Source organism: Mastigoproctus giganteus, chromosome 3 (genome assembly GCF_048544385.1).
Source record: "Mastigoproctus giganteus isolate SK-2022 chromosome 3, ASM4854438v1, whole genome shotgun sequence".
NCBI classification, from domain to species: Eukaryota; Metazoa; Arthropoda; class Arachnida; order Uropygi; family Thelyphonidae; genus Mastigoproctus; species Mastigoproctus giganteus.
The window spans coordinates 183,602,954-184,165,419 of NC_143577.1; the positions used below are offsets into that span (position 1 = coordinate 183,602,954).

Below are 562,466 nucleotides of genomic sequence, written 5' to 3' on the forward strand. Positions count from 1 at the left end.
AATACATACACAGGGCACCAATTAAATAACGAGACTACGTGTGCTCTGCGTTTAGTATTAACGTAAGAGGCCAAAATAGTACATGATTAGATCCGCTAGAGTGTACTCTTTCCAACGAGTACAAGTTGAAACGTCCAGTCAGTAGTTCGTGATTTATGACGGAAAGAGTAATAGTAGTTTGTGCATGTCGTCAGAAAATTGAAAATGGAGCAAAGGGCAATTATTGGGAAAAAGTGCTACGGAAACTTTTGATGATTTAAAAAAAAAAAATTATGCTGATGAATATTTGTCTCGCCAAGAGTGTTTGAATGGTTTTCTCGTTTTCGTAAAGGACGTGAGTCGTTAGAGGATGATCAATGAAAAGGATGAAAATTCAGACAATGCAACAGCACATACTGCCGTCAACATCAAGCAATTTTTGGCAAAAAAAAAAAAAAAAATCGATTTCAGTCATCGAACACTCCGCATATTCTTTGGATTTGGCTCCCGCAGATTACTTTTTGTTCCCCAAAATCAAAACAGCCATGAAAGGAACGCGATACGGGACGATAGAGGACATCCAGGCTGCAGTGACCGACCAGCTGAAAGCGATACCAAAATGTAAACAGTGTACACATTGGAGTGATTACTTCGAAAATATATAACCTTACTTTGCCGTCAGTGTTATTCTTTTTTTTTTTTTTTTTTTTTTCTTTTTGTAGTAGCGTCAGTCTCGTTATTTAATTTATAAAACACATTGATTGGTCATAGTGTTTTGACTGGATAGTGTATATATGTTACCAATGTATGGACTTTATGGGATACACTTGTATATATGACATTTTAAAATTGCACAGAACAAACGTAGAAGCATATTAAACAGCTAAAAACAATTTGCTATAAGCACAGGTCTCAAAAGTGTTAATTACTGAGATATTACACATTAATCATAAATTACAAGACCGTGTAAAACAGCAAAAAATTAAGTTCAAATTTATCATTGTCATTAAAATATGACAGTGTTAAATGGGCTTTAAACAGTACAATGGATACTAGGGCTTGCATAAAACCGAGAAATTTCAAAACCGAGTTTAACCGAAGTTTACTCTTAAAACCGATTTTCTCAGACTTAGGGAAAATAATTAAAAGCTTATAACACAGGTATTTATTTTATCTTGGGTAGATTGTACAAATCGTAATCAAATCTTTTAAACAAATCTATCACCTCTTATAGTAAATAAAAAAATTAAAGTGCTCCAAAAAAATAATCAGCTTGGGATTATACAAAATTACAAATTGTATTCAAATCCTTTGAATAAAAACTATCTTCTCCTATAGTAAACAAAAAAAATAATAAGCCCCTATTATAATAATAAATAAATTAAAATAATATGAAAAAAAAAAAACAGCTTGGGGAAATTACTATTTATTGCTCAGCTTTTTTCTGAAAATGATCCTTTAAAAAACACAGTATATTAAGCATTTTTCCTGATAGACTTGACCTTATTTTTGTGTTAAAGAGACCAGTGATCGAAAACACTCTCTCAGATTGGACACTTGTTGGTTTAATGGTCAGCAGTGCTCTATAAACTTTCTCCAGCTTTTCACTTCTACAACTAGTTGCCTCCAAAATTTTAAATTCTTTGCTGATTTCCAATTCACTCAGATATTTAAATAAATAAATAAATTTTCTGTTTATACTCCGGCACGACAACCAAGTCAGCAGAGTTTACAATAAATCGTCAATACAAATATCGTATTTAGTAGTCACGGGCTTGAACCCCGGTCCACTCAAGGAACGCGTGCTATGCACTCTCGCTCCTGACCACTGGGCTACGTCAGGCCTAAGGCTCTTCAGTTAATCTCTTTATTACACTATCATACTCTCGCATGAGTGTATCTCCAACATCGGAACTAGACGAGTCTTTGTTTTCTTCAAAAAGAACAGTTCGTTTATTTTCAGTTTCTTCATTAAATGCTAAGACTCCTTCGGAATGTTTTACAAATAATCTCTGATAAATCTCTTCAGCATGCTTTTTCCAAACTTGCTTACTTGGAAAATCAAAAGTTCTTGAACGTGAATCTTCTTTCCTAAACTTTTTGGGGTTGTGTAGATAGCTCAGCAAAGCCACAGTTTGGCAATTTCATCTTGCATTGTAATGCTGCAAAAGGCTTTGGTGAAACTTTAAAGCAAATGGGTTTTCTGCTGTATCCAGCTTAGCAAGCAGAAATTCTATTGAAGATTGCTTTAAGTAAGTCTGTATCTTCTGAGGTTATAGCCTTCAGAATCATTTTACTGGTCGCAAAGTTTCACATAGCAATTCAAGTGTTTTCCAGCCATCGTCAGACACAGCTTCAGTTGACAGTACTACTGTACATAGAGCATTTGGAATGCAATTTTCCAATTTCAAAAATCTCTCAATCATATAGAATGCGCTATCCCATCTAGTCTTGCAATCTAATATAAATTTATATTCTTTCTCATTAAATTTTGTAATATGTCATTTTTGGTAGGCGATTTTCAAAAAAGCTTGCAAAATTTTCTGATTTTGTTAATAGTTTGTGCATTATTGGCCATTGGATTGAAGAAATAAATGAGCTCATCAGTAAAGTCGGTTTGATAAAGCATGCCTTGCTGTCTTTCTTCAACTTCTTCATCATCACTACTTTCTTCATTATTTTCATTTTCTTCATTGTCTTTGGGAGACTCAGAGACTGTGGCACCATAATTGATTGATTTTTCATCAAGTACATCTATAACTGACAGATGTATACAATGGGCTATACATTGTTGATGATTAGGCGTAATTTGCTTGCCAAACTTAATCATCATTGCTGCTCCATCGGTGGTGCAGGCAACAATATCCTCATCCAAGTTCAAACCAAATTCCTTCAAGTGTCCATTCACAATTTGTTCAGTTCTTCTGCTGTCAAGTGAACCATTAAGACCTAACGACCAATGATTGTCTTTTGAATGCACATTTATATTCCTTTTATTTCGTATAGACGTATATTCGTCTAGAGTCGATGAATACCGTGCACTCAAAACCAATGAATTTTTGAAATGCTGAATGAGTTCTTCTTTCTTAGTTTTATAATAATTCAGAACCATATTTTTAATTCCATTCATTGAGGCTGGTTGTAATTTATCGTATTTATTTCTCTGAAGGTGAAGGCTTGATTGTATAAACTCACTCTTGGCAATTGAATTAAAAGAAAATCCATCTAAAGCAGCTAATTATCTACATCAAATATGATCTACATGATCTACATCAAAGATCTACATGATCTATATGATCTACATCAAAGATGATGTAGATCCTCCAGACGACTTCATTATCTTCTGACATTTCGAACATTGTGCTTCATCTTTGTTTTTCGAGCCAAATAATTGCATACATTTGATTTCATCTTAGACATATTAAGAGTAATAAATATTAATTAGTAGGAATTTATATCACCGACAATTTTAAATAAAAATATTGAAGACAACAAAGGCACAATACTATGCGTCACTCCCGCAAGCACTGAATGAAGAGTCTAAACGAGGCAAGTTTCAAAATTTTCACGAAAGAAATTTTTTATTTATTTACTTGCAATTTTTTTTTTCCCTCAATTAAATCTATTGTATTTTCAAAAATTATATAAAAGCTAAATTTGGTGAAGCTGCTTTTTGGAGAACATTTGATCGAAATTTAATAGGAATAAAGAAGCAAAAAACTTTCTACAATTGAAATTTGATGCAATATTCAGCGAATCTGTTTCTAGTGGGTAACCATCAATAAGGTGCGTTCCATAACTTGCCTGGCAAACAAGATAGATGGAACGGAGAAATGTTGAGCATTTTCTTTTACGCTGTCGCTCCGACTCACTCAGTCGTAGAGTACACCTGCATCGTGCCATGATACAGGTGGGAAGATAATAGGTACCCCTCCTAGATTTGGGCCACTTTGCCCATGAGATTCGTACCTAAACAAAAAATAAAATAAAGAACATGTTTAAAACATGAAGCAGTTGAATGATCCAGACAAATGAACAAACAAAAGAAAATGTGCGTAACAAAAAACTATATTCGAGGGCTAACTAAGAAAATATTCAAATCTGGTTTCAGAAGCTCAGTTTCGGTTTTAACAACTCAGTATGAAAACCGATTTAACCGGTTTGCAAGCCCTAATGGATACATAACCAACACTGATATAAATAGTGTTGTACTATGTGAATTATATCAATTATTAATTTGTAAGTAATCAGCATGGCAGAGTGCACAATGCAATGTTGTGCATGTTACTTGAGTTTCTGATTTCACAGCAACACATCATTGTTTTCAGTATAGTATTTGTGAAACTGATATGTGAGACAGTACCAGTCTGTTTATTTTTGCTGAGTTAACTGATATGATTTTAATTTATGGTAAGGTCCATAAGAATTCTGTAGCTGCTATTCAGATATACCAAAAATTTTTCAGCTCAACGAATACCAAATTTTCAAACATTTATTGTTGTGAGGGATGACACTCAGAGAAACAGGTGCACTGAAATCATTACAAGTAAACTGTAAATGTTGACGAGCAAATACTTCGTGCTGTTCAAGTATATACAAGTCACCACAAATACCAGATGGTTGTCAGGTCAACTTAAATTTCATCTGCAATGTGAAATGAAATCACCAAAAAGCTAGTCAGCCTTTTATTTAAAAGATGAGACATTAAATAAATGGCATGGCAGAGCAGCTTATTGGTGGTGTAATTTATTTGAAAATAGTACAATATCTGGGTTATTAGTTTGCTCTAGTGTGTGTCTATTAAGACAAACTTTAATGGTTACTGCAATTTAAAATCCTCTGACTGAGAAAATATAAATGGACAATATAATTTAAATGTTTACTCACATACACAATATTTTATCACATTTGTTATGGACCAGCTAACCCGCATTCTGACATCTACCCCCTTATTCACCCCCCCTTTGTAATCAGTTTATATAACAGAATTTTTTTACAATTTTCCAAATCAAACTTAAATATTCTTTGTGGCATAGTACACAGGTATATCAAGAACTGGAAATTGATGAAATAATGAGCACTTAAACCTGGAGTGTAATCTGCCTTTCATTTTTTAAAGAATTGCAGATAATTCTAAAATGGTATTTCCTGTACTACTTCTTCAGGGACTTTTTCTTCTTCTTAAATAATTTTAAAATATTAAAAATTAATGTTTACATGATGTTTGCTAATAGCTATTTGTTAACAAATTCAATACTAAACCTGAACAAATATGAACTGTGTATAAAATCAAGTCACTATACTTTACCTGTTCTGCTGTCTATCTTGAAAAAGAAAAAAAAAGAATCCCCACACAATTAAGATGCTCACAAAGATTAGATGCCAAATAGATATCAAATCCTACAACATCCAAATCCCTATTCTCATTCTAAATTACCCTTCAGAAACCCATGCTTGGCTCCAGGAGATCTTAACTGGAGTTTTAATTCAAAACATCGTTAGTTTGAGAGTGCAGTACAGAACATATATATATATATACACACACACACACACACACACACACACAGGGTGTTTCAAAAATGGTCAATAATTTAAAGGTGAAAAGTACAAACTAAAATAAGCAAAAAAGACCCAGTGAACATCGAGCCGCAAATGAACCATTTTCAAGATAATCCACATTTTCTGTTAAGATCCGCCACTGACTATGAGAGCACTAGTTTAACAATAAGCTGTGAATCCTCTGCTAAAGGGTGGTTTTATTAAACATAAGGTAATACATTTTTAATTTTTGGTTTCAACACCACAGGATTTTACAGATGTTACATGTTACAGGATATTCTTTAGCATTAGCATTAGTAGAGGCATATGATGCAAGAAAGCAAGCTTATTCAGCATCAGCCAAAAAAAAAAAAAAAAAAAACCCTCTCCCATTTCACCCCTCCGTTCGTTCGAAATACCTGTCCAGTTGAGCTTTAAATTTGTTTAGGCTATCAACTTCAACAACAAGTGATGGAAGTCGGTTCCACCAACCAACCACCCGCTGGCCAAAGGCAAATTTCCGCACATCTATCCGACATCCGTCCTTCCTCAATTTGAATTTATGCCCTCTGAGGTGATTATTCTGAGAAAGATGAAGAATCCCATTGGCATTGAGCATGCTCAAACCATTCAAAGCCTTATACACCTCTATCAGATCACCTCGCCGGTGCCTAGTCTCCAGACTCTGTAATTTGCAAAACTTAAGCCTTTCTTCGTAAGAGCAACCCTTTGTTCCATTTACTAATCTTGTTGCCCTTCTCTGTACCCGTTCCAGCAGCTCTACATCCTTCTTGAAATGAGGCCTCCAGACCTGTATACAGTACTCAAGATGTGGCCTAACCATTGCCTTATACAAGGGAATAATCACCTCCTTATCCCTGCTAGAAAAATTCCTGTATATCATTGACAAGACACCATGAGCTACTCTTGCAGCTCGTCTGCACTGCTCAGAGAACTTCATATCTGCCTGCACAATTACCCCCAGGTCCTTTTCATTCTCCACCACTGTCAGTGTAGTACCGCAGAGTTGATACATTGCTCTGGGGTTACTGTTACCCATATGTAGTACTTTACATTTGTCAATGTTAAACTTCATTTGCCACCTCTCAGCCCATCTGTTCAACCTTTCCAGATCCTGTTGCAGCAGCATAGCGTCAGTAGTGTCCTTAACGACCCTGCCAACCTTTGTATCATCTGCAAACTTAGACATTAAACTTGATATCCCATCATCAATATCATTCATAAACACCGAAAACAACAATGGACCCAACACTGAACCTTGAGGAACTCCACTAATAACATTAGTCCACGTTGAGCAGTGTCCATTCTAATACCCTTTCCTCAACATCAGGTGTTATGCTTCTGGGCCTACCTGCTCGTATTCCATTTCGAAGCGCCCATGTTCTATAAGGCGTTGATGTACCTGATGAATGTGCGCCTGTTGGGCGGTCTTCGGCAGGGAAATGCTTCTTGGTACAAATGTGCAGCCTCGCGTGCACTGCCGTTGGCTGTACCATACATGAAGTGCATGCCTGCTACGTCTCAGAGCACAGAGAGGGGAAGCAGAGAGAATGAGCATAACCTAACCTAAACGAACAAGTCAGTGGTGGATCCCAACTAGAAATGTGCAATATTTTGAAAACGATTCACTTAAGGACCCATGTTTACCAGGCTTTTTTTTTTCCATATTGTAGTGTCTACAGTTCACCTTTAAATTATTGACCATCACTTTTGAAACACCCTATATATAATGAGTTGTCTTGGTGCATGAGGGTGATGGTCTCAGAAGGACAGCATTACAAGAGTAATGTATTCATAATTATCTATTTACTTAATTGTTAATTTATTTAATTTTAATTATTAATCTTAACTAAATTAATAACTAAAGTAAAATTATTTAAAACTTTAAAATTTAATCTTTACCCGATGTTTGCTAATAGCTATTTATTAACTATTCCAAGACAAATATGGAATGTTTAATCAAATTAACAACTTTATGTAAATCAAGTCACCATGATCTATCTGTTCTGCTGTCTTTACAGTCACTCAAGTTGTACACGTTGTACCACGAAATGTCTGAGAATAATCTGTAATTCTTTAAGAAATTAAAGGCAGGTTACACTATGCAGGTTTAAGCACTCATTATTTCACCACTTTCCAACTCCAACTACAAACTAAAAACAACTCAAGCGGTGTGATAATGTATGGTATTTCCTTAAAGGTAATTTTAATTACAATTTCAACCAATACATATATCTCAAAGCAGTGTTTACTTTGTCACACAATCACAATATATTTCATTTTATCTTTGTTTTAGGCTACTTTCTGAACCAGCATTCTCCTCTTTTATTCCTAATTTAAATATGGAATTAATTAGAGCTGACTTATTTTAATTTCTATGTTCAATTATATTAATTATCTTTTTTTACACAATTTCAATTAGTGTTATGACCAAAATCTTAGTTTGGAAAATAAACAGGCTTTACACACAGAGATTTCATTGGTTTTATTTTCATTAAAATTAGTTAAATGAATTTTATTATAGTGGCTATATGACACAATAAAACTGTTACAGTGTAAAAGATCAACTGAAACAGATACAGAGCAGATCCTTATATTTATGTGGATTAAGACCACGAGAATCATGGCTAGTTTTTTTTTTTTTTTTATCTGTATGATATTGTAAATATGGCTGGGACCCCAAAATACAATAAATAAATAAAAAAAAAAAAAAAAAAAAAATGAAAATCACGGATAATTTGGGGAAGCACTATAGAGGGCCCTGGCAATTAAGGACAGCAAAATATGCTTGTCAGAGTTGGAAACAGAACTTCAAAAAAACAAAGAAGAAATTACTAAAAGAATCAAGTTAGTTTATCTTACATAATTAATGGTTACTTAATTCTTTAATTGCCCTAATGTGTGATTAATTGCATTTTCCACTCTGAGTCAAAAATTCCAGTAGCTATTTTTCCTGCATGGTGCATTTAACTGTTGACTAGTGTGAATAAAAATATTTTAAGTTAATTTCATTCCATTTTCCATTCTTGAACTTAATGTTATTTCCCAGGCCCACAAGTATAGAATCTCTTATAATTTTTTATGTAATCTTCAGTTAATGTTTCAGGGCTGTTTACCTCCTAACTATATCACAAAATCTTGAGCTCTAAAACTCAGATGTAGTTTTGTTGTTTAGCTTTTCTTGGTATTTTCATTTCTATAGGTTGTTTGTTCATCTCTCCCAGTTGTGGTTGTGGTTCCCCCCCCCCTACCCTTTTTTAGGTACATTTGCACAGATATATGTATATATGCATTTGTCTTCACCAGATCCATTGATCTGCATGCAACAGAGAGGCTTCCAGTGGCTGGATTTTCATGGAATTTTATATTTGGGCCTTCAAGACAAATAGAAATACAGTAACTGATACTTTTTTTTTTACATACAAATTGTATGGAAAATAAATTCTTAGATTAAATGTAACACAGTATTGTTACATTTAATTTTATTTCCTAACAATACATGTTAACACAGTATTGTTAGCTTTAGACAGTCCATGTATGCTTCATTGTTATGCAAGACCAGTGAATTTGTCACTTGTGCAGAGATACAATAAGGAGAGAAAAAGAGGCTCAAAAATATGAGAGAAGAGTAATAAATATTATACAGTTGTAATTTATTTGAATGACGTTTAGAGAACACAAAACTATAGTTTTATTCATTGTTCTATGAAGTTAAAATCTTAGTAAATTAATTAAAAAGGAAATAACTATTTACTTTCACTTCCATTAATTGCAGAAAAAGAACAAAAATTCAATTTAAGGAAAAAATTTAACATGCCTGAAATGTAATGCACTGTGTACATTAATTAACTTGTTTATTAGTACATTTCATTTTTTAATTTAATCTCAGTTACTTATCTTTTGAAATTGAGAATTTGTGATTTTATTTGTATTTTCTTGTACTGTGATACTATACTTTTTGGTTTCACTCTTTAGCCATTCCTTCAGGATTTTGTGATTTCAAGAAAGATGATCTTTGCTTCTGCCTTTTGATAACTTGGAATTTCCTTTCAATTTACTTCATCAAAAGTTTGATTTTTCATAGGCTGTCTTATTTTTCAATCATTCATTTTCCTATATTACTTTTCTCACCATTAATATGATTGTGCAGTTCCATTTCCCCTGTATTACATTTCTTTTCCTTCTCCCTCCCAACCTTGGTTCAGACACTTTGTGCAATCCTTGTTTTTTGCTATCCTCAGATTTTTTGTTTCTACAGAATTTTGGTTAACTCATATTAGCTGGTCTTAATTCTGTTTAATTTAATTTAATTAAGTAGAATTAATTTAAGTTAGAAGTTTATGAGGATTACAGCTTTCAGTTTATTTCAACTTTTAACTCAGTTCACTATTTTTTCACACTTTTAGATCCTCTTCCACTGGTTACTTTTGTGAGAAAATCTGGAGTTTTGTTGATTTATTCCAAAGATTTCTCTCTCACTCTCTCACACACACTACTAATACCAACTATGTTCACCTTTTAGTTCCCCATTTCTTAAAAGAAGTCAAGGCTTTATAGAAATTCATGACTAATATAAGGAAACATTCATTTTCTGGACAGTAGTGCACATAATTACCATCTATAACAATTTTTTTTTCTTATTAAAATTGCTCTCATGAATTTCTGTGCTCTTGCTGCATTTTTTTAAAGATATTTCCCTTATATTATAAGATATTTTAAGATATATCATATATTATGAACTTCATATAATATAGCTGAAATAGTTTTGTATTATTTTCCTGCTGCAATCACATTTATCTACTATCCTTGTCTTTTGTAGACATTTTTAGAGACCCTCTTTGAACTGAAAACCAGAGTTTCTCTGTTTCTGAAGTCATGTTCCATTTGTTTTAAATTTTTTTCTACTGTGAGAACATGTTTTTTTTTTTTTTTGGCACAGTTTTGATTTATAGGTTGCCTTTTTCTTCTCTGTACACAAGTTCCTTATTGTCTGTCTGTCTCCCTTCCGTTCCCAATGGGTGAAATGCCTTTAACTTTGGTTCTCTGTCCACAAAAGCACTGCATGGATGCACATTTTAATTCTCTCATCTTCATTTGGGGTTTTATGTTTTTAGATCTAATGGTTGTGTTCCCATTCCTAATTTGCAGTGTTCATTGTAACAGTTTACTCTAAAGCAGCTGCATTATTTGTGGACTTAATCCATATAAATATAAGGCAGCGTTTCTCAAACTGTGTTCCACGGAAGATTAGTGTTCCACAAAAAATCGTAATTATTAATTTAAAAAATAAAATTTTCATATTTGTAGCATACACCACTTTTGTATCATTATAATATTTAACAATTTTTTTTTGGTTATTAATATACTGGCAGAGACTAATAATCAAATAGACCATGGAACACTTTATTTTGGCGGGCTTTGCATAGAGAAGTATGCGTAGAGGTAATGACACCTACGAAAAAGTAGCAATGTGGTGATCTAGTATGCCATTCGTATGCGATTTAGTCTGGAGTACACGGGTTGAAGGAGAGGGGTAAGTGAACTGATATTATAACTAAACTCACTCCCTTGTATAAAATATTTTTGATAATTATTAATATTTCAAAATATTATTATTAAAATATGTGACCACAGATTCGTGGTTGAAAAAAGGAACTTTAAAATGAGAAGCAAAGTACTTCTAGCAGTGAAACTGTAGTCGATAAAAACAAATACAATATTGTTACATTTCAAAGTGAGGATGAACAATCGCAGCCTTTTGTTCCCCAAAAATCCGAAGTGAAAAAACAGTAACCAACTAATAAAAGACCAAAACGAAAGTATAATGACAGTTATTTGAATTTCAGTTTTACATGTGTTGGAAATATAGATGCTCCTGATGCACACTGCATCGTATGTGTCAGCACCTCCGTAGCCAGATGGGCAGGAGCAGCAGTGCGTGCACATGCTTCTTGATTAGACCAGGGTTCGAGCCCATAACCACCAAATACGGAGGATGCGGAAAGGTCAGTGGAATGACCACCGCATATCCCCGGAGCAATATGGCCTTAGTTGCTCCTAAAAAAAAACCAAATAACAATAATAACATCGTATGTAATAAAATATTAGCGAAAATTTCCTTGGCTACCGCTAAACTTGTGTTTTGTAAGTGTTCTGTGAATATGTTGCTCACATCTGGTGAGTATGGGCTTGGCAAACCCAAGGTCCTGAGCTGAATATCATCATTCTTCTCTTTCTTGGTGATGCCTTTCTACTTTCTTTCTCTCTCTCTCTCTCTCTCTCTCTCTCACACACACACACACACACACACACACACACGGGGGGGGGGGGTAACTCGGCAATTTTTTTTTTTTTTTTTTTGGCTGGTGCAGCATAAGCCTCAGGCTTCCTTGCACCATATGGCTAATAATAATAATGTTGTGAGATGAAAAGTGTTCCGTGACTAAAAAAGTTTGGGAAATGCTGATACTGTATAAGGAATCAACATTATCTCAGTTAGCCCTGCTGATGGGGGGGGGGGTTGTAGATGTTTTTGAAATGCAAAATGCAAGTACATGTAATAAATAGTTTAATTTTTAAAAACAGCCCCCCCCCCTTTTTTTAACTCTACAAAAAAAAAAAAAAAAAAAAAAAACTTGGATGAAAATTATCAGTTTTATACAGTTAAAAATTGCAACAGTTTTCATATTACAGATTTCTTAGCATTTGACAAATTAGAAAAAAAAATTAAATAATAAAAAAAGCTATTAGTATGTTGGTAGAAAAATTATTACCATTATTTCTCACACAAAATAAGGCTTCCTTTTAGAAACTAAACATTCAAATTAAAAACTCAATGGTATCATATCAATACCCTAAGATGCTAGAATAAAAAATTAAATAAAATTTAGAAAAGAAGTATGTGAATAAGTGAACTGAAGCAATTTACATAATGAGTTATGTTAAACATGCAAAGTTGGTGACCATTCTGAACATTTTCAAACTGATTCTGTATTCCAGGGTTTCTATTGAACAGAGAGTAAACCTAAGCAGAGATATCACTGGAGCTAAATACAGGGGCGGCTCGTTGGTAGGCACTGCTGAACTGCAGCACCCCCAGCTTTTTAAATCTAAATATACGGTCAAAGGAGTTATATGAAATTTTGTGAACAATGCAATGCAATGAATATTTTTAACAGGTCTCACATATAGTATACTCATTCTTTATTTCCAATAGTAATTTCAATAATAAACGAATAAAAACACAAAATCATTTTCAACTTTGAAGTTTAACCGTTGGTGGAACTTCAAAGTTGAAAATTTGTTGAAAGTTCCACATTTTGGCCCTGGCAAGTCAATGCAAGTCAAGTGATAAAACGAGTCAAAGGAACTGCGGAGCGAGCAGTGCCAATTTGAACAGTGAACCAAACTTGAATGAAAAAGTTATTAATAAAATTTCAAGATTACCCAAGTCTGTTAATGGTATGTGTCCAGTTAATGTTTTCTAGTATTTTTAACTTGCTTATTACTATTACCATCTATGTCTACATGTCTTATAACAAAGGCAATTTAATGTAACTTTAAGAAGCAGCACCCCCATACATCAGAGTCATGAGCTGCCACTGGCTAAATATTAATCACAGTGTGGAAAAAGCAGGCTATGGAGACAATTTCATTCCAATTCCAGGAAGCAGAAAATATGTCATTAATATTAAGTATAACTGCAAAATACCTACAAGACCACACTGTATATCAGAATTTAAATTATATTTTGAAAGTATTTCTGCAATAGGAAGAAAAAACTTGCAAAAACAATCTGTACTGGGACATGGTTTTTGGGATTTGAGAAAGGATCTTTATGAAAAGTGACTTTCAGTCTGGCATTCCTTTAAGATCTGGAAAATGAAGAGCCCACTTTAACTGAACTTGACAACTTGTTGGAGTGGGAAATCCCCCCATTACTGGTCATGCAGAACTGCCCATCTTTGTGAGTGGGAATTGAACAGACAATAGGTATTGGGTTATTGTTTGACTTCATTTTTATTAGTGTTAATGCCAGTGACTGTAGGAACTTCTTTGGTGGACCAATACCTAAAAAGGGACACTGCACAGATTGCTCTATAAGGACCCCAGCTTAAATCCAATAGAGTACTGTTCTTATTTGAGAGTGGAGAGGACTGGATTATTATTAATTGATATCTTCATTCTGAGTACAAAAAGTGCTATTATGGGGTGTGAACTGCTGTGAGAGATCCTGCTCCATGCTGACAGAATTCTCTAAATTTAATCTCTATCCTCTCTAGTCAAATAAATATTTACCAATATGAATATATTTTAAGATGTGTTCATTGCTGAACTTTTAAATACCAGTATAGTAAAATGGATATCTAATCATTGTGTATACTTTTGCACTCTATATAAAAGTATGGGCTTGGCACACCCAGGGTCCTGAGCTGGATATCATCATTCTTCTCTATTGGTGATTCCCTTCTACTTCCGACTCTCTCTCTCTCTCTCTCTCTCTCTCTCTCTCTCTCTCTCTCTCAGATACACACATACTGGAAATTTTTTTATAATTGATATTAAAAAAGTAATGCTTGTAAAACTGCATTGATTAAGAAATTAATTTCCTTCTGATAGTGTGTATGTTAAAATTCTTACCTTGCTCGTTCATATAGTTTTGTGTTATGCTACATCACTTTGCTTGGAGAGCCAAAACTCAGAAGAGAATGCATGGGATGATTAACTTATAGTAAGTAGTTAGCAATCAAGTCATTATGGGGGGGGTTAGGCAAGTTAAGATAGATTACGAGAAGTCTTTGGCTAGGAATACAATGAAAAGTAGCAAAGAATTCTTTGCTTACATTAACACTAGAAGGAAAGGGATGAACATTGGACCACAATATGAATGGCATAACAACTGGTGATCCTGTTCAGATTACTGACAAACTGAATAAATATTTTGCATCTACATTCCATGCATGAAGTTTTTAGGGATGGGATTACCAAAAAAGTAAACCAAGTTTTATCCTGAGGCTAAATTATATTTTTGATAACTGAGAAGTGGAAGAGAAACTGTTGAAGCTAAAAGTAAATAAGGCATCTAAGGCTGATGGAATCTGTCCAATTATATTAAAAAGAAGCTGCAAAAGAGGTAAGCAAACATTTTTCCATAATTATGAGAGCATCACTGGATTCAAAGTACTTGCCTACAGACTGGAGATGTGCAAATGTCTCTTATACAAAGGAGGGGGACCAAAGGGCAAGGTGAGTAATTACAGATTTGTAAGCTTGACTTATGTTATAGGGAAAATAATGGGATCAAAAAAAGTAACCAGATTATCTTGACAGGAATGTAACTATATGGCAAACACAGCACAGATTCATTAAAGGAGGATCTTGTCTGATCAATCTGATTGGCTACTATGATATAGCAACAAAGGAACTAGATGCAAAAAAATTAATTTTGACATTATATATTTTGATTTCAGAAAAGCTTTTAATATATTTGATGAAAGTCTTCCTACAATTTGGAGCAGTGTGGCATTACAGGCAAGTTACTGCTATGGATAAAGGGATGGTTATGTTGGTGAAAGTAGAGGGTGGTGGTAGTTATCAGAGGCCTGCTCTTTTTGGAGTAATGTTATTAATGGAGTACCTCAAGGCCGGATCACTGATTCCAATATCAAGCTTATTGTAAAAGTTTGCAGATGATACAAATGTTGGCAGGGTGGTTAATGACAGGAATCAAGGCATACTGCTGCAACACATAGAAAAATTAAGTGGATGGGCTAAGAAGTGGCAGTTGAGGGTTAGTACTCATAAATGCAAGGTACTGCATATCGGCAGCAGTAATCCCAGAATAACATACCAATTGGTTGGTATCACCCTCAAGGTATGAGGGACCTAAGGGTAACAGTCCAGTATACTTCTCTGAGCAGTGTGAACAATGGAGGTGATTATCTTATTGTATAAAGCATTGTTTAAGCTGTATTTGAGTACGGTGTACAGGTCTGGAAACCTCATTTTAAGAAGAGATGATATTAACATTTCTCTGTACCTGTTTAATGATGTTCTTTAACATTATTAAACAGCTGCAGAGAAAGGGTGCAGAGCAGAGCAACAAGGGTGCATCATTAAATGGGTGCTAAAAGAAGGGGCAAGAAGGATATAAAAGGGCATCTGTATTTAAAGCTTTGAAAGGATCAAGAAACCTACATGCTTGACTCTTACTCTTTCTGGGAAAACACATATAAGTGGAAAAATATAAATTGAATAGTGATGGCTGTAGGATATGTGAAAATTTTCTTTCAGCTAGAGCAGGGTTTCCCAAACTTTTTCAAGTGCGGACCAGTGTTTGCAGATTTTTTTTTTTTTTTTTTTTTCATGGCCCACATATAGCTATAAATTAAAGTATTTTCAATAATTATATTTGCAGGTTCAGGAAATAATGACACTACCATTAGGACATTAAACATACCAGTAATAATGCAATTAGGTATTCATTAACATCAGTAAATATAAATAAAAGATAGGTAATTCATTTTTTTGTTTATTATCAAAAAGTTTACACAAAATTGACATATTTTAGGAAAAGAAATAAGAAAATTTTCTTATGGTTTTATGTAGGTATATTTCAAATAAGGTGTTCGCAGACCGGTATTTTCTTTTTGCAGACCAGTACTGGGCCACATTTTGGAAAACCCTGAGCTAGAGAGATTACTGAGCAATGCAGACATGCTGCCAGGGCAGGTCATGGGGTTTTGTCAATGATATATAGGAATTTTGCTAGCAGGGAAAAAGGAGGTGATTGTCCCTCTGTATAAGAGGATGGTCAGGCCACACCTTGAGTACTGCTTACAGGTCTGGAAGCCTCATTTTAGGAAGGATGTAGATTTGCTTGAGCATGTACAGAGAAGGGCAACAAGATTGGTGAGGGGAATGAAGGGATCCTCTTACCAAGAGAGGCTTAAGTTCTGCAAATTGCAGTGGCTGGAGACTAGGCGCCCGTGCGGTGATCGGCCTTGAATGGGTTGAGCACGCTGAATTCTGATGGGATCCTTCCACTTGTTCAGATTATGAACCTAAGGGGGCATAAATTCAAATTAAGAAAGGACAGATGTAGAATAGATGTGTGGAAATTTGCCTTTAGCCAGCGGGTGGTTAATTGCAATCTGTCGTGGAAGTTGATAGGTTGAATAAATTTAAGGAAGAACTGGACAGGCATTTGGAGGGAATGGTGTGACTTTTTTTTTTTTTTTTTTTTTTTGGGCCGATGCTGCATAAGCTCTTGCTTTCTTGCATCACATGCCACTACTACTACTACTACTATTTCCATTTGATGATTTGGAAGTATGTAGTTTGAGTAAATACAAAGAAGGGCTAGACAAATTATTAGAGGGATCTACTTATGGTGTATAAACTTGCTTCCTTGTATCACTGTCACTAATAAGTTAGTTTCTCCTATATGCACGAATCTTCTTTTATTCTTTAACTTGCCTTATATTCATATCAGAAAATTTGGCAAGTTTTTTGGCAATTTGACAAAGAAATCAGTGAAAATCATTAAAAAGCAGTTGAAAAAATAAAATTTCCAAATTTCACAATAAAATTCTCTGTAGCTGTCACGCATTGTGAAATTGGAGGCTACATTAAAAAAAAATTAAAAAAATCTATTTTAAATTTTAGAAAGTGGTTTTTAATTTAGAAATAAACATTATTTTCTCCTGGAGAGGAAATGAACTTAAATCAGCTTAACTAATTGGTAGCCAACCAGAACATTAAAATATTTTTAAATTTGCAGAATGATCACAGCAATATCTTCAAACAGGCCTATGGGGCTGGGAAATTCCATACTGCAATAATTAAAGACAAACACCAGCCAAGGAATAAAAAAAAAAAATTTTTACTATAAAAATAATAAAATAATGTGATACACTATCAGAAGACTAAAATATTACAATAAATTATGATAAAATAAACTACGATAAAACGTTAAAAATATAGTTGAAAATATACCGAAGCAATAAAATCATCTATAATAAACTGGATTAAAAGCGATAAAACCTGAAGCTTTCGGAGACTGCTGTCTCCTTCTTCAACAGTATATTATTACTGCAATGACACATCCTTAAGTAGCAGACCCATGGCACTCATGCACGTGGTCCATCAGACGCATGGTCGGCATTTTATTATTTTTATAGTAAAAATATTTTTATTCCTTGGCTGGTGTTTGTCCTTAATTATTGCAGTATGATCACAGCAATGTTGATTTTTTTATAAATGTTGGAAAACATCACTTGAGAACTAATTAAAGTCTGTAGCTATTGTACAAGCAGAACTAAATGTATCATGTAGTAATAACAGGAAAAACAAAGTTTGCAAATTGCAACACTTAGAATTTCTTACTATTCAAATAAACAGTATCTCATTGTAAAGAGAAATTTTTTTTTTTGTTTATTTGGTTTTTAGGAGCATTAGCAACTAAGGCCATATTGCTCCAGGGATATGCGGTGGTCATTCCCTGACCTTTCTGCATCCTCCATATTTGGTGGGCACGGGCTTGAACCCCAGTCTAATCAAGAAGCGTGTGCTACGCACTGCTGCTCCTGCCCACCTGGCTACGGAGGTGCCTAAAGAGAAGTATACTGCTATTTATTCTTAGTGAGTGCCATTACCCAGACAGGTCATTTCAGGGATTATTGTCCCTTCACTGTGTTAGAATCGGGTCTATCAGTAAATGGAGGAATTTTTAAATGCCTTTGCAATCAGGGCATAGTTAAATAGTCTCAGGCAGAAGGCATAGAGTTTTTCCTCATTAATTTTTCTCAGCCTATTATGACACTTGTTTAGTCAAAATATACAGGAGAAGATAGTATGTAGGATTATATGAATTAATGAATAACTATTTCATTCCATAAGCAGTTGATATATTATGGAATTTCCAAAGCAAACAAGTTCCCCACAGTTTTGGATGCTAAATTAGAATCATCGTGAATGATGTCAACAGCCTGCCAGTTAAGAGATCATTTTTTTAAAGTTCTAAGTTCAACAGTACACACTTGCTTAATATCAAAATCTAAAATATTCCTTTATATGAATGTCTATCTCTTAATGCCTTTTTTAACTCTCTCTTTCATTCATCCACCCATCTAAGTTCCCATTTACAATGAGGTACCACCACAAATCAGAATGAATACAGTGGACTCCCACTTAACTGGCTTACAGAACTGTATACTATTTAAATGGAATGTTAGTTTTTCTGAAGTTAGGTTTTTGACGTGGAAAAATAATAAATAAATAAATTCATTAAGTGAGAGATCATAATTTTGCATTCATTAAGCATAAATAACAATTTAACAATTTCAGCTATATTCTAATGTATAATAAAATTACAAGTGAATTTTTCTTTTAGTTTTCAAGTATTCAAAGTTGTTTTTTTTTTTTTTATTTCCTTTTCAATTGTTTACTAATTTTTTGAATTTATTTTTGAAGAGGAACATCATTCTCTTTTTCACTGTTAGAAAACAATGGTCCACAATATTAAACAAAGTCAAATAATACTGACCACAAAATTATGTAATACACGTGGGTAACTAATGTCTCAGTTTTTTTAATTGGATACTACTGCAGATAAGCCAATTTGAACTGTTATGTATGTCAAGTCTAAGTACTTACATTTATTTTTTCATGTATTCACCACCACTCTATGCACACTTTCTCCACTGCCGAAACAGAGCCTACAACCCTTCCCCCCCCCACAAAAATTGCTGACAGCCTCCAAGGGCCATTTCTGAACATAATTGCAATGATAGCATTGTCATTGGTAGTGTTCCCCAAGAAGGCAACTTTTCACGGCCAAACAGGTAAAAATCTGATGGCATAGGTTGGAAAGTTTTCTAACCTATGCCATCAGATTAATATTTCGTTAATGTAAGTAGGTTTCTTCCTTTTTTTTTCTTTTTATGATGAAAATCATGTTTCAAAAAAGTTGGTTGCTAACACAACCATCAGATGATGCTGCAACTATTCAAAAACTGTTGGCAACAACATTTTTGCAGCAGTTGTCTACCATGAGAAAGGTGGAAGAAGGAAGTTACAGAACACATTCTTTCACTTTCATTGTCCATCTTGTAGGAGAAGGATGCAATGTAGTTTATCATGTGTTGAAATGTGTAGTTGTTAATAAGTTATAGTAAGGAATATTGAACTTTATAGAAATTTAATGTACATTGTGAGCTAGTATTGGTATTTTTAAATATAAAAACACTTGTGCACATTATTTCTTCTTAATAGTTCTTTCTCAAATTGAGAGCAAGATCCTAGGAGAGATGTGGACTTTGGATTATTTGTTGATGAAGTAAGATTAACAAATTATTATATACTGTTAATTTAATTCTCTCCACATTTGAAATACATTGTTACGCTGACAGACAATATTTGATATCTGTGCAACTTTTACTATTAAATGTTTTTTATTTTTATTATTTTCAGATTGCCATTGAATAATTTTTGATAGAATGAGCAAAGAATCACAGTCCATTAGTCCTCCCAAGAAAAAGAAGAAATTGCAGTATAAGCAAGTCTACTTAAAGAAGTGGGGAGAAACTTTTGCATGGATGGCTCCAGCTTCTTCAGAGGATCATGCCTACTGCAAATTGTGCAACAAGAATTTTTCTATTAGTGGTCAATTCAACGTTAAGCAGCATTGCACAATAAAAAGGGCATCAGCAAAAAAGAAAAGGGAAATGTGGGTGTAAACAAGTTATCAAGCTATTTTGTTAGTTTTAAAAAACCAAAATACGACAGTATGACAGCATGTGAACTCGGGTTAATATACCACAATACGAAACATAATCACAGTTATACTATTTTGGATTGTGGTAACAAACTGGCGGCGCCTCCGTAGCCAGGTGGGAAGGAGCAGCAGTGCATAGCACACGCTTCTTGATTAGACCGGGGTTTGAGCCCGTCACCATCAAATACGGAGAATGCGGAAAGGTCAGGGAATGACCACCGCATATCCCGGAGCAATATGGCCTTAGTTGCTAATGCTCCTAAAAACCAAATAACAAACAAACAAACAAACAACAAACTGGCATCATCCTTATTCCATGATTCTGATATTGCAACAAAATTGTGTTATGGAAGAACAAAATGTTGGAGAATTGCTAGATGTTACTAGTAAAATTCTTGAGAAAAGTGACTTGAGTATTATGGATTCATACAAATTAATGACAATGATCAGAAATAAAATAAATCAAAGAATCCAGGATCAATACTTCGGAAATTATGCAAAGCAATTTTTGGAAAAGTTACCCCAATGCAATCAGAAAAGCTTGTTGATGAATGTTGTGATTTTTATTCAAATTTATTGCAATACCTAGAAAAAAAGTAGGACTTCAGTGAGAAAAATAAATGTTCTAAATTAATAAACTTTTCTCTGGAAACAGAAGAAATTAAGTATCAAGATTTTGAAACAGCAATTGATATTTTTCAGCTTCAAGAATCTGTAAAGTGTTAAGTGTACAGAAAGTGATGTGCACAAGTGGCTTGATTTTTTTACCAAAGTTCCTAAAGAAAAATGTACCCAATATCAGTAGAATAGTAGGATATTTGTTAAGTATTCCTGGCTCAAATGCTGTAGTAGAAAGGGTGTTTTCATTAATGAAATTGAAGTGGACAGATGTCAGAAACAGAAGTCACTGAGAATTAATCGAGGCAGAGTTGCAGATTGCAATGAATTTCTCTTTTACACGTAAAGAGTTCCTTCAGTATGTAAAACAGGATAAACAATTGTTAAAAAGGGCAAAATGTCAAAATAAGTACAATTAAAATATCAGACAATTTGAATTTTCTTGTATTTTTTAAAACTAATTTTATTGACAGAAAGCTTTTTTTTTTTTTTTAAAGGAAAACCTGACAACCCTAATTCCAGCCCCCCATCTTAAAAAATGCATTAAAGCTTATTTCCATTCTCACATACATTTCCTGGTTTTTATACTCTACCTTCACAAATCATTTTATCCACTCTCTTCTTATTTTCCACTCTTATTACAGTGCAAAGATGACCTGACCCTGGCATATCCTTCAAATATCAGAAAATCTCAATGGGTGCAATATTCTCTGCATTTAGGAACTCATTAACACACCACCACTTCACATGCACATCAATGCCGCTCTCCATTTTTACAGGCAACTGCACTGCCACCTAGAGTGCAGTGTTGATGCTTTTAGGATATTGCAACATTTAAATTTTCATCTCACACCATTATATTTTGTATGAACCATCACATGAATGGTAAAAAAAAAAAAAAAAAAAAGGCATTAGTTTCAGAGCAGTCCTTGTATTGAAATCAATCAACATATAATACTTAATCCCACTGGAAGAAAACCACTTTACTGACAGAAGCTTGAAACCAAAAATGCAATTTGAGAGGTAGACACTCCAGTTCATTTTTTATATTGTCTAGTCTTTAAATTTACTTCCATAATTCATCACATCCAAGCAGATTCATCAAGAGGCGAGTGCTGAAAATTAAGCGGTGCTACTTTAATATACTTATTTACAGTTGTTATAAAATAAATGATTATCCTGCTTAAAAAAAAAAAAAAAAAAGTTAAAAAGGATGCAGGTCACAGAATTTAATGAAATACTAAAATAACATGCCACAAAATGTTAATTCTGAAATATGTTATTTCAGAATTTCTGATATATGTTATTATCTGGCAATAAAAATAAACAATTTCACAATGGGTTTTCCAATGTGAATATGATTTTAAAACAGAATACCTATTTTATGGCAGTTATGCAGATTTCAAGTGGCTAAACTATAAAAAGGAATGGGTGCCAAGAAACACCTCTTGTTTAAATGTTTATTAAATTGCCAATTTAAATAAACATTGGTTAAGAGAGCCTACTGTTTTCCTAAAGTATGTAGTCTTAAGGCTGAAGACGCATAATATTTCAATTAAAAATAAAGAGATTCAATTTTTTAAAATAACAAAAAATAACTCTACAATAAATCTATAAATGAGAGAGAGAGAGAGAGAGAGAGAGAGAGAGAGAGAGAGAGAGAGAGAGAGAGAGAGAGAGAGCGAGCGTAAAGTTAACGTGTAACAGTCCAATAAGAATAGAATCCATAATGTATTTAAAAATGTACAGCAATGCTCCATAAAGTTGGTAATTTGGGACTTCCAGTAGCTATTCAAAATCAAAGGCAATTATGGCCCAACAAAAACTGGTTTTAAATGAGAATTGATTAGTCAGTTGGCATAAGAATATCTTTATTTCTTACTAAAATAAGCTACTACATAATTACGATGCCATGTCTATGCTTTACTAACATGATAGGCTCGGTAACTAAAATGAAAAATACGTAGATAAACCAAGCAGTCCTTACTATGAAAAATATAAATTCATTCTGCCTTTCGTTGCTGACTTTTTTTTTTTTTTTTAATTATTTATTTATTTATTATTATTTTTTTTTGCTTTCTGTGAATATAGTACCACTTTTGTCTATAGTGAACTCTGAAATGTGTAACTGGAAACTTTGGTAAAATGAAGATCTTCAATAATCATTTACCTTTTATACTGACACCCTTAAATTATAATTTTTATTAAAAATCTCAATTTAGTTCATTTCAATAACAAAAACAATGTGATTTATTTTATTCCGGTTATTATAGTTAAAAAATAAAATTTCAGTTTCAGAAATGGGATGCAATTAAAGGGAATTATGCTATATTCATAAAAATGAAGCTTATATTCAATTTTGCATAGTGAGAATTTCAATTACTAGAAAAATCTTGAAGTCACCAAAGTTTCTCAACAATATAATGTTCACGAATAGGCTGGAGAAACACTTGCATAAAAATTTGTAATTCACATTTTACAACAGACAACATATATTAAATAAGAGCATTACATGAATATTCACTTAAAATAAGTTTACAGAAGCTATGACAATAGCAGTATTTAAAAGCAGCACTATGTATATAAATGTTGAAAGAGAAAGTGTGTGTGTAAATGTCAGTATGAACACAAAGTATCATATTTCTTAAAAAAGCTTAAAGTTGAAAATATATATATTTTTTAAGTTATAAAAATTAACTTTGCAAATAACATTTCGCATGTTTATTAAAAATATAAATTACTGAAAAATGAAAAAAATTTACAGCAATTAATACAATGTATGCTGCCAGATATATGCTATAACTGTGTTTGCAAAATGTGCAATCTTTGGAAAGGACTGCCATTCACATTTTTGTGCCAATGCATTAAATAGTACAAAATACGATTGTCCTCTTTTTTTTGTGCTATTAAGCATATCGAAATTTTCCGTAAAAGGACTACAAAGAGCTTAAAATTTAAAGGCATTAAAATGTTTTGGGAAATGTCTGTATACATATATATATACTAGGTTTCTTGTATGCAATGATGGCATTTCTTTTATTAGTACTAATAATTATAATTAATAGGATCAAAGCTTAAATATAAAATAAGGAATGTTAAAGCTTCAGAATGATTTCTGAAATAAATATACTTAAGTGTTTGAAGGAAGTGCAGATGCATTTGGTATTATGGGAGAGAGTTCTGTAGCAGTATGTTGCTATTTGTTTTATATGCCTCGGGTAATCATAACAATAAAAGTACCTTTCATTATAGCAAATACATAATATTTATTCTAAAAAAATAACTTTACACATTTAATTCATAAAATAAAATGATCTCACATACCGCAGTTAAACTGTTTGTTTAATACTAATTATATAATAATGTACAAAGTTTCAGAAATGGTAAAATATTCACAAGTACATTTATCTTTTCTTTAACTATAATAAAATCTTAGTGGTTCGTATGTGGAACATTTTCCAAGGCAGCAAATCAAACTTATCACACTAGCTTATACTTTAAGATAACAATGAATGATGAGTTGTTTAGTTATTTCATTAAAAATATAATAAAAATATAGGCAGTACATCACCTGAACAACACGATAGGTACTTCTGAAGACATATTGTAGAGAAAGTTCTGAAATGCATTTAAACACCCACCAAGTTGACAGTTCTCTTCGTATATTAGCATGAGATGTCAAACTGCCACACATAGGAAGATATATATATATATATATATATATTATGTGTATATACATACACATGTAGGGTGTTGTGTGTATGTGTATGTATATATATCTATATGCACACACATATATACAAACATATACATACACACACCGAATAACAATGTTTAAAATCATTTCCATGTGTTGCCATTGGGTATTTTTATTCTTCCAGCACAAAAATAACTTGTTAAAGCTCTAAATATGTCATAAAATACCACTGACAAGGCATTATATATGTAAATACTGATTGGCATAAATCAACTTAAGGATTTATGCTAACAGTTATCTCTGTATGATAAATAACATTTGTATATATATAAATTTAATATTCGTTTACATATATAAAGAACAAAACTTAGACTTTAATGTTATTCACAAGGCAGGCACTTCATCAGTTCAAAATTTACCCGAAAGTATTGAGAAAACTTTCGAAATAATAATTAAAGCTTAAATTAAGTCTGGCTGAAAATAAAATACATATGGCAAAAAATATTTCAAAATGAAATTCATATTTGTGCATGCCACACTTAAAATTGTTTCACAAATGAGCAAGCACCAATGGAAGAGAGCAGGTTCATCTGAAGTTTGGTAATATTAAAAAAAAATATTCAAAGTGGTAAGATATAAGATAGAAGTGTGGTAATTTAATTGGCAAAGCACATATGCAGAACCACACACACACTGATAATAACTATATGCTATAATCAGAGTGTCCAATGATATTAGCTAATGATTCTGTATCAGCCAGAATAACGAACTAATCAGTGTTAATTATTGATGTGTAATATCCACATCTGTAACTGCAGTGTGTGTGTGTGTGTGTGAGAAAAGAGACCATTTTTACATTATTTTCTAGAATATTATACTATTGTTCTAATGAATAGTATTAGTATAAACTCAAGTTGTGGTTAACTCCCAAACAACAATCCTTTCTTAACCACTAGTCAGATCCCTATTTAACTACCTAAAATAACAAATGAATTTAAAGTATTTCTAATTTCCTGAAAGCTAAGTGAGAAAAGAGAACAAAAATAACGTCAATGCTGAAAAAAATGTACAAGTCATGGTCTGCCAGGAACCTAAAGAATCTGCTGCCAAATCCTTTGTTTCTCGATAAAAGTAAACAAAATATAAAAAAATTGCTCAAGTTCTATATATTTTGATGAATGTTTATGAGATGGATTTTTCAAATAGGCAGTAACCAGCACACATATAGTCCTATTTTTCTGTACAAGTATTGGCATTGTATGCTGATGGTGCTGCATTTGTGCACAAAACTTTGTGACCTTGCATTTTAAACAATAGTTGGCACATCTCTCACAGTCTGGTCCAGAACAGTAAGTAGGTCCTCTCCTTGCAACAGGTGAGATGGCTGAATGGGCACATTGACTTCAGTATCATGCTGTGTGATATCAGGTAATGAAGGAATCATGTCACAGTTAGGATCAAGCAATGCTGCTAGCTGGGAAGTTATTTCACTTTGAACTTCTTTGCCACTAACTGAAACACTGCTAGATGGCACACTGTTCTGCAAAATGAAATTACAAATGTTAAAAATTAAAAGAAGATGCAATGTAATGTTGTAACGAAAAGTTGGATCTTATTTAGTACAGTCAAAAATTTCCCAAACTGGCTGAACAGCACTGCAGTCAATAAACACACTACATTTACCATTGTTAGATTCCAAGTTTCAGCCTTCTACATACATGCAGAAGTTTATTAATCATTCAGTATGTTTGAAGTGCATTTATTTTGTCATTTCTGAGTGTGAAAAAAAAAATGCCAAATTTGGAACATCACACAAAGATCAAATTTTGTTGTCAAAATTTGATCTTTGTGTGATGATAATCTGCTGTTGAAACAATGGAAATGTAAGTCAAGATTTGCCATCTCATACTACCATGTTTATTAGGGGATCAAAGATTCAAAGAGGGAAAAGACAGTTTAGCAGATGATAGTCATATTGAAAGACCTTTACCTGCTTGTATGCCAAATAGTTGTGTAACTGTGGATAAACTTGCAGAAGCTTAAATTTTACACAGAGACTGTCATGTAATTTTAAGTGATGATTTGAATAAGTAAGGTTGTTCAGCCTATGGTGCCTCAAATACTGACAATTGACATAATAAGCAGATGACAATTAGCGGTAATCTTAAAATGGTATCTGAAAACAACCAGTTGTTCCTAGTGTCCACTGTTGGAAATGAGACTGTTTCTTTATGACCAAAAAAACAAAGCAAGAATCATTAACTTTGAAATTTCCATGATCAAAAAATTTTTTTTTTTAGTAAGACTGGTTGTAAGGGAAAAGTAATTTTAGGGTTATTTATTCATTCATTTTTTATTTGTTGTTGACCATCACAGTACTGTACATTACAAATTCATTCCTCAAGGTGCTGGAAAGAAAGATGTAAGGAAAGATATATACAGATGTTGCACTGTTTGTGAGAAACAATTAAGCAAAAGCACTCAGTGAAAGACTGATCTGAACTTTTTATGCAACACACACACACACACACACACACACACACACACACACACACACACACACACACACACACCATTTCTCCTACAACAAACAGCTAACAAAACACAATGCTCAGTTCCAGGACTGTTACCAGCAATAGTACAAATTGGGGTAAGAATATATTATTGCTCAATGGGAGCACTTTGAGAACAGTTCATTTTGGGTTAAATCAAATTTAGCACGCAAGCTCAGGAACTTTTTGACTGTACTTCACACTTAATTGGCAAGAACAATTTCTTTAAAATTTTAAATATTTGTAAATTTATGAAGAAACCTAAAAAAGGAATCTTTTTCTTTCCCAAGACAATAAAGAAATCTCTTTCTCAAGAAATAATATGAAATTGGTAGAAAAGGGCCAATTAAACCATGTGATCACTTTTGGTAGAATTTATTGTTTCATACAGAGCAGAACAACAATGCAGATGTTAACTTTACTGCAACAGTCTCTCTCTGTCTAATTAATTAGAATAAAGACCTTTCTATATCCCTTTTGGAATCTTGTTTATCATGTCTAACTGACAGAAAAGAACAGGCACACACAACAGTGAGCTATGCTAGGATTTTAAGCTAATAAGCCTTTTTCTTTCTAAAGTTCCAGTCCAGGCCACTATATTTGTCCTTTCTTTTCTATCAATTAATCCTGCTGATGAAAATATAAAACAAAACTAGAAATGTCAACATTCTACTTAATTAAAATGGTGACATTTTCCCACAACTGCATTATTGTTTCTGTAATCCCCATATGAACACAATAGATTCTACTTAAGAAAATAATCATGTCATTTAATTAAATGTCCTTTTCAATACAATATCATTTCTTTCTCTTCTGTTAAATGATTTTAGTATGTTTTTCTTCTATAAGTGAAAAGTTGTACACAAATGCAACAGGTGGCAGCAAAAAAAAAAAAAAAATGACATTCATATCATAAAAACATTACATTTTTCTGCATGTGTGATAAAAATTGCAATCCCACCTCCAAGTTAAGAAACCCTAGGGATCCCAGTAGGTGACATCAACAACTCCTAAGTTTCCACAAAACCCATCCACTGAAGTCAGAACTCCAGGAAACCCTGGAGTTCTAACTCCACTGTCCACACCCTTTTGTTGTATAACTGCTAATAGAGAGCCAGCTATATGGCTCCTCATATGAACAAACAAGTATGGAACTTGTTCATACTGTAAGTTTAACACAGGTCATGGGAATGGTAGGATTGAGGACACTTGTTCCACTCTCAAATATGGACACTGACAAGTTGGATAAATTAAAGGCTGAAAAAACCTTTTCACCATGGTAGGATGAAACATTCAAGACATACAAGTATACCAGCTGGGTAATGTCAGGGTCGCCCAAATTCCTATTGCATTTTTCAGTAAATCAGGACATATAGTGCTACATATTATACTGGAGCAACCATCTAGACAAGTATCATCAATGTTAGAAGCATAAAAGGCAAAGATGTGGACTCAGGAACTGGATCAATCATTAGGAAGAATTATCCAATAGAATTGTGGGCAAAATTTAAGATGAAAAATTTGGATGATAATTTTTTTGGGCATACAGCCCAACTAAGGGCTCAAAAAAAATACATATGAAATAATAAAGTTCTTTAATATGTCAGAAAGAGCATTATAAACTATTGACAAAGAAAGAAAAATGTTATGAAGCCAAAGTTTAAAAGCAGGGCACAAAATTACAATTACATCTCCAGAATTTTCTTAAGATATGTGCAAGAAAGGCAAGTATAACAATAATGTAAAAAATTAACTAGACTTTTTTTACAAGCCACACTCTTAATTAAAAAGATATTGAGAAGATTTTGTAAAATGCATGGAAAAGGAATGCATGGTATTTCCTCCTATTACATTTTAACTAAAAACCAAAACATGTTTATTTCATAATTTAGAGGTATGGAGTATGTAAATACTATAATGATTACTTAAACAAAGCCAAACATATCACTTAAGGAAGAGATTGAAAGGAAGGAAACTTATGGATATTATTTCTATTGTAGTAGAACAAAGGGCATGGAAAATATCACATAGTAAAAAGCAGGTGTGGATAAAATTAGATCTAAGATGTTGAAAGCAGGAGGTTAAATAGCATCAATGTTACATATCAAGAGATTGCTTTCAAAAGGTCAAGTTTCAGAAGATTTTTGGAGAGGCCTGAATTGCACCAATACATAAAAAGGAAAATAAATCTGAATGTGATAAATAGGAATTTCACTCCATGTACCAGATAAAATTCCATGCAGGCATCTTAGAGAAAAGAGTAAGTTGTACTGCTGAATGCATCATTGAGGAAATACAAGCCTACCAAACCAAACCGAGTAAGCTTGTGGGTGTCAAATATTTTCACCGAGAACAAATTATAAAAAAAAAGTCATAGAAGCAGGACTTTTCTGTATTTTGACACAAATGTATTTATAAAATAAATTAGACTCACCCTGGGTCTTATTCACCACTCTCACCTTTGAAGTACAGGTGATCCCCACTTAACGCTGATAAAACAGAGCGCTAAGTAAGCGCTGCATTCCCATAAGGTAACATATGTATTTGTGAGTTGCGGCCGATGCCATAGGATATTTCCTAATCAATAATAAACGGTAGTGAAAAGATGCACAAATGTCGGTCAAAATATTTAATATTCAAATATTTCTACATATAAAATATTCTGCATTACATACGTATATAATTATGTGTTAACTACTGACGTATCAAAATTAAACTTAAAATTCCAATTAAAATCATGAAAAATGTGTCGATTTTTGGTTTTTACTTTGGCCCTCTTCCTGGTAAACTAAAAGGGGTATTAATTTTAAATCCCTCGCAGTGTTATCACTCAACAATAAAGTCAACTGATCCTTCGCCGCTTTGAAACTTGGCATGTTTTTTTCTTCTTTCAATGTGAAACTTATTTTAGGCATTCGTTTCCAAAAAAGTCCTGCTTCATCTATGTTAGAAACTTGTTGAGAAGTATAACTCATAATACCTTTCATCAATAATTTTAACAAGTTCTTTTTGAAAGTTTCGGCTCCTTGATCTGCATTTGCGGCTTCTATCTGGATTTTAAATCTATTCAACCAGCCCTTACTAGTTTTAAATGGTTCCACTTTTTTTCTTTTTTTTTTTGGTGAGTTTTCTTCAGCTCATCATATAGGCTAATCTCTCTCTCTCTCTTTTTTTTTTTTTTTTATAAAATTTAACTTAACTGAATTCTGCATTGGATATTATCTTCAATAAAATTAGTTAAAGCCTTTGCATTAATTATGATACAATGTTTGAGTAAACTGACCGTTACACATGATGACTAATACTGTACTGAGTGATGACTAGACTTCGGATAAATGCATATAACGCTAATATTACAAGCAGTATACTTGATCATTTTTTAAAATGTTTATCCCGGAACTACGTAACAAGTCACTGTACTACAATTAAACTAGCATGCAAGAAAATTTCACTGAGTGTGGGAAACGTTTTAATGATGTTTTGCCATTCATTTTCAAGCTATCAACTCCATCAAATGAAATGATTTCATTAAATATACCAAAAATGCAATCTGTAAAAGAGCGTTATAGTGATTTGTGACAGCGTTATAATGAGATATGGGTTATAAAATAAGAACAGCGTTATAGTGAATCAGCGTAAAGTGAACCTTGTTATAACGAGGACCGGCTGTAGTCCCCCTGAGAGTGTAAACACCAATCCCGGCACCTCTCCCATGATTTGAATGTATCTTGAAAGTCCTTCTTCACCATAGTGTTCAGCACTGCCTGTGATTTGGTTTGCATATTCTCTATGCTGTCAAATCTTCGACCCTTTAGCTTGATTTTTATTCTTGGAAAGAGGAAGAAGTCGCAGGGGACTAAGTCTGGTGAATAAGGGGGGTAGGGGATGATTGTCACGTTGTTGGATGCCAAAAACTGTGTCACAGAGAGAGATGTGTGGGCCGGTGCATTGTAATGATGAAAGACCCAGTTCTTTGCGTGTCACTTCTCTGGACGTTTCCTCCTGACAGCTTCCCTTAACTGTCTCAGGACGTTGCAGTAGAACTTTGCATTCACAGTCTGTCCAGGAGGGATGAATTCCTTAGGATAATCCCATCAATGTCCAAAAAACAAATCAGCATGGACTTCACACATTGCTCCTCACTTGTCGGGCTTTCTTTGGTCAGGGCGAAGATGGGCTATTCCACTGGGATTGACTGTTGCTTGGTTTCTGGGTCATACCCATATACCTTACTCTCATCACAAGTGATGACCACAGAAAGGAGGTTTGATCACTCTTGGCCCATTCTTGAAGACCTCTGCTAATTTCCATGCAATGCTGCTTTTGGTCTTCACTCAGTAACCGTGGCACAAACTTGCCCGCAATCCTTCTCATGTTCAACTTGTCTGATAAATTCTGCTGACACATGCTGTACAATAATCTAGCAATGCCATGGATAACTGCCCAAACGTTTGTGACATTTTCTGGGGTGGTGCTCCATGATAGATGCCTAGAGTGATTGTCATCATCAACCGACCGTTTTTAAAAAGGTTAAACCAGTAGTAGGTCTAGGTCTGGCCTAAAGCAATCTCACTAAAAGCTTGTTTCAACTTCCTATGGGTTTCTGTTGCTGTATTGTTAAGGAGGAAACATCAGCCATCGCAACAATCTCAAAGAACTGTGCATAAATATTCAATGACTCTATCCAGCCTGACGGCACGTGGCACACTGATTCACAAAGGATGCATGCAGTGTTACCTAGCACCACAAGTCCATACTAGACATAGTTTCTGCGCAACATTCAAATTTCAGGAACATTTGGGTAGCACCTCATATGTATATCTTGCGTATGTATATACCACTGTTCAAAGAAAGTGCATCACCCCTTAAAATTGTAATTGTCGTCCGAATAACGTAAGTATATGGCAATATTTCTTACAGATTGCATCAGATAAGATTGATACGGGTAGGTGATGACATAATATTGCATCAGCTGTTATTTCAGCTATATAAGCATGCTCTGCAAGAGTTAGTAGTAGTAGTGGCATGTGATGCAAGAAAGCAAATGTATGAGCTTATGCAGCATCAGACAAAAAAAAAAAAAAAAAAAAACACACCATTCCCTCCGAATGCCTGTCCAGTTCCTCCTTAAATTTATTCAACCTATCAACTTCCACGACAGATGGAAGTTTGTTCCAGCAATTAACAACCCGCCGGCTAAAGGCAAATTTCCGCACATCTATTCTGCATTTGTCTTTTCTTAATTTGAATTTACGCCCCCTTAGGTTCGTAATCTGAACAAGTGGAAGGATCCCATCAGAATTCAGCGTGCTCAACCCATTCAAGGCCTTATATACCTCAATCAGATCACCGTGCAGGTGCCTAGTCTCCAGCCACTGCAATTTGCAGAACTTAAGCCTCTCTTGGTAAGAGGATCCCTTCATTCCCCTCACCAATCTTGTTGCCCTTCTCTGTACACGCTCAAGCAAATCTACATCCTTCTTAAAATGAGGCCTCCAGACCTGTACACAGTACTCAAGGCGTGGCCTGACCATTGCCTTATACAGAGGGACAATCACCTCCTTTTCCCTGCTAGCAAAATTCCTATATATCATTGACAAAACCCCATGACTTGCCCTGGCAGCCTGTCTGCATTGCTCAGAAAACTTCATATCTGCCTGCACAATTACTCCCAGGTCTTTTTCATTTTCTACTACCTTAAGTGTAGTACCACACAGTTGGTATGTTTCTCTGGGGTTACTTCTACCCATATGCAGTACTTTGCATTTGTCAAGGTTAAACTTCAGTTGCCACTTCTTAGCCCATCTGCCCAAATTATCTAGATCCTGTTGCAGTAGCACACTGCCATTACTGTCATTAACAACCCTGCCAACCTTTGTATCACCTGCAAACTTCGACATTAAGCCTGATATACCTTCATCAATATCACTGATAAATATACAAAACAACAGTGGACCTAACACCGAACCCTGTGGGACTCCACTAATAACATTAGTCCAAGAAGAGCAGCACCCATTGATTACCACCCTCTGTCTTCTCGCACTTAACCATCCTTTTCCCCATTGTAGCAACTTACCCTTAATACCATTCTGCTCTAATTTGTACAATAGTCTTCCATGCGCAACAGTGTCAAAAGCTTTCCTGAAATCCAAATATATGATATCAAAATTATTTTTTGCATCCAGTTCCTTTGTAACCACATCATAATATCCTATCAAATTTGTCAGACAAGACTTTCCCTTAACAAACCCATGCTGTGTCTGAATTATTGCTGCAGTCTTGTCTAGATGATCCTGCAATGCATCTTTAACCAGCGACTCCATTATTTTACCCGGAACAGAAGATAAACTAACTGGTCTGTAATTACTCGTGTCACCCTTCGATCCCCCTCTGTGAATTGGGGATACATTTGCACATCTCCAGTCCATGGGAACCTCCCCTGAGTCCAAGGATGTTCTCATAATTATGGCTAAGGGTTTGCTTAGTTGCTTTGCCATCTCCTTTAATACAACTGGATAGATCCCATCCACCCCAGGTGCTTTTCTTACGTTTAACTTCAACAATTTCTCTTCCACTTTGCTCTCACTTATTACAAAATCATTAAGTATCTTGCTACAATTTGATAACCTTCTGCCATTTTCAAACCTTAATAATTCCTCACGTGTGAATGTAGAGGCAAAATACTCATTCAGTTTGTTTGCTATCTGAACAGGATCATCAACAGTCGAACCATCGATGTCAAGTGGACCAATCAGATTCATCCCCTTCCTTTTAGAGTTTATATAAGTAAAGAAATCCTTGCTGTTTTTCTTAGCATCTTTTGCCAAGGATTTCTCGTAATCTGCCTTCGCCTGCCGAACCTCCTTTGTCACCTGATTACAGATTAACTTATATCTGCCATAGGCTTCTGAGTCGCTTGATAATTTATATGCATCCCATGCATTTTTATTCTCTGTTACGAGTCTCATTAGTTCATTTGACAACCATTTAGGCCTAAACCTGGAACAATATTTCTTAATAGGTATGAAACTTTTAGTAGCTTCCACGATTAATTCCTTGAATGCTTCCCACTTAGAATTTACTGTTGGTAACATCGTCAGTTGATCACACTGTTGCAGTCAGGATGGTGAGTTATATGCAGTTGATGTCACGAAGAAAGAGTGCTATTGTTGCTTTACATGAGGAAGGATGTTCTTCCCATCATATTGCTTATAGAGTGCTTTGTAATCAAACAACAGTCAGTAGATTTCTTTCCAAACTCAAGAATACTGGTTCTGCTGATAGGAAAAAAGGAACCGGACGCAAACGAGTCTCTACGCCAAAACAGGACCGGGTTTTGAAGTGCTTATGCCTTAAAAACCGTAAAGCTTCTTTGTCTGAGCTGAAAAGATAATGGGAAGAACATACAGGAATGGTAGCAAGTGCAGTAACAGTCAGAAAACAGCGCTTCAAAAATGGACTTGTAGCCCACTATCCTAAGAAGCCCCTCCTCACACAAAAAATGAAAAAGACCCGATTAATTTGGTGTAAGGAGCATGTAAAATGGACCCCCAAGCAATGGTAGTCAGTTATTTTCTCGGATGAGAAGAAATTTAACCTGCATGGCTCTGATGGGAGACAAACGATTTGCCGTAGAAGTGGTGAAGAATACCATTCAGACTGCATGGTGTCTACATTGAAATTCCCTACCAGTCAAATGATATGAGGGTGAATTTCGTATCGTGGATCCTGTAGTTTATAAGAGATTCCATAAATGCCAATGGTACTACCTGGCTATACTGGAAGGCAAATTGCTGCCAACCATTAGAGACCATTTCAACCTGCCAAGTTAAGTGCATCTTTCAGGATGACCACCTTGTCATCGGGCAAAAAGTGTAAGTAGGCACTTCTGTAGTTACTTTAGTTTCATTTCTGCATTAGAGGTTTGACAGTAATGTGTTACAGGTGAAGAAATGGTTGGAAGAACAGTCCATTACAACTCTTAGCTGGCCAGGAAACAGCCCAGACCTGAATCCTATAGAGAACTGTTGGCATCGTGTGGATCTGCAGTTGCCAGAAAGAAACCAAAGACCCTTCGTGAACTTTAGGAAGCCATGATTTGTGTTTGGAACTACGAAATATAAGTTGATTATCTTCAGAAATTGATCTTGTCAATGCCTCGACAGTGTGATGCTATCACATCAGGGCCAGAGGCGGTTCAACTAAATATTAGTGAACTTTTCATTTTGTTTTCTATTTAAAATGATAAACTAAAGCAAATTGAGGGCTTCTGATAACATTTCAGCCATAACTGTTGTGTTTACCAAAACTTTTGTATGAAGGTTGCAAATGCTCATTTTGGAATATTTTGAGAGCACCTGTCAAATATTACTTAGCTTTGCCTGAACTATTAATAAATATCTTTTGTTTATATTTCTATTTGTGATGCTAGTCATTAATGTAACATACCATCATGAAAAAGGGTTAGAAATGTGAAATTCATAGGTGATACACTTTCTTTGAACACCAGTGTGTATATATATAAATAATGTGTTGTTTGTAAAATAGATAAAGTGTCTGTGAAAATGGAAATAAAAAGTACACACGATGCCTGAACTAAGAGAAGTTTAAGGGATAGTCGAAAGTGGAAGTGAAGTAGTGGTTAAACAGGTGAAAAAATTTGAAAAACCTAGTACAAAAATGAACTGGGACTGAGGAAGCAAAAAAAAAAAAAAAATAAATAAAATAATAATAATAAATAAGTAAATAACACTATATTCAGATATGGGAGGGCAATTTTAGCAAGAGGTCGAATCAGGGGATGGCAAATATGCAAAATCTGAAGTAGATGAAAAAAATGATACATAGTAACTTCATGTGACTCCAGATAACTCCCACTTTTAGTTTTGGTTTCGATTTCCCTTCCTCTCTACAAGCCTATGGTATAAACACCCATTTTTATTAATGTTTGCTTATACCTGAACCCTTTCTTTAAGGTTGGGCCTTACACACCCAGTAAGTTCAATATTTTTAGACTTTTTCTACACTTTTTAATCTTTATACTGTCTTTTTCTATTTTTTTTCTTTTCATAGAACTATTAGTGTAATACGAATGCTCCGTCTATCCTCAATCCTATCGCTATTTTCACATTCTTTCTTTTGACCATCTTTTTCTTCCCTTCCCCTCCCTAAGAATGTTACCATTCCCTATATCATTTGCTTGTCCACACTTTTTCGTTCAAATTTCTCTACTTTATATTTGAATTTTCAACCACATCAATTCAATTACCTTTCACCACTTCCGCACTTCACATACATTTGTATTATACTTCACATTACACTTTTGTAAATTTGTATTTATTTTAATTTACATTATTAACTTTATTTTTATACTGCATAGGGACTACCTTGTCTACTAGTATTACGATAAAGGCCGCATATTTGCTTCCTCATTTTTCTAATACTACAAACAAGTTTGGACACGCAGTGCCTGATACATGGTCAGGAGTAGTCCCCTGATGAATTTCCTGACTATGTATAATTTTTTCATCTACTATATTCAGATTTTGCATATCTGCCATCCCCTGATTTGACCTCTTGCTAAAATTGTCCTCCCATATCTGAATATAGTGTTATTTACTTATTTAATTCTTTGTTATTTATTATTATTATTATTATTTTTTGCTTCCTCAGTCCCAGTTCATTTTTGCACTAGGTTTTTCAAATTCTTTCACCTGTTTAACCACTACTACACTTCCACTTTCGACTATCCCTTAAACTTCTCTTAGTTCAGGCACCGTGTGTACTCTTCATTTCCATTTTCACAGACACTATCTATTTTACAAACCACACATTATTTATATCCTTTTGTTTCCTTTACTGCTGCACTGTGCGTTTTGGAGCATTAGACATGACAACTTTTGTTATTTTCCTTTTTCTGCTTATTTTGCTTCTTAACAGTTTTATATTACTACTATATATATATATATATATATATATAGTAGGCTAAGGACTTTTTCGATTGCCTCTCACATGCAAATAAATATTTCACAATGTTATGTAATTATTTATTCATGAAAAAAAATTTATATTCTTGAAATTTTTGAAAAATATTTTAAGTCATTATTTGTAAAGCACATCTAAATTTCATATATGAAGCATTTGTAACATCCAGTAATATTCCACTAGAATGAGCTTTAACTTTCTGGCAGTTGCACTATAAATTGTAAAGATAATTTTATTACTTAGCATATACAGGGTGTTTCAGTTAAACGTTTCAGAACTTCTAAGAGGGGTAGGGTACATCCTGACAACTCGAAATCATATAGCAATGTGGGGTCGGAAATGCTTTCCTGAAGCGGTGTTGTACACAGAAGCACCATAAAGAAAAGAGACCGTAAGTGAGAAATCGTTTTAATGATACATGAAAAGATGCAAAAGGTACATGGATTAAAGTAAGTGTTCGAAGTTTCTTCCACAGGCTACAATGCACGCCTCACATCTCCAACGCATGGACATCCGAACATTCTGGAATACTCCAGGCGAATTTCGAATTTCTTGAACAAGAACGCCAAGTTAGTAGGATGGATGATTACATGAACGCAGAGTTAGCCGATATGCATTTGGCGTACGGGGCTGCAAATTGTAGTGGGCCAGCCGCACAGCGTTTGTACGCGGAACGATATCCGACGAGGCGTATTCCCAGTCATAATTTCTTTGCAAGACTGCACCAGAGGTTAGCTGAGAGAGGTTCATTTGAAAGAGCTGACAGGGACAGGGTAAGAACAGCACGGACTCCAGCCGTCGAACAGAATGTGCTGCAGCATGTACAGGGGAATCCAAGAACGAGTACACGAAGTCTAGCAAACGCGGTCGGGGTTTTCCATTGCAGCGTCTGGAGGATTCTCCGAGAACAAGACATGCATCCGTTTCACGTGCAGCGTGTCCAGACACAGCAACCGGAGGATTATGCACCTCATATTGCTTTCGCACAGTGGTACCTTGGAAAATGTGCTACAAATCCCCTTTTTCCTGCTGAAGTGTTGTTTTCCGATGAGGCATCCTTCACAAGGGAAGGAATTTTCAACACGCATAACGACCATATCTGGGCGGTCGAGAACCCGCATGCAATACGACGTCGTGCAGCACAGATTCTATTTTCGGTCAATGTATGGGCCGGTATTATGAGAGATCACCTTACCTGTTACCGTGTCGTCTAACCGGACCTATCTACTTGATCTTTCTGCAGCAAGTATTGCCACAACTTTTGAGAGATGAACAGATTTCTGCATCGACGCAACAGACAATGTGGTTCCAACACGATGGAGCCCCTGCCCATTATAGCGGAGATGTTCGTAACTACCTGGATGTCACATTTGGTCAACAGTGGATCGGACATGGTGGTCCCGTGCGTTGGCCTGCTCGGTCACCCGACCTATCATGTCTTGATTTTTATTTCTGGGGTCATGTGAAATCGCTAGTTTATGACACCCCTGTTGACAATGCTGAGGAGCTGGTTGCAAGAATCGCAGTAGCTGCCGAAGAAATTCGAAATTCGCCTGGAGTATTCCAGAATGTTCGGATGTCCATGTGTCGGAGATGTGAGGCGTGCATTGTAGCCCGTGGAAGAAACTTCCAACACTTACTTTAATCCATGTACCTTTTGCTTCTTTTCATGTATTATTAAAACGATTTCTCACTTACGGTCTCTTTTCTTTATGGTGCTTCTGTGTACAACACCGCTTCAGGAAAGCATTTCCGACCCCACATTGCTATATGATTTCGAGTTGTCAGGATGTACCCTACCCCTCTTAGAAGTTCTGAAACGTTTAACTGAAACACCCTGTATATTAGATGCTTTTTTTTTAATTATAAAATAATTTTTAGCAGCTGTTAAAACTGGAACTCAGATTCTATTTATATCACAAATTTCATCTCATTCCTTATCGTTTGAAATTTTTGTACTGGCAGTTCCCGCTTTACATGTTTTTGCTTTATGAGTTCCCGGGTTTACGAGTTTTTTTTTTTTTCCCAAGTATCAACAAAATCGAAAATATGAAGATTAATTACAATAAATAAATGCTAAACATTCATAAATATTTCATTTCAAACCATGCACATAGCTATATAATACAGTACTACTATGCGTGCATTTGTTTGTTCGGGCAGAGATAAGGAGGGAGGTCCAATTCTTAAATAATTTTGGAAAGAACTCCACATTTTAGATGCAATCAAAATAAAACAAGCATGGGACAAAATTACAGAGAGAAACATGAAGTGTGTTTGGAATAAACTCTCTCATCAGGTTATTGATAACTTTCAAGAACCAGCAGAGATTGTACAAAATAAAACAGAAGCGGTTGTAAATGTTGCTAACCAATTGCAGCTTGAGGATTCTACATCTGACGTCACTGATCTGCTTCAAGTACACGATGGAGAGCTCACAAATGAAGACCTCATTGAAATGGCAAAATCTGAAGAAGGTTTAACAACTGAAACTCCTGTTCGTTCCTTCACTCTCAAGGGGTTTGACGAAGTTTTTCAACACAGAAAAAGCAACTGAGATTATCAAGTCACAAGATTCAAATTTCAAGCACACTAGAAAAGTTGCTAAAGATTTAAAAAATGCTTATGCATGCTACAGTGAAATTTATAAAGAAAAAAACTATCTTGGTAACAAACGACTCTTGAAGCATTTCCAAAGAAGAAGACAATTCCTTGTGCTTCCAACAAATCCGAAGAAGATGACCTGGATTTGGGCATTATAGCCTTAGTTGCTAATGTGCCAATAAAATACAAATCAAATTAAAATCAAATTGAAGAAGAAGCGATTCCTTGTGCTTCCAACAAATCCGAAGAAGAAAATTCCTTGTGCTTCCGACAAATCCGAAGAAGAAGAAGAAAATTCCTTGTGCTTTCAACAAATCCGAAGACAATTCCTTGTGCTTTCAACGAATCCGAAGAAGATGATTCCTTGGGCTTCCAACAAACCAACGAATGCTGAGCCAACAGTGATGAACCATCAACAAGTGTGCATTTAGTCAATGATGATGAAGAATAAATATTCTTTAGCATTTGTATGACCCAAATAATTTCTTTATTATTATAATTTGCTTGATTTTAAAGGCTTTGTTTTCATTTCTTTGGATAAATAAATCCATTGTTTAAGCATAAACTATTGTTTTGTTGACCTTTACCATGGTCAAATTTCATTTTTGAGAATGTCTATGGGAAATAAATTCCCGCTGTATGAGCATGCACTAGGAACAAATTAAATCGCAAAGTCGGGAACTACCTGTATTCTGTTTTTTTATTATTACTTCCCCCCTTCCCTATTTTTATCTTTGGTCTTCTATTATATTGTCCATCCATTATTAAGCTTCTCATCCTGAAACTTTTCTGGATAAAAATTTTCAGAAAAACACATATGACTGGTATAGTGGACCCAAGAATAGAAGATATATTGCACAGGAATATTCCCATTATTCACCTGTCTAACCACACATTAGGTAACATTTGCTTATTACTGTTTGTTAGATTCCAACTGGCACAAAAAAATACACATAGTCCACATAACATCTATTAGGCTCAGATTAAACAGTTAATCCCTCATAATCAGTAGTAACTCTAAACGAAAACAAAAAAATCTAGTATCATCATTCAGAGATAATTAGTGGGATAAAGGTATATGGAAGAATACGATCTCACTCCCACATTGCAAGGAACAACAAAATATTCATACTGTAAGTTTTGTAGGACGTAACATGGGTCATGGGAATGATAGGATTAATTGCACTTGTTCTATACATAGTGAAAAAGAAAAAGGGAAACCCTTTTTTATACTGTACATTTGCACATAAATGCTCAGTGTTTTCATTTAGATTTACTTTGGTCTTCGAATACCAACTACTATATTCATACTATCGCCCTGGGACCAGCTTTAGTTCTCATTCTGATTTGGAAAAAAAAGGGCAATACTGCAAGATCTTTGAAGTGTTGTTTCTGTGTCTTCTTACACTATTATCAATCTTTTTAATATATATATATATATATTTTTTGTTTTTACTTATATTTGATGTTGTAACATACAGTATTAAAGTATTTTTAATTTTTCTTCTTCATTACATGGAATAATAGCTGCTAATCCAATTAACAACAAAACAGTTCAGTCAGCTAGACATGACCTGCCAGAGGGTTAAAGCACTTCAGTTGCATCAAAAAATAAATTTTACATGCACACACACACACACACACTCTTACTTTTGTATCATATTTATTGCTTAAGCAGTGGTATCCATTACTGGCATCTTCTCCATTGATTAGTAAATTTAACAGAACGCTGTCTTTCAAAGGAACCTGGGAACCTAAATAAAATCCTACAGTTAGTAGTACTCATAAATGAAACTGAATAAAACATTATGAGTAAATAATTAGTTATTACATTGATATGAAAGTGCTATTACAATGCAGACATAAAAATATCTTAATATAACAAAGTAAAATTTCTAATTGCCAGAATAACTGCAAATTTTTTTCATTAAAATGAAAAATATTTTGTTCAACTGAGTTGAGCAGTGGTTGAATCAAATGATAACCGGAATTCCATCAAAAAAAAAAAATAGGGTTTGACAGACTAAGTAGAAATGGACATCGCTGAGATTAGAACTGAGACCATGTATATTTATGAAATGAATGAGGAAGTGTATGGGAGGTTTAGATCTTTTCACAGATAAGTTCTATTATTTTGATAATTCATGGTGTATGCAGAAGTATGAAAAGGTGATGAGGACATGCTGTGTGAGGTAATGAAATTTTTGGGTATGGCATATACATTGTAAGAATATACCCACCTCCTTGACATAGAGTGTCCTCGACGATGCCCCCCCCCCATACATACTACTCAGATTTCCTCCAGTCACTATCTGGCAGAGTAGAGCAAGCAAAATTATACACTAGCTGAGCCAGAAGCCTCCCAGAGAGAGCTACCAGTACATTTGGTCAGGTGGACTATCCAGCAGCCGGCATGCGAACACCCTTTTAGAGCTGCACCCTCAAATTGTAACAAAGATTGCACTAGCCATGATGTCCATCAAAACCTCAAAAGACATCAAGCATACTGCATGATGGAAGAGTGGTGATGGGGGGAGCATTGCCGGAGCTTTACTGCTCTGGAGACTAAACATTGGTTACACTGCTTCAGTTAGCATTATTCTGAATTTTTGATAATTAAAAGGTTACCCATGAATCTTATAATTTAATGTTAGATGGTACATAATTCAGTGAACAACTACATGTGAACAAATTTTTGTCATGTAGGGAATCAATCACATATGATTCTTCAGAGACTTTCATTTGAAAAGAATAATGTCAAAATAACCTATACTACCGGTGAGGTTTGAGACAAACCAATCCTTCAACATGGCCATGTATTGAGAGGACCCACCAAAGAAATTGGGAATTATAAAATACTTAATGGAACCCTGTGGTCCAGATCATGATATGCAGTGGACTGCATTCTAACTTTTCATAATAGGGGTTACTTGTATTCCAGAAATAACCATTCCTTTTAGAGGCACTTCAATAATTTGAATATTTATCTGAGGATACAACCATTTCAGGTGGTAGATGACTTTCATCAACCGGTGAAATACCACCACTTTGCTTATTAGAGGCCTGAAGTGGTGAAACCCATGTTTAGTCTCTAGAGCAAAGTTTCCGGCATCCCCCTCCCCCCATACTTCTCCTTCAACCCATGCACGGTACTAAGTACTATAGGTTTTGATACCTTTCGTGTTTGGGGTTTTCATAAAAAAAAAAAAAATACTGCATTGCAAAAAATCATGAAAATCTAGACTTTGCATGTGCTACACTTCGGTTTTATGCCATCAGTACTTAGTCATTGAAAAATGCAGGCCTGTAGGATTTCAAATGATCACGTCACGTGTTAGCTTTATGGTTTTTGGAATACAAAGTTCAAACTATCATTTTCTTGGAGGAGCCGAGCACTGATTAAAAGGAGGGGACTGAATGATTGACAGTTATTCACCCCCACCCCTTTAAATCAAGAACTGATACATTCAAGAAAGCCCTGTTTTCTGTCTGTAGATGCCTGGGGCCAATACACTCAAAACGAGCCATTCTCAAATAAACTGAGAATTAAGGAAATAACTGGCCTGACAAAGTAATTTCCAACATTGCATTCTAAATCTTCGTCTTTATCTTTGCCTTCTTCCCACGTTTATATGGGGTCGGCATTTCCGTCCTTAATTCTTTTCCTCCATTCCTCCCTATTCTGGGCTTCCTCTCTCCTCCATCCTCTCTCTTTTAAATCCTCTGCCACCTTGTCCTTCCATCTCAGCTTAGGTCTCCTCCACTTCTTCTTCCCTATCACCTCCAACATTTCACACCTCTTCCCCACATACTCCTCACTTCTTCGTTCCACATGTCGAAGCCACCTCAAACTAGATTCCTGCATTTTTTTACTCAGAGGCCCCACCTTAACCGTACCTCTGATGTAGTCATTTCTTATCCTGTCCTTCCTCGTCACACCACACATCCATCTTAGCATCCTCATCTCCACCACTTCCATCTTCTTCTCCTGGGCCCTTGTAATCGCCCATGTCTCAGCACCGTACATCAATGCAGGTCTAACCACAGTTTTATACACTCTTCCCTTCATTCTACAATTTACTTTCTTATCACACAGCACCCCACTCATCTTTCTCCAGTTCAACCATCCACATTGCACTCTATGCTGTATTTCTAAATTTCAACACTGCATTCTAAATAATTTAATATATTAAAAAGTAAGAGATTACCTCAATTTTTTTTTGTGGAATGTTTCCAGTGAATTCTCTCTCATATGTGACGAATAAAATAAGGTAAAAAGTGAAAAAATGAATTAATGAATTCCCTCACTCATAGAGATTGGCCAAATCTGATGTGCAATGGAATCAAAAGCCGAGAGTCCCAACCCGACCCTGAAACACATCAAACCACCGCAGCAATCTCTTACTTTTTAATATATTAAAAAATCGTGGAAGTTATTGAGTCCTGTAGCTCTTAATTTTTTACTAAATAATTTAATAAAAAAAATTTTAACAATCGACACAAGAAAAAAGGCATGACATACACATACAGCAAACTCTTGATTTACCAGGACACTTCAAAATGCCAAAGTAGGGGTAAAAAAAACAAAACAAAAAAACACTGGAAATCGTAAGATTCAAGTAGTAAATAGAATAGGTATAAACAGATCTTTTGCAAGCTGTAAATAAGTGAAAAGAAGCATTATAAGTCGTGAATGGGAGATGAACTTATTACCCTGCAATCTCCACATCCTCCGCTCAAATAAAAAACAGAAACTGAAATGTTTAGTTTGTTTTAGCGCATTGAGTGGATTGCTGTGTTCCGTAGTACTGCAAAAAAAAAAAAAAAAAAAAACCTTTTTTTCATTATTTAAGTTACGAGTGATTCAGTTGACTTTTTTTTTTTTTTTTTATAGTAAATATTTTTTTGTTTAGAAATCGTTAAAATTATGGGTAAACGCAAAAGAGTTGTGCATTTACCCATAGTCTGTTCAACTGAACAAAAACATTATTGAAAAGTTTGAAAATGGTGCATCTGTGAAATCTTTAATGAACCATTATAATGTTGGTGACAAAACCGTATGTGGCATCGTAAAAAATAAAGGGAAGCTATTAGATTTTGCAGGAACATCTGATAGCGTTCAAGGCATGACTAGCAGAAAAACAATGAAATAGTCTACATTTGAGGACCTCGACAAGGCAATGGTGCTGTGGTTTAGCTAACATAGAGCAGAACACATTCCAGTCTCTGGGGCAGTTTGCGCAGCAAAGGCAAAATATTTTTCCAATGAATTAAAACTGCAGGGTGATTTTAAAGCATCTTCTGTGTGGTTGATGCGGTTTAAACAGAGGCAAGCCATTCATCCATTCAAGGTGAAAAACTAAGTAGTGATGCACCGGCCACCCAAGGATTCATCAGTAAGTTTCAAAAATTTATTGAAACCAATGAACTTGTGCTGAAGCAAATTTACAATACTGATGAAACAGGACTGTACTGGAAATGTCTTGATTCAAAAACTTTGGCTTACGAAACCGAGGTAAAAGCTCCAGGACATAAAATGCAAAAGCAGAGATTGACAGTTCTTTGTTGTGCAAATGCTGCTGGGTCTCATTCTTTGAAACTCTGCATAATTGAAACGGCAAAAAAAAAACAGGCTTTTTTGTGTATTTCAATATCAAATTTACCTGCCTATTACTACAACAATAAGTCAACTTGGATGGACAGGGAGATATTTTACAGTGGGTTTAGAACTAAATTTGTGCATTCAGTACACCAACATCTGGCGTCACTGGACTTGCCACAGAAAGCTGTCCTGCTATTAGACAATGCACAAATCATCCTGATGAAGAAATTCTAAAATCATACAATGGAAATATTTTCATCAAATATTTACCTCCCAATGTGACAGCTTTAATACAATCTATGGATCAAGGTGTCATCCAACAAACGAAAGCCATTTATCACAGAACTTTTATCTCTCAAGTTAGCAGAAGAAAATGATTGTGATTACTGACATTTTGGAAAAACCTGCTGCATTGGATGTGATTTATGAAGTTTCAGCAGCATGGAAATCAATAAAAAGCATAACCTTAAAGAGGTCTTGACGTAAAATTTTACCAGGAAATGATGGATTCTTAGGATTTGAAGAAAACTGAAGATCTATCAGAAATGCTACAAAATTTGACAAATTGAGAGATGTGGGGATGTTGACGAGCAATCAATTCGTGATTGGCTTAATTCTGACTAATATTTAGCTAGCCACGAAGTGCTAAATGATGAAGAAATTTTACATCATGTGACAACTACTACAAAACTACTAAATAATCATAGTGAACCTGAAGCAGAGAAAGAAGAGTTGATATTGTCATAAAAATTAGCCATAGTGTTGCTTTAAGCCATGCAGAAGCACTTCTTGACTACCTGGAGCAGCAAGGCGATAGTGTTCTATCGGAAAAAATGGTTTTAAGAAATATTCAAAGTGCCATTTGTCAAAAAGTTGCAAAATGAAAAAACAATCTTCTATACTTTTGTATTTCTCTAAGTGAATTATCTCTCCTATTTTTTGTAAAATTAAAATATAAAATATGTTAAAAACAAAAATGTGTTTTAAAGATATCAACAGACTCTTAAATTAAAACAAAAAACTTGTAAAAAAATATATTGTGCACCACCATCTTTGGCACCAGATGAAAGCATACATCATTACCTACAGGTGTTTTTATACCTATGCAAGCATCGTATTGGACACAAAAGTAATGCAAGGTAAGTTTTTTCATTTTTTATCCATTGACATATTTTTTAGGTATGCTGCTGACCATTTTTCAATATTTTTGGATTAACCAGGAAATCGATTATCCAGGATTTTATTTTTACCATCTATCCTGGAAAATCCAGAGTCTACTGCACCTTGAAGTTGATTACCAACAAACATCCAATCATATCATGAGAGTGCCTATCAATTGAGAAACATCATTCTTTGTGAAGGTAGGCAAAGTTCACTACAATTATAATTTACAGTTGCCAAAGCAAAAGGACATGAAGCAGAGAAGACATGCAAAGTAATTTCTAGAATTTTGGAATTTACTGTATCTATTAGAATTACACTTGTGTGAACATTACTATTTTGTCAGTACAGTCTTGACTTTCAGTCTACATCATCATCATCAGCCATTTTCAATCCACTGCAGAATGAAGGTCTCTCCAGCAACTTTCCAGTTCCTTCTATTTTGTGCAATGGCCATCCATTTACTACCCACAAACTCATGAATTTCATCTGTCCATCTCCGTTGTTGTCTTCCAGGTTTTCTTCTAGCTTCTCTTGGGTACCATTCTGTTATTTTCTTAGTCCATCTGTCATCATGTCCTCGAGCTATGTGTCCTGCCCAAGACCATTTTAGTTCTTTAGTTTTGATAAGAATGTCCTTTACTTGAGTTTGCTGCCTAATCCATGTGTTTCTCTTCTTATCTAACAGTCTGATTCCCAATATAATTCGGTCCATTCTTTGCTGTGTAGTTCTCAGCTTCTCTTCCATTCTTTTGGTGAGTGCCCAAGTTTCACTTCCATAAATTATAGTGGGGACTTTACGTTTCAGACAAATTGGGATATTGCTCCTCAGTATGTGACTATATTTCTTGAAAGCTATCCATTCAAAATTTATTCTTCTCTTGACTTCCAGCCATTTATCATTATTACAGCTAATGACTTGTCCCAGATAAGTATGACTCCACTTTTTACTGCTCCAATCTTTATATGGTTGAGAAGGTCAACAAGATTAGTGAACGGAACAAAGGGATGCTCTTATGAAGAGAGGCTTAAGTTTTGAAAATTAGTGTCTGGAGACTAGGCACCTGCAAGGTGATCTGATTCAGGTGTATAAAGCCTTGAATAGTTTGAGCATGCTCAATGCTGGTGGGATTCTTCCTCTTGCTCAGAATAATTACCCGAGAGGGCATAAATTCAAATTGAGGAAAGACAGTTGTAGGATAGATGTGTGGGGAAGTTTCCTTTAGCCAGCGGGTGGTTGATTGCTGGAACTTCCATCTGTCATAGAAGTTGATAGCTTAAACAGATTCAAGGCAGAACTAGACAAACATTTGGAGCGAGTGGATGGGTGAAATAAGGGTGTGTGTGTGTGTGTGTTTTTTTTTTTTTTTTTAGCTGATGCTATATAGGCTTGCTTTCTTGCATCATGTGCCCTTGCTAATGCTATTACAAAAGGATATTATTTTAGCGATAATATAAGATGTGTGTGAGGGGAGGGTAGATATTATCATGGTGCACTACTAATAAGCAACAATTTATTACTAAAAAGCCCCATGCTGCACTACTAATAAGCAACAATTTTCTGAACAGCGAAGAATAATGCTTATTAGTGATTTGGTGTCATCCCACGAAATAGCATTTCAGTACTTATTAGCACTTCATTGGTTGAGTAGGCATTTCATTAGTATAGCATCTAAAACCCAGTTTTTATTTTACTAACAAGAGAGATATACCAAAAAGTAAGAAAATCTGTTTTCAAAACTGGGCTAAATAATTTCTCTAAGCCTGTTTCTAGATTACACATTTTGCTATAATAGGATTTATATCCATTTTCTAGAGCACAAGCAAAAAAAAAAAAAAAAACAAGTGAAAAGTCTAACAAAAGGCACTATCTCTCAAATCTTGATGCTGCCACCACAAGTTGTACTAATAATAAGCAACATTCATCCAGATAGAGAAGTGTAATTTTATATGGTAGCAGGGCTTTTTTTTTTTTTTTTTTTTTTTTTTCTTTTCTGCTAGAACATGCAGGAATAGCATTCTGGAAGTTAAAAAATAAATAAAAATATCTCTCTCTATGCATTAAAAAAAGTATTCCTTCTAGTAATATTTATTCCAGCAAACAGGAGAAGAGGGCGGGCCAATTATGTCACTTATTCAAGTCCAGGGTCCTGAGCAGGATATCATCATTCTTCTCCTTCTTGGTGATTCTGACTCTTGTTCTCTCTCTCTCTCTCTCTCTCTCTCTCTGGTTAACTCAGAAATTTTTTTTTTTATGGCTTGGGTAGCATAAGTCTCTGGCTTCCTTGCACTATATGGCTAATAATAATAAGGTCAATCCCCATCAGGATAGGAATCTTTCAGGGAGATGCCCTGAGCCCATTGGTTCTGTCTAGCACTTAACCCACTATCCACCATGCTCAACAGTAGCAAGTACAGATATAACCTCAAAGAAGGAAGGAAGAACCTGTACACCCTCACCCATCTGATGTACACGGATGACATCAACTCTACGTGGGAACCGAGAATCACCTCCAGCAACTACTCCAGATCATCGAAGAATTCAGCAATGATATTAGGATGGAATTTGGTCTAGAAAAATGCAAGACCCACAGATTGCACCAGGGAAAATTAGTCAACCGAAACTACCAGATGCAGACTGGTAAAAAGGTTGAAGCCATGGCAGAGGAAGAGGGCTACAAATACTTGGGGATGATGCAAGCTCAGCAGTTGCAGCAGAAGGAAATTAAGGCCTGCCTAACCGAAAAATACCATCAGCCTCAGAAGCCTGCTGAAAGCAAAGCTGAACAGAGGGAACACAGTTAAATCCATAAACACCTATGCAGTACCAGTACTAACATACTTCTTTGGGGTCATAGATTGGACTAACAATGAGCTGGAGGATATCATGAGAAAGACAAGAACAATGATGATCAGGAGCCGCCAACACCACCTGAAATCTACTGACAGACAATTTCCTGGAAAGAAGGAGGAAGGGCCCTGATAGACCTCATTGAGCAACAGAAGACAGCAATAGTTAACCTGAAGGATTACTTTCAGAAACACACACAGCAGCACTCCAGCAGACCATAAGGAAGATAGACAAGCAGTATACCCCACTCAACCTAAGAAAGGAGTTCCCCCCCAACCAGGAGGCACAAACGAAGCTAGAAAGATGGGCAGAGAAAACACTCCATGGCAGACACTACAATGATCTCCATCAAGATCACTCCAATGCATGGCTAATGAGTGGGATGCTCTTCCCCGAGACTGAAGGATTCATGCTCGCATCCAAGACCAAGTAATCAACACCAGGAACTATAGAAAATACATCGCCAAGGAGCCTGGAGTGTCCAATGACACGTGTCGACAATGCCACCTGGCCTCAGAAACGATCCAACACATCACCGTGGGGTGCAAGGTGATCACCCAGACTGAGTACACTCATAGACATGACCAGGTAGCCAGGATAATACATCAGAAGCTAGTAAGGAAATACCATTTGATTGAAGAAAGTGTACCGTACTACAAGTATGAACCCCAGGTAGTACTAGAGACCCCAACCCACAAGCTGTACTGGGACCATGCCATATAAACAGATAGGACAATCCCACACAACAGACTGGACATAACGCTTGTGGACAAGAAGGAAAAAAGCTACCTATCTGATTGACAAAGTGGTACCCAACACTGGCAACCTGCAGAAAACCCATGGGGGAAAAAAACATAAGGAAGTACATGGACCTAAGACAGGAGATCAAAGAGATGTGGCATATGCAACAAGTAATGACCATCCCGATCATCGTGTCAACCACAGGTATGGTGCCAAATACCCTACATAACAGCTTAGCAGCAATAGGTCTCCCAGTGAACAGCTACAAGGAACTCCAGAAAGTCGCAATCCTGAACACCTGTAGGATAGTCAGAGAGTTCCTCGACCAACAGTAACACCAGACATAACAACAACCACCCTGTGTACTTGGTAGCAATACCTGTCACGAGGTGGAACCCCCAATCAGGGAGAAATAATATAAGAGCAATAATAATAATATCCCTTTTTGTAGCATACTTGTCCATCATTACTTTTGTTTTAGCCATATTCATCTTTAGTCCAAAATCCTTACTAACTCTGCATACCTGATTAAGATTTTCCTCTAATTCTTTGGGATCATGGCTTATGACCACAATGTCATCATCTGCAATTCGTAAATGGTTTAGGTATTCTCCATTCACATTGACTCCTTTCTGCAACCAGTCTAATTTTCTGAAAGCTTCCTCAAGGGTAGCAGTAAGCAACTTCGGAGATATTGCGTCTCTTGTCAAACTCCTTTCTCAATTTTAAATTTGCTACTGTCTTTGTCTAGTCTAATGAAGGAGGTAGCATTCTCATATATTTTCTTTAAAATCATAATATATGGGGTATCTATGTTTTGTCTTTCCAGTGCCCGAAACATTGCCTTATGCTGTATGGAGTCAAATGCCTTTTCATAATAATCCACAAATGGCAGGCATAATGGTGTTTTATATTCATTTGCTTTCTCCATTAGCTGTGATATTATGTGAAGGTGATCCATAGTTGAGAATCCTGTCCTAAAGCCAGCTTGCTCTTTCAGTTGATTCTCATCAAGTATTCTTTCTAATCTGTTAGTAATGACCCTTGTGAACAACTTGTAGATGTGGGATAACAAGCTAATTGGTCTATAATTTCCAATTTCTGATTTATCTTCTTTCTTATGCAGCAAAACTATGATTGCATTATTCCACTCCTTAGGCGTCACACCCTTTCTAATGCATTTTGTGAACAGTCTTGTCAGTTTTTGTGTCATGTCTCTTCCTCCCAATTTTAACAACTCTACAGTAACTTCATCTTCCCCAAGGATTTCTGATTCTTCATTTTCTTCTACGAATGTTCTACCTCATCAGGAAGGATATTGGGTATGTCGTATGTGTTGCTAATTTGCGATCCATCTTCCCCACTGCTGGCATCATTCCCTCGCTCCTTGTATAATTCTCTATAGTAGTCTTCTGCTATTTGAATTATGCCTTCTCTGCAATTTATAAGTACACCATCGCTATTCTTCAGTTTCATTTGTCTTTCTGTATTACAGCTCATGGCTGCTGATTTAAGTTCTCTGTTTTCCCTTAATGCTTGTTCTACTTTTCTTGCGTTAAATCTTCTTATCTCCTCTCTGAGTCTCTTTCTAATTGCTTTGCATAACTCAGTATACTCAATTATCTCCTTGTCAGTGTTTATCTTGTTCTTCATTTGTCGTCTTCGGTTCATCATGACAAGTGTTTATTGACTAATTTTGGTTTTACATCAGTCTACATCAGCATTATATTAAAATTTGAGATGTATGGCTGTAAAAAACAGATCTCTTAACGTTGGTGCACTTATCCATGTGAACATTTTTTGATTATTTGATCTGGAGGCTTCAAGATTAATATTCTAGTTTGCACCTGCTAGCATCTCAAATTTTAGAATGTCCAACTTGTTTCCTTATCCTCAAGTGTGAACGCTACCAGACTACCTTTTGTCTATTTTCTTGCAACATTTGGCAGCTATACTAAGACTGAATATGAACATTAAAAACTAACTACCTTAAGTACCATATATTCCAAGTATGTAGACTTTTAAAGTAGACTTTTTGTAGACTTTATTTTAGAAAAAAAATTTCTAAAATAAAGGTCAACTTAAAGACCGAGTATAAAATACTAAACTTAAATTAAAGATGTTTAGAAAAGACAGCCATGAACCTAATACAAATATACACTACTGCTCACTTTAAAACTCGTGAATTTGTTCATCCACATTAGGTGAAAATAGTTATGAAATTCATGAGAGAGTTATGTTTTTGGGCTTAGTTTTTGAATTCTCAAAAGTAAAATGGCAATCTCAAAAGAGATTGTAAATTTTGTAGAGCAAATTTGCTTCCATACTGTGGCACTATTTGCAGGGAAGCCAATCTGCAGTATGATATTAAAGAAGCAACAAGGAATGGCTTGGTTACCTATAGGATCTCGTTTCTACATAGGGGAGTCTTACATATGCTTACTGCTTTCTTTGCACTTCACCGTGCAGTGTAAAATGCCACAATATAAATTTCTAAATTAAAACACCAGCAGTTTTTAATGCAGATTTTATTGTAATGCACACTATGCAAAATATGACTGTAAAAAACGCGATTGGCTTATATGGCAAATATTATTAAGCACAAATTTATTTTCAAGGCAAAAAATTGAGGTTAACATATATGTCAATATATGGTACAGCCACTCCACAACTTAAGTAAAGGTTGCTTTCCGCAGAACTCTATGTAAGTCGGAATTTCCCTAAATGCTTATGCAGCACTTGCAAATTTGATTGAAACAAAAAAGAAATGTTCGACGAACATGTAAATAGAATTATTTATTCAATTTTTTTTATCTCATGCGCAGGAAAAATTACAAAAGTGTATACACTTTTGTAATTTTTCTCCTCTCTCTTTTTGTAATTACAAAAAGAGAGAGGAGACAGACATAATGTCAGCAAGTGTTACCTTTTGAGCATCGTTGCCAGAATTAACTCTCCAGCTGATAAGCATGCCGCTGTGGAAGTTGAGGACTTTGTAGATTTAGAAGGGGTTTTTTTTTTTTTTCCAACACATCATAAAATTTCTCTACAGCTGCAGAATTGGCACTGGCAACTTCACCACATACTTTAATGTTTTGGAAACCAGTGCAATGCTTGAACCTATTAAACCACCCATTGCTTGCGATGAACTTGGCTTGAAGTTCGCCGTACTTATCCTTAATATCTTCATAAATACTTCTTGCTTTTGCTTGAATGGCCATTGGACTCAGGGGCACTTGCTTCTGAATCTGATTTTCCATCCATATTATTAATAGCTTTTCCATCTTTGATATAGCACCCGAACGCTGTTTTGTGATCACTGTTTATCTCAAATGCATTGATCCCTTAACATGTTCTTTTAAATGCACACCGTCCCTTAAAATAGTATTCACCGTTGAAGCAGCAAGACCTAATTCCGTGCAATAGGTTACAAACTTTGTCCTGCTTCGTAATTCTTAATTAATCATCTTCATTTTTAAATAAATTTTGTTTCGTTTCATGGCACTGCCCAGCACTCGCACTTTCCATTGGTCCACTTCATGATTGTAATAAGTAAATAGGAATGATGAGAATATTCTGAACATTTATTTATGTTTTTTATATGATTGAAGATTTGAGTGAAGGGGAACTCGTTTCACCATAATACCGTAATGTAAAAACCCATAGAATTCCAGTTATCGGTATTATCGCAAATGTAATAAGACAGAATTCACTACCTGTTTATAATAGATTGTGCTAACAGAAAAGCCCAATAAACCCAAAAGTGCAAATTGTTTTAGAAAATATCATAAAGATGTTCAAAATTGATTCTTATAATGGAACATATGATAATGATGAAAGTGTAGTGCAATTTCCATTATAAAAATGGACCTTTTAGAGAGATAAATAGCTTAGTTATATAGCGAAAATTTCAACTTTAGAGGTCTTGGAACAAATTGAATTACCAAAAAAAAAAAAAAAAAAAAGAAAAAAAAAAACCTTTCCACAATTTTTTTAAGTTTGCACTGGCCGGCAAAAACTTACATAAAGTCAAATTTCTGTAAGTCAAGTATTACGTAAGCTGGGAAGTGTCTGTACTTATTCTTTGTTCAAAATGTCTTATTTCAACTGCAGCTCCTGAATGCCAGTACCTCCTACTGTATGAAAATTATGGATTCCCTACAAAATGTCAGCTAGACATGTTTCATGAATTTCTTTTTAAATTTCTTTTTTACATGAAACTAATACATTTAAACAAAACAGCAGAAATACTGAAATAAGTTATTTTCTCTAAAATGGTAAATGAAATGGCAAACATATACATAAACAACACCAAAAGGTTTATCTCAATTTTAATTAAATTGCTTTTATACGTACAAGCTTGATTTAATGAAGTATTCTGTAAAATTAATTTTTTATTTTGATAAATCTTACCATTACCTATTGTTGAAAACTTCAGTTTATTAAAATGAAATTCAAAGAAAGAAAAAAAAAAAAAAAAAAAATTAGTTACTTACTTAAACAAACTAACCCATTATCAACTCTCAATCGTTTTGGGCTGTCTGTATGCCCAGGAAGACCCGAACTACTGCGCTTTGGTGGTGGCTCTGGCGGTGATGGAAATGGCTGCTTCTGTTCAATGGCTGTTGTTGGGAGTTCTAATGCAGGCAACTCTATTTCCAAGAGAGTTTCACTTTTTGATGTCCCTGAATGATGATTAAATTGATGCACATGAGGGGGATCAGAAGTGGCTGACACATTTGACAATGGCATGCCCCTCCTACCACTGCCCATTGGTTTGTTACATGGAGGAGAAAGTTTACTTGTGGAATTAGTTTTGCAGGGCTTGTTGTCCATAATAATAAAATGGCCACCACTATCAAGTCCTTGTCGCACAGAAAATGATTTTACTCTTTCACTTCCTCTACCCCCACCCCCACCACCACCACCGCCGCCCCCACCATCAATTGGTATGAGCGAGTCCTGCCATTTCTTTTGTTTCATGTGATCTGGTTCCCTTGTCATTTTATCTGTCTTGTTTACATGATTCTTTTTAACACCGGACTGTAGAAGTGCTGCTAGGCTGGACTTCACAGGGGAAGGCTTCCTGCATGATTTATGTGCACCATCTATTGACAAACTATAAAAGAGTAAAACACAGAATCAGAAATATAATATATAACAAATCTGCTTTTACATGTCACAAATTATACTTATGAGTAAATAACCTATAATCTAAAGAGCATGTTTAGCATGCTCTTTAGATTATAGGTTTATTTGCTGATAAGCAGTGCTTTTCCTACTCCTTCAAGAAAGTTTTCAGTCAAACAAATATTTATAATATTTATTTGACCTACAAATGTGCACACAGAAAAATAATAAATTAGTTATTTGGTTTTTAGGAGCATTAGCAACTAAGGCCATATTGCTCCGGGATATGCGGTGGTCATTTCTTGACCTTTCCGCATCCTCTGTATTTGGTGGTGACGGGGTCGAACCCTGGTCTAATCAAGAAGTGTGTGTTACGCACTGCTGCTCCTTCCCACCTGGCTACGGAGGTGCAAAAATAATAAATCATACAAATGGTATTTTTTTTTTTTAAATAAATTTCTACATATACATAAACAATTTCACTTATACAATGAGTTACTTTACCAATCCATTCCCCAAGGAAATCAAATATACATAAATAGTGAATTCACTATTTCCTTAATTTTATGTGGCATGCAAAACCATTAAAACAACTTTCCAAATTTAGGAAAAAAACAGGCTATAAAAAGTGCAGCAAACAAATAACACAGTGTTAGTCAAATGAAAACTAGAGCTTGATGAATTGTGCAAATAGAAAAGAATGGTGTTCTAAACTTGAGAGAAAAAAAAACAAAGGAAATTATAAGCTACAGAATAATTTAACTATTCCTACAGTCATAGTATAGTCATATATAAAACCAAGACATCATGGCAACTATGCCACTATCCTCCAATTCTAAGCCAAAATCCAACTATTTACTCTATTTAATATAACTATACTATGAAACAAATGAAACATTTTAACTATTGAAACATTGATACCCACAAATAATAATTACAAATCAAATCAAACCAAAACCTTGTTTAATGGCACCAGAGCTTTCACTCGATATCCATCACAATTTTTTTTGTCTGTGGAAGTGTATATTCATGGGTTGATTTACATGCCATGTGGCCCAAGAAACTTGGAATAACTCATAGGGGCTGAAGATATCAGCTATGGGACTGAAGGGACTAATTTAAGGAATTTTTTTTCCCTTAAAGTAATTAATTTTTTTCCCCCTGTGATTAAAAGTAAAAGCTTGCCTAACTCCCTTAATATGGTTATCTCCTCTTAATCATTCCATACATTTTTCTTCAACATGACTAGTTTCAACAGTTCATCTAACCCACTTAGATCTATGCCTTGAATAATATCTCCTATTTGCTAAAAAAAAACACACCTAGCGACCTCTGTGATTACTTCCCTAAATGCAGAATCTAATGCTAGGGTCATATAAATTTCCTAGACTTTCTGTAAACATATATTTTCTTGTTTTACTAAACAGAAAATATCTAGTTTCATAAACTGTGTGTGTGCACGCACGAGTGTGTGTGTGTGTGTGTGTGTGTGTGTGTGTGTGTGTGTGTGTGTGTGTGTGTGTGTGTGTGTGTGGAACTTTTTACAATCCCTCAGCTAACATAAACAGCACAGACAGGGTGCTAGGACAGCTCGGGAAATTCTATCAATGATATATAGGAATTTTTCCGGGAGGGACAGGATGGTGCTTATCCCACACCTTGTGCACTTCATACAGCTCAGGAAGCCTCGCTTTAAGAAGGATGTGGATCTGTTGGATTACAGTTTTATTGGCAAACTAGCAACAAAAAGGTATTATGCACCGGATATGTTAGAATGGGTACAGAGGAAAGCAATGAGATTAGTCAAGGGTATAAAAGAGTATTGGCACTCCTACAATGAAAGACTGCTTAAGAGTTCTGCAAGTTGCAGTGCTTGGAAACTAGGCACCTGTGAGCAGACCTGATTTAAGTGTTTAATACTTTAAATTACATTGCATATCCTTGGATCCCCATGAGTAAACTCACTAATATGAACATTCTCTAGTTCCATTCTGAACTTTCTAACCTGATTATTACAACTACATTATTCCTTTTGGGGTCACACTGGAAAGTATGTATCCACCACTTAAGGGCAAGTGGTAGACTAAAGGTAGTAGTGGTTCACTGAGAAACAGATAACCTTTCAGTTGTCAAGTAAATTAAATAACTTAACTAAATAAACACAAAAATTCTAAAATGCAGAAAGTAAAATGAGCATACTAAACAATTATTCTGCTTGACAAATAAACTATAAAAAGGGCCACTTACAGCATTAGAACAATCTAAGAAAAAATGATTGTGAGAGAGAGAGAGAGAGAGAGAGAGAGAGAGAGAGAGAGAGAGAGTATCCTACCTGCTGTTTGATAATCGTAATGGTTTATTTTGTGACTCCTGAGGCCCCCACATAACAGTATTTGGTGGACTGAGAAGAGGAAAGTCATCAGCATTTGACATTGAAATATATGGAGCTTTCATTTCAAAATCTTCATCCTTAATTTAAAGTTACAAATCAAGGACAATATTAGAAAAGAGAAGATTACATAACTTATTAAAATGTAAAAATTTTCATTAAACATTTCTTACATCTTAAATTCAATGCAATATATGATCAGGGAAAAATTCAATCCCATCATTAAGTTTACTATATTTCTCTGAAAGGAATTATTAATGATTTTGCTTGTGATAGTATGTCCCTTAATTAACAAGTATATACATGCTGAGTATCCCTAAACAGTTTCTTAACAATTTTTATAATAGATAGCAGTCTTAACTACTATCTCTTATTACTGATTAAATATTAAAAATTACTGAATTAACTCAATAGTGTGGCATATAGTTCAACAGGCCTACCTGAAAAATCTGTTGCAGTTAATTGCCAATTTTATATTAGCAATCCATTCTAAAAAACTTCCCACATATTTAAATGCACACGAAGTTTTACCTGAGTAATTTTGGAAGTACTGTGTTATTTACGCAGAGTTTAAGTGAAATTTTCAAAACGCAATAACATATGCAAATTAAAATTTTTACAATTTTAAAAGTTTTATGAAGTTGAAAACAGGAGTGGCTAATAGTTTTGTGCTTATTTTATGCTTAGTTTTTTTTAACAGAATTAATAATCATTGTGTCATAACTGTAAAATGTATGTCTTCAAAGACAGTATACAGTCACTAAATTAGAACAAGTGTCGCCATCAACTTTATAGAAGTAGAATAACACCACCACATATTTTTTATGCCTCACTGTTAACTGTTCTCAATTATATTGATATATACTCCCACAGAAGGCTAAAATAAAGTGATTTGCAAATAATAATGTTAAGTCAAGGTGTGGCTAAAAGTTTCATGAACAGCCATAGTAGGGTGCTTGCTGCTGCAAGCAACAACAATGCATTTCTTCTTCTATTCTCACAGCAGTTGTAATTATTAATTGATTAATAATAATAATAATAATAATAATGTAAGACATTAATTGTCTCACACTGTGTGCTCCAAAAAGGATTAAAATGCCTGAAACAGTTCATGAACCTGAAATTTCTGATTAAATTAAGGAGACCTCTAATCAAAAGTTATGTAATTGTTACAAAAAATTTGTGTAGAGTGCAGTGTTGAAAGAACAAGTTTAAGTACAGCATAGAAATAGTATTAATTTGTCATTACAGGAGATAAAAATCAAATGTTGGCTTTAGCTACTGTGGATCCCGGACAGTCTCCAGTGACTTCGATGTGTCATTGTCTGTTGTACCATTGTCAATTGTGAACATGGGAGTATGGGGGGGGGGTTGGCTTTCACTCAGTCTGCTGCAAGCTACTGCAGTGTGAGGTTATTGCAGGCATTTTGTTTCTAATCATACAATTTTGGAGTTTTTGTTCATGGCTATTTAAAAGTGAAATATTGTGTCATTTTGTTTTTTATTTTTAATACTGCTGCCCCTTTGTGTTGATAACAGCATCTACAGGCAAAAGAAACCGCAATGTGTTGTCAAGAAGACAAGATAACAATTATTGGCTAAGGTTTTAAGCCCACATAAGAAGCATGCAAAAGTTCGATGAAATTTACCGGTAAAAGTACTTTCCCGTAACGGCATTTGTATTGTTGCTCGCTTGGTAAATAGATGGTGGGTGTTATCGGTCTAGGGTAGAAGTTCAATCCCACGGGAGCTTGAAACCCTCCTGAAATGGAGGGGGGTAACCTGACCTTTTTTCTTTAGAATCACAAAGAGAGTCATATTAGAAGTTCTGGCGTCGCAAAAAATGTTTGTAACATAGTTTCACCGTTAAACTTTTTCAAAGTTTGCCGTGCTTCTTGTGGGAGCTTCCTTTACCTTTGCCTTTTTTTTTTTCTTAATAAAAAATTTATCCACTAGTCTATCAGCGATTCTAAAGAAAAAAGGTCAGGTTACCCTCTCCACTTCAGGAGGGTTTCAATCTCTACTCTGGACCGATAACACCCACTGTATGTTTACTGAGTGAGCAACAATACAAATGCCGTTATGGGAAAGTACTTTTACCGGTAAATTTATCGAACTTTTGCATGCTTCTTGCATGGGCTTTCTTTACCTTCACCCAATTATTAATAGACTGGAAAAGGGCAAAACCGGTGTATCTCTTGCTAAGATTTTTTAATATTGGTAAAGTGACCATATCTGACATAGACAGCAGAAAAAATTTAAATTTGAAGTTTGCTTCAAAGTTAGACAATGAAGATGGCTCTAAAAAAGAAAACCTATGAAAAAAAAAAGAGCTAGTGATGAGAAGTTAGAAGACACTGTTTATTTATAGTTTCTACAAAAGAGAAATCAAGGTGAACCTATTTCTGGATCTCTTATTAGCAAAAGCATTACATTTGAATCAAAAGTTTAAAAGCCCATCTGAATTTAAAGCCAGTACAGGATGGCTGAAAATTTTCAAACCTTGCCATGGTATAAGGGAGCTTGAAATTTAAAGAGAAGCTTTATTAGGTGATGTCCCAGGAGCAGAAGCTTTTAAAGAGTGTTTCCTGAAAATGGCAGAGGAAGGTTTTCTAGGGATGACGTTTACAATGCAGATGAAACTGGCAGTCACTCCCTCATAAATCACTTGCACATCGCAACGCAAAATGGCTGTTCCTGGTTTCAAAGCTAACAAACAGTGTGTTACAGTTATGGTGTGTGTGTGTGTGTGCAAATGCAAGTGGACAGCATGTTTTACCAATTGTTGATGAATGGGAAATCCAAGAATCTAAGATGCTTTAAAGGTGTAATGTGTCTACCAGTACGATAGAAAGCACAGAAAAATACATGGATGAATTCCAACATTTTTTTTGGATTGGTTTAGCTAAGATTTTATTCCAAGTGGGAAAAGGCATTGAGAAAATTAGGGTAATGCTGGTAAAGTTTTGCTTATTATTGATAATGCGCCCTCCCACCCTCCTCTCGAAAAACTAAATTCAATTGATGAGAACTTCATTGTCAGGTTTTTACCACCAAATGTTACAGATGCCTTGCTGCAGCAAATGGATCAATGTGTTATAGAAAAACTAAAAAAGATGTACAAAAACAAGTCTTGCATTGCTTGCTACTACTAGAGGGAGATGAAGAGAGCATGGTTGAGTTTTCAAAGAAGCTAAACATTAAAGATTGTTGCTATGTGTTAGCAGATGCCTAGAACAAGTTGTCTGAGGGAAATCTGAAAAAGGCATGGCATAAATTTTGGGGTGCTGCAGAAGAGATGGTCACACATGTGCAAGATTTGAATGAAGATGTAGATGAGATTGTAACTTTATTTCAAGGGGTACCGAGTGTGGGCAAGACGATGCAGAGGCATGGTTAAACAACGATGCTGATGTTCTGGTTATCATATTTTAACTGAAGAAGAAATTGTTGCATTAGTTAAGGATGAAGAACATGCTGACTTTAACCAAGATGATTTTGATGATGAAGAAGGAGAGGGGAGCTGGCTCACTCAAATGGAGGCCTTCATCTGCTATAAACTACAATTACTGAGCAACAGACTGAATACAGTTCTACAGAGATACTGTTATTAAAGAGGATGAGAGACCTTGCTACAAAAAAAAGAATCTGACATGGTTCAAAAAAAATTCAAGATTACATATTTTAAAAAATAAACCTTCCCATGATTCAGTATAACACTTATTTGCGTGCAATTACTTGTGTTTATTTCTGTTTATGTAAAAAAAAAAAAAAAGGAAAAAAAAAGTAAAAAAAAAAAGTAAAAAAAAAAGTGTGATATAGTTGAAACCATGTAAAACAATTAAGCAAGTTCAAAATAAATATACAGGAACTCCCCGATTTACGTAAGGGTTGCATTCCATGTAACGCTATGTAAGTTGGAATTTCCCCCATGCTTGTGCAGCACTCGCAACTGCGATTGATTAAATCAAAAAAGAAATGTTCAGCGAACACGTAAATAAAATTATTTATTGTTTTTATTCAATTTTTTATCTCATGCACAGAAAAAATTAGTAAAGCGTACAATTTAAAAAAAAATTTCAAAATTATAAAATTCCAAAAAAAAAGAGAAGCATAATGTCAGCAAGTTTTATCTCTTAACCATCATTGCCAGAATCTTATGTCTTTGGCTGATAAGTATGTTGCTGCAGAGGTTGAAGGCTGTGGAGATTTAGAAGGAGTCAGCCGCTCAATCTTACGAAAGAACATATTAATGGACTGGACGGTGGCTTTTTTTCTTTTTATCGTAGATTTCTTTGTAGCAGGCAAGCATATCATTCACCCCTCTGTTAACTTTTAAGAATCGTTTGCTGTCAGGATCCATCTCCTCAAACCTTACCATTGCTGATGCAATTTCACGAAATGCCATTGCATCTCTCTGGTGATGAAGCATCTTGGCCCCTCATTTGGTTCATCTTATGAGCTTCGTCAGCATTTTCTTCTTTCACTATCGCTGCCTGCAAGTCAGTAAGTTCTTCGTTAGATAATTCCTTCTCTTCTTCCTCCTTTGGCATCAACCTCCAACTGAAGTAGTTCTGCAACCTTTACAATCTTATCTGTAACTTCTTCATATGATTTGTCTTTTTCAAATCCACTGAAGCTGTTTTACATGCCATGGGCATATTTTCTTCCACGTGCCATTTAAACAACTTTTAGTAATTTCCGCCCAGGCCTTATTAATGTTTAAGATGGTGAGTAAATATTTTAAGATTTCCAAAAGTCTCTTAACGTAAAATTTTTCTCATCATCTACGGCAGATAATGCCTCAGCAAATGTTGTGCGTAAATAGTATGCTTTTAAATTCAAAATAACACCCTTATCCATAGGTTGGATAAGTGAAGTGGTGTTTGGCAGTAGAAATATGACTCTCACATTCAAATTGAAATCATCAAAATGGTAGGATGTCCAGGAGCATTATCTAATAGAAGCAAAATCTTGAAAGAAACATCGTCTTTACAATATTTTTCAACCTCGGGAATGAAGCAGCATTTGAACCAATCCTCAAAGAGAGATATTGTTATCCGTGCTCTCTGGTTCAATCGGAAATGCACGGGTAGGGTTGCTTTATTGATGCCCTTAAACGCAAGAGGATTTCCAGACTGGTACACAAGCAGTGGTTTTAATCTGTAATCTCCCACTACATTAGCCCCAAGCAAGAGCACGGCACTATCTTTTGACGCCTTGAAACCTGGCCTTGTATTTTCCTCTTTGGCAATGTATGTTTGATCTGGCATTTTTTTCCAATACAGAGCAGTCTCATCAACATAAAAATTTGCTGTGTTGAATAGTCGCCTTCATCAATATTTTTTTCCAACACATCACAAAATTTCTCTACAGCTGCAGAATCGGCACTGGCGACTTCACTGCATAATTTAATGTTGTGGAAACCAGTGCAATGCTTGAACTCTTTAAATCACCTTGCTTGCCATGAACTTTGGTTGGGGGTTCGCCGTACTTATCCTTAATATCTTCATAAATACTTCTTGCTTTTGCTTGAATGGCCATTGGATTCAGGGACACTTGCTTCTGAATCTGATTTTTTATCTGTATTATTAATAGTTGTTCCATCTTCAATATAGCACCTGAACACTGTTTTGTGATCACTGTTGATCTTAAGTGCGTTGATTCTTTGACACGTTCTTTTATACATGCACTGTCCTTTAAAATAGTATTCACCATTGAAGCATTGAGAACTAATTTCCTTGCAATAGATGACAAACTTTGTCCTGCTTCGTACTTCTTAATCATTTTCACCTTCATTTCTAAATCAATTTTGTTTCATTTCCTGGCACTACCACCACTTGCACTTTTCGTTGGTCCTTTCCCTTCATCATTGTAATACATAAATAGGAATGAAGAGAAGTTTCTGAAAATTTGTTTTTATATGATTGAAGATTTCCACGAAGGGGAACTCATTTCACCATAATACCGCAACGTAAAAACCCACACAATTGCAGTTATAAATATTATCACAAATGCAATAAGATCGAGTTTACCACTCGTTTATAATTAGATGCACTAACAGAAAAGCCCAATAAACTGGAAAGTGCAAATTATTTTTACTGTTTTATGGTCGTGACCTCCAGAAACATGTTTTAGAAAAATATCACAAAGGCATTCAAAATTGATTATTATAAAAGGAACATATGATAACAATGAAAGGGTAGTACAATTTCCATTATAAATATGACCTTTTAGAGTGATAAATAACTTAGTAATATAGCAAAATTTTCAATTTCCATGGTCATGGAACGAAATTAAAAAAAAAAAAAAAAAAAAAAAAAAAAAAATGTGCTATTGGGTTCACATTATGAAATTTTACAATACTGTGCCCCCATTTGGCTAAAGTAAAGAAAGCATGTATGAGAACAATGAGAAACGTCGGATAACTTATGCGGAAAATTAGTTTCCCGACACCGGACTCTAGCGCTGCTTGCTCGGTAAACAGACGCTAGGTGTTGTCAGTCTGGAGCAGAAATCGAGAAGGATATATTGATTGACAGATAGGCGTGGCAAATGATGAAATGATTGGTGGTGGTGGGCATGACAGATGACAAGTTACTGTGTAGCCATTGGTTGGCATTATGATGTGTATTTACCAGTAAAGAACGGTGCATAATAGTTTTGTAATGAACGATGAACAGGTAATAGTAGCGATGAATCTTTTAAGGTGCTGATTGACGTTATGATACGTGTGTATCCGCATGAGTGTCTCTAAAAATAGAAGTACAGTAATAAAAAATTAATATTTTGTTAATAAACAATTTATGTGCTAGTCCACCAATGATTCTAAAGGAAAAAGGTTAGGTTACCCCCCCCCCCCATTTCGAGAGGGTTCAAGCTCCCATGGGATTCAAGTGGAGGTAACCTGACCCTTTTTCACCATTAGGGAATATTTTTGAACAAGAAAATAAAAATACAGTCAAAAAAAATTTATTTTTTTATGAATGTATTTCTAAATACGACTGATTCTAAAGAAAAAAAGGTTAGGTTACCCCTCCACTTCGGGAGGGGTTCAAGCTCCCACGGGATTCAAGTCGAGGTAACCTGACCTTTTTTCACCATTACAAAATACTGTAATGGTGAAAAAAGGTTAGGGCATGTGCGATTAGGACAAGTTACCATTAGTGCTGCTACAGTGATACTAAACCGATGTTATCGTGGGTTGTGTTCGTGCACAAATCAGTACATCTTTTGCCACACCTACCTGTCAATCGATACATCGTTCTCGACTTTGTTCTTGATCGATAACACCTACCATCTGTTTCCTGAGTGAGCAGCGCTAGAGTGCCGTATCGGGAAACTAATTTTCCGTGTAAGTTATCCGACGTTTCTTGTCGTTCTCATGCAGGCTTTCTCTACCTTTGCCCTCCATTTATTCCTACAAGATGCAAAATATGTTTCCACCATATTTTTAAGTTTTTGCCGGCCAGTGCAAACTTATGTAAAGTCGAATTTCCGTAAGTCAGGGAGTTTCTGTAATATACATCATTTCTTCAAAATGATTTGGTAATTATTTACAAACCATTTCCTAAATCAATTATTTTTTATAATACTTCAAATTTCGAAATACAGTAGTAATAACCTGGCATACAATGATTTAATTGTAGGCCTAATTACACTTTGTTTTGTATAAACTGGGTATTCTTATGTATGTTTGATTATCTGAACTATTTCGTTAACCAAACCAACCTTGGTCCCAATTACTACTGTATTTTGAAATATGAAGTATTATATAAAAAATAACTGATTTAGGAAATGGTTTGTGAATAATAACCAAATCATTTTGAAGAAACAACTTTTAAGGGCACAAAAAGTGATATCATTGTACACGTTAGCACTAATGGTATTAAGTGTAGATTTGCAGATTTACTTAGCAAGTACAGGCCAATGTTGAAAAAGAGTCACAAGTTGGAGTTAAATTTGAAAGAGTCTGCAATCCTACCCAGACACGATAGGAGGAAGTATATGATGAGAGCCTTGTCAATCAATCTGGCCGTAGAGAGATTGTGCAAGGCTCATGGGGTAGTATTTTTTCAGCATTAGTTTCAGTGCTAGTTAACAGAAGAGACTGCTTCTACAGGGATGGGATATACTTAAAATAGAAAGGGTGGAAGAATATTTGCTGATGCTATTGAGGCAATGTTAGGTGGGTCGAAAAACTGCTAGCTTGTAGGGATTCACAGACTAATAGATTAACAGTAGCCGCAGGTAGAGGTTGAAATGATTCTTGAACTGCTTCTATTGGAATGAGCAGCAGCCTGGAAAGCAAGTTGCTGAGGATTTCAGGCATTATTTGCCATGAAACAAGTAAATACACAGGCTATGTTAGAGTAACTAAGAGAAAGAACAGGTGCATGTATACTTGCATGTACACTAATGCTAGGAGTATAGTAAATAAATTTGATAAATTTGAAGTGATGGTTAAGACATCCAAAGTGATATTGATGAAGGTACATCGAGTTTAATGTCCAAGTTTCCAGATGATACAAAGGCTAGCAGGGTTGTTAATAACAGTAATGACAGTATGCTGTTGCAACAGGATCTGGAAAAGTTAGGCAGATGGGCTGAGAAGTGGCAACTAAAGTTTAATATTGACAAATTCAAGTACAGTCAGTCCTCATATAGCACGATAGTTGTGTTCCTAGAAACCCCCATGCAATGCAAAATCATGCAATATAAATAATAGGCCCTATGGGGAAAATAGGGTTAGGTGCCGCCCACCCAAGATTGAACACACATTTGTAACCAAATCATTACCAAACACAATAAATAATCGTAATAAAATATGTATTTTATTATGCCTATTACGTAATAAAATATTGCTAATGCTTTTGCTTCTATCATAAGCAAACTTCTTTGTTTGATCTTCGATCCAAACAGATGACAGCCATTCCATCTCTTTCAATTCTTTGTGTCTTATCTAATGGATTTTATTACAATTTGATTTGTTCCTGCTATGAAAGTTGTTTTTATTTAATCTGCATTCTTTCTAATTCTCATGTTGCCTCATTTAGGCCTGTAGCATGTGCAATATCACATGTTCTTTTGTTTTGCTCAAAGTGTTTCACAATTTCAAATTTTTCTCTAACAGAGGCGGACTGGCCATAAGCCTTATCGGGGAAACCCCGGTGGGCCGGAGGCCAGAAGTGTGATTTTGGCCATAAACGCTAGTATGAGGCTGCTACAAATTTTTCTGGGTAAGAATTTTTGACCCAGTCCACCTCTGTCTATCAATATTGCTTTTCTTTTTCTCTCTGAACCTGTAGTGTCTTCACTAGGACATTTCCTTTTCGCACCTTTTAAGTATTTTACTAATTTTTAGGGAATAAAGCACAATTACAAAATGAGGAGGCACGCTTGATGCACATAAACAAAGCTGTGCGCATGTAGCAACTGAATAAACAACACCATAAAGGCAGAGACACATTAATACCTCACTAGCTCACATTTTACTAAAGCTCATTTCTGGTGGTTACTACCATAAAACAAAAACAATTTCCAGTTGTGTTTCTGCTAGTGGAATCTGTTATAAACTGGTAGTAAACTCTATCTAATTGCATTTGCGATAATACTGATAGTTGGAATTGTGTGGGTTTTTACCTTATTATGGTGAAATGTGTTTCCCCTTCACTGATATAAAAAACATAAATACCTTTTCAGAATCTTCTCTTCATTCCTATCATGTTGTGTTCAGTTGGGGTTATTCTGCACTTGACTGCCATTTCTTGTAAACACAAAGGCGAATCATGCATAAGCGAATTTGGTTTGTGTTATATACGATATCATTCCCCTATTTAAAAATCATGCATGATTGAATTTGTGTAGTGTAAACACTTGTTATACGAGGACTGACTGTACTGCATATGGGTAGCAGTAACTTCAGAAAAATATATCAACTGGGTGGTGTTACGCTCAGGGTAGTGGAGAATGAAAGAGACCTGGGGATGGTTGTGCAGTCAGACATGAAGTTTTCTGAGCAGCGCAGACAGGTTGCCAGAGTAGGTCATGGATCTTGTCAATGATATACAGAAATTTTGCGAGCAGGGATAAGGAGGTGATTATCCCCTTGTATAAGGCAATGGTCAGGCCACACTTTGAGTACTGCATACAGGTCTGGAAGCCTCATTTTAGGAAGGATGTATAGTTGCTAGAACGAGTACAGAGAAGGACAAGACTGGTGAGGGGAACAAAGGGGCACTCTTACGAAGAAAGGCTTAAGTTGTGAAAATTCCAGTTTCTGAGGTGATCTGATTGAGGTGTATAAGGCCTTGAATGGATTGAGCAGGCTCAATGCTGATGGGATTCTTCCTCCTGCTCAGATTACATACCTGAGGAGGCATAGTTCATGCTGAGGAAAGACAGTTGTAGAATAGATGTGCGGAAATTTGCCTTTAGCCAGCATGTAGTTGATTGGCGGAACAAACTTCCATCTGTTGTTGTGGTAGTTGATAGCTTAAATAAATTCAAGGAAGAACTAAACAAACATTTGGAATGAATGGATCAGTGAAATGGGAAAGGTTTTTTTTTTTTTTTTTTTTGGCTGATGCTGTATAAGCTTGCATGATATGCCTTTACTAATGCTAATTAGTTCAGATAACCTACGTTCTACTGTGTATGTGACACACACACACACACAAATTTTTGTTATACTTCCTTGACACCTTATTAACTGGTCATGTTTCTAATCTCTTTTAATATATTTTCTTGCTGAGAAAACAAAGGGATATGCCAGTAAACACATTTGAATGCTTTTACTGAATTAATTATAATGTAGTACATTCAAAAGCAACTCATGGATACCGAAAATCCTTTACTGTAAGACTAAACCAATTACTAATGGCAACCAAAGTCAACTAGCCACTAAACATTCAGGATGAGATAGTGCAAATGTAAAACATTATTAATCACCCTATTCTGACTGTGAATGCCATTAATGCAAGATAATATGAACAATATTTATATGCTACCTAAGCAGCCATAATCAGATGCAATTTATAGTTGAAGAGTATATCTTACACGAGGCATTACATATTGAATCACATCGAGAAAACAATCTTCCTTAATGCATTGATAACTTCAATAAATATGATTTGCAAATAAAAGTTCTTTTTATAATTACAATTATATGAAAACTATTATATTATTCATAATATAAATAAGCTTTTCCTATTGAGTATATTCAATACATGCATACTTCACACTTTTTACATAATTTCTGTGAGCAGAAATTGTGTAAAGAACACGTGGTGAATGTGTATTAAACATTTTTTGTAAAAGATATTAAGTTTAAATACAGATATATTAAGACTTTAACAAAAAAGGGTTTGGAAACTTTTTGGTATTAGTTTCATGCTCTGAAAGTAGATTTAACACAAGATAGAGGACAATGATGGGGTAAAAGAAGTAAAGCAAACTATACCTCCAAATCTAAATCAGTGTGTTCACTTGATAATGTTGTATTAAGTTTCAAATCTAAACTTGCAAACTGATCAATAGGGCTCTCTAAACTTGGCAATTCTGGACTATTTGATTTCACACTGTGAATATCTGGCGTACTTCGACTCGTGCTCTGGAAAAAAATATATTTATGATATAACAGGCTAGAAAAATAGAAAACTATATACATTCTTAAAAATTTTAAAAACTGTATACTAATAACTGGCTCTCTTTAGCAAATAAGTACAGTGAGCTAAAATTTAAATAGTGTTTTGTTCAACATGCATTCTAGATTTTCATAAGCATATCTGTATAAGCAAGTTGTTTTGTTTTCAGCTACCAAAGGATTGTTGTTGTTCTGGAGGCTTAATGGCACATAAGCTGCTAAGGCTGTTAAGGCTGTTAATGTGCCTACCAAGGATTAAAACAGCGAACTTTTATAGTTGTAACATCACTGTCCACAATGGTAGTCAGGGTTAACTGCAAACCTAACAATGTATGGACAATACATCTGAAACAGTTTTCTACTCAGGCTATTACTTGTTTCAGGTTTGGCATTATCTGGGAGTCGCTATAATTCTTTTGATAGCCCCATATGCAGAAATTCATCATTACCAGCCATTTTCAATCTGCTGCAGGATGAAGGCCTCTCCAGCAACTTTTCAGTTCCTTTTGTTTTGTGCAATGGCCATCCATTTACTGCTCACGAACTCTTGAATTTCATCTGTCCATCTCCATTGTTGTCTTCCAGGTTTTTCTTTTAGCTCCTCTTGGGTACTATTCTGTTATTTTCTTATTCTATCTGTCATCATGTCTTCGAGCTATGTGTCCTGCCCAAGTCCATGTCAGTTCTTTAGTTTTGATAAGAATGCCCTTTGCTTGAGTTTGCTGCCTAATCTGTGTATTTCTCTTCTTACCCAACAGTCGGATTCCTAATATAATTCATTCTATTCTTCACTGTGTAGTTTTCAGCCTCTCTTCCATTCTTTTGGTGAGTGCCCAAGTTTCACTTCTGTAAGTCATGGTGGGGAGTAAACATTGGTTCATTATTTTATGTTTCAGACAAATTTGGATATTGCTCCTTAGTATGTGTCCCGAATGCTATCCATCTGAAATTTATTCTTCTCTTGACTTCCAGCTGTAACATTAGTCATTAGCTGTAACAATGATTTATCATTGTTACAGCTAATGACTTATCCAAAATAAGTATATGAATCCACCTTTTCAATTTCTACTCCTTCAATGATTATATCACTTTTTGTGGCTTAGGTTAGGTATTAGCATTAGCATTAGTAGAGGCATTTGATGCAAGAAAGCAAGCTTATGCAGCATCAGCCAAAAAAAAAAAAAAAAAACCACTTCCACTTCACCCCTCTGTTCGTTCAAAATACCTGTCCAGCTGAGCCTTAAACTTATTTAGGCTATCAACCTCCACCACAAGGGATGGCAGTCTGTTCCACCAACCAACCACCCGCTGGCTAAAGGCAAATTTCCACACATCTATCCTACATCTGTCTTTCCTCAATTTGAATTTATGCCCTCTCAGGTGATTTTTCTGAGCTAGAGGAATAATCCCATCAGCATTGAGCATGCTTAAACCATTCAAGGCTTTATACACCTCTATCAGATCACCTCGCTGGTGCCTAGTCTCCAGACACTGTAATTTGCAAAACTTAAGCCTTTCTTCGTAAGAGCACCCCTTTGTTCCATTCACTAATCTTGTTGCCCTTCTCTGTACTCGTTCCAGCAGCTCCACATCCTTCTTGAAATGAGGCCTCCAGACCTGTATACAGTACTCTAGGTGTGGCCTGACCATTGCCTTATACAATGGAATAATCACCTCCTTATCCCTGCTGGAAAAATTCCTGTATATCATTGACAATACTCCATGAGCTACTCTTGCAGCCCGTCTGCACTGCTCAGAGAACTTCATATCTGCCTGCACAATCACCCCCAAGTCCTTTTCATTCTCTACCACTGTCAGTGTAGTACCACAGAGTTGATACGTTGCTCTGGGGTTGCTTTTTCCCATGTGTAGTACTTTACATTTGTCAATGTTAAACTTCATTTGCCACCTCTCAGCCCATCTGCTCAACCTTTCCAGATCCTGTTGCAGCAGCATAGTGTCAGTAGTGTCCTTGACAACCCTGCCAACCTTTGTATCATCTGCAAACTTGGACATTAAGCTTGATATACCATCATCAATATCATTTATAAATACAGAAAACAATAATGGACCCAACACTGAGCCCTGAGGGACTCCACTAATAACATTAGTCCACGATGAGCAGTGTCCATTGATTACTACTCTCTGTCTTCTCCCCCTCAACCACCCCTTTATCCATAGCAGCAATTTGCCTCCAATGTCACACTGCTCCAATTTGTGTAGCAGTCTTCCATGTGCAACAGTATCAAAAGCCTTTCTAAGATCCAAGTATATAATATCAAAGTTATTCCCTGCATCCAGTTCTTTTGTGACTGCATCATAGTATCCAATCAAGTTGGTCAGGCAAGACTTCCCCTTAACAAAACCATGCTGTGTCTGAGCTATAACTGAAGTCTTGTCTAAATGATCCTGCAGTGCTTCTTTAACCAGTGCCTCCATTAATTTTCCTGGAACAGAAGTTAAGCTCACAGGTCTATAATTACTTGTGTCAGCCTTTGATCCTCCTTTGTGAATTTGGGTCACATTTGCACATTTCCAGTCTATGGGTACCTCCCCTGAGTCCAAGGAAGCTCTCATAATTATGGCTAAGGGTTTGCTTACTTCCTTTGCTGCCTCCTTTAATATAACTGGATAGATCCCATCCACCCCGGGTGCCTTTCTTGTGTTTATCTTCAACAGTTTCTCCTCCACTTTACTCCCAGTTATTTCAAGATTCTGTAGCTTACTGCTAGAGTTGAATACACCTCTGGCATTCCCCTTGCTGAATAACTCCTCATGTGTGAATGTCGATGCAAAATATTCATTTAGTTTGTTAGCTACCTGAGCAGGATCATCAACAGTTGACCCATCAATATCAAGTGGACCAATCTGATTCATCCCCTTCCTTCTAGAGTTTACATAAGTAAAGAACTCTTTGCTGTTTTTCTTTGCATCCCTTGCCAAGGATTTCTCGTAATCTGCCTTCACCTGCCTAATCTCCTTTGTAACTTGGTTGCATATCAACTTGTATCTATCATAGGCTTTTGTGTCATGTGTTAATTTGTAAGTATCCCATGCATTTTTCTTCTCTGCCATATGCCTCATTAGTTCATCTGACATCCATTTTGGCCTAAACCTTGAACAATATTTCTTAGTTGGTATGTAAAGCCTAGTAGCTTCCAAGATAAGTTCTTTGAATGCTTCCCATTTTGAATTTGCTGTTGGTAACATCATCAGTTGGTCCCACTGTATAGAATTTAAATACTGTCTCAGTCCATCGTAGTCGCCTTTACGGAAGCAATAACCCTTCCCTTTACCCCTAATGGTAGTTGCCTCTTTCAGTAAATCCCACTTCAGCACACTGTGATCACTGCCACCTAGTGGTTCATTTATCTGCAGATTCTTAATGCATGAAGAATCACTGCTGATAATCAAATCAAGAGTATTACTCCCTCTAGTTGCCTCCCGAACATGCTGATGTAGAAAACAATCATCCAATAAATCCACAAAAGCCCTGCTAGTGTGTGAGTAACCAGCCCCCAAATTCCAGTAAATATCTGGGAAATTAAAATCTCCCATTATAAGACTCTCTGATTTACTGGCCCACTCTATTTCCCTGTACAGTTCCTTATTATACTCATCAGAGTCATTAGGCCTATAGCACACTCCTACTCTCAATTTTGATCTCCCAATGCTTATGTCACACCAAACTGACTCAACACTGCACTGTCCAGCGATGTCGACTGGCTTCACTTCCTTGGTTTTTGTGTTTCTTAACTAATAGCATAACCCCTCCCCCCTTCCTATCCTGTCTATCCTTTCTGTAGACGTTGTACTCCCCAAATTGCATTTCTGCATCCCTTATACCTGTGTGACACCACGTCTCTGATATCCCAACAATATCTGCCTTTGATGTTTTGAGCAATACCTCAAATTCATCAAATTTATTTACTAAACTCCTAGCATTGGTGTACACGCAAGTATACCTGCACCTGTTTCTATTCTTAGCTACCCTAACACAACCCATGTGTTTACTTGTACCGCAATGGCTCCCAGCAGTCTCTGAAATACCATGCATCTTGTTTTTCTGGCTTCTGCTCATTCTAATAGAAGCGGTGCAAGAATCTCTTTCACCTCTGCCAGTGGCTACTGTCAATCTATTGGTCTTTGTCTCCCCCCAAGCTAGCAGTTTTCCGACCCACCTAACACTGCCTCGATAGCGTCAGCAAATATTCTTGCACCCTTTCTATTTAAGTGTATCCCATCCCTGTAGAAGCAATCTCTCCTGTTAACAAGTACAGTCCAGGCTGAAAAAAATTCTACCCCTTGAGCCTTGCACAATCTTTCCAGGGCCGAATTGATCGACAAGGCTCTCATCATATACTCCCTCCTATCGTGTCTGGGCAGAATTGCAGACACTTTCAAATTCAACCCTAATTCTCGGCTTTTGTTCAACAGTGACCTGTACTTGTTAAGTAATTCTGCCGGTCTCCTACTCTTAATATCGTTAGTGCCAACGTGTACAACTATATCACCTTTTGTGCCCTTAAAAGATGATATTCGCTCTACAACGTCATCAACCTTTGCCCCTGGCAGACATACCCTGGTCCTGTTCCACCTTTTTTACAAAGCATGTTCCCCGTTTCCCTGACAATAGAGTCACCAACAACTACTAGTTCCTTCGGGACCAGCGCATTCTGCCTTGGGGGTTGTCTCTGTGTCACGCGATGCCCAAGTGCAAGCTCTGGCGTTGATGTGGGCAGCTGAGAGCTTGATGGGCCCCTCAATTTAGTTTCTTCGAGGGCATCCACCCTGTCCTTCAAGCTCTCATATAGGCCCACAAGAACGCCGAGTTGTTGCCTGATATCGATACACTCCTTGCATCGCGCACACACAAAGACATCCCCCTTGGCAGTATCATGTCCCGTACCCGATTGCTCTGCAAACATCAAGCAAACAGTGCATTTTATAAGGCTGTGAGTCAGAGGACAACTGCCCCCCCTCAGTTCTGCTCTGAGCCACAGCGCTTCCATTAGCTTGAGCCTTTTGCTTTGCTGCTCTGGTCTGAGTCATGATTCTATTAATTTATTAATTAATTATGTTATGTTATTAATTATGTTAAATATAATTAATTATATTACGTTTGTAATCTAAGTCGTTATATGTATTTATTTAAACGTACAATTTAACTGCTAACGAAGTTCAACTAACGCTGTCTAGTACGGCATACAACTATCGTATCACAATGGCGGGAAAATTATGAACGGTACCGGAGTTGAAACACGTGGAAACCTTTACCGATACTTTTATGCAATTACAAAGCCGAGTAAAGAATAATTACACCAAGTTAATCAGAAAATCACAAAATAATGTTATACTACTAAATTTAAATCAAAAGTTTTAGAAAAACAATAATTTCAAATCAATAAATAAGAAAAATCCACTTAGCGGCTTGGAACACGACCGTCTCTAGTAGCCTCGTCAGCAGACTCGAAGGACAGGGCATCCACCCTGTCCTTCAAGCTCTCATATAGGCCCACAAGAACGCCGAGTTGTTGCCTGATATCGATACACTCCTTGCATCGCGCACACACAAAGACATCCCCCTTGGCAGTATCATGTCCCGTACCCGATTGCTCTGCAAACATCAAGCAAACAGTGCATTTTATAAGGCTGTGAGTCAGAGGACAACTGCCCCCCTCATCTAACCTACTTTTGTTTAAGCCATATTCATCTTTAGTCTGAAATCCTTACTAACTCTGCATAACTGATTAAAGGTTTCCCTCTAATTCTTTGGGATTATCACTTATGATCACAATGTCATCTGTAAATCTTAAAGGCTTTAGGTCCTCTCCAATTGACACTGACTCCTTTCTGCGATTAGTCCAATCTTCGGAAAGCTTTCTCAAGGGCAGCAGTAAACAATTTCGGAGATATTGTGTCTCCTTGTCAAAATTCTTTCTCAATTTTAAATTTGCTATTGTCTTTGTCTAGTCTAATAAAGGAGGTAGCATTCTCAATATTTTCTTCAAAAATGCAGAAATTAGTGAGCATCAAACCTAGTAAATGTCAAATATGAGAAAATGACAGGAAAAAAAAAAATTTCCTCTCCAGGAGCATATTTCCAATGGAGCTGCTGATATATCAGCCAATATGAGGAAAGGTACAGCCTCCGGGGGGATACCACTTTTGCACAGGTAGTATAATGTATAGTAATCAATATAAATTATCACAGAATGGTTCTGATGAATGGTCATCGTTTTCTTCTTTAAAAAAGTGGGGACTAAACATGAGTGGCTGTAAGGTTACCATCTCAGCATTAAAGGGGGGGGAGTGGCAATTTTGCATTCTCCTTAGACTAGACTCGTGAGGCAATTTTGTGGACAGCTCACTAAATCCATTTAGTGAATAACTAAAATTCAGACTTTTAAACAGAATCATCTTAACAAAATATTTTGCATTACAGATACTAACTACTTCAACTGGTGAGGAAAACAATGTGTGAACCCTGTTGATATCAAGAAGAATGGTACTTAGTCTTCTTGATGCCAACAAGTCACTCCTGTTCAGCATTTTATATTAGCATTAGCATTAGCATTAGCAGAGGCATATGATGCAAGAAAGCAAGCTTATTCAGCATCAGCCAAAAAAAAAAAAAAAAAAAAAAAAAAACACCCACTCCCATTTCACCCCTCCGTTCGTTCGAAATACCTGTCCAGTTGAGCTTTAAATTTGTTTAGGCTATCAACTTCAACAACAAGTGATGGAAGTCGGTTCCACCAACCAACCACCCGCTGGCCAAAGGCAAATTTCCGCACATCTATCCGACATCCGGCCTTCCTCAATTTGAATTTATGCCCTCTGAGGTGATTATTCTGAGAAAGATGAAGAATCCCATTGGCATTGAGCATGCTCAAACCATTCAAAGCCTTATACACCTCTATCAGATCACCTCGCCGGTGCCTAGTCTCCAGACTCTGTAATTTGCAAAACTTAAGCCTTTCTTCGTAAGAGCAACCCTTTGTTCCATTTACTAATCTTGTTGCCCTTCTCTGTACCCGTTCCAGCAGCTCTACATCCTTCTTGAAATGAGGCCTCCAGACCTGTATACAGTACTCAAGATGTGGCCTTACCATTGCCTTATACAAGGGAATAATCACCTCCTTATCCCTGCTAGAAAAATTCCTGTATATCATTGACAAGACACCATGCGCTACTCTTGCAGCTCGTCTGCACTGCTCAGAGAACTTCATATCTGCCTGCACAATTACCCCCAGGTCCTTTTCATTCTCCACCACTGTCAGTGTAGTACCGCAGAGTTGATACGTTGCTCTGGGGTTACTGTTTCCCATATGCAGCACTTTACATTTGTCGATGTTAAACCTCATTTGCCACCTCTCAGCCCATCTGTTCAACCTTTCCAGATCCTGTTGCAGCAGCATAGCGTCAGTATTGTCCTTAACGACCCTGCCAACCTTTGTATCATCTGCAAACTTGGACATTAAACTTGATATCCCATCATCAATATCATTCATAAACACCAAAAACAACAACGGACCCAACACTGAACCTTGAGGAACTCCACTAATAACATTAGTCCACGTTGAGCAGTGTCCATTGATTACCACTCTCTGTCTTCTGCCACTCAACCATCCCCTTATCCATAGCAGCAATTTGCCTCCAATGCCACACTGCTCCAATTTGTGCAGCAGTCTTCCATGTGCAACAGTATCAAAAGCCTTTCTAAGATCCAAATATATAATATCAAAGTTATTCCCTGCATCCAGTTCTTTTGTGACTACATCATAGTATCCAATCAAATTGGTCAGGCAAGACCTGCCCTTAACAAAACCATGCTGCGTCTGAGCTATAACTGAATTCTTGTCTAGATGATCCTGCAGTGCTTCTTTAACCAGTGCCTCCATTAATTTACCTGGAACAGAAGTTAAACTAACAGGTCTATAATTACTTGTGTCAGCCTTTGATCCTCCTTTGTGAATTGGGGTTACATTTGCACATCTCCAGTCTATGGGCACCTCCCCTGAGTCCAAAGAAGCTCTCATAATTATGGCTAGGGGTTTGCATACTTCCTTTGCTGCCTCCTTTAATATAACTGGATAGATCCCATCCACCCCAGGTGCCTTTTTTATGTTTATCCTCAACAATCTCTCCTCCACTTTCCTCTCAGTTATTACAAAATCATCCAGCTCACTGCCAATGTTTACTTTACCTACATCATTCTCCTTCCTGAATAACTCCTCATGCGTGAATGTAGATGCAAAATACTCGTTTAGATTGTTAGCCACCTGAGCAGGATCCTCAACTGTTGAACCATCAATATCCAGTGGACCAATCTGATTCATCCCTTTCCTTTTCGAGTTCAAGTATGTAAAAAACTCTTTTCTGTTTTTCTTTGCATCCTTTGCCAAGGATTTTTCATAGTCTGCCTTTGCCTGCCTAATCTCCTTTGTGACTTGGTTACAGACCAACTTATATCTATCATAGGCTTCCATGTCACCCATTAATTTGTATGTATCCCATGCATTTTTCTTCTCTGCCACATGTCTCATTAGCTCATCTGACAACCATTTAGGCCTAAACCTTGAACAATATTTCTTAGTTGGTATGTAAAGCCTGGTAGCCTCCAAGATTAGTTCCTTGAATGCTTCCCATTTTGAGTTTGCTGTTGGTAACATCATCAGTTGGTCCCACTGTATAGAATTTAAATACTGTCTCAGACCATCATAGTCGCCTTTACGAAAACAAAAACCCTTCCCTTTACCTCTGATGGTAGTTACCTCCTTGAGTAAATCCCACTTCAACACACTGTGATCACTGCCACCTAGTGGTTCATTTATCTGCAGGTTCTTAATGCATGAAGAATCACTACTGATAATCAGATCAAGAGTATTGCTCCCTCTTGTTGCCTCACGAACATGCTGATGTAGAAAACAATCATCCAATAAATCCACAAAAGCCTTGCTAGTGTGCGAGTGACCAACCCACAAATTCCAGTCAATATCTGGGAAATTAAAGTCCCCCATTATAAGACTCTCAGATTTACTGGCCCACTCTATTTCCCTGTACAATATCTTATTATACTCATCAGAGTCATTAGGCCTATAGCACACTCCTACTCTCAATTTTGATTTCCCTATGCTTATGTCGCACCAAACTGACTCGACACTGCCCTGTCCATCGATGTCGACTGGCTTCACTTCCTTGGACTTTATGTGTTTCTTAATTAATAGCATAACCCCTCCTCCCCTCCTGTCCTGTCTATCCTTTCTATACACATTGTATTCCCCAAATTCCAGTTCCGCATTACTTATATCTGTGTGACACCACGTCTCTGATATCCCAACAATATCTGCCTTTGATGTTTTGAGCAATACCTCAAATTCATCAAATTTATTTACCAAACTCCTAGCATTGGTGTACACGCAGGTATACATGCACCTGTTTCTATTCTTAGCTACCCTAACACAACCCATGTGTTTACTTGTACCGCAATGACTACCAGCAGTCTCTGAAATATCCTGCATCTTGTTTTTCAGACTTCTGCTCATTTCAATAGAAGCAGTGCAAGAATCACTTCCACCTCTGCCAGTGGCTACTGTTAATCTATTAGTCCTTGTATCCCCCCCAACTAGCAGTTTTCCGACCCACCTAACACTGCCTCGACAGCATCAGCAAAAATTCTTGCACCCTTTCTATTTAAGTGTATCCCATCCCTGTAGAAGCAATCTCTCCTGTTAACAAGTACAGTCCAGGCTGAAAAAAATTCTACCCCTTGAGCCTTGCACAATCCCTCCAGGGCCGAATTGATCGACAAGGCTCTCATCATATACTCCCTCCTATCGTGTCTGGGCAGAATTGCAGACACTTTCAAGTTCAACCCTAATTCACGGCTTTTTTTCAACAGTGACCTGTACTTGCTAAGTAATTCCGCCGGTCTCCTACTCTTAATATCATTAGTGCCAACGTGTACAACTATATCACCTTTTGTGCCCTTAAAAGATGATATCCGCTCTACAACGTCATCAACCTTTGCCCCTGGCAGACATACCCTGGTCCTATTCCACCTATCCTTTTTACAAAGTATGTTCCCCGTTTCCCTGACAATAGAGTCACCAACAACTACTAGTTCCTGTGGGACCAGCGCATTCTGCCTAGGGGGCTGCTTCTGTGTTGCCTGATGACCAAGTGCAAGCTCTGGCGTTGATGTGGGCAGCTGAGAGCTTGATGGGCCCCTCAATTTATTTCCTTCGAGGGCATCCACCCTGTCCTTCAAGCTCTCATAAAGGCCCATAACAACGCTGAGTTGTCGTCTGATTTCCTTGCACTCCTTACATCGTGCACACACAAAGACATCCCCCTTGGCAGTATCATGTCCCGTACCCGACTGCTCCGCAAACATCAAGCAAACAGTGCATTTTAATAGACTGTGATTCAGAGGGCAACTGCCCCCCTCAGTTCTCCCCTGAACCACAGCACTCCCATTAGCTTGAGCCTTTTGCTTTGCTGCTCTGGTCAGAGTCATGATTCCGATTTAATTCAATAAAATTCAAAACAAAAATTAAATCCTTAAGTTATATCCCAAAACAGTTATGTTATATATATATTTTTTTCGGTATCTAGTGTTTTCTACGAGTTCCCTTTATACAACTTCCGTATCACGTGTACCACTATAGTTATGTATTAATTATTTGTTACGATTAAGTCGTTATATATATATATATATATATATATATATATATATATATAGAGTTAAAAGTACAATTTAATTGACAATAAAGTTTATCAAGATTAATAGATTTACTGATTAATTGACAATATTATATTATGCACTATACGACACTAAGCTTATGCTATCGTGTAAAAATGGCGGGAATCACGAACGGTATTTCTACGGACTCGTAAGTATTGATTAGCTTCCAAATCTCGCTATCTCAATTTAGAATAAACTAAGGATCCTGACTAGGTCTATAATCTACTTATAGATGATAATTTGATATAACAGTTGGTTAATAAATCGACTAAATTTGGTTAAAAAAAAAATTTGGTTTGTGACACGTGGATTTGATACCGTTACCGATACTAAGTAATATCTACGAAATCTCTGTCTAAGTTAAACTTTAAACTAAGTATCGTAACTAGGAATATAAAGCTACTCTAGAAAATAAGTTAATATGACAATTTAAACTAATAAAGCAGAAAATAAATCAGGAAAAACTTCTCTGTTTGAAGAGCTTTAAGGAGCAATGTCCGCACAGGCTAACCTCGCACCCAGACTCAATTATATTATATTAAGTCTGTAAACTGTCTGCAAAAAACCACACCAAGTACCTTAATAAGCAGTAAGTAAACTAAACAATAAATAAAGATATAACACATGATTATATGAATTTTAAGGTCATCTGAATGTTCACAGATAAAATTACACTACATGATAATTAAATCCCAATCAGACCAATATTGAGCTATATTTGTTACATTTCAAAATTTGCATGTGTAATTTCATCCTCAGACTGGAAGCTTCATTGTAAAGGAATCTAAGTCCTTTATTCATCCCATTCTGTTCTACATAGCTGTCATGTTTGTTTGTTTATTTGTTGTTTGGGGGTTTCTTTTAGTTTATGATATTATCATACCAAGGTCAAGGAATGACTATGTATCTTTAATATTTATAAGCTCTAAAAGTATCAGTAAGCACTACGATGATTTTAACTGTTCAAAATACATACTGTTGGCTGAGAGGAATCCGGCGTTCCACAATGACTTGGTGACGAGAGAGAATCATCTCTGTAGCTAAGAAATGGATCATTATTAAGTGGACTGCTTACACCACTACTGGAACTATCTCCCGTACAACAAGGATCATCACTTAAGAATTCATAATTTGGTGTAAGTTTAGTAGATGAAAATGCCTCCTCAAATAACAAGTCATCAAACATATCTAAAAGATTAAATTAAAAAAAAAAAAAAAAAGCACAAATAAATGAATTTCAAAAATTCACAAAATTGACTATAACACACAATAATGATTACACTATTGTAACATATAGTTTTGTTTATATTTAAGTGTTTCTTATGTTTATTTTGTATGGTCATTAGTTTTCATCTGATATCAGCAATTTATTTTAGTTCCAACTGAAGGTTTTATGTTTTTGTGATATTTACATATTATTATGCAAGTGCATACCAATATTCTGATTTAAATGCCTATAGTATTTGCATAATAGCGGGTGTGTGTGTGTGTGTGGTGGGGGGGATGCTTTGCAGTTTGCTACGATTACCAAATGAAGTTGTAAATCATGATCTACAGTCTTGTTCTACTGAGCTTGCATGTATTATGTAGATCTAAAGCAGTCAAAACATAACAAAAATTGGAGGCACAAGTTTTGAAGTGCATATGAAGCCTAATCAGGATGACTAAGACAAGTCATGGGCATGTCATTTCTGCTGTGGTAATTGCATCAGCATTACAGGAATGGTTTTACGTCAGTCATAAGTGTATGACTTTTGCTATACTTTGAATATCTGAATATGGAGGTGGCCCACAAACAAGCATGGCGACTACTACTTGTGTATGGTGGATATATAAAAGTTTAAAATATGTCTGCCAATACCAATCGAATAGGCTTCATAACTGGATGATGAATCTGGTACACAAGATAACAGATTATATCTCAGTAACCTGCTCAGGTAGAACACTATATTTCCCTAACTGGCAAGAACTAGAAAACTTAGTAAAGGACTCTAACCAAATTCAGAGCAGAGCTTCTGACAAAAAAAGAAAAAAAGTGGAATCTACCAGATCCCAGATGCATTTTTTACACCTTTGCAGAATCCTTGTGCTATTGTTTTGATTGGTCTCTATAAATAAATTGGTATTAGTTGAAATCCAGTAGAGTGGCATCTTTTTAGGAGTAGTTTCTCATCTTCACAATGAGAATATACACCCATCGATTCTTTTTGCACTCTTTTCTTTTTAAATTGAAATATTGTTCAAGGTTTGGGCCTAAATGGATGTCAGATGAACTAATGAGACATGTGGCAGAGAAGAAAAATGCATGGGATACATATAAATTAATGGGTGACTTGGAAGCCTATGATAGATATAAGCTGGTCTGTAACCAAGTCACAAAGGAGGTTAGACAAGCAAAGGCAGATTAAGAGAAATCTTTGGCAAAGGATGCAAAGAAAAACAGCAAAGAGTTCTTTACTTATGTAAACTCTAGAAGGAAGGGGATGAATCAGATTGGTGCACTGGATATCAACGGTTCAACTGTTGATGATCCTGCTCAGGTGTCTAACAAACTAAATGAATATTTTGCATGTACATTCACATATGAGGAGTTATTCAGGGAGGGGGAATGCCAGAGGTGAACTAAACTTTGGCAGTGAGCTAGATGATTCTGTAATAACTGAGAGGAAAGTGGAGGAGAAATTGTTGAAGATAAACATAAGAAAGCCACCTAGGGTGGATGGGATCTATCCAGTTATAGATAAGGCAGCAAAGGGAGTAAGCAAACCCTTAGCCATAATTATGAGAGTTTCCTTGGACTCAGGGGAGGGGAGGTACCCATGGACTGGAGATGTGCAAATGTGACCCCAATTCAAAGGCGGATCAAATGGTGACACAAGTAATTATACACCTGTTAGTTTAACTTCTGTTCCAGGTAAATTAATAGAGGAAATGGTTAAAGAAGCACTGCAGGATCTTTATTGGATACTATGGTGTGGTCACAAAGCAACTGGATGCAGGGAATAACTTTGATATCATATATTTGGATCTTAGAAACACTTTTGATACTGTTGCACATGGAAGACTGTTCAGTGTTGGGTCCATTGCTGTTTTCTGTATTTATTAATGATACTGATGATGGTATATCAGGCATAATGTCCAAGTTTGCAGACGATATGAAGGTTGGCAGCATTGTTAATGTCACTAATGACAGTATGCTGCTGCAACAGGATCTAGGAAAGTTGAGCAGATGGGCTGATAGGTGGCAAATGAAGTTTAACATTGATAAATGTAAAGTACTACATATGGAAAGCAGTAACCCCAGAGTAACGTATCAACTGTTGGTACTACACTGACAGTGGTAGAGAATAAAAAGGACCTGGAGGTAATTGTGCAGGCAGATACGAAGTTTTCTGAGTAGTGCAGACGGTCTTGAAAAGTAGCTCATGGTGTCTTGTCAATGATATACAGGAATTTTTCTAGCAGGGATAAGGAGGTGATTATCCCCTTGTATAAGGTGATGGTCGGGCCACACCTTGAGTACTGTATACAGGTCTGGAGGCCTCATTTTAAGAAGGATGTAGAGCTGTTGGAACGAGTACAGAGAATGGCAACAAGATTAGTGAATGGAACAAAGGGTTGCTCTTACGAAGAAAGGCTTAAGTTTTGCAGATTATAGTGTTTGGAGACTAGGCACCTGCGAGGTGATTGGATTCTTCCTCTTGCTCAGAATAATCACATGAGAGGGCATAAATTTAAATTGAGGAAAGAGTTGTAGGATAGATGTGCAGAAGTTTGCCTTTAGCCAGTGGGTAGTTGACTGGTGGAACAGACTTCCATCTTTTCTTCTGGAAATTGATAGTCTAAATAAATTTAAGGCTGAGCTGGACAGGTATTTAGAACAAATGGAGGGGTGAAATTGGAACTTTTTTTTTTTTTTGGCTGATGCTGCATAAGCTTGCTTTCTTGCATCGTGTGCCTCTACTAATGCTAATGCTAAAAGAAGGCTATAGAAATTTCTATCATGTGTTATGGAAAATCAAATAAGACTAGTATACATAAATGAGATGTCTGTGGAAACATAATGATACTAGGATATTTTCTTGGTTTGCAAAGTGGTCTAGCCAAGTTCCCTTGCTTTCTCTGCTTCTCAGATAACAGGGCTGTAGATCAGTACTACAGAACAGAATATATCTTCCAGAACTGAGTTTCAGCCTAGCACGCATATGATGTAGTAAACAGTCCTTTAGTTCGGATAAACAAAGTCTTGGTTCCAACTACTCCATATCAAGCCGAGACTGGTCGAACCTCTTGTTAAAGCATTAGAACCTCAAGGTGACACACCTTCAAGTATATACAATCTATATTTCCAAAACTTTCTGGTGCATAAGTGAAAGGTAGCATATTTAATGGTCCACAAGTTAAGCAGACGTTGCCTTTACAATAAACAGCAAGGAACTAACTGACAAGTTGATTGAAAATTATGTAAAAATGGGATGCAAAATTTCAATCAAGTTCCATCACTTGTCCTCTCATCTAGTTTAATTCAGACATCTAGAACTCAGAGTTAAAGGAGAATAGGTACCAGGGAAGGTGGGATGAAATTACGATCACACTGATGACAACAGACAAAGACATACAAAGTACACTTTTAAAGTGTTTTTTCTTTTCTTTTGATAAGGATATTTTTACTTTTTAATTTACGATTTTAATTGTAGAAAATATTAATACAGTAAGTGCCAGTTATAGTGATGATCACTGGTTATTAGAATCAATTGCTTTATAGAATCAAATTTCAAAGAACTAATCCAAATCAATAAAATGCACTACACTTTCATTGTTTATTAGAATCAATTTTGAATGCCTCTCTGATATTTTTCTAAAGCACATTTCTGAAGGTCACAACCATAAAAAAAAAAAAACCAATCTGCAGTTCTCAGTTTACTGGGCTTTTTTGTTTGTGCAATCTATTATAAACAAGTAGTAAACTCGATCTTATTGCATTTAAGATAATACCGATAGTTGGAATTCTACATTTTTTACGTTACTATGGTGAAATGTATTTCCCCTTCACTGAAATCTTCAATCATATAAAAAAACAAATTAATTTTCAGAATCTGATCTTCATTCACATATCTAAACTTCGTAAACTTTTTACTCTGTAAAAAGTTGCATGTGTTGCATTAGTTCCAATTTGTGCATGCCATGTGCTTTGTTATTGATTTACGTTTATTTATTATTATTATTTTTTGTACTGTGTTTTAAATTTTACTACCAAAAAAAAAAAAAAAAAAAAAAAAAAAATGTCAGTGCATAGCTTTCTATGTGAATTTGATTCAATGATTGGAATGAAGTTTCCGAATACTGCTAATGCAAGTTTCGGAAATTAATTATTCATGGTGGTCAACTAAGACACAATACTAATCATGTTGAAAAGCCTGAACACATGGGCTAAAGTTTAATGATTGGGGGATAAGGATGCTGACCTACAAGTTACTACAGCTTTAACAGATGAAGAAATTGCACGGCCTATTGCTGATAATTTCACCAAAGAGGCACAAAATGAGGATGAACCTGAAAGAATTGCAGTTACAAAATAGAAAAATCATGACATTATAGCTATCCTGAGAATAGCATTGGAAGAAACTGGTACAGGTGATTGTGAATATAGACTGTTATACAATACAGTACAGTGTATTGAAAAATCTATAAATAGACTTTGTAGTAATAATTTAAAATAAGAGAATACTGTATTTTATATTATAATCATATGAGCATTAGGAGAGGCATATGATGCAAGAAAACAAGCTTATACAGCATCGGCCAAAAAAAACAAAAAATCTTCTAATTCCACCCATCTATTTGTTCCAAATGGGTACCTCCGTAGCCAGGTAAGCAGGAGCAGCAGTGCGTAGCACACACGCTTCTTGATTAGACTGGGATTCGAGCCAATGCCCACCAAATACGGAGGATGCGAAAAGGTCAGGGAATGACCACTGCATATCCCAGGAGCAAATATGTTGCTAATGCAACTAAAAACCAAAAAACAAACAAACAGCTCCTGATGTTTGTCTAGTTCTGTCTTGAATTTATTTAAGCTGTCAACTTCTACAACAACAGATGGAAGTTTGTTCCAACACTCAACCACCCCCGCTGGCAAAAGGCATTCCGCAAATCTATTCTATAACTGTCTTTCCTCAATTTGAATTTATGTCCCCTCAGGTGATTAATCTGAGCAAGAGGGAGAATTCCATCAGCATTGAGCATGTTCAAACCATTCAAGGCCTTATATACCTCAGTCAGATTACCTTCCAGGTGTCTAGTCTTCAGACACTGTAATCTGCAAAACTTAAGCGTTTCTTCGTAAGAGCAACTTTTGTTCCATTCACTAACTAATCTTATTGTCCTTCTCTGTACTCGTTCCATCAGCTCTACATCCTTCCTAAAATGAGGCCTATAGACTTGTATACAGTACTCAATGGTCTGACCATTGTCTTATTCAAGGGGATAATCACTTCCTTATCTCTGCTAGAAAAATTCCTGTATATCATTGACAAGACATCATGAGCTATTCTTGCAGACCATCCAAACTGCTCAGAAAACTTCATATCTGCCTGCACAATTACCCCCAGGTCCTTTTCACTCTCTACCACTGTCAGTGTAGTACCACAAAGTTGATACATTACTCTGGGATTACTGCTACCCATAGGCAGTACTTTACAATTGTCAATGTTAAACTTCAGTTGCCACTTCTCAGCCCATCTGCTCAACTTTTCTAGATTCTGTTGCAGTAGTGTACTGTCATTAGTGTAACAATCCTGCTAACTTTCGAAATTGTCTGGAAACTTAGACAACAGGCCTGATATACCTTCATCAATATCATTAATAAATGCAGAATAAAGAACAATGGACCCAACACTGAACCCTGGGGGACTGCACTAATAACATTATTCCACGTAGAGCAGTGTCCATTGCTTACCACTCTGTCTTCTTCCACTCAACCATTCCTTTATCAACAGCAGCATTTTCCCACAATGCCACACTGTCCAATTTGTACAGCAGTCTTCTATGTGCAACAGTATCAAAAGCCTTCTTAAGATCCAAGTCTATGTTATTAAAATTATTCTTTGCATCCAGTTCCTTTGTAACCACATCATAATATCTAATCAAATTAGTCACACAAGATTTCCCCTCACCACATCCATGCTGTGTCCGGTTTATAACCGAAGCCTTGTCTAAATGATCCTGCAGTACTTCTTTAACCAGTGCCTCCATTCATTTCCCTGGAACAGAAGTTAAACTAGCAGGTCTGTAATTACTTGTGTCATTAATTAATTGTCTGTAATTACTTGGTCTGTAATTACTTTGATCCTCCTTTCTGAAATGGGGTCACATTTTCACATCTCCAGTCTATGGGTACCTCCCCTCCCCTGAGTCCAAGGAAGCTCTCATAATTATGGCTAAGGATTTGCTTACTTCCTCTGCTGCTTTCTTTAATATAACTGGATAGGTCCCATCCACCCCAGGTGGCTTTCTTATGTTTATCTTCAACAATTTCTCCTCCACTTTCCTCTCAGTTATTACAAAATCATTTAGCTCACTGCCAGAGTTTAATACATTTCTGCCATTCACCTCCCTGAATAACTCCTCATGTTTAAATGTAAATGCAAAATACTTATTCAGTTTGTTAGCTACTTGAGCAGGATCATCAACGTTTGAACCATTGATATCAAGTGGACTAATCTGATTCATACCCTTCCTTCTAGAGTTTACATAAGTAAAGAATTCTTTGTTGTTTTTCTTTGCATCCTTTGCCAAAGATTTCTTGTAATCTGCCTTTGCCTGCCTAATCTCCTCTGACTTGATTACAGACCAGCTTATATCTACCTTAGGCTTCTGTATCACCTGTTAATTTATATGTATGCCATGCATTTTTCTTCTCTGCCGCACGTCTCAGTTTATCTGACATCCATTTAGGCCTAAATCTTGACAAATATTCCTTAGTTGAAATGCCTAGTAGCTTCAAAGATTAATTCTTTGAATGCTTCCCATTTTGAATTTGCTGTTGGTAACATCATCACTTGGTCCCACTGTATAGAATTTAAAAACTGACTCAGACCACCACAGTCACCTCTATGAAAGCCAAAACCCTTCCCTTTACCCCAGATGGTAGTTACCTCTTGGAGTAAATCCCACATCAGCACACTGTGATCACTGCCACCTAGTGGTTCCTTTATTTGCAGATTCTTAATGCATGAAGGAATCACTACTGATAACCAGATCAAGAGTATTACTCCCTCTATTTGCCTCCTGAACATGCTGCTGTAAAAAACAATCATCCAATAAATCCACAAAAGCCTTGCTAGTGTGCAAGAGTGATCCCACGAGTTCCAGTCAATATCTGGGAAATTAAAATTTCCCCAGTATAAGACAATCTGATTTACTGGCCCACTATTTCTCTATACAGCTGTTCATTATACTCATCAGAGTCATCAGGCCTATAACACATTCCTACTCTCAATTTTGCTTTCCCAGTGCTTATGTCACACCAAACTGACTCAACACTCCACTGTCCACCCATGTCAACTGGCTGCACTTCCTTAGATTTTATGTTACTTAACTAATACATAACCCTTCCACCCTTCCTATCCTGTCTGTCCTTCCTGTAGCAATATTACAAAGTGTTATGTTTAATTAATATGTATATTCATTAAGCTATGTACACAAGTATAAATTTTTATTTTTTATTTTGCTAACTTGTAGATAGATAATATTCATCCGATTTTCACGTATCATTTAATTGGTAATAAACATTTGGTAATAAAGTGTAATTTCGTGCTTTATATCTTTATTTTTATTGCCTGTGGATAATATTTGTCGATTTTTGCATATTAGAATCAAAATTCAATTTTGAATCACTATAAGCAGTGCTTACTGTCTATATTATGTAGAGAACATAAACTTTACTAATTATAATTAGCATTATAATCAAATTCTGTTATGGCAAACAGTTTTAGCAAAGATTTCACTGTAAATAAAATATTTATAGGTCCTGGCTGACTTCCCTTATTATTAGTGCTTTGTCTGTCTCATTTGAACAAAACAGTTTTGACAAAAAATCCAGTAGAACAAATTATTTTTGGAGTCCACCTATGTGTAAAATGTACTAGTTTTCAACAAAAATGATTATCTCTTTGTAACTGCTGCTGTGGAAGCTGAATTAAAATAATTGCAGTAACATAATTCATTATTATACTTCCCCCCCTCTCATTTTTAACCTGTGCAATACCCAAATATTAGTGGGTACTGCATGGGTTAAAAAAGCAAGCTTATGAAGCATTAACAAAAAAAAAAAAATCCCCACATCACCTGTTCATCCCTTCCAATAGTTTATCTAGTTCCGTCTTGAATTTATCCAAACTAAACACCTCCATAATACCAGATGGAAGCCTGTTCCGACTTCCATGACCCACTGGCTGATGGGAAACTTCCACACATCATACTGCAATTTGCAGAGCTGAAGCCTTTCTTGGTAAGACCACCCATTTGTTCCACTTGCCAATCTCACTGCCCTTCTCTGTACTCATTCCAGCAGATCTACAACCCTCCTAAAATCAAGGATGAATCAGGATATGGCATAAACATTAAATTATACAATTGGATAATCACTTCCTTATCCATGCTAGCTAAGTTCCTGTATAACATCGACAAAACCTCATCAGCTGTTCTGGCAGCCTGTTTGCAATGCTCAGAGAACTTCATATCTGACTGCCCAATTATGCCCAGCGCTCATTACTGTTTTCTATGATTACTGCTACCCATATACAGTATCTTCATATGTAAATGTTAAAATTCAGCAGCCATTTCTCAGTCTGTCTCCTTAATTTTTCTAGATCTTGTTGTAGTAGCTTACCTTGATTACTGTCATTAACCACTGTGCCAACCTTTGTATCACCTGCAAACTTGGACATTATGCTTAATATACCTTCATCAATATCATTTAATAATGGGCTCAGCAGTGAACACTTGGGACTCCATTAATGATTGTTGTTTGTTATTTGGTTTTTAGGAGCATTAGCAACTAAGGCCATATTGTTCCAGGGATATGCGGTGGTCATTCCCTGACCTTTCCGTATCCTCCGTATTTGGTGGTCACGGGCTCGAACCCCGGTCTGATCAAGAAGCATGTGCTATGCACTGCTGCTCCTGCCCACCTGGCTACGGAGGTGCCTCCACTAATGACATTAGTCCATGAAGAGCACTGCCCATTGATTACCACTCTCTGTTTTCTCTCACTTCATGATCATTTTATCCACAGCAGCAACTTGCCCTTAATGCCACACTGCTCTAATTTGTACAGCAATTTTAAGTGAAACAGTACCAAAAGCTTTCCTGAAATCCAATTATATGTTATCAGAATTATTTTTTTGCATCCAGGTTCATTTGTGACCATATCATAGTGTCCACTCAAATTGGTCAGCCAAGATTTCCCCAAAACAAACCCATGCTGTGTCTGAAGTATAGCTACAGTCCTGTCTAGATGATCCATTTTCCTTATTTTCATTATTTTCCCTGGAGCAGAAGTCAAGCTAACATGTTGTAATTACCCACTTCACCATTTCATCCCCCCCCCCCCTTTGTGAACTGGGGACATTCACACATTTCCAATCCATACCCTTCCCTGAATCCCAAGATGCTCACATCATTACGGCTAAGGGTTTAATCCCATTCCTTTGCTGATTCCCTTAATATACATGAATAGATCCTAACTACTCCAGGTGCCTTTTTTTATGCTTAGCATCAAGTTCTCTCACCCTCTCCTCTCAGTTATTTAGTTCCCTGTTAGACTGTGATAAACATTTGGCATGCACTTCCCTAGAGATTTCCTTATGTGCCAAATGTATATGCCAAATCCTATTCAGTTTTTTGTTAGCTATCTGAGCAGGATAATTAAAAGTTAAATCACTGACAGCAATTGTCTTCATGCTTTTCTTTCCCAGAAAATTTTCGTAATCTGCCTTAGCTCTCCTATCCTTCTTTATGACTTAAATGCAGACTAGTTTCTGTATACCATAGGCTTCTGTATCTCCCGATAGTTTATATGCATCTCATGCATTTTTTTTTTTTTTTTACCACAAGCCTCATTAATTCATCTGACATTCACTTAGGTATAAGCCTTGAACAATATTTCTTAGTATGAAAAGTCTAGTAGCTTCTATGATTACTTCTTTGAATGCTTCCCATTTAGAATTTTCTGATGGTAACATTATCGGTTGGTCACACGGCATAGAATTTAAAAACTGCCTGAGATCACTGCAGTCACCATTATGTAAGCAAAAATCCCCTTTCCCCTTTAAAGCAGTTATGTTTTTAAGCAAATTTCACATCAGTACATTTGATTATGGCATCTGTAAATTTGGCAGATTGGTGAGGGATGGCAAATACATTTGAATTATGGAATACTTTTAAAGCAAAAAAATCACAGAAGCGATGAACGCATACACACCTTTAAGAAAATATTGTAGGAGGCGGATGCCAAAATGAATGACTGAATAGCTGGCTGATCAAATAGAACAGAAAAAGATAGCACAGGACAATTATGGAGCAATGAAATGTACTGAAGCCCACAACAGGTAAAGTTTATCTGTAATAGTACCACAAAAAAAGGAGGCTAAGGCTATGCATGAGAAGGCATTGGCTAAGAGAGCAAAGAATGGGGACAAGGAATTTTTCATGTATGTTAATACAAGAAAGAAAAAAGCGAATCAGATTGGACCCCTGAGCACTGGGCGTGAGGAAAGTCTTAGATAACCCTGCTGATGTTGCGGATGAATTGAATAGGTACTTTGCATTGATCTTTACTGATGAAAGACCCTTCGTGCTGAGAAGAGGCCGAGCCATATGAAATTAGTGATGTTATAATTACAGATGATTGTTTATCAGAAAAACTTTTGAGCATAAAGGCAAGTAAAGCTCCCAGAGTTCATGGCATCTTTGGACTCAGGGGAGATTCCTTTGGATTTTAGAAATGCCAATGTATCACCAATACATAAAAGTGATTCTAAGAGTGAAGTTGGTAATTACACACCAGTTAGTCTGCCTTCAGTTTTGACTCCAGGAACATTGAGATAGATATAGCATTCTGAAGGACACATAACATGGCTTTGTTAAGGGTAAATCATGCTTAACTAACTTAGTAGGCTATTTTGACCCAGTTACTCATGAGCTGGATTTAGGGAATAATTTCGACATAGTTTATTTGGATTTTAGCAGGCATTTGACTCTATCCCTCATGAGAGGTTACTGTATAAGCCTGAACAGGTTGGGATTACTGGTAAGGTTCTAAGATGGATTGCTAGGTGGCTGCATGGCAGAAGGCTGTTATTAATGTATATTCTTCAGATTGGTGAAAGGTCAGGATTGGGGTCCCTCAAGAATCAGTTCTTGGACCACTGTTGTTTCCCATTTTCATAAATGACATCAATGAAGGGGTAGAAGGCGTGATATAAAATTTGCAGATGACAAAGATTGGTAGAATTATTAATGATCAGTGCCAAGCAGTGCTCTTCAGGATGACTTGAACAGACTTCAAAGATGGTCAGAAAAGTGGCAGCTATGTTTTAATGCTGTTAAATGCAAGGTCTTAACTTGGAGAATAGAAATCCCAAAATAAATTAAACATTTGGTGGGACTGAATTAAAAACAGTGGAGGAGGAATGGGATCTGGGAGTTACAATATGGGCAGATATGAAGTTTCCTGAACAGTGTAAACAGGCAGCTAGGAAAGCTCATGGTGTCCTATCAATGGCTTCTTGAAATGGTCCAAAGATGGGCAACTTGAATGAGAATGACTGTATGAGGAAAGACTGATTATATGGGCTACAGAGCTTGGCAACCAGGCACCTCATAGGTGACATGTGATTGAAGTTTACAAGGCTCTGAGCGGGATTAGTAAAATGAATGAAGATGAAATTCTCAATTATAAAGAATTCCAGAAATAGGGGCCATAAGTTCAAATTACAGGGGTTGAGATTTAGATCAGATTGTAGGAAGTTTTCTTTTAGCCAGCTAGCCATTGATGGTTGGAACAAGTTGCCCTCGCAGGTGGTTGAGGCTGATAGTTTGAATAAATTCAAATGTCAACTGGACAGTTACTTGTGTGAGTAGGGAAGAATATAATTTTGTATTTTCTTATCTACTTGGGGTTTTTTTTTTTTTTTTTTTTTTGCTAGTGCATCAAAAACATGTGGCTTCCTTGCACCACATGACAAATTCTACTATTGCCATCCAGTGTGTCTTTTACCTGCAGATTCTTAATGCATGAAAAACCACTGCTAATAATCAGATCGAGAGTACTGCTTTCTCTTGTTGCCTCTCTAACATGCTGCTGCGCCTCCGTAGCCAGGTGGGAAGGAGCAGCAGCAGCAGTGCGTAGCACACGCTTCTTGATTAGACCAGGGTTCGAGCCCATCACCACCAAATACGGAAGATGTGGAAAGGTCAGAGAATGACCACCGCATATCCCGGAGCAATATGGCCTTAGTTGCTAATGCTCCTAAAAACCAAATAACAACAACAACATGCTGCTGAAGAAAACAGTCATTCAATAAATCCACAAAATGACCTGAGTTGTGAGTGATTAACCCACAAATTTCAGTCACTATCTGGAAAAGTAAAACCCCCCATTATAAGACATTCTGATTTATTGGCCCACTCTAGTTCTCTGTATAGTTATTAACTACACTCATCAATCAATAGGCCTATATCACACTCCTACTCTCATTTTCGTAATGAGAGTAGGAGTGTGATATAGGCCTACTGATGCTTATGTCACACCAAACTGACTCAACATTGTGCTGCCTCCCCCCATATGAAATGGATGCACTGCCTTAGATTAAATATGCTTTTTAACTAAGAGCATAACCCCCTCCTATCCTGTCTGGCCTTTCTGTATCCATATTTCTCCCCATATTCAAATTCTACATCACTTATTGCTGAGTGACACCAATGTCTCCAATATCTCTTATAATGCCAGTATTTGATCACTTAATCACTATTTCAAATTTATTTGCTATGCTCCTAGCATTAACATACATTCCAGTATACATGCACCTGCTCTTACTTGTAGTTATCCTGACACAGCCCATGTAATTATTTGTTTTGTGACCCCAGTCCCAGAGCACCTTGCTTCCAAGGCTGCTGCATGTTCTAATAGAAGCAGTACAAGAATAGGTTTAACTAGAGGATAGGTGAAGATAGAGGTAAATCTATTAATGTGTATGCCCCCCGAAGTTAGCAATTTTTGACCCACCTAACCCTGACTCTATAGCATTAGCAAATAGTATCCCATCCCTGTTGAAGCAGTCTCTCCTGTTAAAAAGCAAAGACCATGGTGCAAAAAAGTCTACCTCACAAGCCTTGCACAGTCCCTCCAGGGCGGAATTGATTGACAAAGCACTCACCATTTACTCTCTCCTATCATGCCTGGAAAGATTTACAGACACTTAAATTTAATCCTAACTCAACTTTTTCCAAACACTGCCCTGTCTGTTTAAGAATAGATCTGAAGACTTACTTGTTAAGTAAGTCTTCAGATCTACTCTTAATATCGTTAGTGCCAATAGATGATATTTGCTCTACAACATCTACTTTTGCCCACGGCAGCTATAGCATGGTCCTATTCCATCTATCCTTCTTGCACAATATATTTCCCTGGCAATAGGGTCACTGACAATAACTACCTCCTGTGGGATCAGAGCAATCTGCTTTGGGGATTATCGCTGTGTTGCCTGATGCACAAGTGTAAGGTCTGTTTGTCACGTTGGGCAGCTGAGAGCTTGATGGGCTGCACTTTTATCCCTTCAAAGGCAAACACCATGCATGAAGCTCTCAAACGTTCATCAGAATGCAGAGCTTGCATTCTGTTGCACCAAATTTCCTTACAATCATTAGACTAAACACAAAGATATCCTCTTGGCTATATCATATCCTGTTCCACAAAGTTCCAGAAACATTGCACAAGTAGCACATTTTGTAAGGATGTGATTTTCAGAAGAACTGCTGCTTTCAGTTCTCTCTCTCCCAAGCCATAGCATACCCAATACTTTGATCCCATTGCTTTGCTGCTCTAGTCTGAGACATGATTTCCATTTAAATTCAATTTAATTTGTAAATACTAAACTAAACTAACAGATACCTAAATGAAATAATAACACTACTATATTAACAGGTTATGCAGCAATATGTATTATGCTTTGTTTGTAGAGTTTTAAATTAGTTAAAGCTTTACTAGAAATAAAATTTCTTAGTTAAAAACAAAAAGAAAAAGAAGTAGTTAGAACCTCCGATCTACTTATTTACCACAAATAAAACCCTACAAACCACACCATGCACTACACTACTAGTTATATTCTCATTTACATTAAATTCAAAATTTCATATTAATGAAGGAGGTGTTAAACATTAAAACCCAAAATGATGTATTAATATGTAAAAATTAACAATAAGTTGTATCTATCTACTGTACTACATTCCTGAAAGTGTGATATTTTTATAATTAAAATATATTCTAAAAACAACACTCCTAGAGAAAATATATATTTATAAAAAATATATTTTACTTTTGTAGGATAACTATTTTCTAAATTCATTTATTTGTTATTAGTATTTTAAAGGCAATATTTAAGTAAAAAAAAAATGGAAGTTACTACTTATATGTTAGAAAAGAATTTTAGAGCAGAATTTATTTATTTCTACAAAATGATTCTTAAAATAATTTTCAGCAACCATCATTAGAATGAAATGATTTATGCTCCCCTCAAAACAAGTACAGGTCAATGTTGAAAAAAAAAAAAAAAGTCATCAGTTAGAGTTAAATTTGAAAGTGTCTGCAATTCTGCCCAGACACAATAGGAGGGAGTATATGATGAAAGCCCTGTCAATCGATTCGGCCCCTGGAAAGACTGTGCAAGGCAGAATTTTTCTCAGTGTGGCCTGTGCTTGTTAACAGAAGAGATTGCTTCTACAGGGATGGGATACACTTAAATAGAAAGGGTGCAAGAATATTTGCTGATGCTATCAAGGCAGTGTTAGGTGGGTTGGAAAACTACTAGCCTGGGGGTACACAGACTAAGATTAACAGTAGCTGCAGGTAGAGGTGAAAGTGAGTCTTGCACTGCTTGTATTGTAATGAGCAGAAGGCTGAAAAGCAAGGTGCTGGGGATTTAAAGAACTGCTGGGAGTCATCATGGACTAATGAAGTTAGTGGAGTCTCCACTGAACCCCACTAATGTTATTAGTGGGGTTCAGTGTTGGGCCAATTGTTGTTTTCTGTATTTATTAATGATACTGATGAAGGTATATATATATTAGGCTTAATGTCTAAGCTTTTGCAAATGATACAAAGGTTGCCAGGCTGGATAATAACAGTATACTACAGCAACAAGGTATAGAAAACTTAGGCAGATGGGCTGAGAAATGGCAATTGAAGTTTAACATTGACAAATGCAAAGTACTGCATATGGGTAACAGTAACTCCAGAATAATGTACCAACTATGTGGTACTGCACACAGGTTAGTGCAAAATGAAAAAGACCCGAGGATGATTGTGCAGTCAGATATGAAGTTCTCTGAGCAGTACAGACAGGTTGCAAGGACAGCCAGCTCATGGGGTTTTGTCAATGATATACAGGAATTTTGCTAGGAGGGATAAGGAGGTGATTATACCATTGTATAAGGCAATGATCATTGCTGGAATCAGTATAGAGAAGGACAAAGCAATTGCTGAAGGGAACAAAGGGGGGCACTCTTACAAAGAAAAGCTTCAGTTCTGCAAATTGGAGCACCTGGAAACTAGGCACATCGAGGTGATCTGATTGAGGTGTTTAAGGATTTGAATGGTTTGAACAAGCTCAATGCTGACAGGATTCTTCCTCTTGCTCAGATCATGCATGGGGGGCAAAATTCAAGCTGAGGAAGGACAGTTGCAGAATAGATGTGTGGAAGTTTGGCTTTAGCCACTGAATGGTTGATTGCTGTAACAAACTTCCATCTGTTGTTGTGGAAGTTGATAACTTAAATAAATTCAAGGAAAAACTAGACAAACGGAGGAAATCGATACATGAAATGGAAAGTGTGGCACTGCTAATGCTAATTTGGCATAACTGGGAGAAAATATTATGACACTGCTAATGCCAATTTGGCATAACTGGGAGAAAATATTATGGTTAATGGCAGGAAGAGGGTTGTGGCACATTCCCCCTTCTTGAGTAGGGGCTTCAAGGGTTGTTTGGTGAGCTCAAAGCTTCTTCCAGGGCAATTCTTTGTAGCAGGAGATTGTATCAACAACATCCCTTTTTTATACTGCAGTGCTGACATCAAAATCTGCATCACTTTCAGTAAAGATCTCCAGGGCATCCATGATCTTATTGAAGCCCCCTGTTAAAACTCGGTTGTTAGGTTTCCATCAGGTACATCATCATCTGTGGAGTCGTCACCATCATCATCTGCAGTAGAACACTGTTCCAGTTTATCAGCTCTTCAGGGTGAAGCGTCTGATGAGACTGGAGTAGCTCCTACATATTACTGATGTCAACCTTGTCCATTCCTAGTTGGTTGGAAAGCTTGACAATGTTATGAGCAATTGCTGTTTCACCTCTTAAAATCCATTGAAGTTGTGATATGCCTCCAGCCGTAGTTTCTTCCAGCTACTGTTCATTTCCAACCAGGCTGCAACAATGTTTCAGATGTCCTTCATACTGTCAAAGGACTTTTACCAATCCCTGCTGACTGCTTATCTTTACCATCTGTCTCCACAACCAGTTCCTTTAATGTTCCGGGTAGTAGAGCTTAAAATTTAAAATTATGTTCTTATCCATTGGTTAAATCAGCGAAATTTGGTGGAATGAATACCACTTCTACAGGAAGTAAATTAATATTAATAAAATAAAAAATAAAAATAAAATAAAATAAAATAAAGATCATAGGCTGTCCAAGTTCTCAGCATAGCTGGAGGCATTGTCAAGCAGGTACCAATAATGCTCTGGGTTCCAGCTCATTTTCCTTAGAATAATGCTGCACTTCTGGCCAGAAACTGGAGATAAACCACTGCTGGAAGATGTCTCTTGTTGCTTATTTTGTTTGATTTCCAAATGAGATGTGTGAAGCTCCATAGAATACCTTTTCATCACTTGGGGTTTCAAAGAGGTAGATAAGCATGGACTTCAGCTTAAAATCTCCAAAGCATTACTACCCAGTGTTTCAAACCACTAAAGTAATCCTTAGTGGCTTTAAACCCTGATGCATGCTTCCCTTCTTGGTAGATGAAAGTGCATGATGGCATGCACTTACAAAGGCTGATTTCATCCATGATGAAGACAAGCTGGAGAAAGTAGTAACCATGTTTGATTGTTGTCTTGACCACATCAGGGAATTTGTGGACTTGCTTTGTGGTCAGCACTTGCAGCCTCACCACTAACTTTTATGCTTGATGGTTGTTGTGATGTTTGAACTTGAACCAATGACTGGTTCCAAATTTTTCTGATGGTCCTCTGCCTTGTTCTTGAAGGTGGTTAAGATGCTCTTTGCCTTCTCCATGATGAGGAGCTGGCTCACAGGAATATGGTGCCTGGAAGATCAGAATCAGTTCCACCTATACGGTTAATAGTCTATCCATCTTTTCCAAGAAATTACTTCAGAATGCATCAGTTTTATTCCAGATAGTGAAGGGATGGATTTGGCAGACGTTTTTACCTTCTCAGAACTCTTTAGAATTGTTCCGACAGTTGAGGTCAATAGGCCTAAACACAAAATCCATGTATCGCTTACTCAACTCAACTACTATAACATCTGCATTTCATCATCCAGCATGGTACTCTTCCTTTGCACTTTCACCTTTTTTCAGCCACCGAGTCAAAACTGTTTGCCAGAACACAAAATAAAGGGCTGAGGGAAGTTTTGTGTTTTTTGGGTTTTATTGATGCATCAGCAGCAAAGGCTGTAATGCACCACTGAAAGGTAGGCCACAGTGCAATGAATACAACATTTTGAGAGTATAATAATGCAGTACTGTGGTGGCTGATTGACCAATGGGGTAATAATATACATATTAACAGTGTACTGTAATGGATTATCATATACTGTCTTTTTTTTTTTTTTTTTTGTTATAAAAAAATTTCTGAGATAATCTGCACTATAGCAAATCACATTGCACACAGTAGACATTATGTATGTATGTATTATCCTATTAAATTTCAGAGATTACTTTCAGTGGTCCATGGCAATTTATTAAATAAAATGATGAATAAAGATCAACAACACATAAAAAAAACTGCAAGATACAGTTTTTTAAATGTTTTTATATGTTTACTTGTTATTTTCAAGAGTTCTATTTATTTTAAATTCAACTAATGCCTATCCTAATAGTAAAGTAAGCCATGTAAACAATTTCAGAATTTCATATTTATTCGCTACCTATTCTCAACAGGAACCGGTTTTCTGCTTGTTTTTACTTTTGCCAAGGCTACAAAGTGAACCAGTGGCCTGCAGATGAAGTCATATATTTGTACTTTTGGAAGAAGCCACTGGTTTATATTTGACAAGGGGGGAAAGGGGGAAGCACACAATTTTTTATTTTGTCCTTATAGGATGATATGCAGTAGCACAAAATAAAAATTTCAACTTTTACAGTTATGTCAGAGTAGCCATTATATGCAGTTATAAAAATCAATACCATTTCCTAGAGTAGGTAATAACATTATATTTTTAAAGTTTTATTAACTGTTAAATGAGAGAGAGTGAGATTTTAACCTGGAGATAATGTCGAAACATCCAACGGTATACAAACATCTCCTGCTTGCGGTGCAAGATGGGTTAAATCTTCTGGTTCATCTTTGAGAACTGTAAGAAAACAAAACAAAAAAGAGAAAATTGTAAGGTAAATTAAAGAAACTAAATAAATAAAGTAATTGCATAATTTAATGATAATTTAAATACAATACGTAAGCCATTTATAAAATGGTTATATTTGTTGGAATAAAGCTCTTTGGGTTAATAAGATTAAGCAAAAAATAAATTCAATTGCATGGAATGATAATTTACATCATGTGCTAACCTCTTAAAGCAAGAAAAACATAAGTGTAAAAATAAAGTACTCCTAAACTCTTAGAGCAAAAGTGTGACCCACAAAAACATTCTACTTGATATGCCAGAAGGCGATTATACTAAAGTGAAGTAAACAAACCTAAACAAATTTATTTAGTATATAATAGAGCTCTGATGCTCAATACATTCTACGTCGATATAACTATTTGTAGAAGAATAAGAGAAATTTAGCTCAATATGATATGTAGAACACTTCTGTGTGATACTCTTCAGAAATCAAAACAAATAAAAGATTAATTCAAAATTATTACAGTAAAAAATCAATTTTCAGAAAACAATTCAAAAATTAATTAAAAATTCAAAAAACAATTAAAAAATAAAAATAAAATAATAATTAAAATTAATTTAAAAAGTTTAACGAAAATTTTGAAAAATAATTATCCTTCCAGAAGCTGACAGTGCTTTTGGACTGTATGTTGTGATCACAGGAATAGAAATTACAGAGTATGTGATCGTGAATCTTAAACAGAGAGATTATTTATCCTCGTGCATGCGCACAAAAGACCACGAATCAGAGATTAGATGTGGATGGCGAACATTAATAGAATTCTCATGTAATTTAATTTCAACAGTTTCTGCAATTAATAGTCTCATATATTTACGTTGGTTAGTAAGTATTTTGGCCTCATTAAATAAAAATGTACAGTTTTCATTAATGGCATGAAAGGTTAATTTTGACACTTCTGAACGAGAAGCACGTACTGAGGAAGCGTGCTGTTTTACTCGTAAATTCAGCGAAAATCATGTAGATCTTTGGTAAGAAGAGTCGCAATCTTAAAGAAATGTATCCCAAGTCATTTATTTGTGTTGCAAAAGAGGAAAGGACTGAGAGATTGTTCAGTACAGCATGTAATTTCTGTATTGGTCTGGCCAATTTTAAATTCAGTATCTTTAAAGAATCTGATAAGCTAGTTGTGCCACTGTCACACGGACTCAGCTGGTCGAGATGCTGAAGCTTTTGCAATTAATACTGATCTCACACAGATTGTTCATTTGCCTACTAGAATACCAGACAATTCTAACCACATAGGCAACTCGCTTGATCTTTTTCTCCCAAACAATCCTTCTAAGCACACAGTCAAGGTGAGTGGTCCTCTAGGTACAACATGGTGTACACATGGTGATGGTCTCTTCTCCAACGGAGCCTTTCTCTTGTGGCCATTCTCAACCTTGTGTTGTTTGGCATTACAAGAATGAAAAATGCAGATTATCTGTAAGATTTCTTTTATTTTTTTTTCCTTGGTCAGATTACCATTTCAAACCTCCTGATTCCAATGTTCTGCTTACACCAGTGATCACAACAGTTGTAAAGCAGTTATTAATCAGTCCAAACTAGACTTTCAGGCTAAGAGTAGAAAACTTGCTTCTTGTGCAAATGGTAGACAAGCATTCTGGTTTCTTGCCAAAGCTACTGCCTGCAACTTTTGCCCATCTCTATTCCCACCTCTGTCAAAACCAGACGGTTCTACTGTCACTTCATCTAAAGACAGTTTCAGCCTGCTAGAGTCTTACTTTTCTACTTACTTGTGTATTGATGATCTTGGTAAACAACCTCCTAACATTCTGAGTACACTCCATTCAATACCTCCTGTGGTCTTCAGTCAAAAAGATGTCAAAGGATTTTGAACAATCTTGATGCTAAGAAAGCTCCAGGTCCGGATGGTATTTCTACACTTGTTCTCAAAACCTGTGCTCCTGAGTTTACTCCTGTTCTGTGTTGCCTTTTTCCCTTCTGCTTGGAAATTTGCTCTTATTCACCCAGTTCCTAAAAAGGGTGACAAATCCTTTCCATCCAATTATTGTCCCATTGCACTTACTTCTACTCTTTCTAAAAAGTAACGGAGAAATCAATTAACTGCCAACTCTTAAACTATCTAAAAACCTTCCATAAATGATCAACTATCACCAGTATGGATTCCATGGTGTGGATCCACTAGTGATATATTCTTATGTTAACTCTAGGGACAAATTCAATGGGAAAAGTTGGATGGAACTCAAGCAGTTGCTCTTGACATTTCAAGGGCTTTTGATCATGTTTGGCATAAACTTCTTCTAAATGAGTTTCCACCTTATGGTTTGGCAACTGTTTTTTGCAATTGGGTGTCCAGTTTTTTCTCTGACTGCTCACTGCAGGTGATGGTTGATGGCTCTCTGTCTTCTAACTACTCCACTAATGCTGGTTCAGTTCTTTCTCCCACTCTTTTCCTCTTGTATGTTAGTGACCTTCTTCCATTGACCAGAAATTCTATCAATAATTTTGCTGATGATAGCACATTGCATCCCACCTTCCAGTTTGAGAAACCTTGCCCTGCACAAACAGCTTCAACTTCTTAAATATCTACTACCAATTTCTTAAATGCTGATCTCCAGCGGGGCAAAGATAACTTAGTTGATTTCAATCCTTCTAAAACTCAGTCCTATCTTGTATCTAGCAAAAAGAATTCTTCTGCTCCTATGCTTATCTTCAATGACACCTGATTTCTAGAGAAGATCACATATCTCTATTAGGGATTACCCCGGACTTCTGATCTCTCTTGGCATAAGCACATCACAAATATTGCATTCTCTGCATCTGAAAACTGGCTTTTCTCTTGGGTTTAGTTTTCTTCCAAACTGCTGCCCACTCTGCACAAATCTCAAATCTGCACTGCCATGGAATATTGTTCTTACAATATGGGTAGGTACCCCTAAAACCTCTCTCAGGCTTCTAGACGCCATTCAAATGAGGGCAATTAAATTAATTAATGATTCATCTCTAACAGAATCTCTCCACTCTCTGTCTCATAGATGTTGTTTCTGATACATTCCTTTTCTATAGATACTTCCGTGGGCACTGTTCCTCTGAGTTGGCTTCTATAATTTCCACTCTCTCTTTTCCAAACCAGTCTCCACATGTGCCACAACCAGTCAACATCCTTTTACTGTCTAATTTCAAACTCACAGAACCAATTGTTTTTCTTCCTCATTTATTCATCCAACTTCCATTTTCTGGAACAACCTTGCTTTATACATATTTCCTGAAAATTGCAATCTACAGAAGTTCAAGTCTAATGTCAACAAGTATTTTCTTTCATCTTCTGAACCGTCAACCCATGCACGGTACTAAGTACTATAGGTTCTAATACCTCACATGTTTGGGATTTTCATAAAAAAAAAAAAAAAAAAAAAAAGAAAAAAAAAGTGATTATTTTGCATAATCACGTTTTAATTGTATCTTATATTTACAATATGAGATACAATTAAAATGATGCAATTATCTACTTTGGCATTTCATTACGAACATAACATGGTGCAATGGCACTAGCCCATACACAGCCACTCCCTGACTTACGTAAGGGTTGCGTTCCACAGAACTCTATGTAAGTTGGAATTTCCCTAAATGCTTATGCAGTACTCGCAAATTTTATTGAATTTGATTGAAGCAAAAAAGAAATGTTCGACGAACATGTAAATAGAATTATTCATTCAATTTTTTTTTTATCTTATGTGCAGGAAAAATTACAAAAATGTATAAAATTACAAAAATTTCAAAATTATAAAATTACAGAAAGAGAGAGGAGACAGACATAACGTCAGCAAGTTTTACCTTTTGAGCATCATTGCCAGAATTAACTCTCTAGCTGATAAGCACACTGCTGCAGAAGCTGAGGGCTGTGCAGATTTAGAAGGAGTTTTTTCCAACACATCACAAAATTTCTCTGCAGCTGCAGAATTGGCACTGGCAACTTTACCACATACTTTAATGTTTTGGAAACCAGTGCAATGCTTGAACCTATTAAACCACCCGTTGCTTGCGATGAACTTGGCTTCGAGTTTGCCGTACTTATCCTTAATATCTTCATAAATACTTCTTGTTTTTGCTTGAATGGCCATTGGACTCAGGGGCACTTGCTTCTGAATCTGATTTTCCAGCCATATTATTAATAGCTTTTCCATCTTTGATATAGCACCTGAACGCTGTTTTGTGATCACTTTTGATCTCAAATGCGTTGATCCTTTAACATGTTCTTTTAAACACGCACCGTCCCTTAAAATAGTATTCACCGTTGAAGCAGCGAGACCTAATTCATTGCAATAGATTACAAACCTTGTCCTGCTTCGTAGTTCTGAATTAATCATTTTCATTTCTAAATAAATTTTGTTTCGTTTCATAGCACTCCTAGAACTTGCACTTTCTATTAGTCCACTTCACCATTGTAATAAGTAAATAGGAATGAAGAGAATATTCTGAAAATTTCTTTGTTTTTTATATGATTGAAGATTTCAGTGAAGGGGAACTCATTTCACCATAATACCGTAACGTAAAAACCCACAGAATTCCAGTTATCGGTATTATCGCAAATAGTAGTAGTAGTAGTAGTAGTGGCATGTGATGTAAGAAAGCAAATGTATGAGCTTATGCAGCATCAGCCAAAGGAAAAAAAAAAAAAAAAAAATCACACCATTCCCTCTAAATACCTGTCCAGTTCCTCCTTAAATTTATTCAACCTATCAACTTCCACGACAGATGGAAGTTTGTTCCAGCAATTAACCACCCGCTGGCTAAAGGCAAATTTCCGCACATCTATTCTACATCTGTCCTTTCTTAATTTGAATTTATGCCCCCTTAGGTTCATAATCTGAACAAGTGGAAGGATCCCATCAGAATTCAGCGTGCTGAACCCATTCAAGGCCTTATACACCTCAATCAGATCACCGCGCAGGTGCCTAGTCTGCAGCCACTGCAATTTGCAGAACTTAAGCCTCTCTTGATAAGAGGATCCCTTCATTCCCCTCACCAATCTTGTTGCCCTTCTCTGTACACGCTCAAGTAAATCTACATCCTTCCTAAAATGAGGCCTCCAGACCTGTACGCAGTACTCAAGGCGTGGCCTGACCATTGCCTTATACAGAGGGATAATCACCTCCTTTTCCCTGCTAGCAAAATTCCTATATATATCATTGACAAAACCCCATGACCTGCCCTGGCAGCCTGTCTGTATTGCTCAGAAAACTTCATATCTGCCTGCACAATTACTCCCAGGTCTTTTTCATTTTCTACCACTTTAAGTGTAGTACCACACAGTTTGTACGTTTCTCTGGGGTTACTTCTACCCATATGCAGTACTTTGCATTTGTTAAGGTTAAACTTCAGTTGCCACTTCTTAGCCCATCTGCCCAAATTATCTAGATCCTGTTGCAGTAGCACACTGCCATTACTGTCATTAACAACCCTGCCAACCTTTGTATCATCTGCAAACTTCGACACTAAGCCTGATATACCTTCATCAATATCATTGATTATATACAAAACAACAGTGGACCCAACACCGAACCCTGTGGGACTCCACTAATAACATTAGTCCAAGAAGAGCAGTACCCATTGATTATATGCAATAAGATCGAGTTTACTACCCATATATAATAGATTGCACTAACAGAAAAGCTAAATAAAAAGAGGAAAGTGCAAATTGTTTTTATTGTTTTATGGTAGTGACCTCGAGAAACGTGTTTTAAAAAAACATCACAAAGGCATTGAAAATTTGATTCTTATAACAGAACATATGACAGTGATGAAAGAGTAGTGCAATTTCCATTATAAAAAATCACCTTTTAGAGAGACAAATAGCTTATTTATATAGTGAAAATTTCAACTACGAGGTCTTGGAACAAATTATGTAAAAAAAAAAAAAGTGTTATTGGGTTCACATTATATTTTCATGATACCTCCATTTATTCCTACGGGATGCAAAATACGTTTCCATTATTTTTTTTGTTTGCACCTTTTTTTTGTATATGGCGCCTCGTAGCCAGGTGGGAAGGGGCAGCAGTGCATATCACACTCTTCTTGATTAGACCAGGGTTCGAGTCCGTCACCACCAAATACGGAGGATGCGGAAAGGTCAGGGAATGACCACCGCACCGGAGCAATATGGCCTTAGTTGCTAATGCTCCTAATAACAACAACAACTGTGTATATATATATATATATATATATATATATATATATATATATATATATATATATATCTGTATTAGGCGAAGAATTATTTGTAAATTTTAACATATTGTAAATTTTAACACAGAGATCAGCACCGATTAATGCCATCTAAGTGAAAGATTGCGCATTACATCGGTCTGTATTGATATGTTCTAGAAATGATAGATTATGGTAGATTTCGCAGACTGCACCTAATCTCACTCAACCTGCTACCTTATTGCCAACCCGATAAATTTTTACTCTACCACAATCTATCATATCTAGAATATATATATATATATTAAAAAAAAAAAAAACCTTGTCATTTATTCTGTCTGCATGTGCGGTAGGATACTAGCTGTTATCTGTACTACTATACACCCTACTATACTACTGTAGTATTTGTTGTATAAATTCAATTAATGCATTTAAAAACTTAGCAATGAAAGTTACACTCATCAGAAGGAAACTGAAACACCTTACACTAAATTTTGACCAAAATGATAGAGAGTTACCCCATATTATGAATAAAAGTTATATACATAACGAAATACAAATGTATTTTTATCACATATACAGGGACAGTTGTCATAATCTATGGTCTGTGAATCTGCATTTCTACGAGCAGGAATGGTCATAACAGAGATCTGTAGATTTTTTTTTTTTGTCTACGAAATCAAAGAAAAAAGAAAAGAACTCCTATTGCCTCTAATGTTAATGAACATCTTCAAGACTATAATCCATATGAATGAAGTACAACCATATTTAATTTCTAACTGCATCCCACTGTATTTAAAAAATAATTACATTCATTATATTCAGATACACCAAAAGTTACCTGTAGTCATAAGTCCACTGTCATCATCAGCAAACATGAGGAAGCCCTTACTCATGTCTGATGTGCGAGGTGCAAATATCTTGTTAGTACTAGGCAAAGGTTGTGTAGGTTCGTATGATAAAGACGATGGTACTGATACTTCTTTTTTTACCTGGTCTTCAGAAATAATCTCATTTTCATTTTCTGTGTTGCTAGAAATATAAAACACCCAATGAAAACTAACCATAATTTCAAATTTTATAATATTCAATTTATTATACTGAAAGAGTTGGGTTCTTTTACTTAACTAAGACCATAAATTAGCAGTATAAAAAACAATAAAAAATCATTTGGGCAGAAAACAATCCACAAGTAAGATAGTGAACAACAATCAAACTGTTCAAAACTGCTTCAAATTTGGCTGAAGATATGAACTGCTCAACGATTTATAATCAGCAGCACACATAATCCAATTAAATTTAATTTAAAAATAAGAGAACAGCACTAATATCATATATAGTGCAATCAAAAACTATACATAATATTTGATTACTTTATCTTTATATATTATTAGTTTATTTTGCTGCTGCTTATTAATTTTTTTTGTAATATATAACGTTACCGAGTTCTGTCACCTTTGTTGCTTCGCAAAATGAATAGGTGAAAAGTGCATTATTCATTTTTCTTCACTGATTCATTCCAGTTTTGTCTAATCAATGAGATTATCTGATTGGTTTCTAATGTGTAGTAACACTGTGTAACAAATTAAAAAAAAAAAAAAAAAATGGTTATCTTCATTTTTTGCTGTTTATGAATTTTTGAATATGCTAATTATGAATATGAAATTAACAAACCTGCATGCAGATACACTATGTTCATTATCAAATGATATCTAATTTAGAGAACACATTCCTTTACTAAAGGAAGTCCATAAATCATGTCAGAACAAGAAATTGAGTACAACTGCATCCCAGGAATACCAAAATAGGGCATTTTTGTCAAAAATAAATTTTCAAACATATGAACTAAACACTATAACCCATTACCTTTACTGATACCTCTTCTTCACTGGTTGAATTCATGACAGCTATTTGTAATGCATTTGGTGCATAAAATAAAGGTAGGGGATGACATGTATGAATTTGACATTTTCGGATAAACTGTACACCCAGCAAGAATATACCCAGCTCCTTGACATGTGGCCTTGACAATGCTTCTCACATGGAGATTACTTGGACTCTCTCCACTCACTAGAGAATTACCAATAAGTTCAGTCCAGTAAACTATTTAGTGGCCAGCCTGTGAAAGCTATTTTAGAGGCTGTATCCTCAAAAATGTAAGGAATATTGAATCTCGCTATGATGGCCATCACAAACTCAAACGACATCATTCATATTGCATGACAAAAGAGATGGGGTTGCAAGAGCTTTGCTCTGGAGACTAAGCATGGGTTCCACTAGTTCAAGCCTGCAATAAGAAAAATGGTGGTATTGCACTGAATGATGAGTTGTTACCACCTAGTACTGCCTGATAAACAGCATTCCTGTGTGTGTGATGTGGATGACTCCTGCTTGCATTGATTACACCTGAATGGTCACTTCACATATAATAGATTAAGTGTTTCAGGCCTAAAAAATGGTGGGAGGTATACCTAGGGTTACTAACAGTTCCAACATAATGAAGGTGCAAGCAGAGGTATATCTGTACCTTGGATGTTTGAGATATCAAGGTACGCTGATAAGAAAAAATAACCAGGAGTAAATGTACAGTCAAATCGGAAGTTCTGTAAGAAGTGCAGACAGGCTGCTAGACGAGCTCAGGGAGGACACAGATGCAATTATCACATTGCATAAAGCAACAGCTACGACTTATCGGGAATAGTACATACAGATTTGGAAACCTCATTTGAGGATGGCCACAGAGATATTGGAAAGGGTGCAGAAGACAAGATTAGTATTAGTACTAGTAACGGCCGTATGGTGCAAGGAAGCCTAAGGTTTATGCTGCACTAGACAAAATAAAAAAAATAAAAAAAAAAAAAGAGTAAAATAATAATAATAATAAAAATAAAATAAATAAGAAAACAAAAGGAAATACACAACCTATGCATTTCCCTCCTCATGTAACTATCCAGCCGACATTTCAATTTTCCCAACCTGTCAGCCTCACCCACCCGTATAGATAACTTATTCCAGTAATTTATAACTCACTGGCTAAAATAAAACTTCCTGCAATCCAGTCTAAACATTTCCCCCTATAACTTGAATTAGCATTAGTAGAGGCATTTGATGCAAGAAATCAAGCTTATGCAGCATCAGCCAAAAAAAAAAAAAAAAAAAAAAAACACCACTTACACTTCACCCCTCTGTTCGTTCGAAAAACCTGTCCAGCTGAGCCTTAAACTTATTTAGGCTATCAACTTTCATGACAAGGGATGGAAGTCTGTTCCACCAACCAACCACCCGCTAGCTAAAGGCAAATTTCCACACATCTATCCTACATCTGTCTTTCCTCAATTTGAATTTATGCCCTCTCAGGTGATTATTCTGAGCAAGAGGAAGAATCCCATCAGCATTGAGCATGCTCAAACAATTCAAGGCTTTATACACCTCTATCAGATCACCTCGCTGGTGCGTAGTCTCCAGACACTGTAATTTCCAAAACTTAAGCCTTTCTTCGTAAGAGCACCCCTTTGTTCCATTCACTAATCTTGTTGCCCTTCTCTGTACTCGTTCCAGCAGCTCTACATCCTTCTTGAAATGAGGCCTCCAGACCTGTGTGCAGTACTCTAGGTGTGCACTGACCACTGCCTTATACAAGGGAATAATCACCTCCTTATCCCTGCTAGAAAAATTCCTATATATCATTGACAAGACACCATGAGCTACTCTTGCAGCCAGTCTGCACTGCTCAGAGAACTTCATATCTGCCTGCGCAACTGGCCCCAGGTCCCTTTCATTCTCTACCACTGTCAGTGTAGTACCAACAGTTGATACGTTACTCTGGGGTTACTGTTTCCCATATGTAGTACTTTACATTTGTCAATGTTAAACTTCATTTGCCACCTCTCAACACATCTGCTCAACCTTTCCAGATCCTGTTGCAGTAGCATAGTGCCACTGACAATCCTGCCAACCTTTGTATCATCTGCAAACTTGGACATTAAGCTTGATATACCATCATCAATATCATTTATAAATACAGAAAACAATAATGGACCCAACACTGAATCCTGGGGGACTCCACTAATAACATTAGTCCACGATGAGCAATGTCCATTGATTACCACTCTGTCTTCTCCCCCTCAACCACCCCTTTATCCATAGCAGCAATTTGCCTCCAATGCCACACTGCTCCAATTTGTGCAGCAGTCTTCCATGTGCAACAGTATCAAAAGCCTTTCTAAGATCCAAGTATATAATATCAAAGTTATTCCCTGCATCCAGTTATTTTGTGACTGCATCATAGTATCCAATCAAATTGGTCAGGCAAGACTTCCCCTTAACAAAACCATGCTGTGTCCGAGCTATAACTGAAGTCTTGTCTAGATGATTCTGCCGTGCTTCTTTAACCAGTGCCTCCATTAATTTTCCTGGAACAGAAGTTAAACTTACAGGTCTATAATTACTTTTCAGCCTTTGATCCTCCTTTGTGAATTGGGGTCACATTTGCAAATCTCCAGTCTGTGGGTACCTCCCCTGAGTCCAAGGAAGCTCTCATAATTATGGCTAAGGGTTTGCTTACTTCCTTTGCTGCCTCCTTTAATATAACTGGATAGATCCCATCCACCCCAGGTGCCTTTCTTGTGTTTGTCTTCAACAATTTCTCCTCCACTTTACTCTCAGTTATTACAAGATTCTCTAGCTTACTGCCAGAGTTGAATACACCTCTGGCATTCCCCTCGCTGAATAATTCCTCATGTATGAATGTCGATGCAAAATATTCATTTAGTTTGTTAGCTACCTGAGCAGGATCATCAACAGTTGACCCATTGATATCAAGTGGACCAATCTGATTCATCCCCTTCCTTCTAGAGTTTACATAAGTAAAGAACTCTTTGCTGTTTTTCTTTGCATTCCTTGCCAAAGATTTCTCGTAATCTGCCTCCGCCTGCCTAACCTCCTTTGTAACTTGGTTATAGATCAACTTGTATCTATCATAGGCTTCTGTGTCACGTGTTAATTTGTATGTATCCCATGCATTTTCCTTCTCTGCTATATGTCTCATTAGTTCATCTGACATCCATTTAGGCCTAAATCTTGAACAATATTTCTTAGTTGGTATGTAAAGCCTAGTAGCTTCCAAGATAAGTTCTTTGAATGCTTCCCATTTTGAATTTGCTGTTGGTAACATCATCAGTTGGTCCCACTGTATAGAATTTAAATACTGTCTCAGTTCATCGTAGTCGCCTTTACGAAAGCAATAACCCTTCCCTTTACCCCTAATGGTAGTTACCTCTTTGAGTAAACCCACTTCAGCACACTGTGATCACTGCCACCTAGTGGTTCATTTATCTGAAGATTCTTAATGCATGAAGAATCACTACTGATAATCAAATCAAGAGTATTACTCCCTCTAGTTGCCTCCTGAACATGCTGATGTAGAAAACAATCATCCAATAAATCCACAAAAGCCTTGCTAGTGTGCGAGTGACCAGCCCCCAAATTCCAGTCAATATCTGGGAAATTAAAATCCCCCATTATAAGACTCTCTGATTTACCGGCCCACTATTTCCCTGTTCAGTTTCTTATTATACTCATCAGAGTCATTAGGCCTATAGCACACTCCTACTCTCAATTTTGATCTCCCAATGCTTATGTCACACCAAACTGACTCGACACTGCACTGTCCATCGATGTCGACTGGCTTCACTTCCTTGGATTTTGTGTTTCTTAACTAATAGCATAACCCCACCTCCCTTCCTATCCTGTCTATCCTTTCTGTAGACGTTGTACTCCCCAAATTTCAGTTGTGCATTCCTTATATCGTCTCTGAAATCCCAGCAATATCTGCCTTTGGTGTTTTGAGCAATACCTCAAATTCATCAAATTTATTTACTAAACTCCTAGCATTGGTCTACACGCAAGTATACATGCACCTGTTTCTATTCTTAGCTACCCTAACACAACCCATGTGTTTACTTGTACCCCAATGATTTCCAGCAGTCTCTGAACTATCCTGCATCTTGTTTTTCAGGCTTCTGCTCATTCCAATAGAAGCAGTGCAAGAATCTCTTTCACCTCTGCCAGTGGCTACTGTTAATCTATTAGTCTTTGTCTCCTCCCCCAAGCTAGCAGTTTTCCGACCCACCTAACACTGCCTCGATAGCATCAGCAAATATTCTTGCGCCCTTTCTATTTAAGTGTATCCCATCCCTGTAGAAGTAGTCTCTCCTGTTAACAAGTACAGTCCAGGCTGAAAAAAAATTCTGCCCCTTGAGCCTTGCACAATCTTTCCAGGGCCGAATTGATCGACAAGGCTCTCATCATACACTCCCTCCTATTGTGTCTGGGCAGAACTGCAGACACTTTCAAATTCAACCCTAATTCATGGCTTTTTTTCAACAGTGACCTGTACTTGTTAAGTAATTCTGCTGGTCTCCTACTCTTGATATCATTAGTGCCAACGTGTACAACTATATCACCTTTTGTGTCCTTAAATGCTGCACTAGATAAAAAAAAAAAAAAAAGTAAAATAATAATAATAATAAAATAAAATAAATAATTAATAAATAATAAAAGAAAAGGAAATACACAACCTATGCTTTCCCTCCTCCTCCAGCCGACATTTCAATTTTCCCAACCTGTCAGCCTCACCCACCCATATAGATAACTTATTCCAGTAATTTATAACTCGCTGGCTAAAATAAAACTTCCTGCAATCCAGTCTAAACATCTCCCCCTATAACATAAATTTATGGCCCCTAGTTCTAGAACCATTTATAACTGTGAAAATTTCATCCTCATTCATTTTACTTTTTTTCTCTCAAGGCCTTAAACACCTCAATCAGGTCTCTTCTAAGGTGTCTAGTTTCCAAGCTGTGCAACCCACATATTCGACATCGTTCCTCATATGGATGCCATTCTGCAGATCTGACCAGGATAATTACCCATCTCTGGACCCTTTCAAGAAGCTCAATGTCTTTTTAAAATTGCAGTCTCCATACCTGCACACAGTATTCCAAGTGTGGTCTCACAATAGCCTTATATAATGGGATTATGATGTCCTTATCTCCACTAGCAAATGTTCGATAAATCATCGACAGGACACTATGGGCCTTCCTTGCAACCTGCATACAATGATTGGAGAACTTCATGTGTGACGTATGACGACTTCAAAGTCCACTACTAACTTTAGTTCAACTCCACCAAGCATATAAGTTATTTTGGGGTTGCTGTTCCCCATTTGTAAGACCTTGAACTTTGCTGGATAAAAGCAAAACTGCCACTTTTCTGACCATCCCTGAAGTCTATCTAGGTCACTCTGAAGAAGCTCTGCTTGGCAGTGATCATTTAGACATTACGCCCTCTATCCCTTTATCGATGTCATTTAAGAAAATCAAAAGTGGTCCTAATACTGATCCTTGGGAAACCCCACTTCTTACAACTCTCTGCCTCCTACCTTGAAGCCATCCTTCTATCCATCTAAGGATTTTCCCCGTGATTCCAACTTGTTGCAACTTATAAAGTAACTGCTAATGTGGGACTGAGTCAAATGCTTTGCTGAAATCCAAATAAACAATGTCAAAATTATTCCCTAAATCCAGCTGATGAATGACCCTGTCAAAATAGTAAAAAGATTTGTTAAATACAATTTTGCCTTTACATGACCATGTTGCGTATCCTTCAGAATTCCATTTCTCTCTAAATGATCCTGAATTCCATCCTTGGTCATTGCCTCCATGATTTTCCTTACTACTGAAGTTAGAGTGACTGGTAGGTAATTTCCCACTACATTCTTAGAATTGCCCTTATGTATGAGATACATTGGCACTTTTCCGATACAACAGAGTCTCTCCCGAGTCCAGTGATGCACTCATAATTATCCTCAACGGTTCAATGCACTCACTTGCCACCTCCCTTAAAATTATAGGGTATATACCATCAACCCCAGGAGCCTTACTTGCCTGTAGGCTCAAAAGTTTTTTTCATTAAATAATCATGTGAAATTTCAATATCATTAATTACAAATTTTTCAACTTCACTCCCACAATTTCTTTGACATAAAGCATTTTTCTTCTGTAAATATTGATGCAAAGTAACTGTTGAGTTCATCTGCAACATCAGCTGGGGTATCTAATACTATTAGGGTTACCATCTTCTGCACTCATAAAAAGAGGACATTTACATGTTTTGGGGCGAATAAAAGAGGACAAAAAGTTCATCTTGGATTAAAAAAGAGGATAGAAAAGAGGACAAATATATTATGCAAATAATAAAATAAAGACAATGTAAACCACATTTACTGATGTTTAGGATTAGTACATTCATATCTGTCTTGAGAAATTATTTCTTTCAATAGCTCTGGATTGCCTCTCAAATATGTGTAAAAATCAACGTATGACATATGTTTGAAATTGTGCTGCAAAAACAAAATACCTTTTACAGAAATGACATTTAATTAACCTATTCCTTTCCTTCGTCCACTGACTTTGCATTAGAGAGAATACTCTCTCTCTAAATTTGCATTGTGAGGAGGAATTGCAAAGAAAAACTGGGCAATTTTCAACAATTCTGAATTGAATTCAATATTTTTTGAATTACTTAAATATTTGGCCCACTTTTCATGTATAAGCATATTTTTAAAGTCTTTATTATTCATTTGACCCTCAAAAAATGTCTTCAAATTGTTAAATTGGTCAAAACACTTAACATCATCGATTGTTACCCCTTTGTCAATCAAGTAGGAAATAGAACATTCTACATCGTTCCAGCTTGGTACTGCATCCATTTTGATCCACATAAAACAGGAAATGGATTCCATATGGTGAAGCCACTTAACTAAATATTCCATGCAATTTCTATACAGATTTTTTGTATTTAAAGTTTTTTACAGTAACATTGTGATCCATCCGTTTAGAGATAATTTCTTTCACTGAGACTAACACATCTAGCACTTCTGCAGCTGAGTTACTTTCCCTTTCAATTCGTTGTATGTGTGTATGGAATACACTCATAAGTGATTGTATGAACCAAAGATGAATCTCACTAAATCCATTTTCAAAGAACCTTTTAATCACAATGGGAGGTTTTTCTTGGGACAGAAAATAAGCCTGTAAAGCTGGAGACATATCTATGAGCCTTGTGATGCTTGGAAATAATGAAAGCCATCTCGTCTTGCTGAGACAAAGGAGCTGTCTATATTCAATCTCAACAAACTCACAGTATTCCTTAAGCTCTTCAGTCCGGACTGTATAATTATACAGTGTTCTCTACATCAACTTCCCAAAGTTCTGCGGCATTCTGAAGACAATTGTTCAAAATATGTGCAGGGCAGCCCACTCTAATCAAAGTCTTGTTATGCAAAAATTTCTTAAATTTTGCAAAGACATTATTCCCTTCTTCATTTCGTCTCAGTCCTCCAAACATTGTATTGCAATTGTCCCCAGTGAATGCAATACATTTTTCAAACAAACCATTTTTTTCAAGAGTTTCTTTAACATACGTAAAAATGGTATCTGCAGTCTCGTTAGGCATCGTCTAATTAATTAATTGTTTCTTCAATTAATTTTGTTTGTAAACCTCCTTCATTTACATCAAAATACTGAATAACTAATGGGAAGATTTTTTCAGAACCATGATTACTTCCATCAGTTGAGACCCCACAGTATGCAATTTTATTTTATTTTAAAGTTTTTACAGTAACATTAAGAGAATGATTTGCGAGTACAAAGTTTACATTTCTTCTGTCTTGGTTCTAGCGCAGGAAAATCTTTTTGCTATCTCAGAATCAAAAAAGAAATTTTTTAACATGACAGTTGTGCAATCCATTGATTTGTAACTACTATGATGTTTAACAGTGTTAAAAGCAAAAGGTACCCTCTGCAGTAGCCAGATCATATTTTATTTTACCAACAGCTTTGACAAAAAAAATCTGTAACCTTCCCGAAGAGGCCTCACCTTGAACTGATTTCTTGTGCTTCTCAGTCTGAATATGATGCTTCAAATCACCAACCCCTTTATTGGCTACTGAAACATGTCCCCATTCTGCAAACATTACATTCAGCTTCCCATTACTCTCTCGGCCAGATACAAAACATGGAAATTTGTTTTTCATCTCTTCTGTAAACATGCGCTTCCTTTTAGGCATTTTAGGGGAAGTATTTGGTGTGCACACAGCTCAATTGATATGCTGCAATCAATTTCTAGAGAAATTGATTGCAGCATATCAAAGAGTTAGCCCTCTAACTGTCAATATTTATTTGATATGCTGGAATTCCTGTAATTTATATATCTTTTTCTAGCACACCATCTGATCTTCACGTGTTATCTACTCTCTAAACCAAAATATTGTATTGCTAGACTATATAAAATTTATATATGCGTAAATTCTGAAGGTGGGTTGGTAACAATCTCAATGCACTAAACTGAGCATCGTCGGGGTGTTCCACCTAATTGTCAACACGGAAATTCGAATTGAAGAATTGTCTCCTATTCCGAAAACGATTCTGTATAACGTAACTCAGTAGTTTTCGTCAAGCTTGCATAAAAAAAAAAAAAAAAAAAAAAAAATTGGCGTATAATATAAAAATCCGGACATTCAGACAAATTTATAAAAATCCGCCCGGACAAAAATTTTAGACAAAAAATCCAGACAAATCCGGTTAAAAGAGGACGGATGGTAACCCTAAATACTATGCCACCTCCATTACATAAGGGTCCGATCTGGTTTGTCCTTCTCTTCTTTGCATTTTTATACGTGAAGAATTTCTTATCCCCATCCTTTTCTCTCTTTGTCAGTGATTTCTTATAATCTGCCTTTGCCAGCCTAGCCTTTTCTGTGGCACTATTACAGATCAAGTTGTAGCAGTTTTAGGCTTCAGTACTTTTTATTGCTCTGTAACTTTTCCATGCTGTCTTTTTCTGCTCAAGTAGTTACTCATCCAACTTGGAACTCATTACTCATCCAACTTGGAATCCTCCTCACTGCGTATTTTTTAATGGTATATACACATTCAAGGCTTCTGTGATTAATGTTTTTAAGGTATACCATAATTCAATTGTATTCTCTCTCTATGAGATATCTACCCAGTTAATAGAGGCCATGTAGCACCTTAAGCCATCGTAATAACCCGTTCCTTTGTCTTTAACTACTACTACTACTACTACCACCTCCTCTCTTCATCATCCACTGCAACTCTGTGATCACTTTCTGCTACTGGTTCCTGTACTGTCAGCCCTATTATTGTCATTTGGTTCATAGGTGATGATGATGTTTAGTACAGCAGTTCCCAACCTTTTTGGCACCTCCGTAGCCAGGTGGGAAGGAGCAGCAGTGCGTAACACACACTCCTTGATTAGACCGGGGTTCGATCCAGCCATCACCAAATACAGAGGATGCGGAAAGGTCAGGGAATGACCACCACATATTCCCGGGGCAATATGGCCTTAGCTGCTAATGCTCCTAAAAACCAAATAACAAACAAGCCCAACATTTTTTGACTCATAAACCTCTTTCGACATACTATTTTTATTGCAAACCACTAATCTTATATTCTCTGAATTCATATAATAGTTCTGAATTTTTATTATAAAATATTTCCAGTACTATGTTTTTATATGTGATATTGTGTAATAATATAAAATTATTATTAAGTACCTACACATAATAATCTTTGAGAATGAAAAAAAAAAAAAAAAAAAAAACAACTTTAGTATGGAATACACAATATACTGAAAGAATCTATAAGACTACCTTAAATCATAAGTTTAATGTGATTTTTGCATATTTTTTTTTTTTTTTTTTTTTGCTGAACAAAATGCAGCAACATTTGGTTGGACCGAAGACAAACAGAACCTCAAAATCTGGTTCTGCATCAATTTTGTTCCTGTATTTTGAGTTCAACGAAGTACAAATCGAAAAAAGCTCTTTCACACATATATGTACCATATTTCCCCATGTATAAGACACACTCTTTTTTGAAAAATTTGGGGTCTAAAAAACTGGGTGCATCTTATACAGTGGTTGTAGATTTTTTTACTTGCATTTCCCACTTTTTCGTGCTTGTTGTCTTTGCGCTCATTGTTTCGCACTTGTTACCGGTGTATTAGGTTACGTGTTGCCACGTTCTGCCCAGAAATGGCTCAGAAAAGATTTTCGTACAGTGCTGAATTCAAGTTAAAAGTGATCCAGTCTGCAAAAGTGAATGGAAATCATGCGGTTGAACGTAAGTTTGGTCCTCCTCCAACTGAGAAAACAATCCGAGACTGACTATGGGAAGAATGCTGTACTGTAACTGCTGGGAACTGCTGTACTGAAAATGCCACGGCAGAAGAAGGCCACGAGAGGCAAGTCAGCAAAACGGCCTGATTTCAAGAGGGAATTGAAGATAGGGATTGAAGAGCAAAGGGCAGTTGGAATTCCTGTGTCCACAAAGATGGTTCAGCATGAGGCAAGAAGAATTGCTGATGAAAAAGAAGTTACTGATTTCAAAGGAGGACACAATTGGTGCTTCAGGTTCATGAAACAGAATGGGCTAAGCATGCATACATGCACCAGACTTGCCCAAAAGATGCCTGAAAGCTATGAGCAGAAGGTCCTTGAATTTCATCGTTTTGTCATTCAATGTCGGAAGACACATCAGTTTGAGTTGGGACAGATTGCAAATATGGATGAAGTCCCCCTTCAATTTGATGTCCCAAGTAACAGAACTGTTGATAAGAAGGGTTCAAACTGTAACTGTGAAGACAAGTGGACATGAAAAGCGCCATTATACAGTTGTTCTAGCTTGTTGGGCCGATGGAACCAAGCTGCCTCCTATGCTGATTTTCAAACGCAAAACAATGCCAAAAGAAGACATTCCTCGAGGAGTGATTGTCTATGTTCATGACAAGGGTTGGATGGATCAGGATGGGATGAAGATCTGGTTTGAGAAAGTTTGGAGCACGAGACCAGGCTGGCTCCTACGCAAACCTGCCCTATTGGTGCTTGATCAGTTCAGGGCACACATAACAAAAAACACAAAGAAGATTGCTGCAGAGCAAAAAACAAAACTTGCCATCATACCTGGAGGCTTGACATCCCAGCTCCAACCAGTTGATGTCAGCATTAACAAACCCTTCAAAGCTGACATGAGAGATGAATGGAACCAATGGATGAAGTCTTCTGGGGACAATTTGACACCAGTAGGAAGAGTGAAGAAACCAACTGTAGGAGAAGTTTGTACCTGAGTGAAAAGATCCTGGGACAATATCAAGTTGAGATCATTGTCATGTCATTTAAGAAGTGTGTCATTTCAAATGCCATAGATGGAACTGAGGATGAGGCAATAAATGAAGACAGTGATTCGTCATCAGACACAGATGAGGACAAGCTAATGGATGGGAGTTTTGACAGTGATGAGGAGTTGTATGAATTTTATGATGAATAAAACTTGAGTTCAATAACTTTATGTAATACATTTTTTTTTTTCAAATTTCGGGCCCCAAAATTAAGGTGCATCTTATACAGGGGAGTGTCTTATACATGGGGAAATATGGTAGTTGAAAATGGCAGCAGCATTTTCACAGCTTTTTTGCTAAGTGATGGATATTCTGCTTTTAATCCAAGCCAAAAAGTTAAGATTTTCAGTCTTCAATAAGCTTTTGAAGTTCAAATGCTGTTGATATATCAAAAAAGGTTTTCTTTTTCTGTCAGTTTTAGCTCAGCCATTTTCCACAAACGACTCATCAAATGGATTACAAATCCAGTTCAGATTTTGATTTTTGTGGAAAATACTCTCTAAAAGCAACCTGTAGGAACTTGAGATGCTCTTCAATATATTTTTTTAACAACTTTGTCCAAAGTCAGTTCACTTTCAGTTAAAAAAATATTGTGTAAAGTGATAAAACACTCAGTACTGTTATCAATAAAGTCATCCCAAAATTAATTTTTTTTATCATGCTTTCCGCTCTGTCTTTAACAGTGAAAACCATCATATTTGCATTTTGTAATGATAAATTGAATTCATTTATCTTTGAAAAAATATCTGACAAATAAGCTAAACTCTAAAGCAATATTTGGTCTGTTGTACACCCATAGGAGATGAATAGGATGATCCATGAAGAAAAGGCTTAATTCTTGTCTTAATTTAAATAAACTTGTAATTACTTTGCCACATGACAGCCATCTAATATCCGTGTGTGTTAAAAGGGTTACATACTCGCTGCCCATTTCTTTACATAAAGAAGTGAATAGTCTGGAATTTGTTGGTCTTGATTTTATAAAGGTAACTATTTTGACAGCATCTTCAAGTACACTTTTAAGTTTCTGATACATTTGTCTCGATGTTAGAGCTTGTCTATGAATGCTGCAATGTGACCACAAGATATCAGCTCATATTTTTGATGCAAGTAGTAAGGCCCACATTTTTCCCTCTCATTGATTTTGCTCCATCTGTACAAATTCCACAACACAAAGACCAATCATTTCGTTTTTCTTCAATATACAAGTTAATTAAATTAAAAATGTCCTCACCTGTTGTATGCTCTGTTAAAGAATGACAAAACAGCATATTCTGCATGCAAATACAATTAAAATGACTACACTGGAAACATCCATGGTCTCATCTAACTGCAAAGCATAAAATATACTTTTTCTTCACCCTTTCTATAATAATGGATTCAACATCTTTAGACATTTCATGTATTCGGCGAGACAGTGTTACTGGAATGGGTACCATATCCAATTTCTTTGCCAAACTGTCACCAAATATGCACCTGATAATAGCTTTTGCAGACAGCAAAATCAAATTTTCTACAATAGTATGGGCTTCCCCAACTTTTGCTATTTTGTAGTTTACTAAGTATGATGCCTCAAGTGCTTTTTCACTGTCTTGATTTCCGAGTGATATATATACAAATCAATATTAGATGTTTTGATTTTTTGAAATTTTCGCTTTAAAAAAAAATCAACTGGCTTTTCTGCATAATTTTCATGTTTTGTTTCTAAATGATGAGACAGGAGGAAAAGTTTCAAATTACTGTTCCAAATGACACATTGCAGGCATGAATAGTCCTCATTCCCAAGAAATGAAACACCAAATTTAATATAATCTTCACTACATTTCCTCTTTTTACTATTCATTTTCATGCAAATATTTTGAACATCTTTATGTAGTATTTGGGAATTTTGACAAGCTGAATGGATTTTACAGGTTTTTGGAAGGTCATCTTGGAACGAATTTGAGGGATGATTTAGATTGTCATGCTTCTCATTAACTTGTATTTCAACGTCATTGTTCTTTATTCTTCCAGTCTTCAGCCAATAGTCCATAATGATTTTTAAAATTTAAAAATACATGAATTCACATTAAAAACAATTTAATACTGAATAATGTTCAAATCTAACACGATAGATTTGAACGTTATACAGTGTGGCGTGGCGATGGCTAGCAACGTTTAGTGGCGCTTGTCTGACACATGACTGAATGGTGAAATACATATCGGCACATTCTCACCCAATTCCCCCTACCCCCACTAACATCCTGTCGTGCCTGCTCGACATGTAAAGGTGCGTGACCCAATCCACAACTAAATATAAATTTGAACCAAACCACATAAATTAATATTAAACTATTTTATAGTTTACAAAAATATGCCTATGTAAATGTAAGTAGACACCATTACAGAATTTTTATGCGAATCACCTGGAACACTTTTGCAAATCCGCGCGGGTTCGCGAACCACCAGTGGGAACCGCTGATGAGAATACTCTTTTATCTAGTGCTTTCCCTGACATGTTGATACAAATAACAATATCTAGTTGATTTAAAAATTTTGTCCCTCATGCGAAGTTTCCTTCCCATTTGCTTCAATAAATTAGAGGTAAATTAAAATCACCCATAATAAGACATCTGCACTTACTTGCCCATTCCATTTGCGTTTAGAGGCTCTCATCATAATCTTCACAATCACCTGGCCTGTAGATTACTCCCCCTCCTCCACATTAACTGTGGAGGAGAGGTGCACTAAAGGATATTCTTACCAAGAAGGATTGGAGTTCTATAAGTGGCAGCATTTGGAAAATAGGAATTTGTGTGATCTGATTAAAGATTTTAAAAGAGTGAACTAAATGTTGATGGCACCTTTACTCTTTTTCAGAAAACACACACTCAAAGGGGAAAGATAAATTTGAACTGAATAAGGGTGGTTACAAAACAGATGTGTGGAAATTTACCTTCAGACAGAGGGTATTAGTAGTGGCAAATGATGCAAGAAAGCAAGCTTATACAACATCAACAAAAAAACAAAACAAAAAAAAAAACACCTTTCCACTTCACCTGTGCACAGGTAATGTGGCTGGAGTAACTGATTTTCAGAATAAACTTAAAGGAGTGGACAAATTATAAAAGGCAACAGTCAAGTCTCTATATATATACACACACACTGATATGAAAATGCAATAGTGTTTTTAATGTTAGATATAAATAATAAATTATATCACCTTCAAGGTATATTCAACTGCTACCATACATATATATATAAAAGCATGTAAGTGTAAATAAATCTGAAAAAAAGTTTGTATAGATGGAGGTGAGAATTACACAGTGCAAGAGTAAGAGTACAGTAGAATACTGCACTCTTATATCTCCACTCTTACTCTTATTATTACTCTACTATCCTGCACTCATATCTCTACTCTACTCTTATTATTACTCTACTATCCTTACTCTTCTACTGCACACAGTGCAGTAGAAGAGTAAGGATAGTAGAAAAAAAAAAAGTAATGTAGATATGAAAAAGGCAAAAGAATGTTAATAATCTAACAGTTATGATGTATTAAGAAAATTATGGGCGGAATTTGCATAGCCAATTTGGAGGTGAAGGAACTGTAAAGTAAAATTATTAATACAAATGATTAAACAAAATAAAGTAAAATCAAATAAAATAAAAAGTGGAGGGGCTGTCATTAAATATGGGTGGGCAAATTTAGTTATAGGTCGAATAGAGGGAAAGCTAAAAAGCAAAGTCTAATGTCAGCAGAAGTAAATATTGATACATGGTTAGGTAATTCATCAGGGGACTACACCCAACCATGAATCAAGAACTGCATTTCTATACTTGTCCATAACAGTAGAAGAAATGTGAAATAAAGCTAAAAAGCAAAAAGGTTAGAACATTCTTTTACAGTATGGACAAGGCAGTCTCAACACAGTGTCAATGATATGAAAATTATTAAGGTAAAATAAGGATAAGGCTAAAATATATACAGGCAATTCTTGCTCTATGAGTTTTCGCTTTACGAGTTCCCGGGATTACGAGGTTTTTTTTTCCAAAGTATCAAGTATCAACAAAATTGAAAATCTGAACATTAATTACAAAAAATGAATGTTAAACATTCATAAATACTGCATTTAAAACCACGCACATAGCTATACAATAGCATACCCAGCTTTACGATATTAATCCATTCCAGAGACACCATTGTATCATGAAAATATCGTAATGTGAACCCAATAACACATTGTTATTTGGTAATTGGTTCCATGACCTTGGAAGTTGAAATTTTCGCTATAACTCTCTAAAAGGTCATTTTTATAGTGCAAATTGTATTAGTTACCAATTCGAATCACTAAAATGCCCTATACTTTCATCGTTATCATATGTTCTGTTATAAGAACCAATTTTGAATGCCTTTATGACATTTTTCTAAAGCAAATTTCTGGAGGTCATGACCATAAAACAATAAAAACAATTTGCACTTTCCGGTTTATTTGGCTTTTCTGTTACTGCAAGCAATTATAAACGGGTAGTAAACTCTATGTTATTGCATTTGCGAAAATACCAATAGCTGGAATTGTGTGGTTTTTTGCATTATTATGGTGAAATGTGTTTCCCCTTTACTGAAATCTTCAATCATATAAAAAAACAAATAAATTTTCAAAATCTTCTCTTCATTCCTTTTTTTTTTTAAGCTTCGTAAACTTGTTACTCCAGAAAAATTGTGTTAGTTGCAAATTGTGTGTTCAGTTAAAAAATGCTTATGCATCTATTGAAATTTATAAAGAAAATAGAAGATTATCTTGGAAACAAATACCTCTTGAAGCATTTCTGAAGAAGACAACTCCTTGTGCAACAAATCAATGAGTGCCGAGAGCCAATAATAAGTGATCAACGAGTGTGCATTTAATCGATGATGAAGAATAAACAAACATTCTTTAAAATTTGTAAGCCATAAATAATTTCCTTATTATTATAATTTGCTTGATTTTACAGGCTAATTTCTTTGGATAAATCAATCATTGTTTAAACATTAACTAATTACATTGTTGAGAACGTAACCCCTATTTTTAGCATTATGTCTATGGGAAATAAATTCCCACATTATGAGCGCACGCTAGGAACAAATTAACTCATAAAGTTGAGAACTACCTGTATATATAATTGTTTTCAGATTGGGAGAGCGGTATTTTGAAATATATGAAGAATTTTGAGAAAAAACATTTTAGTGTCAAAATTTTGTGAAGTCGCTTTAATACCTCTCCCTATGCCACGTGCTTGTTACTATTTATTTTAAATTCCAACACTAAAATATTTTTTTCTTGACTTCACAAAATTTTCTGACAATAAAAAAAAATTTTTTTTTCTCAGAATTCTTCATATATTTCAAAATACCTCTTTCCCACTTTGAAAACACTTAATTATACAGGGTGTCTCAAAAATATTGGTACAAAGGGGAATGTAGGTAACATCTATAGGAATGTGAATCGCATAGGAACCCATAACTGAAAACATCAGGGGAAAGTAGTAGCAGAGGCACAAGAAGCAGAAATGACACAAGCCAGTAATTAGTGGCAAACATTTATTTGACATAATATTAACAATGGAGTACAAGATGGATGCATTTCATGATGTTACAACAGATGCTCGAAGGTTCCACCACGAGACCCGACGCATGTGTGACACTGACGCAGCATGGATTGGTGGACACGGTCGAACACACCTGGAGTTTCTTTGACAGTAGCAGCAGCGCAGATGAGTCTCACCACGAGATCCATTTCCGTCTCCACAGGCAATTCATACACGATTGATTTGACAGCCCGCCACAGAAAGAAATCAAGGCTCGATAAATCAGGTGAGCGTGGGGGGGCCAGGCAATGGGTCCACCACGGCCAATCCATCGATGCCCAAAACGCCTGTTCAAATGGTCACGAAAACACCTTCCATAATGGGCAGGTGCCCCGTAATGTTGAAACCAAATGTTGCGTCTCACATTTGCTGGAACATTGTCAAGTAACCCTGGTAGAACTTGTTCAAGAAAGATCCGATATTTAGCGGAGTTCATGCGGGAAGGTAACAGGTATGGGCCGACTAAGCAGTCACCGACCATACCTGCCCACACATTTATTGCGAAGCGATGTTGTTCCGCATGGGGGTTTGTTTGTTTGTTATTTGGTTTTTAGGAGCATTAGCAACTAAGGCCATATTGCTCCGAGATATGCAGTGGTCATTCCCTGACCTTTCCGCATCCTTCATATTTGGTGGTGATGGGCTTGAACTCCGGTCTAATCAAGAAACGTGTGCTACGCACTGCTGCTTCTTCCCACCTGGCTACGGAGGCACCCCGCATGGGGCCAAACACCGTGTGGGCCCTCTGCTAATCCATACACTAGGTGCATGTCTGCCAGCTCACAGTTCATATATTGATGCATGCTCTTCGTGCGGCGACTACTGCTTGAATGAGTAAACCAGAAATTTTCCCTTTCCCGAACTGATGAACAGTGCCGTGTACAGACTTACGGTGACGTTTCTGGTTATGGGTTCCTATGCGATTCACATTCCTTTAGATGTTACCTACCTCCCCTAAACGTTTGTACCAATATTTTTGAGACACCCTGTATGTATATATTTTAGCCTTATCATTATTTTTACATTAATTTTCATATCATTGACACTGCACTGGGATTACCTTATCCATTCTGTAAAAGAAGATGCTAACCTTTTTCTTTTTGGCTTTATTTCACATTTCTTCTACTGTTATGGACAAGTATAGAAATGCAGTTCCTGATACATGGTTGGGTGTAGTCCCATGATGAATTACCGAACCATGTATCGTTTGTTGTTGTTGTTTGTTATTTGGTTTTTAGGAGCATTAGCAACAAAGGCTATATTGCTCCGGGGATATGCGGTGGTGGTTACTCCCTGACATTTCTGCATTCTCTGTATTTGGTGGTCACAGGCTCCAATCCCGGTCTAATCAAGAAGCGTGTGCTATGCACTGCTGCTCCTGCCCACCTGGCTATGGAGGCGCCCCAAAAGTATCAATATTTGATTCTGCTGACATTAGACTTTGCATTTTTTATTTTCCTCTATTCAATCTATAACTAAATTTGCCCACCCATACCTGATGACAGCTTCACCACTTTTTATTTTATTTGATTTTACTTTATTTTGTTTAATCATTTGTATTAATAATTTTACTTTACAGTGGCTATGCAAATTCAGCCCATCATTTTCTTAATTCATCATAACTGTTAGGTATTAACATTCTTCTGCCTTTTTCATATCTACATTACTTATTTTTTTCTACTATCCTTACCCTTCTAGTCCCTGGCACCGTGTAATTCTCACCTCCATCTATACAAGCTTTTTTCAGATTTATTTACACTTATATATACTTTTACATCCTTTAACTGCTGCTTTGCACATTTTGGTGCATTTGTCGTACCTAGTTTATTCATTTTTTTATTTTTCCATCAACTGTTACTTTGACTTTAAATAACATTTAATATATATATATAAAATGTACACACACACACACACACACACACACACACAGTATTTACTTCTTGCATCATTTTACAGCCAGGCACCAGATCTTCAGGTTAACAAAATGAACACCAGGGCCTTTTCATCTTTGGGAGGGTCGAGGAATTTAGGTGCTTAAGTCTAGCATTAGCATTAGTAGAGGCATATGATGCAAGAAAGCAAGCTTATACAGCATTAGCCAAATAGGATGCAGTATATTTTTCAGACTAACAGTCTGAAAAATATACTGCATCCTATTTTTATTTGAACACATGGCATTGTTTAAATTAAAAATTGAGTCAGCAATGTCGACAAAATACAATGTACAATGTATTTTCAAAAACCTTAATGCAAAAAAAAAAAAAAAGTTTCAAATTTTATTTTCAAGACTCACTGCAGTAAATTAATTTTTTTAAAACATCTTAAGTACAAATTGCAATGCATTAAAGAACTGAAGATAAAAAGTTGCTGTGCAATATTTTATTTTCATTTCTTTAAGACTTTAATAATAATAACAAAAAAACTCACCTTAATACATAATTCACACATACAACATGCTGTGGTTTCGATGAATTGTTATCAAATATTAAAGTGGCCTGAGTTAACACCCACACATATCCTCCATGCTTGGCTAAGAAGCGATAATATCCTGTTTCACATTGACCTTTTGAAAATACTGTAAGGAACAAATGAAATTAACAAAATTTTATAATGATACATCCAACATTAGCAGAATTCCACTATACCATAATTATAAATAATCATATCAAAGTAACTATTATAAGTATCAGATTCGTGTCAAAAAAAAATTAAAAAGTAGCCTAACACCACTTTCTGCAAAAACACACTCAACTATTTCAAGTTAGCAACATTATTTTCACTATAAATAAAAATCCCAAGGTCTTCATCTAAATCTGTCACCCAGTGTGACTGTTAAACTCTTTGGAAAAGATCTTGATGCAATTACACTAAGTAACAAATTTTCAAAAGGTTCTGTTTTTCTGCATTTTGTGGTACTTCTTTGTGAACTTGGGTATGCTGATTCTGAATATGACCTTAGTTTTTGCAGAGCATCAGTGGTTTTTACCCAGAAATGAAACAAAAGTAAATATGCGATAACACTACATAGAATTATTTGACTTCTGTAAAGAAGTCAAGTATTAGTCGCTGCTACAAGTTCACAATATGCTAAAAAAATTCAGAAATTAAAAAGTAGAAACCCTCCTTGAGTAAATCAGAAAATGTTTCCTTAAACAGTTAGATTTGAATGTGTAAGTAATAGTTTGATTCATATTCTGCATCCCATTTTTCTGCAATTTTTAATCAACTTGTTATTCATAATTTTCACTAAGATAGCCATTCACTATAAGGTAAAATGACTGCCAAACACTTCACTCAGCATCAGCCATTTTATCTTCCAGTTCTTGTGAGGCCAACATTTGCTTTAGTTGTGGACCTATAAATTGCCACTTTTCATTTTTGCATTACATAATTTTGAAAATATAGATTGAAACTATGATACAGATGGACAAAAGTTCTCTGAGCAGTGTAGACAGGTGGCAAGGAAGATCCATGGTGTCCTATCTATAAATTATTGTACATTTACTTGCAGAGATAGGGAAGTCATAATCCCACTGTATAAGGCAATTGTAAGACCACGTATGGAGACTGCACCTAAAAAAGAATCAAGCTTCATGAAACGGTCCAAAGGTGGGAAACCCATTTGGTAAGATCTGAAAAAGAGTGCCCATATGTGAGCTATAGAGCTTGGCAAGTAGGCACCTTAGAGAGGATCTACTGAAATGATTCCAGAACTAGGGGCCATAAATTCAAATAACAAGGGAAGGTGCCTGGACTGGGACTACAGTAAGTTTTCTTTTAGCCAGCAAAGTTTTACTTACTAGAATAAGTTACCTTATTGGGTATTTGAAGCTGACAGCTTAAATAAATTCAAAAGTCAGCTGGATAGTTACCTATGCACACACACATATATATATATATATGGGTACACAGTTTTTTGTTTTTTTTTTTTTTTTTTAAATCAAAGGACAGTTTACTACATTGTGTGCGTCAGGCTGTAACTCAATTCTGGTAGATATTCTCTTCTCCTATAGTGCTGATCTACAACCCTGTTGTCCCTGAGGCAGAGAAAGCATGGGAACTCTGCAAAATAATGTAACACACAACTACTATGACCAAAAAAAAAAAAAAAAAAGTAATATACTGTGTACAATTTCAGTGGCAAAAATTTTTTGGAAACCTGAGTTATCTACTTGCTTAAGTTTGGAAAGCTAAGAAAATCAAATTAAAGTTTACTGAAAGAACTGGGTATATACTTTGAAACATAACTTGAGGCATTGATGGCTGCTGATCCAATCTTTGAAGAGATGGAAATATCAGTATGGGAATAAAGTTTGTCTGTCTTCCTCTGACTCTTCTTTTAAACACTTTGGCTCAGGAATTAGTACATGTAACGCAAGTTCAACTTGTGGTGGCAGTACCACAATGAGAGACCAGGTGTTAAAACAATACTTTTCAAAGAATAGACTGCTTCTTTAACAAGGGAGAGAAAAACAACTTTATATGTTTAAATATAGAGAAACTTAAAATTTGAAGAATGCTAATTTCATGACTTCCTAAAACATGTATTCTGAAAATACATGAAACAGTTTTGCTGTTGCTATCACTTTTAATATTATGTAAAGAAATGCTGATGTGTTTTTCATGAAAGAGAGAGAAGAGTAGCACATATCCATAAAGGATCAGTACAAAGGCTTATTTTAATTTCATTAGTAATCACTTATAATACTGTCTACTCTGGAGGCAAAATGAAATGACTTAACACTATCAAAATTATAGTTAATTCTGTTTATCATTATCTTTAATGAAATTTTACTCTATTAGTTTCATTTATTAGGGTAGTACAGCTTAGAATAGTAATGTTTTAGGAAGATTTTGTCACAGATCTTCTCACCTTTTAAGAGAAATTTTGAATTCAAGTTCTTTTCTTGAGCATAACTAATAAAAGTTTCTGAGTTACAATTTCAACTGTGATATTATACTTTATAGTTCAGAGGTTAACATGAACATTAGCCCTGTTTTATAACACTTTAGTCAGCAAGTAATAATCTCTTTAAGGAAAGCAGTTCAAGGAAGTTGGCAGCAATGTAACTAGTAAAGTTTCACTCTAGGTATGTTGCCAACAAGCTCTGTAAATTGACAATGGTTAAAATGTAGTCAATCAATGTTGACTTGATATCTGTACAAAGCGAACAGAGTATTAAAAAAAAAATTAAATATTAGTATTATTTTTGTGAAGAATATTTTAACATCATTGCTTCATAGTACATTCTGACTATTAAAAGAAATTCCAGAGTAATTCAATGATTACTACAAGTGAAATTTTGAAATGTTTTATCACAACACATATACAAAATTACTTTTTCACTCAACATAAAGTAGTAACATAAAGGAGGCAAAGAAACTAAGTAAAGATTAGAAGGAAGGGGATGAATCACACTGGCCCACTCGATATCAATGGTTCTACTGTTGATGATCCCACTCAGGTTGCTGACAAACTGAATGAGTATTTTGCATCTACATTCACACACAAGGAATTCTTTAGGAAGTAGAAGCCAGAAGTTTATCAAACCCTAACATGGAACTAAATGATTTTTTAATAAATAAGAGGAAACGGGAAGAAAAATTTTGAAGTTAAACATAAGAAAGGCACCTGGGAAGGATGGGATCTATTCAAGGGAGGCAAAAAATGAAGTAAGCAAACCCTTAGCCATATGCATGAGAGCATCCTTGGATTCAGGGGATATCTACCCATGGACCGGAGACAGCAATAGCCATTAGTGCAAGGAAGCCACAGGCTTTTGCTGCACTGGCCGAGGGGGGGACCCAAGTAGATAAGAAAATACAAATTATTTGCTTCCTCCTCACACAGGTTGATCTTTTAATCCAGTTGACCTTTGAATTCATTCAAACTGTCACTCTCAACTACCTGTGAAGGCAACCTATTCCAGCAATCAATGACTCAATGGCTAAAAGAAAACTTCCTACAATCCAGTCTAAACCTCTTCCCTTGTAATTTGAATTGACGCCCCCAAGTACTGTAATTCTCTATAACAGTGAAACGCCTGCATTCATTTTACTAACCCCTCTCAGAGCCTTATAAACCTCAATCAGGCTGCTTCTGAGGTGCCTGGTTGCCAAGCGCTGTAGCCCCACATGTACCAAGTCTTTCCTCATATGGTCACCCTTTTGTTGAACTCACCATGGGAGTTGTCCCTGATTGGAACCTTTCAAGGAGCTCAATATCTCTTTTCAGATGAAGTCTCCATACTTGATCACAGTATTACAAATGTGGCCTTACAACTGCCTTATACAGTGGGACTATGACCTCCATATCTCTACAGGATAATGTTTGATAAATTACGAGGGTGGTTCAATAAAGAATTGCCCTCACCTACTTTTCACATATTGCAGAGTCATGATATTTTGTGTGTAGCACCATACATATATCTGTACTAAAGGTGTAAAATTTCAGCCCTGTGTATTAATTTGTTTTTCTCTTACAGAGCTGAACATGTGATGAAGTAGCATCATGGACAAAGTTGAAGCCAGAGCTGTAATCCGGCATCTGTTCTTGAAGGGGAAATCTCCTAAAGAAATACACGAGGAGATGACTGCTGTATATAAGGATGAAGCTCCATCCTATGGCATTGTGAAGCACTGGCACAGACAGTTTAGGTGTGGTCGGACATCGGCAGAATCTTAGCCCATTCCAGGTTGTCCCCATTCAGCCATTTATGACATCATGATCAGAAAAGTGGAGTCATTAATCATGGAAAAATCACTGGATATCTGTGCATGAATTGTCCCAGGAGGTGAAGATTAGTATGGTCTCTACTGATGAAACAGTCCTTCATGACCAACTCCATTTATGGAAACTGAGTGCAAGATGGATTCCGCAATTATTGACTGGTTTCCAGAAGGCTGATCGACAACAGAAATCACAAGAGTTGTTAGCCCTGTGCCAAAACAGTGAGAAAGACTTTTTCTCTCGTCTAATCACTCAGGATGAAAGTTGGATACACCATTTCAACCCTGAAAGTAAAAAGCAGTTCATGGAATGGCGACATCATGGTTCCTCACCCCCCCCCCCAAAAGAAGGCAAGGGTCCAAGTGTCAGCAGGAAAGGTCTTGCTGACAGTGTTTTGGAATGATGAGAAAGGCGTAATAATGATTACCTGCTGAAAGGTAGAACAATTACAGGTGCCTATTATGCCAACTTACTCCCAAAATTATGGGAGAAAATCAAAACATGCAAAACATGCTGTCCAAAGGTGTGAGAATGCTTCAAGGCAATGCCCCAGTTCACACTTCTGAAACTGCAACAACACAAGCGGCCACTTGTGGATATGAAATACTGCCCCATTCAGCCTACTCACCCGATCTTGCACCATCAGACGACTTCTTGTTTCCTTCCCTCAAATCATTTCTTCGGGGGACCCACTTCCCTGACGACAAGACACTCATTTCTGCAACAAAGTCAAGGTTCAAAGACCAACTTCACGACTTCTACAAAAACGGTATCCGTAGCCTCATCCATCAATGGGAAAAAATCTGTAAATCTGCATGGTGGCTATGTAGAGAAGGACTAAAACCTGTGCCAAGAATCAACAGGTTTGCACCTCTGCAGCTAGGTCATGGTGATTCTTGATTGAACCAGCCTCATATCAATAGGCCTTTCCTACTGATAATTTACACCATGGGCTTTCCTGGCTGCCTGTTTACACTGCTTGGAACACTATCTCTGGCCATATTATAACTCTCAGATCTCTTTCTTCCTCTATTGTTTTTAATTCAACCCCACCAAGTGTATAATTTAGTTTGGGGTTGCTATTCCTCAAACCTTGCATTAAAATATAGCTGCCACTTTTCTGACCAGTCTTGCAGCCTGTTCAAGTCATCCCAAAGAAGCACTGTTTGGTACTGATCATGAACTACTAGATCAATCTTTGCTTCATCTGCAAATTTTGACATCAAGCTTTCTATCTCATCATATGAATGGTGTGTGTGAATGTATCCCCAATTCACAAAGGGGGAATCAAAGGGTGACATGAGTTACAGACCTGTTAGCTTAACTTCTACTCCAGAAAAAAATAACTGAGTTACTGATTGAAGAGGCAATGCAGGACCATCTAGACAGGAGTGCAGTTATACTTCAGTCACAGCATGAGTCTAATAAGGGGATGGATGCAAAAAATATTTTTGCAAAAAATAAATTTTGATATCATATTGATGGATTTCAGGAAAGCTTTTGATATGCTTCCACATAAAACTCTACTGCACAAATTAGAGCAGTGTAGCATTGAGGACAAGTTACTGCTATGGATAAACGGATGGTTGAGTGGAAAGAAACAGAGTATTATCAATGGATGCTGCTCTTTGTGGACTAATATTATCAGTGGAATCACCCAGGGTTCAATGCTAGGCCCATTGCTGTCTTTTGTATTTATTAACGATATTGATGAAGGCATATCAGGCTTAATGAAGGTATTTCAAGTTGTAAATGATAAATAGGTTGGCAGGCTGGTTAATGACAGCAATGGCAGTATGCTATTACAACAAGATACAGAAAAATTAAGCAGATGGGTTGAGAAATGGCAACTGAAGTTTAACATTGACAAATGCATTTTCCTATTACTTTGAGTGTAGTAATAACTGTGTGGTACTACACTCAGAACAGTTGAAAAATGAAAAGGAACTGGGGGTAATTGTGTAGTCACATGAAGTTCTCTGAGTAGCGCAGATAGACTGCCAGGACAAATCATCAGATTTTGTCAATGAAATACAAGAATTTTGCTAGCAGGAATAAGGGGGTGATTATCCCATTGTATAAGGCAATTTTCAGGCCACACCTTGATACAGGTCTGGAGGCCTTAATTTATGAAGAATACAGCACTCTTGAAAAAGGTAGAGAGAAAGGCAACAAAATTGGTGAGGGGTAGAAAAATGTACTCATACCAAGAAAGGCTTCAGTTCTGCAAACTGAAGTGTGGAGAGACTAGGTGCCTGCGAGGTGATCTGATTGGCATGTTTAACGCTTTGAATGGATTGAGCAAACTCAATGCTGATGGGATTTTTCTTGCTCAGACTACGCACATGAGGGAGCATAAATTCAAATTGAGGAAGGATTGTTGCAGAATAGCTGTGCAGAAGTTTGCCTTTAGCTAGCAGGTGGTTGATTGCTGGAACAAAATTTCCATCTGTTGTTGTGGAAGTGGATAGCTAGAATAAATTCAGGGAAGAACTGGACAAAATATTGGAGGGGATGGATAAATTAAAAAAACATCCCAGGAGTGTTCCTTGCCACCTGCCCCAATCAGTATTTGAGCACCCACTGATTTTCACAGCATTCCAGAAACAGCTTTTTTTTTTTTTTTTTTTTTTGTTTAACAAAAAGTGCTCTGTTAATATTAATATGCTAAATTCTATGATAAGAGGGACTTTCAGTTTTAACACTACTGCACTCAACAAAATGGAGTTAAAAGATCAGCTTTCAACCTTTGTTTCTTTGCATTTAGGGATCACTTATGGAGTGCACAGAAACTTCAGCTATGACAATTTACCAGTCATTTTCTTCTGTGATATTAACACAGAAATGAACTGCAGATGGGTTTAGAGCACACTGCTGAATTGGCCAATCATGGGAACATTCTGCAACTCCTCTCCTTCAAAGATCAATAAAGCTTGGTCTTTTCTACAGCTTAGAAACAAATATCATTATCAATGGTTCAAACTAAGTTACTAATATTTTTTATAGGTGTATCCATTATGCACACAGTGGTTGTTGTCTGTTATAATGGAAGTTCCTTTCTATTCTCCACTTGGCTGTTCACTTAGATAAAATATAAAACTGTTCACTTGTTCAATATAGTTTCACTAATAGGGCCACTCATCAATTGATGAAACAGCTGGCATGGCACTGTTTCAGATTTTTAAAAATGCATAGTGGATTTGCCTATTAGGTATTGCTATGATTAAAAAAATATTATTCTTATGTGGTGAAACTTGGGCTGAACTGTGGATAACAGTATTTATGTCTAAGTTGGATATAAGATAAGCTTTATCTTAACTCTGTTGGAAAGAGAATATTCCCCATGATTGGCCTAATGCAGTAATGCACTCTAAACTTGTCTACTATTCATGATTATCACAATTTAGCACTAGCTTAAAATATAAAAGTAAATGCACCACCTATCTTTTACAGAAACCAAAACATAAAATATATATAAAAAAAAATATATATATATATATATAAACACCCTGGACCCTATAAGTAAAATATCAACAGTGGTGAAACTCTTGAGTTGTTGTGCCAATCAAGGGTGGAAAAGTCATTTATAATCATCATCAGATGCACAGGTTTATGAACAGGTTAAGTTGAACAGATTTATTTACTTACTTATTAGTTAATATTTTCCTTAACTTTTTATTTTCTATAGTAAGTGGTCCAAATGATTCAACCCCTTCCTTCTACTGTTAATATAAGCATAGAAGTCTTTGCTGTCTTTCTTTGCATTCTCTGCGAGAGACTTCTCACAATCTGCCTTAGCTTGCCTAACCTCCTTTGTGACTTGATTACAGACTAAATTTATATGTACCATAGGATTCTGTATCACCTGATAATTTATATGCATGCCATGCACTTTTCTTCTGCACCATGTCTCAATAGTTCATCTGACATCCATTTAGGTTTGAATGGTAAACCAAAGCCTTGAACAGTATTTCTTTTTTTTTTTTTTTTTTGGTATGAAAAGCCTAGTAGCTTCTTTGATTACTTCCCTGAATGCTTCCCATTTAGGATTTGCTATTCGTAACATCATCAGTTGGTCCCACTGCACAGAATGTAAAAACTATCTAAGACCACTGTAGTCACCCTTATGAAAGCAAAAGCCTTTCCCTTTACCGTAGTTATGTCTTTAATTAAATTCCACATTAGTACACTGTGATCACTGCCACTCAGTGGGTCTTTTACCTGCAGATTCATATTGCATGTAGAATCACTGCTGATAACCAAATCAAGAGTACTGATTCGTCTTGTTGCCTGTCTAACAAGCTTCTGTAGAAAACAGTCATTCAAGAAATCTACAAACGGCTTACTAGCGTGTGAGTGACCAACCTATAAACATTTAGAAATTATGATAACGTTCAGAAAGTTCCTGGAAATATATCTTGTGTATGTGTATATATACTATCCTAAAATAAGTATGGGATACCCCACTACTCCTAGGATAACAAATTGATGGTGGTAGAACGGTTGTGGATCTCTACTAAACCAAGCTTATTCCAATTCAACCCATATGCTCAACAGAAATGAGATCTGGTGATTGGGGAAGCCACCACAGAAAGATGAATTCATTCTGATGTTCCTGGAACCAGTGCTGTATAATTCTGCCCTTGTGACCTTGTACATTATCATGTTGGGAGAACTCATTTGCAAATAGATATACTACAGCCATGAAGGGATGCACATGATTAGAAACAATTTCCATTAACCTGTGGCATCCAAAAAGCAGGATGCCTGGCAGGATAGAGTCATAGGCACATGCTGTTTTCTCAATATTATAGTCCTACCAACAATGTGAAACAGCCAGAATTGGTCTGACACTGCATGGTCTGACAAATCCTAAGATAGTTCTTGACATTTCTGAGCCTACTGTAAATTAGAGTTCCTAATTTTTTTTGCTAACAGGAGAAAAACCCAGTTTGATCATCGGCTGCAATACCCCATCCATGATAAGGTATGACAACTTATGCCTTCTAAAATGCCTCTTTTGCTACCACTGTTGTATTGGGCTGTTATTTGACCTGACTTTAGCCTTTCCATTACCCTGCAAAAGCCTTTTTCACCTTCATAAGCCTCACAGGATCCTACAATCTTATCTGGAGGTTTAATGGATAGTTATTTGGTTACTGGACCTATCTTGAGCCACCTGAGACAGACCTGAATGACAGTATCTGTGCCAGAATATGTATCTTGGGAACTAAAAACTGCAACCCCAGCAGGGTTACAGTTCCAAGATGCATATACTGACACATTTGGTACTGACTACAATACCAGTTTAAAGTCACCTAAATCTGCCATCTCCCATTCTTGCACTAAATTGTACACATATAGCATCCCTACGTATCTTTCCAACTGTTCTATGTTGCCCAGTACGAACACATAATTCTGGTATTGAAGAAATGTTCCACTTCACGAATGAAAAGGATAGGTGTACCCTTGTGGATACTCAGTGTGTATTAACATGAATGCTTAGTGGTAGCAGAGTCTTCACAGTGTCCAACCATCTGCATTTTACAACTTGATTCACTGTGGACAAATTTTCATAAATTTCATATTTTTCTCTTTTAGAAAGATTTGTCAAGCCATTACAAATTCAGAAATAAATTCAATATTTTTCACAAAATATTGAATTATCTGTTTGGTATAACATTATTTGATAAATAAAAGTTGGACTGAGACTAAATATTTTGTTTGTCGCTTAGAAAGTTTAAAGCCCAATTAAGATTCCATAGGCTTACCTGAGGAGGAATCAATACCAAATTGCAACACACTTTATAGGTCACTGGGAGATTTCAAGTAACGGTTTGAATTCTAATCCATAGCCTTAATTTGAGGAGGCAGAGTAATCGACATGAAATTTCAGCACACATTTTGTTGGTCACTGGAAAGTCCAATTCTGACTCTACAAGCCACAAGTACTGCTTCATAAATTCCACCTCCCAGCTACTTTGGTTATGAAAAACAGAGTATTTGGCATCACATGATGCCAAATACTCTGTTTGCCTAGAAGTTTTGGAAAACACTTATTGAGTGCAGTATAGAAGTTCCATTACATAGATAGACATCTATGAAGCTTTATTTGTTCCAAAATCCATTCAAGTAAAAAATTGGGATAACATATAATGTGCTGATATATTATTTTACATCACAAGACAAAATGCACATTATCAAAACAGTTCTGAAAATAAATTTACAGATGTATGGCTTTATTTTATTCATTCTCAAGTTCCTCTGTTCTTCCACTAAAGCAATTCTTCAAATAGTAGACAAAATATCATTAACACCGATGTGTCAAATATAATAAATTCTCTGAAAATAAAAATGGCAGGAAGCCATTTCCTGTTTGCTGGACACCAAATATTAAGTAATATGAAAATGGAGCACACAACACAAAGTTTAAAAGGTTTAAGGGTCAGCAGATTCTTAAGAAACTTGATGGCATTATTTCAACAGATAAAATTTTGAAGAATTAGAAGAATACAATTTTGCTTTTGCTAGATCAAACATCTACCCAGAACAATACTGAAAAAAAAATTGAATACTATTACTAGTAGGAAAATTAAGACTGATGTTTGCATAAATGAAGCAGAACTATTCAATAAAAATACAACATGACATTAAGATATAAATTAAAAGCGGTGAGAGGAAATAATGATTTACAAAATTAAACACTATTATTCAATGTAACAGGAATTATTGCAAACTGCAACAAGTAATTCTGAAGAGGTGCCAAATGCCACCTTCATGCCAGCAAAAAACATAAATCAAACTATCAAATAAAAATAATAAAATAAAAGTTAATATATGTTATGTATATTTGTATTTCGATTTTGGCTTCAGTTGACTAGAAATTTGCATTATATATTTTCAGTTGTTTGAGCTGAGTGAGTAATTAACCATATTAAAACTTATTTTGTATCTGTCTCATTCACTTGAATGGGGGAATCCTAAATGGTTCTTCTAATTTTAGCAGACCACAACAGAAATGTAAGTGTTTTGGGAAGTTTCAAATGGATCCATGCCTTATTTATTATTATTATTATTTTTTTTTTTTTAATGAAAACCCCAAACACATACAGTGCAAGGTCCACTTAGTACAGTGCAAGGTCTGAAGATTGAGAAGATGAAAGAAGATACTTGTTGACATCATTGAACTTCTAAGCAGAAGGAAAAATGCCTCTGGAATAAGAAAGTGAAAAAGGGTGACACAGAACAGGAGTAAGTTCAGGAGCACGGCAGTGGTGTAGGAATGCCTTAGCACTGGGGGCAGGTGCCAAGGGTGCTGACAGGAGAAGGGTGCCACTGACAGGCCACATCATCACTGTACTGATGTGTAAGGCCACATCAGTACAGTGCCAAGCTATCCGGGGCTAGCTGACGAAATGGTGCCCCTCGATGATGTTGAATCAAAACGACAGCACAGGGAGGGTGAAAATTAATTTTCACACGGCGATTCAAGCCTGCATGCATCCTTACATCTGAGTACATAGTGCATAGCATCGTAGATCTATTTGCTGTCCAGAATGTAACTTTGAAGGACGAACAGGGTCTGCGCAGGTAGCACGGTGGTATTGTCACTGCCCTCTCCACACCGAGTGGAAAAGACCCGGAGTTGAATCCCTTCAATGACGCAAGGAACTTTAATGGGCTTTTTTTCACTCTGTGGCTGAGTTAGTCGGTCTCAGGTGTAGATAGCAAGGTTTTCCCCCCAAGAAACTGGAGTTTTTCGTCCAGCAAACAGACAAATTGACCACAGAACACATGCAATTAACAGACATAAGATACAGCACAGCAGATGAATTTAATTATTCAGGTGGCCTAAATATAATAGTTTTTTTTTTTAGGCCCAATCAGGCAGTCGCTTCATCAGCGCATGTTCGAATGCATAGTAGTTCACAATTCATGCATTGTGTACAAACTGAATAAGTTATAGTGTTTTTGTGATTGCTATATAAACAGGTAATCGTGAATATTGTGATTTATAATTTAAATAAAACAATAAAGGCCACATTAATTTTAGACATGCCACCAAAGAAAAAAGTGGACATCAGTACTGCATAAAGAGGAAATTAGAAAAAAAACATTCTGCTAGTTTACAAAACTGGATTACAATAAGCCTGAAAGTGACAAAGAAAACAAACATGATTTGAATGAAGATGAAATAAATGATGATGCCACTGAAATGGAAGTCCAAGAAAAATCTCAAACAGTTGAAGTTATTTTAAAAGAATTAGAAAGTGTGGACAATAACCAACAACAGTTAGCAGAAGAAAATGATGGCAGCAATATTAACATGGAACATGTAAGTCTGAATTTTAATGATCCAACCACATGGAAATTTAATACCCACAAAAACAGATCTCTTATGGTGCAACACGGTCCCAAACATATAGTCTTAAATACGTATCCTGTCACTAATGGCCAATGTTTCAATAATTCATGGAAATACAAAAATGAAGGTATTGAAAAAAAAAAAAAAAGAGAGAGGGAAAATGGTTATTTTATTGCAAAAACAAAATATTGTTTTCTGTGCCTCTTATTTGTATCTGGCACAAATAATGTTCCATTTTGCAGCTCAGATGGAGTTAAGGATTGGAAACATCTAAATCCAAATGTTCTTTTTCATGAGAATTCATTACAACACAAACAATTTCACAAAATGGAAATTATTAGAAAAGGGTCTTCAAAAAGGTTGACTAATTGACAACGCTGCAAAAGCAACACTAAGAAGCGAAATTTCGAAACGGCGTCATATATTGAAAATAATATTGAAATATATATTGTTCTGTGCTGAAAATAATTTAGCGTTTCGTGGACATGCTAGTAATATTGATACCAAAGGGAAAAAAAATTGTGGCTTATTTTTAAACTTGATAAAATTTGTCAGCCAATTTGACGTTGGTATGAAAAATTCTATGGAATAGCATATTAAACACCACAATAATTATTTATCTTCAGAAATTCAGAATGAATTGATTAATTTTTTAGTAACAAAAGTACGAAGTGAATTAATTCAAAATAACTAAATGCAACAAGGCATAATATGTTAAGAGTAAGAGTTTTATATCTATATAAATATCGGTGTGAATACACCATAGATAACTCTTAAGAAAAAACTACGATAGTAGTGTGGGGAGGTATAATTTCCTCTGTATCTCATATTGTGCTCAATGATAGGCCAATAGCTTTGAAACAGTGCTGTTTCACTTCCACGAAACAACAAATGACTGCTTGTCGAGATAAAGGATAACCACTCTCTTCTAAATCTCTAACAGGGTGCTTACAATAGAAAGTTGACTAGAGCCTAATGTCCAGATATTTAATACACCTTGGTCTTCCCCCTGGCTATGGATACACAAAGTAGTTGACCAGCTCGACTGTATGTGGGACAGGTAGTCGGATAGGTTTTACGGGTCCCAGTGAGTTGCAGATGGTAATCTCTTTATCTTTTAATTTGGGCGTAATAACACTATAGCTTGCTTGAAGGCCATGGGTGCGAACGATGTGTACCCAGTTAAGTCTCTTAATGATAGGAAAAAATTTCATTTCCATAAAACGAAGAAATCAAAAAATTCTAAAAAATTCTATTTAGCAAATTCTAAAAAAATTCGGCAAAAAGAAAACATTATCTCTAAATAGAAAAATTCGCTATAAAGAAGTTTGTTAAACAGAGGTCCGACTGTACTTATTATTTATTATGATTTTACCAATTATCGAAAAAAGGTGCGTAGTCACGAATTTGCCAAGGGCGCTGAAAACCTGGCTATGCCTCTAAGCGTGGGTTTTGAGAACTGTGAAGAAATACCATCAGGACCAAGAACTTTCTTAGTATCAAGATTTTTCAAAATACTTCTGACATCCTTTTGACAAAAGACCATAAGGAGGCATTGAATGGTGTCACTGGGAATGGTGGGAGTTGGATTACCAAGATCATCAATACACGAGTTGAAAGTAAAAGAGGATGCTAGCTGGCTGAAGTGGCAATAGAATCATCTAGTTCTGACAGAGGTGGGAATATAGATAGGCAAAGTTACAGCCAATTAGCTTTGGCAAGAGAGAAATCTGACTAACACCTGGAGAAGTAGCAAGTTTTCTACTCTTAGCCTGTTCAAAATCTAGTTTGGACTGATTAATAATTGCTTTATAGTTGTTGCGAGCTTTGGTGTAGGCAGAAAATGAACCAGGAGATGTGGATATAAGCCAATTACTAATTGAGATAAGCAACATTCTTCTCTTGAACAGCATTTGCACATTTATTGGAAAACCAATGTTTAGATAAAGGACAAGAATTTAAGGTGGAGTGTGGAATAAAGGATTTCACCCCCACAAGAATAATTTTACTGACACGATCTGAGCAGATGTAATCCAACTAAGTAATCCTTGAAATTAATTGGTTGGATTACTGTTTCAAGATGATGAGAGAGTGATCTACCACTTAGTGGTAGATCACTCTCTCATCATCTTGAAACAGTACGGGCGGAAACACACTACTATCACTTCACAAGACTTCACTTGTATACACGTCTAGCGTCAAATGTGGGGGAGCTATATTTACCAATTAGTTTATTGCTCAGAGACTCACTGTTGTCATTGGCTGTATTCACAAAATAACACATCAAGCTTCAAGGCCGAATGACATTGTCAGGAGCTCAGATTTTTCTGTTCGAATAGAAATTTCATTAGGCGTGACAAGAGGAAAATGGAGGAAATGCTAATAGAAAATTAAATTAGAAGTAAATAATCTGTTTTAAGCACACAAGTAAGAATATCCAAAAACAAATAACAACAAGGACGTTGCTCCTGTGCCTATTCCGAAGCACCCTCCACTTCGACCAGCTACTCGGCATACTCACAGCAAATGTCTAGTCACAGGGACGCACAAAAATGGCCAAAGGAGAAAAATAGACCAACAGTATTACAATTAACAAATTGAGAGGACGAACAAATCGGTCATTTGAATTTGTACAATTCATAAGAATTTCTTACAAGTTCAATTTTTAGGGTTGAGAAGTAGTTTTTTGTTGTAATTAAATTTCATTAAAAATTTTTGTTTCGTATTTGGACAGAATAAATCCTTATTCAAAATGAAACTTGCAGTATTTCAACTTTCCTTAAACATACAACTAATTTTTCCTTAGCGCTGACTGAATTTCGAAATTACGTATTTTGCCCTTGAATGTTATCCTTAATTGGATTATGTAGGAAATTAAATTCTTCTTTATTCATCAGTAAGTACATCTTGAAACGATTTTCATCTTCTTCTCAGTCCTGCAGTAAATGATAGAATTCGCCTTTTTCTGTTCTCTTCCAGTTGATGTCGAGTATCCATTGCTTACTCTCTTTTGTTTTCTCGGCTATAAGAAAAGCACATGCATTTTCTAAATCTTCTTCAAAATCTGAAGAGGAGGATGAACTGTGGCAATTCATTTCGCTTCAGCTTTCCTCAAAGAGAATGACACATATAGAACGTTACAGGTTTCCAGACGTACTCCTTTTTTAACATTTGAAATGGGGAATTTGAAAAAAGCAGAAATTATAAAACAACCTGTTGAGATGATTATTTAGGAAGAAAGAATTAACTGATGGATAAAGTTGTTGAAATGCACCCTCAAAAAAACAATGTTCTATCCTATTTACAAAGAGGGTTATAGAATATTTATATTATGCTTACTTTTGTAACCTTTTACATTCTACTTGACTTCTTTTTTATTTTGTTGTAATGATTTAAGGCTCAGGCAACAAACTTTTTTTTTTAATTTAAAATTCTCAATATCAATATCAATTTGCTGTATGAAGAATATGTTCTGTTGAAATCATTCCATAAAAATATTGAGAGAAAAGACCTCAAAAATACCACAGATATCTGGATAAAAATTTTAAACGCATATGAAGTATGTAATATAGGAAAAAATATTAATTTTATTTTTGCTTTGCCTCACTCAAATGCAATGAGTGAGGGAGTATTTAGTTCAATGTTAAACGTGTGGAAAAAGGATAGAAATAAGAATGTTGAAGGAGAACTGTTGGCGAAAACCAATCACAATATGTCATGCAAAATATTTTACGCATATGCACTAAAAAATGAAAAACTGCTCAAATGAAGATTCAAAAGAAAATTTTCTCAAATGAAAAGTATTGCTAGGTAAATAGGTTTATTGAATGTGTACTGTAAACAATTATGTAAAACATTTGATGTTAATATTTATAAAAAGTTTCCTTTAGTGTTTATAACTCTTGCAATAAAGTTTCCGAATTAAAGCACTGGCTATAATTCGGTTAATTTTATTAAAATTTGACTAATTTTGCATTTCACTAACTTGTAAAAATCAACAAAATATAGAAATAAAATGGTTGTTATTAAAATTGTTTGGTTTTCTTAAGATATAATGTGAATACTCCTAAACAAGGAATAAATACCTCAAACATAAGCATGAGTACCCCAAGATCAAATTTTTAATCTGGTCACCATACGTTAAAGTGACGCTTCTTCTCCGACCGACTTCACAGTTTATACTAAACAGCGACATGACACGAGAGTCCCGTGACATGATAATAGTGTGTTTCTGCCTTAATCCTCAACATCTTCTGTGTTTGCCCCCTAGACTTTCTTGTGTTTTCTTCTTAAGTTGGTACCAACTTAAGAAGAAAACACAGAAGGGGAAACCCTTCTCTATTTGGCTGTTGGGTTTAGTGCAGGAGACCATGCCTCCATGCTTGCCTGATAAGTGTAGGCTCCTGCTCCTATAATTTGTATTTTTCATTTATTTTTTATTTGGTAGGTAGCTTGATTTTTAATTTTCTGCCAGCATGAAGGTGGCAGTTTGCACATCTTAAGTATTACTTGTCGCAGACAACAGTTCCTTAAACGTAGTATAATACTGTTTAATTTTGTGAAAAAAATATAGCACAGAATAAAGGAGCCAAAAAAGTGGAAACACCTACCTTACTGTGAATGCAATGACTGAGTTGGGCTAATAGCAATCAGTGCTGAAAATAGCCTTTTCTATAAAAGTGTACAAATGCTAGTAGGTATTTGTGTCGAACTGGCAGTTTGTTCATAACATATACCCACTTAAGAAGAATACAAACTATAATGATAACTTATCTGTGTGAGTAACTTTTCTAATATTTTGCAGTCCCTAAAGAAAAGCAGTGCCACATCATTTAAGAACTGAGTTTCTACTGATGAATCTAGCATATGCTAGATTCATTTTCCCATCATATTGGAGGCTCACGAGTTTACTTGACATCAATGAGAAGCAGAGGAAATTATACTGCTCACAGACCCTAACAATGCAGTACAAAATTGAGAATTTTCTTCAGAGCATTTGGTTTTCTAAAGAATATCAAATGCAGTTGTTGGATACATTAAAAAATAAACAACACATTTGCTAGGATTCCACAGACCAAATGATCTTGTTTAGAGGGCCTTTGCACAGCAAATGTGTGACAACAGTGTACTATTTCTGATCATAGGATTACCTATTTTATTGACGATGGGCTTACTATTACTATACTGGGAGCATTACAGCAACATCATTATAATCAGATTCATTGATGAACTGAAACAATTTTGTTACTCCAGGAATCTAAATTTCAAAATCCCACATGGCAAGGTTGATCCTGGACTTACTGTGGCAAAACTTTGGGAACCGACTCATTTTAAGAAGAACTGACTATCTGTATGCAGCTCACTCACCTGATCTAACTCCATCAGATATCTACTAGTGGAAGATTGTCCAGGAGCAAGTTTTATGATCCCAATAAATGAACCATTCAAAAGATCTTTTCAAAACTTAAAAAAAAAAAAACAAAAAAAAAACTAGAATAGTGGTTTGTACACATTCTGTATTTAAAAAATTTAAATTTTAAAGTATACTGTAATAATAAAGCTAAATAATGCTTTTCTGAGCTACTTTATTCTGGATCATATTGTACATATGTAAAGTATGGTTATTTTAAAGACAAAAAATGAGAAGGGCTGCGCTATTTTCTCATACATTGTGTTTCAAGGACAAATCTGTTTGAGAGAGTCCTTTGAATAGGAATAACATACAGATCAATGGGAAGAAAATTTAATTAATTAATTTTAACATCTGGAATTAATTGTATTGTTGGTAAAACACGTTATGTAATTAATATAAGTGGTGTGTTACATTTCAGGCATGTTAGAAAATAGCAGTAATTCATGATTTATAACAAAAAAAAAAAAGTAAAAAAGCAATGACATGAAGCGAAATCATTTCATTTCTACACATTTTCCATATTACATTCATCTAATCAGTGCAGAAAACACAAAAAAGGCATGGAAAAAACATAATATACAGTGCTTCGACTACAATGTACAGTATACGTACAGTTTATGGTGACAGGTACGGTGGTTCGAGTCCGTCACCACCAAATACGGAGGATGCGGAAAGGTCAGGGAATGACCACCGCATATCCCGGAGCAATATGGCCTTAGTTGCTAATGCTCCTAAAAACCAAATAACAAACAAACAACAAACAGACAGGTACGAGGAGGGAACAGAAATAATAATTGCTGGATTTCAAGTTTGATTTTAATGAAATTTGGGAAAGTTCAACAAATCGTTCTAACTGAGCAAAATATAAAATTTTATGAAAATCCACTCACTGGAAGTTGAATTATTAGATACGGCTGGACTGGACTGGACGAACAAAAAAAAAAAAAAATAATAAAAAATAATAATAAAATAAAATAAAAATAAATAATAATAACAATAATTATCGGGTTTCTACTGGTATGATTTTAATGAAATTTAGAATGGCTCTACAAATCTTTTAAAAAAGCGCCAAATACAAATTTAATGAAACTATCAGCTGAGAGTGGAGTTGTTACATTCTTTTCATTTCTTTCCATTTCATTCATCCAATCAATGCAGAAAACATAAAAACGGCACGGGAAAGCATAATATACAGTGTTTCGACTACAGTATATGTATGGTCTATGGTGATATGTATGAAGGGAAAAAAAAAAAAGAAAAAAAAAAGAAAAAAAAAAAAGAAAAAAAAAAGAAAAAAAAAAGAAAAAAGAAAAAGAAAAAAAAAAGAAAAAAAAAAACAACCACAGAGAAATAAATAATAACTGCCAGATTTTCTATCGGTTCGATTTTAATGAAATTTGGGAATATTCAACAAATCGTTCTAACAGAGCGAACTATAAAATTTCATGAAAATCCAATTCACTGGAAGTCGAATTATTACATACGGACGGACAGAAAAAAAAATAAATAAATAAAATAATAAAAAAAAAAATATATATACATATATATACATATATATATAATAACAACAATAATTATCGGATTTCTATTGGTACGATTTTAATAAAATTTAGAATGGCTCTACATATCTTTTAAAAAAGCGCCAAATACAAAATTTAATGAAAATCTATCATCTGAGAGTTGTTACATACAGGCGGAAGGAGGACATGATAAAGACAATACGTGCATTATGCATATAATGCTAATGCGCCTAAAAATCGAAACGCTTTCTGACATGAATAATTCATATTGTGACAAGTGTTTATAAAGGGGCTCATATCAGTATGACTCCGAAATAAGGCACCTCAATTTACTTTCTCATAACGCTATCATGCTTTATAAAAAGGCCGCTTTGGAGTGCAAAAAATCTTGTCACTTTTTAAATATGATTCCAACTTGCAGCTTTTTAAAGGCGGAGTAAAGACAATTCTCATTATATCACCAAACCTTTAAGGCAGGGAATAATATTTCTGCATTAGGAGTTTATTTTTTAAAGATATAAAGACACTTAATTTAAAACTAAAAGTTTAACTGGCTTGAGTGCGCGTTTTCCTCATACAACTATACTCTATCGTAGTGGGGTGCAACCTGGAGTCAGTCGTGAGATGTCTTCGGATTACATACATATTATACAGGTATAAAAGGCTACAAGAAATGATGGGATTGAGTTACGATTGCGCACCACTGGTCTAATATAATAACGTAATGAACTTATAAAGAGTATTTTTGTATCTGATAAAAAAAAAGGTCTATATTATGGTTTTTACTGCTAAACATTTAATAAATGCCACATATCAACCAACAATTTAAACTCTACTCCATATTTTATTTCATTTTATTCTTTATCAAATGATCTTACCGGAAATACCGGAAACAGCGAAACAGAATCCGTGTAGGCCACTTCCGTTATTCCACAAATATAATTCTATCGCTGAACATGTCTCACCAATCGAAGTCACTGACTCGAGCAACTTACTCTACACTACTATACACAAGGAAGCAGAAATAAATAACTAAAAAAAAAAAAAAAATTCATAACATGGGGGTAAAAATGGTTACCGGAACCAAGGTATAATTCCACCCCCCTTTCGTTGCGGTGGAGGAAAGGCAAAGTGCGAAAGGAATAGTCCAACTCCTTTCGACTGTCGTTATCCGAGATAGGTCAAGGATAGCAAGAAAGAGCCAAAGATAAGGAAGAAGTTAAAGGTCTAAGGCAAAACGCCAAGCGCATCGCGACAGCAGCGCGACTGTTATTACATCATTCGAAAGCGCTCCAATAAGACCGAAGTTTCTTGTTCTTGCAGAGCCACACAACCATTTGTGATACGCTTCTTTACATGTGCACATATACAGCATATATAAGCAATTAGAATAAGGTGGGCAGAAACAGTAGTTTCTCGGTGCTGAATAAACGTGCCAATTTAAGTCTACATACCGAAAAGAGCAGCTGGTACGGACGCAGCATCGCGATACACGAGACAGAATTAGATTCTTCTTCAGTGCATACTATTTCTAATCGGGTCAAAGCCCGAGGAGTGACACGTGCTGGAGATCCGTTAAAGCTCCATTCATTGTTGCAGCAGTATTTGAAAATACAAAATATCAGGATTATCTCACAAAGTTGAATATGTGACGTTTTAATGTGCTGCATCATTCCTCCATGCACAAAACGGACTGCATTTTCTAGTCACGTAATTAAACTACCTTCCCCCATTCCTCCCAGAGATGGTTGACTATCAATTAGCAGAATAAGACGTAGGAACAAAGCCAACCATTTTCAGTGTACTTACCAATCAACGTGGATCGTATAAAAGGTAACAAAAGTAACTTAAAATAAGAACACTTACTGGCCGAATGAACTTAATTATATCAGCTGCTACGTAAATGATTACAGAAACAGCCTTTTTTGCTGAGAAAACAAACAACAGCGGCACGTTCTTTTATCCCCAATTCATTTGTCTCATTTTATTGAAGGTAAAATAAAATAAAAACACAAGCTAAACTCGTTATATCGATTATTTAGTTGCACAAAATTGAAATAAAATATTTAATACAAAGACTACCAAGAATGGCGTACACTAATAATCAGCTTCTCATTTCTAATTGTTTTCTTGTATTATCGGAAGCAAGGTTTAAAAGAAATCTCCTCCGAAAATAAATATATTTATTTTCACTACTACTCATTTTAGCAGCAGTGGTACTACGTGAAAAAATCCGCTTTTTTATTTTTATTTTATTTATTTCACTTCATTTTCTAAGGTTCGAATAATATCGCCTTTCTTTCTTACAATAGTAGCTTTGAGAAATCAGAAAATTGTTTTCCAACGAATTTTACAGTTATTGAGCGATTAGTGGTAACCTTTACTCCTTAATCACCTAGTTATACTTATCCTATAACTTTCAGAAAACTTCAAGTTATTACACTTGTCTCCATATACTTTGTTATAAGTATCTATAAGCCTAAAAAATATCTACACCCTTCAAAATGTTACGGTATATCAACGGTTCTCAAACTTTGAATCACAACCAAGAAACAGTATCTATACACCTCCCCCAATATTTAAATACATGCGAAGTACTTTATAAACTGAAAGTGTGCCTAAGCTGTGAAAAAAATACACAAAGCATTGCCCGCACACAGCTATAACAGCACTATTGATAACAAGATCCTGACTGAACTGAACGAAGTTGCCAACTTACATTATTATTAGCTATATGGTGCAAGTAAGCCTAAGGCTTATGCTGCACCAGCCAAAAAAAAAAAAAAAAAAAAATTCTGAATTACCATGTGTGTGTGAGAGAGAGAGAGTAGAAGGGAATCACCAAGAAAGGAAGAATGATGATATCCAGCTCAGGACCACCTTTGGAAAGCGCCGAGCTTATTGCAGGGTCATACCGTTGTCATTCCCATTAAACCGACCCTAATCTCGATTATTTTTTTAAATAAAAAACATAATAATAAAAAAGTACAAGCTACAGGAATTCCTCATGTAAAAAATAAACTCTCTGGTAGCCATATTAGTTTTTCTGGAGTGAATACAGGCAGTTCCGGGCGCCTCCGTAGCCAGGTGGGAAGGAGCAGCAGTGCGTAGCACATGCTTCTTGATTAGACCGGGGTTCGAGCCCGTCACCACCAAATACGGCAAAATGCGGAAAGGTCAGGGAATGACCACTGCATATCCCGGAGCAATATGGCCTTAGCTGCTAATGCTCCTAAAAAACGAAAACAACAACAACAACAACAGGCAGTTCCCTCTTACTTTTTTTTTTTTTTTTTAATCATGTTAAAACGTCATGCATTTTACCAGTCCTACAAAAAATACTGCGCATTTCTGAAGCAATTTCACTCTAATTTTTGTGAAAACGCAGAGTACCCGAGTGGTAAAAATTCAGCACCAACCATTTCTAAACAAAGAGTCCCACTTTTATATATACCAAAAAGAATTTGTCCTATGTGCACCACTTCCCAAAATCAATGAAAACAGGACAAAATCCTGAGGCATATTTTATCCATTTCGATAGTGAGAGAAAAACTAGAATGACTCAACACCTGGTCCTTGAGGTTGTCACTGACATTCTCTCAGATATGCCAGACAAGCTGTACTTGCTACCTGGGAGTCTAAAACGCTGATGGAACTGATATTCGGGTGACACTCAAGTCAAGTGGACCCAATTTCGGCGAAGTCTGGCCGGTCTGTGACAGCCAAATGCTCTGCTTGCACCTTCACGATGGTAGGACTGTTAGTAATCCTGGGTATAACCTCCATGCACAAGTACATGGTGAGTGACCACCCAGGTGTGAACCAACGTAAGCAGGGGTCGGGGTGTGGCGCCCACGCCACATGGAGGAACGCTGCCCCTCTATGTTACCAGGCAGTACTAGGTGGTAGATGACTCATCAACCGGTGCAATACCACCACTTTGCTTATTGGAGGCTTGAAGTGGTGGAACCCATGTTTAGTCTCTAGAGCTAAGTTCCGGTCAACCCTTCCCTATCTCTTCCATCATGCAGTATGATTGATGAGTTTTGAGGTTATGAGGAACATCATGGCGAGATCCAATATTCCTTGCATTTCGAGGGTACAGCTCTAAAATGGTGTTCGCCGGCCGGCCGCTAGTTAGTACACCGGACCGAACCTATTGCTAACTCTCTAGGAGGCTTCCGAATCAGCTAGTGTAAAATCTTGCTACTTGTACTCTGCCAGATAGTGACTGGTGTAGTCACTACCCGAGTAGTGTGTATGCGGGGAGCATTGTCGAGGCCACGTTATGTCAAGGATCTGGGTATATTCTTACCATGTGTACGGCATATCCAAAAATTTCATTACTTCATACAGCATGTCCCACCCTCTTTTTCTTACTATTGAATACACCATGAATTGTCAAACTAATAGAGCAAGCTTATCTGCGAAAAGATCTAAACCTCCCAAGCACTTCCTAATTCATTTCACAAATATACGTAGTCTCAATTCTAATCTTAACGATGTCCATTTCACTTGCAGTCTGCCAAACCTCATGTACTTTTTCTGACAGAATCTCAGTTATCGGTTGATTCAACTACTACTCATCTCAGATGCCTAAATTATTCGCTGTATGATTCCTTTCGCCTTACTTGTGCATATGTCCGTTCTGATATTCCCTGTCAGAGACTTGGCAATTTGGAATCTCCTCTCTTCGATCTTCTCTGGCTTAAAATCTCTCTACCTCATTGTATCAAATTCATCTGTTGTCTCTACCGTTCTCCGAACTCCACTAATCACTTTGAACTCTTCGACTTCCTCTCTTTGCAACATGACTTTCTCCAGTCCAACTTTCCTAACAGTGAGGTAATTTTCCTTGGTGATTTTAATGTTCACAACTCCAGCTGGCTTCCGTTTTCTAGTCACACCGACCCAGCTGGCCGAGATGCTGAGGCTTTTGCAATTACTAATGACCTTACACAGATTGTTCATTTACCTACAAGAATACCGGACAATCCTAATCATACAGCCAATACGCTTGATCTTTTTCTCACAAACAACCTTTCTAAGTACACGGTCGAAGTGAGAGGTCCTTTAGGCACTTCAGATCACAACTTGGTGATTGTCTCTTCTCCAATGGAACCTTTATCTCATGGCTATTCCCAGCCTAGTGTTGGGCATTACAAGAATGCAAAATGGGATGACCTGCGAGACTTCTTTTCTTTTCCTTGGTCGGATTATTGTTTCAAAACTTCTAATGTCAACTTTTCCTCAGATCGTGTCAGTGAAATTATTCTTGCAGGAATGGAATCCTTTATCCCACACTCTACCTACACCAAAGCTCGCGACAATTGTAAAGCAGTTATTAAGTCCAAACTAGAGTTTTAACAGGCTAAGAGTAGAAAACTTGCTTCTTGCCCTAATGGTAGCCGAGCATTCTGGTCTCTTGCCAAAGCTATTGGCCGAAACTTTTGCCCATCTCTGCTCCCACCTCTGTCCAAACCAGATGGTTCTGTTGTTACTTCAGCCAAGGATAAAGCTGACCTGCTAGCATCCCATTTTTCTTCCAACTCGTGTATTAATGATCTTCGTAAAACACCTCCCACCATTCCCAACACGCTCCAGTCAATGCCTCCTGTGGTCTTCCGTCAAAACGATGTCAGAAGGATTTTGACGAATCTTGATGCAAAGAAAGTTCCAGATCCCGATGGTATTTCTCCACTTGTTCTCAAAACTTGTGCTCCTGAACTTACTCCTATTCTTTGCCGCCTTTTTTCACTTTCTTATTCAAAAGGTGTTTTTCCTTCCGCTTGGAAATTTGCTCATATCCAGCTAGTTCCTAAAAAGGGTGACAAATCCCTCCCATCCAATTATCGTCCCATTGCAATTACTTCTACTCTTTCTAAAGTAATGCAGAAATCAATTAACCGCCAACTCTTAAACTACCTAGAAATCTTCCGTTTGATCAACGATCGCCAGTATGGATTCCGTCAGTGTCGATCCACTGGTGATATTCTGGCTTATGTTACCCATTTATGGACTAATTCAATGGAAAGGTTCGGTGAAACACAAGTAGTTGCTCTTGACATCTCAAAAGCTTTCGATCGTGTTTGGCATAAAGGTCTTCTAAACAAGCTTATGGTTTGTCAACTGTTTTTAGTAATTGGTTATCCAGTTTTCTCTCTGATCGCTCACTGAGGGTGATGGTAGATGGCTCTCTGTCTTCTAACTTCTCCACTAATGCCGGTGCCCCCGAAGGTTCAGTTCTTTTGCCCCACTCTTTTCCTCTTTTATATTAATGACCTTCTTCGATTGACTAGAAATGCTATCCATAGTTTTGCCGATGATAGCACACTGCATTCCACTTTCCATTTTGAGAAACCTTGTCCTGCTCAATCAGCTTCAACTTCTCGAAAATCTGCTACCAATTCCTTAAATTCCGATCTTCAGGTAATTCTCCAGTGGGGCAAAGACAACTTAGTTGATTTCAACCCTTCTAAAACTCAGTCTTGTCTTATATCTCGCAAAAAGGATTCTTCCGCTCTTATGCTTATCTTTAGTGACACTACGATTTCTAGACAAAATGATATATCTCTTTTGGGGATTACCCTGACTTCTAATCTCTCCTGGCACAAGCACATTACAAATACAGTATTGCTTTCTCTGCATCTAAAAAACTTTGTTTTCTCTTTCGCTCTCGGCGTTACTTTTCTTCCAAACAGCTGCTCACTCTGCATAAATCGCAAATCCGCCCTGCCATGGAATATTGTTCCCACCTCTGGGGTGGTGCCCCCAAAACCTCTCTCAGGCTTCTTGATTCCATTCAGAAGAGGGCAGTTAGGTTAATTAATGATTCATCTCCAACAGAGTCTCTCCACTCGCTGTCTCATAGACTTACTGTTTTTGCTGCATGCCTCTTCTACAGATACAGTACTTCCATGGGCACTGTTCTTCTGAATTGGCTTCTATAATTCCCGCTCTCTCTTTCAGAACAGTCAGAACATGTGCCGCCACCAGCCAACATCCATTCACTGTCCAACTTCAAACTCACAGAACCAACTTTTCATCTTCCTCGTTTATTCATTCAACTGCCGTTTTCTGGAACAACCTTCCTTCATACGTATTTCCTGAAAATCACAGTCTACAGAAGTTCAAGTCCAATGTCAACAAATATCTTCTTTCGTCTTCTCAACCTCCAACCCAAGCACGGTACTAAGTACTATAGGTTCTAATACCTCTCGTGTTTGGGGTTTACATAAAAAAAAAAAAAAAAAACCATTACAATTCCTCGACGTTCATTACTAAATCTCAAATAGCAAAATTAATTCGCTATGATGATTTATTTAGGTAAAATGTTTAATAACTAGTAACATTAAAATTATTGGAGCTAAAACTGAGACAGGTGGGGTAAACTTTCTTTAAAAATAGTTTGACACCCATGGATTGTAACAGATAAATCTAAGCTACAATTAAATGTGAAAAGCATATGATCATAACCTCAAACAGGAGGACCTGTACCGACCCGAGATTTTGGTGCCGGAGGCAAGATACTGTTGACGTCCCTAGAATTGAATTCAAACAAAGAAATCACTAAATGACATTCCACATTGCTTCTAAAAATTAAGAAGCAATGCGGAATGTCCTAAAGAGAACACTAATGCGACAGCCTCTAGCCCCGGACAGCACTGAGGGCGGCAAACAAAATTACTCACAGGTCCTCGAAGCTGTTTTTGAACGAACTGAGATAAATGCCGTCAATTACACCAGACAGAAATTACCCCCCTGAACAAAGTTACTTCCAATATGCTGCCAATCATTAAAGAGTGGACAGGTCCCGTTGTATAATCGATCTGGGTTTTAACTGAGACTAGCTGCTCATGGCACGTCTTAACCAGAGATTTAGTGATCAAGAATTTAAATAAATAGAAGAATTATCATTAGTGAATTATCAACAGAAGAATTATCACTAATGCAAGATCATCCATTTTGCCGTTGAGAAGTAAAACTAATTTTTAAACTATTTATTAGGTAGAATGTTAATTCAACAACTACCCATGTGTATTGTGTCTGTAAGTTGCGTGTGTTCTATGGTCGATCTGCCTACTTTGCTGGACGAGAAACCCCGGGTTCCGGAGGGGAACCTTGCTATCTACACCTGAAACCGACTAATTCGGCCAAAGAGTGAAAAAAGCCCATAAAAGTTCTTCGCGTCATCAACGGGATTCGGGCCTTTTACACCCGGTGTGGGGGTGAGAAGTAAAGGAGCAGTTTAAATTCAGCAGTTCTCCGTATGGCCCAAGTGAACAATTCTGTTTGTTAATTTAATTATTAAAATCGAAATCAGTCGCAACAGATACGAAGAATGACTTATGACAATCTGCCTTCAATGCGTAACGAAATCTACTCCTATAATCTACGGTTTCAAGTATGAACAAGTTGGAGTTATATAAAAGCAATTGGGGTCCCAGTGCATGACAACTGCTCTATTCTTCTACCATTTGTTTCTGGTGACTGTTTTATGGTTTTGTTGCAGTGCAGCATTTACTGCTGAAATTGCCTCTAGTTTTATAATTAGAGGCGGACAATATATATTTTTTGTTTTTGTTTTTCTGTACCCCCCTCCTTCTCGCGCATTGACTTTCAAAATTTTTAGTTTGTCCGCTATTACAGTACAGTGCAATTCCGAAGAGTGAATTAACCCTTTACTGCTGTTTTATATTTTATCTCAAATTTCTTCGTCGCCCATGGATATATATATCAAGGAACTTCATGAAGTGGTAGGCTGAGTTATAGTATTAGTAATGGCCGCATAGTACAAGAAAGCCTATGGCTTATGCTGCACCAGCCAAAAAAAAAAAAAAAAAAACCCGAATAAAACAATGATAAAAAAATAATAATAATAAAAAATAAATAATAATTAATAAAAGAAAAGGAAATTAAACCTATCATCCTATGCGCTTCCCTGACCCGAAGGTACTATCCAGATGACCTTTGAATTTCCCAAAACTGTCAGCCTCTACCACCCATGTAGGGAACTTATTCCAGTAATTTATAACTCGCTGGCTAAAATAAAACTTCCTGCAGTCCAATCTAAACATTTCCCCCCCGTAACTTGAATTTATGTCCCCTAGTTCTTGCATCATTTATAATCTTGAAAATTTCGTCCTCATTCATTTTACTGATGCCTCTCAGAGCCTTATTAAAGAGAGATTGGGAAACACTATTCTAGATATCTTCGCGGACTCTCAGTGTTCTGTTGAATTCAGTCTGAGAAACAAAGAAATAAATATATAAATAAAGCTGTATTGTTTAACAAAAAAAAAAAAAAAAAAAAAAACACTAACGTGATAGAGGCTCTGACAAAACCTCTTACTCCATCTCAAACACTGCAGTTAAGATTTGTCACTCTCATTTTCAGGACTCAAATTTCCTTGTGGCAGCCTAGAGAAGAGCGACCAGTGATCAAGAAAGACCTTCGGTTAATCACTCTTATTCTGATAAGATTACAAGAGCTGAACTTTGGAGAAGAGAAGTTTACAAGAGAATGTACCTGTATACATTACAATCTCGCCGTTTACAAGAGAATGTACCTGTGTACATTACAATCTCGCCTTACACTATGAAAAGCACTGCCAGAAGCATTCTAAACGTCGTGAGAACGTAATCTGGACTTCCGAGCCCTCAGTTGCAGATCTAGAAAGTACTCTGCCGTTCAACCATCATCATGTAATTTAGGCTGTTGTAAGAATTTGAAGAGCATGGATGCAACGAGAAAATTCTGCCCTCTCGTAACATGAAAATGACTCAGAAATTATTCTTTTTGCAATCCCCGAGAGCTGGCTTCTGGATGCGGCCGCATCTAGGCTTCCATCTTAACGTGGCCGTATTTGTACAGACAATACACAATTTGAAAGAAGCGTTAATAAATATGAATACATGTATATAATTATACTAGTTGATTTTTTTTATGTTGCTGTTTTGTTGAGGTTTGATCATATTTATGTTAGTTAACCTTGTTCCGGAAAACCGTTGTTGGTGTAATCCGGTAACAATAAACATTGTTACTAAATTAGAGCCAGGTGATATTCGAATTCCATGGGCAGAAACTAAATAATTGCACATTATCAAGCATAACAGATGTGCGGAAATTTGCCTTTAGCCAGCAAGTAGTTGATTGCTGGAATAAATTTCCATCTGTCGTTGTGGAAGTTGATAGCTTAAATTTGCATCATACACCACCACTACTAATGGCTCCGTTTAGCAAAATGACAACTTCTGGTCATAAACAGATACTGCAGATAAGTAAAATTAGTCCATATACTATGCAATTATAAAATAATTGTCAGTCAGTCTCGAATTCAAGAGGTGCCTACAGTCTAAATTACGTAGTCGGTCGCGTAGCCGACTGGTCAAGTCAACTCTTCTAATCTTATATGGTAGTCCCGGAAAACAGAAAACTTATTTTATTTATTTATAGACGAGGATTACAGTGCAACACATTTGTCCTAACACATTTTGCACATGCGGTATTCGAATAAATTAGCACCTGAGAGAGAGTTAAATACCATTACAATTCCCCAGAGTTCATCATTAAACCTCAATAGATGAGGGGCATGCATGGAACAGAAAAATTACATCAACGAACCCAAGTGAATAAAGAAGTAAAATTTCGTACTTTACGATCGATATATTACAGAAGCTTCTTTTTTTTTCTTATTCTAATATTACACACGTTTGCCTTGAATATTATATGCTACTGGAGAAAATTCACAAATTGGATAACGTTCTTTTAACTTTCGTAATGAAATTTTAAATAGAAAATTTCATAAAAATTCATCCATCGCTGGTGGTTATCACATGCGGGCGGACAGACAGACGGATGGCAATAGCGAAGACAAAACAGGCGCTTTACGCGATTAAAAAGGAATCAAACAGAACAACACCAAAATTTGCATGTTCAGCACACCGTAATTGAGTTACCCCCTGGAGGGTGGTGTATAAGATCATCAACAAATTCCGCAGATGGGGAGGGTAAATTCTACAGTCACCCAGCAAGACATGGCAACCACCTGGCACGACTCAATAATAATAAACTTGACACCCTTTTCCTCACCGACAACGCTATGCAGACACCTGAACAGCAGGAAATCTGCCCTCAAAATGACAAGTATGACACCGATGAAGTTGAACAGCCCTTCAACATGGATGAGCTGCAGCAGGCGCTAACCAAATTGAGAAATAAGAAATGTCCTGACCCTGATCACGTAGAAACTGAAATACTGAAGAAAGTAGCGGAAACAAAACTCCGAAGTCCTCCTGGGCCTCTACAACAAGTGTTTGAATTCGGGAACCTTTCATGAGGACGGCTAACGTAAAATTAATTCTCAAAACGGCTGCCAATCCCCCGGAAGAACCTCGCCTCCATCAACCCATTGCATTACCCTCCGTCATCAGCAAGCCTTTTGAAAGCCTTCTCAGCTTCCACAGGCTACAAATTTCTCCAACAAAAACAAAATTCATACTTCTCAAAGGCACCTTGCAGATCTCCAGACCACTGCAAATTAAACTGGCCAATAAAACAATCTCACTTGTGACAGAACTGAAATACCTCAGGATAATCTTGGTCAACAAACTAAATATCTTTCCTCACTTGTCTTATATAGCAGTGATCAAACGCATCAGCAGAACTGACTGGGACCCGAATCAGCACTCCCTCCACCTTTTATACAAGGCAATCTTTCTTCCCATTGCAACCTATGGTGCGGCAGCATGGTTCACAAATACCACCATACTCAGGAACAGAAAGAAACTCTATTCAGTTCAACGATGCATCCTTCTGGCAATTACTAGAGTCTGCTGCACAGTCAGTATCACTGCCCTCCAGGTCCTAGCAGGTATCTTCCCTCTACATCTGGAGGTTGCCTGCAGAGGTCTTCATTTCCGTTTTTTCTCGAGGAATTCCTGCGACAATACTGGTTCATACCATAAATAATGACAACCCAATCAAACAAGAAGGAAATCCTATCCATGATGCTAATGCACATCTGGCAACAGCGATAGTCCCTTTCTTCCAAAGGGCCCATCACCAAGAAATTCATACCAGACGCCGCGCTTGTTTATTCGAAACCTCCAATATGGTTCTCTTCAGGGCTATATGTTACTTATTTACTCACTGGGCATGAATTCATAAATCAAAAATTGATATCACTGGGAATTACTGATGATCCTTACTGCCGCTGCATCCAGGTGGAAGATTGGTACCACCTGGTCTACACTTGTCCACTGTACGAAGACCTCCGATGCCAACTCTTGTCTACCATCCATGAATTACCGTTCGACAGAGACTACCCCTTCATTATCAAGCATTCACAAAGTTCGCACATAACCTGTTTGCAAACCGACGAAATGGCCGCTGGAAATTTCTCTCCTACTGACCTTGATTGATGAAACTCACCTGAATCTTCAACTAAAGACTGACACATACTTAACTCACCGGATATTGCTGAAAAAGATCCTAAATTGACTCACCGGATTTGACTGAAATCAATCAAATGGTTGAAGACATCACTTCCTGGATTTGACCATTCTGTGGACTAGACCTGCCATTAATTGACCGAACCCGGACTGATTCTTTACCTATTTCCCTGCTTATGGCAGGTACATGCTAACCTGGCTATTAGACAGGTAGGATTCAGTGGTACATACCACCTCAATCGCAAAGGAGATCAACACGTAGCTCTCTTGCTTTGTGTCTTTTCCTCCCCCTACTGGGTATCCCAATCCCTCCCTTTCGCCTGATGGAGCCCACGGCCTCATTGGTTTACCTGGAGGATGCCTTCCCCTACATCCTCCTTACTTTTACCCATGCCCTCCCTCTTGTGTACACAAGATATATTCCACCATACTCCACTTTTTTTTCTTTTAACTGGGTTTCTGTCCAGGAATCTCAGGCGACCCTGGCAGATACCAGCCAGAGAATAATGAGCAACCTGGCTTACCTCCTAGCGGTGTGTAGAGCAACTTGGGGTCCCATCAGGGGCCCTTGCGGCCAAAACCCAACACAATACTATTCACATACAACACCTTTTCTGGCTTTTACAGTGGTATTGTATTTCCTCGCAAGATCACTTATGGCGCAGATGAGGGAAACCACCGTGGCGCCGGACCACAAACATTATGTACACACACCATAACTAAATCCACAAAACCTTTATAAATAACTTGAATTAAAAGATTATTAGCGCACTGTTCAAAAAGATGGTAAACTGTTTTCATACAAAATCCAAGTGTAAAATCTTTTCACGAGAGTGAGTAACTATAATAAAAATTTCTTTTACAAAGGTATTTCACTGGTGAGACGATGTGTGAAGACATTAGTTTTTCAATTTTAGAAATCCTAAACCTGCAAAGAGACATTAATTAATTTTGATTGTACGTAAAGATAGCATACAACATACCGCCTCGCCTAGTTTTTTGGCGTTTTCCTTCTTTTCTTATAATTATTTTTCTACATAAGCGGACTACTTTATTTCGCTACTTTAAAAATTTAAGTCACATTTCCTGTCTAGTCAGTGTGTCTGCGCTGGCAGCACAGTGGTATCGTCACCGTCCTCCCCACATTGGGTGGAAAAGGCCCAGGTTCGAATCGTTGACACAAATAACTTCAGTGGGCTTTTTTCACTCCGTGACTGAGTTAGTCGGTCTCAGGCGCAGATAGCAAGGTTTTCCCCACAGAAACTGGTTTTTTTCTTCGTGCAGCGAACAGGTAAATCGACCAGAGAACACACGCAATTTACAGACAAAATAAATATATGGGTAGATTTAATCATTTACAGGGGACCCTGTTATCATAATTTGGGTTGTCTACTCAGTGTCGAGAAAAATACTGTTTATTTTAATTTTGGGCATTGATTTCATTATGCAGCAACTCTCTCTAGTCGTATCTCCCATGGACATACGACTGTGATTTGGAAAAGAAAATGTTCTTTTGTGCTTTCATTCTACGATTAAAAATGATGAACGACTCCTATGCGGTTATATAAACTTCCTTATAAGTTAAAAACAAACGGCGGAAAGATTAAATGCACACCATATTGGAATAAAGTTTGCGTTTAATACAAAATCCATGTATGGGAAGTTGCCAAATCTCCGCAATTAAATTTATGGCTTATTCTGCAAGCATTTACCGCGCAAGGTATAACTGTGACAAATACACCAGTGAAAGAGCCAAGCAAATAAGCCAAATGTTTGAATAGTTATGCTTTAATTGGAATGACCTTGCGAAGCCACGATACTTTACAAGCGAAGTATCAAGGTCTTTGCTCAACCGGATTGACAGAACGCTCCTCTCCTAGCGAAGATGTTGGGGGGGAGCGAGATACTAATGTGAGTACTACACTCTGTTTCACCCTAAGTTAACAACAAAGAAAAGCCTATTATATCCAGTTTACATTTGTTTTATGTATTATTCCGACATACAGAAAATAGATTAAAGGTATTAATAGAATTTCACGTTATATAAATTTTTCATCTACATATTTCTATGGAAGAACTGGCATAATAAACATTTTTTTCCTATTAATTTTATTTTATACCCGCCCGTACAAAAAGTGACGTCACTCCTGTGATCGGTATGTTACTTGGAACAGAATACCGTACAGTTTTTTTTCAACGTGGACAACGAGTGATGTTCACCACCTCAATTTGCAAAGTTTCTTTCTAAGAAATAAATGTTTATTTTAATTTTAGCATTGATTTCATTATACAGCAATCTCTCTCTCTCTCTCTCTCTCTCTCTCTCTCTCTCTCACACATAAATGTTCCCCAAAATAAATGTTTGTGCTTTCATTCTAAGTTTAAAAATGAACGACTCCTATATGATTATACAAACTTCCTTATAGTTAAAAAATGCCCAAGGAGAGAACAAAAGTTAAAAAAGGTAATTAAATCACGAGTCAGTTTTTTTATATCGTATTGGTCAAAAATTGCAAATGATAACATTAATATCTATTTTTTAAAATATATACTGATACATATTTTAAAATTTATATTTTGTTATCCTGAAAAAAAAAAAAAAAAAAAAAAAAAAAAGCTGTGATAAGAATGGGAGCGCGCGTGTTAATACATTATGCCATTTGTTATGTGAGGAGACACTACTTTTCTCTGTGGTAGCAACTCGGGTTCAGAGTATAGGCTCCTTTAGGTACATTGAGTTCTCCCAGTGGAACTGCTTCGTATATAAGAGAAGCACGCCGTCATATGGTGAGGCAATTTACGTTGATAAAGTTGTAATTTTCGAAAGTAATTTATACGAAGCCCCACCCCTTCCCTACTAAAGTATAAGTTTTTCTACATACATATTCGTTTATTACCAAGTTCCATTATTATGTAACACAAAGCAGACAGCAGTACAAAACTGCACACCAATTACGATTGTGAAATTTTCCAAACCAAGAGGTTTTAAAATTAACCAACCTCCAGGCGATTAGTATTAAGAGTGGCAAATGATGCAAGAAAGCAAGCTTATACAGCATCAGCAAAAATAAATAAATAAAAATTCCCATTTCACCTATCCATGCCTACAATCCAATTCACAGTATGGATTTCGCCCAGGACGCTGCACAGAGGATGCTCTCTACCAAATAACCCAAGCTGCAGCCAACACTAATTACAAGTACTTTCTCCTCATAACCATTGACATGCTCTGGTGGCCAAGCATTCTTCGCAGGCTAAGATTGGCTCGCATACCAGCCAACTTATACAGGTGTATAGAAAGTTACCTTTCCAACAGGAAGATCACCACTCCTCACCATACCAGAAGCTCACCAAATCTATCTACAGAGGCTGCCCACAGGGTTCGGTCCTCGGCCCGTTCCTCTGGAACATCGTCCTTGATGAGTTACTTGGTCTGGATCTGGGCCCTGTTACTATCCAAGCATTCGCAGATGATATTACCATCTCCATCGCAGCGGACACCAGAGCAGCTCTCGAGGCCGCTGGAAACCAGGCACTACAGATCTTACAGGACTGGGCAACTCTACACAAGCTCCGGATTTCTCCACAGAAGACACAATCCATACTTCTCAAAGGCACCCTACAAATATCAAGGCCACCTCAGATCAAGGTACAAGGAAAAACCATCAAGCTGGTAACTTCCCTAAAACACCTGGGTATCATCCTGGATTCAAAGCTCTCCTTCTTCCAGCACCTCTCATACCTTCAAGTAAAAATCAGAAATTATGCAGCCTTAATCGTCCGAGTAAGCAGGTGTGACTGGGGTCTGAATCGGAGAACACTCAAACTCCTGTATAACGCTATATTCCTCCCTGTTATTACATACGGATCCGGGATTTGGTACCATAGAGCAACAATTGTTCGCAATAAATGCAAACTGGAAACAATTCAGCGAAGTATACTGCTTGCCATTACCAGGGCCTGTTGCACAGTAAGTTCTCCGGCCCTACAGGTTCTTGCAGGTGTCCTCCCCCTTGACTTGGAGGTTATCCGTCGAGGATTGCACTACTGCCTGTCGCGGGGAATCCCAGCTACCATCTTTGGACATACCATCGACACCCGCACTGACTGCAAGCAAGAAAAGAAAAAACTAGCTGCCATGCTACTACAAATCTGGCAGACAAGATGGGAGGAGACGGACAAGGGCCTGATAACTAAGAAATTCATCCCGGATGTCAAACTAGTTTATCCAAAGTCGCCGCCTTGGTTCTCTCCTGGCCTCTCTCTACTGTACATATATTATAACTGGACACGGCTCTATAAATCATAAGTTGACTACCTTGGGAATCATCAATAACCCCTACTGTACATGTGGAGAAATTGAAGATTGGGACCATCTTCTTTATAACTGCCCAATTTATGACGATCTTGGAGGAACACTGTACACCAGGCTACAACACATACCTCAAGGACAGGGGCACCTGTTAATTTCTGAAGAACAATATTATAAATCATTAACGGAGTACGCACAGAACCTCTTTTCTAGGCGCAGACTCTACAACCAACTCAAGCCAGGAATAGAAACCTATAAAGGACTTACTCAAACTTGAAATAAAAAATCTGTACTTGACTGTTTTACCAGCATCGACTTGCTAAACCTGGAACATCCAAAGTAGGATTACCTGCTAACTTTCCATATGGTTTGGTAGGCTCCAGTGGTCTTGACCACTCCACCGCAAAATATGTCACACTCAGTACTCTCGCTGAGTGGTTTTTCTACCCTTCTGGAGTTACCCCCTCCCCCTTTTCTCCTGGTGGGGCATATGCTCCACTGTCAATTTACGGGATGCCCTTACCTACATCCCCTTACTTTCATCCCCCATCTTCTTCTGTACACCCTGTACTGCCGCACTCTACCTTATTTTTTATTTATTTTTATTATTTATTTACTTATTTTATTTATTTTATTTTTTATTTATTTATTATTTTTTTAAATTTTATTTTTTATTTTTTTATTTATTATTTTTTAAATTTTATTTATTATTTTTTTATTATTATTATTTTTTTATTATTTATTTTTTATTATTTATTATTATTATTTATTTTTTTTTTATTGGTCTCCGTTCAGGAAGCTCAGGCGACCCTGACGGAGACCTGCCAGAGAATAATGGGCAGCCTGGCTACCTCCTAGTGGTGTGTGCGGGCAACGTGGGCTTCCACCAGGGGCCCTGCGGCCAAATGCCAGGACACACAACAGAACCCAACACAAAATTACACATTCAACACACTACACTTTTTCTGGCATTTACAGTGTTCTGTATTTCTTCACAGTGTACATATGGCGCAGATGTGGGAAACCACAGGTGGCGCCCGACCCTAACACTATGCACACTATATTCACCTATCCATTTGACTGAGAAACCGTTTGACTGAGAAAAACAGACTTACAAATCATCTCATGCAAACCTGGCAAACCAGATGGGAGAAGTCACCAAACGATTCTTCCCCAATGTTGGCAAACTCTATCCAATGGCTCCAGCATGGTTCACGCCGGGACTCCACACGACCTTCCTGATAACAGGACATGGTGCCTTTAAGGCTAAACTTACAGCCCTGGGCATTACAGATGACCCTACTTGCTGCTGTGGAGAGCTGGCACCACCTTATGCATGAATGCCAGCTTTATGATGACCTCCGCTGCCAGCTCATCAGCCGGATCACCTTTTTGCCCAGAAATAGAGAACAACACCTCCTGGACGGGGGGCAGGAATATATTGCCTTCTCAAAGTTCGCCGAAGCCTTGTACAGAAGAAGACGGGACCTGAATGCACACTAGCCACATAATGGCTAGAAGCCAAAATGTGCATAACACCAAAGATGACCTACCAAGCAACCATGAAGATAGACAAAAAATCTGAATGAAGGATGAATAGCAGCTGTTCTGGCGGCCTGAGCCAAGCACTAGCCTGGCTCTCCTTTAATACCCCTTCCTGGCAGGAGGACGAGACGACCAGTCGCCTCGTTCCCCTGCTACCCCACCTTTCCTTCTGGTGAGGCATGGGCATGCCTCACTGACCACCTGGAGGAATCTCTTCTGTGTCCCTCATACTTCTGCCTTTCCCCCAACCTTCTTCCTCCCTCCCCCACTCTATCTATACACAACGCGAGCACCCTACACACTAAATTTAATCTAGCCCAAAAATAATCTTCGCCCAGTCTCGGCCTAATTATCCTACGCACTGCCCTACTCCTGCCATATGAATGCATGCACACGTGCTATATGCAAACATCCAAAGTAATGACGATTGCATGGATGCGTATATATTATGTATCACTTGTGTATATGTGCATATATATGTGTATGTGTACATAAGTTTTGTTTTTTTGGTCCTAGCCGCCGAAATCTCAGGAAATTGAGCGGCAGGACCTGCCAGAGTAAATTTTAGTCTACTGGTGTTTCCTGGTCTGTCTCCACGGAGCGACGGTGGGGCAACGCTGGGCTCCAGCAGGGGTCCAGCGGCTAAATGACCAGATGAACAACGGTACACGACATTACACAGGTACAATACCCACACACTTTTAAACCTCTGGCATTCCCAGGAAACTGGTACACCCACAAAGAAAGCAACGCGGAGATGGGGGAAACCCCTGGTGCCGCATGACAACAATATACCTTACACCTTCACCTATCCATCCCCTCCAATATTTTGTCTAGTGTTCTCTTGAATTTATAAAAACTATTCACTTTCACAACAACTTTTGAAAGCTTGTTCCAGCAATCAACCGTTGGATGAAGGCAAACTTCCACATCAATTCGGCAACCACCCTTCCTCAATTTAAATTTATGCTCCCCTCATATGAGTAGTCTGAGCAAGAATCCCATCAGCACTGTGTTTGCTGGAGCCATTCAAAGCCTTAAACACCTCGGTCAGATCACTCGCAAGTGCCTAATCTCCAGACGCTGCAATTTGCAGAACCGAAGCCTTTTTTGGTAAGTGCACTATTATTCCCATCACCAATCTCTCCAGCAGTTCTACATCCTTCCTAAAACGAGGCCTCCAGACTAGAATGTGTACTCAAGATGCGACCTGCCACTGCCATATACAATGGGATAATCACCTTCTTATCACTGCTAGCAAAATCCTTGCACATCATGGACATAACCCCATGAACATATACTGTACCTCCTCGAGCATGAGCTCCAAAACCCCATGAGTACATGCTGTACCTCCTTGCCCATAGCACCAGTGTTTTGTAGCAACTAGATCAATGCATTATTTATAACCTCGAGAGAACATATACACTGTCAGATATGATAATTCATTCGAAACATAGGGGAAATAATTTGTAGCCAAAGTGGAAAGCCGTGGATGCTATCTATGTTGTTATTGCTTGAGGCGATCACGCGTAATAATCAACTGTTTCATAAAGAGTGGTTTTGGTGAGAATATCACCGAAAAACATAATCGAGCAAACGATTGTCAGAGCTACATTATGGGATGGGATCCTTTTGAAGGAGCACACGAATTTGGGAAGTTTTATTAAGGTGGACGATGATGTTGCTGGCAAGCAACACCAATACTAAAAGAGCTGATGACTGCTAAGAAAAATGAAGTTTTGTTACCGCGATGAAAGTGAAAAGTTAAAACTTTCACTTTCATCACCGGTAAGAAAGCACACATCCAGCCTTCTAAAAACGATCCCCAAAATACATTGAGCATATCAGAGAGAACAGCTTGCAGTAATGTTGATAACGAAACATCTGTTGCATTTATATGCAACAGACGTTTTAATTTGTTTTATTTCAATCTGTCTTATGACAAATTATGAAAATGAATGGATCTTTCTTTAAATTAGATTAATTTATTAATGAGCTAATTGGTTTTCAAGGTACCTTTAAATATTAATACTATGATTCCGACTTTACTATTTTATAGGATAAAATACAGTATTTTTCATTTCGATTTTCTTGCTTCACTTCTCATGGTTTCTCTCAAAAATAAAAGGAAGATAGAAACAAAATATTATTCTACTCGTATTATTGTTAGATAAGCACCAAATAAAATGTCAAGTTCTACGGACCTCCTTATTACAAAACCTAAAATTTAAGTCCCTTGCATTAACGAGATTCTACTAATAAACTGGAACTATTTTCTCATAGGACAACAAATTAATGACTAAGGAAGCATGAATACTGAAAAGTATTCATGCTTCCTTAGTCTGTCAGATATGATATCTTATCTTATCTTATTTATGATGCATTTTTCATTTCGCATGAATACTGAAAAGTATTCCTGCTTCCTTAGTCATGAACATGAAAACGCGCTGAATACTGGCTCCTGGAAGTGTCATCTCCCACCACAGCAGTACACAACACCGATGGCTAAAGCGCTGAAGTGAACCAGGTTTTCAGCATTAATGCATGAGAGAAGACTCATCTCCACCGTAAAAATGATCGCTGGGAGAATCTCAGCGCCCAACGTTTGGGACACCGTGAGCTGACGGATCCCCCAACTAGCTCTCCGCTCCACTCCAAAGCTACCTGCTCTTCCTTCGAGGCTACATTTTAAAGATCGGTTCCTCCGTTAACAGAAGCTCCATCTAGTTCCATTCCTGGATGCTGACGTTGAAAATCATAGATGATAAAAAGTTATAGCCGGCTCATCCTAGATCTGCACAACTACCAAGTGATTCCAGATCGTTACGGCTGGGCAAGAATCACAGAAAACCGAACTCAAGGAAACCATCTTTTGTTATTGCAATTTGTATTATTTTATTTATTTATTTTTGTATTAGTTTTCCTCCCAAATTATTATTATCTGCTGTAAGATTTTTTTTTTTTATATACATAATCTGCCTATAATTTAATCTTTATACTTACGGCGAGGTTATCTCTGCCGCTTGTTAAACCCTGGCATGGTGCCGTGAAGGGTAATGTAGAGTCGTGGTACCTGCGTGTACCGGTGAACGTTACAATAAAGATCCTATTTATTTATCTTATTTATGATGCAAAAAATACTGCATTCTCCCTAGAAAGTAGAGAATATACGCGTTTCAAGCTTAAAACACACAAGTTTCTTTCTGAATGCGGATTGTAATCATATTGAGGAATAACTTTGAAATACGATGTGCTTCTGAGAAAGGCGCCTCCGTAGCCAGGTGGGAAGGAGCAGCAGTGCGTAGCACACGCTTCTTGATTAGATCGGGGTTCGAGCCCGTCACCACCAAATACGGAGGATGCGGAAAGGTCAGGGAATGACCACCGCATATTCCCGGAGCAATATGGCCTTAGTTGCTAATGCTTCTAAAAACCAAATAACAAACAAGCTACTGAGAATGTATTTAAAATAGAAAATTCATATAATCGCAATTTTTACGCGATCATTTTCAGCACCTCGAATTGGACTTTCTAGGCTACATCTAGTAACACAGTCCAGCGTGATTCAAAATTCGTGCAATTCTTTTACTATCAACATTATGTAAAGTACTTATAATAATTGTAACAATAACAAGCAGTTATAAAAAAATTATAATACAGTAAATGTTGAAAATGTTGGCCTTCTTAAATACAAGCAAGGATTCTTTTTTTATTATTATTATTATTATCATATTCGATGTCATCTTTTGTAATGTCTGAACATTTATGTTCGCAATGTCATTCTGTATATTGTCGTTCGGTTCCAGATGTGTGAGGATTGCTTTGAAACTCGTGGCAACTCATTGTGAAAGTATTCACAATATGAGATACCCCTAAAATGATGATGCGTCAATTGTGTGACAGCAATTAACACAAAGTATTTCTTTTTCCGCTCAGCAATGAAGGGCTTCCAGTTCTCTCTCTTTATTCTTCCCTTTTTTTTTTTTTTTTTTTTTACGCTACCAGTTTCACAAAATCGGGTTACTAATCGTGAAACTGCCGATTTCTTTGGTACCTGAATCAGGATAGTTTCTCGAAATTCAACTGAAACGTTTAATACGATTTTGAACAAAAGTATTAGTGGATTATAAGCCCATGTTCATACAGTGAATATCATGACAGCTTCGCCACAAACAAACCAGTATGAATTAATTTGTGTTAGTAACCATTGTTCCGCAAGCGGATATATACAGTGCTGCAACCGATGTGGCTTTGTAAGAACTGCCCATGGTTACACCAAAATGAGAGAAATTAACTTTCATTTTAAGCTGCGCGAATTTCGAATAATCCTGTATGTATACATTACATTTGTTAATTAATGCTGTTCCAGCCAACCTATGGCAACTCCGCCGTCATTTACAGATAATTTAGCAGTACTCCAATATACACCCTCTCCTGTTCGCCCAACTAAAGGAAGGGAAAGACTACCACGACCAAAATGCATAAAAAAAAAAAAAAAAAAAAACTGAAAATAATCAAATTACACAAAAATAAATATAATTAAATATTAGACAGAGTCCAAACTCTGGTTTCAACTCATCGCAAAGAGTTACATCTGCCCAGAGTCTATCGGTATTAGAAACTCCATTTAGGAAAGCCAGCGGCACAAGATGCTGCCGAGAACTTAAATACCAGCACAAGGAGCTGGAGTTGGAGTGAATAGAGAAACACCATGCTGTGGCAATTTCTTTCGGTGTTGGCAGCACCATGAACTGCCAAAGAATGTCCATTGCAGACAGAAAACATTTATAAATATATAAAAGTGGAATATGAAGTGGAAACCCACCCAAATATATAAAAGTAATCCTCGCACATCTGGAATTGAAAGTAACACGGCATGTCACTGGACTCTTTCAGCGTTGTCTCGCTGAAAGAGCCAGTACCATCTGGATACACGGGATAAACTTGTTCCGAAACAATGCCGAGGTAGGGGGTGGGGGCATATTCAATGAGGAGGACCCAGTGATATCCATGAAAACATCCCCAAAACCATGATACCACGCCGCCGCCCGATTTCGCCCAACCGTGCAGTCTGTTTGCACTGTTCACCTGCCTGCCATCGAATACGCGTCCATCCCTCATCATGATGTAACTGGAACCTCAATTCATCAGACCAGGCAACTCTTTTTCAGCAGTTCAATATCTAGGAACAGTACTGACGTAGAGGAGGGATCAGGAGCGAGAGTGCATAGTACGCGTTCCTTGAGTGGACTGGGGTTCAAGCCCCTGACTACTAAATACGATAAATATTTGTATTGACGATTTATTAAACTCTACTGACTTGGTTGTCGTGCCGGAGTATAAACAGAAAAATTATTATTATTACTCCCGTGCCCAACGTAGGCGAAGGTGTCGATGACGGTCGATCAACATGGGCACATAAACAGATCACCAACCTGCAGACCAATCCGCAAGAGCGTCTGCTGGATGTGTGCTTGGAAACATTTCTTTGTGAACTCTGGTTGTAGTCTGCCGTTAAACTGAGGGATCGTGAACCGTCTATTGTCCCGTACAGCCATGCCAACCGCCGTTCACCTCGACTCTCAACTAGTGGTGATCTCCCCGTCCCGGCACATTGGGTGGTTGAGTGTCCCTTCGGACCATTCCTGCCACACCTTCATTACAGCGGCCCTCGAACAGGCAACAATGCTTGAGGTTTCTTGTGAGATATTTGCCCCCGCATAATCGGTTACCGCAAATCATTCCCCATTGCACGGGCTTTCCTACTGACGAACTGGCATGCAATACACGTGCTGTAGACTCTAGGTGTTGTGGGATGCGTCCACTCGTGAAGACAGGGGTTAAGCTGGGTTAGATTATAGATAAAGTTAATGACCATGAAATGATGTAAGAGTACTAAAGGGGTAAAGAAGGAAAAAAATATAAGGGAATTAATAATAGAATAAATCATAGGCGTGATAGGATGAGAATGTGGTAACATACTAAATGTAACAGATAACATTCTAGGTAATGAGTTAATGTGTAAAAGGAAGAATGATAACGTAACAGATAAGATTATTAAATGTGTTAATGTGTAAAAGGAAGAAAAATTTATTTTATTGAGAAACCTTGAGAGAAAAGGGGAACCTTACCCTGTATCAGAACAGGGAAGTAAAAAAGATGCTCATGGGCGAGGTTGTAGTAAGCACTACTGATGTAAGGTGAAAATAGCAATTGATTTGATAGAAATAAGTGATTTGTAGTAAGTACTACTGATGTAAGGTGATGAAAATAGTTAATGATTTTATAGGTGATTTGATAGATAGGTGACTGATAGACAATAGTGATTTGTAGTTAGTAAGGGACAACTGATGTAAAGTGATATGTGTAAAACTGTAAAGGAAGAGAAGCGTCTTTTCCTAAGCAATAGTTGGAATTTATAAATTGTGTGAGAGATTACCTGTAAGGAAAAAGGAAAGGAAGGGATATGTTAACCAAAGTAAGTTATGTATACATATGAGAATAGCTGATGATGTGTGTGAGATGGAAAATTTTCTTGCATCATAGTTCCTGCAATTGTGAAGAATTAAATTTTGAAATTTGTATGTATATATGTAAATTTTCTTTATATAAGGCTCATTAAAAATTTGTTGTGTATGTAAATTGTGTGTCATGTCCATGCCCTGATATCGCACCGCTTTACACGCCCTAGAATTTGGAATTTTCTGAAAACTGCAGTCAGAGTTCCGCTCGTGACTTCAGTAGGGTGGAAATCAACATTTATTTTAAAGAAAAAAAAATTAAATATAAAATATCGGGCGAGCAGAAAGCGTTAGCTGATCTGTTCTGCAGAGCCACTGTTTTCTAACAAGTGCCATAACTTACCTAACCACCAACGAGTTTCGAATTTTGGGAGTTTCTGAATTTCGGAATTTTGAACCTAGACTCCTTCCTGTAGTTCAAGGGTGTTCAACCAGTCGATCGCAGCGTGCATTTTTGTAGATATCGCATTAAAAGTTAATTTCGATATTGTTAATCATGTGTTTTATTAAAGTCTAGTTATATCCATGTGCACATTGCGGAATCTGTTGGAGGTCGGCCGCACTGCGCAATCGGTTTCCGCAAGCGTATCGCATCAAAATAGAATACTTGACCATTATAAGGGAGATTGTGGGCTGACTAAGTATTCATCGATTGTTCGTAAGGTTGACTCCGTTGCTGTTCCGAGATCTCTGCGCATTTAACAGATAATCAATTCAAAATATTAAAGTTACAATATTTTTGAAGTGCAATATAAAATATTGTTCATTTTTGATTTTAGTCCCAATTATGAGCATACAAAGAAATCTAAAATGTATCGTTATCATCATGAATGGGAATTTGATTACTTTTTTTACTTCATTAAAGGAAAATGTTGTTGTTTAATATGTAAATCACCGGTATCAATTCCAAAAAAAAAAAAAAAAAAGGGGGGGGGGGAAGGAAACGTGGAGAGGCATTTTAAAACTATGCATGGAAAATACGATTCAAAATTTCCCAAAAGTACCTGGACTATCTGATTCTAAAATTAAGGATTAGAACCATGGTAATTTTGCGCAAAAAAAAAGAAAAGAAGTTTGTAAAACCAATGAATAAACCAGTCGCAGAAATCATAGCATCATAGCCTATTTTTTGAAAGTGAGTTACTTATTAGCTGTGTGTGTGTGTGTGTGTGTGTGTGTGTGTGTGAGAGAGAGAGAGAGAGAGAGAGAGAGAGAGAGAGAGAGAGAGAGAGAGAGAGAGAGAGAGAGAGAGAGAGAGAGAGAGATTTAGTTACGGAGAATTAGTAAAAGAACCACTTTTTATGGCTGCAAAAGCTCTTTTTTTCGATTTTAAAAATAATAAAATTCTTTCATCAATTAAAGATTTACAACTTTTGAGAGAAACAGTCATGAAAAGAGCTGAGGATGTAAGTATCGATATTACTAATCAGTTAATGATGGATATAAATGCATATGTTGTTTTCTCTTTGCAATTTGATGAATCCATCGAAGTTACTAGTACAGCGCAATTAATCATATTCATTCGAATGGTATTCGAGGATTGTAAAAGTAAAGAACTTCTTAAAGTTATACCATTATTAGGAAAAACAAAAGGAGAAGATATTTGCACTGCTTTTGATAATTTTGTTAAAGATACCGAGCTTCCTCTTTTTAAATTAGTTTCTATTACAACAGATGGGGCTCCTGCGATGACAGGTTGTCTCAATGGTTTCGTTTCCTTGTGCAAAAATAAATTTCGGAACTTTTAAACATATCACTGCAGTATTCATCAACAAGTAGCAAGAGATTCAATACAAAATATGTCATGTACATTTAAAACAGTCAATTCTATTCAAAGGAATGCGCTTCAGAGATGCCTATTTAATTTATAGGCGAGATGGTCAAGATCATGACAGAACTTTGGCTCGGTAGATGTAATATTTGATATTAACAATTTCTTCATGAAAGAGGTGATTTTTATCCACAAATAAATAACAAAGAGTGGTTAATTAGTTTGTTTCTTACCGGACTTTGCTGCAAAACTTAGTGACTTAAATCTTGAGTTGCAAGGTAAAGGATAAAAATTTAGTAGAGATGATCAGTTCAGTAAGAAATTTTCAAGAGTACTTAAGAATGCTAAAGTCAAATTTAGAATAAGATCACAAATACAGACATTTTCCAAGTATGCTAAAAATTTTTGGGAAGAATCCTGAAATTGCTAATTATAACCCAAAGGAATTTATCACCGAAATTGAAAAGGTTGAATGTGAAATTAATTCAAGATTTTAATAAAATTGAATTCAATTTAATAAAATTGAACGTATTGTTTCTTTTTTAAAAAAATCCATTTCAAAATAATTTAAATGTTGAAAATATTTCAACTCAAATTTCACATTTATTTGATGTAAATCAGGAAGAACTTGATGTGAAAATAATTAAAATACAAAATGACATTTGAAATCCAAAGAAACATTTGGAAATAGACAATGAAAAATCCCGATTTTTAGAAATACAGCTCAAAAATGGATTACTGTTTTGGTTTAACATATTTAGCACAATCCGCATTCTCAAATATGAATATTATCAAATCAAAAACTAGAAACAAATTAATTAATGAACATATGGAACAATGTCTGAGGATATTGGTGTCTTCATGTGACTAATTTTGAACAAATTACCACTTCTATGCAGTGTAAAATTTCACATTAATATTGATAGATCATGTAAGTATATGTTTTTATATTTTCTGTAATTTTATTTGTAAATAAAGTTTATTTATAATCTGATTCGATATTTGAATATTTTAATTATTTATAAGAATAAAAAAAGTCCTGTATATATATGAGTAGATCACGAAGTTGCTGAATTTAAACAAGTAGCTCGTGAAGCAGAAAAGGTTAAACACCCTGCTGTAGATGGATGTAAATCCATCTTACAGTGGAAATATGGCTTTTAATGAAAAATGTATCTATACATTTCAAATTATATTCAATTGTACTGACTACCTGCTGAGAAATGAAAATTTATATTGCGTTGTTAAACATTAAATTAAATTTAAAAAATACCATTTCTCTTTTTTCAATTTATTACTACCTTTTATGCATAAGAATGTAAGAAAGACGTATTGGAGACAAACGGGCGGAAATATCCTATTATTTTTAATAGGATATTATTCTCTGAAGAGACCTGTGTCTTCATTCCATGAATGATATCAAAATATTAGCCAATATTCCGGAGGTCAGAGAGATAGAGAATTACTATTCATCAATAACAAGGACAAACGTAGTTGCAAATGGGGCTTTAATGTTTTAAATATACTTTAATGTTTTAAGGGAGGCAGGGACGAAAAGAAATGAAGTTTAAGTCAACAAGTTACCCGGTATCATTTTTTAAAGAACGTTTTTTTATTATCTTTCTCTACTATTTACTTCAAGTAATAAAGCTCTACATAATCTGGATGCTTTCCAAATGTGACGATGTTTAAAAGGGTCAAAAAAAAAAAAAAAAAAAAAAAAAAAGCTCTTTTCTGTAACTCACAGCTGCATGCAATACAAACTGCAGGGGAATGATTAATCAAAAGAAACGGTTATTTTTAGTTTTAAGTAACAGGTTGCTCTTAGCAATAAATCTCGCTGGTTTTTCATAAGAAAAAACCGTGTAAACCCAAGAGGAATACACACATAAAAATAAAGAAACCTTCAGATTTCTGCTGGGGAAATTGTTTAGATAAATAGGTACGTTTCACTTATTTTATGAAATACACATAGGATATATCCAGGGTTATCCTCACAAAGAATCCAAGGTATTTTTTGTAGTCCTTGTTACAACATTTTAATTCCAGAATTCAATATAATCGCATTGATTTCATAAGCAGTGAAATGGAATGATTGCAATTAATTTAATACATATAAACAATTCGATGCACAATACTAATTTTCATTCCCCCCCCCCTTTTATATACTCTAAGTTAAGAACTCGACTATCACCAAACTGTCCTAGGGTTTGAAGCTACAAAATTAAACCACACACTAGCATTTTGAGGAGGGGGGAAGGAAGGTATTTATTGCAATAAAACAAACAGATTCAGCTAACAATCCATAAAATTTTAATAGGTTGAAAAGCTAGCATATAATCAGGGTGATTACATAATGGCAATAACAGATACAATAGCGATGAATCCGTTTTAGGATTAAGAGTCACCATCACGGGTAAGCCAAGCTATTGCTGACAGTCAACTAAAATTTTGGGAACCAAATTAAAATTTTCTCAATTCGCGTACATTGGCACTATCATGCTATCTAATAAACAAAATAACCATTTGAGCAAAGCATGCACCAATGATTTTTATTTATTGGAGACGGTGTTGAACATTAAACGTGTATATGATTAAACTTGGTACATATAGTTTAATCATATACACGAAACGCAGGCCAGTCGTTCCGCGAATCAAATCAGTCCATACCAAAATTTTAAAGGGTTAATTTAACAAGTGACAATCACTTGCCGAATCTAAATGATATCATCAATACACATTCCTTTGCCCCTATCAAACGACTCCTCCTAGTCATATTAAGAAGTGGTAGCAAAACTCAAGAGACCGCGATTCCAAGTACAGGTTGATGACTAGCATCCACAATGCGCTCACGACAGTTTGTAATGATGTTATGTACACGCGCGCGCACACACATACAGAGAGAGAGAGAGAGAGAGAGAGAGAGAGAGAGAGAGAGAGCATCTCTAGCAATCAGACTCTTACGTAATGTTCATATTAAGAATGGTTTAATAAACAATATCTCCGAAGGATAAAATATTGCACGTAGCTTGTTGGCTAAAGAATTAAAAACTCTACATAAGTCCATATAAGTCAGTTTCTCAACCTTTTTTACTTCTGGCGCCTCGTTTTGAGCAGAACCAAATTTCTGACCTATTCGGTCTCAAATCAGTATTCTTCCTGGTCTCAAAAATTTGCATATAGCACCAGTCACCTCCCTCCCAATTTTGCCGAATCATCTGAACCTTACCTACTAGAGTTTCAAAAAATTTTAAATGAAAAAAAAAAAAAAAAATATATATATATATATATATATGGTTAGGATATTTAATTTTGAAAAAAACCTTAGTGGTGGTCTTCTAACCACTCCTTAATCACTACTTCCCTGGCCACATACGACAGGGAAACCCCCGTCGTATGCAAAACAGCTATGCTAACAGTAATTCAACAGCCGACCGCGCTGGCGCCTCCGTAGCCAGGTGGGAAGGAGCAGCAGTGCGTAGCACACGCTTCTTGATTAGACCGGGGTTCGAGCTCGTCACCACCAAATACGGAGGATGCTGAAAGGTCAGGGAATAACCACCGCATATTCCCGGAGCAATATGGCCTTAGTTGCTAATGCTCCTAAAAACCAAATAACAAACAAACAAGCCGACCAGGCTAGCCGGGTGGGTAAAGTGCCTGCCTCGCAATCCAAAGGTCGCGGGTTCTAGTCCCGCCTCGGGCTTGGATCAAAGTACTGCAAAAACCTTAGGAGGTGCATTATGGTCACAGAAGCCGATGCGCCAACAACTATTAAAACAAAAAAAAAAAAAAAAAAAGTAATTAAAACAAAAGGGTCGTCATACCGTTAGCCAGAGGCCAAAACATATAAAGGCAAAGATGGCGAGTCACATGAATTCTGAGGGGCAACAAGAACATTATGCATTTATCAAAATATGATTTAATTTTTGTTAATAAACAGTTACCGTTGAATTTTTCGCACTTAAGCGCAAATATCCACCAGAGTTATTACAAGATACTAACAACATTCTTATTTCAGAATTTTTTTTATATTACTGTTAAATATTGAGGAAGATACATAAAATAACATGAGGAAACAATACAGAAAAATAATCGAAGTACTGTATTTTTCACAACTTGGCTGAATCCCAGGCGAGGATAGTATGGTTCCTTCCTCCCGGAAACTAGTTTTTCGTCTAGCAAACAGCAAATTGACCTCAGAACACACGCAATTTACAAACACATTGGTTATGAGCGCATGCTTGGGGGCCGTGAACACCAAATTAGGTGTTGCGATTCCTATATAAACAATTTCAAGTTTCAACTGGCGGGGGAGATAAGATTAGTTTAACGACACCAGAACTTGTAGCTCATATCCGTACGCGTATTTCTATTTGTGTGTTCACTGGTTGAATACATGTTGTGCGGATTAACAATTGGAATAACTCACGGGGAAAAACTTACTTTTTCCACCTCAGATCGGCTAACTACAACCTTGGCTGAACAAGGCTTGAAATCCGTCCAGTCGTCTGCTGGAATCGAACCTACAGACCTCTAAATGTGTGGCAGACGGCAATACGTACTAGATGTAGTCGAGTATGTACTACACTGGTGTGCAAAACTTAAGGACCAACACTATTTCTAAAGGTTACAAACCACAAAATCTTTACGTAAGGTACTCTTTAACCTGAATAATTTAACCTGATAACATGCTGTTGTGTATATATGTTCATATGTAAATTTTTCATTTACTTTCCTACACTTGTATAATTAGTAATAATATTTTTTTTCTCCCATCTCATCCTTATTTATTACATTGTATTAGCCTTTACTGTAATAGCCTTTGTAACCTTGTATTAGACTTTACTGTAAACCCCTAACTTGTAGCCGTGAATGGTATTGTGTACGGCATGTGCGTTCTGTATGCAATAAAGATTTCTTCTTTACTGATGAGAGTAGATTCAGTCTCAGCAGGGATTCTGGACGTCAGCTAATCTGGCGAGAGGTTGACACACGGTATCACCCCACAAACATCACTGAAAGGGATCGATATGGTGGTCGAGGTGTTCTCGTCTGGGGAGGCGTTATCTTGGATGGACGTACACAACTCCAGATATTGGAAGGCGGTGCTGTAACCGGTGCATACTACTGTACTGAGGTAATCCTTCCCCATGTGCGTCTGTTCCGAGGTCCATTGGCCCCGAGTTCGTGTTTATGGATGATAACGGCACACCCCATAGCATTGCAGCTGTTGATATGCTTTTGGAAAGTGAGGACATCGTTCGTATGGATTGGCCTGCCCGTTTGCACCGAAATAAATCCCATCGAACACATATGGGGAGACGCTAGCGACACGTCCACACCCACCAAAAAAAAAAAAAGTTCCCCAGCTGAAGATGGCGCGCTGACAGAGGAATGGACGATGTTACCGCAAGAACTTATCAACAACATTGTTCTAAGTATGGACAGGCGGTACAAAGCCTGCATCGACATTAGGGGAGGCCATATCTCCTACTGAGTACCACCCCTTTGTTCCATCTTTGGCAGTGATGCATCTGTATCATGGCAGCCAGTTGCCATTTTTGAATAAAGTCGCTCTGTACCGTTTTGTTTCGTTGTTGTGTCGGTGTTGTTTCCTTCATAATTTCTGTACCTCATGAGGTTCCTTTGGTATGCTTTTCCCATATCCAGGCCACTCTTATGAGAAGCTACAGGTGAAAACCTGACTGTTCTTTAAATTTTGCACACCAGTGTATAACTAGTAATAGATCTCGTACGTTAGTACTTCTCCCAGTAAGTTGCATACAGCACTTTTTTTTTCTTTTTTTTAACTGATGGTTTAAAAACTCTGGTGCTTCCGTTGCACATTGTTTTGTCTTCTGATAAAACAATGGAATCTGTTTCGTCTTTACTGTCGCATGAAGTTTACTGGAATCGATATGACGCTGTTTTGTTCTCATTCAACAATCGGGACATTATTTTTACTTCCATTTTTGGCATGAGCAACTCGCCAAGAATGAATCTTTGTCCCATTTACCAAACCAACCTGATCGCATATTTTATTCATAGTTAATCTCTGTTACCAAAGATCAGTTTCTCAATACAATCTTTCACTGCCTCCAAACAAGAAATACTCGATTTTCCAAAACGTGGTACATTGCTTGTTGATTTTTTTCCATCCTTCAACATTCTGTCCAACTTTCTCACGTTCCTTCTGTACACTGCAGAACTTCCACACACTAACACCAATTCACAATGAATTGTTGCAACGAAAAGTGGTAACAATAGTAACCACTTGTCAATTTCTGAGGACTACTCGAAAGTCTACATCACCCACTGGTGATATGTGATGAAGTGGGGGGAGATTGATGATGAAGTTCTGCAGTAACGGCATGAACAGACTAACTGCTAATATGGCATCCCAGTGGAAATAACTAAGTTCAACCCTTCGACCCATCCACTGTATTTCGTTGATCTGCTTACTTCCCATGAACACAGTTGTTTTATACTGATTTTTAAAAATTAAACACGCCTGGCAGCTGTGCTTCAATTTTTTTCCCAAAACCCACTAGTCCAGATATTTGTTGCATTATTACTGTGTACTGGATATTATACAATACACCACAATAATCATCTGCTTTCCTCCGTCTCACCAACTCACAGAGTTAGTTTTAAGAAAAACTTTACAGTTGAATAGCGTATTTTATCCTGACATTTAAAGATTCATTATACTAAGGGTAGAAATTTTTCTCAAAAAATACAGACGCCAGCAGAAACATTAAACGCCAGGCATAAAGAAATCGTTATCATGAGAACAGTAGTAGCTACCAGAATTGAAGCCTTATTCCTCCTCGGTGAAGCTTGTAACCTTGAATATGTTCAATTTTGTGCGAACAAAGTACAGTTCCAATAGAAGCACAATTTTACAGGAACAACTTATTTTCGAGAGCAGTGCCGGATTCTGTTCTTCTCTTGAAGACCAGAAATCCCGCAGGCCACCCTTTCATAACTTGCAGTTATTTAGTAACTATTTATTTCTCTACGTATCAAAACATTACTGTCCTTTATAGCAGTGGTCTTTAATGCTATGCAGAACACTGGAGGTCCACAATTCCCCCTCTAATTACGCACGCACGAATATTTTTTTTCACATTCAATATAGTCACTAACAACTTACTTTTGACCTAAACACATATCAGTTACAGTATAAACTGTATACAAGAATTAAGTGAAGAATCTGAGGCAAAACTGTTGAGATTGCGGAGTCATTACTACATTGACATGGTCAGCAGGATATTGATTGATTATATTACGAAATTTTACTACAAAACATTAAAACCATGAAAAGGAAATTCTTAAGTGGGTAATTCTGTAGATTATTAAAAATAATTAAAAAAAAAAAAAGATAAAACACACAATTACAGTATAAGATAACCACCGACAATATCACACCAAAACCAATCATGGTAACCTATAGACACTACAGAATACCTCCATATATCGTAACAGGTCAAACACTAAAAAAAAATAAATAAATAATCTTTTCCAAATTTTTATAAGTAACAATTCCAAGGCCATTCTCTATATACACTACGTAAATTATCTACTCATCAATGAATATTTTTGTATGCCTGCTAATTCAAAAGCAAGTTAAAAATTTTCGTTAACGAAAAATTGACTTTAGAGTGTCTCAAAGTTGAAAATCGCATAAATAATAAATTTCCAGTGAAAAATGATGGGTGTGGTCAGAAAATGAAATGTGATCCGCCAACCGACCAGACTCGTTATACTATGGCACGAATACTTAAAGTGGAACAACCAGGAAGATAAATAACACTTCACTGAAAACGTCATATTGTTATATTTTTAGTATTGTGAATGAAGTACCATTTATCTTCCGTCGAATTCCGCAATTCTAAAATTACACTATACAGTCTACACCACATTAGTAACCTCAATCTTTAACCAAAATTAAGTTATACTCAGGTTAATTGTTCTTAATATCCATCTGCCGAAAAAGATTGCTAATAAACAACAAGCTCTAACTCGAAAGGTAATATGAAATTTTATTTTATGCAATCGGTAACATACTGAATATATATATAAAATAAAAATATTGAAAATGCCAACCACATTTTCAAGATTCAAAATTCAGGTTCCACGTCAACCGCTTAAAAAAGACTTTTCAAAAAGCTCGACACAAATCACAAACTTAAAATGAACAACCAATAGGGATAATATGAATGTTGCCTGATAACATTTAAAATTAATTCCGCGAAAAATAACAATCATTCTGGTTCATTCAATTATCACGAGATACAAATCGAGGAGTTTCACAGAAATAGTTTGTTTAAAAAAAAAATGTAGCTCCTTTGGGATATTTACGGGCAATTCTCATATGCAAAACACTAGAATAAACTCCATTTTTATTTCTCTTGCACGAACATTAACGGCTTATGTGTTATACAGACTGGAATAAAGTTTCTGGCGCTGTTGTTTCTGCATTACACTTTGGTATGCAGAGTTTATTTATGCAGTGTTACGAAAATATACACTACTGTATTCATTTTCATGGGGATATGGGTGGGGATCTATTTTTGCCTCACACCACCAGCGAACGGTGCACTTACAGTGGATTTACATTACAAAACCAAGCTAAATAGTAGCAGTACTGGATATGAAACACTAAACAATTCTCTGTAAAATTATTGCTGCTATAATATCATGTAACCATATCATGATTTTAATTATTTTTCAATTTAATTAATCAAGGAAAAGGCAAGAACTTTAATATTTCTTAAAAGTAAATAGAAATGTCACTGATGCCACGAATTTCTAATTAATTAATTAATCAAAAAATGTAATCTCGATAAAAATACGTGTATTTATTTTATCGAGGTCACAAGAAGTTATCAACTTAACATAAGGAAGAGGTTAGAGTTACCATTCATTACATGATGGTGATTATATTCAAAGTGATTTAGGTGTGTGAAAAATGGATTTCAACCAATAGGAATGTCGACGGTGATCAAATCTCCAAACAAAGAGACTCCTAAGACATTCTGTGGATGTAAAAGATTTAAATGTAAACGGAAAAAAAAAAAAAGAAAGAAAATAAAAATTATGGATCTTTATAAAACTTATAAAGATTTTATGTTTAGTTCTAAAAAAATGTTCTTATACTATTACAAGCATTGAAGCATCCTGGGATAATATTGATGCGATCATGCATTGCTGCTAGAACTAACATTGATTTTCAAGGTTGGTTGTTTGTTGCAGGTTTTTAGGCGCAACAACGACTTTGGCCATATTGCGCCGTAAATTGAGTGCGCTGTGTAGCAATCTGTCGTTTTCTGGACGAAAAACCCGAGTTTTCGGAAGAAAAAAAATCATACTACCCTCGCCTGAGACCACCTAACTCAGCCACGCTGTGAAAAAAGCCAATAAAAATTCTTCACGTCACCGACTGGATTCGAACTCATGTCTTTTCCACCCGGGGTGTCGGTGGGAGAGGTCGGCTATTCTACCAGCTGTGCTACCTGTCACAGTTATCACGGATTTGTCAACTTAAAGGAGAAGTAGGGAAGACTGTTGAGATGAATCGAAGGTCTACAAGTAACAAGAAGTTACTTGTAGAGCTGAAGAGGGAGAAGCATTGGCTGCACAACCGGATAGCTACCTAGTAAAGATTTACTTCGAGCTATCTGTATTCTGTATTGTAAAAGAATCTATAATCCGTCACTCTGAAACTCCTGCGGCTGGAGAATTCCTCCCCCGTCTTACTCAGAACTTCCCCGAAACCCCTCGCATCAAGTAACCACCTTAATCTCGTCGATGGGTTTGTATCCCAAATGCTGCAGGATGTCCCAGCCCTTGGTGCAGACCTCATCCCCTCCTTTACCAAAAATAACATATAGAAATAAAATTCTGGACCAGGTCTACCCTCCTCTAAGTCTTCGCCACCCAGTGTAGTGATCGATCCAGAGTCCTATAATGCGTAACTGCAAATATCAACCAGAACAAAAACTTGATGAGTCCCCTTGGTTCCACTGAGGCTCTTTAAATAACGCCTACGATCGGGAACATGACCTCCCTCTCTTAAAATAAAATAAATAATTTTTTTGTTTATACTCCGGCACGACAACCAAGTCAGTAGAGTTGTTTAAATTGTTTCCAGTTTTAAGTGTAAACTGTGTGTTGTCTCTCTTCTTTCTATAATAATTACGTAATAATAAAATTAATGTAAACTACGTGTATTTTACAATTTACTTATAATAATAATCACCAAATGGCGGTTGTGCTCTCCTGATGTGAAGTGCAAGGTATGTATTGCAACGAAATTTTTGTATACACCCGTATTTACTTGTTGCAATAAAGATTATCTCTTTCACAATAATAACAATCATCATCACCAGTGATCTGCCAAGGGAAGGTCCGTCCAGGCATACGCTTAACCATCACTTCATATCTCGGCGCTTCCGTAGCCAGGTGGGCGGGAGCAGCTTGGTTTGGATATAATGCGCCAAGACCAGGTAATATATAAAAATTTAACCTCTCAGTGATCTAATTAGTTAGGCCACCATGTCCAGATATATAATAACAAATATATAAAAAAATAAATCAATAAAGAAATAACAATAACATATAAATTTTAAATACAAGTAAAAACCTTTATTAATTTAAAATAGCTAAAAACAGCAGACACATTGTCATTGTCGGATAAAATCTGACTGAGTGTATATGGCTCAGTCAGATGATTAAAACCGGTAAAACGGATATTGCCAAAATCTGGAGAGTCAACTAAAATGTGTCTGATGGATAAAATTGTGCCACAGGACTCACACATAGGAGGGTCATCAGCCCTCAGCAAAAACGAATGAGTCAAATGACTATGTCCTATGCGGGTCCGGGCAAGAACAACTTCTTCCTTATGATTCCTGCGCAGACTAGACTGCCACGGTTCAATTACAGGCTTTATACGATATAATTTATTCGCAGTCTGTCTATTCCACGAATTCTGCCATTGGGAGTGTATCTTCTGGTGTATTATTTGCCTGTAGTCTGTATAGGGGACTGACAGGCAGCGATTATTATTGGGAATTGCTGATTTGGTTGCAGTGTCAGCCAAATCATTTCCCATAATCTCAATGTGGCTAAGAATCCAGCAGAATCGGATATCATATTCACATTCATGAAGAAAGTGAATCTTCTGCTGAATACAAGACAGAACCGGATGAGGATTATATCTCACAGATATTAAAGTCTGTAACACACAGAGAGTCGGAATATAAAATGAACCGTTGGTATTGGCATTTACTAATGTGATCCAAGGCTACAGGAGCAGCAGTGTGTAGCACACGCTTTTTGATTAGACCGGGGTTCAAGCCCGTGACCGCCAAATACGGAAAGGTCAGGGAATGACCACCGCATATCCCAGGAGCAATACGGCCTTAGTTGCTAACGCTCCTAAAAACCAAATAACAAACTTCCTATCTCCCTATCCTCAGTTCTCCTCTTTATCTTCCCATATCCACACCCCTCTCAATTCATTATCAGTTTTTCTCAAACTGCTTCTGGGCCTCTTCCCCCTATCAACTTTTCTCTCCACCATCCTTCATTAACCCTCTACTTCTCAACACAAACCAAACCAATTTCTCTTCCACCTGATTATTTTAGTCAAACATTTCTTCTCACTCACCCTTCTCAAAACCTCATTTCTCTCTTTATCCACTCATTTTATCTTTTCCATCCTCCTTCATATTCACAACTCAGAACTTCCCAATCTTTTAATATCTTCCATTTTCACTGTTCATGTCTCTGCTTCATAAAGTATTTTACTCCATAGCAAGAATCGCACCATTTTTCCTTAAACCAATTCCTAAATCTCCCACATAATATTCTTCTTCAATTCTTAAAAGTTTGTTACCCATGACTATTCTTATTTCACTGCTGCCCTTTGCTTCTTCCACCATTAGGCTTCCCAAATACCTATAATCGCTTACCTCTTCTTTTTTCTCTTCCCCTATTTCAATACTTAATTCGCAATCTTCTCCTTCCACTTTCATAAACTTTGTTTTTTCAACATTCATTCTCATCGCAAACTTTCCTCTCTGCAATCCTTACTCCTACTCGCCGCCAATGCCATATCTGCAAAAATAATACCCTCTCAATAACCTTTTCTCCCCATATTCACCCCATACAATTATTTCTCATCCATATTTCTTTACCAAATTTCTCTTTAACCATTTCTTCTACTTATACAAAAAAATAAAGTAGGGGACAGAAACATACCTGTCCCACAACACTTCCTATCTGTACACTATCGGTATCACTTTTGTCCTACCATAACTATTACTTTTTCCCCAATATAATCTACTAATCATTCTTCGATCCTTCCGATCCATCTTTATCCTTACCAGTATATTCAATCAATCCAATCTACCCGATCAAAAACCTCCTCCCAATCTGCAAAACATATGCATGCATCTTTGTTCACTTCCAGATTTTTTTCTGTGAAAATTCCCATCACGCCTATTATATCTCTTGTTTCATCTCCTAAAACTAAACTCTCCTTCTTCCACGTTTCCCTCCATACATCTTATCATCATTCCATTTAATATTCTTAGCATTATCTTTGTTTCAATAATAATAATCGATCTCAGCACAGTCAGCCTCATTAAAAATTTGGCATTGTTTACATACATAGTTGTGAACTCTGCTGAATAAGTTTTTTGTTTTCAGTGCCTTGTGCACTTTTCATATTGTGCATCCATCAGTACTTCTGATGAAAACTACACTAACTTGTCTTATATTATAGCTATCCGACAGCAGTATTCGAATGTATCAGTGATGTATTTATTATTGATAAGATTTTCTTCTAATTCTGCACTGATATGACCACAATTAACTTATATTATTGTCCTATTTGTATGTGACATAAATGTTTAGTTTATGACACTGAAGTTAAGAAAGTACTTTTCTAAATGTAGTAATCCGGGAAGTAAGATGTGGAGCAAAAGTTTTTCTGAATACTGTACCTAAGTGCTCCAGTAGCATTCGGCATTTTGTAATAACGTGTGTCCTTGAACTACTTGAAGTGACTGCGAAATGGTTTCAGAAGTTTTATCTCTTTTTTTTTTTTTTTAACAAAAGTTCTCTGCAAATGTGTATAGTGAGTACTGGAATCGATACTGCGCTTTATTCAGAAATGGTACCAAAAGCAAAACAGTGATCGTTGTCACGATATTCGGCCATGCATGTGATATATCGCAATATAAAATGGCAGCAGGTAAATAAATGAAAGTTATGGGTATGGTAGCTCAGCATAGGAATCGCAGCCCATCGTGGATAGAGCCAGAAGCTGCTACACAAAAGACATCAACATAAAGGATGCGGGATGGCATATGTAAACAAATTTTACAGCAATATAAACCAAATCAGAAGAGTAAAAATAAAACTGTGCCCTCTCCCCACTTAAAAAAAAAAAAAAAAAAGGGCCAAATTTACAGGAGTTGTAAGGAAAGAGTGTTTAAGAAATGTTTTAAACCTGAAATACTCATTTATTTAGGAACTAAATAAATACAGAAATTTTAATTTTAAACCTATTTTTAAAAAATAGAAAGTGGACTTATGAGGACACGTGTGTGTGTCCATAATAATTTATGTTTACAGCCCGATTCATAACAAAATCACTGTACACGTGCGCAATGGCGTATTCAGGTATCATTGTAAGGGGAAGGGGTGGCACGGAAAGTCCAGGTATCATCGTAAGGGGGGGGGACGTGGAGACCAGGCTTTTGAGGTTTATTTTTTTAGAACGCCTTCTGCATTCTTTTTCTTTAATTTCAAATTTTAGGTTGGGGGGAATACGCCCCTGCACATGCGACGGTTTTATGATAACCTGACGGGGGCGATCTGCCATCTCGTAACAAAATGGCAGTTATTGAAATTATGTGTCATCCATTTTGAGAGCATTAAATTTATAATATATAGTTGGAGGTTTTAGGGTGCCAGCGTGAAACAAGGTGGCGACTACTAAAATTGTATCTGTACAAAATCTTATCTATGAGATACAGGCTAAGCCTCTGTTTCGGCGTGAAATTATGAAAACATCGATACAGAGACAGCCTCTCTTTTGGTGTGGAATTACGGAAACATCCTCGTCCGCAATTTAAAAAAAAAATAGTTCTGATACAGATATCTAGATCAATAAACAGATTTCTGATTATATTCCGGGGAGACCATATAAGATCAGAGAAGTTCATAAAATATAAGTACATGACCGTATTTAGTAATCATGCGCGCTTGAACTACAGTTATTCAAACAAGTGTACTTCTGTACCTCGTTTGACAACTCGGCTACGGCGGCTTCATCTAAACTAACTTTAAAAAAAAAAAAATCCTTGCCTTCTAGACAATATAAAGTAACTAAATGTATGACTTATTTCTACAATAAGTGCACTCATTTATTTTTGTATGTTCTGTTGCTATCTATCCAAGTTTGGCGGATGTCAAATATTTTGACGTATTGGTTATCTTGTACCATTATTCTAAATTCTGTCAATATGCACTTATTGATTGTTAAATTAATTAAATTACCTGTTTAAATTGTATGTTTGCTTAACCATAGTTATTTGCTATTAGTCTGTGCCACCCACATCCTACACAATTTGTTCTTTTCTCTTGATGTCTTGTACTCTGACTTAGTTGATTTTAAACTCTTAATCATATTTATTCTTTCTCTTAATAAGTCATACGTATTAAGTATTAATACGTATTTTTTCTTAATACGTATTAAGTAATGTAATTTAAAACGTTGTATTATAACTTATGTCGTATAATATGTTTTATCTTGTATCTTGAATAACTTGTAATTAACCCTGATGTGTAAATAGTGATCTGATCATCACTTTACTTGTTCCTCTCTTGTATAGTACCTTGTCTTGTGCTGTACATATGATGTTAAGTACGTCTTTATTTTTTTCAGGATTGTACTGATTTACTGGTTTTTCCTACTTTAATTTCAAATGATGTAAACTGATATGATTTAACTCTGATAATTCCTTGTAGGGTGTAGTTGGCAATTTTTCCTTCCACTCTCCATATACTCTTTTCTTGCTTATTCTCTTCTCTCTTCTTTTTCTGAAAAATCCACCTGTGATTTTTCACTGTTCTTATCTTTTACTAACCTTTCCAAATTCTAAATTTCTCCCACTTCCTTTTCCTCTATTCCCTTTCACTTGGCTTGTCCAGGTGAAAGTGGGCAAGACGTTCTGGTAGATCCTGGCCGCCTCCTCGTGGCGGGGATGGATGATGGGACGCGTCAACTGGGTGTTTCCGCTTTCCATTAACTAAGAGCGTTGGTCGCCTCATTACAACAGAACAAAACATTTTACACTTACACAACGTAATATATAAAAAAGGACAGCTTTGGCGCTTAGCCTCATCACAAGATGATCTACAGCGGCTAATGGGGGAAACCGTGGGGTCCGCTTCTCTTCACATGAATACTTGAAATACAATAAGTGGGTTGCGACAAAAGGAGAAGAAAAGGGACTCGACTGGTGGTCGTGGGGGAGGGGCGAAAATAGTTATAACCGAACCGAGAAAGTCATGGTTGGGTCTAGGTTGCCATGCGAAAATAATCCAAGAAAGGAAATCAATATAAGTAAAGTTGTGGTCCCCCAAATTGCGATTTATCGGTAAAACAGTTCCATAAGTTTTTGACCGCTAGCAACTTGAGGTGGTGGGCCAATTATGGCAGCAAAACAAAAGGAACCATCCCCCCCCCCCCCCCAAATAAAAAAAAATTAAAAAAAAAAAGTTGCCTAGGAGGAGATCCTAAGAATATTTGGGTGGTCTGTATCTGGGCCAATAAATTCATGACTGGTTGCAGATATTTGCGTCGTCAGAGAAGCAAACATTGAACGTTATGGATAAATAACATTTTACTGGCTGTGTCCATGGAAATCCTTCAAGGAACTGACTGTAAGCGAATCTCCTGAGTGCCCATCACATAATGCGTTCATGGGCCTATTCGGAACGTTTCTTTAAAAGGGGGGGGGGCGATCTATAACGAAATTTGCTGCGCGCACCACACCATTATCTAACGAGCGTGTGAGCAACTCTTCTTTAATTGCATTTCAATGTGTTTCAACCAATATCATGCAATTCTGAAAGTTGAATGCACCAGCTAAGCAGAGGTGTAATTTATGATGTCCCAATAACATTCAAGATGTGCCGGGGTCTGCTGGAAGTGATGATTTCTGTATGGGTAGTAATGTCCTAAAATTTATCTCATCACTGTTTCTGTTTATACTATTATTTAAGGCGCATTTACACTAGTACTTGCTCTGTGCCAGTGTAGTGCTGCTATCATATACATTATCTATCGTTTGTTCCTCTACTACTATTGATTTTTTCAAAAACGGCTTTGGCAATCTTCTTTCGACGTCCGACTTGGACTTTAGATAACCCAAGATGTACATCACTTAAAATTCAGCCTTCATACTATGTAATCCATTAAGGCCAGTTGGACCTAGACGTAATGATTTCAGGAGGTAGTTTGGCAAAGTCATTTATACTTGGATATTATTGTAGTCAGATTCACTTTTATAGTAACTATGCTTGATGTAAGTCGCCAGGATTGCAAAATGTGTTTAATAATACTACTGCTCTATCCATCAAGATCCTGTGGCTTCTCTTTACACTTACAATATGTGACAAACGACAGTATACGACAAGTAGGCAGAAAATGGACTATAACAAACAGATTTAGCAATCAAGAAATATAAACAACGTAAAATAATAGCAGTCCTAAAGCACTGGGGTTATGAAAATTTAATTAACAGCCAGGAAATTATATTATTTTAAGCCTAGGCTGCAGATATTGTGAAAGCAGGATAATTAAGATTAAGTGCAAGTAAAACATAAAGACTCAGTTAAGCTAAGTAAGGCATAACCACTATAGAAAGCTGGTTACGTCTAGGGTACCAATGGCGAATCCGAATTCAAATCCAGTCCTCTCAGAAAGATTGGCAAGACGGCGATATCTGGTGCCAAATAAGCTGCCATGGTCTACAGAAACGGTATTCTATGCAAACGTTTCCTGATGCTGTTTCCTTAAAAACAACGGTACACAACACTATACATCCTTCCACTCCCCACACACTGTTTACATCTCTGGTATACACAGAGTCCTGTGCTAAACAAACAGGGTACACAACGCGGAGATGGGGGAACCCCTAGTGCCGTCAGACAACTAACACACTTTGCTTCCTTAAAATTATTGCAATTCACTTTAATTCATTACTGCCAATAACTGGACTGATTCTGCCAAGCACCAGTTCAACGATTTTACACACACTAAATAAATAAATGGAAAAGTAATCATGGTGCTCGATGTCTAGGGAATTATGAAGTCAAATCACCGTCAAACGATGGAACAATTAACCTCTGCATTTAATGCGAACATAGAAGGCATCAGTAGGCGCACTATGCCAAGAGCCCACAGAGAATGCACTGAGGAAGTCCGAGATCAGTGGCGTCCATGAAGCCACTGATCTCGGACAGACCTGCTGGAGGGGGTATAAAAGTATGAGGAATATTTTGTGGCATACCCTTGGTTCCCGATTTCCAGTGGAGGACACCATGAACGAGAGCATATCTGGACATCGATGCGGATCATGTACACCAGGCAATGTTGCATGTTCACCCCTACAAACAGTGGGGGACGCCTCCGTAGCCAGGTGAGAAGGAGCAGCAGTGCGTAGCACACGCTTCTTGATTAGACCGGGGTTCGAGCCCGTCACCACCAAATACGGAGGATGCGGAAAGGTCAGGGAATGACCAATGCATATCCCGGAGCAATATGGCCTTAGTTGCTAATGCTCCTAAAAACCTAAATAACAACAACAATAACATACAGACAGTGGTGGTTTCAAGAAGATAATGTAACCATCCACAGCAAAAAAAAAAAAAAATTGTGAAAAATGGGCTGAGAAACACGGAGGACTTAAAGCGTCTAACGCAGACATACCAATCACCAGATTTTAATCCCGTTGAGCATCTATGGGAAGGAACTGCTAGGCATGCGTCAGTACAATCGTCTGCCCACATTGCTACAGGAATTCCGAGCAGTTTTGTTACCTGAATGGCGCAACATTCCTCGCGTTACTTTTCAACACTTTGCTGACTCCATGCCATGTCATGTCGGAGCAGTGATTCGGACCATTGGCACCCAACTCTCTATTAGCTCATGGTCACAATAAAGTAGCTAAGCAGTATATTATTATTTATTTGCCTATACCTTACCGTGAAAACGTACACTGAGTGATCACTGAATTATGACCACCCCTATAAAAACTGAATGAGACCCGTTGACCACGGAGGTACGAGAGTGCGGAGTTAGTCGACCTACGTAGCATAGATAAGATGTCAGTGGTTCAGTAGGTAGTAAAATTCCAAGCGTGATGGGTAAAATGATTTATCGGACTTTGATAAAGGACAGATTGTGGGTGCTCGACGAGCTGGTGCCTCGATTTCCTAAACGGCTGAACTGGTGGAGTGTTCGAAAGCCGCCGTAGTTAAAGTGTACTAGGGCTGGCGTCAAAATGGTCAAACAACGACCAGACGGCAAAACTGCAAAGGTTGATGTTAGAGGTGAGCGTCGGGTCCGACAACTCGTACAAGCGCAGCACTGTTGAAGAGTTGACTACCCAATACATAAGCCAACCCGGAACAATATCTGGCATGACCATGCGTCACACGCTCGCACGTATGGGCTATACCAGCAGACGACCCCTACAGCATCCTCTCCTAGCCAAGGTTCATCGGCGTAAAAGACTCGCCTGGTGCAAAGAGCATGAAAGTTGGAAGCGGAAGAAGGTGTACTGGTCGGATGAGTCACGTTATTTACTCACACCGTGGATGGTCGTGTACGGATTTGGCGTCAACAACATGAGGCTCTTGATCCATCATACATGGTACCAAAAGTGCAGGCCGGTGATGTGGTTGTATGGTGTGGGGCATGTTTCACTGACAAAAACTTCAACCCCTAGTGCACGTGGAACAACATATCAGTGGTCTCCGCTTTTAACTGCTTGCTGACTGTGTACACCCCGCTATGTTACACTTTTTCCTGAATGGCGATGGTGTCTTCGAAGATGACAATGCGCCGAGCCATCGGGCACTTGTTGTGCATGAATGGTTTGAGGAATACAGTTCTGACTTCCAGCATATCGACTGGCCTCCGAACTCCACCGATATCAATCCCATAGAGCACTTGTGGGACACACTATGGAAAGGCATATCAGGCGTCTGGATACACCAATCACCTCCATACCTGCATTGCTGACCGTATTACACACAACTTGGTTAGTCATACCTCCCGAATGCTTCCGACATCTTGTTGAATCAATGCCACGTCGGATAGCTACTGCACTGAGGGCAAAAGGAGGCCCTACGAAGCATTAGGTAGGTGGTCATAATTCAGTGATCTCTCAGTGCATATTATAATCTGATATTGGCACATAACAGGGAGTGTTACGTTCCTCAAGTAGAGCGGTACAATAATAAAATCAAAACTTCTATTTCCATAATTAGTTTGTCTGAAAGTATAGAGCGAAAAAAAGGGTAGTGGGTATGGTAATTTTAACAAGTATTGCACTTGTACATTGTCATAGCCCAACAAAGTATACCTTACAGTTAGTTATACATACTAACTTTAGCAAAAAGGTGTCTGAATTTGCATTTATTAAATTACTAATCTTACTTATACACCTGATTAAAATTAAGGACGTACACACATTTCAATATGCATGGTTAAGTAAAATTAACGTTTAAATTAAAAAAAAAAATTTTTTTTTACCCTTATTCTCTGTTCTAACGTTGTTAAGGATATGAGAAACATTCGCAGTGCTCTTATCTGTATATGCAGATAAGAACACTGCAGACGTATTCGGTTCCTCCCACGAGTTCGTTATGAAGAAAAATTAGCTTTTATTATATTATGTACTGGAATTCATAAAGCCTGCAGATTAAAAGTTCCGAGTCCGATCTTGCACTAAGAACACTCTGTACAAATTTCCTTCCGTCATTTTTCTCTTCCTAAAAATCTGTAATACTTTGGTTGATTATATCATAATTAAAGTAAACCCGTTTTCGGGAACGTTCCTCTTACTTTACTAGGGTCTGAATGCATTTGCAAACACAGAAAGATTAAACTATTTACTGCCATTTTAATGCACACTTTAAATTACAAGAATTCCACTTGTACAAAACCTTATTTCGGGAGCAAATTTCAATATTTGCATGTTGTTTAAACTATCAAATGTTGTTGCAAAAGTGCCTTTGATACAGCGAGCAAGGTCAGTGTTTGAACTCTTGTATGACAATCCATTTATCACTATAAATCATAGCAGCGCAAAACAAAAAACAAAAATAGTGCCTGTGGAAAATCGTTTTCAACAGATCTTGTAAATATAATAATGCGATCTGTTATAGAAGTAGATTGGATGTAACTGGTAACTTGTGGGGTGACTGCTCAACCGTTATTGCTATCAAGGTCTGGATTGGATGTTGACTGCGACAATACACATGACCTGGCTGAATGCCAAGTATTTTGTGACGAGCCTGGAGACGGGCATCCTTACACGAGTAATGTAATTTCTTTTGGAAAATGATACATGTTGGCAACGTATTTGAGAATGCTACATTTCAGAAGATCGGCTTTGTTTTTAGAAGGTCTTTATTGCTGCATTTCAAAACTAGGTGTGTACGGAATCGCAATAACAAAGATCTATGCTGTGATTTCTTCCGGTCTCTATTAGAAAGCCATAATAAGAAATCACATTTGAAATTAAGAAATTTCTTACAGGATTTATAATACAGTGCATGCACAAATAAGAACACCTTATCTATTCACACCAAATAAAATTACATATCAGAAACCGAAATTATAATATTAAATATAATTACGATATTTAAAGTAACACAACTATATTTAGTATTTCAAAATGAAAAGAAAGCATTATCTGCTACTTAAAAAAAAAAAAAAAAAAGCAGATGTTACTTCGTACTGCTTCATCTTGCCCATCTTCTTCCTAGAACTTATTACGGTGTTGTCCAGCATTCTTTTCCAGTCCTTTCGAGTCCAACATTTTACTCAACAAGTACAGGTCAATGTTGAAACAAAGTCGCGAGTTAGGGTTGAATGTAAAAGTGTCTGTAATTCTGCCCAAACACGATAGAAGAATATATTATGAGAGCCTTGTCGATCAATTCAGCCTTGGAGAGATTGTGCAAGGCTCAAGGGGTAGAATTTTTTTCAGCCTGGTCTGTGCTTGTTGACAAGAGAGACTGCTTCTACAGGGATGGGGTACACGTAAACAGAAAGGGTGCAAGAATATTTGCTGATGCTATCGAGGCAGTGTTAGGTGGGTCGGAAAACTGCTGGTTCGGGGGAAGACACAGACTAAAAAGGTTAACAGTGGCCGCAAGCAGAGGCAAAAGTGATTCTTGCACTGCTTCGATTAGAATGAGCAACGGCCTGGAAAGCAAGGTAATGGGATTTCCAGGACTGTTGGGAGACAATGGAACAAGTAAATACAGGGGCTGTGTTAGGGTAACCAAGAGTAGGAACAAGTGCATGTATACTTGGATGTACACCAATGCTAGGAGTATAGTTGATAAATTTGATGAGCTTGAAGTGCTAGTCAAGACATTAAAGGGGGATATTGTTGGGATATCAGAGACGTGGTGCCACACAGATATAAGCAGTGCAGAATTGGAATTTGGTCAGTACAAAGTGTACAGGAAGGATAGACAGGCCAGGAAGTGAGGGAGGAGGGGTTATGCTGTTAGTTAAGAAACACATAAAATCTAAGGAAGTGCATCCAATTGATGTTGGTGGACAATGCAGTGTCGAGTCTGTTTGGTGTGAAATAAGCACTGGGAAAGGAAAAATGATAGTAGGTGTGTGTTATAGGCCTAATGAATCTAATGAGTATAATGAGCAATTGTGCAGAGAAATAAAGTGGGCCAGTAAATCAGAATGTCTTATAATGGGGGGATTTTAACTTTCCAGATATTGACTGGAACTTGTGGATTGGTCACTCGCACACTAGCAAGACTTTTGTGGTTTATTGGATGACATGTTTTCTACAGCAATATGTTCGAGGGGAAATCAGAGGGAGTAATACTCTTGATCTGATTATCAGCAGTGATTATTCATGCATTAAGAATTTGCAGAGCAGATAAAGGAACCACTGGGTGACAGTGATCACAATGTACTGATGTGGGAATTACTTAAATATGTAACTACCATCAAGGCTAAAGGGAAGGGCTTTTGCTTTCGTAAAGGTGACTACAGAGGTCTCACACAGTTTTTAAATTCTGTACAGTGGGATCGACTGATGATGTTACCAACGTTGAATTCTAAATGGAAGCCTTCGGGGACTTAATTTTGGAGGCTACTAGGCTTTTCATTCCAACTAAGAAATACTGTTCAAGGTTTAGGACTAAATGGATGTCAGATGAATTAACGAGGCTCGTGGCAGAGAAGAAAAATGTATGGGATGCATATAAAGTATCAGGTGGCACAGAAGCCTAAGGCAGGTATAAACTAGTCTGTAATCGTCACAAAGGAGGTTAGGCAGGCGAAGGCAGATTACAAGAAATCTTTGGCAAAGGATGCAAAGAAAAACAGAAGAGTTCTTTGCTTATGTAAACTCTAGAAGGAAAGGGATGAATCAGATTAACATAGATGGGTTGACTATTCATGATCATGCTCAGGTAGCTGATAAACTGAATGAGTATTTTGCATCTACATTCACACATGAGGAGTTATTCAATGAGGGGAGTGCCAGAAGTTTATCAAACGCTAACAGGGAGCTAAGTGATTTTGTAATAACTGAGAGCAAAGTGGAGGAGAAATTGTTGAAGTTAAACATAAGGAAGGCACCTGGGGTGGATGGGATCTATCCAGTTATATTAAAGGAAGCAGCAAAGGTAGTAAGCAAACCCTTAGCCATAATTATGAGAGCTTTCTTGGACTAAAGGGAAGTCCCCCTGGACTGGAGGTGTGCAAATGTATCACCAATTCACAAAGGGGGTTCAAAAGGTGACAAGTAACTACAGACCTGTTAGTTTAACTTGTATTCCGGAGAAAATAATGGAATCACTGGTTACAGGAGCACTGCAGGATCATCTAGACATAATTTTGATATCATATACTTGTTCCCCAAGGTTCGCTTTTGGGCCCATTGTTGTTTTCTATATTTATCAATGATACTGATGAAGGTATATAGGGTTTAATGTCCAAGTTTGCAGATGATACGAAGGTTGGCAGCATTGTTAATAACAGTAAGCCGCTGCAACAGGATCTAGAAAAGCTGAGCAGATAGGCTGAGAGGTGGCAACTGAAGTTTAACATTGACAAATGTAAAATACTGCATATGGGAAGCAGTAAACCCAGAGTAACATATCTATTCTATGTGGATTAGTGGAGTCCCCCAGGGTTCAGTGCTGGGCCATTGTTGTTTTGTGTATTTATCAATGATATTAATGAAGGTATATCAGGCTTAATGTCCAAGTTTGCAGATACAAAGGTTGGCAGGGTTGTTAACAACAGTAAAGACAGTATGCTACTCCAACTGGATCTAGATAAGGTGGGAAAATGGGCTGAGAAATGGCAACTGAAGTTTAATATTGACAAATGCAAAGTACTATATATGGGTAGCAATAACCGAAGAGAAACGTAACAACTGTGTGGTACTACACTCAGCGAAGTGGAAAATGAAAAAGGCCTGGGGGTAATTGTGCAGTCAAATATGAAGTTCGCTGAGCAGAGCAGATGGGCTGCCAGGGAGGTTATTGAGTCTTGTCAATGATATATAGGAATTTTGCTAGCAGGGACAGGGAGGTGATTATCCCGTTATACAAGACAATGGTCAGGCCACACCTAGAGTATTGTGTACAGGTCTGGAGACCTCATTTTAGGCAGGATGTGGAGTTGCTAGAACGAGTACAAAGAAGAGCAACAATATTGGTGATGGGGAACAAAGGGGTGCTCTTACCAAGAAAGAGCTTCAATTCTGAAAATTGCAGCGCTTGGAGGGTAGGCACCTGCGAGGTGATCTGATTGAGGATTATAAGGCCTTGAATGGGTTGAGCAAGCTGAATGCTGATGGGATTCTAACTCTTGCTCAGACCTAGAACCTGAGGGGGCACAATTTCAAATTGAGGAAAGATAGTTGTAGAATAGATGTGCGGAAATTTGCCTTCAGCCAGCGGGTAGTTGATTGGTGGAACAGGCTTCCATCTTTTGTTGTGGAAGCTAATAGCCCAAATAAATTTAAGGCTGAGCTCGACAGGTGTTTGGAACGAATGGAGGGGTGAAATGGGAGGAGTTTTTTTTGGCTGATGCTGCATAAGCTTGCTTTCTTGCATCGTATGCCTCTACTAATACTAATTCCAAATAACATGATGGGGCGCCCCATCCGCCTCTTCATTGACGTACAACTCATAAAATGGCAGGTATAATGGATGAATTCAGCATATTCTAGTAGTGGGCAAAGGTAAGTCTACTCGATGATGAAGCTGGTCCCACAACACCTTTGAAAAAGCAGATAGTCCTGCTTATCTGAATTCCCAGGAGAGCATTACATAGGATTATTATAAAATATTGCTGAGATTTGAGGCTTTATATCTCTCAAAGTACTTGCTGAAATTTTGGAATATTCCTATATATGTAAGCATTCAACGATATTCGACGTTAGATTTCCATAATCGCATAGTCTAAGTATGTGCCACCAGATGTGGGATGATTAGTTATTAACCTTTGATAAGAGTGAAGCAATCATTTATCCATTATGTCAATGATGTGGGGGGAAATGGTACATGCAGGAATGCAAATTGCGGCGAGTGTGCATAATCTTTGTCATGATCCCTGTTTTAATAAAACCATGAACAATTTGTCAAGGAAATTTGAGTACACGGTGTACAACCGTGTACTAATACGCAAACTGTTGCTGAAGTCTTTCCTGCAGAAATTCCAAGTACACCACTAGTGCGTCCGCTACCGCTCATCAACTGGAGATACTCGAATCCACAGTATGAAAGGTTCTTCGTAAAACACTTAAGGTATTTCCATATAAGATCTCCCGTGTTCAAGCTCTTCGAGCAGATGAATATGGCAGGCACCTTGGCTTTGCACTATAATGCCTTGCCAAACTGGAAGAGAGCGACGATCGGCCCACAAACTTCTTGTGGACAGATGAAACACACTTCACGTTGTGTTGGGTTGGGTAGTGTGATGAATACACAAAATTTTGTAATTTATTTAGAACCAAACCCACCTCACTCATCAATCACTTTCATAATCCGAAAGTGAGATGTGGTTCCACTACTGAATTTTATCTTTGTGCCGTACTTTTGTTTTTTTTAGGTACTATGACAAGTACTAAAAACATTCACCATAAAACATGTAACACTACCATACTATATAATTCACCATAAAACAGGTAACATCATTACAGTGATAGTACATGTTTTTGGTACTTGCGTTCCTCAGCCTATGTGTTCGTAAAATTTACCGGTCAAGAACACTGATTATTTTATAGGGATTTTGCCTTGGTTTAATTTCATTTAACACTAAGTTTACTCAAAATGATAGAGGTAAAATGAACTTACAATGGCAATGCTAGTAAAGAGAAAATTTTCCATTTTCATAAAATATAAAAAATTATGCTTAGAGAAATACTGCTACTAAGATAAACTAATTACTTTTAAAAACTAATTCATTCGTTGCGCATTTCATTGATATAAACCAATAAAATGAGAAATTAACAAGAATGCTTATTAACTGTATCAATTATATTAATTGATGATGCCGACCGGGCTAGCCGGGTAGGTAAAGTGCCTGCCTAGCAACCCAAAGGTCTCGGGTGCGATTCCCGCCTCGGGCTGGATATCACGATGGTGCCGAACCAACCGGTTGGTTGGATATCCCGGCCACGATACACGAAGGAAGCAAGAAAAAACTGGTTCCTTCGTGTATTGATCACATCATACGAAATAAATAAATAAATAAAATATTAATTGATACAATTAATAAGCATTTGCATTTAATAAGCAATTTGAATCCTTTCAATGTATATAATTGAAATGTTTCAAATCCGGACAACTAACAGAATACGACGTAATATACCCACGTTCAGTAGAGTAACTTTTTGTGCCATTAATACTTATGGTTATATTGAATGACAAACTGTACCTTTCTGCAAATACTGGAAATAAATTTAAAAAAAAAAAAAAAAAATCAAAGGAAATTGGTACGACTAAACTTCCAATACTTACATTTACAATGGAATTTGCTGGCAGCAATTCAAATATGAAGGTAATTATCTTAGAATGTACTTTCGCAATAAGGTTTGCTGTTTTATGTTCCCTTCAAGCGATCTATTCATAAGGTAGAAAACGTGACAATTTGACAGATAGACAGACGATACTTCCTGTGTACACCGAGATTTAAAATGATCTTTCCGATTTCATAAAAGAAAAGAGGGAAAAACTTGTATTTTTTCCATGTCGGATGAGTTGCAGCAGTCGCAACGGTATAAGTAACTGTATATAGTAATCACAAACGTTCGAAGATGACGTCTCCATCAGAGAAGACACTATATATTCCCCTATTTTACACAAAATCACCAAGTGTTCAGTGGAATTCAGCAGAATTTATATATACAGTATATAAAAAGTGGCCATCCATATGTATATGATATCAAACATTTGCAGAAACTGATTCTGTTTAATGTACAGATATCAAGTAACAGAAGTATAAGCGAAGTAACAGAGTAAGTAGGTAGTAACAGAGTAAGTAGGTAGTAACAGAGAAGTATGCAGTACAGGTAGCAAGTAACAGAGAAGTATGCTGTAGAGGTAACAAGTAACAGAAGTATGAGCGAATTCTCAATCCGAACACTTTTCGTTTCTCAAAGTAAAGTTCCAACCTCCATCCACACAAATTGCAACAATACATCATAGGAAATAAAATGCAACAGATGAATTTTGTTTTTAAATATTGAGCCTCATGGGCCTACTTGGCTCCGTGAGCATCACGTACACCGATAAAATAAAATAATAAATAAAACGAAAAAAAAATTGACAGAAATACGAAAAAATGTTAGATGATGTTACTCCATGTGGTCCAGAAAGTTCTCTCTGCTGAGGAGATTGAGTAGTATTAATTACTTTAACATTTTATCAAGACCGACCTAAATTACGATTGACCATCTACGGTGTCTCGGCAGGGTGTATTTGGCTCAAGTGACACTTGACTTTTCCGTTTTTCACATACTTTATTTTCCCCAATTCAGTAAGTTATTATTACTATTTCTAAAATTACATATACAAAGGGTACTAGGAAAGTTTTGCAATACAGCTTTGTTTATTTAATTTTTTCAAAGTAATTTCCTCTATTCAATACACCTCTCCATCCTCCGAAACCAATCTTTAAACCAGTTCTGTCAAGTTTCACTAGGGAGTAAAGCACACTCGTTGTCCCAAGCCCGTAGAAGGTCCTCATCACTGGAAAACCGCCTCCCTTTTAGCTTCATTTTCACATGCGGGAACAGTGCAAAGTCGCAGGGAGCAAGGTCTGGTCTGTAGGGAGGGTGTTCGAGAAGTTTCAGTCCTGTCGTGGTGAAATATTCGGTGCAGGCTTTGGCGCGGTGAACTGAAGCATTATCGTGATGGAGGTACCAGGTGTTCATTCTTGACTTTGGCCGCAGGTTCTTCATAGATCCAATGACTTTAGGCAGGCATTGTTCAGTATACCACTTAGCTGTGACTGTCTTCTGCGTGTCCAAAACGACACGTTCCACAATTCCACTCGATTTGAAAAATACAGCTATCATTTTCTTCTTTACAGATCGGGATTTTCTGACAATTACGGGTGTGTCGTCATCATCAAAGACCCAAACTTTGTTTTGAGCCTTGGTCGGCAGATCGTAATAGTACAGCCAAGTCTCGTCACCTGTCACGATGTTGTTCACATACCGAGATTGTCCCATATCAAACTTTTTTAACATCTCCCGGCACCAAGTCACACGTCGTGTCATCTGCTCTTCAGTCAGTTTATGCGGCATCCAGAGAGAACAAAGTTTCTTCACGTGCAAATGATCTTGCAGAATCGAACGAATTGCTGGTGCATTTAGGCCCAAAGTATCCTTTGGGCCTAAATGCGCCTGTTTTCGTCAAGCATTTTCCTCACAGCAGTAACGTTTTCCTCCGTAACTGACGTTAGTGGCCTTCCCGGCATCTCAGAATCCTCCAGAGTGAAATTTCCCCTTTGGAATTCTCTATACCACCTGAATATCGTTGTACGATGTGGACAATCATCATCTAGTGCAAGAGTCATTTCTTCTAAGCACTGGTCTATGGTTAAACCACGCACGAAATTATACCGCAAAACTGTCCTTATCTCATTTCGTGACCACGATGCCATCGCAAGCACTTTATACTCTCACTACTAATGAATAACTGAGCCCATCGACTTGGCGCGGCGGCTACTATGCACGTATGAACATGTCTCAACATGCAGCAACAAGCAGCTTCCTGTGATTCATTGTTGCGTCATATTGCAAAACTTTCCTAGTACCCTTTGTATAACTAAAACTTTAAAGCAACTAAAAGCATAAGTATCAAAATATTAAGGTTCACTGCGAATTGGCGAAACTTTTTAAAGTAATATCCTATGCAGTCATGTCCTACTTTCGCAAATAAAACCTAAAAGTTAATTCCAGGAGTATCATCCAACATCTCCCCTCAGGTGCCCAGAAATCTGGGTTGCGATTCACGCTTTCGTTGGTTCGATTGGATGTTGAGACTTCGGGTAACGCCACAAATATTAGAAGACTCGTCAACTGAAGTTCCAGAAGAACGATGTCCCTCCCCCATTTAGAATGCGATTACAACACTCCTTACTAAAATGCTCCTCGATCATCGGATTTGGTGTTTAATTTGATGGCATGTACGATAGCTTGATCTCGAACGCACCCCCAAACTCCTTGATATCTTTCGGATTTACTATTATTATCAAAAATTACTGAAACCTTAGTGAAAGCGGCGTTAGGTTTTATGTGCGTGTTAAGCGCCAAAGCAACTAAGGCTACGAAACGTCAGTTATTGTCTGTAATTGTACGTATTATTCGGTCGGTCTGCTGTTTGTTGGACGAAAAACCAGAGTTTTCGGAAGAAAAGTGTCTGTCTGCTTTTCTTTTTCTATGTGATTCGAACTCGGTGTAGGTGGACGGCGCTTATAACCACTGTGCTACCGCAAGACAGCGAAAGTGCTATGAAATTAACTCCAGTGCTTGTCACACAAACGTTCCAGTTATTCTGGATGTCATTTCTACAGATACTCTTTTTTGAATTGGCATCTATACTTCCATCGCTGTCTTGTGAGCCATTAATACACATTCCAGCACTCATCAATACATATTCCACCGCCCATCAATACATATTCCAGAACTCATAGAACCAACGTGTTTATTTTTATTTATTTATTATTATTATTTTTTTTATTCCACCTGTCTTATTCTCTGGAGTGACCTACTCTGAACATCATGTCAACAGAAATTCAAAGACACGGTACTCTGATGTTTCGACACACCATTGTGTTTGTAGTTGCCATCAAAATAAATAAAAATGTATTTTCAAGGAACAGCAGCACCCATCACAGAGTACATGTACTGTTTTTTTAATTTTTTTTTTAAATGCCATTAACGTAAGGCCTTCATCTATCACTGGTAAAAACAAACTGGATGATTTCCCCTAGTTTTGCCATTTTTATATTTCCTCTAGATCTACAATTTTTGTTCTTTTCAGATTATTTTCACTGATCTTCTTTTTAAGAACAATATTTAGTCTATTTACATATCTCTAAGAACAACTCGAGTTTATCGTGGGGAGGTCAGTCACGGAACCAATATTTTGTATGATACAATCGATGGAAAATTTCAGAGAGAAGAGAAAGTTAGTACCTTGGGACTACATCCAATTATACACGATATGTATGAGAGAAGTTGCTAGAGTACAGAAAGTTTCTGGAGACACTGGGCAGTTTTAAGTGAGGTTGGATTTAAATCAATCAAGGCTCTGCCGTGAGTCCTTTTCTCTTTGCAATATTTTAAATGAGCTGATAAGGACCTTGCAGGGATAAGCTATGCTGTATGTTTGGTTATGGCATGGTACTATTCGATCAATCAAGAGAGAATGAGGATCAGCAGCAAAGAAGGAAAAAAAAAAAAAAAACAGAATACTGTATATGAAATAAAAATATCACACGTTTTGGGTTCAGAATCTGATATTCTCTGTTCACATCGTTCATTTTTTTTTTTTTTTTTTTTTGTTGATTTCTATAGGGGCTATTTTCTAGGTTACTAGAATACTTTATAATACAGAAATATGATACTTATTGTAATTCTTAAATCTTTCATAGCACTACATGATTCACCACATGGTTTTTTTAAACAGATGATTAAGCCCGGATTTACTACAAACTTACGCTAGCACGCTACCTCTATTACTATTGCTATTTACTTTTTCAGCTTTGGCCTTTGTTTCAGGTATCTTAATTCAAAGTGCCACGGGTCAGCATTGTATTGTATTGTATCTGAAGCTGTTAAATGAAATACCAGGATTCACCTTATGGGCCAGGAACTTACACCACCGGTTTACCCAAGTACTATTAGGAATAAATGTACCTCTTGTCCTTTTTAAATTTTTTTTTACGATTTATTATATTACTCGAAGAAAATGGGACGTTATTTCAAACCCTATTTCTACCACTTATTTAACTTAAAATTGGCGTTTGCATGCTCCATCACAGAGTACTGGTTTTTTAATTCTTTTAAAATGCAATTAACGTAAGGCCTTCATATATCACTGGCAAAAATAAACTGGATGATTTCCCCTAGTTTTGTCATTTTTATATTCTATAGGGGCCATTTTCTACTAAGAGCCAAACGAAGCTTTTCTTTTAGCTTCGTTTGGCTCTTACTCGTATATACAGTACTTATACATTATGCTTTCTGTTGGACTAGCTATTATTCTACTAATAAGCGAAATTGTTTCAAATATAATATATTCCTAAAACTGGCTGACTCGACAGCCACTCTGTACCTAGTAGATACCAATCAGAAACAATTACAGATAATTATGTTTAGGTATATAGAATGCTACTAGTCACCAATAACATTAAATATATTATATTAAAATGGCTTTCATATATGTATATACTATATGAAATATTTTTTCATATTTTTATTATTTTAATTAGCTCTCTCGTGTAGGGCATTAAAACATTGTTTTAGTTTATGGTGCGCGTGCTCATACACCAAGTTTATTCCTCTATTAGCTACAGCTACACATACATATATATACACACACACACACACACACACACTGTGTGTTACAGAGAGATGTATAGTTCAATCGTTAGTTTGATGGCATTAGTCTTGTCGGATACCCTATCTCACATTACCTTTCATTACGGATATCATAACTCACTTTGCTTCTAATTTAATTCTATATTTCATCATCATCAGCCATTTTCAATCCACTGCAGGATGAAGGCCTCTCCAGCAACTTTCCAGTTCCTTCTGTTTTGTGCAACGGCAATCCATTTACTACCCACGAACTCGTGAATTTCATCTGATCTGTGCATTTCCGTTGTCTTCCAGGTTTTCTTTTAGCTCCTCTTAGGTACCATTCTGTTATTTTCTTAGTCCATCTGTCATCATGTCGCGTCCTGTCCAAGTCCATTTCAGTTCTTTAGAAGTCCTTTATTTGTGTGTTGCTGCCTAATCCATGTGTTTCTCTTTTATTCAACAGTCTGAATGTTAATATAATTCGTTTCATTCTTTGATGTGTAGTTTTCAGCTTCTCTTCCATTCTTTTGGTGAGTGCCCAAGTTTCACTTCCTTAAGTCCTGGTGGGAAGTATACATTGTTTCACGTTTCAGACAAATTGGGATATTGCTTCTCAGTATGTGACTATATTTCTTGAATTCTATCCATCCAAAATTATTCTTCTCTTGACTTCCAGCCATTTATCATTATTACAGCTAATGACTTTCTATTCTACACGAAATTCTACATTTAAACAGCATTAAAAAATCGTAGAAAAAAGTTTCTGAATAAATCTACTTTTGTTTTTTTTTTTTTTTTTGTTTTTTTTTAACAAAGTCCGTTTATGTTACAGAGGGTTCTCCAATTAAAATGCGACCCAATTTGCAATAATATATAGGACAGAATTTAATTAAAACTTTTACAGTCTTATTGGTAAAGCGGATATTTATTATTACTGAAATGTTTCTGACACTATAAAAACGATATGGATGCATGATAATGTTCCAAAATAAGCACAGGTCCTTCTCGAGGGGGGGGGGGAGAGAGAGAGAGACTACTTACGCACTGTTAAATGTGTACTGCTATTCAAATAACATGACTATCACAGTGAAGCTATCTATCACAGGAATAATATCCCTAACCCCACATACTATAGCATTATGTGTTCATTTATTGTATATCGTGGCACAATGTTTTAACCCCGTACAACGCCCAATGAAGCTATTTAAATGTGGAGTCTAGATTCTGTTTTGGTAATTTTCCATAGTTAACAGGGTTAATAAGGCTGCCTGTGGTGAGAATTTTGATGCAATTTTTTCAAATGTACTGTGCAGCACTGTAGTGCATAAAAACACTATATTCGTTTACCGAGGAAACTATGAACTGATTTATTGAACAAAATTGATCACTTCTGTGTTCATATCAATCACCAGAATATTGTACACTTATTTCACGATAACACTTCACTATGGGATCGCCAAGCCAAGGTAGTTGTTTCACTGCTCAATGACTCATTTCAGTTAAAAAGAAACGACCATGTACATGTTTACTCTTGTGAAACATTTTAATTCCTACTCGTGGTAGCCGCTGCAAGTCTGTTTTAAATATTTCGTCATACACAAGAAACATAAACAGAAAGCAGGTGCTCCAGTAGTTTCAGGAATAATACTTCATGAGCGGAAATTAACTACTGCTGGAAAGGAATTTCTTTTATTTTTAGAAATCGATATTATGTACATCTGAATTATTCGTACAGCTGGCTTGCTTACAACCGATATCGCTTTCTTTCTGCCTTTTTTTTTTTTTTTTTTTTTTTTCTAAGTCGAACTACAAGCGCTTGGGTAGTTCGACTAACAAAGTAAGGTAACGGAGAAGGAAAAAATGAGGCACGTGGAATTCCCATCTATTGAGAGTTTGTTTGTTGTTCGGTTTTTAGGAGCATTAGCAACTAAGGCCATATTGCTCCGGGGATATGCGGTGGTCATTCCCTGACCTTTCCGCATCCTCCGTATTTGGTGGTCATCTATTGAGAGAGAGAGATTATTCAGACGCAGTCAATTAAACAAGGTCTTGTGACATTGCATACACCGAATCCATCGCTTCTGCATCTTCTGGAGGCTTTTCTCCTGATCGGCTTCTTTTGGAATTGCTAATAGTTCCTGTGTCAGGTTCTAAATAATTTTAGAATATTTTCAAACCTGTGGCCTTTCGAGGGGGGGGGGAGTTTAAGCTTTGGAAACAAAAATCACAAGAAGCTAAAAATTCTATGAGAAGGATGGGGATACAGTGATCAAGTGTTTTGCAAGAAATAACTGATTGGAAAGCGCCGAATGTGCAGAAGAGTTATGATGCAAGCCCTAATTTCCCGAAGCCAACCTTTCTGGCTGTTTTCTCTGAGCAACATCGGCAATCGCCGTAGAACTGTTTTGTAGTATTTCTGATTTACTGTTTGACCATATGGGATCAAATTCATAATGAACAATATCCTGTAAGCCAAAAAACACGATAGGCATGATTTTCACATTTCATGGAGATTGGCTTGTTATTGGAGGTCTTGTAGAAGACGGAGTCTTCCACTGAAAGGAATGTTTCTGAGTCACAGCCATACACCCATAATTCGTAATGTAATGATGGAAGAAAAAGTGTGGGTCAGCAGCAGGTTGATTGAAGGTCCTGACATGGGAGAACCAGCCCCTCTCGCTTTATCAGTGAAGCTGCTATGTACAAACTTGCCTGGAATGCGATGCCTTGCAGCCAGGTTTGTGAAATCTTGTGTTAAAATTGAGATGTTCCACAAGCTACACCAATTTCACTAGCAGCTTCGCGGTTAAACGTCGATCACTCCTGATCAGACGAACAAGAGCAACTGACTCATTGGTTTTTGAAGTTAAAGGGCGACCAGAGCAAGCACTGAAGTCTTCGAGTGACACAGCTTTTCTACGAAAGCCGTTTTCCTGGGTTTCTGTTGTATTTTTCTCGTCTGCGCTTGTAGCACAGTGGTTGAATTCCATCAATCTTGGACTTTTTTTTTTTTTTTTTTAACTCTTTGGCTGAGTTAGTTGGTCTCAGGCGTGGATAGCAAGCCCCTATCCCCAGGAAATTCGGGTTCTTCGTCCAGAAAAAACAGGCATATCGATCAGAGAAGACACGTAATTTATGGACATATTACACACGGGCAATGAGTTAGTTCTCGGATGCCCCCAATATAAAACTCCCCCCCCCCCCATTTTGAAACAAAATTTGATATAAATTCGCAGCTCGGTAAAAATCATGCATTTTTAAAATAGGTTGAAACACATAAAACAACAATTACACGCGCGGTTTTTTCAGACAATGCAGAAAAATTAGTGATCGTGAGTTACGTCTAGATGAGTCGCCGAACATGTTAGACAATATGTTCGGCGACGCTCCAAAAACTTTTAGATCACACCTCGTCCTCATACAGTGTGACCAACTGCGTCACTATTTCAATCAAAATTCGGATGCCTACTTAAGAGGGGAAAGAATTGTCATCGGAATGGATGCAAATTGTAGATCACCAGCCTGGCACAGCCATACCCCCGACAGGCAAGGTACTAGGAATGGCCAGAGACTGGAGGAATTTATTACGAGTTCATCTATCGTAGTCCTCAATAAACCAAACCAGCTGCCAACTTTTTGCAACCTCCGTTGGGAGGCTACAATAGATGTCTCTCTTGCCACTCGAAACATAGCAGGAAACATCACAGACTGGATGGTCCAGGATGCCTGGACCACTTCAGACCATAGGGCCCTGACATTCCAACTCAACAGGAACCTAAATCGACAACCGCCAGCAGAAAGAATGCCCCAACGCTATGCATTGCAAACTGCAAACTGGGACCTGTTCCAGAAAACCCTCACAGACAACAAAAACAGAAAGATGCAAGAAATCAACACAGCTGAGAACCCTGATGAACTCCAGAAGACCATCACCGAAATTATAACAGTGGCTGCAAACACCTCAATCAAACGGAGACGGCCCAAACCTGGTGCTGTACCTTGGTGGAACCAAGAACTTCAACAGCTTCGCAAGGACGTCCAGACCAAAAGGACAAACTTCCAAAAGGCAAGAAGAACTTGGCCTGAGCAGGAGGTGGACGCGCTCAGAAATCTGTATAGAGAAGCACGAAATGCTTATACCGCCCTCATAAGGAAAAATAAAAAGGAAACTTGGGAGAGACTAGTAGCAAACTCAGGAAACACTGACCCCTGGGGTGTTGTGTACAAGGTTGTCACAAAAAAGCTCCCCAGAGGTGAAGTGCTTACAACCACTGTCACGCCCCAAGGAGAAGAAACCTGTTCCTGGGAGGCATCAATAAACAATATATTAGATCTCACCTTTCATCCCCACAAAGACCCACAAACGGAGGAGCAGATCCAGACCTGTAGGGAAAATGATAAGTACGGAACAGATAATGCAGAACCGCGATTCACTACGGATGAGCTCATCCTGGCGGCTTCACGTATAGCAGTGAAAAAATGCCCAGGTCCAGACCTCTTGGAGCCGGAAATAATCAAAAAAGTAGTAGAAATAGAACCGGAACTCTTGCTCCAGCTCTTTAACCTATGCCTCACAGTGGGAGCATACTCGCAAGATTGGAAAATGGCCAATGTTAAACTAATAATTAAGAATCCAAACAAACCACCAGAACAGCCATCTTCCTACAGACCGATCACACTACTCACAGTACTAAGTAAACTTTTTGAAAGGCTACTGTTATCCAGAATAAATCACCACTACCAACAGGCAAACCTATCCTCACCAAACCAGTACGGATTCAAACCAGGTCGATCTACAGTAGATGCACTCCAAAGCCTAATTGCCCAAGCACAAGAATCTGAGAAAAAATACGTGCTAGCTATCTCAATTGATTTTGCCGGGGCGTTCGACACCCTATGGTGGCCGAGCGTCCTGGGTCGGCTCCGGGAGGCAGGGGTTCCTGGCAACCTCTTCAATGTGCTTAAAAGCTATCTCACCGACAGAGCAATCAAGATAAAAGCTCCCTACAAAGAAATAGAAAGAAAAATATATAGAGGGTGCCCACAGGGGTCAGTACTTGGACCAACAATGTGGAACCTCCTGATGGACCAGTTTCTAAACAAGGATCTGGAAGGGGTCCGCTCACAAGCCTTCGCGGACGACCTCATCTTAACAATAGAAGCTAATTCCAGGGCACAACTGGAAATATTGGCAAACCGCGCTGTGCAAATTCTCCAAGACTGGGCCACACACCATTTACTACAAATCTCACCGACGAAGACCAATTCCATACTCTTAAAGGGAACACTGAACATCCACAGACCACCCCAAATTAAAATTGGCACTAGAACAATAAGGCTCAGCACAGAGCTCAAATATTTGGGCGTCATCTTGGATACCCGCTTATCCTTCAAACCGCACCTAAACTACGTAAGAAGAAAAATAAGAAACTGCACTGCCTTAATAAACAGAATTGCCCGAAGAGACTGGGGATTGAAACAGAGAACGATGATGTTTTATTATAAAGCAGCCTTCTTACCAATCGCAACATACGCAGCTGGTGCCTGGTACAAAAAGGCCAGCACAGCTGCAAACCTAAGAATACTTGATTCCATACATAGAATCATGCTACTCACTGCTACTCGTGCCTGCAGCACAGTGAGCACACACGCTCTGCAAGTCATCGCAGGAACCCTCCCCTTAGACCTAGAGGTAGTGAGAAGAGGCATCCTCCATGAGCTCGCTAAAGGCAATGCTTGTACACACCTTGACTTCAACGGAGATCCAGGAAATAACCGCATTGCGGAAAAAAGAAGACTCCAGACCCACTTGCTGCAGGCGTGGCAGGCACGATGGGATGTCTCCATTAAAGGTCGGATTACAAATAAATTCTTTCCAAATATACATAGATTCCAACCTAAATTACCAACCTGGTATGCACCTGGTCTGTTTGTGACGTACCTACTCACAGGACATGGTGCCTTAAACGCCAAACTAACAACTCTGGGAATAATTGAAAATCCAAACTGCACTTGTGGCATTCCAGAAACTTGGTCGCATCTAATGTATGACTGCCATCAATACGACGACATCCGCTGCCAGCTGGTGACAAGACTACAACATTCACCCAAGGATCAGGAGCAATTCATTCTGGACGATAAAGGACCATACATGGCATTCACCGAATTTGCACAGAAACTGTTTAACAGACGCCGAGCCACACTAGCCCAACAAGCAAATAACAACACAACTGGAAACTAAATGGGACAAGCCATTCCCACGACAAATTCAATACCTCCAATGAGAATAAAAGGACATGGCCTACAACTCTGCGACTGACTGAACCCTGAATCTGTAAAAGCCCACATGGACCTGAACCATGCAGCTTCACTGCCATCAAGACTCGTTGGGGACCAGAATCGAGCACCTGACTCGATTCCTTTCCAAACCTACCACGGCGGGGCGGAGACTCCTTGTGTCCCCTCGCCGAACCCCCCCCTTTCCTCTCTGGTGAGGCATGGGCATGCCTCACCGACCAACTGGGGGCATCTTCTCTATCGCTCCCATATTTCTATCTTTACCCCCCAGTCTTCTGTCTCCCCTCCTACTCTATCTATATACAATGCGAACGCCCCACACACTAAATTTAACAACACTCAAAATAATCTTCGCCCAGTTTCGGCCTATCCATCTATGTAATATCAAACCCCCCAGCGGTGTGTATAGGCATACAACATATGGTGTATGCAGACAAGTGAAATGAGTATATACATGTGCATATACATACATATTATGATTTTTTTTTTTTTTTTTTAAAGGTCCTAGCCGCCGAAATCTCAGGAAACTAAGCGGCAGGACCTGCCAGAGTAACTAAGTCTACTGGGTTCCTGGTCTGCCTCCACGGGGCGAAGGTGGGGCAACGTTGGGCTCCAACAGGGGCCCAGCGGCTAAATGACCAGATGAACAACGGTACACGACATTACACATGTACAATACCCACACACTTTTAAATCTCTGGCATTCCCAGCAAGCTGGTACACCCACAATGAAAGCAACGCGGAGATGGGGGAAACCCCTGGTGCCGCATGACATCAATATACCTTACACCTTACTTACATACTAACTAATAACTGTGTATTATTTTATTCAAAAAAAAAAAAAAAAAAAGTAAATTGCTTTTGCTTAGTTTATGATAAAAGCAGTTTTCGCTGGCATTTAATTCCGTCTTTCACTACACATAGTGAAAGACGGAATATACCATATTCCGTCTTTCCAATGTCGGTCGAGCTATACCATATTCCATTTATAGTAATTTAGAAAATAGTTGAGATTTTATTGAAAAATAATGAAACCGCAACAAGCCATATGTATAAAACATACATATGGCTTGTGATTTTTTTGTGAATTACTTAACTAAATGAGCTCTCGCAGCAAACACAGTGGCTGCAATCTCTGTCCCTCTCTAACATAGCTCAATTAAAAAAAGAAAAAGATTCAGAACGTGTGGTATACGAAAGAAAATTTGTCATATGCATGGTTAGTATTTCATGAAACACTTGAAAATGTTTACTTCTTTTTTTAAACCACCCTGTATTCTGTTGGTTCTACGATTATTTTGTCTGCGAAAACATCTTATACAGTTTATTAACAAATTATTGCATTTGGACCTTGTTTAAATGGCCTATACATGAGTAATAGCTCTTTTGTAACTGAGTTTTCAAAGGAAATTTCAGTGATAATTGTGGAATGTGACTTTCGTCCAAGATCTATTCTTTCATGACTTTTGCACAAGATCGCAAAAAGGACTGACCACAAAGTAAGTCAATTTATAACTCGTACAAGCTGTTTGAAAGCGAAGACTATCTGCGAGAGAATGGGTCGGGTTGACACAGAACTAGTTAAGAAATTCTCATTTATGGTGCAACTATACTCATGAAATAGTGTAACTTGTAAGAGAAGTGAGAAGTCTTTCAGCAAAGCAAGCAAAAGTCTACTTACAGATGTAAATGTGAGCTGAATATGCCTCAATTAGAAGTTTGGAAATTTTTCTCGGAAGGATTTACTTATGAAAACAAAATCTGCAGTTAGTGGGCGCTAAAACTAACAAAATGACAAACACAAGCAGTCGACTTTTACAGTCAAGTGAAAAGAGCCACATTTACTTCGCGTGTGGGACGATGAAAATCGTCCCCAATCATTGAGTGAACAAGACTCCCCCAGAAATAAACGTGCTTAGTGCCATTTCACATTAGAAAAGTTTACTGTTCTTTCTTTTTTTTTTTTTTATGGAAAAATTTATCAGCGGTACCCTGCACATCATGGGTCGGCAACCTTTTTTGAGTGAAGAGCCATTTTTGATTTAATTAAAAAAAAAAAAATCCGAAGCTCAAACTGGAATGGGGGGGGGGAATTAAGAAATGAAATAGAGAGGTGTTTTATTAAAAAAATATATATTTTTTGAAATAATATTTATTAATACTGAAAAAAAGCAACAAACATCCATTTAGGTACGAATTAAAGTGAATTTTTCTGCTGAACTTCTTGAGCGAGTCTCTCAACATCGGGCGAGTATAAAATAAATAAATAAATTTTCTGTTTATACTCCGGGACGACCAAACGGTCAGAGGAGTTCACAAGATATACAGAATACAAGAAACAGCACCGTATGTATGCCGTAATCTTCATCTTTAAACATGCTGAGAGACTTGTTCAGACGGTTTCTTGATTTATTTTTACTATTAGTTCATGTTCAAAAATATATGTTCGCGGAAATACGTAGCTTGTCATACATGTGGGCTAAAAGTGAAAGAGCCGCAGTTACATGTTCAAAGAGCCGCAGGTTGCCGATCCCTGTTGTACATGTTGAATAACGAACTTATTCCTCAAATTCATTAAGAGCTGAACGATTTTTATTCCCAGCAAACCTCACTTTAAAAGCCTCCTCCTCATCACGTTGACGTGCGAGAATATCCGAAAATCATATTCTCCCCCCCACCCACCCAACACCATGTAATTTCTTTCTGTTGAGCTAAGAAAAGGATGAGTCGTTTGTGCCAACAATGCTAATAGTCCGTCCTGAACTGAAAGGATCAATGAGGAAGTAGTATCAATTACAACAGATATGCAACATAATGCAACAATTATAAATGTCAATTTTCAGTTCTACGAATTTTTGGTTTACTTCTTTCTTAATTAGCCTGTATATATACATATATTATCACTAAGCGGTTGTTTTTGTTGTTTCGAGCATCGACTATTTTGGTACCGATATGCCAGTTTATGCAGTCTTTATCGTGTATTTTGTCTGTAGAAGTGTATTTACGTTTGCATATTGTGCGAGCTCAAAAACTAAGAAAAACTTATGGCGAAACAATACTTCGTCCACTTGAGATCGGTTAATTACAGCATCAATTGAAGAGGCTTTTAAGGATTCCATCTGCAATGGGATTTTAACCCATATCTCTGTTGCTGGTGTGGGATTTTCTATTCCTGTGGGTTCGACGGATTTTATTTATTTTTTGTCTATTTATCTATTATTATATATTTTATTTATTTATTTATTTTTGCTGGCTTCCAGGCCTGGGCAACCTGGAGTGGAATTGCTGGCACCCTCTGGTCTAGTTATTTGGTTTTTAGGAGCTTTAGCAACTAAGGCCATATTGCTCCGAGGATATGCGGTGGTCATTCCCTGACCTTTTCGCATCCTCCGTATTTGGTGGTCACGGGCTCGAACCCCGGTCTAATCAAGAAGCGTGTGCTACGCACTGCCGCTCCTACCCATCTGGTCTAGCACTACTACTAGAGTGTGTGGGATTTTGTGCAGTCGGCACAGTCAAATTAGCAGATCCCCCCCCCCCAACGTTAACTTTTTTTTTTTTTTTTTTTTGGCTCATTTCACGTAGTATATATTATAACGAACAGCGACACAAGATGGTTGGCCAACAATCTAGGGGCCACCAAAGACAATACATACAACCCACATTTCTCCAAACTAGTTGCAAGCGACAAATCCATAGTGTCATAGCGGATCCTTTAGTTGGTGTGGTCAACTTCAACATACTCTCCTTCTCGGTTTATATATAGGTATCTCAACGTTTTTACCATGCCCAGAAGCTAATTTTCTGGAAGTACTTCAACTGGTAACGTCAATATAATGTCATAAATGTCATCATATGGTTTGAAAAGAAATCCTTTCAAGAGGTTTTCCAGTTTTTTTGAAAACATGAAAAAGTCGCATGGAGCTAAACTAGACGACTACGGTGAACGTTCTAATACTGTATTCTTCTCCATGCCCTGTTAGCCAAAAGTTGCATTATCGAAAACATATTTTGCTTTGGCTGAATTTGATAATCGTCGGATTAAAATCGGGTGTATCAGTAACAAATTCTCTTTATCCTAGCAGACATCCTAGCTCATTCTGTTTTTTTATCTAAAAAATATATCACCTTTTTCTTTATCATCATTTCACTATTAGATGCAAATAGTGAATATGCAAATCCACTTATCGGCAAAATAGCTGGTCAGCTAGACACCAGATGTTTGCTTAAAAATGACATTTTAAAGTAATATCCTTGTTTGACTACTTGTTGAATAATGACTTTGATGTTGAAAAAAAAAAAGTAAATCGGCAAGATTTTGATCTTCGAATGGCGTTTTGTTCTGGGTCTTGAAATTTTCTAGTTGTATTGCTGATTAGGAAGAGAAAATAATAAAAAAAGAAATAAAACATCTGTTGAAGCTTACCTGACTTAAACAAAAAAATCCATCATTCTTCGCTTCTTGCTTTGGCTGAATTTGATAATTGTCGGATTAAAATCTGGTGTATTAGTAACAAATTCTCTTTCTACAGCTAGAACAGACATCCTAACAAATTCCGTGTGTTTTTTTTTTTTTTTTCTAAAAAATATCACGTTTTTTCTTTTTCATTATGTATTGCCACAGTCAGCCTATACGCACTAATTGCACTGTCATTTAAAATGCGATAGGCTCAAAACATTTTTGACATGGATCGCTGAAGCCTCATGTATTTTAATATGCTCGACTAAGTGATTTACATCAGTCCTATTACAAAATTTATGCAGTCAATTACATTGATTGCATAAGTTTTCTAATAGGACTGCAGGGCAATACGAATGTTATATTGATTGCTAACTCGTGCAATAAGGCTAGCTCAGTAGTGTTTCCAGACGTCACAAATGATTAGTCCGGTTATTTTGTTACCAGATCTTGCATACAAACATTTGCTATTTTCAGATAATGAAGAAAAACTTGTACAGATCCACTAAAAAGTCCGAATGAGAATTTCCTAAGCGCGTACGAGTCTACCACTCACGGAAAGAGCTGTGAATTCCACATGCTTATAGGTTTCGGTGCTTGGCCATTTAGAATTCAAAGCACCGTCTTTTAACAACGAAATTCCCTCATCAAAATGATGCTTCTGGCATAGCTCCAGTATCCACACGTGAATATAGGTTCACTGTGAATCTCACTGCTCCCCCTCCCCCCACGATAAAGAATTTGATGACTTCACATTGTTCACTTTGCTACATTTTTGACACTGACATTTTCTACTAGAACTACAGTTCTTTGTTGGTTAATGAAAACGAGTAGAAAGCGTTACATATAAAACTGTGTCGTTCTTTTCTGTACATTAATTATAACATCATTAGACAGCGTACTGTCAAATTCTGTCAACATAATTTAGTAGTCCTTACTTTCGTAATCCACTTCCTACAGATTATTAGCGATGACAACACTACTGTTATGTATCGTAAAGTTCACTATACAGCAAAAAAAAAAAAGGAAATTTTTCCAAGATAAGGTATATCTGTAAAAAGACTATTACATCTACAATGTACGACCAAAAGTATTCAACACACCGGCAATTGCAAAAAAGACTTTTAATTCAAAAATCTAAAATATAGTAGGTGAATACCTTTGGCTTTTATGCCACCCTTAATCCTACTGGGCATTACATTTTACAAACTTCCAGCTGGTATCGGCAGGAATGTCTCCATTTTTTCTGGAAAAACAGATGACAGAGCCGATTCGGAAGACGGCCGTTCTAGCTGCTGCCTTTTTATACATATCTCAAATTATCTAAATGCAGGCTTGCTATAAAGTATTTTCCTGCTTTTAAAAATTAAACTCAAAAACTACAGAAAAGCGGTGTTTTGCATCGTAATGAATATATGTGGGAGGTTTTTTTTTCCCCAAAAAAATAAAAAATAGGCGCAAGACCACTAAGGGGAGTGTGCAAAGTGATTAATTTTGAAAAATACCACAAAAGTAAAACTTTCGCCAATATTTACTGACTCTGATAAACAATCAAGACTGGGCAATGTATTCTCCACACCGCCTTCAAATTTTCGATGGAATGTTCACTACCTCCCGAAGGATTGCGTCCTTCAAATCTGAAAGAGTTGTTGCATCTTATCAATTCTTTGAATAACTTCTTGTGAAGCTGACGGACGACGACTTCTAGGCTTTGAGTTAGGTAGTCTTCTTCGCAACGCCTCCCAATATTTATCAGTTATTCTCGAACAAGGAAGCCTTGGGACATTTCAGTCTTTTATACGCTCTGAGAGATGTAATAACACCTATTAATTAATTCTGTAAACCTTTTAAATAATTCTGTGGGGAAGTGGAGGACAGAAGCTTATCAAAATCTAACAGAGAGCAAAATGATTCTGTAATAACTGAGAGCAGAGTGGAGGAAAATTGTTAAAGTTAAACATAAGAAAGGCACCTGGGGTGGATGGGATCTCTCCAGTTATATTAAAGGAGGCAGCAAAGGAAGTAAGCAAACCCTTAGCCATAATTATTAGAGCATCCTTGGATTCAGAGGAGGTCCCCACGGACTGGAGGTGTGCAAATGTATCCCCAGTTCATAAAGGGGGGGGGGATCAAAGGGTGACACGAGTAATTACAGACCTGTTAGTTTAACCATAAGGAGGCGATTATCCCATGTATAAGGCAATGGTCAGGCCACACCTTGAGTACAGCAGACAGGTTTGGAGGCCTCATTTTAGGAAGGATGTAAAGCTGCTGGAACGAATACAGAGAAAGGCAGCGAGATTGGTGAGTGGAACAGAGTTCCTCTTACCAAGAACTTCTTAAGTTCTGCAAATTGCAGCTTCTGGAGACCTGGCACCTGCGAGGTCATCTAATTTTATCGCAGGGGCTCACATCTGGTGAGTATGGACTTGGCACACTCATGGTCCTGAGCTGGATATCATTCTTCTCTTTCTTGGTGTTTTCCTTTTCTCTCTCTAATTTTTTTTTTTTTTTTTTTTGGCTGGTGCAGCATAAGCCTCGGGCTTCCTTGCACCATATGGCAATTAATAATAATAATAATAATAATTATTATTATTGAGGTGTATAAGGTCTTGAATGGTTTGAGCAAGCTCAATGCTGATTGGATCCTTCCTCTTGCTCAGATTTCTAAACTGAGGAGGCATAAATTAATTGCATAAATTCAAATTGAGGAAAGATGTTTTTATCTTTAGGCACCATTTTAAAAAGAACTTGACTGGATTTGGTTGTTTAAATTAGGGCTGTTTTAAAAACGTTTATTTTATTTATTATTTATTTTTTTTTTAACTTTCATGACGAAGAATAAAATAATAAGGAGCAAAAACTTCAATTCTCCGTTCCTTTTTATAACGAACGCAAAAACTAAGTTATTATTATTATTATTACTATTAAATGAGCTCTATTAACCGCATTGGTTCACCTCCTGGCCAACCTGTAGGCCAGAGGAGGTGCATAATATCAAGAACAACAGATTCAATTACAAAAGTCATTATATGATTATATAATAACAATATACAGGGTGTTTCAGTTAAACGTTTCAGAACTTCTAAGAGGGGTAGGGTACATCCTGACAACTCGAAATCATATAGCAATGTGGGGTCGGAAATGCTTTCCTGAAGCGGTGTTGTACACAGAAGCACCATAAAGAAAAGAGACCGTAAGTGAGAAATCGTTTTAATAATACATGAAAAGAAGCAAAAGGTACATGGATTAAAGTAAGTGTTCGAAGTTTCTTCCACGGGCTACAATGCACGCCTCACATCTCCGACGCATGGACATCCGAACATTCTGGAATACTCCAGGCGAGTTTCGAATTTCTTGAACAAGAACGCCAAGTTAGTAGGATGGATGATTACACGAACGCAGAGTTAGCCGATATGCATTTGGCGTACGGGGCTGCAAATTGTAGTGGGCCAGCCGCACAGCGTTTGTAAGTGGAACGATATCCGACGAGGCGTATTCCCAGTCATAATTTCTTTACAAGACTGCACCAGAGGTTAGCTGAGAGAGGTTCATTTGAAAGAGCTGACAGAGACAGGGTAAGAACAGCACGGACTCCAGCCGTCGAACAGAATGTGCTGCAGCGTGTACAGGGGAATCCAAGAACGAGTACACGAAGTCTAGCAAACGCAGTCGGGGTTTCCCATTGCAGCGTCTGGAGGATTCTCCGAGAACAAGACATGCATCCGTTTCACGTGCAGCGTGTCCAGACACAGCAACCGGAGGATTATGCACCTCGTATTGCTTTCGCACAGTGGTACCTTGGAAAATGTGCTACAAATCCCCTTTTTCCTGCTGGCGGTCGAGAACCCGCATGCAATACGACGTCGTGCAGCATAGATTCGATTTTCGGTCAATGTATGGGCCGGTATTATGAGAGATCACCTCATCGGACCTTACCTGTTACCGTGTCGTCTAACCGGACCTATCTACTTGATCTTTCTGCAGCAAGTATTGCCACAACTTTTGAGAGATGAACAGATTTCTGCATCGACGCAACAGACAATGTGGTTCCAACACGATGGAGCCCCTGCCCATTATAGCGGAGATGTTCGTAACTACCTGGATGTCACATTTGCTCAACAGTGGATCGGACGTGGTGGTCCCGTGCGTTGGCCTGCTCGGTCACCCGACCTATCATGTCTTGATTTTTCTTTCTGGGGTCATATGAAATCGCTAGTTTATGACACCCTTGTTGACAATGCTGAGGAGCTGGTTGCAAGAATCGCAGTAGCTGCCGAAGAAATTCGAAATTCGCCTGGAGTATTCCAGAATGTTCGGATGTCCATGCGTCGGAGATGTGAGGCGTGCATTGTAGCCCGTGGAAGAAACTTTGAACACTTACTTTAATCCATGTACCTTTTGCTTCTTTTCATGTATTATTAAAACGATTTCTCACTTACGGTCTCTTTTCTTTATGGTGCTTCTGTGTACAACACCGCTTCAGGAAAGCATTTCCGACCCCACATTGCTATATGATTTCGAGTTGTCAGGATGTACCCTACTCCTCTTAGAAGTTCTGAAACGTTTAACTGAAACACCCTGTATAACATGTATAATTGTTATATTATTATTATTAGTTTATTTCCAAAGGAATGTCCTTTTACAGCTATGCAACTAGAGGACACGGGCTACATGATAATATGGAATGAAAAATGACAAATAATTTACAGTTTATGTACATGTATTAGGCGTGTTAATACGATACATAAATAGCCTTAACCTGGCTTATACATAAATACAACGAGACAATCATTAGTGAAATTTTACAAATGGTAGTGCCAGGAGCAATGCTAGGGTTGATAGACAGTTTAGAATTAAATAATCTATATACAATTTTCCATGTTCGTAGAGGAGACAGTCCAAAAGGTTTTGTTTTTTGAGTTAGGGGAGCAGCAGAGGATAGAGCTTATGGGATTCTATAAGTTGGCTTGACGGTTGATTTCTTCAAGTATTTGTCGTCTAAGTCTTGTCATTAAAAAATTTATCTGAGTTTATTCCAAGGCTATTGAAGAATTGTAGGGTATTACCTGGGAACATATTCTTCAGACCCGAGAGGTTTGTCAGTGTCATTCTGAGCGGGAGGTGCCATTTTGATAGTTAAGTCTCTAGTTTTTCTTCCCAAAATAATTCAATCAGCAGAGGGGAATCGGTTTGCCCAGATAGCAGTTTCGCAAAGGTGGGCATATTCTTGATGAGAATAATGTACCACCAGGACGTCATATTTGAGTTTGTTCGAAAGATGGATCGGGAAGTGGTGAGTGGATTACCCGTTCTGCGGTTCATACTGAAGTGAAAAAATTGCTTAGCCATCTGGTGATCAAATTTTAAACATTTTTTTTTTTTGTAAAAATTCACAGAAAAATTAAAAATCACAGAAAACCGTTTTTCAATGTAACCTATAGTTTGAGTTATTTTTTAGACGTGGGAAAGAACTTGACACAAATGAAAGCAATTGCATATTTTTGAACATTAGATGAGAAGGAAAAATCGAGTCGACACCAATTTTTTTTAAATAAAACAAAAATTCTATTTATACTCTGGGACGGCCACATAAGGTCAGGAGTTCACAAGGTAGAAAGATACAACATTACCTTATTAAATAGTCCCGCCAGCTAGAATCACGGTCATTCAAACCGCGTATGCCTCCGTACCTTTGAACCAGGTTTTCAAGAATCGGAAAATGGACTAAAATCCACAGAATTTATATCGAATTCCTATTCTGCATCCAAATTGGTATACAATTACAATACTACAGAAAATTCGTATAAATCTGGAATAGCAATGCCAATCATTTTCAAAATTCCCGAACTCACTTAAAACGTTCTTTAGTGACCTTTATATCAAATTTCAAGAGGACTGATTAAACCATTTCTCCTGTGCAGCCGTCTCCCCCCGCCTCCTTAAGAAATACTGTTAACAAATCCCAGCTCACATGGTTAATTTTGATGAACATATCTTTGAGCACAGTACAGAAGTTTCTAATCCCTACAATAATTTGATTATCGAAGGTGATGTAACGCAACGCGTGCATTTCCTAAAATAACAATAATAACAGCTTTTGTTCTAACCATTTGGTTAGCTGCAGTTTTCAAAGCAATTATGAAACATTATTATTAAAGGAGGCAGCAAAGGAAGTAAGCAAACCCTTAGCCATAATTATTAGAGCATCCTTGGATTCAGAGGAGGTCCCCACGGACTGGAGGTCAGAGGACAGAGAGAACTGATTCCATCAGTTACCATATTCAAAACTCACCCCCCCCCCCAGGATCTTTGAAACGTTAACAGTTATAGTAACGTAGTGAAGCGCGAGGGTACAGAAAAAAAAGCATTTAAGTGACTGTGGTTAAAGACCACGTGACTATTAAGTACAATAATGTTCTTGTAATCTTGCTATTTTCTGAACTCCTTTAACTTTTATGTGGTGATCCTGAAATAAAAACAAAGTTTTTTTATTTCAAGTATTTCAGTATTTACCCTCACCTTTTACTGATAGTTTTACTATCAATAAATAGATTGTTTTGTTTTCCTGAATCTGCTTCAGACGTTTATCTGTTGTTATTGTCGAATGTGAGCCTAATTCCTTTAAATCCAAAAGTGCCTTAAGACTCATGTGATTATGCTATAGCTAACCGATGTGTCATCTATGGCCCAGTCTGCCAACATCGAGTGGCAAACGATCCCAAATGATTTGACACTTTACAAAGTTATTAATTTGAGAAAGAATTCAGTGCGACCGCAAGAACAGTAACTGGGTTTAATAAGTAATTAACTAACAAGTAATTAACAGCTGCTAACAAGTAATTAACAGCTAATTAACGAGGATACGCGAATGCTAAAGCATCAAAGTGCAGGACTAGGTGATTTTTGTGGATTTTGGCTGCATACATGGGCTGATTGCCAGCGTTTGCCATGCTGTAACACTACAGACTCCATGAGTGAGTGAGTGAGTGTAGTCGCACGCCTCTACTGCAGTTAAAAACGCTATCACAACCAGATATGTGCAGTGACTCAAGCCACAGTCGTTGATAGTAGTGGCGGGATTGGTCAACCACCTCGGTATCACGTCTGTGATTGAGGTCATGTTGCATCAACCAATAATGCTCTGCAACTACAGAGTGTGCAAAGTCAGCTAATCGAATCGTCCTTTAAATTTTCAAAGAGTCGGTCCTGGAGCCTTCTGGCAGTTTCCCCCACATAGTAGTTAACACAATCGTGGCATGTGATGCGGTATATTGCACCGCTGTGTAAAAGGGGAAGGACGGGTGTCTTCACCCTCGAAACAAGGTCGAATCCTCTACAGGGAAGTTGCAGGCACTTTATCTTGTACCCACGTAAGATTTTGGAAATGAGATCTAAAGCACTCAGATTATATGGGATGTAAGCAGTAGATATTGTCTCGTCAGTATGGGATGGTTGTTGTTGTTGTTGTTTGGTTTTTAGGAGCATTAGCAACTAAGGCCATATTGCTCCGGGATATGCGGTGGTCAGTCCCTGACCTTTCCGCATCCTCCGTATTTGGTGGTGACGGGCTCGAACCCCGGTCTAATCAAGAAGCGTGTGCTATGCACTGCTGCTTCTTCCCACCTGGCTACGGAGGCGCCAGTATGGGATGGGGCCTTGGACGTGCGGCAAGCTCACGGGCTTGTAGGTCGCACTTTCCCAAAACATAGGTGGGATAGCCACAGCTGGTGAGGTCAGCTCTTATCTTAGAAACTTCGTTGCGCCTGGCCTCCACGAAGCTAGAATGACTCCAGGCTCGGTAGTAGTGTGCACGCAGTACTGAACAGGTGGCAAGGCCATGCGCTGCCCTGTAGTTGGTAAATTGGCCAGAGCACATGGGCTTTTGGTATACCGAAGTTTCCAGATGCGAGCCTAAGCGATTCACCAGGACATCCAGGAAGGAAAGTGTGTTGTTCGACTAATTCTATTGCGAACTTGATGAACGGAGATAGGGAGTTGAGATGCTGTAATAGTTGTGCCTCTGTACCTCGAGGGTTTGTAGTGAAGACGTTGTCAACGTAACGACACCAGAGGGCGACGAGGACCGGCAGGTTGAGGAATGTGTTTCTCCAACTCCTCCATAGCAATGTTAGCAACGACGGAACTGACGGGGGCGCCCATAGCCGTGCTGTGTATTTGTCTGAAGAGAGAGAGAAAGCGACCAAACGTGACCACGCTGCCAGACAAGCACAAATTGAGGGCAGTACAAAGATATCCTTTGTTGGTAAAGATGTTCTGTCCGGTAAGCTGGTGTTTCTATTCAAAAGGTGCTTTGTATTACAATGGCTTGCTGCACAGGAATGGAAGTATATAAAAAGTCTTTAGGAACGGTGTAACCAAGTATCAAATGAGGCGTATGAATTCCTTACTGTTCAAAACAGTGTGACTAGTATTTCCTACCGGGGGTGTTAATAGACGGGCAACGTGATTCGACAGTTCGTATGTTGGAGAATTGCAGCAAGAAACAATTGGTCTTAAAGGAATGCCTGGCTTGTGTACTTTCAGTAGGCCATAGAAATGGGGGAGCTGGCAGCCCGTGGCATGTAATTGCTAATGTGTGGACTTCGAAATCTTCCGGTCGCACTTAATTTCTTTCTCATATATGGAACCTGGTACCACAGGCCTCTTTAATTTCAGTTATTAATTTATCAAAAAATTTTCCAAATTCTCTCAAATTAACATAATTCTATAAACTTATCGGTTTACACAATATAAAGAAAATTGCAATGCGTAACAAACGTTCCCATTTGAAATGTTACAACTGTCCGAACGATACCACACTTCGCCATGTTTAAACCACAAATAAAACTTGTTCAAACTGCTAAATTTTAAATGAGGAATGAATTTTACATGTTTTAACATAATGGTAACATAATAATCTTTAATCAGTACAGAAATAGACAAGTTAGTTAGTGCAACACAGGCCCTCAGGAACAGCACAGTTGACAGTATCGACGTCCTCCCCCACACCGAGTGGACAAGATCTGACTTGGAATCCCAAAGCAACGTGGCTGGGGTTAGTTGCTCTCAGACGAGAGTAGCATGGTTTTTCTGCCGGAAATTTGGGTTTTTCACCCAGCAAACAGGCAAATCGGCCACAGAACACACGCAATTTATAGACATATAATAACGCATTATGGCTTAAGTTTCTGATGCACCTACAATAAACAATGTACACAGTGCCTTGCGTTTCAGTGTCAGGCGCATTAGCAAATAGTAACAATTCATGATTTAAAACAAAAAAAAAAAAAAAAATCCTGTATTGTTGCACTCATACTATTCAACAAATGGCTACAATCAAATGTGTAATTAGGCTATTGGCTTGAATTTCGCTAACCTCTTCCTAAGGATATACTGGTCACGAAAAATGCGTCACGCACTCTAATACACCACTAGTGAGTGCTCGGTACAGACTGGGAGTGCCGGAAGCGCCACTGGCAGAAGACGTCACTTCCGTGACACATTTTTGTAACCGATCAGATTTACTCGGTTGATGCCCCCAAGGACGTTTCACATAAAAGAGAGAGAGAGAAAAAAAAAAAAAGCAACGACTTTTATGCGAGAACCGAGACTCTGCGCATCCGGCACTTCATTCCTCCAACCAGCACATGGCAATAAACAATATCCAGTGCTTGAGCTACAATATACGGTATGAGGATTGTTTGTATGATGGACAAGAAAAAATAAATAATAATTACCGAATTTCTATTGATCCGATTTAAATGAAATTTGGCAGTGGTCGACCAATCGTTTGCGTCATGATAATCCATTCACGGAGAGTCCAGTTATTACATGCTAACGGCCAGAGAAATAACTGCCGGATTTCTATTGTCCGATTTTAATGAAATTTGGGATGACTACAAATATTTCTAAAAGACAAGTATAAAATATAATGAAAATCAATCCATTAGGAGGCGGTTATTTGTACAAGTCGACGGACAGAAAGATGAACGGGCATGGTGAAGGCAATAGATGCAATAAAAGCTAATGCGCCGGAAAAAGGATAAGAAAACAAAAATTGTTTATTTTTGTAAAAATGTTATAACCTACAGCTCACTTGGAATTGAAAGCAAAATCATTCTGTTCCATAGTTCTCAACATAATGTTCTCCAGAAGCATCTCTCGGACACTATAAAAGCAACGTAGGCAGGAAAGAAATCCAAACTGTTACAATTGACCATATTACAATTTACCCAGGGTTTCCTCAATCCCCATAAATATATGATTAAAAATATGACACTGAAATTAAATCTACACAATTAAATGAATATTTGGAAATGCAAGAATACACAAATCCACAGGAAATTGTATATATCTCAGCCAGTCTGATTACCTACATGAGATGACTGCTTGTATTACACAAGCTGAATACAAAGGCGGAAAGACCTCAGTTCAGATCAACTGATTCAAAAATAGGACATTTTGAGATCACATTTGGGACGGAAGGCAGGATATCATCTCAGCTTAAATGAAGTAGAAACTGGGGGGGGGGGGGTTCAAAACCAAACCAAGATGAAGATAGCTGTCTGTTATCCTGATATAGAATCGAGGGCTGTTAGTCGGATTCTAGGTGGGGGGTAAGGGAGCAGAGATTAACTTCCACGCACTCGGAGACTCGTTTTTACAGATGGTTGGTTGGCTAGATAATATAATGCACCCATATTCATTTGGAACTAGATGTGATATTTTCATTGTGTATTTTATATTTGTATCAGTTCACAGAGTGACTTCCACGTTGTCCAGATTGAAAACGTTGGAATAACTCACGGGAAACCCCAATCCCTACGCCTGCGATCAGTTAACGATACCAATGAACTTGAGTAAATCTTTCAGGATCAACGTCGAATTCCTCAGCTAGTTTAAAATATGAGATGTTTCTATTATATAAATGGTATAAATCGTTCTGTGGAGTCGATGTCGCTCACATGAGAAGGGCAGGCTTAGCTATTAGCGAAGGCCTTCAAGTAACAACAGTACCACAGATTCCGACAGTAGTTTTATGGTGGTTGTAAGTCTAGTTCGGTGAATTTTAAAACGGAGCGCGCTGAATGACAAGAAGAGAATAAATTTAAAAGAATCACTATTATGCTGCTGGTGACCAACCGGAAAAATTATCGATAACATAAAAATAATTGCCATAAAATGGGTTCATAGGACGTAGTTATATGAACGCCGGGGAGGAAGTGATAAATTCAGGCAAGAACTATCGACTTGTATGAACAGAATAAAAATTTTCTCCTTCGCATCTCGTGAAAAGCAATGACACACTTGTCCACCACCCATATCGATATCATTTTCAGTTCCATACTCATACTGCACGGGGAAAGCGTGGATGAAAATCTTTGCGGGATGAAAATTGGCGGGTTGGTTAGGAACTTTCTAGAGCATCACTTCAATAGTCATAGTGCGGCAGTTGTTATGATAGTACGAGCTATATATACAGCAGTGGTCACAAAAATTGCATCACTTTCTAAAATAATGTCAGTTGAAGGAATCATTTCATCTTTCTTTAATATCAGCATGCTACATTATCCTATGTATAAAGGCATCTACCTGCTACACGTGCCGCCAATTTCTATTCAGTAGCTATATCGTATACAAGCAGGGTCAGATTTACATATAAGCTAAACAAGCTACAGCTTAGGGCCTCACATTACAAGGGGCCTTGATCTATCTTAAAAAATCCTTTTTTAATATTGTCACAGGTGAACTGTAAGAGATGCAAGTTATAAATTAGGGCCACAAAAAGTTTAAATCCGGCCCTGTATGCAAGCATTATTAACTATAGGGAAGAAAATTATTAACTAAGGAAGAAAAGTGTAGTTATTGCTCTTGATAGGGATGAATTTTCTAGTTGAAATATTTCCAAAAAGATTAATACTTATCAGTCTTCGGGAATTCTTAAAAGGAAACGTGAGACCGGAAATGTCAAAAGAAAATTTGAAATAGGGCCAAGTGGATTAGTAATTCAGCACAGAACAGACTTTTAAACATATAAAAGCTCCACTGATCCAAAAGCCATGCGGGAGGAACAAACCTGTAAAACCAAGTGAAAGAACTATCTGACGGAGACTGTCATGAGGATTTTGAAAGTACAATAACTTCGTAAATAGCGTTTACTGACCAAATCCATGAAGCAAAAATGCCTAACGCGGGCAGTATGATGATCCAACTAAGCAGTCAGAATATGTAATCTTCTCTGACGAGTCCAAATTAAACCTCTATAGACCAGATGAGAGCCACTACATTTCGCTTGGACCAAGTGAAGCTTCCATTGGCAGATGGTTTAGGGAAGCGTAACAAGCGAAGAGGGTAGACAGAATATACTTTCTAAATGGTACAATAATTACATAATAATTTCAAACAATTTCCAGTATGTTAATAATTAAATGGCACCAAATACTGTACTTCTAATATTTTTAGGTGAAGTGAAGATATTCTCATATCTGATGCTTACCATGGTCAGAAAATAGCACAGATTTAAACCCCATAGAAAATTTATGAGGATTTCTATGGTTTAATGGAACTTTTTTATTACGAGTTTGAGAACCCCTTGGTTTAAATGGTTAGCTTTGCAATTGATTTCTGTTATCAATATAATATAAATATTATTTAATCACTTCTTGCCAGTTTAAAGAAACCATTATTCGTGTATCGTGAAACAGACGATTACAACAGGAATCTGTACACTTCACGCCAAACAAGTAAAAGGCATAAAGTTTAATTAAAAAGCCTAGCAGGCTTATAAACAACTTTATACACACTCACTCTCGGTAAATCATTACATCAGACGGACAGACGTTACTGAGCCCTGTAGTGTACTTCTGACTTTTCTAAATAAATATGTATAAATCCAGAATTCTTAAACCATGGGTCTTGGGGAATTTAGTTTTACATTTGCCATGATGAGCTCGGATTTTTTTTTTTTTTTGGATTTGTTTTCCACCTGCTTACTTTTCTCGGAAGAAGCAAAAGGGTTCTATGAACTTCGAAAACAATATACAGTAGTATTGTTTAAAGTATTATTCATGTTATAGAAAGTATCATTGTGTTATTAGAAAGTATTATTTATGTTAATGAACTTTTTTATACATATATAATAGCATATTAATTTATTTTACAAAAACGTTTAAATTTGTCTGTTAAAATTTGTCAATAAAGTTTTGCAATTTACTTATCAAAGCAAAATGATTGAAATCAAAGTGGTATACGTAAGTGGAATATTTATTCCTTTCCCAACTCTAACTCAATTAAAATAATTAATTTTATTCAGGGGTGGTCGCAGTATCTAAATGGATAGTTTTGTAATTTCTGTTATCAAAATAATACAGTATTTAATCGCATTTGGTGGTTTCTAAGAAAAATTAGTCTACAGAGAGCAATTATTCTAGTTCTAATGCTTGTTTTGCAAAAAAATTAGGGTGATGTACTTTATACACCCCATATTGTATTTTGTTCGTACAGTGTGTGTACGTGTACGGTTCTGAGGTCGGCTCCATTGAATTAGCATCTCCAATTTAATACAATCAACGATTAGGACAACTGAATTTTCTCTTAAAAATTCCTCCAATCGTCGAGGTGATTTTAAACCCGGAGCTCCCCAAACGAGTTACGAAATCACTATAGTAACACAGAAGACAATATTAAAATGAATCTCCCTCCCAACCACGGCTAGCAATAGACTATGTACTCCCTTCATGAAATTAATAAATACTTCTTACAAGTTTTCTATTGCAGAAATAGGAAGAACGCCAATGCGTTGTGTATAGTTCGAGGAATCACATTATTCTGCATTGGGATAAGATGGAACACGCTTATGTGTGAGTAAGTGTAACCCTGTCTAGTATCTATGATTCAGAAAGAAGAAGGCAAATGGCACGAAGAATCATTCGTAACAGAGTATTTAATTCACTGCTTAATAAAATGATATGAAAGCCTTTTGGTACATTAATCTTGTTTCCTTCTTTACGAATACCATTTTTGATGTACTGGGGAAGGTTAGAAACGCAGATAGTTCTCACACTGATTTCAATTTAAAAATGACTGAATTTAACGGAGACAGTAGCTTTCATCCGATCAAGGTTCATCGTAAAAATCTACCATGTTAAACCTGAAAAACTGCAACTGCTACCTTATACTGTCCCAAATATTATTAATAAAGTTAATAGTCCTCCTTTAGGAAGAGGCGAGGGCGTATATTCAGGATAAATTCTAACTGAAGATTTTATTATGAATATGTTACACGTGTATCATGTATCTTTGAATATCCAAATTCTGGCCAGAATAAGTAGTGGGGAGAGGAATTTTTTTCATTTAGAAGTTGGTGAAAAATTATATAAGAAAAAACTAAGGAAACAATGGAAAGCATATCCTGAATTTTTATAAATATCCTGAAAGATACATAAGATATCTTTATTTTTTCTAAAAGATAATGCTTAATAACTTGAATCTACACAATATTTTATAAATAAATAAGCCATTTACGAGGTGGGGGATAGCTTAAAATGAATATCCCACGAAGGAGTATTCTATTTGTGGTGTAGTATATGCGTGAGAGAGAAATAAAATCAGCGAAAGATGTAAAAAACAATACTAACCTAGTTCAGGTTTTGTTGATAAAGCTTTATTTATTTAATATTTCTTGAGATAAATTTAAAACTACGTACTGGTGGATTGTATTATCAAACTCTTAAAGAAAAAAACCACATATTTCCAGGCATTTAAATGTCTTACTCTATATGAGAACCGAACTGATCAAACTGAAAACAACCAATTCGAATATAAAATAACGGACAATTCTGGTTGCTTTAATATTTCAGACATTGTTATGCAACTGCACCAACTCGCACACTAAATTTAAATTTTAATGTGAGATATTTTAAAGAAACACGTAGAAGATAGGGGTGATTACCGGTTGTTATCGAAAATATATCCACAGCGGCCTTTTAGCTAACTGCACTCCGCAGAGCTGGCCTAGCATTCCCAACCACTACTCTCGTCCTCACCGACATTTCCGTAATTAACAATATATTAGGAACCCAATCATAAGACTTATTTTAACTGTTAAAATTAGAGGGAAAACTTCCTTAAATGCGTACCAAAGACTCACCGTTGTGTAGGTGGGAGTCTGCAACAGCTCTAAGTGAACGTCGATGCGGCACTTCTCCATGGTGCCTTTAGGCACATTACCCAAGAATGACGTGGGCGCGATCGATATGTAGTGGTCTCACGGCTTGCTTGTCGTCCGTTATATTACGAGAATAATCAGTAGCCCAACAAGTCAAATGCGCCAAAGTCCGAGAAAAAAACAGGTAAACTTACTGTGACAGAATCTGTTGTTTCTCCCAGTTTTTCTCTTTTTCGCATCCCCCATACAATGAGGATTTTTTTTTTTTTTTTTTTGCTGACATCATCATAAGGGTACACCAGATAAGACGGTCTCGCTGCGTTCCAGTACTGCAGGCTTGTTAACTCTTATCGACTTAGTAACATGTAGTTCTAACAGGGAAGTTGGAGCTAGTGAGATAATCTTGAGTTCTAGAGGTTTGAATGGAGAATACTTCATTTATAGACACTGCGAGAGCACTCAGGAAGTAACTAACGCCACATGCATTTTGCTACTTCAGCATTATTCAAAGCAATAACTGTCACTAGATTATATTAACCAATTTCTGCCAACTCCGTACAAAAAATAAGTTTTCGGAGACGGGAAGGAGCAGCAGCAAATCCTAAAATAGACAGCTTGTTACAATAATTTTATTAGTCACTGGGTTAATAATCGGTATAGAGAACAGTCAAATAATCATTGTGTTTCATGGCTGTATGTCCAGTAAGCCACGAACGTTCCTATTAACATACATAAAACAATTAATTTCGTAGAAATTAAAATAAAGATGTATATAAAATAATTTATTTTTATATAGAATATCACTACTGGACGTGAGCAAAACACTGGGAATATTTATTCCACGTGGGTAAGCTTTTGAAGCATCTAAAACGCAACTCAGCGTACTGAAATAAGGGAAAACCCATTCACTCACCATCAGGATGTTACTCCATGTAAAGGCCCATTGGCTAAAAGGATCTTACATACATAAAAATTGCACATGATTTTGACATAACTTAAGAAAATTACTTTTTTCTTAAGTTATTTTATTATATTTAACAAAATGCCATTTATTTCCTCCTGGTTAATTACAACGAGGATCGTAATCGGTAGATAAATAAATAAAATTATTTGCAGTCTGTTCTTCGATGCATCCTTATTATTTGTACTTCTCATGAGACACTATTATAAATATGCGATTTTGAAAAGTTATGAAGATTAAGATACATGGACTGAAATTACCTTATTTATTTCTGGTTTAACAGTCGCGTAACTAATGAGTTTTTTAGAATTTTTTTTTCTTGTATGCCTCATGGGTGCAGAACTCATCAAGATTAATATTGTAGTTGATAAGTTGACAGTATTTGCAGGGAAGACTTCAAGCTGGTAATGTTCAAGTAGTATCATAGGAGGAGGCGCACGTCGCTGCATGATCATCTCGCAATTCGTGGACTACAAATGCCATCCAGGGTGGAATGGTTAATTCTTCCTATGTATATATGAGCTAAGATGAGTATATTTTTGCCAATACTTAATGTTTCCGTGGTGTTGCATTTAGGCTGTTGTGCAAGACTAATCTGAAAATGGTTAGAGGGTTGCCTAACTCCCTGTTTATTCAGGGTAGCTGAGTTCTAAAAGCTCCCCCCGCCTTAACATGGAAAGTTGTCAGGTTTTCTCTAGCAGAAAACCTGACGACCTTCTGCCAGGAATGAGCAATTCGCAAAAAATCCAGGATACAGTTCGCAGTTCATCGGATAAATTCGAACTCAGACCTTTTCGCTTGGCAACATTAGGATTTATTGGAAGAGCCCAACGACCAGAGAGCAAGTATAAGCAGAATTCCAAACACTCACGCATGGCGGGGATATAAAAGGATTCACGGTTGGCTTATTGTTTCATTTCCAACAAGACAGCTGAAAGATCAGGCAAAAATATCAGCTCATGTGAATAAGCTTAAAAACAAGAATTCCTTATGGAGGTTACCAATACAGTATACCAATTTCGATTCAAAAGCGTTTACATTAAATGTTTAAAAAAATCACTAGTGGGTGTAATGCTGGAATAGTTAGTTTATCCTGATCTATAACAAAACTAATAGTGCTAACAGAACTAAGGCGATCTATAAAGAGCACAAAAAACATAAATTCTATAATATTCATAGTATGAAACTTCATTTAGCTACTATAGTTCCACTTAGTATCTCTTGTTTTGCATAAAATACAATGTATAATAAACTTACTGCTCCAGCCTAGCGCCTCTACTAATACTAACATCTCATTTAAACAGTGAATCTTCTCCACGTTAGGCTTTCACAAAGCACATCAAGAGTGCCTCGACCAGGAATGGGGGGGGGGGGGGGGGGGAATTGGAACCTTCTACCTCGGAGACTTCGAAGCTTAGCATCAAGAATGAGCAAGGAGTGGATCCATTTACTTTCTCTCTTCCCACCAAGCTAAAGCAAACCGAAATGTGCCTCAAATGAAAAACTGAAACAAAAGTTTCAATTATTTGCCAATTTTCACACTACCTTATACAACACTGATTCCACGAGTTGCTTTAGCATTGAATTAAAAAGCAACTACTACAATTCCTTAATGAAAAAAAAAGTTCCTGTTCTAATCCTGTCCCTCTCCCTTTTAAAGTTGGCATAAATCTTGAGCCGACTTTGAAAGCCATAAAGTGATCGGCATGAATTTGAATTTGCTTTTATGCAAAAATAATAAAACTTTCCTTTTATCAGGAAAGGCTTGGAATGGCGAGGAAAAACTGTTTCACGCGAACAATAGATTTTCACCTATAGAACAGATAAATCAACCTTTAGAATTTACAGTAAACAAATTACAATAGTTCATTCACTTTACTGGTCCCATTTCTCTGGTCTCACTTAATAAACTGGTCCCACTCCATAAATCCTACACTTACACATCCTGGCCTTTACTGTGAACTGTATGCACCATAGAGTTACCATGCGAGGTTAGGGGAAGATCCCCAGTGCCGCTTGACACTGAACACTGGTTCCATTTCTCATAAGTTGAAAGAGGTAAGGCATAGTGCAGGAAAAACTAAGGACTGTATGCATAAACCTTTTTGCAGGTTAAAATAACTGACACATTTACCGATAGTTTTGTATGCGTAAAACTTTCATCGTCACATGACTTTGCGTGTGGCAAAGTGTCAAGTGACGTATAAAAGTTTTATGCAAAAATAAAACTGCCAATAAATGATATCAGTTATCAAGCCTACAAACTTAACGGTCGGTAAAAGTTTTAGCGCGTAGTCTTAAGTCGTTGCACTGTCAGAGTAAGCTTCAATCCAAGCAATGCGAATAATACCGAACGTACAAAACTCGCAATAAAAAAAAAAAAATAATAATAAATAAATAAAAAAATACCTTAATTTTAGCCCAGTTCTAAATTATACACCAAGAATGTACCCTTTAACGTGTGAAGAGGATATTGCTCCCCTCTCACTGTTAAATTTTATTTCTTCTTCACTAAACTTTCAGTCATGTTGAATAACTAACAACAAGTTCTATTATTCTTAAAACAGAGAAGTAACTGTTTGCATCTCATAATTTCTCCGTCTGGTGATGACAAGTTGCCCGACTTTCTTTTCTAAAAAAAAAAAAAAAAAAAATATCAGAGGATAATGTTCATTCTGGTTTACTGCGTTACATTCTTTTCTCTCAGATGAATTTTGCTATGTGCTACAGAATTTCTGTGACCACATGTTCCTGTAAAGCTGAAGTTAAAATGTACTTCCCCAAAATACGATTCTGGAAAGAAGCCAAAGTAAGCTTCTTTGATATTGCATTATTGAAAGATCTAATTTAAGCACGCTTCGTCCCCATTAAAGCAGCTTGCTTTGGTTGTGGTCATACTGTCTAATCTAAAATATGTCTTTATGCAGACTCTTTTCTTTTTTTCTTGTCTAATTTGCTTTGACTTTTTCCTTATGTAAGAATTTATATTCGCAGCCAGCTTTCTCAAACGATTTATAAAACCAAGAATAATAAACAGAGCAATACAGACATTTTCGAAGTAATTCATGAAATTAAAAAAGGCAATAAGGTGGGAAAAAAGCCCGAGAATCAAGATCTCTATATTTAGGATATAAACAACATACAACTTATTAAAAAGGGTTTAGGGCTGAATGCCTCAGATTACGATAAATTTACTACGCCAACAAGTTGATGCAAAGCATTATTTTAGTTCGTAGTAAATCACCGAAACAGTTGAAATAGTATTGTTTTTGTTATATCTCATATTGTGAACGCCTTCACGAGTTGCCTGTTATTGCACTACCTCGAATAAGCATCGCTATCTCAGTAGAGAAGAGTAATGTTACTTATTCTCGGTGGATACCACCACTCAGACGGCACCGTTTCGAAGCTTGTTGGCCCCTCATCGGTGAGCGGATAGGTTCCCGAGTGATACAATGGGTGACAACCCAGTTTTTCATTAACTTAATAGTCATACAGCTTATAAATCTGAGGGATATACGAGCAATATAGTTGCATGCAGGGGCGCGCCATCCCGAGCGGGAAAGGGGTCCACTGTACCCGGGCGCCTGGAAACGTGAAACTTACATACATATATGAAGAAAATTTTAAAGTGGGGCGCCAGATTTCAATTGGCACCTGGGCACCACATACCCTAGGAACGCCCCTGGTTGCATTATTTATCATAATTCTATAAGTGGTCATCGATTCTTTTAAATTAAAAACAATAGTACTTATTTCCTGTAATTTACGTTACAGTGCTTGCTCACGTAGTTAATACAATGTTGAGGGAAGGAGTCTATTACCAAAGATGAGACAAACTTCTTGAAGTCAACACCTTTTTAATTCCAATACATAAACTTTTTATATGACTGCGTTAACTATACAGAAGAAAGTTAGGATATACGAACTTTAAATGGATATCCTTTTGTCTTCATGCATTACTGAAGAACTCTCCCATTTTCTTTGGAATTCCCGAACACAGTATAGCACATTTTCAGCGAAATGTCAGTATAATGAATTCGTGTGGGCGACTAAAATATATTCATTACAATGAAATTTAGTTACTGCGAAACGCAATAAAGATGTCAGAACGATTGGTATATACAGTATTACAAATTAATTACAAAGAAATAAACGTATTTATTAAATGCAATAATAAATACTAAATATTAAAATAGCAACATCAAATGAGCACGTTCCTTTTTTGTAAGAGCCATAATGGTTATTGACGGTGGCGTTGCCCTTTCTGCATTTTTGCGTAAGCAGTGTGTCTTGAAGTAAATGACAACTTTTACATATGTGCAGCGCCGTTGGTGGCGCATATTTGAACTAATTTATTTTTCTTCTACAAATTGCTTCCCCAAACCCTAAATTACATACCCACCGATTTTCACAGGCTAATCGTTTTGACACTAGGGTCTCCTGAATAGGGAAACTTGTCTACAACCACCCGGTACTTCACCATCTCAGGTGTTATGCCATCATGTCTGGCTGACTTTCACCTTTCGTATAGCCACCCTCAGCTCTCACAGACTGTCTACGAAGTAGCACAGTATTGTCACCGTTCTCCCCACACGGGGTGGAAAAAGCCCGAGTTCGTCGATGACGCGAGGAACTTTAATGGGTCCCCCCCCCATTCCGTGGCTAGGTTAGTCTGTCTCAGGCGCAGATAGCAACGTCCCCCCCCCAGAAACTGGGGTTTTTTGTTCAGCAAAATAGACAAATCGACTGTAGAACACAAGCAATTAACAGACATAGGACACGCAGCATGGCAGATGAATTTAATTATTCGGATGGTCTAAAAATACAGAAATAAATACATAAGAAAATACAAATAAATAAATATCAAGGTTCAAGGGCTTTGATAAAGTTGTCTGTCCTTCTTGTTCCTTATTATGCTGTCGATGTCGGCGTCCACACGGTTGAGTACGGGGAGCATCTGCTTGGGAAGAAATCTGTCAGTGAGTACAAGCCTGTTGTGGTGAGCCACGAGTGCTGGTACTGACCTTAGGCTTGGCTGTGGAATCTTCCAAGAGCAAGCGTTCCAAATATTTGGAGATGATATCTGGCCTGTGATGAGTTTGGCTGTGAAGACCAGCCGCTTTTCCACGATCAGGAACTTCAACCTCGGGATGTCGAGTGCTCGTGCCATCATGGTGGTTGTGGTAGCAGGAGGTAGCCAAAGCTTGTTATTGGCCCATTTCAGTAGCCAGTATTCAGCGGTGTACACCCGCTTGAGGTTTGTAGGTGCAGCAGAGACCCATATTTCTGCACCATACAGAATGGCGGGGTAGACGGTGGAGGTGATCCCTCACTATCACGATCTTCAACACCCCCCCCCCCACCAAGGGTTCCTGGAAATACTTCTTCGACCAATTCATAACTTCACTCTCCTCGATTAGAAGCGAATCTTCCTTTGATTTGATAAACTTCAGGGACGTTTCTTCTCCTCCTTCATGTGCTTGAGGACCCTGTAGAACAGTTTCTGGTTATCTTTCTTTGCCGTTTCCAGGAATTCCCCGAACACCTCCCATTACTTTGACTTTGCTGCTATGACTGTCTGCTTGGCCTTTTCTCCTTGCGCCTTGTATTCCTCATAATTCCTGCTGGTCCTTGATGAGAGGTACTCTTTCCACAGAGTCTCCTTTTTTGTCCACCTCAGCTTTCACAGATTCATTCCACCATGCTGTTTGTTTCCTCCGTAGGCCGACTTGAGAGCAACCACAAACTTTGCTTGCAGCGTCAAGTAGAGTTGTTTGTTATTTGGTTTTTAGGAGCATTAGTAACTAAGGCCATATTTCTCAGGGGATATGCGGTGGTCATTCCCTGACCTTTCCGCACCCTCCGTATTTGGTGGTCACGGGTTCGAACCCCGGTCTAATCAAGAAGCGTGTGCTACGCACTGCTGCTCCTGTCCACCTGGCTACGGAGGCGCCAAGTAGAGTTGTCCTAAAGATTGTCCACACGGTCTCCAAATTCGCCTCTAGATCCCTACTCTTCCCAGTGCTTGAGCTCTCTCAGTCTCTGAGTCACCTCCTCCTGGTATTTTTGTTGGAAGTCCGCCTGCTTCACTTTATAGGTTTTGATCTTAGTGCAGGTACTCTTCTTTCTCCGTGTCTTGATCCTCTTCATAGGGATTCATAATCAGCAGAAGATAACCACTGCCTATTTCTGGTCGCCTCTTAACAACGGCATTCCAGACAAACTTCATTTTATTCTTATTTAACATTATATAATCGATAATGGGCTTCTCATTCCTCGACGGTTCCACTCCAGTGTACTTATATCCTTGTGAATAAACTTAGTGCTGATTTATAACGAGATCGTTAGCGACGCAGAACTGCAAAAGATGCTCACCATTATTGTTGACAATTTGCTCTCTTTCTCTGCCAATAACGCTCTCCTACTTCTCCATTTCCTATTCAACTCTCCAATTCATGTCCCCAAGAACAATGATTTCATCTCTTGCCAGCTCGCCAAGTGTTCTTTGCAGCTGCTCGTAATACTCGTCGCAGCAGTGCGTAGCACGCGCTTCTTGATTAGACCGGGGTTCGAGCCCGTGACCACCAAATACGGAGAGGTCAGGGAATGACCACCGCATATCCCCCGAGCAATATGGCCTTAGTTGCCAATGCTCCCAAATAACAACGTTGGGAACGTATGTTACAACCAAGGATATTTCGGCTTGCGTCAACCTGATGTTAACTACCATGATACGTTCGCCAATTCTCAACTACTGATGATATTCACGCTGATCTTAGTAACGAGTAATCCTACCCCTGCTCTAGCTCTCTCAGTCTTAATACACCGCTAAAGAGGAACGTCTTGCAGAGTTTCAATGCTTTTTCCTTGGTCTCAGTCGCAGCCAGATATTGCACTTTGGTCTTCAGGATTTTCTTCGCCAATTCCACTTCCTTCCCATTAACTCCTCTCACATTCTATGTACCGAAAGTCGTAGTCCTAAATCTGGGCCAGTTTCGCTGCTGTGACATCTGTCCGAATTGAACTGATTATTCAGTTCAATTCGGAAATGCAGGGGATTGGCCTACAGCTTCCTAGCGTGACGGACGATTCCCACTTAAGGTGTACACGCATACCCAATGGCTGCTTCAGGATGTCGGACGTTGGGCTCCCTTACTACCCGAGATTGAGAGCCTCCTCTCTTTACTCAGGCGCAACACCATCACCCTCCTCCCCTTTATCCTAACTCGGGACAGGCTACAGGGACTGTTAAACTTCTGAAATTTCTATCTTCACAGAGAGAAAAGATAAAGTGCAAACCAATAAAGCACAAGGAAAGGAAGGAAGGATCAGTGTCATGTCCGGTATTGCCTTAATCAAATTAGAAGTTTTTACACTCAGAGGAAGGGGGGAAATCATGCTTTTCCTAATATATGGATTTTTTCTTATGGACGCGGGGGACTTGTAATTGGTAAAGGAACTGTGAATATTACATTTTTGTACTCTTTTTCGAGAGAAGAAGGGACAGATTTTATCTAACTCTCCAGTGAATAATAAATAAATAAAGCTTTATTGTGAAGTGCAGAGTAACAACACAATATCCCATCACGGCGACGAGCGCCAGGGGTTCACACGTAGCAGTTTGAGAAAAACAGAATAAAATATGGCATACAAATACAAAACAGGATACAAAATACAGCATACAAATACAAAACAATACACATGCAGAAAAACAGAATACAGCTTAGCAACGATTCAGCAGATCTCCAGTGATGACAGATTTGAACTGCGTGTATATCAGGGAGCAAGGGTGTGATAAATTGTATCTGTTCTTCTTGTTATTAATTAGACTGTCAAAGTCGGCGTCTACACAGTTCTGGGCAGCGAGCTTGGGGAAGAATCTGTCGGCGAGTGCAAGCCTATTGTAGTGTCACAAGTGCTGGTGACGATATTATGCTTGGCTGTGGGATCCACCAAGAGCAAGCGTTCCCAATATTGGGAGATGATATCTGGCCTGTGAAGACCAGCCTCTTTTACGTGATCAGGAACTTCATCATCGGGATTTCGAATGCTTGTGCCATCATGGTAGTTGTGGTAGCAGGAGGCAGACGAAGCTTCGTATTGGCCCATTTCAATAACCAGTATTCAGCGGTGTACACCCGATTAAGGCTTGTAGGTGTGGGTGGCTGAGGCACATATTTCGACACCATAGAGAATCGTTGGGTAGATCGTGGAGGTGATGAATTTTTTTTAACAGTGAGGGGATGTCGGACGTGAAGCAGCTGCTGCTTTGAGATACACCGTAGTTAAGCTCATTAATCAACATTTTGTTAATTTTTATTGAATACGAAAAGAAAAAAAAACAGTGCCCACTCTTTTACTTAACTTACTTCATTTTTTAAGATGAATACATTTTTCATTTTCTTAATTTAGTTCCGACCGCGCATGCGTGTTGACTGCATAATAAATCATTTAAAAAATAAAATAACTTCCTACTGTGAACTTAATTTGTAGATACGCTAATCGTAAAACATGGAAAGGGAAGATGTGCAATTATGAATTCCATTTCCCTTTACATAGAATGCATTGTACCAGTTCGTTAATAAGTACTGAACGCGCTATATTCCAAAGATGGCACTACACCTGGACACTTCAAGAATTAAAACTTTAATACAATGTACAATAAACGAACTTTAAAGGAGTTAATGCACAACCTGACATTTATTGTAAAGCTCACGTCAATATTTTTTTTTTTATTACGCGGCTAGACTAATCCAACGATGTACAAAAAACTGCGAAGGTGTCGACAACTGAATAATTTCGAGAGAAATAAAATCTGTCCCTCTCAACAAGAATAGAAAAGTGAACTGTGCATAATAAGTAAGCGAGTTTAGTAATAGATCAATTCAAACTGTTTAGTGCCGAATGACCGAATCTGCTTCACGGATTTTATTAACAGCTTCCAAGACCAGATTTCATTAAAATCTGTTCAGTCACGGTGGTACTATTTATGACAAGGAGAGACCAACGGACACAGCGAAATTAATTGGTGTTACTGCTTAAAAATGGTAGACTAATTTATGAAAACTTTAAGCTTTTAACGGATTAAAAGAATAAGCACTTGCTTATTATTTTAATTAATGCATTTTTGTTTAAATATCAGAATGTAGAAATCGAGCTCAGAATGCCATTTGTTCTTCATCGCGCTTACTGGAAATCCCCATCCCATAAAACAGGACTAAAATTATGATCATGCAAAACAAATACTGATATTGAATGGCTGTAGGACGTTTGGACAAGTGAATTCTTGGATTAAAAATAAAATAAATTTGGTTCACGGGCTGAAAAACTCAAAAAAAAAAAAAAAAAAAAAAACCTCTATATCCTTCGCTTGAGATTGGCTAACTACAGCTTCAAATGAAGAGGACTTCAGAAATTCCTCCAGCCATTGACGGAATAGAACTCAGACCTCTCCAAACGAATGATAAAGGCGATGTGTCGTGCCGACTAAGCTGGCGAGGAAGGCTGAGTTCTTGAATTAGGGGTAGCTGCGTCGGCATTAAGCTGCAGATCCAACTGGAAGGTCCTAAGGCGCTGAGCAGTTACGACCGCTCATGCGCACTTACTGCAAAATCAATATATTAAAAATAAAAGAGCTTTTCCTACTGTGAAGTTAATTAGCGGACATGATAAATATACATCTGTGCATTTTAAAACTTATTTTTTTAACGAGCAACTACGTTACCACTTTGTATAAAGCTACAGTTTTCTTTTTACTAGTATCTCTCCAGCCCCCCCCCCCCCCACACCGTATTGCTAATATGAAACTTTTACCAAGAGCTGTCAAGGAACTGACAATGCATTTACTGAATATGCCAGGGGTGGCGAATACTGATGGGGGACACAGAGAGAGAGAGAGGGGGGGGGAGGAATTTTAAAAGTTGGATAAAAACATCTTCCAAGGCTAACGTATAATTCTTTGCCGTCGGAACAGCTATACCAAACAGAAAAAGATCCAATACCTTTTTATTACTACATTTTTATTGCACCAATTTATTCAAATCACATATATTTTAATAATGTATATAATTATCCTAGATGAGCTTTGTGAACTTTTAAAAGGAAATAAGAATAAAAGAATGTATAGTTTTAGCTGAATTGCAATTTATAAATTTCAATACATTAGAAAACAAGGCCTTTAAAATGAAATGCCACTAATGCAAAATATATTAATAGATGTATGTTTAATAAAATGTATACTGTATTTATAAATAAGTAATAAAAAAAATGCAAATTGTAAACTTATTCCTATTTTCACTGGCTCTACAAACATTCATTTCAACAGTTGGTTGACATGCTCCAAGCAAATAAGCTTTGTGACTGAAACAGTGATATTGGGTTTTTTTTTTTTTTTTATTTGTTTTTGTTTTGCTTCCCTTGTTTATTTTGAGGGACTAAAGCCATCCACATTAATCTTAAGGCTGTTAAAGAAGGAAGAAAAAATGACGTTTCCCAAAAAGTGAGTGGATAACAACAACAGCGTTGTACAAACATCCACCACTGTATTGAGTAGGGTCATGAAATTCTTTTAGGCACCCCCTCCCCGTTCCTTGCATGAAAAGGGATTGGTTTTTTACACTCACTAACACAAACGTACTTTTTTCTCTTTTCTTTTTTACGGGAGCTCGAATCCACATAATGCCTTAAAAACAAGGCGAATTTCTTGTAAATCTGTAATAGATGTAAACTGCCTTTTGGCAGTATCAAGAGTTTACAAAGTATCAAAAGAATCAATATTTTTTTACCCCCCCCTTAACCCAGCGGTTCTAAACCGGTGGTTCGGAACCCCTAGGGGTTCGCAATAAAAATTCTGTAATGGCGTCTACTTAGATTTACATAGTTATATTATTGTAAACTACAAAATAAAACTAGTAATATACTGTAATAATAAACAATAAAGTAAAATAAAATTAAAAAGTATAAATTGGCAAAGAAAGAAACCACATCTCCCATAATTCCTTATAATTAGTTTATTATCTTGCAGTATATCATGTTAAATAAATGTTTTCCATACTAAATTTTTTTCCATTCTCAAAGATAATTTCCGTAGGTGTTTCTTTGACTTAGATAAATTTAGTTGGATATGTAATTATGTAAATAGTAGGCACTGCCCATGGAGTAAGTTACATATAGCTTACTCGCATTAAAAACTTGTACCTATATTTGCTCCATGGGTAGGAACTTATTCTGTAAACTTCTATTATTACTTCGAGATATACTTATTTGACGGCTTTTCTATGTGTAATACTATACAGTATATTAAATAACAGCAGAGGGCGCTGTATGTAATTATACTTATTTTATTACTTAACTTAACTATTACTTTTCCTATAGGGGGGGCTGCGATCGGTAGTTATATATTCTACACGCGCCAATACATGTGGTTTTCTAGTACCTTGGCCATACGGTGGTAAGCATTCTAATTTTAATCTTAAATTATTTTAATCTTAAATCATTCTAACCAGGATACCTTACTATAAGGTTACATCCTATGTTAATTATTTTACTTTTTCTTTGCTGTTTAACTTTCACTTTCTTATCCCTATTTATTCATACCTCATGAACTATTAGAGTATTCGAGGGGGATTGAGGTACTATATCTATTCTTATACCTTTGTTCCGTTCGCCTTTGTTAGCTATAGCTCACACTGTTATTATTTTTATTAATTTTGATTAGACTACCGTGGCAGCATTTACTATCAACTACGCACATATGCCTAACAATAATTATAGCTCTTTCTATAATTTTAATTTAATTTAATATTTTGGCTATCCGTCGGGCTAACAGTCATCTTGCCAGTTTACTGCTAAATTTGGGATTAATTAACAAATTTTATACTTTTGGCTCTAACTACTACAAAATTTATACATTTGGCTCTAACTTAATACTATTTTACGTATATTAGGACATAGTTATGCTGGACGATAACAACAGAAACGGATAGCTCGTTAATTATGGTTGATACATTGTAAGGGTTAGCCCTAGAAAAAGTCCCTTGCAACGTATCTGATTGCCATAACTAACATTTTATTGGTATTGTTATATATGTCATGGCATAGATTGATTTTTTCCAGGTCACGTTGGGTACCTGCCATGGTTTATGGTTTACCTGATAAGCTAGTATATCATATTTTACCTTTTTAAAAAAACTCTTACCATTATTAACTTAACCCATATTCATACAGACCGATGTAATGTTTAATCGTCCTAGATGGCATTAATTGGTTATGTTACTGCTTAATATTTATTATAATATTTATATTTATTATAACATTTAATATTTGCTTTGTTATACTTGGATATATATATATATATATATATATATATATATATATGGTATGGTTACAATGGGCTTAGGAACACCAACTAAGAGAGCTGGCGATTGAAAAACCACTGTCTGATCTGATTAGACAGCATGAGTCCATGGAACCATCCTGCAGATGTCAACAATACAGATCGGTGGCGGCGGTGTGATGGTGCAGGAAGTGTGTTCATGGTACAAATCGGGCCCCTTGATACTTGCGGTGCAACATCCGATTTGGAATATTTTTTTTTTTTTTTCCCAACCGGGCGCATTACTTCATGGCTGTATTGTATCCATCTGCAAATGGGTTCTTCCAACAGGATAATGCGCCATGTCAAAAACAAAAATTGTACAGAACTGGTTTCAAGAACGTGAGCGTGAATTCAGCATACTGCATTGGCCTCCCCAGTCACCAGATCAGCCCAAACAACACCTGTGGAATGAGGTGGAAGGATGTCTTCTGAGTAGAGATCTACAACAATCCAGTTTGCACAGCTTTGTGAAGCAACTGAGTTGCCATGGACTAGCAGCTCAGTGTCACGCTTTCGACATCTCCTAAAGTCCTTGTCACAAAAAGTCCATGCTGTTCTGAGGGCTAGAGGCCCTGCTTACTATTAACTACATGTACGTAATAGAGAAGCCACTCAGTGTACAGTATATGGCTATTTATTTAAAATATATACCATTCCAGGAAACGGGTTTTAAATTTGGATTAAAAGAAAATGAAAAAAAAAAAAAAATTCTCTGACAGATATTAGAAGAAAGAAAACCGATTTATGAAGAATGTGTGAGAGAGAGAGAGAGAGAGAGAGAGAGAGAGAGAGAGAGAGAGAGAGAGAGAGAGAGAGAGAAAAAACGCGGCCTGGAAAAAAAACAGATCAATTTCAAAATCTCTTTTTTTTTTCTCCAAGGTTTAAACCCTTTTTGTGATTTCATCGGTGCGAAAGTGCACACCGTGAATGAATTGTGTACGATTTTCTTAGGAGCATCAGCGAATTAACTGTGTTCTGTCATCGAAACGAAAAACCATGCCACCCACCCTCGCCTGAGACCGACTAATTCAGCCACGTTTTTAAAAAGGCCCATAAAAATTCCTCATCATCGACGGGACTCGAACTCAGCTCTTTAAACCTATGTGGGAGAAGATGGCTATTCTACTAACTGTGCTACCCATCAGGGCCGTAAATGAATAACCTGACGACTCAGTGATGCAAAATATATTGCATCTGTCATCTAAACTCTAGCTTAGTGTAAACAGTTCAGCTAGATTAATAAAATCGCTAAAATAAACGCCATGCAATGTTAAAAACGAGATTTTTCATAAAAATATGAATAAGAGGTAAAACAGTTTCACATTACCACACAAAGGTGGGTCATCCGCCCTCAGCAGAAAGGAGTGTGTCAGATTACTGTAACTTATGCTTACCATGAGTTGCCTCAGTACTGAGCTACAACTCATCAGTAATGGTCAGTAAGCCAAATTATGGAAAGAGTTATGGCATAAGCATTTCGTTTGCCCTTAACGAAACCACAGACGATAAGTTACTCGTTTCATTAATTAAATAGATAATCTTTTAATGTGTATTTTTTTTTTTTTTTAAGGCCAATGCTTGGTGAAATGTACTAGTATCTGTATTTCCTCCTGCTGTCTGTTTTAGACGGAAACAAGATTTATAACTTTTTGCTATTTATCTCAGAAACGGAAAACTATATGACATAAAATACTTGTACAGTATTGCTTTAGTTGAAAATAGGCATACCGTTTATGACATAACCACATTTTCAGAATTTTTGAAAATTTCCTACATAATCGTTACAGTTCTATGTTCAGATGATCCAGGTAAAACAAATAAGGCAAAAAGAACTTTGACATTTAAAAAAAAAAAACGCAAGAGGCGCAGCAATAAAGTTACCGGAGTACTGCAATAAAAAGAACACAAAATGAAGAAGCTCAAAAAATTGATTTCTTTTTATTAAAAGTAATCATCACCTGATTGAAGGCACTTATTACACAGTTCTAAAAGTTTATTTATTATTATTATTTTTTTTTTTTTTTTTCAGTTGATTGTAAGATACAATCGCCCCTTGTACGGTGTGCAAGCCAGAGGGGTATATTTACAATGCAGAAGATAAATTTACAAAAATATTTACATTTTAGCAATAAAGGAAATGTATATTAATATAAAAATTTTGTTCATTTCTGGATGTCTTCGTAGAGGAGCATTTACAACAGTAAAATTTATTAATTTCGTAATCTAATATCGTAATGACAGCATAACTCAAGAATACTAAAAGACTGTGGGTTCCAGCTAGTAGTGTTGCAACTCAGTTGTTTATTGGCAGATAGTCTTTCTGTAGGCCTTATTGGAGCACAGTTTTTCACAGTTAACCTGAAACCGGTTTAGGGTTTCTATGGTATTTAGTAGGAACATCTTGTTTAAACTTTTCGAGGAGTTTAGATTGATTAGAGCGAAGTGGCTTAATTTGCAGACTGCAAGATTGCCTCTGACTTCGTAGGTGCGAGATGATGCCTGTAAGTACTGGCGCATCATATCTTCCTGTCAATAGCTTGGCTAGTATATGAATATTTCTCAAAATGACAATAAACATCCACGGTGTCCACTCCATATTTGTATACAAAATGTCTCTGGATACAGTGAAGGGGAATTGGAAAATCTTGTTTAGCCACCTGAGTATCCAATATTCTGTTTAGGAAGGTTTTAACGTACGTTTCAGGAGCTGAGGACCAGATGACCGAAGCGTATAAGGCCACAGGGGCAATGCACCTAACAATGTATTCCTTCACCAGTTGAGCATTTTGAACCCCATTTTGAAGTTTCTGAAAAGAGTCAGCGAAAGCATCCAAAAAGATGATGTTCGGTCTAGCGGTTACGTCTTTCTTTGTCTTCAACATGCTGAATTCTCTTTCCTTTAAGAGTAGTTTTCACCTGATTTGTATAATGTGATGTTTCGTCAGAAAACAAGTGCGGAATGGGGGAGGGGGAATTGTCGTGCAACAAGAACCAGCTATATTTCTCTCGAAAATGCGGAAAATGTACTTCAATAGTCTTTGAGACACCTGCACGTAGAACGCACAATTGCCTCTCTCCACTTCAGATACAAATTCCTTGTGAATTTGTACCTGAAGGGAGAGAGAGGCTATGCTGTGTTCTATGGGAATATTGATCCTGCATTCTGTAACGAAACTAATTTCCCAAACTTTTGCAACTGTCCTTATTTCAAGAGGTTGACGGACACCTGCTTCTTGATAAACTGAACAGCCTCCCATTCATCTTTAAACCATTTATAATACCATTAAAACACATTGATACGACTTATCACCATAAACAGTTTTAGCATTTCATACATTTCTGTTGCAGATTTTTCTCAGTTGAAAGCAAAATCTGATATTCGTTCTTTGCACGATTGCAAAATCGTGACACGGAAGTCTGTTGGAAGACGTTTGAACTACAACATGGCTTCATTTTATTTTCAAACTCATCGAACGTGACCGCAACAGCACCAGTCCGCAAACTTTATTTGCCACACCTTGTATATATATAAATAAAATCTGGGGGGGGGGATAAAAATATAGATAAAATCATATGATTTTATAATTGAATACGGGTATATTATTTTTTTTTTTATAAATTTTTATAATCTTATTGAAATGAACCTTTCAAAAAGAAAATGATTTCTCCTATATAAAAAAAAAAACTGCAGACTGCTAAATACAGAGAAATATTTTTACAAATATACGAAGGAGCATTCAGTCAAATTTCGCTTACTCTTGATACTTGAGATAAGCTACAGTACATCAACTGCAAATTTTTAACTATTGCAACTTTACAGCTATAACTTAACTAGATAACTCTTTAGCACAAATTATGTGTAAGCATGCAAATAGGAAATTAAGGCCGTTGGTAACATAATAAACCGGAAACGTTTTATTGCTCCCGGTATATTGATTGAACACTTCTTTCGAAAAAGTAAAAAAAAAAAAAAAAAAACAGTAACCAAAGTGAATAACAACGTAATAAATTTTCTGATGGGCACGGACAAGCTTGTGAGATAGCAACGAAACATGAGAACCTCTCGCTGAGGAATGAACTCTTTGATGCAGAACTAATGGATTCTGAAAGGGAGGATAAAGCGTACAGAGTTATCTATTATTCTCGGTTTTTTGAAAAGATAATGCAATTATGAGCAATGTCGGTTTGAATAAAGTAGAAATTGCCACTCTTAGGTGCAGGAGGAGTTGAAATACGATAGGCCCCAAAATGTATAGGTAAATGCCTTCTATCAAGTGAAATTTAAACAATTCAGATTTCATTACCTGCATTGCCTTAAAATTGGAAATTACAATCTTGATCGATCGTCGGGCTCGCGCACGCGCACACAGAGAGAGAGAGAGAGAGAGAGAGAGAGAGAGAGAGAGACTTCTGATGGATTGCTACTATTCTGCTTAAATAATAATAATTATTAAGATTGAACCATAGTTGGTTTCAACCCAAAACTGACTTTTGAATTTTAACTTTTGAATTGTTTTTCTGCAATGTACTTACGCGTAACCTACTTAATTTTGTACAATTGATTTTTGATAAAAATGTGATATGAACTCTTGACGACTTTATATTTTCCATTTATTTATCATTTTAATTCTTCGATTATTTCTTAATACCCTCTCAGTTACCCTCGCCCGTAAATAAGGTAATGCTCTCTATATCTTGCAGAATTGTATATTCTGTATAAGCAAATCTCTGAGAAATCAACTCACAAAAAGAAAAATGATTTTACGACTGGAAAGAAAGCTTGTCTATTTTATAATTGCCTACTGAGCTATATACCAAATCTTCATGATTAAAATGACGCATGAAGTTACTTAGTATCATCTAAAAAAAAAAAAAAAAAATTGTCACCTGATTTCACTGGTATCTTATATATTTCTTTTTAATTCAAAGATTAAAAAAAAAAAAAAATTCGATTCATTTGTACATCTCCTCTAACGATGTGTTAATCCTTCCTTAAATTTATTCAAACTAACCACTTCCAACAATCTATTACTCTCTGGTTGAAAGCAAGTTTTCCCACATCTATCCTGCAACCATCCTTTATCAATGTAAATTTGTCTCCCTAAATGTGACATCTGAGAATGAGTTATATTCTAATATACCGAGGGATTTAATATCTGAAATCCATTTCGTGGCCTAAATGTTAAAGAAAGAAAGCGGTTTCTTACAGAATTAAGGAAGATTACGAGAAAATTTTTAATTATGTTTTTAAATGTTCTTATTCTTTAACAATTCGCTGAATCATTGCAGATTTCATATAACTCATCGTTTTAAGTAACATAAAAACATTCCTTCAACCCGCTTTCTCTTGTTTCTATTCCATACACACTTTTGTCTTTTACCCTTTTAATGCGTTTAAATTACGATAATTTAATAAGTATTTGTTGGTTATAATCTATGTACAACACGAGTATTAACACCAACAAATGTGACCTTTTCAAGTTGTATAAGATTACCCAAACTAATCCATCTCATCAGCACTTGAAAACAAGTGATAAATCCACTTTCGTTTACACATGATTAAATAAACAATAAGGAAAGCAAATTTACTGCACCAGTATATATAATTTCATTATTAAGATATTTTGTATTTAATTTACATAAAAACTGCCAAATTAGTATTTTTTTTCTTATGCTAATTTGATATTCAGTCAGAAATTATAGCTAATTTATGTACCATTAAAATTAATAACTGACACTAATCATTACGTGAATATTAAAACGCTTCATTCTGGCCAAAAGAAAGAATACGAATGAGATTCCGCTGTGTAATCGGTTTAGAAATAACTTATCTATTCTTTACTCCTTAAATCATAAAAAAAAAAAAAAAGCGTTTTGCTATTCAATTAGTTTCTACGAATTTGAAATAACTACTATCGTTATATAAAAGCTGTATCTCCATATTTGCTACCAGTAAGAAATAAGTAATTTGAATACAGAAAATGAAATCTCCATATTTTGTTTTAAAAAAATGTCAACGTAATCAGCGATTTCTAAATATACAAAATAACCTTTCTTATAAATAATTACACTTTGAAGTGCAATATTCTAGCAGAATTTATTAGCTAAGCAGGGAAGCGAGCATCGACCAACTTCCCGTTCCTTGCTGTGAACTCTATGCTCCTACACTCCAGTAATGAACATGCCGTGTCCTCATGCCACACCCTTGTGCGGCACACTAGGAGTCAAGTCACGCACCATCACATGAGATGGAGTAACTGTACTTGTTGCGTAAATGACCTGTAGCTGGTGTTCTTTTACGCAGCACTTTTGTTAATAAAATGATCAGCTAAGAGTCGAAAAGGTATAGAACAGCAACAAAGGAATCCCCACCACCTTACGCGGAAGTTCTAAATCCATTAACGTTATTGATAAATAATCATTCACTACACAATGACAAAGTCAATACCGTTATCAGTTTTTGCTTCCAGTATATAGTGAAATAAACGACCTTGCTGTATAAGGAAGAGTTCAATTTCATCGTGTCTGTCTGTCTGTCTGTCTGTCTGTCTCTCTCTCTCTCATTATTTTAACCACCCACAATTTGTTATTATTTTTTTAAATTCGTTTAGACAATGAGTTTTTAACACAAGTCAAAACTATTAGTCAATTAGATTAAAAAGGGGAATAATAAAAGTAGGTTTTTCTCAACTAATCAGAAAAAAAGTGGTCAGCCTCTTACCTCCTTTCTCATGACTACAGAAAGCCATCTAATCTAAAGAGGATATTATTATCAAGATCTGATGCATCCCTGGATATTTCTCAAAAATGTTTGTTCAATAACTTTGAGTGATTCGCAATTATTCGTTCACATCAAAGTTTCTATCGGAAGAACAGTCTTCTGATATGCTGTGGAACTTTGAGGGGTGTTTTTTTTATTATTATTATTATTCCTTTCTTCATTCTTATTATTATTAGGCCTATTGTCTTCACTATGTCTGTCCGTCTATTAGAATGTAATAACTCAACTCCTAAAGAATGAAATTTCATACAATTTTATATTTAATGGAGCGAGGAGTGCTGGGGGTTTCAGGGACTGAAGGAAGTCATCGTGAAACAGGTGGGTATATGGGATGTGTTAGGGTAACTATGAATAAGAGTAAGTGCATGTATACTATGTAACTATGAATAAGAGTAGGTGCATGTATACCAATGCTAGAAGTATAGTAAATAAATTTGATGAATTTGAAGTGCTGGTCAAGACATCAAAGGCGGATATTGTTGGGATACAGAGACGTGGTGTCACACAGATATAAGGAATGCAGAACTCGAATTTGGGGAGTATAATGTGTACAGAAAGGATAGACAGGATAGGAAGGGAGGAGGTGTTATGCTGTTAATTAAGAAAAACAAAACAAGAAGTGCATCCAGTTGACATAGATCAACAGTGCACTGTTGAGTCAGTTTGGTGTGATATAAGCACTGCGAAAGCAAAAATAAGAATAGGAGCGTGTTATAGGCCTAATGACTCAAATGAGTACAATGAATAATTGTACAGAGAAATAGAGTGGGCTAGTAAATCAGAATGTCATATAATGGGGGATTTTAACTTCCCAGATATTAATTGGAACTTGTGGGTTGGTCACTCACACACTAGTAAGATTTTTTGGATTTATTGGAAGATTGTTTTCTGCAGCAGCATGTTCGAGAGGCAACCAGAGAAGGTAATACTCTTGATCTGGTTATCAGCAGTGATCATTTGAGTATTAAGAATTTGCAGATAAAGGAACCACTAGGTGGCAGTGATCACAGTGTACTGATGTGGGATTTACTTAAAGATATAATTACCATCAGGGGTAAAGGAAAAGGTTTTTGCTTCCATAAAGGTGAGTACAGTGGCCACAGACAGTTTTTAAATTCTGTACAGTGGGATCAACTGACGATGTTACCAACAGTAAATTCTAAGTGGGAAGCATTCAAGGAATTAATCGTGGATGCTACTGAAAGTTTCATACCTATTAAGAAATATTGTTCAAGGTTAGGCCTAAATGGTTGTCAAATGAACTAATGAGACTCGTGACAGAAGAAAAATGCATGGCATGCATATAAATTATCAGGCGACTCAAAAGTCTATGGCAGATATAAGCTACTCTGTAATCAGGTCACAAAGGAGGTTAGGCAGGCGAAAGCAGATTACGAGAAATCTTTGGCAAAAGATGCTAAGAAAAACAGCAAGGATTTCTTTACTTATATAAACTCTAAACGGAAGGGAATGAATCTGATTGGTCTACTTGATATCGATGGTTCCACTGTTGATGATCCTGCTCAGATAGCAAACAAATTGAACGAGTATTTTGCATCTACATTCACACATGAGGAGTTATTAAGGTTTGAAAATGGCAGAAGGTTATCAAATTGTAGCAGGGTGCTTAGTGATTTTGTAATAACTGAGAGCATAGTGGAGGAGAAATTGTTGAAGTTAAACATAAGAAAGGCACCTGGAGTGGATGGGATCTATCCAGTTATATTAAAGGAGGCGGCAAAGCAACTAAGCAAACCCTTAGCCATAATTATGAGAGCATCCTTGGACTCAGGGGAGGTTCCCACGGACTGGAGATGTGCAAATGTATCCCCAATTCACAAAGGGGATCGAAGGGTGACACGAGTAATTACAGACCAGTTAGTTTAACTTCTGTTCCGGGTAAAATAATGGAGTCACTGGTTAAAAATGCATTGCAGGAACATCTAGACAAGACTGCAGCAATAATTCATACACAGCATGGGTTTGTTAAGGGAAAGTTTTGTCTGACAAATTTGATTGGATATTATGATGTGGTTACAAAGGAACTGGATGCAAAAAATAATTTTGATATCGTATATTTGGATTTCAAGAAAGCTTTTAACACTGTTGCGCATGGAAGACTATTGTACCAATTGGAGCAGAATAATAAATAACAATTTTCTGTTTATACTCCGGGACGACCAAACGGTCAGAGGAGTTCACAAGATGGACAGATTACAAGAAACAGCACCGTATTCAGTAGTCACGGGCTTGAACCCCAGTCACTCAAGACACGTGTACTTATGCACCAGCGCGCCTGACCACTAGGCTACGGAGAATGGTATTAAGAGTAAGTTGCTACAATGGATAAAAGGATGGTTGAGTGGGGGAAGACAGAGGGTGGTAATTAATGGGTGCTGCTCTTCGTGGACTAATGTATCAGGCTTAGTGTCGAAGTTTGCAGATGATACAAAGGTTGGCAGGGTTGTTAATGACAGTAATGGCAGTGTGCTACTGCAACAGGATCTAGATAATTTGGGCAGATGGGCTAAGAAGTGGCAACTGAAGTTTAACCTTGATAAATGTAAAGTACTGCATATGGGTAGAAGTAACACCAGAGAAAAGTACCAAATGTGTGGTACTACACTTAAGGTCGTAGAAAATGAAAAAGACCTGGGAGTAATTGTGCAGTCAGATATGAAGTTTTCTGAGCAATGCAGACAGGCTGCCAGGGCAGGTCATGGGGTTTTGTCAATGATATATAGGAATTTTGCTAGCAGGGAAAAGGAGGTGATTGTCCCTCTGTATAAGGCAATGGTCAGGCCACGCCTTGAGTACTGCGTACAGATTTTTGGAGGCCTCATTTTAGGAAGGATGTAGATTTGCTTGAGCGTGTACAGAGAAGGGCAACAAGATTGGTGAGGGGAATGAAGGGATCCTCTTACCAAGAGAGGCTTAAGTTGTGCAAACTGCAGTGGCTGGAGACTAGGCACCCGCGCGGTGATCTGATTAAGGTGTATAAGGCCTTGAATGGGTTGAGCACTCTGAATTCTGATGTGATCCTTCCACTTGTTCAGATTACGAACCTAAGGGGGCATAAATTCAAATTAAGAAAATACAGATGTAGAATAGATGTGCAGAAATTTGCCTTTAGCCAGCGGGTGGTTAATTGCTGGAACAAACTTCCATCTGTCGTTGTGGAAGTTGACAGGTTAAATAAATTGAAGGAGGAACTGGACAGGCATCTGGAGGGAATGGTGTGATTTTTTTTTTTTTTTTTTTTTTGACTGATGCTGCATAAGCTCATAACACTTGCTTTCTTGCATCACATGCCACTACTACTATTTGGCTTGTTTGGAAAGATTTACGGACGTGTCCAAATTTCATTAAGATCGAATAAATAGAAAAGTCCCACTTTTTTTTTTTTTCCCATATACATCACAGAGACTATCCACATACCGTATATTGTAGCTGAAACACTGGATATATATATATTTTTTTTTTCAGTGTGCTGATTGGAGGAATGAATGGGAATACAGAAAGTGCGCAGAAATGAAATGCTTTCGGTTCGTAGTAGTTACTTTTTTGCTATGAATTATTATTATAAGTTGCTAACATGCTTGAAAGATAACGAACTGCATACATTTAACTTTTTTCTCTTTTTTTTTTTTTTTTTGTTGAGAAAGGCATCTCGAAATATAATGATCAATTCTTTCAACACAGCAATTACAAGGCCCCACCACCACGTGTAACTCGGTATGCATAAAGCACGAACTAATTTTACTTCACGCTCATTCGCACAACACAATCAAACATCCGAGCCATGGAATTGGGAAGCAGCAGAGGACTGTGAAGTTCGTTCTGTCTTTTCTGAACGTTTCATATATATACAGGGTAATTCACTACCAGTGCGACAAACTGGCAGGAGGTGTAGGGGGCACAAAGACGAATCGGAATCATATAGCATTGCAGGGTCTGAAATGCCTTCGTCATGCGGTAGAGGACGTTGAACGGGAGGTCGCGTGAACAGCGATTCCGCTGGAAGTCAGCATTTGCGAACCGTTTCTGTTGAAGAAAACAAATAGCAAGTCCTCCGGAGTGGATAATCCGCAGGCTCCAATGACTGGACGCGTTGCAGATGGTATGAACTCATTTGGTTTGTTGACAGTATCCTCCATACAGTGGATTGGGAAATACCCAATCGTTGGCCTGTCGCTCGAGTATTCGTACTGCCTTCTGCAAGACGTAGGACATTCTCCTCATTGTCTGGCATCCTCGTCGTTCACTCTCGATTCATGGTACCTCTCGTGAAACAACCAGTCTCACGTAACCTTCTGTGCATACGTGCGAAAATCGTATGATGAGGAGCACGCCTGTGCGGGAAACGTTCCTGGTACAAGCGCAGAGCGGCGCGCCCGTACAGTCCGCAGCTCCATACGCGAGGTGCATGTCGGCCAGTTCAACGTTTGAATACTCGTCCATCCTACCTTCTGGGGAACCGGTTGGCAAATGCTGACTTCAAGCGGGATCGCTGTTCACGCGACCGACGTCCTCTACCGCATGACGAAGGCATTTCGGACCCTGCAATGCTATGTGATACCGATTCGTCTTTGTGGCCCCTACACCTCCTGCAAGTTTGTCGCACTGGTAGTGAATCACCCTGTATGTGTGTGTGTGAAACGTTTTCATTATTCCTTTTTTTTTTAGGAGAGTTGGCATATTACGCATATAAAGCGCCTATTGTCTTCACCGTGTCTGTCCATCTGTCTGCATGTAATATATCAACTCCCTGTGGATGGAATTTTATATTTTGCTCTTTTAGAAAGATCTGTAGCACCATCACAAATTTCATTAAAAACAAACCAACATAAATCTGACAATTCAGAAACCTTAAGATAGTACTGCAAGTTTATCATCAATTGGCCAACCTCCTGATTCCTTGTGGAGCCTTAATGTGAGTTATCTGAATAAATAAAACACTAAGTCGTCTGCATATAAGACCATATTCAGCTGAATGAAGAGGAAAGTAACAGAAAACGCCAAAATGAGAATAACTCCTGTGGAAATCTCATAAGCTGTTTTGGGACAACACATCAGAGCAGACCCAAATGAAGCCTTTATCTCACTTCTGGTAAACCAAATCATTTTTATAATCCCAAGGTATTCAAATTAAAGAATAACTGAAAACACACACAAGTGAATTTTAGATTTTTCTTTAAGTAGAAAAACCTGCTTCAATGTAAAAATAAGGGCAGGTTAGAAATTTTGGATTACTTTCTCCTTTTCAATTTAAATTAAATTCGCAATTATGACCTATCTAAACCACTTTCAAAACCATTAACTAATGTTTAATAGATGTAAAATGATACAGTTTTGCTGCGTCAGGAACCGTTGAATATAATTTAGTGAAATTAAACATTAAAACGAGCAGCAATAGGCTCTGTATTCAAAAATACTATCACATAACCGCTTGATGTACATGTGCGAAAGACTAAATATTATATTAATCTGTTCTCACTCGCTGATGATAAATAATTTTAAATTTGCAAAGTATGGCGAACAAAGCCACGGAAGAGAAGTTGAAGTCAGCAGTAAGGAATTCTCAACATGCGACGAATCTTTTATTGGGCAGATAGCGATGCCTAGAACTCGAAGCAAAGACGCTATTGTTATCTATAATCGATACGTAAGGAAATGTCAAACTAACGTGTCTTTTTTTGGGGGGGGGGGATTTGAACTTTAATATTTACTAAACGTAAAGAAATTGTTCAGGCCTTAAGCTATTAAGTCTTGGAGCACAGTCGACTAAGGTCATTAGGCGTCAGTATACATCGTATGTAACTTACTTGAATTCTGTGGTTGACTTAATTGTTTTACGGGAAAGGGGGACCGTCAGGAACCACCATCGGCCGCAACCAAAGAACTTTACGATTGTGGAAGAAGAGAGAAGGAACAAAAAACCTCACACCATGGGCAGAATTCGAACTCAGGCGGTTTTCCTGCACAGCGTGGAAGGCAATAATGGAGAAAAATGCGTCAATCTTCCAATAAAATACACTCGCTGAAGAGCGAGCGAGCAAGCAAGCCCTTCTGTGTAGCTTTTAATCATCACCTCTATCAGTTGTTTTCAGTAATTTTATAGGTTCATGATAGAATAATGTTAAGAATGTTTACTTTATTTCTTAAAAATACTTGAGAAATAGATCAAAATTCACCTTCTTTAAAAATGATATGAAATCATAGAAAACGAAAAGGATTACTCGGCAATTTATATTATTATTATGGAAATGCAGTAAACTTCCATCCTATTTTCTTCTAATAGAAATAACATCAGCCTTCGTAATGAGATTTCAAATTAAAGAAAAATTAATATCAAAGCTTCTATAATAGTAACTCATCTTGAGGTGAGTTAGCTCATCACAAGATTTGCTAATAATTTAGTATCGATTACACGTTAATAAGAAGCTTCCGTGTATTAATTTAATAGCATTTTAAATCCAAGTTTATTTTCATAACAAGAAGAGAGACTGCTTATTGTAAAATAAGCAAGCAGTCTCTTTATAAACAAACGGAAGTGATAATCATAGGAGGAAGGCCGCCGTAGCCGAGTGGTCAGTGCACGGGTACATAAGTGCAGGTGCCTTGATCGACAGGGGTTCAAAGCGGTGACTACTAAATACGGTGCTATTTCTTGTATTCTGTCTATATTGTGAACTCCTCTGACCGTTTGGGGTCGTCCCGGAGTATAAACAGAAAATTTATTATTCTTTGAGAATACAGGTTCTCCGGGACCTGAGGTCCGTGTTAATATATCACAATTAAAATAAATATCCCTGTAAAAGAAAATCCAGCCATCGCATTTGAAAGTGTCGTTACAAACATAAGTGATAATTTTACGATGCCTCGTAAAGAGATTTCAGATTCATACTGATATCGGTTCAAGCATTTTAAACAATAGACATTAATTAATAAATGAATATCCTTCCATTGAGACAAACTTTTAAAAGCTTTTGGTGCCACTCTCATCGTCATATTTGTGCGAATCAGAGTTTCCAGTTATGACCTTGATTTCAAAAATAATAATAATAAATCGATTCCACCCTGATATTGATGTACGTATGCGGTTGGCACTTCTAAACTCCACTGTATCCAGCTGATTTGTCAAAAAAATAAATAAAATATTCGAGGCCCAAAATCGCATGTTACTTCTTTTTTTTTTTTTACTTCTGCACTGAATTACTGTTTTAATAAAGGAAATTTAATCGTTTTATTTTTGTGTTACATTGCGCTTCCCCTTTTATTATATACATTGTTTTATCTCAAATAAAATTGCATCTAAGACAAAATCTCAAAAGGAGGAATTCATTTATAACCCCATTTCTCGTTTTTAATTTTATCAAGGGGTCCGCGGTTCCAAAAGGAATCACTCCTTTAGGATGTTTGGATTCAAAATAGGGAAACTCAGCTCATCAAATACCAGTGGTGTGAAGTCTATAAAGTACGAGAGCTGGTTTGTTTAAAAAAAAAAATAAGGGAAAAAAAAAAAAAAAAAAACATCCTTGAGAAAATTACTGCTGAAACTGACTGATACAGTTCTCAATAAATTCCTCAAGTCAGCAGCGGAATCCGAGCCCAAACTGTTTCAAATGGTGGGTAGTGACAAAATCACTCAGACCACCAGTTTATAAGATTAGGGGAAAAGTTTGATAGGAATCAACAATATTTTCCGATTCAAAAACTTTTGTGACTAAAACACTTTAACAGCGATAAGTAGCTCTGAACTGAAGCTCGCTGTCATTCATAACTTGGAAAAGGATTTTTTCATACTGTTCATAACCAATTCTTATAATACTCTTATTTACAAATGGTAAATACCTATTTCAATAATATCACAAAATAAAAGCACATATTATGAGCAAAACCATTTTTCTATGGCTAACAAATTTCGTCCTTCTCCAGTAAATCCTTCATTAGCTCCATTTTTCTGATGATATATAGATTTGGGGGAAAAAAAACGGATAAATAACACTTAATAATATCTTACACATATCAGCGTTCCCAATTAGGGATGAATTTTGAATTTAAGTATTATCGCACAATTATAGCATCACCTTTTAAGTACAGACAGCTCTTTGGTCTTTGGAAGTGTAACAAGAAATTTTCCGGAAAAATACCCAAGGTTGTGTTGCAAATTAAAGAGATTAAAGATTGCAGCGTTTATAAAGATATAATTCTTTATAAACGCTGAAGTCTTGTATGAAACTTGATTAAATGTGTTAAACAAGTTTCATAGAAATTGTACACAATTTTTCATTAATTTCATATACGTGTTTCATAAAAGAAGCACATATTTGTTCAGCCAACACTAACTTTATACAATACACAAGTACAGCATTATATATATATATCGTCAGTGTCTAGAAGTTACAACTATAAAATCTGACATAAAAATGTGTTTGATGGACTTTGCCAAATCTTTTGCTGAACAGTATTATTAATAACTGATTTTGAAAAGGAATTAAGCCTCTATTTTCATGAATCAGGGGATCTTGATCACCAAGAACTGAAGAGTAAGATCTTCAGGCGTTCATAAGGACCATGATCATTCCTAAAGACAGTACTCTCAATAATGAGCTCTCATTCTGTTTATAGGGATGATGATCATGCTGCCTTGTGGCGTTGTTATCATCATCATCGTATTGCTAAACTCCTTTCCGGATAATTCAGCTGAGTATGTAAACGCCAAAGCAACTAAGGCTATGAGGCGTCAGTATATTGTGTAAACTGGTGTATTCTATTGTCGATTTGTTTGTTTGCTGTAAGATAAAACCATGCAACCCTCGCTTAAGCCTGACTAACCCAGTCACCTTGTGAAAAAGTCCATAAAAATTCCTCACGTCATTGGCGGATTCGAACCCCGACCGTATCAAGGTGTGGGAAGGAAGGTGCCTATATTCACTGCTATCTGCGAGGGCAATAGTTAAGCCGAATCACACCGTAACCGACATTATAAATGCGACCCCAACTACTATAAATAATGTTTCTCAGTAATCAAAAAGCAATCCTATGCACCTAGGAAAACTGCTGACATATTACCTTACGCCATTAATATTCCATACAAATAAATTAATTTAATCCTCTAAATGTATCAATTACATGATTATACCGGTTATCGCATTTAATTGTTACTGACAGTTAACTTTGCATAGAACGTGTTCTCCCTTGGCTAGACTATAACTAAATTCTGTGTTCCATGAATTTTCACAAATGAAATGAAACGTACGTACGTGTGTGTGTGAGAGAGAGACTAAAAATGAACTTAACTGCTAAAAAGAGAAAAAAAGTCTTCCATGCACTGCTATTTTTTACATCACTGGATGTCCTTATAATATAAACATGAATACGATCAACCTTGTTCATTAACATTCTGTCTGCCTTTTTAGTTGCTTCAGCCTTTTCTGTTTTTTGGCAAATATGCGGAATAATTTAATGTATAAATACTTCATTCAACTGATACAAAATTGAGCAAAACATTATAGCAGAGGTTTATTCTCATAAATGAATGGTGCAAAAATTGCCGAGTAAAAAGTTATAATCGGTATACAGCTTGGCCAATCCGTTTGGTTCATAAAATTTAAGAGTAATGAAAGTCTAATATAATTAAACCAGAATAATTATTATGAATGACGAACGAAAAGGCTAACAGATTACTTAGTAAACTACATACACGAGAGGGGGGGGGAGAAACTCTGGATTATGTTATTTTAATCTTCAATTACTTATTCTACAGAATATCTAAGTATTTTAAACAACAACATTACATATAATAAAGCTTACAAGCCCAGAAGCGCTGTGATCCCTCGACCACAATGAAGTGTGTAAGGTCTCGGACGTACATATAACAAACTAATTTAACTAAAAACAAAGTAGCACTTTATAATTAATATTTTACAACCACATCAAAGAAGTAGTCATTTCTTCTGAAAAACTATTGCCACGCTAAATATTTTTCATAAGTCAGATATATGAATAACAATCACTTTAAGCCTTACCGTCTTGGTGTATCGATGTCAACCTTCAAATCATGTCCATTAACTTCCATGAATAGTATAACATAGTTGAATAGAAACTTAATAACAGAATATATTTTCACAGCTGCATTTTCGTTCTAATATTCTGTTAAATTACGAGCAGTGGCATTTTTGAACATTGAAGGAGTGTACCGCTAGAAATAATATGGCGAAATAATTTTAATATGACTATTTTAAAATCCAATACCGGCTGAACTGCATGATATCGTTGACTACACAGTTCACATTTATTAAATAGCAACAATAAAAATAAATTAATATAAAATAAATATTACGTTAGTTTTCAGTACAAATCACTGAATACTACTTCGGAGAGCAGCACGAGGCAAGTCGAAGTAGCCCTTGACAATAGCAAAAAATAAAACAGCGCCACCAAATTGTCTCTAAAACTAAGTTCCTTGTAGCATTAAAAAAAAAAAGATGTAAAAGGAAATTTTAACATAGAAAAGCTTACATTTAGCATATATATAATTTTTTTACCAAATTTTTGCAGTTGGTTATCACCATGTATAGGGTTTATGACTACATAATTCTCCTTCCTAAAATATATTTCGTAAAATTATATACATTTAATAAATGAATTTAAAATGTATTAATGTTTTTTCTTATATTAAATATAAAAGAATTAAGATTTTTTTTTTTTTTTTCCCTTATGAAAACCCCAAACGCGAGAGGGATTAGAACCGATAGTACTCAGTACCGTGCATGGGTTGGAGGTTGGGAAGACGATAGAAGATATTTGTTGACAGACTTGAACCTCTGTAGACTAATTTTCAGGAAATGCGTATGAAGGAAGGTTGTTCCAGAAAACGGCAGTTGAATGAATAAACGAGGAAGATGAAAAGTTGGTTCTGTGAGTTTGAGGTTGGATAGTAAACGGATGTTGGCGGCACGTGTTACGACTGTTTTAAAAGAGAGAGCGGGAATTATAGAAGCCAATTCAGAAGAACATTGCCCATGTGTAGAAAAGGCATGCAGCAGAAACAGTACGTCTATGAGACAGAGTGGAGAAACACTGTTAGAGATGAGTCATTAACTAACCTAACGGCCCTCTCCTGAATGGAATCTAGAAGCCTCAGAGGTTCTGGAGGCACCGCCCCAGATGGGGGAACAATATTCCACGGAAGGGCGGATTTGTGATTTGTACAGAGTGAACAACTGTTTGGAAGAAAAGTAGCGCTGAGAGCGAAAGAGAAAACCAAGTTTTTTAGATGAAGAGGAAGCAATATTTCTAATGTGTTTGTGCCAAGAGAGATTAGAAGTCAGGGTAATCCCCAAAAGAGATCATCTTGCCTAGAAATCGGAGTGTCACCAAAGATAAGCATAGGAGCAGAAGAATCCTTTTGCGAGATATAAGTCAGGACTGGGTTTTAAAAGGACTGAAATCAACTAAGTTGTCTTTGCCCCACTGCAGAATTACCCGGAGATCGGCATTTAAGGAACTAGTAGTGGATGTTCGAGAAGTTGAAGCTGATTGAGCAGGGCGAGGTTTCTCAAACTGGAAAGTGGAATGCAATGAGCTATCATCAGCAAAACTATGGATAGGATTTCCGGTCAATCGAAGAAGGTCATTAATATACAAGAGGAAAAGAGTGGGGGAAAGAACTGAACCATAGGGGACACCAGCATTAGTGGAGAAGTTAGAAGACAGAGAGCCATCTACCATCACCCTCAGTGAGCGGTCAGAGAGAAAACTGGATAACCAATTATAAAAAAAACAGTTGACAAACCATAAGATGGAAGCTTGTTTAGAAGACCTTTGTGCCAAACACGATCGAAAGCCTTTGAGATGTCAAGAGCAACTGCTTGAGTTTCACTGAACGTTTCCATTGAATTTGTCCATAAATGGGTAACATAAGCCACCAGCGGACAGACACTGACGGAATCCATACTGATGATCGTTGATCAGACGGAAGGTTTCTAGATAGTTTAAGAGTTGGCGGTTAATTGATTTCTCAATTACTTTAGAAAGGGTAGAAGTAATTGCAATGGGACAATAATTGGGTGGGAGTGATTTGTCACCATTTTTAGGAACTGGCTGGATATGAGCAAATTTCCAAGCAGAAGGAAAAACACATTTGGAATAAGAAAGAGAAAAAAGGCGGCAGAGAACAGGATAAGTTTAGGAGCATAGGTTTTGATAACAAGGATCATCGGGACCTGGAGCTTTCTTAGCATCAAGATCCTTTTTTTTTTTTTTTTTTTTGATTTGGTAGTTGTTGGCGCATCGGCTTCTGTGGCCATATTGCACCTCCCAAGGTTTTTGCAGTACTTTGATCCAAGCCCGAGGCGGGAATCGAACCCGCGACCTTTGGGTTGCATCAAGATCCGTCAAAATCAGAAGGATTTTGACGAATCCATCTTTTTGATAGAAGACCACAGGAGGAATTGAATGGAGCGTGTTGGGAATGGTGGGAGGTGTTTTACCAAGATCATTAATACATGAGTTTGAAGAAAAATGGGATGCTAGCAGGTCAGCTTTATCCTTGGCTGAAGTGACAATAGAACCATCTGCTTTTGACAGAGATGGGCAAAAGTTGCGGTCAATACCTTTGGCTAGAGACCTGAATGCTCGGCTGCCATTCCTAGTGGTAGCCGATTTTTCTGTTTAAAATCTATTTTGGACTATTTAATAACTGCTTTACAATTGTTGCGAGCTTTGGTGTAGGCAGAAAATGAAACTGAAAATTGGAAGCAAGCCAATTACGACATGCAACATTCTTCTCTTGAACATCCTTAGCACATTTATTGGAAAACCAAGGTTTAGATAAAGGATGAGATTTTAAAGTGGAGTGTGGAATAAAGGAATCCATTCCTACAAGAATAATTTCACTGACACTATCTGAGCAAACGTTGACATCAGAAGTTTTGAAACAGTAATCCGACCAAGGAAAAGAAATCTCGCATGTCATCCCATTTCTCACTCTTGTAATGCCAAACAATACGAGGTTCGGAATAGCCATGAGATAAAGGCTCCGTTAGAGAAGAGACAATCACCAAGTTGTGATCTGAGGTGCCTAAAAGGTCCATTGATGTTACTTAATTTTTCAATCCCATATCAGAGCGTCCGAAAAACCAAAAATCTTTATTATTAAAAAAGCCCAAACTTTTGATTGGTATGAAGTAATAGATATGGCTTTCACCATTACAAAGAAAATTTTAAAAAAATAAATACAGTGTATAATAATAAAATGAAATAAATAATATTGTTTTCCACGACTTCAACAGGCCACTAGTTCGAAGGCGGCACCACAGTAGGACAAAAAACAAAATAGCCACTGTTCAAGAGAAAAAGCAATGTTTTGTGGCTTGCTGCTACAAATGCGCCGATTCACGTTCAATGTAATTATCATCAGATGTTTAGGAAGGATCAGCTAAGTGTTCCAATCTTTATATGTATAGATAAAACGGTTCAAGAAAACCAAGTTTACTGAATGATAAAGGTAGTGAACGGCCTCGAACATCTAAGTTCAGAAAACATTCATAATGCATTCCATCGAAGCCCAAGAAAGTTAATTTGGCGCGTTTTACGAGATCTCCAAATTCCGTAATCAATAGTACATGATGTTGATCATAAAAGCATTCGATTATCTGCCTATGAAGTGGATGTGTGGTGCGGACTTTGTCAAGATCAGATTACTGGTCTTTCTCCTCTCTGAGAAGTCGATATTTGGAACAATCTACTCGTATCTTGACCTTTCAGAGAATTATGGAGGAATAAGAGCCAATTTATTATTAATTTTTTTTTTAATAGGGCAGGGCCCCGCCTCATTGGTATTCTGCTGTACGTAACGCTCTTGATGCCGTTTTCCCAAATCACTGATTGGTAATGGTGGACCGACTGAATGGCCTTCTAGGTCACCTGATATAACTCCACTCGATTTTTTTTTTATTGTGGGGTTATGTTAAGGATAAAGTTTTCGCAAAAACTATATAAATGCATGTAATACATGCATTTATATTGTTTTTGCGAAAAACAGTTTCCGAGAGAGAGAGAGAGACAGGAGAAAAAAAAATTATGTAACTTTCTCTCCCCCGATATCGATTCAAAAAAAAATCACAAGTCCTTCTCGATCTTCTCCACGCAATGTGGAACAACAGCCTTTGAAGCCACTTGTTTGTTTGTTATTTGATTTTTAGGAGCATTAGCAACTAAGGCCATATTGCTCCGGGATATGCGGTGGTCATTCCCTGACCTTTCCGCATCCTCCATATTTGGTGGTGACGCGCTCGAACCCCGGTCTAATCAAGAAGCATGTGCTACGCACTGCTGCTCCTTCCCACCTGGCTACGGAGGCGCCTCAAGCCACTTGTGTTAGTCCAAATATTCAGGACAATCAGGGAATTATACGAATATCAAACTCGCTGTGGAATCAATCATTTCCAGTCCAGGGATGCCAACATACCGTCTTCGAAGTGCAACTAGTGTATCCAATGTAAAGTTAATTTTTAAGGCCGAACTCAATGTTTTCCCCAATACGAAACACTAAATGTTACAATAATTAACAGATGGTGACAAACAACATCGGCCTGGGGAGGAGTTGTTCCTCGAAATGTTAGAGTCGAATGGGGCATCAATGAGTATGATATTTTTTAAACAAGCAAAGCTTTTTTTTTTTTTTTTTTTTTAAATGAGAAATTGTGTTGGTTTTGCTAACTTGTGTGGAGACGACAGAGAAGGATAAGGTGAGTTTGTTGCTTCCTTGGGATTGTGACATATCTACCATATCTCTATCACTTGTTTGTCCATACTATCGCATGTTCACAGACCGATTTGCATGCTAGGCGGAATTTAAAAAAAAAAAAAAAAAAAGCCGGACTATCACAAATGAAAACCACTCTTCCTTTCCGAGATCGGCTAACTGTATACTGGACTGAAATATCTCTGACAACTGCTCCACTCTCCAAAGGGGATCTCAACCTAGAGTTCTCCACGATAGTGATAAGAAAAGATAGAAAATTAATTGTTTCTAAAACAAACAATAAATAAATAAATAAAATAAAGATACATACGAGTATATTTCACAAGTGAAATATGTGGATTTATTTTTTGTTGAAGGTTTAAAATACATTATGAGAATGTGATGTAACAGAGGAAATACTTTTAACTCAAAGGAAAACCAGGAAGGAGAGAAATGGATGGGATGACCCAACACAGCCGAGGGAAGAGGGGAAAAAAAAACAAAAAACTCCAGCCTGACGTTGATGAAACGCATTCCTTAAAGAAAGATAGAAAGAACAATAAAATTATACTAATCTCCTTATCAGAGGAATCAAGTTCAACATGACACTTCTACGACTTCAACAACTATTTTTATTTTTGCGCGAAATGCGAGTTAAAACAACAAAAACACTTGGATATAGTAATTATATAAAAGTGCTCACTCCAAAGGGTATTTTAGCGTGCATGTAGAATGGTAATTCTGCATGTTTACATAACAAGTTTCTTCGCATAAATGAGAACTGGGCTCTCGAAGTTAGTTTTGCGAGACGAGAGAGAGTATTCTTCCATTTCCCAAAATACGTATTAACGTTTTACTCTTCCTTTAAAAAAGGCAATGAATCCTTGTAAAAAACATTTTAAGAAAATGTGTTTACTAAATATCGTGTGTAATTTTTCAAATAACTTCACATGGAAGGAAGCAAATTCATTAAATTTAAAAATTTAAGCGCAAAGGTTTTTGAAGCTTATGGATCTAATTCTCATTCGTATGCTTGCTCTAATAGATCTAATCATTGCTGAACAGATATTTGTATCGGTATACTGGAGATTTATATATATATATATATTTTTATATATATATAAATATATATTTTTTCTTCTTATATATATATATATCTAAGAAGAAAAAATTTCAGTCCAAATATCTTTACATTTAAATTGTCCCAATGCTAGTTTCACTTTGTGAAAATTTAAATTCTTCCTTGATTCTGGTGCAACCACCGGTATAGTTTTCAGGTGAACCCCCACAATTCCATGAAGTAAAAATATATTCTCAAAGAACATATACATTTCCTACTTCAAAGCTAATAATATTTGGTTTTCATGCCTTAAAAATAAAAAGTAACAGGCCTACGCTAAATGTGAATCTGGGAATTCTGTGCACAGAATTCATTTACAGCTGATTGGGAACTATTATTAATATGTATACAGGGTGTTTCAGTTAAACGTTTCAGAACTTCTAAGAGGGGTAGGGTACATCCTGACAACTCGAAATCATATAGCAATGTGGGGTTGGAAATGCTTTCCTGAAGCGGTGTTGTACACAGAAGCACCATAAAAAGAAAAGAGACCGTAAGTGAGAAATCGTTTTAATAATACACGAAAAGAAGCAAAAAGGTACATGGATTAAAGTAAGTGTTCGAAGTTTCTTCCACGGGCTACAATGCACGCCTCACATCTCCGACGCATGGACATCCGAACATTCTGGAATACTCCAGGCGAATTTCGAATTTCTTGAACAAGAACGCCAAGTTAGTAGGATGGATGATTACACGAACGCAGAGTTAGCCGATATGCATTTGGCGTACGGGGCTGCAAATTGTAGTGGGCCAGCCGCACAGCGTTTGTACGCGGAACGATATCCGACGAGGCGTATTCCCAGTCATAATTTCTTTGCAAGACTGCACCAGAGGTTAGCTGAGAGAGGTTCATTTGAAAGAGCTGACAGGGACAGGGTAAGAACAGCACGGACTCCAGCCGTCGAACAGAATGTGCTGCAGCATGTACAGGGGAATCCAAGAACGAGTACACGAAGTCTAGCAAACGCAGTCGGGGTTTCCCATTGCAGCGTCTGGAGGATTCTCCGAGAACAAGACATGCATCCGTTTCACGTGCAGCGTGTCTGGACACGCTGCACGTGAAACCGGATGCATGTCTTGAAACACAGCAACCGGAGGATTATGCACCTCGTATTGCTTTCGCACAGTGGTACCTTGGAAAATGTGCTACAAATCCCCTTTTTCCTACTGAAGTGTTGTTTTCCGATGAGGCATCCTTCACAAGGGAAGGAATTTTCAACACGCATAACGACCATATCTGGGCGGTCGAGAACCCGCATGCAATACGACGTCGTGCAGCACAGATTCGATTTTCGGTCAATGTATGGGCCGGTATTATGGGAGATCACCTCATCGGACCTTACCTGTTACCGTGTCGTCTAACCGGACCTATCTACTTGATCTTTCTGCAGCAAGTATTGCCACAACTTTTGAGAGATGAACAGATTTCTGCATCGACGCAACAGACAATGTGATTCCAACACGATGGAGCCCCTGCCCATTATAGCGGAGATGTTCGTAACTACCTGGATGTCACATTTGGTCAACAGTGGATCGGACGTGGTGGTCCCGTGCGTTGGCCTGCTCGGTCACCCGACCTATCATGTCTTGATTTTTATTTCTGGGGTCATATGAAATCGCTAGTTTATGACACCCCTGTTGACAATGCTGAGGAGCTGATTGCAAGAATCGCAGTAGCTGCCGAAGAAATTCGAAATTCGCCTGGAGTATTCCAGAATGTTCGGATGTCCATGCGTCGGAGATGTGAGGCGTGCATTGTAGCCCGTGGAAGAAACTTCGAACACTTACTTTAATCTATGTACCTTTTGCTTCTTTTCGTGTATTATTAAAACGATTTCTCACTTACGGTCTCTTTTCTTTATGGTGCTTCTGTGTACAACACCGCTTCAGGAAAGCATTTCCGACCCCACATTGCTATATGATTTCGAGTTGTCAGGATGTACCCTACCCCTCTTAGAAGTTCTGAAACGTTTAACTGAAACACCCTGTATAAAACAATGAGGGACCAACCACCGCAGATGCATAATATTTCCTCAAAGACGTGTAATGTATACACATGACAAATATATTTTATTTAAGGAATTCACTCTCAAAACTGTGATAAAGACAAGTGGGAATGCATAATGAAATCTCTAAATACGAAGTACAAATTATTAAGTAAAAGGACTTAACTCGACGTCAGCTGTGAGCTAAAATTGTTATCGTACCATAATATCCCCATACACTTTAGCTGTTTAAAACTGTGGCACAGGTGACATTAGCCCCCCAATCACTATACAAATCCTGCTCTATTACGACGGTATTTCGATCCAGACTTCGATAAGAAAACAGCAGTAATTCTTCATCATGGCGTCGTTTACCATGTTGGTCGGAGTGTCCAAGCATATATCACGCCATTGTATTACATAACGCTTCAAAATAAATAACTGCGTATTTCTTTACTTTCATCAATATTAAATTACTTTTTTTTTTTGTACCTGTATCTGTTTACAGCAATAACGTTACTATGTTTTTATGAGACAAATGATGCAAATTAAAGTTGGATGCTATAATGAAGTCCTTTCATTAACATTTTATAAATTAGTTTAAATAAAAGACAATCGAAAAGTAACATTGGTGGCCCTGATTTTCGATGTATCATAATTCGACACAATACGTGTGTGAGCTTGTTTCCTTACAGAATTTAGCTACTACTAATACAAATATATATCCGTTGCAAGAAATTTTTAAAAAATAGTTACATTAACAAATTTCACCTCAGATATAATCGACTATAACTAGGTACAGAACTTGCGTGCTTATCAATCATTGAGTTCGTTCCATAAAATAATCAGGAGTTATCAAAAAATGATTGTATTAGGGGTTGCGTGTGTAACTGAAGTTCAACATCGTTACAGAATTCCATAATAGGAGGAGCATGAAAGTTCGACTGCATTTGATATGATAAAACAGCTTCGAGAGGGTTGTAATTCGGCGCCGCAATGCGACAACACAAACAATTTGGTAGTGAGAAAATAATTGCACTACTGGACTTCACAATGCCGCCTACAAGGAAAAAGAAGAATTTCAAAATCAGTAGACACTACTGAAAATGCTCTTCATTGCTTAGTCATCTGGAAAAACCAAATTTCCACAAAAATCACATTAACAGACGAAAACGATAACATTCGAGAAAAATATCTTAAGTAGAAATATTTACAGAACAGTGGTTGACAACATTTTTGGATCGAGGGTTAAAATAAGATTTTTACAATATGTAATGGGCCGATTCAAAATTTGTAATGAAAATCGGAAGCCCAATGACATCTCCATCTAGCGAGCAATTCATACACTTGAAGTACCATATCCACTTAGTGCATCTCACCACGTGTGCACCTCATGGGCTTAGATACGAGGCATCTATTTACAATCATAAACATGACCATAATTTAAGTACTCTCATCTACTTACAGACTACTTCAAGTAACACAGTTTCCTTAAACAAAATTCACTGAGAGCGCTTTAAAAGTAGTCTTTGGTACATACAAGATTTTTAATTACTTTACACTTTTATACTTTATTGTCTTTTTTATACTTTACATTTTCATACATAATGCATATAACCCCAGGGGCTCACATCTGGTGAGTATGGGCTTGGTACACCCAGGGTCCTGAGCTGGATATCATCATTCTTCTCTTGGTGATTTCTTTCTACTTTCTCTCTCTGAAATTTTTTTTTTGGCTGGTGCAGCATGAGCCTTAGGCTTCCTTGCACCATATGGCTGCTAATAATAATATGGAGATCAAAACACGTTGATAAAAATACACTGTACGGTCCAATATTCTAAAAATTAAACAAAACAAAAGAATTAAATTTCTATTAATTTTTAGGCGCTTTAGCAAACATCCATAAAGACCCTATTGTCTTCACCACGTCCGTAAGACCGTCCGCAAGCAATAACTCGCTCCTAGTGGCTGGATTTTAATAACATTTTATATTTAACTCTTTTAGAAAGATTTAGAAAGAAATTTCATTAAAATCGGATCAATAGAAATCCGATAATTATTTCTTTGTCTCCATCAGAGCACGTGAAATAATTCGATAGATTTTCATGAAGTTTCATGTTTGGTCTTTTAGCACGATTTATCGATCCTACCCAAATTTCATTAAAACCGGACTAATAAAAATCTAGCAATTATCATCTCTCTTTGGGGGGGGGGGAGGTTCCCCAAACATATCACATATGCTATCCATATATACCGTATATTGTAGCTGAAACACTTGATACGCTTGTTACCATGCGCTGACTGGAGGAATGAATGAACAATACGGCGGATGAAAAGAAACGAGATTTTCTCGGTTCATGCATAAGTTTTCTTTTTGCTCTTTTTTTGTTATAAATCATGAAGCATTATTTGCTAACGCACCTTGAAATGTAACGTACATTAACTAACTTGTTAATAATTAGCAAGTATCATAATAATGTATACAACTTGGAATATTTATTCTGACCAACCTAATGGTAATAGCACAACACAGTTTATTACAAATGTTTAAATGGCCACCAATGGTTAACTTGGCAGACATCCAGATCATATACCATTTTGTTCAATAAATCGATATCTAACAGAGCTGTGGCGTTAAGGTTCCTGTCGTGAAGCTACTGATGGGTTATTGGCATGGGTGGCATGGGCATGCTCTGTCTTTCACGACCTACCTGCCCCTAAAAAAAAAAAGAAAGAAAGAAGTCCACTGGTTTCAGATTGGATAATATGGCTGGCCACAAAATCTTAACCATAATTCATACGAAAATAACGACGTTGAACTTCCGCAGACAGTTCGCGTTTTCCACGTCAGTAACAACAAATCCATTTTATAAACGACTGTAGAGCCACACACGGGTTTCAAGAGACGGAAAAAAAAAATAATAATAAAAAATAATAATTACATTGTGCTATTACTGTTAGTTTGGTTAAAGTAAATATCACAAGTTAAATAACTTACTGTGATACATCCCGTATAAAAAAAATTGAAAAATAACACACGCACACAGTAACATAGCAAGGATTTAGAAGGCTCAATATTACTGGGGTTGTTTTGCGGGCTATATGGGAGTTAATTTTTAATGTTAATTTAAAATACACTGGACACTTATTTATTAATTGTTTTGTAGTTTGCTAACATATTTAAACCTGCACATTGGAGAGGAGGGCAGTGGTCCATATACACCGCCTGGCTACCCCATTTTCACGTGTGTTGTTCACACCCAAAATATTAAAATCCGAATCTCTTGGGAGCCATTCACGTGTTTGAATAATTGCGATTTGATTAGAACAGCACGAATTCAAATAGTGACCAAAAGATATATATATAGTATTGTACGGTATGCCAAGTCATTGCTCTTGAAATAATTGCTCTAGTTCTGTCAGTGATGAGGACAGCAGACTATGCTGTGCCCACAAGGTGTGCCCTGAAGGTGAGTGAAATCACCACCAAGTACCTCGACCTGTTCATGAACAGATTTAGTGCAATGAACAGTTCCATCGTCTCTTCCTTCGGGGTAAAACTAAGTACTTCAGAATGCATGTGATCTGATAAATTTCTTAAATATGCGGTGGGATTTTCGTCATCCTTTCAGACACGAGTCCAAAGATGCCCTCATAATTAACTTCAATAGTTCAATACACTCCCTGGCTGCCTCCCTCAACATTACTGGATATATATGCCATACACTCCACGAGCTTTACTTGCCTTTATTCTCAAGCTTTTCAAATAAACAGTCATCTGTAATTTCGAAATCACTAATTTCATATGACTCAGCTTCACTTGGACAGCCTCTTCTCAGCATGAAGGGTCTTTCTTCAGTTAAGACAGATGCAAAGTACCTGTTCAATTCATCCGCAACAGGTGGGTTGTGTAAGACTTTCCCACACCAGTGAACAAGGGTCCGATCTGATTCGTTTTTTCTTCCTTGTATTCACATACATGAAAAATCACTTGTCTACATTCTTTGCTCTATTAGCCAACGCTTTATCATAAGCAGCCTTGGTCTCTCTAACCTTATCTGTCGTACTATTACAAATCAACTTGTAGCTGTTGTAGGCTTCAGTACTTTTCATCGCTCTGTAATTGTCCCATGCTATCTTTTTCTGCTCTATTTGACCGGCCAGCTCGCATTCATCCATTTTGGCATCCTCCTTCTGCAATATTTTCTTAATAGTATGTATGCATTCATGGCTTCTGTGATTCTTGCTTTAAAGGTATTCCATAATTCAAGTGTATTTACCCTTGCTCTGCAATCCGCCCAATTAACAATGCTGTGTAGCGCCCTAAACTGTCAAAGTCCCCTCTTCTGAAATTAAAACAGGTACCTTTACCTTTAACTACTGCAACATCTTTCTTCGTCTTACAACTAGGTTCTTGTATTTTAAGCTCTGTGATATCATCTGTGTGATATCATATAATTCGTGGGTAATGAGTTTAAAAATATTCTCACCCCTAGTATTATCTCTGACATACTGGTACAAATAACAATCATCCAGTTTATTTTGAAAAAAAATTTCCCTCCCACTTATTCCAATTAATCTGGGACAGACTGAAGTCACCCGCAATAAGACATTCGTGCTTGCTTGCTTGCCCATTCTATTTGCATGTAAAGACTCTCGTCATATTCTCACAATCTTCTGGTCTGTAGCTTATTCCCACTCCGTTATACCTTTGCTTCCAACTAACTCACACCACACAGATGATATGCTGACAGACGTAACTTTAGACTCAACAAAAGCTGTTTTCGCGCTCATGCTGCTTTTGATAAGAAGAGTGACACATCACCCTTTCTATCTTCCCTAAATACATTATACATACATATCATAGTGGAACTCGTCATCCCCAATTTCCGAGTGGAACCATCAGCCCTATTATGTCAGCATTAGTTGTCCTAAACAGGAATTGAAATTCGGCCATTTTATTGACAACACTCCAGACATATTGTAGACAGTTAGGACTAAATATTCTTCTATAATTTACTACCCTGACACACTGGTACAAATAACAACCCTTGAAGGTAATTAGGCTTGTTTCCCTATCTTTCTCATCCCGCTCAATTGAAACGTTCCTACCCTCAGAACTTCTTGCCATCATCGGCTGTTGTGGCAACAAATAATAATTCTTGAGGTGAGGTGAGTCATTAGTTCACATACGTACAAGTCGATCTGTAACAAGACCACAGAAGGGATTAGCCAGGCGAAAGTCGAGTATAAGTCCTTGACAAAGAGAGCTAAGAACAGAAGGCGCCTCCGTAGCCAGGTGGGAAGGAGCAGCAGGGCGTAGCACACGCTTCTTGATTAGACCGCGGTTCGAGCCCGTCACCACCAAATACGGAGGATGCGGAAAGGTCAGGGAATGACCACCGCATATCCTGGAGCAATATGGCCTTAGTTGCTAATGTTCCTAAAAACCAAATACAAACAACAACAACTAAGAACAGAAGAAGGAGTTCATATTTAAATACAAAGAAAAGAATAAATATATCGGCCACTTACAGATGAAAACGGCAGAAGCAATAAACCAGCTGATGTTGTTCAACAGATACTTAGCATCGATCTTTACAACTGAAAGAACAAGCAAGAATGGGGAAACAGTGGGAGTGAGCTAGAATACTGTAAAATAAGTGATACTGTGATCAAGAAGGGATTAGAGGAGAAGCTACTGAAGTTAAGTCTAGCGCACGACCAAAAGAGTGCATGAAATCTAACGATTTCCTGCACTCATCGCTGGACTCAAGGTAAACCACTGGACTGGGGGAACAAAATCACTCCAATCAACAAGGGTGAAAAATGAAGAGAAATGTACAAGGTTGCACTTTTTCTATATCATTAAATTCATGAAAAGATTGATAAAATGTCTGAAAGGTGTAAGATTGAAAAGATGTCTCCGTGATAAAAGCGTAGCCACCGTAGCATAAGGGTCTATGAAGACATGGGAACTCCGGGTCCGTCCCAATAAAATTATTTTGAAAATATTATAAAAAGAAATATCAAATAATAATGAGATTAATGATACTGTATATATCCAGTAATATATTTAATAACAAATGACAAGAATGTAGCTTTCAGGGTAAAATGGACCCCTTCATCAGTAATATACAGATTCTAACGGAATAATGACGTTAGAGGCAAAATTTAATAGATACAGAGTTGTGCGCGCTGTGATGCGTGCACAGCCGCGAGATTGAACATTCAACTACTAGATTGGCGCTCATTGTTGGTGCACGAACTTCTGTGGGTTTGCTACCAGCGCGTATCCAGCTTCAAAAAGCTTGTTTCCAAGATAGGATGTAGCCTCGTGCCCTTGCGCAGCGATTCATGGTTCTTGAATTGCATGATATGTTGAGCGACTCTAGTCAGAGGCAGTGGCGGAAGTTCCGGGATTGGTCGATCACTTCGTAATCGCTTCTAGGGTTAAGGTCATAGTGGTTCGACCAGAAATGTTCCGCGATTGCGGAGTGGTCAGTGTCACCAAGGCGAATTGATCTGTCATGCGCAACAAGACTTGAAGGCGTCTCAAGCTCTCTCCTATGTAGCCACTGCCACAATCTTCGCAAGTTACGCGGTATACCACTCCGCTACGCAAAAGAGGGTCGATCGGAGTTTTCACGTTAGAAAATAGGGAACGTAAGCTCCTAGTTGCACGCATTTTATGCGATATTCCCGGAGGATTTTCGAAATCTGTTCCGACATGCCTGGATAGTAGGGAATATAGGCGGTAGGCATATCGTCACGTGGTGATGATGGTTTCGGGAGGATTGCATGCTCTTGCGCTTGCTGCAAGCACTTGTCTAATATGTGGGTTGGATAACCACAATTGACCAGGTCAGTTTTTACCCTGGAAATCTCGGTGCGCCTAGCTTCCTCTGAGCTGGAATGGATCCAAGCTCCTCTACTTTTCATTGTTTTCATAAATGATCTCCATTCTTTCATCTGCAACTCCAATATTCAAGTTGCTCTCTATGCAGATCATCTTAAGATCAACTCAGCAGTGAAGGAGATAACGGATTCTCAACAGCTTCAATGCGCCCTCAATAAATTCTATCTGTGACTATCTCTGAATGGATTGTCTGCTAACCCTTCAAAGTACAAAGTAAAGAAATCTCTTTCTAATCCTGCAGATCCCTACAACTAATAAACACGGAGTACACTAACTCTGTGATCATCGAAAGGTGTGACCAAGTTAACGACTTCGGGATTCTCTTATCCAGCAGTGCTAATTTGGATGCCCATGTCCTTAAAATAACCAGCAAAGCATTCAAAACACGAAAGGTTTGTTTGTTATTTGGTTTTTAGGAGCATTAGCAACTAAGGCCATATTGCTCCGGGAATATGCGGTGGTCATTCCCTTGACCTTTCCGCATCCTCCGTATTTGGTGGTGACTGGCTCGAACCCCGGTCTAATCAAGAAGCGTGTGCTACGCACTGCTGCTCCTTCCCCTAAATTTGATGCCCATATCTTTAAAATCACCAGCAAAGCATTCAAAAACACTGGAATTTATCAAACGCAACACCTACAAGTTCAAAAACTACAGATATGCTGTTATCTTTTATAAAACTATAGTTCTCCCAATCGTTGAATTCAGCTCACCCATCTGGATGTCGAACCAGATTTCGAAAATCCTCCCGAATATCGCATAAAATGTGTACAACTACCTGACAGGAGCTTACGTTTCCTGGTTTCTAACGTGAAAACTCCGGTCGCCTCCCTTTGCGTAGCGGAGTGGTATACCGCGTAACTTGCAAAGATTGTGGCAGTTACTCGAGACGCCTTCAAGACCGCCTTGCGGAGCATGACAGATCAATTCGCTTTGGTGACTCTGACCACTCCGCAATCGTGGAACATTGCTGGTCGACCCACCATGACTTTATCCCTGAACGCGACTACGAAGTGATCGACCAATCCCAGCACTTCCGCCATCGCCTCTGGCTAGAGTCGCTCAACAATTCAAAAACCATGAATCGCTGCGCAAGGGCACGAGACTACACTCTATCTTGGAAACAACCGTCTTAATACACGCTGGTAGCAAACCCGCAGAAGTTCGTGCACCAACAATGAGCGCCAATCTAGTAGATGAATGTTCAATCTTGCAGCTATGCACGCATCACGGCGTGCACAACTCTGCGTCTATTAAATTTTGCCTCTAACGTCATTATTCCGTTAGAATCTGTATATTGCTGATGAAGGGGTCCATTTTACCCTGAAAGCAACATTCTTGTCATTTGTTATTAAATATATTACTGGATATATACAGTATCATTTATCACCTTAAACAATGGAATCCAGTACAACAGGCCATTTGTATTTATCAAATAATAATAATATTATTATTACATAGAGAATAACCATATGTTATTTCTTACGTTTCCAATAACATTCGTTAATTTTTACAAGTACAGTACTGGCATTTTATGTTAATAAAAACAGAGAGAGAGAGAGAGAGAGAGAGAGAGAGATTTGCGTAGGGGACAAAAATTTTAGCTAGACCAATGCCCAGTGGTCAACCCTATGAAATGCCATTCACTTGTTTAACGTATATAACGTTCCCGTTAAACTTTGCCCACTTATATCGCTTTTTGATGTCACAAGAAGGAATAAACCAGGATAAAACTCACCTTTCTCTTGATTTTCTGGTTTTGGTAAAGGAATGGCAGAATAAATTCTAGGAATCGTTCATCGTGCAGCTTGCCTTAGTTCAATGAAATTGCCCAATGAAAATGTAACTGAAACCTTTGAAAGTAAAAAGTCCGTTCTTTTACAACTCACTGTCTGGCACTTATTCGCATGCTCTCCTCAGCATTTTTAATTTTTTTTTTTTTATTTCTAAATTATTCGTCCGCTTTCCTTTCTAGTACAATAATCAAGCGCCTTTCATGTGTATGTTCAACGTGACATCAATAAATTTCATTAATGACAGCATTCCATTACATAATATATTAATACTAAATTTATCATGTTATAATAATAAACATCTTTTTAAAAAAATTGTTTTAATAACATGTAAATGAAGCATAAAAGTGCCAAAAAGGTAAGTATTGTAAAATGAAGCAATGGTTTATATGCAAGCTGAAGAAGTGGGGAGTTAAAAAAAAAAAAAAAAAAAAAACTGAAAAATCAAAGTTATCTACCAAAATATTAACAAAAATAGTTACCCTCGAAAGTGTTACAACGGGAATTTATATATAAATATTCGCCCTTATTATAGCTTTAAATATCACTCTAAATATAAAAAAAAAGTACTGTATTATTGCGTGTAAAAGTTGTCTTTTTTTTTTTTTTTTTTTTGTCCAACAATGTACCCCCAGGGGCTCCCATTTGGTGAGTATGGGCTTGGCACACCCAGGATATTGAGCTGGATATCATCATTATTCTTTTTCTTGGTGATCCCTCCCTCTCTTTGGGTAAAACGGAAATTTTTTTTGGCTGGTGCAGCATAAGCCTCAAGGCTTTCTTGCACTATGTGGCTAGTAACAATAATAATAATAATAAATTGCCACTGCCTTCTGAAATACAGTCACTTTAATTCTCCTAGAGAATTAAAGTGACTGTTAAGAGAATTCTCCTAGAGAATTAAAGTGACTGTTAAGAGAATTCTCCTAGAAGTAAAGATAAACCAATTAATAGTCTCTGGTTAACAACTGATGGGGAAAAAAAATAATAAAACGAAGAAAGCAGAGCCATTCGGAGGGCATGATCTCCAACGGGAACCACGCTGACTAAGTTATTCGACGCTAAAAGAAGTATCTGTAAAAAAAATAAAAAAAAAAAGTACCGCGCTATGCATGCATACCTAACCCCCGCAGCAAGCCAAGTCTAAATATAACCGGACAATAGTTGCTACTATTGCTCACTTGACAATTTGCAACGTGTTAAGTAGTATGACAAGCAAAAAATGAGAGCTCACAGTTTCACAAGAACGAAAAGACGGAAGACAACTACAGTTTAGGAAGATAATGATAAATTTTCAATTGGATAGAACAAAAAAATTAGTACTGCAGGCACCCGCTATTTCTAGGCTATTTCTAGCTGTAGGAGTGATTCCAAGAAGGATGGGGTTGGCAGGATGCAGGTGTTAAATGTGGCCTAGTCCCATTTTACCTCTTGTGCCACTGTGCACAGGTGATATGTGGGAATGCTGGCTCTGTCACTAGTTAAGGAAATGTGCATGGCATTAAGGGAAAAAAGACAGCTCAGACGTTAGGGGAGATGGTTATTGTTAGTAACACTAGTGGCAATGCACTTAAAGATAACGGGCACAGCAGCATCATAGGAAGTAAGGTATCATATAGAGTCGTAAATTTTTCACAAAAGATATGATGCGGGGGGGAGAAAGGGCGATTTTCAATTGCCCTTAGAATCTTTGAAGCTTTAATAGTGATATCAAAATGATTTAAGGAAGCAAAGCTTACGTCTTAATAAAACTGATAAGCAAGTATGTAACCTGCACATTCCTAATCAGTTTTTTTTTATATTTATTTATTAAATATAAATAAAAAATGATTTTATATTTATTAAATGATTTAAGGAAGCAAAGATTACGTCTTAATAAAACTGATAAGCATGTATGTAACCTGCATATTCCTAATCAGTTTTATTTTATTTTTTATTTATTTCATAAATATTTATTCAGTCGATCTTTAATTTTAAAAGATACGTTCACATAAGCGAACGTATGACTTTAATTGAATTAAATAGGGAAATGGGGAATTATTCCAATAAATTGCACTCTGACTAAACGCAAATTTTTTCAGCAACATGCAATTATTGAATTGCGTGTTGCTTAAAAAAAGCAAAAAAAAATGGTGCCTTCATATCCGAGAGGCCTCGGAATATGAAAGTCCCAAGCCATGGCTTAGTTGGATTATGCCTAAAATAGTAAAGTAAACTACTTCAGCAGTAAAAAGGTAACATCCTAAAAGGTAAATGACAGTGTTATATGATTTCTTCAGTACCTGCGGCTATAGGGCAGGTGTATTTCATTAAAAATTTCTCATTGCACTTGCAGTAGCAATAAAGAATATTTTTGCTTTCACAAACTTCCAATTTAGTTCGAAAGTTATGAAAATAGCTAAAGCTTTTGTTGAAATAATGAAAAGCAAAATTACCTCGTATTCGTGTTTATTTCGTCCTGCAAAATTTAAAATACATGGGAATATAAAGTCTTGGTACACAACAAAAGAAAAGTCGTGTTACGAGTTTCCTTGGTATTGAACTACTTTTAAACAAATGACGTCGCTCTAAAAGGTTCTACCCTTTATTTAAAATGAGACGCTGCTATGGCTGTTTAGAAATTACTGGTCTCCTATCTGATGAAAAACTGTAGCAGGGAGAAGAAAAAAAAAACAGGCGACCCACGGTCACTGAATGGGCCTTTCCGTCCATAGCATAAGGATTGAGAAGTCCAGTAAATGACCTGCATCTCCGTGCCACGCCGACCGGGCTAGCCGAGTGGGTAAAGTACCTGCCCGGCAACCCAAAGGTCGCGGGTTCGATTCCCGCCTCGGGCTTGGATCAAAGTACTGCAAAAACCTTGGGAGGTGCAATATGGCCACAGAAGCCGATGCGCCAAGAACTACCAAAAATCAAATCAAATCCGTGCCACAGTAACGAAATAGGTTGCCACAGCAGTGTCCCTTCTTGGAATATCCCCGGGGAGATTCCATGTTTAAAGCGGTACAAACAATAAGACTTCTGTTGTGCGCGGGGAAACTGTACTAGAGGGTTATTTCTTGCCTGATCCACCCTACTCCCCGAAGCACTACTGCATATATAATCAAATTTCAAATTTTGTCAAAAACTTTTAAACTTCGCATCTTATGCTATTCTTAAATTTATAAAAAAAATTTTTTTTTCTGAATGATGACTCGTGTCTAAATGTTGTTTTCAAAATTTTTGTCCCATCGATTGTTATGATCACGGTTGCCGCCTTTTTGCCAAAGAAAAAAAAAAAAAAAAAAAAAAAAAAAGGGAAGGGGGGGGGGGGTTAAACAGATCAAATTATTATATCACACCACAAAGTAGTAAAAGTACTATTACTCCTTTGAGCATGACATGCAAGGAGAAAGAAGTGAATTCATCTTTGCTCTTTTGAACGTATCAAATAGCAAAGATGAATTCTGATGCAGCATATTATATGTAGACATTTTTTTTTTTTTTTTTTACTTTTATACTTCGCCGACTGCCTCACAGAACGTTACTGTATTTCGAAAAGGCTCGCTCCGTATCAACACCTTGATAGGCTGGAAACAGAGTTGTTGTTATTTGGTTTTTAGGAGCATTGGCAACTAAGGCCATATTGCTCCGGGAATATGCAGTGGTCATTCCCTGACCTTTCCGCATCCTCCGTATTTGGTGGTGACAGGCTCGAATCCCGGTCTAATCAAGAAGCGTGTGCTACGCACTGCTGCTCCTTCCCACCTGGCTACGGAGGCGCCTGGAAACAGGGCCCATTTAAACATGAAGTACTAAATGTGCAGAGGACCTAAAATATGCAATTAGATTTTTATCATCACAAAAAGAAATGGCAGAGGTCCATCGGGTTCCCCAGCCATGGCTGAGTTGGTTTATGCCTAAATTCGACACAGGCTGGAAATTTGTTTCCTTTTGGAAAACCCAGAAAAGAATTAAGTTGTCTTTTAATTCCTTCGCAGTTTGTGAAGAGCATTGATTTTCGGCTTTTAAGATGTTATTGGCTTCGAGTACCGGCACATTGTTGAATACATTATTACCTACGTCACTCCAAAAAATATCTAAGAACAAGAGCTGAGCAGAATCGAAAACTCGAAGTTTTCATCCAACCATCTTACAGTGGAGGAATTACCGACTGCCAGGTCTGCCTCTGAGTGAAGAGGGAGCGAAGAGTGAGAGTGGGCCAACGGTTAATAAGGTATGATTCTTTTAAATCACGTGAGGACCGCTCTAAATTCTCGCAGAAGAGGGTGGAGGAAAGAATTTGTTTTAACCACTGATGTGTTACATTAGACTGAAATTCACATTTCGACAACTGATAAATATTCCGTGTGGCCTTTCATTACATATATGCTTGACTATTCTTTGAAAAATCTAACCTGACTAGTTGGATTGAACTTTCCTTATATTTGTCAAGATTTTCTGAACTGATTTTAACACAATATCTAAATAAATACTACTACTACTACCTATTTTGATTTCCAGAGTGGCTTCTAAATATACTTTTGATCGCTTACTAGAAATCTTAAGTTGGACTATCCATATTTATGTGTGTGTGTGTGTGTATTACAAATCACACATTATTTATATCTTTTTGCTTCCTTTACTGCTGCGCTGCGCGTTTTGGAGCATTAGTCATATAACTTTTGTTATTTTCCTTTTTCTGCTTATTTTATTTCTTAACAGTTTAATATTACTATTATTTATGTTACACACACACACAAAGCTAAAATAGGATATTTTCCAGCAGCATGGCAAACCAATAGAGTGAAAAAAGAACTCAACCAAATAAAATAACAAAAATAGAAAAATATTTTGATTACTTTTTATCTCTTTATTTAAATTTGGATTAATTGGATTACACACACACACACACACACACACACACACATACCGATGAAACGAAAACATTACGACCAGCAAGTCGTTATGCAAATCGAAGCAATTGCAGGTGAACTACTGCGCATGTGCGGGTCAGGACCCTATATAAAAAAAACACCTGATACTGAGCTCCGTTGTTCTTCGGATGGGAAAGGCAGCGGTCTAAAGCGAGTTTGCCAAAGGCCAAATTGTAATGGCCAGACGACAGGGTCAGAGCATAACTGAAACGGCACGGCTGGTGGGATGCTCACGGTCAGCCGTGGTTAGTACCTATTGAAAGTGGTCCAAGGAGGGAGAACCCACGAACTGTGGGCGAGGTGTTGGATGACCACGGCTCATCGATGCTCGAAGTGCGCGAAGGCTCTCCCGGATGGTACGTGGCAACAGAAGGGTGACTGTGGCGCAACTCGCCGGTAATTGGAATGCTGGTGACGGGAGTAATGTGTCACAACACACACACAGTACATCGAACCCTGCTGAAAATGGGGCTGCGTAACCGCAGGCTGCTCCGAGTGCCCATGCTAACCACGGTTCACTCTCGACAGTGCCTACAATGGGCACGCGAGCATCGAAACTGGACCTTGAGTGATTGGAAGAAGGTCGTCTGGTCCAATGAATCATGTTTCCTGTTGCACCATGTGGACGGCAGGGTACGTGTGCGTCGTTCACCTGGGGAAGTGATGCCGCCTGGATGCACAGTGGGATGAAAACAAGCCAGTGGCAGTGGTGTCATTCTTTTGGCAGTGCCGTTTTTCAGCGGGATAATGCGCCATGCCACACCACCCGGATTGTTCAAGACTGGTTTGCGGAACATGGGGAAGATTTCCAGGTATTGCCCCAACCTCCAAATTCCCCAGACATCAATCCCATCGAGCATCTGTGGTTTGTGTTGGAACAGCAACTCCAGATCTGCAGTGTCTTGATCACAAAACCTTACAGGAGTTAAATAGAAATCTTGTAGCGTCCATGCCTCGCCGAGTACAAGCTGTTTTGGCTCATCGGTATGTGTGTGTGTGTATGTATATATATATATATATATATATATATATATATATATATATATATATACATACATACATACACACACACACACACACACACACACACACACACACACACACACACACACACACACACACACTTTTTTTATTATTATTATTATTTTTTTTTTTTTAAACTAACATATTTTATGTGCACTTGTTCATATGTGTATCACCACCTTTTTGGACAACTTAATGATTTAACCAAACTGAACATCCTATCCAGGACTACCTGGATAGGATAACAACCATGAGTACCAGGCTGGGCTTCTTATACATACGAAAAGTTCTCTTCAGTGGATTTCATTATTATCAACTTTTTAATGTCCTCTTTCCTTCCCATCCCTCCTTTCTTTTTGTTAGCCCTCACTTTGGGATGGGGACTGCTGGTCGTACTGTTTTGGAGAGGAATTTTTGCTGGTACCTCTCAACTGAAGTCCAGATGGTATGGAACTGCCATCCACAGATTTTTTTACTTTTGCTTTCCTGTGGATGCAGGATCTCTTATTGTGTAACATTATGATCAGGCAGTACTTGATTTTTTGTAGACCACCTACTCATGGTGAGGATGGGTTACAGAAAGCAGTTTTCCAAGTGATCACTCAAAATTCGTGGAAGCAGCCGCAGATTTTTTGTGCTCCATGAAACATTCATTTCACTAGTCACAGTGCAATGCAGACTGATGGCAGTGGCAGTGGCAGTATCATGATTTGGGGAGTTGAGTATTTTCATGGGTATGTTCACAACCATGAATCCCTTTATGACTGCATGGTATCAACCTGCAAATGGGTTCTTTCAACAAGATAATGCCCGATGTCACAAGCTGTTCTAGAACCGTACAGAGCTGGTTCAATGAACGTGAGTGTGTAAAGTAAGCAGTGGCCTCCCCAGTTGCTAGATCTCAATCCAAATTGAGTACCTGATATACTCAATTTGGATTGAATACCACATTGATACTTTTTCCCATCCAATTTGTAACAACTCAGAAGCAACTGAGTCAATATAGACCAGAATCACTGCAGCACACTTCTGACATATTGTTGAGTCCATGGTATAATGATTCCAAGCTGTAGCTGTTCTAGAAGAGAGCTAGATGGGGGGAAGGGGCCTATTCATTATCAGTGAGGTGAATTAAAAAGATAGTTTTAAATCACACAATACCTCTTCTACATCAAACTCCCATTAACAAATTGCCCCTTTTGTCTGCCAGTGCATTGAGCCTCATATATGGCCTTCTTTTGGTAACCTGTACGTTAAAGACGTATTTTATACATATAATTTACATCACAAATGTTTCCTATTTCTATTGTTTAAAAATTGCATTTCTTTATTTTCCAACCAAAAACTCAAATCTCAGCCACAGCTAATATGGGGATTTGTATGCCTTATACTAATGGCATAAGGCATACAATAAAGAGATACATATGCTGCAAAACAAGCTGTGGCTTAATCTGAATAAAATACCTACAGCATTTAAATTACATAAAATCCCTGGCATTACAGTCATAGATGGATATTTAAAATCTGTTTGATGACTAGTGCATGCATACTGTATATACTTTTCCCCATCAATCTACAAATTTTTGCATCTGCATCTCTCTCTCTCTCTCTCTCTCTCTCTCTCTCTCTCTCTCTCTCTCTCTCTCTCTCTCTCTCTCTCTCTCTCTCTCTCTCTCTCTCTCCCCCCTCCACCCCTCACAGCACACATACTTGGGAACAGATTTTTACTCAATATTACTTACATATTTCTTTTAGCTCCTTAAATGCTTCAGTTAAAGATTTATCTTAAATGACAAGACAAACAGCACCCTCAACATCTCCTGCTCCGTGTCCAAGTACCATCTACAACCACAATTCTACAAGCACAAATACCAAAGTGTACAAAATTTGGATTTGGATTAAGAGTGGTCATTATATACAGATGACTGATCCTTACTCAACCATTCAATCCCCTCCCCACGCCAATACACACAGAATCCAAAACATTCAGTTTTTAACACCAAAAATTTCGATTTGCTAAAAATAAAATTTCATCTCTATGCCACCAATCACCTTGCCACTGAATCAGGTGGACACGTGCTCTCTATTCACAAATAGACTTGAAGAGACAGCAATGTACTTAATGCAGCCCATTCAAACTCTAGATTATAATCAGCATTGAAGAAATTTATATGATAAAGCTATACTACTGTGCTTTGAACTCTGAGAAAAACCCTAAAACCAAAAAGTGATTCAATTCTTAACTGTTAATCACCAAGTACTTATAATTTATATTATAAGTACTTAAGTAAATAGCTAAGGCTAATTAATATATTATATGATTAAACGGCAGCAATACTAATAAGCCAAGAATCAGATGGATAAATAAAAAATTTACCTACAATTGAATATGTTATTATTTATCTATATAATATTGGTGTAAATACACCATAGTTAACCCATAAATTTGAACTACATAAGTAGTATAGAAGGCATCGTTTTAATTGTATCTCATATTGTGGTTGCCTTCACAACGAGATAGCAGTATTGCACTACTTCAAATAAATAACGCTTCTCTAGTAGAGAAGACTACTGTTATTTATTTTCAGAGGATACCACCACCCAGATTTGGTATATATTTAAATACCAAAACCCATAAGAATTATGCCTTGTGCATTTCATTTTCAAAAGTTATTTATGTACAACCAATGATGTAATCTTAATAAAATAATACTTTATCACAGATAAATTTTCTCCAAAACTAATACATATTATGTAACTAAAAACCATTATTTTCATATTTTATATATACTGTTAGTAATTAAAACTAACTAACATCAATTGACATTGTACAATTAATCTCCTCTCTAAGTTATATTTTAAATTTTATATTTAAAAGACACAATGGAACTCATTATTTAGGTGTATCTTCCATTATGTGTATGATTTCCAAAACATTGTTTTTTTCACAGAGGAAAATTTACTCTGTATTATCAAACCTTATAATTGTTGTTGTACACAATAAAAATTATTATTATAACCATAAAACCATATGGGTCATATAATCACTGATGGAGGATATATTTCTTATCCTCCAAAACCAGTGAAGGATACTCATCCCTTGCTGATGACTATCATAACTGAGAGAATACTGAAATGAAATAACTAGATTTAACAATTTTACCTTTTTTTTACTTTAAGAAGTTCATTATGGATTTTGATTATAATTAATATTTTCATTTCTTTTAATAATATTCTTCTCTGAGGTTTCAAGTATCTAAATTTTTTGTCACATTCAGGTAATATGTGGCTAATATATGTCACCCCATCCCACTTATAAAGAGGTAATGGAAATTCAAGGACCACACCTAGTTCGCATTAAGAGTTAAACAGTGTTACAAGGGAGCAGATCATTTTCATAATTATAATAAACTGACTGCAATCATTCCTCCCAAATCAGATGCTTTCCTATCACCAAAAGATACAAAAATAATGGATATAACTTATATACCAGTACCATAAATCTAGTTATAACTAATATAATTTTGAAATATTAATATTTTCTTCTGCAATTCAGTATCTGAATAAAAAATTAACCCCTAACATTTAATGCTCTTTCTGAAACATGAAATACAATAAAATACTAAACTGTAAAGGCTCTTTCTTGAAAACTACCAATTCTAGTAATATTATATTTAAATTTAGTTCTGTTCCAGTGTTACAAGAACCACTACCTAAATTGCATTCATATAATTTGTCTTACTATTTGTCTCTCTATTTTTCTATTTATTTATATGTAAAAAAAAAAAAAAATAAATATTTAAAATATATCACCTCTTGCTGATATTCTCAATTAAGGTCAGTTATTTGCCAACTAAGATGCCAACTTATTCTGTTTTCCAAGGAGAGCTCACATCCAACACTGCAATTAATTATTACCTGCTTCTCTGTTGTGTCAGTATCTCTTTTGATATACACTTAAATATTAGTGAGTGATAGTGAGTGAGCCCAAAAATGCTGGCATAGAATGCATTAGGAAAACTGCCAAACTTCTTTTAAATGTTTTAGTTCAGTTAGGTGAGTGACTAGATATACTTAATTAAGATGATAATGAGAAAAGGCACAAGCATGACATTAGATCAAGGGAAGAATAAAAATGGAAGCAAATAAATGATCCAGTTTAAGAGACAGCCCTAGTCTTCCCTTACATTTACCAGTACTGCACAGTCACAGTTAAATTACATCCTGTCACCAAGCAGCAAGCATGATTTGCTTAAAAAGGTCATGTAGCAGACTGTACATTTATGTTGGCGCAACTTGCCATTATAGTTATCCAATGACTAAGCATCTTATAATAAATTGCAGTTTAATTCCAGATTAAATACTAAAGCATTGTTTCTATAGAGGCATTTTACAATGTAAATTCAGGAAATTTATACAATAGATATTCCTCAATTAACAGCTATTAAATATAGAATATTTAATGCTTGCTAATTGTATGATTTAAATTAAAATGCTCACAGTTAGGGAAATTTACATAAAACATTATTAAATTACTAGCAAAAAAGCTTTCTAGCAAGGAATTATAAAGCTTCTAAAACTATAAAAGAACTATAAATGTAAAGTTTATCATGACATATTAGTGTGCATTTTTTTTTTTTTTTTTTTAATTTAGTGATCTATAAATAGTGCTCCTTCAACTAACATAAAATAAAGAAAAAGCAAGATGTAAAAGTAAGGACAATAAATAATTTTCAATAATTAAACTGCTCTATACAGCAAAACTATACATATGATATATATATATATATATATACATATGATATATATATATATATATATATATATATATATATATATATATATATAAATAATAATATAATATATAAGAGATTGTATTAAAGAGTAAAAACAGAAAACATCAGAGAGTTAAATAAACTGGATAAGGCAAATGCACCGAAGCACGCAAAGCAGCAGCAACGGATGCAAATGTAAATATATGTATATTATAATTAATATGATAAATAAAAGTAAAGATGGCTTAAAAAATTACATCAAAAAGTCAAAAGAAAGTTACGATAGCCTACATCAGATAAAGGCGGGAAAAATTTGCTAAATACAGTACTCCGAAACGGGGAAGAAAATATGAAATTAATAAATAATGAAATCTGATGTCAGCAAAGTTAATTTCATATTTTCTTCCCTGTTTCGGAGTACTGTATTTAGCAAATTTTTCCCGCCTTTATCTGATGTAGGCTATCGTAACTTTCTTTTGACTTTTTGATTTAAGCTTTCCGGAGTTTCGAACTGCCATCTTTACTTTTATTTATCATATTAATTATAATATACATTTACATTTGCATCCGTTGCTGCTGCTTTGCGCGCTTCGGTGCATTTGCCATATCCAGTTTATTTAACTCTCTGATGTTTTCTGTTTTTACTCTTTAATACAATCTTTTATATATTATATTATTATATCAATTTAAGAATTAGTTATCTGCTGCTTTGCGCGATACTGTTCTTTAAATTACACCCATCTCTGTTATTCAGTCTTTAGATGGTCTTGTTTTTAACTCCGGTTTGCCATTTGCTGGCTTCAATCTTTATTCTATAGTTAATCTATTTTTTCCTTGTGGCCTTTAGTGTTGCTTGCATTGGCATTTATATTATTTTATATATATAAATAAACATATGCATGTGCAGGAATAGTAACTACATCAACAGTTTACTTATCAGCACTTACTAACTTTCAAAAGTACCTAAAAAATAGTGGTTTTTTTTTTCATCTCTATTCTATCCCAATCAAAAAGTTTTAATTTTAAAATTATATTCCCTTTTCCAAACACATATATTTGATTCATTTAATGACCAAAACCTGTTCACTGAATACAAATTTCAGTTACTTTATGTGATGTTTACATGATACTGTACATATAGTAAGACCTTGCTATATAATCACCTATATAATATATAAACTGATTAATTACGTTACTATTAATCCTAACCTAATTAATGAAATTTTTCATAAAAATGATTAACAGTAAGGCCAAATATGGGTAACTGAAGTCATTTTTATTCACTGGACTGTTTCCTCCATAGACAAAATGAAAATAATCGGTAGAGATGTCAAATCTAGGATTTTAGTTCCCAAAATTCCAAAGCAAAAGACTTTTACCCATGTCTACTGGAAAATACAGCCTTCATTATCATGAAAACTATTTTTCCATTTTTCCAGTAGCATATTCAATGTGTTTTCCTTTTGGTGCAGTGACATGTCAAAACTGAAATTTTATATCACAGCATTCAAATTTCTATGTAAAATGAATATACTTTTTTCTCTGTTCTGCTGTGACTTTTAATCATCAGCTGTACACAACTTGGCAAGATATTCCCTGGGATTTTTATTATTCATTTCATTATTTCATAACCAGATGTTTAAACCTGGTGAAAAGAATGGCTAAACAAGACCCACCACGAACTTCAAAAAGTTTAACAACACTATCTGTGGTATGAGGTATTTTCATGTCTAAAAAATAGACACATTAAAGATGCAACAGATTGTCAAAAAGCACAGACGTGCGTGTGTAATCAAGTTATTCAGGGAGTTAGACCAATTATGAGAAGTGCTAAAAGTGCAAAAAGAAAAGTAAAAAGGGAATTCTTTCCTTATTTTAACACTAGAAAAAAAGGGGATGAATCACATTAGTCCACGGAGTACAAAAGGTATAACTATTGATGATCCTAAACACATTGCTGATAAATTGTTCGCACACAAAGAATGTTTTCAGCGATGGGTTTGGCAGAAGCCTGATACTGATTGGGAGTTAAATAATTTTATAATAACAGAAAGTAAGGAGGAGGAACAATTGCTGCAGTTAAAAGTGAACAAAGTACCTGGGCTGATGGAATCAAATTATATTAAAAGAAGCAGCAAAAGAGCTAATTAAACCTTTATCCTCAGAGCATTCTTAGATTCAGGAGAAATACCTGTAGATTGATGTACAAATGTATCTCCTATTCATAATGACGTTTAAAATAGCAAAGTGGGTATCTACAGAGCAGGAAGTTTAACCCTCTGTGCCAAGAAAAATAATGGCATCTGTAGTTAAAGAAGTAATTCAAGATCATTTTGAGAGGAGAGGAGCAGAGCCACTAGGCAATCATGCATGCATTTTTGATAAAGGGTGACCATGTCTCACTGTACTGATTATCTACTATGGGGTTATTACAAAGGAACTGGATGCAAAGAATAATTTTGACATCTACTTGAATTTCAATAAAGCCTTTGATACTGTACTACATCTGCAACTGTTGTATAAATTGGAGGAGCATTAGAGGCAAGTTACTACTATGAATATATGGATGGGTAAATGGTAGCAGACAAAGAGTAGTTATAAATGGCCATTACTCTTCATGGACTAACTGTGATGACTGCTGTTTCACAGGGGTCAGCGTTGTGCCCCATACTGTTTTAATATTTATTAATGATATGGGTGTATGCATATGGATGTAGTGACAGTAATCAGGGTATGCTACTTCAAGAGGATCTAGAATAGACTCGGTAGATGGTATCAAAAATGGAATTTGAGGTCAAACAGCAAAAAAATGCCGGGCACTGCATCTTGGTAGCAGTGATTACCATTTGGATTTTACTTGAAAAAGATCATGGGGTAACTGTACAGTCCAACATGAAATTCTTTGAGCAGTGCAAATAAGCTACCAGAACAGCTTGTGGGGATCTGTTCATGATATACAGGAACTCTGCTAGCAGGGACAAAGAACTAGTTATCCAATTGTATATGGCAACAGTTAGATCACATTTGAAATACTGCATACAGGTTTGGAAACCTTATTTTACGAAGGACATAAATCTGTTGGAATGAGTACAGAGAACAACAAAATTAGTTGGAGGACAAAAGGAAAACTTATTATCAAGAAAGACTAGGATTCTAAAAATTGCAGTCTCTGGAAACTAGGAATTTGCAGGGTGACCTGATTGAAATGTACAAGGCTTTAAAAGTGTTAAGTTAAGTAAACTAAATGCTGATGGCATAAAAAATTTACATTCAGCTGAAGAGGAAATAAATAAATGTCTGTTTTATACTCTGGACAGCTGAGGCCAGAATAGGTTACAACTTCATTGTAACTGTTTATTGAAGCCAACATAGCAGTAGTTAACAGTGGGCTGTGCATTTTTTTGGGCAGCATACAGTGCAAACTTGCATCTGCACACAATATCCTAGGACTATAGCAATCAATTGCTGAAAGAAACTTCCACCCAGTGTTGTGTATGTGTTAATTTAAGGAGGGTTTGGAGAAATTGCTGGAATGGGAAAAACAAATGTTTTTTAATTTTTGGCTGATGCCATATAAGCTTTGCTTCATCATGTTGCCAATAATAATACTAATATTTTCTCAGCTTCTTGTATTCTATTAGGCATACATATAGATGGATACCCTGCATAACCATTCACTGATGCTTGAAAATGCTACCAGATTCTTCAAATTGCTTAAAGAAATGCCAAACTGCATCTTTTAACAAGTAATACCAAACTATTTAAGGCAAATAGGTAAGGCCAATAATTAAAAATTTAACTAGACCATAAATATAGCTTTTATGCTAATGTTATTTTTCAGAGGTAGACACTTTATACTGCAAACTGTAGAGTGCTGAGGACTGAAGCTAAAGTCATAGATATGCACAATTTCAGCATGACTATATTAATTAATTACCTAATATTTACCTTCATTCAAAATTAAGTTACACAATCTCATGGATGATGGGATTATAAGGAGCTGAAATAGTCTAATAAAAAAAATTATTCCGTATAGTATCACTCAATTTACAAACACCAAGTGTTCCTTAAAAACTGTTCATAAATCAGGAATGATTTCCCTATATATATATATATAATATCGGTGTTTAGATACACCATAGATAACTCTTAATAAACTACAAAGTAGTTGTTGTAGGCATCATTTGCTCTTTCTCATATTGTGCTCTGCCTTCACGACGAGTTGCCATGATATTGCACTACTTTGAATAAGTAACGCTTCACTAATAGAGAAGACTATTGTTACTTATTCTCAGTTGAGTACCACCACCCAGACAGCACTGTTTCACGGCTATTGGCCGATCATCAGTGGGTGGGCAGGTACCCTGGTATTGCAGACATGACGACCCAGTTGTGAAGTTAATCACACAATATGAGAGATGCCAAGAGGTGTAGATGTCAATATTTAAAATAAATAAATGCACAAGGCATAATACTTTAAGAGTTTGGTATCTATATAATATCGGTGTTTAGATACACCATAGATAACTCTTAATAAACTACAAAGTAGTTGTTGTAGGCATCATTTGCTCTTTCTCATATTGTGCTCTGCCTTCACGACGAGTTGCCATGATATGTATATATCATGGCAACTCGTCGTGATATATATATCACGTGATATTTATATCACGTGATATATAATATATGTATATTATTACATATATATATATGTAATATTACGTAGGATGAGCATGTAAAAAATAAGATTTTTTTTGTCTTTATTACGGTACTCATAATGAGTATCGTAATAAAGACTAACAGTTGTTTTTAAACAAACTGGATAATTGCTACTTATTCCAGCAAGGCAGAGAGAGAGTATGAGGGGTTCTAATATCCTAGATCTGGTTCTTGCTATGGAACCTAACTGTATCAAAAACTAGACAGTGTAGGTATCAATGGCAGGCAGTGATTACAATACCATAAAATGGGTAGTGTCTATGAAAAGGCAAGAACTTCAATTTTGGGAAAGATGAACTACAGGCTCAATTAACTGGAGAGACTATTGTATATGGTTGAATACAAATATGTTATGGAAAATATTCAAGGAATTTATTCTCAAAGCTACTAATGTATTCATTCAAATGTAAGATGCCAAAATGGATGACAAGTTAGGTTAAGAGTTTAACTGAGCAAATTAAACAAGCACATGACAATTATAAACTAATTGTCATGTGCTTTAATTTTAATTATAAGAGAATATGTAATAAAACCACCAATGGGGCAAGGGAGGCAAAATCTGATTACGAGAAAGCACTAATAAAGGGGACTAAAAGTGGAGGACAGGAACTTTTCATACAAATGCTAAAAAAGGAGGAGAATAAATCAAATATAAAGATCAGCAGAAATGACAGATGTAGTGAGCATATAATTTTTAACAATATTTACAGCTGAAAGCAAGCAAGCTTGAATCTAACAAGCTAACAGATTAGATTGCTATAAAGTAATATACAGTCAAAGCTCTATATAATGACCCTCCAGGGGAATGAGAAAAACTGTTGTTATAACAGAAGGTAGTTATATCAATTGTTCATAAAATCCCCAACAAAACAAGTAATTCTACTAATACAATGTAGTACAATATGTACTACAGTATTAAATTAATAGAGGAAGAAGCATGCAAAACTTCGAACATTGCATCATTCAAGGTGGTAAATCCTGCATGTTTGAAGCAGTTGGCAATCAATTTTTCATCAGCTTCATTCCATGCTTAAAGACATAAATACATCGGCCTGCAGATGTTGATTTCACATTGAATTTTGCTTTTAAGACAGAGCACAATTTTAGTTAATAGCATTCTTTCGTAGATTTTCTGAAAAAACTGGATTACAGCTTGATCAAGTGGCTGAAGAACTAATGTCACTTTTGGTGGTAGTAATTGCACAAAGGTTTACTTGACAAAGGAGTACAGTTATCCACAAACACAACATTTTTCTATTCTTCTCACTCATTCTGTGATCTAAGTCTCTGATCCATTCTTCGTAGATTTGTGATGTTATCCATGCCTTTTGGTTTGCTCGATACATAGTATCGAGCAAACCAAAAGCATCACAAATTTGGACCCATGAGAAAAATTAAACAATATACATTTAATTCATTTACTTTTTTAAATGATTGCCATTAACATCAATACATATATGAATCCTTGTACAAACATTTTCGTGCATGTTTTTTAAGAGAATGTTTCTGAAAGCATGCATTCAGAATGTGTTCCTGCAATACTCTTTGATTTTGAGATATAAACCATAGTCTTCAGTTAGAAAGACTATGGTAGAAAAAAGCAGAAACCATATAAAAGCCATCAAGGTATCTTAATTCCTGAAATATGTAAACAGATATTAGAAGAAAATGCTGCACATATTTCCTATAGATCAAAACTCCTGATACATCCTCTACATACTATAGTTTTATTATATAATATATATATATACACACAGCCACTCCCTGACTTATGTAAGAGTTGCGTTCCGCAGAACTCTACGCAAGTTGTAATTTCCCTAAATGCTTATGCAGCACACGCAAATTTGATTGAAGCAAAAAAGAAATGTTCGACGAACATGCAAATAGAATTATTTATTCAATTTTTTTTTTTTATCTCATGCACAGGAAAAATTACAAAAGTGTACAAAATTACAAAAATTTTAAAATTATAAAATTACAAAAAGAGAAGAGACAGGCATCATGTCAGCAAGTTTTACCTTTTGAGCATCGTTGCCAGAATTAACTATCCAGCTGATAAGTATGCCACTGCAGAAATTGAGGGCTGTGGAGATTTAGAAGGGGTTTTTGCCTACACATCACTAAATTTCTCTGCAGCTGCAGAATCCGCACTGGCGGCTTCACTGCATACTTTAATGTTTTGGAAACCAGCACGATGCTTGAACTTATTAAACCACCCATTGCTTGCCACGAACTTGACTTGGAGTTCACCATACTTATCCTTAATATCTTCATAAATACTTCTTGCTTTTGCTGGAATGGCCATTAGACTCTAGGCACTTGCTTCTGAATCCGATTTTCCATCCATATTATTAATAGCTTTTCCATCTTCGATATAACACCTGAATGCTGTTTTGTGATCGCTGTTGATCCTTTAATTATATGCACACTGTCCCTTAAAATAGTATTCACTGTTGAAGCAGCAAGACAATTTCGTGCAATAGATGACAAACTTTGTCCTGCTTTGTATTTCTTAATCATCTTCATCTCTAAATCAATTTTGTTTCATTTCGTAGCTCTTCCAGAACTTGCACTTTCCATTGGTCCTCTTCACCATTGTAATAAGTAAATAGGAATGAAGAGAAGATTCTGAAAATTTATTTATATGTTTTTTATATGATTGAAGATTTCAGTGAAGGGGAACTAATTTCACCATAATACCATAAAGTAAAAACCCACGGAATTCCAGTTATTGGGATTATCGCAAATGCAATAAGATCCTACCTGTTTATAATAGATTTTGCTAACAGAAAAGCCCAATAAACCAGGAAGTGCAAATTGTTTTATGGTAGTGACCACCAGAAATGTGTTTTAGAAAAATATCACAAAGGAATTCAAAACTGATTCTTATAACAGAACATATGATAACGATGAAAGGGTAGTCCAATTTCCATTATAATAAAGGCCTTTTAGAGAGAGAGAGATAAACAGCTTAGTTATATTGCGAAAATTTCAACTTCCAAGGTCTTGGAACAAATTACCACAAAAACACAATGTGTTATTGGGTTCACATTACAATAATTTCAGGATACCTCCATCTATTCCCATGGGATGCAAAATACACTTCCACGATTTTTTTAAGTTTGCATCAGCCAGCAAAAACTTACATAAAGTCGAATTTCAATATGTCAAGTATTACGTTAGTCAAGTATAAGTAAGGTATTATAGTCAAGTCCATAAGTCAAGTATTTCTAGAAATTTTCAATGTCTAGAAATGACCAAGTTACCAGATTTCAGAGTTTGCACTGATTTGTTTATTTATTTTAAATTAATGCATTTTTTGAAAGAATTCCAGTTGTAATGTTGATATTTTTTAATAATAATGCTGTTCTTAAATTTTGCAGCAATCTGATATTAAAATTAGACTAAATGTTAGTTTCGATAATATGATTTCTAACTTTATATTTTGGCTTATTAACTGCTTTCTGTCGATGGCTAAGAGTTGTTTGCTGTTAGTTTAGTCTAAAATCATCATTGCCATACTTGCAGAACAAACAAATTTTATTTTCAAAACCAGTCTGTCCATGAAATTTTTACTTTCTACTTCAGACTGAAAACTGTATGAAAGGTGGGATTTGTTTGCAAATAACATGCAAAAGAAAAATAATCCGTTTACATTCATTCTGCACTTACACCAACAAAGTCTTTACAGTAAACTGTTAGTATCAGTAATGGCAAATGATACAAACTTATACAGCATCAACCAGGGTAAAAAAAAAAAAAAAAAAAAAACACACACACTACCAATTTCACCTATCCATTCCTTCCAATAGTTAGTTGTTTAATTCTTCCTTGAATTTAATTAAGCTATCAACTTCCACAACAACAGGTGGAATTTGATCCAGCCATTAACCACCCACAGGCTAAAGGCAAACTTCTGCACATCTATTCAATTACCCCCAAATCTTTTTCATTCTCAGGGTAGTGGAGAATGAAAAAGACTTGGGGGTAATTGTGCAGTCAGATATGAAGTTTTCTGTGCAGTACAGACAGTGCAGGTCATGGGGTATTGTCCCTTAAAACAAAGGGGACCAGAGGGGCGCTCTTATGAAGAAAAGCTTAAGTTCTGCAATTTACAAAACTTAAGCCTTTCTTCGTAAGAGCACCTCTGTTCCCCTCACCAGTCTTGTTGCCTTTCTCTGTCCCCATTCTAGCAACTCTACATCCTTCCTAAAATGAGGCCTCTAGACCTGTATACAGTATTCAAGGTGTGGCCTGGCCATTAACATACAAGGATATAATCACCTCCTTATCCCTGCTAGAAAAAGTCCTGTATATCACTGACAAGACATCATGAGCTACTCTTGCAGACTGTCTGCACTGCTCAGAAAACTTCGTATCTGACTACACAATTAACCCAGGTCCTTTTTATTCTCCACTACCCTGAGTGTAGTACCACACAGATGGTAGGTTACCCTGGGGTTACAGCTTCCATATGCAGTACTCCGCATTTGTCAATGTTAAACTTTAGTTGCCACCTCTCAGCCCTCCTGCCCAACTTTTCTAGATCCTGTTGCCGTAGCGTGCTCTTATTACTGTCATTAACAACCCTGCGACCCTTGGTATCATCTGCAAACTTGGACATTAAGCGTGATATACCTCCATTGATAAATACAGAAAACAACAATGGGCCCAACAATGAACCCTGGGGCACTCCACTAATAACATTAGTCCACTCAACCATCCCTTTATTCATAGCAGCAACTTGCCCTTAATGTCAAACTGCTCCAATTTGTACAGCAGTCTTCCATATGCAACAGTATCAAAAGCTTTCCTAAAATTCAAGTATATGATATCGAAATTATTATTTTTTTTTCCAATTCATTTGTAACCACATCGTAATATCCAATCAAGTTGGTAAAATAAGACTTCCCCTTAACAGAACCTGTGCTGTGTCTGAACTATAATAGCAGTCTTGTCTAGATGATCCTGCAATGCTTCTTTAACCAGTGCCTCCATAATTTTCCTCGGAACAGAAGTTAAACTAACAGGTCTGTAATTACTCGTGGCACCCTTTGAATCCCCTTTGTGAATAGGGGATACATTTGCACATCTCTAGTCTGTGGAGACTCCTGAATCCAAGGATGCTGTCATAATTATGGCTAAGGGTTTGCTTACTTCTTTTGTTGCCTTCTTTAATGTAACTGGATAGATCCCATTAATCCTAGTTGCCTTTCTTATGTTTAACTTCAACAATTTCTCCTCCACTTGGCTCTCAGTTATCACAAAATCGTTCGTTTAGCTCCCTGCTAGAGTTTGACTTTGGCATACCCAGTCCCTAAATAACTCCTCATATGTGAATATAGATGCAGATAACATTTAGTTTGTCAGCTACATGAGCAAGGTTATCAACAGTCAAACGATCGATATCAAGTGGGACAATCTGATTCATCTCCTTCCTTCTAGAGTTTACATAAGTAAAGAAGTTTTTGGTGTTTTTCTTTGCATCCTTGGCCAAAGATTTCTCATGGTCTGCCTTCACTTGCCTAACCTCCTTATTAGCATTCTACCTTTCCCTTCTTTGATTCATTCACATTGTTGGCATATCACTTCCTACCATACCAAATACACTCCACTAAATGCTTCCTGGTCTTCCAACAGAATATTAAAAGAATCTGAACATCTTGTTGACATTTTGCCACTTGTTTCCAAAGTCTGTGCTCTAAAGTTTAATCCATTTGTATCATCTTTTTATACTCTCTTATTACAAGAGAGGTTTTCCTTCTGCATTACATTTTGCTCAAATCCAGTCAGTTAATAATAAAGAGTGATGAATCCCTCCCTTCAATTATTGCCCTCTTGCATTTACCTCGACTCTTTTCAGAGAAATCAATCAATTATTCTATCTTCTATCTTGAGTCCTTCCACCTGGTCAAATGAATTAAGCCGTGATATCATGGCTTATATTACTCATCTCTGAACAAACTCAATGGTAACCTATGGTAAAACTCAAACAATTTTGCTTGCTTGACATTTCCAAAGTCTTGTATTGTATTTGGCATAATAGTTTTATAAACAAGCTTCCATCTTGTGGTTTGCTTTCTGTTTTTTCTAACTTCAATTAACACCTTTAACCCCTTACTTTGGAATAATCTTCTTTTAGTATTATTGGTAGTGGTAAATAATGCAAGTTAGTAAGCATATACAGCATCAGCCAAGGGAAAAAAAAAATAAAATAATAAATCCCACATCATCTGTCCATCCTCTCTAATAATTTATCTAGTTCTTTCTTAAATTTATTCAAACTACCTACTTCCACAAGATCTGATGGAAGTATGTTCCAAAAATCAACTACCCACTGACTGAAGGCAAACGTCTGACATCTATCCTGCAAACATCCTTCCTCAATTTAAATTGATGCCTCTTCATGTCTGTTGTCTAAGCAAGGGGAAGGATGCCATTGGCATTTACCTTACTTAATCATTCAGAGCTTAAATACTTCAATCAGATCGCCTCGCAGGAGGTGCCTAGTCTTCAGTTGCTGCAATTTGCAGAAACTGAAGCCTTTTTGGTAAGACCACCATTTGTTCCCCTCGCTAATCTCACTGCCCTCCTCTGCACTCATTCCAACATATCCACATCTTTCCTAAAAGAGGCTTTGACACCCTGCTGGCAAATGGAACAAGTAGTAAATTGATTTCATCTGTGATGTATCATCATTCTAAGTAACACCAGCATCTGTTTTTTGTAGCATTCTAATGTCAACAGGTGCATTTAAATGAGATTCAGAATCAGCATCACTTTTGAACAGAACTGAAATAAAATTCTGATGACATATAAAGAGCTGATTCAATATCATCAGTATACTGTCCATCCATGTTCCTTTTCAGTCCTAATGTCTCAGGCTATGGATCCATTATAACAACCCCATCGGTATTGTGTAAAATATTTTTACTTACACACACGTTTTGTTTTTTGTTTTTCAAACAAAAGAATTCAGCAAACTAATCTTTAAAAAATTTTGCCATTTCTTTTTGTGGAAAATACTAAACTAGATAAAATAACTTCAACATAAGCAAAGAACATATAAAACTGTGAACCAAGTATATGGCTTTTATAGAGCTCTTTAAACGCTAAGCAAAATCCCAGCCATAGGGTGCAAATAGCCCATGGTTCGAACAGGGTGATGCTATTCATTTCATGTGCCTTTCCTTTTACAGCACTCAATAATTGACCACAACTGAACTGATGCACAGTTGCATTAAAGGCACAAAAACTGCAGTTTGTTTGTGATGACAAATCACAACCATCCAAGTGTCTTATTCATGTTTAGCTTCAATTTCTCTTCCATTTCCCTCTCAGATAATCACAAAATCATTTAGCTCCGTATCAGATTTTGATAAAATTCTGGCACCTCCCATCCTTAAATTCCTCATGTGTGAAAGTAGATGCAAAATTTCCCTTCAGTTTGTTTTAAGAATGAAATTTTATTAACTGCACATAAAAAACAAACATGTAGATGATCCAATGTTGTATTCAGCCATTAATACACTCCTGCTTATGTCCCATTCTATTTCTTTATTATATCAAGTTGAGTCTGCACGGGTAGCTCAGTGGTATCGTCACCATCCTCCCCTACCTGGTGGAAAGGACCCAGGTTTGAATCCCGTCCATGACGCAAGGAACTTTTATGGGCTTTTTTTTTTTTTTCACTCCGTTGCTGAGTTAGTCGATCTCGGGCATAGATAGCAAGGTTTCCTCCTCCAGAAACTGGAGTATTTCATTGAGCAAAACAGACAAATCGACCAGAGAACACACACAATTTACGGACAATACATATAGGTAGATGAAATAACTTTCCATGTAATAGTTTGGATTATATCAAGTTTGTCACTAAAGCTTTAATGTTGTTGTTCTTTCTTCTCTCTATGAGGTTTATTAACTTCCTTGCACCATGTGGCTATTGCTAATACTAACTTTAGGAGCCATAATAAGGGGTTTTTAATTTAAAATAAATGTAAAACAGCAGTATAATCTGTGATATTAGTACAGAATTCACTTTCAAAATGGCAAACTTAAACAAATACAGTAATCATGTGATTTGCCATTTTCTTTTTCGGCACTGCAGGACAGTTGCGCTGTATGTAAACATTCAATCTCAATGTGCCCTTAGCTTGAATGTTCCGTTATTTGGGGTGCCATTATTTTGACAGTCTATTGTAGACTATAGGCTTCTGTTTACCTGATAATTAATATGTAACTCATAAACATAGTTTTATTCGCTGCCATTAGAGTCATCACTTCATCTGACATCCCCATCAATACAATGTGTTGACTGCCACCTAATAGTTCTTTTATCTGCAATTCTTAAGAATTGCAGATAAAAGAACTACTCTTAATTCTTAAGAGTCACTGCTGATAATCAGATTAAGAGTATTGCTTTCTCTCACTGTCTCTCTAACGTGCTGATGTAGAAAACAGTCATCCAATAAACACATAAAAGTTATGGATTTCCAGAAAATTATAATCTATAGAAATCAAAGTCCAATGTCAAGAAATTGTGTTCTATTTACAATATACTGCATGAAGGGCATTACAAGCTTTATCCCTAAGTAGAAATGGTACAAGAAAAAACACAAGGCTGCATAGAGAAACATGTGAGGATATCTATATTCTGAACTAAGGCTATTTACATGAATTGATTTTGGGACAGTGGGACTATTATTAATATCTTCAGGGCTTCAGCAGTCAGCCCTGGCCACTAAATCTTTGGAGGAGCTTGAAGAACCATCTTCCGGTCTCTAGCCTCAGAAGAAGGCAGCTCCCAAAGCCTTAGTCCAGAAAAAATATCTTCACATGTTTTTCTATGCAGTTGTGTTTTTTCTTATATTATGGCTTCTGTTTTCTCAAACTTTGGCCCACACATGATACTAAAGTACTAATACATACATGGTATTACAGGTTCTAACACCTTTCACGTTCGGGATCACCATTAAAAAAAAAAAAAAATCTCTGGAATGGTTACGAAAGAATAGTTACATGGCCTTCCCCACTCTCCCAACTTAAGTCTAACATTTTTCTGTGGGGGACACAGAAAGAACTAAAAAAAAACTCATATTGGGAATAGGGTTGGCAACTTTGAAAGTGATTCATCCTGAGTCAATACGTAAATCCTGCCTATCTCAAGTGCATGCATCCGTAGGTGTAAATACAGATTTCTGCAGCTATAAGGAAAATTCATGGAAACCAGAGAAATGGCAATTTCCAAGTGTTATTTTATTTAATAGTGGTTTTCAAATTACAAGTCACTCTATTACAACACTAGTGCGACCATTGAAAGTTGCATACTGTTTGCATTCTTTTTTTAAAATGTGCCTACCTTAAAAATGGCTAATAAGAGAAAATCAAGTGCTGGAGATATTTCTAGTGAAAGTTCTAAGCGTGTTTTTCATGAAACTTCTAAAAACATAGAACCAAAATGACAATGGACACAAAAAATGACATAATTAAGTTTTCTAAAAATGGGAGTACACTTCAAGCAAGCATCAGCTGATCTTTGGATATCCTTTGTAAGTTGTCAGTAACAATCAAACTACAAGAGGTAAGAATTAAAGATTATGTTACGGACTCTGCTCCAAAATAAGCAACTACGATAACAGAAATGAACTGATTTACTGTTGATGTTAACAAAACTACTTGCCCTTTGGATTCAGGATCAAGCTTGAATAAATTATCTGGTTTCTGGGAACATAACCAAATTTGAAAACTTCTCTTATGGGAAAATATATTTTGACTTACGATGTTTCAACACTCCATTTTCAGAAATCAAATGTGTCATAAGTGCAAGGAAAAAAAACAAATTAATAAAGAAAAGTATTATATTATTAAATAAATAAAAGATTATGTACTTCTTAATTCATGATGCTTTAACTCAGCAAGGAACTATTTTTGTCTCATATTCACAAAAACTATATTACTGATCCTCTAACACACTCAAAAATTTTGCCATTTTGGCATGAGAGTTATGAATCACAGTGTACTCACAATAGCATGGTCAATAAACCACATATTCAAAACAAATGTGCACTGTCTAAGTATATTTGCTCTAACACGGCATACAAAAACAGAATGTTTTAGAAGATAACTAAAAATTATGATGATTACAGAACTAAAGATATTAAATTTTAATTTAATTTTGAAAATTAATTCTCATTTTCATTTTCTGTTTAATGGCAAACTTATTTGGAATTTCAATAAACAACTGAACTTATGTTGGCAGCTTTCCCCTTTACACTCTGTGTTACCAAAAAAAGTACCCAGACACTAATGAATAAGCATATATAACATAAATTTTTGATTACACAAAATTGTAGAGGGAAGTAGAATATCACAGAAGTACAAATGAAGCTGCAGAAGACAAATTTATCATTTACAAATGACAAACCAAGCAGAAATGAGCTCAGTAAATTTTAAAATGGAAAGCAGAGGCATATCATGGGGCAGGACCTGGCATATCACAAATTTTGAAGAATCTCAATATTCCAAGATGTGACTGGAAAATCACATGCAAGTGGAAGGAAGTTGGGCAAGCAAAGGTTGAACATTATCCAGGGTGACCAAATATTTTTAGAATAAAAATATTTCCATACCGAAGGTTTCCATACCCAAGAGGTATGGAAACATATATGAGAAATTGCCACTTTTCAAATAATGGTATATAAGGTAAGGTAAGTAAGTAAGGATTCGAGGAATGACATGCCACTCACAAACTGTTCTTCATAAAATTTAATGCACAGTGATAACTAAACTGGCATCACGTGCTTGGAGAAACTGGGTTTCAGAGAAGCAAAAAGTATTCTCGACAGAAACGAATTGTGTGATATATGCTGTTTCATCAGATGAAAAAAATTTGTGTAGTGCTAACCCAGAACATATTTTGAAAAGGGCTGAACTATTCCAACTGTGAAGCACACAGCAGAGGTAGTCAAATAGCTTGTGCCTGTTTTTCATGGAATGATGTTGGACTGATAATTTTTGTAAATGTTTATTCTGCAAAAGGAGTAACAATATAATATCCTTATAATCCAACACAGATGAAATTTTATGGTGCATGATCTTGCAATTTTCCACAGGGCAACACTGGAAAATTGCAAGGTCATGCACCATAAAACACAGGGCAACATTATGTCACAAAGTTTAATTTATGATAGCTCGGTTTTGGGGAAGAATTATGTGATGCTGATGGAACAGAACAATCCGAGTACAACAATCACCATAGGATGAAATGTAAATATATGTAATGACTCACCCATGAAAAGCAATATTACTTGCTCAATTAAAAACTGTTCTCAAGGAATGTAAAATTATTTGCCAAACGTCATAAAATGGTGAACAGTATTACACAAAGGCTACCTGTCATATTGCAAGTCAAATGCGATCCTACACTTCATTAAAATTCCAAGCTGTAACCATTATTCTCCTTTTTCTTAGTGTCCCAATACTCCTCAAAGATGACAATGTATGGAGATATATACATGTTTTAAAACTGAAGGAAATATAACTTCAAGGCAATATAACTTGAAAACTTACAAATTTTCATATTCTTTTCCAGAAATGATGTATCCTGGGCATGGTAAAATTTATATACAGATTGTCCTAAAAGTTCTTCACTACTGTATCCAAGAAATTTTCCAATTCTAGATGGAGAATAGAAAAGGAAAATTACATAATTACAAATTAAAAGTACAGTAAACCCTCATTAAACCAGACTAATGGGAGCTGAGAGGTGTCCGTTTTAATGAAAGTCTGGATTATATGAAATACGCTTTGTAATGTGGGTAAAGAAAGCTTATTTAAACAACATAATGTACGTGGATAACAGTAAAAACATGATTATTTTACATTAAAAATATGTATGTACATAGTCAAAAATATGTAGTAAATATATGTATGTATGTACATACTGTATTTACATTAAAAATACATAATTTCCATAATCACTTAGAACAAGATTGCACTGGTTCATCTTCACTTACATCACTTGCCACATATCACTGGTTTGAAAAAAATTACTTATTTTTTTGTGATTGTTTGCAGTTTATTTCCTTTACTACCAATTCACTTGGTGTCTTAAGTGTTCATAATAGGCAGATACATTTTAATTTGTTGATTGTTCAATGTACTGAATTATGAAGTTCAAGTGGTCTTTCACTTTGCTTACCTTAATTTTTGGCTGAGAGTTGTTGCTCACTTCATCTTCTTCCTCATCTGAACTTTCTGCTGCTCCCATTACACTATCTGCAATCTCCTCTTCGGTCATGATGTGGTAGCCAGGATCATCTTCTTCCATCCATGACTATCTCCTCTAAGGACAAAGCTTTTTCCCCTCCTCATTGTAGTCTCATGAAAGTCTTCTGTCTCACAACCATCTGTTTCTAGATTAGCCTCTTCATCTAAGAGAAGTTTTTTTCATGAATTCGCCAAAGTTTTTGAATTAATTTCTTTTGCAGCATCAGCAAAGTTGTAAATCATAGATCTTACGTTGTACAACTTTAAATTTTTCAATGTCTGTTGTCCTCTTCTGTCTTCTTCACCAATTAGTGCCTCCTCCACTTCTAGGACTTCACTCAAAAACTTATTTCTGTAGAGCCACTTTGCCGTGTAGATCACCCCTTGGTCCATAGGCTGGAAAACAGATATCGCATTTGGTGGCAGGAACATGCACTTAATCTTCTTATCTCGACTGACAAGTTTGTCAAATCAGGGTGGGTTGGTGCATTATCTAGCAAAACCAAGGCCTTTACTTCGTCTTCTGGGATTTTCAAATGTTCGATTTGATGTCTTCTGATTTCTGGCACAGCTTTCTTGTGGAACCAATCCATTGTTATTTCTGTGGTAAGCTATGCATTGTGGGAATTGTAGTAGTGTACCGGTAGGTCGTCCATTACTACAATGTTTTTTTATGGAAAGTGGTTTTTTGCTTTTTCCAACGATGAAAGTTTTTAACATATGGCTTCCATTGGCATTTGCAATGCTGAAACATGTTCCTTGCTTATTTTTCTTCCAGGCGTGGTTGTCTCAGTCTTTGACGCTTATGTGTTTTCAGGCAGAGCTCTCCAAAACATTCTCGTCTCAAAGTTGTACACCTGGTTCAATTGATAACCCTCCTTTTGAATAAAATCATTCAGTTGTTTCCTGAAATGCTCAACAGCTTCAAAATCAGCACTAAGAATTTCCCCACACATTTTCGTGTTTGACATGTTATGCTGTCTTCTAAATCTAAAAAACCAACCTGAGCTTGCTTTAAATTGTTCAATTTCTAACTGTTTAGCCAGTCTCTCCGCCGCTGCTTGAATTTCTATTTCTCACACAGCCAAACCAGACAAACGAAGTTGGGAAAACCACTTGTACACAGAATCATCTAGTAGGCATCCGCATTCATTTAACTTTACTTTTTTCTTTCTTCACGTTAAATTTGAGAACAAAATTATGAATGTCACTTTTTTTTTTTTTTTTTTTTTATGTTCGACACTTTGTTTTGCGATGCCATACTCAAGACAGATGCTGGACACTGAAGCTCCTTTTTCAAGTTTTTCTATCACCGATAGTTTATCGCGAAGAGAAAGCATTTTATGCTTGCACTTCTGTCCTACACTAGGCTTACTTAAAGACATTGTTTAACTGCACAGCAAAAATGACAAAAGATAGAAGTGCGTAACTGCGGAGCAAATGACAAACAACTGTCTGAACCGCAGCCAGGAACCAGGTTGTTTGTGCAGTGTGAGTCATCATGGCCTAATGACCTCGGACACAATACATATGACCTTTGAGCCCAATCATCATTTGATTTTTATTTAAATTTTTTTAGAGCTGTCCAGATTAAGCGATGTACAGATTATCAGGGTTTGGTTTAATGAGGGTTTACTGTAGTTTCAAATTAAATTTCAAAAAGAACAAGTCATTGAAGCTCTCTACAGAAAAACAGATTTTCATGTGAAAGAAAGAGTAATAATTTAAACTGCAATAAACATTTTTTACAGCATTATAACCAATTTGTGTAAACAGTTTTAATTTGCAATTTAAAATTTATTATTTGAAAATTTTAAAATTCTGCACAGACATGCAAATGGATAGAACAATTTCTTATAACTTTCTAAAATCAAAACTTACCACTTTTAGATTTATGATTTCAAAATATTTTATAAAAAAAAAAAGAAAAACAGTAATTGTAAGGTTTATTTGAAAAATATGGTGCAAATGCCTAATGTCTACTGCCTTCTCTGTTTCTGTCATCAAAGGCTGTGCCTGATTGGTGGTACAACTTATCTTTTTTTTTCTCCTTTCCCCTCTTTCTCTCTTGATTATCATATGTATTTTTTTATTTATTTATTTATTTATTTTTTTGTTATTCTATATTCTAAGCCCTCTTTGACATCCTGTTTCAAGCTTCTAAGCTTGATTCCTCTTGATGCTTACAGACATGTTCACAAATTCTGAGAATTGTACTCTAGATGTCATTGTTAATGGAATAGAAGTAGATCCTTTCAGGTTCCTTACATTTGTCAAGTTTGTTCTTTTCATATAACTTTTATTATATAAAAATCTTGTGCAGTCTGAGCAGATGTTTCTTTTAAATCAATGTTTGTAACATTAATAATAATGCTGAATTCTTTGATTGAGATACTTTTCACTTTTCATTACCATTTTGCCATCTTAACCAACTCTTCTGTTAACTTCTGATACTGATTTGGTTGTTCTTATTTTATTTAAGGGGCTTTTTTTTTTTTTTTTTACTGTTTCATGTAATGTTAAAAAGGGCAGAGGTGTATATCTACGTTATGAAGAACTTTGGTATGGGCTGTTCTTGTGTTGGGGCAGTTACAGTTATATTTCATATGATTACATTTATCGGTGCTATTCTCTTCCTCTTGTCTGATTTATTAGCTTTGGATGAATTGTTTTCATGGGAAATTTCATTTGCTATTAAAATAAAATTTTACTTTAGGTGATTTTAAATTTAAATTTTTCCTTAAATGTATAAAGCATATAGTCCTTTATTGATTGACATTTTAGGTAGTATCAAAATTTTCTTTCTCAAATCATTCTAACGTTCATTTTGATGGGGTTACAGTTCATTTCGATTGTTAGGTTCAATAATGTTTCTGTTCACTTTCGATCTGATCACTTACCTTTAGGGACATCTGTTATGCTGTTTGCACCAGAGATGCATGCATTGATTAATATTCAAGTTGAACATGTTCTTATTGTTTCTCCTAAGTTTTTATATAGAGATTGAACCAAAATCATCACATTAAAAGTTGGAGCTTTTGTTTCTTTTAAGAATAAGAAAAAGGCTTATTGTGCATATGGAGATCACTAACTGAATTTGCATAATTGAGTTGTTCTAATGCTAGAAATGATTTTTACTGTTAAAATTCATGCTATTCATGATTTTATTGCAGCTATAACCAGAGAAGGTAAAAAGAGGTATATTCTATAATTCGATTCTGGGACACAATTATGTCCCTTAAAGCTGGAAATCCTTTAAAATGATTTTAGTTCCTGAGAACTTTTGTCTTATTTCTTGGAACACATTTTCACTGATTCACTAATTTTTTTTAGTCCTTTCAGTTCATTACAGCATCTCTGGTCAATCGACAATTACTTATCTGAAACAACTTTTTGTACCACTCTTGGAAAAATAAATGGAATCTGCATTGCTCCTTGATTTTACATCAATTTTTGATTCTGTTCATAACAGTCCTTTGCTTAAGTTATTATAAATGTTTATATTCCTGATCCCTTTTGAATTACTTCGATTTCTTTTAGCAGAGGAATACTTATGTTTGCCTTTAATTCTCAGACTATTTTTTGTTCCTCTCCTATTCAACTTCCTCAAAAAGGCTCACTTTCTGTACTTTTTTTTTTTCCTGCTGTTTTTTTTGCTCTTTTTATTTTTGAAGTTTCAAATTTATGTAGTTAATTGCTTTATTCACTCTTAATCCATCTTTTACTGCACTTAATCCATCTTTTACACTGCACTTTTACACTTAATCCATCTTTTAAACATTGAAACCCAAGATTTTGCAATCTTGGGTTTCAATGTTTCTTCTGTTGAGCTCATTTTAGATGTTTTCATTTGCTTACTATACATATTGCTTACTTCATTCTTAAATTGAATCCCCTTAAGTCTAATTATATAGTCCTCTCTCTGGCTTCTATTAATACATGTATGGAAGTGGCCATTGACTCTTGTTTTATCCTCAATGTCTCAGGTTAAATTTCTGGGTATCATTTTCAATAGCTAATTATCATTTAAGCAACATGTCATCATGTAGGGTTACTATCTTCTAAGTTTTTTTTTATCATTCAAGAGTAACAGGGTCTCATTGGTTGATTATTAATAAGTGCTTGATAATAATAAACTAATGTCACTTGATTATTATCAAGTGCTTTACTAATTTCATCTATAAATTCACGAGGCCTACGACATAGCAATAAGGTTGCAGATTTCTGATCTGTAACCTAATTGCTATCCTGAGCGACTATCAACACAGTTAGCTGCTGAAGTTTAGACTTATACGATATTATTTAAAAAGTTAGAAACCCCAGGGGCTCACAACTAGTGAGATGGGCTTGTCACACCCAGGGCCCTGAGCTGGATATCATCATTCTTTTCCTTCTTGGTGATTCCCTTCCTGTCTCTCTCTCTCTCTCTCTCTCTCTCTCTCTCTCTCTCTCAGGGTAACTCAGAAATTTTTTTTTGGCTGGTGTAGCAACAGCCTCAGACTTCTTTGCACCATATGGCTAATAATAATAATAAGTTTAATTTACATTTTAACTTAAAGTCATGAGGGCATAATGATCCTAAACTTTCACTTGTTACAAAAGCTTTATGTAATATAAACCAATTAATTATAAATTAATTTAAATTCATTAATAAAATAATATTAATTATAAATTAGTTATGATGATTTTTGGAGAAAAAATTTATAAATAAAACTGTTTTACAATCGCAGCAGTGTTTATATATTATTCTACGTATAATACTCCAAAGTACAATTTTTATACATCTGTTTTGAAACCATCATCTTTCAATTTAAATTTATGTCTCCTTCTATCTGAGAAAGAGTAGAGAGTGTTATCTTAGAAAGAGTAAAGATGCTATCAGCATTTAGTTTATTTAACCCACTTAAAGCTTTATAAACTTCAGTGAGATCATCATACTGATACCCAATTTCCAGATGCTTTAATTTACAAAATATCATTTTTTTTTTTTTTTTTTTTTGTTCAAAGTTTTTTTGTTTCCCCCAAATAATCTTGTTATTCTTCTGACTTTTCCAACAGAAATATGTCCTTCCTAAAGTGAAATTTACAATCTCTATGTAGTATTACTGATGCAGCCTAACCATTGCTTTATACCTGGGGTACAGCTGACAACTTTTGACTTTCAAAGAACCTGGAGATAAGGCAGGAGGAAAACAGGAGCTTTCTTAGCCAAAAAAAGGTGTTTTTTTTTTGCAAAAAAGCAGGAGTTCACAAAGAACAGGAGAAAAACAAGGAATATTTGGAAAAATTTCACGTTTCCTTTGTAAAGTCTACTCTCTCTTTTATATTAATTTTACACATTTTATATTAAAATACAGCCACTGTACAGTAGGGTTTTACACACCAACTTAACTAGGATTTTTGTCCATTGATTTTTCTTTGGATTTTCTGTTAGACACCAACTGATTATGACTGCTTCAAAAAAGGTACTGTGTGAGATTTTGTACCTCTTCAGAAATGCTGAGTCAAAGTTTTGTTTATAAAAATGGCACTGCTGTTAGCATTAGTAGAGGCATATGATGCAAGAAAGCAAGCAATATGCAGCATCAGCAAAAAAAAAAAAAAAAACTCCTCACATTTCACCACTCCATTCATTCCAAATGCCTGTCCAACTCAGCCTTAAATTTATTTAGGCTATCAACTTTCACAACAAAAGATGGAAGTCTGTTCGACCAATCAATTACCCGTTGGCTAAAGGCAAATTTCTGCACATCTATTCTACAACTGTCTTTCTTCAATTTGAATCTGCGACCCCTCAGGTAACAGATTCAAATTGAGCAAGAGAAAGAAGCCCATCAGCATTCAGCTTGCTCAACCCATTCAAGGTCTTATACACTTCAATCAGAACACCTCGCAGGTACCTACTCCCCAGGTGCTGCAATTTGCAGAACTTAAGCTTTTCTTGGTGAGAGCACCCCTTTGTTCCCCTCACCAATCTTGTTGCCATTCTTTGTACTCATTCTAGCAACTCTACATCCTGCCTAAAATGAGGCCTCCAGACCTGTACGCAGTGCTCTAGGTAAGGCCTGACCATTGCCTTCTTTAACGGAATAATCACCTCCCTGTCCCTGCTAGCAAAATTCCTATATATCATTGATAAGATTCCATGACTTGCCCTGGCAGCCCATCTGCACTGCTCAGCAAACTTCATATTTGACTGCACAATTACTCCCAGGTCTTTTTCACTTTCAACTTCCCTGACTGTAGTACCACATAGCTGGTATGTTTCTCTTCGGTTATTGCTACCCATATGCAGTATTTTGCATTTGTCAACGTTAAACTTCAGTTTCCACTTCTCAGCCCATTTGCCCAACTTATCTAGATCCAGGTGGAGTAGCATACTGTCTTTACTGTCGTTAACAACCCTACCAACTTTTGTATCATCTGCAAACTTGGACATTAAACCTGATATACCTTCATCAATATCACTGATAAATATACAAAACAACAATGGGCCCACACCGAACCCTGAGGAACTCCACTAATAACATTTATCCACGAAGAGCAGTGTCCACTGATTACCACTCTCTGTAGTCTCCCACTCAACCATCCCTTTATCCATTGTAACAACTTACCCTTAATGCCATACCTCTCCAATTTGTACAGCAGTCTTTCATCTGCACAAAAGCTTTCCTGAAATCCAAGTATATATGATATCAAAATTATTTTTGGCATTCAGTTCCTTTGTGACCACATCATAGTATACAATCAAATTGGACAGAAAAGACCTCCCATTAAGAAATCCATGCTGTGTTTTAACTATTTCTGCAGTCTTGTCTAGATGATCCTGCAATGCTTCTTTAACCAGCAATTTGATTATTTTTCCCAAAACACAAGTTAAACTAACTAACAGGTCTATAGTTACTTGTGTCACCTTTTGAACCCCCTTTGTGAATTGGTGATACATTTGCACACCTCCAGTCCATGGGGAACTCCCCCCAATCCAAGGAAACTCTCATAATTATGGCTAAGGGTTTGCTTGCTTCCTTTGCTGCCTCCTTTAATATAACTGGATAGATCCCATCAACCCAAGGTGCCTTTTTTATGTTTAACTTCAACAATTTCTCCTCCACTTTGCTCTCAGTTATTACAAAATCACTTAGCTCTGGCACTCCCCTCATTGAATAACTCCTCATGTGTGAGTGTAGGTGCAAAATACTCATTCAGTTTATGAGCTACCTTAGCATGATCATCAATAGTCAACCCATCTATGTAGGTGGTCCAATCTGATTCATCCCTTTCCGTCTAGAGTTTACGTAAGTAAAGAACTCTTTGCTGTTTTTCTTTGCATCCTTTGCCAAAGATTTCTCGTAATCTGCCTTTGCTTGTCTAACCTCCTTTGTGACTTGGTTACAGACTAGTTTATATCTGCCATAGACTTCTGTGTCACCTGATACTTTACACGCAGCCCATACATTTTTCTTCTCTGCCCCAAGCCTCATTAGTTATCTGACATCCATTTAGGCCTAAACCTTGAACAGTATTTCTTAGTTGGAATGAAAAGCCTAGTAGCCTCCAAAATTAAGTCCCCGAAGGCTTCCATTTAGAATTCAACATTGGTAACATCATCAGTCGATCCCACTGTACAGAATTTAAAAACTGTGTGAGACCTCTGTAGTCACCTTTACGAAAGCAAAAGCCCTTCCCTTTAGCCTTGATGGTAGTTACATATTTAAGTAATTCCCAAATCAGTACATTGTGATCACTGTCACCCAGTGGTTCCATTATCTGCTCTGCAAATTCTTAATGCATAAATAATCACTGCTGATAATCAGATCAAGAGTATTACTTCCTCTTGGTGCCTCTCAAACATATTGCTGTAGAAAACATGTCATCCAATAAACCACAAAAGTCTTGCTAGTGTGCGAGTGACCAATCCACAAGTTCCAGTCAATATCTGGAAAGTTAAAATCCCCCATTATAAGACATTCTGATTTACTGGCCCACTATTTCTCTGCACAATTGCTCATTATACTCATCAGATTCATTAGGCCTATAACACACACCTACTGTCATTTTTCCTTTCCCAGTGCTTATGTCACACCAAATCACGCTGCTGCTTGACTACCAAGAACATTTCCAAAGCGTCACCAGAAACAGAGGATCTGAACTCAGCGTTTGCTTTTCTCGCCTGACTGAACATCCTCTCACAATCTACAATGCAGCATAGAATCATTAAAATGTCAAACTTGGGATACTCTGTTATATTTCAAGCTTCCTTGGGCAATTGTCACTTCCTCTACCTAGGACCACTGTACATTTTTTTATTCTTATATAATGGTGTTTGATAATGACAGAACTAAATGTTGCAAAATATCCATTGTTTCACCTATTTCTTTATCTTTAACGACACCAAGAAGTATTGGAAACTTTGTCCATAAAAATTTGAAATTTGAGAAATAACACACTGCCAACTGATTAAATTTGTGCTACTTCAGCATTTATAAAAACACAATTTTTCAGTGGGAATTTGTGCACCATTTAGTCGCATGCAGCAATAAAGTACTTTGTCACTGAAAATCTTCTCTTGTTTTAAACTCCCCACTTCCTTGGAGGTAGAAATGCTTTTGACTGAGTCAGCATCCTTTTGGTTTATAAATTAAATTTCACTACAAAATACACATTTCATCTATGGTAATCAACTTCCAAAATGAAAGTTAAAGATTTAAAAACTGTTAGTATAATAAATTCCAGATAAAATTCTATAACAGGGGCCAGCAACCTTTTTGAGTAAAGAACAATTTTTGATCTAATTAAAAAAAAAAAAAAAAAATATCTGAAGATTAGAAAAATTTTTAAGAAAGGAAAGTGCACCTTCCATGGTTGCCTAATTAAATTAAATTAAGAGAAAGAAAAAAGGGGAAATATATATATTTCCCTTTTTTTTCTTTCTCTTAATTTAATTTAATTAGGCAACCATGGAAGGTGCACTTTCCTTTCTTAAAAATTTTTCTACAGCCCATAACTTAATTTTAAAACCCATAATCCCTGTAAAGTATTAGAATCCTATAACCACTATGTATGTGATAAAACCCTCCACCAGCTAAGCGGATTACTATGAGGTGAGTGCTGAAAATTAAGCTAAGCTATACATACGATCTAATCTGACAATTATTAATTTTTTTGATATATATCACATAGGCTATCTATATCTGCAATATAGGCTATCTATATCTGCAATATAGGCTATCTATATTTCAGCTGAAGCACCAAATATTACAAATTGGCCATTTCGCACAGCATTGATTAAAAAGTACTACATGGAATGAATATTATATTGGGAGGTGAAGTGAAAACAATTACTTTTATATATTATTAGTTATTTAATTAATAATTAGAACAAGGATTTTTTGTTCTAATTAGTAATTAAGTAGAACAAGAAAATTAGTTATTTAACTTTTCACTTCTATTATATTACTGAAAAATAAAAAAATTAACGTGTGAAATGTAATGTACTGCATATGTCAACTAGTTTTTATTATGAAAGGTCACCACAGGAGGAGTATATCTTGAATTACTTTGATTACTATTATCTGTAGCAATTGAAAACAGCCCATATTTTCAGAGCAATCACTATCTCTTCTTTCCCTATCCATGCATCATTAACAATGTCTGTTGTTTTTGTTCTTTCACAACTGTATTATTTCAGTTGTTGAGAAATGTTTCCTGATAGGAAACATATTTCTGAACAATATTGAACATCACTGTCAATATAAAATGCAACATCTATTTTTTTGCATTTCTTTCTATGCAATGCATGCTGTCTTTATACTTATTTTTTTTTTTTTTTGCAAATTAGCATTAGAAGAGGCATACAATGCAAGAAAGCAAGCCTATGCAGCATCAGCCAAAAAAAAAAAAGAAAAAAAAAAACCCCTCCCATTTCATCCCTCCATACATTCCAAATGCCAGTCCAGCTCAGTCTTAAATTTATTTAAGCTATTAGCTTCCACAACAAAAGATAGAAGCCTTTTCCACCAATCAACTACCCACTAGCTAAAGGCAAATTTCCACATTTTTCTACAACTATCTTTCCTGAAATGTCTGATTACATCATGTTTCCCACCTTGAAAATGCTTCTACAAACAGCACACAAAGAAAACTTACCATTTTCAAAAATTTACAATATGTGGAATATCTGTGTATACGTCTCTACAAATGTCAGTTTATTTTTGGCATATTACTGAAAGACATTATTAACACTTTCACTGCTGGCTTTTCAAGTGACCATTTTAACCTGGGATTGAAAAAACCCATGAGACTAAGTCATTGGAAAGGGTAGAGATATTTTTGAGCTTTCTTCTCACTATGACTGAATTAATCAGCCTCCATTGAGTTGCTTGGCAAAAATATCTGGTTTTTCTTCTGTCAAACTGGGAGAAAAAGTCCTGTTTGTTTGTTATTTGGTTTTTCGGAGCATTAGCAACTAAGGCCATATTGCTCCAAGGATATGTGGCGGTCATTCCCTGACCTTTTCGCATCCTCCGTATTCGGTGGTCACGGGCTCGAACCCCAGTCTAATCAAGAAGTGTGTACTATGCACTGCTGCTCCTGCCCACCTGGCTACGGAGGCACCAGAAAAAGTCCTAAACGTAAGTTAGTTCACCCCTCCCCCCAAGTGTATTAAAAACTAGATAACACATATTGGTGAAGGAAGCAGTGAACCTGTTAATTAGTTTTGTACCACACAGGTACAATGAAATTATCATAAGACAGAAAACAATGAAAATGATTGCACACTACAGAGAATATATTTATTTTGCAATGCAAACCAACATGCCTGACAGCCAATCACTTAGCAAAATAAGTAGAAATTCACAGAAATTTTAAAAATTCCAAATTTTACTGTATTTTACTTTTTCAAAAATGGAGGAAAAACTGAGGTTTTGTAAAAGGACTGAGAAACTCTTTGTGACCAACTATAATATGATAGTAGGTTAGAGAAGGGGTCAAATTCAGTAGAAAAAGATGGGTTCTCTGTCATAAATCCAGAGAGTTGACAGCTACGTTGGGGTTATCAATTGTAGACCATGGTCCAGATCTGGACCATTATCAAGTTTTCACAGATTGTGAGTGACACGAACCCAATTCAATAATGTATACACAAAGTATATATTTAACTTTTGAATTTTTGTTCACTTAATTTGACGTGACCATAATCAGTTACAATTTTGTCCGATGCGTGCTACAAAGAAAACTAAAAGGTGACCCCCTGCTTTATACAGAGATAATTGCCACTTTGTTTTCCCTGATGGCTAAGTTCTTGTATATCAGTAATGACAGAACCTGATAAGCTGTTCTAGTAGTTTTTCTGCAGAGCCTATACAATTATCATGTTGGCCTATACAATTATCCCTAAATTTTTTTTGTTATCAAGTATCTCGAGTTTGGTATTACCTAAATGCTGTACAGTGTTCAACAAAGTCAAATCATACCATCCATTTTCAAATTTCCGTCTAGTTTATCTTGCTTCTTGAAGTAGCAAATCTTAATTAATATCCCATCCTTTACAACACCAGCAAACACATCGACCAGTGCAATGCCACCACTTTGCTTATTGGAGGCTTGAAGTGGTGAAACCCACGTTCAGTCTCTAGAGCAAAGTTTCCGGCATTTCCCCCATACTTCTCTTTCAACCCATGCACAGTACTAAGTACTATAGGTTTTGATACTTTTCGTGTTTGGGGTTTCCATAAAAAAAAAAAAAAAAAGTTTAGATCTATTTAGGTGTAACTTAAATCAATTTTATCACTTTCTGGATCTGAATTCCAATGAATTTCCTCGATTTTGTATAAATACATAGAATATTCAAGTGCATATTGGAAAAATTGAGATAATTACTACATTAAAAGACACACTGTTTTAAACAACCTTCAAAATATAAAATGTAGCACTATGTATATAATCACCAAACCCACATGTGAAAAACAGATCTACATATGTATTCATGAAAAGGTTGATGACAAAAAAGCAAATGGCAGGAAAAATTAAGTTAAGTAGAGGTTTAATAACAAAAATAATATTAAGGTAGGAATTTAATAACTATTGAGAGTAACAGTGCTAACTACAAACAATAATAAAAAAATGGGCAATTATGAAGAATAACAGCAGAATTTGTATTGAACTTATTCTATAATTCAGAATGGCTATATTAAAATTAGGTATCAAATTATAAATTAATAAGTATTGATCTGATATGCAGCAGATTCTATCAGTGATTGGAATTAATAATTAACTCTAAGGAATAAAAACCCAGTAGTGTTAATTCAATAAATGATATTAGATTTATTAAATCAGAAATTAAAAAAATCTAAAGTTGCCTTACCTCTCATCAACATCAGTGAACTTCATATCCAGGCTATGTCTACTTAAGAAAGTACGTTTGTCCAATGGTACCTCAATGTTAGATGGGTGTGGAATTGGTTCTCCAACAGTAATTAAACAACAATTAGAATTTGCTTCAGGTTGGCATACTGTTTTTTCGGAATTTGTGGATGATCCGTCAACTACATGGCCTGTATAATGTATTACCTGTCAAATTATTTAAATGACATTTGAAATAATTTACTAATTGATATAAAAAAATATTTACAAATTTTATTAATTAAAATCTTATCATCAGCTTCAATTAAGCTTTGAATGAACATTTTCTTCATGGACATTATCCATGAAAATTGGTATTAATTACACTATTTACACCACAATAAAATAATTTATAGTTCAGCAATATGTTACAGCAACTTTATCCGAACCTTAATCACTTTGCAAACTGGATTAAAGTCCAGTAAACACAAATAGAATTCCACAGACCTGTGATGTGTAAGAATAATTTTTAACTCCATGACCAATTTCTCAACAACTTTTTAACCAGTAAAAATTACTCAAACCTGTGCCCCGTTTATCATCTAACTATGTTACTGAAGGAGCCATTCCAAGGGTTAAATATATATCTATGTTCTCTATTGTTTTCTATTAAGAGTTTTTTTAAATTTCCTAATAAAAAATGCTTCCTTTATTTAACTTTTAGTAAACTCCCTCTTCCTCAGAACTTTGAAGCCACCTTTATACATGAATTTGTAATCTGCATATTTCACATATTCTGATTTTTGGTATTGTCTTTCAAAATATGTTTTCTATATTTGTTTATGTGAATTTCCCATCTGTGACTTCTCTCCAATGTATATCTTCCCACTTGTATTTCGATAAATTATATGTCTTCTTTTTAATAGAGATGTCTAATCTTTTAACTGCTTTTCCACCTTATTTATGATTTAGAAGTAATTTTGGTATATTTAGAATATTCTAAAAAATAGTTTAGAAGAAATTTTCATACCCATAAATAAGATAGGAAATCAGTTAAAAGATCAGACACCTCTATTATAAAGAACAGATATAGTTTATCAGAATACTTGTGAATGTGAGAAGATACACGCTGAGGATACAGTGGCAGATGGAAAATTTGCACAGCGATTAGCATTAGTAGAGGCATTTGATGCAAGAAAGCAAGCTTATGCAGCATCAGCCAAAAAAAACACTTCCACTTCACCCCTCTGTTCGTTCGAAATACCTGTCCAGCTGAGCCTTAAATTTATTTACGCTATCAACTTCCACGACAAGGGATGGAAGTCTGTTCCACCAACTGACTACCCACTGGCTAAAGGCAAATTTCCGCACGTCTGTCCTACATCTGTCTTTTCTCAATTTGAATTTATGTCCTCTCAGGTGATTATTCTGAGCAAGAGGAAGAATCCCATCAGCATTGAGCATGCTCAAACCATTCAAGGCTTTATACACCTCTATCAGATCACATCGCTGGTGCCTAGTCTCCAGACACTGTAATTTGCAAAACTTAAGCCTTTCTTCGTAAGAGCACCCCTTTGTTCCATTCACTAACTTTGTTGCTCTTCTCTGTACTCGTTCCAGCAGCTCTACATCCTTCTTGAGATGAGGCCTCCAGACCTGTATACAGTACTCTAGGTGTGGCCTGACCATTGCCTTATACAAGGGAATAATCACCTCCTTATCCCTGCTAGAAAAATTGGTGTATATCATTGATATGACACCATGAGCTACTCTTGTAGCCTGTCTGCACTGCTCAGAGAACTTCATATCTGCCTGCACAAAACCCCCAGGTCCTTTTCATTCTCTACCACTGTCAGTGTAGTACCACAGAGTTGATACGTTGCTCTGGGGTTGCTGTTTCCCATATGTAGTACTTTACATTTGTCAGTGTTAAACTTCATTTGCCACCTCTCAGCCCATCTGCTCAACCTTTCCAGATCCTGTTGCAGTAGCATAGTGTCAGTAGTGCCATTGACAACCCTGCCAACCTTTGTATCGTCTGCAAACCTGGACATTAAGCTTGATATACCATCATCAATATCATTTATAAATACAGAAAACAATAATGGACCCAACACTGAATCCTGAGGGACTCCACTAATAACATTAGTCCACGATGAGCAGTGTCCATTGATTACCACTCTCCGTCTTCTCCCCCTCAACCACCCCTTTATCCATAGCAGCAATTTGCCTCCAATGTCACACTGCTCCAATTTGTGTAGCAGTCTTCCATGTGCAACAGTATCAAAAGCCTTTCTAAGATCCAAGTATATAATATCAAAGTTATTCCCTGCATCCAGTTCTTTTGTGACTGCATCATAGTATCCAATCAAATTGGTCAGGCAAGACTTCCCCTTAACAAAACCATGCTGTGTCTGAGCTATAACTGAAGTCTTGTCTAGATGATCCTGCAGTGCTTCTTTAACCAGTGCCTCCATTAATTTTCCTGGAACAGAAGTTAAACTCATAGGTCTATAATTACTTGTGTCAGCCTTTGATCCACCTTTGTGAATTGGGGTCACATTTGCAAATCTCCAGTCTGTGGGTACCTCCCCTGAGTCCAAGGAAGCTCTCATAATTATGGCTAAGGGTTTGCTTACTTCCTTTGCTGCCTCCTTTAATATAACTGGATAGATCCCATCCACCCCAGGTGCCTTTCTTGTGTTTGTCTTCAACAATTTCTCCTCCACTTTACTCTCAGTTATTACAAGATTCTCTAGAATACTGCCAGAGTTGAATACACCTCTGACATTCCCCTCGCTGAATAACTCCTCATGTGTGAATGTCGATGCGAAATATTCATTTAGTTTGTTAGCCACCTGAGCAGGATCATCTACAGTTGACACATCGATATCAAGTGGACCAATCTGATTCATCCTCTTCCTTCTAGAGTTTACATAAGTAAAGAACTCTGCTGTTTTTCTTTGCATTCCTTGTCAAAGATTTCTCGTAATCTGCCTTCGCCCGCCTAACCTCCTTTGTAACTTGGTTACAGATCAACTTGTATCTATCATAGGCTTCTGTGTCACGTGTTAATTTGTATGTATCCCATGCATTTTTCTTCTCTGCTATATGTCTCATTAGTTCATCTGACATCCATTTAGGCCTAAACCTTGAACAATATTTCTTAGTTGGTATGTAAAGCCTAGTAGCTTCCAAGATAAGTCCTTTGAATGCTTCCCATTTTGAATTTGCTGTTGGTAACATCATCAGTTGGTCCCACTGTGTAGAATTTAAGTACTGTCTCAGACCATCTTAGTTGCCTTTACGAAAGCAATAACCCTTTCCTTTACCCCTAATGGTAGTTACCTCTTTAAGTAAGTCCCATTTCAGCACACTGTGATCACTGCCACCTAGTGGTTCGTTTATCTGAAGATTCTTAATGCATGAAGAATCACTACTCACTACTGATAATCAAATCAAGAGTATTACTCCCTCTAGTTGCCTCCCAAACATGCTGATGTAGAAAACAATCATCCAATAAATCCCCAAAAGCCTTGCTAGTGTGTGAGTGACCGGCCCACAAATTCCAGTCAATATCTGGGAAATTAAAATCCCCCATTATAAGACTTTCTGATGTACTGGCCCACTATTTCCCTATACAGTTTCTTATTATACTCATCAGAGTCATTAGGCCTATAGCACACTCCTACTCTCAATTTTGATCTCCCAATTCTTATGTCACACCAAACTGACTCGACACTGCACTGTCCAGCGATGTCGACTGGCTTCACTTCCTTGGATTTTATGCGTTTCTTAACTAATAGCATAACCCCTCCTCCCTTCCTATTCTGTCTATCCTTTTTGTAGGCATTGTACTCCCCAAATTCCAGTTCTGCATTCCTTATATCTGTGTGACACCACGTCTCTGATATCCCAACAATATCTGCCTTTGGTGTTTTGAGCAATACCTCAAATTCATCAAATTTATTTACTAAACTCCTAGCATTGGTGTACACACAAGTATACATGCACCTGTTTCTATTCTTAGCTACCCTAACACAACCCATGTGTTTACTTGTACCGCAATGACTCCCAGCAGTCTCTGAAATATCCTGCATCTTGTTTTTCAGGCTTCTGCTCATTCCAATAGAAGCAGTGCAAGAATCACTTTCACCTCTGCCAGTGGCTACTGTTAATCTTTGTATCCCCCCTAGCTAGCAGTTTTCCGACCCACTTCACACTGCCTCGATAGCATCAGCAAATATTCTTGCACTCTTTCTATTTAAGTGTATCCCATCCCTGTAGAAGCAGTCTCGCCTGTTAACAAGTACAGTCCAGGCTGAAAAAAATTCTACTTCTTGAGCCTTGCACAATCTTTCCAGGGCTGAATTGATCGACAAGGCTCTCATCATATATGAGAGCCAAACATACAAAGCACATTTCAGAAGCAAGCATGCAGCACACGTCAGAATTGGTGGAACATTGCAATTGAATGCAAATTTAAGCATAATAAAAGTAATTTAAACCCTCAGTGCCTCAGGATTGGGGGAGGGAAGAGATTTTCCTAAAAAGGAAATGGGGAAAAAAATTTTTTTTTTATTAGGAAATTTAACAACAAAAGAAGTAACATAAACAAAATAGCAGAATAAGTACATAAATAGAAATACATCTGATCTTCAGAATGGATTATTCAATAACACAAACATCTAGATCACAAACAAGGTGCTTAAAAATCAGTTCAGAAATTGGCTACCAAGTTAGAGACCATTCTTACATGATACAGATCTTTTCAAGGAATTATATTTATGTTTACCTGGGTTTTAATTCAGCTTAAATGATCAGCGCTCTGGTAAAGGTGCTATAATGTACTATTGAATAACAAATGTTTCTGTCATCATATTTCAAAGATCTATTTAATTTATTGAAAAGATCCTTTAAACTATATATATCTTTTAATTGGCTTTAACTGTGAACTACTAAAAAATAATTTCAGTAGTACACAGTTGAATCTTGGCAATAGTAGCATGTAAACATCTGAGCTCTCATGAGTAAATTATGATGTGGATGCAGGCTTTGACCTCTAAGAACACTACCATCACCCAAATCTATACTAGACTTGACAATGACTGAATCACTCTGTTCATGGTGCAGGAACTTTTCATACAGCATAACAATTAATAAAATTTAGAGAAATTTACCTCTATAGTGTCTTTCAGAACACTTCACAGCCACACTCTCCAAAAAAACAAATCTAAAAACTAGTTTATGTGAATGCTTGCACCCAAAGAAACATTAATGATCTGATATATTTTGAATTGAGATAATCCCGACCCCAAACCACCAACAAATAACTATGAACGAAAGAAGTCATTTTGTCAATTAATAAAATGGAATGAAAGATTATGGAAATGATATAAAAAATTTTGAATTTACTTTCCTTCCTTCAGCTGACTAGGCTTTTTGACACAAGTCATGATCACAGGATAGAAATGCAGAATGTGCATATACTGGAATTTTTGGAAGAGAGATTAGTTGCTCATGTGGCACATGCATATAAAGGACCATGAATCAGAGGTAGGATAGGGCTAACAGATGTTAATCACGTTTTGATGTAGTCAACACTCAGCATTGGTCCAAGCTTCTCATTCTTCTGCTTCAGAATTAGCTTTTCATGCTGTTAATGAAAGTCACACCTTTTTATTCTACTAAAAGTACTTAAGTACTTAACATTCAACACAATTATACAAAGTTACTAATTGCAGAGACATTGGAAATTAAACTACATCAAAACTCAATTAATGCCCATTGCCCATATCCTATCTCTGATTTGTGATCCTTTATAAGCATGCACCACATGAACAACTAATCTCTCTTCAATGGATGTCTCTCTGTGTGTGTGTGTGTGTGTGTGTGTGTGTGTGTGTGTGTGTGTGTGTGTGTGTGTGTGTGTGTGTGTGTGCGCGCACACTATGTGCAGAGAGTGTGAAGAAATTAGGTGCAAACTCAGCATTCTGATGGGTGGCTATGAGAGTTTGAAGAGTAGGGTAGATGCCCTTGAAGGAATTAAAATGGGCTCTCAGCTATCCAATTCAATGCCAGAGCTCAATCTTGAGCATCAGGCAACACAATAGCAATCTTCAAGGCAGAATTCACTAGTCCCACAGGAGGTAGTTATAGTCGGTGACTCAATTGTGAGAGAAACAGGAAATATATTGTGCAAAAAGGATCGGTGGAATAGGACCAGGGTATGTCTGTCAGGGGCAAAAGTTGATGACATTGTAGAGCAAATATAATCTTTCAAGGGCAAAAAATATGATATTGCTATACACGCTAGCACTAATGATATTCAGAGTAAGACATCTGCAGACTTACAAAACAAGTATAGGTCAATATTAAGTGTTACTTGTGGCAGCTGAAACTCTGCTGGCTACCAATATGCAGAAGGACAAGCTTGCTATCCCATATCTTTGGCCCTCAATTTTACTAATTAAAACTTCTTCCATTTATGATCAAGTAACATTGTAAAATTCCTGTTCACCAGCCCCCAAATGCCATCTATTCTGTTATCTGTACACACTCATGGTTTCAAGACAATTGAGCATAAAAAAAATCAAAATAAAAACCAGATTATTTCAATCAGCCAGCTGCAACCTTTACATATATAAAAAAATATAATATAACACCCAAGTGTTATGATTTTACCCTGATTTTTTTTCTTAATTTATCTTGCAATTAAGCTTGTTATTTCTTTTCCTTCATTGTCTTTCACATGGCTATAATAATGTCATGGACATTTTCATGATAATACAGCCTTGAAACTACAGGTAACCCTCATATAACATGATAGTTAGGTTCCTATAAAATCTCATATAGTGCGAAACTGTGTTAAACAGGAAGGCGGTTATGTTCCAAAAAGGCGGTTATGTTCCAAAAGCTAACAAAAATACACTTTTTTTTTTAAACTATTGGAAACTTAATTTTTATTAAAAATAGTAATAATTGAACAAACGCCTTACAAATTGTGATACATATATGTCAAGTAATGTACATTCATCGCTGCTAAGCATAATCAAACGAGAACGTTTTCTCTGTTGCAGTATATTTTCACCTTCTGAACTTTCTTCTGCAGCATCTAGATTTCGTGTACCTTCTGCTGTCTAAAAAATCAGTAATCTGGGTTTGTTTGCTCTTGCTTGATAGATCTTTGTAAATTTCGTGGTATGAGCTAAGCATTTTTGAAGCTCCCTATTGAACTTTGTGTTCCTTTCAGTCGAAGGATCTGCATTCAAAAAAAAATTATTCTAATTGGTCAGCTAAGTTTATGCCTTTCCGTTTATACTTTTAGTGTAAAATTTGTAACTTCAGAATTTTCGTTTTCACTATCATCGTCTGAATTTATTTGGTTTACCTCCGATGTCAATTCCACCAAATCCACTTCACCAGCCTCTTTTTCCTAACAGTAATTCTTAAATGTCTGCAGTAGTCATATCATCAAAATCTTCTCCTCCTACTGACACAGCAAGTTCTACTATTGCACGGATTATGTTTTTTGCCGGTTTGACAATATTTCCTGAATGAACTGACTCTAGTCATACATTTTTCCAAACACATTTAATCAGGTGTGGTGTATGTCCATGCCCTTGATGTAGTGTATGTCCGTGCCCTTCAATTAATGATTTTACTTCTTTGAATGATAAAGCTATGATTCCGATACAGTCCACAACTGAAAAATGTTACCATTCTCCATCACTTCAATAGATTCGGAATCAATTTTTCCAAAATCCATTGTACCGATTTTCTGATGTAATTAGTTTTAAAGGAAGATATAATGGAACATTTCTTAAACGTTTTGGATGACTTAAATCTTTTGGATGGCCTAGCACATTATCCAATAGTGATAAAACTTTGAAATCTAGATTTTTCTGCTTTAAATAGTTTTCCACAGAACTGGTACAAAACAATTTAGAAACCATTCTTTAAATAAATCGCAAGTTACCTAAGCTTTTTAATTTGCTTTCCAATATATCAGCAATGCATTTTTATTTACACTTTTCATTGCACAAGGGATTAGAGGATCTATAAACCAGCATAAGTTTTATCATGTAATCTCCTGATTCGTTAATGCACACAAGTAACATTACACAATCTTTTGATGCCTTAAAACCTGGTGCAGTTTCTCTTTTTTTTCAAATAAATGTTCTGTTGATCATTTTTTTCCTTCCAAAGACATGTCTTGTTGGCATTAAAAACGAGATGTGGTGCATGTCCGTGCTCTTCAATAATTTTTTGAAATTCCTCTGCATACTTCTTGGAAGCTTCATTATCAGCTGATGCACTTTCCCCTTGAAGTTTTTAAATCGCTGAAATCAACCTTTACCGGTAACAAACTTGGGGTTTGCTATTTATATTTAGCCATTTTATTGCCTTAATTGTTATATTAAATTATTTTCTATAAGTAGTTTTATAGTCGTAGTCAAGCTCCTTGATTAATTTTGAATTTAGATAGTGATTTTGAATAAATTTTGACTAAATGAAAGTTAATACTTAGTGTCCGTAGATTTTAACTTTCGTAACTTGCTGCCATTGTTATACAATACAGAATAGCGTAACGTATATCCCGAACTAGATAGAGTAAGGTTTAATGTAAAACTAGATGGCAAAATACGTAGCACTGTATTAGAAATCTGTTAAGTATAGTGTTATCAATTAATCAATTAAAAATTTATTAATCTTATTAAATTTCATTGTTAATTAAATTGTACTTAAACGGAACCATGGCCCAGACTAGAGCAGCAAAGCAATGAGCACAAAGTATCACAAAGGCTTAATGTCCAAGTTTGCAGATGATAAAAAGGTTGGCAGGGTTGTTAATGATGGTAACGGCAGTATGCTACTGCAACAGGATCTCTAAAAAATAGGCAGATGGCTAAGAAGTGGCAACTAAAGTTTAACACTGACAAATGTTAAACTTTAGTTGCCACTTCTCAGCAATTGGTAGTACTGTGGCTTGGGGGGAGAACCGTAGGCGGAAATTCTCCAATGCATCACAGTCTAAAAAAGTGTGAAATGTTTGCAGACCTATCTAGAACAGGACATGATCTAGCCAAGGAGGATGTCTTTGTGTGCTAGGTGCAGAGACTGTAAAGAAATTAGGTGCCAACTCAGCGTTCTGATGGGCATCTATGAAAATTTGAGGTGTAGGGTAGATGCCCTTGAAGAAATTAATGAGGGCCCATCAAGCTCTCAGCTGCCTAACTCAATGCCAAAGCTCACTCCTGTGATCAGTCAACACAGCAGCAATCTCCATAGCAGAATGTGCTGGTCCCACAGGAGCTAGTTATTGTCAGTGACCCTACTGTCAGGGAGACAGTGAATATATTATGCAAAAAGAATAGGTGGAACAGAACCAGTGTATGTCTGCCAGGGGCAAACGATGATGACATTGTAGAGCAGATATCATCTTTTAAGGGCACACACAAAAGGTGCAATTGTCACCTTGGCACTAAGAGTAAGAGATCTGCAGATTCACTTAACAAGTACAGATCAATGTTGAAAAAAAGTTGCCAGTTAAGGTTAAATTTGAAAGTGTCTGCAATTCTTCCCAGACATGATAGGAGGGAATATAATGAGAGCCTTGTCAATCAATTCGGCCCTGAAGAGAGATAGTGTAAGGCTCATGGGGTAGAATTTTTTTCAGCGTGGTCTGTGCTTGCTAACAAGAGACTGCTTCTACAGAGATGGGATACACTTAAATAGAAAGAGTGCAAGAATATTTGCTGATGCTATCAAGGGAGTGTTAGGTGGGTTGGAAAACTGCTAGCTTGAGGGGGATTCACAGACTAAAAGATTAACAGTAGCCGCAGGCAGAGGCGAAAGCGATTCTTGCACTACTTCTATTGTAATGAGCAGCAGCCTAGACAGCAGGTTGTTGGGAATTTCAAGAGCTGCTGGGAGTCATCATGAAACAAGTAAATACATGGGCTGTGTTAGGGTAACTAAGAGTAAGAACAGGTGCATGTATACCAATGCCAAAAGTATGGTAAATAAATTTGACAAATTTGAAGTGCTGATCAAGACATCAAAGGCAGATATTGTTGGGATATCAGATACATGGTGTCACAAAAATATAAGCAGTGAAGAATTGGAATTTGGGGAGTACAATGTGTACAGAAAGGATAGACCGGGTAGGAAGGTAGGAGGGTTGTGTTGTTAGTTAAGAAACACAAAATCTAAGGAAGTGCATCCAGTTGATATGGGTGGACAGTACAACATTAAGTCAGTTTGGTGTGACATAAGCACTGGGAAAGGGAAAATGAGAGTAGGAGTGTGTTATTTATTTATTTCTTTGGTAGCTGTTGGCGCATAGCCTTCTGTGGCCATAATGTACCTCCCAAGGTTTTTTTTTTGCAGTACTTTGATCCAAGCTCAAGACGGGAATCGAACCCGCGACCTTTGGGTTGCCAGGCAGGCACTTTACCTACCCGCCTAGCCCAGTCAGCTAGGAGTGTGTTATAGGCCTAATGACTCTGATGAGTACAATGAACAGCTCTACAGAGAAATAGAGTGTGCCAGTAAATCTGAATGTCTTGTAATGGGGGATTTTCACTCTCCAGATATTAACAAGAATTTATGAGTTGGTCATTAGCACACTAGTAAGACTTTTGTGGATTTATTGGACGATTGTTTTTTACAGCAGCATTTTCCAGGGGCAACCAGAGGGAGTAATATCCTTGATCTGATTATCAGCAGTGATTATTCACACATTAAGAATTTGCAGATAAAGGAACCACTAGGCGACAGTGATCACAGTGTACCGATGGGGTATTTACTTACAGATGTAACTACTGTCAAGGGTAAAGGGAAGAGTTTTTGTTTTTGTAAAGGTGACTACAGCAGTCTCAGACAGTTTGTAAATTCTATACAGTGGGATCAACTGATGTTTAAAACAGCGAATTCTAAATGGGAAGCCTTCAAGGAATTAATCTTGGAAGCTACTAGGCTTTTCATACCAACTAAGAAGTACTGTTCAAGATTTAGACCTAAATGGATGTCAGATGAACTAATGAGGCTCATGGTAGAAAAGAAAAATGTGTGGGATGCATATAAATTATGCAGGTGACAAAGAAGCCTATGGCAGATATAAGCTAGTCTGTAATCAAGTCACAAAGGAGGTTAGGCAAGTGAAGGCTGATTACAAGAAATCCTTGGGAAAGGATGCAAAGGAAAACAACAAAGACTTCTTTACTTATGTAAACTCTAGAAGGAAGGGGATGAATCAGATCGGTCCACTTCATGTTGGTGGTTCGACTGTTGATGATCCTGCTCAGTTAGCTGACAAACTGAATGAGTATTTTGCATCTACATTCACACATAAGAAATTCTGTAAGGAAGGGGAGGACAGAAGTTTACTAAATTATAACAGGGAGCTAAATGATTTTGTAATAACGGAGAGCAAAGTGGAGGAAAAATTGCTTAAGTTAAACATAAAAAAGGCACCCAGAATGGATGGAATCTATCCAGTTATATTAAAGGAGGAAGCGAGGGACATTAGCAAACCCTTAGCCATAATTATGAGAGCATCCGTAGATTCGGGGGAGGTCCCCATGGACTGTAGATGTGCAAATGTATCCCCAATTCACAAAGGGTAACACAAGTAGTTATAGACCTGTTAGTTTAACTTCTGTTCCGCGGAAAATAATGGAGTCACTGGTTAAAGAAGTGATGCAGGATCACCTAGATAAGACTGCAGTGATAGTTGAGACACAGCATGGGTTTATTAAGGGGAAGTCTTCTCTGACCAATTTGTATGGATATTATGATGTGGTCACAAAGGAACTGGATGCAAAAAATAATTTCGATATCATATACTTGGATTTGAGGAAAGTTTTTGATATTGTTGCACATGGAAGACTGCTGTACAAATTGGAGCAGTATGGCATTAAGGGCAAGTTGCTGCAATGGATAAAGGGATGGTGGAGTGGGAGATGGCAGAGAGTGGTAATAAATGGACACTGCTTTACGTGGACTAGTGGAGTCCCCCAGGTTCAGTGCTGGGCCCATTATTGTTTTGTGTATTTATCAATGATATCAATGAAGGTATATCAGGTTTAATGTCCAAGTTTGCAAATACAAAGGTTGGCAGAGTTGTTAATGACAGTAAAGACAGTATGCTACTGCAACAGGATCTAGAAAAGTTAGGCAGATGGCTGAGAAGTGGCAACTAAAATTTAACATTAACAAATGCAAAGTACTACATATGGGTAGCAGTAACCCAAGAGAAATGTACCAACTGTGTGGTACTATCCTCGGGAGGTGGAGAATGAAAAAGACTTGGGGGTAATTGTGCAGTCAGATATTAAGTTCTCTGAGCAGTGCAGACAGGTGAAAAGTCATACGCAGGTCATGGAGTTTTGTCAATGATATATAGGAATTTTGCTAGCAGAGACAAGGAGGTGATTATCCCCTTGTATAAGGCAATGGTCAGGCCTCACCTAGAGCACTGCGTACAGGTCTGGAGGCTTCATTTTAGGAAGGACGTAGTGTTGCTAGAATGAGTACAGAGAAAGGCAACAAGATTGGTGAGATGAACAAAGGGGTGCTCAAACCAAGAGAGGTTTAAGTTCTGCAAGTTGCAGCATCTGGAGAATAGGCATCTGCGAGGTGATCTGATTGAGGTGTACAAGGCCTTGAATAGTTTGAGCAGGCTCAATGCTGATGGGATACTTTTGCATGCCGAGATTAAGAACCTGAGAGGGCAGAGATTCAAATTAAGGAAAGACAGTTGTAGAATAGATGTGCGGAAGTTTGCCTTTAGCCAGCAGGTAGTTGATTGCTGGAACAGACTTCCATCTGTTTTTGTGGAAGTTGATAGCTTAAATAAATTAAAGGCTGAACTAGACAAACATTTGGAGTGACTAGATGGGCAAAATGGGAAGTGTTTTTTTTTTCTGGCTGATGTTATATAAGCTTGCTTTCTTGCATCATATGCCTCAACTAATGCTAATTACATTACAGTCTAATGGGATCAGTTTTTTTACTGCTATTGTCAATCCAAATACTGAGGGCTTTTTCCACTTTCTCAAATTGGTACTTGGGGACAAGCTGTCATATCTGCAGAAATGGATCCTGCAGCAAGAGCAGTTCTAATTTTCTGTTCATTTTTCTTTATGGGCCGGATGGTGGTTTCATTTAAATTTAAACTTTTTGCAATGTATAATACCATTTTCTCTTTTTTTTTTTTTAGCCAATCCAAAATTTGTATCTTTGATTCTAGAGAAATAAAGTTTCTTTTAAGCAGTAATTTTTTTTTTTTTTTTTACTTTCCTTAGGCATAGTTTTTGGGCTGGAATTTAATTCACAACAAAAGAAATTATTCCAATACAATTCTTAAGAACAAAGTTTAGTAATATATACCTGGAAAAATTTATTAACGATCAAATGAAAACCAAAATACCCTTACAAAAACCTTAAAAGTCATGAACTGCATGCTTCAAAGTCAACTTTTTATGGTCTCAAACGAGTACAAGTTCAATAGCACAAAATCTAACGTGGGGATTTGCCAACAGAATAAAATACTGGAATTTCTGAATATTTTTTTTTTTTTTTGTATAATAACGAGCTAGTCAACAGCAGAGATTCACAAAAAAGAATGGAATTGTTTAAAAATTGCATCAAACATAATAGCAGGGTTTCCCCCACACAAAAGCTCAAAAATACTGTGTTATGCGAGGTTCGCTGTAAATCTCTAACTGTGTTAGAGTGAAACCATGTTATATAAGTACCATTTGTGTGAAGATTGCCACAATTTATCAATTGTGTTACAGCGAAACCATATTGTTGAAGTACCATGTTATATGGGGGTTGCCTGTATCTTTTCTGTTCCCAATAATCTCCCACCTGACATTTCATGTTATGATTCTGTGCAATTTTGCTACCACTCAGTAAAAAAAGTAAAGTGCAGCCATTATCAACCCACTGCAGGATGGAAGCCTCCTCAACAATTCATGCTGAGGGAAATGGACCATAATCTGCCACGCTGGTCCAGTGCGAGTTGGCAGATCGACCGTATTCAGCAGTCAGGGGCTTGAACCCCAGTCTACTCAAAGAGCGTGTGCTACTGCACGCTCAGTACATGCCCAAATTTACAATATAAGCTAAGTGGTTGAGCTCAATAAGTAAGCATCACCTACAACTATTTCAAGCAACAAAAATGACGTACACAGAATGATTTACAGACTTAGGTTTGACACTATGGCTGGTATTCCATCCATGTGTGGCCATTCTTTTTGACTTGTCACAACAGGTGATACTGATGGCTCTGATGCAACTAAATAATTCACACATACCATTCATTCAGAACCTATGCACTAAATCAGTACACCTAACTGTGATAGATGGTATGCAAACCCATAAGAAAAATATTAAATCAATTATAAATAAATAAAAACAATGATATAATTTGATTTATTATTGTGGTGGTACAGCAACGTTCTAAATTTTTTTTTAAGTGATACATTAACAAAAGAAGGTTAATATTCTCTGAGTTAGTGGAAAGAATTGATAGATTACTTAAGATGAAATTAAGAACTGAAACAAAAGGTCAGTCATGGATGCATTAATTTTACCCAAAACTAAAAGGTACAAAATTCCAAGTGACAGTTTCTCATCTCACATGGAAAAAATGTACAAAGTCCAGGTGCTCTGTCAGGGACTGGTGATTGACCATACTATGATATTATTAATGATACATATTATGTACAGTTGTTATTTGGTTTTTAGGAGCATTAGCAATTAAGGCTATATTGCTACAGGGATATGCGGTGGTCATTCCCTGACCTTTCCGCATCCTCCTTATTTGGTGGTCACGGGCTTGAATCCCAGTCTAATCAAGAAGCGTGTGCTATGCACTGCTGCTCCTGCCCACGGAGACGCCACAGTTGTTATATATTGGAACTTACACTGTGTCAGAACTCCAATGCAGCATCCCCGATCACTGGAATGATCTGCGTGTTTAATGATCACATACAAGAAACTTCTAAAGTGACCCACCTATAACTCTACATTTTCAACAATGAATACTATGAGAAAAAAAAAAAAAAAGAATAAACAAATAAGTGAATTGTCTTGTTAGGATCATAATGAGAGACTACTAACAGTTTAGTTCTACAGTTACCTTTTAATTTGTTTTTATTTATTTTTTATAAAAAAGAGTATTTTATTACAAAATGCAGATTTATTTTAGATACATAAAGTCATTCGGTAAAATTATCATTACAGGGTATTTAATTTGGTACTTAAGTGGCACCCAAACTGCAGGAATGTTCCCAAAATTGGGTTCACTTGAAAAATGGCATTTAGTATCAGAATGTCTAAATTATGCAAAGAGGAAGTGAACTTTTTTGCATCCACCAAAATGAGTTGTGTCTTCAGGCTCATTTTCATATTGTACAAACTGAAAAACCTGGACTACTTCATGAAGAAAATCCTACTCCCTCCACCTGAGATCATCTAACTTATAGCCACAAATGAAGAGACCCTCAAACATTCTTCTAATAACATTTGCTTGACAGTATTTGAACTTTCACTTCTCCAAATAAGCACACTGACAAAACTTTATGGAAAAAAAAAAAAGTATTATTACTACAGTTTAAAACATCCATTATAGTTATTATTTTCACTTGTTATAACCGTACAATTTCTCTCTTGCTAAAATTATTAAAGTGATGGTACATCAATACTGCTTGTTATAAAGCACTTCTCATTATACTCATTATAAGCCACACTTATAATAATGGAACTGCATGGTTCATCAAAATGCCCAATTTATCCAGTTATTCAGTATCAATCTCTATCTTAATCCACATTTGAATTAAGTACTAAATGATTTCTGAGATCCCCCATTCTCAACATATTCTAATCACCTTCTTCTTACACTAGATATAGCTACTACTACAGTAGTGGCTATATCTGGTGTACGTCAATTCCTTGTTGGTGGAAACAAGCTGGACTTCTTCATTCCATCTCCACCATCTCATCAAGGTGATCTCTGGGTGACCCAGAGCATACTGACAATCCACAATTCCTTTTCTGCCAAGTTGTTCTTGCTAAGGTCTTTACTGAAAGATAAAAATGACTGCAGAACCACTCTTGGATACAAGGCTCTTGTAATCCAAGTTTTCTTGGATTACCTTCTGTCCCATCTCATTGATGTTTAAAACTTATTTAGGAACATATCTGAACCCCTTAATAATTTATGCAAACTCAATGATGTAACTTCCTGACTCACAACCAAATGAATTAGCATCGGTAAAGGGAAAGGGGGACATCCATAAAACTATACCTTTTCTATAATAATACTCTTTTCACCCTTCCCATCCTCAAAAGGTGCTAATCCAGACAATCCTTCAATTTCACAACACTCCCATCACTAACCACTGAGGGAGGAAATTTATTCCAACTGTCCACAACACACTGGCCAAATGTAAACTTTGAGGCTCATTCTATTAGTTTTCCACCAAGTTTCTGTCTCTCATTTCAATGTTAAAATTCTACAGCAGTTAGTTCATTTTGCCATTTCTCTCTCAGTGCCTTATACACCTCAATCAGATATTCTCCTCCCCACACCAAATTATGACTATCTTTCCCAACTCGGTATCCCCCACATCATCAGGAAGGACTACAAATAGTCTCTCCTGATACTGATGTTTCTTTGCTATTCTTATCAGACAAGCTATTTATCTTTGAACTTTATGAAACTTAATATCTTTCTTATAATGCAGTCTCCAGATGAACTCAATATTCCAAATGTGATCTCACCAATCAATTTAAATTTATCAAACCAGCCCTAACCTCTGGAAAATTCTTAATGCAATTTTATTCATTTGTCTGGAAATTTCTGGAGATTTTGGCTGTCTGCTTTATCAAAATTCAAATTCACATTAACTTAGATCCCCCTTTTGATCAGCAAGCTTAGCTTGCTGATCAAATCAATAATACCTCAATTTCAACAAAATACTTTCTCTGGTTCTCAAACATTTAATTGTGTTAGGCACTGATAATTTTTCAACAACTTTATATATTTATTTGTCGGCTATGATTGGCCTTGCTACTGTAGGTGGCATTCTGCAATCATGTTTGATATCAACTGCTTGTTTGCCAGCTTCAAATGGAGCAATATTCTCAATTTTGTTCCAAAATAAGGAATATAGGGACTACTCTTAGCTTCTTAGCTTTCTCATTTCATTTCACAGATAAAAGGCACTGAGATTATTGCAAAAGAAGTAACTAAGATACAAAATCAGGAGGCAAGAAACTTGAGAACTTCTCACAGGACTGTTCCTGGTAGACTGAAGTTGCTGAGTGATTGGACTTAATACTCATGACACATGAAGCAGATGACAATATGACAGATAAAACATATCGTGCTCAAATATATGTAGTGTTGTTTTACAATACTATAAAATATGAAATAGTATTAGGCACAATATTGGTGTTAGAAGTGGACAAATATGAGAAACAACAGTTCAGGAAGACAATGTATATTGAAGGCCCATTCTACTTGCAGCAAAACCTCTAATAACCATTAACTTCCTAATAGAAAGATAAAAATATAAAAAGATACTAACATTATGGAACAAATAATGTATATACTAACTTTGAAGGCTGCAGACTTAAGATTTACATTACGTCCTTTACTGGTAAGAGTACATTTCATTCTAATAAAAAAGGATCTTGGTGATGGCAGTTTGGCAGATTGACTACTTTTAAAGAGAAGCATTTCTTCAATCTCTTCATGATCACAAGGATGACTATACTCAAATATGCTATGTCCCATAAGGTCAATCTGTAAAATATGTTAAATTTGTTAGATAACTACTGTTTATATGATGCAAGTGAAAAAATACAGTGTGTGTGTGTGTGTGTGTGTGTGTGTGTGTAAAATCAAGCAAACTATTTTTGAAAATTGAATAAAAGGCTTTAACAATTATAATAACAAATTCTAATGAGACTTTTTAAAAAGATTTTTTTGTTAATTTCAAAGTTATAATGCATATCGAAACTTTTTTTCTGTTAGATCATTAAGTAACAGAACATTATCAATGGGCATAATGCAGAAAACTTTTATTAAGAAAATATAATTTTCTTAAGGAACAATTCTCACTATTTTCAAACTAATAGCTACAGTATCATTAAAAAAAAAAAAAAAAAAAAAAAAAAATCTGATGAAATGCAACAAAGTGTTAAAAGACTTACCTGATAAACATTTTGAAATTGTGGTAATTTCAAAATGATATATTTGAAAACAATGTCACTCAATAAACATGAATTGTAAATAAGACTACAAAAGGATGAAGAGCTAATGCAAAAAGAGATTTAGGTTTATGATTTTATTGGCACATTAGCAACATAAAGGCTATTATGTACCAAGACAAGATTACAGAATGTTAAAAATAAATTCTAGTAGCCTTTGAAAGAGGTTACCTTGTCAAAAGGTTATATAAAATTAAAAAAAAGGTAGCAAATTAATACACTGTAAAAATTTTAAAACAGCTGATACATTGTCATTGTCAGATAAAATTTGACTGAGTGTATAAGGCTCAGTCAGATGGTTACAAGTGATAAAATGTGTATTGGTCTGTAAAGTCAACTAAAATATGTCTAAGTATGTCAAGAATAATGGTCAATGCAGGGATAAACAATTTAATAAAAAACACATTACACTACATTATTTTTTCAAAATTTAAATTAATCTAATGTTTCAAGTTTTTTTTTTTTTTTGAGGTCTTTGCCACTTCCTTCCCCTATGAAATAAACTATAATTCAATAATAAAAACATTACAAAATGAAGGAACTTCATCTTCCTAAGAACATAAGGGCTTGTGGGGAATCTTGGGGCCTCTTATTCTGTGATTGTGACGTGATGAACTAGAATTCCACTACTGTTCAGCTGTCACAGGTAGGATAGAACTCTAGCGACAACAGGACAGGACTCTGGTTCATGTTACATGACAAGAGATCCAAAGGTAATTTTTAAACATTGTGTTCTTAGGAAGAACATATAGTGCCTTGACACCCAATATTATTAATATTTTAACTATTATATATTTTATCAAGGAAGGAGGAGGTCTCCAAAATATATTTTTGGAGACCTCCAAATATATTTTTAAAATATTAAATTAATCTAAATTATGAAAAACAATGCAGCATAGTGTGTTTATTATTAAATTGCTTATCCCTGCATTCATTACTATTCTTCAGTATAAAATTTGGCTAAGTTTCAGACTTCAATACATAAATACAAACATAACCAAGTTATTTAGATGTTAGGACTGTTTGATTCAAATTGTAATAATTTATCTTTCCATACCAAAAAATTAATTAAATATTTCACATGGTAAAATGCCTTTTATTAAAAATTATTACTTTAGCTAATTTTGTCATTGGTATTTATGGACTATACAGAAATATAGTTTACATAAACAAAGTCACTTAAAACAGTTCAAAATGACACATAACAGACAGATAAGTTAAGTTAACTTACTAAGCCAATTTAAAAGTCAGTTTATCTTGTTTAGAATGTGCGTAATACTGAAAAAATTTCTTGGTCAGATAAACTACAGATATAACATAAATAATGTTATATGTATGTTATATTATGCCACGATATAACAAAGATAATGTTCCCATATTAACCACTAATGTTAACATGTTAACCATTAATTAATGATTAAAAATCTGAAATTTTCAATCACTGGTTAATCATCAGATAAAGTTCTTCGAAGACTATTGAAGTGCATTTCCCAGGTGAGCCTGCAATTTCAAGAGAAAAACAACATTCTTGGTTCATGACAGTGCTCCTGCCCATTCTGCACCCGTTGATAAGAACATGCCATTGTACAGATTAACAATCCCCTCTATTCTCCCAATCTAGCACCAGCAGACTTCATCCTCTTTCCTTGGGAAAGAGATTTCAGAATGTTGAGAACACACACACACACAATTATATATATATATATAAAATGAAGAAAAGTGTAAAGAAGGTTTTGTTTAATCATATTGAATCTATGGTAGGATAACCAGGTAAGAGACGAAAAAGGAACAGATAGTTGGTAAGAAATTAAAATAAGAAATTAAAATGTGACCAGAAAGATTACAATGCAGTATTTTTCACAATTTCAGCGAAAAACATTGAAATGTAACCTTTCTGGTCATCTTTTCATTTTCATTTCTTATTTTAATTTCTTACCAACTATCTGTTCCTTTTTCGTCTCTTACCTGGTTATCCTACCATATATTACTACACGCCTTATCCATTTCATAGAATTAACTTCTGGTGTATACCGTAGATTCAATATGATTAAACAAAACCTTCTTTACACTTTCTTCATAATATACGTATACACATTATGGCTGTAGGGTACGTTTTGCTAATGCAGCATCCCTGATCCATAATCAACACTATCTTCATTTTTGCACTCTCCAAACTCTGATTACTTAGCTTCTTAATATTATTCTTTTATTATATATATATATATATATATATATATATTGTATTAAAGAGTAAAAACAGAAAACATCAGAGAGTTAAATAAACTGGATATGGCAAATGCACCGAAGCGCGCAAAGCAGCAGCAACGGATGCAAATGTAAATATATGTATATTATAATTAATATGATAGATAAAAGTAAAGATGGCAGTTCGAAACTCCGGAAAGCTTAAAAAATTACATCAAAACGTCAAAAGAAAGTTACGATAGCTTACATCAGATAAAGGCGGGAAAAATTTGCTAAAAACAGTACTCTGAAACGGGGAAGAACATATTTTCTTCCCCGTTTCGGAGTACTGTTTATAGCAAATTTTTCCCGCCTTTATCTGATGTAAGCTATCGTAACTTTCTTTTGACGTTTTGATGTAATTTTTTAAGCTTTCCGGAGTTTCGAACTGCCATCTTTACTTTTATCTATCATATTAATTATAATATACATATACATATATATATATATATATATATATATATATACACACACACACACTTTATTTATACATTTATGTTTTTAAATTGTTGTACTACTTGGGAGCATCAGGTTTGTAGTGACCCCAACCAACCTGCTAGTTATATTTAAACCTAGCCCTGGTATGGATAGCCTCACATATAAAATAGAAGATACATATAAAAACAACAAAATTAATGAAATTTTAAAGAAAGCTGGAGAAATTGGCAAAAGTCTGTGAAAATAAATGAAAATTAACACTTTTCCTCACAGCCATATCTCTGCTACTCCCTTAGTAGCTTTGAGCAGACATATAGCCATACTAGAGGAATGTATTATACATACCCGTTTCTGTAATCTCTATACCAAGTAATTAACCCAGTTTTGCTGGGTTAATTACTTGGTGGATAATTTGGAATTATAAGTGTATTCTTATAGAATAATGTACTTATTTTTATAGAAGTACTTAATTTTAAATAAACAGGGAGGTTTACGTATATTTAATATTACGTATATATTAAATTTTGGTTTCATCCCAGTGGGAGATACTGATAAAACCTTTGCTTCCTATATTTGTATTTTGGTTTTCCAGACAATGCAAATACAATGATCAATATAAAGAAATTAATGAAAAATGTACAAGTATAATGATGTCACAAAAGGGTTAAAAAAATACAAACTTACTTGACTCAAACCTAAATATCTGTTTACATTTTCTGATATGTAAACCATATCACCTTCTTTTGATAAGACTAATAAGAAGCCTTCTAATGTTTTCAGATATGAAGAATCAAATGAACTGGAAACCAAGCTCCGTATCACAGCTGTTACAAAAATAACATAAAAATAATAATAAAATTTGTGAATTAAGCACATACACGAAATTTCAAATATGTTTCATAAGATCTTAACTACGACATCTAATGAAACTGCAAACTTTAATTTTTGTAACATTGTTTCAGAAAGTTTTTTCAATAATAAAAATTCACTAATAATCATTTGTCACTCCTCCATGAATATTAAGGAAATTTAGAAAATTTCAATCCAACTTTCATGTTTTTATCTTTCATACAGCAAGATGTGCTACAATTCAAATTTTGTAAAATATGCCAATATCTTTATCAGATATATATACCAGATGTTAGAGTTGCTTCTGGAGTGAGTGAGTTATAGTGTGTTTGAGCAGACATATAGTGGCCCAAGGAGAGCTGAATGTACTGTTCTACACCAGTGTGATATTTATGGCATGGCATGGCAAAGTATATAAGCTGAATGCAGATATCTGGGCAATCATTCATAATACATTCATAAAGTGAGACAACCTAACAACCAAATCTGAATGCAGAATTGCAGGGAAGGTGCCAGTATAACTAATAGGGCTGGCTTAAGGCACGATCGCATAGTTCCCCCAAACAGGGCACCAAAATTTAAGGGGTGCAAAATGCCCCAAAAATTCACTGATTTGCTGTAAATTTCAAGTGGAAAAGGGCACACCAAAAAATCTTGCACAGGGCGCCAATAGACCTGGCGTCACTTCTGATCACTAAAACAGTGGCCTGGATAATATGCTTACATGACAAAGTATCAAATATGTACTTAGACTGACACTTTATCAGCAAAATGAGAGTTAGCCAATAAAGAAGAAACCAAAGTTTTCCACAAGTTTAAGAACTGAAATGACAGAGAAATCCAACAACCACCCACTCTTGCACTATATTGAAATCTTCCATCTTTTTAGTGATCAACAATATGGATTCCACAAATTCTGATTCTGATCCACTGACAATGTCCCATCTTATGGTATGCTTTCTGATTTTATTAAGTGGGTAGCCAATTGCATGAAAAGGGGTAACCAGATTAGTGGTGAGTGCAAATCAATGCACATGTGACAGATAGCTTGGAACATGTGGAATGCAAAAGTTTGACAAATAGACATTAAGAGATCTGACTAAGATGTATAAAGTGCTGAATGGGTTAATAAAATGAATGAGGAAAGTCTATTCTCCATTATAAGTGAGACAAGAACCAGAAGATACAAATATAAAAATCTCAGGTAATAACAGAAGATTGGATGTCATGAAATTCGCCTTAGGTTGTCCAGTAAATTATGTTATGTTAGTTATTTGGAACATTAGCAGCTAAGGCCATATTGCTCCGGGAATATGCGGTCGTCAATCCCTGACCTTTCCGCATCTTCCGTATTTAGTGGTCAGGGGCTCAAACCCCGGTCTAATCAAGAAGCGTGTGCTACGCCTTACTGCTCCTGCCCACGGAGGAGCCATCCAGTAGGTTGTTGAACCTACTGGCCATTGGTGAATTCCATGGGATCTTGGAATAAGTTTCTCCCAATGTGATAGAAGCTGTGAGTCTGGCCTAAAGTCAAAGCAGAATTGAATACCTTGTGAAAACTGAAAATTATGAATATTCTAATTTATTTTATTCACTGATGAAGAAAAAATTGCTTCCTTGCATCATTTGGCCTTACTAATACTAAAAATAACACTGGGCAGTCTCTGGATTTAGTAGCAAAAGTACCATGCCACTATGAGAAAGAAGAAAAAAATCAGACTACAAAGGCACTTACAGCAGATATGGCAGGACCGATGGATTGCCACAACCAAAGGCGAAATTACAAAGAAATTTCTGCCCACCATAGACAGGGTGTACAGCAAGTCCCCCACCCTGGTTTCAACCCAGCCTCTTCACAACCTATTTGCTGACAGGTCATGGAGCATTCAATGCGAAATTAGCATCTTTCAGAATCCTAGAGGACCCATGTTTCTCCTGTGGGGAGCCAGAAATCTGGACACACGTAATGTATGAATGTACCAACTATGAAGACTTATGCTGCAGACTTATGACAGTAACCCAAGACATCTCGAGTTGCACCTACTAGATTCATGCGAAGAGTACAAGGCACTAACCAAATTCACGCAGGAGTTGTTTACACGGCACAGAACACAAGTTGCTGTTCGCAGGGAACCACAATAATAAGGAGAAACTTGTGTAGGAACTGCTTTTCCCTCCAGCACAAAACAACTACTGTATATAAGAAACTTCAATAAGGAGGGACCTCACAGACTCTTAGGACAATGATGTGTGGGCGATGCACAAGTACCCACTTGTGCAATGCTTAAGTGGGTACTTGTGCATCGCACACACACATAAGTGGATATGCTAACAACTGGACGGGATGGGACTGTCCCAGGAATGACGAACTTTTGCGGCTTGGACACTTCAACTACTGCGACTACACACAGCTATGCTGTTGGTGCCATAAGGCGATCCTACTCCTGTGTGCTCACTTGCACAGTGCTTTTACTCCTCTTCCTGGGTGGGGAGAGAGGGAACAGCTCTGCTGTTTCCTCTCCCCTTTGCCCACCTCCTCTTTTTCTCCTGGTAGGGCATGGGCATTCCCCACTGACCTTCTCTGGGGTTGTCTTCCCTATTGACCCCACATTTATGACCCCCCCCTGCCACCTTCAGTTTTTCCCCCACTTGACTAAACATCATGGCGTATGCCCCACACTACCAAAATTTTAATTGTTCAAATCAAGTCACACATGCCCTTTTGGCCTCTAATAATCTCTTTAGTGTCTTACTCCGAAAATCGCCACGTGTTACATTATCTTTTATCTTTTTTTTTTTTTTTTTTTACATAGGCCCTAGCCGCTGAAATCTCAGGAAACTAGGTGACAGGTCCTGCCAGAGAACCTTCATACTACTGTGTACCTGGTCTGCCTCCACAGGGCCAAGTGTGGGCAACGGGCTTCAGCAGGGGTCCAGTGGCTAAATGGCCAAATGAACAACTATACACAACACTACACATATACAAAATTCACACGCTTTTAAATCTCTGCCTTCCCAGCGAATTGGTACATCAACAATGAAAACAAAGTGGAGATGGGGAGAACCCCTGGTGCCATTAGACATCAATACACTTTACACACCACTATCTACCACCAAATGGGGAGGATCCAACAGTTCATCCTTTGTAGCAAAATTACAAATTCTAGGCTCCTGGGGCAGACTAGAATTTATACTTTTACCTCTGCCTGGATTAGTACAATGACAACCTGACAGTCTAGAGCAGGGCTGTCTAATGTGATCCCCACAAACTAATCTGCCTTGTCTGAAAATCAGCAGTTTGAAAAAATACTAGAATATGTGTAGAAATTAATCATCCTGATAAACTTAAATGTTTTAAGCATTTAAATTTTCCCTCACTTGAGCAACCACTATATATATATATATATATATATATATATAGTGGTTGTGCAGAAAGAAAGAGATGCACACACACACAAATTTTCTGGGGGGTGGGGGGAGTCCATCATCCTTTTGGGTTTAGTCTGTTTGTTGTATGGATGGACTGCTTTTGTTGTGTCAGGTGATATTTTTGAATTTGATATTAAAACTAGACTAAGTATTATCATTCAGAGTTTACTGTTTTAAATTTTGCATAATAAACTGTTTTATTCTCAATAATAAAGTTGTTCCCCATCCTTCATTTAGTCTAAAAGCATTATTGGTGAAATCGTAAAACAAACATAAACTGACTTTATTTGAATAAAAAACAAACCAACCACAATGGTTGTAGTACAAGAAGTGGCACAAACTATCATCATATAGCCAGCAGCTAAATCTAAATGTATATACTGAAGAGGGGCATCACATACAACTGTTATGTTTGTTGCATTCTTTTTCTTCAAATATTTCAACTCAAATACAACACACACACACACACAAAAAAAAAAAAAAAAAAAAGTCCAGAAAAGAAATAGACTAAACAAAAAAAATAAGTAAGATAAACTCCAGGGTCCTTTAAGTGAAGCATCATTTGTGTGTGTGTGTGTGTGTGTGTGTGTGTGTGATAAATATTTAATATGGTTTCCCCTCCCTCTTTTGGTGGAACCCTCTAACTTCTTAAAAATATAAAAAAGGTGCCTAGCCAGTCAAAAAGTTGAACAGCATCGATCTAGAGGTTCTGAAAAAAGGTATTAAAAGACTGTACCAGTTGGTAAATAGAATATCATCCGACAAGTAATGTCAAATCTTCCCTTCAATATAAAAATACAACTGAATTGAATGAAGTTTCAATCACGTACAGTAAACTCCCATTAAAGCACTTTCAAAAGGAAATGCTTCAAAAAGAGTGATATAAACAGGACCCCTTCCCCCACCTCACAGAATGATCATGGAACCAGAAAAAAAACACCATTAATGAAAAGCACGATAGTGCTAAAAGTGGGAATGTCATAACAGGAATTCACTGTATATATTTTCCTCAAGTAAATTTAGGGAAAAGACTCAATGCTATGACAGCACAGAACAGTACTGTGCAACTGCAAGCAAACTAAATTTTGCTACTAAATACATTGCATGTGGTAGAGGCATTTTGGTACAAGTTGGTATTGCACTAGCATCTCAAATAAACAGCACTGCTCCAAAAAGGAGAAAGTACGTTGCTGTTCATTTGAAATGCATACCGTTACTCATTTCAACACTATTTCATACTGAATCAGTAGGTAGGGAGGCAGTGTAAGAGAAAGATTTGATAACCCAGTACAGATTTAAATCTCATGCAAATTTAGGACAAGGCCTCAAGCTATGGGTATTTGCAAACTTTAGTTAGCTTTTAGTTATGTACAAACTGAGGTGATTGCCCTACCTGTACATAACAGAAATTCACTGTATATATTTTCCTCAAGAGCAACCACTGAAATAATATACATGTTTTCCTCCATTTTTTGTGCCTTTCTGCCACTTTCCCATAGCATTAGAATACATTTATAAAATTCATTTGAAACAAAGAATGCAGACAGGACAATTTTGACAGCATTGAAGCCTATGTTATTTTCCACCAAAATAGTATTACAGACTTCTGAATAGACGGTAGTCTGATGGTGCTAGGTGTGAAAAATATTGCAAATGTACATTCAGAATATTTTCCACACCTAGAAATATATACATACACCCATATTTTCTACTCCATTTTACACACACCTGACTTGTTGCCCTAATGAAACAATAACCTTGTAATTGGTCAAGGGAAGACTTTTTCTTGCAATGCAATGCTAAAAAGGTTTAGAGTTGCTGGCAGTAGACATTGACTGCAATGGCCTTACTGGGCTGCAGCAATTAAAAGTTATCCACACCCTGAATATCCCACCAAATGTATAGCAAATCCTTCCTGGAGTGAAAACCACATATCGGCTGTGGTGCAGCAAATTCTCCAGCACTAATCCATTGTTATAAGGCACCCTATTTTTGTTTCCAGTAATGAGTCAATTCAAAAATGATTGTTTAAAGTTCAAAAGAATATAGTGAGGTGCAAATGTTTACCTGATCTCTAAGATTGCCTGGTGATGTATAGAACTTTCCCACAAGTTTTTGACACTTTTCCCAGCAGTTGCAAGTGGTGATTAAAGGTGGAATGGATCAAACTAAGTTTCCAGGCAAGTTCTCCAGCAATTACAGCAAGACCTGCAGGTCCCAATATAATTGTACAGCCTGTCTGGACACATTTCAGTGGATAAACTGGCCACCAGATCTGAGCTTCTAGAGCAACCACTGATATTTCCTTGAATTTAGAGCTTCAACATAAATGTCTCAAATGCAAGAGAATGATGTGGCTGCATGGCTGCAGCCACATCATTCTCTTGCTTACCCTTTTAATGTACAAGTTTTTTGAATTGGTGCGACTCTGCTAGAGAGTTTTCTGATGGTGGTGGACTCAATAGAGAGCATTTCTTTGTGAAATTAAATTTTGTAAAAATTAAAATTTTGCACATAGGCACTTTTGAATATTAATTTTATCTTATTTCAACTTGATTACCAAACAGAGTAAAACTGTAAAAAAATCAAATGAGAATTTAATAAAATTATGGATAAAAAATTTATTTATTCATTAATTTTTTTATTGATACAATATCTTCACATCTAGTTATGTATTACTCAATTCAAGTTCATTAATTTCTGGATCTGAATTTCCTGGAATTCAGGAAATTATAGATATCCCTCCTCTGATTTTCAAAACTATTTTCATTGCCACCTATTAAAACTGTGTTTTTTGTTAGATGGAAAAACACAAATAACGGATTGCAGTATGCACTAAGGGGGGGGGGGGGAACAGAAGACACTTCATAAATCAGCAGACAAATCATTTGGCATAATCTCCAAAAGTGGTCAACATACATACATACAAAAAGGTAACATTCATTAAGCATTGTGATTTAAGCAGCAGTGCCTAATTTAAACCTAATATGTTCTCAGTGCCAGATTAAGGTATGGGCTAGCATGGCCCTTGCCCAGGGTGCCTTTCTTTAAGGGATACAAAACACAGAAGAACAAAGAGGGGAAAAAAATATATATATATCCTTAGTAAAGGGCACCGAAAAAAATCTTTCTTCCCGGGCGCAAATACCTTGGTCCGGCCTGTACGTTCTAATACCTGTCTTGTTTTCACCATCCTAAAAAAAAAAAACAGTACTGCTAACTGAAACTTACGTGTGTAGAGGGATGACATACATGTACACAAATCAGCATAGAAATATTCCATATCATGTATTCCAATATGCTGAAGGTAAGCACCATGCTGAATGGTGGCCTTGATTGAGAAACTTCCCCAGAGGCTCTGGTTTTTAGTTCTCCTAAAATGGCATCCAGACACTTTAGTGTTTTGGATAATCTTACCTCCACCCTGGACACATATAAATAAGATTGTTTTGGCTTGATTACAAGTACTGCAGAAATGCAACTAGTAAACAACACTTCATTTCATGAAGTGTTGTTTACTAGTTGCTTCAGATCTCAATCCAAGCATCTCACAGATGCTTGGATTGAGATCTGAAGACTGCTGGCCAGAGCAGATATGTAAAATCCCCCACAGCATTCCTCAAACTATTCACATATTTGATGTGGCAACTAGTTGCACTGAAAATGTTGCTCTAGTAATAAACCACCTTGTTGCTAACCAGTGGTTTCAGGGACTAAGGATATACCATGAAAATATTCCTTGCACAGGAGGTCTGTAATGTTAGTAAAAAAGTAAGTGAATCTCATATATGAACTATACCATCACTTTGGAATAGTACTAAACAAAATCAGACAATATCCTGACCTCACTCATTTCAATCCTCACAACTGCAGCTACCATATTTTCTGGTTAAGTTCTGAAATCAATGTCATACAGTGTGGTTTTCAATGAATGAATCAGTCAACTGTGTTGACTGATGAAAATTCAGCTCAGTGATCCTTCCAAGTTACACATACTGTATTTGGTCATCCCAAACATCCAAAAAGAATACATGTAGAGGGGCCACACTTGTCCCTTTTTGGTATTCTAATTTTACATGATTAGAAGCTGGCAAGATCCCATTCTCACTAATGAACAGAACATGGGCAGTGGTAGCCCTCCCCCAACACACAACTCTATTGAGGTTTCTTACAAAAGTGTCACATTATATGATTTCATTAATCTTCTTCCTAAATATGTTCCAATGGAACATATTTCCTCATCAGTACTAATAATGTGGACAAGTAGTGTACATATTACAAAATAACAATAATGCTAATTCCATTTAATTATCGGCTGAAAAATTTGGATTCAACAAACATCCTATACTTACAACTGAATGGATTTAGCAACTGACAAATTTTTAAGTAACCAATAGCTAATCTCATGATAGAAGCTTTATCCAACTGTGAAGTCATACTGGCAGGAAGAGGCAATTGATTAGCCAACTGAAAAAATATTTCTGTTTCTTTCCCACGGCGACATCTGGCTGCATCACGAGATTTTTCCTTTCTTTTTTCAGAGTTCCTAGAAATGAATATAAAATATTTATGACTTAAGTTTTAAATAATGAAGTAATGAGAAAGAAAGAAAAAAGAATAGAATAAAATTTTTACTTCTCATTCACTATTTTAAACAAAATTATAAGTTGAAAATCATTTTGTACATTCAGTAGTAAAGCAGTACATATTAATCACAAATTTGAGAATAGTTCAATTAATGATGCAGTGTTGTAGATGAGGTAAAAGTTAGGAGGTGAACCTGTATGAATGGATGGTATTTAAACCTACAACATACCCACAACAAGGATATTTTTGTGGGTTCTCAAATAAAACTGCTATTCCAAGATGAGGAATTTGCAAAAAAAAAAAATTAAAAATGCTATAGAAACAAGAGCCTGGAAGGCATTCGAAAACATCTGACAGAAATTTTTAGGCAATGAGAAAACACAAAATTACAACGAAATTGTGGATGAGCTAATTTTAGAGAACAGAGAGTTAGGTTGCAACATGTCGTTAAAGCTTCGTTTCCGACATTCCTATTCAGACTTTTTCCTGAAAACTTGTGAGCAGTCTCCGATGAACACTGTGAAAGGTTTTACATATTTATCAAATAGAAAAAAGATACCAGGGAAAATGGAGTCCAAATATGCTGGCAGACTACTGTTGGTATCTTTGTATGGGAGACACCAAGGGATAAAGGCAAAAAACAACAAAATAAGTGTTTTGTTATCAGGTAAACATTTTTGTAAATAGAATAGGGTTAATCCCATGTTCAATACAGTATTTAGCACTGTACGTAACATTTTCTTAAAATATATGAAATCTCTTTTTACTAGAAACGTAGTTTTTGACTTTAATTCCTTCTCTCTTAAAATTGGTGGGGGTTACAGCAATATGGTTGCCATATTTGACTTCAGCAATGTCAAATCCACAAAAATAATGAATTTTAACAGGGATCGAAAAAAAAGTTTTTTTTTTTTAATCATCAGTATCTAAAAATTACATAGGCATGAAGCGTGCATTATTAGCGTAAACATGTGTGGTCACATTAGACATTAAACAACAGATCAAATCAGGTCCTTAAATCCACCTTTTGACTACTGCATATAAATAAAATTTTTGGTTTATACTCTGAAACAAATTTATCCCAGTCATCCGACGAGATAACTGGGATAAATTTGTTAAATATTTAGAACGTGATATCACGGGCCCACAGAGAAGAGGTTTTAAAATTTTTAAGAAATTACAACTAGACACAAATGATCAAATAAAAACCAACTCCATCTCCCAAGCAGAATGGAAGCAACACTATTCCAAACTATGGTATAACCCAGGCATTAGGGAAGTGGAAGATGAATCCGTGATAACCAAAGATGAAGAAAGTATAACAATGGAAGAACTAGAGTTAATACTGTATTACAAAAATAAAAAAAACCAAAAAAGCCCAGGCATAGACAATTTGAATGTAGAACTATTTAAATATGGAGGCATCTTACTAAAAAACGCACTACTAAAATTATTTAACATCATATGGCATAATCAACAGATACCCAAAGATTGGGAAACAAGAATAGTAATCAATTTACACAAAAAAGGCTCCAGAAATAACCCTAACAACTACAGAGGGATAACACTGCTGTTAACTGCTGCAAAGCTATACTCTAATATACTAAAGAATAAACTTAATAAACACAGTGAACAATTCTTAGAAGAAGAACAATGTGGGTTCAGAAAAGGGAGAAGCACAATAGATGCCATTTTCTCACTACAACAAATTTTGGAGAAAAGAAGACAATTCAATCTACCAACATTTCTGCTCTTTATCAATTATGAAAAAGCATATGGCAATGTAAACCGGGAAAAACTTTGGCAGATTCTTCATGAAGAAAATATCCCAACCCAACTCCGGAAAGCGATCCAAAGCCTATATAAAAATTCAAAAGTCTATAAAATATTCTAATGGCCAACTATCAGACCCAATTAACACCAATAAAGGAGTGAAGCAAGGATGTGGACTATCACCAAATTTATTTAATATCTACATCAATAAAATTCTTAAAAAATGGAAACAAACAATTAATAACGGAATACAGTTGAACAACAGGAATAAAATCCAAACTATATTATATGCTGATGATCAAGTTATAATCACAAAATCCGAAGATGAACTAAAGATAGCAGCAAATGAACTTAATAAAATAGGTAAAAAAGTACGAGGTGAAAATCTCCACCTTAAAAACAAAATCAATGGGATTATGTAGAAAGAACATACAAAGAGTCAAAATTGTTATTGATGATAAAATAATAGAACAAATATCTGACTTCACCTATTTGGGAAATCTAATATCAAATGAAGGGAAAGACATCCACACTAAACTACAAAAATATAATAAAATGAATGGAATGATTAAACGCCACTTCAGAAAACAAATGACAACCGAAACAAAATTACGACTGCACAACATCGCTTCAAAACCAGCCCTCTTCTACAGCTGTGAGACTTGGGTCATAAATAAGAAAGATGCACACAAACTAGAAGCAGCACAAATGAAATTTTTAAGACCGTTATTAGGCTTTACAAGACTAGACCACCAAAGAAATATAGATATCCACGAGAAATTAAAAGTAGATAACATTGTAAATGACATAAAATGGTATCAGGAAAAATGGATCGGCCACATAGAAAGAATGAACCTAGACCGGATCCCAAAATTAGCCTTTAACTACAAACCTACAGGCAAGAGAGATGTGGGTCGACCAAGACAACGATGGCGAGATCAAAACCAGAGCTACAACGGAACAGGTCTTAAAAGACCTAATCCGGACCAAGTTCATGATGATGATGATACTCTGAAACGACCACACGGTCAGAGGAGTTCATTCGATAGAGAGAATACTGATAAATGTCAACCACTTAGAAAGCAATGTCAAAAAAAAAAAAAAATAAAAAAATTGTAGCCTCCTGAATTGCTGCCCATAGGCAACAGTTCAGGATGAAGCCAAAATTAGGCCAAAAACTGACCAACGGAAGTTGACCACGTACCAGCTATACGAAGTGCACACTGCCACCAGTGGTAGATGCCCTCGTCTCGGAAGTATGAATCTTACAATGCAAAGAACTGTTCTTTTTCTAAAAACTTAAGGAATAAAAATATATATAACTCGGTACAAAAGTAATGCCTGTTACATCAGACTGCAACATGAAACATGAACCTTATGAGATTTAATACTCACCTTTTCAACATTTTTGACTCAAAGATGATCGTGTTGGGACAGGGATGAAATCAATCCTTAATTTTTTTAGACTTATTCGTAATTAAAAATTTACTTTTTAAGTGTTATTATTAAGAAAAACTACTACAAAGGACTTCTTGTGTGATACGTGTATCAATTTATAATTTTTAGTTTAGAACCTTATCAAAAACGTAATTCAAAGCATTGCGGTACACAATACAAGATAAATAGTTGCGTAAGTTATGCACATCCTTAAGGGGGGGGGGCATAAACAACATTATATATTTTGCCTCAAAATGAAATGGAAATTTTAATTTTCACTATTCTATGCTATGGAGAAATGAAAGAACCATGTCCCGTGCTTAAAATTATATAGGTTACCATTGTACACATGAAGAGAATGAACTTGGACAGATTACCGAGAAGAATGTTTGAGATGAAAATGGATAAGAAGAGGTGGAGAGATCAGATTAGAGAAGATGTGGAAACAAAGGGCACTGAGTGGAAGAGAATGATAGATGTCAAGATCTGGGAATGACCTGTGGCGTATTCAGGCCGGAACCAGACATTCCGGTACTTTTACTAAATGTCATAATAGAAAATCATTAAATTTATACACCTAATATTATGAAACAATGGCATAATCAAAGGGGAGGGAGAAATATCTATTTTACCCATTGCTACTAAAAATATATATTAATAGATTTCTTTAAAAACAAAAATATAAATTTCGCAATGAAACTTGAATGTTTCTTACTAAAGTAAGAAGTGCTAGATAAAGAGATCCAACGAATGAGATATACTGTGATGCGTGCGAAAGCTGCATTTTGATTTGCCATGAGCTGAACGCTAGAACTGGTTGTTCTATGAACCGTGAGTCTGAAGCCTGATTCAGTTACTGTACAGTTAATGTGGCGTTATCATATAGTCTTCTGGTGAACGAACATTCCGGTAATATTTTTTTTTTAGCAATATGCCTCTGGCTTTGACTTAGGTTGGAACTGTGATGAAGATGAAGGCTTACCATATTTTCAAACAGCAGAACACTGGGACATTGCTGGGAAGAAGTGACATGAAAAAAGTGATGCAACTAGTGTGTGACATATGCGATAATGACACATACTGTGATGTCAATAATCTGTGAATGACAAATTTTTCAATCACACTACCCCAAAAGAACAAGAATTATGCTCTGCAGTAAAACCTCATAAATCTGGCATCCTCGGGAAGATCACATGCGAAATTTTTGACAAATCCAGGTCCTCCCCACTTCCTCTTTTAAGGTTATGCACATAGACTAAGTATTCAGGGACAATCTGTTATTTTTATTAGATAATTCAGTAACTCTGATCCCTATAATCTCCTCAAAACGACAGTCACCAAAATTAAGCCGAAATGTTAACCCAATATTGCCCAATTTTGTTCAGTGGGTAAAGTACTTGCCTAAGAAATAAAATTTGTGGGTTCAAATGCTACATTCAGTATGTACGTTGCGATTGCCCAATATCTTTTTAATATTAAGTATAAATAGTGCAATATACAGGGTGATTCACTACCAGTGCGACAAACTTGCAGGAGGTGTAGGGGGCACAAAGACAAATCGGAATCACATAGCATTGCAGGGTCCGAAATGCTTTTGTCATGTGGTAGAGGACGTTGAATGGGAGGTCGCATGAACAGCGATCCCACTGAAAGTCAGCATTTGTGAACCGTTTCTGTTGAAGAAACCAAATAGCAAAAGTCCTCCGGAGTGGATAATCCACAGGCTCCAATGATTGGACACGTTGCAGATGGTATGAACTGATTTGGTTTGTTGACAGTATCCTCCATACAGTGGATTGGGAAATACCCAATCGTTGGCCTATCGCTCGAGTACTCTTACTCGGATTGCCTTCTGCAAGATGTAGGACATTCTCCTCATTGTCTGGCGTCCTCGTCGTTCGCTCTCGATTCGTGGTACCTCTCGTGAAACAACCAGTCTCACGTAACCTTCTGTGCATACGTGCGAAAATCGTATGATGGGGAGCACGCCTGTGCTGGAAACGTTCCTGGTACAAGTGCTGAGCAGCGCGTCCGTTACAGTCCACAGCTCCCTACGCGAGGTGCATGTCGTCAAGTTCAACGTTTGAATAGTCGTCCATCCTACTGTCTCGGGAACCGGTTCACAAATGCTGACTTCCAGCGGGATCGCTGTTCACACAACCTCCCGTTCAATGTCCTCTACCGCATGCCGAGGGCATTTCGGATCCTGCAATGCTATGTGATTCCGATTCGTCTTTGTTTCCCCTACACCTCCTGCAAGTTTGTCGCACTGGTAGTGAATCTCCTTAACTATATGCTAATGCATTTTTAAGTACTGTAATGTAAACTAGTACATATGTCTGAAAAAAATTAATGATTTTGTACGTTACATAGCAATAATGACACACGCTCTAAGAAATAAATTGGTGTTTGGAAATTATTAATGGAACATAATACATAAATTCTGCACTTAACGGGGTTTTTTTTTTTTTTTTTTATGCTAGCTTATTCTCTCTCTCTACACTCACGAAGGAATATTCAAAAACATCCAATTTTTCAGTTTCTATTGTATTTAATTAATGTTACTTTTGATATATACAGGACGATTCAGGAGGAACATTAAATATTTTTGGAGGTTATAGTATCGATTATTTTGAGTAAAAAAGTTCATATAAACATGCGTCCAATTATCAACGGATACGGAGATACAGCTGTTTGAAACTGGCGCGCACAGCTCCCTGAATCAGATGTGACCAAGAAGCAGATATAACCTGACGCTGTTTGGTGTTAGAAATGTTGTTAAGAATGCCGCACATCTTCGCACATGCTGATATGGTGTTTGTCTACGATTTTTGTAGTGGTAACTACTGCTGCCTGAAGAGAATACCGTCGACGGTTTCCTAACCGCAAATACCGGATTCAAAAGAGTTTACACCAAACTGCATGAGACTGGTACAGTTCCCAGAGCTCATATTTCTTCTGAACGTGCAAATGAACAATACGTGGATGAAATAGAACACATTCTTCAGTCGGTAGAACGTAGCACACTACTATTAGCACACGAAGAATTTCTACGCGTATCGGTGTTCCATAGACGAGAGTATGGCGAACGTTACAGCTTGTATCCATTTCACATCGGCGGGTGAAACACCTTCAACCAGGAGACGACGCTCAACGATTGGAATTTTGTCGGTGGGTAAACGCTAATCGCCGATTAATTCCATTAATACTGTTCAGCGATGAAGCTACTTTCACCCGTGACTGTATCAACAACACCCATAATTCTCATGGGTGGTAAGACGAAAATTCACATGCCACTGTAGAAACAAATTCAACATCGTTTCTCAGTAAATGTGTGGTGCGGTATTATCTACAATCAGTTGAATCTGTTGTGTTACAAAATAGTCGTACAGAGCACATTTACCTAGAATTTCTGCAAAACAAACTTCCACTACTATTGGGGAATGTTCCCTTGACTACAAGGATTGGTATGTACTTTCAGCATGACGGAACTCCTGCACATCGTACCCGTCTGGTGATACAAAATCTAAATCGAACTTTCCCTGAACGATGGATCGGCCGCGGTGATCCCGTTCATTGGCCACCAAGGTCTCCACGACCACACTCCGTTAGCTTTTTTTTTTTTTTTGTTTTGTTTATGGGGGATGGATGAAAAGGTGAATACAAGAGACGAATTACTCGCTCGCATTTTGGATACTGCTAACTTCATAAAGGAACGCCAAGATCTCAGAAGAACAACACGTCATATTACTACAAGTGTTTTAAAGTGCATTGAGGTTGGCGGTGGGATTTTCGAACATTTATTGTGAACTGTAAAAAAATTGTGAATTATTTATATTTTGTATCATTCAAAAAGTCAATAAATACAAACTAAGTCATTTATCGTTCTTTAATACCTCTCATAATGGCTTTGTGCGCGGCAGTTTCAAACAGCTGTATCTCCGTATCCTTGAGAATTGGACACATGTTTATACGAACTTTTTTATTCAGAATAATCGATACTATAACCTCCCAAAATATTTATTGTTCCTCCTGAATCACCCTGTATAACAAAGTTATAATAATTAAGCGACAGAAAGAGCTGACAGATGGAAATGTAGAGCAAGGTGCCAAACTAGTAAGGAAAGGATAAAAAGAAAGAGAAGTATTAAGGGTAGATGACAAGGAAAGAAGGCGGAAAAAACCTAAGTGATACACTGAACTACAAGAAATTAAAGGCTGAATTAGAAAGCCAATTAGATATAATGAAGCTACAAAGGAAAAGTGAAAATAAATGAATAATATTAATGATTACAATCAAATAAAATAGCATGCATCAAATTAATCAATTATTTATAGTTTATATAAATATATAAATTATTTAGTTATATATATAAGTTATATAAATAATTGATATCAATTATTTATAGCATGCATCAAAAATTTTATTATTTTACTGGTCTTTACCTTCTCAATCTTTAAATTTCTCTTACAACGAAAAAAATTTTCCATCTGCTTATTTGATGCATGCTATTTTATTTTACTGTAATCATTAATAATCTATTTTCATTTTTCCTTTGTAGCTTCATTCCACATAATTGGCTTTCTAATTCAAGCTTTAATTTCTTATAATTCAATGTATTACTTAGGTTTTTTCGCCTTCGTTCCCTGTCATCCACCCTTAATATTCCTCTTTTTTTTTTTCAGTCCTTTCCCTACTAGTTTTGCACCTTGTGCACTACATTTCCATCTGTTAGCCCTTTCTCTCGCTTAATTATTATAACTTTCCTTATATATTTTTGTATCCTTTGTTGCTGCTTCGCGCACTTAGGTACATTTGCCGTATAACTTTTATACTATAAATAAATACTCATATCCCCATTTTTACCATACTATATGTTGTTACTTTATAAACTTAAAAATCTAAACTTTGTGTGTGTGTGTTAAAAAAAAAAAAAAGACTTAATTTTCAATGCTAAATATATACTAATCTATACACTTAAATATAAACTACCTAAAATTAACAAAAAATAAAAGGGGAAAAAGAAAAAAAAATCCATTCATCCACATAGCCATCCCACCGCTACTCATCAAGAGCTTTGAGTGGATGGATAGCCAAACAAAATGAATGGCTTGGGCATACCCGTTTCTGTTGTCCCAATAACAGTTTTACTAATTTTCATTAATTTTATTTAGAACGGCCAAAAATATAAATTTTATGATCATATTTTGAGACCGAATGTTAATTTTTTACTTTTAACATACAGTTGGTATTTACAGCAAACAGGGATTGAAACCAAAAGCTCTGTGAGTAAACATCAGATAATTCAAAAATACATATACAGTTCGCTGAAATACAGTATTTACCAGATACCTAAAGAATTCACACTACGCGTGGCAGCTGTCAAGAAAAGAGGGAAACTTCGAATTTGCCGCGATTATATTGGTTACATCATCTAACCATATTATTGCGAGGTTTACAGTTCGCCAGGCGGCGAACTGTAAACCTCGCAATAATCTGGAATAATCTGGTTAGATAATATTAATTTAAATTAAATATAAATGTTCGCTACTTTCACTTAGAAACCATAAGTTAAAGGCAATTTTTTGAATAGATTAAAGGCTAATTTTAATTAACGAATGGTGTAATATTAATACAAACGTATAACGTTATCCATTAGGTTCCGAAGTGAGCACAATAAGTGGCATCCACCGAATATATATACACTGGTGTTCAAAGAAAGTGCGTCACCCGTTAAAATTGTAATCCTAATAACGTAAGTACATGGCAATATTTCTTACAGATTGCATCAAATAAGATTGACACGCGTAGGTTGATGACGAAATATTGAATCTGCTGTTACTTTCAGCTGTATAAGCACGCTTTGCAAGAGTTGCAGTCATTCCATGTTTGTGTCAGGATGGCGAGTTACGCGCAATTGACGCTACAAAGAAAGATTGTTTGTTATTTGGTTTTTAGGAGCATTAGCAACTAAGGCCATATTGCTCCGGGGATATGCGATGGTCCTTCCCTGACCTTTCCGCATCCTCCGTATTTGGTGGTCACGAGCCCCGGTCGTGACCACCAAATGAACCCCGGTCTAACCAAGAAGCGTGTGCTACGCACTGCTGCTCCTGCCCATCTGGCAAAGAAAGATTGCTATTGTTGCTATACGTGAGGAAGGCTGTTCTTCCCATCGTGCTTATAAAGTGTCTTGTAATCAGTCGACATTGAGTAGATTTCTTTCCAAACTCAAGAATACTGGTTCTGCTGATAGGAAGAAAGGAACCGGATGCAAACGAGTCTCTACGCGAAAACAGGACCGCGTTTTGAAGCTCTTATGCCTTAAAAACCGTAAAGCTTCTTCGTCTGAGCTGAAAAGAGAATGGGAAGAACATACAGGAGTGGTAGCAAGTGCAATAACAGTCAGAAGACGACTTAAATTCAACCTGCATGGCTCTGGTGGGAGACTAACGATTCGCCGTAGACGTGGTGAAGAATACCATCTAGACTGAATGGTGTCTACAGTGAAATTCCCTACCAGTCAAATGATATGGGGGTGCATCTCGTATCGCGGCGTAGGTCACCTGCAGTTTGTAAAAGGTTCCAATGGATACCTGGCTATATTGGAAGGCAAATTGCTGCCAACCATTAGAGACCATTTCGACCTGCCAAGTAACTGCATCTTTCAGGATGACTCTTCTCCTTGTCATCGGGCGAAAAGTGTAAGTAGGCACCTCTGTAGTTACTTTAGCTTCATATGAATTCTGCATTAAAGGTTCGACTGTAATGTGTTTACATTTGTTACAGGTGAAAAAATGATTGGAAGAACGGTCCATCACAACTCTCAGCTGGCCAGGACACAGCCAGGACCTGAATCCTATAGAGAACTGTTGGCATCGTGTGGAATCTGCAGTTGCCAGAAAGAAACCAAAGACCCTTCGTGAACTTCAGGAGGCATAATTCGTGTTTGAAATCACGGACTATCAGTTGGTTTTCTTCAGAAATTGATCTTGTCAATGCCTCGACGGTGTGCTGCTGTCATCAGAGCCAGAGGCGGTTCAACTAAATATTAGTTTTCACCTGGTGAACTATTCATTTTGTTTTCCATTTAAAATGATAAACTGAAGCAAATTGAGGGCTTCTGATAACATTTCAGCCATAATTGTCGTGTTTACCAAAACCGTTGTATAAAGTTTGCAAATGCTCATTTTGGAACATTTTGAGAGCACCTGTCAAATGTTATTTAGCTTTGCTTTAACTATTAATAAATATCTTTTGTTTATATTTCTATTTGTGATGCTCGCCATTAATGTAACATACTATCGCGAAAAAGGGTCAGATATGTGAAATTCCTAGATGATGCACTTTATTTGAACACCAGTGTATATACAAGCTACTTATTGTGCTCACTTCGGGACGCAGCTTAACTGATAACAATACCGATGAAACAACGGTGCAGCTATTCAGCGTTGCTTATTGAGGCAGAGAAGAAATGTATACATAAAAAGATGGAACTGGACAGAAATAAGATTAAATCAAGTAATATGAAATACTTGAATTTGACTGTCCACCATTTCTTCGAGAAAAGTAATTAATAAAAATGAAACTAATGTTTCTGGAAATCCTTACAAATCCTAAAAAACAAATAAAGAAATTATTAAAATCACGAATTATAAAGGGGTTAATGCTTTACTGTAAAACATTCAGGTTGGTAGGAGTAGTGGATACAGTACCCCTACGAACTTTCCCTTCACGGAGTAAAAACCCCGACAACCATACGACCTGCACGAAGCAATAGCAATTAACTAGACATGCAGAATGTTGGATGTTACGTAATCACTTTCACTGCACACGCTTAAACCGAATAAGACAAAAAAGGCGATAATAAAAACCAAGGCGCTGATTACAATAAGTCTTCTTAACTACATATCAGAATACGTCTGACGGGAACTTCAAAAAAGTGATAACATTATCCGTGACCACAATAAGCGGCGCACACTTTATATACATATACTGTATATAAAATCACAAGCAAAATTTTTAAAATGTTCAGTATTAAATAACTATATAGTTATTCAAATGGCAAGAGGGCGTCCGTAGCCGAGTGGTCATGAGCGGGCGGGCAATAGCACATGCTTTTTGAGCAGCCTGTATATTTAGCAGTCAGGGTTCAAGCCCCTGACTGCTAAATACGGGGTTCAAGGTTCAAGCCCCTGACTGCTAAATACGGTCTATTTGCTAACCAGAATTGGACCAGCATGGCAGATTATGGTCCATTTCCTCAATATGACTGTTGAGGAGGCCTCCATCCTGCAGGATTGACATAGGGTGCAGATTTTATCAGAAAGAATTCTGATAATACTATAATGCACTTGATCCTACCGTCTATTTCAGTTTTATATACATACATACACTGAGTTGGCTCTGTATTAGCATCACCCACCTAATACTTCGAGGGAGCCATTTTTTGCCCGTACATGCCTTGGCATGGACTCCACAAGGTGCACGGGTGTCCTGTAGTAGTGCTACCCATGCTTTGCACAGTGTGTAATGGCGTCAAATTATCAGGTGGATTGTCGTAAAATCGAATGTCCCTCTCCACAAGTTCCAAACATGCTCAACTGGGTTTAAATTGGGCTGGTTGGGCAACCATGGGAGGAAGGAGAATTCATCGTCATGTTCTTGAAACCAGTCAGCAACCTGCCAGGCCTTGTAGTATGGAGCGCTGTCTTGTTCATATGCTCGCTGAGAACGTCTACCTTTCTATTGTTGCCGACAATAATAAGGTAGGCGTTCCCGTCGAGCCTTTGATTGATGGCGATCAGAGGACCCAGAACATGCAACAAAAACAGTCCCCAAACCATAACACCACTGCCTCCAACTTGCCGAACACCAATAATGCATTCAGGTGCCATTGCCTCATTTTGCTTTCTCCAAATACAGATATGCCCATCAGCAGGATAGAGTTGGAAATGGGATTCATAAGAGAAGACAGATTTCCACATGTCAGTGGCCCAGTGTAAGTGCTGACGTGCCTATGAAAGGCACAGTTTTTTGAATATCGGAGTGAGAATGGGTATCCGTGACGGCCGTCAACTGCCATAACCTATAATGGAGTAATGTCCAGTGCATGACGTAGCCCAGTGGTCAGGAGCGAGAGTGCCTAGCACGCGTTCCTTGAGTGGACCGGGGTTCAAGCCCGTGACTACTAAATACGATAAATATTTGTATTGACGATTTATTGTAAACTCTACTGACTTGGTTGTCGTGCCGGAGTATAAACAGAAAATTTATTTATTTATTTTATTTCTACATTGTACTGGGTGGTTAGATGGGTTCACTGTGCTGCACCACTACCGTGTTACAAGATGAGACACACGACGCTCACACGTGTCATCCTCAGCTGGTTGTTCGACCGCTGTTGAGCCGGTCACAATGGACTTAAGACACCACAGAACAGGAAAACTTAACCATATTGGCTGTTGTCCGAGATACTGGCAGGGCACGTCTTGCCCCCCACAATCATTTCACATTTGAAGTCAGAGAGACCGCGACAGAAACCCATTCTTCTTCAGACACTCAAAAACTAATTGCCACGTGTGCGAACTACAATCTTATATCAGGGTTCCCTACGCAGAGCGTTCACCAGCGTCAGACCCGTCCAATACAACGACGGGATGTTGCTAATGCAAAGCCCTTTTAGTGTATATTTGTCCTTTAATTTGATTTTTTGAAGTTTTCTCCCATGATTCATATCACGATATTTCCTGAACTGTGTACAAGTAAAATAAAAATTGTCTCTCAGCAATAACTCCACTCCCAACGTATTAAAGAATGTGCCTGTTTCTTTCATTGCTTAGCGTTCATCAAACTAACGATTAGTCCAATCTTGGCGTTAGAATTTGGAACTGGCAGAATGAAATCTGTTAATTCAGCAAGTAATGATGTACCTGATGATGTGTTAATCAATAAAAAGTTGAAGGAGGATTTTCGCTGTCCCGCTTAATACACGAGATTTGTAATTCGGAATGACTGGCAACATTGATCTAGGTGGTGCTAAAAAAAACATGAAGGGGTGGAAATTATACAGAAAGCATATAAACATTAGTCTGTGTAGCCACCATCACTATTTAACAATTTTTTTTTACTAATGTTCTTTAACTCAAACACTGCTTAGTAAATTGAAAATTAGGATTTGATTTTGAAAAAGCCTGCCCCTTCCCCTGTTTAATTCGGTCCGGACCCATTTTGATTTTTTTATATGGACAACTGAAGAGGCATCTTCTTAACAGACAATTTCATATTTGATGTGGTGAAATCATATCTATTCAAATCAAAATTATTTTTTGAGCATACATTATTTTACTCAGTGGAAAAAAATGAACTAAATGGAAAAAATTGAACATCTAGCCGTAATAAAATATCTTTACAAAACAGGGAAGATCGAGAAATTATAATCATGAAGACAAGGCAATCACATTACAAGAATCTCTCCCATCATATGCAACTATCAAATTAGGAGGCTGAATTTAAACATGGCAGCGAAGATGAACAGCGTCAAAAATGAACAGCCACTTCAGAAAACAACATGACATAGTGATGGATGATCGGCGAGGATGTCACAGAGAAACAGTAGCGGTTACAGACAGCTCAACTGAACAGGTGCAAAACGTTCTTTCAATGAATTAGGTATGACAAAAGGGTTCGTATAAGATATTCAAAGCCACGCAAAAAAAAAAAAAAAAAAACGCATCTTCGGAATGGTCAAGGTCATGATATGTTAAACAAAGATTAGAAACAATGGTCGAAAGTAATTTGCAGTAGTCAATCGCATTTTGAATTAACATACAGAAAAAAAAAAAAAAAAAAAAAGTAGGCATGCTTTACAGAGCAGGTCTACAGAACCCACGCGACTATAAAACGTGTAATCAGTATTTAAAAACCTTCCTAAACAAAAATACTTACCATCAGCCTCCTCTACTGCTATTTGGGTATCTGTTACTGAAGGTGAGTGACTGATAAGGAAAAGGAAAATTCTGAAATCATTCACTCACTGAAACCAGACTTTAATATGTGAATGAAAATAATATAACTTTACTGAAAGTCCCACATATAGTTCCTAAGAAAACTCGCAATACATACTTTTAACTATACGCTTTTGATTTGTGATCTTATTAATGGTCTGACTGTAATGAAAAGCTTACGCCGCACATTGCATAAAATTTCATATTTGTCATAATTTTGGTAGTGGTTTCTATAATAGTATTTAAGGATATTAGGAAGAATAGATAAATTCTGCAGCTACAGATAAGCAAGCTGAAGTGTCAATCTGAACACTGCTCCAGTCCTAATATTCCTTTGAGGGAGTTAAAACAACACGCAGCAAGATGAATACAAAAATAGATCGACGATATTATTGTGCTTTTAGTCACTGCTACTATTTACGAATCTGCTTACTTCGGAGTATTAACACTTTTTTTTTTTCCATTGAAAAAAAAAAAAAAAAAGTACCGACGTTGCTACAGGTATGGAGAGTTTGCTTACATTATATTGTGAAATGGATAGTATATGACTCAGGAGCTCATATAAGAGATGCGATATCATTTTTAATATTTATTCTTCTTTCATTTTGCTTTCCATCAAACCACACCAAAGGCCCACTTACCATTATGTTCTCTAAAACCCCTTTACTTTTGGCTATATTATGATCAGTAATGGCAGTATTAAAGTTATTTACGCTCTATGATAATATTTACTATTATAATAATGATTTACTTAAGTTCATTATTAAAACATTCTGGTGAAAGCAGATACAACTACAATATTATTCCCTCACAAGATTTTTAAATACCCCTGGGGGAGGTATTTAAAAAGATTTTTTAAAATATTTCCCATTATAAAAACGTAGATGGGTAGGTAATCAAAGCAAAGTCCACAAAATTGTTTGCATTAAAACTTTGATAATTTATTGTTATCAGCACCATTCATTCCACAGTGGACTCAAAGGAAGGGATCTTGGGCGATCTTTCATTGTAGCAAAATCCAAATGTAAAGCATTTCATTTGTAGCAAACAGGAAAGAAAGATGCAAGACACGGATTATACTTTGCATTTGCAAACAATCCTCATCCGATTGCTAATCCAAAAGTACTCTGCAAGCATTTCTCTACTCTACATTCTTATAATCTGTGCCTCCACCTTCATTGAAAAAAAAAGAGGGGAATGTTTCTGCTTAAATATTTGAGACAAAAAAAATAAAAACGAATGTTTTAATTTTTTTGATTTGGCTGCATACCTCATGAAATTGGACTGCAGCCAGCACGTGTCTAATAGCATCAGATGCCCACCCGTAATCTGTAAATTCAATTGTCCCACCGAACAGTTCGGTGATCAACGCACCTGCGTTCTCTTTTCATGCTAATTCTGTGTTACATAGGGCAGACAGAGACAATCAGTATTTGTTGTTTCCCATAGTCGACGTGCAATAAGTATAGGTGTTTATTATTATTATTTAATAATGTGCTCTTCATTTCAATATTACTTTCTTCAATTTAATGCCATATCCTGCTACCAAATCGGACGTCCATATCACAGATGGGGACATGAAACTCCTCTGATAAGTTACTTGGATAAACGCCAAGATAACTCAAACCATGAAGAATTATGGTTTCAAGCTAAGTGACGTACATTCTAATGTCATCTGCTTGCAGGCATAAAAAAGTGGAGAGGATCCCAACATTACACATGGGACCTACTAACTCTGCTCACCTGAAATCATCATCATCAGCAGCAGCCATTTTTAATCCACTGCAGGATGAAGGCCTCTCCAGCAACTTTCCAGTTCCTTCTGTTTTGTGCAATAGCCATCCATTTACTACCCACAAATTCATAAATTTCATCTGTCCATCTCCGTTGTTGTCTTCCAGGTTTTCTTCTAGCTCCTCTTGAGTACCATTCTGTTATTTTCTAAGTCCATCTGTCATCATGTCTTCCAGCTATGTGTCCTGCCCAAGACCATTTTAGTTCTTTAATTTTGATAAGAATGACCTTTACTTGAATTTGCTGCCTAATCCATGTGCTTCTCTTCTTATCTAACAGTCTGATTCCCAATATAATTCGTTCCATTCTTCGCTGTGTAGTTCTCAGCTTCTCTTCCATTCTTTTGGTGAGTGCCCAAGTTTCACTTCCATAAGTCATGGTGGAGAATTTACGTTTCAGACAAATTGGGATATGCTCCTCAGAATGTAACTATATTTCCTGAATGCTATCCATCCAAAATTTATTCTTCTCTTGACTTCCAGCTAATGACTTGTCCCAGATAAGTATATAACTCCACAATTTTCAATTACTGCTCCTTCAATCATTATATCCCTTTCTGTGGCACACTTGTTCATCATTACTTTTGTTTTAGCCAGATTCATCTTTAGTCCAAACTAATACTAACTCTGCATAACTGATTAAGATTTTCCTCTAATTCTTTGAGATCGTGGCTTATGACCACAGTGTCGCTGCAAATCGTGAATGGTTTAGGTACTCTCCATTCACATTGACTCCTTTCTGCGACCAGTCTAATCTGAAAACTTCAAGGGCAGCAGTAAACAACTTCGGAGATATTGTGTCTCCTTGTCGAACTCCTATCTCAATTTTAAATTTGAAAAAGTCTCTCTAACTTCGCGTCATCGACAGCATCAGAAATTTTTCCAAAAGAGTGACAAATGATATACCCAGCTACTTAAAAAAAACAAAAAAAAAGTAATCTGTTTCTTAATTGCATTTACAATCAACTTCATAAAGATATAAGAACGTTTCAAAAACTAAATTAACATTACATCGCGCGTAAAAAAGTGTTTCGTGAGCCAGTCCAACCAGGTAAAAGGAGGACGTGCGTCTGTTTCCTGATACGACCACGAGATTGCACCACATGCACGTTCTATCACAGCACCATCAGTTGTAAGATAACAGGACTACTGGAAACAATCAAACGCAGAGGTGTGCAGCGTGATCCAATTTCTGCATGTTAAGAATAATGCCAGACTGGCGAAAAATCGCTAACTAGAGGATATGTAGGGCCCAAACAAAAAGATGTTTCTAACCACAACAGCGAGTTGATACATCATTACGATGGGGAAGGTCTGGGCTACCTGCCACACATTTCCGATCTCACATTAAGTGATTGACATTTCTTCGAACCCATGAAGAAGCATCTAGCTGGCAAGCAATTTGCAAACGTTGGCGAAATCCAGCACGCTATTGTTTCGTGGCTAAAGAGGCATCGTAAAAGATTTCTTTCATGCCGAGATAGATACCTTAGTGTCACGGTGGGACATATACTTACTATGTTTTATGCACGCATCTATGTTAAGAATAAAGTCCTTTACTCAGGAGTGCTTGTCCCCCCCCCCCTTTTTTGAAACGCTCTGGTGCATAAACTAAATACAGGTATCCCCGCAGTTAATCGATTAATGCAAAGGTTTCCACAAACTGGGTGTCCAATTTTTGGCATCATTTCAGCATTGTTTTCACTCTGATTTTCTTTCACTGCCTATCTGTTGACGTAACCGATCGATTAAAATTCAATGATGCATTAAAAATTTACATTTATATCTTCACGTGCTTCATATGTTAATATAATAATACTTGCATTACATAATATAGCATGTAATATTTTAAAATAATAATTATAAAAATATAAATACAATTATGAATAAATTATTACAAATTATTTAGAACTACACAAATGTGTAATTCTTAAAATATTTGTGCAGTTCCAGAAGTTTTTGTCTGAATACAAACAGAATAGCTGTGCAGATTCAAGAACTCCACTGTATGTATACAGTAATGAAGGTTATAGCTTCTCGCGTTAACTCGTAATGCATAGTGTATTTCGAAAACGTTCCGAAAAATGTAATTCGCGTATATGCGAAAAGAAATTTTCAATTACAATCTAAATGTGATCTAGGCACACAATCCTTTTCTGCATTTATACCGCCCATTCCCTGAATAGTTTAGCAAAAAGAGTCTTTTGATTATCAATCAAAATATGATCTTTTCGAATTATCATAAAACAAAACTATTGTCAGTATAAATATCATATCGTTTACTGTGTTAGCATAAATCAAAAAATTGGCTATTTAGACTTGAGCGGTAGTTTTATGGTGTTCGGTGGACAAAGAAGCAATAAATTTAAGGTATTGTTTAAAATGTATTGTTCATAAGAAACGGAATTAATCAAGAGTGCTATATCCCGAGGGTTACGAAATTCAATATTTATTGTCTTTTTAATAAAAAAAAAAAGAAAGTAGAAATTAACAATTACGCTAAGAGGGAATGGAAACTATTATTCCAACGAATTTCCATAAATTTGTCACTGCTGTTTCTTGGATGACAGTGTTCCTCCAATCCCGGGTGAGACTGTTCAGTTCGTCTTATAGGTAGGCTGCAATTCAGATATTAAAGTGAAAATTTTTACGAAACTCAACGCTTGTTAATCCGAAATTTTGTTTTTAAAAATCAATAATTTACTCTCGGTATGTTTTCTCAAGTTATTGGAAAAAGCACTGCTTCCAGTGATAACAACCCAGATTCTGCATGACCAGCCTCCATCGGTCCACTTTGCAAACCTAACTAACCTGAGTGCCATCACGCTGAACACTTGGGAGTTCTTGAAGAGAAATCGGGGACCGCGATTACATATGTCGATCTTCATTCTCTATTTGATGCGGTTAACATTACTGAATTAGTGCAGCTTCTTGAATTCTATTTTGAAATTAATGGCGATGGTCTCTGAACGCTCCAAGCAATTTTCAAGAACAAAACTATTACCCTGAGAGTACATAATTCCACCAAAGCAAGCAGTATTAATTCGGGTATTCCTCGGGGAAGGGCATCATCTCACCGGTTCGCTGGCTGTCCTTGTCTCATTCATCAACAACGAAACTTCACTTCGTCATTTATAATGACGATGTCAAGATAATCATTTTAATCCGCTCCCAATACTACCCTCTTCATGTGAAGATCAACATTAACCAAAAACTTATTTTCAGAAATTTCCTTTTCCGTTGAACACGTCAATCAATCCAAATAAATCAAAGCATATCGATATATCGATATAGGTATCGATATATTTTTATGGAAAAAATTTCCTATTCCTATCTCCACTATTGAAGGTATCGATATCGAAAACGTACAGGAGCACCGTGATCTTGGAATCTGGTTCTAGTGTGAACCTCTTCCATCAACATGTAAGCATCCTACTCACGAAAAATTGGCCGATTCACTGAAAAGCAAAACCGCAATTCAGCTACGTCAGCTGTCTGGAGAGCTTCAGTAAATATATCGTCTTTTATCTCTCCACATATCCCGTATGGTACAGATATCCGGCGTCAGTTGCACCAACAACAGTCAAAAGGGCTTTCACTGGAGGATCCTGGCTACTCAGATGATCTGCTTGGACACTTCGCCTATCCCTGTCATGTCACGGTTAACTCAATATCAAGAAAAGCAGGCACTATTCGTCTTCGTAAAATCAATGTGAAAAAAATTGCTCTTCTTACTAGAAAATATTTAAGGGTCTCTCTCTCTCTCTCTCTCTCTCTCTCTCCAGTAGAGAGAGAAAACAGCTGAATCTCTTAGAGGACTTCGTAAGGAAATCAGCCTGGTACTCCTTCCCCCAGACAATACCAAAAGCCAAAGAAATGAAGCTCTGGAAAATCGACTTGGAACAGCACGCATAGAGCTGATCTGGAAGTCAGCCCTGTGCGTGCTTTAGGCTCTCAATGTCAACCTAGGCGGAACGACTAGTCCGCATCGGTATCATTCGTGGTTGTTGTTGTATTTGGTTTTTAGGAGCATTAGCAACTAAGGCCATATTGCTCCATGATACGCGGTGGTCATTCCTCTCCCTTTCCGCGCATCCTCCGTATTTGGTGGTGACGGGCTCGAACCCAGGTCTAATCAAGAAGCGTGTGCTACGCACTGCTGCTCCTTCCCACCTGGCTACGGAGGCGCCCCTCATTCGTGGTGCATAGTCGAACAAATTCTTCGACTTCAATGAAGTTGGTATATTCCACGCTCATGGACTGCTTCCTTGAGTGAGGACAATGTGACAGAAGATGAAATGAGATCGCTTCATTACATTAGAATTTCTACATGTACCTACATTATAATTAAGATGTGCTCTACTATATACCTCCTAGTGTAAGCCCCTGACACCTCGCCGTAACGGGTATTATGTAGTAAGTTCATGCACAGGCATTACCGATGCGCATAACGAATTGAAACACCGCGTCGTTCAACTGCGCACCTATCCATTTCCAAGCCCTGCTGCAATCCTATTCCGGAATCTTATTCCATTATCTAAAAACAGAAAACCTCAAATCCATCATGAAGTCGTCTAGGCGCATGATGGATATGAGATTTTCCTTTTTTTTTTTTTTTTTTTTTTTAAATTAGAATGCACCGCTGATAACGGATTCTTTTCGTTGTTATCGAGGACCTCTTGATGCTCTGAATGGCAAACTTAATAATCCCCGTTGCATGGATAGCTATTATAGGATCCTTCGTGAATAAGATTTTTTTTTCCGCAGTTGACAAGAAAAAGAAAGCGGTTCCGATGCGCTTATAGATCTTGAGGAAAAGAATCCATGCCTATTTATGCTTATTACTAGTTGTTATTATAGCAGCAAAAGCAGCAATTGCAGTTTTGTGCAAGTCGATTGGAACAAAAGTTCCTACTCTGAGGAAACTCTTTAGAATATACTCGCGAAATGATAGTGCAGATTATCTTCTTTCAGGGTAGTTTCTTCCTCCAGAGTAATCCTGAAAAGTACAAGTACAGTACTGATTTCCTTTCTTAACCCGCAAGGACAGATTGCTAATTTCATTTCATTAGAGCTGAGTTCAGTAGATCTTAAGTTCCACGTTTGCAGTCCATCTCTGAATCACCGACCCGAATGATAGAAAATGATTAAAGTCATCCTTCACATATCAGTTACTCTTTGTAGATCAAACAGTGAGGTTTACTATTCATTCTTATAACCTCCTACCTGAAAGAGTTAATCGCGTATTTGTAGGACAGTGTGAATTAATACGAAAAACGTAAAAATTAATTTTAAAAATATTACTCACAAGTAAATGCAAACTTATTAAAACGCAAAGTAAGAATTTTAATTCAAAAAAGGTCACGAATAATTAAAAACTGGAATATCAAGATAACTGCTGTCTGAAAACACTAATACACAACCTCAACGTAATATTTACAACCCCGTAACCGCGGGGCTAAAGTGTCCCGCAAAGTTACTACCAAATTGGACTAACTGGAATATATTACTGTACAGGACTTTGAAATCTGTGAGATAACCGCCTTCTCCAAAGAACTGTGACGTGTGTAATCGTTTACTTGCCCTCATGCCATTTCGTTTACCATACTTTAATTGCAGGCAACTTAAATGACGCAACAGTCGAAAGAATGAGGAAAGAGTCTCTGACACAGAAATTAAAAATTCTGGACCAATGAGGAAAAAAAGTCAAAATTTAAGAAAACTAATCTGAAATTACTTATTTTTTAAATCTGCTGAAATGATTCCAAAGTTTTCGTCGCAGGGAATGTAAAAATTTAATTGAATGTTTCAGTGACCGTAATATATATATTTTTTTATTATTAATTATTATTTTTTTTTCAAAATTTGAGGACCAATGGTTCACGGACCATTTTATTAAGAATCACTGACCTTAATGAAGCGATAGATTTAACAAAAGATAAAAGTTGTTTTTTTATTGCTCCTAATACTGTATTGGGTGAACAATACAATATTAATTGCATATTAACAATTTAGTTAATGTATGCAGTGTTTTTTTTTGTTTCTCAAATTAACTGATTTTTTTTTTTTTTTTTTTTCTGTGATCAATATCAGTGAAAGGTAAATAACTAATTATCTTGTTACCAATAAATTACTGATATAACTAATAGAAATAACTGTTTTCACGAACAGTTGTAATAGTAATTAACTATTAGTTAATTACTAGTGACCGTTAATTACTGATCATTTACCAGAGCAGCTTGTTCAACTGATAGTAATTAACTATTAGTTAATTACTATCAGTTGAACACGCTGCTCTGGTAAATGACCAATCCGAGAACTAAATTTGTCTATTCTCGGGTGGTTTTCCGGATTCTCCTATCTCCCTATATCCAGAAAATAGACTGTCGAACTCTGGAGGTTCAACTTAACTTTAAGTCAAATAAATGCACTGTAATGTTTTTTATTCGCAGTCAAAGAAATTATTTGGTGAATTTTGTGTACTGAAAATAATACCGTTGTAAGCATGCACGTAAGAGAAGTCATTAATTTTTTTTAATGATTTAAAATAAGGGAAAAAGTAATTTAAAAATAATAATGGAAGCATTACTGGTTTGAATAAAAATATGATTTTGGTGATACACGGCAGTACTATCAGTAAGCACTAATATGTAAAAATGATTTTTGTGTATTTTAAGCGAGGAGTTACTCTGAATAATTTTAAATAGGTACTTCTTTCCGATACTGAACTATAAAAGTATAGTAATTCAATATCAGAAATACCAATTTGCCTTTTCCTGCACTTAACTTTTTAATACTCTTCCTAAAATCAAAGAATTTTCATTATGAATATTTCTACAGAATTAACTATCTGATTTCTTTAATCTAAACAATTAATGTCAATCGTCATTCTGCTTCCAATACTACTTGTTTACCGTTTTATTTTCATTATCATTTCAAATACTAATTTGAAATAATAATGGAAATCCTAACAGCTGAATTTACCTTAACTTACATGTTATGAATAGCTTAATTATGTTTTTAACATTCACCAGTAATTTTAAATTTCAACCGTTATTCAGTTTAATTTCATTAGCATGTTCTCCTACATACTTTATAACAAGTATAATACGCGTATAAGGTAAAATATAAAATAAACAAGTCTTTTGAATTTGATATATTATAAATTTCTGTTTTCAGACATTATATGGAGGTACTCTGAAAAAATACAGATTCCGAACTTTTGCTAATACTATTAGTACGGAAAGAGCTAAAAGAAGGCCATTAAGCTTCTTTTTTTTTTCTTATTTTTAAATTACTAAAAGAGAAATTAGCATTAATATTTAAAATATTCACGAAAACATCTTGATTACGAAAGGTACACCGTCTGATTGTGAAGAGCGTCCAAACTCTGTGCCGACACCTTAATTCAAGGGCAAAGAGCCCTCTACCTGGAGCCAATAAACTGGTTAGGATGAGAACCGACGGCTGAATCAAGATTCTGCTTACAAGCTGATTCCAAACTTTTCATATCCTCTCCATTGCCAAAAAACAGGGAATCCCTAAAATCTGCGCAGAGCATCATGGAAAGCAGAAGCATCAATAATATCCATTTAAATTAACACAAGAAGAATCATATGCATATACAGCTGACAAGTCCAACTTAAAATAATAGTTTTGCCATTATTGGTATACCAAATTGCAGTTGTTGAGACACTGAAACATGTTCTATCACTGCTAGGCAAGTAATATTTCCACTAAGAGCTTGACACAGTAACCAATATTTTTAATGGTTCGACAATGCTCATAATTGGATTTGCACGTGAACTGCATTAACTTCAAGTAATTTTCAGAATTCCTGCTCCGCGCCAAATTCCTCTGTCAACGAACTCAAAAAGGAAATGGAGTACAGTATTTCGAATTAAACTAGGAGCATCATCGTTGAGAATACGCTAAAAAATGTAAAATTTTGATTATATTGTAAAACAATTCCAAGAGATAATAATGTATTATTTGTAGAATATATACAGGAAGTACTAGTGTGCGAAATAGTACAACCGACCCACCGTTTTAGTTCTAAACTATCACTGCTCAGTTAATCAAACGGCTCAGACTGCAGTAGAATCCCAGTTATTCAAAACTGCGACCGAGGTTATTTCAAATAGAACATTTTTTTCGGATCATCTATTTTAAATGCAATATAGAATATAAAGATTATTTTATTTTATTTATATTTTGTATTAGGCGGTCCCTGCCAAAGCTGGGCAACAACTGACTAATACACATAATTTTTATAATTGTAACATACTCATTCCCCTGTTTTCGTCAAATTACAGAGTGGGAAGACCCTCTAAAACAACACAAAAATACATACGTATAGAAAACAATTCAAAGTCCAGGTTATAAATAACTGTCAACTCATTTCGAAGTCCACAGTGTCATCAATTAAGATGACCAATCCATAAAAAAAAAAAAAAAAAAAAAAAAAACAGTTAAAAAAATCCTGGCATGTGGCTCAATCTACACATTTTCATCTCAGCAGCCCGAGAAAAAAAAGAAAGTGCTTTCCACATACGCTGAATAAGGAAATCTTCACGTCATCAAGGAATTTTTCAAGAATCAACATCCCAGAGACCGTAGGCACCAGATACTCCGCTGAGAAAAGCCTGTACTACAAACAGCTGCCAAGGACAGAACTGGCCCAGCACTAGGAACCACCGTGACAATCACAAGAATGCTGACAGCAACAAACTCCCAGAGGATGTAAAGTGGAAACCGAAGATGTCGATCATAAAGAAGTCAGAAAAAATGCTTAGATCTTTAAAATAATTCCCAGTGTTTTGCTACTTAAAATACATTAAGTAGCAAATTATTGGATTCCGCTGCTAGATTCTGCATTTTCTTTAAACACACAACGTGGTTCTAATTCGTTTCGTCTTGCGATTCAGCCCATCCAGTAGTGATCTGAAGGGAGTTGCACGTCGCACTGCTGTTGGTTTCGGTGACAAACGTATAACCTAACCTCTTCAATTTAAAATTCCAGAAATCATGAGCCTTTCTAATCTGTTCATGCTTTGATTCTAGTTTTGGACATAGCTGTTAATATGTCTGAAGAATTATGAGCATTGTCGAACCATTAAAAATATTGGTTACTGTGTCAAGCTCTTAATGGAAATATTACTTGCCTAGCGGTGATAGAACATGTTATAGTTAAATTAATTCATCGCACTGTAAAGAGAGAAAATTCCTGTTTATGGAAAGTTAAATTGAAGAGCTATAAAAATAACAATTTAAAGAACAAGATGTTATAAAAAAAAAACAAAAAAAAAACTTGAGTCTGATGGGTTACAGGGGTGGAAAAAACGAGCCGAGCTGAGTAGATTATCATGCCACGTCTAAAAAAAGTAAAGTGCAGCCATTATCAACCCACTGCAGGGTGGAAGCCTCCTCAACAATTCATGCTGAGTGAAATGGACCATAATCTGCCACGCTGGTCCAGTGCGGGTTGGCAGATCGACCGTATTCAGCAGTCAGGGGCTTGAACCCCGGTCTACTCAAAGAGCGTGTACTACTGCACTCCCGCTCCTGCCCACTCGGCTACGGAGGCCGTTCATGCCACGTCTACGTAACACTAATTACAATGATGTGAATGCATAAAAATTCTGCCAAAAATAAAAATGTCTATAAATTGACTATTAGATAAATTTTTATTTGCAGTAATTGATGTAATGGTCAGGTTTTTTAAGTGAAGTTTACATGCACCGTTATTGGTGCTACACAAAATTGGCTGGATAATATTTACTCCGTTTTGCTTCATTCATAATGCATTGTAAATGGAATCATTATTATATTATAGTCATGTGAGAATTTCGTTTCTTATAGTTAAATGAATAACTAAAAGAAACAAAAACATTAAATAAATTCCACTGAGTGAAAGTGAGGGGGGTGGAAATAAAGCAACGAAACTTTTCGGATATCTGAAATTCTACTGTATTAAACAACTTACATTTACATACTCATTGTAAATGTTTAATTTATTAGCGATATTTAATATCATATCGGCAACAGTAATCAATACTAGGTGAAGCCATTACCCGTGAAAGAATCTGAAATTCTACTGTATTAAACAACTTACATTTACATACTCATTGTAAATGTTTAATTTATTAGCGATATTTAATATCATATCGGCAACAGTAATCAATACTAGGTGAAGCCATTACCCGTGAAAGAATCTGGTACCTACTGTAACTTTACTGAAACCTATAATGCACTACTGTAATAACATTCTTCTCTCTCCGTCAGATTTTTTGTCCAAAGAAAACAACCTGACCCTGAAGTTGTGATTTAATGACATTCTGATATACAGAATAGAATAATCCCTGTCTTCTAGTTTATATATATATATATATATATATATATATATATATTTAAAAAAATTGATAAAATATATTTAGTAAATGGATGATTTTTTTTTTTTTTTTTTTTTATTCTCTAGAACTGCAATCACAGTTTACTATGCATAATCGCCATTCATTACAGCAGGGCCCCGTTATAACGCGGTTCACTTTACGCTGATTCGCTATAACGCTGTTCTTATATTATAACCTGTATCTGACTGTAACGCTGTCACAGATCACTATAACGCTCTTTTACAGATTGCATTTTTGGCATATTTAACGAAATCGTTTCATTTGATGGAGTCGATAGCTTGAAAATGAATATAAAAATACGGTTAAAACGTTTCCCACGCCGACTTGAGAAATATTCCCACGCTTAGTGAAATTCTCTCTCGCGCTAATTTAATTGCAGTATTGCAGTACAGTGACTTGTTACGTAGTTCCGAGATCAACATTTTAAAAACTGATCACGTATATTGCTTGTAATATTTGCGTTATATGCATTTATCCGAAGTCTAGTCATCACTCAGTACAGTATTAGACATCGTGCGTAACGGACAGTTTACTTGAACATTGTATCATAATTAATGAAACCAACGCAGTTACATTTTCGAAGAGTTAATAATAGCCAATAAGAATGAAAAAGCAACAACGTCTGGGCGCAGTACGAAGACTATAAATGTAAGAAAAATACTACTGAATTTGAAAATTAAATTAGACGTTTTGAAGCGAATCGATCCGGTCAAAGACAAGCGAGTGTGTGCCATAATTTAGGACTTACAAGTTTAACTGTAAGAGCAATTATGAAAAAATAAAGAATTAATTTTAGCAGCGGGAAAGATAGCTGTTGCACTGCAAGCAACTAGGACTAGGCCGGCTATTAGGATTGAAATGGAAAGACTAATTTTATTGAAGATAATATCCAATGCAGAATTCAGTTAAGTTAACTATTATTAAAAAAGAGAGAGAGGGAGAGAGAGATTAGCCAATATGATGATCTGAAGAAAACTCACTTAAAAAAAAAAAAGTGGAACCATTTAAAACTAGTAAGGGCTGGTTGAATAGATTTAAATCCAGGGAGAAGCCGCAAGTGCAGAAGGAGCCGAAACTTTCAAAAAAGAACTTGTTAAAATTATTGAAGAGGGGTATTGTGTGTTATACTTCTCAACAAGTTTTTAACAGAGATGAAGCAGGACTTTTGTGGAAACGAATGCCTAAAAGAAGTTTCATATTGAAAGAAGAAAAAAACATGCCAGGTTTCAAAGCGGCAAAGGATCGGTTGACTTTATTGTTGGGTGGTAACGCTGCGGGGGATTTAAAATTAATACCCCTTTTAGTTTATTTGGAAGAGGCCAAAGTTCGACCCAAAATCGACACATTTTTCATGATTAAATTCATGAATTAAAATCAATTTAGATCAATTAAATCTAAGAAAACTGAGAGCCAACAAACAAATTAATTTACATACCCTCCAACAAATAGCCATACGCAATAACATTCTCCCACACATTTTTGGAATAGTCAAACTCCATAAACAAGATTATCCTTTAAGGCCCATCGTTTCTTATAAACAGTCCGCCTATGCTAACCTATCCATATTCCTCGTCAAAATTATTTCACCTTTAATGAGATTTTCTCGGTTCAGGGTCTACAATACTAAACAAGCACACGAATATATAACTTCCATAACCATATCTGAAAACGATATTCTCGCGTCCTTCGACGTCGTCTCCCTATACACAAACGTGCACATCGAATCCATGCTACTGGCCCTTAAAGAACTATTAATCAAAGACGACACATTAACAAAACGTACCGACTTAAACATTAATGATATTTTAGAACTCACATCACTGTTACTTGACGCCAAACAATTTAAATTCCAAAATAACGTCTACGAACAAATTTTCGGCCTTCCCATGGGCCTCGGTATCTCTGCCCCTTTATCCGAGATCTACCTCGCATCTATCGAAGAAAAAATTCTCCAACCCTTTTCCCCAGGAATTAAACTATACATAAGGTATGCAGATGACGTCCTCTTAATAGGCAACATCGATACTTTACTGAACACCTTTAACACAACACAACACATGAAAGACTCAAATTTACCCTCGAAGTAGAAAACGATAATAAAATTAATTTTCTAAACCTCGCTATATACAAAATAAACACATCTTTAGGCACCAAAATATACAGAAAAAACACGCATACAGGTAAATTCTTACATTACCACTCACACCACCCTTTATACATCAAAAAAGCAGTTCTATACAACCAGATATACAACGCTGTAAAATATAGCCACACACAAACAGACCTATCTCACCAAAAAATTCATCGACAGAAAATACCCACCACAACTAATAAAAGAAACCATCACCAAAGTTCATAATAACACTAATAACCCAAACAAAATTATTAACCACGTGAACAAGAATAAGACACATAAACCCCTTATCGCGCTCCCATATCATCAACAATACGCTAGAAGACTTCAACAGATTTTTAAAAATAGATATCAAATTAATATTCACATCTTATAACAAATTAAGTTCCAAATTCAATTCATACAAGATAACACACGAGTACGAGACACAAGATTACAACAACATTATATATTTGATCAGATGCCAATCAGATTGCCAAGCATGTTACATAGGCAGTACAACAGCAAAATTCGGGGCATCAAAAATTTCCAACACGCGGGCATACTACCACTTTAATAGCTTCAAAACTAATTCAGCAAGTACAGAACTAACACAACACGTCCAATCTCAAAATCACAACCCACTCATCGATTGAGAGCCATCACAGTAATTAAATTAAATTCTAGCTACAAAATCCTTGAAAACGAAGCCCTCGTTTTCAAGGATTTTGTAGCTTAAACCGTTCAATAACGAGTTATTGAACGGTTTAAGCGCCATACATCACTCAACGTGTTAAACAAAAAGATTCCCGCCAATTTCTCCCCCATTTGGAATTAAGCACGTATTAAGTTTCTACGTGCACTGAAATGCATTTCGGGAACCCAACCCGTATATAACACAAGCGCGCTCTCTTTCCCCCCCCCCCCTCCACTATAGCTAACTGAAGACGAGGAAACTCGAAAGTCGCTCGTGCGCGATTATTAGCTTATATTTTCCTTTTTTTTTTTTTTTCTCTTCATTTAATTTAATTTAATTAGGCAACCATTGAAGGTGCACTTTCCTTTCTTAAAAATTTTTTTATAGCCCATAACTTAATTTTAAACCCATAATCCCTGTAAAGTATTAGAATCCTATAACCACTATGTATGTGGTAAAACCCTCCACCAGCTAAGCGGATTACTATGAGGTGAGTGCTGAAAATTAAGCTAAGCTATACATACGATCTAGTTATTACATTTACAGCACATAAGGACTCCTTAAAAAAAATCAAGAATCAATTAAATTCATGATTTTAATTGGAATTTTAAGTTTAATTTTGATACGCAAGTAGTTACCACATAATTATATAAGTATGTAATGCAGAATATTTTATATGTACAAATATTTGAATATTAAATATTTTGACCGACATTTGTGCATCTTTTCACTACCGTTTATTATTAGGAAATATCCTATGGCACCGACCACAACTCACAAATACATATGTTACCTTATGGGAATGCGGCGCTCGCTTATCGCGGATTCACTTAGCGCTCTGTTTTTCTGGAACACATTATCAGCGTTAAGCGGGGGTCACCTATATATAATTTTTTTTCCTTCATAAGATTTAAGAAACACGAGTTTTAAAAACATCGCCTGGAGTTTGAATTTATTTATATTGGTTTCTAAATGGAAGGTCGAGATTCAATGTTTAATCTCTTATTCGACACCATTTACAAAAATCGAAATGAGTGTGCGTGCGGTTTGTCTGTTCAGTACGTAACAACTGGAGTCCCTATATTAAAAAAAAAAAGACTATGTCCTCATGAGACCGACTAACTTAGCACTGTTTTGTGCCTGTAAATTGGATGTATTCTGTGTTCGATTTTCCTGTTTGCTGGAAGAAAAACCACTGAATACAAGAAATTACAGAGACAATATGTCGTCTCAAGCAACTTTGCCTGAGACCGACTAATGTAGTCATGTTTTGCAAACGGCAAATAAATTCTTCGAGTCGTCAGCGGGATTCGAACCCGGGCATTTTTTATCCGGTATGGAGAGAACGGTAATTTATATCTACTGTTTGAAAAGGCCTATACGTTTATCCGTCACTGATGAAAACGGAACTAACTCTGGTCTCTTCAAAAAGAATACATGTACGAAACCGACGGCTTCACAAGAATAAGGAACTGGAATTATGTATCAGGTTCTAAAGTATTCAAAATAAAAATTTATAAACTATTATTTCAACTATATTTTAAACAAACTACAAAAATTCGTGGCAGTCATATAATGTTTATTACATATAGATCACTGAAACAGGAACGCTTAACTTAATGTGTCGGGTTTTCCCAGTCTCGGAAAACGGCCTTGACCTACCAGACATGGGCTGCAACCTTCAATAACAATGCCTGAGAGCAGTGATGTTAATACCTCGTGAGATCACTTAGTTGTGCTATAACTTCCGATCGCAAGTCACAACTATGCTTTCTTTCACGAAAACGTAGTACTAGTTATGGTCGTCTATAAGTCAACAAAATTACAACTGACGAAATACTTCACTGTAATATCGCGGTTTTAGCAACGTAAACGATATTATCCAAATTGTTTTAAATGTGGCTTCCATAAAACAATCGAACGAGACAACGCTATCCACTTTCTTAAAATACGAGATTCTGCAGATTCGCTCGTATTCTATGAATTTTGAATGACACCGAGTATTAGTTCTATTCCAGTATTCAGTGTTATTCTAAGCATATAAATTCTTTAAGAGAATCTGAAATTATCGTAACCAACCACAATAATAATTCTGTAGATGTCTTAACTTCAACAGGAAGATGATCAGTATTTAATGCATATTAAAAAACAATTTAATTACAGGTAGCACTGACATGTTACTTCACGAAATACGCATTCACATAAAATTCAGATAAAACCTTATTCTGATCACTTCAAATGGATAACATTCGGTACGTACTTTAAAAACATTATGTATATGTTTTCATGATAGATGGGTTCTGGTTCTCATAAAAAAAAAAAAAAAAAAAAAAAATGGTGATGTGCTACCCTCATGGGTAACAAAGTGGCCAGTGTCGTTACACACACAGTTCAGTCAGTCACGGGCGAGGACTGCATATTATTATTTTTTTCTCCTCCCGACAACAAGGGTTTTAAAGACAATACCTTCAGTTGTCAATGCCTTAGTGCCTCTAAGCAAATTCTAAACAACCAAACCCACACAAGTGACACAACACCAACAACGAGAGATGCTAAATCACTTTTTTTGCGCAAAATTATTCTCAGGCTTGAAGAAATTGGGCTTCAAATAATCTAAACTGTTAAGTAACAATCACAGCATTAATCATAAAGCAGTTCCTCGTTTTGTATGTTCACCATTACATTCTGTATATCCCTGACCTTGGACCAACTATTTTCGGGAATAAATGGTTAAAATTAAGGAGAGAGAGGGAAGGAAAACAAAACAAAGACAGACATAACTGGCGAAAATAACGGAACTGCCTAGAGTGGCTGACCAGAAGTGAAAAAAAAAGGTTACTGAATTCCTTCCCAAACAAATAACATGTCGATGTGCATATTGTTCAAACAGGGCTGGATGCGTCTCCAGGTCATTTGAAACATCTGCAAAATCATCATCACGAGTAATTTCTTCCACACCAGCACAAAAAAACTCTTTGTTGGTGCGACACCAGTCGTGCACCAACTCGGTCCTTGTTGATATTCTCGTTGCTAGTCATGGCAAGATCATGACTATATGATATAAAAGTAATGGCGAAAAATTTACGAACCACAACAAATCCATCGGTTTGGGATATATCATGGAAGTACTCAGACACAGTTTGTTTGCTTGTAGTTCAGCAGCGCAGCAGCACCAACACTGTAATCATCCTGCAAACACATTGAACGCTTTCTCTAAAGACAGATCCGCAAAATATTCAAACATTCCCCTTTAGATCTGATATAGCGAATCCAACGATTCTGAAATATTTTTAACTCTTGTTACTCCTCTCTTCCCTCCCAGTTTGTTTGATTATGTTTAATTTTCGCTCTTCTGTCCTGCCATACTGCTGGCATTATTTATTATTATTTTTTTAAATTCTTATTCTAATTTATTTTTATTGTTTTATATATATATATATATATAACCATGGTACCCTCGCCTGAGACCGACTAACTCAGCCACGTTGTGAAAAAGGTCCATAATTCCTCCCGTCATCGACGGGACTCGAACTCAGAATTTTTTCACCCGCTGTAGGGAGGACCTCGATCCTAAAAAATGTGCTACCCACGATGACGAAGTAACCTCATTTCGATTCAATAAATTGATTTTGTATATACTTCAAACTTCCACTTAATCTTGCGGAGGTTGGGAATTTATCTAAATTTATGAAGATATTGGATAAATACTTCAAAGAAATAGGTCGTTACCCGACAATGCGTAGCTCCATTATGAAGAATCACCAATGTTAGAAATACTCTATAGCGCAAAACACAGACTTTTTCCTTGGTCCATATGGTCCTTTAAGTTGTCAGAGACATTTTCTCGGGTATGTCAACCTGAGCTTGTTACCTGGGAGTCTAAGTCTGAGTCCGAGTAGTGTGTATGCTGGGTGCATTTTCAAGGCCGCGCTGTGTATAATGTACCTAGGTACATTCTTGCCATTTGTACGCCATATTCAAGAATTTCATTACTTCATACAGCATGTCTTCTCCCCCCCCCCAACCGTTTCTTACTACCGAACATATCAAGAATTGTCAAACTAACAGAAACTTATCTGAAAAAAAAAAGATCTAAACCTACCAAATACTCCTCGTTCATTTCTCAAATATACGTGGTATCAGATCCAATCTTAGTGATGTCCATTTCCACTTACAGTCTGACAAATCTCAGACTGTAAGTGGAAATGGACTCCAATTATTCCAATTGTCAGTTGATTCAACCAATGCTCATCGCAGTTGTCCAAATAATTCACTATGATTCTGATTCCTTTTGCTTCAAAAGGTGGTACTTGTGAATATGTCCGCTCTGATATTTCCTGTCAGAGACTTAGTAATTTGGAATCTCCTCTTTTCGATCTACTTTGGCTTAAAATCTGTCTACCACATTCTATCAAATTAATCTGTTACCTCTATCGTTCTCCCAACTCCACGAATCATTTGGAAATCTTTGAAAACTTGACTTTCTCCAGTCCAACTTTACTAACGGTGAGGTAATTTTCCTTGGTGATATTAATGTTCACAACTCCAGCTGGCTTTACTAATGACCTCGGCCCAGCTTTTTCATTTACCTACAAGAATAACAGAAAATCATAACCACGCAGCTAACACGCGTAATCTTTTTCTCACAAACAACTCTTCTACGTACACGATTTTTCTCACAAACAACTCTTCCACGTGAGTAGTCTTCTAGGTACCTCAGATCATAACTTGGTGATGGAACCTTCCTCTCGTGGCATTCTCAACCTCGTGTTGTTTAGCATTACAAGAATGCAAAATGGGATGATCTGACAGATTTTTCTTCTTTTACTTGGTTGGATTACTGTTTCAAATCTTCTGATGTCAACATTTGCTCAGATCGTGTCAGTGAAATTATTCTCGTACGGATGAAATCCTTTATTCCACACTCTACCTTAAATTTTCGTCATTTATCTAAACCTTGGTTTTCCAATAAATGTGCTAAGGCTGTTCAAGATAAGAATGTTGCATATTGGCTTGTATCTAAATCCCTGGCTTCATTTTCTGCCTACACAAAAGCTGGCAACAATTGTAAAGCAGTTATTAATTAGTCTAAACTAAGGTTTGAAAACTTGCTTTTTGTCCAAAAACTAGTGGAACATTCTAGTCTCTTGCCAAAACTATTGGCCGCAATTTTTGCCATTTCTATTATCACATCTGTAAAACCAAATGGTTCTATTGCCATCTCAGCCAAAGATAAAGCTGACCCACTAGCATCCCACTTTTCTTCTAATACATGTACTGATGACATTGGTAAACCACCTCTTACCGTTCCCAGTACACTCCATTTAATGCCTCTTGTGGTCTTCCGTCAAAAGGATTGGGAACGATCTTGATGCTATGAAAGCTGCAAATCTCGATGGTATTTCTCCAATTGTTCTCTAAACCTCTGCTCCTGAGCTTGCTCCTATTTTGTATCACCTATGTTCGCTTTCTTATTCCAAAAGTGTTTCCGCCTGTACTTGGAAATTTGCTTATATCTACCCAGTTCCAAAAAGAGTAACAAGTCCCTCCCATCGCACCTACTTCTACTCCTTCTAAAGTAATGAAGAAATCAATTAATTACCGCCAACTCTTAAACTACCTAGAAAACCTCCATCTGATCAATGATCGCCAGTATAGATTCTGTCAGTGTCGTTTCATGGTGATATTCTGTCTTATGTTATCCACCTACAGAAAAATTAATTGAAAGTTTGGTGAAACTCAAGCAGTTGCTCTTGACATTTCAAAAGCTTTTTTTTTTTTTATCGTGTTTGGCATAAAGGCCTTCTAAATAAGCTTCCATCTTATGGTTTGCCAACAGTTTTTTTTGTAACTGGGTATCCAGTTTTCTCTCTGACCGCTCACTGCAGTTAATGGTAGATGGCTCTTTGTCTTATAACTTCTACACTACTACTAGTCTTTCCCAAGGTTAAGTTCTTTCTCCCACTCTTTTGCTCTTGTATATTAATGACCTTCTTCCATTGACCAGAAATCCTATCCACTGTTTTGCTGATGATAACACATTGCAATACACCTTCCAGTTTTAGAAACCTTGTCATGCACAAACAGCTTCAGCCTTTCGAATATCCACTACCAATTCCTTAAATGCTGATCTCCAGGTAAATCTTCAGTGGGACAAAATTAACTCGAACCTGGAGTCATTCGAGCTCCATGGACGCCAGGCGTAACGAAGTTACTAAGATAAGAGCTGAGCTCATCAACTGTGGCTACCACCCATGTCTTGGATAAGTGCGACTTACAAGCTTGCCGCACGTCTAAGGGTCCTCTCATAGCGACGAGACATCTACCGCATACATCCCATATTACTCGGGAGCTTCAGATTGCATTTATTTATTTTATTTTATTTATTTATTTTTTTATTTTATTAATAGCAAGATACACAACAGGTAACCATTAACAGTGTATCTGAGATCAGATCAATAAACATAATAACAATAATATGAAATCCAACAGGACGATAAACATTGATATAGATTCAAACAATAAAAGCATATGTACAAAAGAGGATTGTATTAAGTTACCGGTAAAACAAGTAATAATTAATCCGTTAGAGAATAGAAAAATAATATAACAAATAATAAGCTACAATAATTAGATGTGAGCTAGTCACTTTGCAGTTTAAGAGAAGAGGCAAACTTGTGGATGGAGTTCATCAGTGATTGGGAGTTGTCAATGAGTCATTTGCTGATTCTGTTCAGTGGACTGAACTTCATAAAATCCGTGTTGGCAGAGTCAAGGCGAAACGGTGTAAGGTTCCTGACTTGTCTACAGGGAGCATTGAAGTTTATTTTACTCAGGATATCAGATGCTTCATAAATTCCAGTGATTACTTTGGCTAGGAGGGTGATGTCAGCAGTAACTCTTCTAGTGCACAGAGGCCTCAGATGAAAGTAATCACACAGCGTTTCATAATACACTGAGTGATAGAATAGAGGATTGCGGTACGTAAGGTAACGGACAAAATTTTTTTGGACTGCTTCAATTTTGTTAGTTAAAGTCTTTGTGTGAGGATTCCAGATGGGTGAACTGAATTGGCAGAACAATAGTTTTATAAAGGATAACCGCATATCTGTAGTTTTTGAACTTGTATGTGTTCCGTTTGATGAATCCCAGTGCTTTGAATGCTTTGCTGGTGATTTTAAGGACATGGGCATCGAATTTAGCACTGATGGAAAAGAGAATCCCCAAGTCGTTAACTTGGTCACACCTTTCGATGATCACAGAGTTAACAGTGTACTCTAAGATCTTATATGGGTACCAGATAAAGTAACTGAAACTTCCCGGTAGAGGATTGCGATCTCTTGTCTCGAGGGTAAAGACACCCGTCTCTCCCCCTCTTTTACGCAGCGGTTCGATATACCGCATCACATACCACAATTATGGCAGCTGCTATGTGGTGGAAACTGCCAGAAGGCTCCAGGACTGCCTCTCTGAACATGAAAGGGCCATTAGATTAGCTGACTCTGCACACTCTGCAGTTGTCGTTGGCACATAATAGCCTTAGATGCTGATGCGCCATAAAGCTCTTAACAACCAACCAACCAGTTGCAGAGCATTACTGGTCGATGCAACAAGACCTCATTCCCAGCGTGATACTGAAGTGGTTGACCAATCCTGCCACTACCATCAACGACTATGGCTTGAGTCACTGCACATATCTGGTTGTCATAGCGTTTTTAACCGCAACAGAGGCGTGCGGCTATACTCAATTATGGAGTTTGTAGTGCTACCGCATGACAAACGCTGGCACTCAGGCCATATACGCACCCAGCATCTACAACAAATCACCTAGTTCTGCACTGTGATGCTTCAGCATTCGCACATCCTCGTGCACGCTCTCTCGTTTTACTCAACATGACCACGCTCTCCGCATTCCATTTGTAACGTTTCATATATGTATTCACACAGCTGACGAAGAAATAATTAAATCTCGAAAGCTCCTGTTACTTAATCTTAGTTACTGTTCTTACTGGTTGAACTGAATTTCTTTACTCATCTATGGAAACTGGTACCACAGGCCTCTTCCATTTAAAAGATAACTTAGTTGATTTCAATCCTTCTAAACTCAGTCCTGTCTTATGTCTTGCAAAAAGGATTCTTCTGCTCTCATGCTTATCTTCGATGACACTGATTTCTAGGCAAGATAATATATCTCCATAGAGATTACCTTGACTCCTAATCTCTCTTGGCATGAGCACATTACAAATATTGCTTACGCTGAATTTTTAAAAAACTGGGTTTTCTGTTTCGTTCTCGGCGTTACTTTTCTTCCAAAATAGCTGTTCACTCTGTACAAATCGAAAATCCGCCATACCATGGAATATTCTTCCCACATTTGGAGCGGTGCGTCCAAACCTCTCTCAGGCTTCTAGATTCCATTCAAAAGCGGACAGTTAGGTTAATTAATAACTCATTTCTAAGTTTCTCCACTTTCTGTCTCATAGACGTTCTGTTTCTGCTGCATGCCTTTTCTATAAATACTTCTTTGGACACTGTTCTTTTGAAATGTCTTCTATAATTTCCGCTCTCTCTTCCAAAGCAGTCCGAACACGTGCTGCAACCATCAATATCGTCTTCAACCCATACACAGTACTCATGTACATATAGGTTCTAATACCTCTCGTGTTTGAGGTTTTCATAAAAAGGTGCGAGGGGGGAGAATTGCGAATGAGTTCTTGCCCTTGCTTTATCTACAATGGTTGTATATTCAGATACGTCGGCACATGAACAAAAATGAAAAATAAAGCAAAAAAAAAAAAAAAATGCACGATATTGTTCACTTTATTATAATCATAAAACGCCGGTGTTCCGGCTGTTGATTTTAAGCCTTTCTAAGGAGCATCCGCGTGATCTCTATTGTTATCAAGAAAGCATGCACAGCATTACCAACTCGCCCATCCGTGGCTACATAATTATGAACCAACGATGTTAGAATAATCTACATAGCAAAAGATTGCTATTTTAGATTGTAGCAGAGAGGGAAGGGAATCTTGTGTAATTTTTACTTTTATAATACTCAACACTTCATGATTTGGTGAAAAAAAAATTTTTTTTTTCTCCTAAAATATTTCGAATTTATGTTAATATTGTGCTCAAACCAACTGTTTGAGCATAGTGCTAACGAAAATTCTACGTTTGAAGAGCAGTTTTGCGCATTAAGCAGCAGAAAAAAATCGGTTTATTCATGCGCACTCAATAATGCATGAAAATCCAGTTCGAGTCATTAAGGAAAATTTCATAATTAAAGACCGAAAGCGAGTATTTTCTTCCTCCAGGAAAATTCCACTTCTGTCCGTATTCGCCAAACTGAATTTACGACCCAAGGATACTCAATTCGCCAGTATTTTTCCACTCCAAGCAAATATTGGTGAATTAAAGACACTGGAAATGTTCGGTCTTCTGCTGTCATCAAGCCGACGCCTTGATGACATCAATAGTTCCAAGAAAATAAAAAACAGTTTCCCTTTTTTGTTTGCTTATATTAGAATTAGGGGTCAGAACACTTAAAGAATGATGTACAAGGTTCATCCTCGGGTAGGGAATGTAGTATGGATTCATTCTAGCAGGTGCGCTCTGGGTCCGGGATAAATTTTTGAAATCGGCGTCTGTATGTAAGGAAACTACCTGTTACAATTACGGTACACTTCACTGCATTGGGCTAATACATTTAGTAGGAATGTGAACTATACAAATTAAATATTATACGTTGTAATCCCCGGTAAATAAGTCGTTCCTTATCAACGTGACTTAACTTAGTTTTATATATTCTCCTGCAACCATGTTAAATATAACCATTTGGACAAGTAAATTTTAAAAAACTAAATTTTAACTTTATTTTCGAGAAATTATCAAGATAAATGTAAAATATTTCATTTGTAAAATTCAGAATTTCTTTTAAATATATTTATCCTAACTGAAGTGTACCTTAAATTAGGGTGACCAGACTTCGAGTTTAACTTTTTGTCCCAGTGCCCCAAAAGTTTTTCTTTTCGGTACGCGTAAATGTTTTGGTTTCCGAAATTGTAAACGTAACACCCAGCAGTTTCTATCAACTCCATCTGTAGGAATTAATTTTCAATCTCAAACTAGATTTACTAACAAATATAACTCTATAAGAAACATTCGCAATTCTAGTGCTAGAAAACCTAATTATGCATGTAAGTTCACCAAGAGCTGATTCTGAAAAAATAAGCTTAAAAACGGGCATATATTTCCCTTCCTTCTCTTCTACTTCAGCGGTTTCAATAGTGCAGATTTTGGGTGCACCCACTGTAGCATCCTCGTACCAGAGTCTTTCCTACCCTGTAATTGGACAAAAAAACAAGGGAGAGTGTATATTAGAGTCAAATTATGTAAATTATACGATAGACGGTGGGACTGTCAAAGATTATCAGGGACCGCCTAAATGCAATAAATAAAAATAAGAAAGAGCCTCTTGTGGGTTAAAGGAGGAATTGCGTGTACAATCTGCTTTGCGTAGTAGGACAATCCGCCTTGCAACCGCCATTGACCTTGCTGAAAGATGAGATATTATATTCATTATTAGTTCTCGATCTTTGTAATTCTGAGAATTTTGTTCTTTCGAAGGTGTAAAGTATAACAAATGATTACATATTCAAAAACTCGATGGTTAAGTTTATAGCAAGGGATCGACAGTATTAAAATTTTTAGAAGTATTATTGAAGAAATTCCACCAAAGTTTATTTTTAAAAAATTTTAATCGTCATTAATTGAAGCATACTTCCATTTTATGCCGTCTCCGTGATAAAGCAATGGTTTAGCCACCATGTGGAAGTTTTTCGAAGCAAAACATGCAAATAGGTCCCCATGAAACACTTCTACAGATATAATATACAATGCTGCAATATATGATCATCAGCTAAGTTTTAGGCGTAGCAGTGCGCTAAGTCGATGATGCGCCTAAAACCTAAAAACAACAACCAGTTATTTAGTGTGCTTGGCATATTCAATAAGCAATTACTAAAAACTAAAATGTCTCGAAACTTTCATACAGGTCATGAGTAACGTGCAAACCAACGAAATGTTTAAATTATGCAGTGGAGAAAATTTTTTCACTTAAGTGGTTGCAAAATTTCAACTGATAAATTCAAGGTAGAGGAATGATATTTAAAGATGAAATATTTTATATACACAACTTACAAATACTGTGAAATTGAGAGCTAAATCCGCTCAATAAATTCAAGTACTGTATAGGGAATGAAGGTCTGCACACACTAGGGTTTTTTTTTTTTTTGTTTGTTTTTTTAATATAAACCCCCAAAGACGGAAGGCATTAGTCACGTGTATGGGTTGAAGGCTGAGAAGAGAGGCGATACTTGAATTTCTGTGCACTAATTTTTTGGGAAATACAAGTAAAGGAAGGCTGTTACACAGAATAGTAGCAGAAGTGATAAATCAGGAAGAGGAAAAGTTAGTTCTGCGAGTATGAAGTTGGATACTGAATGGATGTTGCCTGACTGAGACGAACTGATTTGGAGGAGAGGATTGGACTTAGATGCCATAAAAAATAAAACTGCCCATGGAAGCATATCTACAGAAAGAGCATGCAACAGTAATTGAATGTCTATTAGACGAGTACGAGTGGAGAAACTTCGTAAGAGGCAGGCAGGTTAATTAATAACATGTCTCTTACTGTCTTTTGAATAGAGTCTAGGAGCTTGAGAGGTTTTTGAGGCACTGTCCCAGATGTGGAAGTAGGGTCAGAATACTCTCCTGTAAAGATGTGATCTTGTTTGGGAATCAGTATCATCGAAGATGAGCATAGGAGCAATAGACTTTTCTGCGAGAAATAATACAGGACTGAACTCAATAAAAACATTCATATAAAGAAAACAAACAAGCCATAAATCTGCATTAAACGTACGACAGGGTCAACATTTATTTTATTTTTTTTTTTCAAAGACTTTAAAAGCCTTTTTTTTTTTTTCCCCTTAGGTGTTGAATCTCAAAATAACTCTTAAAAATAGCTAAATTTTCATGCGTTAAAAAAAAAAAAAAAAAAAAAAATTACATTCACGGGAGTACATAACACTGATTTTTCCCAAATTTTTTTTCGTGCCCCCCCACGAAAGAAGGGGGTGGAGAAGTAGAATTCAAAATGATTATTATAAAATTCAATAAAATCATCACAGAATAAGTATCGTAGGCAAAAATTGAAGATAGTTATACAATTGACTTAATTAACAGAAGAATTTATAAAAAGATTTCAACCTTATTGAATACTGTTTTCATTCTTCTACACTATCAATTAAGTAAATTAACACGTAAATATAGAGAAGAAATTAATTCTAAAATTACGAAAATATATGAAATCATAATCGAAGGAATTAGTTGCCTAGGTTATAGCTGCATTACTTAAAATGCTAGTCAGCACAAACAAGATATTCTTCAGTTAAAGATATTCTTTAACTGAAGAAAGAGACTGATATTCTTCAGTTAAAAAATAATAGGCTTAAGATCTGAGAAGATTTCTGCTTTCCATAATAAAAGCCCAAAAACCGATCTGGACCGACCTCCAGAAATTTTAGCATGCATTGCCACATTAACTCGCTATTAACTAATCAATTACTGTCACTTTTTGTTTACGATTATGGAGATAAATGTTCTGATTCCCAACTTTAATTACTTCTTTTAGTTGTTTTTAAAGAGTTATAATGTTAATTCCACATAATGTGAAAATTGCTACCATTTTTTTTCTCCGAACACTTAGTTTTAGTTCTATACTACAACTGATTGTACTATATCTCTAAGGCAAACGAGAAATAAAATAACAATAATAAGTCTGTTGGAGGGAATACTTTCAACTGCACTCAAGAAATTTCTCAAGCTTGCTTAACAGTCCCATTACTGTAAACTTGGCATGTCAACAGTTCCAAAATAAATCTAACTGCAGCTGCATATACAAATTAAATAAATAATACCACTATGAGAAATATAATCTATATTTATTAAAGTAGCTCTTAGATCCTCTCCGACATAGAGATCTCACAGTTCAAGGAAACTGCCTAAGATAAGACAGTTGGGAACTTGCCAAAAGAAACGAAGCAGGTGATCTGAAAAAGCAACTTGTTACTCACGTCTTGTTATAGTTATATATTTGTAGGAGGAAAAAAAAAAAAAAAAAAGTTAGTATTCACAAATATGTTTGTTATACGACTGATTTTAAATATAATGCACATCAAGCTAAAATCAGAAGGAATTCTGCTTTAATTTGTTCGTTTCTCTTTATATTCCGATGAGAGTCCAGTGGCTAACGAAAGTTCAAGTCTATCGGGAATAATAATGGAAAAAAACTCAAATTATTAACTCAAACCTCAAAATTATTTTAAAAATAAATTAAAAAATTCTCGTTTTTGTTTGTTGATATGATGCAGAATCATCTTGAAAAATGCAGTTATCCATTTTAATAAAGTGATCCTTATAGTAGGTAAAAACAATGTTCTAAATAATAGCTATGAGCGTTTTGCATTCATTTGTATCTATCAATAAAAATGATCTTCACACTTTTACTCCATCCTGAGATAGCCCGAATAAGAGTGCTCATCTTTATGCCGCCGTTATTTACATGTGCCGAAGTCAAAGAGTTAAACTTCAACACAACTGCGAAAAATAAGTCATTAATTGCTAGACTTAAGTAACACGCATTTTGGTCCATTTACACAGAGCGCTCTTTTTGGCAAAAGAGGGTTTTCTACAAGTTTCATACAATAACTATAGCACTAAAAACTAGCCAAGCGTTTCCCTCCCATTTATTTCATCTCAATGAATTTCGTATTATGTTTTTACAAATGACAAAGATTCGCTTTAATGAAAATATGTAAAAAGAAATCCTACTTTGGCAGGATATTTCTGAATCATACTGCAGACTGATTAAAAACAAAACAAGAGGCAACCATAACGGTATAAAAATTCATTTACAAAATAAATATGGCGTATATTAAATTAAATAAACAATATTTAACCCCATGTTTTTATAAACTTGTTAACCATGTAATGTTGAGAACCCCTACAATCAGAACATCCCATATATCAAACTATTATTTTCAGGCGACGTTTCGGAACACACTTCGGAATGTCGTTATCAAATCAATCCAAATGTTAAATATAATATAAATGTAATACTACTGCCTAAAAACAACGATAAAAAAGAACTTTTAGTTTGACAAGTCATGCTTTTTTCACTCAACACACCAAACAGACTTAAATTAACATTCATTGGTTAATTTAAATCCGTTTTGGTTGTGTTGAGTGAAAATGCTTCAATACATCCAACTAATTATTCTTTATATTCCAATACTTATACATTCATTTAATTAAACTTCAATCACCTTCGTGAAATATTCATAATCTTACTTCGGTGTCCATATCAACAGAGACTATCGTATAACGTTCAATGTCTTGTATCTACGTTCTAGAGAAGTGGTCTCCAAAACGTTTTTGGTCGCGCACCCTTATTTTACTTAAAAAGGACTAGCGCGCACCACGGAAAAAACAATTAAATATATATATATATATATTTTTTTTTTTTTTTTTTTATTTATAATCATTTACATGGAAGGCATTATATCTAAAATCACAAATAATTTTAAAATATTTTTTTTATCTAGATAAAATGAATTATATCTAGATTATATATCAGTGTGGAAAAGAGCCCTCACGATTTTATTGAGTGTTATCTCGCGCACCCCACTTTGGAGACCCCTGTTCTAGAGTTCAATTCATGATCACACTAACACTCCAACCATGACTATTTCTATTTAATTTAAATGTCTCTCATTAGTAAATTTAAAGTTACTAAGAATGTAAGCTGTTGTTGTAGGCAAGACTTTATAAATAAGACTCATTTAAATATTTCAGCAGATGGAGTCCATATGTGCTGCAATGTAAACCACTTGTGAAAGTGGTAACTCACATAAGTATGTAGTTATCACCCTCCTAGCCTGTGGCTGTTCAGGGGCGAATCCTATAAGATAGAATTCGGTTCCTAATATATTCCGTCCAAAAACTGGAGAAAGACAACGTTTAAAGGCTATTCTAATCTACCCAATTTTAGTTATTTAACTATTGATAGTTATAAAGATTAAAATAAAAAAATGAACAGATGAAAGTACTGTCGAGAACGTCTCTCTTTAACGAATAGCGCTCAAATGAAAACTGGCAAAAGCCATAACAAAAAAGCAAAAGTTCGTGGGCGCGCCACGAACCGAACAGGGACTAACGATACAGAAGCATCGTCCACATTTAAGCATTACATGCAACATTACATCGTCAAGTTTCAGAAAAATGTTAAAATGTGTACACATCCTATTCTCCTTCAACCCATGCACGGTATTAAGTACTATAGGTTTTGATACCTTTCGTGTTTGGGGTTTTCATAAAAATAAAAAAAATAACAGCAACAAAAAATTAACTAGTTTCCGAAGTCCTTTCGGAATTAGAGCAAAAAAGAAATCGGGCCATGAAGTGAAGCAATGCGTCGTGAATCTAAAGTGCATGTATTCTAAGGCTGATTTGTCTTGTGTGTGAGGATAAAAAAGAAAAGTTGTTCACCTTTGCCTGAGCCAGACGTTCATCCCATTTCATGGCAACAATAACTGTAATCTCCACAGTTACCGCGATTCTAATGCTACCCCTTTCTAACGGATGAAAAGTGGACACACGCCACACGTATATACACATACATAATCGACATTCCACCGTGTACTGCCAAATAGTTAACCCATAATTATCAATACAAACACGGAAAATTTTATATTAGATACTCTTAAAAAAATTCAATTAACTAAAATAAAATAAATTTTCTGTTTATTCTCCAGGACGGTCACATAAGATCAGAGGAGTTCACAAGAGAAAATACATGAAGGTTGTTGCCACAAGCTTGAACCAGGTCGCTCAAAACAGTACGCACTGCTGTAAAACTACATACATGATGATTATCGGAATGCAAGCGCTAATACTCAATGCGGATGAGTGTTTATTCAAAGATTCTGGAGGAGAAGCTTCTGATACAGTTGAGATTCCACTTTGCAATTAGCTTGAGGCTTATTCCGCACGTCCATGGACCAGCCATTGGGAATATCCACACATGCGCACTACTGTTCGGCAGTGTATAAATAGTAGGCATGACAGTTGCTAAGCGACGAACGTCGCCCAGCAACGATCAAGGAAACCTGACATTACGAAAGAAGCACGTGTGTGGTCAGTCCCTTCGCATCACCACCTGAATAATACACCGAATGACGAGGTGGGAACTAGGGTTGCCAACCTTTCCATATTTTCTCGGAAAGATTACACTGAAAGGCTTTTCCCGTTGCCATATTTACCATGCCCAAGAACGGCTGAACTTTTCTGAGAATGCACATACATCTTAAGATGGGTTTATTCATTTGAAAACTCATGGGCTGCGGACTGCCCGATTGAAGAGTCCTTTAAGAATTCCTAAACTTTAAGCCGGAGATCTGGGTTCAATCTTTTGAACCCAGATCTCCCCAAACGGATGGCATGTGGCGAAACAACTATACTATTCAGGAAGGATGGTGTACAGAATACAGATGACATGTCATATTTTAAATTGTAATTCAATATCGTCGAAACTTCTCACGAAAAAGTATTGCGACTTTCATTAGAAAAACCTTCCTCAAAAAATGATTTCGACTATCATCAACATGTTAGTTAATACACGCAGTGTGTTATATTTCAAGCCCGTCAGCAGATACTAATAATTCATGATTTATAACGAAATAAATCATCCCAATGATAGGAAAATTGGTTATAAATATTCCTAAGATATTCCAGGTAAGTTTTAAATGGATTAGAGCTCCTGTTCCAAATTTATAATAATATTTCTGTAGGGGAAACTGGGGAGAGAATGACATGAATGAACCTAGAACTATCGCAAGGGACCAACAAACTATACGTTGAAAATGTGGAAGCAATCCGCATTTTCTTGTCAATTAACTCGAAAACATACTTTTATTCATGGCAATTTTTATGGGTGGGACGAGGGCTGTGAAATCGTAATTTTTGGTCCTATTTTCACAGGACCTGAAATTTTCTAAAGAACCAATAGAAAAATATAGGTTGAAAATTTGGTCTCAATCCGTCTTTTGGTTCTAGAGTAATACCCGAAATATACTTTCATTTATATGAAGAGATTTCTCCGATGGGGGAGGCTATGATTGAGCTTGAAATCTTACCAGAGAGCAACGAAACATTCTTTGAAATTTTGATATCGATTGAACTTTTTCTTACTAAGAAATGTCTAAACATCCGATAATATACATGTACTTCCATTAAAAGTTAAGTAATGAATGCAGTGCATTACATTTAAGGCACAATCTATTATTTTTTTCTTAAATTTAATCTTTTTTCTCTTTTTCTGTGAATTAACTGAAGTGAAAAGTAAACATAGCCATCTTCTTATCAATTAATCACAAAAATTAAAGTTATAGAACACTTAATAAAACTATAGTTTTACGTTCTGGAAAGTAACGAATGGGCCTAGTGTACTGGGGTCCATAGTATTACATTAAACTGAGTTATAATTATATGTACAGTATCTATATTTGTTCTCTCAACGTTCTGGAAACTTAGCCGTTCAGTTTAATTACAACATCATAATATTTATTACTCTCCTTCCGTCTACTTTTTTTTTTTTTTTTTTTTGAAGTACCCTTTCTCTATGTACAGTATATGTGTAACTGTTCACAGGCGAAATCACGCTCACGAGTCTTGCATAACACAATACAGGCGAAGCGGGCACGAAGGGTCTACAGCTAACAATGCTGCGCTAAAACTATACTTAATCTATGAATTTCTTTTTTCAATACAAATTGTATGGAAACAAGACATGATAATTTCCGATTTTAATGAAATTTGGGATGGCTCGACAAATCTTTCTATATGAACCAAATATAAAATTTCAGGAAAATCCGTCCGCTGAGAGTTCCTCTTATTTCATGCGGACGGACGGTGAAGACAAAAGACGCTTAAGCATATATGCTTAACGCGCCTAAAAAATGGATAATGTATACTGAAGGTAAAATTGTCTTTTCGCATTCATATACCTGTCGAATGGTATACAGTATATACCATACTAATACTGCACTTCTGCAAGTCGAAGAATGGACCTAAATCCTGGTTCCAAGTGTCGATGTGGAATATTCCTAGCAAGACATGACATGCTCAATTCTTTTTTTATAGTGATATATTACATCCCATAATGCATACTCATCCAAGCTTTGTATTGATACATTAACTTACTTGCAAAATGTTGGTGGATAAAATGAGATGTCACTCTATGGCTAAATTTATTGGGGAGATCGAGTGGCTCTGCTCCTGTTACGCACATTTTGGATTATGGAGTTTTTATATACAGTATAACAAAAAACAAGTTTATGAATAAAATTGATATCATTTTACCATGACTATATTGGACAACTGTCTGTTTGTCGCTTGTTCTTGTATATTCATTTTATTAAAAATAATGCTTCTTCTGCAGTCAATAATGTGGGACATTTAACAAGTTGGTCCTAAATCAAAATCAAGTGAATGTTCAATTAATTCTGATCGCGTATTCCTAAAATGATTATGAGAGGTTTCAGAGAAAATTCTTATTTTAAAAATTAAACTTAAATTTTCGCAAATAAAGATAATATTTCAGTTGCTCATCCGGGGAAAAAAAAAAAAAAAAAATGAAATAAATCTTTTATTTGAATAATAAAAATTTCCTTTTTGAAACTTTATTTCAATGAACTTTAATAAGAAATATTAATTTTAACTTGTTATAACGTTATTAATTAATATGTTAAAATCTACAGAACACTGGCTAAAACTGTACGTAATTTAAAAAATACGTTTTAATTTAAATCAGTGGATAAAATCTCTCATATATTGATGCAGATTATTTTATCTTATGAATCTGTCCATATGTCTGTGTTTTTTTTTTTTTTTGTTTTTTTTTCTCAGTTTTAACAGTAAGTAACGTTTGTCAGTAAGGTAAAGAAGTTTGCCGAATTTATTCACAATTTACAAAGTTGTGTTGGTGAAACATGTAGGCTTTTTATATTATTATTATTATTACTACAGGGAAACAGAACTTGTAAAGGGGTTAGATCTTTCCGAACAGATATCTCTTCCAATATCTACTCAATTAATGTGTAATTTCATTTGCTAAAGTTATAATTTCATGTCTGGAGTTCGTCCATCCCTCCCTTTCCTACGGCTATTCGGGAATATGCTTCTGGCTGGCCGTGGTTCGTTTGCTGTGTAGCAGATTGGGTTTCCTAGTATAATATAAAAATCAATATTCACATTACGTACTGTCTGTCGTTAGTTCCATCGTCATCTTACACTAATGACGATGATAGGAATGTTAATAATCTCCAGATGCTACCATAAAAATCACATGGTTGTACCACCTGTCTCGCTTCTGTGTTTAAGAAGCTGGCAGTGCAGAAACAACTGTTAAGAAAGCCAATATCCATCTTCTACGCAGAAAATCCTTTTTAATGAATAAGCAATCCCTTCCCAGCCACGGGTTTGAAATGACGCTTCCCCCTCCACACGTATGCGCGGTTCAAAGGAACACGACAATTATTACTGCGGCTTTGCGGAAGGAGCATAAACAGATCCTGAGAGGATGTTTCTGACTTACTTTAAGTTGAAAGATGCAGCAAACCTAGAGTGACTGCCACTGCGAACTCAATGGAATTTTTCCTAGTTTTGCGACACACTTGAAGAAGTGTCACAGCGCACCAACGTGTCAGGACACGGTTTGAAAACCATTCCGGTCTACCCTATTAATGATATACTGTACTTTGGACCTCTTTTCGTAACGCTTTGACGATTACAGTGTATTGCAGTATCAAATGAAGGTGCAATCCAAGTGGACAGTGGACATTGTGTGTATATACTTATTTCTTTTTTTCTCTTTTTATTGTCTAACTTTACATCGTTTTCATGCTATATAAATGGAAATTGAAGTTTGCTGTGATTTTTTTTATATATTTTATTGACATATTAATTGTTTTTCCCCAAACCCTATTTTCTAAGGGACCGTAATCTTGTGAACCACGCATTTGCTATGCGTTATACTTCTATGTTTTTCAGAAACGTATTCCCCAAGGTTAGCGAGGGATTCCTGTATGTTTAAGTTATGTATAATAAATTATGAAAAATAAATGGGTGGATTTAAGAAAGGTTCAATACTTGTGTCAAGGTTAGATGAATTAAGGAAATATGTATGCAATATGGAAATAATGATACGTGGTGATTTACCCACATATTAAATAATGTAATGTAATTCATACCACGTGACTAGAGCAAAGATAGTTTTTGTGGTTAACTTAATTAGATAGAAGGGTTACGTTTTCAGAACCCTTATCGGACCCTATTATCACAGCAATACATGAGCTAACATCCTAATCCTCGGCTGTCTTTGAACTAGTCACGTGGTATAAATAAGTGTTTCATTGCATATTAATCTATAAATATCTAGGTAGATTCTTATATTTCGCTGAGGTAATACACAGAGGTTTTTTAAGTGGAGTTGTGGGGGGGCGTTCGGCAGCTTCGATAACTAGTTTCAAAAAAAAATATATATATATATCATAGCCAGGGAATCTTGTGGTTACTGCACTAGGTGGCTAAATGTATAAAAGCAATTTTTCTAAATCGAAAATGCAAAACCTACTTCTACATTTACCCATTTCTAAATCCATATTATTAAAAGTAGCTAATCATTTTTAATAATTTTAACTATAATTCAGTGATTTTACTGAATTATATTTAGTATTTATGGTAAAATTACTGAATAAAAACACCGAAGCAATAAATATTTGAAATTACACTGCTAGGAGAATTCCTCGCCTAGCATAGGCGATGACAAAACCAATGAAGGCTATTATAGTAAAACCAATATGTAACAGTAAATAATAAACTTTCTATAGAGATGCTCAGCTTGGGTCAGAGGGGCTCAATAATTGCAGATTTTTCCAAAGTTCTGGCTTAAATTTAATGGCAAATTTGATGTAAATATTGACCAACGGCCTCTGGGACATCATACAGAAATCACGCAAGGTAATTAATTTTTCCCATGACTGCAGTTAAAACTGCCCGTTAATTAATTTAAACTAATTTAATTGACTTAAACTAAACATCTATAAAACATTTAGAACTACTGTATTTATTATATATATATATATATATATATACAGTGAAACTTCTCCTAACGGACATTTTCAAATTCCCCAACTCACCTCCATTGGTTTTAACGTGTTTGGGGCTTCTGTGTAGCGGACATTCTCTGTAACGGACACGGACAGGCAATCTGCACTGTTTCGTTTAGATTAGCACTTAATTTGATCTCCCCATAACGGACAGCGGGCGAGCTTACGGCCCTTTTTCTAGGAACTTTTCTTCCACGTATTGCCTCAATCGTGTGTTTATTTTCTATTTCCAAGTCTCTGAATTTTATCAAGGTTTGCGTCGCGGTTGTAAACCCTTTTTCAAGAATTTTAAGGCACGTGTAAAACTTCTGATGAATTCGGTGTGTGCAAGGGGGGGGGGATATGGTCGGCCTTTCGTCTTTTCAGTTTTGTTCAGTGTCGTGTGAAGTGCACAATGTCTTCTCGTAAACATTTAACTTTAAAAGATAAAGTCGAACTCATTAATGCGTATGATCGGCAAAAAAATAGTGTTCGCAATCTCGCTGCAAAATTCAAAATCGGGAAGACGCAGGTAAGCGACATCCTAAAGAAAAAAAAATGAACTGCTCAAACAATTTTGGCAACACGGAAATGATCACGTTCAAAAATCATTCCCGAAAACTGTTGGACTTCAAATTGACAATGTTACGTAAGAGTGGTTTTGTCGCGCATGTGCTAAAAAAAATTCCCATTAATGGGCCTATTATTAGGGAAAAGGCTTTGGAGGTTGCGAAATCTATGGGAGTAAATGAGTTCAAAGCTTCTGTGGGATGACTAGACAAGTTCAAAACTCGGCATAAAATTTCTTGGAAAACCGTAAGTGGTGAAGGTGGATCTGTTGATACTGGGGTTGTAGCAGAGTGGACCGTCAAATTGGAAGATTTATGTCGTGATTTTGAAGCTAAGGATATTTACAACTGTGACGAAACAGGGTTGTTTTTTAAAGTTCTTCCTGAAAAAACAATGAGTCTAAAAAACGAAAAGTGCCAGGGCGGAAAAATTTCTAAGGAACGCTTGACTGTACTATTATGTACAAATATGCTGGGAGACTTTGAACAACCTCTTGTTATAGGAAAACCACAAAATCCTCGTTGTTTCAAGGGCATAAAGTTGAATCTTGAATGTTGATTGGAAGTCTAATAAAAAACGTGGATGACGAGAGATATCATGAGCGAATGGATAAGTCACTTTAACCAAAACATGATTCGTCAAAACAGAAAAATTATTCTTTTCATGGATAATGCTGCATCTCACCCACACATTGAATTGTCCACCATTCAAATCGTTTTTCTGCACCAAACACATCTGCAGAGTGTCAGCCCTTGGATCAAGGGATAATAAAAAATTTTAAACTTCACTACAGAAAACGTGTTTTAAGACATCTCACTGCAAACATGAACGATGTAACATGTGCGAGTGACCTTGCAAAGAAAATCAGCATCCTAGATGCGATTCAATGGATTTCCTCTTCAGTAAACGCAATTAGAAAACAAACTATCGTGAACTGTTTTGTAAAGTCTGGCTTGTCAAACGCAAAAATTGAAGTTGTGAACAGCAAATGTGGAGCACCAAGAAGAACAAAAACTTCATCTATTGATAATGTACGATACTTCAGCTACAAGTGACCCTGGCTACAAAGATATAGACTCAAACCTCACTACAAAAGATGGTGCTATAGATATCAACGACATTATCATCGATATTTTTCAAGAAGTTCCTCATGAGGATGAAGAAATGGAAGGAGGTCATTATGTCGAAGAACATATTAACGACGAACCACCGATGAAAATAGAAGAAACGCTCATACAAATCAATCGTTTAAAAATGTTTTTCGCCGCTGAAGTATCTTACTGAAGGACTTTCGATGGTTTCTTCACTCCAAACAAATGTTGAAAACAAAATTATCAGCCAGAAGAAGGTGCAGAAAAAAATAAGTGATTACGGTATGTATTTTTCATAAGATAAAGTCATAATATGCATAGCACAATTATATGTATATAATTTAATTTTACATTAAACGTTTAACGATTTTTCTTTATCTCTTGTGTATGTAATTGTATATTATTTACAAAAATATTGTTCAAAATCTGTATATATTTTAATTTATTTTTACATTAAACGTTTAACGATTTTTCTTTTTTTTTTTTTTCTCCCTCAGACTTCATTATGTTAAAATGACCTCCAAAGATACACAAAACTTTCGTTTTACAAGTATATACAAGGTTTTCTCAGGGCCTTCTTTTTTTTTTTTTTTTTGCTAGAAGTACTGTAAGAGATGTCCATTTTTAACTTTAATTTCTGACAGCCTAGAACAAGAAGAAAGTAGATTCGATTAATAGTAGCTGCATTCTTCAAAAGGGATTCGTAAAATACCAAGTACGTCAACTGTGCCTGGTTTTTGTTACTCACAGAAGCTGCACTATTAAATACCCTTAGCCTAGTCAGAGAGATTGTCATGCACAAGTATGGTTTCTATCATCAAGCTATCGTTAAGATGCACGGTACTACAAAGCACATCCTTTTGGTGTGACGAGAGAAGAAATATCACAAAGAAGAACCTAGAGTTTTTTGCTGACATTTTGTTGCGTCCTTTTGAAAGGTCAATCATGCGGACCAAGCAGCTGCGTTCGACAGAATGGTAACAATCCAAGAAGCTGGAGGAGATATCGGGAACAATGTTGTTTCTGGAACGTTAGTCAACTTATTATTTAATAAGTTGCGCTTTATGTTGCTTTAGAAATCCCTCTTAACGCACAAACAATTTAACATGCGAATAAATAAATGGACGTTTAGGAAATCTTGCACTGCGAATTTCCTAATGATGGATGACAACTCACAGCGAGAAATCTCAACCAGACCGTACCAAGACCTAACCTTTTAACAAAGGAACATGAAAAGATATAATACTAAAAGCGTATTTAAGATACTAAAATAATACAAAAAAAAAATAATACTCGAATTTATTTATTAATAGCTTAAACAAAGCGGCATCTCTGGAAGTGAACGAATATCTTTTAATCAATACCAGAATTATGCAAAGGTCTCTTAAAAGTCAGAAAAAACAATTTCCGAAAGGTGAAACTAGATGAAGTGCTGATGACTAATTTGCCCCATCTGTTTTTTTTTTTTTTTTTTTTCCAATCAACAAAAGTAATAGTTCAATTCAGCCTATTCAAAACGACTTGTAAATAGCAGTAGCAACAGTAGTAATGGCAAATTATGCAAGAAAGCAAGCTTATATAGCATCAGCCAAAAGAAAAAAAAAAAAAAAAAAACCCTTCACCCATCCGTACACTCCAAGAATCTGTCTAGTTCCTCCTTGAATTTATTCAACCCATCCACTTCCACAAAAGATGGAAGCCTGTTCAAATAATCAAACACAAGAAAGCAGTTGACCAGCGCGACTTTCGGTACAGTATGTAGGAGTCAGTTGTAAATGTGTTACGGACACCACTAAATTGGGGAACGTCCCTTTAGTTCTTAATTGCCGCATTCTACAGCAGCAGCTCTATTGCCTAAAGGCCAGAAGTGCGAACAATGCGCGACACAGAGTTTAGTTCAGTACTACATGTATTCTTTATATTTCGTAGTATTGCAACTTTTGTGTTTAAACAAATCGGTAAAAATGATTGTCTTTTTCTGATTATATTTATATATGCAAGGTTTTTTTTTTTTTTTGGACCCTGGTATCTTTAAAGGGGGCTCCGAAAGAGCTTAGCGCCTCGGGCTCCGAGAAGTGTAAGTACGGTCCTGGTTCAGTTAGAATTCATATTTACTTAAAAACTCTAGCGATGGATGTATTTCTAGTGTTAATTTGAAGAACACCACCAGTTGTCTTTAAATATACAGTATTACAATAATGAAGAATACTTGCACATTATAATTATAACTACATTTTTGTGTATTATGCGATTACTGTTGATCCATGTTATGGTGGCTTTTAAAATCTAGACCTAAAAAGAATCAGCGAGTTAGAAATACTGAATTAAGAAATGGACCTACCAAATATGGGAAGGCTAGCAACTCAAATCCAGTTGCTCCGTAAATTTGCATAAGTTTTCCAACTATAAAAAGTTAGGGGGAGAATTTCCTCCGTTAGCTTATAACCCTTTGATTTAAGTCAAATATCTAGTCTGCAACCCTTTCTTAGTTCGAATCGATGTCCCTTTGTTGTTCTTCCCGGAAAAAGATAAGACATTTCGGTTTTCTCTTTATTCAACAAAACTTACATTTTTATATTAATTTAAACTTGTAATACGTCAATCAGGTCTCCATGGTTCAGACATAATTATTAAGCATTATTATTGATAATGTTGACCACTTTATCTTTCTCCTGGACAAAAAACAACTTGCGTCAGGATTGGTTATTGACGCAACTTCCATCAGTAACTAATTTTAATGATCTTCCTTGTAACTGTTTTCTAGTGGAAAAAGTGTAACACATATCATCGAAAGAATCCCACCGCTATCTTAGCAGTCAATTCAGCAAATCTTTATTTTATCTGCATTTCCTGCAAAATCTTTTTATATCGGTAGAATCATCTGAGATCATATTCAGGATGCTTTTTACATAATACAATTGCCTATTATTGACTTGTTTTTATAAATTAGCAGCATATTTTTTTACTGCTTATGGTATCTATGTATTGTTTATGGTGTCTTATTTGTTGTTGATGCTCTATTCCAATTGGAGAACAGCGAAATATTGCCCATCTTCAGTGTACAGTATTGAGAATGTGCTCGTGATATATCATTTAGTGGACCTCACATGTTGCTTCCAGACTAAATAAAATTATCACATGCCTTCGAATCACTTGCTTCAGGACTCCGTACCATTACAAAGGGTCAAACAAATTCTTCGGATAATCGCACGTACACCCTTTCAAAGAAACATTATCTAGTTGGGGTATTTTGTTTCATTTACAGAGGGGGGTCCAATAAAAACAATGCAGTTTCTTCGACTACTTGAACAAATCAGCCCCATTAAAAAAAAAAAAGTATTCCTCCAACACTAGTCATTAGCAAAAGAAAAGCATAAGTCAAAAGATAAATGATATGCAAGTGTGGTGTCAACTTACGTCGCTGACAGCAAATGAAATGATTCTTGCTACTTGATGAGCCCTTGCAAATCATATTCCAAAGAAATATATAAAGGAAGTAGATTCCAGCACGCGTGATATTTTTCAAATTTAAAAACATAGCTAATAAATCATGATGATGCTTTCCAAGTGAAGATAAAAGAGTTTATGATCAGTTTTACAAATCCCTCCAGTGAAATCATAGTATACCTATTGCAGATACGCGGCACTTATTTCATCGTAGTTCTTCTTCCTCCACAATAACATTTGCATAGTCTGATAAATGTTTGATTGAAGGCTGAACTAGACAAACTTTTGGAATGAATGAATGGATGGGTGAAACAGGAAGTTTTTTTTTTTTTTTTTTTTGGCTGATGCTATATAAGCTTGCTTTCTTGCATCGTATGCCTCTACTAATGCGGGCTAGTTTTAAATTTAAAAATTTGCAGACTACATGAGAAATGTAGGCAGAACTGTTTTTCACAGCCCCCTCTCCTCCTATACCTTGTGCTTAATATCGTAAATAAGTACTGTATTTCAAATATATCATAAATCCTCAAAACAATAAAAACATTTTATATTTATTATTTCCAAGAACATCTGCAAATTACGAAAATACAGTATCTTAAGAGTGGCTTTCTTATTGTACAATAAGTCACTTTACAGTCTACCGCATACGAACAGAGAAGATTACATGGAGTCTATAAGGATATTATCGCATTTTTTAGTGTCACAGTGAATTCGTGGCGTGTTAATTCTATAAATTACGTATTGATCATATCTACATAAAACCTTCGTCTCTTTTACACATACCCAAAAATCTGTACGTGTGTAAAAGTGACAATATATGTATACAATACAGTCAATAATTCTGACTCTCGCATTACTGTATATTCTTGTTTATACTCCGGCACGACCATCAGGTCAGTGGAGTTCACAATAAATCAATCAATACTAATCGTATTTAGCAGTCACAGGCTTGAACCCCGGTTCACTTAAAGAGCGTGTGCTACTGCACTCGCGCTCCTAACCACTCGACTACGTCAAGTGAGAGGAAGAGGGATATCCCCAAACTTCTGTCACAACTTGTATATCAACCAATTTACATGCAATTTTCAACGATGGACACTTTGCTAATTAATAATATAATTAATATGAATAGTTGTGACATCGCTTTTAGCAATTTACAAGAGGGCTGCACTTGTCTGTGGCTAACTTAGGAAATTCCAAATGCTCGCCGATTTTCAAGTGTTCCTTTGGAATTCTTGATAAAAACTGCAGACGTCCTTTATCATCTCTTCCTTATATGGGGTGTTACGCATGGTGGATTAGCTGATTGAAGTTCGTTGAAATTTCACGAGACCACAGAATTATCTAAATAAGTGAGGAAACCAGTTTACTGTTTAATATTCGACATACACTGGTGTTCAAAGAAAGTGCATCACCTAGAAATTTCACATTTCTAACCCTTTTTTCGCGATGTTATGTTACATTAATGACTAGCATCAGAAATAGAAATATAAACAAAATATATTTATTAATAGTTAAGGCAAAGCTAAGTAATATTTGACAGGTATTCTCAAATATTCCAAAATGAGCATTTGCAACCTTTATACAACAGTTTTGGTAAACACAAAAATTATGCTGAAAATGTTATCAGAAGCCCTCAATTTGCTTAAATTTATCATTTTAAATGAAAAAAAAAATTAAAAAGTTCACCAGGTGCAAACTAATATTTAGTTGAACCGCCTCTGGCCCTGATGACAGCAGCAGCACACCGTCGAGGCATTGACAAGATCAATTTCTGAAGAAAATCAACCGATAGTTCGTGGTTCCAAACACGAATTATGGCTTCCTGAAGTTCACGAAGGGTCTTTGGTTTCTCTCTGGCAACTGCAGATCCCACACGATGCCAACACTTCTCTATAGGATTCAGGTCCGAGCTGTTTCCTGGCCAGCTAAGAGTTGTAATTGACTGTTCTTCCAACCATTTTTTCACCTGTAACAAATGTAAACACACTACTGTCGAATTTCTAATTCAGAAATGAAGCTAAAGTAACTACAGAAGTAACTACTTACACTTTTCGCCCGATGACAAGGAGCAGAGTCGTCCTGAAAGATGCAGTTATTTGCCAGGTTGAAATGGTCTCTATTGGTTGGCAGCACCAATATAGCCAGGTACCCATTGGCATTTACGGAACCTTTTATTAACTGCAGGTAACCTACTCCGCGATACGAAATATCATTTGGCTGGTAGGGAATTTCACTGCAGACACCATACAGTCTGGATGGCATTCTTCACCACGTCTACGGCGAATCGTTTGTCTCCCATCAGGGCCATGCAGGTTGAATTTCTTCTCGTCCGAGAAAATAACTGACTTCCACTGCTCGAAGGTCCATTTGACATGCTCCTTACACCAAATTAATCCGGTCTTTTACATTTTTTTGTGTGAGGAGGGGCTTCTTCTTAGGACGATGGGCTACAAGTCCATTTTTTAAGAGGCGTCTTCTGACTATTACTGCACTTGCTACCGCTCCTGTATGTTCTTCCCATTCTCTTTTCAATTTAGACGAAGAAGCTTTACGGTTTTTAAGGCATAAGCGCGGTCCTGTTTTGGCGTAGAGAATCGTTTGCGTCCGGTTCCTTTTTTCCTATCAACAGAACCAGTATTCTTGAGTTTGGAAAGAAATCGACTCACTGTCGACTGATTACAAGACACTATAAGCAATATGACGGGAAGAGCATCCTTCCTCACGTAAAGCATCAATAGCACTCTTTCTTCGTGCCATCAACTGCACTAACTCGCCATCCTGACACAAGCAAGGAATGATGCAACTCTTGCAGAGCGCGTGCTTATATAGCTGAAAGTAACAGCTGATGCAATATTACGTCATCACCCACGCGTGTCAATCTTATCTGATGCAATCTGTAAGAAATATTGCCATATACTTACGTTATTCGGACGACAATTACAATTTTAAGGGGTGATGCACTTTCTTTGAACACCAGTATATTAGTAACTTACACGCATATACGAAATATTAGTAACTTATACACATATACGAAATATTAGTAAATATACACACATTTATCCAATTTTGGATAAATTGTGTGTATATTTACTAATAATACTGAATTGTTAACAGAATATGCATATTTCGTTTATATATTCTCTCTCTCATTCGATAATAAGCTTTATCTGGGTATATCATATATGCAGTAAATTATCAAATGAAAAAAAAAAAATTAAATATGCACTTTTACAATCGCTTATTTAAAAAAAGAAAAAAAAGACATTGAAGAAAGAATATTCAAACACCAGCTGTACAAAAAGTTCTTCAACTGGCTGCACTGCCAGTTAAAAATGCAACCACTCTAAAAATCATGCATTGTGCACAGCACCAAAGAAATTCACTGAACACTTACCCTGTATTTCCAAAACATTATCTGGGTATAAAGAGGAAAAGTTAGGGAGCCTGTGAAACTGATCAAGAGCACAAGAAAAGTAAAATTAAAATACAGTACTCAGGAAGTTTTTTTTTACTATCAGTGTTTCGAGAAGTACTCTGAAAGACGTGACATAATTAGTTACAATAAATTTTTAGTTTCTCAAAAATTAAACTAAAATTTTTTCGACCCCATTTTAGTATTTTCCTCCTAATTTTATCACATGATTATGCATTAGTATACAATAATTAAAAACCGATTGGCATAAAAGAAAGTAGACAACGTTTCTTAGGTTGCATATGATTTGTCACCAGTTGTCTAGACTCGAGTTTCTCACGTGTCTAAAAAACGCAACCTGATAGTACTTAACCTGTTCCAACACAATATTTTCTTTCAGCTCAACCGGACTCGTGGTTTCCAATAGGGCTGACGAACTCTACTATTGTCTCGTGCGACAAAAACGAACAAGAATAAAGGAAATCTGCTTCAAGTTCGCTGTTTAGAGGGAAAGGATAATAAATAAAATAAAAGCCGCGATGGAAACTAAACAGACAAAAATGTAGATAGAATTATATAAACAAGTGTTTTAGATTAATACATTAATTGATGCGTTCAGTTAAAACATACTAAATCAACCATTAAACTTAAAAATGCTAAAAATGTATTCCTTCAGATTGGAGGTTCCCAAAAGTTTTATACCTAGCTGTCCCCTCCAATATTTCATAAATTTCATTTCCAGAACGATGGCAAATTTAATTAAACGGATCTGACGTAATATTCAGCTATGAATATACAGTCTTATACATTAAAATATACTTAATACATAAACTGAAATAAAATATGCTTTATACCTGGATTAGTTGGATGGTTTGTCTAATTATTAAAACAAATGCACATAACACGCCTCCTCTAGGAAAGGGGGCGCTCGCCCTTCGGAAACCTGCGGTTTAGATCAGTGGTCGCCAAAGTTGGGTGCGCGAGATAATCCGCAATAAATCAATATTTATTAATTATGAAAACTTTAATTTTTCGAAACGTAATTGAAAATAAAAATTATAAATAAATGTTTTATTTAATACTTCAATACGCGGCTTTGTTTGATCACGCACATTCAAGGGCGACTCCGTAGCCAGGTGGGAAGGAGCAGCAGTGCGTAGCACATGCTTCTTGATTAGACCGGGGTGCGAGCCTGTCACCACCAAATACGGAAAGGTCAGGGAATGACCACCGCATATCCCGGAGCAATATGGCTTTAGTTGCTAATGCTCCTAAAAACCAAATAACAAACAACAGCACATTCAAGCACATGCATTTTGTACTCGAACTTCAATTTAATTTTGTTTTGTATTTTTTTATTTGTGGTGTTTTAAAATTATATGTGATTTTAGACAATGCCTTTCATTCAAATGATTTATAAACAAAAAAATATATTAAACTTATATACTTATTTTTTTATTTCGGGGTGCGCGGTAGCCCTTTTAAGTTAAAAAAAAAAAAAAAGGGTGCGCGACCAAAACAGTTTAGAGACCACTGGTTTAGATTATCTCCTTGAGTGTGTTCTTTAAATCGTTTATCGTTAATTCGTAATGCGTATCTCGAGGATATAGTTAACATATGCCTATTAAATTTTCAAACTGTAAATAAACTGAACTGCTTACTCAATGTGCATTTAATTTTTTTCCTTCAATAGTTGGTTACAGTTATATTTTAAAAAATAACTTTTAGGTCTATGCAATGATAGAATAATAGAATAATAATAAATAATAAATAAAAAACAGTAGAGGAGAATAAAAAATATATATATATAATAAAATAATAAAAGAAACAAAGATAAATAGTTGTTGGCCCCTTACACAGGGTGTGCAACGTTTAAAAAAGTTTAAGAGAATCCGAATCTCTGGGTAACCCCACAAAAAGAAAGGTTTTTAAGTTGGCTATTTGAATTAAGAGTTCAAGTTAGACATTCAATTTCTATTGAAAAATTTCTAAAATTTCCAGGACAGCCACAATATCAGAGGAGTTTACAAGAACATTACGGTATTTAGCAGTAATGTGATTCGAACCACAGACTGAAACACGTGTTTTACTGTACCCATGCCCTGACCACTCGGCTACGTCAGTACTTTTATATGTTCCCTCGATGAAGAGAATGACGAACCGTTACCCTGTTTATATGACCAAACTACATCAGACATTTTTCATTTTCCACATCTCAATTTAACTCTAATGCCAAAGCAAAAATGGCGCGGTCTCAAAAGTTTAAAAGCACTAAATGGAATCTTTCATGCGGAAACTTAAACTGGGGATCAAAATTAAAGTGGGAATTAACCACTTCTCAAAAAAATCAATAGGGGAGGTAATAGATAGATTCATAACACTTCCAACGCATCTGTGGATTTGGCAATGCCTTCAGGTCGATACTGGTTGTTTTTTCCTCGTGTCACTGAACAAAACAACACCTTTTCACATTCTTTTTAAAAATAATAATGTTTACAAAAGAAGCTTGATTATACAAGTTGCAGTATATCTGTTGAAAACGTTGCGCAATGAGGACCGCGTTAAGATGCAACTTGTTTTTACGGGTTGCAAAATGAATAATAAAAATATAACGGGGCGACTAGTGATGGGCTTAATCGAGTGATTTTTTCATAATATGCAAATTAGTTGATGTAATCAACATAGCTGAAAATTGAAGAAAATAAATAAAGAAACGATAGTGAAAAGATTCGATCTCTCTCTCTCTCTCTCAATATCGAAAATACTCGCTTATTGCCTATAATCGATTATACCCATCACTAGGGCCTATGGCAAAATGAATACAGCATTAGTGAAAGTTTACATAGTGGGGGGAGTGGTATTTTCTTGTTACATCCAACGGCTTACACATAGCCCTCTGCAATAAGGTATTACATGGGTGCTCGACCTTTGAGAATGCAGGCGAGCCACATCGAAAGACATAATGTGCTACTAGGGCCGGAGCATTCCAACACCTGTGCCGTAAGCAATATAAAAGTGAACAATTAATAAGGCAAATTCAGGCTATTATTATGCGAAATTTCGGCCTGCTTTTCTTCGCAGGAGAATTAATAACTTGTTCCATTTTTGAAATGCCAATTTGAATTAAACCATGTAAGTTCACATCGGTGATCCATGAACGGAATTTCTATCTGTTTTCTTTCATATGAGAAAGCCTGTTCACATGTATTATGCTACCAAATTTCGTGATACCGATAAAGTATAAAATGTAATTAAAAAAAAATGAATTTGCTGTTTATACTCTGTGATGACCACACGTCACAGGAGTTACAAGATAGAGAGAATAAAAGAAACAGCATCTTATTTAAAGCTTCCTGGTTTAAATCTCCACGCAAAATTGAACCATACTACAGTTCAATCAATTTCTGTAGCATTTGGAAAGGGAACACCTACCAATCCATCCTTATGAAGCAAATCGCCAGAAGAAAACTGATACAAGTTAACATTTTCCAACCGTTTCCGAAATTAGTTTCAACCTCATTTCAAATGCTATCAGCCCCAAAGATATCACAAATGAGTTTTTGTTGACCTTAAATTTTGGCATTTAAGTCATTTCAGACACGGGGCTGACATCACATAGCAATGCCAAATTCCAAAATACTTTTCATCACTAGTGTAATACACATCAGTAGTTTTAATCACTTTGCCTTTCTCATTAATGAACTGAAAAGCGAATTCCTCCTCCTCCCAAAACTACGTGGTACATGTAAAATAATTCATATTTGTTAATCGTTACGAGAGGTCACACACTCGTGAGCATCTGACCGCCATTTTATTAAAACCAAACGCACTACCGTTTTGTGACTACTGTTAACACCACAACTTTCAAAAAAAAAAAAAAAAAAATCAAAAACTGATTCAGTTACGGTACTAGGACATTCTCTCATAATTTACTACTTACGCCGTACCGTAAGAACGGCCCCTGTCGTAAGCTACTTACTGATATATTATTAAGGTTTAATTTATAAAGGAAAAAAAGTGCGTCTTATTAGCCGACAAATACGGTACATGTTTTACCAGGTAATACAGGTACCCTTTGTACTTCTAGCACATTATGTTCCAAGGAAAGGGGAGGCAAAATTCATTTTCACAAAGAAACAACAAGTGGGGGATTATACTGTACGCCTTATACAATTTTAAATTATAAACTGAATTTATAATTTGGGAAGTTCATAGTAGCATTTTAAATAGAAGAACTCTGATAGCAACTGATGTTGGAAATTTACTACAATAATAATCTAACAAACTAAATACTATGGAATTAGGTAATAAACTTCATATATTTCCTAACTAATGGCCATGCCATATCTACATGGCATGGCCATTTTATTACCCACCCAATTCAGTCATTTACATAAATAAGCAATACATAAATAACCAAAAACAGCAAGTTCTGCAACATTACACTAAGCATAATTGCAACATGCAGGAATGAGAGAGAGAGAGAGAGAGAAACCAGTATATGCCAGTGCTGGTGAGATGCATACAGATCAGTGTTTAGTTAAAGGTTTAGATATCCACATGAAACAAATACTGAAAACAATAGTCTAAAATATGTAAGTAGCTTGTGACAAATTCGTGTCACAAGCTTCTTACAGAATTCGTGTTGTATATTGTTGTTACTGATTTTTATGAAACATAAGCATTTTAGGTAAAGTGACCAGATGTCCCGAATTTAAGTCGTTTGCTCCGCATTTCAAACTGTCCCGGATTGGACATGTAGCCTCCATACTTAATGTCAAACATAATGGCAATCAATTGCATTATATTTGCCAGGAACCAATGGTGCAACAGAGAATTTACTTGGTAGTAATAAAGTTGAAGACGTCAGAAAAAAACACAACTGACCGTTGAAACGCTGAAAGCAATACTTTTTTTTTTTTTAATGAAAACCCCAAACACGAGGTATTAGAACCTATAGTACTTAGTACCGTGCTTGGAGGTTGAGAAGACGAAAGAAGATATTTGTTGACATTAGACTTGAACTTCTGTAGACTGTAATTTTCAGGAAATACGTATGAAGGAAGGTTGTTCCAGAAAACGGCAATTGAATGAATAAAAGAGGAAGATGAAAAGTCGGTTCTGTGAGTTTGAAATTGGACAGTAAATGGATGTTGGCTGGTGGCGGCACGTGTTCGGACTGTTTTGAAAGAGAGAGCGAGAATTATAGAAGCCAATTCAGAAGAATTGGAGCCCATGGAAGTATCTGTAGAAAAGGTATGCAGCAGAAATAGTACGTCTATGAGACATTAAGTGGCCTTAGTTGCTAATGCTACTAAAAACCAAACCAGACATTAAGTGGAGTGACTCTGTTAGAGATGAATCATTAATTAACCTAACTGCCCTCTTCTGAATGGAAACTAGTAGCCTGAGAGAGGTTTTGGGGGCACCACCCCAGATGTGGGAACAATATTCCATGGTAGGGTGGATTTGCGATTTGTACAGAGTGAACAGCTGTTTGGAATAAAAGTAACGCCGAGAGCGAAAGAGAAAACCAAGTTTTTTAGATGCAGAGTGAACAGCTGTTTGGAAGAAAAGTAACGCCGAGAGCGAAAGAGAAAACCAAGCACTTCACTGTACTTCACAGTATTTGTAATGTGAGTTGTATCCTCGAAATGTAAGGAAGATTGGATCTTGCCATGATGTTCATCATAATCTCAAAGGTCATCAGTCATACTGCATGATGGAAGAGATGGAGAAGGGTTGACTGGAACTTAGCTCTGGAGACTAAACATGGGTTCCACCACTTCAAGCCTCCAATAAGCAAAGTGGTGGTATTGCACTGGTTGATGAGACTCATTTACCACCTGGTATTGCCTGGTAACACAGAGGGGGGGAGCATTCCTCCATGTGGTGTGGGCGCCACACGTCGACCCCTACTTACGTTGGTTCACACCTGGGTGGTCATCCACAGTGTGCTTGTGCATGGATGTTATACCCAGGATTACTAACAGTCTCTCCATCGTGAAGGTGCAAGCAGAGGATTTGGCTTGTACTACAAGTTAAGTGCAATTTTGCTAATTCTTGTGAAAAATTTTTACGAAGAAATTCAGAAATATGCTCCGGGGAAAAATATATTTAATTTCTATTGGTTTTATTTGAAAATGAAATGCACAAGGCATAAATAACCCCAGGGGCTCACATCTGGTGAGTATGGGCTTGGCACACCCAGGGTCCTGAGCTGGATATCATCATCATTCTCTTTCTTGGTGATTCTCTCTCTCTCTCTCTCGGGTGGTTCAGAAATTTTTTTGGCTTGTGCAGCATAAGCCTCAGGCTTCCTTGCACCATATAGCTAATAATAATTATTATTATTATGGGTAATTAATTATATAGTATCGGTGTATATACACCATAGTTAACCCATAAATTTGAACTACGTAAGTAGCGCGGAAGACATCGTTTTAATTGTATCTCATATTGTGGTTGCCTTCACAACGAGATAGCGGTATTGCACTACTTCAAATAAATAACGCTTCTCTAGTAGAGAAGACTACTGTTATTTATTTTCAAGGAGCTTGCCTTCTGTGGTATTTATTTTCAAGGTGCTTGCCTTCTTGCCTGTTGTGGTTGCCTTCACAACGAGATAGCGGTATTGCCGCTATCTCGTTGTGAAGGCAACCACAATATGAGATACAATTAAAACGATGTCTTCTACGCTACTTACGTAGTTCAAATTTATGGGTTAACTATGGTGTATTTACACCGATACTATATTTTTTTTATTGTAAAAAGAAGTATGTATTTTTATTATTTAACAGAAATACCTATATAATATATGTATTAAGTAAAATAAAACAAATATATCCAAAAAAAATATATAGGCTATATTTGTTTTTTTAAGTGCAATAATTTATAAGTTTAGTTCAAAGAAGTATATGTATTTAATTTATATTTTGTATGTGAATATTTTTTATAAATAAAAAATTTAAATAAATGTGTATATTGTTTTTAGGGAAGGTGGTTGAAAAATCAATGTCCTGCAATGGAACACTAAGGATCTGGTCACTTTAATCTTAGGCCATATTGCCAAGTCTGGAGAGGTGGATGTTCACAACTGATTTGCACTTGTGTATAGTCTAAAATCCCCTGTGTGTGTGTGTGTGTGTGTGTGTGTGTGTGTGTGTGTGTGTGAGAGAGAGAGAGAGGGGGGGGGAATAATTGCTACTCCTGCAACCTGAAATCAGCTTACTACAGCTCAACACCCAACAGAACAATTTTTACGAATTCCTCTGGTCTCTTACAGGATTCAAACCCAGATCTCTCCAAACACCAAAATAGGGATGAAACCACTATCCTATCACAGAGGACAAACTGGAACATCAACAGGGTAAACACAACTACAGAAAATGCTAAAGTCTGTGGGCAAACCAAATCCCAAATAACTGACTGCTTCAAATGCCAAAATAATTCAAATTATCATTCCATTATAATAACATAAGAGCATGAGTTATGCTGAGGATGAATAAAAGAACAAGTAGTTGAAATCACTTCTATATTCAGACACATGTGCTACAATGTCTGCAACCATTACTAATCTCAAATGACAGATTGTCCTGCACTGTTGTGTTCTAATGCAGAACATATATTTAAAAAAACTTCAAAATTACTCAACTCTAAATGCACTGCTACTGTTAAGGATGTTCCAGTCATTCCTTTTAGGACAGGTCTGAAATATTTTTAACCCATATTCCCTGCCAAGGCCCACCCTGCTTTTGAAATCCTTTCCCTTTCTCCTACCACCAAAATCAAGAAACTTAATTGGTACCATGCCTTCAGCTTAAGCCTAATTCTCTTACACAGGCAATGGACAATGAATATGGGTTGCTTGTTTTGACATTTTGTAGATATGCAGAGGTTTTTTTTGAAATAAAAAGCTGAACTGAGCAGCTTTTGGTGATTATAATTCTGCCAACTTGAAGAGAACTTTATTACACTGTAAAATTGTGTACTTTACAGATCATGAATCTTACTATTGCAAAGTAATATACACTAATACAATTTAAATTAAATTTTTATTTTATTTTATGACAATCTTCACGACTCCTATAGGATCATGACACTCAATTTTAGAAACTCATCACTTAGAGAGTAATGACTGACATCATTTACTTCAACATTTTGAATAAATATATCTGAAATATATAGCAGGCATTCCCTGTTGTCTATAAAAATTAACAAATATTTTTAAAATAGTAGTGATCCAGTTTATGTCCATGTAGATATAAACTGGATTACTGATATAGACAATTTAACTATGTGGCTTACAAATTCATGAATGACCAACCTATTTTTATTTGTTATTGGTTTAACTAAATATTTGCAGCATGAAAATTAAAAGCTACATTAACCAAAAAATAAAAAAAAAAAAGCATTTCCTCCATCTAATTTATGGATTTAAAATAAATAATTATCCATTTATTCTCTAGATGGTTGAGGCCAGAGGAGCTTGCAAATTCATTGTGACTGCATACATAAGCAAATTATTAATATTAGCTGGATTTCAGTGCAACAGTCATGACAAGCTGTGCATATTTGTGGCAGCAGATGAGAGGCTTTAATCCACAATCACTTTAACTGAGATTATGCAAACTAACCAATGGACCACAGCCGGTCCATTATTAAACCATGCTAATACTTGATGAAAAAATATTCACCTACCATGTCCTTTTATCATGACACCTCACAGTGGAACTTTGTGTAGACAGTGTAGCATCAATACATTATTTCAAATAGATTCTAATGAAGTGGCAATGTAGTAATAATTCTAGTGCGGGATGCATTTTCCTTTTCATCCAGAAATTGATTAGTATCAATTTCAATAAAATGGACTATTACTTAAGAGTATCTCAGTGCAGAGATAATAGCCCAGTTTTTAAAATATTAAGAATCACTTTAAATTGACAAAACACCTAAAATTAATGGACAACTTATTCATTTTAGAACATTCTCAGACATTCTGCTACAAAATATCTATTACTTTACAAAAGATAATTATAATTTATCAAGCAACAGTCTACAGGAAGGCAGCAATGTGAGCTCCTAATTTCTTTAACTATAAACTTGATGTTACATGAAGCACAATCTGCACAACACCAAAGCCTATCTGTATTTAGTATAAAGCAGAAGTTCCCAAACTTTTATGCCTTGTGTCCCCTTAAAATACATACTCCATTTCCAGAAAATGAACAAATAAACAGACCCTGATATAAATTTTAGCTATGAGTATAGTATACGTACCTTTTATGAATTAATATACACTTCGATACATTTAATCTCAAAGACTGAAATAAAATAAGTTTTATAGCTGGATTATGGGATGGCTCGTTCATATTTTGTTAAAAACGTATTTCATAAAAACGACATGCACCCCAAAAAACCATGTGTGCCCCACAACATTAGATGCACCTTTGGGAGCCTGAGGTATAAAGTATACCCCACTTCAATTATATGAGAGTAAGGCCTGTCTTAAATATAATTGTCCATTAAAAATGGAAGATATATATATCTATATATATAATGTGAGGTAAAAATTAGGCAAAAGTAATAAAAATAAATAGATATGGCTATGTAGCTATCATTAGAGGCAGCAAATGCACATCCTCCACATGATGCCTAATTATATCTGATAATTAAAATAAATATGATATTTAAAATAAAAACATCAGCCAGTAGTACGGCAATAATGCAGAGCGAAACAAAATGCAAAATAATATAAAATAAACAAACAGGGAAGGGAAAGTAGAAATAATAGGACAAAAAGGTAGTCGATAATCCCCGGTATAATTTAGTCAATTAAGTCATTAAACCCAATTAATAAAAAAAGATATAAATTTAAAATAATGCCAATTATAAGTAATTTAGCGGTACCCCCCTCGAAGGTACCAGTTCCAAAAGACGTGAAATATCACCAAAAAAGGGTTAAAGAAACTACCAAAAACTAAAATATCAAAATAATAGACTGACCATCATGCCCCATATCGACAGAGGACCACGAGGCCAATAATGGTCATGGAATCGCTGCATTTCAATCGTCATACAAATCATCGCAAAGGCAGAAATATCGAAGAACCAAACCAACCCTCCATTCTCCGATAGATCAACCAATGCAGAGGACCTGCATGGCGGTGGTCCTTATGCAGCGAAAAATGATCTATAGAACAGACAGCACTCTAGATCAGAGCCACACCACTGACATAATGCAAGCTTAACCAGCTTATATAATAGAAAGAAAAGAAATAGATGGCGGCACAGGCGCTGCTTATTTATTTCTATTATATAAGCTGGTTAAGCTTGCATTATGTCAGTGGTGTGGCTCTGATCTAGAGTGCTGTCTGTTCTATAGATCGTTTTTCGCTGCATAAGGACCACCGCCATGCAGGTCCTCTGCATTGGTTGATCTATCGGAGAATGGAGGGTTGGTTTGGTTCTTCGATATTTCTGCCTTTGCGATGATTTGTATGACGATTGAAATGCAGCGATTCCATGACCATTATTGGCCTCGTGGTCCTCTGTCGATATGGGGCATGATGGTCAGTCCTATTATTTTGATATTTTAGTTTTTGGTAGTTTCTTTAACCCTTTTTTGGTGATATTTCACGTCTTTTGGAACTGGTACCTTCGAGGGGGGTACCGCTAAATTATTTATAATTGGCATTATTTTAAATTTATATCTTTTTTATTAATTGGGTTTAATGACTTAATTGACTAAATTATACCGGGGATTATCGACTACCTTTTTGTCCTATTATTTCTACTTTCCCTTCCCTGTTTGTTTATTTTATATTATTTTGCGTTTTGTTTCGCTCTGCATTATTGCCGTACTACTGGCTGATGTTTTTATTTTAAATATCATATTTATTTTAATTATCAGATATCTATATATATATATATATATATACACACACAGTCTATATATATACTGTACTATGACATAAAATAGCATTAAATGTTGCAATACTGTGTTTTAGTGCTCTTATTGTGAAAAGTAGAAGAGTTTGAAATTATGCTGTCAACAGAAATTCCGACTAAAGCTTATTTAGCCCTGAAGCTCTCAATTAGTACCTTGATGGAGGTTCCCCATAATTCCCTACTGAAGTTATTATTGTTATTTGGTTTTTTTAGGAGCATTAGCAACTAAGGCCATATTGCTCCGGGAATATGCGGTGGTCATTCCCTGACCTTTCCAGGATCCTCCATATTTGGTGGGCATGGGCTCGAACCCCGGTCTAATCAAGAAGCGTGTGCTATGCACTGCTGCTCCTGCCCACCTGGCTATGGAGGCGCCTCCCTACTGAAGTCCAACATGGTCAACAGACTGATGGAAAAGGAAATCCTGGCTCCCTAGCACTTTTACTTTATTGCAAATAAGAAGTAACTAATGATTTAAATAATATTAAATTTAATTAATATTTTATCTATTAATTTTAAAATCTGGAAACTAAATCACCAGATCCCATATGGATGAAAAGTCAGTGAATGCTGTCCACTATTTCTGAAAAGTCCATTAAACTGAGTTCCATTAAAGCAAGGATTTACTGTATCAGTTATGGCATTTGCTTATCTGCATCATTGTAATTTTATTTATAAAAAAGTTATAGTACTGTAGGTATAATGGTAAAATTTATAGAATAGTAATAATTCAATTGATGTGATGACTTTAATATCTTTTTATGTTTAAAATGGCCTTTTCAGTGAACAGCCATCATAAAATTAATGCAAAGATATAATCAATGCTGAAATGAAATATCTTAAGAAAATTATCTAATTATATACACATGGTCATGTTAATATGGAAGCAACTATATCCAGACAATATATGGCAGGTTACCATGACTTTCTCATGTAATGAGGATGGCCATTTTCTTATTTGCATCCAAAATCTTAACTTTTGATATTGTCTTGATTACATAAGTATATCTGTAGTTAGATCTAATAATCTCAATATGATGTGAAGCATACTCAGACATTAGCACTAAGTTAATTAACTATCCAGTGCTGATCTAAACCTGAAATCACATCAATTACAATCTGCTTGAAAAACATGCTATTTAAGCTCCTTGGATCTTGTCCCATAACACAAAAACAGAATAGTTTGTTATAAATATTTGTTGCTACAAATTCTTGACTTGAAACAAAAAATAATAATAATAAATAAATACAAATGGCTTGATTGATCTAGAAAATCAGGCTGAAATTTCATTTCACATGTTCAAGTTACTTGACATCAAAGTTCAATACAAAAACCTTCACAGGTGTAATTATGAAGTTTTTGATTAAAAACCTAATGAAATTCTCATAGCAAGCAATGACTAAGTAGCAGGAAAACTATGCTCACATGGGATCTCATGTACATTAATATCTTGCAGAAAAACATGTACATAAAAATATATGCACAGTTCTCATTGGGTCAGACACTATAATTAATTACAAATTTGCTTGAACTTGTAACTGGTAATGACCATCTTAATATTTTGGAAGCTTAACAATCAAATACTTTGAACTTAATTTAAAAAAAAAAAATACTTATCAAATGAAAACAATTCAAGCCCTATCTGAGCACTTGGCATACATAAATAATAGAAAGCTATTCTGCTATGCAACTTCAAAATCTAAAGAGGCCCCATGTTGCCTGCCATCATGACTTGTACTAACTAAAGCTACCTATGTAGCTAAGTGCTAGTTGTCCTCCATGATAGCTGAGTTGGCATAACACATCGTTGTCTGCTACCAGTTTGGAGCAGTCCAGGTTTGAGTTCCATTGTAGGCTGAAATTTCTAAAAGTCTCTAATCAGGGCTGAATTAGCTGATCTTAGGTGGAGAGAGTAATTTTTCCCTGCAAGTTATTTAAGGGTTTTTTTTTTTTTTTTTTTTTCAGCCCACACAACATGCAACCAGCCTATAAACATGAGCTCACACATACAAAACAGGAACAGATACAGAAGGCAATAGGAAACTACAAAAAACCATAATAATTCCTAGTCAGTCTGGGTGCTTTACACCCAGGATACAAAATCCATGTACCAGAGGGAGAAAAATCAGAGAGGAGAAGGAGCAAGGACTTGTATACTTTCCTTTCAGCAATAGATACTTTCTTTTATCAAAGTAGAATGCAATAGAAAGCAATGAGCATTAATATTGCAAAATGATACAAGTGAGCAAAACTTAAATGACATTACATTAGCCAAAATAAAATAAACTTTTTATCATCTTCATTTGTTCATTCTTTCTAATAATTTGTCCAATCCTTTATTCAAATATTAATTATCCCCTACCGAACAAAAAAACTTTCCACATATCTACTTTCTGCAACCATACTTTTCAATTTAAACTTATATTCCCTTGTGTGTGTGTTACCCGAGAAGGTGTAAAGATGGCCTCAGTATTTAGTTCACTTACTCCTTTTAAATCTTTGTGTACTTCAGTCAGCTTATCACATAGATGTCTAGTTTGCAGATGCTGCAATTTATAGAACCTCAAATCTTGGTAAAAAATATCCATTTGTTGCCTCCAGCTAATCCTCTTAATCTTCTCTGCACCTTTCCTAAAAGATCCATATCCTTAAAATGAGATTTCCAAACCTATATTTTGAAGTTTAACATTGACAAATGTAAAGTACTACACATGGGAAACAGCAACCCCAGGGCAACGTATCAACTCTGTGGTACTACACTGACAGTGGTAGAGAATGAAAGGGACTTGGGGGTGATTGTGCAGGCAGATATGAAGTTCTCTGAGCAGTGCAGACGGGCTGCAAGAGTAGCTCATGGAGTATTGTCAATGATATACAGGAATTTTTCCAGCAGGGATAAGGAGGTGATTATTCCATTGTACAAGGCAATGGTCAGGCCACACCTAGAGTACAGTATACAGGTCTGGAGGCCTCATTTCAAGAAGGATGTAGAGCTGCTGGAACGAGTACAGAGAAGGGCAACAAGATTAGTGAATGGAACAAAGGGGTGCTCTTACGAGGAAAGGCTTAAGTTTTGCAAATTACAGTGTCTGGAGACTAGGCACCAGCGAGGTGATCTGATAGAGGTGTATAAAGCCTTGAATGGTTTAAGCATGCTCAATGCTGATGGGATTCTTCCTCTAGCTCAGAAAAATCACCTGAGAGGGCATAAATTCAAATTGAGGAAAGACAGATGTAGGATAGACGTGTGGAAATTTGCCTTTAGCCAGCGGGTGGTTGGTTGGTGGAACAGACTGCCATCCCTTGTGGTGGAGGTTGATAGCCTAAATAAGTTTAAGGCTCAGCTGGACAGGTATTTTGAACGAACAGAGGGGTGAAGTGGAAGTGGGTTTTTTTTTTTTTTTTTGGCTGATGCTGCATAAGCTTGCTTTCTTGCATCAAATGCCTCTACTAATGCTAATATGCAGTATTTCAGATATGGCCAAACCTTTTTTGTCATGGCTGGTAAAATTCCTTTATATCACTGGCAGAATCCCATGAGCTGTTCTAGCAGCCTGACTGTACTGGCCAGAAAGCTTCAAGCCAGTCTGTACAATTATTCCCTGCCCTACATATATGCTCTTAGCAATTACCTTAAGTTTGGTGCTACCCAAATGGCACGTTATTCTAAGTTACTGCATCCAAATGCAGTATCTTGCATTTATCAATGCTAAACCTCAGTTACCATTTTAACACATCTCCTTATACTAGCTCTTTTTGAGGTAGCATACCCTGATTAACATCAGTAGCAGTTCTTCCCACCTTAGGTTCATCAGCAAACTTAGGCATGGAACTTGAAATAGTCACATCATTATTTTAAAAAATACCAATATCTGTCTCAATAAATATTAGTAAAGGACCTAATACTAAACCCTGTGATACCCCCTATTCATAACATTAGTCTATGAAGAGTTGTGGCCACTTATAACTGCTCTTTGTAATACTTAACCCTTATCCAAAGTAATAGTAACTTGTCAACAACCTCATATGATGTCCTATAATAACATTAAAGAAATACTAATATCCTAAAATATTTATCAAAAAATAGTTTGATTTGAACTCACATTATGATTTTATTTTCATTATAGTTTGCATGTTTTTAATTACTTCATTTGTTGTTATTATTATTATTATCTATTATTTTGAATTTCATATAGAATTCAAAGTGAATCTCATAAACCAGGCTGTCATTCTCATTATAAAAGAGAGTGACAACCAGGTCAAACCCTGTTATATTTATTATCATTTTAAAATCAAAATGAAAAATAAAATACCAGAATGGAGTAATAATACAAGGTGTGACAATAAAGTTCCCAGACATTTTCAATGAGTGAAAATGGAAGTAGTATGTTGTAGTTCAAACTTTAGTACATAGTATGTTGTAGTATAGACTGTCCAGTAGGCTGATAGGTTGCAAGTTACAACTAGTTTTGTTAGTAGTGTTAATGTTCCATGTCACAATTATAGCAATGGAGCAATGAACAAATATCAAATTTTGCTTTAAGCTGAGAAAATCTGCAACAGAAGCATATGAAATGTTAAAAACTGTTTATGCTGTTGAAGCATTAAGTAGTACCAGCATGTTTGAATGGTATCAGCAGTTTGAAACATAAACATGAGGATGTTCACAATCTGTCAACCTCTCAAAATAAGGACAGTTGCAAAAGTCTGAAAATTGTGGCAAGAGATCATCATATGACCTCAGAAATCAAAATAGTGTGTGCTGATGAGTTGGATACAAATAAGTAGACGATTCCTCAAATTCTGCATAAAAGTTTAGGAAAAAGAAGATCTGTGCAAAATTAACACCACATATGAGCGGAAGCAACAAATTGTCATGAAGACTTCATCCAGACTTGGCAAGATAATCAATTTCTTCAACTGTATTGTCACTGGAGATGAGTGTTGGGGTTTCAGTATGACCCAGAGATGAAATGTCAGAACAAGCAGTAGACTTCAAAATCATCAAGGTCCAAAATGTTTCATTACCAGAAGTCCAGGATCAAGATGATAACTGTGTGTTTTTCAACAAATAGGGCATGATTCAAAAGTAATTTTAACCTGAAGGGGAGTCTATATAGTGTTCTGTGTCAGTATGTCCCCAAGTATAATGAGTACATTTCCCCGGTGAGACCACAGTTTTGAGAGAAAGGCAGCTGGTTCTTGTTGCATGACAATACCTACACCCATTCTATACTTGTGAAGACATTTATGGCAAAACATGGCATTGTATAGATCAACCATCCACCCTACTCTGCCAATCTACCACTAGCAGACTTCCTCTTTCCCAAGATGAAGACTACTGCCAAACAAAAGAGATTTCATGATGTTGAGGACATAAAGAAAAATGTAACTGCCAAACTGAACATCATCTCTTAGAAAAATTTCACTAACTCTTTTCAACTTTGAATAAAAAAATATATTTTTGAGTGCCTCCACTTTGTGTTCTTTTTATTGTATCAGTCTGGGAACTTTACTGCCACACTTCATATGTTAATAAATTACTTCTCTGCATTATAATTTTCCCTAGCACTATTTGTCTTGCAAAGCACAATTTATTAGCATATTATTTCAACATCTGCATTGAAGCATAACACTTTTTTTCTTTTTTTTTTTACTTAATAGAATGGATTTGGTTGTTCTAAGTTGAACACAAGGTAATTAGACCTTGAAGTGACAGTATATTGAGTCTGTAAACTGGAAATACATAGGAGGAAAAACCCGAGTTTCTGGAATAAAACCGCCACTTGTCTGCCAAAGAATAAGAATGGAAGAAGAAAAGGAAAGGAAATAGAGTCAAATATGATTTTCATGCTATCAGCAGTCATGTCAGCAAGTGAACAAATTATGACCCATCAAATGGAAAGACCTCTGAAGTTTCCATAAAATATTTGGCTAGCTTATATGTTCACAGAAGGAACATACAGAGTGACTCAAAAGTCATGTCACACAGCAATTTTAATTAATACTGTATGAAGGGAAAAAAAAACAAAACTAAGATTATTTATATTAACGTTATTAAAACAAATCTGTCTTTCAGAGAAGCATTTATTAACATATTATTTTTACATCTGCATTAAAATATAAAACTATTTTAGAAATTTATCATCTCTGACATTTCAGAATAATTACACAATTCATCTTCAAAGTGACTGGGAAGAATATTCTGGTAATGAATGTGGAAATATCAATTATTATCAAAATAGTGTGTGTGATAAATTATCACTTAGCACCTATGTAATGGCTCGGAATAGAGATGTTAGACCTAATTATTCTTAATATATGAAATAGTTTTGGGGCCAATTTTAATAATTATGACAAAAAATAAGAAATCAATGTTGATGATTATGTTTGTTTGTTATTTGGTTTTTAGGAGCATTAGCAACTAAGGTCATATTGCTCCGGGATATGCAGTGGTCATTCCCTGACCTTTCCGCATCCTCCGTATTTGGTGGTGACGGGCTCGAACCCTGGTCTAATCAAGAAGCGTGTGCTACACACTGCTGCTCCTTCCCACTTGGCCACGGAGGAGCCTGTTGATGATTAATGTTTTGTAGTTTAATGGTACTGAGCTGAAATGAAATATGGAGGGGCATAACACTGCCAATATTGTGTACCTGATACACGATGAATGGCATCATTATGATGATGCCATAATGATGCCATCATTATGATGAAAGAAATAAAACATAATTAAGTTATGTTTTATTTCTTTATTTATGTTTTTTAATTAAGTTTCTAAAATTAATTAGATCTAATTAATCTTCTGATAGATGTAATTATTGTCTTGTTCCTTTTCTTTTCAGGATATAAATAATGCAGTATTCATTGGTACTGAAAGTAGGAATCCTTTCTTTTGAAAATAAAATTTAGGAGCCATATCTAAATGTATTGTTATTACCACCAATAGTTCTCCAGGAATGAAACTTTAAAAAAAAAAAAAAAAAATTGCTTGTGCTCTCTGTCATATATACATATATGAGAGAGAAGAAAATCAGACAAAATCAAAAATTCTACTAATGTTAAAGATGGACTAAGCTTAACAGTATATGCTATTTCAACAACACCCATATAAATTACAATACAATACTATATTTGGGTAACAGCAATTCTACATTATATTATAATCCAGCAGGACACAAATTTATAGTAGTTAATAAATTAATTAAAAATTTACAGAACACAGCAATGGAGTGTTCTCTACTTTATTTTGAAAGAAACTGTTTAATGATTTCCAGCCTGACATTATATAATGCCTACAAAGTACAAGGAAGGAGGTACCTTGGCCATCTACAGTAGAAATAGGATTTTTTTTTTTTTTTTTAACTTAAAATAGTTAGAAATCAAAATTATTCAAATATAATGTTAAGTTCTCTCAGTACTGTAAACAAGCTTCCATAATAGTAAATGTGCTCTGCTGAAGATACATTGGAAAGAAAAGCCAAGTATATCTGCATCAAGCTCAAATCCTTAAAACTGTCTTCACCAGATTTCATTTCATATTAGCTTTGTAGCAGTGCATAATACAATCCTCTGAAGTTGCATCTTCATCCCTAGTTTTGCTTCAGTACAGAAATCAGCCTGTACAGACAGAGGCAATTATTATAGAGGCCAAATCTTGAATGTTACATAAAGGCCTGGAAATCTCAAAATCACATTTCAGGAGGGAGGTGGACCTGATGGGGAGAGAGAAAGGTGCAAAGCAAAAAAAAAAATTAGCTGTGGAGTGCAAAAGAATTTTCCCTAACAGACCAGCTCCAAATTGGAAAGTCAAAAAACCAATACATCTGTGACATGATCAAGATATTTAAGGGTTAAATAGATAAAACGTTAGGATATCTATTCTATTTCTCCTCAGATAAACATTGGACAAACAAACTTCAAAAAGATAACTGAAGAAAATTAGGTGAAACATAATGAAGCAAACAAACAAAAAAAAAAAAAACTGTACCTTGTCCAAGTAAACTAACTGTATTCACAATATCCTGAAAGAACCTCCCTGCTTTTTTGCTAGTACTAACACTATAAGGGGAAAAACTGCAAAAACCAAATATTACAATAACAATATCAATAATTTACTCAGTATTCAATAAACTAATATAACTTCAATGAAAAGCTTTCCTTAGTGTCCCTCAAAGATATTTGACACTCCTCTGTAACCATAAGGAGTTTCTGCACAAAATAACAGAAATAATTTATTGAAAATCGTCGTAGGCTAGTAAAGTTTAATGAAAATAAGAGAAATATATAGCATAAAGACTGATAAAATACACCCAAACAGAGGTTAAATCACAGAAAACCAAGGTATTTACAAAATGGTTCTTTCTTCTTGTTCAATTCACAAAAGTAGTAATTAAATATGTAATGTACTAATTTACTCTAATACTAGTCATATTATTGGACATAACAGTTATTCCTCATTATCCCTCTGAAAAGCTGCAGTTACACCAGGAAGCTAAGCTAGCTGAATAAAGTATTAACTCCAGAAAGTAGCATTCAGATCCATAGCAAACATTTATAGTAATGAAGTTAAGTAAATACATATACAGTATATGCAAGCACCATAAAAAGTAAAGCTGTGGTATAAATCAATATATAAAAGAACAAATAAAATATCATGCTGCTAAGAGCAAAATATTAACCAATAGTATAAATTAAAGTAAAGCTTTCTGGGACTCGCTGCTCCTTTCATTTGCCATTATCCAGAGCCAAAGGTTCTTAAAGCACTTCCCAAAGGGGGCGGGGGGCGCCATAATGAAAACATTTAGGTCTGCCGCTTTTTGAACACAGGAATAAAACTTTGCTGTTATCTCTCATAACTACATCTTCTCAACAACTGAACGGTGGTGGAAAGAGGGGGGGGGGGAGATTTAAAAAATATTTTCGAAAGTCAATTAAAACATTTTTTGTCAAAATGAATTGCAATTAAACCTGACAAAATTTCATATCACATATGATACGGTCAACCTCTCTTTTTTGATTATTTTTTTTTTAGAATCATAAATTTAGACAAATAATGTATTTTTTTTTTTATTTATTTATTTTTTTTTATGAAAACCCCACACACGAAAGGTACTAGAACCTATAGTACTGTACAATACTTAGTACGGTGCAAAGGTTGAGAAGATGAAAACAGATCCTTGTTGACATTAAAAGTTTACTTACAGCATAGAATTATGGGACTTTTATATAATAAAAACAATTAATAAGTCAGTTTAATATTGCTATTATTTAACTTCTTCTCTTCTCTTTCTCAGATGATGACAACAATCCGGAGCCAACAACCAGTTAACTAGATGAAACGTTTACCGCTCATATACCCTATTATTGAACAAAGTACAGTACATCGGTTAAGAATGAAAGATTAATAGAATATCCATTCCCTCCGAACTTTTAGAGGGAATGGATGTATGAAATTGTTTTGGTTTTTTTTTTTTTTTTTTTTGGCTGATGATACATAAGCTCATGCGCTTGCTTTCTTGCATCACATGTCTCCATTACTACTACTATAGAATAGAATCGTTAATTGAAACATCTAGACATTTTCAGTATTCAAATAGTTCGTAAACATATTCGATAAGATAAAAGGTCAACAGCAAAGAGATACTTAAAAAAAAAAAAACGAAATGTTGATATAAATGTAATTTACGTTGCAAAAGAAAAAAGCGTAAGTCGGTATTTCCTATAGGTGATACGCTGTTAATATCACATACTGCACCGCTAAGGTGTTTCTAATAAGACCGTGTGTGTGTGTGTGTGTGTGTGTGTATATATGTATATATATAACACCTTAAGAAAACGGTAGCATTTAGGGAACAGTACAGAATAATATATCCACATATAAATAAACAATTAAAAAAGAATGGAGAATGTAACTAATAGTTTGGTTTTTTTTTCCTTGTTTGACAATATGGAAGCTAACAATATGTGGGCAGCAACAAACAGTATATCATCACGGGCTATTCGCAAAAATATAGACCATGATTTAATAGATATTCAAATAACCAGTTATATAAATATCACACACTCAGAGTGGTGCAATTATGAGAGCTATAGCAATATCTATGTTATGAAAATAGACGCATTCAGATTAAATTCGTTATCACTTAAACTAAATCAAATATCTCTTGATCAAAAGAAACATCTTCCATATTAGGTAAATTTCGGTTGGGTTACTTGACACTAAATCGTAAGCATATGTTGTTCAAAAAAACAAAAGAAAAATAGTTGGTGGTGTGTCACACAATCATCCAATCCGAGAAATTGGCTGCGTTGCAAGAAAACACACCTTCTGTACCCACATACGAATACATAATGCTTTAGTTATCGTTCACACATAATTTCTACATACACCTGAACCGCAATATCTGTCGTTGTCAAGGAATATATCAACCAACGTATATCATTAAAATCCATCGCGTTTCATTAAAGTACAAAATGCTCACCACCTAGTTAGGCTGGTGTCACTAACCTAACAGGTCTTTGCTTACCTCACGCTACGTGGTACCAGTGACGATAAAATGGAATTAATCTAAGCCTAACTGTCCATAAACTTACCGTCTCTTTTCTTTAACCACTGGAATTAGTGCAACTTTGGCAGCGCACATGATTTATTTTCTAAACACAACACACAATACACTCCAATAAAAGAAGATATCCCAAAAGAGTGCCAGAATCTTAAGTCAAAACTTCCGTATCACTTTATTTTCTAATAATAACAATTTTCACAAGTATGAAGGTATACGATAGTAGTCGATAGCGCTGAACTCCTCCTCTTTTCTTTCGCTACAAACTTGACGTCACCAAGGAAGCGCCATCTGTACAGCAACACAGACACTAATCTGCATTTTGCTTGTAAGCCTAGAATAACGGTATTTTTTGAACCTTACGTAGGAGTGAAGGTTAGTGTTTGCTTGTTTTGTTTTTTTTTTAATTAAATTAATCCTCTCTACACCGATATCAGTTTACGTCAGTGTGTGCTGAATGGTTCTCTATAACTATCTGAAATCATGCATGGAGAAATCCAATAAACAGATAATGAGAAATTTTTAGTGAATGCCTATGTACACCTTTATTAGCGAACAAAAATAACAATACAGTAGACTTTCAGAATAACGGCACCTTCGGGGATTCAGGATGCCGTTATTTCGATTTTTCCGTTATCTAGAAAGTTTTATTTTTAACATATATTTAATGAAGATATAATGAAGCTAAATAAGAAATAGAGAGATTAATTAAGAATGCGATTTTATTAACTGCACATAAAAAACAAACATGTTGACGATCCAATGCTATATTCTGCCATTAATACACTTCTGTTTACGCTCCGTTCTATTTTCTTTATTATATCTAGTTTAGTCTGCGCGGTAGCACAGTGGTATCGTCACCGCCCTCCTCACACCGTGTGGAAAAGCCTGGCTTCGAATCCCGTTGATGACGCGAGGAACTTTTATGGGCTTTTTCTATCCGTGGCTAAGTTAGTCGGTCTCAAGCGTAGATAGCAAGGTTTTTTTTTTCCCGGAAACGGGTTTTTCGTCCAGCAAAACAGGCAAATCGACTAAAGAACACACGCAATTTACAGACACAATACACACATGGGTATATGAATTAACTTTCCGGGTGACCCTAGTTTGGGTTATATCAAGTTTGTCACTAAGCTTTAATGTTGTTCTTCTTTTCTTCTCTGTATGATGTTTATTAACTTTAGGAGGGATTTTTAAATTAAAATAAATGTAAAACAGCGGTATAATCCGTGATATCAGTACATAATTCACTTTAAAAATGGCGAACGTAAACAAATACAGTAACCACGTGACTTGCCGGTTTTTTTTTTTTTTTTTTTTTTCGGCACTGCAAGACATCTGCGCTGTGTGTAAACATCCGATCTCAATGTGCCGTTAGCTCGAATGTTCCGTTATTGGGATGCCGTTATTTTGACAGTCTACTGTAATTGAATTATATCAGTGATTTGTCTTTGCTGCCCAAATATACATAAAACATAAAATGATAAATGAACCTATTATAGGTTCATTTATCATTTTATGTTTTATACCAGAAAAAATAAAGACCATTATACTTCGCTAAAAAAAAAAACAATATTGTTCCTTCCTCCGAGGTGGACGAGTTTTTACCCGCTGAAGTATGGAGACGGAAAACGAGTGTTGATCCAAACGTGTGTGTACAATATATTCTCTGACAACTGATAGAGCCGATAAGTATCATTCCAAAGACCGCTGTCTTGAATTTGACAGCAGTCTTTAGAATGATACGTTAGCGAATGGTACTTTGGAACAGTCCACAAATATCATATTGAAGACAACGGTCTTTGGAATGTTGAGCGCTCAGAAATCCTGTACATCAAGACCTTTGATACGATAATCCACCACCGGTCCATGTGAAAATCAGATACGTTCGTTTGTTCGTGATATGTTTATTACAATTTTATATCTCTATCTTACATGGCTTCATTTATAATCCTGTGCAGCCATTCCGCTCTCTACAGTATTTACATATATAAACAACAAATTGTTTATATATGTTTATATAAAAACAACAGTATTTTGCATAAAACGTGCTTATGTGCACGTTTAGTAATCCTAAATTAAATTAAAATTAAATTTTCTGTTTATACTCGACGACCACATAAGGTAAGTCAGAGGAATCGAAATGATGGGGGGGGGGAATCCAAAGAGGAACCCAATCAGTCCACCGCCTTGGGGAGACATCCGGATACAGTAGAAGAAAGACTGGCGAGGGCGAAATCTGGACTGCACCTGAGCTCGCCAGGGAGGGTCCCAGTGTAAAAAGGACAAAAAAATCTCTAGAAGGGGAAGACGTGAAAAGGGATAGCAGTGGAGAAAGATGAGAGAGTAAGACGGTTAGGGTGAATGATAGGAAGGATGTCCTTCCTATCATCCACCAAGAACCCTGTGGAAGAAGTCCATCATCCACACGGGGGGGGGGGGACTGACGAGAAAAGTAAAAGATTTGTGGTGGTAGGATCCACCAGGCGAAAAATAGCGATGGGAGGTGAAGAAAGGGAATTTGGGTAAGTTGGGAATAAAGCGTACGAGTAGGCCGCAGTGGTCGCCAAACATTTTTGGTCGCGCACCCTTATTTTACTTAAAAGAACTAGCGCGCACCCCGGAATAAAAAAATAAATATACAAGTTTAATATATTTTTTTATTTATAAATCATTTACATGGAATGCATTACTAAAATCACATTTATAAAATCACATATAATTTTAATAAAAGATCACAAATAAAAAAATACAAAACAAAATTAAATCGAAGTTCAAGCACAGAATGGTATGAAATCATTAATGTAACAAGTGTAGTAAATGTAATGTAATACTATTTTCTTTATTTATATATAAATAATTTACATGGTATGAATTACATCTAGAATCACATATATAAAATCACAATCTAATTCGATACAAAAATACAAAACAAAGCGAAATTAAAGTACAAAGTGGTATAAATCAAATCAACAGCATTTTTTAGTGGGAATAATGCGCTTGAATATTTTTCATTCTTGTTGTGTATCTTGGTTTCATACTTGGGACACAGCTACCCGAAGAACTAGTTCCAAGTTAAAATTTATTTCTAAACGTGGTTTTAATAATAGTCACTGCAGAGAAAGTCAGCTCACATAAGTACGTTGATCCAAATGGAAGGATTGCATCGCTCGCTCTGCCTACTAAATCACCCCATGGATCATCCGCGGATCACCCCCATGGATCATCCGCAGATCACCCTCATGGATCATCCGCAGATCACCCCCATGGATCATCTCGCGCTCCCCTAGAGGTGAGCGCACCCCACTTTGGAGACCATTGGACTAGGGTACCCTATGTTTGGAGAAGAATTTAGTTTGAGGAGTTTACAAGATTGGGACTACAAGAATATTACCACACAGTAGCGAAACAATCATACAGCGAGTTCCGCCACCGAAGTGGGGAGCCAAATTATCAGGGACCCAGATCGATTCGCATGTGCGTAATGCAGTCTCATGTGTAGCATTGCCGGTTAGGTTGTACTGCTGCAACACAAAATCCATAATTTGATACACGTATATCAAATTATGGATTTTCTCAAGTTTCTCACCAAAGAAGGAAATGGACCAAAGGCCATTCATGAAAGGATAGTGGCTGTGTATGGCAACAGCGCACCTTCAAAGTACCAGGTGAAATTCTGGTAAAAATAATTCAAGTGGGGGTAGAGAGTCCATCGAAGATGATCCACGTCCAGGAAGGCCTGTAACAGCGACCACTCCAGAAATGTGCAAAGCTGTGGCAATCCTTGTACTGAATGACAGACGTTTAAAGGTGTCCCAAATCTCTAGGGAATGTGACATATCTGAGGGAACAGGTATAACCATCCTCCATGAACGTTTCGGAATGACTAAGGTCAGTGCAAAGTGGGTCCCCAGATTTTTGACCCCTGTGCAGAAGCAATTCAGAGTATGGTGTTGTGAGGAGAATTTAGAGCTTTATGGAAGGGATCCTTAAACTTTCATCTCCAGAATTATTACGGGTGATGAAACATGGGTTCATCACTGGGATCCTGAGACCAACAAGAATCAATGCAATGGAAGCACGAAGGTTCTCTCCCACCCAAAAAATTTTAGATGCAACCTTCAGCTGTCAAGGTTGTTGTCAATATATTTTTGGATTCTGAGGGAATTTTGTATATTCACTACTTGGAACACAAGCAGACAGCCACTGGGGAGTCATATGCATCCCTACTGTACAACCTAAGGGTTGTACAGTAGGGTTGTACATAAAGGAAAAACGCCATGGACAACTTTCCAGAGGTATGCTGCTTCTTCAGAACAACGCATCAGTGAACAGATCACATGCTGTTGCTTTAAGAGACTGTGGCTTTACAGAACTTTACCCATCCACTTTACCGTCAGGATCTGGCCCCAGTGACTATTTCCTGTTTCGACATCTCAAAAAAAAAACGTACGTTGATGTCGCTTTGCTGATGATAACGAACTGAAGTATACTATTTCTGCATTCTTTGATGGACAGGACAAAGAACTTTACTTTTCTGGCATTACCTCATTGCCAACAAAATGGAACAAGTGTATTGAAGTTCGGGGCAGTTACTTTGAAAAATAAAAACAGACTTTTGCCTCTATCTCATTTCCTTCATCGGTAGGTAGATAATTTATTGACTGTCCCTAGTATATATATTATAATTATAACGTGTTCATTCACATACATTAAAAGAAATGGCAATTGTTAAAATTACCATTTTAATAATTACCATTTAAAGCTTCAGATTGTTTTGTGAAAGAATTGTATCAATTCAACTAAAAATAGCAATTTAGAAGAATTCTGTGACTATTTGGTTACAATTTATATAACCAAAGAAAGTAAATTTCCTCCTGAGATATAGCTGCATAGTCACTGAATGATAGAACTACAAAGTGTCATATAACAGTCAACCGAAAACTAATTAATCTGGCCATATGTTTTATGTCTGTAAATTGCGTGTGTTCTCTGATCGATTTGCATTTTCTCTGGGCGAAAAACCAGAGTTTAAGGGGAGAAAAACCTTGCTATCCACTCCTGAGTCCTACGAACTCAGCCATGGAGTGAAAAAAAAGCCCATAAAAGTTCCTTGCGTAATTGGATTCGAACGGCGCTTTTTTACGAGGAGGACGGTGTTACTGCCACTGGGCTATCCACGCAGAAGTAATAGGACTACAACCGATTGCAAGAGTTTTCACTCTTTTGCAATCGATTATATTTGAGATCTTAACGTCCAAATTTTTTTTTTTTTTTTTTTTTTTTCAGGTTGATACGTATGCTGTTAAAAGTAAATAAATAAATATCCGTTTATTTATTGTACCAGAGAATTACATAAGCTTTGGTGACAACATACCCCTTACGACGATGCCAGAGACCGTTACTTAGCATTTCTGCGTGTGAAGATTCCCCCTCCTACCCATCACCCATTGTAGTATTTCACCTAACCCCTCATCATCATCATCATCATCATCATCAGCCATTTTCAATACACTGCAGGATGAAGGCCTCTCCAGCAACTTTCCAGTTCCATCTGTTTTGAGCACTGGCCATCCATTTACTACTCAAAAACTCATGAATTTCATCTATCCATCTCCGCCTTTGTCTTCCAGGTTTTCTTCTAGCTCCTCTTGGGTACCATTCTGTTATTTTCTTAGTCCATCTGTCATCATGTCTTCGAGCTATGTGTCCTGCCCAACACCATTTTAGTTCTTTAGTTTTGATAAGAATGTCCTTTACTTGAGTTTGCTGCCTAATCCATGTGTTTCTCTTCTTATCTAACAGTCTGATTCCCAATATAATTCGTTCCATTCTTCGCTGTGTAGTTCTTAGCTTCTCTTCCATTCTTTTGGTGAGTGCCCAAGTTTCACTTCCATAAGTCATGGTGGGGAGTATACATTGATTCATTATTTTACGTTTCAGACAAACTGGGATATTGCTCTTCAGTATGTGACTATATTTCCTGAATGCTATCCATCCAAAATTTATTCTTCTCTTGACTTCCAGCCATTTATCATTATTACAGCTAATAACTTGTCCCAGATAAGTATATGACTCCACCTTTTCAATTACTGCTCCTTCAATCATTATTTCCCTTTCAGTGGCATACTTGTTCATCATTACTTTTGTTTTAGCCATATTCATCTTTAGTCCAAAATCCTTACTAACTGTGCATAACTGATTAAGATTTTCCTCTAATTCTTTGGGATCGTGGCTTATGACCACAATGTCATCTGCAAATCTTAAATGGTTTAGGTACTCTCCGTTCACATTGACTCCTTTCTGCGACCAGTCTAATCTTCTGAAAGTTTCCTCAAGGGCAGCAGTAAACAGCTTCGGAGATATTGTGTCTCCTTGTCGAACTCCTTTCTCGATTTTAAATTTGCTACTGTCTTTGTCTAGTCTAATAAAGGATGTAGCACTCTCATATATTTTCTTCAAAATCATAATATATGGAGTATCTATGCCTTGTCTTTCTAGTGCCCGAAACATTGCCTTATGCTGTATAGAGTCAAATGCCTTTTCATAATCCACAAATGCCAGGCATAATGGTGTTTTATATTCATTTGCTTTCTCCATTAGCTGTGATATTACGTGAAGGTGATCCATAGTTGAGAATCCTGTCCTAAAGCCAGCTTGCTCTTTCGGTTGATTCTCATCAAGTATTCTTTCTAATCTGTTAGTAATGACCCTTGTGAACAACTTGTAGATATGGGATAACAAGCTAATTGGTCTATAATTTCCAATTTCTGATTTATCTCCTTTCTTATGCAGCAAAACTATGATTGCATTATTCCACTGTTTAGGCATCACACCTTTTCTAATGCACTTTGTGAAGAGCCTTGCCAGTTTTTGTGTTATGTCTCTTCCTCCCAATTTTAACAACTCTACAGTAACTTCATCTTTCCCTGGGGCTTTCCGATTCTTCATTTTCTTCAATGCATGTTCTACCTCATCAGGAAGAATATCGGGTATGTCGTATGTGTTGCTACTTTGCAATCCATCTTCCCCACTGCTGGTATCATTCCCTCGCTCCTTGTATAATTCTCTATAGTAGTCTTCTGCTATTTGAATTATGCCTTCTCTGCTGTTTATAAGTACACCATCGCTATTCTTCAGTTTCAGTATCATTTGTCATTCTGTATTACTGCTCGTGGCTGCTGATTTAAATCCTTTGTTTTCCCTTAATGCTTGTTCTACTTTTCTTGCGTTAAACCTTCTTATGTCCTCTCTGAGTCTCTTTCTAATGGCTTTGCATAACTCAATATACTCAATTTTCTCCCTGTCAGTGTTTTTCTTGCTCTTCATTTGTCGTCTTTGGTTCATCATGACAAGTGTTTCTTGACTAATTTTTCTTCTTTGGATTTCTGTTTCCCTATAGGTTTCTTGGGCTTTATCACTTTCAGAAAGTTGTAATATTCCTCGTCGATATCTTGGTCCTGAGCAGTCTGCAGAAGCTCAAACTTGTTCTTAAGTTCCAGTGCATACTGCTTTTTCTCCTCCTCTGTTATTTCAAAGACCTTTGTATTATTTACTCGAGTCAGTTTTTTCCTTTCCTTTCCTACATCTATATCAAGTGTACATCTTACCATTCTGTGATCACTTCCAACATTTACCTTATTCAGGACGGTAACATCATTCACAATATATCTTCTGTTAGTGAGGATGAAGTCGATTTCATTAGTTGTTAATCCATTTGGACTCTTCCATGTCCACTTTCTGTTCACCCTTTTCTTGAAAAAAGTGTTCATTACTGACATTCCTTGAGATTCTGCAAATTCCACAAGTCTTTCACCTCTTTTATTTCTTTCACCAATTCCAAAATTTCCTATAGTTCCTCTTTCTGCGCTGTTTTGCCTTTTTCCAACCTTAGCATTGAAGTCCCCCATAATAATAGTGTAGTGGGTTTTCTGCTCATCTAGAAGACTCTCAATTTCAGTGTACATTTCTTCAACCTCTTCATCATCATGGCTCGATGTTGGTGCATAAATCATTATAATCTTTAGCTTGTACCTCTTAGAAATCTTGAGTGTTAGTCTTGACACCCTTGGTGATGTACTTTTGAATTCCAAAATGTTGTTTTTAAAATCTTTATGGACCAGAAACCCAACTCCACCTTCACTCCTTTCACTGTTTCCATTGGTGTACAGCAGATTTCCACTTGATAAACTTATAAGTGATTCATTTCTTCTTCTTGTTTCAGCCAAACCGATGATATTCCAATTCACATCTTCTAATTCCTTTTCCAGCTCTAATATCCTGTCTTCACCGATGAGTGATCGTACGTTATAACAGGCCAAGTTCAATTTCCGTGCATGGCAGCCTGGTCGTACCCAGAGATTCTTAGCACCCTCTGCTTCCACTCTGATCCTCTCGCTGCCGTAAGAGGGAGAGTGAAAGCTGCTGGGGACTGAGGGCCATTTGTATTGTTGTGCTCTCATTGCTGGAGGGTTTGGTCTTTTCCTCTTCACGCTGACCAGGCGTCTTGAAGAGAACCACTCTACACATTCGTTGCCACCTAAGTGACGTAACAGGGCTTACCATCGAGAAGGTGTGCATGAGTGGATTTTAGGGAGGCAGGCCAACCGGACTTCTCCTAAATCTTCTGTAATAGAGAGATATTGGATCCATCAGTGTTTTAGGCTGAGTGTCTGATAACACACAGGATACCTCTTCCCCCCTAACCCCTCACTATTACATAATTCGTTGCAAATAGCTTCAAAATTAGGGTGACCAGATTTGAAACAAAAAAAAAAGAGACACGCCTGCAGAAACGGCAATGCGACGCGACACATGAGACCAGGGCCTCACTAGAGCACATAAATTTTTTGTTTATACTCCGGGACGACCACGTAAGCTCAGAGGAGTTCACAAAATAGAGTAGAGAAAATTGGAGAACATAGCTTCACCAACTCTTCTTGCTGGGAGCTCGAATTCCGGCCCGCCTCTCGCAGTACTCAACGGAAATCAAAGCTTCTGTCGAGGAAGAAACCCAACAATATGGGATTCAACAATTAAACCTAGGGTTACCAGATATCTACGGTTTTTAGAATGTGTTCCCAGAAAGGTGACTCACAAGATCGATCTGTAATTCAAGTATTTAGACTACTCAATCCAGCTGAATATTCTGTGAATTACGAAACGAGCTCTCTTGATTTGGTCAATGTTCACATCCCCTTACTACTAACATGTCTATATTGGTGTGGGCATAAATAGGGTATGGCAATGTGGCGTAAAACCACAGACAGTTTGCCCTCACAAAAACACTTGGTATTGCGCTGCATTCACACATTTGTTTGAAACTAGTGGGTAGTACAGTTCAGGTTTTCATTAAGAAAAAATAAATTTAAGGCTGGTCAGGCGCGAGGGCGCGTTAAGGGCGCATGCTTTGAGTTACCGTAGCTCAAGCCTGCATGACTACTAAATACGGCGCTGTTTCTTGTATTCTCTCTATCTTCTGTTTTTTTTTTTTTTTTTTTTGTATTCTCTCTGTATTCCTTTTACTGTACGTTCGTCCCGGAATATAAATAGAAAATTTATTAATAATGTGATAAGTAAAGGCACACTAATGACGTGTGAGATAAAAGCTGCTGTTAAGAGGTGTATTCAAAAAGTTAAAAAAAAATACACTTAATGCAATTTGTGAACAGCCCTTTTGGGGTAGGGGACGCTGAGGATTACAGCTTCTGCTTTGGCCTAAAGAAAATCACGGTCTGGTATACATATTCATTGCTTGAATATGTATAAAAGGCTGAAATAAAATGACAGTAACCATTCCAAGCTAAAAAGTTTACTTAATTTTAAATTCTCTCAACATTCCTGCACAGTCATACAAGATACCAATACTATCGGTATGTAACCTAAGAAACTAAATGCTAATTACAACGATTGCAACTTTTCCACGGATTCTATATTTACTATGCACGTTTACCTGCCTTTTATCCGATTATTATAAAATAGGTCCGCCTAATGTACGTATATTTATCAAATTTCTACGCATTTCAGCACGAACTTGGTTTAAATATACGAGTAGAACATTCCACATTAACCAAGTTTTCGGTTATTCGAGGTACACCTTGGATATTTTAGCATGACAAATGGCAAGAAGCGCCTAATAATAAACTAATTTTAAGAGACGCAGCTGTTTGAGATTAACAATTACAGATTTTTAACCTTGGAAAAACAAACTGGTCTACAGCAACAAGGAAAAATGATCTGTGAAATCGTTTTCATATCAACTGACGGTGATAAATCATCAAGTACATGTTGAGCGTCAGTGAAGCATTCCAAATTAATGCATGAAGCTCTACAAATGCATGATCCTAACAGAAGCCGAGAAGAGTTATTTACGTGAATGTTTGACGTTCTTATGCATTGCTTAAACTAGGAATTCTATTTTGTTATGGCCATCAAATCTTTTTCTGAGGAAGCGGAGTTTTAACCTATTGACGGTACGCTATTTAAGAACTGCGCTGTAATTTTTATTGGAGATAGTCGACAAATATACTTTATGAAATATGGACTAAAATATGTGCATTTTCAACTTGGGAGTAGATCATCATAATTGTGATTCAAATCAAATACTTCTTAGGAACCCAAAATATACGATGAAAATCTGGTGTCAATCCAACTTTTCTTGCATATGTCCAAAACAATTATTTCATTCATATATAGATTTCTGTTGTGGGTAAGGGGGGCTTATAATTATATAATCATAACTGTGGAATAGGTTTCCAATTATATAATCGCAACTGGGCTTAAAAGCTCTGAACGAAACAAACTGAAACTTTGGCATTGATCCGACTTTTCCTTCTCAAGTAATGTTTGAATATCGAAAACTATACGTAACAAGGAAAATGGGAGGTTATGGAATATAAATCGATACTAAAACCTTCCTAAGAACCAACAGAACACAGACTAAAATTTTATTACCAGTACGACTTCTCTTTATCGAGTGATACCCAAACATTTGCAACATACTTCCATTTAGAAAAAACTAGAAATTTTATGAAGAAAAAAAAATTCCGAATTTCTATTTCAGTGTTTCGGGTTTTGATGAAATATAGGGGTGACGACAAATCTTTCTAAAAGAATATTTGGGTCTTTTAGAAATATTTGTCGGGTCACTCCAAATTTCATCAAAACCGAAAGCACCGAAACAGAAATTCGATGCAGCATATACACTCAAAGGACAGAATTTATGGGATACCTAGTTCATGGGGAACGCGATGCTATCACCCCTCTCACTAGTGGACGATCCCACCTCTTGGCAGGTATATAGGAACACTGCATTCACATAGACGGTAATTTCAATGTCAGTATGGATAAACGTCATGAGTTAACCGACTTTGAAAGAGGGATGATAGTGGGTGCCCGACGCATGGGTCACTCTATCGCGGAGGTGGTACAGAAATTGCACTATCTCCGTTCGACAGTATCAAGAGTATATCGCGTATCGGGAATACGCCATTTCCGGAATAACGTCTCATCGTGAATAGCGCTATGGGCGGAGAAAGGTGGTGAATGAACGTGGCCGTCGACATCTGTCTCTCATTGTTTCAGCCAACCGGAGAGCGACAGTGACACAAATCACCGCCTATTTCGACGAGGGAGGTGCCAGAAACGTCTTCATCAAGACCATCAGGCGATCATTAGCCGCAATAGATTATGGGAGCCGCCGACCCACCAGAGTCTCATTGCTAACACCAACACAGGACTCTACGCCTCAATTGGGCGAAAGAACATCGGCACTGGACCTTGGATGATTGTAGGCGGGTCTCCTGGTCCGATGAGTCCCGTTTCCAGTTATTTCGAGCGGACGGGAGGGTGCGTATATGGCAGAAACCGCATGAAGCTATGCACCCTTCGTGTCAACAAGGAACTTTTCAGGCAGGTGGACGGTCGGTAATGGTCTGGAGCGTGTTCAACTGGCACACGTTGGGACCACTGTTACGTCTAGACGCATCTCTGAATGGTCCAGGTTACGTGTCCATCCTTGCAGACCATCTGCATCCCAGTCATCGTGCACCAACAGGGCAATGGACTCTTCCAGCAGAACAATACGCCTCCCCACAGAGCCGTGGTGACTAGAATATGGTTCGAAGAGCCTTTCATACATTTTACCACCGTGGAATGGCCTACCCGTTCACTGGACATGAACGCTGTGGAGCATCTTTAGGATGCTGCCGTTCGAGCTTTGCATCCTCCACCCAGGAATGCGACGGAATTATGGGCAGCGGTGCAGCAAGCATGGATGGAAACACCTGTGGAACGCTTTCGTGACCTAGTGGACTCAATGCCTCGCCGTGTGACTGCCTTTATCCGAGCGAAAGGTGGGCCCACTCGTTACTAGGTAGGTATATCATAATTTATGTCTACTCAGTGTACTTTCCGTTTTTGATTATTGTGATATTATTTAGTCTCCACAACAGGAATATCTTTCTTACAGACTTGAACGAATTCAAATCAAATTCTTTAAATGCTTATGCTTTCGAAATCGCCTTGCCTTTCACCGTCGAAACTATGAAGCTTTTTGCCGTTGCTTCAGATTCATCCCTCTTCGATTCAGATGACAATTCCATGGAATTCTTTTTGTTTACAATATCATAAACTCTATTATTGATTATCCATGCCTTCTAGAACAAAGAACAAATACCTTTCACTATGCCCCGTCTACTTGGTAGTCCTCTGTTCCGTTTCCTTCAGATATTAAATAACCATACTATAGATAATATACACTTAACTCATCTATGTACAAGAAATTGATTTTTATTCTGCTTCTTTTTGTATATATTTTAATACAAATGACTACTCTGTATTGATTCTTTGTGATGCTAATCTTTCTTTCCATTAAGTAGGATCTGCATGCCTTGTGGGTGAGATGTTTGTAAATAAATAAATATAAAATTTCAAATGAAGCAGTCCACTGGAAGTAAAGTTTACATCTGGATCGATGAATGAGCATAACAGCAATAGGCGCTTTACGCATTTGAACGTGCCTAAGAAACGAGGAAATGGAGAGTACACTTAATTGATTAGGTCAGTGGTACGCAAACTATGACCCGCAACACCATAGGGTCCGCAACAAGTACATGTAAATCCACGAGAAGGTGGACTCTTTCTCTCTGCTCAATATGCGCGCCACGAATGAGTTACACAGCAAAACAAAAGATAGAGGATTATCCATTACACTAATTCTGAGAGGTAAACTTATTAGAGACTGTTTTTGTCTTTAGTATTTCTAGATGCTGATGTATAAGTGGCTGTGTATGGAGCGAAGCGCGCATAGACAGACAATCCGATAGATTTTTAATTTTATTTTTTCAAATCCGCATACACTGAAACGTGAAAGGGAAAATTTAAGGTTGGTTAGAAATACACGTATTTTTGTTTGTTGATCACAATGTTTCATTATTAAGGATAATAAAACAAAATGATGTTTTATTTCGGAGGTCCACCTATATAGTTAGGAACAAAAAGAGTCCAGTAAAGCGAGGGATCAAAAGGGGTCTTCGGCCGAAACATTTGTGCAACACTGGATTAGGTGAACCATGGCGTTGAAATATCAAGTTCATCACATTATGCTGCTCAAATCACCGTTGTACTGAGTATGCTTTGTAACGTGAAGTGTTGTGATTTTGATACAAATACGATTAAAGAATAATCACATTGTTTCAGCCAGCCGGAACAGTTGGCTGAAATGTGAAAATTGGCTGTAAAATGGAGTTGTTTGAATGTCACTTAAAAAAAAAAAATTCATTTTATACTCTGCTATGGCCTCGAGGAACAGAGGAGTTCCCATCTTCATAGTAACTGCTTTACTGCAGCGATATACCAGTGAAACAGTTAACAATGGACTGTGAGCTTTTTGTGACAACATACGAACAAGATTTCGCGTACTGCGTCCTCTTACAATGCCCCTGAACCACAGCCAACCCAATACACAGCTACTTTCATAGTGTCATCAAAAACTGGTGGACCAAGTTCATATAAAACAGGCCCACACCGTCACACTATAACCGAACTTCATTGCTAGTGCTATACAATCTGGATGCAACCGTTCGCAGATACATCGCACCCAGGTGCATGCATCTGGTACCCGGACTATGTAGCATAATTCATCACTCCTCAACACGTTCTGCCACTGTTGTAATGTCCAATGCTTCCGTTCTCTACACAAGAATAAACGGTAACGTGAATTGTTTTGAAACAGCTTCAGTTACGAGTAGTACATCAATTTCTGATTGTTGTTGGTCCTACACCTATCCCAGTTCTGCCAACTGTCTCTCCAGTAGATTCATTTAGAGTGTCTTTTCTGTCACTATGACTTTTACCTGTCAATATGCACATGCGTCGTGTTATCTTGTCTTCCATTGGTGTAAGGTGTTTCCAGCAGTTGAACTTGGGAGTTCTTTTTGATACCTGGAGAAGAATGGACATGACCACTATGTGGTAACCTTCTATTACACCCTAGCCAGTGAAAGAGCGTATGAAGAGACCTACGTACTTTTCCTGTCCCATTATTCTGCTTCATCTAACTCGTTGAGTGTACATGCCTTTTGAATTCTATATTTAACTGGTTCTGCTATTTACCTGTTATGTAACCTATGGAATTAACTATTGCTCCCCAAAGATGGGGTTTATATTATTATAGCACATTATGATGCAGGGTGCACTGATATTAATTTCAGCAACCACTTTCGTGGATATACATTATGTGCCCACCATGTGGTTTACAGCAAAAATTCCATTCCTTCGGTTGCTAGATAGGCTGGGCAAATCTGCCTCCGAAATTAGATCTAAAAAATTATTTCAAAGATCAGTAAGCCCTAATGCCGCGATACTTTATCAGGAACCCGCTCTAAGAGATAAGCGTACCGTATTTTACTAGAGTAAGAGCATTAACGCAATGGCAAAAAAACTTGCAAGGTATACACATTTCCAAGGTATGCTTGGAAATGTGTCATTGTATCCGTGAATCTTTATATGAATTCTCCTTAGGTGACAACTGTTTAACAGATATCAACAGTAAATCAATAAGAATAAAAGGAGAGCGAGAGTGCAGCAGAGGCCAACTAGCTCTATTCGTATGTTCCATGACCTACGAACAGAGCTAGTTTCGAATTTAGGTCGCATTTATCGGAACTATTAATCAGATATTTTGCGGACATTGTCACCTCTAGACAAACAAACACTCGAGGATTTTGAAAAAAACTTGTAAACAGAATTTTCTAAAAACTGTACATCCAGGACACTACTGAGTGTCAACAGGGGAGGGCAGTGAACTCTCTTCACTTCAGAATTATTTCAAAAAATAAAGATAAAACACGCCAAAGATTTCTTATAATAATGAATAGCTGTTCAAATTATATTTACCATCAAATGAATATACATTGAGTTTATTAGCTATACTGACTTAATATCCAGTAGCACTTCCTTTTAACTCTCAGAATAACCTCAAGTTGTTGTTACATGGATTCCAAGAGCCCAAGAGGTACCAAAAGCGTCCTCCAGGGATGTTAAACCATGTGTACTCCATCACATTCTACAGCACCAGATTAGACAGCAACGCGTACCTGACACGAACAACTCCTTCCACCTCATCTTACAGATGTTCAATTTGGTTATGATTCATTACTAAGCAGGCCAATGAAGTATGGTAAAAGCAACCGAATGTTTCCTGAACTATTCAGGAACGATGTGTACCTTGTAAAATGACGTATTATCCTGCTGGAGTAAGAATTACCACACTGGTACAACTGGTAGCCTCTGATATTTCAATGTTCATCCACGAATATCACGAGAGCCGACTTGTGCCATGGTTGTTGTTGTTATTATTATAGTATTTTAGGCGCATCAGCGACTTAGACCATGTTACGCCATATATATTATGTCCGTGAATTGTGTGTGCTCTTGTCAATTTGACTGTTTGCCGAACGAAAAACTCGAGTTTCCGTGAAATAAGAAGCATGCAACCCTGGCCTAAGGCAAATTGAACTTAGTCACATTGTAAAAAAGCCCATAAATATCCTTCGTGTCATTGACGGGATTCGAACTCGGATCTTTTCCACCCAGTGTGGGTTGTTGTTGCGATAGAGTTTTAGAAGTACTGTATCATCGAATAAGGCCATATTGCTCCGTGTATACTGTCTTTAAATTGCCTGTGTTCTATGGTCAATCTTCCGTTTGCTAGACTAAAAACCCAAGTTTCTGGGAATAAAAACTATGCTACCCTCGCCTAAGACCGATTAATTCAGCCACGTTGTGAAAAAGGCTCATAAAAATTCCTCACGTCATCGATGGGATTCGAACTCAGGTCTTTTCCACCCGGTGTGGGGAGGACGACGATTCTACCAACTGTGCTACCCACGAGGGCACCCGGTGTGGGTAGGACAGCGATCATATGTACTGTGCTATCCTGTGCCACGAAAGCACCCTTCATATCATCAACACCACCTGCAGTGTTGACATCTGGCACAATTGGTCCATTAATTAATGTTGCTGTCACAATATCCTAGTCCCGCCATCAGCATGGAACAAATGGAACCGGGATTCGTCTGACCAGACAATATATATATTTTCAAGTGTCCGCATACAAACAGCTCTCTCGGTATCTGACTACAGTACTTGTTTTATACAGCCTGGTACGGATAAGTTACGCTGTCTTTGAACGAAGCGGTAGATTCTTTCGATGACAGGGAGGACCTAATAAATTGGCCACTTAATGTATTTTTAAATGTATGTGTGTAGCTTATTCGGCAAAGGAACTAATGCTATGAGGGGTCGGTATACTGTTTGTAAATTGCCTGTATTCTATGGTCGCATTTGCCTGTTTGCTGAACGAAAAACCCGAGATTTCGAGAGATAAAACCATGTAACCTTCTCTTTATACCGACTAAACTCAGCCACGTTGTGAAAATAACCGATAAAAATTCCTTCCGTTATCGACAGGATTTCAATCCAGGCCTTTTCCGCTCGGTGTACGGCAGGCTGAGCAAATTATATCCACTACCTGCGAGGACATTTTTAAATATAAAACAATTTTTTTTTAAGTAGGCAATTTTGATAAAATTTCCTTTTGATGCCCTTGAATACACCTTTTCTTTTCTTTTCTTTCCTTCACTTCTGGCTAGTCCTGCCAAGTAGTACAGTAGTTATATAATCACCGTCCTCCATATGCTGGGTGGAAAGGCGCCAGGGTTCGAAACCCGTCCATGACGTGAGGAACTTTTATGGGCCTTTTTCACTCTGGCTGAATTAGTCAGTCTCTGGCAAGGACAGCAAAGGTTTTCCAAGAGCGCCATGCGGTACAATACTCCAGTATTGCACCGCATGGTACAATACTCCATGTATACTCCAGGGTACAATACTCCATGTATTGTACCCTGGAGTATTGTATATTTAAGTACAATACTGGAGTATTGTACCTTAAATAATACTTGTTGTAATTTTAACTGACATTCCACCTCAAATGAAGAGTATAACAATAGCATTTTTTTATTATTAATCCTAAAATTAACAATCTTTTTTTATCAAAATTTTCAATTTGTTCGTTGTGTAGTCTTTTCGATATTTTAAATCCAGGTTTGAAATACATTTCGTTTACCGTATTTATTCAACGTTGTGGGTACACAAGATGAACTTGAGATAGACGAAAATTATAAGGAGATTTCCATACATACTATAATTCAATCTCTTTATAAACTCAGTTCAATTTCTTCTTCTGATAATTTTTCATCTTGTAACATAATTTTAAACTTAGAAGAAAAAAATTTCCTTTTCTTCCCTATCATTCCAAATGCCATTATCCATAATGTTTTTTTAATATTCAAATTGAGAATTATGATTTATGATGTTTAAATCATAAATGGTTTTTTCCCATGCATTTATTGCATATTTTATGAACGAGTCCACTAAAGCAAAATATACAGAGATTCTAGGGGTTAAAGATTATTTAATAGCAATAATAATGATGTTAATAATAAATCAAAAGTATAAAGTAACAATAGAGACTTCGATCATCATTACGTATAAGGACAATTTTGACGCTTCCAACAAAACCTCACCTCTTGGATCAACTATTGGCTGTAATCACAATTCGCTTCACTAGTTCAATGACCCCGATGAAAGACTACTGGTGAAAATATTTCTTATCTAATAAACGCAGACAGCGAAACAAAGATACTGTAACAGGAAAGCACACACACACAGTTCACAGAATTGTTCCCCCGGCAAAACGAATTCACAAGAAAAGCTCGATTCCCAAAATATGAAATTAAAAATACAAAACGAATGCTAAATAGAATAAAGGTAATGCCATGATTTTTTTAAAGAAAGTACTTACATTTGAGACAAATACTGATAGTACCTATTCTGATACATGTTCTTTCGGGGTATTTCGAAACATTAGCGATCTTCTTTCCGGCCAATAATTAAAAATTTCCACCTAAATTGAGGAAAACACATCGAGGCAGTCTTATGATAATATTCTTTATAACCATATATATTTATACCTTGGGTCTTATACTCAGAAAAGCTCATCTGCAGTGCGCTGTTTAAACTCCTCGCTATACAATTTATAGTGTCGAGTTCTAAGTTGGCATGCTTACTTTGGTATTGCTGAACATGATAAAAGAGGAAAACATAATATTTTTCGTTGGACAGCGATAATACTCGCAGGTGTCCTGTTGAGAGTTCAAGAGTTTTGTGTACCAGTGTCCAAAGGTTCAATAATAGATCAAATTTTATCAATAACACCACACTGAGCAGAATAAATAAAAATCAGTGTATATTGAAAAAAAAAAAAAATATTCCGAAGATAATGGGCCGAATCAATTTAAATAAATATATTCTTTCAAATTCAAATCTGAATGCAAATTTCAAAATAGCGACTACAGTAACATGATTTCAAATCGACCCTCTTTATTTCTCTCTCGAGTACAAACTGTTAAACCCGCAGCATCATATGCATTTTTGAAAATGCTACGCGATATAGTTGTGTTTCTTCGAGATGGAAAAAAACGGCAAGAACGGAAGCAGCAGAAACCCAAAAAGAGGTAGCAAGATGGCAAAATGTCGACAGCAGTATGGCAAGCAGTTTATTGAAACAAATATAAGAAACAGAAAATATGTCATGGAATATGGGATGACCGACATGATGAAACAAACAACCGCACATCCACTTTCATTCAAAGTTATTGCTCCCACAGGAAGGGTTACTTGGAGGCAAACTGTTTACAAGATAGACCAATAAAATGTTTTTTATGAAAGACTACAGTCAGTATTTCTTTAACTTCATCCCAAATAATTACTTAACTTGATGCTATTGACATCTTGCCAGAGACAATAGACAAAGTCACGTTCTTTCTGTAGATGAATCAAGAATAAGCATGCAATAAATTCTCAACGAATCCTCACCAGAAGAGAAGACGAAAGCAGGATGTGAAGGTGGTGGTTGTGTGTATCTAGGCATTGTGTATCTAGTGGAAATATCAGTGGTTGCTCAAACCTTCACGTTTTTGTGAATGGAAATTTAATAGGTTGCAGGTAATGGAATGAAATTCTTGAACTATGCAATGTTCACTTTTGGAGGTGCTATTGGTCCGGCGCCTTATTTTAATGAACGGCCATGACAAAACGCACAGAGCTCGCCTGGTGGAATCAATATCAAGAGTAAGTACAGAGTACCATGTAGGAAGACACTAGGCTACGCGGTCCCGCGATCTTAATCTGGTGATTAAGATCGCGAGTTCGAAAGTTCGAAGATAAATCAGAGATCTTAATCTGGTGATTAAGGTCGCGAAAAACGGGTATTGTGTTGCCTGTTTTACGCTGTTTTTCCTAATAGGATAAATGCTTTATACTCTGTATGCGACTTTTCAACAATATAAGTAAAACTATTAATAAATATAACGCAGAGTGAGAAATGACGATCATTTCTGGAATATTATAGCAGTCCTTACATCCACCTCCTTTCCCTCCCTCGCAAATACTTCGATGAACTTAAGATTGCTCTTATCAGAGTGAGGATTACTGCCTTCATTGTTAATTGACATTCTCGTTATCAACATAAGGAAACATTGTGGAGGGCTATTACCACGCGAGGAGATTACGGTATATATTATTGAAATTCTTCAATTGGCTGGTTCAGTTTCAGATTTTGTGGCTTATGTGTGCTGGTCAAAAATTACTGTCGAATTTTTGTGCAGCTTTGGATACATTTATTTTATATCGAATAGCATATCTTGCTAAAAGGGTGATTCAAAAACTAATGGCAATTTTATTGTTAAAAACAATATACCAGGTAGGAAAAATTAAAAACCTATTTATTAATTTTAAAAGTAAGCTCAATTATTTGCAATACAATAGTTCCAATTTTGTACAAGCATTTTATTCCTTATAAAAACTTCTTCGGATTTTACAATACCGTCAGACTTCACACTATAGGTCTAAATCGATGGTTCGAAGATAAATAGAGAAATGAGGATGATGTTATTGCATGTAATTGTTGGAGGACTAAAGGGGAGAAGACACTTGTTACCCAATCCAAGAAGGAAAGATCACAGCCTGGAGTACGAAAGTTCCACGATGGTAAGGAGTGTTTAAATGAGGATTCAATACTGTCAAAGGTCAAATTTCGGTCTGTTAATAATTTTTTATTCTGATACCCAGAGGTTTATCTGCTATTTGGTGAAGGGTGCAGAGAAGGGTAATGAGATTAGAGAGGGGAACAAAAGGGTGTTCTTACTAAGAAAGGCTTTAGTTTTGCAAATTGTAGCATCTGGATACTGGGCACCTGCGAGATGATCTGATTGAGGTTTTAAGACTTTGAATGAATTGAGCAAACTCAATGCTCATGCATTCTTCCTTTTTGCTCAGACTGCACGCGTGAGGGGGGGGGGGTACATAAATTCAAATTGAGGAAGGATGATTGCAGAATAGATGTGCAAAATTTTGGCTTCAGCCAGTGGGTGGTTGATTGTTGTAACAAACTTTCATTTGACAGACCAGCATTCGAAACGACCTAATTCTTTGAGATCATAAGCATTTCTTGGTCTCAATAATTTTTATCCCCAAAGAAAATTTCGATTTCTATGTATTTTAATCCTTTACCTGAAACAAACAAAATACATAATATAATCCACTGTCTTCAGACATATGCCACACCCTTCACATTCAAAAATAAATTTCATTAGGTCACATAAAATGGGGCAAAAATTATGGAGTCGCGAACGAGAATAGGTAGTGTACCGCTGGTCTGAATCAGTAGCCTTCAAAATGGTGATCGACAGACCAGCATTAGTAGTAGTATTAATAATGGTCATATGGTGCAAGGAAACCTAAAGCTACACCAGCCAAAAAAAAAAAAAAAAAGTTAAATAATAATAATAAAATAAAATAAAATAATTAATAAATAATAAAAGAAAAGGAAATACACAACGTGTGCATTTCCCTCTTCCCAAAGGTAACTAACCTTTGAATCCAGTTAACCTTTGAATTTCCCCAAACTGTCAGCCTCAACAACCCATGTAGGTAACTTATTCCAGTAATTTATAACTCGCTGGCTAAAATAAAACTTCCTGCAGTCCAGTCTAAATATCCCCCCCGTAACTTGAATTTATGGCCCCTAGTTCTAGAATCATTTATAACCGTGAAAATTTAATTTCGTCCTCATTCATTTTACTTTTGCTTCTCAGAGCCTTAACACCTCAATCAAATCTCCTGTAAGGTGCCTAGCTTCCAAGTTGTGCAACCCACATATTCGAAGTGTTTCTCATATGAATGCCGTTTTTGCTGATCTCATCAGGCGAGTTACTCGTCTGGACCCTTTGGAGAAGCTCGATGTCTTTTTTTTCGGTGCGGTCTCCATACTTAAACACTGTATTCCAAGCGTGGTCCAACAGTAGCTTTATACAATGGGATTATGACGCCCTTATCGATGAGCTTAGTCGGTAATCTTTTCATTTCTATCTATATAAATACAATAAAAAAAAACAAGTCTGTTTTAAAAAAAAGCGTTCATTCATAATATGACAACTACAACTGTATTAAAACAGAGCTACAAGAATGAATAAACAATTTCCATAATTAATTTACAGCTAATGTCTATAAACCTCTTGATACATATAGAAATAAATTTAAACATATGGGGGGGGAGTAAATCCCAATATCCAGAGTTTAGATTTTTTTTTTCCACTTAAACGAAGACATCACTAATAAGCCCCTATGCTCTCCAGAGCTGTATCCATTGATAACAACTTCTTTTTTATTGGTTCTTTGATAGAATACATTAATATTTGAAGGGTTTAAAATGTTTAAAGTTCTATTAAAAAATCAAATTTTAAATAGTTCTAGAATTATGAAGAACAAAAAGTTTGTAAAGTCTTAGTGGTCTAATTCACTTTTCATCGTTGATTTTTAAAAAGTTACCATAAAATTTAAATTTACTACAGGGCAACATAGTTCTCTTTTACTGAAAATGAGGACAATAACAGAAGAAAGCACAGTAGGCTGAATGGCCAATTAAAAACAAATTACCGATTACGATATAAGTACAGTATCTCAATTTGAAAGGCTCCACCCATGTCTAGAGGATTTAGATCCTAATGAACAAATTCGAAGAAAATAAAGGCGTCTAATATGCAAAGATTAATACAGTATTAGTATTATTAATTGATATAATGGGGAAGCAAGCATGATGCAGGTAAGCAAGCTTATACAAAGCATCAGCAAAAAAAAAAAAAAAAAAAAAAAACTGGAAAGAAGTTGAAAAATAATTAGAGTACATTACTTTCAATTTCCAAAAAGATTATGGGATAGAAGAAAGCTAGCCTTATGATGACGTTTCATGTGCAAAACACTTATACTACTGATTCTAAAATAAGAGAATGGAAGATAAATAAAAAGTCTCGAACATCATTTTATTCTATACAGCTTGTCCAGAATAAAGAAAAAATAATTAAATCAATCGGGCGAGTCCTTTCGCTAACAGTTATTGGATTTTCTGTAAAAATTTCCTTATACGTGTCTATAAAACGATTTGAAGTTCTACGTGAGCTCAGATCATAATCATCAGATTCATGATATCAACCAACAAGCTTCTAGGCAGATATTGAGCTTGGAAAGTTATCTTGCCACAATAGGGCTGCATCTGAGCCCTTCCAAATCAGCACAACTGACGATAACCAAGAAGAAAGTCAAAAATGATATCCAAATCTTTGTCAGTGGGGAACCGGTGCAAAAGGTGACCTCTCATACTGATCTTGGCCTCACCTGGGACGTTGGGCTCACATTTCAGCCTCACTTTGCCAGGATGAGGCAGAAGACATACGCTGCTCTTTGGGCAGTGCGTCAAGCGCTCGTTGGTGTGCATCAGCCAGCGCTGCTTGTTCGGCACATCCTGAGATGTATTACGCCGATTCCTCTCTATGCTTCAGAAATTTGGTCATCTGCCCCTGCCTCACACCTTCAGAAGTATCTCAGTTTAGAGTACTGGTTGCTTAGATAGATGAACAGGGTGGTAGGCCACCCCCTAACTATCTCCAGATCTATTCTACAAGCAAATCTGGGCACCACTCCCTGGAGACATATCATCATGACAAAAAATGTCATCACGCTCGCACGGCTTATAACGAGGCAAATTGATGCTCCATCGGTATCCACATTAATCTCTGGCCCTAGGAGGGCAAGAGGGGAGCATCCCGACTCCTATATCCCTCTACGTCTTACGCTGTCAAGCATTGATTCCCTGAGGAACATGTTTCCAGCCAATTGTCTTCGGATCTTCAATAAATTTAGGATCCACCCTGATAGGTTCTGTGAAAACAAGCCCTACAGGAAGGAAATCCTCAAGAACTGCTACCAGATTATGAGCTTATAATACTCACCTGCTCCTGGACAGACTGTTTTTTTTTTTTTTTTTGTGTTTTTTTTTTTTTTTTTTGTGTTTTTTTTTTAAACTTGCCTATTTGTATATGACAAAGACTTTTTGTCTTCATGCAATCATATATTTTGTATATTATTGTATATTTTGTACATTACTGTATATTTAATCCTGTAAAAGTCTTGGGTCGAGTACGCATGTACTCTTGTTTATTGTACATTGTGTTCGCGCACCTTAGTCTGTAAATATTCACACCCTTCTGGCACAGAGCCGTCCCGGGGTGACCCAAGGTTTCTTGGGAAATAAACTGATTTTAATAATACAATTTGTAATAATAATAAAAAAAACTCTTGATACAATTCTTGCAGCCCATTGCTCTTCCACAACGTAAAATCCCCAGCCATCGTGAAAGGAGCCAATCAACCATGACAATGGCTTACGTTCAAGATTGTTTCCAAGGACGATTTTTTTATACTGCAGTGAAAGGTGGTTCAATGAGGTGCGTGTCCGCATTTAAAAGTCAGAAACCCCTTACTTTGCTTATGGACATGTTAGAGATAGCTCCAAGGTAATGTGGCCAAGGTGAATACGTAAAGTTATTGGCCCCATTTCTATTAATCAATGGAGAACGCCATTACCTCGACAGTGTATCTAGTCCTCCACAAGTGTTACTTTCTGCCGCAACTTCATGACCATCATTCTAGATCAGTGGTTTTCAACCAGGGTGCAGCAACAACATTCAAGGGTGCCGCATAATTTTGGTTTAATTTACTTAAACTTATTATTTTTTAACAAAATTTATATATTTATTTCATTACAAAAAGGTGAACGGTATATTTTTAATTTTGTCGTAATCTCTAATTGATGTTCATTTAATACCTCTATATAACTAATAAAATTTTATATATATATATATATATATATATATATATATATATATATATAATTTTATTTTCCCCCTTTCTTCTATCCCATAGCAGGCATACTAGTACTTGTCAAAGGATAGTCAACATGGAAAGAGGTTACAGCAACGAAGAGTGTGCGGACATGCACCTCATGTATGGTAAAGCCAACGACAGTGCACTCGAGGCTGCACGTTTGTACCAAGAAGCATTTCCCAGCCGAAGGCAGCCCAACAAGTGCATATTCATCAGGGTACATCAACGCCTTAGAGAACATGGGTTGGGCGCTTCGCACATGGAGTACAAGCAAGTAGGCCCAAAAGCATAACACCTAATGTTGAGGAAAGGGTGTTAGAAAGAACATCCTGTAACATGTAACATCTGTAAAACCCTGTGGCGTTGAAACCTAAAATTAAAAATGTATTATCTTATGTTTAATAAAAGCACCCTTTAGCAGAGCTTATTGTTAAACTAGTGCTCCCATAGTCCTTGGCGGATCTTAACAGAAAATGTGCATTATCTTGAAAACGGTTCATTTGCGGCCCGATGTTCACTAGGACTTTTTTGCTTATTTTAGTTTGTACTTTGCACCTTTAAATTATTGACCATCATTTTTGAAACACCCTGTATATATAATTTGTATTATGAATTGTAATTTTGTGTATAGCTATATTATTGTAATAACTATCATATAACATATTTTTTAAATATTATATGTGTGTGTGTGTGTGTGTGTGTGTGTGTGTGTGTGTGTGTGTGTGTGTGTGTGTGTGTGTGTGTGTGTGTGTGTGTGTGATAGAGAGAGAATCGGATCTAATAGGCAGAAAATTGAGTAGGGGTGCCACAAATTAAAATAAATTACTTAGGGATGCCATTATTAAAAAAAGGTCAAAAACCACTGCTGTAGTCGACTGTTATCTAGCAGGAAGGCGCACGGTACAGCCTTGACGAGTGTGTACTGTATTACTCGTCGACCGGGCTAGCCGGGTGGGTAAAGTGCCTGCCTGGCAACCCAAAGGTCGCGGGTTCGATTCCCGCCTCGGGCTTGGATCAAAGTACTGCAAAAACCTTGGGAGGTGCATTACGGCCACAGAAGCCTATGCGCCAACAACTACAAAAAAAAAAAAAAAAAACTGTATTACTCATCGAGTAAAAACTGTATTACTCGATCAATAATATCTTGATCGTTGGATCGCTGCAGCAGTCCGGACTGGAACGTCAAGAAGGGAGTCAGCTTCCCTGGGCTCGGACATCATATAAAATTTCTGATGTGAAAGAAAAAGAGAAGTTGAAGTGGAAATGCAGATCCAGTGAGGCTGTTTTTCAGGCCAGTTCTGGATGGCTCTCGACCCTGATTCCGATGCGAAAGCTTCTTCGTTCACTCAACCTAGCCCCATCCGATGCTTTCAGATCCTAGACCCAACTTGTTTTAGCAATGAAGAACAAAACCAACCGATCCTGCTGCTTCTACTTTATGTGCTCTGTAATGTACGGGGATGGAACGAACATGTACATCGTATTCTTATGGTCACCAACGGTACACATCGATAGGCGTAACAAAAATTAATATAGGAGTAAATGAACTTGAGACAACGTAAAATTTTTCCAGCCATCATGAAAGCAGCGAAAGACTGAAAAAAAATTAAAATAATAACGAAATAATAAAAGTTCGCGATTAAAAAATTGCGAACTTTTTAGTTGATATAGCTGCAGTTATTGATTTTTGTGTTAATAAAATATTTTGGGATACCCCTACTACACTGTACCCCGCGGTGATGGGGGAAACCCTTGGTGCCGTTAGACATGAAAACACTTTACACTTTACGCTGTACCCCAGGTCGCCTAATGATTGCATAGCTTCGGCTCAAACCGGTTGTGAAAAATGAGACTCCTAAACCACAGCTATCGTCCCAAGAACCAGCATAGATGAACACCTTAGAGGCAGATAGATGTAGGTTATACTACCCAATAGGAAAGAAGTACGGAGGGGGAGCTTCGTGTACAGAACATGATATGCGGCGAAATAAAAAAAAAAAAAAGTAGATCCTCGTTCCGAGCAAGACACATTGCCTGAGGTAATACAGTAAGGAGACCCAAAAGGTTCACACAGTGACTTAAACCTGTTTTTGTCAACTCGGGTTAACTGCCCCACCTTACTTTTGGTAGCATGTTTAAGGCAACAATTCCCAAAATTGAAAAGAACGTGATCTCACAGTAAAAAATCCGTGTCCGCAGATTTATACATGTATCATATTTTCTTTTTTCTCTTCTTGTTTTTTTTTTTTTCTTTTTTCTCTTCTTGTTTTTTTTTTCTTTTTTCTCTTGTTTTTCCCCTTTTTCTTCTTTCCCCCTTTTCCTATTTTTTTCTAATGTTCAAATTTGGTTTTGGTTCTTAATTTAATTAAATTTTAATTGTAAGCTTTTGAATTTTGCTTTATTTTGAATTATATTTTCTTTATTTTCACTATTCTTATTTTCTTTCCCCAGTTCACTTTGATATCTAGAATTTACAATATTTTGTAGAATTTTTAATATTTTGCCGTTTAGATGTCGAAGATCAAGCCTTTCTTCAACCTTGGCATTCTTTGCTCTCATTAATCCTGAGTTTTACTAATGTGAGAACCTGACAGGATTGTTTATTAGTCACTTGCTCCAGTTTAAGATTTCCTTCTTTATTCTTTGTTTACATCTGAGATGTGTGTTTTGTCTTTGTCAACCGCCTCTCTCCCTATAAAACAGTAGGAGACTTCGTTTTAACCCCCGGTCATTGACCTCTGAGGGGACGTGTGACAGAGACAACCCTAAGAAGCTTTATCAGTTTTTCCGTTTTCCACTTCGCGGTTCCGACTGGGACATTCATGTCTTCCTTGATTTTTAGTATGTTCCGTAATGTGGTCCCGCATGGGCGGGTCGTGAGATGTCATAACCTTTGCTTATTTAAATATAAAGTTCTTTCTATCTTTCAGCCACTCTGATGAAAAGGATATGTATGTTATTTGTATAATATAGATCTACACAAGCCTGATAAAATATATCAACAGTAAGGTATATGCAGTAAGATTCAATTGGACGAAGCCTCCTTTCCACTTTATTAGGTAGAAACAGTCTTTCACAAATCAATTCTTTTATAACACTGCCTAAATTTCAATTTCATTAAAATATCTGAGTATTCACTATTAATAAAGTCCTTCAGGTTCCGAATGCACGACTTACACGCACCAGAAATTTGCATTAGAAATTCATGCAGATGATAAAACAAGCTCATTACGAAATGGGTTAAATATGTGCACGCCACCAATAGTCGAGTGGTACACGCACACATACTCAAACGCGCGTACCAGTATGCATTTGAGTTGACCGCAGTTCGAGCTCAAATGACCACTAAATACGGTAATATTCTTGTATTCTCTGTCTTGTAAATTCCTTTAACCCTATCTGGTGAACCCGGAATATAAACAGAAATTTTATTTATTTACCTCTCAGACACAAAACGCAGTGACCGAACCTCCTGGAATGTCTGCCAACTCATAAATAGTGGCCTACTTCAATATTCAGGAGTTGTTGGTCGTCCATGGGTACTCAGCACCAGCTCGAGGTAAAACAGCGGCTTGGGAGAAATCAAATTTTAGCACCGCGTATTATTGCTATTGATACAGTAGTAGGGGGAGGCAGGATATAGATTAAATACACGAAGTATAAACAGAAATTTTATTTATAAGTTTAACATTAAACAGTTTTGCTGTGTATTATAAGAATGCAAAATATCAAAATTAAAAATAATTAAAAATGAGTAGAAATTTTTTTAGTCTTTATATTTTGATAATTAAATCAACATATAGACTTTAAGAGTATTAAAATATAAGTAAGAAATAAATAATGCAAACATAAGTAAAATATCTGCTCTTATATATTTATATTTATTTCTCTTTTTCTTTATTTCTTCGAGCACTTGACGCCCTTTGGATTCTGGTGCCCCGGGAAGCCGCTCTATCAGACTGAACCTGGAACGAGCTCTGGATGAACTATGGGCCTCCAGCAACACCTAATCTACTTAACCAGAAAGCAATGGAGATCTACGGTTAAAAAGATTGACATTCGAGCATCATTTTGACTGTATGGCCACTGTCACTTTTCAGCCTTGAAGAATATATTGAAATATATTCTTAAAGGATGTGCAAGTAAGTAGTCATATTGTCAGAGGCTGTAAAACGCTTTAATCGATGTGGATTATTTTGCTCAATAGTTGAAATGGTGTCAATCGACTATTGACACCATTTCAGCCAAAACGAAACACACATCGAAACAGTCAATCGATGTGTGGATCATTTTATTCAATAGCTGAAATAGTTTTTATATCTTTCTTTCTTTTTTCTTTTTTTTTTTTTTTTTTTTTTTTTTTTGTGCAGTCAGTAAATTTCTGGTAAGTTCAACGCATTATTTCGGTAAATTAGTTGATAAAAATTTGCGATCTTGTGTGGGCTTAACGATATACACCAGCTGCCGTGGCAGATGAACTCAACAGTTATTTTGCATCGATATTTACAAATGAAAAGCCTTTTGTGGCAATGGGAAATTGTGGGAGCGAAGTTAAAAAATATGTAATTAATGATATTGAAATTTCGCAAGATTATTTAATGAAAAAACTTTCGAGCCTACAGACCAGTAAGGCTCCTGGAGTTGATGGAATATGCCCTATAATCTTAAGAGAGGCGGGAAGCGAGTGCATTGAACCATTGGGGCTAATTATGCGAGCATCACTAGACTCTGGGGAGATTCCCTTGGATTGGAAAAGTGCAAATGTATCTCCCATACATAAGGGTGGCTCTAAAAGTGAAGTTGGAAATTATCGACCTGTCAGTCTGACTTCAGTAGTAGGGAAAATCATGGAGGCAATGATCAAGGGTGGAATTCAGGATCATTTGGATCGAATTGAAATTCTCAAGGATACTCAGCATGGTTTTGTAAAGGGAAAATCATGTTTAACAAATCTGGTTCGCTATTTCGAAAGGGTCACTCACGAGCTGGATTTAGGGAATAATTTCGACATTGTTTATTTAGATTTCAGCAAAGCTTTTGACTCAGTCCCACATGAGCGGTTGCTTTATAAGCTGGAACAGGTTGGAATCACTGGGAAAATCCTTAGATGGATAGAAGGATGGCTTCAGGGCAGGAGGCAGAGGGTTGTGATAAATGGCTATTCCTCAGATTGGGTTGATGTAAGAAGTGGGGTTCCCCAAGGATCAGTATTAGGACCACTGTTGTTTTTAATTTTCATAAACGACATTGATGAAGGGATAGAGAGCGTGATGTCTAAATTTGCAGATGATGTCAAAATTGGTAGAGTAGTTAATGATCACTGTCAAGCTGAGCTTCTTCAGAGAGACCTAGATAGACTTCAAGAATGGTCAGAAAAATGGCAGCTGTGATTTAATCCAACAAAGTGTAAAGTATTACACCTGGGAAACAGTAATCCCAAAAAAACTTATTCACTTGGTGGAGTTCAACTAAACCCAGTACTGGAGGAAAGGGACTTGGGTGTTACGATACGGTCAGATATGAAATTCTCTGAGCATTGTAAACAGGTTGCAAGGAAGGCCCATGGTGTCCTATCGATGATCTATCGAACTTTTGCAAGTAGAGATAGGGACGTGATAATTCCATTATATAAGGCTTATGTTAGACCACACTTGGAATACTGTGTTCAAGTATGGAGACAGCAGCTAAAGAAAGACATCGAGCTTCTTGAAAGGGTGCAAAGAAGGGTAACTCGCCTGGTGAGATCGGCAAAAGGGCGTCCTTATGAAGAAACACTTCGAATATGTGGGTTGCAGAGTTTAGAAACTAGACATCTTAGAGGAGATTTGATTGAGGTGTTTAAGGCTCTGAGAGGCATCAGTAAAATGAATGAGGGCAAAATTTTCAAGATTATAAATGATGCTAGAACTAGGGGACATAAATTCAAGTTACGGGGGGGAAATGTTTAGATTGGACTGCAGGAAGTTTTATGTTAGCCAGCGAGTTATAAATTACTGGAATAAGTTGCCTTCATGGGTGGTAGAAGCCGACAGTTTGGGGAAATTCAAAGGTCATCTGGATAGTACTTTCGGGTAACGGAAGCCCATAGGATGATGGGTTTAATTTCCTTTTTATTTTATTTTTTTTATTTATTAATTATTATTATTTAGTTATTTATTTTATTTATTTATTTTTTTTGTTTTTATCATTGTTTTGTTCGGATTTTTTTTTTTTTTTTTTTTTGGCTGGTGAAGCATAAGCCATAGGCTTTCTTGCACCATGCGGCCGTTACTAATACTAATACTAATACTAATATTCAATATGTTTTTTTTTTCATTAAGTTGTATTACTTTTTTGAATGAATGAATGAATGAATTGTGACTGAAATAGAGATAATTTTCTTAATTCTCAGAATAAAAAATTATTTATTCTTAAAAATATTACCGTAATTCTTTAAAATGGTGTTTTATCCTCATACAGCGAGCGCCACGTTCCAAAAAAGTTTCCTTGGTGTTTTTTTCTAATTAAAATAAACAAACCAAATTTTCAGTATTAGAAAAAAAATAAAGGCTAAATCTTCACAGTGAGTTGTTTTAGCATAACACTTCAATTATGTATATTGCACTTCAATTAGTATTCACTTAGTATTAAAGTCCATTAATATTCACTTAGTATTAAAGTTCAATTAGTATTCACTTAGTATTACATTTCACTTAGTATACACTTCAGTTACTATAATTACATAGGTAATGTTTTTCAATTTAAACTAAAATATATTCACAACGTTATTACAATGATATAATTCTGCACTTCTTTGGTTCATGCGAATGCACAGCAAAATTCATTGAGTGTAAATATTCTTGCACCAAGCGAACTATAGGACTGAGGACATATGCCAGGCTACTGTGCGCGCATGGAAATAATATTTAATACTCGTATGTCTTATAGCACACTTATTTACTATTTTATAGTACAGTACAAACCAATAAAATAATTTATAATTATATGCCAACTTCATTTGATTAAAATAAACTTGTAGCAAAAAAGCTGATGGTCGGGCAAACTCCTGCACCTGTCCACAAGCCGTCATTCAACTAGTTCGCACCAGTTCGGCCAAATGCTAAAAATGTAACAAATTTTAAAAATATATATTAATGACATCAAACTGTTAATATAATATACATTTTTAACAGTTCAAATATTTAAACGAGTCACACGTATGTAAAAACTCTTCGTCATTCACTGAGGTATTCGAACCTAGGGCTTTTGCATCCGTTGTGGAAGTAAGGCCAGTTCTCAAAAAATTAGGATAATTGATGACAGGAACTACGATTGCCGTTATAACATCGCAGAAATTTTATTTTAACGAGATTTATATTTCCTGTTATGACTGGTCAGGAAGTATTGTGAAGATACCGGACGAAATTTAAATCTAATAACTAATCCTGTGAAGTTAATCCAAGCATTGTTCCAGTGTATTGGAATTGACAGCAGATTTGCATTCAGTCGATCACTATCCAATTCACCCATGAATTTCATCAGACTCTCTACCTCAACTAGGTCGGGATTCAACATATTCCAATGATCAATAACATGCTGCTCGAAGTTGAACTTTATGAAATCTAATCTTTGATTCACAAAATTTTATAGTTGCATCCCTTTGTTCTGGTTTCATCTGTGTGTGTTAAGTGCCAGACTAGTAAGTCTATATGATGTTAATATATTTGTGTTGGGTAGCGCATATTCTTAAGTTTGTTTGCTGTTTTGCTGGACAAAAAACACGAGTTTCTAATAGAAAAACCATCCGACCCTCGATCGAGTAATTCAACTACGTTGCGAAAAGCCTATAAAAATTCCTCACTTCGAAATCAGGCCTTTTCACCCGCTGTGGGAGGACGGTGATTATAACCACATTACTACTGGCGAGGACTCTTTTAAAAGCCTTAAACAGCCTTAAATTATTCAATCAGATCAAACCTGACCTGATTGAATAATTCTTCTGAGATGCTCCTCATAGCAAAAACCCTTATTGTTCCCAGCCAATTTAGCTGCCATTCTTTGGACAATCTCTAGAAGTTCAATGTCCTCTTTAGCAACTGCATAAAAGGACACTCACCGGCCAAAAAATTAGAAACATTTTCTAATTGATCAACAGATAATTAAACGTACGGGTATGGAAATGTAAGTTATCACATAATTCTCAACCGAACAGAATACTGCAGCTGATAAACATCCTGATGGAAGAATTCTGAAATTTGGAACTAGATTCTATGACACTTAGTTGAATCCATGCCACGACTTGTACGAGCTATACTTCTGTTAAAAGGTGGTCCTACTAGATATTGAATAAAGGTTTCTAATTTTTTGACCAGTGAGTATAGTTGCACCTGCAGAAATGTAATTACAACTAGAACACTATTAGTAGCACGACACTGTTTTATGGTGCTAACGATACCTGGTTTTTACCATTCAGAACTGTGTATTTATCGTAATAGTATAAATCCTCTTTAGTTGCTAAGTAAAATTTAAAATTTTATAAAACAAAATTCAAAATTTGATTTGATAATTGTTGTTTACAAAGTCTAGTCATAACGGAACTTTCGTTTTCATTCTCCGGAAGACGAACAGAACAACTAGTTCTTAACGATTTGGTAATTCAATGATTCAAACATAAAGTTGCAACTTGCATTCGTCAGATAACGGGGTTCAAGTTGGGTGACAGAGAGAAAAATAAAGGTAGCAGCTCCAGATGATGAGAGTTATTCTAAAATGTTAATTGCCTCAAATATGCATTGTCATCTTTCTTAAATTCCTCATTAAAATTGTTGTTCGTTCTTAAAACATCGTAACAAACTAAGTTCAGTTGAGAATGGGAAGAAAAGCTGACCTATCTTCAAGGGGCATAATGTAAATGATGCATCTGTCATCATATAAGTAGAAGATAAACGATGTTTAGGGCATTTAGGTAAGTCTCTTCCTTCGTGGCAGTGACCTCTGAAGCCTCGACTTTGAACTTAATTCTCATGGTAAAGCAACTCGGTCTAAGAAATGGATTAATTTGGGATTAATGATTTAATTCTATCCTCCATTCTGTTCTAGGATGGAGGATAGAATTAAATATAATTATACATAAAAAACGAAAGTTAGCAATAATTGCTGTAAATGAAATGAAATTAAAAACTAAACTTTATTTTTTTACAGTAATTGTTGGAATGAGGGTCCAGCAATGTTCAGGCCCTGGAGCAACTACACCGCTGCACCATGGTTTACCATGGTGCAGCGGTGTAGTCCGGCCTTGTCCAGCGGTGTAAATCCGGCCTTGTTCGCGATATTATTTCAACATTGAATTGAAATGCACTTTCAATATTGCATTAAATTTCAACATGCAATATTAGTCGAGTTAATCTCAAAATATGTGGAAAAAAGGCTAAATTCAAATTGTGTGCTGTTGAATGTAATTTTACTAACTTAATAATAAATTAAATCTACAATTATGACCATATACTGCGTGGCCTGTTTTAGTTCTTTCATCTGTGAAAGCATCATTCCTAGACAACCTCAGGTGCATATTAATTGATCCTTACGTTTTAATTTTTCAACACTGATGAAGAGACCAAGTAGGTTGCTAAACAAAAGTGATACCAGTAAATTTAATAAATTTAATTTAAACGTTAAAGTATGTCAAGCTGGCGATACAAATTTATGATTATGTTTGTCGGGGTATTGGCTCACCGACTTTTGCGATCATGGTGCACCATTTCAAGAGGTGAAACTACATTGATTGCCTTTAAGAAGGTAAAAAACGTAATCGATATATTTTTCTCTCTCACTTAAAATTTCTTCAAGTCTAGGGAAGATTCATGTGTTCTGTGGTAAAATGCAAGGTGGATCGACGTTCTCGCTCATAAAGTGAGTCTAGATGATCAGTGTTCTGTTGGTTGACTTAATTTGATATAATTTGTTTGAGACTTGCTTTTTCCACGATGTTTGCCGCTATATCAAACAGTTTGAATGTCTGGCTTGTAATCATTATATACTGAGAAAGGTTCTCTTGTTCATAAAACTGGGGTGCTTTGGTGTCCAAACAAAACGGATGTCCTTTCTACTTTGAAAATTAAATAAAGTATATTGTACCAGGATAAAGATGGGATGGCAGAATCTTGTGCCCTGCAAAAGTCTGCAGAGTACTCATGCAGTCTGTGTAGAGGATGCTCATCTAGTAGTAATAGTAGTAGTAGCAGTAGTGGCATGTGATGCAAGAAAGCAAGTGTATGAGCTTATGGAGCATCAGCCAAAAATAAAAATAAAAATAAAAAAATTTACAAAACAATTCCCTCTAAATGCCTGTCCAGTTCCTCCTTAAATTTATTTAACCTATCAATTTCCACAACGACAGATGAAAGTTTGTTCCAGCAATTAATCACCCGCTGGCTAAAGGCAAATTTCCGCACATCTATTCTACATATTAATATCTGGTAGGTATTTATTTTTAAAGTGATCAAAAACTATTATTTTTATTTTTCTATAGCTCTGAAGTGTAGACTGCACTCTTGAGGGAGTTTATATGCTAGTATTGTATCTGGAAGCAAGGCTTCTGCTCCGGCTAGATATTTTGATTTTGAACCGTCTGTGTAGATAGGGGAGCACTCAGAGTATTGAGTACGATGTGCAGCGTGTAACTGTTGGAAGTCGCGATAATTCTGTTTTACCGCATTTTGATAATTCTGTTTGAGAGAGAGAGAGAGATCGCAAGATGAAATGAAATGATTATAATTAAAGAGAAATACTTTTTTAAAAATCTTGGTCGAATAAATAAAATATTTCAGATAAAACAGGTCAGAAATATTATATTTTATAGTTAATACTGACTTTTCGTAAAATGCTGTTGTGTTGAATCTACAAAATGCTTTTCATAACGTACAGGATGACACAAGTCGAAGCACATCCGAAGAGGCAACCTATTACGCTATATGGATAAAAATTTGGTGTATGCACATTGTGGCCAATGAGGAAACGATTAACGGTGGGCCACAATTTAAAGTCGAGTACAGCTGATAATTCTACAGATAACACAGTTTCTGCTGATCTCACTTTAGCAATAAAGGGGCAAGCGCAAAAAATGCTTGGAACCTCCTGCTTTGTGTAGAAACGCAAATCAGGAAGTTCCAAGACAGATCGCCGAGTGCAACGAAACATCATCATTTCATGTGGTTAGTTTTACTGCAATTCATTTATTATTATTTTTTTAATTTTCGCTATGATTTATTTATTTAAGAAAATTTATCGACAGGACCTCAAAAATGATCTGTGACTGGCGAGTACCATTGCTTCATTCTTCAAACTGTATTCAAGAACGTGGAATTTATACAAGGTGGAGATTCTTCCAACATTGTAATTCCTGTTAAAAAATTGGTGACCAGTTTTTTTCAAATGATTTTTGACTATGGAGGAATATCTGAACACAACGTCATCTATCGTGATGCTTCAATGATGCTTTGCAGATTTAAAAACCATCATTTCCTAACGCACTGGGAAAATCAGTTCAGATATACTACTCAGTTATTCAACATGCTGTTAGTAAGTATAAGTTGTTATTGGTAGAAAAAATTACAAAACATTGAGCAAATTAATCGCTAACCATTCTTCTTTATATCACATGAATCTAATTAAGTCCTATAAATTATTTTTTTTTATTTTAATTTTACATCAAATGTTGCCAAAATTGCGTGTAATGTTTTGTACCTCTACACGTAAATTGGAAGTCATTTCGACCATCGGCTTATGAGTTGTCCTCGCACACTCATAAATCCAAAAAAAAAAAAAAAAAACACCACCTATTTTATTAGGGTCACCCTGGAAATGTAATTTCCTACCTATCTGTATTGTGTCTGTATTGCGTGAGTTTTCTGGCCGATTTACCTGCTTTGCTGAACGAAAAACCCCAAGGTTCCGTGGAAAAAAAACAACTAACTCAGCCACGGAGTGAAAAAAACCCATAAAAGTTCCTCGCATCATCGACGGGATTCGAACCCGGGCCTTTTCCACCTGGTGTTGGGAGGAAGGTGGCGATACTACCGCACAGACACTCGTAAATCCCAAGGCAAAATGAACTGGGGTATTCACAAATAGGAAGAAAGTACCGCGAGTTCTTTTCACATACAAGAAAACTTTAATTCCCATAATCGCTACAAGTAGAATTTTGCGCAATTGAGTACGTACCGAAAATATTCATTAAAAATACTAGTAATTAGTAAAAGTAATGATACCTTACTAATGTTCAAGGTGTCCACTCTCCTGCCTAAGCACTTTAACAAATCCTGAAAACAACATTGTGCTTAACAGATATGATCACGTCCTCTCAATACTACCAGATATTGCCTCTTTCAATGCGTCAAGAGCGGAATGGAAAGTAAACATTCGCTTGTTTTAAAAACATCCAAAGGCAGAAATCAAATCCAGCAAGTTCTGATCAGAGCGATCTTGGAAGCAAAGCGATGACCATATAACACTCAGGAAATATGTCAAGTAGGAAAGCAGTAACTAGGCGCGGGTGCGCCATTATGCCGAAATATAGTGGTGTTGAGCATGTCCCATTTTCGCATTGCTGGTACAATAAATTATGATAGAAAAGGAACGCAGTGAGCATCCATGATGTTGAAAATGTGCACCGCATTACGATACTTCAATAAAGCAAGTTTCATGATAAAGGAGGAATTAAATCTGTAACATCCTTAGGAAAATTATTGCGGATTTCTCCGTAGGGTTGAGGATTTGCTCTAGACCAAATTTCCCATCAGAATATCGAATACACTTTGTTTATCAAGAAAGCACCACGTGACCACTCTTTTTCTATATTTGCCGAAACATATAATATGCATATTCCACGCATTTCTGGTAATCACTAGTGGGCAAGTGATGCGACACACTCTGTGTGGATGACGATGAACATGTGAAATGCCCTTCTGGCTGTGCTCCAAGAAATTCCTATGACACCTGACACTTGACAAGCACTCGATATTCCTCGTGAGGTTACTCAATCTACCATTGCTTAAGACGGTAACAGCCCGCTCGGTACTGACCCAAAACCAATACTGCCCAGATTTCATTCTGATAATACGACTGTCTTAACAGCTAACATTGCCTTTTCTGGACTGTATTCTTCTATAAATAGACGATATGTGACTAGCTCTTGTAGTTCGAAATCCCTCCTGGTGGCCATTATGAGAATTAATTGTTTTTGTATGAAAAAAGAGCATGAATTATGAATTTGTTTAATTCTTTACGCTTATAGTTCTGACCAGTGGCAACTCGTGGTACAAGAAAGGAGCTGCAAGTTTCGTGTTGATTTTTAAAACTTTCTAGTGTGTTTTACTAATTATGGAATAAACATTAGAAAGCATAGCTACGCAACGTTTCTCCGGCTCATTGTATTTCTTATCTAAAAAAACACCTATTATTGTGTTACTTTCTCATTATGAACCGCAATAATCCGCCTATTGTCAATACCTAATTGCGTTGGTACAGGGCTCTCGTAGGTAGCACAGTTAGTATAATTACCGACCTCCCCATAACAGGCGAAAAAGACTTGAGTTCAAAATCCAGGTCAATGACGCAAAGAATTTTTAAAATCTGAAATCGATTATCCGGATAATCGATTTCAGGCGAGGGTATCATGGTTTTTTTCTGCGGTAACTCGGGTTTTTCGTCCAGCAAACAGCAAATCGACCATCACAAAACAATTTACAGAAGTATTATATACGGTGCAATATGACCAAAGTTCCTAATGCGCCTAAAACCATACACGAACCAACCGGTGGTATATGAACGTGTCAAAAAGTGCTAGGAACAACATTTTTGATATGAGCCGAAGCCTGTTTCTTTTTTTTTTTTTTTTTATTGGCGCATCGACAACTGAGATTTGAGTGCGCCAGTTGAAGAGTGAGATGGTTGGTTAGTTGTATTAGCACTGTGAGTAGTGATTGTTTTGTAGTAATATTTATCTTTATTGCGAACAAAGTGACACTTAAGACGGTTCCTTGCGGGCCTCCTTCTTCTTGTTCGAGGATCTTTAAGAAGGTGGCTTTGCTTTTAACCGTATACTTAGAAAATTCGGTTTAGTAAGAAGCTCTGGATTAATACAATAAGATGTCCTCTTAAGTCCAAAGCTGAGCATATCTTGTAGGTTGCCATCATTTTTGTATCAAAGTATGCTGACACTAAATATTTGAATCTGACAAAGTGTCTCGGATATCGGTTTCAGTTTGAACAAGGTGGTCTGGTGTTGACCTGTTTTTGTCTACTCTACATAGACAACTGGTTAGAACTATGGATTTGTAATTTGTATGCATTGGTTGAGTTCACCTGAATTTGGGAGCTCTAGCACTATTAAATGGTGCCTAGTATCTGGAAAAATAGTCTAAATGGATTCGATTATACAGTAAAAGATTTTTCAATGCGGTCTCACTCAGATATTTTATTATTTCGTAATGTATTTCATCTGGTCCTCGGTCTTGTTAAGTTTATAATTTTACGTGACCGGCTGATTTGACTGTATGATTCGTCCCCATTTGAGGAGAAATTCAGTTTATACTTTTCATTTCTTTCTTTATGTACCTGGAGGACATGAGGTTTTTGCAGATACGTTGGCAAAAGTGTCTCCTAATGCGTTTGCAATAACGATGAGAGCTGCTATGAAGTCTCCCTTTTAATGCATTATTGAAGATGGGCTAGTTTGATATTTATCATTCATTATGGGTATTTTGGACCATATTATTTTAGTGATCATTCAACAATTTATGGAGAGGATAAAGCGACCCACGAGTTTTTTCGATTCTGGGCAACGAACATATCTGACTCTTGCGCCAGCTTGTTTATAAAAGGTTGTCTGTGGTGGATCTTCTATGGAATCTATTCCATGCTATGTTTTATTTTATTTATTTATTTTTTTCGGACCGAGAAGGAAACAGGTGAAAGTTCCGAGTTTTTCTGCTGCTCGGAGTATATTTTCTGTAACATGTGTTAATGCTGTTCAATGGTGGTTTCGGATAGTCGCTAAAGGCGCAATAGCCTACTTTATGATTAAAATACTCGTAATGTGAATTTCTTTATTTCCACATGATGATTAAAACTCGATGATTAAAAATCCTGGGGCCGCTACTGAGCCTGTATCTGTTGTACTTTGTCCAATGACCCACTGTTCAAAAACTGCCATTTGACCAAATTTCTCTGGTTTCCATTTGGGAATCATACTGGGACGATGGAAGGAAGTTTCTCTAATCAGAGTGGAGATCACTGTCTAATGGATCATCTGTTCTTTCCTAGCTGAGAATTGGGAAGACAGAACTGCATATTCTTAGGTCTATTATTGTGAAGGTGCGAGTTGGGAAGTAGAAGTGTGGATCCCTCATTTACGTTTGTAGAATAAAGGGATTATGCTGTCTATTACTTTTTCTATGGTCTTTCTACGCTTATTGATGTCGGTGCGTCCTACAAGGGACGGTGTCTATTTAAATCTCCTAACAAAGAGAAAGGAAGTGGGAGTTGTGAAATGAGTCGGCAAATAGATACAGCGATCAGATATCCGACTGCCAAGTGAACCGCAATCACTTAGGTTAGCGGGACTTGTTGGTGGGGGATGTGATTATTTACCAGAATAGTAACTCCTCCATGAGTTGTTCCTTCATTAATTCTATCCTTTATGTACATGATGTAATTCTGTAAGGAAGGATCGTCCTGACATTTTAGACATCCCTCTTGAAAGAAAAAACAAACTGTCATATAATGCTTCATTCATGAGGTGCTGAACACCATCAATATTTTGTTCGAAGCCTCGGAAATTCCACTGTATAAGACTGTTTATAATTTCGGTTTCTTGATTCTTCGGGATGTTTTCGAAGAGAGGCGGAGAAAAGGCGTCCTGTGTCACGTCTCAGATTCTTTCGCCGTATCCTATCACATCCATCTGTTCTGAAGATTTGGTACAGAAGATAAATCTCTCTCTCTCTCTCTCTCTCTCTCTCTCTCCTCCTTCGTCTGTGTGAGGAGGGAAATTGAATTCGGAAAATCGGAGTAGTTACTGTTCCTTGTTTTCTAAATTTGATGCACTGAATAGCGGAAGAAATAGATTCCTTTTGGGGGAACAGTGATGTCTGTTTGTTATTAGGAGTGTGTCCTTTCAAAACGCATACACAGATTTATTGTGGAAAAGAGTGTTTGTAAAAGTTTTTCGACATTGGGATAAAGAGACTGTGTGAAACTTTTTCCCCTTTCCACGCTCTACTTACTATGTACAGTATATTTTGGAAATCAATAATTTTATTTGTGTTTTATTTTAACTGTTCTGCCCTTCCACGTTCTGCAGAAGGACAGCACCAAAAAGGGCTACAAGGCCATCTTTTTTTGACTATGATATGACACCCGAAATACGGATAATTCGAGATCTGCAAATTTCAGGTCCCGAGGTTGGCATATTTGGGAGGTATGACGATATTAATTTACCACACCCAAATTCTAATATAAAACAATAATAATAAAAAAAAGCATGGAAATGAGTTCTTCTGTTTAACGCTTTCTTTAGGATTTAATTTTGGGAGAAACTGAAGCCCCTATTTCCTGTCTGGATTCTGCCTTTGATCGTACCGGCTCCTTTATGCAAATTAAGAAGAGCGAGGCTGCGGTCGCTAATTAGCAGTTGACTAATCCTTTTTTAATTTCCACCGCTTTCTTATTAGTAGCATGCTAAGAACGAATACCGAATTTATAACCTACTTTCTAAGAAAATAACAGAGAAGTCATTCACTGAATGTTAGAGCTAAAGTGAGGGCAGATTTGTAATAAAATCAAAAAGAGAAATGCAATACTTCCTGAAGGCGTTGGCTTAGACAACAGTGGTAACGTTAAGCACACTCAAGGATTGCAATGAAACTTGTTGTTAGACACAGATTAAAGGAGTCAATCCCTCTTTATTTCATTACGAACCCTTTTTTTGTGCTTTCTCCACAAATCGCTCAATTTTCAGATCTCCTGGAAAAGAACTTATTTTCTTATTATCCTAAATTATTCCCTTTTCACAGAATTGCAGTTTGAAAAATTTATCTTCGAGTATTTTAGATAATTCTAATAAAACGTTGAAGCTTAATCAAGTTGTTTTTGGCGAGGGAAAACGAGTAGGACAAAGCAGGAAATAGAGACCAGTTAATCATTCATCATTTATAAAACCAGGAAGACAAGCTTGCAAACCAAACGGTATACCGTCTCGAAATTCATTCTATGTTGTATAGTGCTTGCATCTGATCAACCAGAATCGATCTTTCTCCCTTGTGAAACGTTACTCAAACAAAGTCAACTATGAAGCAGATGAATGGTAAGCCAACGTTTATCCTGTTTGAGAATAACAGATTCAAGCATAGGACAAATACGATATCCCTTGACGTCCAATTATAATTTGTCTATATAATGGTAATGAATTTAGCGGTTCTCATTCCAGAAATGGGGTGGGGAACAATTTACCCCTTTTCGGTGTTTCTTCTTTTATTTATTTTTATCGGCTTAGTTTCTCAATACCTCATTTTACTACTTTCATTTATTTACTTCATTGTTTATTTTATTTTATACCACATTCAAAATATGTTATTAACTGTATTAAAGAAGGCCGCCGCAGCCCATTGGTTCAAGCGCGAAGGTGCATGAATACATGTGCTTTGAGTGACCAGGATTCAAGCTCGCGACTGCTAAATACGGTACTCTATGTTGTGAACTCTTCTCACCGTGTGGTCGTCCCGGACAATAAACAGCAAATTTATTTATTTATTGATATGCATAATGTGTCTATCGTCTTTACCATGTCCGTCCATCCGTATATAACAACTGGACTCTAATGGATGGATTTTTATGAAATTTTATATTTGGGCATTTTAAAATATTGTTCAACTGTTCCAAATTTCATTAAAATCGGAGTATTTTAATTTCATTAAAATAGGAATCCGGCAATTGTATTTTATTCATACATATCACATAGGCTGTTCATACCTCCCCCCCCCCCCGGGCCGTTGGTAGGACATATAATGATAATGAATCCAGTGGTTCTCATTCCAGGAATGGGGAGGGGGGGGACAGTTTAGCGGTTTTCGGATGGATCGCCGTTCTCCCCACACCGGGTGGAAAAGACCTGAGTTCGAGTTCCGTCGATGGCGTGAGGAATTTTTAACACCTATGCAGTCCCAGTGCTAACATATTCCTTCGGGGTCATAGATTGGACTAACACCGAGCTGGAGGATATCATGAGAAAGACAAGGACAATGATGACCAAGAGCCGCCAACACCACCCGAAATCTGCCGTGTAGAGACTGACAATTGCCCGGGAGGAAGGAGGAAGGGGCCTGATATACCTCATTGAGCAACAGAAGACAGCGATAGTTAACCTGAAGGATTACTTTCAGAAACACAGCAGCACTCCAGCAGACCATAAGGAAGATAGACAAGCGGTATACCCCACGCAACCTAAGAAAGGAGTTCCCCACAACCAGGAGGCACAAACGAACCTAGAAAAATGGGCAGAGAAGACACTCCAATGCAGACACTATAATGATCTCCATCAAGATCACAGATAAAATTGCTTCTAATGGATGGCTCACGAGCGGGACGCTCTTCCCCGAGACTGCAGGATTCATGCTCGCCATCCGACATGTGCCATCGAACAGTTCGATGACACATGTCGACGATGCCACCTGGCCTCAGAAACGATCCAACACATCACCGCGGGATGCAAGGTGATCACCCAGACTGAGTACACTCATAGACACGACCAGGTAGCCAGGATAATACATCAGAAGCTAGCAAGGAAATACCAGTTGATCGAAGAAAGTGTACCGTACTACAAGTACGATACCCAGGCAGTACTAGAGATCCCAACCCACAATAACGGATAGGACAATCGCACAAAACAGACCGGACATAACCCTTGTCGACAAGAAGAAAAAGGCTACCTATCTGATTGACATAGTGGTACCCAACACTGGCAACCTGCAGAAAACCCATGGGATAAAAATCAGGAAGTACACGAACCTAAGACAGGAGATCAAAGAGATGTGGCATATGCAACAAGTAACGACCATTCCGATCATCGTGTCAACCACAGGTATGGTGCCGAAGACCCTACATAACAGCCTAGCAGCAATAGGTCTCCCAGCGAACACCTACAAGGAACTCCAGAGTGTCGCAATCTTGAACACCTGTAGAACAGTCAGAAGAGTTCCCCGACCAACAGTAACACCAGACATAACAACAACCACCCTGTGTACTTGGTAGCAATACCCGTCGCGAGGTGGAACCCCCTAATCAGGGAGAAATAATATTAATAATAATAAAAGCAAGGATTTTTATGTGCCCGAGAAAATTTCGTTTCTATGTCACATTGCCGATTTATTTCTCCAACTAGTGCATGGCAAGAAACATGATATCCAATGCTTCTACTACAATATACAGTATATGGACAGTTGTATTTGTTGTGTGGTTTTAGGAGCATTAGCGAGTAAGGCCATATTTTCTGTGAATTGCTTGTGTTCTGAGGTCGATTTTTTGTTTGCTGGACGAAAAACCCGAATTTTTGGGAAAAGAAACCATGCTACCTTCCCCCATGGGACCACTAACTCAGCTACGTGATGAAAAAGGCCCTTAACGGCTTTAACTGTGTTTCCTCGGTTCAACTTTGCTTTCAGCAGGCTTCTGAGTCTCTGATGGTATTTTTCGGTCAGGCACGCCTTAATTTCCTTGTGCTGTAACTGCTGAGCCTGCATCATCCCCAAATATCTGTAGGTCTCTCCCTCTGCCATGGCTTCAATCTCTTTACCACTCTGCAGCTGGTAGTTTCGGTTGACTAATTTTCCCTGGTGCAATCCGAGAGTCTTACATTTGTCTAGACCAAATTCCATCCTAATATCATTGCTGAATTGTTCGGTGATCTGGAGTAGTTGCTGGAGGTGCTTCTTGGTTCCCGAATACAGAGCTTGATGTCATCCATGAACATCAGGTGGGCGAGGGTGTACAGGTTCTTCCTTCCTTCTTTGAGGTTATATCCATACTTGCTACTGTTGAGCATGGTAGATAGCGGGTTAAGTACCAGACAGAACCACATTGGGCTTAGGGCATCTCCCTGAAAGATTCCTCTCCTGTTGGGGATTGGCCTGGTTGTGATGTTTTTGACTTTAATGTTTCTCCTAGGAAGTTTGTCACTATCGGATTGACTTTGTAGATGTTCAGCGCCTCTATTAGCCAGCTATGAGTCACCGAGTCGAAGGCCTTGCGGTAATCGATGCAGGCTGTGTACATGTTGCGGCGCTTCTTGTAGGCTTGCTCCATAACCGCGGCATCTATGGTTAATTGCTCCTTGCATCCTTTGCTCAGCCGCTTGCATCATTTCTACTGTTCGGCCACTATGTTCTGGCTCTCCAAGTGGTCTGATATATTCCTGGTTATGCAGCTAGTCAGGATCTTGTACATTGTTGGGAGGCAGGTGATTGGCTATAATTCGCCAGGTTTCTTGTATCTTCGTCTTTAGGCTTCAGATATGTGATTCATCGAGTGAGAAACTTCGGGAAGTAATCTGGGTGCCTTATCACTCGGGTGAACTGCTCTGCCAGTTGCTTGTGTATGCAAGTGAGCTTCTTGTACTACTTGTGGATGTTAACTATCGTCTGTTTTACTTCTTCTTCTTCCCGAATCTCCCACTCTCTAATTTCTTGTACGTCCTTGGTTTTCTTGCGTTCTAGTTCTATCCAGGTGGTTCGGCTGTTATGTCTTACTTCCCTGCTCCATACGTTTCCCCAGAATTCCTCAATCGTCTTCTTCTCGGGTGGTCCGTTCCTTTCTTTCCCGTCTTCTCCGAGATTCCTGTAGATGCCTCTTTGGTCCTCATCGAAGATTCGGTTGTTTATTTTCCTCTGTGAGCTCTCTTTGTGTCGGTGTAGTCTCTTGCTGAGTGCAAGGAGGTTCTGCTTCAATGTGTCCAAGTACTCTCCTATTCTCTGATTACTTTGTCTCATGTTTGCTGTGGACACTTTCTCTCTTGAGGATGCTCTTCATTAATTTAATTTCTTACTCCTATTGTCCCTTTGGTACCGGACTGGAACAATTGGCCTATCTTGACTCTTAATTCTTCTATCTTCTGCTGAAGTCTTCTTTCCCAAGCTGGTGGTTCCTTGTTTTCGGTTCTTCTGCTGCTGCTGGCCTCTCGCTTCTCTTCCATTAATCCTCGTGGCTGCTACCGCAGCACAATACACGGCTGTGTGGATATCCTCCAGTGTTGCACCATTGCTGTCGCGGTAATGTGATATTATGTGCCGATTGAGATGGTCTGTGACTCTCCACAAGGTTCTATTCGGTCTCTGCTTCGGTATCACGTGAGTGTTTGTGGGGTCCATTCCTTCGAATTCTGTTAGGGCCTTCTTCCACTCGTCTATTCTGGATATCATGATCGCGTCTCTTTCCACTTCAGCTGCTGTGGGTTGTATTTCTTCTTGCTATTCCTCCTCTGATTCGGTGGTCAAACGTTCTTCCTTCTCTGGTTCCATATTCTTTGTCCTTTGTAGTTGATCGCTCACGCTTAATTTTTTCCAAGATTGCAGGAGCTATCAGGTTCTTCGTGACGATGGTCCTTCTCTGGTACGCTATTCGCTGTTCGGTGACCTGAATATTCGGGAATCGTTCCAGCCACTTGGTATGTAGTCTCACCCTGTAAGTTGTCATATCGGTCTCCAGGTTCGTTATTTCGTAGTATGCTTGCATGATGTACGTATTCATTTCGATGCTCCACTTCATGCGTTGGCGTTTTCTCCCTTCCTGGGTGGTCACTAGCGCAGTTGCACAGGAAGCACTTCCATTTGGTGGGCTGGATGGTCTTGCCCTTCTCTTGTGGTAGCCATACAGGGAACAGCGCCACTCGCTCCACTGTCTTCCCCGGGAGACCGTCTCTGATTTTTCGAACCAACCCCTCTCCTAAGGCCTGAACGCGAGTGACTTTATCGTGCGCCACACTCGATGCAGTATGATTAATATTTCTGTGCAACTTCATCCATCTATGGAGATGGACCTGTTTAGCTTCGGCTTATGTCTAGTGGTAGTTCTTGGGAATGACGCCAGATGGCGCCACAATTTGCCTTAGCCGCCACTCCTACCTTGGAGTAGGTAGGTCCTTTGGAGCAACTTTCACGATGTTTATTTATCCTGGGTATTATTATTATTATTATTATTATAAATCACGAATCATTACTATTTGCTAAAGCGTTTGAAATGTGAAGTACTGCATATATAACTAAATTGTAATATCATTATCAACAAATAAAGTATTTGGTTGGAATAAGCACAAACGTTTCTTGGATTTTTTCAATACACTACATCATTTTAATAGAAAATAATTTTATTTTATTAGAAAATAGAAATAAAGTACCAGACAGTTTACATAATCGCTCATTTAGTACTTCTGGTTAGTTTTCTCTATGACATTATGGAATGAAATTATAATTGACAATATGTTGGTAAAGAACTGGGCTATTCAATAATTAGTCTGCGTGGATAGCACAGTGGTTTATGATCATCTTTCCTCACATGTAGAAAAAGTCCAGCCTCGAATCCTATTAATAACACAAGGAACTTTTATGGGCTTTTTAGTTGGTCGGTCTCAAGCACGGACAGCAAGGGTTCCCCCCAACCCCACCCCAGAAACCTTTTCTGGTTCAACAACACAAGCAAACCGACCAAGGAACACAACGCAATTTATGAACTTAATATACATGAGCAGATAAGTTAGCTCTTATCTGGTGGCCCTAATACGACAGGTTTTTTTTTTTGTTGTTGTTTATTCAGTAATTATAAAGCAGTGGCAATATTTCGTAATAACTAATCATTCTACTGAATTACGAAATTTCAAAATGATGCGATAAAAATCATATGTCGAAATATTTACGATATAATTTCGAAACTTACGTCTTTAAACGAACATAAAATACATTCTAATGATTTTTTTTTTTTTTTTTTTTGGAATTCCGTATGCCTATAATGAAAAGAAAAAAACAAAACAACAACACATCGAAATTGGTGAAATAGTGAGAACTCCAATCTGCTTGGAGTGTAATCTGTCAATTTTCGCTTTACAGTGGTGACTTCATTTATACAAAGTTTTTAATATGATTACACATTTCTTAATTGTTAATATTTAGTCTTTAGTTCTTACATGCGTAATAGAACATGAATTACTCAACACATCGCTATTAGTAAATATATGGTAAATATTAATTTTAGCAATTTGAATAATTTTTAAATCAGTTAATAATTAACCGAAGTGCCCAATTTCACCAATATCCATTTCTTGATATAACTGCGCACCGTGCAGTTAAAAGAATATATTTAAAAAAAGACATTTTATAAATAATTACTGATCTGAAATTATAATTTAATGTCTCCGATTATTCCCGTTTATCAAAGTTCATTGCTACTGACTATTTCAAGCAAATGTGATCTTTTTAAACTGGCAATTTACAATATAAAATTAAATAGAAAATAGGCTTACTTGATTTAAAAGCGTTAAGCATTCAAAACGTTGAATATGTATTTTTTTACCATTTCAGGTGACTTATTGATGTTTTCTGAAGGTATCATTTTCATTTATTCTTCTTTTGAAATTAAATTGAAATTGTTACGCTTTGATAAAGTTGCGCTAATCAAAATACAGCTCGCATAAAAATGCTCAATACTCCTCGAGTAAATTCGCTTGTTAGTTGAGGAGCTGTATACAAAGTAAAAATTGAACATTTTGCAGGGAATAGCTTATGCAGTAATAAAATTATGCGAATTTTGTAAATTAAGTAATTATATTAAACCCGTAGCTTTGGAATTCACAAATATTATATTCTTCTTTATCGAGAAGTGATGAATGAATTTCTGCGAAGAGTAATATTAATTACTTGGAATTTTAAAAAAAATCTATGAAAAAATAGTTATTTTTTTCTTTTTAAAAATAAAAGTGATATTGCACATATTCATTTAATATTTATATTCAAACTAAATTCAAAATATCTACATATACAAGTAGATAGTTTGAATTTAGACTTTCAAACTCTAATAATCAGCTACCTACCAGAACTATCTTCATGTATATGTAGACAGTTCTGGTAGCTGATTATTAGAGTTTGAACTGTATGTTACCATGTACATAATGAATATCACTCTTTACCAGTCTAGTGATTACATTTTAGCATTAGTGTCGAATGATACCCGAAACTGTGTAATTTGGCCTCCTCATTAACCCTGCCAAATCAGCCCAAATTGTCTTTTCTCTGAAGTGCCAACCCACTGAAATCCAAGCTTCTCTAGACGACATTCCCTTCCCAGTGGAAGGGAATACAGACTTGGAAGATGCATACAGACTTGGGAGTCGTCTTCGCCTATAAACTGAGCTTCAACCCCCACATTGACAAGCTCACAGCAAAATTCTGTCAAATGCGCTGGACCACAAAACAACAACTTCTCCACGTTAGGGATCTGATTGTGACTCGTTGGTACATACAGTATACACCTCAGTATACTCCGTCGTACTGTATGCCTCGGAAATTTGGGGGTTCGCGGCCCCTACCAACATCAAGCGCGTGTACTCCGCCGAATACTGGCTCCTTCGTTGGATCACGCAAAAACATCGTCGTCCACCCCAACAAAGGACAACTGCGATGGCGACGTCACTTCATTTTGCCCGACTTCCAAATCTTGTATTTGAAAAACGCCTTGTTCTCACTGTCAAGATGACAACCGGAATGGTCTCGGAGCCAAGCATCTGGGAACTGTGTGGCTGGAGGATCCCTCTACCCGGACTGAGGTCAGCTCCCACGCTCACAGCTCACAGACTAGCGCTCAGTGACCGCTTTCTCCCTAGAGAGATGCTCCCCACAATCCTTTCAATTGACGGCGACCTCTGTAGGTTTGTGAAGGATCGGAGGTACCGAAGACAGATCCTTAAGAGGCCAGGCAAAGTGCACACTGATAATGCCTAATATATTGTAAATAATGTCTGCGTGGGTAGCACAGTGGTACCGCCACCGTCCTCCCCCCCACCGGGTGGAAAAGGCCCGGGTTCGAATCCCGTCGATGACGGGAGGAACTTTAGTGGGCTTTTTTCACTCCGTGGCTGAGTTAGTCGGTCTCAGGCGTAGATAGCAAGGTTTTTTCCCTCAGAAACTGAGGTTTTTTCGTCCAGCAAAACAGGCAAATCGACCAGAGAACACACGCAATTTACAGACACGAATACGGGTTAATGTAATTTCATTTACGGGTAACCCTAATATAGTAATTTGATTTTTTTTTTTTTTTTGATATTGTAAATAATGTTCAAAGCACGATGTCTTTATGAATGTGTTGTAAATAAAGTCAAGAATATCTTTATGAATATAAATATTAATATAACATAATGTAAATATGAATATCCTTATTATTTCATTGTAAATACTGTCAAAAGCATATATCCTGTAAATAATCTGATTCTATTTTATTGTTGGCTCTGGGAGATGAGCCCGAACTTCGATGTGGGCCCCGTCTCCCCAAGGCTATTGTTCACCAGCCAATGTAAAACCCCTGGCATTGCTGCTGTGAAGGGTCTATTGTATATACCATGTTTGTATACAATAAAGATTATATATATATATATATATAATCTGAGCAAGAGGAAGGATTCCATCAGCACCTCTATCAGATCACCTCGCAGGTGCCTAGTCTCTAGACGCTGCAATTTGAAAAAGCTGAAGCCTTTCTTGGTATGACCACCCTTTTGTTACCTTCACCAATCTCGTTGCCCTTCTCTGCATCCGTCCAACCATCTACCATCTGTCCTAAAATAAGGCCTCCAGACCTTTTCCCCCAGTTCTTGCGGTAGCACAGTGGTTATAATTAATCACAGTCTTTCTCCCACACCGTGTGAAAAAGATCTAGGTTCGAATCCGTGAATGAAGTAAGAAGTTTTATGAGCCTTTTTCGCATAGCAGCTGCGAAAGTCGGCAAGGTTTTTCTCCCGGAGAGATGGATTTTTTTTTTGTCCAGCAAAACAGGCAAACCGACTAGGAACACACACACACGGACATAATGCATAGATACGAGTTTGTTCTCTCGAGTAACACTAATACGTAATATTTATAACTACTTCTTTCCCCATCCCTTGGTGACTGGATGAAAGGCAATTCATATTAATAGTAATAATTCATCAAAATAATTCCAAACAGCGCATTGATTCTTTACATAAATTAAATATAAGTCATATATGATTCCACGATAATGTAATGATCAACAGAAATTTTGAGATTGGATGAGAGAAGCGCATATGTGCTGATTTTTCAGAATGGCCCTTAGCTGAAACATCAGTAAGAGACAACTACTGGTTCAGTAATATTTTGCGTTAGGTGTTGACCATTTTCATCATTAGCATAAGTATAATGACAGAGAACTTGAACTTCATTGGTCTGTAGTAAAGGGTAGATTATAAAGACAAAAAAGCACCATAGATAATAAACACTTCTTGGCGTTCCAACGTAGAACACGGAACACAGAGAGACCTCTACAGGGTGTCTCAAAAATATTGGTACAAACGTTTAGGGGAGATATCTAAAGGAATGTGAATCGCATAGGAACCCATAACCGGAAACGTCACCGAAAGTCGGTACACGGCGCTGTTCATCAGTTCGTGAGAGGGAAAATTTCTGGTTTACTCATTCAAGCAGTAGTCGCCGCACGAAGAGCATGCAGCGATATACGAACTGTGAGCTGGCAGACATGCACCTAGTGTATGGATTAGCAGAGGGCAATGGACGAGCCGCTCAACGAATTTATGGAGAACGCTTCCCAGACAGACATGTACCGGACCACCGTTTGTTTGCGCGTGTGCATCAAAATTTGTGCGATTATGGGTCATTTAGAGGTAACAGGAGTAGTGCGGGCAGACCACGTTCGACGCGAACTCCCGCCATGGAAGAAAGTGCATTGAATGCCGTCCAGAATAATCCTACTACCAGCACACGTGCCGTTGCCTCTGCCTTAGGAGTGTCACATTGCAGTGTACAGCATGTCTGACACGACGATTCCTTACACACGTTTCATCTCCAAAGGGTTCAGTTACTGAACCCGCAAGATCATCCTGCACGTGTCGCTTTTGTGCAGTGGTTTCTCCAAGAAAGTGTTCAAGACTTGAATTTTCCAGCCTATGTTTTGTTCACGGATGAGGTTTATTTCACTCGGGAAGACTTATTCAATCAGCACAATGCTCGTGTGTAGGCTCACGACAACCCACACGGTGTGCGCCCCCATGCGGCACAACATGGGGGCGCACACCGTGAGGAAAAGGAGGTGATTGTCCCTCTGTATAAGGCAATGGTTAGGCCACGCCTTGAGTACTGCGTACAGGTCTGGAGGCCTCATTTTAGGAAGGATGTAGATTTGCTTGAGCGTGTACAGAGAAGAGCAACACGATTGGTGAGGGGAATGAAGGGATTCTCTTACCAAGAGAGGCTTAAGTTCTGCAAATTGCAGTGGCTGGAGACTAGGCACCTGCGCGGTGATCTGATTGAGGTCTACAAGGCCTTGAATGGGTTGAGCACGCTGAATTCTGATGGGATCCTTCCACTTGTTCAGAGATTACCAACCTACGGGGACATAAGTTCAAATTAAGAAAGGACAGATGTAGAATAGATGTGCGGAAATTTGCCTTTAGCCAGCGGGTGGTTAATTGCTGGAACAAACTTCCATCTGTCGTTGTAGAAGTTGATAGGTTAAATAAATTTAAGGAGGAACTGGACAGGCATTTGGAGGGAATGGTGTGATTTTTTTTTTTTTTTTTGGCTGATGCTGCATAAGCTCCTACACTTGCTTTCTTGCATCATGTGCCACTACTACTACTGCTACTACTACTACTACATCGCTCCGCAATAAATGTGTGGGCAGGTATAGTCGGTGACTACTTAGTCGGCCCATACCTGTTACCATCCCGCATGAACTCCGCTAAATATCGGATCTTTCTTGAACAAGTTCTACCAGGGTTGCTTGACGATGTTCCAGAAATGTGAGACGCAACATTTGGTTTCAACATGACGAGGCGCCTGCCCATTATGGAAGGTGTGTTCGTGACCATTTGAACAGGCGTTTTGGGCGTCGATGGATTAGCCATGGTGGACCCGTTTCCTGGCCCCCCACGCTCACTTGATTTATCAAGCCTTGATTTCTTTCTGTTGGGGGACCTCAAATATATCGTGTATGAATCACCCCTGGAGGCGGAAATGGATCTCGTGGCGAGACTCGTCTGCGCTGCTGCTACTGTCAAAGAAACTCCAGGTGTGTCCGCCAATCCATGCTGCGTCGGTGCCACGAATGCATCGCGTGTCATGGTGGAACCTTCGAGCATCTGTTGTAAGATCATGAAATGCATCCATCTCGTACTCCACTGTTAATATTATGTCAAATAAATGTTTGCCACTAATTACTGTCTTGTGTCATTTCTGCTCGTTGTGCCTCTGCTACTACTTTCCCGTGACGTTTCCGGTTATGGGTTCCTATGCGATTCACATTCCTTTAGATGTTACCTACCTCCCCTAAACGTTTGTACCAATATTTTTGAGACACCCTGTATAACGGAGTACAACCCTGAAGGAGGTTATATCTGGCAAATGTAAAAAAATTAATAAAAGAAAATGAAAAAAATAATAATAAATAACAAATAAAGAAAGAAAGAAAAACAAAGAAAAGAAAAAAGATTGCTTTCACGGCTAATATCTGTAACATATCAACAACTTTGCCGTTCATATTTTTCTAAAAATTATTTTATGGGACCAAACTGATGAATTATGGGAGAAAGAATATCTGAATATATAATACTAATCTATTTCTCAACAGCTAACCCAGGCTGACACAAGATAAGTAGCATCTAATATTTTTATAAATTTACTAAAGCTTGCTTTTTTTTACTACTTTTATGCCTTGTTTTATTTATTATTGCAAATTATTCTGTTGACTTATATGTCAAATGGTAAGCAAACGATGAAGAAAACTGAAGTCCTATAAGTTTTTATATGGCACGTGTGTACCTCATAGGAAGGGAACTATTATGTGGGCCGAAATTTTAAACATACAGCGAATTCTCAAATAAAACTACAAATTTATTTGTCATAAAGTAGAAAAAATTAATTTTAATTTTTTCTACTTTATGACACAGAATTATTATTTTTGGTCACAGAATTATTATTTTTGTTATTTACTTTCAGACATGTAATCTTTGTAATCTATTTTATTATTTTGTGACGGTTACTTTGTAAATACAAAGTTAAATGTTTGTCTTTACAGTGATATAAGGAGCATGCTCTGTAAAAGTAAAAGTAAAATTGAATTAATTTCTCTCCACAACCTGCAGTTAAATTTAGAAAATTTTAATTTCAGGAAAATTAAAAGACTCATAGCTATAAATACCTAATCATTCAATCGACAATACTTTTCAAGAGGGCCGAATGCAGCAAACATTAATCAGCAGTCTGGGAGTAAGGGATTCTATTTCAGTGTAATATAAAACTTTTCTGTCATCGATGAGATTACTTTATTCAAGTAGCACTGTAGTTTCGAGTGATTTGATCGGCCTGCATTTCACCATTGTGCCAGTTCAAAATATAAGATAATGGGAGTAAAATTATTTGTCTTCCTTTTCAATTCCTGCCGTTTAGTTGCTAAGCGCATATTACTATTACATTTCTACTTACGGTACACTTCATTAGAATTCGTTTTTTTCTAGAAAAATGAGTCACAACTTTGAACGCAAGCATCCATCCTGTTTTTCATTTGTTTTTTGTTTTTTGTCTTTTTTAATTTTTGCAAAGTGACGTCCTTATCTAGTAGCATGCATCCTTTAAACTAAGTCCACGCCTCTGTTAAAGGGTAAAGTTCGGATGAGACGATAAATAGTCTTCTTTGCAGCTGACAACGTCTATGATTATATGTAGGGTTATATGCAATTAAAGTCACATGAAACTTTGGAAATTTATATAAATTCATGAAGTTCAAAATAATATTTATTTATAACTTTATTTAATGAAAATTTGCCAGTACAGCAAATCAAGCATTAAAAATTATAAAATATGTTAATATGTCCGATCCGAATTGACCTGTATCGTCAAATATTCTTTCTTTCTTTCCTTTTTTTTTTTTTTTTTAATTTCCTTTTATTGACAGATGCCGACTTTCTTCACAAACTCTTTTGGAAAGCAAAATTGATGATCATATGAAGGGAATTCGACCCATGGCAGTATAAAAATTTAGTTAATATAGAATTAAATTATTGAACATTTAATTCATTTATTGAGCATTAAATAATTAAAAATTATTACTTTATTTTTTACACATTTCTTATCAAGACACAAACTATTAAACTTTACTTTTTTAGGAAATTAATGGGGATGGAGAACTTGAAATAGTCACCTAAACGCAGAAATACCGTTACGGTTTGTCAAATGCATTGGTAATGCCACGCGTACACATTAACTGCCTTCTGCACTTATTATCTTGGTAAGTGTTCCGTATCATAAAATTTTCCACTTCGAACCCTAGATGGTACTGGATCAACTTTGTTTCTGATATCCAAATTTATAGTCCTTGTTTGCATGCTATCTTTTCTTAAACTGAACAAATACTTCGGCACTTTTAACAGGTTCTATAACAATGAGTATTAGATCTTGAGATGTTAAAAAGGGTATCAGGTTCCATCACCATCTCAAGGTCAATACTGTAGTCAAATCTGAGCATAAAACGTTGGCAGTTCAGGTTATATCAAAACGTGTAGATACCGCTACCAAACTCACTACTGGCAAAGGGGTCCTTCCCTTCCCTCTCCCAACATAATGGAAATAAAAGCATGCTCGACAAACCCTCCGATAAACCCGTTTTGGATGATCTTTACCAATGTTTCATCCCTTTTTTTATATATATTTCGTGGCCTTTTTTAATTAACATGTCAAAAATAGTTTTCAGAAAATAGCTAATAGTTTTTTGTAAATTAAATGCACAAATATGAAAACATGGCAATCTTATGAAACTGCAATGAATTTTTGTAAATAACCCGATTTAATTTAATTTTTTTTTATTTCTTCAAATGACTATTTCTATGTGTAGTCGGTATACTTCTCTCTTCCTCTGAAACTACTGTTAATATATTACTGACTGGTTAGATTCGAATGAATATTCTAGTAAAACAGAAGTATACCTTCCTGACTCGTAGGCAGTTCAGGAAATGAACCCTATTATAGGGTGCTGATTATGGCATCAGTTGCTGATAAGTCATTAAATATCCAAATAATCAACCAACTTCGTCATAAAAAAAGAAATTGTTTCGTTAATTTTGTGTTTAGGATATTCTACGTAGTGATCATACAGCCTGCATAATAATTTTTTCTCAATCCTCGATTGTTCTACATTTGTATTGATTCCAGTAATACAAAGGATTAAGTTTATTAATAAAATAATTAAGCTGAGGCTTTTATGTAAATGCGTAGTGGGCTCTTCAGCAGTATCCCCCACAGTCCGAGATGTTTGTTATTTAGAATATGTAAAAGAGGTGAATAGCAATACATTTCATAAAAATCATACTCTCCTTTGAAAGGGTCAAAGTAAACTACTTATATAGCTCCCAGCTTAATTTAGAAAATATGAATAGCGCTAAACTACATAAATACTTGACGCTTATGTAGTTGTTGATAAAGTACGCCTCATTATGAACATAACGGATGCCTTTGTTCGATTCTAGGATTTGTGAAGTAGCTAATCTAATAGGGCACTTTTGTGAATTTGTGAAAATTTCCGGTCTTGTTCAGATCCTGCATTAGAAATTAAAAAGAAGTTCGTAAGGAGGTATACGTCAGACGCCACTTAGGTATCGCTAGTGTCGCCATTAAGTTCGGCTAAGTGTACCGGAAAAGTTGAACCCTTTATATCTGCTATAGGTTTGATTAATGCTTGACGGTTTCAGCATTTACGATCAAATAAAGTGGAAAATTCATGAGGATGTACTCTATAAATGCAATTTAGAGTACGGTGAAAGATGATTTTGACTGAACCCATCTCTTTGATGATGAGCTTCATGGAGAAACGTGTAAAACAATGTGAATTTCATACGCTGTTTCAATAGAGGTTATCTCTTAGGGGCAAAAATGGATCGAAACAAACCAAATATTCATGGATTTATGGGAATCATTTCTAGCCATTTTTAAAATTTCCATTTTTAATTATTTCAATTTATAAAATATAATAATCAAACAGAGTGATTTAAGTCCTTTGCTCATCAACCAAACGGCAAACTAGCCTGTACAGTTATCCTTCAAAGCAATTCCCCAAAATGAAATTACTAGTTACTTATATTTCTTTCTATGGCCTTATGCAGTTCTCATAAATTTTATCGCTTGCGATAGCTGAGGTATAATTCATGTAATTCGCTAGATTTATTCTATTGCTTTCGAATTACAGTTATGAGTTGACTTCGCTAACTCCATGAAGTTTCCACTACCCATATTTTCAATATCTATTTGCTGTTGCATTTTTTTTTTTTTTTTCATATTCGAGTATTCTGTGTTTTCAGATTGTCCAAAGAGTGTTATATCTTTAGGGTTTTAAGAATCAAAGAATTCGCACTCTTAAAATTGTTGAAAGCGATGAAAACTTACTGATGATGAAAAAAAAAAAGCGACTCGCCACTTACATCAGGATTCACAGTGCTGAGTAGTATACTTATCAGGAAAATACCTTTTTGAGGCATTTCTTGTTTAACTGTTATCATTTTATAACATTTACAGATGAGCTGTTCCTCTCAACGAATACTTCCAAGTATTTTCTAATTGCGACAATATTCTTAAAGACAGCGAAAATGAATGGTTTAAAAATTCTTAGTCCATGTATGACCTAAAGAAGGGAAGCATCACAAAACACGTTTCCAACATCCTCAGTGACATGCTTCAGGCAACATTTTACCATGCTGTACTGCGCTTCTGGCACATTTCAAATACAAGTGGACCTAACATCGTGCAGTTTCATTTTCACGAGCTCTATTTCCTCATTTTGTACTGCAACTTGATCAAACAAATTGTGTTGTGTGTGTGCCTGCTTGTAGAGCCAAAAGCACCCTGGTATCACATTTTCGAACTAATTTGTGTGTCCTTTGCTTTTCTGCATGGGGTTTATTCCTCTTTCAGTTGAAGATGAACCTTTTAAAGTCGCCTTGTGGTAATCGATCAGTCCCAGTAGGAACAACGGAAGACTTGTCTCAATGAGCACTAATTAAGTACGACTAGTACATGTATTTTCGTGATTTTTCCACTTCGAACAAATCGATTCTCGCCATACCACCTTAAAAATTTACTTTTAGGAGAACGAGGGGTACAGACACCATCTATTCCAAATTCCAAGATTTGTAGTTTTCCAGCTACAGGTGGCCAAGTGGTTTTATTTCATACAGTATTTTAATAATTCCTTGAAAGATTAGAGTAATATGGTTTCCCATTTAAATCCCTAATCATTGCTCGAAGTCACTTATTGTGTGGATTTACATTATTATGGTTATTTTGAATGAGTCTGCATTACGAATAAAGTTACCAATTTTGAACCAGCTAAGAGATGGTTTGTGATCTTTAATCGTAATTCCGGTTACAATTTATATTATTTATTATCATTTGTATCAACAGCATAATCATCATTTTTGTTAAGCCGTCCCTGGCGTAACAACGGAACAAACACTGCTGTGGTTAACAATGGTATGGATCTAGAATTGGCCAAATGAATGTTTTCTTAGAGTCTCAAAAATGCAGTTTCTTTAATACGAGGTAAATGTTAAGAATTCTGTACTTAGGCACTAGCCGTCGAAGTAAATTATAACTTTATTATTATTTTTTTTTTTTGCAAACCTCGTCCATCCTGCAATTTAATCCTGACCTTGGTCCATTACTTAAATTTCCGTCTTCTAGAACACTTACCTCTGTCCTGAATGTGAGGATCAGTGTAGGAATGGCCACACCTTCTGACGTGTTCTTTGAAAAGTATACTGTTTCTTATATTTGCTCTCATGATGTGACTGCAGGGTAGACAGAAAGCCGTAAGGTCATATGAGTAAAGTGTAAGGAGGAAATCCCGGTTATAAGACGTGTGACAGTAGCACATTTACCTGTTAGTTTGAGTACTTCTTAACTGACGCACAGTTTGATTGAAGAGAATGTGTGCACAAAAAGAAGTGTTTGTCGCGGTGTCACTCGATCGCCTTCAGGAAATAGATAAATTATTTAATGAGCTTATTCACTTTTAATGTTACTCTGAAGTAGGGCGAGTGCTGAAAGTCTTCTTGTCTGTACGAGGAAGTCGTCAAATAGAAACGAATGTAGATGTCCATGCTGCCAATCAGAGAAAGCCATTTACAAAGTTTTATAAGATTAAAAAAATAGGTTATCTAATAAATTTATTTACTTTCTTATAGGCTGTTTCTCCTTACTGAAGATTGTCTTCAATATCGTTACATAAGAAATGGATTTAAACTTGTATTATAATTTACTCTCATTAGTGAAACACTTCTGAAACCATCTAAAGGATGTCTGTAGATGGTTTCCCTTTCCATGTACTGATGAGCTGTTGAACTAGTGAAAACGTTCGATTAGAGCAGAGATCCACCACAGAGAATCTTTATTGTATTATTAAACTAGTGGATGCGGAAGAAACTTCCCATAAGAAAAAAACTATATTACAAATTCCGCATTGTAGTATATAAAATAACCTCTGTGTGAAAAAAAGTCTACAAAACTAAAAAAAAAAAAATTTAAACGCAATACTGTCATTGAATTTTCGCTGAATTTCCGAAAGGTAACATAGTAGACATTTACATTTTGTGGCATGGATGAAATGAAATGAAAATGTGATAACGTTTAAAAATAAAAGAAAAAAAGATTTCCTGTTTATCCTCCGGGCTGATCACATAAAGTTACAGTAGTTTACACGATAGAGAAAACAAGAAAAGCATCGTATTTAGCAGTCATATGGACTTGAACCATGGTCAGTTCAAATGCGTGCGTGCATATCTTCTACAAGTAAAGCAATTCCTTTTTTCCGTAATTAGTATTTGTAGAATCAAAGTTACATTTTACGTAAATGATACTTTATATGTTTACAATTATTTCCTTTCTGAAGTTACCCAGGATTGTGGGTAAGAAATATAAGTTAATCCACTTTACTCTAGTTCATGTACAAAGACAGAGTAAGAGTGAAAAAAAAAAAAAGGTGTTCAGGCAACTGACCTAAACACAGAATTTATTTTTCAAGGTAATTACCAAACGCATTTATACGCTTGACCCATCACGTTATCAAATTTAAACCGCTGTGTAAAAAGACTGAACAATCAATGTTGTACATCACCCGATCCCCTTCAGAAAATAGATAAATTATTTAACGAGCTAATACACCTTTTAATGTTATCCTTAAGTTGGCGAGTGTTGAGTCTTCTTGTCCTGCGAGGAAGTCATCAAATAAAAATATATTGCCGTAGCCAGTGATGCAGATTATTTTTACCCTCCAATTCGTCAGAAAAATGTTATAGTTGTCCAGGCAATGAATCGTGGGTTCACCACTTTAAATTTAAATCCAAATGTGCATCAGTGCAATGGAAACATCCTGGTTCATCCCTAATAAAGAAGTTTTATTGGTGCGCCAAAAGAGAAAATAATGGTGATGACTGTTTTCTAGGACAATTATGGTTCTTCTTGTGAATAATCAAAAGCTTACAGAGACGTTGTATGTTTCAAAATACCATTTCCATCGTGTTCTATCTGTGGTATAAACTCCTTGATCAAACTTCCGATGGTCCTGAGATTGCCCCTAACAATTGTCATTCATTTATTTAGTCGTCCATTGAAACAGCAGCTCGATGGCACGTCACGTGTCCCCCCCCCCTTTGATGATGCGGAGGTTGAAAGTAGTGTACATCACTGGTTAGAACAACAGCCAATGGCTTTTTAAAGCAGTCGATTTCCAGAATTTGATAAAGAGATTGCACATGTATATAATTTTTTTTCAGTAATTATGTTGAAAAATAAGTGCTATGTTTACTGGTCAGTTTTCTGCTTCACTCTTCATCTTTTTTTTCCCTTGCTGTGTGACTTACTGACTTCCCCAAAACACAAATAGACTTCTTAAGCATTCTAAAGAATACTAAAGAAGTCCAATTGTGTTTCACCCCAAAATTAATAATTTACTTAAATAAATTTGCACGGTTAAATAAAGTTATTTCTTCTTTAATCCATAATTCTTTTTAATCCATTTTCCCCACGAGTTGATTTTCGAAAGTCTATGATGGGAAATTATAATGGGCATTTTATTTACTTGATGCACTGAGGAAGTGACCAGGCTTTCGCAGCATACTTCTGGAAGCGAGCCAAACCGTAATTTCTCTTACATGCCAGCTAATTTTTACCGCAGGAGGTAATGGGAATCGTTTGAAGTGGAGGCACCTGTGACCTCCGGACAACAAATATTTTACCGCTTTATAGTTGCTTAATAGTACTACTGTACTTAGAGAAGGAAAATAGCTAATAAAATGTTTCATTATGTGGTTAAACAAATATTTATTGTGGACATAATAAAAAGATCCATTACAGGTGTATAATATAGTTGTATTATTACAGTATTACAGGTGTATAATTCAAGCCGACATAAATTAGATAGGAGATATAATGGAAATAACTAGGCAGAATAAACAATGCTGAAACAGCATTGCTGAATTATTTCAATGTTTCAGTAAGAGGGCTGTTTGGAAAGTAAGGTAGCAATGTTTTGCGAAAAGATAATCACAGAACAATGAAGGCATGTCAGTGTGCATAGTTATTAAAGCAATTTCAAGACTTTTAAGAGCCCAGAAGCAAAGAAAATACCGCTATTACCCAATATGTGAAAAAAAAAAAAGTGCCAGAAAATACTGTATTCATTTTGCTCCCTCTTCACTACATGAAGCCCTCGTGGTTAGCACAGTTAGTATAATCACCGTCCTCCCCACACTAGCTGGAAAAGACCTGAATTCGAATCCCGTCAATGACGCAAGGAATTTTTACGGGCCTTTTTAAAACATGGTTGAGTTAGTCGGTCTCATGCGAAGGTAGCATGGTTTTTGACTCGGGATTTTCTCCAGCAAACACCAAATCGACCACAGAACACACACTCAATTTACAGATATATTATATATGGCGCAATATGGCCTAAGCTGCTGATGCGCCTAAAACCTAGACCAACAACTACATGAAAAGATCCATTGATGCCATTCATTTTGCAACATCTTAGGGCTGGCGCTTGGATGCGATTGTTTCCATCTTAATACGGCCCTTTAGTCACCCATTACATTCAGGCACTAGTCCCATCGTGCCATTTTTTTTGGTGAAAATCAAAATAAACAAGGTCGAGACTGTAAAGTGGATGGGTAAGCACCTCCCATCCATAATATTTTAACCATACTATTGTGCGTCACTTGTTTGGCTTTGTTTGAACTAACTGCACTATAAACATATTTCACTGGACACGACTGTTGGATTACACAGTTCGTAGTTCGTGGTGACTTTTATGGACTTCATTTGTCCATGTTTTAAGTATAGCGGCCATTTTGATTTAGCCGCCTAATAGCAAAGCGGTATAAGCGTCCTGTAATAAGAAAAGAAACATTGCGTTGAACTTTTAATCATGTGACGTTTCTCTACTGGGAAAAGCATGTTTTCTTCCCCAAAAAACTGCTACGATTTTTCCAGCATCCTCGTAATTCTTAAAGTTGAAATTAGCTTTAAATTTCCAAATTAATTGCTTTAAAACTTGCGCACTGTTTAATAAAATAGAAAAAAATTTCTAATTGAGTTTCTAGTCTAAATAGTCTAAAGCAGTTTGCTACAAAGTCAGATCTTTCATTTTCACATCTGCATCTACGAGAAAAAGTAGGGGTTCACAAGTTAATTGTGTTTTATGCTCTATCAATTGGGAAATAGATTTATTTTAGTCGCCTAAGTATTCTTCAAACTGGTTTGATAATTACTTAATGGCCACTTGTAATTAAAATTCATAAAATATGGCATTATGATTAATGATAACACCCTGTAATAATACCTGCCATTACAAATATTAGTTAACCCATTTATGAAAATGGGGTTAAATAACAAGCACAATAACCTGCTTTGCGACTTCATCAAATGATTTCTCTCCGATTCAGCCACAGAATTTAGAAATCTCATTGGCATAGTCTACTATCTTTACATCTCTAATAAATATTGCAATGTAACAACAATTCGCTTTAACGAAAAATATATTATTTAATAATTAAACAACGGAAGAAAAAAAAAACAATGCTCAATTTTAAAAGAGAATTTTAGGATCGCAAAAGCAGAAATACAACGGACAAAGGGCGTACGCATGTAAAATAGCTAACTTTAGAAAGTTAGTGATAATTGGTGCACGTTGGCCAGTATTTAGGCAAGATGCACTGGACAGTTACATCGGACCATGAGCAAAGTGTAGTGGAAGGAGAAAAACAACGGGGGCGGATCTTCACAGGTAGTCAGCTTTACCAAAAAGAAAAAACAAAAAGTTTTCTTAATAACCAATATTTAATTAACTTAAGTTTGAGCAATTCGCACTCAGAATACTTGTGGTTAAATCAGTTGGAGAATACTACCGCTGGAGTTGCCTGCTTATAATAGAGAGGGCAAGAATTGACTGTAAAATTATAAAACACGTTCTAATAAATCACAATCTGAGACAATTCAGATTATTACAGATTATTAAATTAGTGGAATTAATTCTGAATATAAGAAATTCATGTAGACTGAGATGTGCTGGAGGGGGCTCGCTGGAGGGGTGAGGGGTTGTTCGCTCGATCCTCTTGTTCATTTTTGGGGATTACCCGAAAATTCTTCTCGAGAAAGCTCCTTGTTAATAAATTGGCGGTCCACCCCTCTTCGAAATTTAAAATTTCGAAATTAATTTGGAAATTTAAAATTAATTAAGTATAAACCAGGGTCAGTTGAAAAAATTAATGCACTCAATGTTAACAGTCTGTTGTATATACACAACGGATTCCTAACATGTTAAGATAAAATAACCTCTTAGATCTGAGAGCAAATTTCCCAGAATATAAAAGTTTGCAAATCCATAGCTGTAACCACAATAAGTTTTTATTCCTGTATACTTTTGGCAATGATGCTTTTATTATACATTAAAAAAAACACAATAAATTTGTGCCAATCTCCTCTATACAGTAAAATTCCGCTACAACTACCATTTTAGCGAAAAGTTCACTATAACGAAAATATTTCAATGTCCGACCGATTTCCCTTTTTATTAGTGCCTTGAAATTTTCGTTTGAGCGAAACAGTTTCACGTAAAACTGAGTAAGGCAAATTATTTTCTGTCCACCTGTGCTAAAATGTATTGGTTTACAACAGAACTAACTGCTTATTTACACACGACGTTTCCGAGTCTACTTTCTGATTCTGTTTTCAAGTCAAAGTAAAAATGGACAAAATAATACTTTTGTATTATTTATGTATTAACTCAAATTATCAGATAACATTATTGGTCGCTTATACGGATTGTTGATTCAGTCTTTTGATAACGATTTTGATATTAATCCTGCTTGTGACGAACGGCAGCAATGTAAATTTGTTTTTCGCGCAGGCGCAGTCCCAAACCTTATGAACAGGTGTATCAGTTGTTGAAGTCGTTTTAATGTCGATATGGCTCGGAAATTGGACCCATGGTTGGAAGGTTAGATAAACGCGCTTTCCGAAGAAGGGTACAGTTATGCGAAAATTATCGACAGGTGCAAGTCGAAAAATTTTAGTTTATCGAAGTTTGGTATCCATAAGGTTTTAAATGGAAAAGGAAAATCCAAAACCCCAAAGAGCTATAGCGTCACGTGTGGGAACCTCCCAGTCAACCGTTTGTCGCATAATCAACGAAAATTTGCAACTGGAGAAGAAGCACAAGGCCCGCGTACACCACCTATGAGCAAGGCACATTGCAGAGCGGCGGGTCAATGCTCGAAAACTCTACGAAAAATACCTGGCAGCTGAAAGGTGGAAATTCGTAGCAACATTAGACGAAGCGTGGATATATATCTTTCCGATTGCAACAAAATTCGGGCAATTTATCACCGTCCACAGGGTCACAAGGCCTTCCTAACATTGACGCGTCAGTGCAAGGAAAGTTTTGGACAAGGTTTTATGGTTGTAGCCGGTTTTTGTTATAACGGGAAATTTGAGTTGCGTAGAGTTGCTAAAAACCTGAAAGTCAACTCAGTGTATTACCAGACTGAAGTTCTACAGCCGTTGTTTGAACGTGAAATATTCACTTTGTACGATTCTGACACTGAAAAAGTCTGGGTGCACCAAGATAAGGCGTCCAGCCCCGCGTCACATTCCACCCGCGCTTTTTTGTGGAGGATGGACGCGGCGACAGGTATTCGTTCGATCCCGTTTGAAGATATACCTGTTAAATCACTTGACGCCGCGCCAATGGATTTTTGCGCATTCGGACTTTTGAAAAGAGCTCTCGGAAACCGCCGCCCAAGAACTTTTGAAGGTTTGTGGAAAGTCTGCCAGCAGGAATGGGACAAGATCGACTTGGCAGTTTTGCAGCGCGCTTTACTTCAATGGAAATTGCGATGCGGGCGACAGTCTATGAGCAAGGAAAACAAATAGAACACAACCGGTGGTGGCGGCACGGAATTTCGTAGTTTTAAAGGACTGTCAAAATCTTTATCAAACGGCTGAATCAACCCTCCGTATTTGATTTATACGACTGTCTAGAAACATATACGTAGAAATGACAGTATACGATATTTTAAATTATTTATTTCAAAATTATTTGCCAAGTACTTTTGCAAATTTCTTTAGTTGGAGAACGTTCTTTTATTGCATTAAAATTAATAAAAAATCATTTTCGATCTACAATGTTTCAGAATAGGTTGTCAAATTTAGCAATAATATCTACAGAAAATGAAATATGCGATGACGTAATCTGTGCAAAATTATTCAACAATTATCATTGATTAACGGTAGAAAACTCGAGCTACCTTAAAATTTATTAGAAATTTATTAGTGTTATCGTTATAAATTTTATTTTTATAAACAAATATATTATTTAGCTAATTAATAATTTTTTATGTTGGAGAATTTTTGTATATATATATACAGTAATTATAATTGTAATATAATCTGCATTCTCTAAGTATTTATATAACCTGCCGAAGTTTTGAATGTATGGATTGGCAGAGTTCGAAGTTCACAAAAAGCAAAGAAGTAGCAAAACTTATTTTGCACACAGGCGCAAGAATACACTGTCTCTTAACCTTCACTTGGAGTTCATACTAATCCAGTATGAATTCCGAGCTGACAATTTGACTCCCGGATTTTTGCCCATAAGTGTAAGTAGAAGCCTTAAAAATTCACTATTGGCACTTCTTTCATGCTGATCTCTTTGTGCCACGATTAACTACGCAAAGATTTTTCTGAGTAAATTGTCGCCTTCTTACTATTGGTCAAATGGTTGGAAACGTCATCTCACCGACAGCCTTGTACAGCAATACTCATCTAATTGAATGATTGCATTTTTCTTTCACTTCTGACGAATTTAGCATAGCTACCATTATACGATGACACAGACTGATGACAATGTTCATCGGTTGAAATCATCAAAAGGTCAGAACACTGAGGGGGTTTGTGGAGGCGATTGCGAAGTCTACTTCGTATGTTCATATTTCATTTCAAATGTCACACGCTAGCTGCGATACTTCTTCAGATGCAATGATCATTACTGAGATTTGCTTATCGGTAACGTGATGTTATGAATGAATTTAAAGATTATTTCCGAGAGCAAGAAAAGAAATTCATTCAGTTTTTGAGGAAAGTAAAATAAACAGATTTACACACATCGGTAAGCAACATTGCTTTTAATACAATAAATTAAATTTCAGCCTTTTTTGGCTCTCTTCTCTACGCGAATAAAAAAAATAGAGGCTGAAAACTACCCTTGTTTCAGTTATAAAAAATTGGAACCTTACTTAAATAAAATTTCAGATTAAATGTCCGATTGCTAATCAACGTTGTTTTAAAGTTTCAGCTTATGTATTCTCCTCATCGCCTCCCCCCCTCTTTTAGGTTAGAAAGCCATGAATTAATGCTAGTATATTTATAATTTAATACATGCAGGGTGTGTGTATTAAATTATAAATATTAATTAGTGTACATTAGTGTAATTTTTTTCAAAACAAAAAAATTAATTCGAAATATGACCACCATGAAGATAAGAGGTTTATTCCCTCCAATAAACAAATTATCTTTTTTGCGTTTATAAAAAGGAATGACTCTACTCTGTGATCGGCGAAATCGAGTATTTATTAGTTGTCTTATTCTTCACCGTCAAGATAAAAAGCTGCGTCAAGATTTAAACTGTAGTCCTAACTTAAGTAACCAAGTCCAGTCAAGTTCGTTTTAAAATGTTGCCTAAAAATTAAAGCAGTTTTAATTAAACTACAGTATTATAAGAATGGGGAGGGAATCTCCATGAGCAGAGGTTCCGGCAACATACCAACAGCACCTTCACAGTGAGAAGCAACGTCTGTTATTAGTGAGGGCATTCTAGTGATGCCTAAGCGTCCGACATGGCAGCCGTCGTCAGGTGTAGGGGAGATGGAGTTTGTGAGTAATTCATCATTGTGAGTAATCCACCGAGTAAATAGGCTTACTATTGGTAGCTGTTGCTGATGTCCAGATTTCAGACGCAGAGAGGACAACTAAATAAACAATTGTGTAGATATAATTCCTCACCAGGTATGAGACTGATGTTGTAGCTGTTCCTGATTGGTGTTCGTTGCAATTGACAAAATCTGAACTGGTTTATCAATATATACTCTGAACACTAGTTTGGTGTCAAAGACAATAATGTACTCTTCAATGCATAATAAAAAAATTAAAGACAATTTTTAAGCAGCAGTTTTTTTTTTTTTTTTTTCATTCGTTTTGCGAAATATCCCTACTCCTACGGCGTTTCCTAGAGCAGCGCTTTCCAAAGTTGGTGTCGCGTCATGTCTCAAATTGTATCGCCAATTTTTGGCATCATATCAGGATCGTTTTCATTCTGATTTCCTTTAACTATATTTCTGTAACTGATTGATTTAAATACGCTTATTGATTAATAGATTAAAAAATTACATTTATTTCTTCACGTACGGTGGCCGGCAAGCTCGGTACACATCCTTTCTCTCTTTTGTCTACATATTTTTGGCCAGAAACAAAGGAAATAGCGTACCGTTGCATTTATCATAAGATTAGGGGGGGGGGGAGAGATTTCGAATAATCACACAATTCTGGGTAGAGCATTGAATTATTTCTGGCTCGTAAGTAATGTGCCCCCGTTATAATAAATAAATAAAAAATAAAAAAAAAAACACTACTCTTAGAGACATGCATACCTCCGTACGAACAACCTCTGCTCTACAGCATGTCGGGACTCTACAGGGCCCACGAGATGAACTGAGACGCATTTTCTTGCTTCCACTTTCATGTTTATTTTTACCAGTGGCATGTTGTGCTGTCTTTTTGTAACCGATGTCTCTTATATTCAAGACAGCCCTGTTGAATAATGGTATAAGGGTCTGTTGCAGGCGAGCGAATGAATTAGCCCATGCGATTTACATTGGAATCCTCATGTTTAAGATTCCACTGCTATTGTTCATCTCCAGATCCACGTGCGTTATTTGGAACAAAACTCAAAAATTACAAACAGTCAAAAAAATGGGTATGTTTAATTATTTATCCAGAAGCCCGCCGTAACCCAGTGGTCATCACCAGATTACACAAGTACATGTACTTCGAGTGATCGTGGTTCTCGCGTGACTACTAAATACGGTGCAGATCCTTTATTCGCTCAATCTTATGGACTTCTCTGGCCATGTGGTCGCACCGATGTATAAACAGAAATTTATTTTTAAAGTGTGAAAGAGTTATTGTGGTCATATGCATAATTCAGCTTGCTAACAAAACTCTGACTTTAAATCTGTACAAGGTTTAGCTGCCACCATTTTGTTAATACAAAAAAAACAAAAAAAAAAAAAAAAAAAAACATCACAGCTCATTTGTTAATAGATGCAATTTAGCGAGATGGTTATTGGTTAAACTCGATTTAGACACGGTACGTCGCGGGACAGTAAGCAGCTGGGAGTAATGAACTCTGATAAACTCATCATTGAGAGACAGTGTTAATGGAAAAGGGGGAATAGAAACTAATAAAAAAAAATAAACAGATTCTGGTTACGTGGCAATGAACGCTACTCCAGGAGAAACTCTCAGTGGAACGAGATTAAAATATCTGTTACAGTGGGTGCCAACTCTTGTCAACTGTACACAAATTTATTTCCCTCCAAAGTTTTTTTCTATTTTCTATTTCTGCTCACTTGTTAGCAAGTTATTTTTGACTTTTTATTGCTCGTTTTCAGCCAGTTATTTTTTGTGCGATTTTTTAGCAGTGAAATAAAAAATAAGAATATATTTTAAAAAATAGTATTTGAGGAAATACCTTCAAGGAGCGGTGGCTAATCTAAATGATTCGAGTAATTCACACTGGCGAATTTTACAGTTCACCCACGTTTTAAAAACCATAAATAACATGGATTTGAAATTTGAACTACTTTTTTTTCTATAATATAAATAATCTTATTCTACGTACCCAATATTATCATTGAGCTGTGCATATTTTTATTAACAGTTGGATAACTAGAAACCTACACGGTTAAACAGAAATGTTATATAGAAACATTAATTATAATTATTGTGGATTGATAAAGGAACCAGGTCTTCCAAAGTGAAATATGAGATACATATGCAGTTATAACGCGGCACATTATAAGGAAATATTTATGTCAAGAAAGTGCTTTTTCCCCATAACTATCACCATTAAAGCTAATATTTAGCATATGCAACGAGTTGCCTTATTGCTGCACTACTATAAAATGAATAGAATGTTTAATGAATTGCCTAGTATCCAAAATAAGACCCACTCAAAGTAGTTCGTAGACGGTTCTATTGGTACACCTTGAAAAATTACAGTAACGTGTAATTGTTTGTAATATGTTAATTTGAAGAAAACTAATAGTTTGCGGTACTTAAGCAGTGGTTTACAGTTTCCTTAAAGTATAATATGTCTTATTACGAGCATTGGGTTCTAAATAAGTCCCACAGTGTCCATTCAATTTTTTCTCATCACTTCCACTTTTCAGGTGATTCCTCAGAGTCCTCCTGGAAATTTGAAGTTATTTTTCTGTTTCTTAACTACATACCATCATTTACAGCTGCTGTAGCGTTTCTGAGCTTCTCTCTGGTATCTACTGACCTATTCTTGGCTGATTCATTGAAAAAAACAACCAAACAGACGTAATTCATATCTGATCACATCTGAGAAAATAACCCTAAGTATAAAATTTTCTTTTGAAAAGAGAGTATGAACCAATAAGACCCTCGGGCGTTATATGTGACTTCTGGTTTCTCTCTAGCTACATCGTCACGTAATTCTTCTTAAAATTTGTTTATAGTCGAAGGTAAATGGACATAAGCACTATACATGTATATTATATATATTTTATGTCGTACAAAAAAACATACTAGCCCAAAACGATTCCGATCTACACATAAAACAAACGAAACATTCTGACGCTCGAAAAAGCAGTGAAAATCCATGGTTAATAATAATAACCACGTAACTAATAGATAATTAAACACTGTTGACACCTTTCGGTCAATACGTGTACTTTTTTTTTGCAGAGTTGATGGAGACCTTATTTGGTTCACCCACCTTAGAATATATAGTACAATACCTGGACAACTCACTGTAAAGCTATTGGGTGCAAGAAAAGTAAAATCACCTGAGAAAATCTGACTCTTGTAGAAGGAGCCTGGATTGAGCAAAGGACAGTATTGACCTAGTATTCTTCATGTTTCCAACCAAGCAAAACGCAGTCATTGGTAAAGCGAAGCATATCAGAAAAGATTGCTTTACGGAGTAGATATTTGAATGTCACTAACTTACCCACTGTTAAACATAAAAATGATATTCCAACGCTGTTACCTTCATCTGCCATGTAGAACTTTCTCGTTAAGGAGGAAAAAGATAATAGTTAGGCAAATTAACTGAAAAAATTATAATCCTAATCGTAACTTGTAGATTAAACCTCGCTATCGTGAGCAGACAGTTACTTTATAGAAATAGTTATTACAGTTATTATACAGTTCATATAATACACAATATCAGAGCACAACTGTACAGCTAGAGGTTTTCCAAATTAAGTGTTCTACAAGTTTACGTATGATGCAACGAGATAAAAATTAACAGAAAATACCTCATTAAAAATGAGAACACAGGAATATCTAGTACATATGAAGAGTCGGATATTCATATGAACAAAATAAATAAGGGAGGAAGCTATGGTGTGTTAGCAGGTTCATACCAATTCACTGATTGCTAAGTTAATCACAACAAGTGGTAACATACGTATATTATACACAAGATTAGTAAGGAATTTAAAATTTCAAGTCTTTATACTGTTTTTTAAACAAAAGAGAAATTTAGACTACTGTTTTGGGATCATTATTTGAATAGTTTTTCTGAGGCCAATTCTGTGAAGGATCCATTTATGGATATTTAACCCAAGTCTACAATTTGTAAATCTCTCCCCCCTACCTTGACTCTAGCGGAATACGAAAAATGCATAATCTTGTCACAGATCATTTCTAAGCCTTGTATTTCGTGTGATTGGACACTCTTAAAAATAAGAGCACAACTGAAGTTAAGAAATGCATTTGAAAGATGAGTACCACAAAAATATGGGCGAACGAATGTCAGTTGAATTGTAGAGATGAACGGCACTTTTGGAATTGGAAAAGGAAGCACTTTTGGAGCAGTTCCCCTTAAATTCGTAGGACTTTGTTATTGTTGCATCCCTGGATAAAGTCCATTGGACAAAACAACAAAACATCCATCATTTCGATGTAATTTGGAAACGCTTCTCATTGTTATTATTTCCGTCACTAAGAAATTTCATTCTTCCTTCTTGGAGGCAAAGTCATGGTGTCAAATTTACTGTGTGAAGTAGTTAACTGTGATGAAAGTTTCCTATTATGGGTTATTTACACGGTTAACTGGAAAGTAACTCAATCAAGGACATGAAGAGCGAAAAGTTGCAACACTGTATTTCATAAACAGAACGTGTTTGGCCGCAGATCTTCATTACCATCGGAGACGCAGGATTCCAACTTGGCGAGCGAACCTTTTACAAAATTCAATTGCCAACGGTCTCATTCCCAAAATACTGACTTTTGTTCAATTTCATATTTCTTAATAATTAACTGAGATTATTTCCATTCGGGTTACTTATAATTAACAAGATATTTTCAAAGACCTCTTTTTATTATAAAAAACAACATCCCTTTCCTTGCAATGCTGAATGTCATTTAAATTTTTTCTGCGATATAGGCGGAGTTATTCCATACAGGTTTCATAATGACATTGTAACTTTAGGGCATGACAGCCTTAGGGTAAATGAAGCGAATGAATACAAAACAGAATTCTTCAGACAGATTGTTTTTCCTTCTGATAACGAGTTTAAATGATAGCGTTAATTACACAGTCCAAGAAACGACTTCAAGAATTATAGATCTCATTTGTTGTATTCTTAGAATCGGAGAAGGAAGCATTGCACAATGCACTGCGGCCTTTCTTGAAGGAGCAATTTTTTACTTTTTATGCAAAAATGTAATAATCACTATTATGGACTTCCGTGGCCTTCGTTTAAAACTTTTTTTTTCCTGTTTAATATAATTCCATTACATTTACTGCTGGTTTCGAACTTCGTTACTATCACTATAACCGTACTACTAATACAAATATTTTCATTGGTCTACGGCTTCTTTCATCTCATTATCCGTATACAGGGATGTACTGGAAAATCATTTTTCAGTGTCTTCCAAAACAATGAAATCGATAAGCCCCGAATATGTGAAAAATGGTCAATCAATTCCCAGCGCAGTTTCTGGTTTTCGCCAGAGACAATGCGCCAGCACCAGCGACTAAGACTATATTGATTCGTGTATACTGTCTGTAAATTGCGTGTGCTGTGGTCGATTGTCTGTTTGTTGAAAAAAACCAAAGTTTCTGGGAGAAAAACCATTCTACCGTCGCCTGACGCCGACTAACTCAGCCACATTGTGAAAAAGGTCCATAAAAAAATTCCTCCCGTCATCGAAGGAACTCGAACTCGGGTCTTTTCCGCTCGTTGTGGGGAGGACGGCGATTCTACTAATTGTGCTACCACGAGGGCAGAGAGAGAGAGAGTGCTTAGCCGTGTGTGTGCTGGCGCATTGTCTTGTAAAAAATGACATCATCAGTCAAATGTCTGAATATTTTGTTTCTGATGGCACGTAGATCAACTTTCAAGCCTCCTCCCTAATTTTGTGAGTGATTGTTTTGCTGCTGAGCTTTAAATAGCATTAGCAGTCCCTGAGAGCTGAAGAACAGCATGTGTACCTAGTGCTTTCGAAAGTCTTGAATTTCTTCGACTGCGGTGATGAGTGAGGTTTATAGGTCATTGAATCGTGTCCCATCCGCAGTCACTATGCGATCCAAGAAATCATTTCCTATATTGAAGAAGAAGAAGAATCTTTATTGCAACGCTTAGAATGATAATTGACATAATAGTAGTTGCAACAGCCCGTCACGGCACAGTGGCCAGGGGTTAACAAAGTAATACAGAGACATTATTGCCTCAAAAGCCAAAATACATAAATAAATAATAGAATGATAAATAAGTGAAATAAAGTACAGGAAAATGGAGAAATGACTCAAGTATACTACATATATAGAACATTAAGTGAGTGTACAACCATTTGTTTCAAAATACATACTATAAGGATATATACTGAAGTGCATAAATATGTGCATAGTTGGTTGGGTTAAGAATATACATTGCTAAAGACTCAAATTATAATAGTAGTAGCCCACCCCACTGAGTATTCCTTTCCTATATTGTCGATCTCGACAGAACTTGTTGAAGTAGACATCTAAGTCGTGGACTCGAGATAGCATCTGCTGAGGAAGAAACCGGTCCGACAGATGAAGGCGTCTTTGCAGAGGACATAACTGGGGGATTTCTCGTAGACGTGCCGCTGGGATTCTCCATGCAGTTTTCGCAGAAGGAGATGAGACAGGTCATGAGTTTGACTGCTGTGACGAGCCTCCTTTCATTAATGAGCGACAGAGCCTTGGGATGTTAAGTGCATTGGCCATATCGGTGGTCCGGAGCCTGGGAGGCAGGCTAAGTTTGTGACACGCCCATTTGAGAAGCCAATACTCTGATGAGAAAACTGGTTTGGTGGTAGAAGGAGATGCAGATGCCCAAATCTCAGCATAGAGAACTGGCGAATACACTATTGTTGAAATGTATCTCACCATGGCGGATTTGTCTGTTACGTGGTGCAGATATTGCTTACATATCCATCTCAGTCTAGTGGCTTCTGTGAGGAGTACGTCTACATGCTGTTAAAGAAGAAGCTTTGGGTCGAATCTGATTCCTAGGTCGACGTGATGTTGGACAAGAGGGATAGAGGCTGCATTGAGGGTTGGATAGATTTTTGTTTGCTATTTCTTTAACGAGAAGACCATGATTTCTGATTTCTCGGGATTGATATGCAGACCAAATTGTTTGAGGTAGATACATATTGAGGAGAGAGTGGAAGTCTTGGTTTGCCTTTATTGGCGTGAGTACCATTAGATCGTCAGCATATACCAAATTAACTTTTGGATTACCAGTGGAGCAATAAGAGCGGTAAAGAGGAGGCCAGATAGCACTGCCCCTTGCGGGACTCCAACTGAGATTACTTTTCCGTATCGTGAGTTATCTACAGATAATTTGACTATTCGGTTATTCAGAAGAGATGTGAAGAAAGCTACGATGTCGCCTCCTATCTGTGATTTTCTAGTAGTTTTAGGAGAGACGGGATGTGCACGACATCAAATGCAGATTCAATGTCTACATAGGTGGCTGCCAGCTCGTCTCTGTTCTCAAAGGCTGTGAGGATTCTATTAGTTGTTGCTAGGTTTGTCACAGTTGATCTCTGTGGGAGTGCATAGTGGATTTGTGGAGGATTGTCTGGCAGGATTTGCTTAGTGAGGATCAGCAGCAGTATTTTTTCTAGCAATTTCAATAGGCAGGATGAGTTTGAGTATGGTCTGTAGTGTTTCACAAGTAATGGAACTCGAATTTTTTGCCTTGGTTTGACTAGGTATTCCTTCCATTGGTGTGGGAAACAGTGCTTTGAGTTAAAGATATGTAAAAGAGGTTCCAGGATGTAAGGACTCAGGTTCTTAAGCATAAATTGCGGAATCCCGTCAGGTCCAGTAGTAGAAGTTGCTGGCATTAATTAACTCTTGTCTTGATATTATTATGGTTGTCAACGGGGTCAAAACTGGTGGTGTCAGATGTTGGCAGTGAGGGCTGGTCTTCTAGGTTGAGGGTGGTGGTAAACCTGGTGATGTAGACAAGCCAGCTTTGGAGATCAAGTTGAGGGGGAAAACCTGAAGGGGTATCCTTATATGGAACTTTCCCTGCGCGTATGGTCCTGTCAAGGTACGATTTAATCCCTATGGATTTCAGGCAGTTAAGCTCAGCTCGAGCTCTAGAGTAGGCAATTCTGTCCATAACGTTGTGAGACTGCTTCCACTATTTATGTAGATGTTGTTTAAGGTCGAATCGCTTCTTCAGGTCGTGGGACACCATGCTTTAGAGTAAGGGGAGATTGTGATCTTTCTTGTGGCCGCATAGCTTGTTACAGATATAGACCAATTGGTAAGGAGGGTGACGGCTAACTGGACACATGACTCTACGATCGACCAAGGGATTAACGACGCAGCCTCGATGCATCTCGGTATGTCCAGGAATGTAGGACTGACATATGACATGGTTTTGTTCTGCCGATTTGGAAGATGGCGATTAGTCGAAATTGCATTAAAAGTGCGTCATTGTCAGAGTTGAGCACCGGCTCTAGGGTTTTATCGATGATGCATGGTATGGAGGCTAGTATTAGATCAAGTTGGTTAGGCCCACGAGTTGGGAGTTCGCTGACAAGGCAGAGATCTGCGGTATGAAGGTGAGAGAGGAACTGCTGCATTAGGTTATTAAGTTGAGGGGGTAGATTGAAGTCACCACATATGATGTTGACGATGGCCGGTTGCAGCTGGTGCAGGATCCAGTTTGCTACTTCAAGGATAAGGTCTTGAGATGGTGATGGGGGCACATAGACTACAGTAACTTGAAGTATGGTAAATTGGTACTTGAGTTTGACAGAGGTGGCTTCAAAATCTTGCGATTCACTTGAAATGGCAGAGATCAGTGTGAATAGAAGATGGCGGTACCTCCTGTTAAATCTCGATATAAAGGCTTGGTTTGGATTTTATTGGCGCATTAGCAACTAAGGGATGTAAAGGCAGACCCGTATCCAGCTGGGACGGTGATCGCAATACATTCTTGACGGGGTTCTAGCCACGTTTCTGTGATGCAGAGAAGGTCCAAGTGTGTAGCTAGGAGTAGCTGCTCTAAGGCGTCGATTTTATTTCTAATGCTAAGCACGTTTTGGTAGAGTAGCTGAAGCATAGCAGTCATAGCGATTTTTAGCAAAGTTGCTGGCCTATAATATTTATTTTTCAGTGGCTTACGGTAGGAGCGATTTGTGATCCCGGTTGGGATAGTCATGTCCATTTGGTTCGGAGGTAGCATGCATGCAAGAGATGAAGAAGATTGGTGTTTACTAAGGGGTACTGGATATGTGCGACTGAATGCACTATGATCATATTCTTGGCCTGGAAATTTAATAACAGGGTACTGTAGGAGTCAGCTAGTTGACATCCAGTGATTCTTTGGTAAGGCTGAGGAGGGTCTATCTCGGTGAGAGGTCTCATAAAATGGTCGAATATCGTTCCAATTGGCTACATAGATGGGTGGGAGATTTTATTGAAATCTCTTGGGTTGCATTCCAGTTTAAAAGCTGCATAGTTATTACTTCTGATTGGCACCTGCTTTACAGAAACACGAATTCGGATTTCTTCTTCAACTAAGGCTGCGATTTGGTTGGGGGTCGTAAGAGGATCTAGCATTGAGACGAAGATGTTCGTTCTTGCTTTTGTAGGCTGTTTTATTGCACGGAGATTGGATGTAGCTGAGGTGCCTATGACAACTGGGCGCTTTCGTACTGGTGGGATTCGTTGAGTAGGTTCCGGGCAGGTAGCTGGAGGAGTCTTTTTGCGAGCAATGCGAGATTCACTTGCGACTTTTTACCAGGTTGAAGAATTATCGTAATGCATAATGGGTATGCTTCCCCCGTGGCTGGTTGATATGGGAGGTAGTAGCGGATCTCCTTACTTAGGGAGCGCATGATGGTATCTACAGGTTTCGGGCGAGCACATGCAAATATGGAATTGCCTGGGAAAGGTTGACTTCCTGTGTGATGCAATGATGTAGTAGGTGGTTGGGAGAATAATGAATGACGCTGGAGCTGTTGAGACATCACATGATCAGGGTTTTCACTTCGTTTGATTTGCTGTATGTTGTGCAGACTTATATGGTCATTGAGTGCTGGCTGTTACTTCCTATGAAGATCGAGCTGGTCTGACTAGTTTGCAATGTGCTTTCATGGGATTCCATATTGTCATGGTCCCTTTGTGTGGGTGTATTTGGGGCGCGCAATTCGTTTACTCTAAGGTTCGTAATGCCGTCTGCGTCGCCAGCTACTTCTAGACATTGAGGGTTTGGTGTCGGGTTGAATTGTGATATAGGTGAGCTCGTCTGATGCCTGGTCGAGTGGTTGGAGCTTGAAGCATGAGGACTGGGTTTAGCTAAACTGCTGTCTCCTTTTTACATTTTTATCGCGTCTAGCACCGCTTGTTGTTATTTTATGCTTTGTAACTGATGATGCAATAGCAAGCCTTGATTAGTGAGTATGAGTTCTCGTTTGCTTTGCAAAGATGACAGCTGTTTTTGAAGATCCATCGTGTTGTCTCTCATCTCATTTTTTATTGTAATCTGTTCCGCATAAACTGAGTTTATTTTTTTGGAAAATAGCATCGTAGCTATTATTGTCCGTTTGATATACTATTTGTAGGTCCGATGTGCTTTTGTCGGATTTATCGGTTGCGCACACGGACGTGGAGGTTTCGTCGAAGGTGTTTGCTACTATGCAACTCACTGGGTTCTCAGAAATCCTGTTCGTTTTGGCAGGGTCGGATGTGAGGTAGGGAGTGCATTGCCATGCATTTTGCATCATCTTCTTGAAAGTTATGTGAAATTCCGGCAAATCTTAAGCAGTAACATGAGTTGCAGGTAATACGTTTCATATATTGTTTTTAATCGCTCTGGGGCACTGGCTGCAGGGCTCTGAATTCTTCATTTTCGCAGAATCTGATATAAGATTTTAGTAAGTTATAGTAAAATGTGCATGTGAGGGAAGCTGGTTCAGTTAGTTGCTATTTCACTCTTGTTAGGCGAGAACATTTCGATTACGCGTTGACGGTAGATGGTTTTAAACGTATTGCACCATGCAGAGGTAAGCTTAGTAGTGGGGGGGAGAGGAGATGCTTCAAACAGATATGTATCAGTTTTGTTCTTATTTAGCAAGGGTTGGAAGAAGTTACGTTGACTATATCCGGGTCATCACAGCTATATGAACACCTGCTCAGGGCTTGAGGCGTGTTACCCTTTAAAGAGTCAGAGGGAGAAGCGCCCCTAGGGATTTAGGTCAATGGGATTAACAGGAGCTGCATGCCATTCTAACTAGTCACAAGCTACAGGAATAATAGAGCCACCGAATTAGATGCCATTGGCCTTATACGTTCCGTCTAGAAGTATATCGTATACGTTAGCGCTGTTATTTTGGTGCTGATTATTCAAAATGCTAATAAATAGTTACCTGGTGACATTCAGCAGCTCCTGGTTATATCTTCATGTTGCTCTCCTCTTGAGGTCCCATTGATAGTAAACAGTAGGCGTACTTTAACTGGTACCAATATTTTTCTTGATTAAAGCGGGAGCTGTATCACTGAGCGGTCGCACCGACAATAAATAGGCTAGGTTTCGGCGATCCATTATGATGGTGCAGGCAGACCCATGATTGGTATCCAAATTCCTAGCATCAAGTGTCATAATTCGATCCGGTCTGATAACATTGCCTAAGTTTCTTCAGTACCAACTGTCTGAATTAGTGCCAAGAGTTAGAATTTAGATTTAGTGCCAAGGCAGCTCAGGCCACAAGTTAGCATCAGTATTATTAGTGATGCAAACAGCATCAGCCAAAAAAAAACCCATAAAAACCTATTTCACCTGTCCATCCCTTCTAACAGTTTGTTTGGGTCTTCCTTGAATTTATTAAATCTACCCACTTTTACAACACCAGGTGGGAGTCTGTTCCAACAATCGATTATCCACTGGCTTAAGGCAAATTTCCGCACATCTACCCTGCAACCAACCTTCTTTCTTCAGTTTGAATATATCGCCCCATCATGTGTATAGTCTAAGCAAGATGAAGGATTCCAATAGCATTAAGCCTACAGAATCCATTCAAAGCCTTAAACACCTCAATCAGATCATCTCGCAAGAGCCTAGTCCACAGGCACTGTAGTTTGCAGAACTGAAGTCTTTCCTGGTAAGAGTACTCTTTTGTTTCTCTCACTAATCTCATTGCTTTTCTCTGCATCCGTTCCAACACGTCCTTCCTAAAATGAGGTCTCAAGACCCATATGCAGTACTCATTCACAAAATCGCATGAGCTATCCTAGCAGTATATCATTCACAAAATCGCATGAGCTATCCTAGCAGTCTGTCTGCAGTGATCAGAGAGAGAGAGAGAGAGAGAGAGAGAGAGAGAGAGAGAGAGAGCGCGCGCATCATATCTGACTGCACAATCAATCTCCCAAGTCTTTTTCATTTTCTACTGCCTTGAGTGTGGATCTGTGGATCAGCGGAGATGGGGGAAACCCCCGGTGCCGTTCGGACAACTAACACAGCTGTTGATCTTGGATTACTGCTCCCCCATATGAAGTACCTTGCACTTGTCAATATTGAACTTCAATTGCCACTTCTCAGCTTATCTGCCTAATTTGTCTAGATCTTGTTGCAGTAGCATACCGTGATTACAGCCATTAACCACCCTGCAAATGTAAATGTTTCGTGCCTGATATGAAATGCAAGTATATCTAATATAGCGAAAGCTGCGGACAAAGAAAGAATAAGTTCTTTCAGTTTGTTCCCTAAATGACAGAACCTCTCCCAGGGCCTACAACAATTAGTATTATAGAAATAACGAAAAATAAATAAATGGAAGTTTAAAGTACAATCTGTTCGTAAGAATTAATGCCATATACAGTACGTATTAAATGGGTCCTGTAAATTACTTTGATTTTTATTACTTACAGTCATGTCAAAGACATTGCAATATACATTGGTTGACACCTATTGCATCAACTTTTCTGTATCAACTGTTACGTTGATACGGAAAGTTTTGTTAATGAAAGTGCTTTGTGTCCTGGAATTGGGGTGATCTGTCCTCGGGAAGGGATAATTAACAGTGCGATAGTTACACTAGCTCAAAATATTTGTGAACTCTACTGACATATTGAAAACCTTCATTTAAACAAATCGCAAAAAAAGAAATCTCCAACCAGGAAATCTGAGTCTGCCTGTGGTTATTAAATCAAAGGGATTTTCTCTCGAAGGGATCACATTTCCACTCCTTACAAGGCAAGTAACTGAAACGACTCAGAAAAGAGGAAGGGGGTAAGACAAACTTCCTCGAAATTCGGAGAGGCATTTGTTATTAACTCATTAGATTGACTTCTAAGAATGAAAGATTAGAACTTTGTCATTATTTTAAGCTAACATCCGATGCAAACAACAGACGTATTGTAGTCTACACAAACGTTAGACTTTCGGACCATTCACTGCACAAGTTTCCACTGTGAAAAGTTAACTTAATACTTTTAAATAGATCGATAAGAAATTGCATAAGAACAGAAAGAAGGAGCTTATCAAGGTACTCTTGGAAGCTGTATAAACAAACAAGGCCATCCGTTTCCGATTAAAGTAATGATTAGAATGTTGCCAAAAAAATAAAATGATTCTGTTAGTATTCAGCATTGATCAATAACAAACGGTCAGAATTAAACTTCGTGTGTTTTCTCTGCGAAAATGGCATACCGTAATATGAGACCTTCCGGGCTCGTTTGACTTCCGCCGACTGATATCGATGCTACAAGAGTGCGTTTCTACTCCACGTGGGGTGAACTATGACACTCTTACTCCCCTCCGTCCCTTCTCACTCTCTCTCTGGCAGCATTCCTTACTTCCTTCTTTTTCGTTTCCGTCGTGTTCAATTTCCTTTCGTTTGATATTATAAAGATGGAAATGCTACGATAGCTCCTTGTAAATTGATCCTACCCATAATTCTTAACTATGGTTATCAGAAGTAGAAATATTTAAGAACCACAGTTATTGAACTGGAGAGTACATTCCATGAAACTCACGGCATATTCTACGATGAATTTAACTTTCATAAAATGCACACTAAGTACATTATATGAAGCATATAACTTTCATAAAATGTATAAGTACAATCTACGACACTTTATTAACATTCTATTAACTTTATTAGCATTTTGGAGAGAGTCTTTCTGTAAAATATTAATAAAAATTTGTAATTTTTAACATCTGCAGGGATGCTTTACGTTTAAAGAATATATGAAAGTACGCTTTAAGAAAATTTTATTCCAATAATTCTACTATTTTAGTTTTGGAAACCACCTTTTCTAGGATATAATATTTCATTATATATATCGGTAAGTCGGAATAAAATTTTTACAAAATTTTGACTCTGTCAGTTTCCCCATCTAAATTAAAACGGTGACGTTTCTGAATTCCCTACTGATGTCTGTCTTACGATCTATAAAAATATGAAGTACAAAGAGAATTATTTTTAAAAAGGTATATACTTGTAAGTAAATTTGTTCTGTCAAATTAATTTTTATAATGCATCTTTTTAGTTACAGTTGAATACACAATTTAGGTATTCAAACTGTACAGTAGGCCTATATTACGAAAAATGAAATTCCAACATTGGAGGAAACTTTATATAAATTTAATGTAGATTATACATAAGTGTATTTAATTTAGAAATTAAATGTTTTAACAATTCTATGATAAAATCACGTTATTCATTTTGTATTCGTAGTTGATATAAACTTCTTTTTTTAAAAATTTAAATAGGATTTATGGAATGAACTTGAATCCTAGAAATGTTGCCTTATTTATAGGCCTAATCCCCGGGATGATAAAAGGTTTCTTTAAGACTTAAGGAATAAGTAGACCTATAAATTCTCTGCGCTGTCTAGGACTAGACCAGCCTTATTTAATCCTTTCCAATGAAAATATGACAAAGCCAGCTAGCTGCAAGAACCTACGGGTTTGTCGCAAAAGGCATGCTTGTAATTCTGTACAATATAATTATTTGAAGATTTGCAGGTTTTGACCCTTTTCTGTGAGATTTAGATGTCAGTTTGACATATTTTGCAACCCATTTAAAAAGTAAAACCTCAATTGTAATTCAGAGACGGATTTAGATTGTCAGGGACCGAGACGCAAGTTAACAGGTGGGATCTTCTACAGGTATCCTTTCTCCCGAGGCGTCCTCCGAAATAATTCTTGGTATCTTACAACTAGCGCCTCGTGCACCTGTGCATACATCCGTCCCCTGTTATATGTATGAGAGAAAATTTGCTTTAAGTAAAAGATAGGTGAGCCTGCCGCTTTAGGCCCTATCCCCGTTTCTGGGAAACCCCAAAATTGCTTTTGTTCTCTGATTTTATATTTTTTATTTCTTCCCGAAACTTGGGTTTTTCATCCATAAAACAGCAAATTGGCCGAATAATACATAGTTACACACTATAATTGCCTTAAGTGCTTGTACTTAATCTAATCATACTGTGGCTAACTTTATTGGTCTCTGACGGGGCCGAATTTCGAGGTTTTATTTTATTTCATTATTCTTTTAAAATCAGAAACACGGTTTTTCATCCAGTAAACAGGCAAAACGACCACATAATATGCGCAATATACTGACGTATGTGGCCTTAATTACTTTAGGCCACATACGTCAGTAAAAAAAAAAAAAAAACACCATCGTGGATATACTTTTTTTTTTCTAAATTTCAGCTTTCATGTGCTAACACTTTACAGAAAATAACATTGCTTTGTAACAGCTTGAGATCTGCTGTATAATTAATGAGTTGCTGTTTTTTTATTATTTAAAACCAGCATTATGGTTGTGATTCATTCTATAATTTTATTCTGAAGATTTCTGTGACATAAATAGTCATAAGTTGATGGTGATTAAATTCTACTTAGGAAGATAGAGTTTCGTCATTAGATACGATTCTAGAAATGAGTAACCCAACCAGTTGTACAATGTCGTTGATCGCAACGCCCCCCAGGACATGTGGCTCTTGCAGCAGCAGCTGCTAAACAAGCTTCACGGCCATTCTAAGAAATTACTTCAAAACAGGCTCATTATGTCGACTCATATTATACATAAAACGAAGTTCTTTGTCAAGATTAGAAAACACAAATGCAGAATGAATTCAAGTTATTTTAATGAAGGAATTCCTTAAATATTTTTTATAATAATTTGAAAGGTTGTCTACAGCATGTACAAAATATTTGTTCGTACAGCATTTTATATTGCTATTTCTAGTACAACACTTTTGCTGTTAACGATGGGAAACATTTATTAATAAATAACCGAATATAAATTTAAATGTAAGTGACCAGACATCCCACAATTCCACTTCCTGTCTCATACGGTGAAGTGTCCCACAGTGTGCTGGCTCTGCTGATTCTCTTTTGAACACATTTCCGATATTTTCATCCAGTTGTATTCAAAAAGAAACAGTTTGGAATATTCATAAAAATATTTTAATCGGTTCCATTTTTCGTTACATGTGGGGTGGAAGTATGAAATATTTTTCTTTTTCGCATTTTGAATGAAACTGAAATTGAAATTTTTTTTTTTTTTTTTGTTGCAAAGACTTTTTTGTTTGAGTCCTTACAATTCTGAATTAATGATAACATAATATATTAAACATTTAAAAAAAAAACCTTTCCTAATCCAAACATTCCCGGTATACAACTGAGCAAATAAGTTATAACACGATGCTTTCCTTTCAACTCTAGGAGTTCAAAGGAAAAAGTACTTCTTTTCAACTTTAGGAGTTCAAATGAATAAACAGACCAGGTTTGGTTTATTTATTTATTTTTTTTTTGAAGTTGAAACGTCTTTAGTGATAAAAGTGTATAATATAAGAAATAGATATAGTGAGTTCAGTGGTTATGGAGTATAGATGAAATTTCCTGAATAAAAAAAAAAAAATAATAATAAAAAAATAAATAAAAAGAGGGCGCAATTTTCAATCGCGGTATAAACAATATATGAAAGACAAATCTATACTCAATGATAATGAATAAACGATTGTTTCAAAAAAAAAAAAAGTGTATTTTTATTTATCACAACAATCATGGTATCAAGATCTAAAGACGTTTTCAGCGCCTGTCAGATTACGTACCTGGTACATAATTATTTTTTAATGTATTTTCTTTTTCAGATTATATACAAGTAAAGTTATATTTAGACTTATAATCTCATATCTAATTTTATAATTCCTCCGGTTTCCAATTTTAAACAGAAGACATGGAAAACAGCGGCTACATGTGCTAAGGAAGTGTTAGTTGAATCTTGCATTTTGATTTTGAAGCTTTCTAGTTTCAAAAATTATTACCCACTGCCTGATCAGGTCCATGAGCTGCTAGGCTACTGACCGTTCAATACCGTAGCAGCTCACTGCCTAGAATTACACAATGTTTAAAAATGGCACAATTGTGCCATTTTTCAACTTTAACGATACTGACGATTTATATTTCATCCTAGAGAATGAGACTGAGATCCGGAAATGAGGCCGACTAGAGGAAGTGTGTCATATGGTATATAAGACTAAGTTTTACTTTAAAGTAGATTATGATAAAGTACCAAGTAATTAAAATAATTATATACCGACTTTATTTGACAAAAAGAGATGGAGAAAAACTTATTTGTGCAAACCTGCAACGTGACCACGAGTCGCCATTAATGGGAATAATTGGTACAAACTTCGCGATTAGCTGAGATGCCTGCAAAGCTGGTTATATACCAATGGCAATGTGCGGATGCGCCATCCTGTCCTCTGGAAGTGCAATTGACCACAGCCTCTGGAGAAAGTTTCAAAATACTGGACCAGAAGACCTGGGAGAGAGGTTGACGGAGAACAAAGGCAGAGGCTGGCAACATTTCTATTGCATTCAGATCTCATAGCCACCACAGGAACATTTGTGTCTTCTTCTGCCATACGAAGGAGACTGCACGAGAATGGCCTCTGTACGAGACACAGATGGTGCGTACGTCCTCGCCAACGTCAGTTATAGGAGACAACACCAGAATTGGTGTAGAGAGCATGTTACATACACTCAAAACCAATGGCAATGTGTCTTGTTAATCTATAAAACCACTTTGCTCTACAGGAACTTATTTTGACTCGCGAACCCCTTAAATATTTTTATTGCGAACCACTAAGTCTATATTCTCTGAAAGCGTATAATAGTTCTGAATTTTATTATAAAATATTTCCCGTACTACTTTTTTATAAGATATTGCGTAATAATATAAAATTATTATTAACTATACTTAACAATGGTCTTTGAAAATGAAAAAAAAAAAATTAGAATTGAAAACATATTTAACAAGATATACTGTAAGATAATAAACTAATTATAAGGAATTGTGGGAGGTGTGGTTTCTTTCGTGGGCAATTCTTTATATTTAATTTAATTTTACTTTGTTTTATCTTTGTTTTTTATTAGTTATAATTTTTAAAATTATAACTTTTGTTAAAAATTCTGTAACGGCAGACTCCATTACAGAATTTTTAGTGAGAACAGGGTTCTCACAAAAAATTCGAAGTTTCCCACCCGTGGCTTCAACTACTCCAGGGGCTCAAATCTGGTTGGTGAGTATGGGCTTGGCACACCCAGGGTCTTGAGCTGGATATCATCATTCTTCTCTTTCTTGGTGATTCCCATCTACTTCAGACTTTCTGATTCTCTCTCTCTCTCTCTCTGGGTAATTCAGAATTTTTTTTTTTTTTTTTTTTGCTGGTACAGCATAAACCGCAGGCTTCCTTGAACCACCATATGGCTAATTGTTGGGAATCCTTGCTCTACAGGTTGGGAATCCTTGCTCTACAGGTTGGGAATCCTTGCTCTACAGTGATTCGAGGCGTAAACTCATGTGGACGGAGCGAAGGCCACGGCACTTTTCGGATAAGATAATTGAAAGATTACTTTTTAGGAGTGAAGGTGTTGGTAGGCATATCTTTTTGGGTGCATGCACCATCCCGTAGTCTGAAAATTTGCGCCACTGTGGCTTCTGAAAGCAGAGGTACAGATAGATGACATTCTGGATCCTTGTGGTCTCACACAAGGATTCCGAACAGGCAATTTCGGCTAACAGCACGATAACGTCCAATGAATCGTACCACAACATCTGCGGACAGCTGGATGACAGCTATCCAATGGTGAACAGCGTTATTTGTATGGTATGATCAGAGCGATTTCCCAGCCTGTCCTGTAAAGCATGCTTGGGATGCTCTTCGAAGAAACACTGCCACGCTCCGACCACCTTCAGAACCTCTCCCGAGATTAAGAGCAATATCGTAAACCACCGGGCAGAAGAGGTGATGCTCATTTGTGGTTCTTCTTTTGTATCCTTGTGAACAGAACGAGCAAATGAGTCCTATATTTCAGACAAGGGACCTATTCCTCCCTCCCCCCAGTTGACCAGCAACTGACACTACATCCACGACGTCACTTTGACCAGTATGTCATTCTCCATGAACTGCCCAAGTATATTCATTCATTTTTAACCTTAACTGTCAACTATTTTATTTCTCATTTTCTGTTTATCAATCTATAGTAAGTCATTTATGATGACCATCTGTTTGAGAAGTACAGTAGAATATTTCAATGGCTTGCCGCGATATGCTTCGTGTCTGTGACTGTTTGCTAATATTCGGACACTAGTGTAGTCAAAAACGAAACTGCAAATCGGTAACCCTCTAGGTAGTGCAGTAGTTGCAATCACTATCCTTCCACACTATGTGAAGGAGTTTTGGGCTCGATTCCTGTCAAAACAAAGCGAATGATAAACTCCCCTACAAATTCTTTGAGGCGCCTCCTAGCCAGGTGGGAAGGAGCAGGAGTGCGTAGCACACGCTTCTTGATTAGACCGGGGTTCGAGCCCGTCACCACCAAATACGGAGGACACAGAAAGGTCAGGCAATGACCACCGCATATCCCGGAGCAATATGGCCTTAGTTGCTAATGCTCCTAAAAACCAAATAACACAAATTATTTGACCAGTTTGTCGATCTGTGACGAGGGTTTCACGGTTTCTCCCTCCTCTCGAATACTAAAGGCTGTAAATCCAGAACAGCAGGAAACCGTCCATACAATAGACTAACGCCTCATAGCCTTAATCCATACAATAGACTAACGCCTCATAGCCTTAGTTGTTTTGTGCAATAATTACAAACAAACAATACTTAGCGGTGAAAGTTAAAGATGCTAGTCTTTCTATACAAATAATATCTCATTAAATGAAGATCTAAATTTGAATATTTTACGTGAATATACCCTAAGAAATTTAATTATTATTGCCCATTTACGAGTAGATTCGTGTGTCACGCGTTACATCGTGACGTAGTACTTCCAAAAACACGCGAATGCTAAACGTAAAAACATTCTGAATTACAGGATACTCTGCAAGCTACAATTTACTTCGCATTAAAGCCTTATAATTACGTTGCGATTGCGCAGAACATCTAGGGGAAATTCCTTTTAAATTTTATCCGGTTGTTACGCAACCGGTTACGAGCAGAAGTGGATTATCACGTGATAAGTAGATACATGGAACACCATTTCGCAGTAAACGGCTCACTTAGAGATACGGGAAAGTCCAAAGGTAAACAATTGGGTAATCAGCGAGAACGGAGTGACATCTGGAAACGTCTAGACTTCACTAAGGCTATTGTTTGCAAACAATGCAACAAATGATAATGGTATTGTTTGAAGAACGTCGGTAACATGCTAATTAGGAACCACCCTATATGTTACGAAATGTCATTTATAATTTTTTATTTTTTTTTTCTAAATTGATATTTGCGTTGTGTCCGGCACCTCGATATCAGGAGAATCGACTGACCTCCTTAAGAAGAATAGATTTAATTTTATATAGAAAAAAACATAATAAAAAATTATATCCATGCAATTTTCTGTTGACAGAAAATAATCTCAATATTTGTTTACATTGAGATTATTCTTTGTTTATATAGAAATCCAGTGATATTTTATAACTTCCTTGAAGAGGTTTCATGAATCACAACAGCATATAGCTACTAATCTATTCGGATGTACACTATCTTCAAGCCGACCGGGCTAGCCGGGTGGGTAAAGTACATGCCTAGCAATCCAAAGGTCGCGGGTTCGAATCCCGCCTCGGGCTTGGATCAAAGTACTGCAAAAACCTTGGGAGGTGCATTATGGCCACAGAAGCCGATGCGCCAACAACTACCAAAAAAAAAAAAAAAAAAAAAAACTATCTTCAAAAATATTAGGGAACGCTCCCAACAGCACATAGGTCCACCTTCAACAGACATGACAGTCTTGCATGGAATGGATTAAAAATTACTGATTGAAGACTTTCGACACCGTCTGCTCGATACATTATGAACCCCGATAACTATAAAGATGCTCCCGTTGCGCGAGCACCAATGATCATGCCTTTAATTATCTCATCCAGGTACTACAGATCTTAAAGGCCTGTCGTCGTACCACGTGATCCAGACAATTATGGCCTATTCATTTGCCTACGACGGAAGGCATGCGGATAACAAAGCATTCAATTCTCAACAAATTTGCAGTGTAATAACTGCATATTTGCACAGATGTAAATGTTTGTTTACTATTACCTGTCAATGACACATTCTTCAAGTTAGACTTTAAATCACAGACCGTACTGGGTCCTTTTAGTAGCTAATTACAAAGTTTTGAACCAGTTTTTGATAGACAAATTTTCTGTTTATACTCCGGGTCGACCATAGACACGTACAAGTTCAGGGAAGTTTCCGTATTTTAGAACATAAAAGTATTTAAGTAAACATTATTCATTAATGTTAAGTTTAATGATTAATACAATTTTAAAAAAATCCTCATTTTAACAACAGATAATCGTTATGCTATTGATATCGTTATTGGAAACAAAGAACTTTTAATTTAATATTTCTGGGACTTCAAAAACCGCTTAAATTTCTCGTTGAGAAAATTGTGGTTCCTTACTAGTCCTGAAGAATCCGGCGTGCTGGAATCCTTCACAGAAAGAAACTGAGGATTGTCTCTCTGTTCCATCACAAATATCAGATGTTACGCATTATAAATTTGGTTCAGCATGATTGCCTTTTCAGCATACATTTCCAATATCTTCATCCTATATAATTAGGACATATTCAAACAGAATCGTTTATGTACTAAGGTTTTTAAATACACGCTATTTTTAATTATTTCATTACTTTTTATCATTCAAAACTACATTGATGTGAAATAATGGTAACATAATCATTAGCCGTACTTAGTAGTCATGTTTCTTCGAATCATGATCAACTCAAACGCATGTGCTACAACACTCTCGCCCGAAGAACTCAACTACGTCAGGCAGAATGATGATATTTAAAGAAGATGCTTTTCATTTTATAAAATTCCAAAGACATCGATAAATTATACATATTTCGATTGTGCGTTTATGGGGAAAAAAAAAAAAAAAAAGGTAAAGTGCAGCCATTATCAACCCGCTGCAGGATGGAAGCCTCCTCAACAATTCATGCTGAGGGAAATGGACCAGTTTAGGAAATTAGTATCAATACAAATTGATACAAATTTCCCATAAACAGAGGATCTCCTGATTGCAATGCAGGAGATCGTGTGTTTAATGGGCAAGGTCCAATACGTGAAAATATTTATAGAAGACGAATTGTTGATAAAATGATATACAGTACTCGAATTAATCGTAACACATCGTTTGCTCACCGTCAAGTTGCAACATCTCAGTCAAAGGGGTGTTGTAACTTAGAGGTAAAATTTCGTGTTGTTGCTGACAAGACATGTCATTCAAACGGGGCACTGCGAAAGTTGGCACGTAGTTTAATCACAAGACAACCTTTCTTTGTCTCATCCTTATTTCACGTAGAAAATATTAACTATATAATTACGAATATAATAGGTGTAGGATATAGCTAAAATGCAGTTTAGATTGCAACATATAATCATCTAGACCTTTACACAATAGTCTTAAAACATTGAAATACGAGTCGGCAAAGGGTAAACATTCATCATGTGTGAGTGACATTTTGTATAAAAAGTCACTTGCATATGATGAACCAAGACAAGTCTTAATAGATGTGATCAGATTTCGGTAAAATTTGTACTCGAACATCAGTACCTGCCACTACTGATTAATGGTTGTGTTGTTTTGCATTGAGGCTCGAAACGGAAAATTTTACGAAACGGAAATTTCAGGCTAACACGTGCTGAAGGCAGTTAACCGAGACCTTCGAGATCACAGGCATCGCAATAACATGTGACGTCATCAAGAGTGGTGTAAAACTTTTTTCCCAATATTCGCTATTTGAAATCTAACAATTCATTGAACAATTTCCTATTAATGAGCGACTACATAATAGGCAAAAAAAAATGAGAAAAACGTAGAATGAAGAATGAAAGGCGGACGAAAATATTAAAGAAGTGGAGACCCACTGGCAAACGAAGTAGAGGAAGACCAAGAAGAAGGAGACAAAAAGATGATCTATTCTAAACTCAACAAGAAGTGTGCTAAATGGGAAAAGAAGAATTCCTTACGAGTTTTTGGAATACAGCATTAAGATGCTTTAAATAGTATAACAGATAAATTTTCTGTCTATACTTCGGGATGACCATACACATTATCAAATAAAATGTACAAACATTAACAATCGTGAACATACAGAAATTTTTTTCTGATTTATAATAAATGTTTAAGTACAAAATGTAGCTATATTGTGTTTTCTGAGAAATATGTCTCTGATGTATGATATGTACAACAGAACAATATTTCTTATATCAAACACATTTTTCTCAGAAAATACAACAGTTACATTAATGTGTGCATATCTGTAATAAAATTTAAGTGGATTATAATATACATTTATACAGGGTGTCTCAAAAATATTGGTACAAACGCTTAGGGGAGGTAGGTAACATCTAAAGGAATGTGAATCGCATAGAAACCCATAACCGGAAACGTCACCGTAAGTCGATACACGGCGCTGTTCATCAGTTCGCGGGGGCGCCTCCGTAGCCAGGTGGGAAGGAGCAGCAGTGCGTAGTACACGCTTCTTGATTAGACCGGGGTTCGAGCCCGTCACCACCAAATACGGAGGATGCGGAAAGGTCAAGGGAATGACCACCGCATATTCCCGGAGCAATATGGCCTTAGTTGCTAATGCTCCTAAAAACCAAATAAGAAGAAGAATAAGATCAGTTCGCGAGAGGGAAAATTTCTGATTTACTCATTCAAGCAGTAGTCGCCCACGAAGAGCATGCATCGATATACGAACTGTGAGCTGGCAGATATGCACCTAGTGTATGGATTAGCAGAGGGCCCACACGGTGTGCGCCCCCATGCGGCACAACGTCGCTTCGCAATAAATGTGTGGGCAGGTATGGTCGGAGACTGCTTAGTCGGCCCATACCTGTACCATCCCGCACGAACTCCGCTAAATATCGGATCTTTCTTAAACAAGTTCTACCAGGGTTACTTGACGATGTTCCAGCAAATGTGAGACGCAACATTTGGTTTCAATATGACGAAGCGCCTGCCGATTATGGAAGGTGTGTTCGTGACCATTTGAACAGGCGTTTTGGGCGTCGATGGACCCGTTTCCTGGCCCCCACGCTCACCTGATTTATCGGGCCTTGATTTCTTTCTGTAGGGGGGGCCTCAAATCTATCGTGTATGAATCTCCTGTGGAGACGGAAATGGATCTCGTAGCGAGACTCGTCTGCGCTGCTGCTACTGTAAAAGAAACTCCAGGTGTGTTCGACCGTGTCCGCCAATCCATGCTGCGTCGGTGTCACACATGCATCGTGTCTCATGGTGGAACCTTCGAGCATCTGTTGTAACATCATGAAATGCATCCATCTCGTACTCCATTGTTAATATTATGTCAAATAAATGTTTGCCACTAATTACTGTCTTGTGTCATTTCTGCTTCTTGTGCCTCTGCTACTACTTTCCCGTGACGTTTCCGGTTATGGGTTCCTACGAGATTCACATTCCTTTAGATGTTACCTACCTCCCCTAAACGTTTGTACCAATATTTTTGAGACACCCTGTATAGACTAACTTAAATTCAAATAAAATGAATACAACTGACTGCACATAATATCATTTCAAGAAGTCACAGAATAGTTATAAAAAGAGAGCATGCACACAATAGTTTTTATTTCAATTGAATTTATGTTAGTCTATATTCATAGAAATCAAAACTTAACATAAAAGAGCATTGTAAATTAGCTCTTTCTCCAGAAGCCGAGCTGAAGTGGTAAGTCAATTAATTTAATTATTTTTTTCGATATTTCTTTTATGTATAGGAATAAACGCTTAGGAATAATCTACCAACCTCTTTCCCCGTTTACAAGAGGTGGAGTTAGATAGTTGGCAGTTGTGAAATGTAGTTAGCGCAAAACAAGATGCTCCAATAAGCCAATCGGCCTATTACGTAGCATTACGAGCGCGGATTTACTGCTGTTGGTCATGGACAACACTTTCGCCTACTATCATATTACTCAAGAAAAACGCATTGGTGCTGATCGACCAGTTTCGCCAGTGACCCCCAGCCCTTGCAAAAAATAACACCACATTGTCACAGATTTCGTAAGGTGGGATTTCCTCGGCACATGGAAAAATCCTTTGCTGTCTGACGGAAACGTATGGTGATAAAACTTGGCTCCACATGTGACTCATCACTCCTTGGAGATCAGCAGGGGAGTGATGTTCTCTGAGACAAATTTCCAGCAATCCAACTTCAGCGAAAGAAGGCGTGCATGGGGTTAGACAAGAAGTTGTATTTATAATTTCTGAAGCCAGAAGAAAGTCAACCTCTTCTTATATCTTTTCATTGGAACTGTACTTAATATTACACAACAAAATATCTTTTTCTTTTTTTTTTTTTTGCGACGGGGAAGGTATGAGTGATTGCGAATTTTTTTTTTTTCTTTGCAGTGCGTTTTGTATAGCTTCGGTATTATCTGTTTATGTCTATAGATTACATTATTATAGGCTTTAATAATTTTATCAAAGGATTCACATATTGTTAGATTGCGGAAGTTACAGGAATTTCACGTGGCAAAAGTTTAATTGACACTTCCCTTAGTGACCCTCTAGTTGCGCGGTGGACAATGTTCTAAAGGGTAGAGAATAATCGTACTATAATAGCAGCAGGGGAAGTTAAAATATTTTTATGGTTGGTTCATGGCCACAGACAAAGTTCATCTATCTTGTATCGGCTTGCTTTGTCCTTTCTCATCGAGAACCAGTCACATCACAGTAAGCTAGCACTGTATGCTTGTTTTGTTCTAAGGTTAATATGAACTCTTTGTGACCTTTGTAAGCAGTGTACAGTATTGTAGACTTTCAAGTCCGCACGTCGGTTCTACTGAATAACAGACAACAGTCCAAAGTATCACACATATTTTATTTTGATTGCCATCCATTACCTCAATGCTCTGCAGGAACAAGGATAACCTTCGTATTTTATTCTTTTTTTATAACCAGCGAAAATTCTATATTACTATCATCAATAATTGTTAATTTTATACTTATATATAAAATATATATATAAAGGAGATCCTCGCTTAGAACCGTGCAATGATATCTGGGGCCCCTTTCTTTTGTTAAAACCATTTAAGAAACGTTTATACGGCACTTCTATGTTGGGGCCGAGGCTGTCGCAACCAATGTACTCCCTCCTTTGCACGACCAAAAAAAGAGGGCGCCATGGGAATCAGCCTTAAGTGGGGAAGTTTTATTAATAGGTAATAATGTAAACGACGTTAATTTCTAATGTAAATGATTTTCATTTTTTTAATTTCTATTATATTAAATATAAGTCTGCGCTGATAGCACAGTGGTATCGTCACCGTCCTCCCCACACCGGGTGGAAAAGGCACGGGTTCGAATCCTGTTGATGACGCGAGGAACTTTAATGGGCTTTTTTCACTCCGTGGCTAAGTTAGTCGGTCTCAGATGTAGATAGTACGGTTTCCCCTCCCCCAGAAACTGGGGTTTTTTCGTCCAGCAAAACAGGCAAATCGACCAGAGAACACACGCAATTTACAGACATTATACATTCACAAGTATATGTAAGAAATTACGGCCGACCCTAATACAATAATTTAAATATAACAGAAATGTAAATCTTTAATTACGCAACAAAACACAAATATGTATTTAACACATTTGTGTTTTATTGCGTAATTTATACTTCTCTCCTCGATATCACAGCCAGGAAGTCCTCAACAAATATTTCTGCACAACACATTCATAGATTTCTGTTGGATTTCATAACACACACTTACAATATTATTAATGGCTAAATATTATATTCTATATTTTCCAAAATTCATTAGGGCCCGGTGCATTTCCCTTCCCCCCTTATTCAGAGCCTTAATAGGCCGAGAGAAAGTCCATTCTGATTGAACAGGCCTTGAAAGCGGCTATTATATCTTGGTCTAGCAAAACGACCAGAGAATATTGTACATATGGGTGGATGTTCTCTCGGATAATCCTAATACGAAATATATATTTATTTTAATTAATAAATTAAAATATTTTAAAAAAGCAACATTTCTTATTGATGCTATATGTGTGTATGCATATCTTTCTAACCCTAAGCACGTGCCTTTAATTCAAATTTAGAATTTTACAATCAGCTCTTTAGTCAACCTTAAAATTTTAGACGAATTTTGAGTTCCAAAGTTATACGCCGGAATATACAATGTTTATCATGTAAGAGTTGGTACACTGAGTTGAATTCAGGTTGAATGCACTGGATATGAATGTGTTGGTTAAAGAAACACTTTATCACTGGTTATAATTTCGGCTGGTTAGGTCTGGATTTCGTGTAAGATTATTATTAATCTCTCGGATTTTTTTTTTTTTTTTTTTTTACTCTTTATGATTAGTGTACATTGTGGGAGGGATATCATGACATAAACAGCAGACTTTAAACCTGTATTACAATGAATAAATTTAATCACAAATCAATCATTTAAGATTTTGCTTGACTTTTTACTTCATATAATCTCTAATCCAGGACATTTTCTGGTAAATGAGAAGCTATTTCCCACAAGTTGGGTAGCAACATTCCACCCCGATGGGTAAATATTTTGCTACGCGATCATTTCGAAGTCCCCAGATAGTAGGATTTGCACGTGCAGCATTCTCTCTCTCTCTCTCTCTCTCTCTCTCTCTCCTCCCTCTGCTTGGGGAGAGGGGGTGTGAAATGCCTTGGAAAACTCCCGTTTTCAACGGTTTCTCACGTGCTACAGAATAATTTTCCACTCTTCCAGGAAGTAAGCAGTTCGTTGTTATGTTTAGAACAGGGGCGGCTCGTCCATAGACACTGCGGCACTGCAGCACCCCCAGCTATTTAAATCTAGATATACAGTGAACGGAGTTATATGAAATTCTGTGAAGAACAATGCAACGCAATGAATATTTTTATTAACAGGACCCGCATATAGTATGCGCATCATCTATTTCAGTAATCATTTCAATAATAAACGAATAAAACCACGAAATCTTTTTTCCAACATTGAAGTTTAATTAACCGTAGGCCTCACTGCGCGTCAGGCAGACACATTTTGCATTCTAGTGAATATCTGGTAGTTGGTTGCCATTGGCAACCAGCATATTGGTAACTTACCAATATACATTTTTTATAGGTGAAACGAATCAAAGTCACTGTAAAGCGCGCTGTGCAGATTTCATCGTTGATTATGATGAGTGTGTAGCCACAATGTCGGTGTCTTTTTGTTATTCGCTCGAATTCTCATTAATTAACTAAATAATAGCAGTGTTAAGTCAATACTCAACATTCAACAGTGTAATTACAGCTATGAGGTGATGTGTAAGTAAAACATTATTTCTACGATACACGATTTTGTGAAATTTGATTCGATCATGGTCTCCATGCTTTCCCATAAAGTAAATCGCATAACAGTGAATAAACTTCAGCAACTTAGTTTTTTCACAATTATTTCAAATGCATTAAAAAAAGAAGGCTACCCCACACCAAAGATTCAAATTTCTCAGCGGGGAATAAGTAATAATAAGAAATATATTCGCAGTTTTAAAACTGAATGGTACCAAAAGAAAAGTTGGCTTTGTGGTTGTGAAGTTAAAAATGCATTATTTTGTTTTCCATGTTTGCTGTTCGGAGGTGACTTAGCGTGGACAAAAGTGGCTTTATAAACAAACAGAATGAGAGAAAAAAAAGTCTAAAACATGAGTTCGAAAAAACATATCGATAATGTGATTTCACCATCGCTTTTAGGAAGCGATAATATTAAAGACCTGCTTAGTGAGGCCTACAGATTTTCGATCTGCAAACATAACAGAAAAGTTACAAAAGTTACCAAGAATCGTGAGGTATTATCTAAAATAATAGACTGCATTAAATTTTGTGGACAGTTTGAAATTCCTTTACGTGGACATGACGAAAAAGACTATTCTAAACCAGGAGTATTCAGAGGATTAATAAATTTCGCCTGTACATTAAATTACAATTTAAAGAACCATTTAGAAAGTAATGCAGCATTTAAAGGCATTTCAAAAACTATTCAGAATGATATTCTTGACTGTTTTCTGCAAATATGCCGAGATGAAATAAAAAAAAGAGAAATTAAATAGGCTTCATTCGTAGCTATAATGGCTGATGACACAGATGTTTCAGAACATATACAAATGGTAACTGTTCTGAGATATGAACTGAATGGAGACATTTTTGAGCGTTTTTGGGGTTTTTTCACTCCGGAAAACCAAAAGGCAGACGGAGTGCATTCTAGATCAGTTAGACATAATCCTCGAAGGAAATACTGAAAACCTGGTTGCTCAGACATTTGATGCGCAAGTGTGATGAAAGGCAAGAAAGGGGGAGATCAGGCTAAAATAAAAGAAGTGTACAAAAATATACATTTTATTCACTGCTATGCACACCAACTGAATCTGATGATGAGAAATGCAGCTAGTAGTACCCGAGATTCAAGAATATTCTTTTCGAATCTCATGTCGATGCCAACATTTTTCTCAAGATCACCACAGCGTCTCTCTGTTCTCAGAAAGCATATGGACAGCCTTGATGCCCGACCTTACCCTACAAGATGGAACTTCAATATACGCACCGTGGACAGCGTTTATGAAATTTTTGAATCCTTTAAAAAGTGCATGGAGGAACTACAAGCGACAGCAAACGCAGATAAGCCGATTTCAGAAGCAACTGGAATTTTGCACATCTTGAGTAACGAAAAAATCCAGTTCTGGTTAGAACTTTTCCATCAGATAATGCCTCCCGTGAAAGTTATTTATAATCAAATGCAATCTCGAGAAATTGAGGCAGTTAAAATACATGAATATATAGGAAACTTTAAGAATGTCATCCTAAAAAATCAGGAATTCAATGTACTGTGAAAATCCTTCAAAAACACTCATGATTGAAGTGAAGGAAGTATGCGACTATATAAGTGTTGACATAGGTGAGAGATATTCTTTTACAAAGCGATTAATTGCTGCTAAATTGTTTAACAAGGAGAACTTTGTTATTTTTCGTACGAAAATGCCCATGGAAGAGGTACGGGAAGCTACTGAGGCATATCTCATGATTGAAAGAGAAAAACTTCTTACGGAATTACAAGTTTTCTATAGCAGACATGATCTACACAATTATTGCAAATAACTGACTCGCTGAAATTTATCTCAGAAAGTAATCTAGCTGAAGTTCTTGGTGAACTTACAAAACGCGTAAAAGTTCTTTTGACCATTCCGATGACTACTTCAGAGCTCGAACGCTGCCATTCGACATTAAAAAGAATAAAAACATTTTTAAGGAGCACTATGAATCAGGAAAGGGTAAATGCTCAAGCAATGCTTTCAGCAGAGAAAAGCTTGGTCAACGGTGCACCAAACTTGAATGAAAAAGTTATTAATCTATTTTCAACAAATAAAAAACCGAAGAATGAATTTTGTTTTTAAATAAAAGTTCAAGTCTGTTAATGGTAAATGTCTGGTTAATGTGTTTTGTAGTACTTTTAACTTGCTTATTATTATTACTGTGTATGTCTACATATCTTATAACCAAGGCAATTTAATGTAACTTTAAGACGCAGTACCCCTAAACAGAGTCACGAGCCGCCACTGGTTTAGAGACCAGTCTGCGTGACTTATGGGGAATTGTTGATTACTAATAATTTAATCTGCACAGTGCGAAATTAGGGAGGGGGGGGGAAGACTATGAATGATGCATCCCAGAATTCTCTCAGTGATGAGAGCCCTAGCGAGGATGAAAAAACACATACAAGCTTATTTTAATTTAGTTCTGATCTCAATTTTGGTCTCGAACGAGCCTTTTTGTCTTAATTATTGAATATCTTATGTAGTTATCAAAGTGACTGAACACTAAATCTTTCATGACTTAAGTGTTACGGGCAACATAGTGTGAACCTTTTTGAATGTTTGTAATCCGCTGATAATTGGACTGCAAACCTTTCCATCTTGTTCCTAAGCAAGAATCAACAAAGCGCTCTAACGTCCACTTGAGGACATTAGTGTCTTGCTCTATAACGTTGGAAATACTGATGCATTTGTGCAATTTGTCACCTTACACGTGCTTTGGTATTTAAATAAATGTTATGTTTATGCTTTGGCACGACCACACGGATCAGAGGCGTATGCAACTAATCATTTTTACAGGAATATTACTAACCGCATTTAGCGGTCACGTGAACTCGAACCACGGTCAACTCATACGTGCGTACTACTGCACTCCCGTGCTGACCATTGCGCTACGTCACTTTTAGAGCAACTTTTAACTTCTTCGTCATTCTAAAAGGAAACAGAGAGTATTATAAGGTGCTTGAGTCCAACTATGTATCGCCTTTTGAAGTCTTCTTAGCAGGATGGCCAATTAAGGGAATTCGCTAATGAGATAACCCTTATTTGAATCTGATGTATTTCCAGTGCTGAAATGAGGTTCCTCTTTTAAGTAATGTGGATTCAAAATAATATAATCAATGTGTGTTCCATTAAAGGCCTACCTGTAGAAACAAAACAGTGATGATGGATTAATCCACTTGAAAAGCAACCACGTGTCATTTTATAAGCTCCACCCTCGTTTATTGTACTTTTGACCCATTTATATAAGCAAAAATAGTTCTACCTTCGAGAATTATCTCCTTTATATAGCCTATAACGGAAATAAAGATATATCCATAAAAGGAAGACAAAAATACAATTTTTCGACTTCCCAGGTAATATTTTAGAAAGAGAAGAGAGACGTTGACAGCTATTTAAACAAATGTCTTCGGCTCTTATTTCTTAAAGTTCGTTAAACAAACACGATACTGATAGACAGGGTCACAGTAAGCGTCAGCTGTGGACGAGACAACCTCCAGTGCTCGGTTCCGTACAACAAAAAACCACAAAAAGATCTTTAGACAGCACTCCTCCTTCCCAACGCTCCACTGATTCGGGACAACCGTCTCGGTGTTTCCTTCCCCCTAACTACAGCCCTACTGCTTATATTTATGTCTATTCAGCGGTGGTGAAACTGCACCAACGGGTAGCCTGGCTGGTAACATTGACAACAGCATTCTTTCTTATATATTTTTCCTTTATTGTTATTACAGCGCAATAGACGTCACATTAACCAGTGGCACTGCAGATATTCAGACTAGCACTATTTCACTCAACTCATTTTTAATAAATCCGGTAGACAACAAACAAGGTTCACCATCGCTGTTCTGAACTCATTACCGCGCTATTAAGGAGAGCAAATGTTTCTCTCTTTGCTTATTTATTTATGATTTAGGTCATGTAACTGTTTTGTTCCATTTTGTTCCACAATTCTTAACGTTAAAAAAGGCTTTGAATTATAAAATTCGAACGAAAAAAGAAACTGTTTCAATAATGTCAACTTCCCTAATCGTAGTAGTTCTATCTACAAACTGTGACTGCAAAGTATATTATAATGACATATTTTTTCCCGAGGATCTTTAAAAGATGACAAGACCTGATTATCACACAAGCAACCGTGGGTACGGAAGAGATGTAGCTTACTATACTAGTTACCGCTTCTTCATTCCCTCCAATATTGGATGACGAATCCTAATGAGGGACATCTTTGTGGTTCTACTGAGTGTGTTCATAAATAGTAATCTGTTTATACTCCGAGAAGGCCACATAGAGTCAGAAAAGTTCACAAGACAGAAACAATACAAGAACTTTGCCGTATTTAGCAGTTGCGCTGGCTTGAAACATGGTTAATTCAAAAGCTTGTACAAATGTACTGTCGCATTTGACCACTAAGCTGATTTGCAAGTGGCGAGGGCGGAGAAAACTTGGGCTTGCAAACCGGTTTTATAAAACCGGTTAAATCCGGTTTTCATATTGAGTTGTTAAAACCGAAACCGAGTTTCTAAAACAGGATTCCAATATTTTTTTTAGTTAGCCCTCGAATATAGTTTTTTGTTATGCACATTTTCTTTTGTTTGTTCGTTTGTCTGGATCGTTCAACTGCTTTATGTTTTAAACATGTTTTTTTATTTTATTTTAAGGTACGAATCTCACGGGCAAGTGGCCCAAATCTAGGAGGGGTACCTTTTATCTTTCCACCTGTATCATGACACGATGCAGGTGTACTCATTTACGACTGAGTGAGTCGGAGCGATAACGTCAAAGAAAAATGCTCAACATTTCTCCGTTCCATCTATCTTGTTCGCCAGGCAAGTTATGGAATGCGCCTTATTGATGGTTACCCACTAGAAACAGATTCGCTGAATATTGCATCAAATTTCAATCGTAGAAAGCTTCTTTATTCCTATTAAATTTGCGATCAAATGTTCTCCAAAAAGCAGCTTCACCAAATTTAGCTTTTATGTAATTTTGAAAATACAATAGATTTAATTGGGGGAAAAAATTGCGAGTAAATAAATAAAAAATTTCTTTCGTGAAAACTTTGAACCTTTGTTATCTTCAATATTTTTATTTAAAATTGTCGGTAATATAAATTCCTACTAATTAATATTTATTACTCTTAATATTTCTAAGAAGAAATCAAATGTATAGAATTATTTTGCTCGAAAAAGCAAAGATGAAGCACAATGTTCGAAACTTCAGTTTATACAATCAAGTTTAACCAATAGTGAGTTTATACAATCAAGTCTTCACCACCTTCAGAGAAATAAATAATAAATTACCACCAGCCTCAGTGAATGGAATTAAAAATATGGTTCTGAATTATTATAAAACTAAGAAAGAAGAACTCATTCAGCAATTCAAAAATTCATTGGTTTTGGGTGCACGGTATTCATTGACTCTAGACGAATATACGTCTATACAAAATAAAAGGAATATAAATGTGCATTCAAAAGACAATCATTGGTCGTTAGGTCTTATTGAGATTAATGGTTCACTTGATAGCAGAACTGAGAAAATTGTGAATGGACACTTGAAGGAACTTGGTTTGAACTTGGATGAGGATATTGTTGCCTGCACCACCGATGGAGCAGCAATGATGATTAAGTTTGGCAAGCAAATTATGCCTAATCATCAACAATGTATAGCCCATTGTATACATATGTCAGTTATAGATGTACTTTATGAAAAAGCAATCAATTATGGTGCCACAGTCTCTGAGTCTCCCAAAGACAATGAAGAAAATTAAAATAATGAAGAAAGTAGTGATGATGAAGAAGTTGAAGAAAGACAGCAAGGCATGCTTTATCAAACCGACTTTACCGATGAGCTCATTTATTTCTTAAATCAAATGGCCAATATTGCACAAACTATTAACAAAGTCAGAAAAAGTTGCAAGCTTTTTCGAAAATCGCCTACCAAAAATGACATATTATAAAATTTTGTTAAAGCAAAATTTAATGGGAAAGAATATAAACTTATATTAGATTGCAAGCCTAGATGGAATAGCACATTCTATATGATTGAGAGATTTTTGAAATTGAAAAATTGCATTGCAAATGCTCTATGTGCAGTACTGTCAACTGAAGCTGTGTCTGACGATGACTGGAAAACACTTGAATTGCTATGTGAAACTTTGTGACCAGTTGAAATGATTCTGAAGGCTATAACCTCAGAAGATACAGACTTACTTAAAGCAGAGTCTTCAATAGAATTTCTGCTTGCTAAGCTTGATACAGCAGAAAACCCATTTGCTTTAAAGTTTCACCAAAGCCTTTTGCAGCGTTACAATGCAAGACGAAATTGCCAAACTGTGGCTTTGCTGAGCTATCTACACAACCTCAAGGTTCAAGAAGTTTTGATTTTCCAAGTAAGCAAGTTTTGAAAAAGCATGCTGAAGAGATTTATCTGAGATTATTTGCACAGCATTCCGAAGGAGTCTTAGCGTTGAATGAAGAAACTGAAATAAAACGAACTGTTCTTTTAGAAGAAAACAAAGACTCGTCTAGTTCCGATGTTGGAGATACACTCATGCGAGAGTATGATAGTGTAATAAAGAGATTAACTGAAGAGCCTTCAAAATATCCGAGTGAATTGGAAATCAGCAAAGAATTTAAAATTTTGGAGGCAACTAGCAGTAGAAGTGAAAAGCTGGACAAAGTTTATAGAGCACTGCTGACCATTAAACCAACAAGTGTCCAGTCTGAGAGAGTGTTTTCGATCACTGGTCTCTTTAACACAAAAATAAGGTCAAGTCTATCAGGAAAAATGCTTAATGTACTGTGTTTTTTAAAGGATCATTTTCAGAAAAAAGTAAATAGTAAAGTAATTTCCCCAAGCTGTTTTTTGTCACATTATTTTTATTTATTTATTATTATAGGGCTTATTATTTTTTGTTTACTATACGAGAAGATAGTTTTTATTCAAAGGATTTGAATACAATTTGTAATTTTGTATAATCTCAAGCTGGTTCCTTTTTTGGAGCATTTTAATTTTTTTATTTTTTTTACTATAAGAGGTGATAGATTTTGTTTAAAAGATTTGATTACGATTTGTACAATCTATCCAAGATAAAATAAATACGTGTGTCATTTTCCCCAAGTCTGAGAAAACCGGTTTTAAGAGTAAACTTCGGTAAAACTCGGTTTTGAAATTTCTCGTTTTATGCAAGCCCTAGAGAAAACCTGAAATAACTCAGAGGGAAAAACATTGCTCTCTTCACGAGATCAGTTAACCACAGCCCCGAATTATTGTCATGCCCAATTTTTAAAAGTTGTCTAATATAATGATAAATGACACCGGCATAAATGAGTTTTTCTTGACGTAAAACATAAGGGTAATTTTATTTCCTAACGGATGGGATATCAAAAACGACTGTCATTTTTATCTTCAAGTCAGTTTTCACAAAATAGCATTACAACGTTTGCTGTAGTGCGCCCAGTTGACGTAGAACATCGCAAATTAGTAACACATACAACATACCTGATATCCTTCCTGATGAGGTAGAACATGCGTTGAAGAAAATGAAGAATCAGAAAGCCCCGGGGGAAGATGAAGTTACTGTAGAGTTGTTAAAAATGGGAGGAAGACACATGACACAAAAACCGGCAAGACTGTTCACAGAATGCATTAGAAAAGGTGTGACGCCTAAGCAGTGGAATAATGCAATCATAGTTTTGCTGCGTAAGAAAGGAGATAAATCAGAAATTGGAAACTATAAACCAATTAGCTTCTTATCTCACATCTACAAGTTATTCACATGGTTCATTACTAAGAGGTTAGAAAGAATACTTGATGAGAATCAACCGAAAGAGCAAGCTGGTTTTAGAACACGATTCTCAACTATGGATAACCTTCACGTAATGCCACAGCTAATGGAGAAAGTAAATGAATATAAAACACAATTATGCCTGGCATTTGTGGATTATGAAAAGGCATTTGACTCTATACAGCATAATGTTTCCGGCACTGGAAAATCAAGGCATAGATACCTCATATATTATGATTTTGAAGAAAATATGAGAATGCTACTTCCTTTATTAGACTAGACAAAGACAGCAGGAAATTTAAAATTGAGAAAGGAGTTCGACAAGGAGACAATTTCTCCGAAGATGTTTACTGCTGCCCTTGAGGAAGCTTTCAGAAGATTAGACTGGTCGCAGAAAGGAGTCAATGTGAATGGAGAGTACCTAAACCATTTAACGATTTGCAGATGACATTGTGGTCATAAGCCAAGATCCCAAAGAATTAGAAGAAAACCTTATTCAGTTATGCACAGTTAGTAAGGATTTTGGACTAAAGATGAATATGGCTAAAACAAAAGTAATGATGAACAAGTATGCCACAGAAAGGGATATAATGATTGAAGGAGCAGTAATTGAAAAGGTGGAGTCATATACTTATCTGGGACAAGTCATTAGCTGTAATAATGATAAATGGCTGGAAGTCAAGAGAAGAATAAATTTTGGAGATAGCATTCAGGAAATATAGTAACATACTTGGGAGCAATATCCCAATTTGCCTGAAACGTAAAATAATGAACCAATGTATACTCCCCCACCATGACTTATGGAAGTGAAACTTGGGAACTCACCAAAAGAATGGAAGAGAAGCTGAGAACCACACAGCGAAGAATGGAACGAATTATATTGGGAATCAGACTGTTAGATAAGAAGAGAAACACATGGATTAGGCAGCAAACTCAAGTAAAGGACATTCTTATCAAAACTAAAGAACTAAAATGGTATTGGGCGGGACACATAGCTCGAAGACATGATGACAGATGGACTAAGAAAATAACAGAATGGTAACCAAGAGGAGCTAAGGGAAAACCTGAAAGAAAACAACGGAGATGGACAGATGAACATGAATTTGTGGGTAGTAAATGGATGGCCATTGCACAAAACAGAAGGAACTGGAAAGTTGGTGGAGAGACCATCTTGCAGGGGATTGAAAATGGCTGATGATGATGATCACGAAATGTATTTTTTAGTAATGAAAAAAAAAGTGTTTCAGGTGTTTTAATTGTTAATTAAATTGGTGTGTTATTTTATTATAATTAATGTATTATTATTAATTTAACTTTTTTTTTTCTTTTTCTTTTTTGGTACGTCAGTAATCGCGATTCCTTCTACTCCTGCGGGAATTTTACACCACGAAATCAGAAAAGGAATCGCTGACTTTACAGGAAATTTTATCACGCTTATTTTATTAGAATTGGTTACCAAGAAATATCATGGGCCCCCACATTATGCCTGCCAAATTCAAATTATCATTTTAAACGCATAGGATTTTATCGCTTATATATATATATATATATATATATATATATATATATATATATATATAATATCATTAGAAAAAGTAAATCAATCCAATAATAAGAATACCATCAAGGACTTAAGAAAACGCAAAAAAAAGAAAAAAAAAAAAAATATATTATTATCGCTTTTTACCGACAATCTAGATGACTTCAACTGGGGCCAACCACCCAGAATGAAGGCAAAAAACGACAAGAAGTTCTCTGTTTCTGTGATGATCAATATATGCTAAGTAATTTAAATCTAAACCAAATATAAACCAGTATAGGCCGAACATAAATCGAATATAAATAAATCGAATGAAGATAATTAATTAAGAAAAATTTTGAAATATTAGAATCAAAGGTAAGAAATATAAGTAAAATATAAATGTAAGCATATATTAATCATCGTTGACCCGACAGAGAACGTAATTTAAGGATTAAAACAAGATTAAATATATAATACATACTACATTTGACCGTATCTAGGACATAATGTAATAGTCGTCAAAATAATATGTGGTGCCCCCTATGTGATGGATACGGTAAAAATAAATAATTAAATTAAATTAACGCAAAGAGAAACATGCAGATAGTAAGAAGAAAAACTAAAGGAGTAGGAAAAATAGAACCTGAACTCCACAAAGGCGAAAAATAGTGGTATAGATAAGAAATAGTTTCTCCTACGTCCTCGGATTGCCCTAATAATTTCGGAGAAATAAAAATAAAGAGTGTAGGACAGTTTTAAGACGTTGCAAGATATAAGTTGTGGCTCGGGTATGCCCGGGATCGCAAACCCGTTCCTATAGTAGGACCCTGAGCTGAATTTGCATGTTATCTCAGCGTGAATTTAAGTAAATTTAAATGAAATTAACTATATGTATTAAAAAAAAAAAAAAAAAAAATTATACACTGTAATTTGCAAGCCGGTGGGTACAAGTTTTCTACGCCGTAAGACACCAAGAATGCAAAGTGTATCCTATTTACATATATACATGGCACTAAATATAACGATTTTATTGAAAATTATATTGAAACGATAGGTTCAGAAAACAAATTTTTTTGAAATTAATTATGCTAATTGCTTTCCTGAAGTGATATTTCAGGTAAGCGATAGGGAAATTATTATTAATCAACTTGCCGTACAACGCTGTTAAGCCTGTTGAACAATTTTTATTACTATTGCAGATATAAGCAATCCTTAAACATTGCGATAAAATTATATTAGCATGCACTGATTTTGATACATTTGATTTCCAGTTTGTAAGGCTGACTACGTTAAAATTAAATGCATCTCTTTTATTATATACGTTTACGTCTATTTTATTATTATGTAATATTTCTATATGAAGATCCAAGTAATTTGCTATAGTATCGGAACTATTAGTTTTTTCCAACACAAGCTCCCCTGGATATAATCCACTGTAATCCTGGACAAAATGTGGACAATTAAAAACACATATATCATCTACGTATCTGTATATAAGTAGGTTATCTTGAAATTCTCTTTCTGTATAATACAGATAAAGGTTTGCGATTATGCTTGATGCTGGACTTCCCATAGGGGTGCCAGTGACTTGCAAATATAACGATGTTCCGTCATATACATAGTTATTAAAGATGCATAATTTTATTAGAGAATTCCAATAGGTTAAATCAACCTTTATAGCATTTTTATTTTCTAAATATAGTTTCTGGAGGACGACTTCTAAGTTATTAAGGTTAATGCTCGTAAATAGACTGTTAAAGTCAAAAGTTTGTATTTGATGAATATTATTATTTTTTTAGAGCATTTATAATAGGTAAGTTATTATTTATTATAATAGTTTTATTTAAGTTATTTAATATACTTTTAAGTAACTTTTCTAACGTTTTTCCGGGAAATTTAGCATAACTATCTCTACATGATGTTATGAATCTAAAAGCAATTGGTGTTTTGTGAAATTTGGGTATGCAATATATAAATGGATATTTTAGGTTATTATACTTTAACTTTAATTTTTTATGCAATGCAATTAATTTTTTGATTATTATATTAGAAGAAGATGTTATCTGTTTATATGTACGGCTAGACTGTAGTTCATTTTTTATAATATCTATATAATATGATTTACATATTATTGCATAATTGCAAGCAGCTTTGTCAACGGGAGTTATTATAAAATGTTCATGTATATCTTTGAGCTGCCTATTTATTAATTTGGTATTATATAGATTATCCTGTACGAATTTCAATTGATTATATTTATTAGATATGATATTAAGCATTGTAAATAACCACATGTGATAAGCTTCAACCGGTATATTATGTTTGTATGCTGATCTTATGCAGTATTTTAGTAAATCTAGATATAACAATTTTTTAAAATTAGATTTATTAATAGGTGGATTAGGTCGAAATTTAAAACCCAGTGATAAAATATCTCTAAGTTCGGGATATGGGATTATATCTAAATTGCCGGTTATAATGTGATTATGGTTAGGATCCACGTATCTATGAAATGAAGGTTTGTGACAAACACATGTATCCTGTCCGATGTTAATATTGTGAAGGTTTGTAGCTATTGTTTTATAGTTACACGCTTTAAGACCAAATGGTTTAGAATATCTAAATCTGATATTAATATGTAAGTTATTAATAGGCAGCAAGTCATTACGTAAATTAATAGTTTTATGTATATCTAAATCATCCATCATTTTATTTTGAAAGTATAAGATGAGGACAGAGTTTTCAGGCTGCTTGCTAACATTCAAAATATTAATTCTGAATTTAAAAATATCCAATATAATGTGCATAAGGTGGGAGGATGCAAAGACGTAATCATTGGTTTTTCTATATAGTGCTTTGAGTACACTAAGTTTAATACTGAAAAGTGTGTTGTGAATTTTACTAATATTTATAGGATCCTTATCCCACATTTTGAATAAATCTATAAAGTCTCCTAGATGTTCTCGGTTGCTTTTATACGTGTTGGATTTACTATATTTCCTATTGCGATTATCTTTACGAAGTTTGGCAATTTGAAACATATTATAAACACAAATATCTTTTAAATTATTCGTCATATATTTTTGATTAAATTTATTATTTAGACCGTATGGATATAGTGTTTTATATTGTAACATGCTAATTTCTTCTTGCAATAATCTTTCATTTGCGTTGTTAATTACGTTAAGTATTGAAATGAAAATATTACCAAAAGTATGTTTTTGGAAATGTCTGAATTCAATATCATGTTCCAGATTACCTGTTTTCTTACTGGATTTGTTATTATAAGTTTTAATATCGGAACGATGAAGGTTCATTCTGATATTTAGTTTATTGCTAGTTTGACCAATATATTTAACATTGCATGTACGACAAGTGATCATATATATAACATTATTCATTTTACAGAATATATGTGAATTCGTATTCATTGTAGCATGATTTGGATGCATATAGGGGCAAGTAAGACATAATTTGTTATTACAAGGTTGAAATTTAAGAGATTGGATATTAGTGCCAGAAGCATTATATGCTAAACTGCTCTGTAAAGTGTGTGATATTTGCGTATGTGTAAATGTATTAACATGGTTAGGATTACTATCCAGGGCAACAATAGTATCCTCGGTCACTTTTATCCTACTCTGCCGATGTAGTATATTATTATTATTATATTTAAGTGACATAATAAGCGCAAAGTTAATATAAAATAAAATAAAAGCAAAGTTAATATAAAATATAAAATAAAATCAAGATGCGCAATCATAAATCCATGAAGGTAAAATTAAGAAAGATCAATCAATGCAGTTAAGAAAAAAGAAAAAAGAAATATAATATAATAGAAAAAGCAATCATAGGTAGTGTATACTTAACCTAAGCAAAGCTTTTGTATACAGTATATTAATAGTTATATTAGTGATAAAAGGAAAGCAAGAAATAAAGCAAAGCAAGAAAGTTAAAAAGAAATAAAGCAAAGCAAGAAAGTTAAAAGACAATAACTAATATTTATGGGTTAATGCAGTTGCAAGCAATCATGCAATACACCCACAATGTCTATATAATATCATTAGAAAAAGTAAATCAATCCAATAATAAGAATACCATCAAGGACTTAAGAAAACGCAAAAAAAAAAAAAAAAAAATATATGCTTACATTAATAATGTAAGATTAATATATGCTTACATTTATATTTTACTTATATTTCTTACCTTTGATTCTAATATTTCAAAATTTTTCCTAATTAATTATCTTCATTCGATTTATTTATATTCGATTTATGTTCGGCCTATACTGGTTTATATTTGGTTTAGATTTAAATTACTTAGCATATATTGATCATCACAGAAACAGAGAACTTCTTGTCGTTTTTTGCCTTCATTCTGGGTGGTTGGCCCCAGTTGAAGTCATCTAGATTGTCGGTAAAAAGCGATAATAATATTTTTTTTTTTTTTTTTTTTTTTTCTTTTTTTGCGTTTTCTTAAGTTTTTACAATATAAAACACTATATCCATACGGTCTAAATAATAAATTTAATCAAAAATATATGACGAATAATTTAAAAGATATTTGTGTTTATAATATGTTTCAAATTGCCAAACTTCGTAAAGATAATCGCAATAGGAAATATAGTAAATCCAACACGTATAAAAGCAACCGAGAACATCTAGGAGACTTTATAGATTTATTCAAAATGTGGGATAAGGATCCTATAAATATTAGTAAAATTCACAACACACTTTTCAGTATTAAACTTAGTGTACTCAAAGCACTATATAGAAAAACCAATGATTACGTCTTTGCATCCTCCCACCTTATGCACATTATATTGGATATTTTTAAATTCAGAATTAATATTTTGAATGTTAGCAAGCAGCCTGAAAACTCTGTCCTCATCTTATACTTTCAAAATAAAATGATGGATGATTTAGATATACATAAAACTATTAATTTACGTAATGACTTGCTGCCTATTAATAACTTACATATTAATATCAGATTTAGATATTCTAAACCATTTGGTCTTAAAGCGTGTAACTATAAAACAATAGCTACAAACCTTCACAATATTAACATCGGACAGGATACATGTGTTTGTCACAAACCTTCATTTCATAGATACGTGGATCCTAACCATAATCACATTATAACCGGCAATTTAGATATAATCCCATATCCCGAACTTAGAGATATTTTATCACTGGGTTTTAAATTTCGACCTAATCCACCTATTAATAAATCTAATTTTAAAAAATTGTTATATCTAGATTTACTAAAATACTGCATAAGATCAGCATACAAACATAATATACCGGTTGAAGCTTATCACATGTGGTTATTTACAATGCTTAATATCATATCTAATAAATATAATCAATTGAAATTCGTACAGGATAATCTATATAATACCAAATTAATAAATAGGCAGCTCAAAGATATACATGAACATTTTATAATAACTCCCGTTGACAAAGCTGCTTGCAATTATGCAATAATATGTAAATCATATTATATAGATATTATAAAAAATGAACTACAGTCTAGCCGTACATATAAACAGATAACATCTTCTTCTAATATAATAATCAAAAAATTAATTGCATTGCATAAAAAATTAAAGTTAAAGTATAATAACCTAAAATATCCATTTATATATTGCATACCCAAATTTCACAAAACACCAATTGCTTTTAGATTCATAACATCATGTAGAGATAGTTATGCTAAATTTCCCGGAAAAACGTTAGAAAAGTTACTTAAAAGTATATTAAATAACTTAAATAAAACTATTATAATAAATAATAACTTACCTATTATAAATGCTCTAAAAAAATAATAATATTCATCAAATACAAACTTTTGACTTTAACAGTCTATTTACGAGCATTAACCTTAATAACTTAGAAGTCGTCCTCCAGAAACTATATTTAGAAAATAAAAATGCTATAAAGGTTGATTTAACCTATTGGAATTCTCTAATAAAATTATGCATCTTTAATAACTATGTATATGACGGAACATCGTTATATTTGCAAGTCACTGGCACCCCTATGGGAAGTCCAGCATCAAGCATAATCGCAAACCTTTATCTGTATTATACAGAAAGAGAATTTCAAGATAACCTACTTATATACAGATACGTAGATGATATATGTGTTTTTAATTGTCCACATTTTGTCCAGGATTACAGTGGATTATATCCAGGGGAGCTTGTGGTGGAAAAAACTAATAGTTCCGATACTATAGCAAATTACTTGGATCTTCATATAGAAATATTACATAATAATAAAATAGACGTAAACGTATATAATAAAAGAGATGCATTTAATTTTAACGTAGTCAGCCTTACAAACTGGAAATCAAATGTATCAAAATCAGTGCATGCTAATATAATTTTATCGCAATGTTTAAGGATTGCTTATATCTGCAATAGTAATAAAAATTGTTCAACAGGCTTAACAGCGTTGTACGGCAAGTTGATTAATAATAATTTCCCTATCGCTTACCTGAAATATCACTTCAGGAAAGCAATTAGCATAATTAATTTCAAAAAAATTTGTTTTCTGAACCTATCGTTTCAATATAATTTTCAATAAAATCGTTATATTTAGTGCCATGTATATATGTAAATAGGATACACTTTGCATTCTTGGTGTCTTACGGCGTAGAAAACTTGTACCCACCGGCTTGCAAATTACAGTGTATAATTTTTTTTTTTTTTTTTTTTAATACATATAGTTAATTTCATTTAAATTTACTTAAATTCACGCTGAGATAACATGCAAATTCAGCTCAGGGTCCTACTATAGGAACGGGTTTGCGATCCCGGGCATACCCGAGCCACAACTTATATCTTGCAACGTCTTAAAACTGTCCTACACTCTTTATTTTTATTTCTCCGAAATTATTAGGGCAATCCGAGGACGTAGGAGAAACTATTTCTTATCTATACCACTATTTTTCGCCTTTGTGGAGTTCAGGTTCTATTTTTCCTACTCCTTTAGTTTTTCTTCTTACTATCTGCATGTTTCTCTTTGCGTTAATTTAATTTAATTATTTATTTTTACCGTATCCATCACATAGGGGGCACCACATATTATTTTGACGACTATTACATTATGTCCTAGATACGGTCAAATGTAGTATGTATTATATATTTAATCTTGTTTTAATCCTTAAATTACGTTCTCTGTCGGGTCAACGATGATTAATATATGCTTACATTTATATTTTACTTATATTTCTTACCTTTGATTCTAATATTTCAAAATTTTTCTTAATTAATTATCTTCATTCGATTTATTTATATTCGATTTATGTTCGGCCTATACTGGTTTATATTTGGTTTAGATTTAAATTACTTAGCATATATTGATCATCACAGAAACAGAGAACTTCTTGTCGTTTTTTGCCTTCATTCTGGGTGGTTGGCCCCAGTTGAAGTCATCTAGATTGTCGGTAAAAAGCGATAATAATATATATATATATTTTTTTCTTTTTTTTTGCGTTTTCTTAAGTCCTTGATGGTATTCTTATTATTGGATTGATTTACTTTTTCTAATGATATTATATAGACATTGTGGGTGTATTGCATGATTGCTTGCAACTGCATTAACCCATAAATATTAGTTATTGTCTTTTAACTTTCTTGCTTTGCTTTATTTCTTTTTAACTTTCTTGCTTTGCTTTATTTCTTGCTTTCCTTTTATCACTAATATAACTATTAATATATATATATATATATATATATATATATATATATATATATATATATATATATATATATATATATATATATATTTGTGTTTCGTCTGTAGAAGTGTGCGTTCATTGGTGCGGCTGAAAAACTCAGAATAGTTATGGGGGAACCTTACTCCTTCTGCCTGAGACCTGATTAAAGAGAACTTGAGAAATTCTTCCAGTCACTGATGGAAACCGAACCTGGACGAGAGTCAGTGATGTATCGTGCCGACTAAGTTGACACTGAGGACTATTATATCTGCCAGAAAGACGTTTGTTGTTTGTTATTTGGTTTTTAGAAGCATTAGCAACTAAGGCCATATTGCTCCGGGGGTATGCGGTGGTCATTCCCTGACCTTTCCGCATCCTCCGTATTTGGTGGTCACGGGTTCGAACCCCGGTCTAATCAAGAAGCGTGTGCTACGCACTGCTGCTCCTGCCCACCTGGCTACGGAGACGCCGTCAGAAAGACGTGGCCAATAAGGTCTTTTGAAAGCAAATATGTCGTAAATGAGTCACTTGTTTTTCCAAGCAAAATGCTTCTGCCGAAGCCACATACACTATACAATTGGACCAACTAAACAGTGTGTTAAGGCTATAAATAGAGAGAATATTTTCGTATAACTTTTCCAAATTTCCCGAGATGGTGATGCTAAGAACCTACAGTGGTTCTTTTGAGGACCATTAATCAGATTCGCTGCAAAATAATTTCACAATTTCTATGTCTTAGTAAGAAATGAAGGCGTGATGAGCATTCAAGAGCGTTTCGAAAACATCATTTATAAACTAAAAGACTACGAGAAGACTATCAACAACATGCTTACTTGTTTCAAAAGAAGAAAAAAAAGTAAGCTGAAATCTGGGTATGAAGGTTCCTTTTTTTGCAGTCAACTTGTATATTTTCTTACATAACCTTGGTGCGGAGGGTTTAATAAAATATTTGACTATGCAAAAATATATATCGGTAGCTATTGTTGATGTTTGGAAGGGGATTCATATAAGAATATGAGCTTCAAGAAAATAGAATCATCCATATATGAAATATGCTCAACATTCAAAATACGTGTATATACCAAATTTTACTATAGGTAGTACACTGTTTATTTTGTATTTTGTGCAAAAAAAATTGATATAATAGAGAAAAATTACAGATTTGTAATCAGCATCTAAAATGGGCAGGTGCACCTAGCTGTATTAAGCAGAAAATGATTTTGCAAAAATATATGCGAGTGTAATCAATCCATTTAGGGAGAGGAAAAATGATTTATCGTTAGTAGACAGCAATATCTGAAACCCCTATAGGGAAAGACATAGACCATATATCTTATACTAACGACCTATATCGTATGATGGTTGAGGTTGTCACAGAAATTCTCTCAGATGTGCCAGACAAGCTGTACTTGCTACCTGGGAGTCTAAAACGCTGATGGAACTGATATTCAGATGACACTCAAGTCAAGTGGACCCAATTTCGGTGACGTCCGGGCGGTTTGTGACAGCCAAATCCTCTGCCTGCACCTTCTCGATGGTGGGACTTTTAGTAATCCTGGGTATAATACCAATGTGCAAGCACTGTGGGTGACCACCCAGGTGTGAACCAACGTAAGCAGGGATCGAGGTGTGGCGCCCACATCACATGGAGGAATGCCGCTCCTCTGTGTTATCAGACAATACTAGGTGGTAGATGATTCTTATCAACCGGTGCAATACCACAACTTTGCTTATTGGAGACTTGAAGTGGTAGAACCCATGTTTAGTCTCCAGAGCTAAATTCCGGTCAACCATTCCCAATTTCTTCTATCATGCAGCATGACTGATGACTTTTGAGGTTATGTTGGACATCAGGGTGAGATCAAATCTTCCATACATTTCGAGGTGTTCGCAGGTAGGCCACTAGTTAGTATACCGAACCGAACCTACTGGCAACTGTCTGGAGGCTTCCGGATTAGCTAGTGATTAATCTTGCTACCTCTACTCTGCCAGATAGTGACTGGAGGAAGTCCGAGAAGTGTGTATGCGGGGTACATTGTCGAGGCCACGTTATGTCAAGGATCTGGGTATATTCTTACCATGTGTACGCCATATCCAAAAATTTCATTACTTCATACAGCATGTCCCCCCCCCCAACTTTTTCTCACTATTGAATACATGATGAATTGTCAAACTAATAGAGTAAGCTTATCTGCAAAAAGATATAAACTCTCCATACACTTCCTAGTTCATTTCGCAAATATACTTGGCCTGAATTCTAATCTCAATTGGTGCCTCCGTAGCCAGGTGGGAAGGAGCAGCAGTGCGTAGCACATGCTTCTTGATTAGACCGGGGTTCGAGCCCGTCACCACTAAATATGGAGGATGTGGAAAGGTCAAGGAATGACCACCGCATATCCCGGAGCAATATGGCCTTAGTTGCTAATGCTTCTAAAAAAAAAAACCAAATAACTAATCTCAACGATGTCCATTTCCACTTGCAGTCTGCCATACCCCATGTACTTTTTTCTGACAGAATCTCAGTTATCGGTTGATTCAACTACTGCTCATCTCAGTTGCCCAAATTATTCGCTGTATGATTCCTTTCGCCTCAAAGGTGGTATTTGTGCATATGTCCGTTCCGATATTCACTGTCAGAGACTTGGTAATTTGGAATCTCCTCTTTTCGATCTTCTCTGGCTTCAAATCTCTTTACCTCATTACGTCAAATTCATCTGTTGTCTCTACCGTTTTCCCAATTCCACTAATCACCTGGAGTTCTTTCACTTCCTCTCTTTGCAACTTAACTTTCTCCAGTCCAACTTTCCTAACAGTGAGGTAATTTTCCTTGGTGATTTTAATTTTCACAACTTCAGCTAGCTTCCATTTTCTATTCACACCGACCCGGCTGGTCGAGATGCTGAGGCTTTTGCAATTACTAATGACCTCGCACAGATCATTCATTTACCTACCAGAATACCGGACAATCCTAACCATACAGCCAACACGCTTTATCTTTTTCTCACAAACAACCTTTCTAAGTACACGGTCGAAGTGAGTGGTCCTTTAGGCACCTCAGATCACAACTTGGTGATTGTCTCTTCTCCAATGGAGTCTTTATCTCATGGCTATCCTCGTGTCGTTTTGCATTACAAGAATGCAAAATGGGATGACCTGCGAGACTTCTTTTCTTCTTTTCCTTGGTCGGATTATTGTTTCAAAACTTCTGATGTCAACGTTTGCTCAGATCGTGTCAGTGAAATCATTCTTGTAGGAATGGAATCCTTTATTCCACACTCCACTTTAAAATCTCGTCCTTTATCTAAACATTGGTTTTCCAATAAATGTGTTAAGACTGTCCAAGAGAAGAATGTTGCATATCGTAATTGGCTTGTTTTTAATTCTTCAGTTTCATTTTCTGCCTACATCAAAGCTTGCAACAATTGGAAAGCAGTTATTAATCAGTCCAACCTAGATTTTGAACAGGCTAAGAGTAGAAAACTCGCTTCTTGCCCTAATGTTCGCCGAGCATTCTGGTGTCTTGCTAAAGCTATTGGCCGCAACTTTTGCCCATCTCTACTCCCACCTCTGTCAAAACCAGATGGTTCTAGTGTCACTTCAGCCAAGGATAAAGCTGACCTGCTAGTATCCTATTTTTCTTCCAACTCATGTATTAATGACCTTGGTAAAACACTTCCCACCATTCCCAACGAGCTCCATTCAATGCCTCCTGTGGTCTTCCGTGAAAAGGATGTCAGAAGGAATTTGACGAATCTTGATACTAAGACAGCTCCAGGTCCTGATGGTATTTCTCCACTTGTTCTCAAAACCTGTGCTCCTGAACTTACTCCTGTTCTTTGCCGCCTTTTTTCACTTTCTTATTCCAAAGGTGTTTTTCCTTCTGCTTGGAAATTTGCTCATATCCAACCAGTTCCTAAAAAGGGTGACAAATTCCTCCCATCCAATTACTTCTACTCTTTCTAAAGTAATGGAGAAATCAATTAACCGTCAACTCTTAAACTACCTTGAAACCTTCCGTCTGATCAACGATCGCCAGTATGGATTCCGTCAGTCTATCCACTGGTGATATTCTGGCTTACGTTACCTATTTATGGACAAATTCAATGAAAAAATTCGGCGAAACACTAGCAGTTGCTCTTGACATCTCAAAGGCTTTCGATCGTGTTTGGCATAATGGTCTTCTAAACAAGCTTCCATCTCATGGTTTGCCAACTGTTTTTTGTAATTGGTTATACAGTTTTCTCTCTGATCGCTCACTGAGGGTGATGGTAGATGGCTCTGTCTTCTAACTTCTCGACTAATACTGATATCCCCCAAGGTTCAGTTCTTCTCCCCACTATTTTCTTCCATTGACTGGAAATCCTATCCATAGTTTTGCCGATGACAGCACATTGTTTTCCACTTTGCAGTTCTAGAAATCTTGCCTTGCTCAAACAGCTTCAACTTCTCCAATATCTGCTACCAATTTCTTAAATGCTGATCTCCAGGTAATTCTCCAGTGAGCAAAGAGAACTTAGTCGATTTCAATCCTTCTAAGACTCAGTCTTGTCTTATATCTCGCAAAAAGCATTCTTCTGCTCCTATGCTTTGTTGACAATCCGATTTCTAGGCAAAATGATATATCTCTTTTGGGGATCACCCTGACTTCTAATCTTTCTTGGCACAAGCACATTACAAATATTGCTTTCTCTGAATCTAAAAAACTTGGTTTTCTCTTTCGCTCTCGGCATTACTTTTTTTCCAAACAGCTGTTCACTCTGTACAAATTGCATATCCGCCCTACCATGAAATATTGTTCCCACATCTGGGGCACTGCCCTAGATGGAACAATATCCATAATGGTTCTTGGCATGGGTGGAACTAACCAACGATGCCTATGATGGTAGCCTCTCCAAAGAAGAAAGATCTGTACACTTTGCAACAACATCATCGTGCAAGAGGCCAACTTCCACCATGGTTACAATTTCGGGATTATGCTGTTATCTGTCGGAGCATGGGCATTTTCCTGTTGGTGAATAAAAACTTGAAGATATCCTTCTATGATGTAGAAGTGGTTTCAGGTTTGTATCATGTTCCCTATCCACACAATGTTTTAGTTTTGTACAAGTTTGAAAACACCCTACATCTTATATGATGATAAGATGTACTGTGCGATGGGTCTACAAATTTAATCCGTTCTTGCGGACTGATATCACATTTCTCGTTGTAAAGAGATACCAGACAAATTAATCTAACACATTTTTAAAATAAATATTTCTTTTAAAAAATAAGCAATTTTCTATCTATTTTTGTTATCAGAAACTGTAAAAATATCGCGCATTAAAGATTATTTTGCTATTTTTCGGACTTGCTCGAAACGCAAAAGAACTGTTTATTTAGATAGTACGATATGGTTTTCAACATCAGTTTTTCTTCTTTTTCATATTTATTTATATTTACTGGTGAATCCAAAATCAAAAATTCTCCTTGCATATTCTTCCTGCCATTGACTATGGATGTTTATTTACTACTGGGCAATGAAACAGTGCGTGATTTATTAGTCTTGGCCGACCTCTTTACCACAACTTGAGGTCTCTTGTCGCCGGCATCGCTTGATGCTACGCGCAATAAGAAACCGTCTGGAAAGCATCCGTTTATCAGGCATTTGTGCTGCTATAGTAACAAGAGAATAACAAGGTCGACGTCTAAGTTCTTGGAGTCCTTGAACTGCCATTACTGATTACGTCACTTCTGACGATGTTAACAGGAAAAAGGAATCGCTGTGCTAATGGGTGTATTGATGAAAACAAATGGATCATTATGTATTGGCTAAGTTTTCAATTCTGGGCTCTTGAGATGATAGAAATCTCATAAAATATATTATATACACCATGTGATCCGAATATCTAATGGTATAAAATCTTCATGTTTAGAATAATTGATAGTTTAGTATAGGGTATGTTGAAATAAAATACATATATATTTTCAATATTCATATATTTATATTAAAAATATCGTTAATGTTAGCGGAGTAACCGAGTTTGAAAAATGGTGTTTGGTAAGACATTAATAGTGCTGCCATCTATCCGCAGCATGGAATAACATGTTGGTTTTAAGAAAAACGCTGTTTTTACGATCGCCACAGTAAGTAGGGCTGCATCCAAACTGTTTTTCTAGGGTCAGGTCGGGTTACATATAATGACTGATATATATATATCTCTCATAGTAATTGAAAATTAAACTCGAATTAAGCTTGAATTGATCTCGAATTTTTAAACAGCTCTTAGTGATATAGGACGTCAGGCTACGAATTTCATTTTAGTGTTTTCAAAAACCATGAAAAGGAAGAATACTTGCGTAATATTAGGCATATGATATTACACCTACATGGAGCCTCTAGGAGGTTAAGAAACCACAGGCTCCCTCTACGTGAGGGAGAGTAGGGGGGAATTGAGAGCTAACGCGGGCCTCGGTAAAAAATGCACCATGGCTCCTCTTGTGTTTGTATGGGTTGTGTGTGTCCACGCAAATACATACACTATGTGTGAGTTAAAAAGCAACATATCAATTCTAATATATAAGAAATCAATTAAAATTAATAAATTAAAACCATTTTTATTATTTTAAGTTTGTAGAATTTTTTATCCATTATTAAAAATTAATTCAATTACTTAAATGTAATATTAAGGTCTTGGCAGAGGCCCATGAACTGCAAGCCAGAGTACTATAAGGCCATATTCTCCCCTCCCCTTGTTCGACCTGGGAGAGAGGGAGTCGCCCTCACTGTCTACTATTAAGAAAAGTACAGTACAGTACTGTCCGTCTCTCCCCTCCCTCTAGTCCTAAATATTTGTTACCAACTATATTTTTAGCATTAATAATAGCAAACGTGATGCAATGATTCAAACTATCCCCCTCAAAATATTACGTAAAGGTTTATTCCAACAACTGATTACTACACTGGCTAAATACGAAGTTCTGCATATCTATTTTTTGCAACCATAAAGGCATTGGGCACTGGGACGAGTGTTCCAATAATTCTAATTGGCCCTGTTTTCTGGTGAATAAAAACAGCTGCATAATCAGAGTCAGCACACAGCAGGCGCTATTGAGCTATAACACAAATGAATTGGGAGGTACTTGAGATAGGGTACTCTTTGTTTATACAAGTATAATGGACACTTGTTTTTTTCCATTCCAGGTGTGCTGCTTTGTGACTGTATGATGACAAAATGTCCTGGTTTCTTTCTTCATTAAATATGCATATGAAAAAGTAAAATAAAATACAGTACTGTATACAGTTAAATAACAATAACATGCAACTAGGTCATGCGATGGAGAGTGTGGAAAATCAACTTTCTTTTATGGTTTTTCACCTTGACAGCAGTCATATTGCTTTTATTTTCATATGCGGCGAAGGTACATAATTATTGGGGGACGCGCTTAATTACTTATGACGTTATCTTAATTATACGAATTACTTGCATGTCGTATCTTAATTACAACACACGAATCGTATGTTAATAAATGCATCCTACAATGTAATAATATTGTATATCACATTAGTATGATTTAAATAATTTTATCGGGTATTCCCCTTGTCTATCTCGGCTTAAACCTATTCTGTATTGATGAATTAAGCGTTTTACTGCAAGAATAATAAATCATATTTAACCCCGGGGCTCACATCTGGTGAGCATGGATGGGCTTGGCACACCCAGGGTTCTGAGCTGGATATCATCATTCTTCTCTTTCTTGGTGATTCCCTTCTACTTTTGTCTCTCTCTCTCTCTCTCTCTCTCTCTGGGTAACTTGGGGATTTTTTTTTTTTTTTTTTGGTGCAGCATAAGTCTCAGGCTTCCTTGCACCATATGGGTATTAATAATAATAATAATAATGATAACATGACATTGTATTTTGTTTACCGAATATGAAATTTGAGAATTTTAAGAAATTTAAGCATAGCATAGCATTTTAGTTAACCTGCGGGCGGAATTAATTTTAACGAGATTTCTACAAAGTGAAGTTATCATGTGCGTCGGACTCTTAAACGCCCAACTTTGAATCCCCTCATGTGACGGACATAAGAGGGGAAGCAGTGAAAAATAGATTACAGTTGGATCACAATGCTTGCACTATTTTCAGCGAATTGTTGAAACGCTGCAATTCTTGAAAGTAAAAAGCACGTAATGGCATAACGATGTTTTCAAAGACTATGTGGCGAAGCGATCAACCTACGCTAAGATTCTTATCTGTAGTTTTTAGAATCAGAGCGAATTTCTAACCGGTCATAGGCGGTTGGAAACACACATTTCCAACCGCCTATGACCGCAGACATGATTCCTAGCTAATCTGGAATAAAAATTGGTTAGAGAACAGTAGTAAAATTTTACTATACTGTATATATATATATAAAACTCATCCTTTGGAAAAAATAATAAATCGCATTTTCTGATAAATTATACGTAATTTACTATAGTTACCAAAGTTACTTAATAAACTAGTGACAATAAAGCTGTTATTTTAAAAAAAAGTACAATAAAATAAAATACACTGCATTCAAAATTAACAAGATATATAATTAAAAGCGAAAAAACACGATAAAATGTACTCGGAGTGGGCTAAAGCTGTTTGCTTTTTTGCTTGACTGAACAACATGTATTTATGACAGGAAACACAATACGGTAGTCGCACGAAAATGAAAGCACGTGACACTGCTAAAATGAAATGATTCTTTAGTGTTACCAAAATACAGTAATCCCTCACCAACCACGTGTTTGAGATAATGTGGTTTTATATTTGCATACTAAAATTTTACAATCCACTTTTTTTTTTTTTTTTTTTCTTACGTATGCGCTAGTCAGTCTAGTCTACTTAAACAAAAGAACGCAATTTCTCCGACGGTAGATAATTGGGGGTTGGGGTGGGGTTCAGTAGATACAATAACGCAGATTTTTTTCTTCGCCTTTCGAAGCCTCGCAGCTTTCATTTCAATCGCAAAAACAAGTTTGGCTTTCAAGACTTAAAACTTGAAACCCGTTAATGCAGGCCACGATTTGATGCAAGAGCAAAGCAGGATACAGTTTCACTGATAATAATTTGCATTATAATTATATTTTTACACCCTCGATGACGACATTGTTTTGCTACGTTACGGTAAGTTTCTTAAGAACAGGAATATGTCATATTTCCTGTTCGTGGATGATAAAACAGCTGAAACAACTACTACACCCAACTCCGGTTAACGTAGAAGTAGTAGAATAATACCAGCAGCATGCGGCATTTCGATTGCATCATTTAGAGAACTTTTTTTCCTTTATTTTAAAAATTAATGAATAGATTTCTCAGTAGGCGCAAACGTTCAAGTATTTTTTGACATATGATTGTTAAATTTTACGAATAAAGCGTGTTTAGTTTTCTTTACATGAACGTGAATAAGCCAAAATAAGGTCAGTGGTCCCTAGAGAGACTCGAAAACAGCCGTAAATGATGGTATGGCGGCAAAGAAGCAGTCACAAACTTCAAATTCCTTAGAGTTTTACAGATGATTTCCCGTTTACTCTGGAATAGACTGCATAAAGTGGAATAGATGAGGGGGTGGGACTGGAAAACACAGCATTATGAAGAACACACCACAGACCTAATTTTCTCACATTTCTAAGAAAACTGACTACAGTTCAAGTTTAATTAGTGGGAATCAGCTTCTGTTAACATTACTTACCTTATTAGATTTTCCATATAGTAGGCTTACAGTACACTTTGATAGCATTTAAGATGCCTAAGAATATTTGAATTCATAAGTTCGATTGGACTGGGAGAAATCAGCGATATATAGTCTGTATACCGTCTAGTACTCCTGGTGGCAGCTTCTAGGTAACCAGAGAGAGAGAGAGAGTTTTCATCAAACAACTGCTTAGCGGCTTTCCATCCAAGATTAGTCAATAAAATACTTTATGGAAATAAAATCTCCGTACCCAGTACTCCGAGGAAGAATTATAAAAAAAAAAAAAAATCGCTTCAATGTGCTTTTATGTCATCATCTCAACGAGCAAATGCAGTACGTATAGTCTATACCTAAAAATTCTGAAAAATAACGTATCCTAAATAAACAGGAGAAATAGCGAATGTTTCCGTCCCAAGCCGGGTAATACGATGTCTTACTTCGCATTCGAATGTGGGTTGCGGGCACAGTGGGCATTCCCTTTAGTAAAATTTTTATACTGTCACTTTGTTCCAAATATCAAGCTTCGAGTAATATTAAGAACTAAAAAAAAGTTTTTAATTTCCTAATTTGTTCAAGTATTATTGAAAAAAACAAACAAACAAACTCATTCCTCTGCTACAAATATGTTCCCACTATTATCAATTAATTTTTTTTCCCCCCAGACTTTTCGAAAACATACACTTTTCACTTCTTTTTCACTTGCGCTTTGTTTTGGTTGGAATTCTAATTTCCATAAACCTGGCGCCATCTGTCGATCGAAAGTTTCATTATTTATTAGTCTGAATATGTTAATTTTCCGGTCTAAAATAAATAATTCCGTAGACTGCAAAATTTCAAGTGGCTTCAGTTAGTGTTCTGTTTAATTAACTGAAAAAAAAAAAAAAAAAAAACCTGTCATGGCCATTCATCGGTGGTGACAAATTTTATTATTCCCCCCACCCCCCCACATCTATTTTATTATTCCCCCCACCCCCCCACATCTCTCTTCTCTTTCTGACCACTAGATCTGCGCATGAGCAAGCATGGCCGTTTACAACCTTTAACTCTCGCATTCATTTTTACCATCTCCTTTGTCCAAACTATAAGTCCATGTTCTTCATTTCGCTGTTGTATAGCAACATACCTGTAATGTTCCCAAGTACCTGTAGTGATCACGAAGGTGAAGAAACGATGCAGGTCGAAAATCATAACCGAAAGACCTCTGAGAAAACTAGTAACGTCATCATACCCCTAACCTCAGAGACACTTGCACTGGGGATGCAAATAGTCACAGGCAATTCTGTTGGCATTCCCACAACTTGTAGAGAGGTGTATGCCATGAATTTCTATAGTAGAGCTCAGTGTACAAGTAGTTGATTACAAATTCAATGTATGGTACCGGTTTGCTTATGAAAGGAGCATCAAGTTCTATTTTGGATCAACCGAAAGGGGCATTATCGACTGAGCGTGCAGTCATCCTGCACGCCCCTCCCCTCAAATGGGAGTGTTTGGACCTAATGAATGTTTGGCAAGCTCTTACAACCAGAATGTAGTTCCAACTGTGAAGTTTCAGGTTGATGTGCATGGAACTATGAACACAGAGGCCAGGGTGGGATTCGAAACAGAGAAATACTGTAAACTGTGTTTAAAGTGCAATCTCCTCCACCACCACACAGGGTGTCCTGACTTTATGACTTTACTCCCCTTCAATACCTGTGTCCCTCCCCACCTCCCATCTAAACCTTTCTCCTGGTGGACATCACAAATCTTTCTCTCTTCTTAACAGTTCCCTCCTGTGAATGATGGGCTCCTTCCACAGGGGTGTCCCCTCTATCGCTTTAACTTTCGTTTCCAGATGGAAGCCTTTCTATCATACACCTTCTCTGTCTTCACCTTTTCCAAATACTCAAATTATCGCCCCGCGCTCCTTCTCCTTGGAAAGCTAAGACATCGCCCAGGGCTCTCCCCAGTCAGAGACTTTATTGGTAATAGATGGGCAACGGGGCACTGAGGCTAAATGGCCAGAGGTATAACATTCCAACACTAAACTACGCAAACTACACTGAAACTTACTATTTTTGGCTTTTAGAATTTGTATTGCGACACAACGTATACTACGCGAAGTTGTGGGGGGAGGGGGTACCCCGGTGCCGTTGGCAGCAAACACTATACACTATGTGGATACTACACTTTAATCTTCGCCAAAAGGCCGAGAAGAGGTTATGTGGTGGATATTGTCCGGCTGGGTAGCACAGTGGTAATAATCACTGTTCTCAGACCGGCGAGGTGGAAAAGGCCAGGGTTCGGATCCTGTCAATGAAGCGAAGAACTTTTATGGACTTTTTTTCACGTGGTCGGTCTCTAGCGTGATTAGCGGCATTGTTTTGTGAGCTACAAGTCAGATTTATGTACATTACCATGCTAGGGTTAATTTGCCGATGGTTCCCGAAACAGAAAATAGTTGTTCTTTGATTGCATGAAACACAATTGTTGGATGATTTAATTCTTTAAGGTTTACAACGTAGAAAAGAAACAAAAAAAAAAAAAAAAAAAAACATACCTAAGTAAAATAGGATGTCGTGGGGAAACTTCTTCACTGTGTTACCATTCTCATCCAATAACCATTTGGGATCGAATTCTTGAAGGTTATTCAGTTGGCTGAATCATGAAATACACCCCAGATATTGTTTATGACATATGTATTTTCAGGAATCTTGTTGTAATCCAATTTCTACTCTTCAACTGTGCTAGAAGATAAAAAAAAATTAACCCGCATCTGAAGAACTACCAATTTCTATCAGTAAATGAACAAATGTAACCATATTTGCAGCTACTTACTAAAGACTTTTTTCCCCCTCAATCTATTCGAACTAATCCGATTTTAATTAGCAGTTCAGAGAAGCGAATTCATTCACTTAAAAAATGGACAATGAAATAATATAATTTTGCGAAAAACATTTTAACAGTCAATCTTTACCACGATGATTTGCTGACCCAACTTTACACCTAATAGATTCTCTCCAGAAGCGCCTAAATCCTAACATTATCACATTGCTCCAAATAAGTGTAAAGTGTAAAGTGTGTTTAGGGTCTAACGGCACCAGGGGTTACCCCCATCTCCGTGTAGTCTACATTGTCGCGTGTTACAGAACACTGTAAAGGCCAGAGATTTAAAAGTGTATGGATATTGTTGGATGTAGTGTCGTGTACCGTTGTTCATCTGGCTATTTAGCCGCTGGACCCCTACTGAGGCCCAACGTTGCCCACACTTAGCCCCGTGGAGGCAAGCCAGGTACACCAGTATTTTTAAATAAGTACTCTGGCAGGTCCTGCCACCTAATTTCCTGGGATTTCAGTGGCTAGGACCAAAAAAAAAAATGGGGGGTGCGCTAGAGGTTGGGTCAGGCCAAGGAGTTTTAAGTTATACAGTGTGGAATTAAGAATTTTGGGTGTAGGGCTAGGATAATTTTGACATGGGATGAACGCTAGTTGGAAAGCTAGAGGGGGGAGGGGAGACTAAAGGCTGGGGGGTGAGAGACAGAAGTATAGGGTCGATAGAGTAGATGACCCCAAAATCAGTGAGGCAGGCCCATGCCACACCAGAAGGAAAGGGGGGGGGGTGGCGGGGAGGAGACAAGGGGACCTTCACCTCCTCCCCGCCAGGACAGGGGAGTAACAGGGCCGCGCAAGGGAGCACGGGTTCAGGATCGCCACGTGGCATTGGCAGCAATGCTGCGTGAAGTCATAGTTGGCAGAGTCCACTCCGAGAAGGTAAGATTCGAGTAGTGCAGTCCTGGGACAGACAGGTCCCGGCCGGGTGGTGAAGTCATTTCAGTGGTGAGCTGCATGAAGATGTATTTGGTAGAGTCAATCAGAGAGGATCAAATCCGAGTAGTGTCAATCCTGGGACAAAGAAGTCCCGTATTGCTCCAAATAATTAGATCTAAGGTGTTCAAATCACTTTGCTTACAAATGCACTTAAAACACCTTAATTGCATCGATTTAGTAGTATATCTCACACGCAAGGCATCTGGCACTGGTTTTTTATTTTATTTATTTATTTGTTGTAGGGTTTTTAGGAGCATCAGCGACTTAGGCTATATTGCACTATATATGTCTGTAAATTGGGCGTGTTCTATAGTTGAACGAAAAACACGAGTTTCCGGGAGGTAAAAACCAAGCCACTCTCGCGAAAGATCAACTAATTCAGTGATGTTGTGAAAAAGGCCCACAAAAATTCCTCACATCATCGATGGAATTCGAACCCAGGTCTTTTCCAACCGGGAGGGGAGGACGGCGATTCTACCAACTGTGATACAGGCGAGGGCTCCTGTATTGGTCTTCCTATTCATTCGAATTGCTTGGTCAATAAGCATTCAGTAAACCCTCGATTTAACGGACTAATAGGGGAGAAGGGGATGTTCGTTAATGCCGAAAGTCCGTTAAATCGAATGTAACCTGGGGGGGGGGGTTATTTTTTATTGTTCTTAATGTAAAAAAAAAATTTAAAACAATATACAGTACTGTAAAATATAAAATTATGTATCAGAAACTGTTTTTTTATGCCGTAAATATCAAACACGCGCTACTGAGACGCTTGTTCTAATTTCCCAATTAGCTCTAATTTCTATGCCACATTTAAGTTCACACGCTTTCTTTTAACTCCTCTATCACTTGATGCCATTTTAAATTGTAAGGATCGCAAAATTATTTAATAAATAAAGTCACAATTCAGAAATCACAGAAACACTCTGTATACAACCTGACCTCACGATAGCTTGAGGCAGACTGAGACCGAAACAAAGCGAGTCGGTAGACCTGAGTGTCCGAATTACGTTCAGCTCGCAAGTCACCGCCTGCTCTTATCTGAGAAAACAGCTATTCGAACACGTTTTCAGAAAGAATAAAAAACAACTTCCTGAATTCGATTATAAAAATAAAAGTAGGTAATTATCAAAACAATAATGGAAATTGGTAATTATTATTAATTTTAATTGATACACAGTATATTAAAAATTAAAAAAATTACGTGAACTACAGTATATTAAAAATAAATCAAGAAACCGTCTGAAAACAATGCGAATCTCTCAACATGTTTAAAGATGAAAATTACGACATTCTCGCCTAACGTTGAGAGATTCGCTCAAGTTCAGCAGCATAAGTCACATCAATTCGTACCTAATTGGATATTTGTTAGGTTTTTTCAGTATCAGTAAATATTTCAAAAAATATTTTTTTTAGTAGAACACCTCCCCACTCTATTCCTTTTCATACCCCCCCCCCCTCATTCCAGTTTGAGCTGAGGCGCGGCTCTTGGGATTGTTTTTTTTTTTCTTTAATTAAATCAAAAATGGCTCTTCACTTAAAAAAGCTTGCCGACCCCTGTTCTACACCATATGGAAAAGTCGGGAGTTCGAATCTCTCACAGCTTTGAATAGGATGCGACTGCGACTCATAGCTTTTTGCCTTTTCTGTACTGCACAGCGACTTTATTACGGCCATGAACTAATATCTCGTTGAACTTCCTTCGCTCGAATCACTGCTCCAAAATTATTATTAAATCAGTTTGAATATATATGGTCTCAACCCCTTACACGGTCATTCAGCCAGAAGGGCGATCCGTAATACATATTATTTACATTCCATATAAACAAACAAGTTTACATTATATATGAAAAAATATAAATCGATTTTTACAAACAGTGGATTTCACAAGGCCCACTTACATATACAGGGAGATTCACTACAAGTGCGACAAACTTGCAGGAGGTATAGGGGCCACAAAGACGAATCGGAATCACATAGCATTACAGGGTCCGAAATACCTTCGTCATGCGGTAGACGACGTTGAACGGGAGGTCGCGTGAACAGCGATCCCGCTGGAAGTCAGCATTTGCGAACCGGTTCCCGAGGCAGTAGTATGGACGAGTATTCAAACGTTGAACTGGCCGACATGCACCTCGCGTATGGAGCTACGGACTGTAACGGGCGCGCTGCTCTGCGCTTGTACCAGGAACGTTTCCCGCACAGGCGTGCTCCTCATCATACGATTTTCGCACGTGTGCACTGCACAAAAGGTTATGTGAGATTGGTTGTTTCACGAGAGGTACCATGAATCGAGAGCGAACGACGAGGACGCCAGACAATGAGGAGAATGTCCTACGTCTTGCAGAAGGCAATCCGAGTACGAGTACTCGAGCGATAGGCCAACGATTGGGTATTTCCCAATCCACTGTATGGAGGATACTGTCAACAAACCAAATGAGTTCATACCATCTGCAACGCGTCCAATCATTGGAGCCTGCGGATTATCCACTCCGGAGGACTTTTGCCACTTGGTTTCTTCAACAGAAACGGTTCGCAAATTCTGACTTCCAGCGGGATCGCTGTTCACGGGACCTCCCGTTCAACGTCCACCACATGACGAAGGCATTTCGGACCTTGCAATGCTATGTGATTCCGATTCGTCTTTGTTCCCCCTACACCTCCTGCAAGTTTGTCGCACTGGTAGTGAATCACCCTGTATAACAACTATAAATAAGAAATATTTACAAATCTCAGTAGCCGATTTAACAGCAAGCAAATTTACAAATTTAGGTACAACTTTAACAGCGGGAGTCAGGGCAAGCCCAGATACATCTCAGTATCTTGGTCTCTCGGGATTTTTCAGTGGGTAGCAGATGTCATAGCTCCATCCACGCGAAGTTTTCCTGCATTTTCTCCGATCTGTGTACGTTTGAGTCACAGAACTTGTCTAGATCAATCGCTAGTCTTTTGATAAGCTGGGTAGTGTTTCCGGGGAACATATTACTTAGGCGACCTAGATTGTCTAGCCCTGCTGGAAAAGAAAGCCGGGGGGTCAGCCTGGTAGCGTCTTGCTGTCCTAATGATGTCGTCCATTCTGGGGACATCTATGCGTCCAGTTATGAGTTTAGTGAGTGTTAGGATATTTTGGGCAGCTATTTGCTGTTTCCAAGGCATCACGTCTAAATTCGAGTAGACAACCGATCTAGAAATGGTATACTGCCTCCCTGTTATTTTATTAAGCCAGATCCAGTACTCTAACTCGAGAAATTTGATTAAGTGGATTTAGGGCGATGAGGACCAGATGGTAGAGGAATATAATGGAATGAGATAATAAGCTGAGGGTCATGTATTTCTGCGAGCTGACGTAACAGCCACATTGGTCTTCGTTTTGGTGATGCTTAGATGCTGCTGAAATGTGAGGCCCTCATCCCACGTTAAGCCTGTCCTTATGCGTAATGATTTTTCCTACAGATTCCCTTACGATATAGATTCTATGTTGTTCCTTGACCTCGTTCAACAAGGTTTTGAAAAGACATAATACTGGACCATCCGTGTAACAAAACTATTCTCAATTTCGGGAGGACTAACATGGGCAGAGGTTGTGACATGTCTTTCCTCTTCGTCCCATAGATGCATACCTCAGGACAAAATCTGAGAATTGGACTGGCCAAAGCAAATGCTTGGAATCTTTCGTTACTCAAATTATCGTAATTATTCTTTCACATTTGGTGCCATATTATCTTTACATTTGGCGCCATGTTCACATTGTTATCTTGAAAGTATTCCTGTCCACAGAGGTTGTTGTTGTTGGGTTTTTAGGAGCATCAGCGATTAAAGCCATATTGCTCAGTGTAAATTACGCGTTCTGAGGCAGATTTTCTGTTTTCTGGACGAAAAACCTAAGTTTACGGAGAAAAAAAATCAAGCTACCTTTGCCTGAAACGGATCAACTCTGCACGTTGTGAAAACGGCCCATAAAAATTCCTCGTCATCGACGGGACTCGAATTCAGGTCTTTTCCACCTGGTGTGGGGAGGACTGCTATCTTACCAATTGTGCTACTCACCAAAGCTTCCACAGAGGTAAACATGCTGTTGTTTCAAGCGCACCAGCAACTTAGACTATATTGAGCCACACTGTACCATTTCTGCACAATTGTGCTCGCGAGCCGATTTGTTAAGCAGGTTGAAAAATTCGAAATAACTCAAGGGATAATCCTACTATCCTTTGCTTGAGATCGGCTACCTACATTTCTATTGAAAAACACTTTAGAAATTCCTAGTCTGTGACAGATTGTACCAGATCCGTGAAGATTCAGATGTACCAGGGGTGATCATTTCACGAGCTAGTGCAAGATTTTCTCTTAATTGTCATCATCTGAATCTCCTGTGGATTTCTCCTTCCTGAAATGTACTCTCCCTTGAACTTTACATACTTTCGCTACCGTCGTTCCCGCACATTAAATGCTTCTTGCAAGCCATTTTTCGTTGTGGCTACGAGCATCGTTGTGTCGGACGCGAAACGCTTGCCTTTCAGAGCTTTTTTCAGACGTGGAAACAGGAAGAAATCGCAGGGGCTAAGTCCGGTAAAAAGGAGGTTGTGGCAGGACCTTGACATCTATGGCAGTGATCACTACCTGCGCAATATTAGCCGTATGGCACTTGATGGAGAAACCACTTCACACTGGAAAATTGCCATCCTACCATTCGCTTCATTCATCTCTAACTGTTTCTGATACATTTAAGCTCCGTCTGACACAATAACGAATCGCATATCGCTGTTCAATCTGTATGTCCGACATGATAGACTATTACAAAACAATCGTCAGTGACACGCAGCTAAAAAAAAACTCTTCACGCAACATTAGCTCGACAAGTACTGGCATGGGCACAGTCCTCAGTAGCGATCAGAGTGCGCGCCTCCAGCGGCAGTTACGGAAAGATAGCGCGGTAAACAAAATCTTGCACCAGACCGCGAATTACATGATCACCCCCTCGTACTGTGGCGTTCACTGTACCTTTCAATGGTATTAGGAGTTCAGGGATGTTAGTAGTATAAGATAAGTATACAAGCCAGTTTTTGTAAAGAAAGAACCGAGTTGTTGAAGAAAAGAATGACGGATCTTCAGCAGACCATGAAAACACTTCCAGCAGCCTGTACTGTCGATAAGGCCCTCATGGGTACCACAGTTGGTAGAATCACCGTCTTCTCTACAACGGGTATAAAATATTTGAGTTCGAATCACGTCAATGACGAGAGGAATTATGGGTCTTTTTCACAATGTGGCTGAGTCAGTCTCAGGTGACAGCAGCATGGTTTTTTTCTCCTGGAAACTTGGGTTTTTCGTCCAGAAAACAACAAATCGACGACAGAACACACACGCAATTTACGACATTATATAAGGCGCAATATGGCCTAAGTTGCTGATGCGTCTAAAATGCAACATGCATATAAACTGTAGGTACGCAAAAGACGATTCTAGTAACTAGTGTGGTTCCTGGCACTCACTCCTCCATATACGCGTTCTTCCATCGGTGCTAAAAATCGTAAGTCGGGACTCATCAGACCTGCGTCCATCATTGGGGTTTCTGGCAGCAATCTTTCCTGGTTGCATTCGAGTTCAGTGACATGCGAACTGCGGTGGAACATCAGTACCCACGCATTACTGCTGCTCCCGAATTAAATGCATTGGCATTTAATTCGGTTGTTACGCCGTTTGGCGAAGACAGCTAGTTGATAATCATCTAGACCAGGGGTGGGCAACAGCCGGTCCGCGACGGTGTTGAATCCGGCCCCCTCGGTAAATGCATAAATATAGAAAATCCATACCTGACTACACTCGCCGTAAACGTTCGGCTTAATTCGGTTCAATCGGGAATCGCGGCCAGTACAACAGTAACCAAGTGATTCTACGCAGCGTCAAAGAGTTATTTCCTAATTATTATTGTAGCATCGATCGAACGAAGTTCCTTTGGGTTTGACATCTTATTGAAAAAAATAATATTGGTGCGAGATATTTTGTTTTATGCCTTTTCTAATTATTACAATTTTTAATTTAATATAATTTATAGCCCATAAAATGAGCTAATTAAAAAAAAAAGAAAAATTGATGCCGAATGCCGCATTTTCAATGATAATTGGACATTCAGATATTTTTTTTAAAAATACATTAATAATTTGGTAATTCAAGTAATATAACATTTTTTAGTTTCTGATTTTTTTTATTAAATCGTTCAATCTATTCCGGCCCGCACCATGATACGAAAATTTCATTCGGCCCGCTGACGAAAAAAGTTGCCCACCCCTGATCTATTCACGAAGTTTTGTGGCCGTTTTTCCCATTCGTAAAAGATCCGACTTACATTATTTTCTTTGAACATTACTCAAGTAAAGTCCTCGGTCTATAGGGCATTCCCATGGAGAGTGGACAAAGATTTGGACACCAGTCGAGTGACACAGCTTCGTGCGTGCAGACGCAGAAAAATGATGTGCAAAGCTTTATTTACTCGACGGAGGTCACTCCCCTAACAAGTTGAGCAAACGTAATGGTAATAACTGATTAGGAAAAACCAGCGGAACGTTTCTCCAGGGATATACATAGCTTGGGTATAAGTATTTTTTCTTTAAAATATATGACATTGAAGTTCTGTATACACAGAAATACCAACGATTGGACACTGCACGTCTAATGACAACTTTTCTTCACTGATATTGTTTGTCTTTTGGTATGTTTTTCTGTAAATGGGCTGCTTATCTTTATAATGCTATGCAATAGTTTCACCGCTCTTGTCACACTCTTTCCTTTTTTTAAATTATATTCCTTATTTATTTCTATATCTTTATTCTTTCCATTATTATTACATATTATTTTTTTTTTCAACACTTTTTTTAAAGCTGGCCTCAGTTTTCTTTTGGGGGGGGGGGATCTGTATGACCCTGTTTCAGAGTGGCATTTTATTTTAATTTTTCTATTGTTTTTTCATATTTTTTCTCCATTTCTATTATTTTTCTTTTTTTCTATTTTATTATTCTTTTAATGCTGGTAACACAATGACAGGCTATTAGCTTATGCCTTCCTCTCGATGCAGGATCTTTAGAGTAGTCCTTTTTGACTGATCGATACGTGCACAGTACATTGCCTCCGCCCCCTCGTGGCATGGGCGTGTACTAGAAAGTAGCTTTCATTGTGAATGTTGCTTCTTGGTAGCAAAGTGGCTGGAAGAAATAAACAACACACACTACACAAACCTAACTACTGTACTCTCATTTCTGGCCATTTTACAGAGTACTATGGCGGAGTTGGGCTAGCGTTCAGGAGCTGCCCTACCTAAGACAACCAATATTCAGTCCTCAGTAGCAGCTTCATCAGCACGATGCATCACTACCTGTCATTTTTTGAAAGTCTGGGTTCGATTCCCGTAAAAGACTGTAGGAATTTCAAAAAATCTCTTCAAAGTGAAAACGCCAAATGATTTGAAATGACTAGATTCGAAATACCAACGATTCAAAACACTGATACTTTGAAATAC

The 562,466-nt window shown here is 36.6% G+C and overlaps 1 protein-coding gene across 2 annotated transcripts; it reads right to left on the reverse strand.

The window, feature by feature from the left end:
- Window positions 1-25,452: 25,452 nt before the first annotated feature.
- Window positions 25,453-459,376, reverse strand: LOC150088456 (hypoxia-inducible factor 1-alpha-like). Of its 2 annotated transcripts, none has more exons than XM_090369521.1 (15): window positions 459,330-459,376; window positions 347,298-347,491; window positions 339,352-339,491; window positions 335,330-335,518; window positions 317,717-317,922; window positions 304,654-304,760; window positions 127,427-127,574; window positions 106,974-107,164; window positions 99,823-99,912; window positions 81,014-81,225; window positions 69,105-69,254; window positions 57,587-57,723; window positions 54,621-55,243; window positions 41,420-41,523; window positions 25,453-26,169 (listed from the first exon to the last, which is right to left on the reverse strand). In XM_090369521.1, exons 1-15 carry the CDS (start codon window positions 459,359-459,361, stop codon window positions 25,936-25,938), a joined length of 2,757 nt encoding a protein of 918 aa, XP_090225647.1. In that variant the 5' UTR covers window positions 459,362-459,376; the 3' UTR covers window positions 25,453-25,935. The 2 variants fall into 2 exon arrangements, with proteins under 2 accessions (XP_090225647.1, XP_090225646.1); XM_090369520.1 differs by lacking the exon at window positions 459,330-459,376 and adding an exon at window positions 428,101-428,281.
- Window positions 459,377-562,466: the final 103,090 nt, after the last annotated feature.

Excerpts from the sequence above, each read along its gene's own strand:
- LOC150088456 (XM_090369520.1), bottom strand. The coding sequence starts at position 428,150 with ATGTGCGCTGCCAAAGTTGCACTAATTCCAGTGGTTAAAGAAAAGAGA. Across the intron at positions 317,923-335,329 it reads TTAAGTCTGCAGCCTTCAAA|GTAATACATTATACAGGCCA; the intron begins GTTAGTATATAC and ends ATAATTTGACAG. Across the intron at positions 127,575-304,653 it reads GGAAAAGAATATGAAAATTT|TATTTTCAAAAGGTCAATGT; the intron begins GTAAGTTTTCAA and ends TGTTCCTTACAG.